General features: G+C 33.3%; 51 protein-coding genes, 2 long non-coding RNA genes and 2 other non-coding genes across 91 annotated transcripts; 24 read left to right on the top strand and 31 right to left on the bottom strand.

Moving 5' to 3' along the window:
- Nucleotides 1–1,170: 1,170 nt before the first annotated feature.
- Nucleotides 1,171–31,159, top strand: LOC143183831 (uncharacterized). 4 transcript variants are annotated; one of them, XM_076385571.1, is made up of 6 exons: nt 1,171–2,217; nt 17,791–17,957; nt 20,971–21,188; nt 22,640–22,714; nt 24,648–24,879; nt 30,284–31,159. In XM_076385571.1, the coding sequence occupies exons 2-6, from the start codon at nt 17,795–17,797 to the stop codon at nt 30,397–30,399; spliced, it is 804 nt and encodes a 267-aa protein (XP_076241686.1). In that variant the 5' UTR covers nt 1,171–2,217; nt 17,791–17,794; the 3' UTR covers nt 30,400–31,159. The 4 variants fall into 4 exon arrangements, with proteins under 4 accessions (XP_076241686.1, XP_076241683.1, XP_076241688.1 ...); XM_076385568.1 differs by lacking the exon at nt 1,171–2,217 and adding an exon at nt 12,070–12,324; XM_076385573.1 differs by lacking the exons at nt 1,171–2,217; nt 30,284–31,159 and adding exons at nt 12,070–12,324; nt 24,966–25,112.
- Nucleotides 31,160–35,452: 4,293 nt separating this feature from the next.
- LOC143182967 (uncharacterized) lies at nt 35,453–38,426 on the top strand. Its single transcript, XR_013002541.1, has 2 exons — nt 35,453–36,616; nt 36,650–38,426. It is a non-coding gene; the product is annotated as an uncharacterized LOC143182967 (long non-coding RNA).
- A 48,199-nt stretch (nt 38,427–86,625) lies between these two features.
- LOC143183533 (putative pre-mRNA-splicing factor ATP-dependent RNA helicase PRP1) lies at nt 86,626–91,495 on the bottom strand. Its single transcript, XM_076385085.1, has 9 exons — nt 91,356–91,495; nt 90,428–90,780; nt 89,644–90,338; nt 89,320–89,550; nt 89,016–89,235; nt 88,728–88,850; nt 88,445–88,635; nt 88,190–88,352; nt 86,626–88,104 (listed from the first exon to the last, which is right to left on the bottom strand). The coding sequence occupies exons 1-9, from the start codon at nt 91,403–91,405 to the stop codon at nt 87,977–87,979; spliced, it is 2,154 nt and encodes a 717-aa protein (XP_076241200.1). The 5' UTR covers nt 91,406–91,495; the 3' UTR covers nt 86,626–87,976.
- Nucleotides 91,496–91,909: 414 nt separating this feature from the next.
- On the bottom strand, nt 91,910–93,694 carry LOC143183254 (nucleoporin Nup43-like). The gene is made up of 7 exons (XM_076384764.1): nt 93,510–93,694; nt 93,299–93,403; nt 93,074–93,198; nt 92,877–93,001; nt 92,606–92,757; nt 92,277–92,523; nt 91,910–92,157 (listed from the first exon to the last, which is right to left on the bottom strand). Exons 1-7 carry the CDS (start codon nt 93,621–93,623, stop codon nt 91,985–91,987), a joined length of 1,041 nt encoding a protein of 346 aa, XP_076240879.1. The 5' UTR covers nt 93,624–93,694; the 3' UTR covers nt 91,910–91,984.
- Nucleotides 93,695–94,853: 1,159 nt separating this feature from the next.
- LOC143183712 (uncharacterized) lies at nt 94,854–97,554 on the top strand. The gene is made up of 5 exons (XM_076385388.1): nt 94,854–94,975; nt 95,802–95,936; nt 96,003–96,248; nt 96,461–96,705; nt 97,176–97,554. The coding sequence occupies exons 1-5, from the start codon at nt 94,888–94,890 to the stop codon at nt 97,428–97,430; spliced, it is 969 nt and encodes a 322-aa protein (XP_076241503.1). The 5' UTR covers nt 94,854–94,887; the 3' UTR covers nt 97,431–97,554.
- Nucleotides 97,555–97,980: 426 nt separating this feature from the next.
- On the bottom strand, nt 97,981–101,231 carry LOC143182958 (uncharacterized). 2 transcript variants are annotated; one of them, XM_076384296.1, is made up of 4 exons: nt 101,091–101,231; nt 99,906–99,983; nt 99,071–99,149; nt 97,981–98,432 (listed from the first exon to the last, which is right to left on the bottom strand). In XM_076384296.1, exons 1-4 carry the CDS (start codon nt 101,094–101,096, stop codon nt 98,188–98,190), a joined length of 408 nt encoding a protein of 135 aa, XP_076240411.1. In that variant the 5' UTR covers nt 101,097–101,231; the 3' UTR covers nt 97,981–98,187. The 2 variants fall into 2 exon arrangements, with proteins under 2 accessions (XP_076240411.1, XP_076240412.1); XM_076384297.1 differs by lacking the exon at nt 99,906–99,983.
- Nucleotides 101,232–104,569: 3,338 nt separating this feature from the next.
- Nucleotides 104,570–104,642, top strand: Trnak-uuu (transfer RNA lysine (anticodon UUU)). The gene has a single exon. It is a non-coding gene; the product is annotated as a tRNA-Lys (tRNA).
- A 162-nt stretch (nt 104,643–104,804) lies between these two features.
- Rpi (Ribose-5-phosphate isomerase) lies at nt 104,805–106,767 on the bottom strand. The gene is made up of 6 exons (XM_076384295.1): nt 106,487–106,767; nt 106,329–106,389; nt 105,978–106,093; nt 105,775–105,908; nt 105,563–105,704; nt 104,805–105,488 (listed from the first exon to the last, which is right to left on the bottom strand). Exons 1-6 carry the CDS (start codon nt 106,622–106,624, stop codon nt 105,300–105,302), a joined length of 780 nt encoding a protein of 259 aa, XP_076240410.1. The 5' UTR covers nt 106,625–106,767; the 3' UTR covers nt 104,805–105,299.
- A 435-nt stretch (nt 106,768–107,202) lies between these two features.
- On the bottom strand, nt 107,203–118,859 carry LOC143184157 (E3 ubiquitin-protein ligase KCMF1). Of its 4 annotated transcripts, XM_076386193.1 has the most exons (9): nt 118,646–118,859; nt 116,997–117,164; nt 116,768–116,907; nt 116,490–116,686; nt 115,793–115,988; nt 115,468–115,676; nt 114,644–115,091; nt 114,540–114,585; nt 113,444–113,531 (listed from the first exon to the last, which is right to left on the bottom strand). In XM_076386193.1, the coding sequence occupies exons 1-8, from the start codon at nt 118,659–118,661 to the stop codon at nt 114,577–114,579; spliced, it is 1,383 nt and encodes a 460-aa protein (XP_076242308.1). In that variant the 5' UTR covers nt 118,662–118,859; the 3' UTR covers nt 113,444–113,531; nt 114,540–114,576. The 4 variants fall into 4 exon arrangements, with proteins under 4 accessions (XP_076242304.1, XP_076242305.1, XP_076242306.1 ...); XM_076386189.1 differs by lacking the exon at nt 114,540–114,585 and having other exon boundaries at nt 107,203–113,531; XM_076386190.1 differs by lacking the exon at nt 114,540–114,585 and having other exon boundaries at nt 107,203–113,531; nt 115,793–115,970.
- Nucleotides 118,427–121,679, top strand: Dhpr (dihydropteridine reductase). Of its 2 annotated transcripts, none has more exons than XM_076386195.1 (5): nt 118,427–118,637; nt 120,618–120,701; nt 120,770–121,016; nt 121,093–121,285; nt 121,360–121,679. In XM_076386195.1, exons 2-5 carry the CDS (start codon nt 120,636–120,638, stop codon nt 121,457–121,459), a joined length of 606 nt encoding a protein of 201 aa, XP_076242310.1. In that variant the 5' UTR covers nt 118,427–118,637; nt 120,618–120,635; the 3' UTR covers nt 121,460–121,679. The 2 variants fall into 2 exon arrangements, with proteins under 2 accessions (XP_076242310.1, XP_076242309.1); XM_076386194.1 differs by lacking the exon at nt 118,427–118,637 and adding an exon at nt 119,528–119,655.
- A 506-nt stretch (nt 121,680–122,185) lies between these two features.
- Trnak-uuu (transfer RNA lysine (anticodon UUU)) lies at nt 122,186–122,258 on the top strand. The gene has a single exon. It is a non-coding gene; the product is annotated as a tRNA-Lys (tRNA).
- Nucleotides 122,259–122,407: 149 nt separating this feature from the next.
- On the bottom strand, nt 122,408–123,610 carry Atpsyne (ATP synthase, subunit E). The gene is made up of 3 exons (XM_076386196.1): nt 123,466–123,610; nt 122,785–122,941; nt 122,408–122,618 (listed from the first exon to the last, which is right to left on the bottom strand). Exons 1-3 carry the CDS (start codon nt 123,517–123,519, stop codon nt 122,572–122,574), a joined length of 258 nt encoding a protein of 85 aa, XP_076242311.1. The 5' UTR covers nt 123,520–123,610; the 3' UTR covers nt 122,408–122,571.
- A 1,506-nt stretch (nt 123,611–125,116) lies between these two features.
- Gpat4 (Glycerol-3-phosphate acyltransferase 4) lies at nt 125,117–137,212 on the top strand. The gene is made up of 9 exons (XM_076384896.1): nt 125,117–125,269; nt 132,776–133,060; nt 133,135–133,272; nt 133,359–133,493; nt 134,274–134,507; nt 134,616–134,731; nt 134,816–134,957; nt 135,048–135,256; nt 135,338–137,212. The coding sequence occupies exons 1-9, from the start codon at nt 125,117–125,119 to the stop codon at nt 135,423–135,425; spliced, it is 1,500 nt and encodes a 499-aa protein (XP_076241011.1). The 3' UTR covers nt 135,426–137,212.
- Nucleotides 137,213–137,627: 415 nt separating this feature from the next.
- Mrpl43 (mitochondrial ribosomal protein L43) lies at nt 137,628–138,793 on the bottom strand. Its single transcript, XM_076384897.1, has 4 exons — nt 138,587–138,793; nt 138,173–138,279; nt 137,898–138,103; nt 137,628–137,824 (listed from the first exon to the last, which is right to left on the bottom strand). Exons 1-4 carry the CDS (start codon nt 138,721–138,723, stop codon nt 137,714–137,716), a joined length of 561 nt encoding a protein of 186 aa, XP_076241012.1. The 5' UTR covers nt 138,724–138,793; the 3' UTR covers nt 137,628–137,713.
- A 529-nt stretch (nt 138,794–139,322) lies between these two features.
- On the bottom strand, nt 139,323–140,998 carry LOC143183309 (uncharacterized). Its single transcript, XM_076384833.1, has 2 exons — nt 140,704–140,998; nt 139,323–139,549 (listed from the first exon to the last, which is right to left on the bottom strand). The coding sequence occupies exons 1-2, from the start codon at nt 140,996–140,998 to the stop codon at nt 139,323–139,325; spliced, it is 522 nt and encodes a 173-aa protein (XP_076240948.1).
- Nucleotides 140,999–141,827: 829 nt separating this feature from the next.
- LOC143183307 (uncharacterized) lies at nt 141,828–144,854 on the top strand. Its single transcript, XM_076384832.1, has 6 exons — nt 141,828–141,843; nt 142,109–142,428; nt 142,780–143,220; nt 143,289–143,345; nt 144,106–144,424; nt 144,487–144,854. The coding sequence occupies exons 1-6, from the start codon at nt 141,828–141,830 to the stop codon at nt 144,810–144,812; spliced, it is 1,479 nt and encodes a 492-aa protein (XP_076240947.1). The 3' UTR covers nt 144,813–144,854.
- A 1,717-nt stretch (nt 144,855–146,571) lies between these two features.
- LOC143183820 (aldo-keto reductase 1B) lies at nt 146,572–149,073 on the bottom strand. The gene is made up of 5 exons (XM_076385556.1): nt 148,913–149,073; nt 147,689–148,168; nt 147,391–147,597; nt 146,854–147,002; nt 146,572–146,720 (listed from the first exon to the last, which is right to left on the bottom strand). Exons 1-5 carry the CDS (start codon nt 148,985–148,987, stop codon nt 146,678–146,680), a joined length of 954 nt encoding a protein of 317 aa, XP_076241671.1. The 5' UTR covers nt 148,988–149,073; the 3' UTR covers nt 146,572–146,677.
- A 616-nt stretch (nt 149,074–149,689) lies between these two features.
- LOC143183823 (uncharacterized) lies at nt 149,690–150,952 on the bottom strand. The gene is made up of 2 exons (XR_013002667.1): nt 150,026–150,952; nt 149,690–149,941 (listed from the first exon to the last, which is right to left on the bottom strand). It is a non-coding gene; the product is annotated as an uncharacterized LOC143183823 (long non-coding RNA).
- A 1,335-nt stretch (nt 150,953–152,287) lies between these two features.
- On the bottom strand, nt 152,288–154,400 carry LOC143183822 (uncharacterized). Its single transcript, XM_076385559.1, has one exon. It carries the CDS (start codon nt 153,356–153,358, stop codon nt 152,570–152,572), a length of 789 nt encoding a protein of 262 aa, XP_076241674.1. The 5' UTR covers nt 153,359–154,400; the 3' UTR covers nt 152,288–152,569.
- Nucleotides 154,401–154,756: 356 nt separating this feature from the next.
- LOC143183821 (aldo-keto reductase 1B-like) lies at nt 154,757–159,523 on the bottom strand. Its single transcript, XM_076385557.1, has 7 exons — nt 159,254–159,523; nt 157,224–157,391; nt 157,031–157,147; nt 156,752–156,946; nt 155,914–156,111; nt 155,171–155,319; nt 154,757–155,094 (listed from the first exon to the last, which is right to left on the bottom strand). Exons 1-7 carry the CDS (start codon nt 159,323–159,325, stop codon nt 155,058–155,060), a joined length of 936 nt encoding a protein of 311 aa, XP_076241672.1. The 5' UTR covers nt 159,326–159,523; the 3' UTR covers nt 154,757–155,057.
- Nucleotides 159,524–159,725: 202 nt separating this feature from the next.
- Nucleotides 159,726–163,663, bottom strand: LOC143183819 (aldo-keto reductase 1B-like). The gene is made up of 6 exons (XM_076385555.1): nt 163,519–163,663; nt 160,921–161,088; nt 160,724–160,840; nt 160,226–160,633; nt 159,997–160,145; nt 159,726–159,919 (listed from the first exon to the last, which is right to left on the bottom strand). The coding sequence occupies exons 1-6, from the start codon at nt 163,591–163,593 to the stop codon at nt 159,877–159,879; spliced, it is 960 nt and encodes a 319-aa protein (XP_076241670.1). The 5' UTR covers nt 163,594–163,663; the 3' UTR covers nt 159,726–159,876.
- A 180-nt stretch (nt 163,664–163,843) lies between these two features.
- Nucleotides 163,844–166,032, bottom strand: LOC143183817 (tRNA (guanine(26)-N(2))-dimethyltransferase). Its single transcript, XM_076385554.1, has 2 exons — nt 165,993–166,032; nt 163,844–165,656 (listed from the first exon to the last, which is right to left on the bottom strand). Exon 2 carries the CDS (start codon nt 165,620–165,622, stop codon nt 164,057–164,059), a length of 1,566 nt encoding a protein of 521 aa, XP_076241669.1. The 5' UTR covers nt 165,623–165,656; nt 165,993–166,032; the 3' UTR covers nt 163,844–164,056.
- A 5,429-nt stretch (nt 166,033–171,461) lies between these two features.
- On the bottom strand, nt 171,462–175,386 carry LOC143183274 (protein Fer3). The gene is made up of 4 exons (XM_076384791.1): nt 175,213–175,386; nt 173,460–173,614; nt 172,649–172,808; nt 171,462–171,867 (listed from the first exon to the last, which is right to left on the bottom strand). The coding sequence occupies exons 1-4, from the start codon at nt 175,258–175,260 to the stop codon at nt 171,715–171,717; spliced, it is 516 nt and encodes a 171-aa protein (XP_076240906.1). The 5' UTR covers nt 175,261–175,386; the 3' UTR covers nt 171,462–171,714.
- A 7,080-nt stretch (nt 175,387–182,466) lies between these two features.
- On the bottom strand, nt 182,467–200,218 carry L(1)g0196 (inositol hexakisphosphate and diphosphoinositol-pentakisphosphate kinase). 13 transcript variants are annotated; one of them, XM_076384442.1, is made up of 31 exons: nt 200,079–200,218; nt 199,481–199,580; nt 199,000–199,107; nt 195,261–195,461; nt 195,055–195,195; nt 194,879–194,969; nt 194,654–194,808; nt 194,279–194,571; nt 194,016–194,210; nt 193,854–193,940; nt 193,584–193,772; nt 193,429–193,514; nt 193,199–193,336; nt 192,717–192,746; nt 191,811–192,045; nt 191,527–191,735; nt 191,242–191,468; nt 191,028–191,164; nt 190,855–190,969; nt 190,534–190,773; nt 190,334–190,456; nt 190,102–190,259; nt 189,864–190,012; nt 189,454–189,501; nt 187,261–187,542; nt 186,067–186,246; nt 185,648–185,918; nt 185,414–185,538; nt 185,113–185,224; nt 184,655–185,011; nt 182,467–184,561 (listed from the first exon to the last, which is right to left on the bottom strand). In XM_076384442.1, exons 2-31 carry the CDS (start codon nt 199,511–199,513, stop codon nt 184,072–184,074), a joined length of 5,205 nt encoding a protein of 1,734 aa, XP_076240557.1. In that variant the 5' UTR covers nt 199,514–199,580; nt 200,079–200,218; the 3' UTR covers nt 182,467–184,071. The 13 variants fall into 13 exon arrangements, with proteins under 13 accessions (XP_076240557.1, XP_076240550.1, XP_076240553.1 ...); XM_076384435.1 differs by having other exon boundaries at nt 186,067–187,542; XM_076384438.1 differs by having other exon boundaries at nt 185,414–185,505; nt 186,067–187,542.
- A 1,061-nt stretch (nt 200,219–201,279) lies between these two features.
- On the bottom strand, nt 201,280–203,617 carry LOC143183684 (dolichyldiphosphatase 1). The gene is made up of 5 exons (XM_076385354.1): nt 202,890–203,617; nt 202,508–202,608; nt 202,262–202,440; nt 201,972–202,199; nt 201,280–201,900 (listed from the first exon to the last, which is right to left on the bottom strand). The coding sequence occupies exons 1-5, from the start codon at nt 202,999–203,001 to the stop codon at nt 201,771–201,773; spliced, it is 750 nt and encodes a 249-aa protein (XP_076241469.1). The 5' UTR covers nt 203,002–203,617; the 3' UTR covers nt 201,280–201,770.
- Marf1 (meiosis regulator and mRNA stability factor 1-like protein) lies at nt 203,511–213,590 on the top strand. Its single transcript, XM_076385353.1, has 25 exons — nt 203,511–203,915; nt 204,777–205,142; nt 205,224–205,367; nt 205,517–205,798; nt 206,225–206,391; nt 207,065–207,159; nt 207,269–207,452; nt 207,673–207,835; nt 207,908–208,100; nt 208,188–208,276; nt 208,350–208,475; nt 208,552–208,704; nt 208,769–209,167; nt 209,394–209,569; nt 209,674–209,852; nt 209,936–210,147; nt 210,205–210,355; nt 210,433–210,611; nt 210,684–211,067; nt 211,146–211,349; nt 211,437–211,707; nt 211,818–212,194; nt 212,274–212,363; nt 212,449–212,827; nt 212,925–213,590. The coding sequence occupies exons 2-25, from the start codon at nt 204,816–204,818 to the stop codon at nt 212,978–212,980; spliced, it is 4,980 nt and encodes a 1,659-aa protein (XP_076241468.1). The 5' UTR covers nt 203,511–203,915; nt 204,777–204,815; the 3' UTR covers nt 212,981–213,590.
- Nucleotides 213,591–215,384: 1,794 nt separating this feature from the next.
- On the bottom strand, nt 215,385–216,689 carry Nd-pdsw (NADH dehydrogenase (ubiquinone) PDSW subunit). Its single transcript, XM_076384246.1, has 4 exons — nt 216,459–216,689; nt 216,239–216,374; nt 215,771–215,907; nt 215,385–215,638 (listed from the first exon to the last, which is right to left on the bottom strand). The coding sequence occupies exons 1-4, from the start codon at nt 216,538–216,540 to the stop codon at nt 215,517–215,519; spliced, it is 477 nt and encodes a 158-aa protein (XP_076240361.1). The 5' UTR covers nt 216,541–216,689; the 3' UTR covers nt 215,385–215,516.
- A 762-nt stretch (nt 216,690–217,451) lies between these two features.
- On the top strand, nt 217,452–220,948 carry Rpl3 (ribosomal protein L3). The gene is made up of 7 exons (XM_076384783.1): nt 217,452–217,639; nt 218,833–219,001; nt 219,264–219,399; nt 219,476–219,662; nt 219,901–220,103; nt 220,334–220,489; nt 220,676–220,948. Exons 1-7 carry the CDS (start codon nt 217,483–217,485, stop codon nt 220,874–220,876), a joined length of 1,209 nt encoding a protein of 402 aa, XP_076240898.1. The 5' UTR covers nt 217,452–217,482; the 3' UTR covers nt 220,877–220,948.
- Nucleotides 220,949–222,207: 1,259 nt separating this feature from the next.
- Cuta (cutA divalent cation tolerance homolog) lies at nt 222,208–223,321 on the top strand. The gene is made up of 6 exons (XM_076384086.1): nt 222,208–222,438; nt 222,599–222,658; nt 222,732–222,777; nt 222,853–222,902; nt 222,979–223,021; nt 223,091–223,321. The coding sequence occupies exons 1-6, from the start codon at nt 222,275–222,277 to the stop codon at nt 223,160–223,162; spliced, it is 435 nt and encodes a 144-aa protein (XP_076240201.1). The 5' UTR covers nt 222,208–222,274; the 3' UTR covers nt 223,163–223,321.
- Nucleotides 223,322–223,484: 163 nt separating this feature from the next.
- On the bottom strand, nt 223,485–227,022 carry Uhrf1 (ubiquitin-like with PHD and ring finger domains 1). Its single transcript, XM_076384088.1, has 8 exons — nt 226,939–227,022; nt 225,773–226,404; nt 225,333–225,687; nt 225,083–225,262; nt 224,856–225,012; nt 224,585–224,783; nt 224,095–224,508; nt 223,485–224,017 (listed from the first exon to the last, which is right to left on the bottom strand). Exons 1-8 carry the CDS (start codon nt 227,020–227,022, stop codon nt 223,798–223,800), a joined length of 2,241 nt encoding a protein of 746 aa, XP_076240203.1. The 3' UTR covers nt 223,485–223,797.
- A 97-nt stretch (nt 227,023–227,119) lies between these two features.
- Nucleotides 227,120–232,154, bottom strand: Crk (Crk proto-oncogene, adaptor protein). 3 transcript variants are annotated; one of them, XM_076384084.1, is made up of 5 exons: nt 231,591–232,154; nt 231,200–231,428; nt 230,522–230,877; nt 230,137–230,414; nt 227,120–227,290 (listed from the first exon to the last, which is right to left on the bottom strand). In XM_076384084.1, the coding sequence occupies exons 2-5, from the start codon at nt 231,232–231,234 to the stop codon at nt 227,120–227,122; spliced, it is 840 nt and encodes a 279-aa protein (XP_076240199.1). In that variant the 5' UTR covers nt 231,235–231,428; nt 231,591–232,154. The 3 variants fall into 3 exon arrangements, with proteins under 3 accessions (XP_076240199.1, XP_076240200.1, XP_076240198.1); XM_076384085.1 differs by lacking the exon at nt 227,120–227,290 and adding an exon at nt 228,598–230,037; XM_076384083.1 differs by lacking the exon at nt 227,120–227,290 and having other exon boundaries at nt 228,598–230,414.
- A 144-nt stretch (nt 232,155–232,298) lies between these two features.
- On the bottom strand, nt 232,299–236,116 carry Ampkalpha (AMP-activated protein kinase alpha subunit). Of its 4 annotated transcripts, XM_076384082.1 has the most exons (10): nt 235,915–236,094; nt 235,350–235,463; nt 235,020–235,161; nt 234,713–234,951; nt 234,277–234,483; nt 234,098–234,203; nt 233,620–233,954; nt 232,909–233,072; nt 232,611–232,773; nt 232,299–232,538 (listed from the first exon to the last, which is right to left on the bottom strand). In XM_076384082.1, exons 2-10 carry the CDS (start codon nt 235,450–235,452, stop codon nt 232,447–232,449), a joined length of 1,551 nt encoding a protein of 516 aa, XP_076240197.1. In that variant the 5' UTR covers nt 235,453–235,463; nt 235,915–236,094; the 3' UTR covers nt 232,299–232,446. The 4 variants fall into 4 exon arrangements, with proteins under 4 accessions (XP_076240197.1, XP_076240196.1, XP_076240195.1 ...); XM_076384081.1 differs by having other exon boundaries at nt 232,299–232,773; nt 235,999–236,116; XM_076384080.1 differs by having other exon boundaries at nt 232,299–232,773; nt 235,876–236,097.
- Nucleotides 236,117–236,557: 441 nt separating this feature from the next.
- On the top strand, nt 236,558–242,067 carry Colt (carnitine/acylcarnitine carrier protein colt, mitochondrial). 2 transcript variants are annotated; one of them, XM_076384290.1, is made up of 6 exons: nt 236,596–236,734; nt 237,069–237,151; nt 237,789–237,903; nt 238,013–238,324; nt 241,337–241,510; nt 241,597–242,067. In XM_076384290.1, the coding sequence occupies exons 3-6, from the start codon at nt 237,804–237,806 to the stop codon at nt 241,782–241,784; spliced, it is 774 nt and encodes a 257-aa protein (XP_076240405.1). In that variant the 5' UTR covers nt 236,596–236,734; nt 237,069–237,151; nt 237,789–237,803; the 3' UTR covers nt 241,785–242,067. The 2 variants fall into 2 exon arrangements, with proteins under 2 accessions (XP_076240404.1, XP_076240405.1); XM_076384289.1 differs by lacking the exon at nt 237,069–237,151 and having other exon boundaries at nt 236,558–236,734.
- On the bottom strand, nt 238,513–242,897 carry LOC143182950 (uncharacterized). Its single transcript, XM_076384287.1, has 6 exons — nt 242,784–242,897; nt 240,678–240,809; nt 240,482–240,619; nt 239,563–240,389; nt 238,941–239,490; nt 238,513–238,813 (listed from the first exon to the last, which is right to left on the bottom strand). Exons 3-6 carry the CDS (start codon nt 240,578–240,580, stop codon nt 238,637–238,639), a joined length of 1,653 nt encoding a protein of 550 aa, XP_076240402.1. The 5' UTR covers nt 240,581–240,619; nt 240,678–240,809; nt 242,784–242,897; the 3' UTR covers nt 238,513–238,636.
- On the top strand, nt 242,318–244,350 carry Gmppa (GDP-mannose pyrophosphorylase A). The gene is made up of 5 exons (XM_076384288.1): nt 242,318–242,454; nt 242,647–243,223; nt 243,298–243,574; nt 243,727–243,991; nt 244,060–244,350. Exons 1-5 carry the CDS (start codon nt 242,412–242,414, stop codon nt 244,158–244,160), a joined length of 1,263 nt encoding a protein of 420 aa, XP_076240403.1. The 5' UTR covers nt 242,318–242,411; the 3' UTR covers nt 244,161–244,350.
- A 481-nt stretch (nt 244,351–244,831) lies between these two features.
- LOC143182954 (uncharacterized) lies at nt 244,832–251,511 on the bottom strand. The gene is made up of 10 exons (XM_076384291.1): nt 251,189–251,511; nt 250,018–250,310; nt 249,751–249,939; nt 249,098–249,655; nt 248,852–249,027; nt 248,695–248,773; nt 248,301–248,624; nt 247,710–248,215; nt 247,394–247,626; nt 244,832–247,132 (listed from the first exon to the last, which is right to left on the bottom strand). The coding sequence occupies exons 2-10, from the start codon at nt 250,222–250,224 to the stop codon at nt 246,852–246,854; spliced, it is 2,553 nt and encodes an 850-aa protein (XP_076240406.1). The 5' UTR covers nt 250,225–250,310; nt 251,189–251,511; the 3' UTR covers nt 244,832–246,851.
- Nucleotides 251,512–252,331: 820 nt separating this feature from the next.
- Nrt (Neurotactin) lies at nt 252,332–262,599 on the bottom strand. Of its 2 annotated transcripts, none has more exons than XM_076385290.1 (7): nt 262,474–262,599; nt 259,620–259,841; nt 258,116–258,310; nt 257,513–257,726; nt 256,560–257,049; nt 254,773–255,441; nt 252,332–254,676 (listed from the first exon to the last, which is right to left on the bottom strand). In XM_076385290.1, the coding sequence occupies exons 2-7, from the start codon at nt 259,830–259,832 to the stop codon at nt 254,289–254,291; spliced, it is 2,169 nt and encodes a 722-aa protein (XP_076241405.1). In that variant the 5' UTR covers nt 259,833–259,841; nt 262,474–262,599; the 3' UTR covers nt 252,332–254,288. The 2 variants fall into 2 exon arrangements, with proteins under 2 accessions (XP_076241405.1, XP_076241406.1); XM_076385291.1 differs by having other exon boundaries at nt 256,560–257,046.
- Nucleotides 262,600–263,942: 1,343 nt separating this feature from the next.
- LOC143183686 (protein O-mannosyl-transferase Tmtc3) lies at nt 263,943–271,089 on the top strand. Of its 2 annotated transcripts, none has more exons than XM_076385356.1 (14): nt 263,943–264,311; nt 264,393–264,640; nt 265,347–265,483; nt 265,874–265,955; nt 266,185–266,284; nt 266,364–266,479; nt 266,566–266,738; nt 266,828–267,083; nt 267,185–267,333; nt 267,424–267,736; nt 267,822–268,112; nt 268,207–268,389; nt 269,826–270,110; nt 270,192–271,089. In XM_076385356.1, the coding sequence occupies exons 2-14, from the start codon at nt 264,449–264,451 to the stop codon at nt 270,915–270,917; spliced, it is 3,003 nt and encodes a 1,000-aa protein (XP_076241471.1). In that variant the 5' UTR covers nt 263,943–264,311; nt 264,393–264,448; the 3' UTR covers nt 270,918–271,089. The 2 variants fall into 2 exon arrangements, with proteins under 2 accessions (XP_076241471.1, XP_076241472.1); XM_076385357.1 differs by having other exon boundaries at nt 263,943–264,640; nt 270,192–270,498; nt 270,730–271,089.
- A 3,672-nt stretch (nt 271,090–274,761) lies between these two features.
- Ilp-2 (insulin-like peptide 2) lies at nt 274,762–278,876 on the top strand. The gene is made up of 3 exons (XM_076384621.1): nt 274,762–274,915; nt 277,578–277,791; nt 278,544–278,876. The coding sequence occupies exons 2-3, from the start codon at nt 277,578–277,580 to the stop codon at nt 278,714–278,716; spliced, it is 387 nt and encodes a 128-aa protein (XP_076240736.1). The 5' UTR covers nt 274,762–274,915; the 3' UTR covers nt 278,717–278,876.
- A 149-nt stretch (nt 278,877–279,025) lies between these two features.
- Nucleotides 279,026–282,331, top strand: LOC143183068 (uncharacterized). The gene is made up of 4 exons (XM_076384464.1): nt 279,026–279,692; nt 279,781–280,008; nt 280,094–281,012; nt 281,090–282,331. Exons 2-4 carry the CDS (start codon nt 279,889–279,891, stop codon nt 282,160–282,162), a joined length of 2,112 nt encoding a protein of 703 aa, XP_076240579.1. The 5' UTR covers nt 279,026–279,692; nt 279,781–279,888; the 3' UTR covers nt 282,163–282,331.
- A 2,511-nt stretch (nt 282,332–284,842) lies between these two features.
- LOC143182745 (uncharacterized) lies at nt 284,843–294,793 on the top strand. 3 transcript variants are annotated; one of them, XR_013002516.1, is made up of 20 exons: nt 284,865–285,097; nt 286,510–286,637; nt 286,700–288,931; nt 289,090–289,382; nt 289,466–289,581; nt 289,642–289,778; nt 289,853–290,080; nt 290,187–290,403; nt 290,490–290,905; nt 290,988–291,286; nt 291,385–291,679; nt 291,898–292,184; nt 292,286–292,445; nt 292,516–292,863; nt 292,939–293,245; nt 293,332–293,532; nt 293,616–293,732; nt 293,803–293,985; nt 294,073–294,254; nt 294,655–294,793. XR_013002516.1 is itself a non-coding variant. In XM_076383931.1 (20 exons), the coding sequence occupies exons 3-20, from the start codon at nt 286,624–286,626 to the stop codon at nt 294,115–294,117; spliced, it is 5,895 nt and encodes a 1,964-aa protein (XP_076240046.1). In that variant the 5' UTR covers nt 284,875–284,979; nt 285,072–285,097; nt 286,510–286,623; the 3' UTR covers nt 294,118–294,212. The 3 variants fall into 3 exon arrangements, 2 of the variants coding, with proteins under 2 accessions (XP_076240045.1, XP_076240046.1); XM_076383931.1 differs by lacking the exon at nt 294,655–294,793 and having other exon boundaries at nt 284,875–284,979; nt 285,072–285,097; nt 294,073–294,212; XM_076383930.1 differs by lacking the exon at nt 294,655–294,793 and having other exon boundaries at nt 284,843–284,979; nt 294,073–294,212.
- Nucleotides 294,359–297,327, bottom strand: Ids (iduronate 2-sulfatase). 5 transcript variants are annotated; one of them, XM_076383937.1, is made up of 10 exons: nt 297,312–297,327; nt 296,869–296,965; nt 296,562–296,659; nt 296,369–296,499; nt 296,114–296,285; nt 295,885–296,034; nt 295,664–295,801; nt 295,359–295,571; nt 294,939–295,288; nt 294,359–294,817 (listed from the first exon to the last, which is right to left on the bottom strand). In XM_076383937.1, the coding sequence occupies exons 2-10, from the start codon at nt 296,874–296,876 to the stop codon at nt 294,473–294,475; spliced, it is 1,605 nt and encodes a 534-aa protein (XP_076240052.1). In that variant the 5' UTR covers nt 296,877–296,965; nt 297,312–297,327; the 3' UTR covers nt 294,359–294,472. The 5 variants fall into 5 exon arrangements, with proteins under 5 accessions (XP_076240052.1, XP_076240048.1, XP_076240049.1 ...); XM_076383935.1 differs by lacking the exon at nt 297,312–297,327 and having other exon boundaries at nt 294,515–294,615; nt 294,687–294,817; nt 296,562–296,739; nt 296,869–297,103; XM_076383933.1 differs by lacking the exon at nt 297,312–297,327 and having other exon boundaries at nt 296,562–296,739; nt 296,869–297,103.
- LOC143182747 (uncharacterized) lies at nt 297,101–301,893 on the bottom strand. Its single transcript, XM_076383938.1, has 6 exons — nt 301,783–301,893; nt 301,516–301,675; nt 301,173–301,273; nt 300,072–301,058; nt 299,751–299,873; nt 297,101–299,631 (listed from the first exon to the last, which is right to left on the bottom strand). Exons 2-6 carry the CDS (start codon nt 301,615–301,617, stop codon nt 299,343–299,345), a joined length of 1,602 nt encoding a protein of 533 aa, XP_076240053.1. The 5' UTR covers nt 301,618–301,675; nt 301,783–301,893; the 3' UTR covers nt 297,101–299,342.
- A 2,776-nt stretch (nt 301,894–304,669) lies between these two features.
- Nucleotides 304,670–309,828, top strand: Ir76b (Ionotropic receptor 76b). Its single transcript, XM_076384194.1, has 9 exons — nt 304,670–304,761; nt 306,343–306,416; nt 307,229–307,405; nt 307,490–307,716; nt 307,925–308,034; nt 308,118–308,311; nt 308,396–308,501; nt 309,061–309,250; nt 309,354–309,828. The coding sequence occupies exons 1-9, from the start codon at nt 304,689–304,691 to the stop codon at nt 309,826–309,828; spliced, it is 1,626 nt and encodes a 541-aa protein (XP_076240309.1). The 5' UTR covers nt 304,670–304,688.
- Nucleotides 309,829–311,120: 1,292 nt separating this feature from the next.
- Nucleotides 311,121–313,009, top strand: LOC143183768 (uncharacterized). The gene is made up of 4 exons (XM_076385475.1): nt 311,121–311,191; nt 311,337–311,822; nt 311,896–312,598; nt 312,664–313,009. Exons 2-4 carry the CDS (start codon nt 311,351–311,353, stop codon nt 312,872–312,874), a joined length of 1,386 nt encoding a protein of 461 aa, XP_076241590.1. The 5' UTR covers nt 311,121–311,191; nt 311,337–311,350; the 3' UTR covers nt 312,875–313,009.
- An 82-nt stretch (nt 313,010–313,091) lies between these two features.
- D12 (YEATS domain containing 2 homolog D12) lies at nt 313,092–317,497 on the bottom strand. Its single transcript, XM_076385474.1, has 4 exons — nt 317,123–317,497; nt 314,283–316,939; nt 313,551–313,624; nt 313,092–313,412 (listed from the first exon to the last, which is right to left on the bottom strand). The coding sequence occupies exons 1-4, from the start codon at nt 317,205–317,207 to the stop codon at nt 313,295–313,297; spliced, it is 2,934 nt and encodes a 977-aa protein (XP_076241589.1). The 5' UTR covers nt 317,208–317,497; the 3' UTR covers nt 313,092–313,294.
- Nucleotides 317,498–319,062: 1,565 nt separating this feature from the next.
- On the top strand, nt 319,063–324,631 carry Duba (Deubiquitinating enzyme A). 3 transcript variants are annotated; one of them, XM_076385222.1, is made up of 12 exons: nt 319,063–319,555; nt 319,658–319,750; nt 320,288–320,379; nt 320,465–320,598; nt 320,672–320,820; nt 320,914–321,069; nt 321,143–321,299; nt 321,387–321,598; nt 322,495–322,614; nt 322,685–322,840; nt 322,911–323,097; nt 323,191–324,631. In XM_076385222.1, exons 1-12 carry the CDS (start codon nt 319,418–319,420, stop codon nt 323,331–323,333), a joined length of 1,737 nt encoding a protein of 578 aa, XP_076241337.1. In that variant the 5' UTR covers nt 319,063–319,417; the 3' UTR covers nt 323,334–324,631. The 3 variants fall into 3 exon arrangements, with proteins under 3 accessions (XP_076241337.1, XP_076241338.1, XP_076241339.1); XM_076385223.1 differs by lacking the exon at nt 319,658–319,750; XM_076385224.1 differs by lacking the exon at nt 322,685–322,840.
- Nucleotides 324,632–324,764: 133 nt separating this feature from the next.
- Nucleotides 324,765–330,409, top strand: LOC143183306 (serine/threonine-protein kinase Nek8). Its single transcript, XM_076384831.1, has 6 exons — nt 324,765–325,098; nt 325,155–325,245; nt 328,236–328,403; nt 328,818–328,978; nt 329,052–329,208; nt 330,128–330,409. The coding sequence occupies exons 1-6, from the start codon at nt 325,010–325,012 to the stop codon at nt 330,407–330,409; spliced, it is 948 nt and encodes a 315-aa protein (XP_076240946.1). The 5' UTR covers nt 324,765–325,009.
- A 674-nt stretch (nt 330,410–331,083) lies between these two features.
- Nucleotides 331,084–336,992, top strand: LOC143182985 (MAM and LDL-receptor class A domain-containing protein 1). Its single transcript, XM_076384337.1, has 10 exons — nt 331,084–331,487; nt 332,670–332,867; nt 332,948–333,305; nt 333,949–334,125; nt 334,206–334,632; nt 334,709–335,053; nt 335,121–335,342; nt 335,486–335,877; nt 335,938–336,103; nt 336,806–336,992. Exons 1-10 carry the CDS (start codon nt 331,084–331,086, stop codon nt 336,844–336,846), a joined length of 2,730 nt encoding a protein of 909 aa, XP_076240452.1. The 3' UTR covers nt 336,847–336,992.
- On the bottom strand, nt 336,423–338,627 carry LOC143182986 (rRNA methyltransferase 3, mitochondrial). Its single transcript, XM_076384338.1, has 4 exons — nt 338,149–338,627; nt 337,811–338,049; nt 337,581–337,736; nt 336,423–337,514 (listed from the first exon to the last, which is right to left on the bottom strand). Exons 1-4 carry the CDS (start codon nt 338,460–338,462, stop codon nt 336,958–336,960), a joined length of 1,266 nt encoding a protein of 421 aa, XP_076240453.1. The 5' UTR covers nt 338,463–338,627; the 3' UTR covers nt 336,423–336,957.
- A 983-nt stretch (nt 338,628–339,610) lies between these two features.
- Nucleotides 339,611–346,227, top strand: LOC143183696 (uncharacterized). Its single transcript, XM_076385373.1, has 13 exons — nt 339,611–339,781; nt 340,836–341,053; nt 341,117–341,249; nt 342,222–342,370; nt 342,675–342,862; nt 342,983–343,174; nt 343,238–343,377; nt 343,486–343,770; nt 343,837–343,953; nt 345,367–345,520; nt 345,592–345,709; nt 345,826–346,013; nt 346,091–346,227. Exons 1-13 carry the CDS (start codon nt 339,611–339,613, stop codon nt 346,225–346,227), a joined length of 2,190 nt encoding a protein of 729 aa, XP_076241488.1.
- Nucleotides 346,228–349,019: 2,792 nt separating this feature from the next.
- Nucleotides 349,020–359,445, top strand: LOC143183047 (uncharacterized). Its single transcript, XM_076384423.1, has 4 exons — nt 349,020–349,162; nt 352,202–353,198; nt 354,853–355,951; nt 356,069–359,445. Exons 1-4 carry the CDS (start codon nt 349,020–349,022, stop codon nt 358,138–358,140), a joined length of 4,311 nt encoding a protein of 1,436 aa, XP_076240538.1. The 3' UTR covers nt 358,141–359,445.
- Kl-2 (dynein heavy chain 2, axonemal kl-2) lies at nt 358,321–432,758 on the bottom strand. The gene is made up of 64 exons (XM_076384830.1): nt 432,548–432,758; nt 431,464–431,921; nt 425,602–425,738; nt 424,367–424,709; nt 422,610–423,129; nt 419,074–419,216; nt 418,570–418,715; nt 416,645–416,738; nt 414,361–414,531; nt 414,066–414,255; nt 413,898–413,994; nt 413,564–413,815; nt 409,964–410,091; nt 409,670–409,788; nt 407,884–407,998; nt 407,581–407,714; nt 406,800–406,993; nt 405,541–405,769; nt 405,001–405,152; nt 404,423–404,673; nt 402,927–403,147; nt 402,266–402,380; nt 401,171–401,342; nt 398,696–398,871; nt 396,975–397,137; nt 390,607–390,831; nt 389,041–389,329; nt 388,824–388,961; nt 386,912–387,082; nt 385,072–385,363; nt 384,872–384,963; nt 383,315–383,518; nt 383,045–383,250; nt 381,332–381,517; nt 379,747–379,966; nt 379,494–379,660; nt 378,829–379,049; nt 378,646–378,755; nt 378,456–378,571; nt 378,293–378,393; nt 376,645–376,823; nt 376,179–376,478; nt 374,907–375,198; nt 373,487–373,504; nt 372,776–372,950; nt 371,631–371,806; nt 370,035–370,186; nt 369,140–369,304; nt 368,902–369,068; nt 368,520–368,691; nt 366,682–366,894; nt 366,247–366,462; nt 365,922–366,072; nt 365,696–365,845; nt 365,410–365,542; nt 364,954–365,298; nt 364,590–364,862; nt 363,410–363,754; nt 362,965–363,099; nt 362,615–362,891; nt 361,299–361,709; nt 360,721–361,239; nt 358,581–358,731; nt 358,321–358,475 (listed from the first exon to the last, which is right to left on the bottom strand). Exons 1-64 carry the CDS (start codon nt 432,756–432,758, stop codon nt 358,321–358,323), a joined length of 12,939 nt encoding a protein of 4,312 aa, XP_076240945.1.
- Nucleotides 432,759–435,164: 2,406 nt separating this feature from the next.
- Nucleotides 435,165–443,141, bottom strand: LOC143183304 (dynein axonemal heavy chain 2). Its single transcript, XM_076384829.1, has 3 exons — nt 443,045–443,141; nt 437,231–437,298; nt 435,165–435,521 (listed from the first exon to the last, which is right to left on the bottom strand). The coding sequence occupies exons 1-3, from the start codon at nt 443,139–443,141 to the stop codon at nt 435,165–435,167; spliced, it is 522 nt and encodes a 173-aa protein (XP_076240944.1).
- A 22,664-nt stretch (nt 443,142–465,805) lies between these two features.
- LOC143183303 (peripherin-2) lies at nt 465,806–490,686 on the bottom strand. Its single transcript, XM_076384828.1, has 7 exons — nt 490,550–490,686; nt 490,254–490,505; nt 484,269–484,405; nt 479,236–479,392; nt 472,477–472,705; nt 468,604–468,753; nt 465,806–465,874 (listed from the first exon to the last, which is right to left on the bottom strand). The coding sequence occupies exons 1-7, from the start codon at nt 490,684–490,686 to the stop codon at nt 465,806–465,808; spliced, it is 1,131 nt and encodes a 376-aa protein (XP_076240943.1).
- Between the last annotated feature and the right edge of the window lie 58,385 nt (nt 490,687–549,071).

Genomic DNA, 549,071 nt, shown 5'->3' with positions numbered 1-549,071 from the left:
AATTTTCTATAAATATGAATGTTATTTAATATTTCATTAGCATCTATTTTCTCAATCTGTTGAAAATATTTACAACTGTATTTTTTAAATAAAATGGAGATTTCTCACTTGAAATGTGAGAAATGTGATCACTAGTGAATATTTTGTATATTACAATCCAATGAAGACGATGAGAAAAGAATTCATAATTAATAGCCGATTTCTTCACCTCTAATTACCTACAAGTTAAAATTAACTGGAGGTTCAGGTACAGTGAGTCTCATCGATCGCGACTCTCTAGGCTAGTTACGTCCAAAAATATCAATATTGAGCTGTTGCTTCAAAGTGAAAATGATGAATATTATCTAATAAATAATCATTCTTCAAGAATTCATTAGTTTGGTTTTGGAGCAGTATGTTATTTTAAGGGAGGTAACGTAATTAGTCTAATAGGGAATCGCGAATCAACGAGACTTGCTGTATCTAAACCCCCAGTTAATTTTAAGGTAGTTTTTAGCTAAATTCAAAAGTCGAAATCTGTGTTCAAATTTTGAAGATCACTAATTTGAATTACAAGAAACGCTCGTGCAAAATATGAGATAGATTTATTGTATAGTTATGGAGAAATTATTAATAAAAGTTGACGCATTTTAATCCCGTGACATATGACAGAATCGGAAAAGCTGCTTCTCAGCTACTTTTGATGTCTAAAACAGGAAAACTATATTGAAGAACGTTTTCAAAATTAAAGTAAGGTTATACTGAAAGGTTAACAAGGGAAGATATTAATTTTAATAAAACTGACTGTATAGTTTTTTCGTAATTGTTAATGAAGAAGAAATTTATGTAAAAATTTGTCTATCAATTGCAATGAAGTTAGTCAATTGTAGCTAAACACTAGTCAATGGAATTTCCTATTTTCGTATTGCGACCGTTATTTTAAATTTAAATTAAAATTTGTTTCAATAAGTCTAAATAGAATTATGAATTAGTAATATAATTTATATAGTATCATACCAATTTTATATTCATCGTTTAGTAATGAACTTTCATTTGACCAACATAGTTGAGAAACACCTGAATCGAAAGGTAACTGGAAGTGAAGAAATCGATCGTAAATCGATTCGTTTCGACAGTCGATGATGGAGATATAGATGGAGTCCGCGATATGCACGCAAGGGAACAGTCACATTCAATCATCACCACCAATGGCACAGACCATCAGCCACCTACCAAATTTCAAACGCAGAAATTACAGGTTCAATAAAGGAATTATATGTAAGAAATAACTCCCAATAAATCATTTGTAAGTAACATTATTATTTTTCAAATACAATTATTGTATTGAATCTATCGTTCCTACGTTTGAAATTTGGTCGGTGGCTGTCAATCAGTGGTGATGGTTCAGCGTACTACTCCCTAAAAGGAATGTGTTAAAGAGGATTACACGCGGAAAAGATAAACGAGTCGAGTGAAAAGGACTACCGGAAGTCGCGTTCAATATACGCAGGGGCTTTTACACAAAAAGGATTCGGCTGTTTCAACGTCGTCTTTATTTCCATTACAATCGACAACTTTCCGCAGATCCACGTCATAGATACGCGTGTAACGTTCGCCAACCCTACCCTAAAAAGTTTCACTATGCTCGTTAACGAAGTATAAAAGCAAAAAAAGGTGTTTGTACGTGCAAGGGAAATGACCGCGGAGCAAAATGGAAAAGAAGAGGAAGAAGATGAGCAATCGAGTGGAAGCAAATTAGCTAGACGACTAGATAGAAAAGGTGAAAGACAGAACCTAAGGTGTTTTTAAGTAACTGTGATTTTTCAAATGTTTTATATATATTATATATAGTATACATATATTATACATATAAATATAATGAATTACTTTCTACGCGTAATATAAATGATGATGTTTCAATGTCGCTGTCTATTTATACGGAAGTCGTAGAACGCACTTTTGGATTAACATATCGGTAGGGAGCGTTTAGCGACAAACAATTATTGCTATTATTATCGCAGAGATTCACGTATTAATTCGTAATTATTAATCGATTATATTATTATGATAGGTATGTGCGAGTGCGTTGCCTAATCTTCACATGGAGTTCGATTGTTGATCGCTTATTGTAACAATCTCGTGTCGATCGCTGCCGTGTAATTATGCCGTATTAGTCAGCGACACGCAAACGTGTACGTATGCATAGGAAACCCACGACGTCCCCCTTCCCGTTGAAAGGTACAAATTCATCTTTTTACATTTTCTTTTTCAATCGACCTTTCATGGACTGTTCCTACACACGCTGGCTCCTTAAACAAGCAGATCATACAGCGAACTGTAAAATTATAATCGTGTTTGTAATCAGTTTTAAGGCGGTTTAGATAGTTAACTTCTTGAAGCATGAAATTTAAAAAAATAAAAAGGCCCATGTTGCACAGAAATTTTATTCTTATAAAATTTAACAAAGTAGGTTTATTTTAATGATTAGAGAATTGTTGTGCTTCAAGTTATTTTTATTTTTCAAGGTGGTACAAAAAATGTCTCATTATGCATATTTTGGTACTTATTAGAGGTAGGACACTTATAATTCCACCATGCTTCAAAGAGTTAAATAATTGATGACAGATATGATGTACATGTACGTTGGGATTTAGACTCTAAATCTAACTAGTAGGTGCATCTGTTTTTTTTGTTTCCAATAAATCAAAGCAATTCGTTTTTGAAACTTTAAATTTTTCGTCAAAACTTGCTTTTCAAGTAGTAGATTAACAAGATATATGATAAGAAGATCGATATAAGGTCTAGGTTTGCCTATTATTTAAATAAAATATTTGAAAAGTGATGGTTTCAATAATATATAATCTTATTTCGAAATAATTAATCTTGAAATAAGCAAATGATTTTTCTTCAAATCATTTCATTATTTGAATATCAAATGTTTTCTATTTATTTAAGTAAATGTTTCCTAAGATTAATTTTTTAAATAATTTCTAATTTTACTGTGTCAATGTTGTCAACTGCGTTAGGAAACAATTTTAAAAACAAACACGGTTATAATATAGCATACGTTACATAGATACATACATACATACCTGTCCAAAAGTATTAGAACACCTACTGTCTTCAATGAACTTCCATTTTATAACATAAACTGTCAATACTGTACATATGAATCATTTAATTATTTAAATTCTCGGAATTATTAAATATTCATAGAATGTTTCTTCGCTGTATTTCGTTCGGAAATATCCAGTTAGTTTTTAAAAATTCACATAATTTTAAATCGTGAGACAATATATGATATACATAATATCAATATAAAAATTAACAGCCAAAATGCGCAGAATTGCAAAACCTCCGATAGAAGTACGTGGCGGATGTATGTACAAATGAAAAAATATTTAATGGGTTACGTATTTACTTACTGAATACATGTACCTATACTTTAACTTTAATGTGGTACAAACCGCAAGACTTACTTAACATTAAGTTCAGTTCGTTATTAATTTTATAACTTTTTCCAAATACATATGGTGCGACCAAACAACTGTCCTAATATTTTTGGACGGGGGCGATATATTTGACAATATCTAAATAACATTTTCTCTGAAAAAGTGGATTTAAATAGCGAACTTGAATTCTGCACTTTCGACATATTCTCAACTATCGTACTATCAGTCATAACACAAAAGAGGAAGTGTCCTGACTTTCTAATATGTTCGACTTTATTTTTTAAGCTTCGAAAGAACAAAGATTTTATACTCTAACTGTTCTAAGAATTGGATGATAAATGGAATGTACTAATTTGCTGTTGTTATCTACAAATGGCGCGAGTTCGCTTAATTTGCATATGTAGATTTAAAGTACTCATTATTTGATCAGCTTTACAATGTTTGCTGCTCGACAAATGTACGGCTACCCTGAAAAGAAGTCTTATTTTTCGTGAGTTCATTACATGAATTAAGTACATGAAGTAAGTACTTACTTAGGTACAGAACTCGCGCATGTATCGTTAACATGCACGCAGAGGCGAATGATACATTTTCGGGGTAATTTATATGAATGTGTTCTTGTTACTTAAGTATTAATACCAATAATAATTGAGGCAAATAGATGCACATATAAGTAGACCTTTAATTAAATTTTATATCTTGATTGTGAGGTAAATTTCAGATAATTAATCTTTTTAAAGGTATAGATTACTTTTTACACTCATTAGAAATTCATTTTACGCTTTCTTGATATTGAGCACACGCATCGAAATCCTGTGCTTAGCGATAGTTAATACTTACGTTACTATTAATATAATTATCGTACGCATAATCCATTTCGTATATGATTAAATAGCATGTCCGTGTTAAATTCATTGTCATAGATTTTAAGCAGAAGAAACATCAGCAGGCCTCGCGGAAACCGCAGCCTAATTGATCAAAGCGTATATATTATCTACACCTACGCATTCGCCCCTGCTCTCGAAGGCAGATTCACAGAACTTTGGGTCGCGTTGCCATTCGAACGCTCCTGACGGAGCGCCGCCTCTTTGATCTGTATTTTTTTAAATAAAAACAAAGGAAAAATAAAATGAAGGATATAACCGTGTTGCGATTCTATCAAGCAAAGTGGATCGCTCGTTCACCTAAAATACAAAGAGAAGTAAAGTAGGATGCGAGGGAAGAAAGACAGAAAGAGAGGGAGAGCGAGAGAGAGAGAGAGAAAGAGAGACGACTGGTAGTTCTTGATCTTCTCAAATATTGTTGAGTTTCATTCGCGAGCACGAGATCTCTGTCTTCTTTACAGTGATGTGTGTAATTTATAAGAAAATCCTGTCGAGAGTACTGTACATATTATTTTTTTTACTATTGAACAGAAAAGGAAATACTCTGTGCCACGACTAGTTGGATATATACATACATATACGTACATATACAATGTGTTTCATATATCTTGCACGGCTTACTGTCTTCGTTGTTTTTACTGGTACAAAACAATATTTCAAAATAAAATTGTTTGATTCAAAGTGACGAATATTATAATTCTTGCTTTTTTGTTCTTAAGACCATTTCTTTGAAGTTTTGAACGTCATCGATATTTTTTACACATTAACATATGTTCTTTGTGCTGCAGCGTTATAATACATACCAAGATAAATTCAACAGTCTGTAACATTATAACCTTCACTTCGAATGAAAAAATCACAAAAATCATTGTAGGTCTTTGAATTCATCTTTCTGTGCACTATAATGCTGCATTATGAAAGCACATATTAATGTGCAAAAAGTGTTGATGACCTTCAAAACTCAAAAAAATGACCTTGAGAGAAAAACAAGGATTATAATATTTGACACTTTGAACCAAACAATTTTATTCCAATACGTTTTATTGTGTCAGCAAAAGCAATGAAGATATTAGGATGTACAAGATATACGAAACACCCTGTATACCTATACATGCGCGTTCTTTTCTTCCTGCTCTTCAACGGGTCGAACAGAGTGAGAAACGTTCTATGGAACAAAGAACACATTGTTTTAGGGGTTTTCTATTGTTTCTTGTCTTTCTTCTTCTTCTTGCCTTTTCTCTTCTTCTTATCTCTGCTTTTTCACGCTGCTCGATCCGTCGAAGAATGCGAAAAGACGCGCGCAACTCTACCCTCAGCTTTACCTTTGCTTCTGAACCGAGATTCAATTGCGGGGAAAAGTCGTAAGATTGTCGAACTATCCGATAAATGAAAATACTCTATCAGCTGGAAATAGTGTCGATATTTTTTAAAAACGAATTCCTGTCAGAAAATAAAGTATTGGTTAGTAATCGATGGAAGAAGGGCTGCTTTGTAACCACCTTACACAAAGTATTTTCCTGGTTTTTTTTAACTTCTTCAGATTTTTTTAACTCCTGCTTTGTTGAAAATTAAAGAAAATTGCCTAGTTTCTTATTTATATTTTGTAATAAAAATAGTCAGATAGTAGGTACCTAGGTAAGGTAAATTAAATCGAGACAATTTAATTTATTTTTAACTAAATGGACACAAATTATATAGTGTCCATTTCTGCATTCCTACCACCTTTTCACTAATCCTTTCCTTTTTCACTAATTAAAGGTATTAGGTATACAATAATTAATTCTGATTGAAAATATCGAATGCTTGTAAAATAATCTAATATGAAGCTCTTTGAAATCTATTTATTTAAGTTTCACTTACACCAAAATTTCAATATCAATATGAAATGCGAAATCATTTTGTATGAAACATCCATGAAATTTTAAAGTTTTATTACTAATTTGTAGTATTTACATTTCTGCTAAATACCTACTTTTTATTTCTTTAAAAGGCGTTTGCAGACAGATGTTGTCTTCCCTTACACTCATAAACTAGAACAGACTTTTAACAAGGTTGAAGCAGAAAATCAATTTGAAATAAACACAACTCATATTCTACTATCTTTTATAGTACTAGTAAATTACTAGTCGAAGTAGATAATACTGTTTGAACAAGAAACAACTTACTAACGATAAAACAATATATTATGTTCACGAATAGGAATTGATTGCGACATTCACTTTCTTTTCAATTACGTGTAAAGAAACGCGCAACAATCTAACAAATGTGATATTAGTGTCACTTTTAAGTTTGAAAAATTTTCTCATTTTACACAATACAAATTGTAAGATACAGCATATTAGTGGTTTATTTACGTGTAGTTTAAACATTAATTATTCGTGAAAGCCACAGTAGTGTACTTTTTCATTCATCTACTTCATTTCCAGGATTCACACTTAATTTGAATCCAGTTCCTTCAATTTCAATACAATCAGTAATATATTTTTAAAATTTGAAATAAGTTCAAAAATATGTTCGTGAGTCACCGTATACTCCTATTACTACTACTGAAACGAGGTAACTATCGTCTAATACAGGTACACCACGTTCAATTTAAAGCTATTGCGATTATGTCTTATCGCTGCATGTTCGAGGTAGTCGAGTATAGGTACGCAATATGTTTCACAATCAGTCACACAGTGCGGTCGGTGAAAGAGAGATGCGTGAGACAATCGAATATTGCGTTTAGCAAAATGATAAAATCGCGACACACCAAAAAGAAGGTGCTCTTTTTAATCAGTGATTAAAATATCGTTGCTCAAAATTGTGAATCTTCTGGGAAGATATTGTTGTTTGTTATAGGTTTATTATATCTGTTATAATTCGTGGGAACGTATTTATCAGTGCGATGACAGTATTCTTAGTAGTAATTTTGTCGTTGGATTATAAGAAAGACTGTTCTCAAATTCGTTTAGTAGAAAGGTGAAGTGATTTCTCTCAAATTGATGGAAATAATTTATATGCAATTAAGTAACTTTTGTACAGATTATCTCTCCGGGGTGTGGACTTTGTAACAGGTGCAGGAAACTTTGCTAAATTTGTGAAAAGGTCACTGTGGAGGGAAACAATGTTGCAAGGTCATAGGATTTATTTCAAGTAGTAATTAAAGGTCAATTTTTAATTTGTGTACTTCAAAAATAAGATAGTGTATTAAATAGGTATTAATTAATGGTGTCATGAGTTTAATTTGAAATAATCTTTGAGAGGTCCATTGATATATAAGATGTTACATCCCCTTCAACAACAACTGTTAAAACAAGAGAAGGTAATTAGTGATTTTGCTTCATAAAATATTTATTTCGGTATGCGTTCGGTATTTTTTACTCTTATACTAACTTATAGACTTTTCTTAAGAAACTATAAGACATGTTTATAAATAAATTAACGTATGACTTGACAATTCGACGAACTCTTTAGGATCATTTCCTACTTATTACTAATAATAACTTTAAAAAATGTAAGCATGAAGGTCTTATTTTTGGAATGTTTTTACAAAAAGTGTGGTAGTAATCAGACGACTGGGTGGAGTGGTTTTTTTCATAAAAGTTAATCAAAACTGCATGCACATACATGTACAAGGTGTTTAGATAGCAGGTATCAGAAATTTTAATAGGTGATCTTACATGATAAAATGGGACGAAAATTAAAAATGACTGTCGACGTGCCCCAGCCAGGTCAGACACAACGAAATCAGTAGAATAAGTCCCAAGTAAGACACATTTCACGCGAATTTTAGACGCTTTCTCAATAATTAATAACTCCGAAACAAGGCATTAAACATATTGTTATCATTCTTGATTTTCGTCTTATTTTAGTGTGTAGAATCATTCTTTAAAATTTCTGGTACTTGTTGTTGAACACTCTGTACAACTTTAAGTTTTTGTTGCTGTAACTTGTGTTTTAAAAAGTGACTTGTAGTATGAATAGGACTTAATAAAAAGAACATAGTTGCTTTTTGAAAATTTAATAATAGAAGTGATAATTCATAAAAATGAGAATTCTGTTATTCATAACGAAAAGTTCCTCAGTACCAACTGGTTATTTGATTAAAAGATTTTTAGATGTTAAATAATTAACATTACTGGGAAATATCAATAAAATACATTTAAACGTTAATATAGGACACTTAGAAATTTTGAATGTAAGTGTGATATAATGTAAAAATAAGTAAGTATAATGTTTGATATTTGTAAAAAGATTTTGCATACTTTTACAAATATCACATTATATTAGACATTTCACTGCATATGGTTAAACGAAAAAATTATGTCTATCTCATGTATGTAGCTCAGGGCAACCAGATAAAGTTTAAATACTCGGTTTTGTTCAACCTTTACCTGAATGGTACATTTGCATTGTTCCTCTGCCAGACTTACCTCGCTTTTCAAAACTTTAACCACAACAATTGTGTAAAAAAAAAAACAAGATTATTTCAAAAAACAAATTATTTCTATTACAAAGTAGTATTTTCATTATAAAGCAAACCGTGTTACCAACCAACAATCTTATATAATCTCAAGTTACCATAACTTTTACTGTGCACGAAATTACTTTAGCATGAAACCACTGTGTCATTATGGGTCACCATTATCATCTAACTATGTATACTTTACCTGGTAAAGTCTATCATTTTCTATCATAATGTATACTATCTATAAATATACGCTACCTACACTGTATTATACAATATGGTATGCACCATTCGTACAATACAGAACGTTTTTGAAATCCTAATACTACTGGGATCGAACTGGATTGAAAATTAGGTCTAGAGAAAAGCTACAATGTTGGCCCATATCCATTAAAAGAAACAAATATAATTTTAAAACTTTTAAACCTAATAAAATGAATACAAATTAATCAATAAAAATTACGTACATTAACATAAAGTATTTACCTATAACTATTACAACTATTTGTGCTCATTTCATCTATAATTGGCCGATCTTGGACCGGCGCCTAGGTTGAACCTCCAGTGTAACTTGTAATACGTAAACAAGTAGCGCCGTATGACAGGCAATATGTGTCGTTTATTGGTTAAGAAAGAACATTACTTTAGTGTCATTTTCAGATTTCGATGACACTTGGTATATGAGTAGAGCATCGAAAAATATATTAGATACGTATTTTGTTTATCTGCTCATATTCATGTTTGGGGGATGAAAACCATCGCCAAAGTTGGGGTGAAAAATGCATTTTCGGAAATATCTCGAGAATTAATGCAGGTAAAAAAATAGTAAACGTACAAAATGCGTGGTTTATTATAAGTAATAAAATGACGTAAATGAATTTTGAGATATTTACGAAAATGTATTTTTTACCCCAACTATGAGGGTGGTTTCCACTCTCTGAACATGAATATCGACAGCTAAAAAAATATCTCTCCAATATTTTTCGAGATACTACTTGTATACCAACTTTCGTCAAAATCGAAAGATGACACTAAAGTGATGTTCCTTGTAAATTAGTAAATGTAATAATCACTATCATATTATACCACTTGACATTTAAGTAAACGAACGCAGTCTATTTTAATAATTCAAAATCTAATATTTTAACATCAAACTGTAAGTTCTTCAATTGTTTTAATGAAGTAGTATAACATTTAACGATACAGAGTGTTTGACAATGGGCGTCAGAAATTTAAAGGGTGATTCTACGTATTAAAATAAGATGAAAATGATGATAGATGAAATTGTGTTTTAGGCTTTGTTGCTGAGTTGTTAATTGTGAAAATCCCTAAAATACGAGTGAAATGTGTTTAATTTAAGACTTATTCTACTTACTTCACTGTATCTGCCCTGACTACTAATGCATGTCAGCAGTAGAGTAAGTCCCAAGTCAGACACATTTCATACATATTTTAAACGTTTCCTCAACAATTAATAACTCGGAAACGAAGCTTCAAACGCAATTTTGTCATTCTTGATTTGTTTTCTATTTTGCCATGTAAAATATTAATTTAAAAACTCTGACTTAAAATTAAGATTTTCGTGATTTAGAGATTGAAAATTGAGCATATCTTACGCTTGTGTTTAAACATAATCTAACTATTGCTATTGCTGTTTGCGTTTACAAACAATATCAATCATGATTTAAATACAATTTTAAAGAATAATAAAAACAGTACAAGGTACTAAAGATAACGCACTCGATACTGAGATCATCAGGTTCTACTCCTCTGTATCTATATTTGTAAAATCATATAGAAATAAAAGATTATTCTAAAAAAATTTTAAATCCTCCAAAATTAAAATGCAATATCATTCAGACATTTTAATAGCGAAAAATTTGAATATTTTATTATCAGTTGATGTCTCTATAATTCGTCGAGTTAAATTTTACGATATGAAAAGCGATATTTTCAGCACCTTGTAGATTAAAATAAATAAATGATTGAAATCTACTACTTACTATTCTGCAAAATTATATCAGTATATTATTATGCCACCATTATATTTAGTATTATTCTGCAAAATAATCTTTAGGTACTAATACTGTTCATAAATGTAAACAGTATCGATTCCTTTGAAGATCTGTGAATTAACGATAACCACTAGCATGTCATTCTAAATACAAGAACAAGCTTTTACTATCGAAATTAATTTTTTAAGTATTAAACTTTTAGTATCGATTCTAAAAATTAAGGAAATTGTTAAAAGAAACAAGAACTATCATTGGGTCAAGAAAGACTTGAGGAACACGGTAGGGTTAAGGAATTTTGGGATATAATTTTCTTGAAAACGAAACCCTATGTGAACAAATTCTACTTTATATTTTTGACTTATTTTTGTATCAGCAATCCTTTTCTTTTTGATTATATTATGACCGATGACACCCTATATTTTACTTTCCCGACTATTATTACTATAATATAATAACAAAGAGAAAGTGTTGCTAGTGGTCAAATTTTGACTTCCCCGGTTTTATTGCATTTTCGGTATTTTGAGGTCTCCTGAGTTCAAAAGAGTAAAAAAACCGATGACTAAATTCTATATGGATGAATGTGTATGTGAGTGTATGTATGTATGTTGGCGTCCATTTTGCTGTATATCTCTGGACTGATTTATCGAAATTTGACAAGGTGGTTTCTATATATTGGGAATTGATGCTATTACAGTTGCAAAACATTTGGTCAAGAGAATGGGAAGGGCTCACCTGAATATGTACGTATATCACGTCCATTTTGCTGTATATCTCTGGACCGAGTTATCAAAATTTGACGAAATTTGGTAAGGTGGTTTTTGTATATAGGACATTCATGCTATTAGAGTTGCAAAAGATTTGATCAAGGCGGGGGGGGATTACCTGAACGTGTACGTATATTGGTATCTGTTTTGCTGCATACCTCTGGACTGAGTTATCAGAACATCATAGAAACTTTTACTTTATCGAGTTCTTAGCACATTATAAAGCAATACTATTGGCAAAACTGGCTGTCTTCCAATACCTCTCCGACCCCCAAAAATAAAAATATATTTTACTAATAAGCTACTCGTCCGTGTCGAAAAAATATCCTAACCAGGTTGCCAATTCTCTTCGATTCTGTGTAAAACACCCACCGCCACCGTGTCCCTACGTCTCATCGCCACGGTACGTCAATGACACTAGCCGCGGATAACGAAGAAGAAAACGAAGCTTGTCAGGGCCTCGAAGGGTAAAAAAAAAAACAATAGCCGTCGAGAGGAGTGGGTGGAGGAGATAGATAGAGAGCATCTTTGGGAATGGAAGCACCGGGCAGCGAAAGTTAGAAAGGAGGTGACCGACAAAGTGCGCGTGTCTCAGCGGATTGCAGCCAACCGCGTGGCGGAAGGTGGTGGGTCGTTTAGCCCCCATGTCGGGGGTTGCGTGTCGGCTGCGAAACGGCGTAGTCGCGACGCGAACACGATCCAGTGGCCGGTTCACCCTCATCGCGGATGTTCGCAGACGAAGGCAGCGGCGATCAGGCTGGGAAAATGAACAATCGTCAGGTACGCGTGCTTCGACGTAAGTACCAAATATTCGCGGGGAGGAAGGCGTTGATGTGGCCATACCGTATATCGGGGACGATACAAGGCTCGACCGTCTTTCGTGGGTGGAGGGCGACGATCGATCGCCACCAGCCGGCTCAGCTGCACGAGATTCTCCCTGTGGAAAAACACCCGAGTAACGTGACTTTTCGTAACCTCTCGCGAGCTGTGCTCAATCGCCCGCGGAATCGCGTGTTTAGCAATCGGCGAATGAGGATGGAAATAGGAAACGTTTGATCGAAGTCAGGGCCTTTGACTCCTAGGTCTGTCGTATTCTCTTCTGTGATCATAGCGATAGTTGAAAGATTGGAAATTTGTGTTTGGTTATGGGACGTATTGTCTAATACATAAATTAATTGTTGTGTTTTGACTTGAAACAATAAGGTAGTTGATCCAGTAGTCGATCATTTTAGTAAAAGATGTCGGTTCTTTTAATGAAAAAAATACGTTTAAACTGAAGAAAAAGGAAGGACTTTTTTTGATAGTCAATTTACATTGTTTAAATTGATGATATTTACTAACAAAGAAGAATTTAGTAGCTATATCTAAGGTAATTGATTCGATATTCGATCAGTACCCAGTAGTCCATCACTTCAATAAATAATGATTTTAAAGTACTTATTTATTTATTTTGTTATTTAAACAAATTGTATGATATAATCAGATATCTATAACTTATTGTGTGATTACTTTGGGAAAGTCAAGTAATGCTATCTTATTATTTATTGAAATGATCGACTACTAGGTCAACTACCTTAGATTTTCGAGTACATTTTAGATTGAATTTGTTTTAAGTAATTTTGCAAATAGAAATTTTCTTTTTGATATCTTCAAGAATGTTATATATTGAAACCTTTAAAAGTCAAACTAATCGACACTTAAATAATGCACTACCTATATTGTTTTACCTTGTTTAAGCTGAGTTTTAAAGTACATTATATATCATGTTCTAGTTTTTTCTACTTTTTGAACAGCTCATATTTCAATGCGATTGGTTTTAGAGAAGCTAGCTTAGGATGGGAGTTTGATGAAATGGCATCCAGTGTTGCAATTTGGTATCTTAACGCTTCTTCATCATCGCTCAACTGTGAATATATGTTAAAAAATTAAAATGTATAGAAAGATACAGCAGACATATAATATGCATATTACACAAAATGTCATAAAGTATTGTAAAATATATGTTATAATAAGTATTTAAAGGGGAAAATAAATTTATGTATCATTTCTTTAGTTGTATTTAGAGAAATTTGAATTTATATAAATGCTCATACTGTTCTCATCATTAGGTTCATGTCTTTGAATTGTTTTTGTAAATTCATTCTATAAAAGTTGGTTTAGGAGGGAGATTGTCTGTTTTAGATACGATATACGAGGGACGAACGAACTGAGAGTCCGAGGTGTCCTCTTGCACTTTGAACTTTTCGTTATGAAATGACAGAGTGACAATTAGATACTATTGCATTTTTTAAGATACTAGGTGTGAATGATATAGATAATATCTGTAGATGCATGACTAGTATTGAGGAAGGATTTCTAACATTTTGTTGTTTGTAGATATTTTATTACAGTTGCTTTTACGGAAATTTGAAAAGCTTATTGGAGAATAAAAAGGGGGAAGCATGAAGTAAATCTTGAAATAGAAGTATTAGAAAAGTAATTCAAAGAATAGACTTTACTCTTGTTCCGTTATTATAATTACCGTATTCGCAACTTCTATAGAATTCATTCACGGTGACTAAAGAGTTCGCGGTATCTCCTTAGTGATTATAAATTTTACTTTTAAAGCTTAATGAGATTATTTTCTAAACTAGATATCGATTTTTTATAGACAAATATTCGATAGAAGTAATATTATGTACATAATATTTACGATTTTTTCATCCATATCACATGATGTGATTAGTATATTTATCGTATCTTCTTCATGGCTATAAATATTACTTGTTCAACTGAACTATTGGGCTCCTAAAGGTAGCAGCTCTATCTTCTATCAACAGAATTGAACCACAGGAGAAACAAGGAGTGTTTTTATTTCTTTTATCGAAGTCATCTGTGGTACTTGAAGCAGTACCTTTTTGTTTGATATTCAGAGTTCTGGCTCACTTTAATCAGAAAGCTTCAACCTGCTAAAGAATGTAGGTCATAAAGGTGATGAACATCAGGAGAAAGTACGCTGTAAATCATCCCCCTACTGTGATGCTCTTTGAACCACTTTATTGCACACTTACGTATATAAAATCCATTATCGTCGTTAATTAAAAGATGTTTCAGAGCCAGGGTTGGGTATTATTTCAATAAAATATTTGAAAAATAATGAAGTAAAATATAATTTTATTTTATTAGTATAAGCAAATGATTTTTCTACGAATTATTTCATTATTTGGTTTTTATTGTATTTGATAGTCTGTATTTGAGTAAGTGTTTCTTGAAATGATTTGCTCCAATGTCAACATTATCAAATGTGTCAAAAATGTAGAGTTTCTCACAGTGTCTCATACATAGTAACACACATACTATTCAACATATATTTACGTATAAACATTACGTAAAGAAATTGTTAATGGAGATCCGTGAAAATCTATGGAGAGACTGTTTTTGTTTGCTATTATGGTCGACTAACCACAATATAGATGTTTGTATAACAAGATATTTGACGCGAGAATAATTCTGAAAATAAACGCGGTTAAATGATAAAAGCTCGCGAATTTTTAGTTAAAAAAATTATTGGCGGAATAGATGTTGCTTCATTCAAGTAAAACAATAAGTAATCTCACTGCAACTTCTTATGGCGAGATTACCTCTCATTTTACTTAAACGAATTAACTGAAATACAAAAAATGGTTTATTTAATCTCAGCATAAAGTAAAGCTACTTTTTCTACGTTATTTCTACAGTAAAAATTAATGAGTAATTAAAACAGTTCACTATTTTAAAATGTTATTTTTATTTTCATTTTAGATAAAATTAGCCCAAGCCTGTTTAATCTAAAGCTAAAGCTAGGTGGTCAACAAAACTAGCGAAAATAAACGCAGGAGTTTTACTCTTGTACTGTGTGCATATCGGTCATTTAATATTGTGTCTACAACTGTTCGTCATGTGATTACTTTCAAAATGACTAGTGAGTCCCACTATATTTTTATCGGTCGTCTGACTAACTCTTATGTTGGTTTAAAGCTGTGTAACATATATTGAAGCACAAAGGTTAGAAAGGACAAGAGTACTCCAAAAACGATCGATTTACTTATATTAAGACGCAATTTGATCCGCTGTTCTCTGTTACGCAGTGAAATCTTGAATCGCCCTTTGTATATTTCCAATCCTTTAAACGTTAGGAGTATGTACTAAACAAAATTCATTACATTGTTTTTGACTGAATGTTGGCTGATTTTAATCATATTTACATCGACAAATTAATAGGGAGGTGAAAAAATGTGTGCTAAGGAAGAAACATATCTAACACTTTAGACTAGACTACAAAGAAAGATTAATCAAAGGGAACATAGTTTTTCAATAATAATTATATTTAATTCTTTTACAACCCTCTTGATGGTTCTCTTTTTTCTTTATTAGTGTATAATTTCCATCGTAAAAAAATAGTAAGTAATTTAATTGGAAGTGACATTTGAACCGAAAATGACGTATCGCTAATTATTCGTGATTACTGTTTCAATAGCATGATTTACAGCTATTTGTGGCTATAAGCCAAATTAATATAAATCGTAGGTTCAAAAAGTATGGGTCAATGGCTTCATTGGGTTGTAGGAAGTTCCGCCTAAAAAATGAAAATATAATAAAACGCAACTTCATAAAATAAAATTAATGATCCAAACTTTGAATACCCATATCTCGAAAATAAACATAGGCACATAATGCAATCTATATTATTTTGTTTCACAACTGTAAATAAAAGAACAATTTTTTAAAACTATTTTTAATAAATAAGCGATGTCACGGATTTCACTACAGACTGCCACTGGGACTGTTTTTGTACATGGTACAATATCAAGACTTGTTTACTATCAGAATACGACTGAAGTTTATTATTTTCAGTTAAGATATTGTTCAAAATGTTGCCCGTTTCCTCATATGTAAAACTGTAATCTTTTAATTAGATTGTTAGGTTTATAATGAAATCAGTGACATCGGTTATTTATTAAGTACGCGTGTGCTCGACGAATACACCAATTTAATTTTCTCAAAAACGTAGCTTTACGCAATTTCGTTATTTTTGATTTTCGTCTTATTTCCAGTTATAAAATCTATTTGACCCAATTTCTACCATGAATTATGAAACATCCTGTATATCTCCATTCTTCTATAATGTCTGCGCATTACGCTTAAGCAGACATAAAACAGATGGAGCAATATACTTCTCATATATTCCCATCCTTCCATCTTGGCTTACACATATATGGCCTAAACGCACCATTATACTGAGCAATTCGTTTCTGCAACTAATGCGCGTAGCTCAATGCAATAGCTTCTTCCTATTCTGTTAAGCATACAGTTGGGGGTGCATGACTGAATTTCGTTCCTTCTAAATAATTCTAAGACTCGTGTGGCGCTATAGTATACAGGCAAGGAATACCATTGTATATATAATATACAAAAACAAAAAACGAAAACCCTCTAGGAGTTTCCCACTTGGTTCTACTTTTGAACCACTTGGCGGTTGCTCTACCGCGCAACTGTCTTCTCCGCTTTTTATCCTCCCTTCTTATTTTACCGCTTTGCACACACTCTGTCGCTCCACCTTGTTTCCTCTCTCTCGTCTCGTCCCATGGCTTGCGACTGCGCAAAGTCCTGCGAGGAGCAGCCAGAGCACACCCTTCTGCAGCTGCAGTTGGCAATGCGATCGCCGAGGATCGTCACCGCTCTAATGGACCTCTGGTTTCACCTAGACAAAGTACCATAATTTACTTTTTCCTCGAATTCATTAGACGATCGCGATAAGATCTGTTTAATTAGGGTCACAAGATTTGACCCAGAAAGGTCGGAGCAAGGGATGAATGATTCACACGGGAAAAATTCGTGGATTGCGTGCCGGTAACGGAGGATCGTCTATAGATTTTGTTCATTATCTCTGACAATGATCATCCCTTGACGAAAGCTAGGAGTGGCTTGAAACTTTTGTCGAATAAACCCACGTTCTACCTTACCGTGTTAACAAACTGATTTTCCCCTTTTCTTAAAGCTAGGGGGTTGCGGTATGATGGTTATTCAGTTAATGATATTATATTTGCATCAAATAAATGGATAGTGAATTAGAAAATATGTAAAGATTTAAATGTTTTTTTTATTTTTCTTATTCCTTTTTTTTTTGTATAACAAGATTTGAAACCATAATTGTACGCAGTGTTATGAAATTCTTACTGGAAAAGTATCTTTCTAATTACGGACTGGGGGATGGTTTTCTGATTTCAGCCGAATGATGATACACGTGTCATCGGAAAACGCTCAACGATACGATCGGGTAAAGCGTAAAGGCGTTGCGTTTCTCTCGAATCTTTTCAAGTCGAAGAAGCTGACATTAGGAATGAAGATCAACGAGGACGAAGAGATGGAACGCGCTCCGAAAATTGAGACACCTGGTGAGTTATTGAAATACCACCGTTTTAAAGTATATTTTTTCCTTCGAAGTTATAATGATTTGAGGAATAGAGCTTGTTTAATTAAAGAAATAGCTACTCTATAATGACTGAAGCTAAATATTTAACTAATTCACTTTTCAATTAACTTTTCTTATTGATATTTAATTGTGTAATTTTCTATCATTTCTAATTCGAGATCTTCAAATCTCCTGCAATTGAGTATTTAATAAGAATTCAATTTACATAACAGTCATAGACCTTTAGTAATAATTACGTTGCAAATTTTTATCTATTTATGGGAACCTTAGATGTGTGAAAAGTTACGGAATGCATGTACTACGTAAAAATATGCAAAATATAATAAGTGATGTACAAATAATCATGTTTGAAGGGTGAAACAAATTTTTGTTTAAGCTTTATTTTTAGCTGTGTCTTCAAAAATATGTATTTAGATAAAAATCCGTAGTCTCGTAATAATGTTTATAGTATACATTTTCATATGAAAATTTGATATAATTCCATTATTTGATGCAATAGAAACAAATTGGATCAAACTCATATGTGAAAATACTTACTAAAATAGTGCACAAGGATTAAATTAATGTTTCTGAACAAGTAACAGTTTCTGTAAAGTAAAAGCTTGCAAAAGTTGTGCCGAAGCTAGGAAAACAATATACATCATTAAAGGATTAAAAAGAAATAAAAACTGAAATTTTACGGAAAGTTATAATTTACGTGGCGTGTGTCGAAAAAGCGCTATGCTATTGCTAAACTCAATTCCAGTTTTAATTTCATCGTTTAACTATTTCCGTGCAATCTTCGCTAAAACTCCCCTTCTAGGTTAATATACACGATTTTACTTCTGAAAATTTTATGTACAAATAATGTTGGCACGGCGTTTTTGCGAAGGGAAAAAAGAGCATAAAAAAGTGCATACAAAAAAAAAGTAAACGAAGAAAAATCTTTTTTTAGAAAAAAGCTCGTAAGTAATTATAACACAGTTCTTGGGAAACTAAGTTATGTAAAAATAAATAGAAAAAGGGAACGATATTTTTAATAGTATGAAAATAAAAAGCTAAAAATTAATTTTTATCATTATCGTATTTTCCTATCCTTAAAACACGGGTTATATTTTTTTAGCCGTGAAATTGATTATGATTTTTATTAACTAAGTTTAAAGTCCTATAAAAGTTAAAGTTTTAATTGTTATATCTAAAAAAATATGCTTTCCTATATATTTAGTAGTGAAGTTTCCTATATATTTAACTACAATTTCTTATAAGAGAATATTATTGCGACAGTAGTTTATTTACATATTAATCATTGCAAAGTTGGATTTATATTCCTGTGTTCTAATATAGTTAGTACTAGTAAGTCTGTCAAAAAATATAAATTGATAAAAATAGTTATTCCACATACAATAATCAAACGTTTTATTTTCATTAAACCTGTAATTAAAAGAATTGACCAATTAGTGTGAAATTGCCTACTGTTTATTTCGTATCTATAAGTTTACTTAAAATTTTTAATAAATGAATTCGAGTTTTGAAAATGAATAGAGAAGTACAACTAGAACTACGTTTTACGTTCAACACTAAAACTTAGGAGTGCTCATTCTTGTTGAAGAAACCAATTTTTCAAATTGATATAGATCGAAATTTAAAAAATCGATTTTTCATTTTAATAAAGAAATGTCTGGGTAAATAAAACCGTGAAGAAAGTGACACAACTTATAAAAGTACGTCTTTCGGGAGAAACGAAAAACTATTTGTGAACATTCAACAAAACTGATTCTACATTACACAAAATAATATTGTGTAAAAAATTAAATTTCAGGAAACAAATCGAGATCAAATCAAAAAGTTTTTTTCAAGGAAACAGAGACAATTTTTCTTAATCGATACGATTCCGCGGTGAAAAAATCGACTCATGATGAAATCAGCTAAGAAAAAAAATCGATTTAAAATAGGGATCTCTATTAACACTATTAGATTTTTTATAGTAGAATTTTAATATATCTTCCTTTCATCTCGTATAAAACTCTCATCTGTGACTCATAAATGCACGTAGTCAGTCTCAGAAGTCTACATGCACTACATATATCATAAAGAAGTTACCTAATCCGAAAGTTCTGATTTTAATGAAAGTTTATGTGCATGTAGAGCATAAAAGTTTATATACGACAATTTCTTTTTAATGGAATATCATTTTAAGCAGATGAAATCAACGCTTAAAGTTTCAGTGCGTTTTCATTTTTTAAATATAAGTTTTTAATGGTGCAATGCACAGCAGAACTTTTTATATAAAAAATGTTTAATTGTTGGTGTTTTATAACTCTGCTGTAAAAATTCGCAAACACAATTGTATTCAAAACATGAACAGACACTGAAACTTTGGGGGTTAATTTCACACCCTCAAATGAGTTTCCTATCAACAAAAAAATTGTTCCGCGTGTAACCCATGAGTAAAGTAAAATGTAGAAATGACACAACAAAAAGAAATCCAAAAAAATTAAATTAAGATAATCAGGGAAACCATTCTATTGGATCTCTTCCTCCTATCCATATATATTATAATATATTAATATCCTTCCTTTATTTAAATTAACTCAAATTTGTACAACCTATGAAAAACTTGTCGGACAGGAATTAATTAAGGATTCTATTATATTTTCTACTGTCTTTCCGTTTCGCGAAACTATAACTCATGTCAGTCACCATCTCTCATCACATTGCGAACCTTTTGTATGGAGAATCTCTTTCCCTATTTCACCGCAACTATTAATCTCTACACCTGCCTCGAGGCAACGTGTCAGTGGGTGTAACTCTGCTCTCCTCCCTCTCTTCTCCAAAACGCAAAAAGTAATGAAGCCACTGCGAATTCGCCCAATTAGGATAATTGGCTGCAAAGATAACCAGCAACGCCGTGCCTTGCATCACTGGAAACACGAATATACGTATATCAGTCTAAAATCGATTTCACTGACTGTTCCACCGTTGATATTTGTTTTCAGCGATCATCACGAACGCTTGCCGACGCAGCGGAAGCGAAAATGACAATCAGGTATCGAGGATTCCGTCGACCTTGAGCGTGGCAGCCGTCGACGTCGTCGTCGCCTGTCAGCCGTCACCACCGCACTCTATTTTAACCTTGACACCTGGTAGAACACGAAACATCGATCAGGATATGGAGGCGCTTAGGCTCAGCCGGCAGGACAATCCTTTCTTGCAGGTTCGAATCGATAATTGTCATTGGTTCAAGCTTCCGCGACAGCAGAGTACCGAGAAAGGTAACACTTCCGTGAACCTTAACTGAATCCATCAGGGAAAGCCAAGAATGATAATGAATGGCCTTGAAGTTGTTAAACTGCCTTGGAGTTTATCGTAAAACATATTTGATGTGATCTCTATGTACTCTTGACTTCGGTTTACTTTTTTCAGTACTTTCAGTATTTTCAGTTTTCAGTAGCTTTGCTCCACCACTCTAGTATTTAAATTTTAATAGCACCTAATAATATAAGGCATATTATATTTATAAATATTACAGAGGATGTGGTGTACTAGAAAATAATTTTTTTAAATTTTACTACTTAAAGGTTCAATGAGGACACAGATGAATATTTCTTGAACTAAAACATTTTTCCTTCATTGCGTTTTAACATTTCTTATTTAATTAACTTACAATATTGAACCATCCTGTATAGAAGAATATCTAGGTTCATGTGTAAAAAGAAGTAGAAATAGGTATATTATTTGCTTAAATAGATATAGTCATTAACCACTTGCTAATAACTTTCGCATAAAAATTACATACTGCTCGTTAACTACATTCGTCATGTTTTGAAACATCGATCCACAAAATAATCGATCTGACATAAAACGCCTTTGGTAACGTTATGAATACTTATACGTCTATCGCGTGAACCTCAATCATTACTAGGAATATACCTAGATTAAGGTCGCTGCCATTAAAAAACAATTTTACTTTTCAACGAGTTTATGAAAATTGAACCCGAACAATTTTTTACTGGATCACTTTTTAGTTATTCAAAGTTGACATAAATTCGAGTTATACTCATCTAGTAAATCTGTACATGTTCTAAGTTGTTCATGGTCCTCCAATTACAAAAACAAAATTCATCGATTCTGAAAATAATAGACGATTTCTGCTTACATTTCTTAATATATTAAACATACAATTTAATTTAGTATTTTTACACTAAACTAGACACATTTTTATATTAACTTCAAACTTCTTCTTACATTTTTTACCATTTTCATGTATCGATTAAATGATTCGGCGAATATCATTACAAACAATTTTTCGAAGAAAACGGTGATACTTGTGATACTGCCGTAAATGTTAATTACCAACAAAAACCCTATTTAATATAAAAACTTTTCGTCAAAGAGATCATCAAGATTTTGATAAACTAATTATACACTTCAATTGTGACACCATTCTATTTTTTTGTTTGTGTAATTTTGTTATCGTTAAATAAACATTATAAGTAATTAATGCAACATCAAACTTGACTGAAAAAAAATTTTGATTATTTTATAAACAAAAATCACTCTTGATTTTCTATCAATAAATATTAAATTTTTCGAAAAAAGCATCGAATTAATTTGCACGTCAAATACATAAATCGTCTTAATTTACCAGTATTTACAATTTTTCAGGTATTGGCGAGTCGCGAGAGTCTCGTGGAGTCCATTGAGGAGTCTGAATCCGACGACGCTATACTCATGTCTCAGGTGAGAAGCTTTTTATTTTCATTGTCATCCGTAAGCGTCTGAGAAGAGCATCGATCGGTACCTAGGTTGCATTATTAATGGTAGTATGAACTTGATACGTCGACGATGATACCGCACAAAGCAACCTTGTTAAGGTAACTAAGGGCGCCAGTACTTCTTTCTCCTTAATCTAAGCCCACTCTGAAATAGATCGCATCCATTTGGTACTATCTCTGGACAATAGAGTGAGCTGTCCTTGTAGAGAACAATTTTAGTTGTGACGAAACTGTCTCTCGCAATGTCAAGGTTCCGTATCAGCGACTTTTTTATGTCCGTATGATCAAATAGTAATGCAGTCGTTGATAGGGCAAGAAATATACTCTATAGGATAATTTTATCTACGTACTTAATTTTAACATAATAATATTTGCCGTTTATGATAAAAAAAGCTTGTGAAGATCTTTTTAGAATTGATTGACCTGACGTGTTATTAAAAGACGAGTCAGAAGTACAGGTCAATTGATTTATAAGGGACATACATTCTCGTTTTATTTTTTAATAATAATACTCAATAACTATTTAAATAATACGACGCAATTTTTTGAATAATATTTAAAAGAGTAATAAATACAGTATTTGACAACAGGTATTAGAAATTTGAAAGAGTGATTCAATAGGCCAAAATAGGCTGAGGCTTCATTTTCGAGTTATTAATCGTTAGATCTAAGTGTCTGACTTAGGGACTTGATCTACTGCCGCTATACGTTAGCCAGGACAGGCTCAGCAATATCAGTAGAACAAGTCAAGCGAGACAGACTCAAGCGTAATTTGGGCATTTGTTCAAGAATTAATAGCCAGAGACTATAACCGTTATAACCGAAATGAAAAAACGGTATAGCATAATAATTGTATTTTTCTTTAAATGGTTATGTTTACGAATAACGTTTTATGACAACGGAAATTGTTTTTAGTTGGGAATAACCATTATCGACGAATAGAATTTTATATTGGCTACAAATAACGAAAATCGACGGCAGCATACTTTTTGGTAACTGGTAATCGATATCGATGGTGAAAATTTTATCTGCTTACTTCTAAGTCGTCGTCAATTTTTATAGTTATTACGGAAAATTAGTATCTATCAGCGACGTAGAATTAATTGTAGAACTTATATACATATTTTAATAAGCAATGAAAAGTATGTATATTTATGAAATAAAGAGAGAAATATGTTTTAATATTTTTATTTAACAATTATATATATATTACTAATTAATTTAATTAGTTTCCATTGAATGTTACATATATATAAGTTACATAAATATAAGTTTTTGTAAATTTTGCGGAGATAAATGGTAACTTCTACTATCAAACATTAGTATACAATTTTTGCCAATTTTGCTATTTATTATATAAAAATATTGAAAAACTCTGTCTTTCATTTTAATTCGTTTGTTTAAATTTCATATCTTTTATTGTTTTTTTAAATATATAAGTTTATAATAAATTTTAGATCGTTGATGGGATACTAATTATCCTCGGTGATAATCAAAATTAACAAGCAAACGTAACTAGAGAAAATATTCATATTAGTCACCGATAATCAAAATAAAATTTTAATAATCGATCATGGTTATTCATAACCAATATTAATTTTTGGTCATTCATAATCGTTACTCGACCCTCAAACATAATCTTGCTATTTTTAATTTTCACCTTAATTTGACGTCTAGACTTGCAATCGAAGTTTCTGTACAGCGTAGATACAAAAATGAGCAATCATTTTATATCCTTTTACTGACAATAGAGCAACTGATTCTGTTGCCAAATATCTGGACAACCCACAAATACTGTCAAATACTGAACATAATTTTCAAACAATATTTAAAACTGCATTTATACATATAATAGAAAGAACTATCTGTAAGTGACGCTGACTATTTATCTTTTTTAGGAATTGGGTGATACCGATCCCTTAACACTTGCACAAGTGCATGAGCACCTAGTGCGCAGTCCACCGCCTGCTTCGTGGCCACACTCGACAACCTTCCATTTTCCTCATCAGAGTCCGAGCACAGGTGGCAAAAGCGACACATTGGGGCAGTGCAAAAGCCCTTCAAAGACGCTGACGTGCAGAGGGGATGATCACGAGCTCTCTCGAAGCGAACCATCCACGGATATCAGAGGTGCGAGTCCAAATGATTAGAGGTTCTTTCTTTTTTAAAAACAAAATCCGTCTCATTCTCATGCATATTATTGAATTTATTTGTAGATGATAGATATGCTGTAGACATACGACCGCTTTGAATAACTTAAACTGTATATACTTATACGTAAGGTTAGTGCTTGTTTCTTGTGATATGACGCTTTAATAAAAAACGTTAGTTTCTTATAATCGATCATGGTCGATGGTACATACTTGTCGAAAACTAGAGATGTGTCTGGGAATATAAATGATATTTTCTTGTAGAATTTGTTATTTCATTTCTTTAAAAATTTGATAGATTTGTGAGATCATTTATTTAAAATTAGTATAAAATTAACGTAAAATATTTGTGAGTTTATTGTAAATATTTGAACATATTTTTCATAGTAATCTCACGTTTGAAGGTGTACAATTCCTGGGATCTGATCTCCAAAACGATTCCATATATTATTTTGCAATTTCTGACAGACTATAAGTTTGTAACGTCTGTTAGTAAGATCTTTATCTTCTATCTTTCATCTTGCTTGATCACATTTATTTCTATTCAACATACAAAACTCATTTTTCTTCTCTTCTAATATAAGCTTGGATTAAAGCTAGCTTAAAAACTGCTTAGGTAAGCAGTTGCAGCTGAAAAATTTGGCTTTGAGTGCACACTATTTAAATAATTAAAAAATTAGAACGTACAACAAGAGCAACTCAAATTGTTGAAAAATATGAAAGTAGTGTGACCCTTATTTTTATAATCAAAGACTGATATCTTTTTGTACCTTTATTCTTCTTACTGCCTCTACGTTTTATGATTCTATATTGGAGGAAATAAAAGGGTACTCTGTTATTAAACACAATTTAAGTAAGAATAAACGATTAGGTATATTGATATTCATAATAAGGTACTTTAGGTGTATGAAAATCTGAAAATTTTGGCTTACTTTGGGTCGAGAATTTTCATGATTTGAAAGTGTCAGGATACGCTAGAATTTTAAAAATGCCTCTAAAATAAATTGATAAAAGTATATATTAACTTCGAGTTGAAACTATTTTACCATGTAATAGGTATAACTTTAATGAGAATTGATAAGTGATTCCAAATTTTTGACTGATAGTATAATATGTCATTTTGTAACATGTCTGCACCTTTACTTCATCAGAAGTTTTGTTTATAAATAGGACAAACATCGTGTAGAAATTTTTATAACAGTCGAATTCTTTTCTCTGTAGCTATCTTAGGCCGCTTGTACACAAGAGACAAAAAATAGTAGAGTTCTCCAGGAAATAGAGATTTGTTATACTATACGCGTTTACACGAGACTGTGTTTCTACCATAAATTCGTTCTACATGAAAGTCTGTAGAGAATTTTTTAGTAGAGCTCTACATTAGCGTTCTATCAGTTGTTTACACAGCCTACTCTATTTTCTTGTCTGCTAGATATATGGTAGAGCGTTAAACCACATTCGTTTATTGTTTTATATAATAAATCAGTTCGATTTCAATCTTTCTTGAGTAAAGAGCTATCCAAAATGAGTTCCCAACAAATGGAAGTTACAACTGTTACTATTATGTATTTGTTTAAGTGAAGATAAAGGGGAGAAACGCAGTCGAAAATGTAGAGATAGCGTAGAACTCGACGATGCACTTATACAAGGTGTTTACACATCTCTACATGTCTCTACCGAGATTTTTCTCTAAACTTTAGTATTTTTTGTCTCTCATGTACACACGGCTTTATACTTTTTATATATTCGTAATTTCGGTCGTAACCTCTGATGCATTAGAATGAAAATTTCTTCTGAAACAGTGGTTGTGATACCGAAGTGAAGGTGCGATAGTTATCATAATAAAATTAAAAACAAGACGTGTTTTTGTTAATTATTGAGTGTCAAAAGTAATTGCTCGTAGAATTTATATTTATATTACTTTTATTAATTACTTGTATGCCTGCACTAGTACTTTTACATGAGTTTAATTTCAAAGAAAAAGTATTTCTGCTAGAATTCAAAACTTGGGCATTTTACGTAATTCTGTAACGTGTTCAGTTTTGTGAAAAATAAAAGAGCTAATCTCATATCTCTCGCGTGGTTGACTGTAATTTGTATAGCGCTACCTCTACTTGCAGAAGTCTAAAGGTGTAAAATAGTAAAGTAGGTACTAATGGAATTGTTTGATTGAAAAGATCTAATCTTTAAATTTATGTCATAATTTGAGACAACTTATATACATACCGAGTGTTTAATAGAAAGGATTTCAAAATTTCAAATGTATGCAATATTGACAAATCGAAGTCGAGATTATTTCATTAGCGTAGATTGAAAAGAACATTATCTTCATTGAGAATTTCTCATTATTACTTGTGAAGAACTACATACGTATTCTTAACTCTTCCATTACGTGTTGTTTTGTCAATTTTTTTATATAAAATTGCGGGCTAATTTCATTCGTTGTTTAGACTTGTCATAAGCGTTATATTAATAACAAAAAAGAAAGACAAAAATTTTTAAAAAATTACGATTCAATAAACTTTCATATCGATTTTATGCAAAAACATTAGAAAAATGTAGATTGTGATTTCCACGTGAACCAGGATCAAAGGATTGAAATCTTGAATATATTTTCTTAACACCTTGTAGGTATATAGAAATAAATCTTTTTCATCAAGAAGTAGTAAATTCAGGTTATCATCCACCTTCTAAAAATCTCTTTCCAACGTATCAATCTATATGCACAAAGTAGGTTACAGACATAAAAGCCGTATCTAAAGAACTTTGTACAACTATAACACAACTATACTACAGACAAACTATACTATATACAGGGTGTCCCAATTGTTTTCGCCTAATTTTGATAGAAAATTTTTTAAGCAAACTTCAGAAAGAAATTTTATGCACACATCGCCGCTTAAGTACTTTATTAAAAGGTTATTAAAAAAATACGAAATAACAATGGACTGCTTTCCTAATGGATTTGCATAAAAATAAGTTGTTACTTCACATTATAATTCCATTTCAAAATGTCCTCCTTTATTACAAATACAGGACTAACATTTAAAAGAAATAGAATGTATTATTAATAAGCGTATTATGGTGCGTTTGGACTAAATGAACGAATGCTCGTTCTTTTCTCACTTCCGAATAAAATCGACAAATTAATGAAAGAATGTTTATGGTACTCAAATTTTGCTGAAGTGCTGAAGTTAAAATACGCGTTAAAGCTGTCAGGAGCTGATGCAACAGATTCATGACGTATCTATTACAATTAAAAGTGCGATAAATTCTATTTCTTCGAGATAGATATTAATCTTGTATTCGTATTTATTTCTACGTGAATCCATCAAGAATAAACAGTCCGTTATTATTTTATATTTTTACCTATAACTTTTTAATAAAGCATTTAAGAATTTATAACATTTCTTTCTTAATTTTGATTATAGAGTATGTTGGCAAAATTATGCAAAAAAACTGGGACACTCTGTACATAATTATTTAGCTCCAATTGCATACAAATTGTCGCATGTTTCGCCTACTCATGAATCTTTGGATTCATCTACTTTCGTATATTGTACATAGGTACATAGGTACGTAACTAAACGATCGTGAAATACTTAATCCGCGAGTTCCACTTGCATACAAAATCTGATCTTTGAAGGACAGGAAGGTAGTTTCGACCCTGTTCATCGAGAATACAATGAAAGTATGCAGGCTAAGGAATATGGTAATCTTGCAACACACCGACATGCTTTGATGTATTAATGGTTCCATATATTCGTCCCAGACACTTATACGCGACCTTGATACCGAGCTTATACATATATGCGATCGATCACTCCTTATTTTTAACCTCGCATAAATTAATGGCCAGTTCACTAGGTAAGCGTGTCTTGGCTTTATCGTATGTTAGAATTTCTAATTGACTCGTCTCCATTTCGGTACACGCCAAGAAAATACTTATCGACATCCTGAGACACAACAGTTCGAGCGATTTCAATGATGCTGCCTATGAAAAATTTTTATTAGAAATACTGATACTGATCCCTCATGTCTCAACTGTTCTACATATCGACTATTTCATTATTTCTACTGAAATTAATCGTATATATATTTAATTAATACGAAGTAAATTAAGGCTTCATATTGTATACTTTACCCCTTTTGTACTATTGAAATTAGGATCGGATTAGAATTCAATTTTTAAATTCTCGAAATTAGAATTCGAAATTTTGCAAGATTTCGAATCTCGAAATTCTTGAAACTTGTAGTACTGATTTTGTTTTGTGAGGAGAATATTTTGTTTCAAGAACTGAAGTCTTAACAAAATCTTTGCATAAATCTTTATTGATTTATTTAAACAAAATACAAATAAAAACATAACAATATAAAGAAGTTCTACCTCTTTTGTTATCGAGTATACTATCGAGTGTACTCAAAAGTCTTTCAAAGGCTACTATTGATGGTTCGACTGGTCAAAAATGAGACTGACAATAAGGAATCAATGCGATAGTAATTAAGAAAGTAATAGAAAGATAACGAGTAAATGCATGTAAAATAAAGATAAAAGTAAAAATATGAGTCAGAATGTACATGTGTAATACATACAGGGTGTTTCTGAACAGCACGGCATAACTTTAAGGGATGATGTGATGACGAATATCTAAATATCTGATGAAAATCACCAGAGTCCGCATGGAGAAACTACTAGATCCGAAAATGTTTTCGTGAAAATTGATTATACCTTATTTAAAATTTTTGAATATTTATAACTCATTATTTTAAATCTTTTTAGATCTACTAAAGACATTCTGATTTGTAGTTTCGAACGTTTCAAAGACATTTTTTGTGAAACCTATAGTTTCACTTTTTTAAACAATCTGGAACATGTTCATTTTAATCGAAGAAAAAAAAATGATTATCAAAATTTAAATGGTATTCAATCATTGAAATATTTTTAATTGTAAGTAAAATCAAACGGAAAGAAACTACCAATTATACGTATTCGACAGTAATAAATCAAATTACACAATTTTCAATTTATAAAATAATTTTTTTTATCTTATCCCATTTTGTATGAAAATCGACCACTATGCACTCCTGCCTGTTCACACGCCTGCACGTATTCAATCTTTAACATTTTTGGCGTACATCTATAGGTACGCAATCCGCAGTAATTGTAGAACGAATCGTTAAGGTGGGTCTACGCTACATGTTATGTAACAAAGTTATATAACTTTTTAGAGAACAGAAAAGAAAGATGTAACACATATCCCTTTTTCGTTTTCTAAAACGTTATATAACTTTGTTACGTAACATGTAGCGTAGACCCACCTTTAGGCCGATTGTTGCAGCAGTTTCGTATTTGACGAAAACGTTGCGTCTCTGTTGAAATTTTTCAGATCGCCACTCGCACACGTTCTCGTTGTTGCACCCGACGCCGATCCGTTCGCTATCAGACGTTCGGCGGCTTCACAGATCGGCGGACGACAGTGTGCAGCTGATGTCAAGTGAGTAAGATGCACTAGGATTTCGGTCCACGACTGGGCCGAGATAGGTTTTTCGCGTTTAGGACGAAGGAAAACGAGCTTTGTTGTCGCTAAAACACATCAGCGACAGTCCCAAGACGATGTTTCCAGCGAGTATGATCGCGTAAAGAGGATACTCAAATTGAGGCTCGTCGAGGCAGCCATTCGAACGTTGGGTTCGCTGTTGTCGATGTAAGGTAACGTAGGTTGTTGGCGCAGAGAAATGTTTGGATATTCTTCGTTCCGAGAATTATGGAGCCGCGTTAAGCGAGAACTAAAGTTCGAAGGTTCTTCGAATTATCTTTATACGTTTGTATGGCCAGATTGCAAAATTTCTGGTACTTCAGGGCTCGCTCGTCTGACGAAATCGAAACACCAAAATGAGAGTTGAGAACGTTAGGAAAGCATATTATGTATTCGTTTTTATGCAAATCGACATCCACGATGAACGTAGTTTGTTGAATATAATTTGTCCTTTACACAGGGTGTCCTAGAGTCGGTGATACGAATAGAAAAGTGGTAATTCTATGTGAAAAGTAAATTGAAAATGCGGGAGAGTACACTTACTTTCGAGAAAATTAATTTGGAAATTTGGCCAGGTGCGAGTGTTGTAGATGTACAGTTTTAGGTGCTTTTCAACTACTTACACATAAGTAAGAAAAACGTTTCTATCTCTCAGGCGTCGAAAACTGTACTAAAAAATGAACCCTTAACTGCTGACACTAAATTTTTGAATACTAATACGCACACGGAGTTTAAAAGATTCCAATTAAGATATATTGTTACTGAGCATTTATAAAACTAGTATAACATTAATTCTTATAAGGGAGGGGGTTGGAAACAATACTCATGTTTTTTTATCTAATATATCTGTAAGTAAAAAAACTTATATAACAAGAAAGTCTTAGAAAATGTGACGTGAAATGTGTTGCATAAACAAAACCTTCGAATTTTTTATTTTGTCTAAATTCAATGGAAATCTAGCAAGAAAAAATTGTAGTATCTAATTATAAAAATTATGAAGGGTTTAATATCTGATTTAATAATAGAGATCGCCGAAAATTCAAACTAATTAATTATAATCAGCGTGTTCCAGTTTTAAATCTAGTGTTTAATATATTAAAAGGTTTGAGCACAATGTCGAGGCCAAGACCTTGGTATGCCACCCTTTCCTGTGTTAAAAATAAGACGTACAGTATATTAGAAATTTGTGTTAGAAAATATGTCACGTAAACAAAATTACGTAAATAAAGCAATTTTTAGTGGGAGCAAAAGCGAGAAATCTACTATCGCGAGGAATCTGTGACAGCTCATGTCGGTGGTTAAGGGGTAAAATTTGGAAAATCTAATTCTATACGTTTGATATATTTTTCAAGTAATATTACTATATTTCCGCTTGTACGTACCACTGGTTTTGGAATATAAAATAATTGGATACACATTTTTATGTGGAAGAAAGCGACACCACTTTTAGTTGACGGTTCGCACGAAAGTATAAAGCACAAATGGACAACATATACATATTTTTAAAGGCACAAAAATTAGTGATGTCGCTGTTTAATTAATAGAGAACAATTAATTTGGATTATTCTAGATCGTTTACAAGGATAGACGGTATTATTATATATACGCGGCAGCTGCTGCTTTTCTTGCACGAACGTTGTAAATGGCAAGATATTAAAGTAATAAAACGATCTAAATATTGCGACGTTTGATTACACTCGCTTATCGATTTCAATTACATCCGATAAAAGATAAACTAAGTATTACAATGTTTCTTCTAAAAAAAAATCAGGGAATTTATATACTGCCAAAGTATGTAAATGATCTCGTATGAATGATCTCGCAAAACATGTAAACAATTGTGATACGTTTTACAGAAAAGGATACTCATAGGTGATAGAAAATAAATTTTCGAGCTTATACGCTATCTCTTCTCATGAGCGAGAATAAGTAATGTCTTGTAATGCACTAAAGAATAGTGCAATTTCTCGAGATTTTTTATGCATTTATCAAAACTCAGCATTAAGTTGGTGCATATGAAATATTGTGTAGATACATATTCTTAAACAGAGCTTCAAATACATATATGCTGAGGCTCCATCAATCGAAATAGTCTCCATCCACTTCAATACACTTTTTATATCGTGATAATAAGTAGGTCACGAATGCATCAATGCCTTTTTAAGAAGAATTGAAAGATCGAGATGCAATAAACTTTTATCGAATACAATTTCTACGTTGATTTCTTTTCGAAACACCTTTTCAGTTTAAGCAGTCATGTAATATTTTTAAAAAATTGTAGTTCGTGGATGACAGGTTAGGAGAATAAGATAGTGAAAAGCTTCATACTGCATCTCATGCAGTCTTTAAATCGTCCTTTGTGATACTGTATATGTACACTCTTTGATATGAGCTAGATTCAACTAAACTTTGAGAGTATACATTCTTAAAATAACATTTAAAAATACTATTTTTCAATGTATTACGTAAATAAATAAATCTTTTGCAAATCTAGTTACACAATCAAATTTTCCGTTCAAAAATACAAAATTCGTCAATTCTTGTATCTCTAATAATTTTCGAGATATTTGGTCAAATGTTTCTATCCCCCAACTTTAATTGGTGAACTTTAGTTGGTAGGAAGTTTGCAGCTAAAACAAATATCTGTCGAATATTATTTGGAGTACTACAACATACTCAAGCTTCATCAATTGGAACATTATTGTTATCAAAATATCACCAACCTTAAAGTTTAGAAAGCATTGATAACCTATGTTGATATATACACGAACATTTACAAATGCGAAATTTATAGATTGAGCAATTTTTATAGCATATTTTCAAACTTTAAATCACAGAAAGAATTACTAAAATATTCTGATTGTTTTCGAATAATCATTAGGGTTCTATTAACCTTACTACAAATTATTAATATTTTCCTTCTTTTATTAATTATTATTAATATTCTCCTACTTTAAGACGATTTCTCAAAATTCATGATCAAATAAAATTGAAATGCATAGTATCAGTTCAAATTTTAAGCAAACATTTTATATGCACCGACTAAATATTCTTTGCTAATACTCGTTCCAAAGTCGATGGGTGAGTGTAACTCATGCTTTGTTCTGCATATCGAAGTTTGTTTTATTTTATTGAACAGCGACTTGACACGGCTACCGACCGCGTTCGGCTTACTCGAATAGTGATCAATCATTAATTAACTCTTTGAAGCATGGTAGAAGTAAAAGTGTCACACCTTTTTAATACCAAATATGTATAGTGTGATATTTTTTTACCACCTTCAAAAATTAAAATTCCTTGAAGGACAATTCCCTAATAATTAAAATAAACCTACTTTGTTTAATTTTATTAAACACATTTTATTATACTATTTTGTTTAATTAAAATTCCGGGCTTCAAAGAGTTAATCATATAAAAGGATAGGCCTACGTTTTATCGACGGTGCTTATCAACAACCACAGTAAAAAATTACAATGTTTCTCAATGAGCAATTAAGGGAAAATCGTGCGCCAAACAATTTGTACACGTAAATATGCGCACTTAGGTTTTAATGAGTTCCGCTCACGAAAGAGCTCTCAAGAAGTCTCGTGGGAGAGCAGAAGGACAAGAGAAATCTCCTTATTCAGTTAATATCTGTGATTGCTACGGCCAATAATACGCTAGAGCCGAAAATGCGTGTCAGACAAAGCGTGGCTCCTTCCACTTTAACCCATCAGACCTCCATTATTGCCACGAGACTTCCTTCCAACTTTGCCCAGTACAAGAGCAGTCATAAAGTGGAATTATACTCCTTGCAATAATTGTACTTTTAGTCACGAATATCCAGTTTATCATGAAACGCAGAACGTTATCTGTATGTTTTAGCTAGATATTTATTTTTAAACTCATTTATCGCTGTTCTATTGTTTCGAATTAATATTATAAATTACAGAAGATTAAGATGTCATTCCTTTTTTTGTAAACAAAAACAAAAAAAACTTGAAGTGCTCTTATTATTATCTTTAATGTTTTCGATAAATCTAAATTCTAGTTTGATATATTGATTTGAGATTGAAAAGTTGTGCAGTTTACGATAACTATTCGTCACGTGATTTGATGATTTTATAAATTTACATACACATATTACTTAATACGACATTAACGTTTGTTTTTCTTTTTAAAACGGTAAAAAATGCCATCTTATCATTTCATTTCGCAAAATTTTAATAGTGTTCATAGTACTCGTCGCATGTGCCATAAGTTGGTACCACGGAGTAACTTGCGTCTGAAGAACGCCATAGCTTTTCGCTAACATAAAATTAACACAAAATAATGATCGAAGAGAATTCTGAACGTATAACGTATATTACTTCGAATGCTCTTATATTAAATTTAAATGGTTGACCTGCAAATAACTCAGAAATATTCCTTGTAAGGTCGTCAGCGGTAGGTTGAGTGTATTACGAAATAGAGGGTGTTCGGTAAATCGCAGTATACATATAAGTAACAGACAAGCAATCCCTCATAAAAACTAAGTAAAAAATATAGAACATGGTTTTTTAATGGCTTGTCTAGGTTTCGAGAATAGTTACTTTGAAAATAAAATAATAATGGTGTAGGTCTAAGTTAAAAAATAAAATCAATACAGCGTTTAAGTAGCCATCTTGGTCATTCATTTATTTTATAAAATAATATGAAATAACTAGTTTTAGTAAGAAAATCCTATAGGTACAATTTGTACAATTCAGGTTGCACGTCCTAACTAGAGTTCCTAATTGCGACCAAAATACATAATCATAAATATTCACTCGATATTTCCAGTCAGAACACTTTTTTTTACACCTATTGTTTTGAAAACCTCATTTATTAACTTCCATCATTTTTAATGTTTACTTATTTATACACTATATTATCGGGACTCCATTAACTTATTTAACATAAACTTATGGGAGATTCCCGTTTTAATTAAAATACTTAGAACTAAAAATTATTAAGGAAGATTAAAGAAGTTGAATTTTGTATTACATATTTTGTATTTGGACGTGTTTCTTCAAGTTTCAGGAAAGTACAGTAATATTTATATGCAATTATTCTTTTTTATATTAATTATTATTACGCATTGTTTGCATCGATTGTTCTAATTCGGACAATAAATGTGGATCTATTTTACACTTATTGTAATGCATGTATAAAATTTTAAATTGTCATTTCGTTGAATTCAAGTACGTAAATTTTAACGTTTGAAGTACATACTTTCAAAAAAATTATATTCTAAAATAAATGCAATAAGAAAGTACTTTTTTAACCTTATCAAATGAAAATATGTACATCCTTAAACATCAACTGCTGTAGGTAATATTAATATTATAACATATAATACGTATGATAGGTTCACTATAACTCCACTATAGAAATGGAAAAATAATAGTACTATCCTTACAGAAAATTTCTAACATCAAATTTATTATACTCTATATAAAAGCTCACAAAACAGAGGATAGGATCAGGCGTATATGAATTCATGAGCAATTAAATGATTGAAATCCCCCGGAGAATTTTCAATTTTGTTTATTGAATAGTCAAATTGTACTAAATAAACTGATTTTTGCAAGTGGTCACTCCAGTGTGCATTGTTTGGTAATCCGCTTATCACACCCCGTTTTCACAAGGCACTGTTATTTTGTTACATTGGGACGTAGTGAGATAATCACAAATTATATCATATATATCTGCATGATTTTCATGACAACATCGTCGCACGATTAACAATGCGTAAGTTGAAGTTTGTTGTCAGAAAAATCCTTTTTAGTTTATGATGCAAATTTATCCTGTATATCAAATATTAGAATTCAGCGTTCAATCGGTACTACTTTTATCTTGAAAATCATTTTTTTTTCGAAAACTAGGAAAGCCATCAAAAAATTCTAACACCTTATCTTATCTACGGTATTACGATTTTTCGAACACTCTGTCTAAGCGTCTTATGTATGTTTTTATTCAAAACATTATTTTATGAAAGAACGATATATTGTTGTTACATATATATTAGCTAAAGGTTCTTTACGATTGTATTAATTGTATTGAAAAGAATCGTCGACCGTATATTGTTGTTGTTATCATCATTGTTAGACATTCGTTTTATCCTAAAGAGATCTAATTTTATTTTGTCACGCTCCGTTTTTATGGTTATAATATTTTTTCTGCGTTGTTATTATAATCGTTTATCCACTATCATAGAATGTGAAGAAGAATGCACATTATTTTTAAGCGAATATTATTCGCAGGGCTGACGATGCGCCAAATGTATAGGCCTGAATATAATGATAAGTTAGACTAAATGTAAATTTAAGAACATTTTTTATATACGTACTAAAACCGGAAAGGGAAGACGTGTTTGTCTACACTTCGAAGGTATCATTTGCAATCGTTCACTTTTCCAAAATCGAAAGTATTTTTTTAATGTCATAGCACAATTTCACATGAGCACAAATGGGTCATAATAACGTTACCGATTTAGTTTTTAAGCGCATGTAACACATGAGTTCTTCGCGGTTTGTTGTGGAGGCTAAAGCTCAACGTATAGTTTTACTTACATGAGCGTATGTTAAAATATATTATAATGTACGAATATGCATTTAGCTGTGTAATAAGAATTTAATCCCAGAAAGTCCAAAGTAGAATAAGAAAATATAAACAAAGTTTTAAGTTTTAAGGTTGGTCGTAAAATAACTTGTTTAGATTATGAATAGTCTTGTTTGGTGTCACAAACTGGTTTTGAAAAAAGGAATTAGATATTCTATTTCTTTTCGTTATAATTGAGAATGAATCCTTATTATATTCTGTACTCAAATACAGAAATTCGAAAATTAGAATAAATACGCAAAGAGACTTCGAAGATTTGATTATTTGAAAATTTGGAAGTTCAAGACTGGGATATTTGAAGTATTGAAGATTGTAATTTTAAATATTTGAAAATCTGAAGATTTAGAAATTCGAAAATTGAAACTCAACTCGTGTTGGAAAAGTAGTAATGAGGTCATTGAGTGGCTCTACATTGGTATATTAAGGGTTAAGCTTTTTGTCACGATGTATTGAAATGAAAATTCCTTTCTATATATGTACCTAATACTTTAGAATTTAACGTTGGTTATTGGAATAAAAGACACCAGTTTATTGTAAAAACTACTGTTTACCTCTAATTGGAATTCATGTCTAATTTTCTTGATTATAATACAAAAAGTAAAACATCTTTAAAGTCTGAATCTGTGAATTTTATTAATAATTTTTCGGGAACAAACTCATGACGCACTAAACCTAATTTGACACGTTATAGTTTGTATTGATCACAAATCACTGTTTTATTTCATACTAGAACTGAATTAGTTCAATACGTCCACTAGCTTGGGCTTTCTGGGGCTACTAACAAAAAACGTTCGATTTGTAAATTGTGTGAAGGAGACAATTATCTAAACTGTAGTGACGAATGGCCAAATGGCGTCGACGGTATGATTGATGGTAATTTTAGCAGGGTTTATACAGAACTTTCAAAACACTAGCACGTAAGAGAAAAAGATCTAGAGAATGATCGTGTACAATTATATTATTCCTATAGAGTCCAATTGACTTGGCCACTGAGAATTGAGATTGTTGCTATCGTATGCAATACAACTTAGATACCTTACACACGTATTAGACGTTCACAATGATTTTTAAGACTTCGACGGGAAGCCAAATAAAACAAGAAGAAAAAATTATATATAATAATATGTATATACAAATAGTAGATATAGGGTACCTATATAGTCTAGTCAAATATAACATATATGTCGAAAACTACGTTGGCACTCTTAAGCAAATATGAATTTAAATACTTGTTCGGATTATTATTCGAGTGTTGAATAATCGATGACAAGATTATGATAATTATTATCAAATAAACTGGCGTTACTTTTATCGAGAGGAGATGTTGAATGTTACAATAAATTTTCGATTTTACGAGTTTTTACTTAACAAATTTCGAACTTTTCAACGACACATTCGTAAATCTTTTTACATCCTTGATGGTCATTTAAATTTTTCCCAATTTAAATATTCAAAATTTAGAGTTTATTATTTGTACGTCAAGCTTAATTCATATGGATTTAATTTTCACATAAATTTTGCAAAAATAATATTCATTAATCAAATTAATTAAAACGTACTTCTAAATATTATTGCTGTAAATTTAAAATTCAAAAACAAAAAATGTTATTTGCTTATGTAAAACGGAAATGTTTACATTAGAATCTATGTATGTAATATTGTAAACTGAATCTTAATTTTTTTGTTGATATTTATACGCGAAATCCTATATTAAATTCTATGCTGTATAAATTAACAGTTATGTATTCGAATAAATATTTATTTGTTTGAACTCTTCATCGCATCAGCGACAAATTATTATGAAAATAAAAATTTGATTCTTTATACATGAATTTAACATTTATTAATACCAAGCTACAGGCGAAGTTCTGCCTCTTCAAACCAAATATAGTTTCTCTTTAACTTTATTTTCTATCATCAAAACCAAATAAAATATTCAAGGTGATCAACTTAATTTGTTTAACCAGTGCGAGGTGTAGCAATTAAATAACGAGATTGATTTGAGAAATGTGATTTATTGCAAATAAAGTTACATTTAACTTTTATCCCCTTCAACATACTTTCCTCCCCTATCTATACACCGCTGCATACGTGTCTTCCATTGTTTAAAACAATGCTGTAGCTCATCAGTTGTCAGGCTCTTCAACAACTCTACGGTTTTTGCTTTTACATATTTAACAGACTGAAAATATGTTCCCTTCAATGCACTTTTGACTTTTGGGAACAGGTAGCAGTCACACGGTGTAAGATCTGACGAATATGGAGGAAAAATGTCCTGTCCGTGAAACAATTTTTATTGGCACATTACCCTCACATTTCTACAAATTTCCCGGCATATTGGAATATTAACCGACACATTCCTCAATTGCTCACGAGATTTCGAAGAGTACGGATCGTCGGTGGTTCTCAGTCGATTCATACGTTACCATCCCCTAATCCACGTCACAGGACTGTGGAACCTTGAAACTGCATCATCTTTGATCATTGGTCGAACCATACTTCGTGAACTATAATATCCATCGTAGACCATCATCAAGTGTCTTTGTTTAAGATCGAATCATAGGTAAGTTTAGGTTTACATTATCAATTTTAAATTTACAAGAAAACTATTGCGTAATTGTTTTCAGAATTTTCTATTGTTTGTTGTGCTCGCGTTCCTTCCTCGTTTTTTCATGAAGCAACTATCATCCTATGTTTGTTTAATGTTCAGGAAAGGTAATCTGGATAGCTAGCATGTTGGTACTGCGATCGCAGAGAATCTCCACGATGCCGAACGAGCTCTTGAAGATTTCGGCCGAAGATCCAACCTCTGCCTCATCATTATCTACATCCAACAGATTAAAACCATGATTCGACCAGGTTCGTCATTAAGATAATAAACCATACCACTTATGTCATATTTATGTTATATTTCTAACAATAAAATATATTAAGAACTAGAATGTAAGTAATCGAATTCCAGTGTATCCTATGCAAATCGTGTAATTTAGTCTATAATAATAAAAAAACAGTACGAAAAAGGTACATTTAGTGATTAAATCAATCCATCATTTAATAAATATTTGCGTATTACAAGCGATAAGTATTATAACCAAAACCTACTTCCTAGAAAAGACCCTTATGCGTTATATTCCCTTCATACTTCTCTTTATCTCTGTGGAACGTTTATTTTGCAACGGAAATGAGCAAAAGTAGCACGAAAACAAATGAAAGGAAGTATGCAATTCCCTTTTTAAGAAATAAGGAGGAAACATACATTAGCATTCGATCAAAGGTATCAAGAGACCATAGCACAAAAAGAGTTATACTTTGCCCAGAAGAACTTAGGTTTCGACAGAAATACGCTAATGTATCAGGCAAACAAAATACAAACAACAGTATCTCGAGCAAACATAATAACGAAAATTATATAATACCGCTATCAGGATAACATAATACCGATGGAGGTATCTCGAGTTCTCAATAGTTACCAATACGTAACTTTGGCAATTGCCGAAAATGCATGTAAGTATCAGGAGAACATAATACCAAAGGAGGTATTTCGAGTTCTGGATACTTACCAATATTTGACTTTGGCTTTTGCCGAAATTAAAATTAAGGGTCAGGAGAACATAATAGCAAAGGAGGTATCTCGAGTTCTTCATACTTACCAATATCTGACTTTAGCTTTTGCCGAAATTAAAGGTAAGTATCAGGAGAACATAATCCTGAAGCAGGTATCTCGATTTCTCAATAGTTACCAATACGTAACTTTGGCTATTGCCGAAAATGAATGTAAGTATCAGGAGAACATAATTGCAAAGCAGGTATTTCGAGTTCTTCATACTTACCAATATCTGACTTTGGCTTTTGCCGAAATTAAAATTAAGGATCAGGAGAACATAATAGCAAAGGAGGTATTTCGAGTTCTTGATACTTACCAATATGTGACTATGGCTGTGCCGAAATTAAACGTAAGTATCAGGAGAACATAATCCTGAAGGAGGTATCTCGATTTCTCAATAGCTACCAATACGTAACTTTGGCTATAGCCGAAAATGAATGTAAGTATCAGGAGAACATAATAGCAAAGGAGGTATTTCGAGTTCTTGATACTTACCAATATGTGACTTTGGCTTTGCCGAAATTAAACGTAAGTATCAGGAGAACATAATTGCAAAGGAGGTATTTCGAGTTCTTGATACTTACCAATATCTGACTTTGGCTATTGCCGAAAATGAATGTAGGTATCAGGAGAACATAATCCTGAAGGAGGTATCTCGATTTCTCAATAGTTACCAATACGTAACTTTGGCTATTGCCTAAAATAAATGTAAGTATCAGGAGAACATAATCCTGAAGGAGGTATCTCGATTTCTCAATAGTTACCAATACGTAACTTTGGCAATTGCCGAAAATGAATGTAAGTATCAGGAGAACATAATCCTGAAGGACGTATCTCGATTTCTCAATAGTTACCAATACGTAACTTTGGCTATTGCCGAAAATGAATGTAAGTATCAGGAGAACATAATTGCAAAGGAGGTATTTCGAGTTCCTCATACTTACCAATATCCGACTTTGGCTTTTGCCAAAATTAAAATTAAGGATCAGGAGAACATAATAGCAAAGGAGGTATCTCGAGTTCTTCATAATTACCAATATCTGACTTTAGCTTTTGCCGAAATTAAGGGTAAGTATCAGGAGAACATAATCCTGAAGGAGGTATCTCGATTTCTCAATAGCTACCAATACGTAACTTTGGCTATTGCCGAAAATGAATGTAAGTATCAGGAGAACATAATAGCAAAGGACGTATTTCGAGTTCTTGATACTTACCAATATGTGACTTTGGCTTTGCCGAAATTAAACGTAAGTATCAGGAGAACATAATTGCAAAGGAGGTATTTCGAGTTCTTGATACTTACCAATATCTAACTTTGGCTATTGCCGAAAATGAATGTAAGTATCAGGAGAACATAATCCGGAAGGAGGTATCTCGATTTCTCAATAGTTACCAATACGTAACTTTGGCTATTGCCGAAATTAAACGTAAGTATCAGGAGAACATAATTGCAAAGGAGGTATCTCGATTTCTCAATAGTTACCAATATGTAACGTTGGCTATTGCCGAAAATGAATGTAAGTATCAGGAGAACATAATTGCAAAGGAGGTATTTCGAGTTCTTCATACTTACCAATATCTGACTTTGGCTTTTGCCGAAATTAAAATTAAGGATCAGGAGAACATAATCCTGAAGGAGGTATCTGGATTTCTCAATAGTTACCAATACGTAACTTTGGCTATTGCCGAAAATGAATGTAAGTATCAGGAGAACATAATTGCAAAGGAGGTATTTCGAGTTCTTGATACTTACCAGTATCTGACTTTGGCTTTTGCCAAAATTAAAATTAAGGATCAGGAGAACATAATAGCAAAGGAGGTATCTCGAGTTCTTCATAATTACCAATATCTGACTTTAGCTTTTGCCGAAATTAAAGGTAAGTATCAGGAGAACATAATCCTGAAGGAGGTATCTGGATTTCTCAATAGTTACCAATACGTAACTTTGGCTATTGCCGAAAATAAATGTAAGTATCAGGAGAACATAATCCTGAAGGAGGTATCTCGATTTCTCAATAGTTACCAATACGTAACTTTGGCTATTGCCGAAAATGAATGTAAGTATCAGGAGAACATAATAGCAAAGGAGGTATTTCGAGTTCTTGATACTTACCAATATCTGACTTTGGCTATTGCCGAAAATGAATGTAGGTATCAGGAGAACATAATCCTGAAGGAGGTATCTCGATTTCTCAATAGTTACCAATAAGTAACTTTGGCTATTGCCTACAGTGAATGTAAGTATCAGGAGAACATAATCCTGAAGGAGGTATCTCGATTTCTCAATAGTTACCAATACGTAACTTTGGCTATTGCCGAAAATGAATGTAAGTATCAGGAGAACATAATTGCAAAGGAGGTATCTCGAGTTCTTCATACTTACCAATATCTGACTTTGGCTTTTGCCGAAATTAAAATTAAGGATCAGGAGAACATAATAGCAAAGGAGGTATTTCGAGTTCTTGATACTTACCAATATGTGACTTTGGCTGTGCCGAAATTAAACGTAAGTATCAGGAGAACATAATCCTGAAGGAGGTATCTCGATTTCTCAATAGCTACCAATACGTAACTTTGGCTATTGCCGAAAATGAATGTAAGTATCAGGAGAACATAATAGCAAAGGAGGTATTTCGAGTTCTTGATACTTACCAATATGTGACTTTGGCTTTGCCGAAATTAAACGTAAGTATCAGGAGAACGTAATTGCAAAGGAGGTATTTCGAGTTCTTGATACTTACCAATATCTGACTTTGGCTATTGCCGAAAATGAATGTAGGTATCAGGAGAACATAATCCTGAAGGAGGTATCTCGATTTCTCAATAGTTACCAATACGTAACTTTGGCTATTGCCTAAAATGAATGTAAGTATCAGGAGAACATAATCCTGAATGAGGTATCTCGATTTCTCAATAGTTACCAATACGTAACTTTGGCTATTGCCGAAAATGAATGTAAGTAACAGGAGAACATAATAGCAAAGGAGGTATTTCGAGTTCTTGATACTTACCAATATGTGACTTTGGCTTTGCCGAAATTAAACGTAAGTATCAGGAGAACATAATTGCAAAGGAGGTATTTCGAGTTCTTGATACTTACCAATATCTGACTTTGGCTATTGCCGAAAATGAATGTAGGTATCAGGAGAACATAATCCTGAAGGAGGTATCTCGATTTCTCAATAGTTACCAATACGTAACTTTGGCTATTGCCTAAAATGAATGTAAGTATCAGGAGAACATAATCCTGAAGGAGGTATCTCGATTTCTCAATGGTTACCAATACGTAACTTTGGCTATTGCCGAAAATGAATGTAAGTATCAGGAGAACATAATCCTGAAAGACGTATCTCGATTTCTCAATAGTTACCAATACGTAACTTTGGCTATTGCCGAAAATGAATGTAAGTATCAGGAGAACATAATTGCAAAGGAGGTATTTCGAGTTCCTCATACTTACCAATATCCGACTTTGGCTTTTGCCAAAATTAAAATTAAGGATCAGGAGAACATAATAGCAAAGGAGGTATCTCGAGTTCTTCATACTTACCAATATCTGACTTTGGCCTTTGCCGAAATTAAAATTAAGGATCAGGAGAACATAATAGCAAAGGAGGTATCTCGAGTTCTTCATACTTACCAATATCTGACTTTAGCTTTTGCCGAAATTAAAGGTAAGTATCAGGAGAACATAATCCTGAAGCAGGTATCTCGATTTCTCAATAGTTACCAATACGTAACTTTGGCTATTGCCGAAAATGAATGTAAGTATCAGGAGAACATAATTGCAAAGGAGGTATATCGAGTTCTGGATACTTACCAATATCTGACTTTGGCTTTTGCCGAAATTAAAATTAAGGATCAGGAGAATATAATAGCAAAGGAGGTATCTCGAGTTCTTCATAATTACCAATATCTGACTTTAGCTTTTGCCGAAATTAAAGGTAAGTATCAGGAGAACATAATCCTGAAGGAGGTATCTCGATTTCTCAATAGTTACCAATACGTAACTTTGGCTATTGCCTAAAATGAATGTAAGTATCAGGAGAACATAATCCTGAAGGAGGTATCTCGATTTCTCAATAGTTACCAATACGTAACTTTGGCTATTGCGGAAAATGAATGTAAGTATCAGGAGAACATAATAGCAAAGGAGGTATTTCGAGTTCTCGATACTTACCAATATCTGACTTTGGCTATTGCCGAAAATGAATGTAGGTATCAGGAGAACATAATCCTGAAGGAGGTATCCCGATTTCTCAATAGTTACCAATAAGTAACTTTGGCTATTGCCTACAGTGAATGTAAGTATCAGGAGAACATAATCCTGAAGGAGGAATCTCGATTTCTCAATAGTTACCAATACGTAACTTTGGCTATTGCCGAAAATGAATGTAAGTATCAGGAGAACATAATAGCAAAGGAGGTATTTCGAGTTCTTGATACTTACCAATATGTGACTTTGGCTTTGCCGAAATTAAACGTAAGTATCAGGAGAACATAATTGCAAAGGAGGTATTTCGAGTTCTTGATACTTACCAATATCTGACTTTGGCTTTTGCCAAAATTAAAATTAAGGATCAGGAGAATATAATAGCAAAGGAGGTCTTTCGAGTTCTTGATACTTACCAATATCTAACTTTGGCTATTGCCGAAAATGAATGTAAGTATCAGGAGAACATGATCCTGAAGGAGGCATCTCGGTTTCTCAATAGTTACCAATACGTAACTTTGGCTGTTGCCGAAATTAAACGTAAGTATCAGGAGAACATAATTGCAAAGGAGGTATTTCGAGTTCTCGATACGTACCAGTATCTGACTTTGGCTTTTGCCAAAATTAAAATTAAGGATCAGGAGACCATAATAGCAAAGGAGGTATCTCGAGTTCTTCATAATTACCAATATCTGACTTTAGCTTTTGCCGAAATTAAAGGTAAGTATCAGGTGAACATAATCCTGAAGCAGGTATCTCGATTTCTCAATAGTTACCAATACGTAACTTTGGCTATTGCCGAAAATGAATGTAAGTATCAGGAGAACATAATTGCAAAGGAGGTATTTCGAGTACTTCATACTTACCAATATCTGACTTTGGCTTTTGCCGAAAATGAATGTAAGTATCAGGAGAACATAATAGCAAAGGAGGTATTTCGAGTTCTGGATACTTACCAATATCTGACTTTGGCTATTGCCTAAAATGAATGTAAGTATCAGGAGAACATAATCCTGAAGGAGGTATCTCGATTTCTCAATAGTTACCAATACGTAACTTTGGCTATTGCCGAAAATGAATGTAAGTATCAGGAGAACATAATAGCAAAGGAGGTATTTCGAGCTCTGGATACTCACCAATATCTGACTTTGGCTTTTACCGAAAATGAATGTAAGTATCAGGAGAACATAATAGCAAAGGAGGTCGTTCGAGTTCTTGATACTTACCAATGTCTAACTTTGGCTATTGCCGAAAATGAATGTAAGTATCAGTAGAACATAATGCTGAAGGAGGTATCTCGATTTCTCAATAGTTACCAATACGTAACATTGGCTATTGCCGAAAATGAATGTAAGTATCAGGAGAACATAATCTTGAAGGAGGTATCTCGATTTCTCAATAGTTACCAATACGTAACTTTGGCTATTGCCGAAAATGAATGTAAGTATCAGGAGAACATAATTGCAAAGGAGGTATTTCGAGTTCTGGATACTTACCAATATCTGACTTTGGCTCTTGCCGAAATTAAAATTAAGGATCAGGAGAATATAATAGCAAAGGAGGTATCTCGAGTTCTTCATAATTACCAATATCTGACTTTAGCTTTTGCCGAAATTAAAGGTAAGTATCAGGAGAACATAATCCTGAAGGAGGTATCTCGATTTCTCAATAGTTACCAATACGTAACTTTGGCTATTGCCGAAAATGAATGTAAGTATCAGGAGAACATAATTGCAAAGGAGGTATTTCGAATTCTTGATACTTACCAATATCTGACTTTGGCTATTGCCGAAAATGAATGTAGGTATCAGGAGAACATAATCCTGAAGGAGGTATCTCGATTTCTCAATAGTTACCAATAAGTAACTTTGGCTATTGCCTACAGTGAATGTAAGTATCAGGAGAACATAATCCTGAAGGAGGTATCTCGATTTCTCAATAGTTACCAATACGTAACTTTGGCTATTGCCGAAAATGAATGCAAGTATCAGGAGAACATAATCCTGAAGGAGGTATCTCGATTTCTCAATAGTTACCAATACGTAACTTTGGCTATTGCCGAAAATGAATGTAAGTATCAGGAGAACATAATTGCAAAGGAGGTATTTCGAGTTCTTGATACTTACCAATATCTGACTTTGGCTATTGCCGAAAATGAATGTAGGTATCAGGAGAACATAATCCTGAAGGAGGTATCTCGATTTCTCAATAGTTACCAATACGTAACTTTGGCTATTGCCTAAAATGAATGTAAGTATCAGGAGAACATAATCCTGAAGGAGGTATCTCGATTTCTCAATGGTTACCAATACGTAACTTTGGCTATTGCCGAAAATGAATGTAAGTATCAGGAGAACATAATCCTGAAGGACGTATCTCGATTTCTCAATAGTTACCAATACGTAACTTTGGCTATTGCCGAAAATGAATGTAAGTATCAGGAGAACATAATTGCAAAGGAGGTATTTCGAGTTCCTCATACTTACCAATATCCGACTTTGGCTTTTGCCAAAATTAAAATTAAGGATCAGGAGAACATAATAGCAAAGGAGGTATCTCGGGTTCTTCATACTTACCAATATCTGACTTTGGCTTTTGCCGAAATTAAAATTAAGGATCAGGAGAACATAATAGCAAAGGAGGTATCTCGAGTTCTTCATACTTACCAATATCTGACTTTAGCTTTTGCCGAAATTAAAGGTAAGTATCAGGAGAACATAATCCTGAAGCAGGTATCTCGATTTCTCAATAGTTACCAATACGTAACTTTGGCTATTGCCGAAAATGAATGTAAGTATCAGGAGAACATAATTGCAAAGGAGGTATTTCGAGTTCTGGATACTTACCAATATCTGACTTTGGCTTTTGCCGAAATTAAAATTAAGGATCAGGAGAATATAATAGCAAAGGAGGTATCTCGAGTTCTTCATAATTACCAATATCTGACTTTAGCTTTTGCCGAAATTAAAGGTAAGTATCAGGAGAACATAATCCTGAAGGAGGTATCTCGATTTCTCAATAGTTACCAATACGTAACCTTGGCTATTGCCTAAAATGAATGTAAGTATCAGGAGAACATAATCCTGAAGGAGGTATCTCGATTTCTCAATAGTTACCAATACGTAACTTTGGCTATTGCCGAAAATGAATGTAAGTATCAGGAGAACATAATTGCAAAGGAGGTATTTCGAGTTCTTGATACTTACCAATATCTGACTTTGGCTTTTGCCGAATTTAAAATTCAGGATCAGGAGAACATAATAGCAAAGGAGGTCTATCGAGTTCTTGATACTTACCAATGTCTGACTTTGCCTTTTGCCGAAATTAAAGGTAAGTATCGGGAGAACATAATCCTGAAAGAGGTATCTCGAATTCTCAATAGTTACCAATACGTAACTTTGGCTATTGCCGAAAATGAATGTAAGTATCAGGGGAACATAATTGCAAAGGAGGTATTTCGAGTTCTTCATACTTACCAATATCTGACTTTGGCTTTTGCCAAAATTAAAATTAAGGATCAGGAGAATATAATAGCAAAGGAGGTATCTCGAGTTCTTCATAATTACCAATATCTGACTTTAGCTTTTGCCGAAATTAAGGGTAAGTTTCAGGAGAACATAATCCTGAAGGAGGTATCTCGATTTCTCAATAGCTACCAATACGTAACTTTGGCTATTGCCGAAAATGAATGTAAGTATCAGGAGTACATAATAGCAAAGGAGGTATTTCGAGTTCTTGATACTTACCAATATGTGACTTTGGCTTTGCCGAAATTAAACGTAAGTATCAGGAGAACATAATAGCAAAGGAGGTATTTCGAGTTCTTGATACTTACCAATATGTGACTTTGGCTTTGCCGAAATTAAACGTAAGTATCAGGAGAACATAATTGCAAAGGAGGTATTTCGAGTTCTTGATACTTACCAATATCTGACTTTGGCTTTTGCCAAAATTAAAATTAAGGATCAGGAGAATATAATAGCAAAGGAGGTATCTCGAGTTCTTCATACTTACCAATATCTGACTTTGGCTTTTGCCGAAATTAAAATTGAGGATCAGGAGAACATAATAGCAAAGGAGGTATCTCGAGTTCTTCATACTTACCAATATCTGACTTTAGCTTTTGCCGAAATTAAAGGTAAGTATCAGGAGAACATAATCCTGAAGCAGGTATCTCGATTTCTCAATAGTTACCAATATGTGACTTTGGCTTTGCCGAAATTAAACGTAAGTATCAGGAGAACATAATACCAAAGGAGGTATTTCGAGTTCTGGATACTTACCAATATTTGACTTTGGCTTTTGCCGAAATTAAAATTAAGGGTCAGGAGAACATAATAGCAAAGGAGGTATCTCGAGTTCTTCATACTTACCAATATCTGACTTTAGCTTTTGCCGAAATTAAAGGTAAGTACCAGGAGATCATAATCCTGAAGCAGGTATCTCGATTTCTCAATAGTTACCAATACGTAACTTTGGCTATTGCCGAAAATGAATGTAAGTATCAGGAGAACATAATTGCAAAGCAGGTATTTCGAGTTCTTCATACTTACCAATATCTGACTTTGGCTTTTGCCGAAATTAAAATTAAGGATCAGGAGAACATAATAGCAAAGGAGGTATTTCGAGTTCTTGATACTTACCAATATGTGACTTTGGCTGTGCCGAAATTAAACGTAAGTATCAGGAGAACATAATCCTGAAGGAGGTATCTCGATTTCTCAATAGCTACCAATACGTAACTTTGGCTATTGCCGAAAATGAATGTAAGTATCAGGAGAACATAATTGCAAAGGAGGTATATCGAGTTCTGGATACTTACCAATATCTGACTTTGGCTTTTGCCGAAATTAAAATTAAGGATCAGGAGAATATAATAGCAAAGGAGGTATCTCGAGTTCTTCATAATTACCAATATCTGACTTTTGCTTTTGCCGAAATTAAAGGTAAGTATCAGGAGAACATAATCCTGAAGGAGGTATCTCGATTTCTCAATAGTTACCAATACGTAACTTTGGCTATTGCCTAAAATGAATGTAAGTATCAGGAGAACATAATCCTGAAGGAGGTATCTCGATTTCTCAATAGTTACCAATACGTAACTTTGGCTATTGCGGAAAATGAATGTAAGTATCAGGAGAACATAATAGCAAAGGAGGTATTTCGAGTTCTCGATACTTACCAATATCTGACTTTGGCTATTGCCGAAAATGAATGTAGGTATCAGGAGAACATAATCCTGAAGGAGGTATCCCGATTTCTCAATAGTTACCAATAAGTAACTTTGGCTATTGCCTACAGTGAATGTAAGTATCAGGAGAACATAATCCTGAAGGAGGAATCTCGATTTCTCAATAGTTACCAATACGTAACTTTGGCTATTGCCGAAAATGAATGTAAGTATCAGGAGAACATAATAGCAAAGGAGGTATTTCGAGTTCTTGATACTTACCAATATGTGACTTTGGCTTTGCCGAAATTAAACGTAAGTATCAGGAGAACATAATTGCAAAGGAGGTATTTCGAGTTCTTGATACTTACCAATATCTGACTTTGGCTTTTGCCAAAATTAAAATTAAGGATCAGGAGAATATAATAGCAAAGGAGGTCTTTCGAGTTCTTGATACTTACCAATATCTAACTTTGGCTATTGCCGAAAATGAATGTAAGTATCAGGAGAACATAATCCTGAAGGAGGCATCTCGGTTTCTCAATAGTTACCAATACGTAACTTTGGCTATTGCCGAAATTAAACGTAAGTATCAGGAGAACATAATTGCAAAGGAGGTATTTCGAGTTCTCGATACGTACCAATATCTGACTTTGGCTTTTGCCAAAATTAAAATTAAGGATCAGGAGACCATAATAGCAAAGGAGGTATCTCGAGTTCTTCATAATTACCAATATCTGACTTTAGCTTTTGCCGAAATTAAAGGTAAGTATCAGGAGAACATAATCCTGAAGCAGGTATCTCGATTTCTCAATAGTTACCAATACGTAACTTTGGCTATTGCCGAAAATGAATGTAAGTATCAGGAGAACATAATTGCAAAGGAGGTATTTCGAGTACTTCATACTTACCAATATCTGACTTTGGCTTTTGCCGAAAATGAATGTAAGTATCAGGAGAACATAATAGCAAAGGAGGTATTTCGAGTTCTCGATACTTACCAATATCTGACTTTGGCTATTGCCTAAAATGAATGTAAGTATCAGGAGAACATAATCCTGAAGGAGGTATCTCGATTTCTCAATAGTTACCAATACGTAACTTTGGCTATTGACGAAAATGAATGTAAGTATCAGGAGAACATAATAGCAAAGGAGGTATTTCGAGTTCTGGATACTTACCAATATCTGACTTTGGCTTTTGCCGAAAATGAATGTAAGTATCAGGAGAACATAATAGCAAAGGAGGTCGTTCGAGTTCTTGATACTTACCAATGTCTAACTTTGGCTATTGCCGAAAATGAATGTAAGTATCAGTAGAACATAATGCTGAAGGAGGTATCTCGATTTCTCAATAGTTACCAATACGTAACATTGGCTATTGCCGAAAATGAATGTAAGTATCAGGAGAACATAATCTTGAAGGAGGTATCTCGATTTCTCAATAGTTACCAATACGTAACTTTGGCTATTGCCGAAAATGAATGTAAGTATCAGGGGAACATAATTGCAAAGGAGGTATTTCGAGTTCTTCATACTTACCAATATCTGACTTTGGCTTTTGCCAAAATTAAAATTAAGGATCAGGAGAATATAATAGCAAAGGAGGTATCTCGAGTTCTTCATAATTACCAATATCTGACTTTAGCTTTTGCCGAAATTAAGGGTAAGTTTCAGGAGAACATAATCCTGAAGGAGGTATCTCGATTTCTCAATAGCTACCAATACGTAACTTTGGCTATTGCCGAAAATGAATGTAAGTATCAGGAGTACATAATAGCAAAGGAGGTATTTCGAGTTCTTGATACTTACCAATATGTGACTTTGGCTTTGCCGAAATTAAACGTAAGTATCAGGAGAACATAATAGCAAAGGAGGTATTTCGAGTTCTTGATACTTACCAATATGTGACTTTGGCTTTGCCGAAATTAAACGTAAGTATCAGGAGAACATAATTGCAAAGGAGGTATTTCGAGTTCTTGATACTTACCAATATCTGACTTTGGCTTTTGCCAAAATTAAAATTAAGGATCAGGAGAATATAATAGCAAAGGAGGTATCTCGAGTTCTTCATACTTACCAATATCTGACTTTGGCTTTTGCCGAAATTAAAATTAAGGATCAGGAGAACATAATAGCAAAGGAGGTATCTCGAGTTCTTCATACTTACCAATATCTGACTTTAGCTTTTGCCGAAATTAAAGGTAAGTATCAGGAGAACATAATCCTGAAGCAGGTATCTCGATTTCTCAATTGTTACCAATATGTGACTTTGGCTTTGCCGAAATTAAACGTAAGTATCAGGAGAACATAATACCAAAGGAGGTATTTCGAGTTCTGGATACTTACCAATATTTGACTTTGGCTTTTGCCGAAATTAAAATTAAGGGTCAGGAGCACATAATAGCAAAGGAGGTATCTCGAGTTCTTCATACTTACCAATATCTGACTTTAGCTTTTGCCGAAATTAAAGGTAAGTACCAGGAGATCATAATCCTGAAGCAGGTATCTCGATTTCTCAATAGTTACCAATACGTAACTTTGGCTATTGCCGAAAATGAATGTAAGTATCAGGAGAACATAATTGCAAAGCAGGTATTTCGAGTTCTTCATACTTACCAATATCTGACTTTGGCTTTTGCCGAAATTAAAATTAAGGATCAGGAGAACATAATAGCAAAGGAGGTATTTCGAGTTCTTGATACTTACCAATATGTGACTTTGGCTGTGCCGAAATTAAACGTAAGTATCAGGAGAACATAATCCTGAAGGAGGTATCTCGATTTCTCAATAGCTACCAATACGTAACTTTGGCTATTGCCGAAAATGAATGTAAGTATCAGGAGAACATAATTGCAAAGGAGGTATATCGAGTTCTGGATACTTACCAATATCTGACTTTGGCTTTTGCCGAAATTAAAATTAAGGATCAGGAGAATATAATAGCAAAGGAGGTATGTCGAGTTCTTCATAATTACCAATATCTGACTTTTGCTTTTGCCGAAATTAAAGGTAAGTATCAGGAGAACATAATCCTGAAGGAGGTATCTCGATTTCTCAATAGTTACCAATACGTAACTTTGGCTATTGCCTAAAATGAATGTAAGTATCAGGAGAACATAATCCTGAAGGAGGTATCTCGATTTCTCAATAGTTACCAATACGTAACTTTGGCTATTGCGGAAAATGAATGTAAGTATCAGGAGAACATAATAGCAAAGGAGGTATTTCGAGTTCTCGATACTTACCAATATCTGACTTTGGCTATTGCCGAAAATGAATGTAGGTATCAGGAGAACATAATCCTGAAGGAGGTATCCCGATTTCTCAATAGTTACCAATAAGTAACTTTGGCTATTGCCTACAGTGAATGTAAGTATCAGGAGAACATAATCCTGAAGGAGGAATCTCGATTTCTCAATAGTTACCAATACGTAACTTTGGCTATTGCCGAAAATGAATGTAAGTATCAGGAGAACATAATAGCAAAGGAGGTATTTCGAGTTCTTGATACTTACCAATATGTGACTTTGGCTTTGCCGAAATTAAACGTAAGTATCAGGAGAACATAATTGCAAAGGAGGTATTTCGAGTTCTTGATACTTACCAATATCTGACTTTGGCTTTTGCCAAAATTAAAATTAAGGATCAGGAGAATATAATAGCAAAGGAGGTCTTTCGAGTTCTTGATACTTACCAATATCTAACTTTGGCTATTGCCGAAAATGAATGTAAGTATCAGGAGAACATAATCCTGAAGGAGGCATCTCGGTTTCTCAATAGTTACCAATACGTAACTTTGGCTATTGCCGAAATTAAACGTAAGTATCAGGAGAACATAATTGCAAAGGAGGTATTTCGAGTTCTCGATACGTACCAATATCTGACTTTGGCTTTTGCCAAAATTAAAATTAAGGATCAGGAGATCATAATAGCAAAGGAGGTATCTCGAGTTCTTCATAATTACCAATATCTGACTTTAGCTTTTGCCGAAATTAAAGGTAAGTATCAGGAGAACATAATCCTGAAGCAGGTATCTCGATTTCTCAATAGTTACCAATACGTAACTTTGGCTATTGCCGAAAATGAATGTAAGTATCAGGAGAACATAATTGCAAAGGAGGTATTTCGAGTACTTCATACTTACCAATATCTGACTTTGGCTTTTGCCGAAAATGAATGTAAGTATCAGGAGAACATAATAGCAAAGGAGGTATTTCGAGTTCTCGATACTTACCAATATCTGACTTTGGCTATTGCCTAAAATGAATGTAAGCATCAGGAGAACATAATCCTGAAGGAGGTATCTCGATTTCTCAATAGTTACCAATACGTAACTTTGGCTATTGACGAAAATGAATGTAAGTATCAGGAGAACATAATAGCAAAGGAGGTATTTCGAGTTCTGGATACTTACCAATATCTGACTTTGGCTTTTGCCGAAAATGAATGTAAGTATCAGGAGAACATAATAGCAAAGGAGGTCGTTCGAGTTCTTGATACTTACCAATGTCTAACTTTGGCTATTGCCGAAAATGAATGTAAGTATCAGTAGAACATAATGCTGAAGGAGGTATCTCGATTTCTCAATAGTTACCAATACGTAACATTGGCTATTGCCGAAAATGAATGTAAGTATCAGGAGAACATAATCTTGAAGGAGGTATCTCGATTTCTCAATAGTTACCAATACGTAACTTTGGCTATTGCCGAAAATGAATGTAAGTATCAGGGGAACATAATTGCAAAGGAGGTATTTCGAGTTCTTCATACTTACCAATATCTGACTTTGGCTTTTGCCAAAATTAAAATTAAGGATCAGGAGAATATAATAGCAAAGGAGGTATCTCGAGTTCTTCATAATTACCAATATCTGACTTTAGCATTTGCCGAAATTAAGGGTAAGTTTCAGGAGAACATAATCCTGAAGGAGGTATCTCGATTTCTCAATAGCTACCAATACGTAACTTTGGCTATTGCCGAAAATGAATGTAAGTATCAGGAGTACATAATAGCAAAGGAGGTATTTCGAGTTCTTGATACTTACCAATATGTGACTTTGGCTTTGCCGAAATTAAACGTAAGTATCAGGAGAACATAATAGCAAAGGAGGTATTTCGAGTTCTTGATACTTACCAATATGTGACTTTGGCTTTGCCGAAATTAAACGTAAGTATCAGGAGAACATAATTGCAAAGGAGGTATTTCGAGTTCTTGATACTTACCAATATCTGACTTTGGCTTTTGCCAAAATTAAAATTAAGGATCAGGAGAATATAATAGCAAAGGAGGTATCTCGAGTTCTTCATACTTACCAATATCTGACTTTGGCTTTTGCCGAAATTAAAATTAAGGATCAGGAGAACATAATAGCAAAGGAGGTATCTCGAGTTCTTCATACTTACCAATATCTGACTTTAGCTTTTGCCGAAATTAAAGGTAAGTATCAGGAGAACATAATCCTGAAGCAGGTATCTCGATTTCTCAATAGTTACCAATATGTGACTTTGGCTTTGCCGAAATTAAACGTAAGTATCAGGAGAACATAATACCAAAGGAGGTATTTCGAGTTCTGGATACTTACCAATATTTGACTTTGGCTTTTGCCGAAATTAAAATTAAGGGTCAGGAGAACATAATAGCAAAGGAGGTATCTCGAGTTCTTCATACTTACCAATATCTGACTTTAGCTTTTGCCGAAATTAAAGGTAAGTACCAGGAGATCATAATCCTGAAGCAGGTATCTCGATTTCTCAATAGTTACCAATACGTAACTTTGGCTATTGCCGAAAATGAATGTAAGTATCAGGAGAACATAATTGCAAAGCAGGTATTTCGAGTTCTTCATACTTACCAATATCTGACTTTGGCTTTTGCCGAAATTAAAATTAAGGGTCAGGAGAACATAATAGCAAAGGAGGTATCTCGAGTTCTTCATACTTACCAATATCTGACTTTAGCTTTTGCCGAAATTAAAGGTAAGTACCAGGAGATCATAATCCTGAAGCAGGTATCTCGATTTCTCAATAGTTACCAATACGTAACTTTGGCTATTGCCGAAAATGAATGTAAGTATCAGGAGAACATAATTGCAAAGGAGGTATTTCGAGTTCCTCATACTTACCAATATCCGACTTTGGCTTTTGCCAAAATTAAAATTAAGGATCAGGAGAATATAATAGCAAAGGAGGTATCTCGAGTTCTTCATACTTACCAATATCTGACTTTGGCTTTTGCCGAAATTAAAATTAAGGATCAGGAGAACATAATAGCAAAGGAGGTATCTCGAGTTCTTCATACTTACCAATATCTGACTTTAGCTTTTGCCGAAATTAAAGGTAAGTATCAGGAGAACATAATCCTGAAGGAGGTATCTCGATTTCTCAATAGTTACCAATACGTAACTTTGGCTATTGCCTAAAATGAATGTAAGTATCAGGAGAACATAATCCTGAAGGAGGTATCTCGATTTCTCAATAGTTACCAATACGTAACATTGGCTATTGCCGAAAATGAATGTAAGTATCAGGAGAACATAATTGCAAAGGAGGTATTTCGAGTTCTTCATACTTACCAATATCTGACTTTGGCTTTTGCCGAAATTAAAATTAAGGATCAGGAGAACATAATAGCAAAGGAGGTATTTCGAGTTCTTGATACTTACCAATATGTGACTTTGGCTGTGCCGAAATTAAACGTAAGTATCAGGAGAACATAATCCTGAAGGAGGTATCTCGATTTCTCAATAGCTACCAATACGTAACTTTGGCTATTGCCGAAAATGAATGTAAGTATCAGGAGAACATAATTGCAAAGGAGGTATATCGAGTTCTGGATACTTACCAATATCTGACTTTGGCTTTTGCCGAAATTAAAATTAAGGATCAGGAGAATATAATAGCAAAGGAGGTATCTCGAGTTCTTCATAATTACCAATATCTGACTTTTGCTTTTGCCGAAATTAAAGGTAAGTATCAGGAGAACATAATCCTGAAGGAGGTATCTCGATTTCTCAATAGTTACCAATACGTAACTTTGGCTATTGCCTAAAATGAATGTAAGTATCAGGAGAACATAATCCTGAAGGAGGTATCTCGATTTCTCAATAGTTACCAATACGTAACTTTGGCTATTGCGGAAAATGAATGTAAGTATCAGGAGAACATAATAGCAAAGGAGGTATTTCGAGTTCTCGATACTTACCAATATCTGACTTTGGCTATTGCCGAAAATGAATGTAGGTATCAGGAGAACATAATCCTGAAGGAGGTATCCCGATTTCTCAATAGTTACCAATAAGTAACTTTGGCTATTGCCTACAGTGAATGTAAGTATCAGGAGAACATAATCCTGAAGGAGGAATCTCGATTTCTCAATAGTTACCAATACGTAACTTTGGCTATTGCCGAAAATGAATGTAAGTATCAGGAGAACATAATAGCAAAGCAGGTATTTCGCGTTCTTGATACTTACCAATATGTGACTTTGGCTTTGCCGAAATTAAACGTAAGTATCAGGAGAACATAATTGCAAAGGAGGTATTTCGAGTTCTTGATACTTACCAATATCTGACTTTGGCTTTTGCCAAAATTAAAATTAAGGATCAGGAGAATATAATAGCAAAGGAGGTCTTTCGAGTTCTTGATACTTACCAATATCTAACTTTGGCTATTGCCGAAAATGAATGTAAGTATCAGGAGAACATAATCCTGAAGGAGGCATCTCGGTTTCTCAATAGTTACCAATACGTAACTTTGGCTATTGCCGAAATTAAACGTAAGTATCAGGAGAACATAATTGCAAAGGAGGTATTTCGAGTTCTCGATACGTACCAATATCTGACTTTGGCTTTTGCCAAAATTAAAATTAAGGATCAGGAGACCATAATAGCAAAGGAGGTATCTCGAGTTCTTCATAATTACCAATATCTGACTTTAGCTTTTGCCGAAATTAAAGGTAAGTATCAGGAGAACATAATCCTGAAGCAGGTATCTCGATTTCTCAATAGTTACCAATACGTAACTTTGGCTATTGCCGAAAATGAATGTAAGTATCAGGAGAACATAATTGCAAAGGAGGTATTTCGAGTACTTCATACTTACCAATATCTGACTTTGGCTTTTGCCGAAAATGAATGTAAGTATCAGGAGAACATAATAGCAAAGGAGGTATTTCGAGTTCTCGATACTTACCAATATCTGACTTTGGCTATTGCCTAAAATGAATGTAAGTATCAGGAGAACATAATCCTGAAGGAGGTATCTCGATTTCTCAATAGTTACCAATACGTAACTTTGGCTATTGACGAAAATGAATGTAAGTATCAGGAGAACATAATAGCAAAGGAGGTATTTCGAGTTCTGGATACTTACCAATATCTGACTTTGGCTTTTGCCGAAAATGAATGTAAGTATCAGGAGAACATAATAGCAAAGGAGGTCGTTCGAGTTCTTGATACTTACCAATGTCTAACTTTGGCTATTGCCGAAAATGAATGTAAGTATCAGTAGAACATAATGCTGAAGGAGGTATCTCGATTTCTCAATAGTTACCAATACGTAACATTGGCTATTGCCGAAAATGAATGTAAGTATCAGGAGAACATAATCTTGAAGGAGGTATCTCGATTTCTCAATAGTTACCAATACGTAACTTTGGCTATTGCCGAAAATGAATGTAAGTATCAGGGGAACATAATTGCAAAGGAGGTATTTCGAGTTCTTCATACTTACCAATATCTGACTTTGGCTTTTGCCAAAATTAAAATTAAGGATCAGGAGAATATAATAGCAAAGGAGGTATCTCGAGTTCTTCATAATTACCAATATCTGACTTTAGCTTTTGCCGAAATTAAGGGTAAGTTTCAGGAGAACATAATCCTGAAGGAGGTATCTCGATTTCTCAATAGCTACCAATACGTAACTTTGGCTATTGCCGAAAATGAATGTAAGTATCAGGAGTACATAATAGCAAAGGAGGTATTTCGAGTTCTTGATACTTACCAATATGTGACTTTGGCTTTGCCGAAATTAAACGTAAGTATCAGGAGAACATAATAGCAAAGGAGGTATTTCGAGTTCTTGATACTTACCAATATGTGACTTTGGCTTTGCCGAAATTAAACGTAAGTATCAGGAGAACATAATTGCAAAGGAGGTATTTCGAGTTCTTGATACTTACCAATATCTGACTTTGGCTTTTGCCAAAATTAAAATTAAGGATCAGGAGAATATAATAGCAAAGGAGGTATCTCGAGTTCTTCATACTTACCAATATCTGACTTTGGCTTTTGCCAAAATTAAAATTAAGGATCAGGAGAATATAATAGCAAAGGAGGTCTTTCGAGTTCTTGATACTTACCAATATCTAACTTTGGCTATTGCCGAAAATGAATGTAAGTATCAGGAGAACATAATCCTGAAGGAGGCATCTCGGTTTCTCAATAGTTACCAATACGTAACTTTGGCTATTGCCGAAATTAAACGTAAGTATCAGGAGAACATAATTGCAAAGGAGGTATTTCGAGTTCTCGATACGTACCAATATCTGACTTTGGCTTTTGCCAAAATTAAAATTAAGGATCAGGAGACCATAATAGCAAAGGAGGTATCTCGAGTTCTTCATAATTACCAATATCTGACTTTAGCTTTTGCCGAAATTAAAGGTAAGTATCAGGAGAACATAATCCTGAAGCAGGTATCTCGATTTCTCAATAGTTACCAATACGTAACTTTGGCTATTGCCGAAAATGAATGTAAGTATCAGGAGAACATAATTGCAAAGGAGGTATTTCGAGTACTTCATACTTACCAATATCTGACTTTGGCTTTTGCCGAAAATGAATGTAAGTATCAGGAGAACATAATAGCAAAGGAGGTATTTCGAGTTCTCGATACTTACCAATATCTGACTTTGGCTATTGCCTAAAATGAATGTAAGTATCAGGAGAACATAATCCTGAAGGAGGTATCTCGATTTCTCAATAGTTACCAATACGTAACTTTGGCTATTGACGAAAATGAATGTAAGTATCAGGAGAACATAATAGCAAAGGAGGTATTTCGAGTTCTGGATACTTACCAATATCTGACTTTGGCTTTTGCCGAAAATGAATGTAAGTATCAGGAGAACATAATAGCAAAGGAGGTCGTTCGAGTTCTTGATACTTACCAATGTCTAACTTTGGCTATTGCCGAAAATGAATGTAAGTATCAGTAGAACATAATGCTGAAGGAGGTATCTCGATTTCTCAATAGTTACCAATACGTAACATTGGCTATTGCCGAAAATGAATGTAAGTATCAGGAGAACATAATCTTGAAGGAGGTATCTCGATTTCTCAATAGTTACCAATACGTAACTTTGGCTATTGCCGAAAATGAATGTAAGTATCAGGGGAACATAATTGCAAAGGAGGTATTTCGAGTTCTTCATACTTACCAATATCTGACTTTGGCTTTTGCCAAAATTAAAATTAAGGATCAGGAGAATATAATAGCAAAGGAGGTATCTCGAGTTCTTCATAATTACCAATATCTGACTTTAGCTTTTGCCGAAATTAAGGGTAAGTTTCAGGAGAACATAATCCTGAAGGAGGTATCTCGATTTCTCAATAGCTACCAATACGTAACTTTGGCTATTGCCGAAAATGAATGTAAGTATCAGGAGTACATAATAGCAAAGGAGGTATTTCGAGTTCTTGATACTTACCAATATGTGACTTTGGCTTTGCCGAAATTAAACGTAAGTATCAGGAGAACATAATAGCAAAGGAGGTATTTCGAGTTCTTGATACTTACCAATATGTGACTTTGGCTTTGCCGAAATTAAACGTAAGTATCAGGAGAACATAATTGCAAAGGAGGTATTTCGAGTTCTTGATACTTACCAATATCTGACTTTGGCTTTTGCCAAAATTAAAATTAAGGATCAGGAGAATATAATAGCAAAGGAGGTATCTCGAGTTCTTCATACTTACCAATATCTGACTTTGGCTTTTGCCGAAATTAAAATTAAGGATCAGGAGAACATAATAGCAAAGGAGGTATCTCGAGTTCTTCATACTTACCAATATCTGACTTTAGCTTTTGCCGAAATTAAAGGTAAGTATCAGGAGAACATAATCCTGAAGCAGGTATCTCGATTTCTCAATAGTTACCAATATGTGACTTTGGCTTTGCCGAAATTAAACGTAAGTATCAGGAGAACATAATACCAAAGGAGGTATTTCGAGTTCTGGATACTTACCAATATTTGACTTTGGCTTTTGCCGAAATTAAAATTAAGGGTCAGGAGAACATAATAGCAAAGGAGGTATCTCGAGTTCTTCATACTTACCAATATCTGACTTTAGCTTTTGCCGAAATTAAAGGTAAGTACCAGGAGATCATAATCCTGAAGCAGGTATCTCGATTTCTCAATAGTTACCAATACGTAACTTTGGCTATTGCCGAAAATGAATGTAAGTATCAGGAGAACATAATTGCAAAGCAGGTATTTCGAGTTCTTCATACTTACCAATATCTGACTTTGGCTTTTGCCGAAATTAAAATTAAGGATCAGGAGAACATAATAGCAAAGGAGGTATTTCGAGTTCCTGATACTTACCAATATGTGACTTTGGCTGTGCCGAAATTAAACGTAAGTATCAGGAGAACATAATCCTGAAGGAGGTATCTCGATTTCTCAATAGCTACCAATACGTAACTTTGGCTATTGCCGAAAATGAATGTAAGTATCAGGAGAACATAATTGCAAAGGAGGTATATCGAGTTCTGGATACTTACCAATATCTGACTTTGGCTTTTGCCGAAATTAAAATTAAGGATCAGGAGAATATAATAGCAAAGGAGGTATCTCGAGTTCTTCATAATTACCAATATCTGACTTTTGCTTTTGCCGAAATTAAAGGTAAGTATCAGGAGAACATAATCCTGAAGGAGGTATCTCGATTTCTCAATAGTTACCAATACGTAACTTTGGCTATTGCCTAAAATGAATGTAAGTATCAGGAGAACATAATCCTGAAGGAGGTATCTCGATTTCTCAATAGTTACCAATACGTAACTTTGGCTATTGCGGAAAATGAATGTAAGTATCAGGAGAACATAATAGCAAAGGAGGTATTTCGAGTTCTCGATACTTACCAATATCTGACTTTGGCTATTGCCGAAAATGAATGTAGGTATCAGGAGAACATAATCCTGAAGGAGGTATCCCGATTTCTCAATAGTTACCAATAAGTAACTTTGGCTATTGCCTACAGTGAATGTAAGTATCAGGAGAACATAATCCTGAAGGAGGAATCTCGATTTCTCAATAGTTACCAATACGTAACTTTGGCTATTGCCGAAAATGAATGTAAGTATCAGGAGAACATAATAGCAAAGGAGGTATTTCGAGTTCTTGATACTTACCAATATGTGACTTTGGCTTTGCCGAAATTAAACGTAAGTATCAGGAGAACATAATTGCAAAGGAGGTATTTCGAGTTCTTGATACTTACCAATATCTGACTTTGGCTTTTGCCAAAATTAAAATTAAGGATCAGGAGAATATAATAGCAAAGGAGGTCTTTCGAGTTCTTGATACTTACCAATATCTAACTTTGGCTATTGCCGAAAATGAATGTAAGTATCAGGAGAACATAATCCTGAAGGAGGCATCTCGGTTTCTCAATAGTTACCAATACGTAACTTTGGCTATTGCCGAAATTAAACGTAAGTATCAGGAGAACATAATTGCAAAGGAGGTATTTCGAGTTCTCGATACGTACCAATATCTGACTTTGGCTTTTGCCAAAATTAAAATTAAGGATCAGGAGACCATAATAGCAAAGGAGGTATCTCGAGTTCTTCATAATTACCAATATCTGACTTTAGCTTTTGCCGAAATTAAAGGTAAGTATCAGGAGAACATAATCCTGAAGCAGGTATCTCGATTTCTCAATAGTTACCAATACGTAACTTTGGCTATTGCCGAAAATGAATGTAAGTATCAGGAGAACATAATTGCAAAGGAGGTATTTCGAGTACTTCATACTTACCAATATCTGACTTTGGCTTTTGCCGAAAATGAATGTAAGTATCAGGAGAACATAATAGCAAAGGAGGTATTTCGAGTTCTCGATACTTACCAATATCTGACTTTGGCTATTGCCTAAAATGAATGTAAGTATCAGGAGAACATAATCCTGAAGGAGGTATCTCGATTTCTCAATAGTTACCAATACGTAACTTTGGCTATTGACGAAAATGAATGTAAGTATCAGGAGAACATAATAGCAAAGGAGGTATTTCGAGTTCTGGATACTTACCAATATCTGACTTTGGCTTTTGCCGAAAATGAATGTAAGTATCAGGAGAACATAATAGCAAAGGAGGTCGTTCGAGTTCTTGATACTTACCAATGTCTAACTTTGGCTATTGCCGAAAATGAATGTAAGTATCAGTAGAACATAATGCTGAAGGAGGTATCTCGATTTCTCAATAGTTACCAATACGTAACATTGGCTATTGCCGAAAATGAATGTAAGTATCAGGAGAACATAATCTTGAAGGAGGTATCTCGATTTCTCAATAGTTACCAATACGTAACTTTGGCTATTGCCGAAAATGAATGTAAGTATCAGGAGAACATAATTGCAAAGGAGGTATTTCGAGTTCTTGATACTTACCAATATCTGACTTTGGCTATTGCCGAAAATGAATGTAGGTATCAGGAGAACATAATCCTGAAGGAGGTATCTCGATTTCTCAATAGTTACCAATAAGTAACTTTGGCTATTGCCTACAGTGAATGTAAGTATCAGGAGAACATAATCCTGAAGGAGGTATCTCGATTTCTCAATAGTTACCAATACGTAACTTTGGCTATTGCCGAAAATGAATGCAAGTATCAGGAGAACATAATCCTGAAGGAGGTATCTCGATTTCTCAATAGTTACCAATACGTAACTTTGGCTATTGCCGAAAATGAATGTAAGTATCAGGAGAACATAATTGCAAAGGAGGTATTTCGAGTTCTTCATACTTACCAATATCTGACTTTGGCTTTTGCCAAAATTAAAATTAAGGATCAGAAGAATATAATAGCAAAGGAGGTATCTCGAGTTCTTCATAATTACCAATATCTGACTTTAGTTTTTGCCGAAATTAAAGGTAAGTATCAGGAGAACATAATCCTGAAGGAGGTATCTCGATTTCTCAATAGTTACCAATACGTAACTTTGGCTATTGCCTAAAATGAATGTAAGTATCAGGAGAACATAATCCTGAAGGAGGTATCTCGATTTCTCAATAGTTACCAATACGTAACATTGGCTATTGCCGAAAATGAATGTAAGTATCAGGAGAACATAATTGCAAAGGAGGTATTTCGAGTTCTTGATACTTACCAATATCTGACTTTGGCTATTGCCGAAAATGAATGTAGGTATCAGGAGAACATAATCCTGAAGGAGGTATCTCGATTTCTCAATAGTTACCAATAAGTAACTTTGGCTATTGCCGAAAATGAATGCAAGTATCAGGAGATCATAATCCTGAAGCAGGTATCTCGATTTCTCAATAGTTACCAATACGTAACTTTGGCTATTGCCGAAAATGAATGTAAGTATCAGGAGAACATAATTGCAAAGGAGGTATTTCGAGTTCTTCATACTTACCAATATCTGACTTTGGCTTTTGCCAAAATTAAAATTAAGGATCAGGAGAATATAATAGCAAAGGAGGTATCTCGAGTTCTTCATAATTACCAATATCTGACTTTAGCTTTTGCCGAAGTTAAAGGTAAGTATCAGGAGAACATAACCCTGAAGGAGGTATCTCGATTTCTCAATAGTTACCAATACGTAACTTTGGCTATTGCCGAAAATGAATGTAAGTATCAGGAGAACATAATCCTGAAGGAGGTATCTCGATTTCTCAATAGTTACCAATACGTACCTTTGGCTATTGCCGAAAATGAATGTAAGTATCAGGAGAACATAATTGCAAAGGAGGTATTTCGAGTTCTTGATACTTACCAATATCTGACTTTGGCTATTGCCGAAAATGAATGTAGGTATCAGGAGAACATAATCCTGAAGGAGGTATCTCGATTTCTCAATGGTTACCAATACGTAACTTTGGCTATTGCCGAAAATGAATGTAAGTATCAGGAGAACATAATCCTGAAGGACGTATCTCGATTTCTCAATAGTTACCAATACGTAACTTTGGCTATTGCCGAAAATGAATGTAAGTATCAGGAGAACATAATTGCAAAGGAGGTATTTCGAGTTCCTCATACTTACCAATATCCGACTTTGGCTTTTGCCAAAATTAAAATTAAGGATCAGGAGAACATAATAGCAAAGGAGGTATCTCGAGTTCTTCATACTTACCAATATCTGACTTTGGCTTTTGCCGAAATTAAAATTAAGGATCAGGAGAACATAATAGCAAAGGAGGTATCTCGAGTTCTTCATACTTACCAATATCTGACTTTAGCTTTTGCCGAAATTAAAGGTAAGTATCAGGAGAACATAATCCTGAAGCAGGTATCTCGATTTCTCAATAGTTACCAATACGTAACTTTGGCTATTGCCGAAAATGAATGTAAGTATCAGGAGAACATAATTGCAAAGGAGGTATTTCGAGTTCTGGATACTTACCAATATCTGACTTTGGCTTTTGCCGAAATTAAAATTAAGGATCAGGAGAATATAATAGCAAAGGAGGTATCTCGAGTTCTTCATAATTACCAATATCTGACTTTAGCTTTTGCCGAAATTAAAGGTAAGTATCAGGAGAACATAATCCTGAAGGAGGTATCTCGATTTCTCAATAGTTACCAATACGTAACCTTGGCTATTGCCTAAAATGAATGTAAGTATCAGGAGAACATAATCCTGAAGGAGGTATCTCGATTTCTCAATAGTTACCAATACGTAACTTTGGCTATTGCCGAAAATGAATGTAAGTATCAGGAGAACATAATTGCAAAGGAGGTATTTCGAGTTCTTGATACTTACCAATATCTGACTTTGGCTTTTGCCGAATTTAAAATTCAGGATCAGGAGAACATAATAGCAAAGGAGGTCTATCGAGTTCTTGATACTTACCAATGTCTGACTTTGCCTTTTGCCGAAATTAAAGGTAAGTATCGGGAGAACATAATCCTGAAAGAGGTATCTCGAATTCTCAATAGTTACCAATACGTAACTTTGGCTATTGCCGAAAATGAATGTAAGTATCAGGGGAACATAATTGCAAAGGAGGTATTTCGAGTTCTTCATACTTACCAATATCTGACTTTGGCTTTTGCCAAAATTAAAATTAAGGATCAGGAGAATATAATAGCAAAGGAGGTATCTCGAGTTCTTCATAATTACCAATATCTGACCTTAGCTTTTGCCGAAATTAAGGGTAAGTATCAGGAGAACATAATCCTGAAGCAGGTATCTCGATTTCTCAATAGTTACCAATACGTAACTTTGGCTATTGCCGAAAATGAATGTAAGTATCAGGAGAACATAATTGCAAAGGAGGTATTTCGAGTTCTTCATACTTACCAATATCTGACTTTGGCTTTTGCCATAATTAAAATTAAGGATCAGGAGAATATAATAGCAAAGGAGGTATCTCGGGTTCTTCATAATTACCAATATCTGACTTTAGCTTTTGCCGAAATTAAAGGTAAGTATCAGGAGAACATAATCCTGAAGGAGGTATCTCGATTTCTCAATAGTTACCAATACGTAACTTTGGCTATTGCCTAAAATGAATGTAAGTATCAGGAGAACATAATCCTGAAGGAGGTATCTCGATTTCTCAATAGTTACCAATACGTAACTTTGGCTATTGCCGAAAATGAATGTAAGTATCAGGAGAACATAATAGCAAAGGAGGTATTTCGAGTTCTCGATACTTACCAATATCTGACTTTGGCTATTGCCGAAAATGAATGTAGGTATCAGGAGAACATAATCCTGAAGGACGTATCTCGATTTCTCAATAGTTACCAATACGTAACTTTGGCTATTGCCGAAAATGAATGTAAGTATCAGGAGAACATAATTGCAAAGGAGGTATTTCGAGTTCCTCATACTTACCAATATCCGACTTTGGCTTTTGCCAAAATTAAAATTAAGGATCAGGAGAACATAATAGCAAAGGAGGTATCTCGAGTTCTTCATACTTACCAATATCTGACTTTGGCTTTTGCCGAAATTAAAATTAAGGATCAGGAGAACATAATAGCAAAGGAGGTATCTCGAGTTCTTCATACTTACCAATATCTGACTTTAGCTTTTGCCGAAATTAAAGGTAAGTATCAGGAGAACATAATCCTGAAGCAGGTATCTCGATTTCTCAATAGTTACCAATACGTAACTTTGGCTATTGCCGAAAATGAATGTAAGTATCAGGAGAACATAATTGCAAAGGAGGTATTTCGAGTTCTGGATACTTACCAATATCTGACTTTGGCTTTTGCCGAAATTAAAATTAAGGATCAGGAGAATATAATAGCAAAGGAGGTATCTCGAGTTCTTCATAATTACCAATATCTGACTTTAGCTTTTGCCGAAATTAAAGGTAAGTATCAGGAGAACATAATCCTGAAGGAGGTATCTCGATTTCTCAATAGTTACCAATACGTAACCTTGGCTATTGCCTAAACTGAATGTAAGTATCAGGAGAACATAATCCTGAAGGAGGTATATCGATTTCTCAATAGTTACCAATACGTAACTTTGGCTATTGCCGAAAATGAATGTAAGTATCAGGAGAACATAATTGCAAAGGAGGTATTTCGAGTTCTTGATACTTACCAATATCTGACTTTGGCTTTTGCCGAATTTAAAATTCAGGATCAGGAGAACATAATAGCAAAGGAGGTCTATCGAGTTCTTGATACTTACCAATGTCTGACTTTGCCTTTTGCCGAAATTAAAGGTAAGTATCGGGAGAACATAATCCTGAAAGAGGTATCTCGAATTCTCAATAGTTACCAATACGTAACTTTGGCTATTGCCGAAAATGAATGTAAGTATCAGGGGAACATAATTGCAAAGGAGGTATTTCGAGTTCTTCATACTTACCAATATCTGACTTTGGCTTTTGCCGAATTTAAAATTCAGGATCAGGAGAACATAATAGCAAAGGAGGTCTATCGAGTTCTTGATACTTACCAATGTCTGACTTTGCCTTTTGCCGAAATTAAAGGTAAGTATCGGGAGAACATAATCCTGAAAGAGGTATCTCGAATTCTCAATAGTTACCAATACGTAACTTTGGCTATTGCCGAAAATGAATGTAAGTATCAGGGGAACATAATTGCAAAGGAGGTATTTCGAGTTCTTCATACTTACCAATATCTGACTTTGGCTTTTGCCAAAATTAAAATTAAGGATCAGGAGAATATAATAGCAAAGGAGGTATCTCGAGTTCTTCATAATTACCAATATCTGACTTTAGCTTTTGCCGAAATTAAGGGTAAGTATCAGGAGAACATAATCCTGAAGCAGGTATCTCGATTTCTCAATAGTTACCAATACGTAACTTTGGCTATTGCCGAAAATGAATGTAAGTATCAGGAGAACATAATTGCAAAGGAGGTATTTCGAGTTCTTCATACTTACCAATATCTGACTTTGGCTTTTGCCATAATTAAAATTAAGGATCAGGAGAATATAATAGCAAAGGAGGTATCTCGGGTTCTTCATAATTACCAATATCTGACTTTAGCTTTTGCCGAAATTAAAGGTAAGTATCAGGAGAACATAATCCTGAAGGAGGTATCTCGATTTCTCAATAGTTACCAATACGTAACTTTGGCTATTGCCTAAAATGAATGTAAGTATCAGGAGAACATAATCCTGAAGGAGGTATCTCGATTTCTCAATAGTTACCAATACGTAACTTTGGCTATTGCCGAAAATGAATGTAAGTATCAGGAGAACATAATAGCAAAGGAGGTATTTCGAGTTCTCGATACTTACCAATATCTGACTTTGGCTATTGCCGAAAATGAATGTAGGTATCAGGAGAACATAATCCTGAAGGAGGTATCTCGATTTCTCAATAGTTACCAATAAGTAACTTTGGCTATTGCCTACAGTGAATGTAAGTATCAGGAGAACATAATCCTGAAGGAGGAATCTCGATTTCTCAATAGTTACCAATACGTAACTTTGGCTATTGCCGAAAATGAATGTAAGTATCAGGAGAACATAATAGCAAAGGAGGTATTTCGAGTTCTTGATACTTACCAATATGTGACTTTGGCTTTGCCGAAATTAAACGTAAGTATCAGGAGAACATAATTGCAAAGGAGGTATTTCGAGTTCTTGATACTTACCAATATCTGACTTTGGCTTTTGCCAAAATTAAAATTAAGGATCAGGAGAATATAATAGCAAAGGAGGTCTTTCGAGTTCTTGATACTTACCAATATCTAACTTTGGCTATTGCCGAAAATGAATGTAAGTATCAGGAGAACATAATCCTGAAGGAGGCATCTCGGTTTCTCAATAGTTACCAATACGTAACTTTGGCTATTGCCGAAATTAAACGTAAGTATCAGGAGAACATAATTGCAAAGGAGGTATTTCGAGTTCTCGATACGTACCAATATCTGACTTTGGCTTTTGCCAAAATTAAAATTAAGGATCAGGAGACCATAATAGCAAAGGAGGTATCTCGAGTTCTTCATAATTACCAATATCTGACTTTAGCTTTTGCCGAAATTAAAGGTAAGTATCAGGAGAACATAATCCTGAAGCAGGTATCTCGATTTCTCAATAGTTACCAATACGAAACTTTGGCTATTGCCGAAAATGAATGTAAGTATCAGGAGAACATAATTGCAAAGGAGGTATTTCGAGTACTTCATACTTACCAATATCTGACTTTGGCTTTTGCCGAAAATGAATGTAAGTATCAGGAGAACATAATAGCAAAGGAGGTATTTCGAGTTCTCGATACTTACCAATATCTGACTTTGGCTATTGCCTAAAATGAATGTAAGTATCAGGAGAACATAATCCTGAAGGAGGTATCTCGATTTCTCAATAGTTACCAATACGTAACTTTGGCTATTGCCTAAAATGAATGTAAGTATCAGGAGAACATAATCCTGAAGGAGGTATCTCGATTTCTCAATAGTTACCAATACGTAACTTTGGCTATTGCCGAAAATGAATGTAAGTATCAGGAGAACATAATAGCAAAGGAGGTATTTCGAGTTCTCGATACTTACCAATATCTGACTTTGGCTATTGCCGAAAATGAATGTAGGTATCAGGAGAACATAATCCTGAAGGAGGTATCTCGATTTCTCAATAGTTACCAATAAGTAACTTTGGCTATTGCCTACAGTGAATGTAAGTATCAGGAGAACATAATCCTGAAGGAGGAATCTCGATTTCTCAATAGTTACCAATACGTAACTTTGGCTATTGCCGAAAATGAATGTAAGTATCAGGAGAACATAATAGCAAAGGAGGTATTTCGAGTTCTTGATACTTACCAATATGTGACTTTGGCTTTGCCGAAATTAAACGTAAGTATCAGGAGAACATAATTGCAAAGGAGGTATTTCGAGTTCTTGATACTTACCAATATCTGACTTTGGCTTTTGCCAAAATTAAAATTAAGGATCAGGAGAATATAATAGCAAAGGAGGTCTTTCGAGTTCTTGATACTTACCAATATCTAACTTTGGCTATTGCCGAAAATGAATGTAAGTATCAGGAGAACATAATCCTGAAGGAGGCATCTCGGTTTCTCAATAGTTACCAATACGTAACTTTGGCTATTGCCGAAATTAAACGTAAGTATCAGGAGAACATAATTGCAAAGGAGGTATTTCGAGTTCTCGATACGTACCAATATCTGACTTTGGCTTTTGCCAAAATTAAAATTAAGGATCAGGAGACCATAATAGCAAAGGAGGTATCTCGAGTTCTTCATAATTACCAATATCTGACTTTAGCTTTTGCCGAAATTAAAGGTAAGTATCAGGAGAACATAATCCTGAAGCAGGTATCTCGATTTCTCAATAGTTACCAATACGAAACTTTGGCTATTGCCGAAAATGAATGTAAGTATCAGGAGAACATAATTGCAAAGGAGGTATTTCGAGTACTTCATACTTACCAATATCTGACTTTGGCTTTTGCCGAAAATGAATGTAAGTATCAGGAGAACATAATAGCAAAGGAGGTATTTCGAGTTCTCGATACTTACCAATATCTGACTTTGGCTATTGCCTAAAATGAATGTAAGTATCAGGAGAACATAATCCTGAAGGAGGTATCTCGATTTCTCAATAGTTACCAATACGTAACTTTGGCTATTGACGAAAATGAATGTAAGTATCAGGAGAACATAATAGCAAAGGAGGTATTTCGAGTTCTGGATACTTACCAATATCTGACTTTGGCTTTTGCCGAAAATGAATGTAAGTATCAGGAGAACATAATAGCAAAGGAGGTCGTTCGAGTTCTTGATACTTACCAATGTCTAACTTTGGCTATTGCCGAAAATGAATGTAAGTATCAGTAGAACATAATGCTGAAGGAGGTATCTCGATTTCTCAATAGTTACCAATACGTAACATTGGCTATTGCCGAAAATGAATGTAAGTATCAGGAGAACATAATCTTGAAGGAGGTATCTCGATTTCTCAATAGTTACCAATACGTAACTTTGGCTATTGCCGAAAATGAATGTAAGTATCAGGAGAACATAATTGCAAAGGAGGTATTTCGAGTTCTTGATACTTACCAATATCTGACTTTGGCTATTGCCGAAAATGAATGTAGGTATCAGGAGAACATAATCCTGAAGGAGGTATCTCGATTTCTCAATAGTTACCAATAAGTAACTTTGGCTATTGCCTACAGTGAATGTAAGTATCAGGAGAACATAATCCTGAAGGAGGTATCTCGATTTCTCAATAGTTACCAATACGTAACTTTGGCTATTGCCGAAAATGAATGCAAGTATCAGGAGAACATAATCCTGAAGGAGGTATCTCGATTTCTCAATAGTTACCAATACGTAACTTTGGCTATTGCCGAAAATGAATGTAAGTATCAGGAGAACATAATTGCAAAGGAGGTATTTCGAGTTCTTCATACTTACCAATATCTGACTTTGGCTTTTGCCAAAATTAAAATTAAGGATCAGAAGAATATAATAGCAAAGGAGGTATCTCGAGTTCTTCATAATTACCAATATCTGACTTTAGTTTTTGCCGAAATTAAAGGTAAGTATCAGGAGAACATAATCCTGAAGGAGGTATCTCGATTTCCCAATAGTTACCAATACGTAACTTTGGCTATTGCCTAAAATGAATGTAAGTATCAGGAGAACATAATCCTGAAGGAGGTATCTCGATTTCTCAATAGTTACCAATACGTAACATTGGCTATTGCCGAAAATGAATGTAAGTATCAGGAGAACATAGTTGCAAAGGAGGTATTTCGAGTTCTTGATACTTACCAATATCTGACTTTGGCTATTGCCGAAAATGAATTAGGTATCAGGAGAACATAATCCTGAAGGAGGTATCTCGATTTCTCAATAGTTACCAATAAGTAACTTTGGCTATTGCCGAAAATGAATGCAAGTATCAGGAGATCATAATCCTGAAGCAGGTATCTCGATTTCTCAATAGTTACCAATACGTAACTTTGGCTATTGCCGAAAATGAATGTAAGTATCAGGAGAACATAATTGCAAAGGAGGTATTTCGAGTTCTTCATACTTACCAATATCTGACTTTGGCTTTTGCCAAAATTAAAATTAAGGATCAGGAGAATATAATAGCAAAGGAGGTATCTCGAGTTCTTCATAATTACCAATATCTGACTTTAGCTTTTGCCGAAGTTAAAGGTAAGTATCAGGAGAACATAACCCTGAAGGAGGTATCTCGATTTCTCAATAGTTACCAATACGTAACTTTGGCTATTGCCTAAAATGAATGTAAGTATCAGGAGAACATAATCCTGAAGGAGGTATCTCGATTTCTCAATAGTTACCAATACGTACCTTTGGCTATTGCCGAAAATGAATGTAAGTATCAGGAGAACATAATTGCAAAGGAGGTATTTCGAGTTCTTGATACTTACCAATATCTGACTTTGGCTATTGCCGAAAATGAATGTAGGTATCAGGAGAACATAATCCTGAAGGAGGTATCTCGATTTCTCAATGGTTACCAATACGTAACTTTGGCTATTGCCGAAAATGAATGTAAGTATCAGGAGAACATAATCCTGAAGGACGTATCTCGATTTCTCAATAGTTACCAATACGTAACTTTGGCTATTGCCGAAAATGAATGTAAGTATCAGGAGAACATAATTGCAAAGGAGGTATTTCGAGTTCCTCATACTTACCAATATCCGACTTTGGCTTTTGCCAAAATTAAAATTAAGGATCAGGAGAACATAATAGCAAAGGAGGTATCTCGAGTTCTTCATACTTACCAATATCTGACTTTGGCTTTTGCCGAAATTAAAATTAAGGATCAGGAGAACATAATAGCAAAGGAGGTATCTCGAGTTCTTCATACTTACCAATATCTGACTTTAGCTTTTGCCGAAATTAAAGGTAAGTATCAGGAGAACATAATCCTGAAGCAGGTATCTCGATTTCTCAATAGTTACCAATACGTAACTTTGGCTATTGCCGAAAATGAATGTAAGTATCAGGAGAACATAATTGCAAAGGAGGTATTTCGAGTTCTGGATACTTACCAATATCTGACTTTGGCTTTTGCCGAAATTAAAATTAAGGATCAGGAGAATATAATAGCAAAGGAGGTATCTCGAGTTCTTCATAATTACCAATATCTGACTTTAGCTTTTGCCGAAATTAAAGGTAAGTATCAGGAGAACATAATCCTGAAGGAGGTATCTCGATTTCTCAATAGTTACCAATACGTAACCTTGGCTATTGCCTAAAATGAATGTAAGTATCAGGAGAACATAATCCTGAAGGAGGTATCTCGATTTCTCAATAGTTACCAATACGTAACTTTGGCTATTGCCGAAAATGAATGTAAGTATCAGGAGAACATAATTGCAAAGGAGGTATTTCGAGTTCTTGATACTTACCAATATCTGACTTTGGCTTTTGCCGAATTTAAAATTCAGGATCAGGAGAACATAATAGCAAAGGAGGTCTATCGAGTTCTTGATACTTACCAATGTCTGACTTTGCCTTTTGCCGAAATTAAAGGTAAGTATCGGGAGAACATAATCCTGAAAGAGGTATCTCGAATTCTCAATAGTTACCAATACGTAACTTTGGCTATTGCCGAAAATGAATGTAAGTATCAGGGGAACATAATTGCAAAGGAGGTATTTCGAGTTCTTCATACTTACCAATATCTGACTTTGGCTTTTGCCAAAATTAAAATTAAGGATCAGGAGAATATAATAGCAAAGGAGGTATCTCGAGTTCTTCATAATTACCAATATCTGACCTTAGCTTTTGCCGAAATTAAGGGTAAGTATCAGGAGAACATAATCCTGAAGCAGGTATCTCGATTTCTCAATAGTTACCAATACGTAACTTTGGCTATTGCCGAAAATGAATGTAAGTATCAGGAGAACATAATTGCAAAGGAGGTATTTCGAGTTCTTCATACTTACCAATATCTGACTTTGGCTTTTGCCATAATTAAAATTAAGGATCAGGAGAATATAATAGCAAAGGAGGTATCTCGGGTTCTTCATAATTACCAATATCTGACTTTAGCTTTTGCCGAAATTAAAGGTAAGTATCAGGAGAACATAATCCTGAAGGAGGTATCTCGATTTCTCAATAGTTACCAATACGTAACTTTGGCTATTGCCTAAAATGAATGTAAGTATCAGGAGAACATAATCCTGAAGGAGGTATCTCGATTTCTCAATAGTTACCAATACGTAACTTTGGCTATTGCCGAAAATGAATGTAAGTATCAGGAGAACATAATAGCAAAGGAGGTATTTCGAGTTCTCGATACTTACCAATATCTGACTTTGGCTATTGCCGAAAATGAATGTAGGTATCAGGAGAACATAATCCTGAAGGAGGTATCTCGATTTCTCAATGGTTACCAATACGTAACTTTGGCTATTGCCGAAAATGAATGTAAGTATCAGGAGAACATAATCCTGAAGGACGTATCTCGATTTCTCAATAGTTACCAATACGTAACTTTGGCTATTGCCGAAAATGAATGTAAGTATCAGGAGAACATAATTGCAAAGGAGGTATTTCGAGTTCCTCATACTTACCAATATCCGACTTTGGCTTTTGCCAAAATTAAAATTAAGGATCAGGAGAACATAATAGCAAAGGAGGTATCTCGAGTTCTTCATACTTACCAATATCTGACTTTGGCTTTTGCCGAAATTAAAATTAAGGATCAGGAGAACATAATAGCAAAGGAGGTATCTCGAGTTCTTCATACTTACCAATATCTGACTTTAGCTTTTGCCGAAATTAAAGGTAAGTATCAGGAGAACATAATCCTGAAGCAGGTATCTCGATTTCTCAATAGTTACCAATACGTAACTTTGGCTATTGCCGAAAATGAATGTAAGTATCAGGAGAACATAATTGCAAAGGAGGTATTTCGAGTTCTGGATACTTACCAATATCTGACTTTGGCTTTTGCCGAAATTAAAATTAAGGATCAGGAGAATATAATAGCAAAGGAGGTATCTCGAGTTCTTCATAATTACCAATATCTGACTTTAGCTTTTGCCGAAATTAAAGGTAAGTATCAGGAGAACATAATCCTGAAGGAGGTATCTCGATTTCTCAATAGTTACCAATACGTAACCTTGGCTATTGCCTAAACTGAATGTAAGTATCAGGAGAACATAATCCTGAAGGAGGTATCTCGATTTCTCAATAGTTACCAATACGTAACTTTGGCTATTGCCGAAAATGAATGTAAGTATCAGGAGAACATAATTGCAAAGGAGGTATTTCGAGTTCTTGATACTTACCAATATCTGACTTTGGCTTTTGCCGAATTTAAAATTCAGGATCAGGAGAACATAATAGCAAAGGAGGTCTATCGAGTTCTTGATACTTACCAATGTCTGACTTTGCCTTTTGCCGAAATTAAAGGTAAGTATCGGGAGAACATAATCCTGAAAGAGGTATCTCGAATTCTCAATAGTTACCAATACGTAACTTTGGCTATTGCCGAAAATGAATGTAAGTATCAGGGGAACATAATTGCAAAGGAGGTATTTCGAGTTCTTCATACTTACCAATATCTGACTTTGGCTTTTGCCAAAATTAAAATTAAGGATCAGGAGAATATAATAGCAAAGGAGGTATCTCGAGTTCTTCATAATTACCAATATCTGACTTTAGCTTTTGCCGAAATTAAGGGTAAGTATCAGGAGAACATAATCCTGAAGCAGGTATCTCGATTTCTCAATAGTTACCAATACGTAACTTTGGCTATTGCCGAAAATGAATGTAAGTATCAGGAGAACATAATTGCAAAGGAGGTATTTCGAGTTCTTCATACTTACCAATATCTGACTTTGGCTTTTGCCATAATTAAAATTAAGGATCAGGAGAATATAATAGCAAAGGAGGTATCTCGGGTTCTTCATAATTACCAATATCTGACTTTAGCTTTTGCCGAAATTAAAGGTAAGTATCAGGAGAACATAATCCTGAAGGAGGTATCTCGATTTCTCAATAGTTACCAATACGTAACTTTGGCTATTGCCTAAAATGAATGTAAGTATCAGGAGAACATAATCCTGAAGGAGGTATCTCGATTTCTCAATAGTTACCAATACGTAACTTTGGCTATTGCCGAAAATGAATGTAAGTATCAGGAGAACATAATAGCAAAGGAGGTATTTCGAGTTCTCGATACTTACCAATATCTGACTTTGGCTATTGCCGAAAATGAATGTAGGTATCAGGAGAACATAATCCTGAAGGAGGTATCTCGATTTCTCAATAGTTACCAATAAGTAACTTTGGCTATTGCCTACAGTGAATGTAAGTATCAGGAGAACATAATCCTGAAGGAGGAATCTCGATTTCTCAATAGTTACCAATACGTAACTTTGGCTATTGCCGAAAATGAATGTAAGTATCAGGAGAACATAATAGCAAAGGAGGTATTTCGAGTTCTTGATACTTACCAATATGTGACTTTGGCTTTGCCGAAATTAAACGTAAGTATCAGGAGAACATAATTGCAAAGGAGGTATTTCGAGTTCTTGATACTTACCAATATCTGACTTTGGCTTTTGCCAAAATTAAAATTAAGGATCAGGAGAATATAATAGCAAAGGAGGTCTTTCGAGTTCTTGATACTTACCAATATCTAACTTTGGCTATTGCCGAAAATGAATGTAAGTATCAGGAGAACATAATCCTGAAGGAGGCATCTCGGTTTCTCAATAGTTACCAATACGTAACTTTGGCTATTGCCGAAAATGAATGTAAGTATCAGGAGAACATAATTGCAAAGGAGGTATTTCGAGTTCTTCATACTTACCAATATCTGACTTTGGCTTTTGCCAAAATTAAAATTAAGGATCAGGAGAATATAATAGCAAAGGAGGTATCTCGAGTTCTTCATAATTACCAATATCTGACTTTAGCTTTTGCCGAAATTAAGGGTAAGTTTCAGGAGAACATAATCCTGAAGGAGGTATCTCGATTTCTCAATAGCTACCAATACGTAACTTTGGCTATTGCCGAAAATGAATGTAAGTATCAGGAGTACATAATAGCAAAGGAGGTATTTCGAGTTCTTGATACTTACCAATATGTGACTTTGGCTTTGCCGAAATTAAACGTAAGTATCAGGAGAACATAATAGCAAAGGAGGTATTTCGAGTTCTTGATACTTACCAATATGTGACTTTGGCTTTGCCGAAATTAAACGTAAGTATCAGGAGAACATAATTGCAAAGGAGGTATTTCGAGTTCTTGATACTTACCAATATCTGACTTTGGCTTTTGCCAAAATTAAAATTAAGGATCAGGAGAATATAATAGCAAAGGAGGTATCTCGAGTTCTTCATACTTACCAATATCTGACTTTGGCTTTTGCCGAAATTAAAATTAAGGATCAGGAGAACATAATAGCAAAGGAGGTATCTCGAGTTCTTCATACTTACCAATATCTGACTTTAGCTTTTGCCGAAATTAAAGGTAAGTATCAGGAGAACATAATCCTGAAGCAGGTATCTCGATTTCTCAATAGTTACCAATATGTGACTTTGGCTTTGCCGAAATTAAACGTAAGTATCAGGAGAACATAATACCAAAGGAGGTATTTCGAGTTCTGGATACTTACCAATATTTGACTTTGGCTTTTGCCGAAATTAAAATTAAGGGTCAGGAGAACATAATAGCAAAGGAGGTATCTCGAGTTCTTCATACTTACCAATATCTGACTTTAGCTTTTGCCGAAATTAAAGGTAAGTACCAGGAGATCATAATCCTGAAGCAGGTATCTCGATTTCTCAATAGTTACCAATACGTAACTTTGGCTATTGCCGAAAATGAATGTAAGTATCAGGAGAACATAATTGCAAAGCAGGTATTTCGAGTTCTTCATACTTACCAATATCTGACTTTGGCTTTTGCCGAAATTAAAATTAAGGATCAGGAGAACATAATAGCAAAGGAGGTATTTCGAGTTCTTGATACTTACCAATATGTGACTTTGGCTGTGCCGAAATTAAACGTAAGTATCAGGAGAACATAATCCTGAAGGAGGTATCTCGATTTCTCAATAGCTACCAATACGTAACTTTGGCTATTGCCGAAAATGAATGTAAGTATCAGGAGAACATAATTGCAAAGGAGGTATATCGAGTTCTGGATACTTACCAATATCTGACTTTGGCTTTTGCCGAAATTAAAATTAAGGATCAGGAGAATATAATAGCAAAGGAGGTATCTCGAGTTCTTCATAATTACCAATATCTGACTTTTGCTTTTGCCGAAATTAAAGGTAAGTATCAGGAGAACATAATCCTGAAGGAGGTATCTCGATTTCTCAATAGTTACCAATACGTAACTTTGGCTATTGCCTAAAATGAATGTAAGTATCAGGAGAACATAATCCTGAAGGAGGTATCTCGATTTCTCAATAGTTACCAATACGTAACTTTGGCTATTGCGGAAAATGAATGTAAGTATCAGGAGAACATAATAGCAAAGGAGGTATTTCGAGTTCTCGATACTTACCAATATCTGACTTTGGCTATTGCCGAAAATGAATGTAGGTATCAGGAGAACATAATCCTGAAGGAGGTATCCCGATTTCTCAATAGTTACCAATAAGTAACTTTGGCTATTGCCTACAGTGAATGTAAGTATCAGGAGAACATAATCCTGAAGGAGGAATCTCGATTTCTCAATAGTTACCAATACGTAACTTTGGCTATTGCCGAAAATGAATGTAAGTATCAGGAGAACATAATAGCAAAGGAGGTATTTCGAGTTCTTGATACTTACCAATATGTGACTTTGGCTTTGCCGAAATTAAACGTAAGTATCAGGAGAACATAATTGCAAAGGAGGTATTTCGAGTTCTTGATACTTACCAATATCTGACTTTGGCTTTTGCCAAAATTAAAATTAAGGATCAGGAGAATATAATAGCAAAGGAGGTCTTTCGAGTTCTTGATACTTACCAATATCTAACTTTGGCTATTGCCGAAAATGAATGTAAGTATCAGGAGAACATAATCCTGAAGGAGGCATCTCGGTTTCTCAATAGTTACCAATACGTAACTTTGGCTATTGCCGAAATTAAACGTAAGTATCAGGAGAACATAATTGCAAAGGAGGTATTTCGAGTTCTCGATACGTACCAATATCTGACTTTGGCTTTTGCCAAAATTAAAATTAAGGATCAGGAGACCATAATAGCAAAGGAGGTATCTCGAGTTCTTCATAATTACCAATATCTGACTTTAGCTTTTGCCGAAATTAAAGGTAAGTATCAGGAGAACATAATCCTGAAGCAGGTATCTCGATTTCTCAATAGTTACCAATACGTAACTTTGGCTATTGCCGAAAATGAATGTAAGTATCAGGAGAACATAATTGCAAAGGAGGTATTTCGAGTACTTCATACTTACCAATATCTGACTTTGGCTTTTGCCGAAAATGAATGTAAGTATCAGGAGAACATAATAGCAAAGGAGGTATTTCGAGTTCTCGATACTTACCAATATCTGACTTTGGCTATTGCCTAAAATGAATGTAAGTATCAGGAGAACATAATCCTGAAGGAGGTATCTCGATTTCTCAATAGTTACCAATACGTAACTTTGGCTATTGACGAAAATGAATGTAAGTATCAGGAGAACATAATAGCAAAGGAGGTATTTCGAGTTCTGGATACTTACCAATATCTGACTTTGGCTTTTGCCGAAAATGAATGTAAGTATCAGGAGAACATAATAGCAAAGGAGGTCGTTCGAGTTCTTGATACTTACCAATGTCTAACTTTGGCTATTGCCGAAAATGAATGTAAGTATCAGTAGAACATAATGCTGAAGGAGGTATCTCGATTTCTCAATAGTTACCAATACGTAACATTGGCTATTGCCGAAAATGAATGTAAGTATCAGGAGAACATAATCTTGAAGGAGGTATCTCGATTTCTCAATAGTTACCAATACGTAACTTTGGCTATTGCCGAAAATGAATGTAAGTATCAGGAGAACATAATTGCAAAGGAGGTATTTCGAGTTCTTGATACTTACCAATATCTGACTTTGGCTATTGCCGAAAATGAATGTAGGTATCAGGAGAACATAATCCTGAAGGAGGTATCTCGATTTCTCAATAGTTACCAATAAGTAACTTTGGCTATTGCCTACAGTGAATGTAAGTATCAGGAGAACATAATCCTGAAGGAGGTATCTCGATTTCTCAATAGTTACCAATACGTAACTTTGGCTATTGCCGAAAATGAATGCAAGTATCAGGAGAACATAATCCTGAAGGAGGTATCTCGATTTCTCAATAGTTACCAATACGTAACTTTGGCTATTGCCGAAAATGAATGTAAGTATCAGGAGAACATAATTGCAAAGGAGGTATTTCGAGTTCTTCATACTTACCAATATCTGACTTTGGCTTTTGCCAAAATTAAAATTAAGGATCAGAAGAATATAATAGCAAAGGAGGTATCTCGAGTTCTTCATAATTACCAATATCTGACTTTAGTTTTTGCCGAAATTAAAGGTAAGTATCAGGAGAACATAATCCTGAAGGAGGTATCTCGATTTCTCAATAGTTACCAATACGTAACTTTGGCTATTGCCTAAAATGAATGTAAGTATCAGGAGAACATAATCCTGAAGGAGGTATCTCGATTTCTCAATAGTTACCAATACGTAACATTGGCTATTGCCGAAAATGAATGTAAGTATCAGGAGAACATAATTGCAAAGGAGGTATTTCGAGTTCTTGATACTTACCAATATCTGACTTTGGCTATTGCCGAAAATGAATGTAGGTATCAGGAGAACATAATCCTGAAGGAGGTATCTCGATTTCTCAATAGTTACCAATAAGTAACTTTGGCTATTGCCGAAAATGAATGCAAGTATCAGGAGATCATAATCCTGAAGCAGGTATCTCGATTTCTCAATAGTTACCAATACGTAACTTTGGCTATTGCCGAAAATGAATGTAAGTATCAGGAGAACATAATTGCAAAGGAGGTATTTCGAGTTCTTCATACTTACCAATATCTGACTTTGGCTTTTGCCAAAATTAAAATTAAGGATCAGGAGAATATAATAGCAAAGGAGGTATCTCGAGTTCTTCATAATTACCAATATCTGACTTTAGCTTTTGCCGAAGTTAAAGGTAAGTATCAGGAGAACATAACCCTGAAGGAGGTATCTCGATTTCTCAATAGTTACCAATACGTAACTTTGGCTATTGCCTAAAATGAATGTAAGTATCAGGAGAACATAATCCTGAAGGAGGTATCTCGATTTCTCAATAGTTACCAATACGTACCTTTGGCTATTGCCGAAAATGAATGTAAGTATCAGGAGAACATAATTGCAAAGGAGGTATTTCGAGTTCTTGATACTTACCAATATCTGACTTTGGCTATTGCCGAAAATGAATGTAGGTATCAGGAGAACATAATCCTGAAGGAGGTATCTCGATTTCTCAATGGTTACCAATACGTAACTTTGGCTATTGCCGAAAATGAATGTAAGTATCAGGAGAACATAATCCTGAAGGACGTATCTCGATTTCTCAATAGTTACCAATACGTAACTTTGGCTATTGCCGAAAATGAATGTAAGTATCAGGAGAACATAATTGCAAAGGAGGTATTTCGAGTTCCTCATACTTACCAATATCCGACTTTGGCTTTTGCCAAAATTAAAATTAAGGATCAGGAGAACATAATAGCAAAGGAGGTATCTCGAGTTCTTCATACTTACCAATATCTGACTTTGGCTTTTGCCAAAATTAAAATTAAGGATCAGGAGAACATAATAGCAAAGGAGGTATCTCGAGTTCTTCATAATTACCAATATCTGACTTTAGCTTTTGCCGAAATTAAAGGTAAGTATCAGGAGAACATAATACTGAAGGAGGTATCTGGATTTCTCAATAGTTACCAATACGTAACTTTGGCTATTGCCGAAAATGAATGTAAGTATCAGGAGAACATAATCCTGAAGGAGGTATCTCGATTTCTCAATAGTTACCAATACGTAACTTTGGCTATTGCCGAAAATGAATGTAAGTATCAGGAGAACATAATAGCAAAGGAGGTATTTCGAGTTCTGGATACTTACCAATATCTGACTTTGGCTTTTGCCGAAAATGAATGTAAGTATCAGGAGAACATAATAGCAAAGGAGGTCTTTCGAGTTCTTGATACTTACCAATGTCTAACTTTGGCTATTGCCGAAAATGAATGTAAGTATCAGGAGAACATAATGCTGAAGGAGGTATCTCGATTTCTCAATAGTTACCAATACGTAACTTTGGCTATTGCCGAAAATAAATGTAAGTATCAGGAGAACATAATCCTGAAGGAGGTATCTCGAATTCTCAATAGTTACCAATACGTAACTTTGGCTATTGCCGAAAATGAATGTAAGTATCAGGAGAACATAATTGCAAAGGAGGTATTTCGAGTTCTCGATACTTACCAATATCTGACTTTGGCTTTTGCCAAAATTAAAATTAAGGATCAGGAGAACATAATAGCAAAGGAGGTATCTCGAGTTCTTCATAATTACCAATATCTGACTTTAGCTTTTGCCGAAATTAAACGTAAGTATCAGGAGAACATAATCCTGAAGGAGGTATCTCGATTTCTCAATAGTTACCAATACGTAACTTTGGCTATTGCCGAAAATGAATGTAAGTATCAGGAGAACATAATTGCAAAGGAGGTATTTCGAGTTCTTCATACTTACCAATAGCTGACTTTGGCTTTTGCCGAAATTAAAATTAAGGATCAGGAGAACATAATAGCACAGGAGGTATTTCGAGTTCTTGATACTTACCAATATCTGACTTTGGCTTTGCCGAAATTAAACGTAAGTGTCAGGAGAACATAATTGCAGAGGAGGTATTTCGAGTTCTTAATACTTACCAATGTCTGACTTTGGCTTTTGCCGAAATTAAAGGTAAGTATCGGGAGAACATAATCCTGAAAGAGGTATCTCGAATTCTCAATAGTTACCAATACGTAACTTTGGCTATTGCCGAAAATGAATGTAAGTATCAGAACATGATACCAAAGCAGGTATTTCGAGTTCTTGATACTTAGCAATATGTAACATGGGCTTTTGGGGAAAATGAAGGTAAGTATCAGGAAAATATGATACCATAAGAGGTATCTCGAGTTCTGAATACTTACCGATATGTAGCTTTGGCTTTTGGCTTTTGGCTGTCTATCGAAATATTGGCGGGGAAGCAAATTTATCTTTTGACCGAATTGCGCAAAGGTATCAGGAAATCATGACACGAGAGGAGGTTTCTTGATTTTGTCAATAAATGGCTTGAAACGCCAATTTTCAGTTACAAAAAAGATAACCTTGTATACAATTGGGGAACGTATCAGGAATGTATTTTGATACATCAGTAAGCGGATATTGTTGTTTTACAGTGTTGTTTTCATTTCTCTAAATTGGTTATAAGAATTTTATAGAATTGTAATCTATAATGGTGTGTATACAATAGGTATGAAGTTTGATATGCAGAGTGTTTCATAACTAATGAAACCGACTTTGGGAGTTGATTATATGCTTAAAAAATTTAAAAAAAGTTCATATGAACACATGTCCTATCTGTAAATTCGGATAGTCTTGATCTTTTCGGTTCAGCTTGTTGTTAGCAAAGATTCTACATTCTTACTACCGCGTTATTTTAGTTAAATCTTTCATGCCCATCCGGTTTTACGATAAAACATAATATATACCAAGTTTTATAACTTTCTAACTTAATGACAAACCTGATCGAATCGCGATATTTTTCGAGTTGTAGCAGCCAATGATGGGTCAAAGGTTGAAACTTTGATGAAGAGTGATCCTTTGGCATCATCGAGGTCGTGCACCGCACTAACATACCTATTAACTTGCCCGATTACTAAACAGATAGCTATACTGTTGATGATAGTCACCTCCACAAGTACGAGAAAGGAACGCGAGCAAAATAAAGAAAAGCAATTGTAAAAATCGTAACGCGACAGTTTTATTATAAATTTAACATTGAAGATTTAAACTTACCTGTTATTAGGTTCTAAGACACTTGATAACGACCTTCAATGGGTGCTGAATCTCGCGGCATTTATTCTGATCACTGATCAAGGATGGCGCACCCTCAAAGTTTCATGAACCTTTAGCGTAGATCAGGGGAGGATAACTTAGAAACCGATTGAAAGCTATTACGATCGATACCCTTTGAAATCTCAAGAACGACTGAGTAGTGCGCCAATTGTGCAGGGTATTTATGCCTTTTTGTTTTAGAGCAACACAGGTAAACTGGGTAATAGAGGTTAATTTACCACCAGTATCGCCATGTACCGAAATAAAATGTCTTCTAGTGACGGCATAAAGTAGAAAAGTAGAGATACCGTAGGCAATGCACTGAAATGCACAGAAATAAACAGGAACCACTCGAAACCACGCAAGAAAACAAAGTAACTATCTTAAAGTTCTCAAGCAAGTCAAGCTATCCATTTTTAAATTCAAACATCAACTTGATAGTGGCGCCTCAAATCGGTGTCGACGGTTACTACGCTAGTACGTAACTAGCGCCATCTAAGCTTAGACGATCTATCTGGAACTACCTTTCACCCCGATCCACTCCAATCAACCACAATCCCAATGCACACGAGCGATTTTTTGATGTGCGATCTCGCTGCGATCACATGTCTCTATATGTGTTTGTACCTGGGAAAACAAAAAAAAATACATGATCGCAGCGAGATTGCACATCGAAAAGTCACTCATGTGCATCGGAGCTTAATATACATCCAGCTCAGCAATTCTGGCCGCACTGACACTCTCTCTCTCTCTCTCTCTCTCTCTCTCTCTCTGTCTCACGCAAAAACTACTAAATAAGAGAGAGTGAAAGAGAATCAGAATCATTTGAGTTGTCTGTACTCGGAAAAGCGGACATTGGAAACAGTTAGATCCTGCTGATTCCTATTTATGGACTATGGCGCAATCTCCAGAGCTATAGGCATATTTCTATCTGTAACATAACTTCTACAATTATAAAATATTTCCTACTACTACTTTTGTAATATTTCTTACAAACATCTCGGATTTTTAGTTTTAAAAAAGTAGAGCTGTAAGAGGTTCAACAAAATGTATTAAGACTATTTTGCTCTAATTTTCTGCTCTTTAATCCATCTCTAAACTTACAGAATCCTCTGATTGTTAATTTAGTATATAGGTATGTTAGCTTTACAGTTTTATCATTGCAAAACGAAGGAAGATTGGACATTGTCATAGGACACTTTGTGTTCTATTTTAGATTTCCTACCACCCTTTAAAATATTGAAAGCTATATTTGTTACATTCTGTATTAAATTATTTGAGAACAGAATTCATCATTTGTGTACTTATAAATTGGAAAAATATATTTTATACAAATTAATGAAAAAAATTAACGTAATTGTAAAGAATTAGCGAAATTTTGTCTTTTAGTATATTTAAAAACAGACACAAAGTCTTAGATTTTAAGTACATAAATAAACAAATTATTTATATCATTTCTACAAAAACTGCAGATGCTTAGATTTCAAACCTATAAAGAAACTTGTATGACATTACAGTATACATAATTTAAAAACAATTTTAAAAACCCTTCTTAATAAATGAAAAATTAATAAATAAACAACTTAAAACATTCAATATACTGTATCATTTGGAAAGCGTTGTAATTGCGTTGTAATAAACACATTTTTGCGATAGAAGTTTGTTTAATTTCAAGTGAAATTGGAAAATTAAAATCTTTTGTATTTGAAAAATATTTAAAGGTAAACATTGAATTTTGATATGCATTTAGAATTGTCACGATCAAATCATGATATTTCCAATGCTTTATTGGAATGAAGTGATACAATACAATGAGAATTGTACGCAATTATGAATCTTGTGATTTCTATATGTTCTTTATAATACCTGCGCAATTTTTATTTACACAAAATTGAAACTGTCACCTCAAAGTGTTAAAACAAGCAAAACGATAAACGGGTGAGAACCCTTCGTAGGAAAAATTAATCTTTTGTAGCGCGATAACGTTTTCCTAGAACCTACATAATTTTCGGTCCTAAAACAAGCTAGAGAATACACTACTTCTTTTGTTCAAAGCATGCGGCATTCTAGTCAGATACTGCAGACAATTTATTTCTTACATAACGATTTATCTGTTCGTGTTCTTGCAGTAATGAGTCACAGGAACAGTGATTTGCAAGTTCTATTACGCTACTATTCATAAATAAGAATAATTTGATTTTTTCAAATCTATCTTTGTAGACCTTTTAAAATATCTTTTGTATTACAATTTATAATTTTTAGTATATTTCTGTATAATTGCTTCGCTTGTTATTGGAATATATCTCATTTTATGAATTATTGTTACGATAGTGCAACTATGCTAATTGCAAAGAAAATGAAAACATTGCTAGAAGTGACAAGTTATTTATACGTTATAAGTATAATGAAGTCATAATAAATATATCATTCTCTTAGTTGTTTGTACTGGGAGCATAGTGAAAAATGTAATAATAATAAGATAAAACAGTACTAGTTGCTTTTAAAGAGAGAAACCATTAAACAGATATACAACTTGGTTTGAAGGTTCTGTAAAGTCATTGCCCTTTGATTATCCACAGCAAGCATTGTATACATCTTATCCGGCATACTTGTTCAACATTTAATACAAAAATTAATCTATATTTATCTAGTATTACATTACAGTGTGCAAACGTCGATCAACAAATTCTACTGATAAAATTACTTAATTGCTAAATTTCTTTTTAATGTACATAAATAAATCATTTATCAATCAACTATGCTTTCCGCGTGCCTCCAGCAAAGATTAAATGTCAATTTTCCATTTGTTTGTATGTTAAGAAAGAACGAGATCTACAAAATATTTATTTGACCGCACACGAGCCTAAGAAAATGTACAAGTTATTAAATCTTGTACAAAATTATAAATTTTCATTTAAAATTTGTCTTTTTGTTCCTTTAAATATTAAAGTGAAAGTATAGAGTAAATAACTATCCTTCCAGCTGAGTTTCGCAACATTTAGTGTTTTGGCTTTACGTTTGAAAGAACTGTATGTTAGGCATGATGCCGAAAACAGACCAATCACGCATTATTAACCGTTTGACACCATTTTTGTAAATATCTAAAAAATATAGAGGTTAGAATCCTTCTTGATACTGTTTCGAGTCTAATTTCGCTTGGATTACTTCCAATTGTCTCTTTGCTTCACATTGTGGGAAGTTCTGTAAGTCATAATATTGTGGTGCTATTTTTAGCAACCAATCAGCTGTAAAAAGAGATCATGTAAGGTTACAATTACGAAATTAATGTATGTTGAAGTATCATTATGCCGATTTATAACTTTTACTTACGTTTGATGTCAGTAACTGTTCTGATATAATTTTTGGTCGTAAGCACAAACTCGTTGTAAATTACCCATTCAGGTTTATGATCTAAACAACTGCTTGGATGAAGCTGTACAATTTGATTATCCTTTATGGTCAAATAATGACCAGTTCTTTCTAAATGCGCTACCTATTTAAAAACAGTACAAGAAGTGACTATAGTATTGTACATTGAAGAAGCTAAATCTTCTATTACTTATTAAATATAATTGGGAACAGTACCTGCATGAAAAAGCCATTTACAAGCGCTTTTCTGATATTAATGTAGTAATCTTTTGATGTGAAGTCTGTTGAGGTTCGTTTTAAGCAAAATCTGTCCATTATTCTGCTCAATTGTTGTCTGACATTATCGCCACTTTTCAAAGACCGATAGTTGACAAAGTTATCATAGCACCATTGTGGATCTTCCAAATCTATTAGTAAAGATAAACGTTACGTTTAATTCAGTAAATACTCGTGTGATTTATCAATATGTTTTGAAAAAAAATCATAGACTTATACTTACTCTGTTTGAAAGCGTGATACACATTTAATAATGTCAAGTGATCTCCATCAATGTGTGCAAATCTCATTTTAGCATCATCCGCTGCCTTCTTTGATTCATTTGGTCTCACAAAACACTGTGGGACTAATGCAATATCAATCATCAATATAAAACCATGTTATCTTACCACGAACCTGACATATGTCTAACTTTTACTTTTACATTATTAGAATTAAAAAGTAAGGAATGCAAATAGAACATAAATCTAGTATCGTTTCACGAAAAAGTATGTTCTTACTCATACTTTACCTGAAAGCATGGCAGTAATGCTAAGTATCTCGTTACTGCAGTTGTGATTACATGATGCAATTAGCATTTTTGCTAATTGAGGATCTAATGGAAATTCTGCCATCACTGCTCCTAAATCTGTTAAATTTCCATCATCATCCAAAGCGGCCAAATAATTAAGAAGTTCCAAAGCTCTCATGAGTGTTTCTGGTGCTGGAGGATCCATGAAATCAAAATGAACCTATAAAAAAATAAAAACAGCAGTATAGTAATACAGTAAGGAAATAATGTTAAAAGAAAAAAATACTTTAACTATCCATCTTACCAAATCATCAATACCAAGCTTTTTCAGTTGTAATACAACACTACCAAGATTTGATCGCAATATTTCAGGATAAGTATTTGGTTGCATTTCGTTTTTATATGCTTTCTCTGTATACAGTCTGAAACATTTTCCAGGTCTTGTACGACCAGCTCTACCAGCTCTTTGTTGAGCAGAAGCTTTACTGATAGGTGATACAAGAAGAGATTCTACACGAATTCTAGGATTATACACCTGTTACAAAATATCATAAAACTTAACAATCATTGATACAAATTTAGCTGAAGTTGAAAAGTACAGTAAATAGAAATAGAAACAGATTATTACCTTTTGTTTAGCAAATCCGGGATCTATGACGAAAACTACACCATCAATAGTCAACGATGTTTCTGCGATATTAGTCGAAACTACTACCTTTCTACCAATAGTACCATTTGGTTTTGTAGGTGGTGCAGGTTCAAAGATTCTTTGTTGAAGATTTGGGGGTAATGTAGAATATAGCGGTATGCATTTTAGTTCGCCTACCTCTGGTCCCAAATTATCCATTTCTCTTTTAATTCTCTTACAAGCTTCTTCAATCTCTTCTTGACCAGTTAAGAACAAAAGTAAATCTCCTGCTACTTCTTCGCACATGTGTATTTGAATTACTGTTCTGATAGCAGCTTCTAAATAATCTCTCTCAGGCTCAGGTGTATAAAAAATTTCAACAGGATGTGTTCTACCAGGTACATTCATTAAAGGTGCATTGTCAAAATACTGTTGAAATTTCCCAGCATCTAAAGTTGCACTCATAATCACAAGTTTTAAGTCTGGTCTTTGTTTGATCACTTCTTTTAACACACCCATAAGTAAATCTGTAGCTAATGTTCTTTCATGAGCCTCATCCAGAAGTATCACTTGGTATGCATCAAGCATGGGATCAGACATGCCTTCACGAAGAAGCATACCATCGGTCATGTACTTTAATATGGTTTTCGGAGAGCTACAATCTTCAAATCGAATACTGTATCCTACTTCTTGACCTATTTCAAAGAATTGCAAATTTAAATGTATACATAAGACAACATTAAATTTGATTCAGTACTAATTTATAACATAATAAATAATTTACCTAATGCAACATCCATCTCTTCTGAAACTCTCTGAGCAACAGACATAGCTGCTACTCTTCTTGGTTGCGTACAAGCAACACCCTTGGTGCCAATGCTTCTTGAATATTCTACGCACCATTGTGGTATTTGTGTAGTTTTACCTGATCCTGTTTCTCCAACAAGTACAATACATTGATGTTGTGCCAATAATCTCATAAAATCAGCACGATATTCAAATACAGGTAAGGTGATTCTCTTTTTATAAAATTCATGATACCGTGGTGTATAAGGCAAACCAGTGTAGGGGTTAAATTGAACTTGAGTTTTCGGCGTTGTTGAAGGTGTAGTTGTACTATTAGCTATTGAGCTATCTCTATAAAATAATAGATACAATCATAAATATTTAATAACATATAGCACTAGCTAAAGATTATCTTAATCTCAACGACGAAGCAATGCCTTCTACATGAAAACAATATGAAATAACGAAAGTTGAGAACATTCGATTGGTTATGAAAAGCATTTAAATAAAACAAATGATAATATTTACTTTTTTCTCGCAACATTTTGTAACAAACAAGTTTAATTGCATCACGCTTACAATATACACTCTTTACTATGCGTAAATGAAAGAAAATATTAAAATATGTAACATTCGAATGTACAGACGACAATTTAGTTGAGAACCTTCACGAAAGAGTTGATCAAACAAGTTAACAGTAACAGCCACGACTATTAACACACGTTTGAAATTTTATTCTGACGAAATTGTTTTATTGAGCTGTTAATCACGATAAACAGCATCCATTTTTCTTATACTATTTTGGAGATGTGTGATTGTTCAATGGGATGCGCGCTAGCATTGAAAAAACTTGTGACAATGCACATGGCAAGCTTCTTCGTAGCGTTTTGCATATCCTACGATAGGAAATATAGAAAGACACTCACGGCTTTCGCTTAACATACGGATCGACGACCTCAATTCTCCGTTTTGACATAATTCTTAGCCCTCCGAAGGCAAGCAAAGTAAAATCTGTTTACGAACTTCTACACAAGGCGTCACAAAATGGCAAACTAACAGACTAAAGCTTCCTGTAGTAATCATAATCATGAAAATCAACGAGAGATGGCGCTGAAAACATTACAAATAAATATGGCGTGTAATGCATACAGAATGTCTTACCCGGTCAATTTAAAATTAAAATATGCAAATAGTGTATCCCACACAACTTTAAATAACTATATTTTAAAAATCACTCAAATTTCATGAATTTCATAAATCCTATTTTAATCTTCCAGCAAGATAATTGGGAATTAATTTTATCATAAATTTAAGAATCCATAGAATTCATGAAATATGAAACTAGTATGAATAAAAATGACGTAGTAATTTCAGTCAAATTAGATTTTCACAATTACGTAGGTCATGTGGGCTGCTTTTTTTGTGATATATTAAATGTATCAAAAGTACACATATATCGGTAACGAAAAAAAATGAATAGTTTTAGAATAGAAAAGATATTTATTCATCAGTATATTACAATTAGAAAAAATATAATTGAAAAACAAACTAGTTATTAAATAATTATATCCCTGACAATGTACATTGCTTCATTATCACATCCAAAAAGTAAGGTCGATTTGTCGACATCAATACTGTTTATTGGTTTGTGCATAACGCTGCAAAGCGACGTTACATTTACTTTTTGGTTCGCTCCTATTGTATTTAACCAATGTGTATTTGTAGGGTCTGAAATAAAAATTACATTAAGAATGACATTAAATAGATTTTGCGTATACCAACATTAAAAATTATTAATTGAAAAATTAATATTAAAAGAAATCATTAAATACATATCTAAACTTTACCTAAACTCAATTTTGAATGTTGAGCATTATTCCAATGCCATAATTCGCCACTATTTGAACATGTAAACAAATTTTCAGGCCTATCAGGGTGGAACAGTATTTCGCTAACAGTTTTACCATGAGCATTGAGTTGAGACATTGGATATGTATTGTGTCTCAAGTCCCATACTGTTAAACTACCATCGCCACCACCAGCAACAACAATATGTCGTTGAGTTGGATGATGCGCAATACTCATTGCTTCTGTCTAAAAATTTGTTCATTCTGCTATTAATATATGTATGTGTTATTTAATTAATTCCTTATGGAAAATATTAAACACTTCATACTTTTGCTTGATCTGACAGCATGAATGTAGTAGCAGGAAGGTTTTGGTCATTTCTTAAATCCCAAACTTTCATATGTCCCCTTAAGTTTCCAGTAAGAATCTCATTGTGTCTCAAGAAATCAACACAGTATATAGAACAGCTATCAGCTTCATCTAAAAGAAGCTCAATTAAGAATTAATATATTGCTTAGCAAATAGCATTACTGTAATGAATACAAATTTTGTAAAACTATTTTCTAATTACTTTGTACATAGAATAATACTATATTTACCAATAACTCTAACTGGCTTATTTTGACCAGCTGTTAAAAGATTAATTTTCCCATCTTCTCCTACTGAAACAATGTCTTGTTCAAAGTTAGTCAGTGCTGTACAAGATGCATAATCATTTGTTTTCCTATAAAGACGAATTTATAAAAAAAATATATTGTAAGATAATATACTTCAATTCTTTATTGATAAAGCTTACTTAAACTTATGTACAAATTCCCAGGACATATGCTCTTTAAACTGAGAATATGGATTCTCATGAATTTGTAATAATCTAACAGTGCCTATGGAGGTAGATACCACAAAAAAATCCCTCGAAATGAACTGTAAATATTAATAAAATGCTAATAAATGTTTCAAGAAAAGAAGAAAGAAGAAGTTTACATAAAACGATAAATGTATTATTAAAATAAATTTTTAGAACCTTTATTTCAGTCACGTCTCCAAGAATAGCGTACGATGAAACTACTGCAGGATAAGATTCACCATCTTCGTTCACTTGAAACGTCCAATGAGTTACTTTGTTCACCTGTGGTAAAAATTCCGATACTGTAAATTGTAAGAACGCTCGTGTAGAAATTTTCTATGTAACACGCGAGGATGAGATAGGTTAAGTTTAACGAAGATAACCTTACCGGATCGTCCCAACTGCCAGTTAAAAAATTGTTAGCTCCTTCGAAATCTTCGTGTTTCCATCTGATTTTGGAAATTTTCTCGGATACAAACGTTCCCTGTACATTTTCGCTCATTTTTTGTCATGGACCACAATTTAATTTGGAATAGTAGCGGGTAGCGGTAAAAGCCTCAACCATCGACCAACACGCGCGTTCCTATGCGACTGTCAAAAAAGGCGCCAAACGCGTAGGGTTCCCCTTTTAAAAATTCATAAGCATACAATTTTTTATGACTTCACAATTTACCATTCTTATTTGTTATATGAATTAAATTTATTAACAAATTTATATTATTTTTCTGTGTTTAAATGTTTAAATATATTTTTTTTATTAATTAAAAATATATTTGCAATCATTTTAAATATATTTTTTATTGATTTTACAAATAATTATATAATTATCTACTATGTTTTATTCAAGTAATACATATACCACGCATGTGTAAAAAATGTGATTTTTGAATTGTAGCTATAAATCAGTTATGGCGAATGCAATACCTATTCATTATAAAAAGTTTACTAATTAAAGATTAAAATTACAGAATTTATTCAAAGAACTCTTCAAATATAGATTACAAATTATTTAAATAATAACAAAAAAATCATTTAATGAAAGTAATACATAACTATTTTTCAGACTATATTATTCAAGTAAAATAACTTTCATTAAGTAAAACTACTCTTTATATCCGTATTATGTGTATTTACTAAATAATTTTCTCCAAAACTCATAGTTTCTTGCTTTCCCTGAAAATATAATTTTCTTCTTCTTAATTTTCCTTCAAAGACTATAATATTATAAATTTGAATTTAGATTTATATCTGTATACTCTTGTTAAAAGCTTTTTATTGTAAAAGATTCTTCTAGAGTATTACGTGATCACTCCACCACATGTGAATAATGTCGTCTGTCTAACAGAAACAATTTCTGTAGGGAAGTTGATCATAAAGGGGTAGGGATTCGTCTATATGTTGTAATTCACAAGAGACACAGAAGACAGTTATGTAGCAATCAGGTCGTGAAACAGATGTATATTTCGGTTATTCAAATACAAAACTGTTCGCTTTGAAATTTATAATTAATAGAATATACTTATTAACAACAGTGTAATTCCTAAGTTTTAAATGTATTAAAAGCGTGACTTGTCTTATTAAGAAACAAATCCAGTAAAATTTAAATAATAGTTTCTGAAAATTAGTTTCGATCATCTATGAGAGTTACTATAATTGACTACTATAATTGACGTGACTGAAATAATTGAATCTATTTTTAGAAATAACGGGGCTTAAAATCTGTCTATCGAATGAACTCAATTTTAGGGCGTACATTGTTCCTGGAGATGATATTAAAGGTTTTATTCTTCTTGTGTTTCAATACGCTCTACTTAACTTACTGTGATGCAAGCGATTCACGTGTGCCGACCATCTGTGAGTATCACTCAGAATGTGAGAAGCGTAAATATCATTTTTTAATTTTTATTTTAAAGGTCCCCAAGACCACAGTAATGGAATAAAATAAACGAAAACGATATTATTTGTAGGAAGAAAGCTAGCCAAAATCATATAATATTGTAAAATCGTATAACATGCTTTTTGAAATAACTAATCAAAAGATTCTGCGGCCGTTTAACAATTGCTTTCTGTGATATTTAACTGTATTTACTATATACTGTTAATAAAGTTTTGACACAAAACATATACATATGCTCCAATAAATAATTCATATAAAGTTATTCTGAAATGCTGTAATCTTATTTTTGATTTATTTCGAAAGTGTACTACGTACAGTGTTTTGATAACCGGTACTTACAGGGTACATTCATATATACATATTTAAAAGTTTATGTACACACATCTTGCCCATCTTGGAGCAAACTCAGAAAAGGAACAGATTCCATTTACATAACAAAATTAGTATGTTTAAACTTTTCATTTGAATTGTTACTGTTTTATGTTGATTATTTTATGTTGCATCCTGTATATATAAAACTGCATTTTTGAGTGCGGTATTGTATGATGTAGTATGTAAAACTCATCAGTGTGCTCGTATATAAAGTATGTATAAATGGGGTACTACATACTACTCGTCTAATTAATTAAATTAAATTAAATTATGAATTTGTGTGAACTATACAATTTGTTTTATAAATTAAAAAGTTGATGGGATAGTATCTTAAGTATACGGTTTTGGTCGGCTTTCTCCTACTAATTTGTTAGTACGAACGAAAAATTGATAGAAAAACTTTTGTCGAAGCTACCACGGATGCAAATGTAACAAACGACGATGTTACGGAAACGCAACACGCGAGTTGCAAAATCGTCACGGAAGAGTTGGTGGCGAGCGCACGTGCCACAGTCACAACAATACTTACGGGAGCCTGCAACGCGAGTAAAAAATCATTTCTCGATCCTACTAATCGATCGTCTCTATGAGTAAAAGAAAATCATATTTCAGAAACGATCGGAAATAAATTTCAAACTTTAGAGAAAACCTTGACCAGTGAACTGAAAGAGATCAAGGCAATGCTTCATGCTCTTTTAGCAACAAAGAAGGACTCTTCCCGATTAGTGGAGACATTCAGGGACGATAGTAATATAATTAACAATCATCAAAAGGATAAGACTAAAATTACTCCATCTCTAAGGCAACCAGAAATCGATAAATTCAACAACACTGTTCAGCAAATTTCGACTGCAAATGGTTCGTTTATTTCAAACATTTAAGTATAATATGCATGTACTTAATATAGCATATAGCTACTTAAACGTTTATATAATATCGCTGAGGTTCGTTCAGAGTGATTGATATGCTTTCAAGAAATTCTTTAATTAGAGTAATACTAAAGTAATAATAAAGTTACGATAATAAATAGAACGAAAGCGTAATAGTACCAATATCTTGGTGTGTTCCAGGGTCCATAAGACTCTTTTTTTATTACTGCCAAATAAAGAATTTCGAGGAGAAATTGGTGAGTTGGAGAACTGCTCATTCGGAGCGTAGCGCGACGTTTTACGTAGGCAAAAATGGATATGCCATGTACATTAAAGTTACACCACGGTATTTCCCAGACGGCACTGTTTTCGTGGCTGTTGGACTGACTCGTAGTCGCCATGATTCCATGCTCGAGTGGCCGTTTCCTTATAGAATTCGCCTTGAGGTAATAGAATGTTCTCAATGATATCAAACCAACTCTTACTGTCATTTTTCTTACTTATAGAAGTATGTAGTAAAAATATGGTTCTAGAAATATCTATGCAGGGTGAGTCTCGCAACTGTATCGCTTGAGTTTTCTTGTAAACTATTTGTTATATGAAAAACTGTTTCAAATCAGAGTTGTTTGGTATCGAGAAGAGAATACCAAAGAGGAGCATATTCCCAATACCAAACCACGTCCATTTAAACCATTTTTTCATGCAACAAAGGCGATACAGTTGCTTGATTCTGTATACTTTTATAGAAATGGTATTGACAAATTGGTAAGAAATTATTGAACAAAGTGGGAATCACATTGTCGAGTCAAATGATTACAGGAAAGAATGTTTTATGTTGGATCTCAGTTTAATGAACGTTAGTCTTTCGTAAGGCATAGACGAATTTATTTTCTGTTAATATCATCGCGACCTTCAGATTCTAGATCACTCACCAGAAGAATCGCGACAAGATCGACGTTCTCGGATTTGGGATCCGTCCACGCTCTGCTCGGAATATTTTTGGGGGCGTCCAAAATTAACTGGAGAACCAGATAATCCAGAATGCGTTGGTCTGAGCGTCCCACGACAAGTTCTTTTCTCCAAACTGCCGTCCTCAAACGATCGCTTTGCGAGAAACACGAGATATCTTTGGGACGGAAGTATCATCATAAAACTGACGGTTTATCTCTAGATATATCTTTTACTTAAGCATTCTTGAACCAAAAATTGAACCCGAAAAAGGATTAGGAGAAATTGGAAAAATCTTGTAATTTGTAGAGTAATAATAAGATTATTGATTATTAATAAATAAAACTGTCATAAGAAAAACAATGTTCATTTTTTGTTTGATTATATGAAGTATCTTCTACCATATAGATTTACTATTATTTTCAATCTTAAATTATAGATTTCTTAGTCAATTTTGACTAACGTAAGTTTAGAATACTATATTTAAATTATATATCTTTATATATCTCTATCAATTATGACTGTTTTCTAGCAGGAGTACGGTATTATAATAAGATTTTGGATATTAAAGTATGTAAAACGTACAAAATGTTTAGAAACATTCTTTTTCAAAGCACTTAAAATTTTGAAGTCTATTTTAGCTACAGAGTAAAAAAATGTGTTAGAAAAATTCTAAATAATATATCCAATATAAGAAGATATCGTTTGCAATAAACCTGTTTATAAATGGTACGATAACAATCCGCTAGGTAATTTGATATCCATGATTTATACTTGTATTACGTCTTTTATTAATCCCATTGAGTTTTAACAAAAGTTTGATTAACCTCGTGAAAGCGAAACGCTAAATCAAAATATTTAAACAAACTACATGTAATAAATACAAAAAAAAAGGTAAAGATGACGAAACAGTTTTCTCTTAAATATTCACACAATATGACATTACGAGATCCGCATCATTCATACTTTCAAATATTTGGTTAGTTCAAAGATGTCAACGGAATATTATCGAGCCTCTTATGAAGAGGCAACCTGGATAGATACACTTGTGGTATTCCTGACAATTGATACTCATTAGTTTCACGATCGGCCATATTACGAACGTTTTGAGCAGCAACTCTCAGCAGTGCCCTGTAGACCGGAAGTGGGAGTTGGATGCTGCTGCTCGCTACCATGTCGTGCGAGTCCACTGAATTTTCCCGAAAACTCCTCTTTTTTCCACATCCTACAAACAGTTATGTAATGACAAGTATTGCGATTCAAGCTTTGCCATAAAACTGGAACAGTTCGACGCGCATTAAGAAGCACATCTTACTTGTCTTACGAAAAAGAACATATTTGTCTTCGATGTAATTCAAAATATTGCATTTTGTTTTTGTTCACAAGAAAGAACACATTTGTATGATTCGTTACGGAAAAAAATGTTCAAATGTGATCTGTTTCGTGGCGAAAGGATGAAAATAGATTATTTTTCACGGTAAAACTGAAATATGCTACTATTCGTAAGAAGAGATGCAATATATCCTTTTTCGTATATAGGCGAGATAGACTACTTTTCATAAAATAAATGAGACGTGTTACTTTTGTTAAAGGAGCAGTCACGCTGAACTATCACCACCGATTGACAGCCACCAACGAAATTTCAAACATAAAAACGACAGGTTCAATATATTAATCATATCTAAGAAATAATAATATCACTTTCGGATAGTCTACTATAAATTCTTTCTTAGATATAATTACTATATTGAATCTGTAATTTCTGTTTGAAATTGGACGATCGGTGCCATCGATGGTGTTGGTTAAGCGTGACTGCTCCCTTACGCACGTTGAGTTGATTCTAAGAAAAACTTCTTTCCTTACCGGTAAAAGCATTGCAAAATGGTCTCTTTTCTTTGAGCGATTCGTCTGTCGTCAACGCATCAACCAATTCCTGTTGGATCTGAAAGTCGTATTTCAACATGGCGCGTTTATACCTCTGCACTCTTCCAAACGAATGCAATTTAATTGTAACTGAGTTTACACTTTTTTGCAATTTGCACAAATAGAATCGAGCGAACAGTGTTTTAAATCAAATTTATTCCACAAAAATTTTCATAAAGTTGATTCATCTAACTGAACGTGTTTAAGTAAATATTCAAGTCTAATATTTTCGCATTGTGACTGTAAACAACGAAATCGATTACGGAAATCTTCAAATTTGCTATTGTACATATCTTTAATGAAAGTAGTATAGTAATAAGAGCAACTTTTAGCACCAAGTATTTTTCTTCAATGATAAAAAATGTTCTAATTTAACAACTAATGAAAATAACTTGTCGACATTTGCCATTTTTTCCATATTCTTTTCTTTGTCCATACTACCAAAAACTGTACACACTAAATTGTTAAGCAGACCATACATCATGAAACGTGTTACGATGCATACATCGCAACAACTGGTGTATTTGAGAGTCAAGACTATTTACTTGAAACACGATACAAAGCGGAGGTTTGAAACTATTCTAAGTAAATAGTATTGACTCTGGAACCCATCAGTCGTTTGCATACATCGTAACATGTTTCATCGTGTACGATCTGTTTTAGTATAAACAATGTAAATCGATCTCGTTTGCGCAAGTTTATATGTACCTACATATAGAATTTATTAACACAAATTACACGAATGCATAAACTCATCTGTGAAAGAATAGTTTACCTTGCTTTCAGACATCTCAGAGCGTGCTACTTTAGCTAAGCACGTAAGCATCAAAACGCAGCAAACACCACTGATTGCCTGTTAATGAAAATATCAGTGATTTCGGTGCTTAAACGAAGACGAGAAATGGATATCTGTCCTCGTTACGCGTACAATCTTCAATAAAAATTTCGATGATTACGAGGGCCACACGTAATTTCTAATAAGCATGTCGATTATATAAGTATCACACGCGAAGCTTCCAAACATGTTAACTGTCATAATCTGCTTATGACTTTAATCAGGTTTGTACTGCGGTTAATTAATGTCCAACGATACTGTTGGTCGATCGTTCCTTCAAGCGATGCGTTGGTTCATCATGCATGTAAATAGTAACTTTTAACGAGATGGGTAATGACGTCGGTACCCAAAGTAAATGCGACTATAACATATTGCTGAAAGAAACTAAACGTTCATTTATAATTAGAGCTCGTAAAGTTCATTACGTGTATTATAAACCCTTTCACCCCTCCCCCAATCTATTTCGACCGCTACTTGTCATTAATTTTTTCATATTCCATTTTGTGATAGTTTCTTCGTTGACCAGTAGTAGGCAATTTAAAATGTAATTATGCAGTCGGGAAGAGTGGAAAAGGATGTAAATTGAAAAACTGCTCGACCTATCAAGGAACGGTCGACAAGTCGATGCGTAATTATCGCGCGTTAAAAGCGTAATATCCATGAAATCTGTTGCACTTATAATGACTTTGTTTGATACATACCATTAAGATAATATCAAAGTAATGGAGACATTTAATTTGTACTAAAATCGCGTTCCAGTTAATAAATATTAATGCAATATGACAATTAATATAACATTTAATACAACACTATTCTAATCGTCTAATAATATATTAATATAATACAAATGTTACATAATCGTAGAAAGTATGAAGTATTATTTTGTGCAATTGCTATATAGAAAATTCTCTCATCATCTATTAAAATAAATAATTCATTTCTTTTCTTTGAAAATTTTTGTAATAATTATAATTATATTCATAATTAATTATATTCGGCCACATAAATACGAAACGGATATTCGGTAACAATTCGTATTATATTCTGATATTTGAATATATTAAGAGCAGCAAGACTTGAGAAAATACGAAAATGCGCAAAATGAAAACAAACAAAGGAAGTTACCTTCATGCCGAATCCTCGCCTTGAAGATCAACTTCCGTCACGCAAAGGAGGATCTCTAGAAGAACTGTTTCTGAGCTCTTGTACTTCCTGTTGTTCGATTACTTCTAGCGACAAAGGGTTGTCGCTCGCGCAAGGAGTCAAGTCTGCGTATGAGGGATGAAATGGCGCGCCTGCTGTTCAAATACCAACCCCCTCTTTCGATGTCGTAAGAGGGCGTAAATACATGCGCCTGAGAAACGCATGACCGATTCACATAATGGTCCTCTGGAACGGTACATTTCATGATCTTCGCCATGGACTGCGGTTTGTTTTGCATATCTTCTGTAATCCAGACGGTGCAGAAATTATGTGCTCGCACCGTGTTTCGTCCATACTATCTCTTCATTGATGCGTCAAAAGGTGAGAATCCTTAAGACGCGACCAAGGCTGAATAACAACTGCAGTTGCCTCGACATGATTTAACATGATTTCGTGATATATCAAAAGCGTCGAAGCAACGATTACGTCTCGACCAAGATATATGCATACAGGGTAGTTCACCAGATATTATCACCATGATTTACATGATTATTATGATGCGTGGCCAAAAATGTTTCAGATAGAGTTGAAAGGTTTCGAAAGGGACACGTTCTGATGTTATTAGTTTATTATAGGAGGATGAGTATAGGACATATGAAGGTCACCAATGTCTTTTTAAGTGGGATCATATATTTTTTATCACACCAGTCGATGCACCTTGATATTCTCTATAAAAAAGTATTAACCTATTTGTGACCGAAAATCATCAGTTTAGAAGATATTTTAATTTTAATGTTGTTATAGAATTGTGACTTTCTTACTAATATTATGAGTTCAATGTGACAACCACTTACATTAAACACTTTTTATATCGACAATGCTTGCTTTTTTACTTAATGTCAGCTTTATTCTGTAGTCCACAGCATTGTGAAATGTAAACTTTTAAGAAGAATTCAACTACTGTTTTTATGTAAAATTTAGTCTCTGTTGTATATTATTTATTTACATTATTTACATTTACATTAAAAAGAAAATATTTTTTAAGCTTTTTGTAGAAAATAGCAAAGTTAAAAGTTAAAAATATATTGATGACCTTTATATGTTCTCTACACGTCCATCTAAAGACAAAACTAATAACATCAGAGTGTGCCCCTCTTGAAACCATTCAACTCTATCTAAAACATTTTTCGTTACGCGTAATAATAATAACGTAAATCAAATTGGTAATATCTGATGAACCACCTTGTACATAGTAGAAAATAGAGGCGAATCCAGAAGTCTTTCTTGAGGAACCGCAGGAGGAGCATAAAGTACATACATTTTAAAAGCTTGTTTTATATACTTTAAAATATGTTTTTTATTTAATTTCTATTTTAATATTTTTATCTAATACAATGACCTAAATAAGTTCACATTAAATATTTATACATTAACTGTAAAAGTACCTAACAGTTTTCAAAATGTAACATAATATTTTTAGATGTTATTAGTCTTAGGAATTTATGAATTTATGAATCTCCGATCCACCATTGGTAGAAGAAGGTAAAATAAAACTCTAAATAATTTCATCTAGGGAACAACTTATGAATGATATTGTTGATGGAAATTTGCGAAGAAAATGATTAATTGATATCATTTTCCTTCATATAGTTCTTAAAAAGTGTTAAACGATGTCGATTTCTTGAGAACATAGCGATAGTTTCCGACTACCCGCAGCGTTATTGCGTTTTTTTAGCAAACTAAGTATGTAAGGGGAAGGGGCGGCACATGGAAAATATGCAAACACCGAAAACAGAAGATCGAAAAGTCGATAAACGATGAAGATGAAGGCAGGAACCGGCTTGCCCAAAGCTGACCGATAAGAAAGTCCGTGTAAATCAGAGGAAAGCAACTGGCGTTAAGTACTTACAACGTTCGCACATCAGAACCCGCTGAGTTACGGTAAGGTCGTTCAACCCTTGGCAATCATCCCCTTCCTTTTTCTCTTGTTCATTTAAATTTTTCAATCTTTCGAATATTCTATGTGAACCCTCGTATTCATTATTAAATTAAAATTCATAGATACGCATTATTAATCAAAAAGATCTATATTCTGTATTTTATAATTTTAATTCACTAATTCTTAAACAATACTAACTTCTAATAAAATAAATAATAGATTAAAATGTTGACAACATATGTAGTGGTGAGTGTGTGTAACTATACAATAAAAAGTTTTGAAAGGAGAATGTTTATCTAAATACTGTAAAAGAGTATTGATTTAATATAAACTTCTTGAACAATCGCTTTATGAAATAGTAGCGAATTAAAATACCGAATGATAAACTGAAGTTAATATTCTACAAGTTTCATTTCGAAAACATTATAATACGTCAATTTAGTACTTAAACATTCAAATTCTTATTCATTTCAACATGTAATATTTAAATGTACATGCAAAGTGTTCTAAATCGAAATCGACAAACACTGCCAGTATATTTTAAAGGTCATTCTGAATAAAAAATATTACATATATACCACAGATTGGTTTATCTTCATTCTCGAAATATAGAAAATGAAGTAATATAAACCATAAATAATCAGAGCATTCAGGCTACTTAACTTTTAATGATAATTATTTATTTGATAATAGTTTTAAATAAATAATTATTATTAAAAGTTAATCATATATCTCGTCTCGAGCAACTCATCTCAACAAGTACGACAATAGTAGTAAAATCCGAGATTTATTTCTTATGAACATATCGGATTTTTATAAATGTCCGGAATTTGAAGGGTTGATTCTACACACTAAAAAAATAAAACGAAAGTTAATAATGACAAAAATGTGTTTAAAATTTCCTTTCAAAATTATTAATTGTTAAGAAAACGCCTAAAATTTGCATGAAGTGTGTCTGACTTTAAAATTTAAAACTTATTCTGTTGCTAATGTGCACCACCCAGGTCAGACACAGCAAAGTCAGAAGTCATTTTCTTCACAATTAATAATTCTGAAATGAAACCTTAAACGCAATTTTTAGTTTTCTATTTCTTTATCTTTTTGATATTAATCGAGTAATGTTCAATAGTATATCAAATATATGAGAAACTTAAAGTTAATCGACTTAATATTGTCAATCATGATGAGTTCATGCCTTATGAATAAGATATGCGTCGGGCGTCGGGAGACGTATTACTTTTGATATACGACTCTCTTTAGGTGCAAAATGAATGAACGTCGCGCGAGAAAGCAGTCTTATATCTTCCTCAATAAAAGCATTCATATACACATGATTTCTTTTTCAAATTTAATAAAAGGTAATCAATATTTACTTACATCTACTTGAATTGTAACAATCAAAATAAGCGGTTTGTATTTATTTTTTAAATGTTATTAATTAAAAAATGTTTAATAAAATTGAAAGTAGAATATTTAAATATTTTTACCTTGCTAAGAACTTAAAGAAATGACAATAACGAGTGCCTGGATAGCTCAGTCGGTAGAGCATCAGACTTTTAATCTGAGGGTCCAGGGTTCGAGTCCCTGTTCGGGCGCAATTTTTTTTTTGTAGACACATTAAACTACAAATCATGAATAAATTCATTCATATTTTCTTAAAATCATAAAAACAGTCTAAAAGAAATAAAATAATTCTGCAATGAAGCACAGTTTATTTAATGGTCTTGGAGTAGGATAAACAAGAAAATATTCAAAGATGTATAAAAATTACTTTAATATCTACTCACATTTTTCTTACAGCGAATGACTATTTCATTTGTACACAAAATAGAATCTGTAATTCGTGGAGTACCAACTATAGCACATGTGTAAGTTTCACAGAACAGAAAACCTGATACTATTTACATTATTTAAGTACGTCAGAAAACGTTTTCTTTTAATAGATAGAACTACAGATCCCTAAAACAAAGTGCAGAGGATGTTTCAGTCTATATGACACAATCTCCTTAAAAATTCGTTCGTAAAAAAAGGGATATACAGAGTATAACGCATATAAAAATATGTACATGAAGATCATGTAAATAAAAAATAAGTAGAGAGTAAACATGGAAACATATTATCACTTTGGAGATAAAACAAACAGCATAGGACTGTTTCAATCCCTTTGTCACATGTTACTAAACTTAATATAAGTTCTTAGGTATCATACAACACAACCCAACATCTAAAAGTAATGTTATCGAAACATTTTTTTAAAACTGTTCTTTGACACTGCCATCAGGCATACCAAAAAATATCTTTTTTGCCATTTTTATGAAGAGGCCTGTTTCGACAACTCCAGGCATCATTAAAATTTCTGTATTGATTTTATACCAATTAGTTAAGTCTTCTGGAAAATGCCAGTCCAAAATAAAATTGCCATTATCTGTTATAACTGGGCCCTATATATAGAATGAAATATATGTACATGACTCAATATTGGTCAATATTTAAAACAAAAGTGTTAAAAACTTACAGCCTTAGCTAAAGCCATTCTAATTTGTACATTCCCTCCAAAATTCTCTTCAATTCGCTTCTGAATGGCAGCGTATGCCATAGGAACTACTTCAATAGGAATACCCTTTTTGTACTGTTCTCCAAGTTTTTGAGAGTTTTTCCTAAAAATATTTATAACACATTGAAGATACTTGGTCCAGAAAACATGTCCTTTAGAAATATAATACTCACGTATAATCAGCTATTATAACAAGCTGCTCAGCACAAGATGCAATTATTTTTTCTTGAAGCAGACATCCTCCACCACCTTTAATGAGATTCATCTCGGAATCAACTTCATCTGCTCCATCAATTGCACAATCCAACTGTTAATATTTAATTAATAATGTAGAAAATTATTTTATAAATACTCTGGCTATGAAATTCTTGATTACCTTAGGATAGGTTTCTAGATCACCTATTGTGAGATGATTATTCAATATTAGCTGACGAGCTTGAAATGAGGTTGGCACACAAATCACATTAAGACCCTCATTTTGAACACGTTCAGCTGAAAAATAGTTATAATTTTGCATATTATGATGAAAAATACAAATTTTATATTAAAATATATTTCTAATTTGATCCAAAAAAGTTGTGATGTTATCGTCAAAAGGAGTCAAAGATCATACCTCATCAGTATAATGTGCTATATTGATGATAACAAATAGTGTAATATACGAAAAGAAGAATTAAGTTTATACACTACTTTTAATATTCTGATATATAAAATAAAATGTCATTACCGAGTCTATGAACGGCATGTATTATAGTAGATCCGCTACCGATTCCAATGACACTATTGTCCTGTAAAACAATCACGTGGAAAATTTAAATAAGGGATTACCGGTATATTTATGTAACCCACAATGATTTGTTAATTCCAGTCATAAATAATAATCACCTTTACATATTCGTCAACAGCTTTATGTGCAGCGATCCTTTTTGCATTCTCAAGAGGTCCCATTTTCGTTATAGTTCTTGAAATTTTGTTGAAATTTTTTACGCAAAAATACAAACGCGAACTCCTATTCAATACCATGCGTGCAATCTACATCACCAAACCATTCTTTTTTCAAAATCATTCTTTGGTTATGGCTTACGGAACGGGCAAATGACGAGCCAACTTTTGTACGCATGTGCGGCGCCAAAATTCAAATTCAAATAATCCCATTAATAGAAATGCGAGAAATACTCGAAATATGGTATTGCAAAAAAATTTATACAGAAATTCACGACAAATTTAATACAAATATAGTGTAATTAGTGGAAGAATGACTTTTGTCATTAGAAATTGTAGAATAATATGCAGGGTGCTTTTAGTAGAATAATTACGGGATTATTCAGCCACTATCTTATAACAAAATTATTAACCAGAATTTATTTCTGTTGATCGAGTAACATGTAACTATAACAGACATTTGAAAAATACTTTGTTTTTATAACGAACTTAATGGACAGTTAAAATGAACACCCTGTATATTTCATTAAATAATTGCATATTTTACATGTTATAAAGTCTATTATAAAATAGAATTAAGATATGCTTAAGAAGAATAATCTCCTTTTGAACCGTATCGTATACTATAGGATACCACTTTGTAATGTAAATACGAACGATACAGCTTAATCGAATTTCCATTATATTCAGCATCAGAGGCGAATAACATAAAATACAACCAAACACAATTTACATTTCAGTAATTATTATGTATAAGATTTCACTTTAATTCTCTATTAGTACTTTAATAATAATATTCGTCTTAACACTTTCCGTTTTAACTTGTCCACACACAGTACACATTATTTATCATCGTAGTGTCTCTCTCGTTCACACGATTGTTCTTTTTCTCTCTCTCTCTCTCTCTCGCTCGCTCGCTCATTGCGCTCATACACTTTGCACCGATAGTCAATTCTTAGAAATCAGGTAAAAATACGCGACGACTCTCGCGTGAGTAAATTTTATTATGTATGTACGTATTCTCGAGCAGGCTAGAAAAAAATCGTTAGCAAAGTCCATGTATTCGCGCTGATACACATTATTATGATTCTGATCAGCAGCTTCACCGAGATCAGAGAGGCAATCCGCTTCATTCGACAAAGGGCAATCTTTAAATGTGTGTATCGATGAGCAAGGCTGAATTAAGATAATCTCGTGAATGCACAACGATCGTGCAGAACCTAATCACTACACCGATCGCTTACAGATCACCCTTGTGTAACACGACTAGGACATTTATTGCCGATCCGCCCTACGAAGATTCACGCACATGAAGCTCTGCACACGTGAATCCAAAGAAAGTGAAACCATCATGCCGAAGCTTATATACACATGAAACTGATGAATTGTTTTAATCGTGATAAACAGACTGTTCCAAAATTGTGGTACAAACAAACAAGGGTTGATTCTACATGAAAAAATAAGTCGGAAATATGGAATAAACTTCTTTGATGTCGTATTTCATTTCTGGAAATATTGAGTTTGAATTATGGTCGGATGCAAGCGTATAAAAGTACAGTTTTGGATGTTTGAAGGGTACACAATGCTGTAACTATAATGCTGTAGTAGTTCAGTACACTTGTACTTGGTGAAAATTCAAACTCAATTTTCTGGAAAACGAAGCCTGATAGCAACAATTTTTATTCTACATTTTCGTCTCATTTTTTCATATAGAATCACCCCCTTTCCGCTTGTACCGCTAGTTCTAGAACACTCTGTACAATTATTTGGTTTCTGTACTCAAAGCAATGAATCACGCTTAGGATTCAGTAATGCTAATTACAATGTGTAGGTCAATGTCCGTGTTGAAAGACGCATTTCCTATGTCTAGCTTCTCTTTCCTCTTTAATTCCACTTTCGAGGCAATTAAAGATATACATTCCAGTCGAAAACTTTTCGAAGCGAAAATCATATTAAAGTGAAAGGGAAAAGTATGTGTGTTTTTCTTTCTCGAACAAACATACACGCACGCTTTCTCGTTCTTATTCTTTTTCTTTATTTTTTTTCTTTACTTACTCGCCAAACTAGAAAGAGCTTTATTTATGGGGAGCCTTCGTCTCGTCAACTTTTTTTTTTGATTCTACCCTCCTATCCCGTACACCACCCTTGATTGAGTACAACGAAAAGACAAAAGGAAAATCGTATCCATAGACGTTAAAAGGCTATGAACAATTTACCTTTTCAACCCACTCTTCCTCCTAATGTTGATACATACAATTATAATATGCGGTTCGCTAGCTCCTACAAATTTTTTTATCATGCTCTCCTCCACTTACCACTCGCTTCTTTCCTTTGGCTAGGATTACAAGTGAAATTTTTCAGACTTTCAATGGAAAATATTGATTGGTGCTTACAATATTTAAGTGATACACGTTTCGAAACTTAACGCTTTGTTTTTTCCTTATCTGCTGATCTTGGTCTTGACGGGAGACATATCAGGGAAAATACGACATGACCTTTATCTGCGATCTTCAGCCAAACTAACAAGTTCTCACGTGATTGTGACAAGGTCAATCAATAGACATGGAAATCTAGAATGTGCTTCTCCATTGAACATATTTAGTACCGTAATTTCGTACAATTCTGATTTATTTTCTGTTATTTATTATTTTCATGTCGTATTTTTTCCGTTTTCACTACCAAATTTCTGAAGAAAAATGATAATTCTGACGTGAGGAAGGCAACACGATAGTTCTTGATCGTGCATATATGTACGTGTTTATATATCACAGTACAAAAATACTGTGAAAAATATAGTATAATAAATATTCTTAATAAAAAAGAAAAGGAAGTTTCCTTTCTCACGTTTACAATTTTTTTCTGTATTTTTCCCCTTTTCTCATCATTTCTCTTTCAATCAATTTCTTAACAATAAAGTATTTAGTGACCCGAGAACGATTTTTATTAGAGTCGGATGTTGTTAATTGTACAACGTTTTTTAATGTTAATGACACATCTCCTTCATTAGACTTATATCATAGCAATATTAAATTACAATCAGACTCTTTCCTGGCGTTTCGGAGCCACTAACTACGTATAAGCCCTAATATTACTTGCTAATAGTCGATTAGAATAATAAGAAATCATGTATCATAATAAGAGCACAGTATACTATAAAATTATTGAAGATTTAATTAAATTTCATATTTCATCTTTTCTTTTAACTCTATGATTAAGTCCGCTTTGCTAATCACTTGATCCTTCTCTTTTTATTATCAATCGTTCGTATTCAATTTTTGGGAAGTGTGCACACTCACGAGTAGAATATATTATAATTACGCAACGATACACATCTACACATGCGAACAGAATACAATTTATATTTCTGCACGTGTGAGTAGATGTAAGATTTTACTTGCGTACATATACGTATATGTATACATATTTATTTATTTATTTATTCATTTATTTATTTATTTATACTTATACGATAGGCAATGATAGGTAAAATATAGTTTAAATACAAATCGAAATTTCAGTTCGTTCGAAGTCACTTCGTCCAATAGAAAAATGTCGTACGCATTCTGTTTTTCATCTTTACTTCGAGAAAACATACCCGTGGATAAAGATCCATTATATTGAATGAGTCTAATTTTTTGTGAAATTCGTTGTCAAATTTCTTTTTTCTTTTTGTGTTATTCGTCGAGTTTAGAGATGTTTATTGAAGACACATGAAAATTTTCATTTTTTAAAATGACTCGATAAAAATAACCATTTTATACAGGCAAAAATATTTTTCTTTTTCGCTTGTTATCTTCGTTCGTGAGAACAATTTATTTTTTTCACTCGATGATTTGATTCTTCCTCCTGCAAAGGATATTCGGGAGGATCGTCAACGGCGACAGAGAGCGGACAGAGGTTGTTTCCAAAGACCCTTTAATTTCTCTCGAAAACTTTTGATACAATTATCTGAGAGATTTCAAATTTTCTTTCATTTTCACTACATCTAAGAATTTTCAAGAAAACGAGTACTGAATTACGCACAATGTTGTTAGAAACGGAGAAAAGAAACAAAACTAGGAAAGAACACGGGATAATACTCTCGACGATACTCCGAGGCATTCTCTTCCGCGTTCTTAATGAATAAATATAGGCAATGTAAAAAACCGTTCTGTCAACGGTTATGCTGAAATTTCAAAACTAAAGTGGGAGAAAATAGTAACAATAAAAATATAACAGTATTAATACAGCATTCGATCGTTCGAACAGGCGCGTCGCATCGTTCATTCAAAATCATCTTCTCAGATGTATTTTTTCGGGGACCCCCCTGGCTACATCGTTATAGTACAATTTATAATTAGCGATAAAAACAATAATAAAATAGTATTAATAGCAAAGTAGGCGTGTAAAAGTCGAAGATTTGCAACTCTCGAGTGACGTGGAAACAAGGGAAATTAAAGCTCGTAAGTTCTAAATTAAACCGAGTAGTTGTTCACTATGTACGTAGAGATTCCTTTCGTTCGATATACACCAAAGCAAATTTATTATTTTTATTCCTTCTTTAGTGGAAAAATCGACGCGATTGATTTCGTATTACATGCGCGCGGAGTCTTGCTTCGTTCTCTGTTATTTTATGTCGCGAGTTTACGTTCAAGTTTTAACGATAAACTAAGACGAAGACATACAACAAAATCATTCTTTATCATCTTGATATTACCACGTTTTATCGTTTCAAATATGCACGCATTTATTTGTTTAGTTTAAACTTGTATACAGTAATCATAAGCTTTTTTTAATTCATCCGAGTACCACATGAAAAGGTTTGTTTTCTCAAGTTCAAACACACATCTCTTCAAAAGCTGTCGTAGTATTCCCTTCATTTCTCAGGCATTTTGTGTTAAGGCAATCAGTATATACTTTTTCTTGGTTTACTTATTTTATGCACTGTCGCTAATTCACATATCACAAACGCGAGCGCGGACAGACGTGTTTCAAAAAGGTGTTTGTAATATGTGAATGACACACTCAGAAAGGGGAAAAGGCAAAAAGTAAGCAGAAGTTCCAAAAGGATAAGAAAAGGAAGAATTCGCTTCATCTATTCAACGTTTTTAGTTATTTTCAATATTCATAATTAATTTGTTCTTGAAAGGTCGCCATCGAAATGGCCAGAAAATGCACGCACAATTAGACAATTTCAAAAAGAAGAAAAGAAAGATGTAACAAATGGAAAGTCACACGTTGCAAATTATAGATGATTTTGTTCATTGGTTTATATGTATGTATCTATGTGTATAATTTCATTTCGTTGTATTATCCATATGTTATGAATAAAGCTATGAATGTAAAGCAATATAAGGAAAGTATGTGAGAGGATGACAGAAAGGAAATTAATTACAATATACAAAAAAAAAAAACTGACGGGGAAGGTAATCAAAATATAACCGTTACTTGTTTCAACAAGCACTTTCGAGTATACTTCTACTTTCAGTAGAATTATATAGAATTCTGAATGCATTCACGTACGTTATACGCACATATTCCCGATACATCACATCTCTCCGAAATAAAAATAATCAGTGTTGTACATCACAAATTTCGTTTTGTTTATGAAAAAAACAGAACACAAGTATTCCTCGATTTTTCTTTTGTACAACACGCAGTAATTAATTAAGCCTTGAATTAGTAACGCTCCTAACTGGAAAACGAAAAACGTGTATAAATCCTTATTTCTTCTCCTTCACGTAGTAAAATGGAACGACTTGGTTAAAGAACAGGGAGGCACATATGAACTCTTTCTAAGATAGTAATACTCGATGTACATACGAGAATCGAAAACGTTAACAAAAAGAAATGAAATTCCTAATTAAACACTTTAAGTAGATATGATTCGCACGATAAAAATTGATTTATTTATTTATTTTCGATTAATGCTTATTAATGTTCCGTCTAATCCCTCCATTTTCTAACACTAATTTTTGAACACGCCAAAGGATGGCCCGCCAACCTAATCTGTACAATGATTAGTTCTGCAGTCTCCAAAATTATTTAGCAGACTTTTTCTTGCATATATAACAAAATGTCTACATACATATGATTTCCATGCTTCTTTAAAATATGTAGATCTCAGCTTTGAAAAGTTTTCAATCAGATACAGCCTTAAAATCTTCGTCCGACAATTAAGAGTTTTTAAATGCGAACGGACCAACCCAGGCAACAGTAGATTCATAAATCTTTCCATATAAAGATAAAGAGACACAATGATCAAATAAATTTGTTCCAGCTGTAGACTGGCGTAGAAAGCTGGTGCGTAAAACGGGTACGGTGTACCCGATTTTTTTAACAAATCGGGTTTCTGCATTCTCAAGACTTTTTAACGTGAAATCAAGACATTTCTAAGCATTTTTCCCGATTCGATCTACCACTGACTACGAAAAAGAAATATTACTTTGCTGTTATCTTGTTTGTCTCTGTCTTCGGTCGATAACGATTTAGTCGGAATACGGAAGAACGTGGCAAGACTCATTAATGAGCGTGTACACGAAGAGTGAAAAATGACCGCAAGAAGTGAGTTATGTACATTATTTGCATGTGTCGGCGAATCAGCCCTTGCCCTTGTTCCATGTCACATATAACAACGAAAAGAAGTGGCGAGATTAGAGTTTCGGAAAGTGATAAAGATAGGGAGGGTGAGGAGGAGGGCATTTGAATAATTATTAATATATAATATTATAATAATAACAATAATGATGAGGTGTTCTAAACAGTGCTAGGACTAGTGCTAGAGGGTCCTGTGAGGAATCAGGGTGGGTGGGTACGGGCTAAGGAGGGGTTAGTGTGGGGGCGGTGGTTCCGTAGATTGGTTTCTGCCATCTACAGCCCTAACCGGCTTCCTACGTGAAGGACCGACTCCAACTGAACCGACTCCACCTCTAAGGTACGCTGGTGCCGGGGTTGCTATCGGTTCTCTGATAGTTCTACTAATTGGCGGCGGCAGTGGATGCTGCAATACCTGTTGTAACACGGAATTACAAACTGAAATTACAAAAACCAAACTGTTTCTTAAAATCCTCTTTTGCTTTTAAGTAATCTCACATTTTTCAAAATTACGAGTTTAACACATTCTCAGATGGAGTAAAATATGAAAGATTAATAAACCTAACTTTGTTTCGTACATTCATTCAGGTTACACAAGAGAAGCAAATTTGTATGCACCTAACATACATAAAAATATTTCTAAATCTCATTACTTAATATCTAGAACCTGGTCTGCACTGGTGTATTAACGCACAAAATATCAAATTTCGAGTTATGAATATAGTATTATTAAATATAATATAATTAATGATATTTTTGCTAATAAATATTTGAATAAAAATTTTTGGAACCTAAAATTATTTTTACGAATTCACTTATCAAACAATTGTTATTTTACATTTATATTCTATGTGTAATTTTAAGTGTAATTAGAATCTTTAATTCTTTATTATTACTCTTTGTATTACTAGCAAGTTCAAATAAATAAATATTAATAATATATGCATGTATGCTACTTTTTTCAAATTCTATCTAATAATAATTAGATGCTTAACTCTCGTGTTTTAAACGAACTAGGTTATACTTTGTTTGTAACCTACTATCCTTATATCTAAGCTATTATTATTTTCACGAACAATATTAGTAATTATGTTAAAAAAATTACCACAATAAGTTAGTTTAGTTAAATTAAAGCTAATTATTTGTGAGTAAACACATCAATGCAAAACTATATGATTGAATAATATCTATTTTGCAATAATTTCTTACATTTTTTGATTTTTTTTTAAAGTTACGTTATATTTTATTTGTAAACTATCCTTATATTTAAATAACTATTTTAGTGAATAATATTACAAAGTATGCGAAGAAAATTGCTGTTATATACGTTAGTTAAGGAAAAATGTAAAACGCTCGATTGCTCAAAATTAGTTATTTGTAGGTTAACACACCAATGCAGAACAAGGTTCACCTTAGCTTTTACCTTTTCATTCTCTTTTTCTTGTTTTCTGTGATAGTGTTCATTGCGGCTGTAACATTATATTACTCCAAATGAGAACAATACTTTAACAGTTTATAGATACTTACCAATGATGGAGGTAATACATTGTGCATCAGTGTTTGAACAATAGGTGTATTTTGTGAGGCGTGGTTATTCGAATTTGGAGGTGATCCTTGACTCTGTGGACCTGTACCCACACCACCGGCAGCAGCCTGAACGGTGTGCGTTTGTTGTGTTGACGTTTGTGTTACAGGTTTACTCGTCATTTGATCCCTCTTCGCCTCTTGATTTAAATTTAATTTCTTTGTAGAAACTGTGGAAGTGTTAGCGTTTGGTGTTTCCGGACTAGTCGTGGCGATACTCGCACTCGACACCGGTGTTTGCCCCGTAGATTGCTGCTGTATCTCCGACTGCAATTCTGGCAATGTTTGAGAAAGGGTTCCGAGAATAAGTTCGCGCGTGAACAGGCTCCTATTCGCACTTTCACGTTCAATGTTTTGTAATTGTGAATCAGACAGAGTACTCGTAATGCATCTATAAAAAGAAAGAAATATTTAATGCATAATTATATCAAACAGTCTTTCACTTACAAAAATTATGCTTAAAATAAATTTAAAATTCAAAGATAGCTATCTTTCCATAAGACAAAGATAAATACTAAGCAGTGTCTCAATAAGATCGTTCTGAAGTATAGCTTTTGGCAACCAGTATGCTGACCATGATATGCAATTTTGTACGTTCAGACAAGGAATCAGTATACAAATACATATACATGTGTTATGTAGGATATATGAAAGACACACACAACTGTCAGTTACTTCTAATAAGTATACATTTTGGCAGTACAATATGGGGCAAAATGTATATTTTTTAATCATTGTAATTGTAATAATAAGAATGGATAACATACCTTGGTAACAGAAACATATAGCTCTGTGAACTGGTAGATGATGCACCGGACGGGTTAGCCACATTGGTTGTATTATTGTTACTACTCGTACTATTTGCTACTACACTGGTCATAGTAGTAGAATGACCACTTCCACTAGTACCGCCACTTACAGAACCAATAACCTGAGTCTGCCTCCTGGGTAACCGTTCCAATTGTTGCCTAGCAACCTAAAACCACATTCCTCTTACATTATGCATTTTGATTTAATTAAACTCAAGTAAATACTTTGTGTAATGGTAGAAATATTAGACAACATTTTTTGGATGTCTGAAATTGAACATACTCTAACTTGTTGTCGCTCCAACTGTAGCTGCATTTGCAATTGTTGTAAATGCGATGGTGTTGATGAACTCTGACCAGTTCCTCCTCCACCACCTCTACGAGCACCAGATAATTGAGAAAGTAATTCTGTAATTGGATCCATTCCATCTCGACTACTTGGACTCAATCCCCCGGATGAACTGAAATGCATATTGGACCTGCAGGTCCAATGACACGCCAATGAACATTATCTAAGATGAGATGATGGTTATGAACTGAAGCTGAAATCCTTTCTTCAAAATATACTCTTCAGTAAAGTATATATTTGGTACTTTCAAATGCATGTATTATTATATCTAAACATTAAGTTTTCATAAATGACAACAAAAGACTGCTGAAGCATAATATTAAAAATTATAATACAAGTGAAAAGTTGTATATTTAATGAAAAATATATGCAGTCAAAGATACTGATCAAAAATTCATGTTCAGCAAATCAATTCTTTCATGATACAGGGCAATTAATGTTAATAAAACTTTTTGCAGATACATTGTTAAGATAGTATGAAAGTACATCTAACATTAATTTGTTAAAATTATCTTGATAAAAATAATTGTCCTTATATACGTTTAAACATACAGTACTCTACTGGCAAGATATACTGTAGTGTTTTTTTTTACATGTACTTAAACTGATATCTATATTAATAGACATATACCTGCGAGGTCGTGTTCCACTAATTCCTCTAGATGTGTGTGGTATTCGTCGACTATTATGTCTACTTGCAGTGGGTTCATCTAGAAAAGAAATCAGGTCTCTTGGTCCACTACGATGCTCCAAACTGAAATGACCGGCAAAATCGTCAGTCAAAGGGTTAGGATCCCCTCCTGGGACAGATGCACATGCTGGACAAACCTATAGAAGTATTATAAATTTTCTTTAAAACCAAGTTTATATGCAAATATTTGTATTCATGAAATATTTCATTATACATACAACTTCAAAAGAAGTGTCTAGATGTTCTGTAGCAACATGTTCTTGTATTGTAGCCTCAGTAAAACCCATTCTTGCACAGTAAGGACAAGTTAAAGACTGTGGCTGTTCTATACTTACTCCTTCACCACCATAATATAATTCTATTAAATATTAAATTTAGAAAATTAATCACTGCAGTTGTACAATATTCTAAATGATTACCATAGAAAAAATTTGATAATTGACTTACCACAGTCAGATCTAGTAAGTATACACTGCATAGGATGATCAACGAGGTGACGTGTAGTACTGGCACCTCCTTCGTAACATCTGGCACACAAATCATAATCGTAGCACACGAGGCACTTGTATCTGCGACCCCGAAAATTCCCCTTTAAGCAGGAGTCACAGCTTACCCCTGAAATCAATATGATCATTGCTTAAATATTCATAACTTATATTAAAAATAATAAAAGTGAATTAAGTAATATGTTTTAAAAATAACATTTTTGTACATAGTTAATGAAAATCATAGAAAAAAATAATACTACATATTGAACACATTAAAAGCAATATGACTGTTCTGAGAAAAGATACTTAAATGTTTGTTGCATATACACTATATATGTATGTAATATGCCTGAACTTAATCTGTAAAAAGTACCTAGCTTTACAAGTACATAGTTTTTGTAACAAAAATTATTTTTATTTAATTACAATACTAAGTGCATATATAATTCTACAATAATTAATAATAATTGTTGTATAAATAACAAAAATAATTATAGATATATCGTATAGTTACTTTCAAATAAATATATAAATAAGATGTAGTTTAACATTGAACTGTTTAATGTTTCAATCTTGTTATTACTAAGCAAAAATAAATCTTTTTATCAATGATATATTATTTGCGACATAATATTGTTTACTTTTAAACATATCTTTATTATTTTCTATTAGTTTGAGTTAAATTATTATATAAAACATATGTACCTACATATCTGTAAAGAAAATACCATTTAAAGATACATGTATAATTGAAACACTCTATTTGGGAAATACAACAAAAGGAGAATATTCTTGCTACCTTGCAATATTTATCATAATGATCAATATACCTAAATCAATACAATCTGCAATAATATTTCTAAATCTTAATACGACATTTGTAATTTCAATTATGTAACATGTACAAACGTAAGTAGAATGGAAAAAACCGAGCAATATTATTTATACATTGAGCTGTAAATATTCTCAAATCTATAAATATCATACTGACATTTAAAATTAAAAAATATAATAGATTCCATTGTTTGATGCTGAAACTATGTCATCCTTGAAATATCAAACAATCTCATATCACATAAAAAAGTACAAATTTAAACTTGAAAAAGGCCTCAACAAAGAGACTAAGACAAGGACAGAGAATAAAAGGAACGTGTTCCAATATGTTTTACAGGTCTAACTTAACCAGTAAGGGAAGGGAGCTAAGCAAAAAAAAAGCAATTTCAAAGCAGTCAGCTGGCATAACGTTCTGACGACTGATCAATAAATATTTCTTCCGCCAAAAATGAATGACATTGCAAAAAAAAATTCAGCGATAATCGCCAAAGAACATTACAAATCCACAGAAATTGGAGTAATTTTTTTATATGTGCTGCCATCTGGCCTCTGACATTAGACCCTTTGGTACAGGGCTCTCTCGCTAGAAATGTCTTGCGAAAAATATCATGTATTGCAAATTTCGTAACCTCGACGACGAACCTGGACAGACTTTCTACGCGCACATCCGAATTCTTCATGATCCAAAAATTCCGCCATCAATGCGTAACAAATTTAGTAAACGTGAATTCGAAGGTTGACTCGCTGACTCGGGAGCAGCACACACGTACGTACCTTCATGTCGACTCATTTTCCGTTTAAAATCTCATATACGCCGATAGCGCGGGGTCTCGCAATCGAACGGTTTAAGAAATGCGATTACTGCTCGCCACTGCGTTACCACTTCACGTCTCCCCGTGCAGCAGACACGATGGGAAAAACATTAATCGTCAAACAAAAAATTTTTCGTTAGAATTTCCAGCGCAAAACCTAACCCAACTAGGCTACCGTGACGTCACACTAGACCTACGCTCCCGGAGAACGTTGCGGGCAGGGTCTCTGTCATTGCGGCGTTGCCACCTCTTTCACAAACATCAGCGGGAAATTCAAATATTACGAGTGACAATCGTTTGTGAACATGTTGCAGTCAACGTCGTTTACATTGTAAATTCTATCTTCCAATGAAAAAGGAATATACGTGCTTTATTCAATAAAGATTATAGCTAAATCATTAGTTTAAACAACAGATCATAGCTTTAATTAATTACTCTTACGATAGAATTACCTCCTTTCCTTCTTTCTTTTTTTAAGTACTTTTTTAATATTCTACGAGACGAAAATCTGTATTTCTACTGCTTCTTTAGTTTTAACTGTAAACTTTCTAAAAAATTTTGCTAGAAATTTTTATAAAGCTTTGATAATGATTATATTTTGTTCACAACTGAATTAAACTTGAATATCAAATATTTTAAAGAGTTATGATCGGGATTTTTTATTCGTCTTTAACATTTAAATTGCCTTTAAAAAACGTGTATTTTTCGCTTAAGTAATACGAACCATTCAATTGACAATCTATTTTCATAGTTTGTGCCGAAATTTGGCAATCTGGCAGTTCTGTTACGAACTTTTCCGAGAGATTCTCGTACAACTTCGTACTCTTCCGTGTATAATCGCAAACGAAACCTACTTCGCGAAGTTGTTTCATTTATCCGACAATGGCGACGGTAGTCGGACGTGTTTTTGTATATGGTGGCAAGGGTGCTTTAGGCTCCGCTTGTGTTTCGAAATTTAAATCGAAAAATTGGGTAAGCAAACGAGACAATAATTTGCAGTGTCAATGAAAAACTTGAGCATCAGCCTCTCTATTAAAAACATCATCTTTACCGCTTGTCCAGGAGAAGTTTCGATTTTTTTCCTCAATATTTAACTTTGAAAACATTCAATTTATAAATGTTTAACAGTTAATTGTTTAATGAAATATAACTAGTAGAATACTGTTCCATTTGCGAATTGTAGATTTCTTGTATTCATCGGTAATTCCAAATAAGAAGTGAAAGTACACAGATAATTAGGTTTCATTGCGCAATGATTTATCGGTAAAAAATGAATAAAATACGTTCTTCTGCCGATGACACGCCAAATTTATTAAATATTTTGGATCTCTTATTAAAAATACAGTATAATTTAATCCATATAAGATATTAATCTATATATCTTGTTTTCGCGGTTAAATCGTATCGTTCGAATGGCTCATAAATATTTTGCGCTCTATTTTGAATATTACGAAGTATAATATAATAAAGATTCCATGTGTTTACTGTAATTATAATATCTATTCACGATATTTATTTCATCAGTGTTATTAATTTGTACATTGTTAAAAATGCATTAATATTTTAATAACTTTAAGTATTAAAATATATATGTTATAAAATATATTATACATGAATTTCAATAGTTAAATAATTACATTGTACATCCACATACTGAATATAGGGATATAATAATTCCTTCTTAGTCTGAAAATGTATAGGAAAATTACACCAAGGTCATAACTATTGATCTAAGATCCTTTCACATTGTTACATATAACTGAATCTTAAGCTAAATATTAAAACTTTGAAATATTGTCACAATCTTATTGTATGTGTTAACTGTATGTTTTCTATTATACATACATATTGAAAATCAATTATAGTGAAACAGTTATGTCAGTATTTCATAAATTCAAAAAGAATTGTTGTAAAAATATATTCTTTACTTCTAGTGGGTTGGATCCATTGATATGAAACCAAATGAGCAAGCTGATGCAAATGTAATTGTAAAATCTGAGAACAATTGGCAAGAGCAGGTAATATTATATTTTATTCTTTCTAAATAAATAACAATGTTATATCTATCTCTCTGTCTATCATATAGGAAGTAGATATTCTCAAACAAATTTCAAATATCTTAAATGAGGATAAATTAGATGGAGTGATCTGTGTAGCTGGTGGATGGGCTGGAGGAAATGCAGCCCACAAAGATTTCATAAAAAACAGTGATCTCATGTGGAAACAGAGTGTATGGAGTTCAGCTATTGCTGCTACTATTGCAGCACATCATTTGAAGGAAGGTGGATTTTTGTCTTTGACTGGTGCTAAGGCAGCATTAGCAGAAACACCAGGTAATAAAATTAATTCAGTGCTTATAGATTATTTTTTCCTTATTGTATAACTAAATACATTCTTTCATTGAAACAGGGATGATTGGCTATGGAATGGCAAAGGCTGCTGTTCATCAACTTACAAAATCTTTAGCAGCTAAAGGAAGCGGTCTCCCAAAGAATTCTCTGGTATCTGCTATTTTACCTGTCACTCTAGACACACCTATGAACAGAAAGTGGATGCCAAATGCTGATACTTCCTCCTGGACTCCTCTTGAATTTGTAGCAGAGTAAATATAATTTTTCTTCTTTTTCTTTAATGCCTAATTTACTCTTTATTAATTCTCTGAATTTGATTCTATAGCCTATTTTGGAAATGGTCACAAAATCAAGATCGACCCGCCACTGGGAGTCTCTTACAATTGATAACCAAGGATAATAAAACGGAATTAATTACTGTTTAAAAAGGGGAAACCTAAATTTTGGGAACAAGAATCTTTGGGTGCTTCCATGACCTATATACTTATATATGTTTAGTCTTTAATGTAAACCACTAACTCAATATTATCTACATTTGGGTCTATGTTTTACGTTATGTGTCCATGACAGATATTCGATGGTGTAAATATGAAAGAATACTTATGTTCATGTCTTTAAATATTTACATAAATTTTTTAAACTATTTATTGCGCTATCGTAAATCTGCCACTGTGAAAGTATATAACCAGAAGAAATTATTTTCGAAGCAATTTTAACGATTTTTATATTGTTTTTTATATTTATTTTTATATGGATGTAATATATTAAAACAGTAGGTAATTTGCTTATATCACATTCCACAGTTTTCTTGTAACCAATTATATTACAAACGGCGACGAAGTGATAAAAGAATATAATAAGATTAATAATAATAATGTTAAAAATGTTATAAAATGAAATATAAATCGTTATCGCATCATACGTTGGTATTTTAAATAATTAAATGCGACCAGATCTTGCTTACACGTTTTAATGCTTTTAAAGTTTTTTTTTTGTACTGCAATTCAAATTTAATTATTCACTGTTAAATTTATATCCTCAGTTAGTAAATTTGAACTATTTTCTTTATTATCGTATACATGTTTTGTTTAATGTATACGCTGACAATTTCATTAACAATATCAACACATTTTGCGAAACTATCTGTAAATGCCTGGATAGCTCAGTCGGTAGAGCATCAGACTTTTAATCTGAGGGTCCAGGGTTCGAGTCCCTGTTCGGGCGGAATTTTTTTTATAAAATACATTTCAGATTTAAATAAATTAAAATATGCACCATTAATAGGTAATAATTAGTAAAAAGAAATTTTACCACAAAATATAAAGTAGGTATTAAAAAATTTGTAATGAAATGTTTATACAGAGAATTACTACTTAACATGTAATACATTGTATTTTATTTGAGATGTGTACAATGAAAAGTTTATACGTTCAAGGTAGATTTTGAATACAAGTTTGCATAACCAATAGCCGTAAGTAAGTTAGTATTAATTTATTAATAATAATCATGTATACTAACAATAAGATAACAATAATTTTTACTTTTTAGATGGTGCAGCTAGTTCTTCTAACCATGCTTTTTCAGCTGAAACAAAAAATTATACACTCATGGTAGTGGTATGAATTAAAAATTGTAATATACAAAAATAAAAAATATTCCATTGTAAAACTCATTTGTAATACAAGTTATAAATTATATACTATAATGTTATCATAATGTTTTATTTATCATTAATTGTCATAATTTGTACCTTCCAATAAACGTTTCTTCTCTTCTGCAATTTTTGCATCTCTCATTGGCTTTTCTTGTAATTCCTTCTCACGGAGAAGAGCTTCTTTCCTACTAAACCTTCGTTGATGGTAAGCTCCATAAACAACTCCAGTAAGCAAAAGACTCCATCGGGCAAACTATATCAAATATTATTATAGAAAAATTATTGCAAAAATCTTTCATTAATATTAATACTTTAAACTATTATATACACTGATAATATTCACTATATTTATCACAACATAAATAGTATCTTAAAAATGTAGCAGAAGAAACTTATATTATAATAATTAAAGGATAAAAATAAGTAAATCTCGTAGTAGCACTACAAAGTGTTAAATTCTGTTGAAATCTGTCCAAAATAATCGTTTAAGGTTAGGAAATAAGAGAAATTTGTAGTTGATGGTATATACATACATAAATCTGTTAATACTGTTAGCAATTATTGTACTTATTTTCACGAATATCAGCTAAGAATCATTTTATTAAATTCCATAAAAATTATGTAATATAATTGTAGGTCGAAAGCACTTGCTGTGAAGAGCATTTATTTCTTGTAACAAAAGACGTTTTAAAAAATACGTTCTTTTGTATGAATCATGTTAAACAATGTCTAACTTCAGTTTTGGAATATTCTTTTGTAACAAATGACGATGCTTACTTTAATTACAGGAGATACCCGTACAGGCCTCGGAGCTGCCTCGGCTGTCGACATTTTGCCAGTGTAGCAAGTAGCACGGAATAATAACTCCACTAGACTCAGCCGCCACGATATCCATTGATTGGCAAATGCCTTTTGAATTCTTCTCGCGCACTTTTCGAACATTTACGTATATTATTGTGAATTTTAAGTAGAAATTATACAACGTTGTGCATGGATTTTACTTTGATTCAGTAATATTTAATTTTGTTATGATTACTTCAACAAACAATACCAATACTCAGACTTTGATATAAATGAAATAAAAGTTTGAACTACAGATTATAGATTTGAATGTTTGTTAAAGCACACATGTAATGTGTAGTAGGAAATTAAAAATCATGTGATAAGAAACTTGTAAAGATTTTCACTACGAAAATTAGTTGGGTAGATGTTGCAAATATTACAATAAATATTCCATTAAGGAATTTATAGTAAAAAGGTGGTTAGAGTTGTCGCGTATTCTGCGGTAATTTTGTGGGAAAAGGAGTGGGTCGCTGCCCGTGGAGCACTGAACCGTTCTGTTCGTTGGAAATGCGCGGGTAGTTTAAACTTCACAATTCAAAATGGCAGAAAAATGTTTATTTACGTAAGGCAAATATACAACACTCCTTCGAAAGTCCGAAATGCGCCTGACTCGAGAGAGGTTTTCTTACTCCTCCTCCAGCTTCCTTCCAAAAAATCTAGGCATCTACCCTCGGAAAACCCCCTCTTCCTGGCCACAAGGCCCAAGCATGTGCACGTCAACCCCATCGGCAAAAGAACTCTCCCCTTAACCTCGACACCAAGCTCCACCAAGTCGTCAGAGGGTGGGGGCGTCCACCAACGCAGCGCGTAACGGTAGAACCTCACGGGAAAACCCATGGGAAAAACCCATGGGGAAAACTCACGGAAATTCCAAAAGAGAAAGCGCCAGATGTCTAAACTAACGGGATTTACAGCCCCTCGAGGACTGTCCAGCAGATGTTTTAGTCCCGAGACTTTTTCCGAATAATTATTTTAATTCGCATCTGAACATCCTTTTTCTCAATTCCCCTTTGCAGTAACCAAGCTTTTCGGTCCATCTGGCTTCCCACAAAGAGTACTATGAGTCAAAAGATGCTGCAGAATACAACATATTATTAAAATTCAATACGACGCATGCTTAACATATCCGCGTTTGAATTTCGCTCTCATATTATATATATATATATATAACGCAACAGAGTAGAAGCTTTGAAATGCTAATAATTTAATATTTTTTAAAAATTCATTTACCAGCAAATTGGTTACTTATACATTCTTCTTGTATTTGAGTTATTAAAATTTTTGTAAATATTACATTAGACTACACATGTATATATTTCTTTTGTGTATGTAATTAGACCCATGTATTTAAATACATATATGTTAAATTACTCTACTTTAACATTATAAATGTTACATTAAAGTGAAATAAATCAATTGGTGTTTAAATTTCGCTCTTAATTTAACTGTGGCTATATTCATAGTGGTACATCTTAGAAACGCATGCGTATTGAACAAGCTCGAAAAAGTCACAGTTTCGACTCTATGCTCTACCTGAACCTTCTATAGTCTCGGCAGCGCTCGACAGTGCTCGACAGTAAGAAAAATGGCGTTGTTGTGGGTAGTGATATCTTTGGCGTTTTCATTATTTTTAACACCCTTTCTTATGTTTTTACTTGCTATCATATTCCTTGCTTCTATTGGAAAGTCACTCGGTGTCAGGAGGTTATACATAAAACTACTTCTGGCGTTATTCGAGGTAAGACACTAACTAAAAAGAAGTAATTATAATCCCCGGATTGTTGTAGTGCGCGGAACAATTTTGAAAATCATGAATTGAATTAATAATATTTGTTCGGCGAATAACGCATCGTGTAGACACATTACGAGGGCGTACTATTAGCGATACACTTTTATAGGTTATATCGTTCTCCTCTACTTGATTTCTTACGGTGAATCTTACTGACAAAGACACGTGGTAAATAGAAAAATCTACTTTCGTATAATATTTGTGATATTTTCAAATGAAATTGAAACAACGCATCAAATTTTACTTTATTTCAATACGTAGATCAGTTAAAACTTGTGCTAATTTTCAAAATTTTTTCTTGAATAATTAATCAATTATTCAAGCGTTCCGTAACAAAAATGTTTTTGACCCGTTAATGGTTTAAAATGTCGATCGATGAAATGTGGAATCGTTTAATATTTAATGTAGTTCGGTTTGTTGAACACCTAATTAATGATCAACAAGTAGCCATAATTCGGTTTAGGAGATAATAGTGTTTATAACTAACGGTCTTGGCTGTTCTTTATTTAATTTTTTCACGATTATTACCCACTTTTTTCCAAAAATACAACTTTTCGCGAAATTATGAATTGAAATATTAAACCACTAAAAAATCATTAGTTCATGCCTATATGTAAAATGGTTACTAAAGTATTCTATTGAAGATACAGTTCATTTTTCTTTGGGTTGTTAGGAACGATAACGCTTGATTAATTTTTGTAATCTACGTATATTCGATTGTGTAATAATTATGAATATCTGGAAAATCAGTATAATTATGTGGCTCTGACACATAAACGATAAATATCATTTAAAATTATCAATAAATACGATCTTCCTGATAAAGTAAGCTTTGTCTGGTCAAAATAGAACCTATTTTTTATTTTCGACTTTTTCAGTGATCTTGAAATTTAATCAAGGAATCATTGATTGAATGTTTCATTTAATCATTCAATATGTAATATGTTTCACTACTGAGCTTGTCAACTGTGATATATTTTTTGCGTAAATGACATGTCTGTCGTAAAGTTAATATCGTTAAATTGAACGTACGTAAGGTGTGCAAATATTACATTGAGTTTAAGTCAAATGTGCCTCAATAAATCTATGAGATTACATTGTATATATGCAGCAAGTTCGTATCGATTTACACTCGTTAAATAGTGAAGTGCGGATTATTCGACCAATAAAGCGTAATAAAGGTACGAAATTGAATGTTTTAGAGTAATGTACTTAAGAGATCATTGATTAACGTCAATCTTTCATGGAAAAAATGTTACACGTTGTACACATTGCGTCGAAATATATTTATTCTAAATTCGTGACGTGATACATTCAACGAGATTATATAAAATATGAGATATTTTTCTGAGATTGTAAATAATTTTTAAAAATAAGAGAACTAACAATGAGTTTACATCGAAGAAATAATATTTATTAAAATGTTATTTAAAGCGCGTGGTTTAAATTCCATTCGTTCCATCCGTTATTTCCGAACCGAGAAAATTCTACGAAAGTGAATTTTCAGTATGATTTGAATTACTAATTCTCTTCCATTGTTATAAGCATGCGTGTTGCGCATGCATTCTCGAAATAAAAATGGCGATCGAAAGTTAGCGTTCAACTTTTACAGATGTTTCGCTTTTCTTTTCGATGCCACCGCAATTAGTCATATCCACTGTGTTAAATCCACGCTACACTGATTAATTGAGGTTAAAGTTCTGAAGGAAACATTTTCATTTAATCATAATCTCGTGTAGTCGTTAAGGTCCATTTATGCTTTGACGAGCCGAGCTTGGAACGAGTGTACAGTCGAAACACGAGTCGATAGTGTTTTGTCATTATTTTCAATTGTTCACTAATATGCGGACAGAGAAAATGAAACAACGCTCACATGGTCGTCGTCTATAATCTGTGATTTGTCAAATATTCGTTGGCAGTTTTTCCACAAACTCGTTCAGTCTTCATTCAATGTGTTCATGTTTTTCAAGCAAATAAAGTGTCACACCCAAAATATATAAACTCTATTGTAGCTAAATTTTCAATCGAAAATGAAAAGTACGTTAGTATATTTGCATTCTGAATTCTCTTGCTGTAAGGACCAATTTTCTTATAGGTTTCCCACATGTTAGTTAACAATTGGAAATAATGATAAAACTCTATCGACTCGTGAGTCCACTGTGCAGTCGTTTCGAGTGCAATTGATGCTCAGACCGTCGATATACAAGTTGTCCCAAAACTGGTGGTACAAGCAAAAAGAGGGTGATTCTACATAAAAAAATAAGATGAAAATGTAAAATAAAAAATTTTAATATCATGCTTCGTTTCTGAGAAAATTGACTCTGAATTTTAATCGAGTATAAATGTACCGAAGCACAGTTTTAGACACTTGAGGGGTAAACGGGGAAAGGGGAATGCTTCTAGCTTACGTAGAAGCAGTTAATGGTCGAACCATGAGTGTCTCCCTTACCCCGTGTACCCTTTAAGCGCCCAAAACTGTACTTCCGCACATTTGTACTCGATTATAACTCAAACTCAATTTTTGACGAAAACGAAGCACGATATCAACGCATTTTATTCTATATTTTTGACTTATTTTTTTCATATAAAATTACTAGCTTTTCGTTTGTACCTTTAGTTCTGGAACACCCAGTATAAATGAACCTTTAATGATTATAAAAAGATTAAGCGAACAATAAACTTATTCACTTACATCTCAGACAATTATTTATCACTTGAATGATCATATATCATTTAATCGTTTCATTGGTTGCTAATCGATAAAGACGATTTTTACACATATTTACTAGTAACGGTATAAAGTCTACTAATGGACATGATAACGCGTCCTTCTAGAAGGTTTCCTTTTTACTACATATTATTATTTGCAATAATTTTGTATTGGTAATAAACTCACATATTTATGAGGAATGTTTATGTACTGTACAAGAATATTTTATTCATTCCTATTAGACAATATTACACTTCTTTTTAGTGCAAAACATAACCTAGACCTGAAATTGATATTTTCTACGGTATATAGAGAGAGTTTATTATAGATTCTGCAGTCATAAATAGTAATGATAGTTAATTAGAATTTACTATTATTGGTTGCTAGATATACCTAGCATTAGTCAGACACTGAAAATACATAGTTTAGTAGAAATATACAGTGACTATTCCCTCGTCAGCTATACATGTACGTACCTACATGCATATTTAATTATTTAGAAAGGCGAATTTGAAAATATTCTATAATACAACTTTAAAGCGATTTTAATATCAATATATACAATTTATATTATAGATTAAAAGTATAAAATTATGACGAAAAAAATAATGTTAAAATTTGTAATGTTAATTTGAGTTTGCGATATTGACGTTATTTCCAGCGTTTTTTAAAAATTGTTGCTCGAGGTGAAAGAACCTTTACTTCGTTTGAAGAAAATCAAAAAATGTTTTTCGAATCAAGCAAATATATTCATTGGGAAAATACTTTCAAGTTATTCGAAATAATTTTCCAATGTACAATGAGAATTGACAGCGTTAATTTTTCTCACAGATAGAATTTCTATGTAGTTCATCATTATCTCAACTCCCTGAGAAAAAAATTTTATGAACAAGAAATAGTTAAAATTTCAGAAAGTATTTTTTGTTAAGAATGATCTGAAAGACGCTGTACAATGCACTAAGTTTTCATCGGAACGATCGTCATTATCTTTTTCATATTTACTCTAATCTGATAAAAAGTGGTTCGAACAAAGGGTATTTAATACTTCGATAGTAATCAGTTGCAATAGTAAAAATTTTTAGAAGGCTTCTCATTCAATAAAAATTGAGGTCACCTTGACTTTCCAAATGGCACTATTTATTTTTGATCTTATATCATTGTAGTTAACGAAGAAGCGAGTTCAACGCTCTACTATATCATGATCTTTAGATAACCTCAAGCTTAGAAATTTGCAATTCGTTTGAAAAAAAAAAAAACAACTTTCTTTATTCACGCGTAAATGAAATGTAAGCATGATTTAATTGAATGTAAATAATAAGCATACTTATCTTACAATTAGATTCGACCTTTTCATCATGGTCATGTTATAATATCTATTATAAGAATGGTAATATTAGAGTAAATATTAAAAAATGTCTTTGTACAAGGATGACAGCTATCTAGGTATCATCTGCATAAAACCACTATCCTGCGAGCATTTCTTTTGTACTCACCATACGTTAATAACATATCATTTGCTTATTCGCTATAACAGTAACATAACTCAAAAGTAACGATTTCTCGATAAATGGTAATATAACTTCATTTAATATAAGAATTAGTTTTTTTATACTAATGACTTAGAAAGTAATTTTTTTAGTTATGTTATCGCAGGAAATGAGCGATATCAGCCTTATCAGCATTTAAAAAATAACTCTCGTCATTTGTATTGAACTAATGAGTTTAACTCTTTCGGTCCTAGTGAGACACACATGTCCCAGAATAACATGCAAATAGAAAAATGTGGGATCGAAATGGTTAAGACGTATTTGATAATAATAGTTGTACCATGAATAAGAAGTCGAACCTAGAATAAGTGTCTTTACTTTTTACATTCAGTTAATAAGTATAACTGACAATGAGTTACGTCTATGTTTCACTTACATGTGAAAGAAAGAACTTGTTTCTCTTAATGTATTGTAGAAAAGTGGTTCTAAAGCTACGTTCACACTCAGGCAACAACGAGGAACATTTTGTCCACGCTGAAGCAACATAATCCGAGGGATAATCCGCTGGAAATAAAAACACGAAGAAATTAGAGAAACATTCGGCAACAAGCTGTGACTTTTCAGGCTGCATGGAACAGTAACAAAAAGTTTCTCGTCGTTGCCTCGATGTAGATAGCTTAACAGCTAGTTCAAACGCTACGGTTTGTTGCCCGATTCGGTAATTTTGTCGAATCGATAATAAGGCAGCGTTCATATGATATCGTATTTGCATTGAAAATTCAACTTTCACACGTGTGCTCAAAGCCAACTTCTTTTGTTTATTTTTTCAACTATTCTGTGAACGTTGTCTTCGATTATTACCGATTTAGTCATTTTGCCGAATCTATCGAAAAATCGCATCGTCTGAACTTTATTGCTATTAACTTTTTCAAAGTTGTGGAACACTATTATTGATATATTTCTTTGCGAAATACTAAGGTTAATATTTATATAATTCAATAAAATCTTAAAGCATTCTACAAACCAATGTGATTTTTCTCAGCGACAGCAACGAATTCGTGACCGATTGAAAAAATAGACATACGAATTGATATTGATATGATACGAAGATGATGCCACGAAAAAATCGCTGTCCCCGTGGAAAATTGTGTCAGCCTTTGAATTCTTAAAACTAATAATAAAAAAGGCACACGGTTTTCCATGTATATTCTATTAAAACAGATAGGTTAATATAGATCGTTTCAAGCAGCTGTCTAACTTTTACGATATAAAATTTACAAATATTCATTTTTGTTGTACATGAATTATGAAAAAAAAATATTACTTTTATAACTTCTAGTAAATTACAATGTTTAGAAAAAAAATCACAACAAAATTTGGCGGAATAACTGGGACATATTGGTGGAACACCTATTAAGAACCACAGTCGTAGATTTCTATCCTCAAGGTCATTGTATAGGAGGTTGCCGAACTCATTTTTTCGTCAACTACGTGAGGTCAAAAATATATAGTGCTACTTAAAAAAGTTAATATGATCTCAAGTTTTATTAAATGAAAAATTATTTGGAAAATTTTACTATTGCAATCGATTGTCATCGAAGTAGCGAATACCTTTTGTTCGAAACATTTTTTCATCAGATTAGTCTAAAAGCTGGAAAAATCATGGCGACTGTTATGATGAACAACCTGTACATATTTTTGTATTAAGCAAGGCTGTCAGAGTCAAAGCGTTTTCTTAGTCACTCATTTTAGTCGTGTTCATAAATTGCTGATGAATTTACATATTCGATGGGATCCATATCTCCTCTAATACAGTACAAAGGTTGACAGTAAATGCCATCGTAACGCATTTCGAGTCTCATTACTTTTGAATTCAACTTCGAGGAAACAGAGTGCAAAGTTCAATCAATTGTCTGCTCGTCAACGTCTGTCGTTTATTGATCACAATTTCGTTATCGTTATCGTTCACGAAGCCACGATCAATGAAATGATTTAGATCCAAAACTAAACGCGTGCCGCTACATTTTATTAAATTCCAAGAGATTTTTAAATCGTTACATAATAAATGAGATAATAAATACATAATAAATACATAATAAATGAGATAGCAACTAACACTTCTTCTTTTGTCTTATATATTTGAAGACCTATTCCTCTATCGGTGAACTCTTGACCTTGGTGAAATTTCCACGCGATTCAAACAGAACATCTTGATTCAGTACTTGAAGGAAAACAAAAAGATCAAGGAAGATTTTGCGCAAGCTGCAAAGTGAATAAGTTGACGGTCTCACGGAAAGGTCTATCCTTTGCATGGCAAGCGACCGATAGCTGATGCATCACTGAAGTTGTTTACTAGCATTTTCTGTTTCTTTTTTGCTGTCAATCACGCATGGATAAAGTAACGTCAACTGTTACGCAATTCATCTTATTAATGACATCGATAACGATCGGTGACTATGTAATAAGGACGAATTTAGTTTGGTAGAAAGTTTTATATTTACGCTTCTTTCGTATTTGTCAATTATCATATTGGCTAGAAGGAAAATGCATTATACATTGCAGTTACAAGATAACACTGAACGTTATCATGCTGATATGTACATCTTTGCTACTCATTCATTAACTTATCGGCTCCCATTGATTATTTATGAATATACATATATTTTCAATTACTCAATATATCTATCTTTCTTTTCAAATCTTACCATCAATACGTACATTTGTTACTCGAGGAGGGATCGATGAAATTTTATCGACATTTGCTTATTTATTCGAAACTTAACACTCAACAGTATATCACTTGTTGAAATATTGGATTTCGAAACATTATCACTTATCAGTTGATGAGATGTCTAGCCGCTGCTCAAACATCTTCGTTTTCCTTTATACTGGAGAGTCTTATACACAAATAATATGCTAAAAATAAAAAATAGATAGGATAATTACTTTGTAATCGTTTGTATCTTCCAATTATATTTGAAAATTTCTATAGATTAGTAGGAAATAAGTAAATTTGTTGTGACAAGGTCATTATAAAAAAATTTTAAACATTGAAATCTTTTTGCAATAAAAATCAATTTTTACGACGAAAACAAATTGGGTATGTTCTCGTCACTTACTGCGTTGTAGATTGCAGTACCACGATACCGTTTGCTTAGTCTCAGCAAAACCAACGAAAGTGTTTATTCTTCACATTCTTTAGACTCATTTTGATGTTTCCCTGAGTAATTACTAAAGTTTGTTATTTTTTTTTTTCAGTATGGTAGGCAAAACATAGAGATTGTTAAGAAGAGAAACGGTACATGGCATCAAGATGACAAAGATGACGACGTGGATGAGGATCATGATCGGCATGTTGAAAAGCAAAACGTACAAAATTTGATGAACGCCGAGCAAAAAGTGCAAAATGGAGTTTTAGGGAACAATGTAATAGCTAGATCGAAGGACTTAATCTTAGTACCTGAGCCGGAAATGCAGAATCACAGAAATCAGGTGGAGGAATCAAAGACAGAAATGTCTCAAAAATCAGTTGGTAAAAATGAGGTACTTTCCCTTTTCAAATTGGATTTAGTGTGTACAATGCTTTACTTAATTAATAAAAGATAATTTTGGTTCAGAATTTAGTACGCAGGGATTCCTTTGAAACATTGAAGAGAGAATTTGAACCTGCAATCTGTTTGGATTACATTAAAGCTGGTGTAGAGGCTATTATTGAAGATGAAGTGACATCTCGCTTTGAGGCAGAAGAACTTAAAGTAATCTTAACTCTTTTTATGTGTTTAAAAGAATAAATTATATGCAATCTTTTTAACGATATACGTCTTATTATTCACTATTTTAGAACTGGAATCTATTAACTCGAACGAATCGACACTACGAGTTTATTTCCTGGAAGCTGACCGTTATATGGATGTGCGGTTTCGTTATGCGATATTGTTTTCTCCTTCCTTTGAGGATACTTATTTGTTTTATAGGGGTAAGTTCCTTGCAACAAACAATTTTTTAAATATTCAGTAGAAAATAACATACTATTTAACAAAAATTAAAACTTATATTTGTATTGTATTTGAATGCATATTTGGACCCCGGAGCCAGAGTGTATTAAGTCCACTCTTTTTCCGTGTGCCTTAATACACTTTGACTCTGAGCTTCAGATATTTTAAAGGTATGTTTCAATATTGTAGTTTTATATAAAAAAAGAAATAATATAATTATTCGTTATATCGTATGTTAATGGACCTTTAAATTGTCCAATTTTAACATTGTAAAATGAACAATATCATAGCTCTAAAAGTACTGTATCTTATAATTTTAATATTTTTTATTGATCTATCATTAAACAGTTACACTAGGTATTGAGGTATGTACATACAATTTGATTATATTTAGGATCACATCACAACCAATTGCAAATTACGTTTCCGCAGTAAATGGTTGCAACAGGTACCTCCGTTTTTGATAATACTAAATATGAGTATATTAATACATCCAATTTTTTTCCTCTTCCAGAAACTCGTTTTTTATTGAATATTGTTATTATTTGAAAAAAATATAACTTTGTGTTTTTCTGTATTATAAGTACATGCTCCATTTAAAATTACGAAAGAACAGTACATATAGTCTACCAATAAAGTTGAAATGCATTAGTAAATGTTACAGGTAACAGTATCCTGTAACTTTGCTTTGCAGGTAAAACTACTCAGCAACGATACAGAGGAAATCATCGTTTCTCAGGTGCAAAGCTTATGGTTTACAGGTGATGTGGCTGACAATATGTACAGCAGTTGTGGGCTACGTTCCAGAGGGTAGTTTCAAACGGTGGTTGAATTACAAAGTCTCCATAATGTGCTTTGGTGTCTTGTCGAGTGCTCTGTCATCAGTAATCACATACCATAATCCAGAGAATCGACCCGTCAGGGGTATTTGTGTGGCAAACCACACTTCTCCGATAGATGTTCTAGTTCTCATGTGCGATAACTGTTACTCTTTGGTACGTTTCTTTCAATACTTCATCTAGCAATCAGAAAACAGTTTCTCATCTTTGTAATATCTCATGTATGAAATAATTTATACTATTCATTGATACATATTGATCCAGATAGGCCAGAGGCATGGTGGATTCTTAGGGATTTTCCAACGAGCTTTAGCTCGTGCTTCGCCCCATATATGGTTTGAACGATCTGAAGTCAAGGATAGGGAAGCAGTAACAAAAAGGTAAATCAAAGGGAAATTGTTTTTTTTTTTTTGTACTAGAATTTTATAAAATTTTATATTTTAATCTCCTGTTTTATCTTAAAGGTTGAGGGAACATGTATCTGATCCTACAAATCCACCAATTCTTATATTTCCGGAAGGAACATGTATAAATAATACATCGGTCATGCAATTTAAAAAGGGTAGCTTTGAAGTTGGTGGTGTTATTTATCCTGTTGCTATTAAGGTAACTTTGCGTGCAGTAGTTTATTTTTATTTATTCATCCTTAATCCTATATATAGTAACTTGAACAATCAATTTTATTGGCTTTCATAGTACGATCCAAAATTTGGAGATGCATTCTGGAATAGTAGCCGATACTCGATGATTCAATACTTGTACATGACTATGTCAAGCTGGGCTATAGTTTGCGATGTGTGGTATCTTCCTCCCATGTACAGGAATGAAGGAGAGAGTGCCATTGATTTTGCAAATAGGGTCAAATCTGTGATAGCAAGACAAGGAGGATTGGTCGATTTACAGTGGTATGTTAAGTATTATAAAAAACTTTACAAAATATCGAAATATACGTGAAAAGAAAATGATAAAATTAAATTATTCAATAGGGATGGCCAGCTTAAGAGGATGAAACCAAAAAAAGAGTGGAAAGAAAAGCAACAGGAAGAAATAAGTAAACGACTTAAAGTCGAATAAGTCAAATCATTTCTAGTCGCACTTTTATGATCGATATACTGTGTGATATTTTTCTTAATCGAAAACATTTCATCTAACACGCCGTTTTGTATTTTTTATGGATATCTGTTTCATAATGAGAAGGAAGATAGTTCATATGCATGATTCAATTTATTTGCTATCGCAAATATGGTACATTGCATTTTATTAAACCTGTCTTCTACAAGACGCACGATAGGTAAATTTACGTAGATAGAAAAATTCCAATTCATTAGATGGAATTTTTAGTATTATTAATTTATTTATTAATAAATTAATTTTTATTATTATATAAAAAATAATAGTTTAATCATTCTTATTAAAAAATTATAGAAGATTTTTATTAATACTATGTTAATTAAATAGTGCAAGTACCACATTTGTCAAGTTTTAATAGCAAAATTCTATAAGGAGGCATTATAAATTATTTATACATGATGAAATATCTAATGTGAAATGTTGTTATGATATGAAATATGTATTTTGTGCGCATGAATGAGTACATAGCATCGAAGTCATCACTCATATTCATAAACTTTTTTTAAATCGCCTCATCTCATTGTTTGATACATAGATTTAAATCCATCTGATATTATGTAGGAAAAAATGCATTTTTTTTTATAACTGATAGGGACGAACATATTATTTCTATTGTAGTCTAAAAAATAAACTATTTATTCATTTTTCACAATGGAGGAAGTTAGAGTATGTAAGGGTGAAAACTGTTATACCCATCCCTTGGAGATTATTTAAAAAGTCATATTCATTACAATCTAATTAAGAGCATATTTTCTATTTTTATAGTATGTATCATTAAGATTAAAGAAAAAAGTGATGTAAATGCGTCTGTAAATTAAAGTGCAGAATACATTAACCTACATTTATCATATTATTTCAAAGAAAAGTATTTACAAAAAAAAGTAATGAACTGCATTCACTCTTTATGAAATATCATTAATATTTTGATTGTTTCCAAGTTAGTACTTTGTTTTGATTAAAGTTAGGTATTACATTTGTTACAGTCGTAATATTTTACCCCCTTATACCTGTTATTATAAAGCGTAGAGTAAAATAAGTAGGCCCTTACATATTTAATTCATTCCTTTTTTAACTACGTTTTTCGTATAATTAATATCCATGTACCTCGATAACAATAGAAGTTAAATCTGTTACATTGCTGAGTGTAATGTATTATATTTATAGGTTGTTATACAATTGAATAAAATGATATTTTATTTAAAATATAGTGTTAGTTAGACGTCTAAAATTTAGTTTGAGAATGAGTTTATAAATTTGTTTATTGAAAAATTGTGGTGCTACATACAATTTTTTATATGAAAATTAAAATATATTTTTATATAGCAGTAAATATTTAGGACAGTGCATATGTGAAAACATAAAGGAAAAGTATTGTGTATCTATTACAAGAGTTTGACAGTAGCATTAAAACAATGAGTATTGTGTACCTGTCACATAAGTTTGACAGAAGCATTAAAATGATAAATATTAGTCTTTAAATTATAATTCTGCTTCTACTAGCAATTATAACTATTGCAAATAAGATATTATACTAAATAATTACTGACATACTTACATCACAGGAAGGTAGAGCACAAATTAATGATTATGTTTAATCCTTATACAATCTTCCTGTCTTATAAAATTTTGTATTTAATATTCTAGTAAAATATATTCATTCTATGTATTTGAAAGTATGAAAATATGTGCAAAGAATTTATATGTATCAATACATGGTATACATAACTTTATAGACGTATTACACACTTTTTAACAGTGACTAGAATCTTTAATTTGTTAAATGATTTAAGCATCAATGTTTCTATTTATTATGTTGACTGCCATGGTGGTCACCAGTGACCACCACTTTCAACTTGCAAAATTCTCATAAAACACTTGTAATAACTGAAACTTAACACTTATCAATTGTTGTCTAGCATTAACAATATTAGGAAAGAAGTAAAAGAATAACTGCAACATTGGATTGTGAAATGGATTTGTTTTCTATAGTTTGTACATGTATAAAGGAGAGGGTCTGAACAAATAGAAAATGCTGCATGGCAGTCAATGTATTAAATTCTTTCTGTAAAATGATATGTGAAATAATAAAAGCAGATAATATTACTTAGAAAGTATTATGTTTTACTAACTTAAAATTCCAAGATATCTAATTTTATACATTTATTTTTATATACTAGCAGTTATACAAAATAAAATATAAGGTTTAGCTAAATCATTTAACCTACATTTTCTTAAGCTTTGGTTTCCTCTTCTTTAACTTTCTCAGCTTCCTGTTCCTTAAATAATCTGATCAATTCTTCTGTAGCCGTAGGTGTGTATCTAATGTATTCACTAAACTTTGTCTGAAAATTTATTAAATTAAACAACATTCATTAAAAAAAATATGCACCATTCTAAAGGAAACTAAATACATACATTTGGATATTTTGCATGATTCATAGAAGGCTCTCTAAATGCAAAAGGTGTCCAAGGTCCTTGAATAGAAGGAAACTCTGTATGCCACAATTTCAACAATCGAAGAGAAGATCCATCGTGATATTGTGTTTTCAATAATTCCATCCATTGTATAATATCTTCACGACTGTAATTTCTAGCATTCATCCAATGTGTTTCTCCATTCACTGAAATATACATGAAACAATTACATGTGCATTCCTTTCTCATTTTTGCCAAAATAATATTTAACTTACAATATTCTGCTTTTATAACTGGAGATCTGTGCCTTCTTGGTTTAACATATACTACAACTCCAGGATTTTGTTTTGCATAATCGATTAAATCATTCTCCAAAAACTCCCTAAGATGTACATAATAATTCATAAAACATTTTATAAATGGTAATGTAATTTTCATTCAATGTATGTGATTAAAGCTATGAATGAGAATATTGGTATATGTGTCTAGGTCTCAAATTTGCCTGGTATAATTGATTATAATTCGTAAAATGAAAAAATATGAATTGAAGGAAATAACATAGACATATTAACATCATACAAACATGTAACAAACATGAAAGAAATTAATATTCTTTTCATACAATCAATATACGTAAACACGTTAATTGTATTGAATGCGAAGAGGTTAGAAACTTAAATACACCTTACCTAATACCACGACTCGAGCCGTGAGATTTACAGAACTTTAAAGTTACTCTTTGAAGCTGACATACGTAGCGACCAATACCAAGCCCAAAGGGTGCTCGTGGAAATCCACACGCCAGAAATAAGTGTTTATTTGACATTTTGTGAAACAAAAATGTAAATAAACTTTCAAATCAGCACATGTGTAATATAAACGTATATATATGTATACGGCACATCATACACCTCCCTCCACTCACTAATCGACTGATCTCTTACATATATATATGGTGTCTCGTAGTTAGAGATATGGCTATCGATATATTATCGATATCATTTCGATTCATTGATAATTGCTAGGATATTGTTAACGAATAAGAATACATATGTACGTAGAAGAGACTGGGACCATGGACTGGATTCTCTACTTTTTCTTATTTAAAATAAGTGTTAGAGATGTTGTTAACTGTAAGTAAGGAGAAATGTTGTTATAAAATTATAAAATTTTTCCGTATCTCTAGGAGTAATAGAAATATTTTAGGCAGTCAAATTATTGAGCCACCCTTATATATTTTTACCCGCTTGCATATGGTTACAAAAATTACAGTTTATAGAAATAACGATCAGTCGACAGTAAAAGTCTTATTTTTTATTTATTTTACCTTGTTACAATTTCATTATTATTCATTTTTATTCGTCGAAGTTGAGGGAATATGGACAATACGCAATAATAATTTACCAATATTAAACTTGATAAAATTTAACTATTATCGAACCAACGGGGCTCGATTACGTTGCATTTAACTGGTGGCAGAGGAACAGGTATTATAGATGGTAGCGATGTTGGCAAAAATTCGCCTGGCCAAAGATGAATAGCATCCATAAAAAGGAATCCAATGAGAATGCCATGCATCAGGGGTGCTAATATCCTCAATAGTCTGCTTCTAGGCGGTTTCTGAGGCCAAACGAAAATTAATCGAGATCCGGCTGCAACCAAAAGAAGAATTCATTTTAACATTCTCCTAATATGTATATCTATTTATTGAATATCAAATAGAGATAAAAAATAACAACTATTTTTTAAATTATTATTGTCAAAATTATAGTGAAAAAATAACTGGCATATAGCTGAAGTTAAAGTTAAACATTAGTGGCAAAACTTAAAGAAATATTTCTTCATAATAAAAATATTAACTTTTAAGTGTTTTGGTAATAAATACCCACTACAAATGATTTTAATTTTTTGTAGTTGCCTATAATCATTATCATGACAAATTTTGATTACTGTCATTATTGATGAGATATTTTTTGATTTCTAATAATCAATATCGCAAACAGCAATATTTTTTTTATTACTTTGACTATCATCAATAGTGTACTATTATATTATACTAAAATATCTTGATGTATTAAATATTTACTTACTACTTTATAAAATAAAGGTTATACAAAGAAATACTTCAGGCAGAAGTTGTTCATATTTTTACGTAAAATAGAATCCCAAAATAAAAAGTCAATATCGGTTTCTATTTAAAAAAAGTTGATTTAGAAGTGATCTTGAAAACGTCCACGCATTAAAAAATTAACTTAACATCATTTTAAACTTTCCTTAAAATCATGGAACACGTGTTCCAGCTTTTTTTTAAATTAATTGTATACGAAATAAGTTCGTTATATCGACTTAAATGGGACATATGGCAATAGATGAGATAAGATTTCAGTACTGATTTTATATAATAAAATAAGACGAAAATCGAGTGACAAAGTAGTGACGACGATGTTGCTTCTAAATAGTTATCAAAGTTTAAAACTTTATGAGAAAAATATTTTTAAAAATTCGATAGACATAGGAAGTCGAAAATGGCTCTACAGAAATTAAGTATGTACATACGTACACTGTGTACCAATGTGTGCATATGTTACTTTGTACTTGAGATCACTGCTGAAGATTGTCCATTAGCCGAGCCTCAGGCATTTTTTACCGAAATTTTGAAATAGAAAAACGAAATCACAATGATTACCTCGACACTCTCGACTTTTATCTTACTTTTTTATGTATCACTTCTTAAATTTTTTTCCACTTACTCCTAAATACTTTGTATAAAAGATAAAAATGTATACGAAGCATATGAAAAACGAACTTGGATTGCGACGAATGATAGAAGATTTAACATGATGGGGACTGACGCCGGCGGGAGAGGTAAATATTCCATTTCCATTGCAGGTTTTTCTTTTTTTATAACTAAATCTGCGAACGCCACTCTGTCCGTACAATACACGATCTTCGAAATGATAGTTGGCTCTAGTCAAACTTGTGATCGTGCTCCCTGTGCTGTCCTGAAGAGATACGCTAGTTCCGGTTATCAGCGAACATTTGTCGTCGTCAGTGTCACGACTGGTCAAGTCCTCTGTTCTTCTATCAAAGATCAATCTCATTTACATGTCAGCAATCAAGCTTACTAAGTTACAAAGTAATTCGAAGATATGTGGATCGTTTTACTGACTCTTGACTACATCGAGGGGCAACATTACTATCCACTTCGATCTGCTCCAGATTTCAATTAGTCCAATAGTTGTTACGCTGATTTGCTTAATTCGTGGCTATTTGAGTCTAATGCATTTTGAACGACTCCCAAGGAGTACTATGAATGCACACCTATTGCTTTACACTGGAAATCTTCGAGAGATGTGAAAAAAACACACGCGCGACCCTGTCGCAACAGCTTTTTTTTCTAATGCAGACAATTTCAAACAATATAGAATATAGAATGTAATGCTGGATTGTACAAATTATACAAATTGAGAACTAGCGGTAGAAATTGTACTCAAAAGATCATGTAAAATTAATATTTGAAACCATGAGTAGGTACACTTGAGTAGTCAAATATTTTTATTTAACATGGCTACAAACTTTGTAATTGTAAACATAAATGACATTTGGTAATTGTAAAATTACCAAATTCACTTTGCTTGTGAGACTAATAAATTTCATGATAGTAGCACCGACAGATACTATCTTTGAATCTGTCAGTAGACAATGCTTGTCCAAACAAATTAACAATCGTGTGGTATCAAAATTTCTAGGAAAAAATCATCAAAAATACACAATTATAAACATTTTCATTTTAAGAATAACGTAACGTAAAGAAGCTTGGAAAATTTATTTTAGAAATTATTCCTTTGTGTGTTTACTGTATCTTCGTGTGTGAACGCAGTCCAAAGTGATCAGTTTTATTAAGAGAAGGAATTACGCTCCTCATGCAAAATGTCTAAATGCAAATGTGTGCATCATGCTTTCTAAATAAATATATCGTATATGACTGGTAAATTGGCAGACGGAAGAAATGCTTCTTTAATTAATTGTGCAGAAATTACTCGGCCACAACCATAGAGTCGGTCACATCTGCTAATCAGTACCTGTATCTGTGACGAAAGTGGAATTAAGTGTCGTGTCAACTGCCAACTTATCAATCGTACACATTGTAAATAAGATATAGATTCGATAAAGATTAATCATCCGACTGTTTTCTTTATGTTGCTTGGCAGGTCCCAAACCAGATGTAAAACTGACTGAGCAATGTCCGCCGTATTTCGAGAGCATCACAACAAGGATGGAGGAACGTCGCTGCGATCTTATAGGTAGACGGAAGTACCTGAAAGACAAAATCACGACGATGGAACGTTCAATCCCAGCGTTGATAGCGTACAACTTGTGGATGAATAAGGACAACTGCATAGACGCACCCTACTGTAAAGTTCGCGAGATGATGAAAAAATTCTGTCCTCATCCGGACCAAACAGAGAGGCTTCTCCAGAATCTGAAGAAAACCGTGAAGGAGCTCAATGGGGAGACGACCCAATTGCATGTACGATTGAAATTCAGCGATTAATTCGGGTAAATTTTACTAGTGTGCTTGAACTTTCGCGTTTAATTCAAAATCTTATGTCTGCATCCGATACAGTTCGCATTTTCATTTAGTTGCTTTAGGACGCGTTACTCAGTTCTAGTTAGATTTTTTGGTACTGCACGTGAAACTGTTCGTGAGGAAGTAAGTGATTTTGTTTCGTAAATTGAAACAGAGATTTTAAAACAAATAAAAAAATTATTTTGATAAAATTTTATTATAGATAGGTAAGGTGAAAATCGTAGCTATTATTGAGCATCTCTGTATAAATATAAATATTATGGGATATCTTCTATAAACATTTAATTACAGGAAAAAATCATTCAAGCGGATGTAAAATTAGAGGAAACGGGAATGGAGCTGGAGTCCCTAGAACTCGCGAACGCAGAGATGAATGACACTCTGAATAGTTTGGAGAAGGAGATGAAGAGTTATATCAATCCAAGTCTTCATTCCATACACTCCGAGGATTTGATATGTCTATCGAAGATTCGCCAACTGGCAGAGGAGGAACTGTGTTTAAAGAATTGTATTAAAGAAATGGAACTAAAAGAGACGTTGTTCAAGGAACACATGGATCATTTGTTGACTTCCAAAGAGTACCAAAGCGCTTGTGATAAACGAAAGATGATTAGTTGCCTTCAAGATTTGGATTGCAGCGCGAAGAACATATGCTGTGTACCGAAAAAATGTTTATGGCACAAGCCGAATGGTCATCGTCCGAAGAAGAAGATCGAAGAAGAGAGCGACGTTGTTAGTAAAAACATACGTTTCAAGCAATGTAATACAGCTATAAATGATTAATTTTAATTTTTGTATAGGAACAAATTGACGTAATTGTTTCTACTTCCGATCATAACGTTAACCACCAAGATCAAGTGAGTGTATCAAAAAAATTCTAGGAACAGGGGGAAAAACATCTTTCTGGATACCAAATTATTTGATGGGTCACGATAAAACGGACAATGAAATTCTGTCTTTGAAATCCAATGAAACGGTTACGGTAGCGAATGTTGATAATAATGCAAAAGAATTTATTTAATCATTTCATATAATGAACAATGGTATACATTCAAGAGCATAGTCAGAATTTTGTTCAGGGAAAGTCAAACTGCTAGATTAAAACAAAATATTAAGTTTGTGTTAATTATTGACTTTTTTATATGATAACATGTTTCAATACAATATTAAACAAAATCAAATGAAATTTAGATCAAAATCAATCATATTAGATCTTCAACAAATCGTTTTAACCCTTACGATACACATTTAAACTTTCGGAAGATTCTTGAGAAGTATCAATTTTAGACGAAAAAAGTCTTTAATCTTTTTTTAACATTTCACATGTTCTGTAGTATGCATGTTAATATATATGTATATCGTTATAATCATAAAGTCGCGTGTACTAAAGTCGAAATCCGTAGCGAATGGTGTACACCTATAGTCGAATACGGTAGTGTAAGGTTTAAAACATCTCTTTCTTTGTATTTATTTTTAAGGGCCAATTTTCTATGTAGATAATTAGGTATATGCCTAGGTATTCGTCAACCGGTCATGCATCGACCACAAAGATGAGAGCAACTACCCCATTTTTCCACCCTCTGTCTATGCCCTTCTACACATTTTATTGTATTTTAGGAAAGCAAGAAATTGACTAATACTGAAACATTAACTCAATCGCCTGATTCCGCGAAGGAATTAAAAGATAAAAAGGAAATCAATGATAAACGATCTAAACCGTGGAAAACAAGTTCCTGCAAACCTTGCGGATATGCAGTGTGTCCATCATCTTCATCTACAGACCGTCGAAGTCTCAAGAAGAAAGTTTGCTCTGGAAAATCTGCGTCACCTTGCGAACTTGCCTACCATAATTTTTTGAAAACACTGTCTAAATGTGGAGACCCATCTTTAAGAAAAATTCTTTGCGAGTTACCACGATGTGCGACCGCAGAACACAGTATGCAACGTAATTGATCTACCATTGACACGAATGAAAATTAACTTTCCTTGAATACACAGGCATTCAAAAGGCGTCTAAACCGAGCATGTTGCCTTGTGGTCTTGGAACTCCTTGTGAAATTTGTCCTTCGTTACTGTGCAAGGACTTAACGCGTTCAGGTGGAAACTGCAGGTGCAACTGCCAGGGTAAATGTGCCCGTGGATTATCAGATGCAGAGTGTAACTGTAGCGATGCATTACTGGATCCATTGGAGCAGTATCAACCGAAAGGTTCTAAAAAATTATGTGACTTACGTCCAGATGGAAGTAATAGCGAAGACGAATATTGCGAATGTTGTTCCTGTGGTTGTGAGGACAACGGTGCATCGTTATGTCAATGCAACTAATTGTAAGTACATGAAATTTATTGATGAAAATCTGGGAATATGCTTGCCAGCTTGAAATATATTTATTTCTTCATTATTTGTGTACATACTAACAATAGAGTTTCATGTTTAACTATAATAAAGTTAAATATAAAATCGTTAGACGAAATAATGATTCGCACTCATTCTTGAAATAATTTATCAAAATTATTTATCCTGCTCTATGGGGAAGTCTTGCATTACAATTCGACCTACTTATCGACTCTACGACTTTACAATTGATTTCGAATTAAAAAACATTAGAATTCTAATAAAACCTGGATCTGTCACCATTTTAAGGATTCAACTCGCCCCGAATTTATTACGGATTACATAAAATTGAACAAGAAAATTTAACAAGAGACGAATAATAATTTTGAAATACATTTTTGCATCTCAAGTTATCAAAATTGATTACTCTAAGAGAGTAATACACTGTGCAGTGGTTTCTCGGGTTTAGCGTCAAGTCTGTTTGATCTGGAACACCGAAAGAGTTATGAGCTTAAGAATATTAATTTCTGAACTTACAAAATTCAAATAGTTTTATTTGATTTAGATAATGGTGATATTTTATTTGATTCGTTACTGGTTTTATTTTACATATAAATCTAATCATTACATCTGTTCAAAATTGTTCGAGTTGATACCTTTTACGCCATATTTTTAGTTAGTGCTAGCATCTTTTTATAAGTACATAGTAACTCTTCCTTCAAATCTAGTTCCTATTGATTAAGTAAACTTGTTTATTACAAAATGAGAAATTCTTTTAAGACCAATATTGTTTAGAGTTTTTCTTAAGTTAGACTCGACTTGTTTAGATTAGTGATGAGTATTCTGTAATTTATTCGTTATAAAAATATTCTCGTATTTAATAACTTCTTGTCTGATCTTTGCAGCAGTCGCTGTACCAACTTCTTTTTCATTTCCATAAGCTAAGGTAAAATAAAAATAACACAAGATCAAACATTAGTGGCATCCTTTATTACTTGGGTTATCTCTTCGCGTTTGGAGCATTCATTTGAAAAGAAAGCATTTAGTAAAATTGTGTACTTTCAAAATTAAATGTTTTATTTAATTAATAGAAAATAAAGAAACTCGAACTCAAAGGCAAAGTTTAATTCTTATATACTAATTTTATAAACAACACTAAGAAACTAAAATTCAATTTGACTTTTACAAAGAAACATGCTACAACAAAGCAAGTATACAAAGTAGTCAACAATATTTTTATAGGAATAAAAAATAAAAAATATTGCACCACATAAACGGAATCATAATGTTGTCATATTTTTGACAATTGTATAAGTATAACGTTTGGATCATTTCAGTTCTCTAAATGATAAAACAATGTACCTAATGGTTTTGAAACAAATTGTAAATTAACAGGGATATAGTAAAAATAAAAAATGTGCCCAAACTTGAAATGAAACAAATACCTACTATTACTATAGAATCTCATTGCTTGTTATATCAAAGTGAAAGAGATATCAGCTAATTCTAATAATCTTGTGATGTAGATATAACTATCATTTATGTAATGTCATAATCTCCTCTGGCTTATCTTAAAAAAATATTAATCGGCTGATTGCTATTTACTTTCACCTTACAAATTGTAACGTTTTTCAGTTAATCTATATTTCTAGTGGTGCAATCACCTGCAATTCCTTAACCGTTCCTAATTTAGAAAAAAAAACAATATATACGTGTAACACAAATTGGAGAGTAGAAAATTTGTAGTACATCAATTTTGTATGTTTATTTACAATGCATTTATTGTACATTTATTGTAAATTTTATAGAATTGATATGTTAATGTTTAATGCTTAACTTAACTGGGTCACACTCTCTTAGAATGGAATGTGGAATGGATAGTGAGGACTTGGTTCCGTGCTGAAAATAAAAAATATAAATATTTACATTAAAAATTATTTCATTATTTAAACAATGAAATAATTTCATAAAAATTAAAATAATGTTATAAAAGATTTAAAATAGAAGCAATGGATAATACTGTAATATTTACCCTGTCATTGGACAGATTCTTCCATTGCAATCAAAGGTATCAATGTATGCAATATCTTCTGGTGTAAGTTTGAAATCAAAGACCTCACTATTTTGTGCAATACGTGATTTTGTAACTGACTTGGGTATTACTATATGTCCACGGTCCAACTGAAAAAGGATTAAAAAATTCAGTTATTTTTAACAATCAATCAAAATATGGAGGATTCAGTTGCATTCGGGAAATACATCCCTGTTTTCAAGTTACTGCTTGTTTTGTGTTGCAACAATTTTTTCTAACTAAACTAATTTGTGAATAATATTAAGTACTGTATTATGAGTAGTTATGTTCAATCATATAATCGTTAACTTATAGTAGAAGACAATGAAAATAATGAGTTATTCAAATAGTGAAATGACAGGTGAAATGCAGTTTATGTACAATGTACAGACTTGCACAGTATAATATAAGGTGTATTTACACTTATATTGAAACTGGAGGTGGTCACTTTGAACAATTTCTCTAAAGGTAGTGAAACTATTGAATATGTTTATATACCTGATATCTAATAAGAATCTGTGCAGGTGTTTTATTGTATTTCTTTGCCAATTCACCCAATTTTTGGTCCTCCAATAACACTGGGTCACCTGGTTTAGCCCATGGCCTGTCAGGGGATCCAAGAGGACTATAGGCTGTGATGGTAATACCTCTTTCTTTACAGAAATCTGAGAGTTTCCTTTGAATTAGGTATGGATGACATTCAATCTGTAAATACAGGAATGTTTATTTTTATGATTATGATCGAAAACAATCAATTGTTGAATATTAGTTAGATTCAAATAAAATTTGTACTCACTTGGTTAGTAACGGGTTTAATGGTGCAATTTTTCAGCAGTCTCTCTATTTGTTCAGAGTTGAAGTTACTAACACCAATATTCTTTGTGAGTCCCTTTTTCACTAATTCTTCCATAGCTTTCCATGTATCTACATAGTCTACATTGCTCAAGCAAGGTGTACCATCTGGATTTGTTGGAAAAAGTTCATCACCTTCTTTGTATGCCATTGGCCAGTGAATTAAATATAGGTCCAAATAGTCAAGACCCAAATTTGATAAAGTAGTTTTAATAGCAGGTTCAACTAAATCTGGTTTATGGAAGGTATTCCATAATTTGCTTGTGATGAAAAGGTCTTCCCTTTTTACAACACCTTCTTCAACTTTTGCTTTAATGGCAGCACCAACTTCTTTTTCATTTCCATACACATGAGCACAATCAATGTGACGATATCCAAGATCTATGGCATCTTTAACAGCTTGAGTGACTTCACCAGGTTTAGACTATGACATAATCATTACATTAGTATCATTTACTCTAAAATCTTGTGTTAACAAATATAAAATAAAATTAAACTCAGTTTAAATATAAAAAGAGATACTTTTATAATATATCAAAGCATTTATCTAATATCTCTTATTGATCTAATCGATTGCCTCATATGATCAATATTAATTAACTTATACTTTATTTCTTGCATAACAGAACAATTTATCTATAATTATATACATTTTGATAATACATGTAGACATTAAACAGTTAATTCAATATGATCTAATAATGTACTCAAACAAAATTAAATATAAAAGTTGATTAAAAAAATATTAACTTCATAAATTTTAAAATACAAAACGTTTATTGTAAATGTAACAAATATTTTTAAATACCTTATCCTCCTATATTTCACACTTTTTTCTACATTAAATATGTATGAGGTACTAAACTTCGCGAAACAAAGATACTGTAAATGTAAAGCGACATTTGTGACTATTCATATCCATACACATGTGTAGTGTGTAGTTAGTTATCTACCGGAAATAATCGAAACCGGTATTTCAAGAATGTCACAAGATCTTGTTGCGCCTAATATAAAAAAATATCAAGAAAGTTTAAAGAAGATACAATAATGTCCTATCTTGAATTATATCACTTCGCTAGTACCAATTAGTACATAGGATTTCTGTTATATTTTTCGCCATAATGTGAGAAAGTTATTTCACTAAGTTACTATAAATTACATTACTTACTTTCCACGTACCCAGCCCGAAAACTGGCACTTCGTTGCCGTTATTAAATTTCATCGTTGGTACGTTTAAAACCATTTTGATGGTTCTAGAAGGTTGACTAATCGTAGATCTTCAAACTGTTTCAGCACAACGTAAGTTTTGACATGACGATAAATTCGACCAGCTAGCTCCTTTTATAAATGTCCCCTCATCATCAACTCCCTTCCCCTTGCCAGTCCGCTGAGAGCAGACTCGTACATATACATATATTTTGTTCTACGCACGATGGAATCTGCGTTATTCTACTCAATAACAAACGGCTACGTTGAATTAAATTTATTTTGCAATTCACTGAATATTAGAAAAAGTAATAGAAAACATTTTCTCATAAGGCAGTTTCATTTTTCCTTCAATAAAACTGAACAGAATTCTTAATACATTTAATTCTTGCAGAAGTAGTACCACGTGTCAATCACGTTTTGCAACGCAATGTATCAAAACTTCAAAATTTCTTTAGTCTTTGAAATTTGTAGTACCTAATAAACTAAAATAACCATTTGCTGCGAATAAGATAGTTAAAATAGTAGTACGAAACTGCCTAAGGCATAAAAAGTAAAAAGTATTTACGTAAATGGATATTTGTTATATTTAACTGATAAAATAAACGCTTTAGTTTAATTTAACAATTTTAAGCCACGCAATCGACTTTCCAAAATTTATTGTCAAAAAAGATCCTTTTTTCCTACATTATTAGTGCATTTTTATTATAATCAAGTCATAAAATGAAAACATTTGGTGTCAAATTCATAAAATATGTTTATATCTTTCTATTTTACACATTATTATTGACAGATATTGTTCAAGAGAAAGGAATAAAAGGCATACATAGAAAATGTTAACATTTTCTTCAGAATAGCTACACGTGGAACATGGAACGTGGAACGCCTTAGATTCGCTTAAAAGTATACTGCACTGTTTTATAGAACTTCCTGCGCATGCGTTGCCGATTGCACGCTTGTGTGTGATCTTGAATACTTCTCATCATATGCCCTACACATACAAATCTCTTTGTGTTCATGAATCGTGATGGTAGTCCTGGGGACACGGGTAAATTCGTTAACAAGAAATACGGACCCTATGGAAAATTACGGTGCCCGTTACGAACGGTAAGGGACCACTGAGAATGCTGGTCGTCACACTGAATAAATGGGGTAACTAGAAACGATGACTCCGCAACCGAAATGGATCATTCTAGAAGACGATCTTCAAGCTCTCGATACAAACGAGTGGCTTTTCGCCGCACGATTGCACGTCTATTTGTGTTATTTTCAATTGGTAAAACAAGGAAAGACAAATGATCGTGCGTCAAGTTGCTCGTCTGCTACGAGCCCTATCACGTTTTCACCGTATGACCGCATACATATATCATCGTAACTGAATTATCAGGAACAATGATTAGTAACGTAGTTGTCCTGTGACATTTTTCGCGATCCTTCTATTGAAAAAAATACACATATTTGTATGTATATACATAATCGCGATAGATAAGCATGTGAGGAATTATCGTTTTTTAGACTCTTGACACTTGAACACGTATGAGACCAGATTGATGAACTGTTCAGATTGTGTACTTAGACATATCGTATGTGTATGACGTAATCTGATCAAACGAATAAGTTAAAACAATAAAAATTCGTATATGTGTAGGTGTAGGTATGTACATACAGGAAGTTAGGGGAAAGGATCTAAGTACTTACCGAGGGATATAAAATTTGTTTGATCAACGTGGGTATCAAAATCAATTCTCAGTGTATAAAAAAAAAATGTTGAACTTCACGCTCGTAAAAAATGTGGATCATGAGTCAAGGTTATATTTTCAAATATTCTTACTGTCTCTTGCATAGTCTTCTGTTGTCATTTTGTTTTGAAGTAGATAATGTACTTCTATGTAGACCTGTGTTTTCTCCCTAGATTTAATGCGTCGCGTAGAAATTTTTATTATCGAATGATTGAGAATGTAAAAATAGGTTTTGCACCGGAAGAATTGATTGTGGAATCTACGTTAAATAACCATTTTGTACTCCTCGCGATGATGTAATGTATAACTGTACGTTTTTGGTTAAGAATACATTCTGCTTGAATGTAGTTTGATTGTCGATTGATGTATCCATGGATTTATACTTTCAGGTTTGTTTTTCGTTGAATTCATTGTTCGATATTTTAGATAGGAAATATTATCGATGGTTTTCATAAATAGAACGATGAATGGATTTTAAATGAATGAGGTTATTGTAGTGGACATAGACCTCGTTTATGAAATTAGTGTTTAAACAGTTCGATAAGAATAATCGTTAACTGTGCTTCTACGGTGTCGATCATAAAATGCTTTTAGTTAGATAAATGTCATATGCATATGTGAGCACATTCATATCTCTGTATCATAGATACAAAAATACGTGTTCATAATAACTGGGAAGCGATTAAAATTATCGCACTAGAACTTGATTCAGAAATTTACCGTAGTTCCAGTAAATTATGTTATTTTAAAAATAAGATAACAAAAGCATATTCGCGTTCATATCACAGTTTTTAAAACCACCTTGATCGGATGAACTTATTTATTCAACACAATAGGTATATGTAAATATGAAATGCTTGTGTTCACAATTTATATGAATTATATTATGTTACACATGTTTTATCTTTTCGTTTATCTTAATCCACCAGTATCGCCCATTTTCGTTTGCGTTATGAAATAACAAATTTATCGATTTGACAGTTGATAAACAAGTTTACATAGATTATTGGAAATACATGCAATATATATATGTTTTTTTTAATAATTCTAATACAAACATATCGAGTTACCGATAATGAACACAAAATTGCAATTTAAAAAATCAACACCCGTAAAGACAAAATAGTATTTAAATTCTATTCATTTCAGCAAAGGCTGTGTGTCTTTTTTAAAATTTCATTCCTTATCTCCTGGATTATATGATAGAAAAATTTTATATTAACATGTTAAAAATTCTTCAAGTTAGTCTTCAGAGAATATAGGCTTTCCTTGCAGGAGATTTTTTTAATATTCTGTATTCCTAAAGATACGATCATCATTAGTATGTAGTTACTTCCTTTTGAAAGTTACGTCAGATAGTACAGTATGTAGTAAGAATAAAGCATTGCTTTGTTTCATACGGTTCTCCCATTTTTAAAAATCGGTGATATTTATTCCTTTAAAACAAAAAGTGAGTATTGCATTTATTTGAGTACTGTAACATTAAATGATATTTAACAATTTTTAAATTTGTTTATTGTAATACTATTTCCTTCACTTTCTATACATTAACAAAAATTCAGCACAATTACTAAAGATAAGTGATTAATCGTTCGATTTCGTGAAGTCACGAACACAGTTATTAACGAACGTATCAAAGCATTACATTAACTCTCAGATAATACAAACACAGTAATGAATTGAACGAATGTTACAAAAGAATAATAAGCTTAATCGAGGAAATATTTGTAACAAAAGTACTTAAATAAATTTATCCCTAAAGTGAACAATAAATGCAAAAAGTTGAACAAACTTAGATTGAAAAATTAATATCAAAACTAGAGTCTTGTATAATAAATTTTCGAACAGGAGACGAACATTTGCCCATTTCGCAAAAATATTTACAAATCGCGACACTCATCCGTGAAATTCAACCCAATGTCTGAAGAATTTAGATGTTCTAGCGAGTTCCACGCTCTATCAGAGACACTATCCTCTGTATCCTCCGACCAAACAAACTCCACTGAACCCTGGGCGTAAGAAATAAACGGTTCGGCAGAAATCTTTTTCTTTATCGAACCTGTCGTAATTATCGCTGCGTCCTCCTCCAAAAATTCTTCCGTGATTTTCTTTTCCAACTCTAAAAATGATCTCAATGAACTGCTTGCTGTATTATTTAAAGAATCATTTGTATCATCGACTCTGTCAATCATCGCATTCAGTTTTCGCATCTCATCTGAGTTTAGTGTTGAAGTTCTTATCAAGACTTTTTTGTTTCTCGTGCCCTGTGCATTACTAGCGTCCTCCTCCAAAAATTTTTCCGTGATTTTCTTTTTCAGCTCTAAAAATGATCTCATTGAACTGCTCGCTGTATTATCTAAAGAATCGTTCAAAGAATCATTTGTATCATCGACTTTGTCAATCATCGCATTCAGTTTTCGCATCTCATCCGAGTTTAGTGTTGAAGTTCTTATCAAGACTTTTTTGTTTCTCGAGCCCTGTGCATTACTAGCGAACTTGAAGATATCTGATACGAAGGACGTAGAAGTTGTGCTTGATCTAATGGAAAAATTAGTCCCTTCATTCGAATTTGTGACATCAGACAATGCAGTTTCCATTGTCGTAGATGGTTTGTCGAAGGTCACCATGCTCCTAATCTCATCGCAGTATTTTTTCACCTTGGAGAACATTCTAACCGTCTATGAGTCGCAAAGTGTTATCGTCGGCGATCGAAAATGATTTGAGCACGTTGGACAATTTCGAATTTTATCTGAAATCGCTAAACATAATTCTTTAACAGGATTGCGTTTTCGCATTCTCGACCGTATAATGAAATTCGACAGTAATTGGGTGATTTATGGAACTTACGTTTCAGCGATATAATTCATGATAGTAATTAATTTTCTCGTCGAGTTAATTTCCTGCAGATATGTGACATACGTGATCATAACCGAGTCGATAACTTATACTTTCTGAAATTATACCGTTTTTACCATACTATTGTATTTCTGAAGGTCGTGCCATAATTAGTAAACATTGTAATACGTGGTAAATTTGAAAGTAATATATGTGACTTATCATTACGCGTATGTCTTCCATTTTTATCTTCCCTTTTGCGTGAGCAATAATTAATTTTCAAAGCCTTTTATAGCTTAATTGTGATGTGTATTCACATGTATTATATAGAAATAAAATGCAACAATTTGTAGGAAGTATGGACTTTCGAATTCGTAAACGAGTATGAATATTTGGATATGTTTTAGACAGCTCTATGAACCACGTTTCTACACTTATTGAAGATTTGAAAAGTAATAGAAAGCTATATTTAAATAAATATAAAAAGATATATTGCAAAATAAATTCTTTGAATTTTTATTTCGTTTAGTTTATGAGCGATATAATGAACAAGTATAAGTATTAGATTTTTAATGCGAGGAAGAGAGAGTCATAAATTATACTAGTGAACAGTATACTGAGTTCGACAGTGAAAAAATTCCATCCATATATTAGGAGTGAGAGAGAGGAGGACGAATTCAGAATGAGCAATTTCGCTCGTTGAGCAAATCAACCTAAAAAAGGACCTTCACCCACATCTTCTTCCCCTTTTATTGAACTTCAAGGAGTCTGATCTAGCATTCTTAATAAATAAATCACGATCCAACTTTCCGTTACGCCTATGCTCAGTGAACGCATTGAAACTTTGTTTAAATTTTTATGTTCGACAGGTGTACTTTGCAATTTAGATTCTCCTTTTATAGCGAACTTGCTAAACTAAGTTAGAATTGCTAACTGATATTTAAAATAAGTCTTTCATTACTAAAAATCTATACTTCAGACTAATGGTCAATATGACCTTCTGCTTTGCTTCGTTAATTGCCTTTCCGCTACCGCGTTTCAGTCAACTATGGAACATAATATGTAGTATTCTCAGAATTCGAGTTTGTCAATATAGTTTCGAAAACGCGTTGTTAGAATATTAATTACGTGTTTCTAATGTTATAATTGTAACGATAGAAAGTACTATGTATAATATATCAATGTAATATCTCACAACACAATAGAAACAAAACAGTTGGTGCATAACAATATTTTAGTAATATAACTTTATTTTATTATTAAAAATACACTATGACGTAAACATGATTATATACAATTTGTACTATTGGTAATTACCTGGTTGTATACATAATGTACATCTCATATGGTCATTTTGGTACTAAATTTTCCACGGTACCCAATATGCCTAATTCAATTAGGCTAATTGAATAGAAGAGAATCAAGCGCGCGCCAAATAACAGCATGCGATTATAAGAGTTCAAAGAAAATATATTATGATATTAATTTATCCTGCTAATTTGATTAGCTGTCTTCTGATTGACCAGAAAACGTTTATTTTTCGAAAGGATAGTACTTATGACCTTTTGCACTGTAATAGGAAAAGAAACATGATCATAGTAACCGATTAAAAATAAATGTATGGTTCAAAGAGTTTCGATATTTACTCGCTGCATCGTGCTACTCGTTGACCATTTCCTATTTTCGCTATGGATTCTGTTTCCTCAGGAGTTAGAGAGAAATCAAATATGTCCATATTTTCCTTTAGTCGGCAAGGTGTCACGGTTTTTGGAATGATTGCAATATCTTTTTGTAACTGAAACATTTCAGTAAGAAAAATATTAATTTCGTACCTGAAAATGGTAATTCATAATGTTACGGCATTTCATTATTAATGAATCCTAAAGCTGAATTGACCATTCGGAGATTATGGTTCATTTAAAATTGAAAAGCTCATAATAAAAATGACATTTGTCAATTTTTACCTTTTTCTAGGGGAATAAAAAGAAATACTACATACAGCATTTTTCATTCTTGTTGAATTGGTTAAGGTTCTTTTTAACAAAATATTAATTACAGTACACATATTGCTTTTTTAATGGGATAGGTTACATTATGTTGTAAATCTCTTTTTTAATCACTAAAATATGTTCCTATTACAAAAACTGTAAAATTTTACAAAGGTTTTATTTGTTATAAACTCTTTAATTGTTTCCAAGTTATAGTTACTTCTGAAATTGAGTAATTTCTTTCGTATAATTTTGAAAATTCCAGATGTTGCAATTTTTATTATCTCAAAGAATTCTGTGAAATTAACTGTATCATTCTTGGTTGTTCAAAGAAATACTAACACAAGGTCAAACCAAGTTCCGCTTTGTTTAATGAAGAAATATTTCGCGCAATTACTTACCAGATACCGTAGTGCAACTTGTGCTGCTGTTTTGTTGTACTTTTTCGATAGTTGCACAATTGTTGGATGGTCCAAGTTATTTGGTACTCCCGCTCTGTTTCCTGGTTGACCCAATGGTGAATATCCAGTAACTGTGATATTATGTTTCTTACAAAATTCTATCAACGGCGTTTGATTCATATTTACGTTGACTTCGACCTAAATAGGAAAATTCATATTTATAACAATATAATTAAGAAAAGAGAAAATTGAATAACGCGAAACATTAGTGCTTTTCATGCATAATACCTGTGACTGATTGTGAGTTGCTAGCGCGTGACATGATATCAAATGGCCCTCACAACAATTCTTAATCAATCACAGACTTATGTACTCGTAATTCTTTTTTGACAAGATCGGAAAAATTTTCAATGTTGAAGTTTTAATAATGTATTAGTGTTACTCCTATTTTGTTTCATTTTCATATAAAAAATTCATAAATCAATAGAAAGTTTTATATAGAAAATTTTCCTGTCATGTTGATCGTGAATGTAAATATTAAATATTTACTAAATCATATGGAGCAAAACGGAATCTTTTAGCATAAGATAAAAAAGTACACCTACCTATGTATGGAGAAAAATAGGAATATCTGTTGAACAATATTTTCCCTCATAACTAAATATTTTTTTAACAAAAAGTTTAACTTTTTTATAATCAAAGTTACACTTAAAACTAATAGAGTAGGCAAATGATGTTTTTGCCTTTTAATTTATTATTATATCAACCCAAAGTTACATGTTCCTTTATGTCTCACTTTCCCCAGTATTAGTTAAACGAGATAATTGTAGCAAGTTACCTGGTTGTTTACAGGCATAATTTTGGCAGCTTGGAGCAGACGACCGAGTTGCTCAGGATTAAAATTACTGACGCCTATGCTTTTGGTCAATCCTAAGCGTGCACATTCTTCCATTCCTTTCCACGTTTCTAGGTAATCTGTATCTGACATTATAACTGCACCATTCTGGTCTCTAGGTATCATATCACCTCCTTCCTAACATGTAATTCATAAATTATTTAAAAGTATATAAGTAATGTACATGCAAATATAACGTAAGCACATTAATTACTGGTTTACCTGATAAGCAAATGGCCAATGAATCAAGTAAAGATCCACGTAACTCAAGCCAAGATTCTCCAGAGACTTTTTACATGTCGGCACTACGCTTTCTTCCTTGTGAAAGTTGTTCCAAAGCTATAAAAACGCATCTAAAATTTATTATCATTCTCTAAATACTTTACATAAAATTTAAAATAAATAAGAGTTATACCTTCGTCGTGATGAAGAGATCTTCTCTTTTCACCGTGCCATCCTTAATTTTCGCTTGGATCGCTGCACCGATTTCGTGTTCATTTTGATAAAAAAAAGCTGTATCGATGTGACGATATCCAAGACTTATCGCCTCCATCACAGCCTGTTCTACATCTCCAGCACGCGACTGATAAACAAAATTTTACATTTTAGATAAAATCATTCCTTTCATTGAAATAATAAGATGAATGGCAGGTTTAAATTGCACAACTTTTGTGTAATCCGCACAACGGATCACGTGATACAGTGTTGAAACTTTTTATGAATGAAATTATATATGAAGTTACAACTACAGAGAATTTATACAAAAGTGAAACTTTTATCGAAATGTTTGATGTTAGTGTCCTTAAATTTTGAAATATAAATGTAAATACACTACCTATTTTTTAAAACGTACATGGTGCAGTGAATAAAGAAAAGGAGACATCGGAAAAATAGTAAAAAAAGTTTAAATTGTAATATTATATAGGGCGTTACTAAATATGAGAGATATTTTTTATTTATACTCTATTGTGTATTGTGTATGGTGTGTAATCCCTTTAAAATCTATAACGATGCCTCACTCATTTAAAAAGTCAGAATATCTCTGAGCCTGGTGGGACCTTAAAGAAGGCAGCACACCGTACAGGCAAGTATGTACAGACCAGCGTTTTAAACAATATAAAATAGTGTATAAATAAAAAACTAAGCGTTTCCAGACATATATGCATTTGAACTTTTTTCTTTGCTTTTCTTTTGATGTCTAGGGTTTCAACAAATGATACCTTAAAATATTAAAGACAAATTCGCAAAAGAAGAAGTAAATGGCCGCTTTAAACTCTGCACGCTTTCTTCTCGAAACTATGCCTTTTAAATCGGTCAGATCAATAACTTAGTTAATTTTCACCCGATTTACTTCAAATTTTGGGTTGTCGTTACTAATGCTATTTTCTTCAGTTGTACGTAGGAAATTTAAATAATTAAATAATTAGTTTCTACATAATGTTAAAAGAAGTACTGATTTATTCACACTTTGTCGATATTTTTTCTTCAAAGTTTTACCATTTTATACTAAATTTTTTTGAAATTCGTACTGTACAATTAAAGCTATTGTCTTATAGTTTCATTTTATAACTTGTAGTGGAAAGTTACGCGTCTATTCTTTTTCAATTTTTAGAGACCTTTCATGCTGATTACTACTATCTACAGTAATTAGTATCTTTATTTAAAACTTTTAGTAGAAGTAGTTCGAGAAATGCACTTTTTGAAAACATTAAAGATTTAAAAAAAAAAATGTTTAATTTGCTCAAAAGAAATTCTTGAAAATAACCTTCATTTTTAGGAGTCATAGTGGTTTCCCCCTTTTAATACGTGCTATTATAAACATTTTTTTATTATCTTCATTATCGAATATTTCTTTTTTAAACTTTTTTTTTAATAATTTAAAATGCACATTTCTCTTTAATTTTCATTGGATATAGAATTTACATTTGTAAATAATTTTTTTTTTTTTAATGTTACCCTAGAGATTAATTTGTATGTATGTTAATCTACGGTTAATCTTTTTATAATTAACGGTATAGAACGAGTAGAAATACAACCAATAAAATTTAGTCACACTTTCTAAGTGTCCCTCAATTAAGCTTTACATCTCACGTCTATAAACTAAATTTAAATTTATACCCCACCTCTATATTTCTAAATGGTTCGTGCTGTCTTTTGCCCCCCCCCCCCCCCCCCCCCCCCCCCGCAATACTTGCATATTGTGCGACACTGTACATATGTGCATTTAAAATTGCACACTGTAGTCAAGCTTTGTCCTTTATATCCATGTTCTAAAGCTACATTCAAAGCATTCAGAGTTGTACTCCTACTCTTTAGAAGTATTAAGAATTTTTAGCATGCTAAAAATGGACCTTAGAGAGAGCCAGTTTTAATTCTACATAAAGTTCCACGTTATATTACATTACATGTTTATTTCTTCATAGAAAAATATGAATGATTTCATACCTGATATGTACCGAGGCCAAGGACGGGCATCTTGTTGCCATTGGAAAATGTAAGGTTAGGTATTTGAGCCATTTTTGGATAATTATAAAATTGGTAAAGACGGTGATTGAATTACTTTAGTATTGATTAGTTTCGGTTCGTTTCTTTTTCGCCTAGTTTCGTCTCGCGTGAAGTTCCTAACACGTGTGAACGACTGAAGCTTAACTGTTAAAATGTGCTATATTATGAGTCTATGTAGTTGAGTCATTATGAACAAACATTATGTAACGATCATAATGACGTGACGTTATGTTTCTAGCTAGCCAAGATTAGGTATCTAATACTACTGCTCAATCTTTGTAGTGGCAGTCAATCATGCAATCATTTTCCACTTGTCTACTTTCCATTAAAGCAAACATTTATGTTTGTTTGATAAAATTTAAGATTAATGATAAATGTATACATCATGATAGAAGTTAATAAAATAGAATCATCCAAGCATATATATACAGATATATATATTTTTCTGTCATTTGTAAAATAGTACATAGATATAGTAGTGGTATGTTACGTAATATATATTGTGAATATTTGAAAGAAAATTAGTGCAAACAGTTAGATTATAATCATTTAAATACTTTTTTTTAAAATTCTATATTAAAGGGATAATCCTTGTGTCCCTTGAACCTAAAAATAAAATTTCATGTTAGAATACAAAAGCAATAACAAAAATGTTTATATTCATATTTCAACCTGAAACTTACTCTGCAGCTGGACATACGCGAATTCCACAATCAAGTTTATCTAGAGTTGCAATTTCCTCTGGAGTTAACGTAAAATCAAAAATATTAATATTTTGACTAATACGTTCTTTAGAACTAGACTTTGGTATAGGAATAGTACCAATGTCAACCTAAAACAAAAATACATATATATAAATATTGCAATAGATAATCCATGTAATTCACATAATCGTTTGTAAATTCAACTTACCAAGTATCGTAAAATGACTTGGGCAGGTGTTTTTTCATATTTTTTTGCGATTTCAACAATTTCTGGTGCTTCCATTGTAACTTGTGGATCTCCGGGTTTTGCCCATGGACGACGAGGCGAGCCGAATGGACTATAGGCAGTAATAGATATACCACGTTTAGCGCAGAAGTCTCGTAACTTCTTTTGATTCAAATTTGGATGGCATTCTATTTGATTCATGACGGGTTTGATCTCAGCGATCGATAAGACGCGATCGATTTGCTGGGAGTTGAAGTTGCTGAGACCTATGCTCTTGGTTAATCCTAATTTTACGCATTCTTCCATACCACGCCACGTGTCTAAATAATCTTCATCTCCATATAAAGGATTTCCTTTTTCATCTACCGGAAACAGACCTTTAGCATTTTCCTACAACATTACACACATTAAAACTACAATTTCATCTTCTATTTTTTTCTCACGCTAGAAATTATATTTGTTACATTTGAAAAATCTTACGTCATAAGCTACGGGCCAATGGATAAGATAAAGATCCACATAATCAAGTCCGAAATTTTCAACTGAACGTTTACATGCTGGTACCACTTTATCCCTTTTGTGTGATGTATTCCATAGCTGTAGACACAAAGATTACATAAATAATTGTCAAGAAAAGAATAATACGTATACGTTTATTTATAAAATTATATACATACCTTTGTCGTAATAAACAAATCTTCCCTCTTTACGACACCCTCGGCGATCTTCTCGCGCAGAGCTTTACCAATTTCTTTCTCATTGCCATATACATAAGCACAGTCAAAATGTCGATATCCGGCGTCCACTGCGTCCCGTATAGCCTGTTCGACAACACTTGGATCATCCTGTAAAAATTTGTAACTAAGTATCGTATTTGTCTTATACATTCTTTTAATTATTTATAATCAAGTCATAAATGTCTGTCATAAATTATCACCTGTTTTCTTCATAATGATTATAAATACTTTAGCTACTTTAATATAGGTCCAATAGAAAAGGGAATGAATCCATATAAAAAATTATGTAGAAAATAACGAGTAATTTTTTTTTTTTTTTTGACAACGTTTTCAAGAAGATCAAGTTTAAAGATCTGTCGAATAAACTAGATTTAGCTAACTGTCAGTTGAATACGGTTATTCTACATACAAGAAAATTGTTCTACATGTAAAAATAAGTCGAAAATGTAGAGTAGAATAAAATTCTCTTGATCGAAGCATGATTATTAAAAAAATTAGGTTTGAAAATTGACCGATTTGAATTTGAGAACTAGTTAAATTAACGTGTATTTAACAAAAAATAATTCGTTTTTCTCGGAAATAGCGCCTTTAATAAAAAAAATGTTATTCTATATCTTTAATTTGTTCTTGCGCGTAGTATAACTTCCCGTAAATTGTGCAATGTATTTGGTTAGAAATTAATCGATAAATCTTTAAACTTGATTTTCTCAGAAACGAAGATTTTCTCAAAAGAAAAAACGTTTCCTTTTCTTTTCGGTGTATTTTTACATGTAGATACTGGAACACCCTGTGTGTATCAATATTCAGTCAAGATGAATAACGAATAAAATTGTAGCCGAATAAATCTATTTCGAATAACGCTAGATATTTATTCGTGACTAACGAATAATTTTTCAACGAATAAAATCGATATTCGTTATTTACGAAAAAACCTAGAGTTATTCGTTAATTGAAATAAAATTTTCATTTGAAATAAAAATTTTCAACTGGTGTATATGCCGATTATATTTTAATATAATCGTTCTCTGAGGCCATGTTTCCGCGGACAATCACGTAAAATCATTTAAATAATTCCATTCGCAAAGGGTTAACAATGTAATAGGGTAAGAGACTAAATTACTGACACCAATCCAATTATTGCTACTCCAAGTTATTTTAGTTAAAATAACAAATATACCTTGTGAAATCGTACACAGGAAATTAGTATGTAAGTAAAATTGTAATTTATTTGAAAGAAAAAATACCACCCATTTTTTTCATTAATTTTTCGAAAATATTTTTTTAATAACAAAAAAGAAAGTAAGACATGAAAGAAAAGTCTATAACTGTAACGTTTAAATTACTAATACGATAAAACAATTTTTTGGATAAGTAAAACGTCATAGAAAATCGCACACTGACTATCGTAATTCAGGGATTGATTAAGCCTTCTTACTTAATGTGTGAGTGATAATGATCGATTGCCCGTAATAGCTCCCGAAATACTGTTTTCAAATGAACGAAACTTTTAAATAAAAGTAGAGGTTTTGAAAATCGTCGAATTTTTTGTTTCAAATAAACAAATTAAATAATGATAAATAGTAAGAAAAACGTATGCGTTTGATTGGCAATTAAAAAAAAAGTATGTAATGGTGATAGATTGTGGTCACACAAAGAGCAGTTAATAATAAGCGTAAATTTTACTTTACAATTACTCTATTTCCCTACTTTTTATATTTTATCTTTGATAACCTTATTCTTATAATCCTTATGATTGTCCTGCTACAAAATCTGCTTATATTGAACTTCCGTTATTAAATTTCTTCGTTGTACTCATCACTTGGATTAGCTTGGACACCCTACTAAAATAACAAACATGAGTAAAGGCGAAGCGACATCAAAGCGTATCCTCTCTGCCGCGTTATTGCCCTAATTGCTGTATTGCATGCAAGCCTGTTGCATGCAAATCTGTTTTATTTATGTATGTAGTTTTAAAATTTTGATTGTATATTAGGGTAACGTTCTGTAAGAAACGTCGATTACAACTACCCTATTTGATCGATAAGACATAGGTTATCTATTCTGAATAGGAGCCTACAACTGGATTAATACTTTACAAGAATTAAATTGGTGTATGTATGGAGAGTGTCAAATGAATGATGCTGTTTCTCATAATTAGAATGCTAATTTAGGTCTTATATAGACTAGCTGTTGGATAGGTAGAGAATAACTAGTGTCCTTGCTTTACAATTAGATTACTATAGATGAGTAATTCTTATTCTGTACGAATCTGTGCCTTGGAATGTAGAGTATGTGATGCTAAGTTGTTTTGAATAAATCTATAGTATCCTTATTAAGAAGGTACCTCATGATTAATGATTAATAATTCATGACATGGTATCGATAACTTCGAAACATTTAACAGTTGGACAGCGGAAAGTTTTGCGGACGGACGAAAAACAGTGCCGGGTCACAATTACTCGGCATTGTCGCGCTATTAATGTTTTACTATTTTTGTACAGTTAAAAATGTGCATAAAATATACTATCAAATACATACCCCACCTTGCCAAGTACCAAGTCCTAATACGGGAACTTTGTGTCCATTGCTTAGAGTAAGTGTCGGTGCAGCCATCGTACGTCACCTGTTCACGTGCGACGCACATGTATGAATGCGGCTCTGAACGACTTGTACTTTATAAATTATCAAGAGGGAAGATTATCCCCCACTTTTTTATGCTGTAGCTGTCTAATCTTTCATATCCAATAATTTTATTACGTAACCACCAATTTCATTAAAAGAGTAATGTTCGATTAGTCTAAATTTATGCAATACTTGATTAAGAATAATCTTCATGGTATAAAAATATAAAAAAAGTTTACTGATATTCGCAGATACTAATATAATTATCGCACTCCTTTGACGAAATAAGGAGAATAGAATAAAAATAGTTTTAATTAAAAAATGTATATATATTTATATTTACAATTCTATATATTTTACATAAAACGTATCGCGTATTCTGTACAAATCAACACTTTATCAAATTCATTCATGACTCATAAAACATAAGAAATGCATTTGTACTTTTATGTTTTCAAATTTGATCCAATTCATTAGTAGAAATTGTTTTTGTATCTATAATATCTTCTGTAGTCAAACACTTCTCTTTTCTGCTGTTCTTATTTTGATTTTTGATTTTTTTACAGTTTTTTGCTCCAGTTTCTAAATCAATTATAGTTGTTGCTCGTGTACCTGGCCCCCAGTTGACAGTAGGATTAGTTTGAAATCGAGTTAAATGTTTTTGTCGAGATACTGGGTTAGCCAAAGGATGAATGTTAAATGAAACATCTATAGTCATTGGTGTATTTAATATATTTAATGCAGGACTATCATTTTGCAGTTTATCTCGTTTTATAGGATGTTCTTTTTCCCATGCACGCACTATATCCCACACAACTTCATTTGGTGCATTTGTTTTTATAGATATTTTATTTGCATGAGAATATGATACAGTGTATCCTGCATTTAATAGAGCAGATCTGAATACTATCATTGGTGGTGTGTGACACCTAACTATCGACATTAAACGATCCAGTGTATAATACAATGGTATGTCTAATTCCTCATGAATAACATTCAACACTCCATTTATTCTTTTTAAGGTTCCTAACTCCATGTTATTTAAATTACACAGAAGTTCAGAAACAAATGTTTGGTCGTGCAAACTATTTAGCCATATAGGTCCTCCAGTATGTTGCTTATGTCGACAGATCTTACAAAGCTGATCTACACAGGGTGAAGATGGTAATTTGTAAGGTCCAGAGGGTTTTTTATAGCATAAGGGCTGAATGTTGATACTTTCACAACCAGTACATTGATATACCATTCCTATTTTAGTAGCATTTTCTTTGCATTTTATTTGACTGGAGAATATTTTAACAAATACTCTTATATAAAAATCGGCACTTATAGAAAGCAACGGTACTATATAACGTCCATATCGAGCTGCATGGGAAGCAATGTTTTGTAGCAAGATTCTTAATGCTATTTCATGACAAGCTTTGGATTTCAAAGAAATAGCTCCATATTTAAGGTAACAAGTTTCAGGAGAATTCCCTGCCAATACAGCCATATCTGTGGCTGTAACCATAAGTAGCCCACCATCTGATAAAGATTGAACTGCTGCATCCAAAAATATTGTGGGACAACCATATGGATCCAAGTCAATAACATCAAAATGGTTTCTTCTATTTTTATACATTAACAAAGTTGCATCTTCATGATTTGGTTTTATAAGATTATCAACTCCATTGTGTTGGATATTCTTTCTAATACTCTCTACTGCTTTTGCAGAGATATCATTAGCTATAATTTCCTTTATGCCTGATACTTCTTTAGCATAACGTATACTACGCAAACCAGTTGCAGATAGAGCTTCCAATACATTTATACCATCCCTTTTTTGTCCATCTTTCTTCGATACTTCTTCATTTCTGGTTCTTGCATATATTGTTAAAACAGCTGCACTAAGATCCCTGTTAAACTCTTGAACAGGATTGTAAAATACATTTGTGTCATTTACTAGGATTTCAGCTTTCCCTTCTTTAATACTCGTTACATTTTCTAGTTTCGGTTTTTTCGTACAGTGTTCATCATCCATATTAAGTAACAATTGCAGGAAAAATGAAGATATTCTAAAAAAATATTGATACTCGAATTTGGTTAGGGATTCCACGTGTATTATCACATTTTAAATGTGAAAACATATCTTAGGAATGTTACTAAACATAATGTTTATGGAAAAGTAGTTTTTGCTTACAATTAAATAATTTTTCCGAATATACAAAAAAATAAATTTTATCCTGTGTGTCAATCATGCAACGTGCCGATTCTGATTCTAGAAGTAAGCAAAACTATTTGAAGAATGGTCATGCAATTTTACATAAATATAATAAAAAATATAATAGAACTGAAGTGGATACAATCACATTTAATTCTAACTTAAAATCTAATTTATGTGTACAATATACCTTTTTATATTTAAATTATTTACGCTACATTCCACCTCTATTACTGGGTAGTGTTTTTCATGTTTTTAAACATAGGTTGCATAGGATAGTGCAGCATTCTATCAATAGATGACACTAGGGTATTAATTCATTTTTTTTGTGGTGAATAATATTCATGGTATTTTTACTTATTGCACCATCTTACACCGTGCGTTGAATAAAACGCTGCAAAATACACTGTTGAATAAAAAGCTTGACCACCTTATTTTTGTTCACTTAATAAGGACACTACAAAAAACAGCATGTCTATCTACAATATCAGATTCCATGGCGTAGTTTCCAGCATTACGAACGTCACGATCACATTCCCATCTGTGACATGAATTTTGTTTATGGCGTACTCACAGCGCCATTCGCGCGTAAGCCGTTTTGTCAGTAGTAGGTATGTTTGAATTTTTGATTTTTGATCTAACAAAATTTCTTCGAGTTTAACACTGACAATAATACTGATACAAAAATAATATCAATACGAATCTAATACTATAAAGAATATAGAGAACGTTTTTTTTCAGCAAGCATGCAAGGAAATCTAGGGAATTACATTGCGTATGTCGCGTCATGTTTCTTTGAAATGAATTTAGTTGCGCGCGTTGTGTTAATTTATGTCGTTAGTTTTTGGTAAAAGCTTACTTGTTACGAAAAAAGGTTTTTTTATAGAGCCTTTAACGAACTTTTCTGACGTACGGGCGTATTTTAGTTATACAAACAAAACTAGTTAATCTAAAACTACAAGAGTACTTCGACGCGAAAATAAAAGATTAGATAAGATTCGGGTGGAATGCTAAAACTATAAAGAACATGAATGCAATAAGTGAAAAAATGAAACTTAATTGCGACAAAATATATTGGCTCATATGCATGTACGTACATAGATATTTATTTTGTAATTCGTGTATTACGTAATGATTGATATGTTGAATATAAATTTAGATGAGACTTCCAATTCTACTAGGTGGCATGAATGGAACACTTTTCTTTAAGATAAGTAACAAAAAAACAGTAAATTTCTAATCAGTAATTTCTTTTCTACATTCAATGGCTTTATTTCTTGCTTTTTGAAAAAGTACATTTTGTCTCATTCATAAATCGGTTCTATCGTATGGAATAGTGTAAATAAAACAAGGTAATATTGGTATTAATTTTATAATTATTGTTTCTTTAGGCATTACAATTGTGTATAATATTATTGATTTTTTTCTTAGATTACATAAATATCACAATCTTAAATTTTACATTAAACTTACACATATTGAAAAATAAAAATAATTCTATGATTAAAAAACGAAAGATAATTCTTTTACTGAAAAACAGTCTATAATCTCAAAATATTAATAACAGAATTAAAAAAATAATTTAGTTTGAGCAACAATATCTTAATAACTATAAAATTCTCTATGTGTTCCATTCATAAGTATGACAATAACATTGGAAATTTAAATTGTTCAAATACCAAGTTAAAGAAAGGGTACCGGACATTTTATGTTCTTATATTCTTGAAGAAATATATGATCAAATGTGATAATCAAGAAATGTATTAAAGATAACAATACTTCATCAGTTTCGAAAATGTAGGAATAATTTTAGTTCGAAGCACGAAAAACTTAACCTTTTTCATCGTTATGCTTGAACTGATAGCGACTTCAAATTAGATATAATTGGATATGTCATAATATGGCTTTAAAATAAACATAATTTTATCGTAAGAAAGTTCACCGTTTTTGAAATAATTACTATGTCTCATTCATGCCACCTCTCACTTATGAGTGATGTATTTGAAGATGAATGCGCATAGTGAGCAATATTTGAGGAAAAATATCAATATAGGATAGCCAAGTATAGGAGTGTCAAAGACAGTGAGGAAAAGAGTAATAAGGTATGTGTGAAGATAAGTGATTTTTGTGTGACTAGATGTGCGTATACCTGTATACATACATATGTATACATGTACATGCGTGTTCATTGTAACACAGCGGAAGATATGATTCAAAACCGATTACTATAATCGGAATTTCATGTAATACTGTCATACCTACGTCATTGAACTAAAAGTCCTAATGATAGATATTAGATTAATAAATGTCAGGGTAAGATGAAGATTGTGTGAGAAACAAATCGTTTAGATATCAGTTATAATTCTGACCGAAAATTAATATTTTTGAAAGAAAAAGAAAAATTTCTTCCTGCATTATAACTTACTTCGTAAAATCATATAAAGATTAAGTATCCATTTAGGTGTCCACAGACCAACGCGAAGTATTCGCAATGACAGCGATACACAGCGATTGATTCGCAAATGAATTATACATGTACTTACATGACGTCTTTTGGATTTGTCCATACTGTATCCAACAACAATATTTAATATTTGTTGCGAATTGCTAGCACCGTGAATATTTTACGTTGGTCTATGGGAACTTTTAACACTAGAACTACGGAGATTAACTTATGTCTACTTTTAATCGAATGCCAAAATCACAGGTTTTTGAAAAAGTATATAACTTATAGAAATAACGTTTATTTACATGTTTTTTTTAGTTGTATGCAGCGTTAATCAAAAAAGAAATAACGTTTGTAAAATATAAGACGCATACATGTAAAGTGATATGTATACACCCGTCCAAAAGTATTAGGACACCTACTATCTTCAATGAACTTCCATTTTACAATACAAATTGTCAATGATCAGAAACTTTAAGGGATGATTCCACATGCTAAAGTCAGACGAGATTTCGCGGTGTCTGACTTGTGAGTTATTCCACTTATTCTGCTCTCTACCTGACTTGGGATCTATTCTACTTTCTGTGCGTCTGGCTTGAACTTGATTCTACTGATTTCTCGGTGTCTGGCTTGAGCCTGATTCTACTGATTTTTCGGTGTCTGATTTATTTTACTGATGTCGCTGTGTATGACTAGGCTAAATAGTGCACGTAAGCAGTAGAAAAACTTTCAGTCAGACACATTTCATGCGAATTTTAGGCATTTTAAGTATGATTCGTTACCGACGTGACCGATCAAGTGTCCTAATACTTTTGGACGGGGGTGTATGTACATGTAATAATTATCATATCCGTCCTATTGGCGGCTTTCATAGTTCTAGTGTTAATGTTTTTCCTTATATTTAGTAATTACGCTCATTGTAATTTAAGGGGGCATTCTCCTTTATAGGGATCATAAAATCGATTTTTTTATATTGCATTTTCTTAAAGTGTAACATCTCGAAAATGTATTTCTAAAGTTTACTAGCTTAACTCAATGAAATGACAAAGTTCAAGCGATTTTAAGATAACAATGTGCTGCTGTAAACATTTAGATTAGCATTCTTAGATGCTGAAAATACGAAAATTTTTCTTTATATCATTTATCGATTTTTTTTTTTTATGCTATAAATAAATTGCTATGTATGTTGCACACAAAATTTTAAACACGATTTTCTGGAAACTGTGTTTTAGAATTAGAATTATGTCAATATTTGCAATAGATTTTTTATCTCTTGTAGAAAATAAAATTGTTATGAAAAAAATGTTTTTTTCTTCTGTTTTAGATGAATCCGTCAACGTGAATCTTAATCATGGAAATCATTTAAAATGATACATTGCAGGTAATGTGTATAAAGCATAAGTAATAGTAAAGAGAATGACATAAAAATTGCATTGTGCCTTCTTGAAATATATAAACATGCAACGTATTAAATTCCTTGGTCTATAAGAACCTAATAATTTTTTATTCTACAAATCGCCTAAAAACGACACATTCAAAAGTGAATACCCCCTTAAGACCCGATCATAACATGTACACAATGCATAGATACATCAAATATGTTGAATACATCGAATTACCGTGTTAGATGCATATTGCTTAATTAAAATGTGAAAGCTTTTTAAGAGAATGTACTTATCAACATTAATTAATGATTAATGTATTTTTATGGAGCATATCTTAATAGCAGACTTATTTACAGAAAATTTTAATTCATGATCAATGTAAATAACATGCAAAAATTAACGCTTTCGTATTACAATTTAATTGGCGAAAGAAAATAACGTTTCGTATAATTTTTTAACACTAAGAACGTTATATGAAGCATTTGGGGTAGTAATAGTAGAATCAACATTTTACCAAAAATTTGTTGTTTCATCAAATTGATTTACAACAGTTAACACATAGCACATGTATTACAAAAATGACACAATTCAAACAGTGGAAAAATGATAGATGATATAAAAAACTATATTAATGCAAGAACATTTTGTTGAACTCACTTTTATGGAAAATACTTAACTTTCACCAAGCCAATGTTGGGTCATTTTTTACCCCTGTTGCCTTGGCGGTGTAACAGTTCTAAACAATCGGCTTTCCAAGGATTAAAACGCGTTTTTCTCTAAGCGTGTCTTTGTTGAGTTCGTTTTTATTACCTCAAACGCTTCATATGTAATATCATGTATACAGTGAGTCCTATTTAACACGTTAAACGTCACGCCAGACTCTACAAACTATGTACAGACCGACCAGTCAACTGGTACTTCTGCAGCGTGAACCAAACTCAAGCAAAGTAAGCTCCGGCTCTTAACGTGTTAATAGAGTTGCCTACTAATTTTAAAAAATGTAACAAGAGATTTCGTGTTTTTTATTACTCACAGATTCGTTCAAGAGACAATTAATTACCAAATATACAAAGTATTCGACACCAAATCGGATCAAATTTTAAACAAGTAACTAAAAACTGAAATGACAATCGATTTTATTGCTTTTGAATTTTGTCTTATTCTGACATGTGAAATCACTCCTTCAACCCTCTGAATATAGATTGTAGAGGGCATAAATTGTACATTTTTTACTCCTGGTACAAATACATTAAATATACAGGATGTTCCAGAACTAGTTACATGAAAAAAATCTAATATCTAGAATAAAAATTGTTATTATGCTTCATTTTTGAGTAAATTGAATTTGAATTATGGTTGGGTACAAGTGTACGAAGGTACGATTCTGAGAGCTTGAAGGATAGGTACATGAGGTAAAGGAGAACACTCACGGTTTGACTGTATCTACGGTAAACTAGATGCATTCCCCCTTTGCTACTTATCCCTTAAACTGTTCTTCAGTACACTTATCCTCGATTAAAATTCAAACTCAATTTGTATGGAAACCAGGCACGATATCAAAAAAATTTTATTCTATATTTTTCACTTATTTTTGCATATTAAAATTACCCCCTTTCTGCTTGCCCCACTAGTTCTGAAGCACCCTGTATACTCGTATTTTGCTTTCTTAAAATTATAGCAGATCTGTCTAACAACGCAGTTTAACCCTTACACTGCGGTAATCGACTAGAGTTAAACGCTACATTCTCGTTTCGCTGCAGATTTCGACTCTAATGCATGTGTCCTTTTTTACAACAATATGTACTACTAACATGTGAAATGCAAAAAAAAGTTGAAAATTAAGGACCTTTTTTCGTCTAAAGTTGACACTTTTCACGAATCGTTCGAAAATTTAAATATGAAACGTTGGGTTAACTATTTAAAAAATCTAGAATACTGAATAATATTTATATACCAGTGTCTTAAATTTTGATCTGTATTTTCCAGTTGAACATATGAACGAGTCTGCGAGTTATTTTAATTACCTCTCGCTTCTTTTGTGAATCCATTCAGATTTCAATTATATCCACTTATTAGAAGATTTAATTTGGCAAATAATATTCTCTGGGTATGTATTCTGGCTTTGGACTGCTCGGCTCTATCCCAAGTAGTTCTCCCATGAATGCAATGTACGTGATCGCTAAACGCAAAGTCTCGATTCTTGAAAGCCTTTTCTCGTACGCGAAGGTCGGTACCTAAAGATATAAAAATCATAGAACAAAGATTAAGACAATGCCTCTCTATTTATATGTATAACAATGTTCAATAACAATGTTATCAAAACTGCTAAAATGACTGACACTATACTATGACACTTTTTAAAAATATTGTATTTATTTCTAATTGATACAGAGTAAAAATAAAAAAGATACACAAGGCATTCGACAACAGGTGTTAGAAATTTTTAGACTTGATTCTATGTATATGTTAAAATAAGACAAAAATCAAATGAAACGAAATTGCTTTTCAGGCTTCGTTTCTTAGCCATCAATTTTTGAGAAACCGTCTAAAATACGCGTGAAATGTGTCTGACTGGAGACTTATTCTACTGACTTCGCTGTGTTTGACTTCATTACGTACATAGTGCACGCTGGTAGTAGAATAAGTTCGAAATCAGACATATTTCACGTGAATTTTAGACGTTTCCGCTACAATGCATAATTCTGAAACTGTATACATTATGTATGTATGTAAATATTATATTCCAAAATAATATAAGTAGCATAAATATTGATTTATTAATTAAAAATACTCGAATTCTTTAATAAAAATTCAATTTGCCATTATCAAAAACAATTTTTTGTTTAACTTTAATGTATTATTCACAAAGGCATTGTTCTATGTCTCTTCTATGCACTATAAAATATAGACTGTCCTAAGGAATCTTATCATCTGCTGACAGAAAAGGTAGTAGTATGACTTGGATGACCATAAGTTACATAAAAAAATATCTTTCCAATAGTGACGAGTACTCACTTTTCTACGTAATTTATCAAAAGCTTCGTTTAAGTTGAACATCCTACGCCTCTCGCGAATATTAGCGGCTCTCCTTTGCGAGACAGTTGCCACTCGACGTCTTGGCTTTTTTGTGGTGGACGACGGCAGATTTGGAGACCTTCCATTCGATGTATATCGACTGAAATGGGAAATATATGTATAACAGAATAATGAATACGTGATAAATATCGTAAAAATATGTATAATCACTACAAGCAATTTTAAATGATTAAAATAATTTCAAAACTCAACGATTCAAGTATTCTGCTTCGCACGCCATGCAAGAACATTTCAAATAGTTATAATGTAATAACTTTTTAGGAAATGTAAAGATCAAAATACGAATTTATCCGTAATTTATACTTGGATATATGTAGACTTTTTATAAACAAATATTTGAGAAAGTGTATAACATTTAACTGAAAAAATTAACATAAATATGCTGTTTTTGTTACATTATTTAAACAAATGGATTTTTTACAAAACGTTTGCGTTGTTAAAAAATATTCATTTCACCAATTTACACAGTTACTCTATCTATAATAGTTTTCGAGTTATTTGTTAAAATAGATTTCAGGATCCCACTTGACACTTTGGTATGTTTTTTATAAGATAACAATATCTACAATTCTATCTATAACTTTACAATGGATAACTTGTTTTATATATTTTTCATCAATATTATAAATTATAACTGCAATGTGAGTGTTAGATTCAAATTGCAATACATAACTTGTTCAATCACCAATTTATTTTACATTATCTTTCAGAGTTTCCTAGTCATAATTACCTCTGATGCAGCAGTGCACAAGGTTGCCTGTATAATCCGTGATCGTTCACATGTGAATGTGTAGGTGGTGGTGTTTGATACAAAACGGAACTGTCCCACACTGGATAACTTCCGAGTTCACTGCTTACGTATTGCGACATATCCGCTGTAATCACCTATTTCATTTACTTAAGTTTATATTTATCAATGTGCTTATTTCTATTAACAATAAATAATACAGTCATTGTACATTTTTCAGCTTTTACGCGAAGTTCTGAAATAAGTACAAGATAGAATTTGTATTCTTGAGAAAACGAGATGGAATCAAAGAAACTTTTGTTTTAAAGAATTAGAATATAATAAAAGGTAAGTCCATAATATAGAATTCAAAGTCAAAGTTTCGGACATCAATTCTTTAAAAGTAAAATTAGGTGACTTATATTGTTGCGTTTTATAATCAGAAATTTATAGAATGAACCAGTCTTAGAGCAATAAATTGCTGATTAGTAATTGATCCACCCTGTATTTAGGGTAAAAAAAAGGATTCATATCTTTTAGGGTAGATAATGCTCGCTAAACAGAATAGAAAAGTCCTATTGAACATGAGTCAAAAATTAATATTTACTATCAAGGGAACAACCCTAAGTAACAATTTCCGATTTTAATGAAACTTGACAGGTTTGTAGAGCAGCTGAAAATATTGGACATGTATTTTTTATATCAGCTTACATTCACGTTATGAGGGTGTAAACCGCCCCCAAATTTGAGTAGCGGAAGTCATTGGATGTAGAAAAAAACTTTAAATTAGTCAATTATGCAGCTTTAAACGTCGAATCCATCCGTGTGAACAGTTATTGAAAATACCTATTTGTTTACAAAATATTCTGATAATAATATTTTTGACCACTTTTAAGATAAATGCTAAGCAATCAAATGTTAGGGTAAAATGTTAATCAAGTTTTTCAAAAATATGTATGTAGATGCAATAGATCAAAATCTTTACATTGTAAAGGAAATAGTTGCGTTTATAGTTTATTCGCGTTTCGTGTGAAACTGTCCTGGAACAAATTATTTTAAGAATACTTTTTAAGCACATAAATACTGCCCTCTTTATTAAATAAATAAAAAATTGTTTATACGGATGAATTCGACATTCAAAAATACGTAATAAAGTGCGTTCCTACTTCAAATGGTTTCAGAAATATTAAGCAAAATATGACTTCCACTCTTAACTTTGAAAGTGATTTTCACCCCCTTAACGAAGATCTTCACTGATACAAAAAAATACGCGTTGAATATTTTCGACTACTGGTTGTTCTTTTGTAAGTTATAAACAACTTTTTGTTTTCATTTCGATGAGTAACTTGTTCACTTCTAGAGCTACTGTGTCGTTAATTAAGACATAATTAACATTTCTCTAGCGTCGCGACTTATATTAAAATAATCCTCTGTTATGATACGTCTGTAAAATGGGTAGACAAATACTCCATTGTTTACACGCGATAAAAATTGTTTATAACATTGAAAATATTAGTTTTTTACCTACGTTTATTAGAACTTTTCTATTCCATTTAGCGAATACTGTCTACCCCAAAAGTTATGAACCCTTTTTTTCACCCTGTATTGTCATCTGTATACACATTTAAAGCAAACAGTGCGGGTTTATTACACTTCATCCTATTAACACCGAGTTGGTCACTGTTTTGAGAAGATGCGTGCTCAATGATACATTAATAATTTTAACTAATCACTTTTAATCACTTATGATACCCACTGGTGCTTGATTTCCATTGATTTCCCACAACGGTTCGGTGTAGCTCATATCCCGCGCGTTCTATCCAGTAGCAGAGCGTGTTCAAGAGAACGCTTTGTTGAAAAAAAATGAAAAAAAAGTTGCTTGCCACCCCTTAACCGCGAAGATCACGGAGATAGAACTTCGTCAGCGAGATGTTACCTTTGATCTGAGAATGTCGAAACAACCCTCGGTTCAGAGAGTCGACATCTTCCGACTTCGAACCCGCCCCTTTCGAAAGCCACCCTCTACAAGTACGTTCCATTTACCATTCTTAAACGTCTGCGTCGTGGTCTACCTTTCCATTGGCTCACCTCCCCCAGAGGAAGTTGCAGTGAAACGCGGTCATTGGATGAGAGGGTTGGAACAGGCGGAGCTTGTGAACAACCCCCGTGAGTCGTCCCATTCCTGTAGGGATTGATGAACGATATGGGAGATTATCGACCGTGGTATTTTAAAGATGAACAAACTACTTGATTGAAATTATTGCATTTAGTATCTACCTTCTTGAGATCTTCCAGAATAATACAAAGAAAGAATCTTTTTTCACTTTTTAGTATCCATTTTCAATGAAGATGTTATAATGATAACACGAAATCACCAAATGATTTTTTTTTAGTTTTGTGTATGTGCATGTTTTTTAAATTAGAAATGGCAAGTAGACAGAATACTGACATTTTTAATGGTATGTCGTATTTGTTAAAAACTTTATCAAAATTTGAATGATTTGGATCTTGGATTGTAACTCGCAGTAATGCATTTGTTTTATATCTTCTATGTTCGTTTTATAGTGCTCGTATTCTTCTATTAATCTTCTCTCAAATTTTAGTAATATCATTCTTACGACTGGATACTTAAGGCAATGAATAGTATAATATTTACCTATCAGTTGCATATCTATTATTCCGCGACCCATCAGGTGTAATCAGTATATAAACAGTGGAAAGCTTTTCTGAGAAGATCTGATATTGGAAATTTTGTCAAAAGCAACAGTGATGAGAATAAGAAAACACTTTTAACATATTGTTAACAGTGTACTGTGAAGTGGATCCTATCTCAGTTCTCGCACACTTTTTGAAATATATGTATGTCGCATACATGTGCATAAAGTGGTTATTTTTTAACCTCTGAATTTTTTCGGTTCTGGCCAATAAAAAAGTAATATGTGTAAAAAATTGGCCCGATCTGATAACGAGAAATCATATCCTCAGGGTTCTAAAGTTTTACATGTAAAATCCCGTAAAGGCAACTCCATCGCTCTTCCAAGTTCTTTACCAAAGCTCTTCATTTAGCTAAAAATATTATTCTTTAATTGTTTTTATTGATGATCAATGTCTTTGTTATTGCGTCTTTTGCTGTAAATTGTTTTATATTATAAAGTTTCTCTTGCTGAAGCATCAAATCAGAATTTTGAGTTCTTAAAAAACCTTAACTGAAATTCTAAAGCTGTTGCGTTTGCGTCTTTTACTTTTATTTATCAATAGATTAATAAATACAAGAAAAGAGCAAGTAGACAGTTGAAAAAGTTTGCTAAATAATTTGGAATATCGGCGGAATTGCGCTTACGGAATTTTACACGTAAAACTTAAAGCCCCGAAGGGGGTTGAAGGTTGGGGGGTTGGAATATCCAATCGAGTCTATCTCTGAAACATATTATTTTTTATTAATCCGAACTATTTTAGGGAGTGAGCTTAAGAAAATTTTAAATGCTATAATATGTGCAGGTATTTAAAGGAATGTAAATTTTTTATTGAACCATCGAAAACGTTGATTCACGCCTCCTATCAATAATGTGTTAAAGAAATGTATAGTAGAGACGAAAATGTAGGTATATGGGGAAAAATTGGATAAAACGAGGTACATAGTCGGATAAAATAGGATGCTCATTACTATAGCTTTTGTAGGTGTTGCTATCTTATTATTGACAGCATAAATATTTTCTATACACGGTGTTTAATGATAGATGTCAGAAATTTTAAGGGGTGATTCTACGTGTCAAAATAGGGTGTAAATCAAGAATGACGAAATGGAATTTGGTACTTCGTCTCAAAGTTATTGATTATTGAACAAACGTCTAAAATTTCTGTAAAATATGTATGTCTGGTTTATAACTTATTCTGCAGCCGGCATGCATTAGCCAAGTTGAACACAGAGAAGGCAGTGGAATATGTAAGTTCCGAGTCAGACACGTTGCATGCGTATCTTAGACCTTTCTTGTATTAGCATGTAGAACCTCGCCTTAAAATTTCTGTCACCTGTCGTGGCACATACTGTATCGTATGGAGTATGTACAAATACCTATAAGGGAAACAATTGAAAATCATAAAATATGTATGCTAAGCGCTTACCGAAAAACAATTTGCAGAAAGTTATAGTATTGATTTTGTAAAGCTACGTTTATATTAGGTAATTTTTGGTCGATCAAATATTGTTAACAATATTGTGTTAGTTTTATTTTATTTTAAAACGAGTTATTATGGAAATGTCGACTCTAATTTTCAACAAAATTAAAAAAAATGTATACGAATTTGATTAACAGAAATAACTCATTCTTTTGAGACCTTATAATGATACATATTTATCCTGTGTAAAAGTTGCAAAATTTAACAATTTTTATGAATTTTTTTTAAATGAATGCTATGTCTAACGTTGTAATTCTTTTTGTAATTTATTTAACTACTTTTTCGTGGTCTATACCAAAATAAATAATTTATGTTGAAAATTAATAAAATCGTGAATGTTTGAGTGGAAAATTTTTAAAGTTTAGTCTTTTTTCGGCAATTTTTTAATGAAAAAGTACAATAAACTCAACACAAAATTATAATGTTGATATTGACAAGAATGATAAATATACTGATTAAGAATCTTGTTTTAGCCCATCCTGAGAGCTCCAATCATCTACATCAGCGAGATATGATTTTCAAACACGTGTTTATTGTGGGTGAGATAATAACAAGAAAAAATTAATTAAACCTTGCAAAAATTGTTATGCACAAAGAAAAAATAATTAAACAAACTATAAAAAATCACAATATTGGACGCAGTATTTGCTTTAAGTAAATTCATAAAAATTATTGAATTTTGCAATGTTCAAAGAGGAATGCCTCCTTAAAAGAAAGAACAACAAATTTTACCAAATTGTATATTTTCAACTCTGTCCATTATCCACAAAATACTTCAGTTAACTTAACGTTTTATAATTTCTGTATCGAATCAAAATATTAACAACAAAATAATTCCGACCAGTTATTATAAAAAACTATTTGAAATACAATTTAAATATTACATTAATATTGGCGTCATTTTATGTGATTTTAAAAACTAGCGATCATCAGTATATTAATAAGAAAGGACTACCGAATTCTTTTACAAAAAATTTGCTTGCTATTATTAAAACTAATTTATTTTTCAACTTTTAACTGATTGTTCATTATTTTTTATGAGTATTTTCGACTACTAGCAGGTACCTCTTTTTGATACGTCTGAGAAAAAACAAAGTAGTAAGTTTTGTATTTTTCGACCGACCTAATATCTACGTTTCCGTACAGCGTATGTTTCAAGACAAATTGCTTCATAAACGAGGCTCCATAACAGGATCACTCAAAAAGCCGTAACAAAATCTGTTCGGAAGGGTAGCATATTGTTGAGGGGGTGTGCGCCCCTTCCGAATTAATTAAATAGATATTAGTCGTTTCACTTGACGCGAAGTTCTCCCTTCTAAGCGTATAAACATCCGCGTGTCAAATCGCATTGTGCTTGCTTGGAGAAGCGGGGGTTGCACAAACTTATTTAATATTCGGTCACGAGCAGTCATCCTATCGAGATCATCCCCTGCTCCTTATCACTCTTCACTGTCGTTGTGTTATTACTGTCATATTTAAACTTTTGTTCACTATGTAGATTCTTTTACTTTCTCTTAAAACAATATCGTCTTTTAATTACTTAAGAGAGTACACCGCCTTAAACGTCTTAAAAGTCTAGAAGAATAGATAAATTCGAAGCTTTAGTCTTAATGATAATCATTCAGTAACATAACTGGATTGCTTTTAGGAGATGTTAAACACTGTCTTATGTTTATTTTAGTACAGCCTTTATTACTTAAAGTTACAAAATGGTGGAATGATACAACATTATATCTACTGTCGTGTAGAACCTCGTGAAATTTGAGCCAGTAGATCTCCAAAACTCTATAATATCTAAAATTTAACGTCAAATTTTTCAATAATTTAAACCAAACAAGAAAAAGGCGGCATTCTAAAGAAAAAATTTCTTTTTTGACTGAATAGGTCAACTTTAAATGTTCATGACATTTCAATAAATTAAAACATAAAACAAATTTTAAGCAATATTATAGATGACCACTATGGAACGCGTCCAGATTTGAAGTTAATCGGATAAATAGTTTTGGAGATTTGCTCCCTTTTAGGCCAAAATTTGTGACTTAGAGAAATTTTAAGTTCACATTACTTCGAATTTCGAATAGTAAGATGTAGTCATTTTCAATGCTGTAACTTCATCAACTGTTAACAATACCAAGAAATATTTTTATTAAAATATTCTACACTTATAAAACTTTGCAAAACAGCGAACACAAGTTTCGATTTTCGATTTTTTTAATCCGCCAAGATGGTACATGTATGTATCTAGTATCTACCTCTTAAACATGTATGTTTCATTTAGATTACTCTTTCTCCTTTTTGTGCAAAAATCTGTCGTTTTAAATCTTGTTCGCCAAACTCTTGTTCAGTGCAAAGAAACAAACTATATTTTATTAATTACGAAACCTTTTTTATTTGTAATTATTAATCAAACAATGATCGCAAATTTGAAAAAAAATACAAAACAATTACTTTTCTTAAATATTTTACAATGAAATAACCTCTTGATCTTAACACATTGTTAATAATATACTATCAAATGTAGTCTACAAGACGCCAGTTCACATTTCCCATGAACAATATGTTTTTATACCTTTTTGGTATCCGTTAATATCAGTTGTTAATATTTCACGTAGCGTGATGTATATATTTCTAATTTGTAGATTTCTACCCACAAACTGCGTTGGTTGATCTTTAATTCGAGTCCGACAATATGCACTATGTATATCCATAACTGCAAGCTGACGCTGTGGATCGATGCTCTGAGCGTCGGCGCTGAAATGCTTCATGGCTGGATTTTCCAGGTTTTCTAGAGTAAAGGATATTTGGTATAACATAAAATCAAAGTCAATTGTTTTGCTCGAGACGATAGAGCATTATAAAATTCGTAAAGTTTTTTTGTAACATATAAAATATTTTCTACATGTATTAAATGTTTATACATATCTTATGACTGCTTGACAGAGAAAACAAAGTGATAAAAAGAAAATTTCCTTAAAATAATTTTTTTTCTAAATAATGATAAATTTTGCATTATTACTTTATTTCAAACAAGATGCAAAATGTTCAAAATTATCCATAGATGCAAAAATCTTAGTTTCACATTTTTTTGTAGTTACTGCTCTTCACCATAGTTGGGCAGCATAGAATAAAAACCTAATTAATAAAAGTTCTACGATTTCTCATGGACATTTGCATTGTTTTCAAATGAAAGAGACAAATAATTGACAAATATCTGCGATGATGTAAAGGGCGGTAAAAGTCAGACTCGGGATCATCCCCTTATGGTTGCACGTGTTCATCTGATCTAATTCTGATGCGATCCTAACAATAGAGGAACCCCGCAACAGGGTCACGCCGCTGTCAAAAATTACACGATTTCGTCACAGGGGTTTCTACCGTTCTTCAATGACTCGTTGCTTAATATACGGATTTGTCACAGGATTTCCGTGAAACAGGGCAAATTCAATCCTATTGCGAACTTGTTTCATTTAGGCGATTTTAACAAAGGGATCAATGCAGTTTAACGTGGTCACAGGCTCACATCTGTTACCTTTCTGTTATTATACTTAAGACGTTCTTTATTTCAATTATGACTAAACTTATTTAACTAAATTAGAACTGGGTGATAATTTCGACTTCAATATAAGTTCTCTGGATTAAAATATCCAAATTAGTGATAATATTGAAATTTGAATCTTAAGAATAAGCTAATTAGAATTTCTAATTTAATTATAAACATAAAAATATAGTAGAACGTCGATTAACTAAACTTCGAATATTCAAGATTTCTGTTATTTAGGGATGCGCATATTGGATGTAATAATAATGAGAGTAATAATAAGAGCAGAATATTGACCACTAAGATATCGGCTAACAATAAGACTTAAACAGTGAAACAGTAGTAATTTCGTGACGAAAATAGAGCTACCTATCAAAAGGAAGCTTCAGCTTTGAATTTCGTGGTATTTCGTACAATCGAAATTCTACTGTGCTATATTTCTCCATTTTGAATATTTAACAGAAGTAGAAAGAATGGTTCTCTTTAAAGCTAATATGAGGTACACACAATCTGAATACAAATGAAGGAAAAAAGGGAAATGTCAAAATGTCAATTTCAACGAATTTAAAATTTCTTCGTATGCTTCTGTGTGTATTCTTTATCAGATCAAATTTTTTCTGAATTTTACAGTTATAAAAAATTGAAATGTACGTACGTACAACAAAAAATGAGAAATGTTAAAGAAAAACAATGCAAGGAAGAGGAATGTTTCGAACCTCGGCGATGATTCGAGGATTTACAAGTTTTAAATACGTAGAAAAGGAGTTTAAAAATTCTATTTTCTTTTAAAAAAGCACTTGAAAGTTAATCTTGTTTATATTTATTGTTTTCTACAGGATAGTATGCAGAAATTAAAAAATTCAAACGTAACCTTCACAGAGCTCCGTTTAAGTATTTAAACGTAATCTTTACAGGACTCGCCAAAATTATAACAAAGTCTAATAATTATTATCATAATACGTCTCTTTTAGTACCATACAACGCACATCTTAAATATTTTTTGATCTTTAAATACGTTGGAAAATAATTACACATATACAATTGAATTTATAATTGTATAATTAATAAAATAACATTTCATTTTTCGTCAAATTCCATGTCATCCATACATTACATACATACAACTAGCTAAAACAACTGTGGCCGTCATATTCAATGACTTGTAAGAAAGAGATAAAGAATGTCGGTGCGGCCAGAATTGCTGAGTTGGCTGTATTTGTTGTGCACATAAAGGGCAGCATATAAGAAATTACAATGTAAATAAGAGCAAAAATAGATAAACTTTATTTTTTAAATTTATATTTTATTCTACCGTTTTATTCATACATACATTTTAAACAGTGTTTCACATTTTTAATACTGAATACAATAATTATTCTTGTTATTACATCAAATATTTTATTACAGCTTGTTTACAATAAAAGACTTGCTGGTGTTTATTCTTTATGACACTCACAATCAATCTATTTTGAGAGATAAATTTCTGAGTGTTTAAAAGATATAATGATATTAAATTTTTTAACAATACACGACAAAAATTGATGACAAATTTACGTGAGAATGTTTATTCGCTAAAAAATGTATATCATATACTAAATAAAAAATTTGTATATATTCAAGAACACATTAAAATCAATTTCAGCTCACTTAATTCTAAAAATTATACATAAAATCACATAATCTCATTATCAAAGCTATTTCTTCTACCTTAAAGATAATGTAACAAGAGATATTTCAAAATAAAAACCCATGTTAGTATCTGTAAATTACTCGTGCTAAAAAAGGTAATTGAGTACCTTGCCTTCCGCAGTCTGAGGTTCTGTTTTCTGTAAGAAAAAGCCTTTCAATCTTTCTGACATTAAAAGTTTGTAGGTGTTAATTTGTCCCATTATTTCAAAAATCTTTGAACATTTTTCAAAATAGATGAAATATTTTAGACAACAAAATTGTTGAGTAATATGAATTCGAGTATAATAATTTTACTGCTAATAATGTATAAAATGAATTAGGAACGTAATAGTCTTTAATTGCATAGCACCTTGGATACTTATACTCTATCTAAAGCTGCGATTATATCTCTGTTATATTCAACTGTTATATTTTCTTTAATAACAAGCATTCATAAAGAAAATAGTGCATATTTTCTGTTTTCTTACACTAATTTGCAAGATATTTACATTCATTTTTAAAATCTTAATATTTTTACATTTGTGTTATTTTTTCTCAAATATATTTCAGTTCTAGTACACGTAAACTAAGTTAACAAATATTCAAAATTTGTTTTTCTTTTTCTTTTTTCTTTTTTTTTTTGTATGAAAAGCATTTTTTCTTTTAGATTTATATCACCTTCTTTAATATACTACAGACTACATTACACACTGTGCATTTACTATCTACAAAAATACTACAACATTAACACATATAAGTGTTAATCTAAAACAGGATTTTTTACATTTAAGTAGCAATAAGTACAAAACTGAACAAGAGGAATGTCATTGTTATTTCATGAATTTCAATATCTCTCCTTAGTAAATAATTCATTTTTGCAGGTAATATGGAAAGTTCATATCTTTAATCAATAAAGATATTTTAAACTACTAAGCGTAACATATTCGAAATTAACATACACTACAATGCATAAGTTGTTTGTATAACTTATGATTTAAAATTAATCAATTCATACTATATGTATAGCAAGTAGTACTCGTAAGAAATATAAAACAGAAATAATATAAGAGAAATTTACATAGCTTTGTTTTTTTTACAAGTAAAAAGCATATTTTGTTTTTCAAATTCTCTATATCTTTGATACGTTATGTAACAACTTCTCAGCATTATATATTAACATGAATGTGTATCTATATTGTTTCCTATCTATTGAATTCAAATTTAAAAATTGAGTTATTCATTCCTCTCCTCTTCTACATTAAAACCTATGGTCACGCTAGAACTGTCTGTTAAACTACTTGCCACTGTTAGGACTGGTTCTTCTGGACTTACTGTAGTAGGAGGAGAAGTCTTTGCTTGTACCATGCTTCGCTTCCAGTTTTCTAAATCTTTGTCGGATATATTTGCGAGTGAGCTCAATTTCGATGCACATTTATAACTGAAATTCATCTCAGTTTTGGGTATAGGTGTTTTCGGTGTAGAAACACTTTGTGAACGAGATAAATTCTTTCTTTTGGAACTGTTGAATGAGCGAACTTTTCCTTGTTCTTGCGTCGTTTCTGTACTACCATCTTTGCTTTTATGACTCTTTTCTGTATTGGAAACTTCAGATTTTTGAGAGATAGAATTTTTTACTTTATCAGACATCATACATACAGCTATATTGTCAACTTCTTTGATTCTAACATCCTCGTCTGATATATCCATACTCTCAACAAGAAATCTACAAGACAGTTTGAACAAGTAGAATTAATTATAGGACTTAATTTTATTTGGGAATGTAATTTTTAATATTCAATTTTTCAGTAATGTTAACCTTCCAATTTTCTTGTAACTGCCACTAGGTTTTGTATTTGAAACTTCCTTCTGTTCGAATATTTGCTTAACATCCTGTTTCTTTTGTTCCTCAGTTTGTTTTAACGTTATCGTATGATCCTCATCGTCATCAATAGGGAGATCATCTGGGTGTATGACTTTTTGTAAATTACTACTAAAGCCTGTACCAAAACTATATTTTTGAATTTGTCCATCTTCATTACTATAATAATCCGTATATGATACACTGCCACGACCTTCTCTATGTTCATGGTCAATATTCATGCAAAATTCGTTGAAGTCGACATCCAAGCATGGAGTCATAGGAAATTTAGGACCCGTATTAAAAGATTGTGTTCTATAACATAAGATGTATGTGAGAAAAATTCATATTTTATATGTATTTCAATTTCTATAGAACAGTCTAATTGAATATAACCAATATTAGATATTTCTTACCCTTCATTACTAATTAAGCTTATGGACATACTACATTCTCCTGCTGAAGTTGGTGCAGGAGATGAAGGTTCAGATGATAAAAATGATTGTGGCTCACTACTCCACCCAGTACCTAATAAAATAATGTACATAATATTTATTTTATAAAGTAATCTATACAATATCAATAAAAATAAATATTGAAATAATTTTTAAAATTAAGTTCTTAGAAATATATAAGTACTAAGTAGTTTCCCCTAAACTCTTGAAGAATAGTATTATTATTTGATTATATTAATAACAGATCTCAAATGTTACTTACTGTTGGGGCTAGTTGGTGATAACTGATTTCTTAGATCAGAAGATTCTCCATCATTTGAAGGTTTATACTGTACAGCAGTTGGTGTGATGTATCTAAATAGGAAATTATTTTGTTGTTGCAGGAGGCTATATTATTATAATAAAATTTAAACAAAACTTATAACAACACGATTTTATGATGACAGTATTTTAGTAACTGATACAATCCAAAATAAGGAGAAAACTTAATACTCACAAGGATAATTCATTTAATTTCTTACGGTACCTGACAGCTTCCAAGTCGGAAGAGTGGTACTCGCGAGTTATTCCTCCGATACCAAGATTCTGGCTAACAGATTCATGTGTTGAACCACCAGGTGATGGATATTTTGGAGGTGAAGAAGCAGGTGTTCGAAACAGGGGTGCAATAGTCATCATTTCTAAGAATGAATCCAATTGACGGAGCGATAATGCATTGTGCAGTGTCTCCAAAGGTCTTATTGGAGGTACACCAAAACCTTCTATTGCTGGTAAACATGAAATTGAATTAGTTGAATGAATATCACATAATTATTTAATAAAATACCATTTAGCAATACTCCAAGCTAAATTAAACACAATCTGAAGTATTTGAATTTTAATATCATGAAATTTGAATAAAAAATTGTCACTTACCAGCAACAGCAGAGGTGTGAGCAGGAACCATGTCCTTTAGATTTGGAGCACTTGAAGATCCACTAATAACTGCAGTGCTGAACAGACTGTTTGCTGATCCTGTCAGCTTCTTGTTGACGTTGTAGCCCAACAGCTTGAAATAACTCATCTGTCCGGAGATACTGTGACGGTGGCGCCTTGCTGTGCAGGTAGGGTCAGGTTGAATGATTGAAGGTCGTGTGTCTGGAGATGAGAAGGATCTTTGTGGTTGGAGTCGGGAGAACGATGCTCGTGGGCATTTGGCACGATGACTAGATTTGCGAAGAGTATCATGATTGACGTGTACATCATCACCATGCACAGAAGATATATAATGAGGCTTATTACTATGATCCAATAAATCTATCAGACTATTGTACAATTGGACATTCACTCTGGCATGAGACCAATGTCTGCGAATCCGGGTATAGCCAACTGAGGAATTTTTGATTGAACAATGTGAAACATCAAAAGGCAGGATATCTGATATTGCATTCAAATTGGGACAGGATATCGTTCTGGTTGGCATACGTGTATGTTGAACGGTAGATTTAGCATTAAATATTGACTTAATTATTCTCTTGTCAAATATCCACTTTTCTTTTTTCTTTGGTGTCAAATTTTTATTTATAGAAAATCTATCATTTATTACCTCTGAAGAACAAGAATTAACATTTTGTCGTTTTTCAAATTGTGTTTCCTTGTGAGGTGCACTAATTAAACATGGATTTGAATCAAACTTCATCAAGTGATGAAGCTCCTTAGTATTTCCACAACTATCATTTGAAGAAATGCTGCAAGAGGAACGATTAGATGCATCCTGATATAGATTCAAATAACAAGAACAATTAAAAAATTTGTGCGATAGAGAACGAGCAAAATAAGTATTAAAATTTGAACGTTCAACTGGTGGCAAGTTTCTGCTTTGCAAAATCAACTCGGACACATTGCAATTATAACAAAGACATCTGGACAGATAAGGAGACAATGAACGGGACCGCTTTACTGCTTTGTTTTGATCTTTAGCTGTCTCTGAAGTATTCTCAAGCAAAGACAACAAAGGAGAAGATGTTGACCATGAATTGCTTTGTGATATTTTTATGGAATCTTTAAACTGACTAGAACCTTCAATACAAGACAGAAGCATGTCTGAATTAGAACGTCCGTATTTCTTACTTTGGGAATGGAGTTGAAAATCAATCTCTTCTGAATCAAGATATGTTGAAGAATGAATTGTAGGAACTGGGAGCACAATAGTCGTGAAATCCGAAGTTCTGCTACTCGGTGAAACTAGAGGAGTATTGTGTAAAGTCACTAAAGTTGACGAAGTGGAAGTTTCATTCGAAGGAACAGGTAACTCCGGTGAACTAAAGGAGTGAGGCAAAGCCACCTTTTCCATAGGAACATGCAGTAATGTCTGTCTATATCCCTCTACTCTGTGCTCTGTTACATGCTCATCTGAGTATTACATGCGTATTTGTGGATGACAAAATGCAATTAGAATGAAAAAATGGCAATGCAGCAGCAGGATATAAAGAGAGGGTAAAGGAAGGAAAGAAAAGAAAAGAGAAGAGAATAAATAGAGACTATTAAATAAACCCATCACTGAATAAAAAATGAAAGTAAAAATTGCCAAGAACCATTGATTATATCAGTAAAACAAATTTTTTTTTCGCTTAAGAAAGAGTAATTTTTTTAGAAACAATCATTAAATCCTGTTAGTGAGCAATTATAATAAATTCTGAGAAGTCCTTAGTTATTACACTTTTACTATCATATATTATAAAAGCTAAATTATATCATAAATAACAGTTTGATAAAAAGATTCATTACCAATGGAGGAATAAAATAATAGAAATAGAGAGAACAACATATATGTTAAATGGGTTACATTTAAAAAGCACAACTTTGATTAATGTTACACACCCATGGCACATAATAGCCATGCAACCAGTAAGCCAACCAGACAACATCAATTTGAAGACAGAAACACAATCCATGATCATCGTGATAATAAAATTTTATGATTAATGGCAACCAAAGATTTTAGAAATTTTGTAAAATTAATATTTGTATACCTTATATAAATTTACTTCATTTGTATCAAATTTTTGGTTGTCACTACAAGCCATTTTAATTAGACAAATCTAAAAATGAATTTCCTTTTTGAATTTAACATCAAAGAAGCAATGAGAAAAAATATAATTTATTATGAAATAGAAATTTTTATTACATAGTATGAGAAATGAAAAATAAAGATTTTTAAAAAAATGTAAAGATATCTCATTTTATCTTTAAAAACATGTTTTGCTAAACTTTAATATAAAATTTACTTTTTCCAAATGCAGTGTTAAAATAATGTTTCCAAAGGATTTATATAAATAAATAAGAAAAAAACTCAATCAAAAATATATGTATATGATATAATTACATGATTCAATTTATGAATAATGAAACCTGAAATATGATATATCATGAGAGCCACTTAATAATTACATATCGAGAAAAAGCAGGTATGATCTTAAAAAATAACTAAGCATTGTTATTTGCAAATCTTAGTGGAAGAGTGAGCTTAGGAATGAAGGAATCAGGAAGGCGGCTAGATGAACCACACTTAACCCTTTATAGACAAAATCATTTAATACCAAATGATAACGGGCGACTATTTGTCGACACTTATCCACAAAGGGTTAATATTAGTGTGTAACTCAAACAGTCGCCGATATAAATTAGTTGGCTTCCACGCGCACAACTATCGCTGAGCAAAGAGTTATTTCAACTGAATTCCAGCTATATCCTAATTCTATGTTTTTTCAAAATCAGTTATCTATTATTTCAGTACTGGGTTATACTTGTATTTAAATAATTTTTACATTATTTAAATTCAAATTTTACTCCCATAGCAATTCCTCAATATTGTAGTATTTGATAACAAAAATAAAACACCTCTGTATACAACAATAGATAAAAATCAAAATAATCGAACAGAAAGTGGTATTTATAATATTAAAAAATAATACATTATTAAGGAAGGATTGGGTATGATTTCATTCTAAAATTACTATGGGATATGTCAGAATAATTTAAATGATTTTAGAAAAAATAAATATAATATATATACATGGAAATGCTAAATTCGTAGAATGTTGGTAAAAGATGCAAACTGGCAGCGGTATACAACGCAACTAAAAGTTACTATTGCAAAAGCCAGGATCCATATTTAATAACTTATATATCTTGTAAGAAAACAAAATAAATCCTTCCTATTAAATTATAAAGAGATTTTAAAATTAATGAAAATAAGATAACGCATTCTTTTTAATATGTACCACCCTGCTAAAATTATAACAGGAAGTCAAAATGACATACCTTCTTTGTTGACCGCGTCCAAGCTCTGATACTGCAGCTTGTCCGCAGCTATAAAAAGACATGAGAAACACCGAATTTTGCGACAAAATCTGATTCCAAATTTCGATTGATCACAAATTTCCCAAAAAATGGTACAGTAAAAGTAAAAACTGAATTTTTCTACAACATAATTATATAGCTTTTTTATCACATTTTATAGCATCATGCCGTTATGACAGTACTTATCCAAAATAACATGATAAATATTTACAGAGTCCCTTTTTCATCCTTGGTTCAAAACAAGTTTTATATCAGATTTTTTCAAATAAAAATTCAATTATTTATCATTATCATGCGTAACCACATATAGCCTTATTTTATTACCAATATAAAGCATGCCTTAGATTTAATTAATATTGAAGCAGCCTTACCTTTCTCGGACTTGTCTTGTCTTTGGTGATCATAGCTACGTGCACGTGGTTCAACAATTCCACCTCTTTCTGTATCGCGTCGCTGACGTTGACTAGCAGCTAATTGACTGCCAAGTCTAGCTGCTTCATGACCAGCTACTGTCCGTGCACTAAATAGTAAAATTATTAATTGCAAAAGAAACATTTAATTTTACTTTGTATAAGTACTTTGTGGTAAACTAACATTTTTTTTACACACCTGATTGGTATCGGCGCAGAACTTTGTAGAAAACCACTGTCAAATGGTTCATCCATCATATTAGGATCTAAATCCATCATATCAACAGCTCTGCTAGTTGTTGGACTATCCATTATTGAATCTGTTGTGTCAATTTCTGCCACTTGAGGAGGAGTATCCTTAATGTTTAAATAAAAATGTAATCAATAATCTTATATATTTTACAAACTCTGAGAAGAAAACTCATACGTACAGATTGCACTGGTGGATTCATAAAATCATCTTCTAAAATTCCTAATTCTACATCTTCTTCTTCTATTCGTGCACTACATTGAGAAATAGTATCTTGTGCAGAACTACCACCACCGCTTTCACCCTGAACATTTTATAATAAACATAGATTGTAATACATTTATGATTATTAAAGAAAAACCGTTTATATAATTTACTTACAATATTATGACTACTTTCATTGCGCGAATGAGGTCTAAAACCTGGTCCTGGCGGCAAATTCTTTTGAACGCAACAATTGACACCAGGGCTAAAATGTAGCTCAACGTGAAAGCGTTCTTCACTGCTGGGATCTTTAGTTGGATCTTCATACAACATAACTACAATTTGTGACATATAATTTAACTCTGATACCATGCTAACGTACTCCATAGCTCGACGCCATTGCTCATCTTTCATTACCTATTGTTAACGAATTAAAAATGTTTTTACATTGTCTTTAACCAAAAAGATGTTGGAAGCAATAAAAAAACTTCCACTCACATCGAGTAAACCGCCATAACGTAAAACAGTTAATAAAGAATGTACATGACTTTCACTTGTAAAGTAAAGTCTCGTACGAACATGTCTACCAGGACTCGAAACACCATGAGAATATCTAAAATATTTAATGTCAATCTAGAATGTATCTCGAAAGTATTAAAATTTCATCTTACCTTGGATTAAGCCTATTGACTGTTTCTTCTCCAGATTCTTCAATGTTCCTTTGCAAGTCGGCTCGTATCTTTTTCAAAAGAGGAGTGCAAATACCTTGCCCTATTGTAAGTTTCTCTTGTACTGTTAATCCATATTCCTATTACAAACAAAGAAATTTAAAAGTAGAAGCATAACAGACGTAAAACATTACAGTAACATCATTAAAATTTTAACCTGTGGTATAACAATATCTGCCAGATATTTGGAATAAATATACAATTCTTCTGCATGTTCAAATTGTAGCGTATGATTATTGTGTTGTAAATCATATTTTATGCAATCATAAATATCCGGAATTTTTGATATATCAAATCTTTTATTTTTGGTACAGAAATCTTTCTCAATTTTACCCCATCGACGACCCATTAATTCCCAAGTTTCACCATGATAAAGAATAGTATCTAAAAACATTTTACACATGATTATTACTTTAACACATGATTACTATTGGACTCATACCTTTCGTTTTTGGATCATCTTTTTTTATTCGTACAATATCCATTAACTTCTGAATTAAAATGTGAACGTGTTGGCAACAACGAACTGGATTTTTTACGAAATCCATTGCTGCATTAATACTTAACGCATTTCCAGGATTTATTTGTTCTCTATCTTCCCGAGTAAATTCTCTGTCTTGCTGTAACAGCTCATGAAGTCGTGTTTTCACCCTAGGTATAATTACATTCCATTAAAACTTATACAAATTCTTTTACTTGAATTACTTTTAAAACTACTTTACGTACATATTTTGGTATTTACTACTATCGCAATCATTATCCAAAAGACCATTAGTATTGGCACTTTTAACCATTTGAACTAATATAGGCGTTAATTCACCCTCGAGTGCAAGTAAACCTTTTGCAAAAGCAGCTGCAGTCATTTGAACTCTTCCTTCATCGCTTGCATAAATCTTTAAATCGTGACGGAAAGTAGAATGAAGTCGTAGTAGACCCAGTCCTTGAGCACCAGCATAGTCGCCTATATATTAACAAAGAAAAACATTACAAAGACAGAAAGTATCGTAACAATCTTTAAATAACATCTTGAATGTTTAAGAAACATGAAGTATGAATGAAGTCTGCAGATGATCTGTGTTCTGGTAAGAAGATCAAAAAAGACTGCTACAAAAATCATTAGTTACATTATTCATTTGCATACTTATAATATATAAATCTAATTAATTAAATGTTGATATTTATTGATGTATGTATAATATTTTTCGCGAATATGAGGAAAACTGTTTAATAAGTTGTTTTTTCACTTTGATGAAACGACATATGCTTGTGAAAGCACGTGTTCATGAAAAAATGTAATAATACATATAAAGTTTAATTGAAACAGTGAGACACAACTAATAGACCTATTAAAAAATAGGATAAGTAAACATTGAACGCTACAAAATGTATAAAAGCAACTACTATTGAACTGTGAAGCATTTCACTGTAATAAAGTAGAATACACATACAACTGGCATAGAAACAGCATTTTCTTTAAACACTTTATCTTTTAAATATATTGTCAATGTTTTTACCTGCCAATTATAATAGTCATACACAGTAGAATTTATTATTTCTAACTTACTATTTCTATGCATAAACCATAATCTACAAACAACTACAAACAAGCGTTGATTCAGAATAAAAAGTTACCGTGGTTTGGTAACATCTCTGAGTCTTCCTCTGAAATAATATTTGAAATAATCTATGAATCAAATATTTTTTCACATAAATAAAATATGTGTTATCCTTTATATAAATAACGTGACACGTAATTTGATTCAGAATGTGGAAGCATAAATTTGCTATTACCTCTTAATATTACTGATATCAAATAAATACCTTAAACGATGGAATTCAAGTTTCTAATACTTATACATGAATTCTATTTCGTAAAATATCTTATGTGCGTATATATACATACATATATATATATATATATATATATACATATGTATTGAGCGAAAATGTAGCAATAATATGTTATGCATACGCTCAATTGGAGCAATTCAGACAAAAAGTAAATCCAGCCGAAGTTCAGCCAGCGTATGAAACTCATTAAAGAAACAATTTTTTATAATGTGAAAATTAACTTAAAAATGAGCATGAAAAGCGTATGAACATAAGATACGAACCACTAAGGTGTCTACCTTGTCCGCCGGGGTACATGCAGCGAAATATTTTTCCTAACTCCTCAGCTTGAACGCGCCCAGCTGGTGTTAACTCTCCACCCCACTTCAAAATCAAGACAAGTGATGGTTCTCCAAGTCGATCTATCAGAAAATACAAAGTAAGACATTAAATTTATTGATATTGTTTACTTATTATAACACAAGTAAAACGATGTACGTAGTATTCTTTATACCATCATCTGAGGAACTTCCTCTTGGGCGTCCCCTTGGCTGATACTTCATTTGTACTTTACGATTTATTCCTGAAAAGTGACCGTACCTGCAACATGATTTTAATTATTTGTAGTATCTTTGTATTAAAACATGATAACAGAAATGTAATGCTTACATTTCTAAAACACTTTTTAACTGTTCAAGTTTTCCTTGTTTTTCTTCCAATTCCGGTCCTGCAGCTCGATGTTGTATTTCTGCTAATAAACTACGTGCAGTATCCAATATCTCTTGTAACTGTTTAGGTCGTTTCAATTTGATGTGACCATGTTTATAACCGTCATATTTTGCAAATATTTCGAAAAATCTGTTTAAAATAATAAATAATGTATATTCGACTATATTATCTAAAACTGGATTTAAGAGAAATTTTGAAAACTATACTTACTTTGGGTGACGAACTTCTACCTTCATTTTCTGTTTTGGTGTTCTATCACCATGTCTAATAACAGCAACAACACAACGTAATTCCATCCTGTAAAATATAAAAAATGACTGATGTAATAGCATTTAATAAATAAAATATATTAAAAAAACAAAATAAATTTACATTTTTCCAAATGTAGTTGGAACAATAGGTGGATCGTCCAACTGAAATGGAACACTCCATGGAATATGTAAAGTAGGTGCCAACTCCCTTAGAATCATATTTCCCAAAATTTTGGCACAATCATCGTAATATTTATTTGAATTTTTTACAAAACTAAATCCATTGACATCGCATACGAATGATTGACCATTTGCTCTGAAAAGTATTAGTTCTATATTTTGTATTCTTCCTTCTTGTTCAATTGAAGTGTAACTTTTACTTACCTAAGTAAATCAAAACCACAAACTGTTTGCTTGAAGGCTAAACACACTTTTCTACTAATCAGTTTTTCAGCATTACTTAATATAACGGGATAACGAATTTCTTTTCCCTCTGAGTCTCTTTCAACTTTACCATCTAATGCAGGACTTTTTCGTGCCTCCGCATGAGCATAATCCGGTCCAACGGTATAAACTTTAACATCTGTGCCATCTGTAGGCATAAAATCTTCGTAAATGTAAGAACCAGTCTTACGAACTCGAGATTCTGGTGAATATACACTACTGCGACTTCCAATCTATAAAACAAATATAAAGTTTCTTTATTATTATCCTACAATTACAAATATTTTCATTGATTACACTAATCAATAATAGTACCTTTCTAAATAGTCTTTGGCTACCTCCACCTGCAGATGTAGGATAATAAATGTAAATATTATGATCTTCTGCAGACACTGGTTTTTCAACAAATGGTTTATTAAATGTAACACCATTGACTTCCACATGATCTTCTGATTCTACTAATTCATGATCTACAAATAGATATCTATTACATATATGCAAAATGAATAACAAATCCAAACCAATATGTATGTTACATACGCTTAGGATCAGATGAATCTCTATCTAGCACTGCATATCTTGGAATTTCAATACCTTCGTTGCTTAAAATAGCATAGACTCTTCTGCGATCCTGTACATAAAAATATAATATTTTATTCATATTTTGCCATTACATTTTATAAGATTTACTTTAGTCAATACAGAATTCTACTTACCTGAATATCATACTGCATTGGTAGATTATTAATAATGAAAGGATTCCTAAGATTAGCATAATTAATAGCTTTGTCAAGTGGAAAGCCTTTGCTATGAAAACTTATTAAACAGTCAACAATTGGCCAATCTTCTACAGACTCCTATAAATATACATTTTCATGAAAAAACAAATCATTCAATCCTCTGTCTCATAGATTTGTCTTACCTTTAAAATGACCTTCTCAGGAAATACTATTATTTTAAGGTACTCAAATTCTTCCAGCCTTGTTAAAATTTCCTTCATCGGTTTACTCTGCGATTTCTTAGCCATCGCACAGACCCCAACCAAAACTTGCTTCCCTTCCCCTTCCAAATCACTGCCACCCATACATCCATCATCATTACTGCACCCGTCCGACAGTTCGGCCTTAAAAAGAAGTTGTTTACTTAAAATTTATTATATTATCTACATCAACTACTGTCACACTCTCTTCATTATATTTCTCACTAATATCTTTCTTATATACAGTTCATGTATAGATTTTTATAAATATTAATAAACATATAAAGGCTATAAAGGAATTAGTAATAACTTAATGAGCATAGTATAATATACTACTTACTATAATAATGTAATAAAATGGAATATAATTTACACAATTATATATTTTACTTATTCCAAACTTTTGAAAATATTCACTGACATCTCTATTAAACATTGCTCAGCCAGTACACTTTTAAACGGGATAAAAAACCAAATCTATCTAGAGTTTGTTTAGAATGATTTTCATACAGTTTTCAATTAATATTCCTTCTACCACTTATTACATTCTTCATTTTCCAAGCAATTAGATGAAAAATCTATAGACTAACCACAAACATTATTGCCTATATGAAAAGGACACTATAAATGAAATACTAAAAACTGTAACTTGAAGCAGATATTCTGTGCTTTGCAAAAATAAGAACAATTAAAAATGCTTCAAAATTTCCAAATTTCTAATTACAACATTCGATGATTTATCACTCTATAATTTTAACTTAAAATTATGTTTATGTCACTATATCATTATAAAGCATGTTATTAGCAACCTACTATTACAGATGTTTAATAAAATTCAAAATTAGAATAAACTTAACTGTAATAATTTTTACATGTTGAAAAATTAATGGTTTAAAACTGTCTTAAAAATATTTTTAGTATAAATAAATACACTTCTAAGCTGAAAGATTATGTTATTTTTCTACATATAAAGATTTGGTTTATTCTGACTTTTAAATTATATAATTAAAACACAATTTCTTATCATGTATACTTGATGTAAACAAGTTTAAATACTAAAAATTATATACAAAATTCTATTTTAGAAATATACTTCTTTCAATTTCGAGGATAAACTTGCATTCCATTAATTTACAATATGCACATAAGAGTAGAAAACAATATTATTTCTAAATGTTATGACTATTATTAAAGGCAATTTGATAAATTAAATATTATTATAACATACAAGACACTCATCACAATAACAATTTGTATCTACATCTGTGATCTCTTCAGTACTATTAGCAGGTGTTGGAGCCTTTTGTTTATTTCGATAACGCCATTTCTTCAAACGCCACCAATCTTTTAACCATGTCCATTCCATAACTATGCTTTTCTAGATAATATTGCACTAAAACAGACTCACTGTTTCACAAAATTAATATAAATAATTTATTCAAAACTTTCTTGTTTACTTTTATCATTTTAATATATTACATATTAAATTTCAATTTCATTTAACTATAAATTATATTTGAAAAAGTGGTATTAACTAATTAAAAAGTGCAAAATACTGTTATGATTATTGTATAACATATATACTGTTCATATCAATGATAAAATCAACATTTTAAGAAAACAGAACATTTATTGTGTAATGTGGTTTTTTATGATGCGTAAGGTTTCATCTATATGTAAGATATATTTCTGTACAGTAATTAAATCTATTTTATCTTATCATATTCTACTCTTGGACTTTCTTTGTATCTAAATATTCTGGAATGTTTGAATATGGCATAACATTGATATTAAACAAAATTTGTACATGATATATAAAACAAAACTGCACTCAATATTCATATATATGTATGTGTGCGTGTGTGTACGCGTGTGTGTGTATACATAAAGTTTTAATTTAATTATAAGAAAATATCTCAACTATACATCAGTGAACACTTAATAATTAATTAAATTTTGTCAATTGTCACCATTGTATTACTATCTTTTTAGATTATCTCACAATTCTTTTAATGTTAACAGTACTGCATAAGAGATTGCATTCAGTTGAGAATGAATATGATTAAATAAACAAAGAGATCTACATAAAGATAAAGGAAGAATTATGTCTTTACAACACTCAGTTCATAAAGACTGTGTCAGAATAAATTTGTTTTGCATGAGAACATCACAAGATATATGATTTTAACAAAAGAAAAAGTGTTATGAAATATAAGCTGTAATTTTCATTACACCTAACATATTTACAAATGGTAATGTATAATGTATATAAGTTACATACACTTAAATTATATTGTTTATATATATGGTACACTTAAAAGCTGTTATAAAAAAGCTACAAAATAATACTTAAATTTAATAATAGAGATGTTTAATAACTTTAAAAAAAGTAAAGAAGAGAAACTCTACCATTATTTGCCAATATGGTTCAGCTTCATTATCACAATCGCACATGTAAACATCAGGAACCAATGGAGGCGATGAAGAACTTGAATTTTCCATTACCGATCCAATTTTAAGATATTATGAACTATGTATATTTATCAACAAAAATCAATATGTAATTAACAATATTAATGACACTTAAAATACATACGTGATACACAAACTCGTATGATAGATTAAATAAACATAAATAAAAAAGTGTCCATACATTTATAGCAAAGACATAAATGTAAATTTTTCTATAATCTAAAAAATTAGACTAAGAACACAAAACACAACTATATATTCCACTTGACATGAACATATTTCTTTTCATTTTTTTTTCCTTTCAATTTGTAATGACCTCACTACGAACAACCACACTTAACATAACACTCTAATATTTATGTAGCCCTTGTCACAAATATTATTTAATTAAACATGTGATATATGAGAATACACATTAAATTACACAAAATTTAAATGTTATGAACTATGAACGTGTTTGCAGAAGAATGCAAAATCCATCTAAGTATTTTTGAAACAATTTATTTTTAGACTGGTAAATACTGAGAGAATAATCATTTGGTTTATAAATTACCAAACTATTTGTGAATAATTGACAAAGTATTGTCATTAGAATTAAATGACATAATGAATACACTATTCTTGACTATTATAAAATATATTTAATCTTTTAAAAGACATTGGTTAAGAAACATGACTTTGTATAAATAATTATAATGGCACATACCTAAATTTTATATAGGTATATGTATTTATTTTTATATTTACGAAAACCAACTAGTAAAATATTTTTAGAGCAATTTTTTTGTCATTTTATAGTTCTAAAAGATGTAAAAAACTAAATTTGCTTGTAATTGGAATAATCTTCTAACCTGCATATACTTATATGGCTATATTAAAAATATATTTTAACACAAAATGACACAAATCACGTTATATTTACAATTTAGAAATAAAACAAATTATTCATTCTACCACATGCTTTTCCCTTGTAACTAATTTTATAGCTAACAAAAATAAGAGTTAGTAACAAATTAATAATAAAAGTTATTTTTGATAAATCATCGAATATATATATATATATATATTATCTTTCAGTCACTTGATCAATAGCATCAAGCATAACAATAAAATTTAAATATAATGTATGTTTACATTTGACGTATTTCTGAAATTAAAACTAAATATTTTATATCAGTTAAAGATTACATATTATAATTTTCTAACTCACTCTTTTGGATGAACAATATATGGAAGAAGCACCGGGACCCACAAGGGTTGACTGAACAGCGTTTAAGTCTCCTACATAGAAAATTGGTCGACTGGCATTTCGTAGACCCTATTAATAAATCAACATTTACTGTAGATAAAACTAATAATAAATGATGTAAATTTTCTAAACATTTACTACATTATTATATTATGTATAATATAGTATTTATCAGAATAAATTAATTAAGAAGATTGTAATATAATTATTTAAAGAAATAATGTAATTATTATTTATATATATTGTAATATAAACACTAGAATTTATTCAATACTCATGAAAAATAAATTCTACTTTGTAATAACGGAACAACATAAGAAATAGAAATAATGATTGAAAATTACTTTACAAATCACAAAAGCTAAGAATTAATAAACAATGTTTTCAATCTAAGACTACATAAATGAATTTTTCCTTAAAATAGAGCACAATTTCTGTTTACCTGATAACCATGTTCCAATTCAGTGTAAGACATGTCAGAACGGGTTTCATTGAGGAAAGAAAGCTGCTTCGACTTTAATTTAAAGAATCTACCTATATCCCTGAAATGATCAAACGTATTGATCCTGTTATTTAAAAGTATATACAAGAAAAATTTAATTTTGGCAATAGCTGTTTCTGATATTGTGTTTACTGACACAATTGACAAACTGATATATAAAATACTCAATAAATGTTTCTGATTGTAATAAATTTTAGTTTTTTTACAATCATACCTTTTTTAAAACAAAGGCAGAATTTAATATAACAATTATATTAAGACGATGTTTATTAAGTTCACGTGTATGTTTGACTAATATCGATGAAAATGTATTTGAAGAGAGTAGGGAGTAACCTCGACGGTTAGACAATTTTGTATCTTTTACAGAAATTTAATTTTCATTAATTTCTGATACATAGAAAAATATAAAAATACTCAATTGTAATAGACAAATACTATACAGTATCATTAAGTATATTTTAATTTTACGGAATGACGCGAATTGCCACTTATTACACAGTTCTTTACACTTCGTTTTAATAATTCTCATCAGACTTACCGATTTCAATCTCAAATCACTTTAAAACTTGTATATTAACAATGCAATAAAGATTTTATAAACAATTTCGAATTTCGATCCGAGTTTGAAACCTTATCAGTAGTCTTCAATTTTTGGACATCTTGTCAAACTTAAATCTCGATTCCTCGTATCGAGTTGTGCATCCAGTTTAAAGATTACGTTTCGACGCTGTACGATTATACTATATTTGAAACTTGAAACTATTATTAACTAACGTTCATAAAGTCATATTTAGTTCCTAATATGTAGTATGTAAAAAAATTTTTAATTTATGATACAATTTATTTAAAATTCTACATTACATGTATATAACTGATGAACATTTGAGACAATAAATTGACCCATTGTTAAATAAATGTTTTATATAGTGCAACATTTTTATTTAAATTTTGTTTATAAAATTTTATTACGTATTTATATTACAATAACATTACACCATAAGAAATATATTTGTATCAACCTCATTTTGTCCATTCTTCATAAAAATTCCTATGGAATCACTATGTTACAATGAAACATTGATAATTGAGCAATTTATTTAATACTTTAATCGTTAAGTAGCCATTTCTACAATAAACAATTAACGAAAGATTAACAAATTAACAAATAACGATTATAATAAATATTAATTTCATGAATATATTAAATTAATTCAAAATAGTTATTATTTATACATATTTAAATTGTTCTTGAAACAATTTGTTTTGTTGTACAATTTCAATATTACTAATTAACTAATAATTACTTTCCAATTACCTAACCATTTTTATATGTATATATACATTCTTATTTTTATTGTTTTGTATACAGTAGATACACAAGTTTTATTAATGACCACTTTTGATAATAAAAGAAGGAGTTATGTATAAAATTTGAAAGCATAACAGTAATATAAAAAACTCTTCTACACATATAGAAGAATAACTAAATCTTGCAGAACATTAATGTTTTAACTTGCTATTAAGGTAGTGTATGACTGATAAGGGTTAACATGGAACAAAAAATACAAGAACAGGGGAGCAATAATGTAGACAATGTATAATAAAAAATCTGATATTAACAAAACCAACGTTCAATAAAATTAATAAAGGTAGGTTTTGTTTTACTACAGAAACTTTATTTTTACTATTGACAAAATACTAATATAATTTAATTTGGAAATATAAAATAAATTATTATTATCTAATGTTAATATTCTACATTTTATTATATTATTGCACTAACTTTTATTTAATTTTTAAAATCAAGTATAAACCATTTTACAAAATTACAAATAAAATTTGTCTTCATTGAGTAGAGAAATATATGTGTATGTGGACATATCATCTTTTACAAAAAGATAATAAAGATAACAATATTACTTATCAAATATTAGTTACAAATAATTTATGCAAACTTGCAAAAACTTAATCACCAGAACGTACATGTTCCGAGAGTATAAACGTGAAAATTTTTATGTAAAATTTGTACTAATACCCTATAAATATAAGCATTATCGATAGCATGCTTTAATGCTTCATTGCTATCAATAACTTGAGGCATTTCTTTGAGCCAACCGAATATTTAATTTGTCAGTTTCATTTGACTGAAGGAATATCTTTTTTCTGTAACATACAGTATTCAGTCATTTGTATTCTATTTATTGTCAGCCCACTGGCCAGACATTAATCGTCATTGTGATTTCATAGATACAAGCTTCCTTGAACGTGCTCGTGCTTCTGTACGAATGTTTGTATACTCAAACCAGAGAATATTAGGAATTAAAGTTGTATCACGTAGTAATAGATATTCTGATATTCGCCTAAAAATATAATACTATATAGTATACACATTACAAGAAATACAACTGAAGTTACAGTAAAAATAGTTTACCATGAAACAATTATAGGAAAGATTGGCGTAAGGATAACATGTGTAATTATGAACCATATTGCTCCTAATATAATTCCTACAAATGCACCACAAATGACTTGAGAAATAGTATGATACAATAAATAAACCCTACTGTATGTTACTAAAACAGCAATAATTATACATGTGACTATAATGGCGATTCTCCAAAATCTTTCAGAAATGTTGCTATTATTGTTATAATGTAACCTACAAGCATAAGATATTAAAAAATAGCTATCTTTCATACATCTAAATTAATATTGAATTACCTGATGCATATAAAAAGTATGACATATGCAACAAAAAACCATATAAATTGTGCATGTGTTGACGGCATCCCATATTCAACATGAATGTTTTCACGTTTCATGGGTCTTGTCTCACAAATTGTGTGTTTCAATATAAAATTAATGGACTCATTAATTATAATACCACCAAAAAATGCAATCTGGAAAGAAAATTTATTTTAATCATCTTTTAGTTGTCTTAGAAAGTTTCTGAAAGTTTTTACTCACTGTGTGTAGATCTCTTCTAAACAGAATCAATGTTATGATACCAGCTATAATAGCGAAAGGCATTAAACTTATTAAGGCTAACAATTTGCCAAAAAGATCACCTGTAAATACAAAATTTACATCAGAAACAATATTCAAGTACAAAAAATGCATAATATTGTTCTAACAAAATCTATAGGCTTGCATACACTCTAATGAAATGTACATAAATTTCAAAAACAACATTCAGAAACTCCGTTTTATTTAGTTTAATACAAATGTTACGATTTGTGTTTTAAATACAATGCATTACAAACAAAACGAATATATTTATTAATGAAATCTGCACGCGATCATGATAAGTTAGACGATACTTTAATTAAAAATTTCGTAAAAAATTTACCTTGGGGATATTCGACTAAAGTAAGTGATAGAGGAATCCATTCCGGCTTTTGAACAGCATCTACGAGTCGTGATTTAACATTATCAAACGATTCGTCGTCTAACGATGCCATATTATCGAAATTTTTGAAGTGACCATAACTTGGACAACTCACCGCGCAGCAACAATCATGGAACCTACGGAATAATGACAGAAACTAGTGTAGCAATTTCGCTTACATATGTATGTAGGTATTCTAATTAACGGGACAATTAATCGAGAATTATAACTACAATTGAAAGAATATTAAAATTTAGTATTATTCAAATCGCGTTTCGATCAGTTCATTTCATTATTTCGATTGTATGATTTGTTTCTGCTTGACCAATCAATTCGAAATACATACATCTGTCCACGTTCATTTAACTTTAGATATTTTTAATTTTATTTTAAAAGGACTGTTGATACAATAATAAAAAATGATGCTAAAAGTTGATAAAAATTAAAAAGTAATTTTTGCATGTATGAATGTATAGTATCGTAAATAATATCAGACATATGCAAGTGTTATGCACAATAAGAATTTACATATCTTTTCGGCGTCAGCATTACGTTACGATACTTGTTTTCTTGTGGGTTGTGAAATTTAGAAAATAATCTAAGCATGTTTGTTTTAACGCTTTAATAATTTGCTATATCTACGTAGAATAAGCTCGAAGATAATCGATCTAGTGAATTCGGAGTTGTGAGGTTACTGTCTGAATATCATTTGTAAAATATAAACGTTTTTGCGCGCTGAGCTAGAAGCGGGAGACGTAGCAAATCAGATAGGTGCATGTTGCCGTGTTCGATGTTTGTTTCCTGTGCATGTTATGAATTTTGGTCATGAATTGATACGATGCGAGTAAATATTTGTGATTTGAATTCGCGCGACGTTTAACGCGTTTTCTGGAACTCGTTAAAGAAATTACGTCTATCTGACGTTTAAATAACGTTCTACTCCTAGATTTGATAGAAGCTCGAGGCTATAATGGGTTAATATTTTAGGTAATGTACGAGCTTTTTAGTGCATCGCATTGCACATCATGAATATCATCTTTTTAATTTTTATATGTTATTTGCAGATACTAGAGATAACGATGCGAACGTGTATTATGAAAATGTGATAATAATATTTATCAGATTAAAAATTACACAGGTTGATTCACCTAACTTGGCAATTTGAAATTGCTCTTGTGCTATTCTTTGTATGAAAGAGTATATGAAGTAAAACTTGCATGACTTTTGAGGAAACCTGTGTTACATTGAAATAATTATTTTCTTTCTACATTGTTTGTGCATAAAGTTTTGAAGATTGCTTTACTTTCTTTAATATAAAGGTATTCTGTATCTCTATAGGAATTAAAAGAGCATTCAAAATTGAGTCAAGAAGTATTAAAACATGATTATTAGAACAATAATATATCTATTTTCGATTACTTCTTGCATTTTGAAATTTGTATCATTAGTATCTCAATAAGTATAGATTTTAGATCTGTTATGCATCAGTATTTATGTATTCATGTGTCAATGCTCTTATAATTTTCATAAAAAACCTAGTAGTTCTGCCTAACAAAATCAAGATGACCTTTACTACTTTATGTGATCAATATAAAAAAAAATAATTAGTGTAACTTATGTTATCTCTGAAATTATACATCTTTTGTTTTATATATTTTTTTTGTACAACAAATAATTTACAACTAATTTTAAGCAGTCAAGTTAGATGAATTATGTTATACATTTTGTATTTTCTTTTACAGCTTATATGTATTGCTTATAAGTTTGTCTGTATTCAAATTATATTACATTATCTTTCTTAATCAGTTATAAATTATATTTTATGATTTATTTAATTTTATTTTGTAGTTTACCTATTGGAATGTTATATGATACCTTATAAAACACATGGCAGACCAGAATACTATTGACTATCATGCACTTTGTGCAAATGATGAGGATGAAATTGAAGGTCTAAATGAAAAGTTGATAGAGCTATTGTCTGCGCAAAAAGTTCCATCGCAAAATGTTAAAAGTAACATACTTGAACCATCAGGCGATATTAATACCACCAATAATAGCATTAATGCTGATAACAAGGCATCTATCTCACCTTTGCATAGCCTCCATAAACATGATTGTTTTCTTTTACATCACAATAATTCTTCCAATTTATCGCTCTCACCAAAGTATCTTCCACCTATTGGTGTATTTTGGGACATAGAAAACTGTCATGTTAGTATCAAATTTGTTTAAAATGTTTGTAAAAATACATTCATTCCTTTAAACTAGGCATTAAATATAAAATTGCTGCAGGTACCAAAAGGAAGATCTGCTATGGCTGCAACACAAGTAATTAGAGAAAAGTTTTTTAGTGGCTACAGGGAAGCAGAATTTATTGTAGTTTGTGATGTTTGCAGAGAGAGTAGTCAGGTTGTGAAAGAATTAAGTGATGCCCAGGTAAATTTGAATACTGTGGTTCTTAAAAATTTTAGCATTTTTATTACATCTTCTAAGTTTATAATTTCGGGCAGAATGATGAGTAATGAACTAATATTTTACTATTTTCATTCATGATATATCTTACACAAAAATTTTATGTGTAATAGGTTAATTTAGTGCATGTTGCTAGAAGGTGTAAAAATGCTGCTGATGAAAAGCTTAAACAGTTTATTAGAAGATTTGCTGATACTCATGGTAGTCCAGCAGCCATAATTTTAATATCTGGTGATATTAATTTTGCTGCTGATCTCAGTGATTTACGTTATAGAAAAAAAATTCACGTGATTCTTTTACATGGGAAAAATACTTCTGAAGCACTGATACTTTGTGCAAATGAACACTATGATTTTTCTGAACTGATGAAATCACTGCCGTCCAGGACTGTGGAGGTAAAAGACTTATTAATTTCAGATTTCTTTCCAGGCATTGCAGTTTTATTTCTTGCTTTCTTTTTGTAACATACTAAACTTTTGTATTTATTTAATTCATTTAATGCTTTACATTTTTAGCTTTATTTAATAAACTATTGCATTATAAGTTTTACAAGTCTTTTTATTTTTCATGTAGCTACTTCTTAGTATGTAGAGAATATATGTATTAAATTGTCCATTATTACCAATATTTATGTGAGTTTGTATTGATGTGTTTGTACATATGAAGTAGATCAAAGTATGTTCTTTCCTAGAATTAAAAATAATATAATGAATATCGTTCCTATGATATTAATTCTCTGGCATGCTTTAATACTGGTTAATGGTGTCATGTAAGGAAATTGTGTATTTTTTAGTATTTTGTAAAATTTATATTCCTTCCAGGTTACTGCACATTATGATCTTCTTGTTAGTAACCTTCCTGATGACCAAGATGTAATTTCCATTAAACGTCGTCTTAAACAATTGTGTGAAAAATATAATGGTTGGGTAGCAGATATCCAGTCAAATACTGCAATTATACGCTTTACTTCGCAAATCTTTGCAGAAAGGTACATATTCTTGTTATTTTGACCTTTCACCAAGTTTATGCATGCATTATGTGTAAATTAGATTTTTATTATCAAACTATTTCCAATGTAATTGTAATGTTAATTATAATTGATCCCAGTAACATATCTATCTTCAAATAACCCGCTCTTTCTATAACCAATCACATAACTCTAGCTATAAACATGTTATTGGGTTATTTGGTACTAAAAAAAAATGAGGAGTAGGGAGAAGTACATAAATAAGATAGAATTCAATTCAAACAGTGAATAGCAATGTAACGAACATAGTGGCACTATAGAAAGATCATAATTTTGTTTCATATTAGGTTCATTTATGTGTACTTATAAGAATCATTATCAAAAAGTTTTATTTAATATATTGTTGTTATTTATCGTTTTATTTATCGGTATGACAATGTTGACGTGATTTAATAATTTTATTTATATCCAAGGTAAGTTAGCAAAATGTACAGTTGGCTAAAAAAAAATGATTATACTTTGAGGTAGATAAGAAAATAAAATTTAATATTCATGTTCAATAGACAACATCTATTTTTTTGGAATACAATGGATCTAATAATTTATATTAGAAACATATTTAGTGTTCTTCAAGGTCATTTATAGAATTACAGTTAGTCAGTTTTGCTCAATAATATTGTGACCTTTTTTTTAGGGCCCAGAAGCGTATGGATGAAGAGATTGTCCTTGGTTCAAAAATTTGTGTAAAATTTTTAAAACAGAAAGGAGGTATCTTCCAGAAAACTCAAGGTAAGCTACTATATATAAATTGTATATTGTTCCTTTTTACATTCATAATACTGATAAAATGTGTTAAAATATATTTAATATTTATCAACAATACACTTTTTGATTATAGGAAATTTTACAAACAGAAATCGTGCAATAAGTGAGTCGGAAATTGTTACCAGTTCTCCAAGACAAATGTATAGTGTAAGTGCTTCAGTAACGGGTGGAAGGGCCTTTCAAGTTCCACATTATCAATCATCTTCATATACTTCTGCATGGAGTGGTCACTGTGCTCCTGTCTCTACACCAGTAGGGTAATTTGATTTGTGTAATATGCTCATAAAAAAGATAATATTTTATAAATGATGAAATTCCGAGAGAGAGCCTTGGAGTCGCGAGTAGACACTGTCCTTGATGATTCGGGCAATGAAGTTGAAAAGCTTTGATCTTATCTGATATATTAGAATAAATAATGATATAATAACTATAAGTTTTGTTAATGCTATATATATCTTTTATTCGTATTTGTTACAGAATGATTCCACCTGCACCTATACTTGTTGGGAGATCATATTCAAATGGTAATAACGTATCTTTTAATAGAACATATAATGATCTTACAAGGGTCCAATCTCCTTTATTTTGGCAAGTTTCTGGCTCTCAACAATTTGGTCACATGTGGGAAGAACAGTTTAAAGTATGTATTTTCATATACTATTTTTATGTATAATTATTTTCTCATTAATTATTGGTGTTTAATAATTTTAAGGTGGAAAAGACCAAAATGCTTAGTCGAAGAATACACATCCCGCAGGCTCGGGATAATGCAGCTCAAAATAATATCACCTCTCGAACCTCAGATAATGTAAGGCGTATGAGAGGAGCCTTTGTCCAACCTCCAGAATGGAGTGGGTCAAGACAACATCCTCCATTGAATATTTCAGGAAATTTCAATGGAAATGGTATGAACAATTGTACTTTATTTTTATTTATTCTTCTGAAATATTGTAGAATAGCAACTACCTTTCTTCTTTTTGTATATCACATAGCACATTCCCAATCAAACTCTTTCAAGCGTCGTAGTCCGTCACCAATGTGTGATTTGCAGTCAAAAGAAAAAAACCAATGGAATGGGCAGGTATAAAGTAATTCTGCTGTTCAATGTAAACAAACACCTATGCATATCCCAATATATTCTTTTCCTGTTTTAGAATCAGCAATCTGTACGTAATAGTAGGACACCTTCACCTTATGAAAATACAGTACAAACAATGAATCAACAAAATAATCATAGTTTGCCTTATCAACCCAGCGACACAGAAAATGAAGAAGTTGAGGTATTTTAATTTCTTTTTGATCATTTTTTAATTACTTTCTACGATAAATAGTAACAAACAATCTTGGGTTGACTAGAAATTCTTCAATTCAATAAATAATCAGAATGGAAGTTCAACAAATAGTGAAGTGTGTACACCTATTGAGCTACAAGTAACTAACTTAGATCAGAGTATTAATCCAAAGAAGATGAGACATATGCTTACATCTATTTTCCTGGAACATGTTATGGTAAACTATTAATCATATAGTTACATAAATATGAATTTCAGATTTATATATTCTAACTTTTTAGGTGTTAAATGTGTCTATTTTTACACAATCTGATGGTAACTTCGCGGCAAGCGTCAAAGTACCTTCTTTATCAGATGCACAATATGCAATTTCTCAATTGCATCGTCGTAAAGTTGGTTATAAACGTATTTTAATATCATACGCTCATAGCGGTAGAGCGAGTCCTCAAATTGTACGAGCACAGATTGTAATGCTACTTCAAGAAGTACCGGGCCATAAACTTCCCCTTTTTAAATTTCGAGAAATGTACGAAAGTCGTTTCATGATTTCCATTAGCGTATCAGAATTATACAAAATGAAAGATGTCTGTTTCGTTACGGAAGATCCTAGTGGTAGAATGGTTTCTCTTAATCCAGACCACAGAAATACTCCATCACCATGTTTCAATACCACGACTCAGGTACGTTAACTCTCGTAATTTTTAGTATTTTGCGTTTGTCAAATATATTATGATGAATATAAAGCCGAGTTCGAGCATTTCCAGTAAAAGTAGAGTTGTTATTCCTTTTATTGTTGAATAGCTGTGACGATAATTAAGAGCGATAAATACTATCTGATATAAAATAATTAGGATATATCTATATATAACTAGATGAATACATGTAAAGTATATATTTAATTTTTAGGAGGAACATGTAGAATTACCATACTGTACAATTCATACATTAAAGCCGTGGTCTGATAAAGGTTGGGCTGAGCAGAAAGTGGCCTCACTGCCTAATGTAAAAATTTCTTTGAAAGTTCTTGATCCACGTATACATCAACTGCTAACTACACATAATGGAAGTTTACCACTGCCTAGGTATTGTTTATTATTATATCATTCATGAATGCTTTTATTAAATTTTGAAAGTTAATTGTTGTATCTCAGTTAACAAATAATTTATTCATAATAAATAATTTCAGCTTGCCAAATTGTTACGAGGCTGAATTCAAAGAAAAAATACAAGTGGTTGAAAATGGAGTACCTTTAGAGCACTTAGTATCCTGTTTGTCATGCGTTGAATTAAAACAGGGTATAGGCAGTGTGAAGTACCTTGTTTGGACAGGAAATAAAAACAAATCACATGATAATAACCGTGAAGGTAAAATTTTCAATTTCCTGCTAAAACATGCTCCTTCTTTGTTCTGTAATAATAACTATTATATTTTCTCTCTTTTCTTCTAGAAAATAAGTGTGTAAGTCCTCCTCTGGCGAACCAATTAGCACTTTTTAGTCGTGAACTAGTCGATCTTCTTAAGACTGCTCCACACTGCCAATTACCGTTTAACCGTTTTATACCTGCATATCATCATCATTTTGGAAGACAATGTAGAGTTGCAGATTATGGATTTACTAAACTAATTGATCTACTGGAAGCTTTAACTCATACTGTACAAGTAAGCAGGAACAAATTAAGTGTTATTAAAAATTATTAAAATTTGAATTTATTGTAGGTTATGGGTGAAGGAAATAATCGTGTAGTAACATTGTCTCATCGTGCTCAAGTACGTCGTTTTACGTCTGACCTATTAAGGGTTCTAAAGTCCAAAGCTAGTAAACAAGTTGCACTCTCAGAATTTCCAAGTGTTTATGCTAGAGTGATAGGTAACTGTCTTTTATTTTCCAGAGTGATAATTTGAATATTAAAAATTAAAAAAAATGAAATACTTTGTTTTATATAGCTAAACCATGGGATATTGTCGATTATGGTGTGTGTGAAATCGAAGACATTCTCAGTGAAGTGTCTGAAAACAATATTGTTGTCATTACCCCACTTAATGGTGGAGATAAAATGATAGCAATTCCAAAACGAGAACAAACTGCAGAAGAAATTGAACGTACAAAACAATTTGCCGTGGAGGTAACACACGTATGAAATGATAATATGTTTAAATAATACTTCCATATTGATGAGGTATATATCTTCTTGTAGGTTGTAGAATTGTTACGACACGCACCTCAATGCAAAATGCAATTTAATAAATTTGTACCATCGTATCATCATCATTTTGGCCATCAGTGCCGTGTATCAGATTATGGTTTCACTAAATTGATCGAATTATTCGAAGCTATACCAGATATAGTTAAAATCGAAGATGATAATTCAGGAGAGAGACAAATTTCTTTAACCGAAAAAGAAGGTCTTCGTGTACTATCTGAACAAATATCAAAATTAATTACACGATCAAAAGGTTGTCTCAGTGTTTCAAATATTGCAGAAAATTTTTTACATCAGTTTGGTTATGCATTAAAACCAGAATCATTCAGTTGTACGTCTATAATGCAGCTTATGCAAAAACTTGGAGACACTGTCGAGGTATAAAAATGACAATGTATTCAAATTTATACTTATATTATAATTATGCATTTTAATGTTAATTTATTGATCTTTCAGATTCTATATTTTGCAACTGGACCAGCAGTTGTAATGATAGATAAAACTCATTTGCAACAATTAACCCTACAGTGTCGCCGAGTATTAATGGATAAATCTCAACGCAGAATGTCAATTAAAGAGTTTCAGCAAGTATATACACAGTATTATCTAAAACAGTGTAACATAGATGAACTTAAACAAAACTTGTCTAATGTAGTTCAGGTAAGTTGTAACGTAATTTTTGGTTCATTATCTAAAAATTAAATATTTATATATTCATTAATAAATTAAATATTTATTTAATTTTAGTTTACAACAGTAAACAATGAGGAATTTATAGAACTTACTCCATTACACTGTTTTGCATGTGATTTGTATCATGTACTGATTAATTACGGCGGGACGTTGAATCTCTCGCAATTTGAGACAGCATATTTATCAACTATAGGTTCAGTTTGTAAACCTGCGGACTATGGTTTTCCTACAATTTTTGCACTTTTGCAAGCTTTACCTTGTACAGTTACCATTAAAGTTTCACGTCGCAAAAAGAACATTATGCATCTTAATAAAAAACTCGCTGGTATGTAAGTTATTCTCGTGTAGTCTCTGAAACTGTTTTTACGTAATTAATTAAAAATTATTTGAATTGCATGTTAATAATTTTAAAATGTAATTTTGTTTTATAAATAGCTGCTGGTATACCGTTACCAGCAACATACGTATCAGCATCATCGTATCGTGATACGGATTCCAGTAACGAATCGTTCGAAAGCGATTCTTCTTCTCGTTTAAGCATTTCGAATAATTCGATTACATTGGATGAACGTGCAAAATGGACGAAACAAACTGCTGATAATCAGAATTCATGGAAACAGACCAAAGAAGATGACGTTTGGTCAAAAGATCTATATAACCACTGGAAGATGTCAGTGACAGGAGATCAATTAATTAATTGGTCATTACAGGAAAGTGGAAGTGAACGCTTTCTAAAAGGCTTAATGCAAACTCCAATTATATTGCGTGGCTTTCCACCCCCTCCACCTCCCAAACCAGACTCTCCTTCTGAGGTACATTTTAAATAACAATTTCATGTATACGCTCTTTTGTAAGATGCAAATTACACAAGAAAATTTTATTAAATTACAGGACTCTTTAGATAAGAATCAGTGGGAATCCTCAGTTTGGATGACTCCAACAAGATTTACATACACTCAAGATGATGCTACGAATGTGCAGGTACATAAGTGTAATTTATATGCAAGGACAGTATTTTTTAAACTAAATGTGCTTACTAATAATTTATACTTTTATCTCGTAACAGGTTCCTCCATTAACCTTACCTACATCTTGGAGTAAACTTGTATCTGATAACAGTACATCTAATTTATTATCGCCAACGAAAAATTTGTTACCAGCTGCTGCGAACCCTTTAAATCCGCGCACTTCTCCTTATTTTTCTTGCAAACGTAACTTGGTTGTCGCTCCTCATCCTTCCGAATTACCGCTTCCTTCACTGTCTTTGACTCCTAAAAAAAATATGTCATTGGAGAACGTGGTAACTACACAAATTTTCACAAATAAGCAAGAAAAAATGGTTGATAACTCGACAGAAGAAATAAGCCTTACAAGTACTGGGAGTAACAACAGCAACACTGAGGGTGATAATGATAGTGAAAAACACAGTACTCCTACAAAGCAACGTAAGTAACTTAACATAGAATTTTGGATAATTTGCTTATTCTTTATTCAATAGTTACATATTGCTTTTAAGATAATAGGAATATTTGTATTTAACAGTATTTACAAGTAAACGTCGTTTAGCTGCACAGTTTAATCAACCCATCGAGTCATAAAGATGAAAGGAAAGTACAATTGTATGCAAATGTCACATAGGCAGAGAATAAGAAAAACTAATGTCGGAGCACATTTTTCTAGTTCTGAAAATGTGTTATTGAGATTAATGAAGGAAGGTTTATTGCATCTTAGTAGGCTGTCGCAAGCTCAATACCTATACACCATTTTCTGAATGGTAGGTACCTTTCCCATCATTTATATTTAAAATATATGGTAATTATATATCAATTTGATACACAAAACAAAGAATAGAATTTATTTTCAAAAGATATGAAAATATATGCATATATATAAATATCTATATACTAAGGAATAGTTATGATGATTTCTGATTTGAAAATGTGAATAAGTGTGCAGTGTTTGTACTGAGTGATACGTATTGATTGCATTGCGTATAAAATTCATATAGCCTTTTCATACTGTGATATAGAATAGAAAAAAGTGTAAATGTTAGAGCAATAACACAAGAACAAACAAAATATGAGTAATAATTATATATACTTAATAGGTTTGAGCCAGTTTCCTACGTTAAAATTGCAGTTTTTGTTATAATAAAATTATATCTTAATAAAATAAGATTATTTTGTACAGATTATGAATTGCATTGATATTTTAAGTGAAATAATTTATAAAGAAAGACATACCTATGAAATTTAATTTTTTACTGATTATAAGTATAAATTATTTGTTGCATATTTTGAATCTTATTTGATAAATTATTTGCTGTAATTGAAATTTTATTGGCTCAAGTCTATTAATTATTGTAAATTATTACCACAGAGAGTAAATTGTATTCAAAGATATTTATTAAATTGTATTCAATTATGATGTCATTATCACGTATAAAGTCGAATACAATTCTTTATTTTTTATTTATGTCATTTTCTTCATATTTGTGTCAGAAATTTCCTGTCGTTGCAGTTTATTTGTTTTTATTGCACTTAGAACTTTTTAATTGTATTATGAATGAATGTGTTTTGAAGATTTTGATGATAATTGAAAAGTATCGTGTGATATGTTGAAATGTCATACGGATTTATCGTGTTCACGAGAGCGTATATTTTTAGTTGAAAAAAGTATTTGTACACATTAATATGGTAATCACTATCGAATAATTCAAAATTACAAAAATGAAAACAAACGTATAATATATACTGATACAATTTTTATGGATTCCAACAAGATCAAAACTGAAGAAATAATTAAATGACAGGAAAAAGTTTTATCAAATATGAGATACTAGGAAAACATAATTATATTAAACAAATATCAGCATTTACCATTTTTTTAGTAGTGATACTATTTCACAATACTTAAATGTTTCCTCAGTTTTCCAATGAAAACAGTTAAAAAAGGTAGTGATGATGATATTCAGTACCTAAAATAACGTATTATAATTAGATTTAATGTGTAAGGCAAAGAATGGCAAGGAATAGCGAAAAGAATTGCTCTCTTTGAATCACTTGTAAACGATCTTGTTGATCTCATATTTTACTTTATATTTTACTGAAAATAAAGTGTGCATACAATTTCGCAGACATGAAGAAGCCTAGAATGTATGTTGTAGCTACTTATAATAGATTGTTCGGTTCCAAGTACGTGAGTTGCCACTTATGATTGTATTTCGGTGTTCGATACATTGCTAAAAAAAAGAAAAAAACAACGATCGATGATCAATTAATTCAATGATAGTAAACTTCATGCATGATACATTAATTGACAATCATACATTAATATTTTTATGAGGCTTCTTAACATTCTGCGATAACTGAGAAACTCCTATTAATTTATTTGAAAGATGTGAAATATTTTTGTCACATGTATATTTATTGTGTAAAAATGAATTCTATTGTATTTTATACTTACATAAAAGAGATAATTTTTACTTGATTTTTTAAATCATAATGAATGTGACAATTTAGATTTTCTATTAGTCCTAATATAATTTTTTTTATATTTAAGAAACTTTTTATTGTATGAATTCAGAATTTTTAAGTAATTCATTTATATTTATTCTTTTGTAAGTATTTGAAACACAATTTATAATAAATTTTATCTGTCTAATTTGTGGTAACAATCTCACTAATAGAAAATTAAATTGGTCTTTATACAATAAATGTCAAAATGCATAATACTGTGTAAGAAACAATTATATAAGAAAATTTTATTATGATAACGAACATATACGAAATTGTAAACTATAAATTGTTGGTGGAATCTTTAAAATAAGTATTTAATAAAGTAATTTGTTATACATGTACAATGTAGATGTTTTTATATACTATTGCAGTCAAAAATCAATAAAGAAAATAGTTCCTAATATCTAAAAAGCATAAATCGTACATGTTTATTCCAGAACATAGTATCTACAGGAAGAATAGTAATAGTTATAAAGATGAATAGTACAATTTTACAGTTAATAAATTTATTTACTTGTTCTTTACAGAAAGCTATACAATAATGCAGATACAACTTTAGTCTCAAATTGAGATAGTTGCAATTACTATAATTAATAACCTACGAGGTTTAATCTTATTATACTGTCCAAGTTTCCTTCATACCACTGCCAACTGGACCATGACGTCGTTCCCAAACCATACGATGTTTTTGTTTCATAAATGCCTGAACTACATCACATTTTATACCAAGATCACCATCTAAATTTAAACAAAGCATCCTAGTTAAGTAATTTTATAACATTTATTATAAAATATCATCAATATACAATAACTTGATTATATGATATGTAAAGTATAAAGATACAATTCTTTTAATTTTGAAAAACTTACACTTTATGAAAAATGCTGTTGTAGCAGCATGATAGGGTTCGAGTAAATCACGACAAATCTCTTTATCATTAATATTTTCTACACAACAGTGTTCGTATCGTTGTCTTAATATATTTACAATTTCTTCATCAACCAACCTAATAAAAATTAAATACTGTGAGATCATACAAAACATTTACGAATTGTCAAGCTTTTCAACAATGTCAGAAAGACTTTAGTCCCTTTATACTACAGATTCTTTGTATAAGACAATGGCTCAACAAACTTTTCAAACACAGTGTTTAAAAATGACAAAATAATTGATCGATAATGTCCTAAGCCTATTTTAGAATCAAATTTAACTGTATGTTTAATGAATCAGACAAAAATTCATAGATTCATAGACTTGGAAACTGTCTACTACTGACCCTAGTTAGGAAACATACTTTGAACGTAAAGTCTCAAAATATTTAACAAATAAAAATTTACTTATCACGTAGAAATTGACAATTTGCTTCAAAGTAACAAGCATAATCATGCTCGTGACATTCATCAATTGTTGGAACTCGACGAAATTTTTGATGATACCATGGATATTTCTTCTGATTCGGCTCAACAATTTTTTCTGTCAAAGAATAATAAATTTATATTTTCCAGTGACTCCTGCTATTGTAATAACAACATAACCAAATGGGTGATTAGATAATACCTCGGAAAAGAACAACCGGAACGTCTAACATGTTAAAAAGACCTTTTACCAATCGTACAAAAGCATTTGCTTCATCTTCCATTTTTCTAAATAAACTTTAACAACAAATGAGAAACACAATTCAATTCACAAAATAGTTTTGCTTAAAATTACGAACACTTGATCAAAAGATCATTGGTCCAAAGACTCAAAGAAGCTCTTTCAGGAAATGCTATTATCTAAATAGTTATTATTAATAACGCAATATTTGTTAATTGTAAATATCAGAAAATAATGGTATTATTCTAATATATTTTTTTAATTACAACAATTATTAATAACTTTTATAAAATATAGTAATTTTTTAAATTTTATTCTGTACAAAAAACAATATGCATTATCTTGTATTCTATAAATGATACATTATACAATAAAAAATAATACTTATAAACGATATAGAAACAAAAAAATAGTTATAATTGTAATAAAATAATTAGAATTCTTTTTAGTATTTTCATGTTCCTAGATCTAGTAACTTTTTACCAAAATGTTTGTAGAACTGCTTCTTTCCACTTTAAGGTATAAAAGGAAATTTCAAAGGTTTTGTCCTCCATTTTCATCGTTGCAAGGAAGATGGTAAGTTGTTCTGTATTTTGTAATAGAAAGATCGTTCGTTTTGTATTATCCATTATCAAATTTTAAGTCTTTAATGCATAAAAACAATCCTTAACTTGCCTAGAAATAATTATACAAAAACTTATTCGAGAAAGTTATTGACAAATTGATCAAAACGACTCGTAGGAAAGCTAGAAATCCATCTGCGTAATGTGACGCCACGTGGTTAAATTTTATTTTATTGAATTCACATGATGATTCACAATGTGTACAAGTTTATGGTTTTTACTGAATAAACCCTGTAGATAACTCTAGGGCGGTCTGATACTTAAGTTTTCCAAATTTTGAATTTTCTGCATTTATACCGTGTATTTAAGGAAAAAATATTACACAGTCTCACAGGAAGTTCAGTGCACCCCGTCATGGGTCCATGGGATTTTATCCTAAAAAGAGGTCCCAGCGTCATCGTGGAAAAGTAAAGGCCTTCCCTAAAGATGATCCAAGCAAACCCGTTCATTTAACCGCTTTTATCGGTTACAAGGCTGGTATGACTCACGTGGTTCGGGAAGCTGATCGTCCAGGATCAAGTGAGTAGATATAATTCAGTTATTAGTAATAATAAAAATTCGTTAAGATAAAATAGGATTATAAAGTTTATTATGTGGTACTCCTCAACATTAGCGTTCATAGCTGTACATGTTCAAAATGCAATATATTTGGAGTATCTTTAGATTTTTTCTGTGGTTAATTTTATTTTTGTATCATAAAATCAATATGAGCAGTGAAGATTAGTTTTGTGGCTAAATTTTCGAAATTGAAATTCTGTATATTGATATTGTTTTAACCCTTTGACTACGAAAGGCGTATATACATGCCCTTAGAGATCCATCAATATATATGGAAGCTGCATATATACGCCCTCTTCATTTTTCTTATTGTAACACCTTTACTGTTTTACCAATTGATTCAACATGAAATTTATCTCTTTATTCTCTTTAACATAACAACTGAAGATCAGCAATTATTTTAATATGGTTCAGTCAATTGTCTTCATATTGTTCAGTTCAACTCCACTCTAGTGGAGTTCATCATCATTAGTTCAACTTCAACTTTAATTTTGTTCATTCGTTATTGTTTTAAATAATATATACACGAATTCAATTAAAATAAAAAATTTTGTGTCAGACTAGTAATTCTAAATTGTATGTAAATATCTTACAATACAGTATAGCAGTAATTTTTTTCTTACCCTGTTATTGTTTTACGTACATAAGTTGACACATTGACTATTATATAAGTTTGATGTGTTTTATCATGGGGGCTGTAACTGAATTTTCATATAGTAATGTTGGTAACCACGATGACAGTCAACATGTTAAACATCACATCTCTATATAAGGCATAAAATAAATCTCTATTGAATGGGTTAAGGAATGTTAGTACAGATTCTTCAGTAAACTATGAACTACTACGGAGGAAACATTCTTATTCGACATGATGACCTTAGTCTGATAGATACAGAAATGTATTGGTCGACTTTGGTTGCGGTTCAAGAGCTGTTTGATACTGTGCAGTATAGTCTTAACCGCCATGTCGTAGAGTAACTCTGTGCCCTGCGTATGCAGAGAGCAAGGAGGCACGGCATATTCCATAAACTCTTTGGAACCCATTGGGTAATGACCATTGAGATAAACCATGTCGGGCACAGTTCTACAACATTGAATATAATTTTTATTTTAAATATATATAAATATTAATTCTGTAAATTGTATATTTCTAGAGGTGAACAAGAAAGAGATTGTGGAGGCAGTTACTGTTCTAGAAACACCACCCATGATTGTGGTTGGTGTAGTTGGATATATTGAAACTCCACATGGTCTCCGTGCTCTCACCACAGTATGGGCTGAACATCTTTCAGAAGATTGTCGTAGAAGATTCTACAAGAATTGGTATGAATTCTTTCAATACTTGAATTTTTATTATTAAATCGTATTGTATGACATGTACTAAAGTTCATCTGACATCAGCTCTCCGCTCATTACGATGAGAGTAAAAATTTGGATTTAGCCATAGAATAACATATTCTATGAAAGGCTAATCCAAGAATTGTGTACAGTCTCCACTCACTATGAAGAGACTGGCACGTTACAGATGGACGCTGACATAGTAGATGAACAGAGAAAGACAGCCATTACGGTTAATTTTCCACAGGTACAAGAGCAAGAAGAAGGCATTCACAAAGGCTTCTAAAAAGTGGCAAGATGATGTTGGTCGTAAATCTATTGAAAACGACTTTAAAAAAATTATCAAGTACTGCAAGATAGTACGAATCATTGCCCATACTCAGGTAATTGATTAAAAAAATATATTTAAATTATATATTTTTTTCGTCACACTAATAATACATTTTTACATTTAAATAGATGAAACTGTTGAGGCAACGTCAAAAGAAAGCCCATATTATGGAAATCCAGTTGAATGGTGGAACTATTGAACAGAAAGTTCAGTGGGCTCGTGAACACCTGGAAAAGCCTGTACCTGTTAACAATGTATTTGCTTCAGATGAGATGATAGACGTGATTGGTGTTACAAAAGGAAAAGGATACAAAGGTAAAATTGAGAAATCTGCTTCTTAAGTGCAAAACATTTGTTGAATTATAAAATTGAAAATTTGGACTATATGATGAAAAAGCATGATTTTGTGTATATCCGATTATTAATATGAGGATGCAATCGTGCTGCCTTCCTACTGAAGTCTTAAGCTATAAACATTGCGTGTGTTCTGTTACCTATACATATATGTTAGATAGTACATACTGTTATTTATAAAAGGAGTTAATCTTTACAGGTGTCACTTCACGTTGGCATACAAAGAAACTTCCACGAAAAACACATAAGGGATTGAGGAAGGTCGCTTGTATTGGAGCATGGCATCCAAGTCGTGTATCCTTCACTGTTGCACGTGCTGGTCAAAAAGGATACCATCATCGAACAGAAATGAACAAAAAGATCTACAGAATCGGACAAGGAATTCATACAAAAGACGGAAAGGTACTTGTTTATGCCACTTCACACCCGAGTATTCATCGCCTTCTTCCCTATGTTTAATGTCTATTACGTAGAGATTAATCACATCATAGAAGGCGAAAATTAAACACTTGCTGTCATAGTACCTAATACTATGTATCAATTATACTTTAGGTCTCCAATGCAAGTGATAAATTTATTCTTAGAATACGTTTAGTAGAATTGAATTCATTAAAATTTGTTATTTTTGCTAGATCGTGAAGAACAACGCATCCACGGAGTACGATCTGACTGAAAAGACCATTACTCCTATGGGTGGGTTCCCCCATTATGGAGAAGTGAATAACGACTTCGTTATGATCAAAGGATGTTGTATGGGACCAAAGAAACGCGTAATTACTCTACGCAAGGTAAAGAATAACTTGTGTTTATTAAAATCGTATCGTTAGATTTCTGTGATGAGTACCAAAAGAGCCAAATGTATTTATTATGAAAATTCAATGATATTTAATGATAGGACTGATTGATACAGTAAAATTTGGTATTTATTTTGAATTTTAATGAAATTACATTAAACAGATATATACTTCTTACAGTCTCTGCTGGTACACACTAAACGATCTGCGTTGGAAAAGATCAATCTTAAATTCATCGATACCAGCTCCAAATTTGGACATGGTCGCTTCCAAACCGCAGCAGACAAGGCTTCCTTCATGGGACAACTCAAGAAGGATCGTATTCGTGAAGAACAAGTTCAAGCTACAGTTTCGACATCATCAGCTGCTGCTGCTCAGTAACAATATTTTGTATTGAGAAGCTACATGCTTTTGACAATAAACATTCTGGCGAATGCTTGAATGAAAAATTCATCTTCGCTTGATTTTCTATCCTTTTAATACATAAGGTTTCACATGGTGAAACTCCAGTATAGCTAATTCGTGATAATTGTTCATTGTAAGAACATTAACAAATTCTTGGAATGTCGATTATAGCGATCTTTAAATTATAATTCATTGATGTTTGAGAGATTTCAAACTGCTCCCGAAAGTTAGAAAACTTTTTAATAGATGCTATTTGAAATTTGTATCGTGAAACGTTTTAAAAAAAGTTTTCACATACGTTCTGATAAAAGAAGGTAAAACAAATTCTTGAAAATAAAAGTTATAGTCTAAATAGAACTTAGTATAAAAATAAAAATTTTTGTGTAACAGAAATAGATATATTATGTTCACCAATATTAAAACAGTGTTCAGTCGATATAACAGATAATAAATACTAAATTTTATTCTGTAAATAGTGTAGGCGTAAATTAGATCATTGTAGTCAGCTGAGTGCATTTTTGGTGTATCATTGGTGAAACCAATTGTTGCATAACCACAATCGTGTTTTCTTGGTACAAAGCCTTTTTTGTCTACTTCTGTTACAATTTTCATATATTTTATTCTAAACAATATTATGTAGTTAAATAAGACTAGTACATAATAGTTAGGTAATTAGTATAGAATCTTCTCTAATAAATATTCTGAAGAAACTTACATGGAACTTTACTATACAGACTCCAAAATACCTGTTTCACAAAAAGACTTCGTAAAATAGTTCCTAATAATCCTTTTTATAAAAATTTTATAGGAACAGATTCTTTTAAATAAAATGCAATATTTTGTCAAAAATTGAAGCTACGTTATTAGTCTTGGAACGCCAAGTAGCTATGCTCGAGATTACGCGAATTTTAAAATAATATATTTCTTAAATGAGAAAATAATAAGAATAAAATCTTTAAAATTGAAATTTAATAACTCTTAATATCAGTACGACTATTTTAATTAGCAAAACAGAATTTTTCACAATCAGAATCACAGAATTAAATTGTACGTACTTTCGCTATGATGATCAGGAAAAAGAGTGCCTCAATTTTTATGTTTAATGCGTTTCTGTTTCTACGAAAATTACAAGATTTGTTTGACGATAGATTAACATAACATAACACAGTATGTATGAAAAAATTTTGAATCCATTTTAAATTACGCTATCCTAAAGCTAAATTCATATTATGCATAATATGCATGTACATACATGATAATTCATACAGCATCAACTTAAAGGCGAGAATCGCAAATCGCAACGCATTCGAAACTTTTGAAGCAGAGTTCAAGTCGTTAAGGAATACTGTTTTGTTTGTGAAAAGTTTGGAACAAATGTCATTCCTACCGCATAAGTCTGTCTTTGGATTACTTATGCTCTTTTGTTTTATGAGAATTATTAGCGCGAATAGTTATAGGAATATGAGTAGTTTTGCAGGAATCCATTCAGTGGCGTACGTTACCGTCCCAACTCAAGAAGTTGCCAAAAAATTAGCTCAGTAAGTATCGGTTTAACAGTTCTACAATTCTAAAAAGAATCCTAAAAACGTGGATTGGATACGACAATTACAGGATTTTTTTTTAATTTGTAAAGTTTTACAAATGTATTTCATTAAGAAGACGAAGAAAATAATTGCATATCTTTTTGTAATTTAACAGTGGTTTGGTGAAAAATAAATTGGCCGCGTGTGTTAACATTATACCAGGAATCACATCTGTGTACGTATAAGACATAAATAATTAAACAAGAATATGTTACGATTAGACAGTATAAATCTTTGTTTTTTTACAGTTACGAATGGAAGAATGAAATTAATGAGGACAGTGAACTTTTAATGGTATGGATGCAGACTTGATAAAAAAAGTTACAAATGCTTTGTATATGTGTGTTTAATATCTCATTTTTATTTTAGATGATTAAAACCAGGACTGATACAGTGGATGCTTTGACCAAATATGTGAAGTAAGTATTAAATTTTTGTATTTCAAACTATTTTTGAAAAAATATTTTATAAGAATTGAAAATTTCTTCCAAACAGAGAAAACCATCCATATGAAGTTTGTGAAGTAATTTCCTTACCTGTAAGTATTGCTTGTATTTTATTAGTATTTATACATGAAACATTAGTTGACAAAATATTCTCATTATAGATTCAAAATGGGAATGATAAATATCTTCAGTGGATTAGTGAAATAGTTCCGTCAATTGATCAAAAACAGTGAAAAATAAATTTTCTTCTGTTGGTGCATACTCAAAAAAAATATGAAGACTTTCTTTTCATGAAACATTTTTATTTAGTATACATAAAAGTAATGCATTTAAGTTAAATTGTACTGTTTATTAAGAAAGATATTGAGTTATTAAACATACTATTTTGAACACATTAGTGTGTATACATGTAAATATAAATAAATGAGTAAGTGATATATAAGCATAATTGTATAAAATTCAGGATTCAAGATTATATGAATCAGAAGTCAATGTAAAAAATAAGTACTACAATATTTTTCTTCATTTCTTACTAGTTTCACATATTTCTTATGTAGAAAACATTATTATTTTTATTCTTGTACCACTAATATTGTCAGTCAATTTATTAATATAAATATGTACGAGGATAATCAAATTCTTAATGTTTAGATGGATTATATGAGCAAATTTTTTGTGCCAGCAAAATTTACTAGAATGTATTTCCACCCTATACTGATACGTGTGTATATATTATAACAAATCTCTTGTAGTTCAGTACAGTTCATTATTCAAACATTAATTGTATCTATAAATGTTTAATAATACAGTCCAAATGCAAAAAAAATTCGTATTTGGAAAATAATTGTCGTTTTACAACAAGTTAATGTTATCTGCCGCCTTCATAACCTGGATAAAGCAATAACAAAGCAGACGACAAAGGCTCATTGACTTCCATCTTATAATTCTTATCTAATAAATAACGACACGATGGACAACAATATACACCAGAAGAGAAACTACGTTTTAGACAACTGAGACAAATATTGTGTGCACACGTAATTGTTATAGGATTATAAACTATCTCCAAACAACAAGGGCACGTAAATCTGCAATGTAAAAATAAGAAAAGATAGGGATTGAAGCTTAACAACTGTCAGTAGAAAATATATATGTAATAGCTTACCTTTCTGAAACTCGTTGTAAAAATGCAGTTTTCCCATCCGACAATGTTGTACGACATTCGTCCCATAATTTTACATTTTCTTGATCTTCCTCAATAAATTTCACTACATTACTTTCTAACTCATAAGCCTCACGTTTTTGTTTTTTCTTAGGTGGTCCTTCCTTTTTCGAGACATTAGGATTTTCTTCTTCTATTAACGTATTTCGTTTTTTATTTGGTTTATTTTTTGCCATTGCTTCTAAATATCCATCTGGATACATTGGTTTTAAACCAAGCGCAGCTATTCGTGCTTTGCCCTCTTTAGTCCATGGTGCAGGTGCAGGATCATCTCTTCTTAATAAATATCTCCATACACGAAAGCCACTTTTTCCTGTATCTGGATAATATTTCACTACCTTGTATATACCATCATACCTAAAATAATATTGTATTAAGCATAAAAACTAAGTATCATTATACATCCAAATAGTAGTAGTAATAGTTTATATACCTATTGCCTTCTTCTGGTGCATATTTACTATGTTTAGCAAGTTTAAAATTTCTTACTACTCTTACAGGTATACCACCTCTCCAATCTTCAGCTGTAGCACCGTTTGTTGCATTAAGTTTGGCATTACAATTTATAGCTAACGCTTTATTCATTCTAGTCAATGTTTGATCACAACTTTGCTCAGCAGTTCTTTTGTTACCTTTATGGACGTAATATATCGATTAAGATGAATATTATATCCATATAATTGATTTTTAAATAAATATTATACCTGATAAGTCCCTTCCTCCAGAGCCAGTATACATGAATTCATCACCGTTATCAATGTCATCCTCATATCCTCCAGATAATACAATAGAATATGCACAGTCTGTTTCTCGCCCATGAATTCCAGCTATATGAGGTCTGTGTACTCCAACTTCAGAAACCTAGATTTGTCCTTTGATTTTGAATATATCAAAATTTACATATTCAAGATAATTTAAAATATTTAATTACCTGTACTCTGTACATCCAACACATTCCAACTTCTACTCCTGGAATGGGTCCACGATGATTTGGTGGAACAATACTACACTCTTTTGTCCTTCCAACACATGCCATTCCTTTACCCCAATCTCGTTTACTATTACTATTTTCATTCGTTTTCTTCTTTGTTTGTTTGAGTTTATCACCTGCCTTTAAATAATAGCTCTATGTACATTTATGAAACCAATATAAAGATAAACTTTATTGTACAATAATTAACCTTCACTATCTCATTCTCGTCGTTTTTACATTCTGGACAATACCAGTAATCTTCCTCTGGTATAGACGTTAATGGAGGATTCAAGCATCGTAAATGATATGCCAAATTACACTCATCGCATAATAAAAGATTGTGTTCATCTTCTTTGCCAGCACAAACTCTACAACCACATTCTCTGCACTTCTTGCGAGGATTATCCATGCATGTAGTACAACTAGCTTGTACACGTCTTCGTTTACCGTTACTAATCATATATTGTTCATCTTCAGAATTTCTTTCTACAAGAAGTTTTGGCTTTTCAATTGCAAATATTTCACCTTTTGGATTTACTTTACGATTCTCAAGTGGCTGATCCCTATATAAATAATAGAAGTAACCATTTAAATTATGTTATATTATATTGATTGTAAATTATATTAACATACAACAATAAAGTTTACCTTCCAATATGTAACGTTCCAGTAAGTTCTTGTACTCTTCTTTTCTTATCTATTTTTAGTATTGTAAAATCATACCATAATCCAGTCTCTTTAGGATCATCAACATTGTGATTAATCATTACTTTCTGACCTATTTTTAATGCTTCAAACTGTATAAGACATCTTGCACGTGGTCTTATAGATGATTCAGGTACATTAAAAGGTGGGGCTTTATCATCAAATTCCCACTGTACATTATAAACAAGTTTATCATCTTTTTTCAGGATTTTTAAAATTATTGCCTCAAACCAGGCTCCATATGTTTGATCAAGACAATCTACAGCGTCTCCAGGTTTATAATATAAGCTTTCAGCTTCAACTAATGTTTCATCTGCATTAGAATTATCTATATCTTCTTTTTCAGAATTAGAACTAGCAGCAGTAGTAGTACTAGTAGTAGTAGTAAAATCAGTAGTAGTACTAGAGGTAGCTTTAATTTCTGTATCATCAATTTGTACTCTCACCATTAATTGAATTACATCATTTAAGTTAATATTATAATCATAAAGTTTGTAACCATTTTCTAATTGCTTTCCACGAAAGAATAATCTTTGTAATTCAACTTTTATGTTCAATTCTTTTTCAATTTCACGCTAAAAAATAATACAAGTTTACTTCAAAACAAAATGGTTTAATTACTTGTGCATATGTTTTTTACGTAAAATCAGTAATAGAAAAATCCAAGAAAAAATTATTTTAGTTGTAAGCATGAAACGTAAAACATTTTTCGTATAAATAATGGAATTTATTATATTATATATAATATGCATAAGCTTTATATATTCATATTATGTCTATATATAGTAGTATTTCAGAATTATTAGTATCGTAATCAAAGCTTTTACAAAATGTCGCCAAGTTAACATTGCTATATTTGGCAAGAAACGTTACACTCACATATGTTTCATAGAATCAGTAATACATCAAAATCATTTGTGTATTTGTTACAGTAGTTTTTTGTATTATACGTCTACCAATAAATATGTATAAACAAAATTCAATAATATACCTTCCTCTTTAATAAAGGGTAATGCAATAATAAAGGTAAGAAGATAGATTACTGAAGAAATTTGTATTTTCATTCAAGAAAAGAATAATTTTTGCTTCACACATATGAAATAAAATACCTTGAAATCTTCCACCTCCGTCAACTTAGAGATAGTCAATATCGCTTCCTGTTTACCATCTATTGTTCTTACTTTAACGTACATTTTGATGCACTTTTTTAATTAAACGATCACAAATACTTGGAAACTCACGTTACTTATTCAATACACTGACTTACAAAGAAAATACGACAGTGATGGTTTAATTTAACTCATTTAATGTAATAGTTGAACAAATGCGTATGCACACTCCGATGAGTTGCTTCCAATTACCGCTGTCACCACTTGTTGGGTTGTTGGTGTCCAGTGTCCAGTAAAGCAAGAATGGAAATTTGGCGGGAAGGAAATCGTGAAAGCATATGGCGGCATACAACTGTAATGAAAAGAGTATTTACCTGACATGCGCGTACAAGTAACTTTTGTTCTCTAACGTATTATGTTTAGAATGTTAAAGCGAACTACATACGTGTATATTTTAAAATTACTTTTTTTTCACATTTAAAGTTTAATATTATTTTTACATAATATCTATATTTTATTCTGTTTTAATAAGATAAAATGTTGCTGTAAGTTTTCTAACACAATGCAAGCCAAGAAGAATATTTTTAAACTGTATTGTGTATTTCAATTAATTACATAAAACTACAATAAAAATACGCAATATTTTATATAAAATTTTTTCTTATTATAACAATCGTAAAATAATTTAATTAAATCAATCAAATATACAGAAATACGTCTGTCTCTTAAAATTATGTCATCTGGATTAATTAGCTTAGTATCCTTGTAAATTGAAATATAAATAATAGATATAAAAATGTAGAAAGTTTATATTTAAACGTTTATAAAATTTCTATACTTACTTCTCCACATGTGTGTATAATGTGCGTACATACATATATACACACATGCATATGTATGTGTGTCAATACGAGTAAGATAAAGATTAAGTGTATAAAGCATCTATTTTATAATAATTTAGAATATTCGATTTTACTTCTATCATAATGTGCATTTTTAGCATTCATAAAAAAGAAATTAATACTGCTTACAACTTGCAATCATATTTGTGAACTAATGATTCTGTTTTTAACTATCTAATTTTTTATACATATGAAAGTTTGTTATCCAGTTCATATGCAATTGTAGTCAATTTAATAATGCAAATTCTTTTAAGTATATAAATTTTCATTTTTAAAATATACAACAATTATCAGATTGGATAATTGTATGTAGATAAGAATACAATTTGTATATACGTAACTATTCATTAATAAAGTAAAATTTATGATAAAACAATTTTTGTGGTGAATTAAAAGGTACAATCTCAATTGTAAATACTTCTAGAAATGCAGAAAATTACAATTGTTTCTTCTTTTACATGATTACACATAATATACGTACAACTTACATGTATAAAATTATACTTAAACGCGATTAATACATATCATCATGAGCAAAACTTTAAAGTTGCCAATATGTATGTAGTTATATAAAAATATTAGAGAAACCATCGATTAAACTGTAAGATAAAATTACAATTTATACAAATATATAATAATGTGTAAATATATATATATTAAAATGTATTTATACATACATAACTGCATTTATACTAGCTTTATCATTAAAAAGAATTTTAAAAAATTTGTTATTCTTACAAAAATCACGATGTAATTGACTAACATAATTATACATTAATAATATATAATGTACATTAATTATTCATATAAGACTATGATTATGGTAAAATTAATGTATATATATAGCATGAAGCGGAACTTTGAAGTTACTACTGTTTTTACAAAACTAAAGTGTTATTACAATTTGTATAATTACATATTAACAAGTAATTCTGATAACTTACAATCATGACGATAATACCATGTACTTAGAAACGTAAATTCGCAGTTTTTACTCTTAGAAAACTTACATGATATCGCAACTTATGTAATTACATATCAATATATAGTTAATATGATTTATTTATAATTACAATTGTAATGCGGTTAACAGTTCCGTCGATAAATAGAATATTCTAGTAGAAATGTTGCTCCGTTTGTGGCACAACCTATGGCTAAGCAGCACGATATGTACCGGTACAAATTTTCCTCAAAAAGAACGGAATGATTTTGTAATGCTTAAAAGGTAGTATTAGTCAATAAATGACATGATTGTATGGTTCTTTTAATGTCACTTTATGACTAGAGAAATTGAAATTATTGTTAGCTTGAATGAAAAGAAATACGTAAATATTAGATATACTTTAACAAGTTACATAAATGTATAATTATTACTAAAAAAATATTGACAATAAAATGATATTCTTTTGCTTTAAATATTTGTTGGATATAAATATATTGTGCTTTATTAAAAAAACGTAAAGCGTTTTTCATAATAATATTATATTCTTATAGATTTATTAAAGGAACACTTCTTGAAAAAAAGTAATATGCTTATTCAAATATTTCATATTCAATATTTGAAATTTAATACACTTTTTTATATAACACTGTTATTATGTAGGAAAAATATTTTATATTTATACTTTATATACTTAGCTTCCTTTTTTAGTAAACATTATGTTCATCCTTCATTAACGAAACTTAGTAACATAGAATAAGTTGAAAAAACTGGCGTCCTTTTACACATTGCACAAAATTAATCTTCGTGAAGTTTAAATCTCAAACAAATTTCATTGGATTTATAAATGACGAAATATTATCCAGATACATGCAAGGAATGTTTAACAGTAGCAATAAAAATTTAGTTTATGCAAAATAAGCAGGCAAATTTTACCGATAATCATTGAATATACAAATTTACAATTTTTTTTAACTTAACACATACAAAATTTCAGTCAAAACTATGTTCTACCTTGAGTTTACTAATACTATATAGAATTTGATAAAAAGGGCTGATTCTATGTACCGGTACATAGGATAGCTGCTAATATAAATCTAAATTGTCAATGTAGAACTCTCCAAATTAACTTCATTGCTCATCACACTCGGAAGACCTCCGTTAAATTTCCTGATTGTCTTCTCCAGTCTCATTATCTACAAACTCAACGTGCGTGAACGGAAAGTGGCCGACCTTGCCATGCAATTCACCTTCCCACTGACCATTTATATTAGTCTTTGTTACTTTTATAACATCTCCAACTTCTAGTTTTAGGGCAGTTTTATCATATGCATTTGGTACCCTTGCTTGTTTTACCTTTGCAAAGGCTGGCAATGTTCGTTGAATATTTGATCTACGGGTGGTCCCCTGTCCACTTTCTGGATAAGGCATTTGTGAAGTGGAAACTTGTACAGAATTTGAATTCACAGTTGAACTTTCTCCGCTTTCTGGCCGTGAATTATTTTCCATAACCGAATGATTGTCCTCTTCATATTTTTGAACATATGGGACTGGGACAGAACCAGTTTTACCATGACTATTTTTAGCAGTCCACCACTGTTCTTCATCTTTGGATATTATTGTGAGAATTTCACCTGGAATAAAGAAAATATTGTCATTCAATTGAATTACTAATAAGGAGTAGTTATCTTTTTTCATTGGTAATTAATGTATTAAAAGAAAAAGAATAAGATGTACCAACCTTTCCTAAAAGGTAAATCATCAGGATCGTTACCTTCAAAATCATATTTTGCTATTACTCTCTGTGTCTTTTTAGGGGCAGGCCTGATCAATGGCGTTGTGTCCAAGTAATGTAATTTGTAAAAAGCCAAAAGATTGGGAATATCAGGAAACAATTGATCTCCAATCCGATAACGTATTTGATCGCCCTGCTGAATTTTATTTATTATGTAATGGCTAACCTTGCTGTCTTCTCGTACGCATAAAACAAAGTCTCCATGTATCGATGTGCTGTCACGTACTAAAAACACACCACCTTCTTTTTCACCCATTAGCAAATCCGAGGCATCTTGACGTGACATTGCGCCAAAATACCAACTGAAAAGGTGTAATAAAAAATAGTTTTTAGCGATAGATTTTAACAGATGATTGTGTTAAGGGGTTTACTTTAAAGGTAATAACCTTAGATTTACAACCTCATTGGTTTAATTAAAAAAACAGTTTGTGTCTATACATAAAGGTTTTGAAGGAAAAAAAAAAATTAATTTCATTCTGAACAACTTAATAGAAAGATTGAGCAACTGTGATGTTCTAACTTTACAGGTTAATTCTAGATCAAATAAGTGTTTATACGTTGCGGACACATCGGAAAATCCTATTGAAACAGCAAAATCATGCAAGTGAAAATTCTTTTATTTACCTGGATTTATCATATTGATCGAATGTAGCAGCCATTGTTTCACAACTATGTAATCACGATTAAAACAAAATCGGTAGTCTGGAATAATACGGAAGCGCCTCTGCTACTGTATGCGAGAAAAGGAGCCGGAAAAAGTAAAAAGCTGAACAGGGCCGCCTTGTCCGGGACGGAGGAGGCCCGGGTTCAAATCCCGAACAAGTCTCCAAGTCCCTCTCTTTTTTCGTGAATCCTGCAATATCAAAGAGCACCGTTCTCGAAGTGGTTTAAACGTCTGCATAGTAAAAACTAAACAGCCCTCTCGCAAAGCTGTTGCCGACAGTCGAATGCAGTGTTTAAAACCGTCTCCAAACTGAAGAACGTGCTATCTCTGGTAAATAATACGTTCGCAAACCTTTCGTCAATAGTCATCATTAATCAACTCGGGATCACTTGTCAATGAGTATCGTGTGAAGTTGCGTATCCGTTTGAATCAAATGCAAACATGTTCAACGCAAGAGCCCTTACTTCCTCTATTCTTTCTTTTGAGGTTGAAACCTCGCTTGGATATGTCGCCACTTTGTCCTATCCTCTTTTGCAATTATACAGGGATACGACGCACGTGGTATGCTTATCTACGCACGCTTACTTCTCGGAAAACTCTCCCGACTTACACACTCGCGAAAATGGTCGCCAGCATATTCCACCGAAAGCTATGCTATAACCAGCTATGACATAAAAACAGGAGCCAATGATTTGTTCGAGTTCGAGTTCGACTTCGAGTTCTTCGAACTGGATATAGAACAATGAACAGAGAGGAAACTCATAAGGATCTGTGACAAAACTACTTTTTAGCGCTATCTAACGTTTTAATGGAGTAACTACAATCTTTTATTTATTTGGCATTCATTTTAAAAAAGATAATTTATTTTGTTACGACCTACATACATGTAATAACATTTCATAACAGGAAAATATTCCTAATCATTAAAATATTTTTATACAAGATATTAAAACGACAAATTTTAAAAAGATATTTAAGTTTTCATAGATTTATTTCCTCTTCTATTTGTATTTCTAGAAAGATTATAAAATTTCATAATTAAGAGTTATGAAATCAACATTCATTTTTCTTGTTTATTTTAAATTCGCCTCCCCCCTATTTTGGAAATTACATGATACGTATTGTAATGAAAACAAGAAATAAAACTGGATATCAGTTTTACTTAACATAATTCTGAAAAACAGTGACTCATAACTATGCAGCAAATTTATCGAGCTAATTGTGTGATTAATGCTGCGCACATTTCAAAAAATTCCATTGTGTGATGACCTGTTGCTTGAGGTGGTGGAAGTGTAGGATCTAAAATCATTTTCGCAAAATATAACACTTTATATATAATTAAAAAATTTTGTAAAATAACTGCAATTTTACCTCGCCCTATATCCTCTCCTTCTTCACTGGATAAAGACTTGAAATCTAATAAATAACTTTTGTAATCAACTTGATAAAGTTGTAACGACATCTTACTATATCTGTCAGTTATGTTATTCTTCTGGCGTACACTGACACTGTAAGTATTTATAATTTTCCATTCCTAAAAATACAAATATGCACATTAACATGAAACATGAATAGGTTTAATCTAACAAATTTAAAATATCTTTCGTAAATAGCTAATAAAATAAAATACATTATTTTGGATAACAATTAAATGAAAAAGAAATCTTACAAAATTAAGCGCCTTCATAGCACGATAAACCTCATTCATGATATCATGGGGTTTAGATTGTGATCGAATTCCTAAGTGCCATTTAGCCCGTTTTATTGGAGTACCACGATTACCTTGCGTCTGAGACGATGTACTTCCTTGAGAACTTTGTCGTTCCCGTAATGCTGCAATTATATTAAATATATGTTGTATAAATAAAACTGTAATTTGTACATACTGTAAATAGTGTATAGAAATTAGCTACAAATATGAAACGGGCTGCGAGGCAAAGTTGTCGACGTTGTATTGCGTGCTCGCGTAACTCACACTTCAAGAATTGATATAAAGAGACTTCGGGTTTGTCAAAAAATGTCCTTAGGAATAAAACAGTATTTTTGGCGAGTCGTGAAAACCTTTATATAGATGATTATAAGACGAAAGGGACTGTTACATTGGAAAATCCTACAATTGAAAGAATCGGAGTCTTGGCGGGTATCAGAATTTTCCCCTACACTCCATCTTCGATCCACAAACCAAGAAATATGTATCTACGCGAAACGGTACCTTCTGTTCCTATAAAACATACCTAGAATTGTTTCTAACAGTTCCTCGAGTCTTCGCGTTCGCATACGCGATTAGGGTATCTCGCAGCCCGTCTAAATAAGTTGTGATACAATATTACATACTATTTTAAATTTAATAAATTATAAATTCTACAGATTTGTAACATACGTGCGATTCTCTCAGGATGTGGCCTCAGAGGACTGCTACTGGCATCATTAGGGCTAAAAGCTACAGGAGGTGGACTAGAGGCTACATAGAAGTCTTTCAATTCTGCCTTTGCAGCCTCGTCCGCGATTCTTTTATTGTCTATTATCAAATGATAAGCAATTGCCAATTGGTCATGAGGATCTCCACCTAATAATGCAGAATGAACTTCTGCTTCTTTTACATTAAATTTTTCACAAACTTCGTTTACTGCATCTATATCGATTACAGAAGAATCTTGTTCAACGGGTGATGGGAATAAATATGTGGGTAAATCCTTTTGAAACCATTCATGCTTTCTATAACAAAATTAATGTTTATAATTATTTCATATGAAATAAATACACCCTGTTTAAAGATAAATCCCTCTTATACATATAAAATATTGGCAAACCAAAATTGGACTAAATTATAAAATTAAATTACATAAAATTTTACATACTTGATATCTTCTATGGTTGCTCTTTTCATAGGATCCACTTGTAACATGTGGCACAAAAGGCTTACAACACTTTTATTTAAATACTCAGGAATAGGAAAAATACCAGCTAAAACAAAATTTCATATTATAGTACATGTAATGTAGAACACTAAGCTAAGAACTAGATATGTATTACTTACATTTGATTTTACGGAAGAGAGTTTGCACATGCTCATCGTCAAATGGTAAAGTACCACAAAGTAAAGCATATAATATAATTCCACATGACCAAATATCCACTTCTGGACCAGCATAGAGTTTACCTGAAATTACTTCTGGCGCTGCATAATTTGGAGAACCACAAGAAGTACGTAAAAATTCTCCATCCATCATCATATTAGATAATCCTGTAATTTTATTAAATTACGATATATGTAGAATGTTTCATTTCCATGTAGAATATGCAGACATTCATATAATTTTGTATGAATTATATTTATTTACAAACATGGTTTTTTGAAAGTTTTATTTCATAAGGAAATTTGAAATTTGTAAAAATAAACTCTATAAAGAAATTAAAATTAAATTTATGAATGCCTCACATTTTGATTAAACCTTCTATGTATATTTCATTACCAAAGTCTGCTATTTTTACATGTAAATTATGATCTAAAAGCAGATTTTCTGGCTTTAAATCACGATGAACTATCATATGTCTGTGACAATAATCTACACCAGAAATAATCTGTTGGAAAAATCTTCTTGCTTCATATTCTTTAAGCTTTCCATGTTTCACAATATAATCAAATAATTCTCCACCTGATACATATTCCATTATCATGAATATATCTGTAGGTGTACTTATAACTTGATACCTAGTTAAACAATCAAAAATTAAATGATAATTATCTAAAAATTATGGCACATAGTATCATTTACTTACAATTTGATGATATGAGGATGTCTAAAAAGTTTAAGATTTTGTATTTCTCTTCGAATTTTTCCAACCACATCTAAACTTTTGATCTTTTGCCGATTTAAAATTTTTACAGCAACTTTATGTTTTGTTAAAACATGTTCACCAACTACAAGAAGAATTTAATTATATTCTTCATTTAAGGATAAATTATTTATAAATTCTTATAATCTTTAAGTATGATATAATTATGTTCTTTAATGAGTTTTTAAGAGAAGATTTGAGAGAAGATTTAAAGTTTAAATCTTAAAAAGATCATTAAAAAGATTAAATGAAAAATAATAATAACATACATACTTTTTACTTTACCAAATGTACCAACACCTAGAGTTTGTCCAAGCGTGTAGTGACCTATCTTAACGATAGGCTGTGGTTGATTAGATGGAATCTTTTCTGACATTATTGATGTTTCTGTGAATTGTAACAAATTAAAAGCATTATCGTAATCTGTTTTAGTAAATTAATGCACTCCGTCAATCAGAATATGATTAAGATACCACAGAGTACAGACAAAATGATTGTTACAGAGATAAACTTTACTCAAGCAACACTTAAAACAAATGACATTAAAAAAAAACTATAGTTCAGAGATATATAAATTTAAGTAGCACATGGAGTGTCAAAACGAACCATTGCAAATAAAATTTAATGCAATTAATTATTTATATCAATCTAATAAATTCCTTAGAACTTGAAGCAAGGTCAACTGGACTATAAAAGAGAAATATAGGTAACATTAGTTTTGCAATCTTTAGAAAAACACACAGATGGGAAAAGAGAATAACATCGAACAATATTAAAATAAAAATAAAAGAGAATATACCGTAAAATTGAAAATCAGATCACTAATAATTTCAATCACCTGATTCTATTTACATGTCTGACACTTATTATCTTAATAAGACACTACTACATAGTCACTCAAAGCGACGTTTCGATTATTTACCATGTAACTAAAAAAACAGGAAATTACTAACAAATTTTATATTGCTATTTTTGATTTATAAAAAGTTAGAAATCTGGAACCGTAGATCACTGAAGTGTTTCATAGGCTCAGAACTGCTCAGAACCTGTATGCTATACATATAAATACATATGTGTGTATGTGTGTGAATTGCTATCGTAAATCCGTGGCGGTTTATGTGAAATTTATTTAACTTCATCTTTGCGAGTTATGTACAAAAAATGAATTTAAAGATTTTAATTTCTTCGTAAATTGATATCTCTTCATTTGATTCGATTCGGAAATCATCGAATTCGATTATCAAATATAATATTACATACAATATATATCTTTGACGTTTTATATTTGGCTTCAAAATAATTTTCCGTTTCCTTTAAATACACGTAATAATCATTCAATGATTTTCCAATAAAAGATTAGCACAATGTTATTCATTAATGCTAGTAATTAATTTATTTCTTAAATTACTATAACTACATGTCACGTGAACACACTCTTTACATTCGTTTACATTCCTCTATCTATTAAAAATATCGGGGGCGAAAGGAAAAAGTGTGTGAGCACTTTTAAATATATTAACTCGTAACATAAAGAATAACTGTGATAATTAGACTGCTTCAAAATGTCAAATAAAGAAAGTCCTGTAAAATATTTTTTAAGCGGAGGTTTCGGTGGAATTTGTACAGTAATTACAGGACATCCTTTGGACACAATAAAAGTAAGGTTATAATATTATGGTTTGTTAATTAGAAAAAATTGTCTATTAATAAATAAAGTATTTCGGATTTTTGAACCGAAATATTTACTATAGTTATATTGTGTATTATAAATTCAATAAACTTAAGTTGAGTTACTGTATGCAAATTATTATTTATTGGCAATTAATAAGCATTGAATTTATATGAAATTATTTATGATGGTATTTTCCATTTCATTAAAAAATTATAAATGGAAAATGTAACTTTAATATTTGTAAGTTATGAAAAAGATGTCTAGGGTACCGCAAAAGCTTCTGTAAGGCTCAATGTAAAAATTCATCCCCCATTTTTCAGCCATCCAAGTAGGATTATTCAGTCCTACTTAGGATTGAACTTTTTTCTGTGAAGAGGAATGGCTCTCATAATGGACATGTTAGGTAAAAGAAGCATTGTATGTGTTGATAATGTTTTCCACATAAATCTAGATTTGAAAGAGTTTTAAGTTATTCCTTTCATCCGAAACATTCATACATTTTAAAAAAATTTCATACATAACAATTTGAAATATTTTATTTATAGAGCCTCCTACAATGTTTCTCTTTTATTATATGGTATATAAAAGAAAGTTTTCTATTTTATTTATAAATATTTTTATGTTACACACTTTATATTATAAGAACAAATAACCAGAACGAATAAATCTTAATTCATATGTCATAGGAAATAACGAAAGAATTTTTTCTACCTTGAGTAATAAAATTAAGGAGGGAATGATAGTACTGATTACAGTATTTTCTTACTACATATATATATATGTATATATATAAACTTCTTGTTATACTACTTATTTTTTAAATTTACTTTTCTAATTTCTTTCATTTTCATCTTTAATACAACAGAAGCAAATTATTGGTGGATCAATTACAGTTAGAAAGACACCTTGTTACATAAATTTATATATTTTTATTTTATTTTCATCCTTTCAAGAATTAGATTGTAGTATTTCTTATAATTTTTAGTGATTTAAAAGAAGAAAATATTCTGAAATTTGAGGAGAAATATTGTTCTTAACAGGTTCGTCTTCAAACTATGCCCCTACCAGGTCCAAATGGAGTAGCTTTATATAATGGAACATTAGACTGTGCTAGGAAAACAATAGCAAAAGAAGGAATACGTGGATTATATAAAGGTTTGGATAACTGTTATTCTTTGATACCATGTAATTAATATAATAAATATTATACATTGTATGCATTGTATAGTTTAAATAGAATCAGTTTTTCAGTACTTTTTTCCAGGTATGGGTGCACCTTTATGTGGTGTAGCTCCAATATTTGCCATAAGTTTTTATGGATTTGGTCTTGGGAAGAAATTAATAAGACAGCATGATGAAGAACTGACACCTTTACAATTATTTGCTGCTGGTGCATTCAGTGGTATATTTACAACTATTATAATGGCACCTGGTGAAAGAATAAAATGTCTACTACAAATTCAACATGATGATGCAAAACCAAAGTATAAGGGACCTATTGACTGCGTTAAGCAGCTTTACAAAGAGGGAGGAATAAGAACTATTTATAAAGGTACCTGTGCCACTCTTCTTAGAGGTACGTAAAATTGATCATCTACTTTTATATTTTATTTTTATGATGCACAAACTTTAATAGAATACTTTTTTTTATCATTATTTATTGAATTGTGTCACATTTATTTTAAACTTTCTTATTTCTATATATTATTGTATATCCACCTATGCACAAGTTTATAGTACAGTACTGATAAAATCTTAAAATATTCTTTTACTAAAACATACAAACACAAACAATAAAATTATTTTATAAAAATTGAAAATTAAAAGAGTTTATGTACTCTTTAATTTTACGTTTTTTATACATATACATTAATTGTTTATAAATTAGCTAGCTGATTATATTGTTATCTTCATAATAGTTTTTTACTATAAGGGATTTTTTCAAGTATCTTCTCTTCAAAGTCCTGCATTCTAAACCACCTTTGCGTAATGCATAAAATACTCCCCAGTTTTTTAATCTTTTTGGTGTTGAACATCGTGGTGCTGTTTCTCTTAATCTATTTACCTATTTTTCATTAAATTATAATTCTTATGTTATATGTATGTGTATAATAGTTTCATAACTCAGGTTTACATATTAATATTTTAAAAATTATAGTTTAATTAAAATCAAAGAGCATTATTTTACCTACCAATTGTGGATTCCATGTAGCCATAGAACAAGTACAATCCCAAGAATTACCATCTAATCTTATACTTATTAAATGTGTCTGTTTGTTCGAAGTACGTAACATTTTGAAAAAATCCAAAGGTAGTGAAGTTAACTTATTTCTTGAAAGATTAACTTCTTTAAGTTCCTTTTGCTGTTGCGCTCCAAATAATCCAGGTGGGATAAATTCTAATTCATTATTAGATAGATCTATGCATTTGAGATTTCCCAATCCATAAAATGCATCCATGGATATTTTACGAATATGGCAATAACTTAGGTCAAGGTCCACTAATTTGATTAAATCTATAAATGCATCAAATTCTATGCTTGAAATATTTCCACGTGCTTTCAGTTCTAACAATTCTGGCATTCCTTGAAATACAAAGCGTTCCAATACAGGTATTTCTAAATTATATAGATGTAAAATCTGAAGTTGACGTAATCCCAAGAAAGAGTTCTTCTGTAAATACAGTTTTGAATCTTCACCTCCCAAATACAGTTTTAGTGTTGTATTCATAATTTCGAAAGTGCTAAAATTAAATAATATTATTTTATTTTACCATATTATATTATTTAAAAGAAGTTATATGAAATATCAATACCTCGGAAACACGGAATCCAAAGGATTTTCTCGAAAATCTGCAACCTTCAGCATAGGGAAGGGAGGAAATGATAATTCTGATAAAAATGTTAAATTATTCCCTCTTAAATCAAGATCCTCGAGCATTAATAAACCAGCTAAGTCAACACTTTTAAGTGTTAACAGTTCATTGCTTGCAAGAGAAAGTACTTTTAAATTAGGGGTGCCATAGAAACAAAATTCTGGAATAAATTTTAGACTATTTTTCTCTAATGAAAGATGAACAAGACTGTTTAAACCATCAAACATATGCCATGTTACATCTTTCAAGGCACAGTCATACACTCTTAAATGAGTTAAAGCTCCCAAGCCAGTAAAAAGTCCAATAGTTTCTTTGTAACCCTCCATTTCTTGTTTATAAACATCATAAGGAAGTATTTCTTTATCATCACTTTTTCCATTATTTTGCTGACTTAAAAATATTAATCTATGTCCTGTACTTTGAGTAATATTATTTAACAATTGCTTGTTATTATTTTCATCATCAATAATTGTAGTCATTGGTTTAACCACGAGATTGGCTTTATTTCTTCTTGTAGGGCTCAGACTAGTTAGCTTCACTCGTTCCAAATTCAAGTAAAGGAGATTTGAGCCTAATGGATATAAAGAATCTACAGATAACATGATTCCACCTTGTTTTGTTTGTTTATTGCTTAAATTTTTCTGCCTGGATTCATTGTAATCTATGCCTTGTATGTCTAACGATATGAGATCTGTAAAACGTTGAAATGTTGTAGATTGTAAGAGAATTTCAAAGTCTCCTACTCCGGACTCAAGTATTGTAAAAATCTAAAACATTGATGTACATTAATTCTGAATATTTCATTAGCATTACTTCAATTATATAAAATAATTAAAGTATTTATGTTCATTACACTGACCTGTATATCTGATGGAAGTTTATTCAAAAGTTCTTCATAATCTTCTGCAACAACACAGATTGCTACTCTCAAAAAATCATTAGTTATAGAATGACCCATGTTTAAACCAAAATAAAAATCAATATCACTGGATAGGTTCTGTTAAAAGAAATAATTAGTTAAATCTGAAAACGATTAAACCAGATAGTGATTATACCTGGTCTTGATTATTTTGAATCCATTGCTGTAAAGGCAAATCAGCAAATCTTTGAACCTCGCAAGAACATCCTTGTGGACATTTTACTTCCCAAACGCCACCAATATCAATTACTTGTCCAAAACACTTGTTCTAAATGACACATATGTATATATTAGTTCATTGTTTAATTAACTTTATCTATAGATTTGCATGAGTAACATGATGTCTAAACATGTTAAACTTATTTTAAATAGGAAAAAGATTTATATACCATCAAAGTGATAATAAGAATCAAAGTAAACATTATAATCCGTGTAAAATTTATGGAATAAAGAAAGATGGATCTTAAAACCAGTGATGGTACGCTGGTTTGAAGGAAACTGAATTTTGTTAAATGTTATCTATCTGCCTTGATGTTCCCTATCAAACAGGATGTTTCCTATCTAGCAACCCACACGTACTATTCTTACTTTATAATTATAAATAACGTTTCCATAAGATGTTTGGATTACGTAGACCAAGGTGGAACATATTCTTTATTCAAAGTTGTTATATTAAATTTTCATTTTTCATCTACATGTGCTATCCAAATGCCTAAATTTGTTAATATTTTAGAAGACTCTTCTTTATTTTTTTACGATTGCATATGTTTTGTTTTATAACAATACAATTTTCAGATATTCCTGCCAGTGGAATGTATTTTATGACATATGAATGTCTGAAAAATTGGATGACTCCTCAAGGTGGAAGTATTGGAATAGTTTCTACAATTTTGGCTGGTGGTTGTGCTGGTATTGCAAATTGGATAGTTGGGATGCCACCTGATGTATTAAAAAGCCGTCTACAAAGTGGTATACAATATTTAGACATTTTACAATTGATTAACTTATTCTTTCTTTTCAACTTGAACATTAATATGATTATAAATTTTTGTTAGCTCCTGAAGGTACTTACAAAAACGGAATTCGAGATGTTTTTATACTTTTAATGAAAAATGAAGGACCAAAAGCATTGTACAAAGGATGTGTACCTGTGATGCTTCGTGCATTTCCAGCAAATGCAGCATGTTTCCTTGGATTTGAAATTGCCATGAATTTCTTAAATTTAGTGTTACCCAATTTATAATACAAACTTTTACACGTGACAATTTTTTATGAGACATATATGCAGCCAGTATTTTTAATATTGTTTAAACTTTCTATTCACAGTATATATCTCTAGTATTGTACAAATTTTATATTACATGCTATAAATATAAAATTAGTGTAACAGCATCATAAAACCACTACCATTTGCAGTTCAATTATTATATTGTTATGTAATTCTCATACATATTTTGTTTTTATTTTAGAACCTCTATTTTGTTAATTTTTTATATAAGATTGTTAAGATCATAAATAAAGTTAATATTGATATTGTACCTTCAATCGTATAAGCTTTTAAATTACTCATACTTCTAATGCTTCATAAAATTTAAATAAATAATGTATGAAAGAAATTTAATTATATATTTTACTCTGTATATACATGTGCAATCATAATTGTGATGATTGCTTTGTTCAAAGCTTATCCATATTTGTGCCGTTCTTGTAACTTGCCGGGAAATTATAGTTATCTTATCCTATCCATTGGATTGGAATTTATGAACTTACAAATTTTGACGTGTTCCTAAACTTATCAGAACTAACTCTTGACATCGTGGCAGAAATACTCTTTAATTTTATACTATAATTTCATTTAGTTTAAAAAAAAATGATATTAAAAGCAGTGATACTAATTGGAGGGCCTTCGAAAGGTTTGTTTTTACAAATGCAATTATTCTAAAAGAACAGATTTTATAATATACAAAATATAACCTTAAATGTTATTGTAAATAATAGTACAGAATATAAAAATGTTTATTGAAATAATATTTAATGCTATCATATTAAATAAAAATAAACTCTAATCAATTCTTGTCTGCTTATAATAATTAAAACATTTTCAGGAACCAGATTTAGGCCCCTTTCGTTGGATATACCAAAGCCACTATTTCCAGTTGCTGGATTACCAGTCATACAACACCATATAGAAGCATGTTCAAAAATAGAAAATCTTAGTGAAATATTAATAATTGGTTCATACCTTGCTGTTGACTTGTCTCAATTTATTCAAGAAAATTCAACTACATATGGTATAACGATAAGGTATCTTCAAGAGTTTACTCCATTAGGAACTGCTGGTGGTATTTACCATTTTCGTGATCAAATACGATCAGGAGGTCCTACATATTTTTTCATAATGAATGGTGATGTCTGTGCTGATTTTCCTCTACAAGAGATAGTTGAATTTCATACACAGAAACAAGCATTGCTTACTATCATGGCCACAGAAGCAACTAGACAGCAGTCTTTGAATTATGGATGTATGGTTCTAGATAAAGAAGGACAAGTTACCCATTATGTAGAGAAACCGTCAACTTTTGTTTCAACACTAATCAATTGTGGAATCTATCTTACTTCATTAGATATTTTTCAAACTATAGCAGATGTCTTTTATACTGGACAGCAACAAGAAAATTTTACGTAAGATTCTTTAGAATATTACTGTTATTTTTTACAAATTCCAAAACTATTATTTACAATGATATAATTTATAGACAATTTAATGGTAATGGAAAAGATCCAGCTCATATATCTCTAGAGCAAGACATATTAACAAGATTGGCAGAAACTGGTCGTTTATTTGCATTACCTGTTCTGAAATGGTGGTCACAAGTTAAAACAGCAAACTCAGCCATATATGCTAATCGTCATTATTTAGCACTGTATAGATCAAAGCATCCAAATTGGTTAGTTTCTGCAACCAATGGACCTTGTCATATTATTGGTGATGTTTACATTCATCCTTCAGCAACTGTACATTCAACAGCAGTGGTAAGACAATCTTTCTTTTATTTTCACGTGTAGAAAGCATTGCCAAGATCGAACAATAGTTACTTTTGAAAAAAGTATTTAAATATAGTTGGATATATATATATATATATATCCAAAATAGATTTAAATATAAAGCACCATTTTATTTACAGTTGGGTCCAAATGTAAGCATAGGTCCTAACACTGTTATTGCTCCAGGGGTTAGAATAAGAGAATCAATTATATTAGCTAATGCTTACATTCGAGCACATTCCATAATACTCCATAGTATAGTAGGAAAAGGTAGTTATGTAGGCGAATGGTCACGTATAGAGGGAACACCATGTGATCCTAATCCTAACAAACCATTTGCAAAAATGGAAAATTTGCCTTTGTTTAACGCCAATGGAAAATTAAATCCTTCTATAACAATTCTTGGTAATTATCTTATTAATTAATATTTTTGAAATTAATAGAATTATGTATTTTCACGACTTACGTTTTAGGTACAAGTGTACATTTGGCAGCAGAGAAAATATTATTGAATTCTATTGTCCTACCGCACAAAGAGCTTACAAGAAACTTTAAGAATGAAATTATTCTTTAAGATATTCGTGCTTTACATGATTTAAATTTCAGTTACTTAAAATATCTAAATTAAGGTTCATCTAGAAAAGATCGTTTTGTACCAAAATTTTGTCTTATTAACTTGTAAGTATTTAAAAGTATTGACTTATAAAATTGATATTTCCGCACAAAAATAAGCATTTTACTGTCAAATTAATATTGATGCACAACATTTAGATTCACAAAATATTTACTAAAATGTTTTTTAATACATTTTTTGTACATAATTGTTTAATATATACAAAATATATCGTATATAGTATAAAAAGGAATATGTATATAAAATTTTTCAGTGTTTGTATCATATATTTTATTCTATTTATACTTACCAATTTATATTTGTAAAAAGACTAATAAATATTTTTGTTGTCAAAATGAAGAATTTTACCAATTTTTATTGAAAAATTTCTTATTAATGGAAAACAAAAAACATGCATAATATTCTATTAATAAATATATCTGAAATGCGTACATTAGAATAAGCTGTAGTACAAAAAATAAGTATGCTACATAAGAAAATTATATACAATAGATATGAAGAAGAGACTGATACTACTTTACATAAATTTGATATATTATAATAAAAATTTAAACATCTATTTTTCTATTTTTCAAAATAAATATTAATTTGAATGTTTTACAGGTTTAGATTAGCGTCTTTTTAAACTCGGTACTTTTTTAATGATGCATGTTGTGTATTTTTTAATAAAGTACAATCAAAAGAATCAATAATTTATTTTAAAAAAATTGTATAATTATAAAATAACTATATTAATACTAAATTCTATATACAGTATTTACTCGATCGAGACTCATTTGGGGCATAACGATAAAAAACTACCTCTATCCCCACTATTTCCCCACGAAAATAATGGGAACATGAAAGATAAAAATAAGAGTTGGTATTAAAAAGTGGAAAATTTTGCTATCGGATTTTTATGCAAGTAACTCTAATCGATTCTTTGTATTCTCCAATTCTTTTGATTTGCAGAATTAAAGGTCTAAGTCTAGGGTACTGCAGGCATGCAATGCAAAGGTATCTAACGCGTATCAAATATTAGAGTATGATCGTTGCGTTGATATTTTGTAAAAGATTTGTCTTTTTAGGTTTACAGTACAATGTGGATTTACAATTAAATGTTGTTACACCGACGTGAAAGAGTTTTTTGAAACTGTAAGAAATCACGTCTGTACTCCAAACTCATGTTCGCACAAGTCATAATATACTTCTGTACAGTTTTATTTTTGGCGAAACCAAGTTGATTTCGAAAAGAGACATTAAAGTTACAGAAAACAAATGTTCATACATACATTTAGAACAGTATATATAAATTTCTTTTGCGTTATTTTTTCAACTTATAAATAGTTTGAATAGTTACGTAATAATAAACATAAAATAAATATTATATACACATTTAAAGGCTAAAAAATAGCAAATTAGTCCATGGAAACACTGTTCACATCATTCTATGCAGGGACAAACAAGACCTTTAATTTTGCAAATCAATTCGTATTTAATTCTGTTGTAAACAATCGGAATCATACCGTTTTTTTATGTTATATTCGCCAGGAGAACATAAGGAATCGATTGTTGTCACTTGTGTGGAAATTCTATGACAAATGAAGAATTTGACTTTTTTCACTTCTTAATTTTTACGTAAGTCCAATCTTTCTTTTCTATGTTTCTATTGTTTTCGAACGTCAACTGTCGAGTAAATTCTTTCTTTTTGCTCAACGCTATCGTGCCGTTCGCTCAATGGTGCGTTTAGATCAAGCGAGTGAACGCTCATTTTTTCCTCACTTTAGCAAGATTCAAGCACTTTTCATAGCCCGGATCATCTCTGGAAATAATGCGAATCTGATTGATTTCAGAGACCATCCCCTGAACTCGGAGCAATAACAGAAGTATTCCTTCATCATCATTTGTCGATTGCTCGCGAGATCAGAAATCGAACGTGTTCAAATGCACTATGAATGTTCCTTCTAATCTACACGAACATTTGCTTGCATTAGTCGGACACTTTTACACAACAAACAAATCCGAATGAATGCTCTTAATCTTACTCGTTTAGTCCGAATGCACCATAAATAAACATCATCGCGGTAAAAACAAAGGAAACCGAATAGACCTTTTGCATTGTGCTCATTTACTGTTTTTAGGCGATCCACGAGCCATGTATCAATAGCGAGCAATCCCTGTTCTATGATATGTGACATGTGATGGCTCGTTTGTTGCTCGCAATGGCTCGACCATCACGCGTTGTAGCCCCGGCTTACCAGTCACGATCGAGGCCCCAGACCTGAACTGCGGTACTCGATCGAGACATTACTGTAACTAATTTCTAAAATCTGATCACTTAAATAAACACATACACGGTTATCTGACACATCTTAAGTTTGTACATAGAAGAGCATTTTTATAATCACAAGGAACAAGTATCATGATACCAAATTACGACAAATACTTTGTCAAAATTCAAAGATCCGTGTCCATTTTTGCTTCCTATCTTAGGAATATCAATTTGGACATAGTATGTTATAAGGCACTTCATATATGTAAATAAAAAGTGAAATTATTTTATAAAAATAGTACTTGTACAGTCTTTTTTGTTTCGAGTCTTCAATTAACTACTATACAATCTCTGAAGACATGCTATTAAAAACAGAATCCTCAAAGTTTTGTTTCGTGTTTAACCCTATTTCTGAATAACTGATTTGGACGTAGCAAGCCTTGAGAATTATTTAAGTAAGAATTTCCTGAAATTATAGCGGCTGCTGTAGAATCCATATTAGTATGTAAAAATTCGTTTTTATTACTGTCTTCAAATGTGTATTGTGGTTGTTGTAGTTGTTGCTGCGTTTCGCCATGTTCATTAGGTCTGTGATTGTTCTTCATACGAAAATGTACTTCAGAATCCGTTTCATCTTCGTTATCCGCGCTATCTACATCTCCTGAGCAGATGAATATACAAATGAAACATATTTTGTAATGTTTAAAATTACATAGGATAACATTGATTTTAAAACATAATTTTTAAGAATAACTTTTAAAAAATACGATTAATTTTCTTTGAGGAGTCCTTTAAATTAATGCAGGATAAATAGATTGATAATTCTTTTTATCAAATTACATATAATATATTTACTACTACTTATTTTTTGAACTCACTATTCTATATCGATAAGAATAAAAATATTTCAAAGTATACCTACCATCAGAACTATTGGTAGAGGGCAAATAAAAACGTGAGGCTGACACTTTGTTGTTTCCTGCACGTCGCTCCCGTTCTCTGGCAGTATTGTTTGGATGATTATACTTAAATTCACGAGGCAGTGTGTAACTTCGAGGCAATGATACTTGACTGCCTTCCATATCGCTAATTTCACCTTCTACTTCTCCCTCGCCTTTGGAACTGTCCTCTCCTCCGTTTTGACTTGAACGCAATCTATTATGTATTCTTCTTTCATTATTTACCTTGTCATTCAATTATAATAAATACTTAAATAAGTATTTTGGATGTATAGTTACCTATGGTTAACGTGGGAAGATGGCGCCCAATGGGAATAATGATGAGGAAGACACCGTGGTGCAAGTAAAATTTCTGGTGTATCTGCTCGTTCCCTTAGCGTAGTCCTCCATGAATTCGAAGGATGAACGTTTGGATAGTATGAAGAAGATGGTGGTGGAGGTAAAAGACAATGCATTTTTACTGGTGGCCATGAAGATAAGGTAACTCCACCATTTTGATCGACTACTGACGGAGCAGATGTAAATAAAGGAGAACTAGGCGAAGTATGCAATTTCGTATTAGGTGGTGGTTGTTGGTTTGATACAAGCGATGATGAGAACGATGATGCTGAAGCTGAAGGTGGAGGGAATAATTTTCCTTCTTTTATTTCTTCTTGTATGGCTCGTAATTCTCGCAATTGCTGTTGCTTTTTTTCTTGAAGTTTTTCTCTTATCAAATTAACACTTAACGAACTACCGCCACTTCCAGTATCTGTTTTCAACTTTTGCTCGTTCAAGTGACCATTCTACCTCAAAATCATAAATTAACTAGTATAAGATAAAGAAAGTTTCAATAAATATACAAATTTAAGGTAAAAACTAATTTACTACCTGTATCGCACTGGAAGAAGTTACAGCTTTCTTCCAGAATGGAATTAACTGACGTGAACTATTATTCATACCCAGCCACAGTTTTGCATCTCCTACTGTGTTAATAGCTGTCACAGTGCCTGTTTGAGATTGAGGTGGTGGAGGGGGCACAAATGTAGTTGGTTTCTTTTTTTTTCGATTTGGATTTACTACAGTAGGATTAGCAAAACGACAGTTAAATACTCCCGGTATTCCACTGTTACTCAATTTAACCCTCCTCATTCCCACACTCACATTTACTTTCTTGTCTTCTGTGTATTCTATTTGTTTTTCTTCTAAATTATCCTGTAAACATTATATTTTAAATGTAAAATTTATTACATTCCTAGTTCTTTTTATTTCCTTACTTTCATACCTGATTTGGCAGTGTTGTAAGATTTGAGGCTGTCATTCGACCACCAGCTTCATACCTCAATCTTCTTACATGAAAAAACCTAAGATTACACATATGAAATTATTTGAATATATGTTTCATAAAATGAATTAGTTAAAGATATGAATTCTGTAATTACCTGTAATAAAGACCCATGAAAAACATACCACCAAAAAATAAAGCTAAGAGCGTAAGTACTAAAGTTACAGGGTTTGGATGATGTTGGTGTGGAAGAAGATCACTTCTGTTAACGCCCACTATCCATACACCAATCAACAGACTGTTTTCCAAAAACATTACTGTATAAAATATTACCTATGCAGATACATTGCAATTATTCACAAGAACAATATTGCTAAAAAAACATTAAATTTCGAATACTTACCATTTTTTGACGATGATTTGTTTCATGTAAATTTACATATGCAAATATATAAACAAATGCAAGAAGTGAAGCCAAAAATGTTTTTCTTAATACAGGCAAATGTTCACCACCATGAAAAAGACCATCTGGTGTAAGCAGCAACCACATCAACATTGATAGCCAGTGAAGGGCCATGACTATTAACAACCACTGACCACCATAGAGTGAAGCGTAAGCTACCAACACTCCTACTCTAGCACTTACAGTTCCTAACCGCCATGCTAGTTGTGCCAGCACACCTAGCCATGTTAACACTAAACGTTCTAAATTACGAAGACGTGCTGCGCCTTTACTAAAACTAGCCACTGCCCAACAAACACTCCACAAAGAGAGTCCAGCAGATACAGCAGTTAATTTTGCTAATTTGTCGCTATCCCTACTTTCACTTTCTTTTTCCTTTTCAATGTCTGTGTTTGACTCACTATTAATTCCAACTGACAAGAGATACAATTGCAGCAGCAACATTGGAGCAGCTTCACAGAATGCATGAACAAGACGTAATACACAAAGTTCCCTCACCTGATAACATTAAAAGTCACACATCGTATACAAATTAAAAATCCAATGACATAAGAAATTGTGTTTCTTTCATAAAATTGAAAATGAAAACTTACCTCATGTTTAACATAAGTTAAATTAACTGGAATAAATAGCTTGAAATATCTCCAAAGTACTCCAACTTGAGTAGAATGAAGTAACAGTACACACCAAATGGTCCAGTTACCATTTTCTTTTTTCTCATTTATATTCTTACCAGTTAATTTGCCCCTGGCACCCCATAAATACCATCGTACACTAATGATCTGAAATTAATAAAACAGAGGAATGCATTAATAATATTGTAAGCAAACATAAATATTTAATATAAATTGAAAACTGACCTGAGAAATAACTAGCGAAGTTATTATGAGAATGATACTTAAAGGAAAAAGAATAGGAGAAGCTGCAGAATGATGAGCAAGAGCATATACCATTGCAAAGTCAAAAACAACGTCACAAAAATATGATGCAAGAGAAATTATGTTAAATAGAACATCGCACAATGGTAAAAATTCGTGCTGATGCTGTGTCTGTAGATGTTGGGCCATAATGGGCTTTTGTTATCCATTTGGATTATCCAACACCTTGACTTTCTGTCAACCTATGCCACACATTCTACAATGTGAAACGTTTTCTGTAAAATCAAAAATAATTTCATTATTGAACTCACTTTAAGAATATTGTTAACAAAAAAGAAAGTGAAGTTCTCAAAATATTAATATTAATAATTACATGTAATATAGGTAAGAAAAGAAATCTTTTTAAATGCAGTTGTATTTCTTTTAGTATACAATACATTGTACTTTACTACATATGCAAATATTACCCACGAGTATATTATAGTATTGTATTCATTAAACTAAATTTTGAAAGGTTGTAATAAATTAGACAGTTCAGGAATGTGATATATTTTAATTTCATAATCATAATTGCAAAAAAAAGTTCGCATTTCAATAATGACACATTGTAAAATACATTAAATCAAGTATATATTTTTTATTTCATACATGACAAAATGCCATTCGCTTATTCTACAACCATTTTTAAATTTCTCGTGAAGTTAGCATTTAATTAACAGGTGATTGCAATCGATAGATACGAATTCAAACCAAACCAATTTTAATTCGTCTCTTCGCGTATCAAAATTTTTTTCTTACTGTGACGTTTGTTACACGGGAATATTCGAAAATTTTTAAGTGAAACTAAAATGAAGCAAACGATGCAATATTCTCGAGGTAAATCAAAAGCAAGACTTATAAATCCTAAAATAATGGTTCATTTTTTACGGAACGGAATGGGATGTCAGTTGAAAGGTATCGGCGCTTAACGGGAAATAGGAAAACAAAAATTGACAATGGTCGTGGTTTGCAAAAACGCTTAACATTATAAAAGCACAATGATGAAAGAAAGGAAAAATTGCGAGGCATACGAAGAAGTAAATTTGCTCACCACATTCCTGAGATGTCACCGAATGAGTAATCACAAAAGTAACATTCTCATCTAGATACTGACCTCACGAGAGCCTGGACCAACGCTGGAATGCAAGGAATTTATTTGTATACTCTGCAGGCGTTTTCAAAAATAGAATTTTTTTCACCGGTTGGCTATGCTTAGTATTCTTTTCTGCCTGTTTCAATGCATTTTTCGCGAGTACACGTAACAGAACACGATTTGTTCGACTTAAAATGAATTCCGCACGCGGGCTACCTGTTGATCAAGGGACAGCTATACAACACTATACAACGTCGTACTTATCGTTGTTCCACTAACTCTAAAATGTAAGATTGTGGACCGCGTAGTCAGGAATTCCATACAGTGATCCTCAACTGCGTCTATACATAAAAACGATTAATCAATCACGTTCTTCGTCAGTGGTACTCAAAACATCTCGATTCAACAACGAAATAGTGAAATAATGCATACACAAAAATAAGCTTAGATTAATATTGCAACCGAAAGAAAAATTTCTTCTAGTATGACTTTGATCTATTAGTATAAATTATGAAAGTAATTATTTTTCTTCTTTCTAATTGACCATAAAGGAATAAAAGCAAAATGTAATACTACAAAATTTATACAGAAATTCTTACTGATATTAAAGCTGTATGTAATATTCAAAATATATGTACAATATTTTCTTACTATAAACTCATTGCTATGTAATAATTTTTTAAATTATTATTTTATATTCTTTCAAATTCATTTTGAACGAGACAAACATTTTATAGTCATAAATCGTGAGAATATAATAAACATAAAAGTTATAAATTTAAATTAAATCAAATTAAAATTTAAAATAATTTTAAATTAATTTAATTCTACTGTTTTATCTCTTTTATATCAATTTTAGGAAATACGATGTAAATGTTGTTAAATTTCATCCCTACTTACATAACAAGATTTAATATTCTATTCGATAATAAATTCCTTTTGAAATATACTAATTTAATTTTCCTTTTTTTGTAGGTAATTATACATTTACGATTAGATATATTCGACGATGATAAAGTACTCATCAATATTTGAATTGATTTTCTTATATCAACAGAAGAAAAAGGGTAAAAATTTATTTAATAAAAATTATATATGTTAATAACTATAATAAAAATACTTGTTGCGTTTTCTTTTGCAGTAAATAAGTCTTTCATTTTTTATCTTAAAAATGTGAACATTATTTTATTTTGTTTTAAATACCAAATACACAAAACATTTTAATAGTAAATTAAAAATGATTGTATTAATTAATACAAAACTTTTGGAAGTGCTGTTTGTGAAGAAATAAATAAGAATGTATATATTCTTTATTATTGTTTTATGATGGATTGTAGAAATATAGAAACGAAATTTCTAGTCTAGAAAATTTTAAAACTGAAAGAAATAGATACATCTGGACCTCAGAGTCAGAGTGCATTAAGTCCACTTGTTTTCTGTGTGGTTTAATACATTTTGGTTCTGAGATCCGAATATACGAATTACAATACATTTTTTAATGTTACGACAATATAGATATGATCACGAATTTTTAACAGATATGCATAGTATTGTAGTAATGAAGTTAATGAAATATTCCTTGAACATTTTTTAGTTCTGTAATATAGCAGAACTGTTTATGTACAAGGAAGGTTTTGCGTTACAGAGCTATTCAGATAAAACTTACATAAAAGACAGTCATATATAGATGGAATGTCAAAATGTAAAATCAGTCTTACAATATCAAAAATCAAATCTAAAGGAAGCTTCCCACGGTGCGTGATTCGGCGAGCTTGTCTGGCTCGGCGGGTGGAAACTTGGGCAAACTTATTGCAAAATTCGAGACTCAGCAAGCCAAGGAAAGATACAACTCGCAAATTCGGACTCGTAGAAGTTTCTACTTACCCAAACATGTTCGCTTAATTATTAGCCGAGCCAAGCTTCCCAAATAACGTGCCATAAGAAGCCTCCTTTAGACTTCCGTGCTCTATAAGATTGCGCGAGCAGGAATACTGTTACGTATATTTAAAATTAAAAGAACAGGGAGCAATGACGATATATGTACAGAGACAAACATTCACGAGTATCATCTATGAAGATACTCCAATAATATATAAACAGCTGGCAGTTTGATAAAAACGATAGTATTTTATCTCTCCTTTTCTGTGCATAAAACGATATATATCAAAGTGAAGTAATTCAACGCACTTATGCTTCCTAATTCTCGAAAAGTTTGGATAATTTATGACTAAGTTTTAGTTCTATGCAAAATAACAATCTCAGAAAAAGGCATTTCTTTTTATATTATTTAAACAGTAATTTCTCAAAATTGTATTAATAAATATTTTTTTTTTTGCCCAGATATTCTTCGCTTATTAAATGTTTAAGTACAAAATTGGGCAATCCTTCAATGGTAAAAATCGCATTATAAATATGCAGTTTGCGTATAAAGTACTTTGTCTATCGTTACTTCGTACAATAAATAATATCAATTTTTTTAAAAGCAACACGAAATGTTGATTACATAGTTACAGTATAAAATACGTTGCATAAAATATAACTATTTCAATTACCCACTAGATTACTCTCAAAAGATTTATAAAATTGTTTTCAATATTCTTGTTAATTCACTGCTCATTTTACTTCAAAACAGTTATTGTCAAAACTTACATTTGACTTTCCTCAAAAACTTAAATACATTTTACTTTCAAAATTTACTTAATTTAACCAGAAAAAGTAACCATACATCTCGTGTACCTTTACGATTATTTTACAAAACCTTTATGTATGAGCACTTTTATACTACATTGCGTAATAAAACTACAAGAGACTATCTTAATCATTTAACCTTGTTTGATTACGTAGAAAAAAGTAGCTGCGACAACTCAAATCTTCAAATAGAAGATTAAAATTACATCTTTCTGTTTCGGGAACGAATAATGTATATAATAAATGATTTCCGTTCTTCTCTCACTGGTTCGAATTGATGATGAACATTCTCAATTCATGGTTTTCCTTTCAAGTGTCTCAGAAACAGCTCAGTAAGTTTGAGAAGTTCGAAAGTCAAAATTGTTTCTGTAAGTAATATCTCGAGCCCGGCTAAAATTCTGAAATCTTCATTAAACTCACAACCAAAAAAAGCTCAGTCGACTCTACCGTAAGACGGAACGACATCTTTCTCTATCCAAAAATCGCAATTTGGATAGTCACGTTCAGAAAGAGTGTCTTGTCCAACAACAAGTACCCGTTTTACACCATTAGGATCAGCTTGAACTACATCACCATGCCAAACGTAATGATTGAAAAGTTGTTGCATTGCGGAAACATGTCTTTTTTCTGCGGGTGTACGTGCAGCATATGATCCAAGTATTGCTGCGGCATCGCTATCAGGATCTGCAAGTTCACCACGAGGTTGGGTTGCCACATAAAATGGAATATTAGTTTTCATTCGAGCGACCGTCAGCAGTGGACATATTACACGAATGTCCGAAATCATGCTCAGTAAACCTTTTAATGTTGCGTTGTAACGACTGAAAATGAATGACAAAAAACCATTGTATATTTATATTTTTACATCTAGTGATGAATGATCTATAATAAATGTAGAAATCAAAATTTAGTCTAACCTCAGAGCCTCATCAGCCAAGCCTGTGGTTCCCAACAAAGATTCTCTTACAATTTTTTCGACTTGCGTAGAATTAAGAGTGGTGTTTGAGTTAAGATATTTAAGAGGAGTTCCAGCATGAGCCGTTGTACCCATTACAATTTTAACGGGAAGTTCTTCCTTTGCCCAAATTTCACCTACAGGCTCTTGAAGAATGGCGCCGTCAAGAACAAGCCATTCATGTCGTCTATTTTTCAATGTCGCTTCCCTAGACTCAGGAAGACCAACGTTTCCTAAATGCCAAGTCTCCGGAACTGAATCCATTAATTCCTCAGCGCTTTTACTTCGCAGACAGGCAGCGTCGCTACACCTTGTGGAATTCAGAAACTGTTCGCTGAGTTTTTCTGAAACTGCCAATTCTCTTCCGGGGAATATTGCACTACCGCTGGATGTCCAGACTCTAGAAAATAGTCCTTTTGCTCGTCGTGTACCAACTAACGTCGTAACAAGAGTTCCTCCTGCTCTGTGACCCCATAAGGTCACAGACGTTTTATTTCCACCAAAATTTTCGATATTAAGATGAACCCAATGAAGCGCAGCAATGATATCAGACAGTCCATAATTTCCAGATGTAGGAGGATGCGTTGATCTTGAGAGTGGTTCTGCAGCTAGGAAACCAAAGACTCCAAGTCTAGAATATTAAAGAAGTATTTTAATATAATTAACATAAGAATATTACGAGAGTATTTCAAAAAGTAACAGCAAGTTGACAATATACCACAAAATAAATACTCCAAAAAATTTATTTTTTAAATTTCCATGCGGGGAAAATACATTCTTAGAAAAGGCTTTCATACTATTCAATAAATGGCATAGTGTGTTTAATCAGAAAAATAACATACAAATAAACGGTGTTCTTGGTTGTTTGACTGTAAAGGAGCAACGAACAATCATTAGATTTCTTGTGTAAATTTGATGTGAAGCCTTGTGAAATTTATAAAAGAATGCTACGTTTATTACGAATGCTAAATTTATAAAAGAATTGGCAAAAAAAGAGTGTATGAGTTGGTAGATATGTTTAAAAATGTAGGAACATCAATTCGCGATGAACAACGCTTCAAATAACGAGGTCGAAGTGATGCATTCCTCGTTGAAAATATAACCAAAATCGATGCAACGATTTGAGAAGTGTATTGGGAAAGGAGGGTAACAGTAGTAAATGTAGAAAAAACATGATATATCAGTTATATCTCTATTGAATTTTATATGGTATTTTGTAAAATATAGACAATACTTTAGACTTATTCAGCACTTAAAAGAAGGAAAAAAATTCATTAGATATAAATACTGTTTGACCTTGTTCACGAGATATAGCATGTTTTATGTTTGTTATTTCGTATCTGATTACCTCCATAGAAGATGCTCAGAATCACAATCACTACCTTCCATTTCAATGCATGCCTGGAAACTTCTTGTCATCGCCATGAGTAGTCTTCCAATGCCTCTTAATGTTCCCCGAAGTTATTGAAACCTTATACCTATACGTAATATAGGGTGTACAGTATAGATTTCAAGTATCCCCACATATCTCATGAACAAGGTCAAGCAGGATACACATTTATATGAACTTTTTTCACTGCTTTTAAGTACTCAATTAGCTGCTGAAATATTGGATACATGTTACGGGGCTTCCTATACTTACATTTGAAAATATTTAATTTGCTGTTTCTTTTTCTAATATCCTCGTATTTTACATGAAGAAAGAATCGTCAGAGTTAATAAGAAAGGTGTGGAATATTTTATATTGACCTGAAATTTGGTCTAACAAAGACCATATCACGAACACGTGCCAGTTTCGCAGAGGGCTGCATTACACCTGGAGAACCACCGCTGAGGGTTTCCGCACCGATCATAACGACTACCGGTAACGGTGAATCGTATCTGACTTCAGGTGTGAAAACATCTAGATATAAACAATCTTCGCTTCCAATTACGCCACCTGAAGAATCTCGTTGCCAACAGACATCTGAAGAGTTGTGCGCTAAGTAAGTATTAGTCCAGCAGTGTTCGATTCGTCGTAGAGGTTCTGCTGTTTGCCAACGACGATTTTCCAGCGGTGGGACTGCATAAGGAATTCCACGAAACGCGAATGCACCGTCTTCTGCTACCCCTTGGACAAGACCACACGAGGTGATAGCTTTGACGTAGTTTCCATCCTTCACTGGTTCTGTGGTACCTCTTCTTGGACCGAAGCAGACGACGCAGATGATGACAGATATTAAAACGCATAGCGTCACTACTATCGTGAAACATTATAAGGATTAAATTAAATTTCTATATATTTGCGGTGAAATAAAATTTTTTAAAAAGGTTTCTAATAATCTTATTACATTTTGATAGTTGCAATAACATTTTTTAAAAACACCGACTTCTTGGAAAAAGTATTTTTATTTTAAATACATGGTTTTGAACGGCACTGAAAGATCTTGAACGACTTTGGAAGATTAAAGTATAAATCAATGAATTTGTCTCGGAATGGATTACATGTTTACTCAAATAAAATATTACATAGTATTAGTAGTTTACTTAAATAAAATATTATATAAGTATATTAGTGATCACAATAAGATGCCTCCCGCGAAACAGTAAGTTTTATTTTAAACATTTTTCGAAATTCTATAGTTTGGGAGATAATTGGGTGCGAGACTTGAAATGGTACACCCTATATAAAAATACATACAAATAAAAATAAATCTACTTACTTATTACAAGCAAATTCCTAGTTGCAGTAGACGTGCAATTGAATAGAAAATGTTGTTTAGGAGACTCGATATCATCCGCAGCATCTACATCGAGTCGAACAGTTTCCATGCCATCCTCATTGCCAATAGGATTTTTTTCACTTGCACCATCATCAAGCGTTTCGACGCTAGCTAATCCAGCAGCTCCAGTTGTTCCCAATTCTACTTCAGCTTCCTAAAAGGAATATAATTTTTTTTTTTACTAATGACAATTCATTCTGTAAACATTTCTCTACATAACAATAGATTAAAAAATTCATATTATACCATTGACAGCATATTACAAATATATTTAAAAATGTGTTAACGGTTTATATTTTACGTCACATTTCAAATTGTTAAGTACACCTCTAATTCGAATGCTTCGAAACAGGATTGTATACATTATATGTGGCTTGAGTGTTTTTAAGTACATCTTAAATGTTTAGTGATAATTCGTTCGGCAAATTAATTTATTGTCGATCTATAGAATTGTTCATTTATATTTTCAGTGTTTTACTGGAATATGCATAATCAATGGTAATTTAGAAAATCAAAAATAAAACTGTATGACAGTATCATCACCTTATTTTTCTTTCTGGGAAAAACAGAAACTAATGGCAATTTTATGGCATCGAAGATTCCCTTTCGTCCTTCCTTTTCTTTTGTATCCTTGTTAGACATGTTTGTCTTCTCTGAGGACACGTTTTGTTCGTTTTCCTTAACATTTTTTTCTGTTAATTCACTATCTCCCGACTCCGTGGGCTTATTATCATCCTCCTAAAAATATGGGAAAAAAAGAACTGATAATAATATCCGAATTCTTCGTACACCTACACAATAGTTTACTACCAAAAAGAGTAAGACTTATTTTTTGCATGCGCTGTAATCGATATTTGAAGCACTATCATCGTCAGCATCATTACAATAATGTTATCATTATTTAAAGGACACGTGATCGATAATGCCAGGTGTACGATTCGGCTGACGTCACCCATTGGTTTAATGTCAGGAAAAAAAAAATCGTTACGGGGCTATGGGCACCCCTCATGAACACGCTTTTGTAACTTCAGGAACTGGTGCTCTTTGAGCAGGAGTCGCCTCTAGTCGTAAACAGATGTTAATCGACCAGAAGGAAACAGCACTTAATGCTTGGAAACCGCTCTTCTGTTCATTTACATCCGTCTCTGATTAACCATACGAATATAATGCTTCAAAATAATTAAACCTGCCGCATTGTGATCCATTGAGATACAGGTCTGTACAATGTTGAAAATTGTGATTGCGTGACTGATAATACATACACCTGAACACTTAAAATTTACTCATCTTTACATGTATTCATAACATATAAGGTATGCTGAATTTTGGGGCAAACGAACTAAAAAACTAAATACAAAAAATATTTGCTGGATTTAGAAAATTATGAAAACTTAATTGGATCACGCAATTTTTTATAATTAAATAATGAAATATATTTTTCTTTCTATTTAGTACTTTTCTCTAAAAAAACATACTACTTTAGACTTTTAAAACATTAATGAAATATAAGTACAATTTTTTTTAAAAGAAATGTTGCTATAAAAATTATACGTGTAGTATACATTGGACTAAATTTTAGATTCATTATTTCCAAATTGAAGTCTAACTATTTTCTCATATATAAAATATTTTCATATATATCAAACTCTCGTATTATAAATGATACAATCCAGAAAAGAAAAGAGAAAATATGAAACAAATTCTTTTTCCAAAAATAAATCTAAAATATTTTCATACAAAATTTCGTATTCAAAAAATTCAACGTCATTTCAAAATTGATCTTAAAATTTCAATTGCAATTAGATATATTTTATTAAACAAATTGTTAGTGCCGTTTTTCTCCAAAAACAATATTTCTTAAAATATGTTCTTCAAATTTGTCTCCTTTTGATTTATTAATTTTTTATACTTTATTATTCATCTGAATTTATATAGGACAAATGAATTCTTTTCGTAAACCAGATCGTTCTTTCATGCTTTCTACCACAACTGCTTCGAAATCGGGGATCGTTGACCGTAAACGAATAAGAAAATTATTGAGAATTACTTTGCAGGGTTCCTTGCTCTTTGTACGACAAAAGCCGGGCATCTTAATACCACCGATTGGTATTTTCTTCTTAGGCTTCTGTTCCTCGGATTCCGAGTCTGGTGCGGTCGATGATACGGTGTGCTTCGTATTCTCAGCGTTCAGCATCTTCTCCCTCTCCTCCTCCACAATTTCCTTCTTATCCATACTTTTCTCTTGATCCTTTTGACTCATGCTTTAATGCTAAAAATCGACCAATGCGAATTGAATTAAATTAAATTTAATCATTTCTCCATTTTCAGTTCTCCTATACACGTTGAACAAGAATTTGACGATAATTTTAAAGCAGGTACCGTAAAGTAGAGTAAATAGAAACAAAACTGTAGATGATAGTAAATGTTATTTAATACTTATTTAATAAGTATTTAATAATATAAGAATTTTGTTTCTATTCAGTTCATTTGATGACAATTCATTCTCATCACAATTTCATATCTTGTTTATTTCTTGGAACTACTTTCTCATTCTACCTCACCCTCATACACGTCATCACAAAATCGAATCAGTAACATAAATCTTTTGCTTACTATAAACATATTGCTTATATCAAGTTACTAAGTTATAATGAATATTTAGACGAAGGCAATAAGTACTACGTTACTTACAAAAGAAGGCAATATTAAATTTATCCTTGCACCGCGTGTTTTGTCTTTTGCATTATTACATGATTAAAAATATGTTAGATATGGAAACTAAAAATTGTAAAAGAGATATTTCAACGAAAAATAAATTTAACTGAAAGTTTGAAATAACAAATTAAGGCATTCAGAGAAGAATATATCGCGGAAAATACAGTTAACGATTTGAGGATTTGCTGGAAAAACGCGCGAGGAAACCATAATATGAATCTGCCTGTACGCAGTAAGCGTTGCAGCTGGCGTCGGGACGCCCAGACGTAAACCGATCGATCGGATGGCATTGCTCTCTGAGCCTACCTATTGCCTTCAGGAGTCTAATCATAGATAGTTTGCTTTTTACTTCATACAAATTTTCCTGTTGACTAGGAAATTCATTGCTATCCAACTAACGTGGAAAATAATACATGTAAACAGACACGTAAATACGATATTTGTAATCGTAATATACCACCTGCATAAAAACATAAAACAAATATAATATCATAAATATGTGAAGAAATAGTAAAAGAGGAAGATGTAATTCAATTTAATTTCAAGCTTAAACACTGAAAATATTTGTTAAGATGAAAATTAAAAAAAGAAATTAACCATGCAGTGAAGGCATAATAAGAAATTATTTGTGATTTACTAGAAGAACATTGTACGCTATGTAAAATCGAGAGAAAAAAATCCAAATAAACTACATCCACTTCGTTTGAGTTTACGATGCTTCCCTGCAAAAATATTGCCGACAATAAATAAAAAAATACCGAACGAAACTTTGTGCAAATAGTCGATATCCATTCGCAAAATATTTGTTCGGAAATGTTAAATAATCGGTATCTGGTCGCGAAATATCTCGTCAGAAAATATAAAGGGATTAAGTAGGGCAGAGAAACCGATAAGTCTGAAAAAATAGAGTACTCAAATATTAATTACTAAATAGTATATTTAACCCCGTGGATTTTCGTTTAGTTTGCAATACCATGCAAATAGGATGAATCAAACTCGTCATAAAAACCCAAGGAATTAAACGCGCATGTAAGTAACATTTTTTAATAAATATATCAAAGAGCATGAGCAAACTTTAATTCGATGTAATACATCTATATTTATATCCTGCATAAATGTATTATCGGTTTGAATTATATACGGTTTTATAACGGAATATGTTGTTAGCGAAGAGGCTATAGTAAATATATCAAACAAGAATTAAGAATTAAGGATAATAAAAGTTCACAATCTAGTTGAAGTACGTTCTACACTCTCTTTTCATCCTCTTTTTCTTCAAATTTATATTCATTATAAATAATATTAAGCCTTCCTACGACGGTTGTTTATTAGAAGCCCTTTCTATTTAACAGTTTAGGAGAAACGTTACACTCGAATAGTAGTAGGTGGGGACAGCAGCCGGTCGCGTCGCATGAAAATTCGATCGAATGAAATTTTGCCGCCTGAAATGTAAAGCGACTCTTTGTTTGCATCTCGTCCCCTAGCTTTTCAGCCCCTTTATACATATTACGTCTCACGCACAGTCGCTACGGTGCAGTTCCGAAACTTCGAAACAAATGCGTCTACCACTTTCTCTTTTGTAGCAATAGCTTACACGTACGGTATAACGCGTTCTGTTACCTTTGTCCGACTATCTATTTCATTTCTAAATTTTTTGGCTAAATAATTCCAAGTTAACGTTATTTAAATAGTAATATCTGTTGCGAAACATGTAGTCGTAAGGGTACGTGTTCATTTCAGATTAAAATTATCGTGAACTGCTCTTGAGAGTGAAATTTGCAAATATACCCTCCTACTAAGTGTTCGTAGAGAGCAACAATGTGAAATAACTAGAAGTAGATACGCAATTTGAAAACACAATTGAGAACAACTATCGTGAAAAACTCTCAAGTGAACACGTATTTTACCAATTAACGCGTTAACCTTTATCCACACTAATTTTACTCAATTCAAAACAGATGCTATCTTTATTTTCAGAATTCTCATAAACTTTCGACCATGCTATGTTGAACCCTTTCTATCAAACTAACAGCCGCAGCTTAAAAATATATTTTCATAAACGTTCAGCAATTTCTTTAACGTCTAAAGTCAGCAGCACATCTACGACTCTGTGCAATTTGTTCATCGTTGTACGAATCGTATAAATCGCATTGTAAACAGGTAAACAAACGTTTGTAAATACTCACGCTCTTCCGGAGGGTACTGAAAAAGGACGCCACTGAATTTCGCAGATATATATTCTTTCTATCACGGGTTTATCGTACCTCACGTGAAAAAGAAGCCGGTATCGTTGTAGACACGTTCACAATGCCAGTAACAATCACTTCGTCGATTGTGAGACGATTCACGGATATGATCTTCAGATTTTACGGAAACAATTTGATACACCGCAAATGTCACAGCCTGAATCCTGGATGACGCCAAGCGCGTGCCTACCTCGACTGTCGTCCTACGATTCCACTATGAGTCTTCCCCCACCACTCTTTAAACACAATGCATGCTTTCTATTGGTTAACCTGGCTGCGCGGTCACTTCGTTTTGAAAGCTGCATATTGCAAACAAATTATTTCAATTCTCAACCTAATGTTATGATATCTACAATTATTATGAAATTTTGTTTTATGTTATATAATATTATACATTGTTTACTAGTGTAATATTGTATATTATGTATTATTAGTATTGATGTTTTTCCGTTCAAGCTGTTCCGAAATTGTTGACATGCTAATATTGTTGTAAAACTAATAAACAACAACTGTAGTTTTTGTTTCTGTTGTTATTATTCTTGTTATTAATATTGTTATTATGTAAATACATTGACATACGAATATTAATAACCTTCGATGGTGAAAATTAGGAACTTTTGTTGTTCTTTAAACCTAACCTATAAAATGTGTAGATGTAGATACTGTTTAATGCGCATGCATAAGCCTTTATCTGTGTACATTTTCATATAAATTAAAATATAAAATTCTTTACACGATAAAAGACATCGCAAATGATGTATTTCATGAAATAATAGCTAGTTAAACAATTATAGTCCTTTGCAAATGGTAATAAAGATTTCATTTTTAATATCCCATGTTCCCTATCCAACATTTTTTATTTTTGATATGTTAAGAAATAGAAGCTCTCATAAATAAAATGTCGATACGAGACAATAAATAAATAAAAAATACAAACTAAACAAATGTAAAAGAAAATTAAATAATAAAATATATACAAATATTTTATCTATATCTAATTTAACTAAATATTAAATAGTATCTGTTTGAAATACAGTTTTATACTCATAGATAAGCCTGTATCGTTCTCGCTGTTTCTATCAAACTTATCACAAATTTTCTCCACCTAATCGAAATATTATATACTTTCATAAAACAGTTCCCCCTGAACCAAATTCTTTCGACAGCCAATCCGCATGTGTTCTTTTCTCATAAAATTCAAACCTTCGAAATTCATCGACACGAAATGAACTTTTGAAGTGTATATCCGTGCATATGTATGTACCGGTAGGTACTCCGGTACAGGTGCTGTGTGTCATGTAGTTGGCGCTTAATTCGACATCGCGCGTGCGTATTCTCGTCAAAGGGGATTCTTGCGTCGCCGCCGTGTGTACAATACCGTCGTATTTGCGTTTGTGCCTCGTTTTACGATATGTGGCGTGCATCGCTGTACGACGATCGCATATACGCGTCGAGCTGTTCGGTGTTTCGATCTTAACGCGCGCGTAGGTGACACGTCGTCTCGCCGGTTTCTTTCCGAGGGGCTGTGTTCGAAAGTGGAAAGGGTCCTTCCGGAAACGAGAACTTGCCCTCCGTTGATATGCCTTTGATCGAGCTCTGTGAATCGGTTTGCGGGAAAGCGCGCCTGTATTTCGGAGCGTTGGATACATAAGTATCAGGATGCATTCGAGTAGCGACGAGTCGATGCGTGCGTGCCTAGAGATGAGATTCCTGCGTCTTTTCTGGACATCGCGGGGTTAAAATCTCGACTCTGACAGACAAATAGCTAAATCAGATAGGTAGATAAGTAGATAGCGAGCGAAGATCGAGCGGGTGGAAGAGTGAAAGAGAGAGAGAAAAAGGGTCGAATTTAACGACAGGGTTTGTGAATCGGAAATCGCGAAGGAAAAGACGGCCGATCGATGTCTTATTTGTGATGGGAGTGCCTGCGCGGGGAGCACTCGCGGCGATCGTCGCCATAAGCGCATTCGTCGTCTACCTGAATAGCCTTAATTGCGGCTTCGTTTTCGATGACATCTCGGCCATCAAGGATAATCGGGATTTAAGGCCTCATACGCCCCTGAAAAATGTCTTTTACAATGATTTTTGGGGCACTCCTATGCACAAGGTGGGTAATGCACGGATAAGAGGGCTTTCGATTTCTCCTTCCCCTTCCCTTTCACTCTTCTCTACCTTCTTGTGTATTGATCCGTTGAACTCTTCTCCTTTTCCTTCCTTTTCGATTTGGTTCGATTTCATTCAGACTTGTTAAATCTGAGTCGGTCTCATTGGGAACAAATTTATTTGAATCTTTGGACATGTAAAATATTTTTCTTTTTAAATTACATTAAACTGAGCAGTAGTAGTAATTTTTCCTTTAATTTTCATAGATCATTTTTGATAAATATGTATATCGAATTATCTGTTTTTCATTTGCACCCTTTAAGATATGAATTTTTAGAAAAATAAAATTAATACTACTTTACAGGCAATAATGTTATTGACTTCTGTATGATTTATGTTTAAGAATTAACTCTTTATATATTATATTTATTATTAATGGATATATTAAGAACTAAGTCCTTATTCTTTGGTTCTCCAAGTGTCCTTTGAAAAATTTCTCAAAAATTCGTATTTAAATACATGGAACTATAGAACACTTTTAAAAATAATTATTTTCTTTATAACTAACTCTCCAAATCTATATTGTAAAATGTTAAAAATTAATTGTAGTTATAGATTCTTTGATTATATGTAAAATAAAATTTATATTTTAACTTCACATTATATTATATGTAATACAATGTAATTATCTTTATTATTTTCTTTAATAGGAGCAATCGCACAAATCGTACAGGCCATTGTGCGTTCTCACATTTCGATGGAATTACTTGATTCATCAGTTAGATCCTATGGGATATCATCTACTTAATGTTATCCTACATGTTGGAGTATGCTTATTATACTTCAGGTGTGTCTTAAGTTTTAAACAATGATTCTTTATGTTTTCTGTGATATCAGTAATATGCAAGAAAGATTGGTTCTATGGTTAAATTAATTCAATTTAATTTAATCTTAGGCATTAGATATTTTTTGGAAGAATTAAGAGAACTTAATAAATAATTATTTTTGTTGAATACTGGAATGAATATGTGTATCTTGGATGTTCAGAGAACTTTTTAATTCCCTCTTATAGTTCATATTTTTGTCACTTAATTAAGTGATCAAATTTATTGAATTATTGTATTGTCTTGTATTTATCATTATATTGTATTGACTATTGAATTACAGAAAAAAACAGTTTAATTGCTAAGAGGACATAATATATGTATTATTATATCTGGTTTAATCATTATTGCAGGACTTGCTTGATGTTTCTATCTGATTCTGCAACTTTTGTGTCTTCCCTCCTGTTTGCTGTTCATCCTATACATACAGAGGCAGTAAGTTGTATAAATTGTTTTGTATATCGATCGAATCGAATCGATCGACGTTACCTTGAAATTATACAAGGATATTATTTCGTAATTATTTTTAGTCCTCGTTCTTCACTTTGGCAAGAATCTATTGATACCATAATCAGATTGAAACATTTGACGTCGAGCGAGCGATCGATCGCGTGTAGTTCCTAGCTTGCATTTAGATATTATCAGTGGATAATCGTCTATTAAGGTTACAGGAGTGGTGGGAAGAGCAGAAACGTTATCTTCTTTATTTTATTTAGCAGCTTTAATTACATACACTAAATGTTGCAGAAGTAAAAGATCCACAGGTAAGATACTTGCAACTTTCTATTCTTAAATTGCTATGTTTAGAAGTTTATATATGTTTTATCATGGTCTCTTTTTTAGGATGGAAATCGTTGATATTATCTATGTTTTTTGTTTTTACTGCTATGTTGTGCAAAGAACAAGGTATAACAGCTACAGCTGTTTGCGTATTATATGAAATTTTTGTTGTACAAAAGGTAATGCATAAAAGCATAAATAAATAATATAAATGAGATAAATATTGAATAACAGTTTAAATTCATGTATTGTATTTGTTGTATAGATACGAGCAATGGATATTTTCTTGACATTAAAGGCAACATTTGGTGGAAAAAAAATATCACTTGCCTGGTCTAGTGAAGGTACAAAACGACTGACTGCCCTTACACTTGTTACATTTAGTTTACTTATTCTTCGATTACATGTAATGGGCTCAAAGTTACCTGTGTTCACCAGGTATGTGGTCTATTAAAATTTCTTGTTGTAAAAAGTGCTAGTTTATGATTATTCAGACTATAAGAAGCACTTTCCTAAATATATTTCAGATTTGACAATCCTGCATCAGTGGCACCAACACCTGTAAGGCAACTTACATATAATTACCTCGCAGCAGTTAATTTAAGGCTACTATTTCTTCCAAGTGATTTATGCTGTGATTGGACTATGGGAACGATACCATTGGTAGAAGGTTTCACAGATCCTCGCAATTTAGCTACTATAGCAACTTATACAACAGTACTGGGATTGTTGGCAACAGCAATTTTAACACCTAATAGACAAACCTCTGTCATTCTTATAATGGTTAGTTAATTTAATTATGTATTATCTTTCTTCAGAAAGGATAAAATTTTAGAAGAAGCAATATTATTCTATTGAATTTTTATAATTTACAATTACTTTAGAGTTTGGCTATGATGGTACTTCCATTTTTACCTGCCTCGAATCTCTTTTTTCCTGTTGGATTTGTCATTGCTGAAAGAGTGCTATACGCACCATCTATGGGATTTTGTATGCTTATTGGGTATGGATGGAGTATTTTATGTGACAAAAAGTAAGTCTGTTTCATTAAATATTGGAAATTTTACATAAACATATCTATTAATAAATAATTTACATATGCGTTTCTTTTTTCCAATTCAAGATTAAAAAAAATAACGCTATTTTTATTAATAACACTTCTGGCTGCTCACACGACGAAGACTTTTATCAGGAATTACGATTGGTTAGATGAATACTCAATATTTATGTCTGGATTAAAAGTAAATGACCGTAATGCTAAATTATTTAATAACGTGGGACATGCTTTGGAAAGTCAAGGACGATTCAAAGAAGCATTAAATTTCTTCAACATGGCTGTACAAGTTCAAGGTGACGATATCGGCGCACACATTAATGTTGGCAGAACATACAATCATCTTAAAATGTTTAAAGAAGCTGAGGATGCATACTTAAAAGTAAGCGTTACAGTTAAATAGCGTGTTTAGTGAATTGGTAAATTGTAAAGTCTGTTTTCTTAAAAATTCATGTCTTTTTATTTAGGCAAAATCTTTATTGCCCAAAGCGAAACCCGGAGAATCTTATCAAGCGCGAATAGCGCCAAATCACTTAAATGTTTTCGTGAATTTAGCGAATTTGATAGCGAAGAATGCAACTAGATTAGAAGAAGCTGACTTACTTTATAGACAGGCCATTAGTATGCGCGCTGATTACACGCAAGCTTATATCAATCGAGGCGATGTCTTGATTAAACTTAACCGTACAAAGGAAGCTCAGGAAGTTTATGAACGTGCTCTCTTTTATGACAGTAATAATCCAGACATTTACTATAACGTAAGTATTAAAAGTTTATGAATATAATCAGTTTTTAAATATCAAACACAGCGATTTAATTTTAATATTTTATAACAATTTCATTCCTTTAAAGCTGGGAGTTGTATTTTTGGAACAAGGAAAAGCATCACAAGCTCTGGCATATTTGGACAAAGCTCTAGAATTCGATCCGGAACATGAACAGGCATTGTTAAATTCAGCAATTCTACTTCAAGAGTTGGGACGAGCAGAATTGCGGAAAGTAGCCAGAGAGAGGCTTCTAAAACTTTTGCGAAAGGTAATGTCATTACTTAATTTTTATAATATAATTTCTATAATTTAAATATAATATTGTTGCGATGTAAGTTCTAAGTTCCAGCTCACCATGAAAAAACATCGCTGTTATTTTCACTACTTTGATCATAGTGGCGACAAAATGTTTAAAACAGGAAACGGATTAGGGTATTTGACTCATTTTTCATCACTTGCGTTCCGTGTCCGCGTTTTAAATGGATTAGAATGGATTCTTCGATTTCATTCATTTTAACAATTATTTTAATGTTGGAAGATAATTTTAGAGTGCTGTAAAGAAAGCAGTGCCATTTGGAATTTTTACTCATGTAAAAAAGTGGATTTAATTAAAAAATAGTACAGGAAAACTACTGTTCTGAATGTAGATTTTAGTAGAATATAAATTAAATTTATTCTTTTTATTTTCATAGCATTTATTCAAATTCTGTATACTTCTTATCAGTTAAACGGTATTTATGTTGTTATTTCTTTTGTTATTGTGAAAGACTTGGACACTTTAATCTCAGTGAAACTTAGTACTAATAAAGAACGCTGTGAAGTTCTTTAAAATGAAGAAAATTTTATTTTTCGCAGTTTTTCTTCTCAAGAATGAACATTTGACCGTTGAACGGGAAAGTCACGATGTCTTTTAACAAAATGATTATAAAAGACAGCATATGGATTTTTGGATTTCTTCATTACTGATGAAATTTTTTTTTAGTGATTTCATCTTTCCCATTTTTTTAACCTGCAAATAATAGTGAAGTATTGACTTGAAAAGTGTGCTATTAAATTTACAAAAATATATAAAATTTGAATGAATATTAGAAGTAGAAAAAATAAATATTTAATTTATGTTTCATTAAAACATTCCTTTAAGAACAGATTATAAACTTTGTTGACATCAATTTATCTTTAAATCAATAATATGATAACAATTTAAAATGGCATAATTATTGTTAAACATTAGAATAATTATTAATTTGTATTTGTATATGATTATTATAATAATTATTAGTACTTGTGTTAGTCACAGTTGCACAACTTCTATTTGTCACATGGCTAACAATATCCATAAATACTGCAAAAACAATTTTTAGTAAAACTTTTAACCACTTTTTAAAAGTTGAAAAAAATAAATGAAAAATTTCAAAGTTTAACTAGGTTTATATCACCAACCGTTCATGAACGACCTTAATGACCTACATGTTTTTTATTCAGCACATCGTAATCGATAATAATATGCCAGAGTCATTAAATTTTGTTTGTTATAACTTATAACTGCTTGCGTCTTACCCCTCTTCAGTCTGCCGCAGTCATTGCGATGAAGAACAAAATTGAGCTCATGATACAAGTTCGGCTTGTCCCTGGAACTGTGGACTTACATCGCGACAATACTGGACTATTAATTTGTAATGTTAAACATTGCAAATTTATTATCAGGACTCCAATAATGAGCGAGTGCATTTTAATCTCGGAATGTTGGCTATGGACGATCATGACAGCGGAAGTGCAGAGCGTTGGTTCCGTAACGCAGTTGCTTTGAAAGAAGATTTTCGATCGGCATTGTTTAATTTGGCTCTTTTATTAGCGGATGAACAACGTCCGCTCGAAGCTGCACCTTTCTTAAATCAGCTAGTTAGGTTTCACCCGGACCATATTAAAGGATTAATCCTGTTAGGAGATATTTATATAAACACTATAAAGGACTTGGATGCCGCTGAAAACGTAAGTGCAGATTAACAGAAATTGTATTGTATGTTTGATGGAGGATATCGAAGATCAATCATAACTCTAAAATGGTTACAGTGTTACCGTAGGATATTACAGTTGGATCCAACGAATATACAAGGTCTACATAATTTATGCGTTGTTATGGTGGAACGTGGTAAGTTAGGTTTGGCTGCACAGTGTTTGGAACGCGCAGCAGCATTGGCACCCCATCAGGATTACGTACACAGACACCTCGCCATCGTGAAGGCTCGCATCAGTCGGTTACCGCCTGAGCAGCGTGACACCGAGGTGTTTGATGATTCCTTTTGGCAAGCTGAACTGAAAGAGAAAAGCTTCAATTTGGGGGACATCTCGAGCGGTACGAGTGGTGCTACTGCTACAGGTAGTCCTGGAAACATTGTCAGCAGTGGTAATCAATTTCTCGGAAAAACGGACTCTGTTTTTTCAAATCACCACAATCATATAGGGAGTAAAAAAAGCAATACAGATTCGCTGAATAATCATATAATACAGCTAAAGAGTCCGTTGAAACCAGGAAGGATTCCACTGAATGAAGTGAAAATTGAAGGAGTGTATAACAATAATGACAAACCCTTAAATGTAAACTCGAAAGATACGCAAGAACTTTCGTCTGAAAGAGGATATGGTAATAACGCGGACGCGACGGAATTGACAATCGACCGGGAACGTGCAAGCAAAACAATTAATTCGGAGACATTTGATGATACCGCGCCAATCTTTCCATCAGGTGGAAATCACGCTGCAACTACGCATCAGACAAAAGACACTGCGCTCTCATAGTATTGACGTTTGAAACCCGCCGAAATACTGTATAAAGTTATATTCTACGTATAACGAAAGAATATGGTGGTACAGTCGTATAGAGCTAATGTGTGAATATAAAATAAATACAGAGTATTGTTTTATATGCTGTACGAATAGAACGTTTTGTAAAATATATTTAAAAAACATGTATGCTTCTTTCTTTTTCCTTCAAACTTATTTCTCTCCTGAAAATATCCGTTTACAAATTTCCCTGTATCGATGCATATACTTATTACATCAAAGGGGAACAACGTTACGACAGCCCAAAAAAGCATACTGTTCGTGAATCTTTTTGATACATACATGCTTTATTAAATATTTTATTGACTGGAAGGTTAAAGGTGCATTTTTTAGCTACTAATTAAGAATGTTTTTATCACTAAATGTACACATTTAATCATGCTATAGCTGTCACTATAAAATGCTGCATGTCCAGCAAAACTTCGTAATTTTGTAATTTATTCACTTACAAGTCATCCACGGAAAAAAAATTTAAACAATTTTTTAATTTATATTAATGTAGTTTTAGTTTAGCGGACAGAAAATGGAATCATAATAATTTTTGGTAAAATGGCAGACGTTAACAGTTTAATATGGCAAAGCTTTAGAAATTCAATCAGAAATGAGTACATTTTGGAATTATTAGCACGATATTTTTCATTTGAATATTGTAGTGTTAAGGTCGTTAAATTCGTTTTGACGTACACTATAATGCCGTATTATAAAAAACGTGTTAATATGCAAAAAAATGTCGATGATCTTCAAAACTCGGAAAAAATGACCTTGAGAGAAAAGACAAGAATCATAATATTCGTTGCTTTAAACTAAACAATATTGTTCTGAGATATTTTTTTGTATCAGCAAAAAGAACGAAGATATTAAAGTGTGCACGATACACGAAACACCCTGTATATTTGAAAATTTGAAGTCATGCTTACCAATTGTAAGCATAATAAAAAAAGACTGTTCAGATGTCAATAAAGCTATTAACGCAATGTCAAGTATAAATTTATACCAATTTCATTTTAATATTTTAGGAGTATATTCTCAGAATGTTATAATTTCAAATTATGTAAAAAAATTTTACATTACGCTAAAGTGTTGTTTCCTCGTAAAGCACTGACGAATTATGCTTAAGGAGAGATAACTGTGTAAAAGTTTCAAAACATCAATTTTATTTTCTTACACATTTACTTAGATTAATATTTGAAGAATATTTTAAAACAAATTCCGTGAAAAAATTCGAAAAATTATCGAAGTTCTAGAATTTTGAACAGAACGGTGTAGAGTGTAGATAGAGTGTATTGTAAATAGTCCTGCAGCTTGTCGGAGTTTAAACGTGATTTTATCGAAACTACATTTTTCAATACAGTAGCCCTGATAAATCGAGCTACGTTCGACTAATCAACTTCCACTTTTATACACAGTTCCATCGTAAGATCTCGCATCTGGCAACAAAGGGTTTTTTATACGATTCCTCGTTTTTTAATTATAAATAGTCAAAATGAAGTAAAAAGGAAAGAAATATATCGAGCCGTTGAGTTATAATAAAATGAAGGCGCATGAGACGCACACTTGAGAAGGGAAGTCGAAATCGGTAAAAGATTACTTACTTTTTCATTGTAAAATGAAACCTTTTTAATGATAGTTCTTTTTGTCATAGCATTAAGGACACAATTTTGTACTGCGCCTCGGGCCTCAGTATACTTTAATCCACTACTGCATTAAATACTAAATCTTAAAGTCTCGTTCAGATTAGTCAAGTTATTTGAATTTAAGCTACTTGTATTTAAGTAGCTTAATATTAAGTTTATATGTACTCAAGTCAAGTTATGTACTTTTTAAGCAGTTTGAATTCTAAAATAACTTGAATTTAAACCGTCATACAAGAATAATAAAAATGGTATTTTTAGTTATTTATGTATTTTTCAAATAAAACATGCACTTTTGACAGTTTCCTTTGCGTTCACATATTTATTAATTTACCTGAAATTTACACTGCATAGTTCAGTACACATCTATCAATCTGTATTTCAAAGCAAGGGAAAGCTGAAAGGATTTCAACTTCAATTGAAACTTGAAAATTTATTTGAAGTCAAGTAAAATAACACGTTCACATTGGTCAATTTGCCTCAAGCCACTTGAATTGAAGTAACTTGACTGATCTGAACCAGCCTTAACATGAGAAAATTGTAATGTAAATGTAAAATATTTCAAAAACGTCAAGTATAAAAAACTAAAAGTGAATTGCAAAAGAATAATTCAGACGGAAATAAAATAATCTGAGGTCGGCATAACTTCAACGTTCGAGACTTGAGACTAAAGTTAGACTTCTATCGCCGGCAGCACAATCCTTGCTAATAGTGTGAATAACGATAGTAATAATAAGCAACAATAATAGATAATAATGTACTGCGATAATGTCAGGAATACAAGACGGTGTCTTGGTAAGAGACAATAAGAAATAAATAAAACAAACGCGCAGACCGTCCGCGCATTTAATTTCTGCAAGCGATTCTGCATTAAGAAGAGATTGAGTATATGTGCATATTTCCCGAGTTATTGATTTTAGACAAAACAGAACAGCATCAGTCGGTGAACGATCGAGTATCGAACGCGTGGTCTTTATCTTTTTGCTCTCTCGATTTCTTTTTGTTCTGCATTCATTTGCTCCTGAGTCTTTTACTACCTCGACTGTCTTCTATGAAAAAATTGATAAAAAATTGGCAAAGTGTAATGAAAATATAGTGTTAAAAGTGTTTACGTAGTGCATGGAAAGTGTTTCAAAAAGGGAGCATGAAATTCTAATAACAAATGCAATCAAATTTAGAGGATATATAAGAACGTTTTCGACCAACTGCGCCCAATAAGTAGCAATTGTATGAAAAGAATATATTTAATCGTTACTTCGATAGACCGAATGAAATGAAGGCGAATAAAAGGAAAAAAGAACAATGTGTTGTTACAAATCAGACTCAACTCTACAAATTTTCCTTACTTTAATCGTTAATATCTGTTGAAAGTACAGTTACGAAACCTTCGGAATAACATCTATAATTTCAAAGATATTGTTTCAATACAAAATACCGTTTTATATTTGATATTCAGAAAGAGAAAGTTGGCACCACGAACCACATCTCGCAGAATCGAATGGAAGATATCCCTAATCGATAAATCCCTTTCCGACTGAAGGAATCGATGAACAAAACCCTACAAAACATTTGAAAGAAAACATTTAAAAAAAGGATAAAAACTACGAATGATAAAATATCGATGTATACAACAGAATGCAAATGTTCGAACTCACTAAGATTTTTTATGGTTGTTAATATTGATCTAGAGGTAATTGCCCCTAAAAGTATGCAAACCATTTTTTCCATTGATATGGCGGTTTATGGAAAAAACTTTGAGAATTGTCTTCTCGAGGATCAATTTGATATATTGAGACATAAGGTTCTAAAATACTTCAATTCTGAAAATTTATAAATAGCAAAGTTCTCCGTTGTTTATGATATGAACTTAATTGTGTTACTATTTTCACGACTTTCGTATAACTCTTAATACATTTATTATGTATAATGTTCTGGTACAATACTTGATCGAATTAGAAGGCACGAAAATATTAACGCTTGTAATAACGTATCTTCGTGTATATTATAATTATCGAGCATATTATTCCTCATTTTGTACTACTCTTTGCAATATATACCGTTCAAATGATTGCGAGCAAAGAAAGAACACATTCTCATTTGTTGAATTATCACTGTTCCTTTTCTTCCTTGCTGCAAATGTAAAAATCAGCGACGAAAATTAGATTACTTAGAATATGATCCTTCGACTAATGTGATGATCGACATATAAAGAAAAAGAAAGAACCAAACTGTGATAGCATCGTGATAACATATGTATGTGTGTACATATGTACATAAACATAAACACATTTTGCTGATCTCTGTTTTATCGACACATACTAAGTAAGTAATTCTTTTATACATATACATCTCTTGATTATTCTAAGTAATTCCACTTTAGTTTTCCATGCTTGGTCACATTTACACATATCCTTTCCGAGGAGCGCTTAGAAATAGCATCATTAATTAAATATTAAACAAATTATATTTGTCTAATTGATATTTTGACAAAAGGAACTTGTAAAATCGAATGAAATACTACCTTTAAAAAACTAATAGTGAAATATCTGTATTCATAAAGGAAGTTATATTAAAGCAGTATGTTATCATCACTTGTAAATCATTCGTAGACAGAATGATAATAGAATTAACATTATAATAGTCAAACGTGTCATCCATATCTCGTACGAGTTTTTCCACCTAGATCTTTATTAATAAATTCATGCGAAAAAGCATCAATAAGTAGCGTTTGTTATGTTCCGAAGGAGGTCGACCTCAATGTTTCCCTTCTTATCGATATTTATCGATTAAAAGGTAGACATAATTTTAGAAAACTACAAACTTAAGGGAGTAACTAAACTAGACGTAAACTTAATCTAAGAACTAATAAATATACTATAATCATTATCCTTAAGTTTATGATTTTTGTTCAAATTATTCGGATTCGATTACTCGCGACAAAAGTACAAATCGTTAAAAATTCTTGAAATATTTGTGAATTCGTTTACGCCAAGGGAAGATTTATAATATGAGATTTACTTTTGTAAGAATAATATCTAAAAATAGGTTGTTACTCGCTGACTGGTACGCAACAGCATGGGGCATCGTTATTGATAAGTTCTGTCTGATAAAGGTTAATGAAAGCGCGTTAAATGTGCTAGTAATTATGAAAGTGATTTAAATTGGAAATCGGAAAAATTCAATTTATCACATACTTCGTGTTAAGGCAATCTATACTGTTATAATGTGGAGGCATTTTTTAAAAATAACCAGGAAATTAGGAACCATTTGATGTTGTAATTATATTGTCAAACGAAATTTAATTCTTTTGTTCAAATTTAATTATTTCCATTGTGCATAATCATCAAACCATCATATCATTAAGTAAAAAATATACAGATATAACGCTTTTATTACCGTGCATCCTCCAAATTTGTTATGTATATTTTAAAACTTTTAAAAAATGGAACTAAAATAAAAATTTACTTTATTTTATTTTTCATACATTATGTATTTTTTAATATTATATGAATTCTGTAATTTTTTACACATTTAGAATTTCCGTAATCTAACGATACCTAAGTCACTTTTAATATTGATCATTAATTTTGAAAATGATTCTAAATGATTAAAAATTATGTTTCTCATACACTATTTGTCACATTTTACAGTCGCAAAACATTTGCATAATAAGAGTAAATATACGGGAATATTTTTCATTACAATAAATCGAAAAGTCGAAACACATACTCCAAGTGAAGAACATGAACTAAATCACTTTTTTAATTATCAGCACAAATAAACACATTTTATAAACTATTTAACCCTTTCTTTCCAAAATTAACGACTATAAAGAGATAGGTATTTATATTTTGAGCACTCTACATATTAAATATACAGGGTGTACGACAACAAGTGTGAGAAATTTTAAAAGGTGATTCTACGTGTCAAAATAAGACAAACATCAAGTATGACGGAATTGCATTTGAGGTTTTCTTTGAGACATTTTAATGGTTGCAAAAACGTCAAAAATTTGCATGAAATGTGTCTGACGTGGGACTTATTCTATTGCCAGCAAATATCAGTCAAGTCAAACACAGCGAAGTCAATAGAATAAGTTCCGAATCAGACACATTTCACGCGTATTTGAAGCATCTTTTCAATAATTACTAATCTAGGAACGAAACCGGAAATGCAATTTCGTCTTATTATAGTATGTAAAATCAATTCTTAAAATTTCTAACGTTTTTAAAACATTCAAGTTCTCGTTCCATTCATCATAATTTTTTAGCAGTGACAGATGAAGAACTTAACTAAGATTTTTATATCGATTGATACGTAATCATATAGTTATGGGGAGGCGATGGTAAAAAAGGATTAAAACATTCGATTTTCGAGTCCACTCAAGCAAATATGTACTGCCAATTGTTTAAAAAAATGTTGGGATGATATACATATATAATAAATATATTAATGCTTTAGTAGAAACTTCTGAAGAAACACAAATGTCATCTTCCTCAAATTTTTTAAGCCTGAGATCATTTGAAAGATTTTTTCGTTTTTTTTTATAACATCACATTTAAACTGCGTCTTCGTTATATAACAAGTTTGTTTCTAATTCTGTTATATAACATGTTTCTATAACTTGTTACTTTGACTTACTAAAATGCGTCTAAACTACATATCATAATACGACATATAATACGTTATAAAAGTATATTTGTGTCAACTTTTATTTTGTTATACAACACCTAAAATGAAAAATATTATGTTTCGTTTTATTTTTTTAACAAGTTTCATAATATTGTTAAATAATATTGTTAAATATAATAATTTCATAATATTGTTATAATATAATAATTTGTAAATATAATTTTTTGAAAAAGACAATTCATTTTCCCTTACATTTTCTTAATGTATATACGTCGATCACGTTAAGATAAACTTCACGGAACATTATTAAATATACATTTGTTAAATATTGAGGCTGCTGCTTTGATTTTAGATGTTCGCGTACCGATTATATCTACTCGTGAGTTTGATGCTCGTGAAGACAATTTTAATGTCGGAAACGGAACATACACAATCAGATGTCTATCAGTATGGACAAAAGCGACAGGTGAACGAAGTTCGCCAATATTGCGGTAAAAGTCTTTCAAGCAGTTTGCAGATAATTTGCGATAGCCGTTATAATCCCCGATTCAAGAAAAGCAATCAAGGTAAGTAGTATGTCGTAAAAATTGTTCTGGAGCACTTTGTATTTTTATAAAAAGATGGAGGACATCGGTGTTAAAGAAAAATACAACTGCTCAAATCTTAAACCAATGATGAAGAAAAAGTGTTTCGAATGTCATATTTTATGTTCATGTTTATTAAAATTAAAGAACAGATTTTGCGCATATAAACGCTTGTAAAAGACTTGAAAACTTTCAAAAGAAAATACTGATGAGCACCGACATTTTGAAGTATGCCAAAGTAGAAAACCAAATACTTCCATGCTATGGGAATTTAAACAGTGTTAATTTATAAGGTATAATGTTAATCAATAACGACATTGAAAGATGAATATATATATTACTAATAAAATTTATGATTACGTTTTTAAAAAAGGGTATGAATTAATAATTCTAAAAACTAGAGTAACGAAAATTAAGTAATCTTTGAATTAACATAATGCAAATATTTTACTTTCATAGTAAATAGTTCCTTTCTCTTTTTCAACTCTTTTATAATCATTGTATTATTGTTTTTATACGTCATTCCGAAAATGACTTCACAAATTTCATATTAATTGTAAACTTTTATACTTTGAGTGATTAAAATCTCAGAAACAATTTTAATAATTAAGTAATTGACGGGCCACGAGATGCTTATCATTGATTTAGGAGATATTTTTATTTTCTTCTGCACCAAGTGTTATCCATATGTAAGTCACATTAGAAATGTGGTTTAACAGAATGACTTTTTTCAGAAATGGAAGTGGATGACTACATGCTTAGTAACCATTTAATACCTTACAAAACGGTTGAGAATGCGAAGAAAATGTTAAGATTTCAAAGAAATCCGCGGGGTATCTACGAGGAGTGCTGCCTACGACCATGTTCGACAGACGAGTTGCGCTCCTACTGTGGTGGTAGTCGTTGAAAAACAATTTTTTCTTTAATTTTTTACGTATAGAAGTTTAATTACCTTATTATTTGAAAGTAGTTTCCATAATGTGTACTATCAATTAGTTCAAAAATTTCGTTAAAAAAGATGTTATTTTTAAAAAGGACTACTTATATACGCTTATATGTCATTTTAAATTAAAATTAAAGTACGATGCTATTCAATTTAAATAGTAACGTATTATTTAAACTCAAACGAAAAGAGCATAATTTTGTAAGATCAATATTTGCAAAGAGTAATTGTGTATGTATGTATTATATATCATACATATATATATATATATGTACTTATTTGTTACAAATTGTGATAAATCAGTGTTATAGACTATGTTATAAATGTTTTTATGAAGGAAAATCTAGTAACCAAAGGTTACATGTTCATCTACTGATAAATGTCAACAGCCAATAAATGAGCAAAACGGAAGTCAATTGAACCTTGATTGTAACTTTTCTAGATAGCGCTCGATTTGAAACTACCATGCCAGTTTCGCATATAGCTATACATGTATGGGGTGTTCAGAATTCATAGTGTAAAATCACGTGCTCAAAAAGTAAACAAAAGTATTCAATATTTGGATAAATGTACGTACAAAAATATATTGTACGTATCATGAATGCGGAATACCTTAAGTAATGAAACATGTGATAAAGTAATATGTGTAGCTTTTATGTATAATGGAATACACTGTACGCATCTTTTATGAAAGAACAGTTGTCAACAATAGTTGATTTATACAGATTGAGATTAATTGTTGATGATTGTTAATCGTGTTAGTTTAATCGATTGTAAAATTCATATCGTAATCTTAAGATAAAGTTTTGATCTCATTAGTACTTAACCAATATGTTGAAAATTAAAGCATGTATTCATGCACACAAATTGTACAACAATCAAGAATATTATTAAAACAATATTTATGAAACTTTTATATAGTTCAAAACTTTGTATAGAGGTATATATACATTTAATTATTTGTAAAAATTCAAGATTTAAATGCTAAAACTTTTAAGAGTGATACTGACTTTTTAATTAATTAATAGTAACAGCACTTTGTGAAGTTTGAGATGCAAGTTTAAGAATATAATGTTTGAGAAGAAAAGACGATTTTTATGAATTTTTGCGCTATATAAATAAATACTTTGTAAACAATGGAGGTGGAAGAAATCTATAGTCTTGCAATTTCTCCACTCGTTGTATCAAGATTTGCGATTCAATGGTCTCCAGATAATCATATATCAGTCCTTACAGAGAGGGGAATTCATATATTTGTAAGTTAAATGTGAATTTTTTTTATTGTCAATAAGAAAGTTTATACAATTAGAAAAATATATTTTATATTGTTAATCCATATAGGAGTTAATACCTTCTCCAATGTCTCCTCATTCAACTATAAGATTCTCTAGATCCTTCATCTATGTACCATCAATCTTTCCGACTGAAGTTATTGCAAGTAAAATGGAATCTAAAATTTGGAGCATGCATCGTGAAGCAGTTTATTCATTTATGTTGGAAGAAAGCTCAACGCCAAAAATGTCTAATGTTAAAGAAATGGTTCCAAAAATAATTGATATTGCATGGTCTCCACAAAATTTAATACATCCAAGCAAGTGCCTTCTTGCAATATTAACTTCATCAGGTGCTATTGTAGTAGCTCATAAAATGTCTAAGGAATGGTACCCTGCATATGATTTATGTTCCATTCGGTATGATGCAGTAGAGGAGAAAATTAATGCAAAGTTAAAGAATAGTAAAAATAACCCTTCAATTCTAACATTAAAAAATTGCATTAAAACACTACAGGCATCTTGCATGACTTGGAGCATGTTATTTACAAATTTTGCATATCTTGCTGTTGCTTATCAAAATGGAGACATAATCATTTATAAACTTCCAAGAATATTAAATTGTAATGAAATATTACAGCCTACAATTATGAGTACAATAGAACTAAATGATTGTATTAAAATAACTACTTTACATTGGATTACTGTTAGCACAAAAGAACATGTAATTATTATCGGATATTTTGACGGACGTATTTATGGACTTAAAATTGAAGAAGAAAATCAAATATTTGAAGTTAAATCAAATGATAAATATTATGATTATGCAGATCGCATTACTGTTAGTGCTATACAAACATTTCCTCAGAATGGTTCAAATATCAAAGTTCTTATTTCGAAAGGCACCTTCCTCTTTTTAGTACATTTTACAATAAAGGGAGAATTCAAAAGTATACAACACTTACAATTAGAAGGATTTGTACTTTCAGGTAAACAGAACATAATTCTTTTTAGTATATAGTATAGGAGAACACAATATTAATACAATAAAATTTTTCATTTTTAGGATTAATTTGTATTGGTTCAGATTATGCATTAGTTACAACAGAAGATAGTTCTATGTTTGTGATCGATACACGGGAAAGTTATTTTTTTAAAACTAAAATAAAAAGTGGGTTACCACAAGGTCAGTTACGATATCTGGGTCTTGCACATTCTTTAAGTTATGCAATATTTGTAACCATAACTAGTCCTAACATTGTGTATGATCATTTAGTGGTGAAAGAACCAAGTAAAATGTATATGTTTACCTTGAAAAACGAAAATTGGGATCCATTGATTACTTTACAAAAAAGTAAAGATGGGAAGAAGTTTGGAGAATTATGGGATTGTCTAGAAGTAGTTAGAATAAGAGCAACAAAAACAGCAGACCCTGCAACTGTATTACCAAAAATACCATTCAATTTAGAATTTTTATCTTTACATGAATTACGAATAGCAATGTGGATATCTGTAATATTGGAAATCTCTGAGAAAAAAAAAGTAATTCAAGGGATAGGAAGTATTGCTGGAGAAATATCAGAGGCACAACCTTTGATTTTTATCCATACTGCCTGTAACTATCTTGAACAGCTTTTAAACAAATCTTCTCTGTTAAATGAAGAAAAACTCTCCATGAACTTGTTAAGAATGTACTTGGAAGTATATCTTGCAGGAGAAGAAAATGAAGAAGCATCTCCACTGTCCAAGCGTGTTAAAGATATTTTAAAAAAGATATCACCATTTTGCTCGAATATGATAGAATCTTGCAATTTATGCAATGAAGCAATAAATGAATTGCCTTGGAAAGTTACAAAATGTCCACAAAATCATATACTACCCAGATGTGCTATCACTCTTTTACAAATAACTGTTATGGAATATGGAACGTGTCCAGTATGTGGTTTAATGTTTCATTGGTGTTTGAATCAGGTATTCAAAGAAACCAAGTGTCTGTTTTGTGATGTACCAGCACCGCTGGAAAATCGAGTATTAAGTTTTAAATCATGTGTCTCTACAGAACAAAGTTTATCTAGACAACGAAATTATGGAACAGTGTCAGAAGATCAAGAAATGGAAACGCCAGTTGATGAGTCATAATATATATGTTATTTCAATTGTAAATGTCAGATAGGAATATATTTTGTACATATATTTTGTAATAAAAATACAAGCATAACATACATTAAGATATTTGTAAGATATATTGCATCTTGTGTTATAGAGAAAATTTGATACTTTGTTTAGATAAAGAAAACGTAATATTTAAAAACAATCATTTCTATTTATTAATTTATTATTTGTTAATTATATAAATAAACCGATTTAAAAACATTAGGTTTTTATTAAATTAATATAGATTAATATAGATAACTACTATATAGTTATTTATACAGAATGAACAATATAACTTGATCATTTTAATTATTACTGTTACTTCTAGACCAAAAGAAATTAATTTTTATTTGACTATTTTGATCGAAAGGGACTTATAGAAGAATATATGATTATAGAATATTTTTTCTAGATAATTTTTTATTAAAATTTTTAAGGTCACTTGTAGCTTTTTTAATAGATTGTTTTAATAGGGCAAATTCAACAAACACGAGAACATATATTTTTTATCATTAGAATAGAAGAGATGATGAAAAAAAGGGTTTTGAAGGAAAAATATTTAGAAAACATGATTATAAAATGTGTTCAACATGTGATCAATATGATTAGTTGTCTTAAATAAATTTATATTGTCATTTAATGATAAGTATGTGGTAATAATTCGTTATCGCATGTTTTCTAATGTATTGGAACATTTTCATAAACTTTTTTCAACGTGACCCATAAGAACAAATTTAGCGAGTTCGTCTGAAATACATTTTCCCATCATTTCTTTTGATTTAATGACAAAAAATGCATGTCCTGGTGCTTGCCGAATTTGCCTTTATATCCGAACAAATAAAATTGTAGGGTTAAATTTAGAAAATTGAAAGTGACTTCGAAAACTTTAGAAAAAAAATGATTACAAAAAATATTCTATTGTCAGTTTGGAAGCCCCTCTCAATTAAGATAGCTAAAAAAGGTAATTTCATTTACGGCAATAACTAAAGTGATCAAATTACGTTGTTCACTCTGTATATTTATAGAGTGATATTTCCATCTGTAGGGATCAAAGAATTGATTTTTTTAATTGTATTTTCTTAAAGTACGATATTTTGAATACCTATCTATTCTCGAAATTTTATATCTGAATTCGATGTAATAACCAAGTTATTATGACGGTTTCAAGACAAGACTACACAAAGTTGTTATTATACTAGATACAAACTTTAAAAGGGGATACTAGTTTAAAGTTTCAAAAAATCAACTTTTTTACATATTTACATGGATTGACATTTCAAGAATATTTTAAAGAAGTTTTGCATGAAACTATACAGGTAGCAGGACAACTTATCCAGGGATTTTAAACGCTTTTCCATCAAAAGATGGATTTGCCCCTGATGAGTGACTCCTTCCTTGCATCAGTGCTACACTGCTGTGTGGACAACCACTGCTCCCCTGTTGGCTGACTTATATTGACGCTACTACTAGATCTTCGTATAAACTGATTTCTGGTCATTTCCGCCAGATTTTTAAACGTTTATAATTAACAAACGAAGCTTAAAAACTGAAATCATGGTTTTTGATTATCGTTTTATTTTTATGTCTAGAATTAAAGAATTTCGCACTAATTGCGAGGAAAATTGAGTCCCAATTGAAGATTTTCACGTATATTGTAGATTATTACACTTAAAGCTCGCTGACGATTGGTTTACTTACATAGAGCCTGTCAAACAGTAATGGAAAAGAAATGTTAATAATTATAAAGATATATCGACCGTAATGTTTTAATAATTAATTATTAAGAAATGTTAATTTATAGTATTTGCGGTTTCATTTTAATGTTGTTGTGTCGATCTTCGTGCAGAATCAATTAGTGAGTTTAGCAATATCGTCACATCATTATTCAAATTCTTCATAAAAGCAGTAGTGTTAGTCATAATTAAATTACTGCCGTTCGCCACACACGCTCTACATTAGATTTTGCCACAGCGAAAGGGTTAAAAAAGGTACTTCTAAATAATCCGAAACATCCGAATAAATAAATTTATTCGAAGTAAGTTTATTCGACGGCGAAAGATAACTTTTTTATTCGAAGTAAATTTATTCGACAGCGAAAGATAATTTTTTTATTCGATGCGTCGAATAAATTCGTGTCAAATAAAAAAATTATCTTTCGCCGTCGAATAAACTTATTTCGAATAACGAATAAACAAAAATATCTTTTATTCGAATCGTTATTTAAATAATTTTTTATTTAGATAATGCCCAACTCTGCATAAAACATGTTATTTTTCAATTTTGTATTGCTAAAATAATTAATACATATTTTGTTTTTGTAATAAACGTTTTTACATATTTGCAGGGAAATAAATAAAAATTACAATTGTACCGAGTACATACATAATTAACTGTGGGAAATATTATTGATTTTATATTACAGAAAGAATGTAGTATTAGTCTAAATTTAAATTTCCCTCGTAAAATAAACCTATGTTCATATAACTATAAGAGCGACAATATCTATTACTTTTGTTGACAAATGGCGGAACCAATCACAATCGGGGACGTTGTTCTAGGACGTCAGATTAAAGGCGGTCTTGATAAGAATCATGGTCAAATACTTTGTTGAACTGAGCACAGTGTATATCATATATACATACATAGCACACGTATGTATGTACATACATTGTGTACAGTTGTTTAGCGGAAAAAGAAACGTATGATCGACTGAAATTTGGTGAAATAATTGCACAGAAATATTTTTAAATCAATCCACGTTAAAAGATTATAATAATTGCATGTAATTCCGAAATGATTCAGGTAACGATTCATTATTGTCTGCATTTAAAAAACAATGATTCCTTGGATGTGCTGACGAGAATTCCTAATTTAAACGTAAAATTGGGTTACAGGAATAAGATGTTCGTTTTTTAAACTTGTACGTATTGTCTTTTAAACATTTAGTACGTTTATTTTAAACTTAACTATAAAAATAGTAACTGTAAAAAAAAAATACTAACTGTTGCACATTTTCGTGTAAACATAATAAAAAAAACCATAACACGTCATGTAAGATTAGAAATGCATTTGTATAATGTTTATGAATTTAATATGAAATTGACCTATTTAGAAACAAAATATATAGTGTTAGAAGTGCATACAGACACAGTGATAATACCTACTTTTGCTTTGTTTACATTATACACATTAATATTTTGTCTAATTAGGATTTGATGACTTTGGATAAGGTGGCATGACATTGTTACTTTTGTACATTTTCCAATGTAATTAATCTAGTATGTCTAACATGTTTAGTACTTACAGAATATTTAATATTTTGCTATATATCAAATAGACCACATTACTCACTATGATCTTTATGTGCTATTGAAATGTATAATGAAGACATATATCGATACGTTAACTATATTGCATATTTGCATCTCTATATTCTGTAGTCTATAGTTTTTAGGTTCAAAGGATGTTTGGTAATAAATATAAAGATAATTTTGTGAATTCTGTATTTAATTAACGGTTCCTACAAAAATTTCACAATTTGTAAATCTGATTGGTTATGTATAGTTACAAAAAGCAAAAATGCATACTAAATGAATACTAAATATAATAGATTACAACAAAGTATTTTATATTAAATATTTTTAGAAATGTCACAGTGGAAGAGGATAGTTCTATATTAACAACAGTACAGTTTCATTAACATGATTAATGAATATAGCTAGAATTCTTTATTCCATATTTATTAACATTTATGTATCTTGTTTATTGGGTATTAATGGTTATGGACTAGGTTTATAGAAAAACCATTGTTGTTTTTCTTCACATCTTTTCATATATCATCATTAAGTTTTAACTATGCATCTGAACATTCCTTTCACAATGCTCAGTGTTAATTATGCATCCAACATCTCACGTATATCTCCTAGTTTTAATGTATAAATATTATTCACTTATATAATAACTTAGTGTTAATGCATAGGACAAAATTGTTTAGATTGTTGATCTTGACAACATATTTCAATGTCATAAAAATCAAAGTTGTGAACCATTTTTTAAAGAATTATCATTAATTCCTCTTCTATTAATTTTTTGGTTTACTTTGGGTTTGATTTTTAATTTGGTTGCCTGATGGTCACTGTCAGGCAACTGACCAGCAGTTGAATGAATTTGGAAAATTAGTAAATTACATGTTTATTGATAACATTAATGAAGGTGTACATTCACTAATAAAAGTTCATGTTTATTGACTTTTCACTTCCACTGTAACATGTACATTATAATGTTATTATTAGGACAAAGAACATAATATGTAAGTATTGATATTGTTTTTAGGAATTTATACAGTGAAATATAATTTCATTATTGGTTTCTGAAGCTACAATGTGAAAATATATAACACTTAATGTAAACACGTTTTGAAGAGTGGAAATAATTTTTGCAGTAAATATGTCGTCAGTCAAGTAAGCATTTACAATATAAAAAATATTCTGTTTACTGGATTAACACATTTTTTGTTTTACAGAAGATGTAATAAAAAGTTTGAAACTAAAGAGTCTGATGACTCTAGTTCACATGAAACAGATTCTACAGAATTACAAAAGAAAACAAAAAAGAAGGCAAAGTATAGCAGAAAAAAGTCAAATCAAGACAATGAAAGCATAAGTAATTCAGTGGAGGATGATAACAGCACAAGTAATAAAAGTAATAAATCGCAGCTGCTGCAAAAGGAAAGTGGAATTAGATCATCATTTTCCAAACATAAAAGTGACACAAAGTACAAGAAAAGTTATAATGTAAGGAAGGGAAACAATAAAAATAAAGAATCAGAATGCAGTGACTCAGAAGTTGAGGAACATGAGAAAAGTACTGAAAAAAGAAAAAAAGGACATACTTCTTCCAAATTAGTTTCAAAAAGCTTTAGCGGTTTATTTCAAGAAGAGACTGATTCTAGTTCTGGTAAAGAATTTCAGGTAACAAAATTCTCTCGTGATGGATCCAAAATAATGAAAAAGTTATCTGAAATTAAGGGGGATTACACAAAGTCCAATTTAGCATCTACAAAAAGTGCAGAAAGAAAAGATTTGATTAGTAAAAAACAATGTTTACGTTTCAAATCTAGTGTTACTAAAATCTTCCATAAATTTAAAGAAGTTTGTTCAGAATATGAATTACGAATGGAAAGTGTAAAATGGAAACATTTTAAGAAAGATTTGATATATCAAGAATCTGCAAAAAATATAATAAATAAATCAAAAGATGTAATTAGTAAACTTAAAATGGAACTTGATGCACAAGAAAAAGAGTTAGTAAATTTCTACAAACAATGGTATCAAGAATGTAATTTAGAAAATGATGAAGATAGTTCCTCTAGTGAAAATGAAACATTGCAAATAATGGGTTCTAAAGAAAAACCTGATGAGTTAAAAAATAAAGATTCCTCACAAAAAGAAAATGTAGTTTCAGAATGTGATAATGAAGAAATATTCTCTGAGAATGAGTCTGATGCAAGAAAGAAAGAAGGTAAACATTCTGTTCCTAAGAGTTCATTAATAAACTGCGCGGATAGTACTGAGAATGTGTTATCGTCAGACGATGGGATTGCTTCTCCTATTTTAGGAAATAACAAGAAAAAAAAATCCGAAAAATTGTGTGTAAAGAGTAAGTTGGAAATGATGAATGCATCTAAGAAAAATTCCACAGAATTTTTAGGATCTGAAGATGAACAGATAAATAGTTCTGTGAAAGATATATTCGAAGAAACGACAACAGAAAATACAGACGCTGTTAATTCTTTAACAGCAAATGAAAATGAAACTGATAGACAAAATATAGAAGAAAAATCGGAGACGATTAATAACGAAGCAGAAATTGAAAAACGTGATTCCAACGAAGATGAAACGTTAACAAAAAGTAGGGAAGAAAATGTAGAATCTACTAACGACGATTTAAGTACAGAAGTAGCAAAAAGCATGATATCTGAATCATTGTCTTCACAAGATAATACTGAATATACTACATCACTTCAGAATGAAAGGTCAGAAAATAATTCATTAAATGAGCTCAATGAGGAGAAAGCCAAGAGAGCATTATTGGAATCTGATTCAGAATCATTCTTAAATGAAGAATCTTCTTCTGAAAAATCTAATAGAGCTTCTATAGAAGATAATTTACAAAAAAAATGTGCAACACAGTTTGAAAAAATAAAGTCTCATACTGAAGAAGAAAATAAAACAAAAACTGATTCAACTCACAAAGACAATCCATCGAACAAAGAAAATGAAACTGACAAAGAACAGATCTCTGTTAAACGAACTCCTCTTGACTTAGATTCAGATAATTCTCTAAATTCTTTTACAAGGGATACTTCTGACAAAAAACAATCTGAATCTGACAATAGTGATGATATGCGTGCAAAGGCAAAATTATTAGTTTCTTTTAACAGTGAAAGCTCTAATTCTGATGATGAAGATGAATTGCGAATCACAACAGATCTCTCTTCAAACAAACAAAACCGAAAAGACAGTCGTAAAAAGGATACCTTAAAAGATGATGATGTTGAATCTGATCTTAGTATAGGTGAAAAAGTAAGGAGAAGGCGAAGAAACATAAATAAAAAATATGATTTTGAAACCGAGAAAAAACTTAAAATGAAATGTCAGGTTGTTCTTGAACGATTACCTGAAAAGAGTCTTGAAAAGTATAAGAATGCATTATCCAAGTCGCGACAATATTTGCTAGATAAAGAGGTCGACAGGTATATACTATATAAACCCATTCTAAATTTTTATTTTTTCAAAACTGAAAAATTACAATGTATTCGTTGTTTGAAAATATATCATATATTACTTTTTATAAATACAGTTTTTTTTTATAATTATTTTCCATAAACTTTAATTGAATCATTTTTCGCAGTCTTATCAATGTAGACAGACTTAACAAAAACTGCAACACAGCAAGTGATACAATTCGAAATTGTTCATCTAAAAAGAAGGGTAAAGCAGCAAAAGAAGTGGAAGACTCTCTACTGGATCATTTGAAAAAAGTCGAAAATGGAGAATTCAACGAGAATCCACAAGATGATTCAGGTTCTGAGAACAATGCTCTAATTATAAAACCACAATCTGTTTTCATGTCGAAGGAAGCGTTAATGAAGGAAGCAGATAAGGTTGCAAAAAATATGCTTTTATATTCTGATTCAGATATTGGTAACTATTCTAGATTGTTGTTCTGTAATCTCTTTGAAGTTATATTCTAAATATAAATTAAAGTTTACTTTGCTACAATGTAGGAGAACAAAAGGATGATTCAGATGCTAATGATAGTGAAAAAGAAAAAGATAAAGTAAAAGAAAAAAGAAAGAAAATGTCACCAAAAAAAGAAAGTACGGATTCGACAACTAATAAGGTAAATAAAAATTTTTTCAAGATTTTATACAGAAATATTAATTTGTTTGAATTTAATTAGGATGACAATGAACAGGAGAAAAGTGCATGGAGAAGACACGCGTTATTGACAATGAAGATTTCTTCGGATTCAGACTCTGATGTTGATGGGAAAAAATTGGATAAAAAACGGAAAGAGCTACGAGAGGAAAATAATATGTGGGTTACTTAACTTGGCTCTTACTTATAGCGATAATATATCGAATACACTATAATATTTTAACGTTAAATAGAGAAAATTTGGCTGACAAGGAGAAATCTGTTAAGCATAAAAGAAGAATTCGTAGAAAAATTTTGGACTCTGATTCAGATGTACAAATAACGAATGCAAATTCCAATTCTGATAGTTCTTTAATGTCAGACAATGATAAATCTTCGAATTCTTCGATAGGAAAGACGAAATCGCGTAAACGTAAAACACGCAAATCTTCCGATTCAGATTCTTCACTACCACAAAAAAGGTAGGTTTTTACTATGGAATATGTATAAAAAATTATACTCCACTAAAATTTTATTTCACATCATGGTTTTATGTTTATTTTTTAAAATCTATCTTCATATTTTTAGATCAAAACAAAAGAGGAAACGTATTAAAAATATGGACACCGACAGTGATAGTAGTAGTAATAACGACAAAATTACAAGTTCTCAAGGAACACCTGGAAAGAAGGGTCGTAAAAATATACGAAGAGTCATAAAAGACAAGCAAGTTGCAGATGATACAAAACAAGCTGCAAAGGAAGAGGAAGAAAGACTTAAACGTATTGCTGAACGACAAAAATTGGTATATATTTTTAACACGATTTTAATTAATTTAAAGTTTAGTTAAAGTTACTAAACAAGATTATTTGTTTTTCTTTTTTAACGTAGTACAATGAAATGTACGAAGCACGATTGGCTGGAGAAGAAAAAGTAGAAAAATTAGTGTTAGACTTTGATCCGGAAACAAAAGATGAACTTTTAAGCGTTCATCCAAATTTGGTGAAGCGTTTAAAACCCCATCAAGCCAAGGGAATCAAATTTATGTGGGATTCTTGTTTTGAATCTCTCGAAAGAATAACATCTTCCTCTGGATCTGGATGTATAATTGCACATTGTATGGGATTAGGAAAAACTCTCCAAGTAATTACTCTAATACATACGCTTTTAACATATGAGAAAACTGGTGTTAGAACAATTATGATCGTGTGTCCTTTAAGTACTGTACTTAATTGGGTAAACGAATTTAATTTATGGTTGAAAGATATTGAAAATTATGATGACATTGAAATTTATGAGTTAACTAAGTAAGTTCCACTGATACAAATTAAAGTTAATATAAATTTATGCATATATGTACATGTATATATATTGATTAATTTGTTAAAGATTAAAAAAAAATATAGAACGAAAATACCAATTAGAGAGTTGGCAGAGAACTGGTGGTGTACTTATTATCGGTTATGAGATGTTCAGAAATCTTACTGGTACCAATAATAAAATGCGGAAGAAAATGAAGGAAGATATTTTACAATATTTGGTGGATCCTGGTCCAGATTTGATAGTTTGCGACGAGGGCCATTTGCTGAAAAACGAAGACACAGCTCTTAGTAAATCTATGAAACGCATTAAGACATTGCGGAGAATCGTACTTACGGGAACGCCATTACAAAATAATTTAATAGAATGTAAATATCGTACAATTATATATGTATATTAGTGGATTAGTATAAAGTTAAATGTTTGATAGTTTTGTATTTAAATACTTTTAAATTTTGTATTACAGATCATTGTATGGTACAATTCGTGAAACCGAGTCTTCTAGGAACAAGGAAAGAATTTTTAAACAGATTCGTGAATCCTATAACTAATGGCCAGTTTGATGATTCTACTGAATATGATGTTAAGCTTATGAAAAAACGTGCTTATGTTTTACACAAAATGTTAAAAGGATGTGTACAAAGGTTTGATTATTCTGTACTGATGCCCTTCTTACCGCCAAAACAGGAATACGTAATCTTCGTGAGACTAACAGATGTACAAATCAAAATGTATCAATACTATTTGGATAATTTTGCAAGGTATAATTTATGTTATATCTAATAATAATATATAATTTCTTGTAGTGTAATTTTCAATCTCAATGTAATTTTGATATATTTTTTATTTTTACAAATGATTAAGGAATATCTAGATATAGTATATATTTTTTTAAACAGGAATATGTATATTACAATAATTTAATTAAAGCTTCTTGAGCTGTTTCTTCGTTATTCATATTGTTATATTTTTTTTCTAGGCGACTGCGTTCTGCAAGCGGATCCCTTTTTGCAGATTTTCAAGCATTACAAAGAATATGGACACACCCTCTAGTTTTACGTTTAAATGCGGAGAAGATAGAAAAGATGAATGAAAGAAAATTGTCTTGTAGTGAGTCTGAAGGTTCCTTAAAGGATTTTATTAATGATAATTCTGATACTGACACTGAAAGTACTGCAAGCAGTAGTGCAAGCGATAGTGATGGGGTTAAAAGTATTAAATCTACTGTTGCATCAACGAGATCCACAAGAAGAAATAATAATACTGGTATGATTTAAAAATTTTATTAATGTGTAATTTAATAGTTATTTACTAAACAAAGTAATATCTAAAGTATATAAATCGATTATACTATTTGCATGTGTTAGATGTTGACGTGATTCCAAAAACAGAAGAAATTGAAAAGAAAGAAGAGGAGTGGTGGACACAGTTTATTGAGCCTGAACATTTCGAAGATATGAAAGTTTCCGCTAAATTGGTGCTTCTCTTTGGTATTTTAAAAGAATGTGAACAGATTGGCGACAAAGTGTATGTTTTTCCTATGACGATAATTTTAATTTAGGAATTTACGTTTGTAATAATTGTAATTATTTTTTAGATTGGTATTTTCACAATCTTTGTACTCTTTGACTTTGATCGAGCAGTTCCTTGAGAAAATTGATAACGACACACAGGAAGGTACAAGTTCGGAATACATTGAAGGACATAGTGGTAGTTGGTCATTGGGTTTAGATTATTTCCGATTAGATGGTCAAACATCACCTGAGAATAGAAGCATTTGGTGTAAAATATTTAATGAACCATCGAATAGTAGAGCAAGATTATTTTTGATATCGACACGTGCAGGTGGACTAGGAATTAATTTAACTGCTGCAAATCGTGTTATCATTTTTGATGCTAGTTGGAATCCTTCTCATGATGTACAAAGTATATTTCGTGTATATAGGTATGTTTTATTGGATTTCTGAGAAAGATTTATTTATTGTAGCAAATTTCGCTAAGATTTTCACGTATTTTGTAGATTTGGTCAGAAGAAGCCGTGCTACGTTTACCGATTTTTAGCAGCAGGTACAATGGAGGAAAAGATATATAATCGACAAGTGACAAAGTTATCACTTGCCTGTAGAGTTGTTGATGAACAACAAATCGAACGTCATTATAGTAATAATGACTTGAGTGAGTTGTATAAATTTGATTTATACACGAATGTGCAGGGAGAAAGACCAACGTTAAATTTGCCAAAAGATAGACTGTTAGCAGAAATATTTTTAAAGTATAAGAATTTAGTAGAAAACTATCATGAACACGATTCCCTTTTGGAAAATAAGGTAAATACATAGCATGTTTGTAATATTTCTCACAAATTTTTCTTACTAGAATAAATCAACTGTTTTTTCATATTTATCTTATATAGGCTGAAGAAGAATTAAATGAAGAAGAGAGGAAACAAGCGTGGTTAGAATATGAGGAGGAAAAGAAGGGACCCCGAATGCAACCGTATCAGATGATACCTAATTTAGCGCCTAATGTACAATTAAACCAATTTAACTTACCATCACAATTATTAAACATTAACACAGATTTTGAAAAACTTAAGGAACTTATTCGTAAAGATGTAAGCATGCATCTTGTAACTACTATAGTTTTAAGTTAGATACTTTATACTAGTTCAGTATCTTATCATGATTTAAATTACAGTATCCTAATGCAACGCCAGAGCAACAACAATTAATGACAACTCGAGCCTTAGCGGATATGTATAGGTACCTGGAGCAACAAACTTTTCATAATGCTACAAATAGAGTTATTAACCAGGTATTTTGAAGCCAATATAATTTGTAATCCTTTTTTATGAAGATATAATTAAAATTTTTATAAATATCAGAATACAAGTATGGGTATAAGGCCGACAATACTGCCGAGGATGCAGATACCAAATTTGGTTCGAATGCCTCATGTAATACAAAATACTAATAATCTAAGTGGGCAAATAAGGAATGAGCGACCATTTACTTTTACGAATCCTGACCCAAGGTCCGGAAATGGCGAGGACGATGATATTGTCGAGGTATTTTTCAAATCGACTTTATTTTAAAAAATTATAAAAAATTTTTTTTTTTTAAATATAAATAAAACAATTACTCCGTAATTTTAGGTCTCTCCTACAGTGACAGACAGGAGTAAAAACAAAGAAGAGTGAATATTGTAAAAAGGATAAATGTTATCTGCTATTTAATATTCAGAGACTGCTAGATTTGTTTCGTGCTACATGTTTATATCATAAGTATATTGAGGTATTTATACCCCAACTTAACGAAATCATTATAGTTGATTAAGGTAATACTTTTGTATGCATATTTATCAGTATCAGTATTGATATAATATAGTACTATACATTTTAGTAATAGCATTTTTTTTAATAATTATGCGTTTATATTAAATATACATATATTTATATTGTCAAGAGTTGTATATCTACAAATATATAACTATACTATAGTAAATCACTACACTGTATAGTATATATTTTTATACTAAAGAAATTGAATTATGATTTAAAAGTTTAGGTTTTCAGGTAAAGCATTTCTCCAACCACGTTGTAACAAGGTTTTCAATTCCTGTTTTATTTTGATATATTTCTGAATATTTGCCAAGTTTTGATATTCGATCTTGTCAATCTCATGATCGTACAATTCTTCTGCAAGAATATTGGCCCAATCTGGCTCTTTTCTTTCAGGTGTAAATGCTAACCAAGCTGTATAACGATACCTTTCTGTTCTTAAGGTATATCCCATTGCTTTAATCTCTTCCAAACGTGGTTCATCACTATTTGGATTCATAGAAGGTTCAATACTTGGTCGTGGATATTGTCCAATTGCTGCCTTTTTCCATGATAGTGACTGTAAATTATTAAATATAGAACACTTTAAATTAAACTTTTTATGTAACATGGTAAAATTCTTTGATCACATGTTACTGTGAGAATTAACCAGAAACAATTTGATTTTTAATCACTGTTACCTCTTTATTTAAAACAGCTTTTATAAGTGGTAGAAGAGTAATTCCTTCGCTACAAGTAGCTTCCATGTGTAAAATATTTTGTTCTATTTGTAGACTTTTCTTTTCTTGTTCTTGTCGACAAATAGGTATTGAAATGTTTGCTAAATCTGCAATAGTTGGAAAAATATCAACTAGTTCAACCATAGAATCTATAATTATTTGGTTTCTCCGTGGCTTAAATATATTATTTTTTTGTGAAAAATCGTTTCTTCTTTGACCACTTTCTCCAAGATATCGCTTTTCTAAATCATAAACATTTCTTTGATCTTGTGTATACTTTTTCATTTCTTGTAATTCATTTTTGAGACATCCTGCAATAATTTTTTTTAATATTTAAATTCTAAATTCTTTGAAACGACTTTGTAATATTTGTTTACGTACCATGTCGCACTAATTCTTCGTTTTTAATTTGTACATGACTTAAGAGGCATTTTCTCAGATTTTCTCGATACGTGGCTTCAAGTTTGTGAACAAATTTAATATCTTCTAAAGTTTTAAATGTTAGTCCTGGAATTGATATCATTAAAGGTACTTTTAAAGCAACATCAAAATTACTATATTTTGCCCATATTCCATGTTCTCCTAATGACCATCCTGTTTAAGCGTTAATTAATTTAAAAATCTTTTCAAAAATTTGGAACATATTTAATTAATTTCAAAACATTTTTCTAAATCTCTTGATTTACCATGATCAGACATGAATATTATGGTAGTATTTTCTCTAATTGAATGTATCTTCAAATAATTTATTAATTTACCAACTAAGTCGTCGATATATGTTACAGCAGCATAATATGATTGAATAATTAATCTGGCAAAACTTTCTGGAAACCAAAAATATGTATAATACAAGTGTTCAACTATTCTATAGAAGTAAATTACTTTTTAGACATTATTTTCGTTATACTTGGTATTTTTTCCCATGGAAACCTGAGATTTAACGCTTGAACATCGTTTCTTTTTCTCAGATCTATCCAAGGATTATAAGCAACACTACTAACATTCTCTGGCCATTTGTATGGCTCGGGTACATTAAATTTATGCAGTGGATGATATTCTGTAAAATATTTTTTCAAAAAATTACAATTGCATTCTTACTATTATTAAGTATAAAACTAATAATAATAAAAATTTACTTAAATACTTTTCAGGATATTTAAACGGTATATGTGGCTTTTGAAATCCAACCGCCAAAAAAAAAGGATTAGAATTCTTTGCATGTTGTCGTAAAAAACGTTTAGCTTCTTTCAATATCTCTATGTCGGGTAATGTTTTATTAGGCATTGACGAAATTTTGACTGGACATACCTAAAAATAATCGTTTAATTTTTTCGTAGGTACGAAATATTAACATTTATCATCTACAGAAAAATGTACTATTCAAATATTACAAGATTTTGTGAAGGAGGCATTCTGCTATTTGTTTGACAAACTGGAGCATCTTTATATCTTTCTGTAAATGGATGATAAGGTACTTCCGTCCACGAATAAGGGCTATCATCGGAATTGTTTGAACTAATACCTGTAAAATATTTCACAAAAATGTATATATTTGAATATACATGTACTTTATAGCATCAGTACCTGGATGGAAGACTTTTCCTATAGATCTAGTAGTATATCCATTATCCTTAAAATGTTGAGGTAATGTTGTAAAATTACCGACATCCGTTCGCCAGTAACTATAAAAATCATAAAGTCTAAGCGTATCCGGTCTCCTACTTGTTAAAAAAGAATTTCTACTTGGGGCACATAAAGCTTGCTAAAAAAAGGAACATTGATTTGCTTCCTAATTGACTAAATGTAAAAAGGCTACTGACTTTCATTGCATTTGTTTTTGCGTACTTTATACAATTTTTCTATAAAGCTAAATTAAAAGTTTGGCGCTAACCTGGGCATACGCTTGAGAAAATATGGCAGCCTCCTCTGCTAATTGATCTATATGCGGTGTATGGGCTTTTTCATCGCCGTAACATCCTAAACTTGGCCTTAAATCATCAACAATTATTAGAAGAAAATTTTGTTTTCGCGCTAAACAGCAAATAATCATAGTTATCAAATAAAACACGAAAATCATATTTGATAATAGAGTGCTGTGTCCAAATAGAAATACAAGTTCAGATATTGTTACAAGTAAATATCTGTCCCCACTACTCTATAGTACGTTGCATTGGCAGCAATATCTTTGTATACTGCCTCCCGATGTACTGGGTGTTTGATAACAGATGTCAGAAATTTTAAAAAGTGATTGTACATGTTAAATTAAGTTGAAAATTAACAATAACGAAATTGCGTTTCAGACTTTGTTTCTGATTTATTAATTGTGAAAAATACCTAAAATGCGCGTGAATTATGTCTGACTTGGAACTTATTCCACTGTTGGCGTACATTAGCCAGCTCAGACGAATCAGTAGAATTGGTCCTCAAGTCAGACACACTTCATGCGTACTACAGGAATTTTCTCACCAATTAATAATTTGGAAACGAAGCTCCAAACGCAATTTTATCTATGTTCATTTTTATCTTATTTTAATGTGTAGAATCATCCTTTACAATTTCTGCCAGCTGTAATCGAACAAATAAAAAAAATTCATCTTACTTAATGGAATATTTTATATTGGTACTAAATCTTTTCAACTCACTATTGCACTTTATTTTCCAATCTACAGACATACAAATAAAAATGCTATATAATACTTACAATTCTACAGTATTTAGTATAGTAACTACAACGATGTATATAATATAAATTACATCAAAATGATACAATAATATAAAATAGTAAAAATTAGTCTGGAAAGTCAAGAGTTTTATATGACATATGGATAACTTACTGTAGCAAATTTTTCTTTTTTTTTTACGCTTTATTCTTACATTTCTGTTTGCATTTACGATTGTATTTAAATATTTAATCGCGACTTTTTGAATTTGTCTGAGTTGCTTTTCACACTTTTAAGACAACTATGAGTAATTTTTTTGGTTTAAATATTGTAAACGAATTAGTCTAATACTCTTATTAAATAGTATCATGATGTGAACAAAATATTTCAAATATAACTTTTGAGTAAGTTATATTTCAAAATACTGGATTCTATATTTATATATCGTTTTTTTAAAAAACTGGTACTTCTTTTGTTACATTCGTAATAAATTTTAAAGATCATACTGTTATTTCATTTATGTAAGCATAGAAGTTACAGAAAAATGACTCACATAGTCGTTGGAGTGTTGTCTCTCCATTTAACATTTTTATACTCGATAAAAGAACAATATTAAGTCTGTACGATGTGAACTGATTCAGAGAGCATGCAGTAAGATCTATATATCATTGAAAAGATCTCGTCAAAACGAATCAATTTATACAGTATTACCTTGATACGAGTTTAATTTCCAGCTCACGATAAAAGTCCATCACTATCCTTGTTCTTTGATTGCAGTTTGCTGCAACGACGTTACAAGCCATAAATTTCGCTCGACATGGTGAAGTAGCGGTAGCGCCTTTGTAATAGAAGTTAAATTACGACATTTTTCTTTCACTTTGCGGCACTAGTGTTCTTTGTCTGCATTTGAAACGAACGAAAGATCTTCCGATTTCATTAATTCTCACTCATCTCTTTCTCTCTATTTCATCTTCTTCTACAAAACCAGGCAATAGACAGCTCACAATATAGATTCACCTTGTTTCCCAAGCTGAGGACTTGATTCGAGGTAATACTGTGGTATTTTTAGCTCCAAAATCAGATGGAAATGTAAAAAATGGTCTTAAAATTCGTTTGTTACACTTATGTAGGAAAAGTAATGTTCGAAAATTGTACAAAATCGCCCACAGGCTTAATATGGCTCTAGAACAATAATTAAGAGGCATATTTGACAACCCAACTTGCTAAAATATAGCTTATACTTGGATTTTCCTCGAGTGTTTACCCTCAAATTAAATGGGATTTTAATATCAATTTCTCTTGTTCAAAACCACAAGATCACCAAATTTATAGCCATTTTTTGCGGTTTACATCTGATTTTTGAGTTAAAAATGGTATAAATTGATTCGTCTTGTCGAGATATTTCTAATGACATGTAAATCTTACTGCACGCTCTTTGAGTCAGTTCACACCTTTGAGACTTAGCGTTGCCCTTTATAAACATCCAAGTACTTAACGGGGGCCATTGCACTTACAATGGTAATAAAATCGTAACAAAGAATGACTAGTTAAAGATACGGAGAACAAAGGGAAGCTTAAACGGTCTAAAAGGGAAGAAACAATAATTCGTTTAATAAGTTAAACTTCTATGGCCCTGGCAAAATACTCAGCTTTATACTTCTACAATTATTTATCGTCGCGAACAAACATACTAGTTTATCCGGAATCAATCTCGAGATTCATTTTTAACAATCGACGATAATCTTTGTTCATCCGTATTTTTCGTACAATCATTTACATTAATATTATGCTTTGTCTTAAAGTCAGTCTTAAAGTTTGCTTGAGGGCTGGTAGCATCATCCTTGAATATTTCAGTATAATGAAAACTACTCCCATTTCCAGTCTTTGTATTTGTGTTAGCATTATTGCCAGAACCGTTCGAATGCACTTCACTGAAGTGCTTATACAACATTACTGTTGTACTGAATTCTTGTTCACATCCTGGAATTTTGCATCTAAAACATGTTTTTTTTAATGCTTACATTACTGTAGCAAACAAAAATCGGTAACTTGACAATTAGTTATATAATAAATAAAACATCATAAAGTATAAAGATGTAATTAGTAATCTTACCGAAATACTTCATTACTCTTAGTTCCTTGTACTAGCAGCTTTGAGTTAGCATGATTGTCCTGGTAATGTTTCCATAGACCAGTTACATTGCTCACTTGCGCTCCACAGCCAGGGATTTTGCATCTAATTGATAAATAATAAACAACAAATTAAATAATTGCCTTTTTTATGAAATTCAGTATAATAATAATTACCTGGTACTTAAACGATATGACAGAAATCACGAATTATTATGTATGTATTGAATATAGCTTATAGTCACATAGGTTTAAAAAAATACTACAAATATCTGCTAGTAGATATAAATACTCTTGAACTTACAAGAAAAAACTGACTGTTGAAGCTTTCCCTTGTTTCAATTTCATTAATGATTTACTAGAATTTGAATTAATTGTATTGGCTACAAGTTTATGACTTTCTTGATGATGACGATAATGGGATATGTATTTGTATTTTCTCCCACAGCCATTTATCTCACACTTGTAAATTTCTTGTTTGTATCTAGACATACGCTGTTTTTTTGGAGTATATTCTTCATCATCTGAACAGTTACTGTTTGTTTCTATAGTATATTCTTCATTTTTCGACGTATCACAATCGAGATCATTTCTAAAAATTCTTTCAAGATTATCCAACTCTATTCTATGTTCTTGATTTCTTGAATTCATATTATATAATTCATGCTTTGAATTCTTTGTGATAGTAATATCACCATTTACATAAACTACATTAATTTTTTCTTGGGAATGTTCTACTTGCAGTTCTGATGAACACGTTTTTGTATTGCCTTCATATTTAGATAAAAAATTCTCTGTATTTAGAATCAAGTTTTCTGTCGCACAAAATCCACCAGATTCTTTCAAAGACTCAGTAGTAGAAGCATAATCTTCTTTGTTAGAGCTATCATTTGATATGCTCTGATCATTAGAGGTATCCTTTTTATGTTGCTGCATATTTTCATTTCTAAGAATACTTTGTTCATTATTATCCATGTATTGATGCCTCTTTACTGCAAAGCTTTCGTTTGATCTTTTCTCATAGCAATCCTCTGTACTTTGCACAATTTCTTCATCCATTGCATTTTCCGAATCTTCAAAACATATTACTTCTGGTTCAGTTGGCAGTGTTGGTAACTGTCTGTGACAGCTTTCAATATGTTCCTCTAGATTACTACTAGTTGTATGTAGAGATCCACAATTTGTGTATGGACATATAAAAACATTTGTTTCATTATTATGCCATTCTTGATAGTGACGCCACATACTTCCTGGATCTGACAGTTCTTCCCCACATCCTGGCTCACGACAACTAAGTAAATCAATAAACTTATATTTATTACTAATATATATTTACTATTACCAAGGTCTACTTATCAGTTAATCCAAAAATGTTAGCATTTATCAAGTAAGTGAATCCACTTACATAAATCTAATTTTTAAAGCCTCAAGAGCTTCATGTGTTTTGTATTCATCTTGATTAGTGAATATTTTTCCACAACCTCGTTGCTTGCAGGTATATATCTCCTAAAAAAGAATGGTTCATCATTACAAAAAAAAAAAAAACTACTCATGAATATAATACACAATTTCTCTTGTATTCTGTTAATTCTATGTTCCTATATTGTGATATTATCTCTCGTACATAAGCAGCGTAAAAGAATAAACAAAGGTGTGCCACTCGTAATTTGGCAAAGGTAGATCAACGCTGTACGATTTGTTTTGAGTTAGGGGTCATTGAACCTATCAAACGGCTCCAATGGTTTTACCTTTTTCGGTGCAATTTCCTCAATGGTGCGATTCCTCGATACAAATCGGATGACACTGACTTCGGTAGGCCTGTCTGCACAGGTGTCCGTACCCTGGCCCATCCTGGGCGGAGTTCGAGGAAAATTGACTAATGACGTTGTGTTTCCTTCTTCACATAACCTGCATTCATCGACGGGAGTCCAATCAAGAATTTTCCCTATATCTTGAATGAATGGCCCATGCGTATGACCACTACCACGAATTCTGTACCTCGTTGGGCTACTTACCAACAAAATACACTCCCGTTCGTGCCAAAACACCCTTCTTTTCTCACCTCACATTATACTCATCGTCAATATGCAATACCAATCACTTGTTGTCATTTCTGTACACCCAAGCTACTGTGGCTTTTTTGTCCACCATTATACCGCGAATCGCAATTTGATGCAGTTGTTGAGAACCACTGTCGGAGGATGCGCACTTCCATTTCAACATATCGTACCCCAAGAAAATAACTCAAAAATACTTTCACAGGTCGAAAACATAATATTCTCGAAAAAAATGTAAATAAAATTCTTACTTACAAAATTGCTTAATTACTGGGTTATAAAACATACGTTAGCTAAACAGGACATAGCTAAGTAAGGGAGTCAAAAATGCGACTATACCAAATTTAACTCATGGTGAGCTGCAAACTCAGTTTGCACCTTTCAATTTTGTTTTTCGACTTGGGGGGTAGTCAAATTTAAAAATAGAAAGTCGCATTTTCCGAATTTAAATTTTGAAGCATGACAAGTTTTGAAAGAAATTAGAGGTACATTAGATTATGGAATTTTTTCAAATTTTTTAATTCATAATTTAAGACATCAAAAATAGGAATTGCAAAAAATGTCGAATTTATGTTGAAATTGTCAGAATTTATATTTACCATATTTTACCATATTTATACTTTTACAGTAAATACACATTTGTTACCTCCGCATTTGATACGAGAAAAAATGAAGTGAGGTGACATTATGTGGTCTTTAAATAGGCTGCATAATGCGATTGAGTAAAAATGAAATACAGTAGTGCCCTGTTAATTACCACATGATCGAGATCGGAACACGCCAGCTATCTGTAGAGGTAGGTATTCTGGGAATTGTCGGTTATCTCCTCGATTTCCGTTGCCCCTCGGGCTCGTCAGAAATAAAAGAAAAATATTTCTGGACCTCAGACTCAAAGTGTGTTAAGTTACACAGAAAACAAGTGGACAATGCACTTTGGCTCTGGGGTCCAGATTTGTTCTGAGTTGAGATAGAACAAAGCGTTCGTGTAGTTGTTTTACAGTCCGTAACAAGTTTGTAGACGTATATTATGTATGTCTCTAATAATTTACATTTTTAAGAATCCAACGACAATTTATTTATAACATATTCTGGGTTAGTTAGAATTTTTATCTACAGATATAGCAGTAGTAATAAACTATAATTCCGCTTTAAACTCTAATTTGTTTGGAATAACAGATTACCCTAAAACTTACTATATGAATATCACATCTGGTTTTTCCGAGGAATCAGGTCTTTGAAATCTTTTCGAACGTATTTTATAAATTAAGCGTGTAGACCAAAAATGAACCACCATTTGTCCAATTATACGTTAATCAAGAAACTGCCGGGAAACCATGTTTCAAATATTGATGCTTTCGTTGATTTAATCTAAATTTCTCAGTTCAAGATCACTTCAATGCCATGGTATACTAGGTCAATGGATTCATCTTGACGTCAGTTAATATATAATTTAATAAAAAATACACAGTGCCATTTAAAGAAACACTGATGACCTTCAAATCCCATTAAAAAGTAATTTCTAAAAATTTGGTTTCTATCGCTATGTACGATTTCTTAAATAGTGTAACTCTGTCCTAGGAAGTTTTTTGATACAGTAACAAATAGCGGAGATATTGAGAGGTTCTGTTTCTTGTGATCCACCCTATAATACCTACAACGTTTTCCACAAAATGTTAAGAGGTGATCCTACGTGTCAAAATAATTGAAAATCAGAAATGATGGTATTTAGAGCTACGTTTCAGAGTTATTAATTGTTGCAAAAACATCTAAAACTCGCGTGAAACGTATCTGACTTGGGACTTATTTCTACAGGCGGCATGCATTAATCAGGTCAGACACAGCGAGGTCAGTAGTATAAGTCTTAAGTCAGACATATTTTACACGTATTTTAGGTATTTTCTCAACAATAATATAATTAATAACACTAAAATAAAGTCTTAAATGCAATTTTATTATTCCTAATTTTCGTCCTATTTTAATCTGTAGAATTACCTTTTAAAAATTTAAAACTTCTGGTACCTATCGTCGAACACTCTGTATAGTTTTACCTATGCTTCTTTATACTGTTGTACTTACGTTTATATATGCACTTACACACATATAGGTATCTATTAACATATTAAATTAAATACGCCTAGTGTCAAACACTTTTTAACTGGATTTTTATTAATAACTGAAAAACGAAACTGTGATGATAATTCAGTCACTTTTAACAATTCTATTCCTATTGTATAACACAAAGACAAGTTTAAGTTATTAGAACAGAAACTGATTTTAGAAACGATTTGGTTTTATTGCTAAGTAAGTTGTGAGTTTGTAATTAAGTACTACTATAGTTAAATGAGAGAAAATAAAAATATCATTGTTAGAGGTATGTAAGTAACAAATCATTAACAGTACAGAAAAATTGTTTGAAAATAAATTTAATAAATTCGTTCTTTAAATATTTAATCAAACAAATGCAATATACAATAATACAAAATGTTGTCAAAATCAATTTTATATTATTCAATAATATTCGTTATCGAAACAATCATTTTGAAAGTAATTTCGAATTTTAATTTTTTCGAAAACGATATGCTTTATTAATAAACTGCATTTCATGTTTTCGATGTACATATTTTTGAATTGTGAACTTTATTGAAGATGTACCATGAATTAAGGGACACCTTGTATAAACTGTTAATGCGTCAACTATCCAATGCGTGGATGTCAGCCGGGTCACAGTCAGCAAGGATGTGACCAGACACGTCAGTATCGATTCACCCCTGGTACCTGGTTTGTTGTGTAAATTGTCAATTCAGGATCGTCTTTGATAGATTGTCACGGGCAAAGGCGGATGTACTTCCGGCTTCCTATAAAGGATGTGCAATCTTCAAGACCTTATCGCAACGTTGATCTTATTGAAACAATGCGCTAATTACGTTGCTGCGCAAGGTACGCGACTCTCTAAGTTTGAATTTCGTTTCAACATTCATTAAAAAATAGGAATGAGAACATTTTTTTTAAATTGGTAACTACATAATAGAAAATAAATTGAATGTGCTCATTGTATTTAATTTATAAAAATTGTGCTAATTTTGAAAGGAGGATGTTAAAAAGTGGTCATATTTTATCCTACTTGCAAATAAATTTAACAGCGTCTGCCGAGAAATAAAGAATGTCCGCATCACTTTTCTGAAAAACGATGAAACAGTTGACAAAAATTAGTACAAAATATGAATATGACAGTGCTTGAACTCATTTAACAATAAGTGCTATGTATTATGTTATTGTTCTTTAGATATTGACGACCGTCAATAAAATTGGTGAGAAAATGAACAGGTGGGTCAACTGAAGATTAATATCGAGCGAAACTGAAGTATTTTAAAATCGTTGCTACATACGGGAAATGGGAACAACAAACATGCATTCATTGAGTTTGCATTCACGTGCGTCTACAAAGACGACTTCCAGTTCGGATTTACTTTTATGTATTAATGCGTAATCAAAATATGTAATCTGATACTTTTAATAATCAATGGGATATAGTGATGTATTCGACTGATGTATAAATTCGTGCTGTGTTACATTTCTCTCTATAATATCCCCTTTATAAATATTGTTTATGCTATTTTCTATACTAAATAGTTATATCTTCTTGTTTCTACTTGTAATTATAATATATCTGTTATAGTAATAACACATTTCGAAAAATATCAACAATTTCGCGGAGAAAAGAGGGGATATGATGTGGCACAAATTTACACATTAAGCCAATAAATAAATAGCATTTCAAAGTTTCCACCTTTTTTGATATGGTCTATGAACTTTAAAGGACTTTATAATTTCATCTAGGAAAAGACTTGAATTTTATAACTTATACAATGTGTCTGTTTTAAGTGGATCGCTGGAATATCTCAGATGGAATTAAAAATATTAAATTATATTTCTACAGAAGATGTTTGGTACCAAAGAGAACATAATGTGGTGCAACTGTTAGTTACATCTGTAAACACACAGAACATGTGTTAGTTATTATTTCGATGTTGCAACGATTTTATGATATATCAGTCCTGTTCGATTTCAATCTTCAATTAATTTACCTGCTAATTTTCTTATTAATTATGCTGATGGTACTTCAGCATCAGAGGAACAATAAAATGAAACTTATTGTTAGATAAATTCGAGTACTATCACATTTTGATACGTGTTCGTACTTATTATTATTAAGGTCGCCTTTAACACTATATAAACTATCAAGAAAACGTATTTGGAAATTATCAATCTACAGTGGTTTTGAATATCAAACATTCAAATCCATTGATTTCCTAATATTCAGTTTTTGAATTCACTTAAATTGTTTAATAGTAATCACTTGATCGATACTATCACTGATTTTCCCATTTTCAAATGCGATTGTCGGAATCAATCGCAATGTATTTTTTAGAAGTTTTATCCAGAGAAAAAGGAACTTTATATTATTTATTTTATGAAACAGTATAATATTTCCAGTGTTATTTTTTCTTATTTTTACAGGCGATTGGATAAATGATACAAGTAATGGACGTGATACTTCGATATCATCGCACATAACAGTTACATCTTGGAACGTAAGTTTCATTTGTAATATTCACATTGTTTCATGCACGAAAATTATATTTTGATTTTAGCAATCACATAATGTCATTGTTCCAACCTTTTACAAGATGAAATGCATCACTTTCACATAATATCTTATCGATTCATGTAAAAAGTTTCGCTCGTATAAACTGCAACATGCAAACCAGTGAAAAATTATTATGAAAACTAACTAACTCATTAATAAAAGGAGTATCTAGAAAGTTTTCAACTTTATTTTATTTAACGGACGGTTCAATGTATGCGTTGTACGCGTACATCTGTTACATATACGAAGTACTTCGAGTTTAATATTCATACATGTATCTTTATACCACCAGGAAGTTTGTAATATTTTATTAAACAAAGCTCAATGTAAAATGTTCTTTATTGCAATTTATTTTCTTCAATAATATACCTAAATCATATACTATCTGAAATACAAATAAAGTATGTGACCACGATTTCGCCATGTTCACATTTAAAGCGTTTTACAATATTTCTAAATACCTATTTACTAAAATTATCAAACATCTCATCACATTTACAGCTTCATCTGAACACTAATGTTATTGTAAATTGAAGCCAAAATTGAAAAATTTTTCAATGACTTACGTTACTTTCCACAGAAACGTTTCAATTATTAGTTCATAAATTTCTCATAAATGGCGAGTTTAAAAACATTGTCGAAATTTTGATCACCTACTTTACATCTTTTACTGAACAAATATTTGATCATAGCGTTTTCTTATAGTTTTTATAAAAAAGAAGCTTCAAAGAGACAGGACATGTATTTTTCTTGCAGGATATGCCATTCTCAGGAATCGCTGAGGAAAATGGAAAATGGGTCGGTAAAGGATACGCGTTTTACATTTTTGATTTAATCAGCACAAAGCTAAATTTTACGTATACCATTGTTCCACCAAAACAGCACATTCTTGGTGACGAAAAGAATGGTATTCTTAGTTTACTTTATAAGAAGGTTTGCTGGATTTGAGAAATCATATTTACAAAACAAAATATAATAGCTATAATGGAAGGCTAACAAAAGATTGAATTTTAATAGGAGGTAGACGTGGCCGTCGCGTTTCTTCCGATATTACCGACAATGGAACAATACTGTACTTTCAGCATTTCACTGGACGAAACGCGATTAACAGCCGTGATGAAAAGACCACAGGAATCGGCTACAGGTTCAGGTCTTCTAGCACCATTCGAGAAGACTGTCTGGCTACTAGTTTTGATATCCTTGATTTTCGTCGGACCAATTATTTATTTATTTGCCACAATCAGGTGTGCTGCACTTTTTAAACAAAATTTAAATAATCTACTTTAATTCTCTATTGACTTTTAATCGCTATATTGTAAATTGAAGGTCGATAAAATAATTTATATTTCTGAATTGAAATAAGGAAACACAAAATTAAAATAATTTAAGATTACTTCTAATTTCCACCAAAGAATCATTCACTAATAAATGAATTTTGATCCTTAAATACAGGGCAAAGTTGTGGCATGATCCAGATTCCGAAAATTTTAGCTTATCTTCTTGTTTCTGGTTTCTTTATAGTTCTCTTTTGAAACAAGGGACAAATATCATCGCTAAAACAGGTGATTTAGTTGCAAATATGTAATATTCATTTTATATTTTTGGTTTGCAATGAATTCATATAGAATCTCTTTTCAAATTACAGATTCAACGCGAATGCTTTTTGCCACTTGGTGGATTTTTATACTAATATTGACGTCCTTTTATACGGCAAATCTCACGGCATTCCTCACAAAGCCTCAATTTACTCTATCCATTAGTTCCTTGCAAGATATTGTACAGAAAGGGTACAATTGGGTTACTTATAAAGGACGTACGATTGATTTTTTGCTTTCTCAAGTAAGATACAAGAAGAAAGATTGTAGGTATTAAAAAGGTTTTCGAAACAGTATTATTATTTTGTCAAATTAACGATGTTTCCAGGATCATCACAATGACTTAAGCTTATTAAATGCGAGCAAATGGCAGGGAAAAGGAATTTTCAAATATTATGAACCATCAAAGGCGATATTGAAATCTGTGAGCACGAGTATGTATTAAAAAATTGTTAATCAATAAAATGGAATAGGTGTTTGTTAATATTGATGAAGGTTTCTATACATGGTACAGAGTGGGACGATAATTGTAATACACAGGAGCAAAAAGTAGTTTTACGTGAAAAAATAAGAAAAAAATCTAGTATAACATTTTCTCATCCTAGGCTTCCGTCTTTGTGCTATATAGGATACAATTGTGCCCATAATTATGAAAGTGGTCTAAGTTAATTCAAACTTTAAAAATAATATTTTCGTATGAGATTCACACAAAATTTCACATTGATAATAAATTTTCATTAATCAAGACTAATAAAATTCTAAATTACAATGTTACACAATGTATAAATACATTTTCTAATTTATTCAAATGTAATCCATTCAATATCCCAAAACAAGAAATATACGACTTAGACCACTTTCATAATTATGAGCACAATTTATAAACATGAGAATCTTTCTTAACGTTAATTTAAAAAGGCTAAAATAACAAAAAATATTTCTATACATATATAAGTCATTAATAGTGTATTTTATTCTGTTTTGTTCTTTTAGAAAGACTTTTCCTAGCAGAGGCACATTATTTGCAAACGTTGATATTCCAAGACTACGTGAATAAAACTCGCAAACATTTGGATCACAGTTTGCGTTGTACTTATGTTATAATGCCTGGAAGCATTTTGGTGATAAATCGCGCATTTGGATTTTCTCATGGTTCTACTATGGAAAAACAAATTAATAAAATGTATGCTTCCTTTAATATACGTATAAGGATAAATTATCGAAAATTAAAAAATATCACTAATTATTTTTATGTCCGTAACATTAAATAACATTTTTAATGATAGGTTACTAAGATTGGTAGAGACGGGAATTATACAGCACAAACAAGACGAAGACTTGCCATTAGCAGAAATTTGTCCAGTTGATCTGCGCTCGACCGAAAGACAACTGCGAAATACTGACCTTCTTCTAACGTATAAAGTTGTTGTAGCTGGGTATACGATTGCCACGGTTATCTTTTTAATTGAAATAATTCTTGCGTTTGTGTTGAGGCGAAGAAAAAAAAGAAAAGAAAATACGCACAGTTTGAAAAAGAAATTACAGAATGATTCAATTAAGAATTCTCCTTCTCAAAAACAGTTAAATTTATTAAAAGAAAGTTCTCCACCGATTTATCAAAATACAGAGAATATTTTGATGCAAAGAAGACAACAGCTTATTAATGGGAAGAATTATTATGTAGTTACTGATAAAGATGGTGATCAAAGATTTATTCCTATTAGAGCTCCTTCTGCTTTCCTTTTTCAATACACGGCTTAATTAATATTTAATACCTGTATTAACAATAATTATTTATTACTGTATAATATTTGAGTATTGATATCTTTTACTTATAACTCTATGATTTTTTATTACTATATGTATTATAATTAACTTAATATTAAATAAAGATTTATAAGTTTATTAAATACATATTAAATATTTCAATATCTTGTACCAAATTTGTTTTATATGCAAATTTTTCGAATTAATTTTATGTATTCTTCTTTATAAAATATAGATACTTCTTTAGAAAATAATAAATATATTTAATTTATTAACAGGACCGAATTTATCATAAGGCGCATTAGGCGCAAAGTGGGGCCTCAGCCTTTGTGGGTCCATATTTTAAAACTTATTTTTTATAAACAATAATAGATAAAACAGCCTGAGTGTAGGAAAATTCCTTAAAATATATCTTGACGGTCCAGCTTCTTGATACAATAAATGTGTTTATTTTAACTGAACAATTTAGTTACATATTACTTTTTTAAAATTTTAATTTGAATTGATTTATTTTTATAGTCTTTTTCAATGCAAATATATATTAATGTTGTATTTATTTTATTTTATTAAAATGAGTTATTATAGGAATCTCGACAAAAATAATTTAAGTTTCAATAAATTTTAAAAAAATGTGTATCAATTTAATTAACTGAAATAGACGTTCTTTTGAAACTTATTGGTCTCCAAAAGTGTAAATGCGGCCCTATTTATTAATCAATTATTTAGTCATGAAAGTTGGACAAAACATATCGTACAAGAATGCGTGAAAATTTCAGTAAACTATTTAATACCTACATTGTTTTAATTTTTCTGCCACAACAGTCACAAATAGATCATGATCTTTTACGCCTGCGCATAGATCTACTCAAATAGTGCGTTAAAAGAACGCAATGTTTATGTTGCACGTATTTCTAGTAAGCCTTTTTCTTACATTTTTCTTATTATTAACACATTCTTTGTAAATGGCTATTAACAGCTATTAACAACTAATAACAGCGTAATAATAATTTATAATTTATAATAATAAGTATAAAAATCTGGTGTAGGGAATTATAAGTTTTCTTACTAGCTGGCGCTAATCGAATATTCTATTCTGTTGGTAGTATTGAGTTCAAGATTTAGGAGTTGAGCAGTTAATAAACAATAATACAAACAAGAAAATATACATCGAATGGGCGGACGTTTTTGTAAACATACGAGATCTTTTGTATTTAAAGAGTTTCAGTATTTAGTGTGTGAACAGAAATGTAGCCATTTAATTTTATCTGTTTTTCTCCCAGGAGATAAACTACGATTCTCGTTATATTATTCTTTATTGTATGAAAATCTCACTATCGTAGCTTTTAATAAATTTAAGGTAATTTATTTTCAAAAGTTTTTCGTATGTTCGTATTATATTTTATTATACATACAAAGAGCTTTTTGATAATATACATTATATTATTATTTATACCTTGAAAACAGTCTATTGATAGTGTAAACATTCACATAAAATATTTCAGATATAGCTAACGGAATGACTGAAGAAAACACTGAGATCTGTGGGTTTCTAGATATTAAATATCTTGGTGGTAAATATAAGGTTCAAAAGGTTAAAAAGAGAGCGTTAGCGCCACGGAAAGTTTGGAAAAGACATTGGTGTTCAATAAAAAAGCTAAGTCCTGATTTAGGGATTAAAGTACAACTTGATTATGGCATTAGTAGCACCAGTACTGTCTCACCAAATGACCAAGATAATTCTATAATAGTACCATTAGATGCTATTGTTTGTCGTACTCAATCTAGATCCAAGCAATTCGCCTTTGGTATATTTCGTACCAAAGAAAGGAAACCATTATTGTATCTAGCTGGTAATTCAGAGATAGAATCTCAACGTTGGATAACAAATATTAGGCAATTGTTAAAACCTAGGAGGCATCAGTGTGAATCTGGATCTTATAACGTATCTCTTATTGATAATGCACATTCCAAAGCATCAGGACTCACTGGTACTATAAGCTTTTATTATAAAAAGAGCTTATATATTTAAATTTATTTCTAATTATTGCTATACTTTAATAGGTCTATATGGTGACTTAATTACTAACACAATAGGAATCCTTATAAAAGATATTTCCTCTGGTGAAGTAATAGAAACTTTTGAATGGAAAGAGTTCAATCAATTTCATTTGATAACAGCTGGTCAACCAGAAGATGTTAAATGTATTTGTGTAATTCATACAAGTAAAGAATTCCGTGGTGGAATTGGAGAGCTTCATATGTTTTGTTTAGAAGCTAGTAAATTGCTACAAGATTTAGTCACACAGGGACGTGGGCCAAGAAATAAAATCAATCGAAGACTTCTAAGTTTAAGCGAAGGTGATCTTAGATTGTCACTCTGTGAAGAAATACGACGCAATTGCACAGTTGTGAATAGGACAGAATTAAGAATGTTCAACAGAAATCGAGAGAGTGATATAGGACGTGAAGGAATGAATTCTAAGATATATAATAATGTGACTGAACATGTTTATCAACCAGAACCAGATAGTGTTCCAAATATTAGTGGCCCAAATTTAGGTTTATCTGTTCCTCATGACAGAAGAATTTCTGACATTTCTGTAGCTTCTGGAATTTATGAGGAAATCTCAGATGAAACAGAAAGTTGCAAAGCAAGTACTTCTAATTTCTACATGGATCAATTCTTTCATAATCGTCCATCAGAAGAACCACCACCTTTACCTCCACGACAAAGATGTGCCTCAGAATCCATGAAAGGTGCCAGGTTTGTATTTATAATTAATGATAATTAATTTGATTTATATTTTATTTAATTTTACATATTTTAAGGTTGCACGACATTCGGATTTCTGATCGCAGTATCGTATCTGTAACATCTAACCGACATTCTATAATGGGCAGAAGAAATGAATTTACATTTAACAGAATAATGGATAACTGTATTTATGTTCCTATGTCACCTCGATTAAGAGATATTGCTTTAGGTAATCTACAAACTCAAGCGTCCATGCAAGAAAATGACTACGTTATTATGCGATGAATAATTAAGGAAAGTCTAGTGAGCAAACTTCTATGAAAAGTTAATTGACACTTAATATTTTATACTTAATCTCTTTTCTCATGGTTTTTTGTTTATTTTTTATGCCTCCATGAAGTAATTTGTTTATTTTGAAGTTAAGCTACGAATAGAACTTAAATGAAACTACTTAAAAAAATATAAGGATAACAGAGCAGGGGTCGAAAGATAACAAAACAAAAATGTCTAAATATTTATTCGTAAAAAATTTCGCAATTGTCCATTCAAATATAAATTTGTACAGGGGTGAGGTTTCGATTGGACGAAATAGTACTGAAACATACTATTAGAATAAGTGTATTGCTTGAGTTTCAATTATGACAGCATATCTTTCGTTTGTTATTAATTTTTCGATTTTATTTTATTTTATTTTAAAGTTTTCAATTAATCCATTGCTGTCAGTCGGTATTTTGAACCCAGCCCTTGATTCGTAAAGATATCAAATTCTTCACGATTTAAGAGTGCTCTACGTACATCATCCAAAACGATTACCTTCGGATATCTATAAATTAGAAGAAAAGACTGTCACGATTTTGTGATATAAAATTTACATTGACGTTTACGGTACAATGAGTAATTGTGAGTTTTATAAAAATATACATGCAAATGAATGTTTCTGATGAAAAAGAATTATATTTACCCATTATCACTACATCTCTCCCAAGCTTTTGCCAAAGACATTCGAACCAGATCATCTATCAAACACTCAACAGCCTAAAAAAATGTAAACATTTATAAGATGAAATATTATGACATAATTAAAGATGAATTAAACTATAAATCCACGATTTTTAGACCACTTCAAATAATTTAACAGAATAAGCTTATACGCAAAACTAATTAGTTTCTAGTTGCTAATAAATTGCAATAATCAAAATTTTTTAAATATTTTTTTGTTATAAATAAAATAGGTCACCTTAATGTTTTTAAATGGAACTATATATTTTTTAATGCGTAAACAGTAAGAAAGGTAAATATGACTTGAGAAGATATACATTGTATTATAATTTTAGAATTGGTTGGAGTTCATATCCAAAGTGAGTACCTTTATTTTTCCAAAAAACACTTGAAAAACCAAGTTTTTCAACACTTTTTTATAAAAAAAACAACGAGTTATAAGAAATAATGCATTAAAAAATATATGGTTCCATTAAAAAAAATTGAGGTGACCTATTTTTTTTATTTCAGAAATCTTAATTGTTACAATTTTTGGCGACTAAAACCTACTTAATTTTATGTGTAAAATTTTTCTACCGAACAAGTTGAAGCGGTCCAAAAAACGGTGATACCGTTATGCTATGCGCTCTGTATAAAACTTTACATGATATAGAAGATTAAATCAACAATTAGATCGAATGATTTGTGTTTTTACCTGCATTATCATTCGGCTAGCTGCACAATATATTACATTTGGTAAAATTTCCTCAGAAATTAATTTAATACCAATTTCTCTTGCAGTTTCACAAACAAAGTCATAAAGTGGCACTAATTTTGTTTCCAGTTCCAATACTGCAATATTTGTATTTGAAAATGCTTTATTTTCCTTTTTTTCTTTTAGACCCTTTCTTTTATTTTTTAATGAAGGTTCATTATTTACAATATCAACTTCAACATCAAATTCATTGGTCTGTTGCAAATTAGAATCAAGCAATTTATCATTTGATCGACCTGGATACATTTGTAACCACTTACAAAAAGCATCAGGTTCAGTACATGTGAATGTGCTTTTGGTAATTACAGAAGTAGATGAATTTTTTTGTTGTTTCATTGATTGAACAACAATATTAGAACAAAGTGGTGTGTGACCATGTAATCGTGACCAAATCATTATTTCTTTAATAGTCCATAGTTCCTCTTCTGAGAATGACTTCTTTTTTAAAAAGCCCCGTATCATTTTTGCTCGATTCCATTCACAGGCAGTTCGTTTAGCAACACTATATTGGAAGAATTCTTCCTCACTAACACAGGCATAAGGATGAATTTGTTTATATTCAGAATCTGATGCATTTTGAGTCACAATGGGCATCTTTCTAATAATAAATCTCAATAATCCTTCAATATTCATATTTTTTGCTGCTTCAATTGTCCTGAGAAGTTCATCATAAAATTCTTTTTTATTTTGTAGTTTGTGTTTATCTTTACCCAAAGTAATTTTTGGCTTTAATTGTAATTTTAATTCTTTTTCATCTTGATTATTTCCTTTCTGAATATGTTGTTCAGGTTCCAATTCCCTTTGTATATCAGGAATACGATCGTTTTGTAGATTTCTTCTTTCAGCTATTTTTAATGCTGGTATGTTGGAATTTACGTTTAGAACTACACTTTTAGAAAGTTGAAATTTTATTCCTTGCTGTGCTTCTTTTCCACTACAATTTGAACCTGGAGGCTTTTTTAGTAAACTAATACCACGAAAGCCAGGTACATTTACCTTTGATTTTGTTGGATCATTATTTAATTTATCTACAGGGATAGTTTTATTATTTTGAAGAACTAAGACATGTTTGTTTGATGATTCAAACAATGGTGGAATAGAGATTTCCAAAGGACAAAGATTAGATTGGATTCTTGAGCAAGATAATGGAAGTACTCTCATTATGCTCCGATTAAATTCATTTGTTAATGAAGATGAGGGTGGTTTTATTTCTTCTTTACTCAAGTCTCCATTAATGGAAGACTCGGTTATAGATAAATTAGTGTTTTGTAACATTTTTTCTTTCTGTTCTACATCTTGTTTAGAAATTTCATTTATCGGTAAATTTGTTAATCTCGATATCGTTGCTGAATGATCGATAGTCAAGTTTTCTTCGAAATTGTCTATATAACTTGATTTACAGTAATCATGATCACGTTCAATAAAAAACCGCAATTGTTCAATAGATTTAACATTTGTATTAATGTCACCATCTTGTAGATGCTCTTGTTTAATAGTCACATCATAATCTTTATTTGTCAAGTCAGTTGATTGATTTACATCTTTATTAGTAAAATCAAATGTGAAATTAGAGTGTTCGTCATTTTCTATTTTAACTTTGCAATTATCAACAGAATTTGTCTCCATTTGAAATTCATTTTCACTGCACGATTGAACGACGTTCTTGTCCGCATTTCGTTTAGAATTTCGAGAATCTGCATAAATCCATATATCGACAAGAGTTTCAGATCCTAATGTTTGGAGGCCCGTATAAGTACGATCCAATTTCAAATGATGAATTATATCCATCGGTTTATTGAGTGCACTTTTAAAGTGCAATTGTACTCTTAATGGAAACTCACCCCAACCACGTCTTGAAAGACAGAATGGTACTGCTGTAACTTCCACAACATCATTAGGTCTATAACTAGGATGCAAAAAAAACCTGACTTTACTGACAAAATCGTCTATATCAGGATTTTCTTTATTTCCTCTAACATACATTGTCCACTTGTGACTAGCTGCATCTTCTCTCCATTCTGGAGGAATCCATTTTGAAATATTTCCAATAATTATCCGTTTTCTAACTTTATGCCTAATGCCTCTTGATGGACATGGTGGTTCTGGAATCCCACTTTTTGGTGGAATGTATCGTGGTATCTTTTTCGGTCGTACTTCCTCATCTACTTCATTACCTCGCTTTTCTGAAGAACCATAGTCTGAAGTCTCTTCTATCTTTTCTGACTTCAATGAAATACAGTCAGATATATTTGTGGGAAAGGTTGAAGTTGAATGTGTTGCAGTAGAATAATTTCCATTGTCTGATGTTGTTGCTGATGTAGAAACCACTGAATTATCATATACTTTTGGTGATTTACCTATTAATTGCTTTATAGCAGGATGAATTTGAGTTTGTTTTGCTTCTTCACCTTGTGAACTTTGACATTGTTTACGATTGTAGAAATCAGTAACTATAACATAACGTAAAAGATGCAAGACTTTCGATGCTCTCTGCAATCTCTCTTGTATTTCTAAAACTTCTTTTTCTTTAGCATTTATTTCTTGAGAAAATTCTTTTTCGATAATAGCTGTTATCTTTTTTGCGGTATTGCTTCGGGCTAAAAATGAGACTAAATGTTATTTTATAGTAATAGAATTTACAATTATACGTTTAAAACTAGAAAGTAATTCTAATAAAAAGCAATTTTATTAAGAAAAGAAGTATATTCATTAAGCTACAGGTTAGATACATAACATTTATAGACAAAACATTGTATAAAGTCTATTAAAATATACATTACCATTTTCTTCATAAACACGCTGATGCTTTTCGTTGTTTGCGATAGACGACCCGTAATCGGGATCCTGATCTTTTAAAGTACTCATTTACCATACTCAATTTTAAACGTATATCTTGACGAAACAATATAGAGGTATATCGCGTTATCGTAAATAGGTAACACCTCTACGTTGCAATACACGTTGTGTGTCTTTATTATTGATAACGTCGTTTCTTCTCACTGTGATAATACTTTGTCGTTTAAATACCGAACATGTGCTCTGTACTTTGTTTTGAAGTCTCTTCTAAAACACGTTTACAACCCTGAATAACCTTCTTTAAATAAACAATAAAGATTAATTTTTCACTCCGAAACATTTTAACTGAGAAAAAATTATTATTTAAAATACAGAACTTATTAAATATCTCGATATCATATGTGAAATCCTATACATGGTTCTATCATTACAAATATGAACACATATACAGGGTGTCTTTAAAAACTGATGTCTTGTCAAATTTTACTCTTTTTTTTACATTTCTTCTACAGAATATTATAATGTAAAAACAGCACTCAGCTTCAAGTCTTAAACTTAAAAAGAATATATTTTGCTAGTAGCCTAAGTAATTTTTAAAGCTGCAATAAATTGTACTGAACATCATTTACAAAATTTTAACTTGACTCTTTAAGTATGTTGCAGATTGCGGGTAAATTGTAACTTTGTAAAATTTGACGGAAAATTATGAATGAGAAGTGAGAGGCGCAAGTATGTATTGAAATATATCTCGAAACTGTTAGACTATTTAAGTGTTCCTGATTTTATTTGTCAAATGCAAGTTTTTTGTAAATCAACTGATTTGATTGATAAAATCGATCTATATTTCTGACGATTTATCTTTCTATTTCTGCTCATTGAATACTATTACTTCTCCGATTCTGATATGTTTTTTAAATTCCTTCTTGGATTCTTCTACCCAATCAAAAAGTGATGTTCGCTGAATTTCCCTAATGGGTTATCCTTTGATCATCCTATCATCTTTTCTGGAAGATAGGTAAGCTTTGTGCTTTTAGGGGTCGGAAACTCCTGAGCAGAATTTATGATCTGTAAATAGAGATTTCTCTAATAGAGAAATTTCAATCTTCTTAAATAAAGTTTTCTGTAATCTTAACATTAGAATTACCATACAAATAAACAAATTTTATTTTCTGCACACTAAATAACTCTTATCAAAACTTAATTTCTTGTACTTAAAAAAGCATTTGTCAATATATAAAATAAATTTTTTATAACCGTATTTAATATATACTGACAAAATTGGTACAGAACTTATAAAGTAAGTTTAAATTTAAGTTTTATACGCTTTATAATTTCCCGCGATACGATATAGATGGCAACACTATTTTTGCGGTGCAAGATGGTTGAAAATTGTCCCTAATCCTTCCTGTCAAATTTTTACCCCGCAACAGAACTGCAATTTAAGCCCCGTTCTTTAGGTCCCTATTCTGTGAAAACAAATGTGAAGTAATTGTTATGTGTTATGTATTTAAAGTTGGTAATAAATTTTATAATAAAGTGTACGCTTTACAAAAAAATAAGACGTAAGAAAAAAAAACAAGAAATTTTTGCTGTCGAGTTTCTAAGACCGTTATTACAAAGAAACATTCTTGCTTGCGGATTTATTACCTATGAAGCAGAATTAAAAAATTCAACACGTATAGTTAAAAACTTTACTTTCTCACCAACTTGAAACTTTTATTTACAAATTTTCTTTTAGCCGACTGAAGTAACATAATTACATACTCCATAAAATTGTATTAAAAATCGCGTGAAACATTATTCAATTCTCGCGATTCCTCAGTGTTTAGTAACAAAATATTACGCAGGGATTTTCTTCACAGTGTACCCTGGGGAAAATGTTACTCGAAAAATTGGCAACATGATTAGCCTGGCAGTGTGTGCAAGTGTAGTCATGGCTGTCTGACAAAACATTCGAAATAACAAGAATTAATGTAGTAGTTGGTTATCAAAAGTATAATGTTGTGGCTTTTACGAAGCGTAACATCGCTTTGATTCGGATTTCCAAGAACTCGTCGGCGACGTCGCGGTTCTATGATCTGATTTGAGTTCACATACTTGAACGGACTTCGTGAATATCCTACAAGAATAATAATAAATAAGTGGGCAGCAGATCGGTAGTCAGAAAGGAAGTACGGGGGTTCAAGGTGCAGCTGAGCGAGAGCCTGTGAGAGGTTCCGTTCTGAGGTCTCGTCGAACGAGCATCGCGACCAACGACCACCGACGATCGATTACGCAAGATGACCATTCTGTCGAAGAAGAAGACAAACGCCTCAAAAGATAGACGAGAAGGAGGCAGCACTTCCGAAGTCGATGTTCACGGAGTGCAAAACGAGCATAACTCCGGAACCATCGCTCTACCCAATAGCCCTTATCAGGTGAATGAATAATCTCCTTTTTGTGACTATGGTAGTCGGGCCTATACCTTGCATAGTAGTTGCGAGAGTGAACCTTAAACGACCTTTTGCGAACCGTGACAGGTACGTGCAGCGAACGGTTTCGCGGTCGATCTCCACGGTGTTCAAACCGATCACGGATCTGGTTCTATCGTTCTTACCGGTAGTTCCTACGAGGTGAGAAATAAAAGGACCATTTTTTTATATTTTTAATCATTCTTTCGATGTTATATGTTTATATAAGTTACGGTACAAAATGCAGCTTTGAGCTTAATGTATTATTTATTAATGATCGTGCTGTTAATTTTACTGCAATTTGAACATTTATAATTAATAATGATTTAATTATTGATGGTGATATGTAACTCGAATAGAAACAGTGTTTTTGTTGATTTATGAAATAGAATTTGTTCCATTTTGAATCTGATAGTTGACATATTGAGACTTCCAAACACAGAACCCATCACAAATATAGTTATTGTATATTTTCTATTAATTGTTCTTCATTTGCCTCATTAATAATCAAATAATTGAAATATGGCCTTGTATACCATACGCAAGTAATATGGTACTGATTTTTAAAAATACTTTTTTGCCCTAGACGACACCTATCCTCTTATTAAAATGTATATATGAAAATTGAAAATGAATTATAAACCATAATGTTTATGTGCATTATTTAATTTATATTTTTACGTTATTTTTAAATTATAGGCCAGTGTTGACCGACGAGAAGACAAACATTTTGAAGAAGGAGGTGGTCCAAGTCATGGCAAACGTCATAGGCAACGAGCAAGTCCACACAGGTATATGATTCATGCGAAATGAAAAATTTGTAGTTATTATACAATCACATTATCATTTGTCTCATATTTAATTATCATTGATCAGTGGATGCCTTGGAAGAAATTCACGTTCCAAACGTGAAAGGGAAAGAGATAGAGGTCGGGAGAGGGACAGAGAAAGGGAACGAGAAAGAGAACGGCAAGCTACACCACCTACTGCCTCTTGTAGTGGCTTACAAGGTTTGTATTCACAATATTCTATTCTTATTTACAAATTTTATATGTAAAATCTTACTTGATTTGATTTATTCAGCTACAGATGCTAGTGTAATAACCAATAATCGAATGGCTATTGTTGGAGCTGCTGCAAATTTAGAACATGAATTAGCCAATGGTTATAATAGTGGGGACGAATATACTGGCAGGACTGGGAATAATCTTACACTAGCTGAATGGCAGGAGGTTAAATTAATTTATTATTTTTTTGAAAGATTAAAGTTCAGCATTTCATTATCTGAATATATAATTGTTAAAATAATTTCTTTACGTATATAGCGAGACCGATGGTTTGAGAAACGAATGCGGAAAATGGGCTTTATTGTTAAGAAAATGGGTGAAGATGGAGCATGTCTCTTCAGAGCTGTTGCAGATCAAGTTTATGGTGATCAAGAAATGCATGGTGTAGTACGGAAACATTGTATGGACTATATTGTGAGTAATATAAATGTAATTTCAATTGTTGTTTCAAGATAAATGTATTGATTGTATTAATTACCCTTTATAGGCTTCCAATCAAGAATTTTTTTCTCACTTCGTAGCGGAAGATTTTAGCACGTATGTAGATAGAAAACGACAGGAATACGTTCATGGAAATCATATAGAAATGCAAGCAATGTCTGAAATGTATAATCGCAGTATTCAATTGTATTGCTACAGTACTGGTATGTATAAATATATGCTTACATGATTTCTAGACTGGAAACAAACTTTTTTAGTTATTAGTGATACTCCTTTGTACTTCTATATAGAACCTATCAATATCTTCCATACAATGGTTGAAAGTGATAATGAACCAATACGATTATCTTATCAACGTGGTAGTCATTATAATAGTATAGTAGATCCATATAAAGCTACCATTGGTGTTGGACTCGGTTTACCATCATATAATCCTGGTGCTGCGGATCGACAACTTATATCTGACGCTGTTCGTCAAAGTGAAGATCTACATATTGAACAGGTAGACAAACTTATTTTATTTTTCAATTATTTTAGAGTGAAATTAATTTAGTATGCAGGTAATAAAGTCGAATACAGATAAAAACTGATCAAACAAGGTGTAACAAATATAGCCTTAGATATTTTAAGGGGTGGTAGGAGATCCAAATTGGAACACGAAATGTCCTATGACATAGTGTCCGATTTGCCTTCGTTTTGCAATGATAATGTTTCAAAGTTAACATATCTATATACTAAACTAACAATCAGAAAATTCTGTAATTTTACAGATGCATTGAAGGACAGAAATGAAGAAAAAAAGTCTTAATACATTTTAGTTCTAAGTTTAAAGCTCTATCTCTTACGGTTTAATTTTTATAAAGTTTTAAATATCAAAAATGCTTGTGGAACCTATACTCTCATCCATAAGTCACGAAACGTATGCAATGGACGAGAATGTATAAAGTGTCCTGTAATTTATGGACGGGAGTGTATGTAAAATACACAGATGAAGTGTAGATCAAAAGACTGTCAGCAATCAGCTGTTCAAGATGACCCAGTAACCCAATCAGGAGGGACCGCTTACAGTAGAAGTCCCATTGAAGAACTTGTGTCTATGAGGGCCTTAACACGTGTTAAGGGCTTTCCAAACCAAACAACCTTCTGAAGCAACCGAATGGTCTAGGTCAACGGACTCTTTCAATGTGTTTGTCTCACTGATATGCGCGAGCTACTCTTCGTTTCAAAACATGGCTTCAAGGTATTATTACTACAAAATGAAAATGAATCTGACACTATGTCATAGGACATTTTGTGTTTCAATTTGGATCTCCTACTACCACTTAAAATATCAAAGGCTGTACTTATCACAACCTGTATTAACAAACTAAAAAGGACTGTCTGTATTTTGTATTACAGACGATGCTAGAAGATAAAATAAAAGCAACCGACTGGGAAGCAACAAACGAAGCAATAGAGGAACAAGTTGCCAGAGAAAGTTACTTGCAATGGTTAAGGGACAATGAAATGCGAAAAGCGGTAAGTTGCGTGTAATTTTTGTCTGTCGTTTTGTACTAGCGGTATTAAAAGTCCTGGTTTTCAAATAAAGCGATCAGCTAGTAGTAGCAGTACAAGTACAGTGACAAGTGCGCAACACAGTCATACACATTTTCATCCCCATGGAGGTCGTGGACAACAACGTAGTCATACTTCTTCTCCAACCACGACCCAAACTAGCCAAGATACTTTACGCAATTCACCTAAGGTCCGTTCTATACATGAACGTTTTGTAACGATATAATTTAAAAATTTATATATTATATTAATAATTTCAGGTAAACGATGCAGTAAGATACAATAAGAGATCGCCACAGCATCAGTCAACTCAAGGTTCGGCTATATCTCATCATGCTCCAGATTTTGAATCTAAAATTTCTCAGGAACCTATGCCAGGAAGCAGTAAGGAAACTCACGCTTCACCAGATATCTCGTTGTTCAATCGCCTTCCTCCGGAAGTATTCGGTAAGCATTTGATTATAGGTTATAGTAGATCTTAACGACAATGATTTTCATTATAAAATGATTTAAATAAAATCTATATTTATACGTAATTAGGTTTAACTGATTGGGAGGATAGTGACATACTCTCTCAAGTGTTGGCAGCGTCGCAACAGGAATACTTAGACAGCTTGAAACAATCACGAAGTTCTCCATCTGGAAACGATACTAACAATATATTAGATTCCAATAACAGTTAATTCTTAAAATCGTTATCGATGAAGTTCAAAGAAATACTGCAGCAAAAGCATATAGCATTTATATGCAGTGTTTTTCATAGGGTGTGATATATATAAAAAAGTAAGACAGTTCTAAATTAAAAACTAAAGTAATTCTTAATGTTATCACATGATTATCAACTGCCAAAAGTCATTAATGATTATCAACTGCCAAAAGTCATTAATGATTACACTGTGACTTGGCACCAGTGCGCGTCACAAAGCTAAATACATGCCTAATAAATTTTACTTTAAAGTTACTAACAACAGATCATGTTATAATAACTTTTATTGATAGTTTACTCTAGGTTTATACATAACCAAGTTGTAAGTAAATGCATATTTAAAAAAGATTACTGTTTTTGTTTATGGAAACAGCGATGAAAATTATTGTATGTTCACAAACTAAATAAGAAAGTGATTAAACCCAAAATATGTTTAATGTTTGTCATGTCGTAATTATAATAATCACGTAATAGCATCAAGAATTATTTTATTATAGTTTTAACATTTTTCATTTGACAGATACGTATGCATCTTATGAGACACTCTGTATATATTGCAATATCATCAAATTGTGCATTACATTAGGGTATAAGATGGTTTGCTTTTTCATTGGAGTAAATGTTATGCAGTGAGCATAATCGTTCGATTTTTTCCCTGAATAGTCGATGTGTGCATAAGTATTCTAAAAAAGGAAAGATACACGCATCGCCATTACTGCACTTTTTGAACACCAGAGTAGTTATACATTTCTCCTGCCCGCAGCGTTTCACTTCACCAGGATTGATATTTTATATGAACGCAAAAGCAGTCCCTTTTCTTGTCACTACCACAGACAGTGTTAGATTATCCTAAAATTCTCTACGTATTCTCAGATACAACGTTTATTATTGCAAAATATACAATCTAATCTGATAAACTGCGTAGTTGTGACATTTTTTTCGTGGTACAGTATAGTACACTTAAACGCTTTAGGAAAATCTTTAATGCGTTATTTGTAAAAACACTATAAATAAAATTGCTACGACGTAAAGTAAAGCCGAAATTTTTCCTTTCCTATGGTGTGTGCTATTAATTCAGAAATAGTCATACGTTGGTTTCAAAACGTTTAAAAATCGTTTACAATACGAACTTGATAATATGTATAGGGTGTTTGATAAGATACAAGTTCTAGGAATATTAATTAATATTAAAGTAATCTCATAAATTATGATGCAGGACAATGTGTTTTTGTAAACACTTTTTATGAATAATAAATCTAAGATTCGTGCACATAACATTCCCAAAATGTGCTTAAATTTGTTTGTTAAATAATAAGTTAAATAATTCATTAATGTTGAGGTGTGAGCTGCGTTGATTTTTTATTCCTGAAGTAAAAGATGAATTTATTGATATTTTTAAGAAATTACTTAATAACAAAATAATGGCGTCATTATTTGGTAAAATTAGTCAAATCAATGTCTTATGTTTATTTGATTATTCACGGAAATCAGAACATTTTTGTTGATTGTGTTATTAAATATATGGCTAATTTTTAGATGTTTAATTACGAATAAGTAAGCATTTTTAATATATTTAAAAAACCAAAACATTTGTACTATTGTGTACCACTTAAATCGATTAGCCATATTATAGTGGTGGATCATCGTATTTACATGTGTTTACCATTTACTCTACCAACAAACATGTCAATGCATATAAATGATTATGTAAATGAAACATTGTTAGGTCGAGGGACATTTGGGTACGTTTTTAAGCTAAATTAAATTTTTTTATTTTTTCATTATTTATTCTTTCTAGATCTGTTTACTTAGTACGAAGAAAAAAAGACTCTAAACCGTTTGTAGTGAAAGAACAAGTTTTTGATGCACTAAATGCTCATTCCATCAAGGTGAGAAGCGTTGAAAGAGTCAAAGTAATAATACATATAACATTATATAAAATTTATTTTATACCGTTAGTGCTGAAATATATACTATATGTTTCTTGAAAGATCGTACAATGGTAAATGTGTGTTCATATACTTCTAAAACTCTGATGAAAATTCTTAGTTAATTGCAAGGATTCATAATGTTTTCTATTGTGTCAGGTACTTTAATATCATTATAAAACATAAAGCACATAAAATATTATGAATTGTCACTTGCAATCTACTAAAACTTTTGCAATACAATTTTTTTCGTATTTATGATATTTCGGGCCCTTTGTGTAATATAGATACGGTAATAGAGCGAATTTTTGTTATAGAGGAAAATGGCAAAATAAAATAGTTTCGAATAAATCTTATTTGCCTGTAATGCCTATCTAGAAAAATATTTGTGTATGTAGATTGATATTAAATAGAGGTCTATATTTCGTGTGCATTTAAATGCATGTGTAAACATGTATTAACGTTATTCTATTCCTTAATGTAAATATGTTAACTTTCTTATAATAAAGCAAAAGATTAAATTTTAATAGAAGCAAAATTATGTTGAAATTTGTTATTGTTTTTTGCATTTTAGAAATCTATAAAAATATATTTTTATTACGCAAATTATTCATATAAACGTATTTAAATATTCTGAGTATTTAAATAATTTAAAATAACAATAGATACGGTAATATTTGCGCACACGTGTATTTACACATACGTGAAATAGAAACCTTTACTAACAATAAGAATGTAAGACACACATTTTCACGTTAATTACGTATATCTAATAGCTATATAATATTACATCTGTTAATGCGAAATCTATGCAGGGTGTACCAAAAAATGTGGACAATTTTTAGTAAGTTTTAGACGCGAAGATAATAAAATGGTACATATGCCTAGAAACGCTTATTTTTCAATTTATACGTTATTTTATATTCCGTACGGTGTGATATCTTTAAGATCCATGATTGTTCATCACTCATTTAAAAGACCGGAATATTTCTGGGCCTAGCAGCTAGGCCCTAGGAGGACCTTAACCCATTAAGGCCAAAAATTACGTAAATGCAATATAACAGTAATAATGAACGAGCAGAATTCAATAATATAAATTTACTAAAAAAAATGCCGACTGAAATATTGTTTACGCAATTTTGAGCCTTTATTGGTTTAAAGGGTATAGTTTTATACAATATAAAGTAGCGTATAACCAAATAACTAAGCGAACTTTTTTTATTCTCTTCGTGTCTAGAACTTACCCTTTAAAAACGTCCAATATTTTCTGACACAACCTGTATGTAAGATTGAATACATTATTCATTGCCAGGGCGGATTAAGATTTTATGAGGCCCGGAGCTGGACAACGATTGATAACAATTGATATGAAAAGCGGGAGGGGGGTGTTGATAGTGCACTAAAATATTCCCTACTTTTTGAGAGGATTTTATAAAGAATAACTATTTTCAATCTTTGGTCCAAAATGAACTTTAAAGCTCCAAAGTAAATGTGACATATGAAGAAAAACATTAATAAATCAAAAATAATTTTTTTCTTAAGTATTTGCAGAAATTTATTTTAGTATATGAAAAAATGAAGCCCCTTATAAGGTGAGGCTCGGGACTATGGCCCTCTCTTAAACCTGGCCTACTCATTGCAATGTTGCTTCGATATGAGTCCATCGCTATCACTGATACTTTAATTGATTGTAGTTTGTAGTTTTATAACAGGAGATGGATTAGGATATTTTTCTCACTTTGCAGAACTTGTATTTTTTGTTCGCGTTTAAGGGGGAATAACCGTTTGTACCGTCCTGGAATACAGGCAATTTCTTCATTTTATTATAGCTCAAAGGCTTGATCTATTTTTTCTGTGTTTACTTCGTTTTCACTATTTGAGAAAGCTTGAACTATTTCGAAAAAAATTTGGGTTAAAAAAATATATTTTCAAAAGTTATACATACGCGCTTGTTTTCTGAACAGTGGCCCTGAAAACGTCTGTATATCATATCTAAAATGAAAAACTGAAACAGTACTGTTTAAACATATTAATAGTTATCTGGTATCCAAGATCTATCTGCACTGTTCTGTTAAAAAGTCTATAACTTCGCTATTTCTACAAATTTTTTCACAAGACTTATTTTCAAATTTTACTAAAATATTAGTCTAAGTAAACATGTAAGAAAAAATATTGATTCTTTGAAACTTACAGACGGTTATCCCCGTTAAATAGATGAAACCTCTTCCGATTGCATTCATTCCTACTCATATTCATTCACTTATATCCTCTATTTTGTTTCTTCTCCTATAAAGTAGGGATAAAGATTAAAAATAGTTATGATTTTACAATTTCGCGGTTTTACCATTTTACCATTTTCTGACTTTATCATTTTACGATTTTACAATATTTTTAATTTTTTTTTAGTTTAAAATAATCTACTTTTTATTAGCGTCAAATAAAACTCAAGAAACTTCATTTGGTTTATAATAATAATAATAATTTATTTTAAATCTTAAATTCGTAAAAAAGTAATATTGTAAAATAGTAAAATAGTAAAATTGAGTGGTATCTAACGATTCTAATTACTGCATAATTTCGTTTTGGAACTGATATATTTAGAACCGAAAAATAACAGTTATGGAACCGATATAATATCGGTTCTGAAGAAGCGAAACCGAAACCGCAACCAATAAGACCGAGAACTGTTCTATTTATAACAGTTTCTATACAACATATGTAAGTATCTACCCTCAGCCTGTTGCAGCCACTGCGGCAAAGAACAAAGGCGGACAGAATATTATCCAGCTCTCGATACAAACTTACCTTGTCCTATCTATGGACTCGTATCGAGGCCATAATGCAACACCTGTCATTTCCATCTATTTAGTTTTTCACTTTCCAGAAATTAATTTAATTTTTTTAAACATATTTTGATTAATTCTTAAGAATTTATTTATATTGACGTGTAGAACATATTAGGTGAAGTACAGGCATTAAATACCTTAAGGCATCCTAATATCGTAGCTTATTATGGAGCTTGGGTAGAAAATAATAATTGTTATATCCTTATGGAATATGCAACACGATGTACTTTGAAAGATTTGTTGGAGAATCGTCAAACGCCACTAAAGGAAGAAGTGAGTTTTTATTTATTTATTTATTATTTATTGCTTCATTCACACTTTACAGTTTATGGATATAAAATTGTTTACAATCTATTGTACAACCCAACACGAAGCCAAAATCTCGGGTACCCACATACCTCTACCAGAAGCACATATTTTTTTAATTATTCTTAAAGTGAAATGTTAAAGTTTCAAACACTCTAGATCACAAATATACGTTTATATTACAATGGTTTTGGAAGTGAATCAAAATTGCAAGTAGAAATATTGAGGAGTTGTTTAAAGAAAAGGAACTTGTATTATTTTTTTAAATTTTCTACTGTTCTTTTTCATTGTATCTTTTTTATAACAATTTTCAAGTTTCACATTTCATTGTATCATTCAATTTATGTTGAAATTAGTACATAGTTACATACTTTTTCATAGGATACGCTGTATTTATTCTCACAAATTGTTCTCGGGGTCCATCATATACATTTCAAGAAACTGCTTCATCGGGATTTGAAACCGGAAAATATTATGTTAACCGGAAGTCGCGGTGATATAGTTAAAATTGGAGATTTTGGTGTTTCCAAAAATTTTCAAGAGTAAGATTTAACGTAAAACATGTAATGATTACCTGTGTATATTTAATATTTGAAGTAATAATATTTGTTATAGACTGACAGATCCATCGACTATGTGTCGAGCTGGATCATTTTATTACATGGCCCCAGAAATGTTAGTAGGCCAACCGTATGATTATAAGTGTGATATATGGAGTATGGGTGTCATTCTTTATGAAATGGTTACAAAACGGCTTCCATTTTCTGCCATGGTAAATTTGTTGCAATTTCTTTGTTAAGGAAAGAATTTCCTTTTTCTTTGTAGAACATCGATTTTTAAAAAAAATTTTTTTATTCATGAAACTATAGGTATATTTTTTCATAGAAGATTCTATTATTATAATCTACCTATGTTTCCTCTCAACTACTGTTTGTAGTTGTTGTAGCAAATTGCATTTCAGGTTTCATTTCCGAGTTATTAATTGTTAAGAAAGTGCGTAAAATGTGTTTTTATAACTCGAACTTATTTTACTAACTTCGCTGTGTCTGATGCAGTAGAATACGGAAGTAGAATATGTTACAAGTCAGACACACGTCATACGATTTTTAGACGTTTTTGCAACAATTAATAGCCAATGTCGTCATTCTTCAGTTTCGTTCTATATATTTTGACACATGGAATCAGTTCTTCAAATTTCTAACACTTGTTCAGTACTCTGTGTATAAAGTATAACGTAGTTGATCAGCCATACTAAAGTCATGGAGCACACCTTTCTCGTGTTTACTAAATTCGTCTTGCTCCTACTTTTCCTTTCTGCATAACGTTGTCTATTGCAGAATAACATAAACTATTTAGTACTGTTTTTTTGCGAGAAATCTATGAGGTCATAAAATAAATTGATACCTTCTTTGCCAACTCCTAAAATTGTAATAACCAATACAGTTTTCCTATTTATTTCCCACGATTTGCTTTTAATCGTAGGGCACGAATGTATGTGCTGGGCACTACACTTACTCTGCATTACTATTTTAAATTCTAGTGCCATTTTGAATCTTATTAAAAGTTACAATGTTTCGTTAGAAACAAACAATCGATATTTTTAACAAGAAAAGAAACTTCTTTCCTAAGATATAATTGAAATTGAGTACGATCGTAGACAAAATTAAAAAATAAACTTGTATTCTTTTCAGACTTTGGCAGGTACCATAAAGATGACGTGCGAAGAAAAACCTCGGCCTTTTCTAACACAAACTCCAGAAACTGTCGTTAATTTAATTTCAAAAATGTTAAGGAAAGAACCTGTTTCTCGTCCAAGTGCGGATAAATTAGTTCTTTGTCCTTATCTCGTACCTTATATTACTCGAATCTATTTAAACTTAGGTCGAATTCCGTGTGTAGCAGATCAAAACGATGATAGTTTCAGTTCAGAAACGTTTTTAAAATTTTTGAAACCTCGCACAGAATATTTTTAATTGAATAGCTCGTGAAAATGTACAGCCATACTGATGATAAAACTTTTCGAACATATCATCAATTAACTAACTATGTTTAATTTAATAAAAGACAATTGAAATAAAAGAAAGGGAACGATGGATATAACGATATAGTTATTACAGTTCCCTAGCTGAATGGAATCTATCTGGTGAACGGTTATCGAACTCGGCCTCTGTGTTAGGATCAAAAGCGTAACGACAGGAAGCAAAGACCGGAACTGCGGAATGCTCGTTTTATTTCATCACATGCATACCTCTTGAAAACCACTCGGTTTGCATTTAGTTAGAAGAATAACACCCTTCCGTGCACTTCGAAATCGCAATAATTATATTATAAAGTTTTTAAAATCAAGCAATCTTTACATTTTTGTCAAAAATGAAGTGTAACATTTCTTAAACTTTTATTTCGATGTAAAAAGTTTCCAACGCGTTTAATGTGTACTTGTCGTTAAATACTTAAAATTGACACTTTCTTACGTACTGTTCCAAACCATCATCTTCGAAATGATACATTTTAAATTGACTTTCATTGATGCTTTATTTAATCAGTTGATGTGTCGCTAGTGCAGTTCTCATAGAAAGTTTATGCATTTTATGTGTGTGGTCAAATTGTGTTAAATATTGTATTTATATAAAACGGATCACAGATAAAAATGTGGTTAATTTTCTTAGTCTTTCATTGTTTGTATTGGATTATAAGTGCTTCTTCATGGCGACCCCTGAATCCAATGCTTGGAGAACAAATAGATCTCGTTGGAGCGATAAATGAAAGTTTCATTCCTAATTGGACTAAGAGTATCGAACAAGAGGAAGCCAAGGACACAATTGATACTCTCGACCCCAAGGATGTTTTCAACGTAACACAGATTCCCTTTAATTCCATCGATCGCGATCGTGAACCCTTGGATGAGGTAGAACGCATCGAGCCTAGGCAATGGCCAATTAAACCAGATGTATTATACCCCCGAGGCGCTCTTCCTACTACAACGGAAATTCCAATACCACGTAATCCACTTAATCCACCCACACTCGCTCAAAGAAATCCATCAACGCAAAGGTACTCTGTTTAATAGAAATCTTCACTTTTTATCTTTTAGAATATCAAATACTTCTTTATTATATTTATATTTGTAATACAAAAGTGGCCAAACCACAGTTTGCGAGTGACATGCGGCTCTTTTAAACATTTATTGCGACTCTTGGCTTCACACTATTAAAATTAATTTACGATACAGCTATTTTCTAAGAAAGTTATTTTTAGTTTATTTTCTGTATGCCTATATATATGTATGCATTTTTAATTTAACATAACAGTTTTAATCGACAATAATATTTTAACTATTATACAGGGTGTTTGGAAGACAATTTAAGGCATGATTCTGGATCTTCAAATTAAAACAAAAATCACGAATGGTTTCATTTCCCAGTAATTAATTGTTAAATCAAATAGAGAATTATTTATCAAGACCTGACTATTAATTAATTACTTGAAAAGTAATTAATAGCTAATAGTAATTAATTGTTTTTTGTTATTTTGCTTTCTTATGAAGATAGTATGGAGGTCACTTTAAATTTTTCAATTGTAAAATTTGATCCTGCAACTGAGGAGAGCATTAAACACTAACAAGTAAAGAATTATTAGGATACATGGATTCAAAAACAGACAAGCTCTGAAATATTCTTTAAGTGATTTTTAATGTTAATAGTGTTCAAAACTCAAAACGATGTCTATTACGATCAATACAATTGTGTAATAGATCAATATATGCTAATGATTGAAAAAAAATGATTGAAGGAAATATTTTTTCATATCACAAACAATTTTCAAGTATTTTGGATGGCAGTGATGTACCTAAAATGGCTTATTTTACTGATAATTCCGCTATTAGTGCTGCCTGACCTGTACGTAAACCCGCAGTAGAATAAGCCCTGAATCGAACATATTTCACACGAATTTCAGGTATTCTTGGAACAATTGATAACTCTAAAAGGAAGCGTCAAAGCCAATTTCGTCATTTTTAATTTTTGTTTTATTTTGGCATGTAACATTTCCCTTTAAAATTTTTGACACTTGTTGAACAAATTGTACTATTGTATAAAACATCGTTTCAATGGAGGCTGCAGCTCTCAAGTATTTTTGATAGGCGAAATGTGGCTTCTATCATAACAAGGTTTGGCCACTACTGTTATAGTAACTCTTTAATTTTCAATCCTTAAGTAATGTTTTTTCCTCTTTAAGGTATCCCCCAGTGACAATACCACCCCCAACAGCAACAATAGATGAAGTCTTCTGCGATTTTGGGTCATTTCCAACGCAAACATTTTGTGAATGGCAGAATGGTGATGGTAATTTGAACTGGTTGGCAGGAACTGGAATGGGTACAAATTGGATGGGTGGTCCTCCTAGCGATTACACGTCTGGTAGCATGGAAGGAGGGTATGCTCAATGTGTCTACTTTACTATTTAGCAATCATCAAGTTCAACATATTAATGATTTTTATTACTTATTGGATTAGGTACGCCTTTTTAGAAACATCACAGTTACCCTTGAAAGAGGCGAAAATCAAGACTTTAGGAGGGCTACTGCACAGTCCTCAGTTGGGAAGTACAGGCGTCGCTGGTACTTGTGTCATGTTTAAGTATACAATGGATGGCCTAAGCATCGCTGGTTTGAGAATTTTACTCCATGTAGGCACAGATGAATATTCCATTAAGAAAGAACAAACCGAAGAAATTACTCCTGAAAATACTACCATACCATCTTGCAAACCTGTAGAAGTATTCGACGAGCGCATCATTTGGAACGCTCAGTATTACACCTTAGGTGTTTGGCAGCAAGCACAAATGCTTTACACTTATCCTGAGATACATTCGGTAATTGGGTATTACAGCATTTTATATACTGAAATCGAATACAACACTTCTTCAAATTCTTCAATACAAGTCCTTCAATCGAACATCGTTTCTTTTCCAATAATACGTTATATTCTGTTTACCTATTTGACTTATCTTAAATACTGCCCTTCGTAGATCGCTTTATCTAACTATCATCTTATTAAAAATATTTGAAACATTTTTTACGCTCATTTAGCGAAACAAAAGATTAACCCCTTGTCTTATGATAAGGAGTGAGATTTGTGGTACTTATTACGGGAAACACATAAACAAGAAGTAACGACTTTGTTTCACAGAATATTAAACTAAATCGTAAGGCAAGGGATTAAAGAGGATGCATGTTTATACTGTATACGGCTGATAAGTTGGCAATTAGGACGGAACTTAACTCCACCCTTTTCGTCACTACAACTACTGATTAGAAGAATATGGCTGATTCAGCCAAATAACGAAAGTTCATGTAACCTGACTCTATGATTGTGGCTGAGTAGAGGCTGATTTTTTTTACTACAATCAATTAGACAAGCATTTCTTCTACTTGTCAACACATCAGCCGTATACAATACATATACAGAATGAAATGTAGGCTCATTAACAAAAGGACATTGTATTGTGTTGTTAGCTAATCATTGAGGGGCTTCCTGTAGAACCAACTGATCCAGCGCGTCTATACAGAGGATACATCGCCATAGACGATATAGACCTGCAACCTGGTACTTCGTGCCTTGGCTTCTGTAATTTTGCTGGAGGATTTTGCGATTGGAATAATGACGCGGAAGATGATTTTGATTGGACGATTGTAAATTACAAAATTCATAATACGTTATTTCAGCGTTGGTGAAAATACAGAGTTCTTTAACACATGAATGAACATTATAGAGTCGAGGAAGTGGAAACCCAACGACAGGACCAGCAATGGATAGTTCCACTGATCGTGCAACTGCTGGAGGATATGCATACATAGATTCTTCGTTTCCACGTAAACCTGGAGACAGGGCTAAACTCGTTAGTCCGAATTTTCCTGCACCAAGTGCCGATACACCTATGTGTATGCACTTCTGGTTCCATATGTTTGGCTCTGGGATTGGCACCTTAAAGTTGTTTCTTCGTAACTTTCGCAGTTTAGACGCACCACCTCGTGAAATTTGGAGTCTAGGCGGGAACGCTGGAAATACGTGGTTTATTGCTCAAATTACAATCGGTTCTGTTGATGATTTCCAGCTTATCTTCGAAGCTTCTGTAGGAAATACTGGAATGGGAGACATTGCTATTGACGACATTTCTTTCATGCAAGGCCCTTGTCCTGGTTAGTATTTGTAATTATAAAAGCTTCATTCTAATTATCTTTCTTTAATGCATCGACCTTATTCCACTTTCAACAGTCGCACCCCAAGTTGCCGCGCCAACACCGCGAGACTGCACATTTGAAGTTGATGAATGCGATTGGATCAATTCTCGAAATCCCGATCGAGTCGAGTGGGAGAGGGTGTCTGTCCAAGTACTGAATCCAAGGAATCAACGAAAACAGTACAGCAATGGGTATTCGGTAAATCGAAGAAATGAGTATTATCTAGGTTTGGGCCGTCCAAGAGGAGGATTGAGATTATCGGGAGGCGGAACAGCGCAACTGGTTAGCCGAGAAATGAAGAGCACGGATGAACCCCTTTGTATCACATTTTGGTACTTTATGTTCGAATCCTTCATTGATTCTAGTGGACCAAGCTTAGGTTCGTGCGTTATTTCTTGTATTTAATTTTATACACCTATTTAATACGTAACTTCATAAATGTCTAGGGGTACTTCGTGTATTAATACAGACCGCTGGAGAATCGTCAACAGAATCCAAACCAATTTGGCAACTATATAATAACCAAGGACCGACTTGGAATTATGCCCAGATTAGCATAAATGAAAGAAAAGATTTTCACGTCGTATTTGAGGGCACTTGGGGTCCTAATCGTGCCAGTGGTAGCATTGGCATTGATGATATTGCGTTTTACATTGGTAACTGTACTGGTAAGTTGTAAAACGTTAAATATTTAATTGTTTTTTTTTTAACTCTTGCATTGTTTAACTGATTGAGTGATTCGTAAGTGAAAGTAAAATAAAAGTTCTGAACAATTCATATTATTTTTATTGCTACTATTTTAATGTTTTAGTAAAACCAGCAAGTGCATCTGTAAGACCTGAAGATTGCAGTTTCGAAAAAGGACTGTGCGGCTGGGAGAATATCACTTCCTCGGATAACGAGCGTGCAGTCACTTGGCAGCGCGCATTTTTTGCTCATCGACCAGCTCAGTTATTGGATAAGACCTTTGGAGCAACTGGTGACTTCGTTTTTTTTGATATTTTCACAACAAATCAAAAATCAACAGATGTGCGACTACGATCACCGCTGGTACAAACATCGCCTGATGAGGAATCAGTTTGTTTTACGTTTTGGTTCGCGGCTTTTGGCGTTGAAGAATCTACAACGCTACAGATAATTAGAGTGAATACTGAAGAAGAACAAACTGCAGAGGATGATGACGACGAAAAGCAAGAGCAACCTGTAAGATTAAAAAAAATTGTTAAACTTTTAAATTGTTAATTGTAAAACTTTTTATTCCAGTTATGGTCACTAACAGCGAAAGGATTTAATAATCCGAGACCAGTGTGGACTGCTGCTCAAGTTAACATAGATGCTCGGGTACCTTATCGACTCATTTTAAGGGGAAGCGCTAGCAACGGAGGTTTTGCTATTGATGATATAAAATTTCAGCCTCAAAGTTGTACAAGTAAGTAAATAAGGGGTAACTATTTAGTATGAGGGAGAGAGCTCGAATGACCTTAAGCTTGATAAATCTTAAATAGTTTTAGTCGTCGCTTATTATTTGCTAAAAGTTATTAAGAAAACATTTATGCAAAATATTGCACTTATTTTCAGTAATGTAGAACATATAGAATAGTGAAATAAAATATACAATAGTGAACACATGTATTACAAACATTGAACAACTGTATTTTTAACACAATTTAATCAGTTACACAAATAAAACAATACAAATTGTACTTTAGCAAGTGGGCTACACTCTCCAGCTCATAGAAATCTAATTTGGATCTAACCTAAGCTAAGCTATCCTAGCCTCTTTAATCCGGGATAAGTTAAGTTAGGTCTCGGTTCAACTTTTTCAGAATGAGGGTGCGCTGCGCCGTTCATGTATTCTATTACTTGCCATAATTAATTCACAGAAACTGAAATGTCATTTTGGTAAATACGGGTATTTAGAAAATGTTTCATTTTTAATAGTTTATAGCTTCTGAAAAAATTAACAAGCGATGGCTAAAATCTCTTGGAGGTTATTTAAAAATGACCTTCACAACACAGGTTAAGGTCAAGGTTAAGGTCATTCGAGCTGCATCTTCTCTACTGAATAATTCCCGAATAAACTCTACAAAGTTTAAAGTGATGTATCTTTTTTTTCATTTAAATTTTATAGTTCGACCAGCTGCTGCGCAACCCATTGTTAATGGAAACTGAAGGTATATAACATAATTAAAATCTATAAATTAAATATCAGACAACTATCAGATTAATGAGCAATGAAAACAAGGGTTGAATCATGGAAACAGTCAATATATTAAAAAAAATTTATTCGTGTTCACTCTGTTTTTTTATAAATTGCCTTTTCATTTCAAATGTAACAATACCCAGTGCCACTCCTGTATTTAAACTATCAACTCCATTTAGTAAGGGTATATTAACACGAATTCCCATAGTTTTATGAAGGAATTTATACGAGTCTAAACTCAATCCTTCAGTTTCTCCGCTTAAAATAAACACAATTTCGTTTTCTGTATAATCTAGAGCATAATATGGTACTATAGGCAGACTCAATAAGAATTTTTTCATCATTCTTTTATTGGTTGGTTCAGGTGACTTCCATTTTCCATCTCGGTATACATTATCAAAATTTTCTTTGAAACTGCTTGGTTTGATATTGAATACTCCCATGCTTGGTTGAAGCATATCAGGAGTATATTCAGATATAAATTCATCACCAAAATTACTCTCTGCTAAGAAAACATTTGAATATTCATTAATTAAAGATGGAATCTCGTCCCATGTTAAATTTGTATGAATAGGTAGTCGAAAATGAGTTCCAGCAGCGCTCCTTAAAACTTTTACATGCCACAGGTCTACGCAACCTAAGTAGAAGAATGCAGTTAAGGTATAAAATCTTATATAAGGTCTAATATTTTATGACGTCATACCTTTCATTAATATTAATTTTTCGCAGCCTACTCCTGCTGCAGCTCTCATAATTGCTCCTAAATTTCCTGGGTCCCTTACATTGTCACAAATAATAGTAAGTGGTAACGAATCATTGGCAGGATTTCTATTATGTACATCAGGAGTTTTAAAAATTCCTATATCAAAGGTCATATGTAATATAGATACCTTTTCAATACGAAACTTTGTAACATAAATCTGTTATTATTACCTATTAAACCAGGAGATGTAGTTAAACTTGACCATAATTGAATAGTTCTATATGGAACTTTGTATAGTTTTACGTTTTCAGGAAGTTGCAATGTATCTATATCAGATGGGTTATTAAAAAATATTGCAGTTGGTTCAACTCCAGCTTTAAGCCCTTCTTGTATTAATCTCCGTCCTTCTAAAATTATCTCATCATTCTTCTCCTTTAGCTTTCGAGATTTCACTTTGGTCATTAAAGAACTGAAATAAATATGTATAAAGTTAAAAAATAATTTTATTTATTTTGAAAGCTATTTGATAATTTAATTTATGAATTTGATGCTCAAATAAAAAACCTACTTAACAAGTTTATCATCATGCTTAAGAACAGTAAATCTTGATTTTTTTTCTTCAATTTGTGGTTCTTCCGCAGATTCTTTTGGTAATTCCTTCTTTTTTGATCTTCGTGAAGTATTTGCTCTAATTTGAGGAACTTTTGCTATAGTAGTATCTTCGGTTTCGTAAAGCTCATCTTCATTAACAATTGCAACGGGTCGTCGACTCACGAATCTTGCATATGTTCGCGTTATATCTAATTTTGTATTATTTGTTTGAAGAATTGTTAAATGTCGAAGTGGTCGAAGAATCTTACACGTACTGTTAAAAAGCACCATCGTTATGTTTAGGTTCAAAAAGATTTGTTTTTATGATTTGTTCGATGCAATTTAAGATTGCATAATGTTTCGTTAATGATGTGAAATATTTTTAAAATATGTCATTTCAAAAGTTGTTTTTAATATTTTGCTAAACCAATAATCCTATAGGTTACGTGAAGCGTTGTAAACAACGTGCACAGTGCACTCAAATTATGATCATAGATATAAAAATATAGAGACGATCGAGCGAACGAAGCTTTCATTGCGAAAGGAAATCTGTTACGGTAGGATGACGAACTAACGAGGTAAAAATTTGCCTATTATTGGCTGTTGCTGATGCAGAGACCTACACTGACTCTGTCAGAACTAGACATAGGGAATTTAGGGAATTTTGGCCTGTACTCACCCTGCTAAAAATGTAGTTAAGTAGAACTTCGAATAGATGTTGTTAGTGTCGAAGGGACGGTAGAAGAAAAGTTGCGACTTACCCCATCATAGCAATGATTAATATTGTACAATTATAAATATTAATAAATTATAAGAATAATAATGGATTTATTTTGATATATTTGATTATATACAATTTATTTTTTTAAAACGAAGTAGGATCGTACAAATATTTCTCAAATGATAGTTTTGAATTTAATGCGAAATATTCGCGTTTATCAAACGAATGAACTGTCTCCAAAAATGTTTTCTATCAAAATAATTTAAATAACAAAATGTTGTTTTTCGAGAAGATTATTATGAATAATAGTATTTAAGGAGTCGTTCTGTACAGAAGTAGAAGGGGCTGCCATGCGTCAGGCGTTTCCGTGGTAACGCAACCGTAGAGTTAAACTCAACGACATGTACCATCGAATTAAATGATTTAAAATCCATTTTCACAATAAAAAACTACTAAAAATTGATAAACTACTTGGTTCGTCGTTAGTTAGTTGTTCCACAACTTTCTGTTATTATTGTTATAACTTGAAGAGCACCTACATTTCATTTCCAGAAACAATATCGCGCCAAAAATGTTTTTATTTCTCAAGGGCTTTAAAAGAAAATTGTGGCAAGTTCATCAGAAGGTTGAACGATGAAAAGTGCACACTAAATATTATTTTCAAAATGATCAAGTGAAGGAAGTTGGATCGTTCGAGACGGGAGGCTGGAAGCTCCACATGGATAATAATTACAGGGCGAACATCAGCAAGTGGCTGTCACTTCCTGGTGGTGTTCTAGAGAAATGGTTCGGCGAATCCTCAGTGCTTGCTGAGAGAATGGGTAACCTGGCAGAACGCATAGCCTTAATCATGCAGGACATTACAGATGTACAGGCTTGTGATTTGCAGGTGCGAAACTAATTTGTCGATTGAGTTCTCGACGCAGTTTAGTTATTGTCACCTGGCGTAGATCAGCGCTGATTCTTGGTTGTTAAAATTATTTAACTCCATTTAATATCTCTTTTGGTTCTAGAAGTTGGATCATATCAGTAGACTATGGTTTTTAATTATTTGAGACATGTTTATATTTTCTGCCCACTTTTGAGTTACTCTTCTATAAGAGTCAGTATACAGGGTACTCGAAAACAGGTGTCAGAAATTTTAAAGGGTGATTCTACGTATCAAAATAGGTCGATATTAATTGTTAAGGAAACATCTGAAATACTCATGAAATGTGTCTAACTTGGGACTTGTTCTACTGCTGATGTATATTGATCAGGTCAGGCGCAGCGAAATCAGTAGAATAAGTCCCAAGTTTCAAGTCAGACATGGAAAAGTCAGTAAAATAAGTACCTATACAGGCATAGTGAACTCAGTTTAATAAGTTCCGAAAATTTTAGATGCTCTCTTAGCATCGTTTTTTAGCAAACGCCGTTTCCAAGAATTTTTTACAGGCAAATTTAGTTTTTTTTGAAAAATTTTTAATGTCTTTATTTTAAAAATTTCGTAGAAAAATATTAATTACTGTAGCTGCAGTAGAAATCAGCGTGATAGCTCTTCAAAATGTTACTGAAAACGAGCGAACGTGTAACTTTTCACTGCAAGTCTTCAAAGGAGAAATCATTTCAGTTTCTTAAGCTATAAGGCAGTAGCCTGAATTGCACGTATGGATTTGAAGGAAGAAAAATTTGTTATCAAATGGTAGAATTTTAAAGAAAAAGTGTTTCGAATTTTGCTTTAATATTTCAAAGGATCATTTTCGAAACCCGAAATATTTAAAAGAGATAACAAAGTTTTTAATTTTTTCAGTCCATCACAGTGGTTTCTCCCCTTTAATAATTAAGCAATAATTCTGGAATGAAGCTTCAAATGCATTTTCGTTATTCTTGATGTGTAGAGTCGCCCCTTGAAATTTCTGACACTTATCGTCGAACGCCCAATATTTATCCTGTCTTTAACGTAGGTATATGAAGGCCTCGCGGAAGACCTCGAAGAAGTGACAAAAGAATATAAATTGGTCTGTTCAGTAACTATCAGCACACATCCAGTATACAAATACAAAATGTGTCATTTTTTGGCAGCGTTGAAGAGAAAGTTGAATGTGCTCGCGAGATTCATTCGTAACTTGATCAATGAAATTGTCGACTGTAAAAGTGAGGGACATTTCAGAATTATCTTCAGGTACGAGTATAGTTTCTGTTTCAATTTTATAATAGTGGTATTGTCTAACAGAATCGATTGTAGATTGGTGAACATTTACAACGACGTCCTGGACATAGATATTGATGTGTCTGATTCATCGATGAACGTGTTCTACAATGATTCACCTTCCATGTTGGAACCGCTGAAGAAGATGTCCGTCACTCGTATATTACAGGTGACTGTATATATTCATACATTTATATTTATCATCTACACACAGTGATTCCCATTGATACTCGGACGGTCGTATAATGTCGATTTATTTCTATAAATTCCATGTCTTGAATAACTATGCATATAGCGAGAACAAAAATATGTTGCACTATATTATAAGATAGATATCCTTTCAAAAGGAAAAATAGTGTTGGGTCCTTGCATCTCAGGAAAAAGGTTGAAAAGATTGTAACATTCAAATATTCGAATGTTTTACGAATTGTCGTTTCAAAATCAGAATAATGAGTTTTAAGAAGAATGATGTGTGAATTTGTAAAAAATAATAAATTTTAAAGAAAATTAACTGTTTACAAAAAATGATTTTGTATATGCTAAACTGTCTGAAACGTGTTATTGTGTAAAATGTAGTACTCAATCAAACTTAAATCTTTATAAAAATATCGTTATTTTACTTTAATGATTTTAGTTTGCAAGGTGTTTGAATAGTTTTGTAAGATTAAAATTCTCTCTAGTTCGTTCTTTTTTTTCAATTTAAACAACCGTATGTAATAAATGAAATCTTTTTTATTTTTGTTATCTATTGTATAGTGCTCTAATAATATATCATATCTAATATGATATATATATCTAATACATTTTTGTTACTTGCTTTATATTTATTTAAAGTGTAAAGCTTACAAGTTCAAATTATACTGGTATCCAAATATCCATGAGAGTTACTGCATTACCATCAATACCTTCAGATTTTTAAAACCTTTCTGGTATATAATATTGAACACTTCTACTAGTTTTTCTATGCTTTACCGTGAATCGGATAGAATTTCGAGTTTCGGTTGAGAGCAAATCGATTGATATAAATTACCAAAATGATTGAAAACGAGAAAGGGTTTTAATATATTTTTTGGCTAATTTTCTCACCCGAAATAAGAGTTTCAACGAAGTTCGAGAAGTAGATGATTTGCAACGGTTCCAGATATTGGCGAAAAATAGAGCAGAGGAGTCTTGCCACGAACTTATCGACTGTCTGTTGGCAAATTACGAGCCTCGCGAGAAAATTGATCCTGCGTTAGAAGTGCCTGCTGACGTCGATGCTTCTGAGGATTCTAGTATCGAGATCTATCGGTTCGTCCTTTAAATAGGGTTCTTAATAATAAATTCATGGGAATTCGAACTTATTTCAAACCAATTGAGAGGCGTTTTAAATTGAAGAAAGAGGGATAGAAGAGAGAGAAAGAGAGGATCAATTTATAACATTGTATTTATTCATTATTAAAGTGATCATTGTATTTAGATTATTATTAACAACTTTCTGTAGATTACAATTTCAAGGAATATAGTAGCACCATCGCAAGGCTCATTCGAGGTTCGGATTCTCATATACTACTATTTTACGAATCTCTCGAGTTCACAAGAAATCAATTCACAGAGCTCTCACTCGACACTTGACGCCCCCGATTGAGAGTGCTTCGTTGAGATCCGAAGCGGAACTGTCGAATATCGAAAGCATCCAGACTTTAGTCAATACGCAAAATGAACAGGTTCTCAAGCTTTTAAACGTCGTGCAAAGTGTTTCACCGCGGCTGCTCGGTAACGACGCGTTGAAAATGATCAAAGGTACTTATATTGCTACTTAAGCCTCAGTTATTCACAGAAATTTGTTAAATGCACTGCGTGCTGATGTTCATTACGTTCGAATATTCGAAAAGGCGCGTAAGAATGTGCATGTTACATTAGGTGAGACGAGGCTGAGGGGTAGCGCGATTAAAAAGGTGAAGAATTATTATCAGGAGGTTGCTTGGGGCGCCTTATCGGGGATCTTGGACCACGTGATCCTCTGGTGGTCATCTGAACCGCTTGCTACCCATCATAGTAACGGCGCAGGACATCTCAAAGACTGGCTCAGTCAATTTGTTCAGAGAAATCACGGTAAGGCTGTTGTTATAAATTAGTGTGAAGTTTAATTTGCTTGGATGTTTATTAAAATTGTAGTGCCTCCGACGGTGAGACCAGCATTGCAGAATCTTTGCGACGCGCTCGGCTACCATGCTACTATCACTGCCTGGGATCAAGTCTTTAGACTTGCGTACACGTCAGCTTTCCAGTGTCAATCGAGACCCACGTCCACAGAGGTCAATTTTAAATAAACAGGAAAAGTTTCTGAGTTACAGAATTTAAATCTTTGACTTGTTTGTGGTAAACTTATTTGTTAGATTTAGATAAAACCGTCGAATTTTTAGGGCACCGATACGGGTCAGAAGTTCGCAGAGTTGTTCCAGCTGCTTGTCAGGCTGAGCAACGAGTGCGAGGCGGGTGGTGAGTGGGTGATCGGTGCACCCTTGATGGAATTACCCCTTTCGGAGCAAATTGTCGTTCTTCATCGATTGGATCACTCGGTGCATACAGCCAGATTGTGGATCGTCCAGGAAGCGAAGATCATAGCCCATACGTGGGATCTTGACGTGTTCTTCCTTCTGGTTAAGGGCGACATACTGAACTGTGTCGAGGAACTCTCCTATCTAAAGGCATAACTTCTCCTCTAGAGTTTATAAACTCCTCTTTTTTTAATAACACAAATATTTCTATTTCAGCTTGCTGATCACACAAACGCTCTGTCGACAGACTCTGTCAGCGTTCAGGTCTATGTTTGTGCTAAGATGAGAGCAAAAATTGTGTCTGAGGTCACTGTGAACGTTGATTTGCTTCAGGTACGGTCTTGTAAATTGAACTATTTCGTTTTTATCTCTCAGCTACTGTTAAAGCTTCTACAGACCAACGTGAATTTTTGGTAATGTCAGCGAATTTTTCGTGTCATCTTCTTCGCACCAATATTAAATTGGTATGTCTGTTTTCTCAATTCGCCGCAAATTCGCTGCCGCTGCGGAAAATTCACGTTGGTCTGTGGGAGATTTTACTAGTTAGTATAGCATAAGTAGTGCAGTTGTGACTAAATTACAAAAGCGACTTAATTCATTGTACAGTACTTAAAGGTTTGTTCAGATTAGTCGAAAATGACTTGAGTTCAAACTACATGTATTTGAGTAGCTTCATATAACGTTTTTGTCCACACAAATCAAATTACAATTTGAAAGGCTCATTCAGAATAATTAACTTACTTGAAATAAAAAAAATACTTGTATCAAGTAACACTTAGATCAATGTGTATTCCAAGACAAAAAAAAACTGAAAGGACTTTATTTGACTTGAAATTTGTAAAGATATTTCATTTCAAAATATTAATAATAATTGGTCAAGTCTCAAATGATTTCCAAGTGGTTTGAATTGAAGCTATTTGTGTAATCTGAACGAGCCTTAAGGATTATCTTACAAGTTCATTAAGGGGCCATCCTTACTGTGACAGCCTGGAAATAAGACAATACTTTGAAATTGTTTTTTCAAAAACTATACAAAGCATCATTTTGGAACCTAATAATATTATTTTTTAGTATCTTAAAATTACTTTTAATTTTTTTCAAGCGAGAAGGGAAGATGCATAAAAAGTTCTAGCTCGTCCACCACGAAAGGGCTTTTCCCATGGCTGCCACGATAATTCCGTAATGGTTTGACTAGTTCACTTCAGGCTTTGTAGATATCTAAGTTCAGTAGATGCGTCAGTCTTGTTCCTACCAAAATTGTTTCGGTTGAAAATTATTTCGAATTTAGGGAGCCAAGAAATTAGCGATTTTTTTGTTCAATAAACACATTTTTCTTTCAACATAGCGATATTTTTTTTCCTTTCTAAGATTTTCAAACCATTCTGATGCTTGCAATGGCCACGCTCATACAGAGTAAGAATCTTTCTGGTTTTTTGTTTTGGGCCAATGCAATAGTTTGGAATGGTGGGAGCCACGAAGAAGAACCTTTTCCTGATGTCACAGAGGAACATGCTAGATTTTCTTATATATCCGTCTTTTAACTTTAAACATTTGTCAAATAATTTTAAGATACTAATAAACAATCCTATTAAGTTTTAAAACGATATGTTGTATAGTTTTTGAAGAAAAAATTCCTAAATATCGCCTTAATATCGAGCCATCACAGTAGGATGGCTCCTTAACAGTGATTTAAAATGTCATTAACAAGATTTAAAATTAAAAATCTTGTAATATTTGATTTCACAGAAGTGTTCCAAGCAATGCACAGATATTCTCGCGAAAATCTGTAGGATAATCAGCCTGGCGAATCTGCATATGTGTTTTCCCCGATCTAGTTACTGGCGGAAAGGAGGCAACGTTCCTCCAGCTGCTGCTAGTCTCTACGTGCAAACTTATTTCGGTAGAGTACACGATCCCTTTTCAGGTGTCTACACAGACTCTTAAAATTACCTAAAGCCCTGAATTCCGCAGAAAAGGTGTTACTTCCAGTGGTGGAGGTGATCGAGGACCATGAAACGTCGAACATGATCCTAAGAATAATGTGTGAAGCATGGCTCGATTACATATATTTGCATCGAATTAAGTTCAGGTAAATTGCGAATATCGAGTCTCCAAATCACACTCGACACGTGATAGGGGAAAGCGTAAAGCGAATACGAGTAGACTCCGTGATTGAGGTACAAAGAGATCTGAAATATTTTCCAGCGAATACGGGGCGCTGCAGCTGCTCACGGACTTCGCCTACGTATCGAAATGGGTTACGAACTGCTCGATCATTTCACAGAATGTGCGGGATCATCTACTGAAGAACGAAGTCCTGCGACGCTGCGAGGGAGTGGGACGGCTCCTTTTGCGACATCCTGGCGAAGCCATCGCTATGCGCAAACGAATGGGTATGAGATATGTATAGCTGAGCTGGAGAGGGACGATGAAGAGCGGCGAGAAGCGATTTTTAAATTTAATTTTTCAGCCAGGAGGACGAACGAGCGTGGCTCGCCTGAGTCGCCTGGCCTGGAACGCATGCCAGCGGAAATGTACGTACCAAATCAGGAACAATGGCTGGAACTTCGGGCGCCTAAAAAGTACACTTTCTGCTGCATGGAATGACCTCGAGATAAATATTTTAATATTTGGAGAAATATATGTTTACTATTGGTCCAATTAAAAAATAGTGTCAAAGTGATTGTAAAATATGTACAATTTTCTTTATTTCGTAACATTATTCTTTTATTTCATTCTTTGATAAAATAAAAATGTGAATCCACATAAATCTAGCACTAGGCGATGCCTCTTATTTTTTATAATTCGTTGTTTGTACTGACCCGCGAACTTATAACGAGTAATTACTAGACTGCGAATTTTTATGCATTTATGGAAATTTTAAACGTGTAAAAAGTTGCAGAATGCATATAATATTAAAAAGCATGTAAAATATGAAAATTAAAGTGCAAATTATAATATTTAAAAGATGAAGCAAAATAAAATACAAATTATAATATTTAAAAGATGAAGCAAAATAAAATACAAATTATAATATTTAAAAGATGAAGGAAATTTTTATTTTGGTTTTATTTTTTAACTATGTTTATGAAAATATAAAATTACATAAAATTTCGCAGTCTAGTGTTGTTCTGTTGTACCTTTCAGCCATGTTCTAACGCTATTATGATAATCAATTTCGTGTGCCTTGTGCTCTCAACAAAACGGATAATCTTAGTGACGAATTCACGCGATTTATGCGCCTGCGAAGCCCAGCAACGGGAGGAAGCCCTTTTCTGATCTTACGCCACGTATTACGTTACACATTTGCGTTATAAGATAAAGTGAGACAATGTAAGACTGGCTGAACGTCGACCCTTGGCTTGGGTAGTAGAGTTCTAATGCTGGAACTCGTAACTCGTTCCTTCGAAACTCATAATTATAAAATGGAGTAAGAGTTCGTTCGAAAAGAAATGCACGATTGGCTACGCGCGTTTGGCTTCAACGTGAAAGATGTGATTACAGTAGCGTTCGCGACCAATACAGTTCGCCTAGTTTCGTAATTATTGCCTGAGCAAAGTGAACAATCAACAGTGACATAGGTTGATCCTCGTCAGCCCGTTGTGTGATGATACTGTGCTATGCGTTCATGGTTATCAATAAATTGATATTTTCTTGAATTCTAGGCAAGCATACTCTATCAGTGACCTGAGTTCGTTATTTCACTTCGATTGTTTACTATGCAAGGTTTACTGTGACAATGTGAGTAAACAGGCGTATCAGTCTATCTGGACAGTGTCGACGATCCTTCGTAGTACATAGGACATAGTGTTCGCTTTTCACTCTCTCACCTCGGCACCGCAGAATAAGAAGGCGAAGAGGCGACTCGTGTTTCATTCGCGGCCGTCGATCTTTCGATTCTTCTTACATAACGCAAACCAGTTGCCGCTGAAGCTGTATGGGTGCCCGTGCAATCAGCACTCGAGGCAATAAATTTGCGATAGCAACTCGTCAAGGCGTTCGAAGGTCTGACCGACTGGCCTCGCGTTCTTCGATGGCTGATTTAAGAGTAATCCTGTTTTAATTGTGTTTATCTTGGGGCGCTGGCTATTGCTTCTGCGGTGTTACGTTAATGGTTCATTCAGAAACTGCCCTGCTCGTTTCGCCATGCAGTGGCTTTCGCGTGTACGATTCATCAGCAAAGGGAACGCGGTTTCTTTTTTACCCTTTCAGAAGTCGGGGGTACAAAGGCCAAGCGGCGGGACTCGAGCAACTTTTGGTCAGCTTTCGGGGTTCCGTGCGCTTTGATGTTTTCGTAAGGTTCAATGAGGTCTTTAAAACGTTTACTGTGGGCGGTTAAGATGAGCGGCTACGCGTGGAACATTGGGCACGTTAAGAGGTGTCTGTGCACGCACAGGGCGGAGTTACGCTTTTCTGCTGCACTGGATGTGTAAACCAGTTTTATTTATTGACTTAGAGCGCGCTGTAATTATAGAGTATACAAAAGGTTGCATTTGATAGATTTCAACTACCAGCTGCTGTAGATTTGCTTTCACAATATTTTATCTGATTTTAGTTTGCATTTCTTTTGACATATTTACTCATTATTACTTTAGTTAATGTGGGAGATCAATTTTAGGTACAAATTATAACTATAAGATTATATGCGACTATACGCCATTGTACTTGATTACATATGACCATGGCTAGAATGATTAAAGATGGTATTCAACTATAATGCGTAAGTATATTTAATTATATACATACGACTACAAGGAAATATTGTAACAAGCTATACGTAACTATAACTTGTAACTGTACATACATGACTACATGTGATTATGGGTGACTATAATGGAACATAAGCTACATTAATTCCACTACAAGATTATACGAACTAATAACTTTGATTCCTACACTTAAAATTTATTCACTTAGAATTTTATACCTATAACCGAATTTGCAACGCTATTTCTAGTGTCACTGAAATCTTTACTTTCATCTTTCTCTTACGCCTGAATTATTTAACTTTCGATCGTGTTAAACGTGTTTAATCACCACAATTAACGAAAGAGAACTCTACTATGATACTATTATGCTATCTATTATATAGTATATGCTATTATCCTATAACTGTACAAGCTACGAGTTGTTTTCCCACAACGCAGCCATTGACTGTAACCACCAAAAGAAAGGGGTTTGTCGGTGGCCGGAAATTCCGCTTCAGCTCGGTTCTCCCGCAGTAAGCTGAGTCGCCTCGAGTCCGTGAAACTCGGCCAGACATCTTTGGCGTCGACGTCGCTAAGATACTTGGCTTGCAACACGTCAGTTCTCGTTCACCTATCGTGGATACCGATCGTCGAATGCCTTCTTCGTTTACTTTTGCAGTTCAGTGAGGTTCCGTGATTCGAACGTGCACTATGTACTCTGGAAGACGCGCTACAGAGAGGACCCCTCTCACGAGGCCCTTGGATTCGCCGGATTATGTGGAGTTCGCGGGGCTTTTGAGGACCAGGAAGACACGCATCAGGCAATTTCAGTGCTGCATCTGCGGCACTTTAATGTAAGTCTACCAATAGTATCGTTTTTTGCTTATAGCGAAGGAAAAAATTATTGCTCGATAATGTGGGAGAAGCGAAGAGATCTTTGGTTCAAACATTTTTTGTGCGACCTGAATTTTTGTAGCTTTAAGGAGTAGTGTCATTGTTACTTTTCCGACTGTTATGATATAATGGAGGGGAAAGTATTGCTTTCAAATTTTGACCTCGTTCTTGTAAGTTCTTTGAATTTCTCGATGTTTTAAGATCCTGTGCTTTCAAAAATTCCAAAAACCCGATGGCTAAATTCTGGATGTATGTTGGTATCTATTTTGCTTTATATCCTTGAATTGGGTTATTGTAATTTCATGAAATTTGGTATGTTGGTTGCTGGATATAGGGCATTGGTGTCATTAAAGTTTTAAAAAATTTGGTTACGGATTAGCTGAGATGGGGGTGTATGAGTTACGAAATTTTAAAGGAGATTGAAGTTATGTTTTTAGCACGTTATGAAGAAATTTGGTAAAAAATGATTTTTTTCAAATATTCCCCTTTCCGCTATTAAAAATAAAAACTGCTAATTATGAGTTCTAATAACAAGCCATTTCTGGTGTAAATAAAATATCGCAACCTCGTTCTCAATTGTTTCAATATTGTGGTTATTTTTGTGCAACAATGAATGTCTATTTTTGAAGGATTTCGAGATTCTTGATTATTATTATCGTCCTGGTATTAAATATTTGTTATTTTATACCACAAGTTAGTTTCTTATATGTATTTAGTAAATATTGTATAATAGAGGATATTAACGTGATAAATTGATAATTAAGTAATTACTTGCTTTCAATATTATTTTTTCTAAAACTGTTGTAATCCGATTTGCTCTTGAACGATGCAAGGCTGGTGTACCGTGAGCGCATTACGAATTTGTGTCTGCAATTAAGCGCATTAATATAATTAGTCCGCAAAGTGTGCTACCTCGCGTTCAGTACACAAGGAGAACCAGCCGTTTAAAACAGATAAAATGAGTGAAGATCACATAAATTGAATGTGTAAGTGCCTAAGGAGTGCTATTCGAGAAACATTGCTCATAGTATGTTACAAAACCAAAGGTGATTCTTGAAAAAAAAAAAGAAAAAAAAGAAAATAAAAGTTATCAGATTCTCGTGAATTTTCTTGAGGTACAAATATTTATGTTCATTTGTACTAGCTAAAAAATTATGCGAAGGTTTTCTTTTTCTTTAGACGAATGACCAGACTGCGAATCTCTATGGAAATTTCAATATGCAAAAAAGTACAGTACCTGTATGATGTGTAAAAATAAAAAAGTACACTTTATAACATTTCAAGGTAGAAACAGATTCTTAATTAGGTTTTACTTTTCTAATTGTATTTATGACAATAGGAATTTACATAAATATCCACAGTTAAATAATAACTTTCATAGCACGAAGACAAGAAATTTTGTTCAACTCAAAGGCATTTGATGGTCCTCATAAGCGCATTACGAACAAAACGATCTGTTGCTCCTCGATGCCATAGAAAGAGTTCTATCGTCTTAATCTAAGCTGCAAAAATCATTGTGTATCCATTCCCCACCGTAAGCGGATACTTACGTAAATTCATCGTTCACCTCGACCATCGGCCAGACGACAGTTTCAGTCTGGCCGTAGCTCGAACGCGAACAAGAAACAATGCCTTCGTCAGAGACGACTTCGTTGACCGAAGCGAAGTCCGCGAGGGTGTGTTATGTCCACGAAACGTATCCATTTTATTCTTATCGGAGGAGGCAGAGGCAGCGTCTACGATGCGTCGTGTACACCTTAGCGACGTGAGTTTGCACCATCTTTGCACCGAATATATAGATCACCTTTACTCATATTTCTTGAAATACGATTCGATTCGTAAATTCATTGACGCTTCACGAGGGAGATTCGTTCGAGGTTTCTTCTTTGGGACCACAATCATGTGTTCCAATTACCTGCCTATTTTTTCGACAGTGTACTTATATCCAACACCCACGCTTGTTCTTTCTCCTTCTACTTTCTAACGATTATATGACAATTTTTTACTCTAGATTTAGTATATCAGCTGCCCTGCAATCTCAGCACGAAGGGGAAACGCAGTCGGTTGCAATAATAAGATCCTTCGCGGTTTCTCTGCTGTGGTTTTGGTCGGGTGTTACTTGAATACGGGGCAGATACACGCGAAATCTGTTAGCAGATTTGTTCGATATAGAAATTGTCGAGAAATACTGGGCTTTAGTGGCAATCGTACGATGGTCGCGAGGATATCATAAGATGTGTCTAAGACACTTTACATGTTTCAGTTGCTTGCGGGTTTCTTTTAAGAACAAACGACGAGTATTAAGAGCAACGAGTTCGTTATCGTATTTGCAGGGTAAAATGTCGCATAATTCGTTTACATGGCGTAAACAGTCATGGCAGAATGCGGCGTTTTGCGCGTAGGCTGATTAGCGTTACGTGACGCCGGCCTTGATTACATGCGTAATCGTACGGCGACTGTGCGGTTGCCCAACGCTGCAGCAGTCCAGGCATTTTCTAAGAAACTTCACAACATAAACGAGGGAATTGATATGAATCGCTATACGTGGAGGAAGTTATTGGAAAAGTGGGTAACTTTGCAGAGACTCTTATCTACTGCTCTGGTGAATCTGTGACAGTTTATGTTTCTACCATTTTTACATTGACACAGTTCTTCTTATTATTTTATAAATATTAAATGATACAGCAAAGAGAGAAGAATCTCGAGAACCGTGGGAAGTGAATATAACTGAATTTCTTTTAATTGCAACCCCTAATGTTCCTTCATTATTGTCAGAGTGACAGAAATCTACAAGAAACTCAATGTACTTGAATTAACCAAAGTCGATCTAATTTATCTAAAATTTTCAATTAAAAATGCTTAGAAAAAGAGGACAAACCACAAGGAAGAACGTTGCAGTTCTTCATTTTTCGAGGAAACTAATTATTGTACTACATTACTAAATTTTTTTCAGTTACCAAAGGCGACTAAATAATTGCCCAATGTACTCTTTGTTTCAGAGCAATCTTCACAATGGCTCTCATAGTGGCAGTTAGCTATTCCGTCAGCCACGATACTATGGACGAATCTCCGAACCTTACGTCCTCTTCATCATCGACTTTAACCAACTTTACCGGTTTGAGACTAGGCTTTGCTCCTGGTTTTGGTTCCTATACGCTGTTCAGCACTCCAGCGATGCCCTCGTCATCCAACTCTGTTATCTTCGCTAGTAAGAACGTTAGTCCATCCCCACTGACCGAGGAGGAGTACAAAGAAGGTTTAGAAGCGGGACGCCAGGCAATAAACAATCGCATATTCGCGGATGCCACCGCCTTGGCGTCCCCTCTGCCATACCCTTCGCCAGAATCAAGACATCGTTACGCTGTGAGCACATGCCTGAGCGTTAGGGAGCTGGCATTGGCAGCCATCGGGGAGCTTGCCGCCACGCAGAAGATCGAGAACTCGAGGAACATCTTCGGCACGACGTCCGCTTTTGGGAGCTTCTTCGACGGTGGCTGGGCGCCTCAGAGCATTTGCAAGTATTTGATCACTCCCAGTTGCGTGACCAGCAAGTACAGAACCTTCGATGGAAGCTGCAACCGACCCATGCAATGGGGAGCATCCATGACGCCATACAGGAGAGTTTTACCACCCAGCTACGCCGATGGTATCGAGGCACCGCGTAAGGCTATTTCAGGGGCAGAACTGCCGTCTGCCAGAGAGGTCAGCTTGAAGGTGCACAAACCGTCGCCTAGCAGTAATCCCAATTTTACGGTGATGCTGGCTGTTTATGGGCAGTTTCTGGACCATGATATCACCGCGACTGCGATCAGTCAGGGCATCAATGGCAGTTCTATCTCGTGCTGTCCCCCATCGTTTAAACATCCTGAGTGTTTCCCAGTGCCCGTAGATGCCGGAGATCCAGTATTCGACATTGCTAGGAGGACTTGTATGGACTTCGTGAGATCTGCGTCGGCTCCCCAGTGCAAACTTGGTCCTAGGCAGCAATTGAATCAGGTAATGTTGTGTAGAAATTTCTGGGAGGCTTGATCATAGGACTTGACTTCTTTAGATGATATAAAACTGCATCACATGGCACAGTGAAATATTATCTCGAAAAATGAATATGAACGCACAATACGCGATTCATCCGTTTCGTCGATTAATTAAGTTCATTATAGAACGCATTTTATGGATGTTCTGTATTGCATTAGTAGTGGAGGATTGCGTGATGAGGAGAAGAAATGAAAGAGAAATTTAATTAATAGACATACAGGGTGTTCAACAATAGGTGTCTGAAATTTTAAGGTGTGATTCTATGTGTCTAAATAAGACATAAATTAAAAATAATAAAATTGCGTGTAAGGCTTCCTTTCAGAGTTATTAATTCTTGAAAAAACGCCTAAAATTTGCGCGAAATGTGTCTGACTGAACTTATTCTACTGACTTCGCTATATCTGACTTTCAAACTCCGAAACGAACCTACAAACACACTTTTATTAATTTAGATTTTCGTTTTATTTTAGCGTGTAGAATTACCCCGACGTCTATGAACACTTCTAACATCTGTCATTGAACACTCTGTATAGCATATTAGACAACAGATGAGAACAAATTTAAAGGGTGATTTTAAAGTATCTTCCATTCATTGATTTTATATTTAAAAATTAGTAAAATCGATAAACTACAAGATACCATGAAACTGGGGATCAAGCTATGAGAAATACAGATTGTCATAACTGCTGTTCGTGTCAATTGCTGTAAAATATCTGTCATTATAAGGCAAAACAACCTACGTTACATTTTTAAAAAAATCGAGTTAACGCCATAATTGAGATCTAGAATATAGAATTTATATTTAAAGAAAGAATAAAGGACATGAAAAGAAGTTTTTCGTTTAATAAAAAGGGTTCTAGAAGACACAAGTCCAGAAGACAGTACTGAAACTAAAAACTTTAAACGCCAGTATCTCGAAAACGAAAACATGACTTACAATTAGTTTAAGGACACTAACTGATATTAGATGTCATTTTTATCGGTATTTGTAAACCTTATATAATCATTTGAGAGGAGATTTGTCGTCAAAAGTATATCATAGAATTTTACTTAGATCATTTTACATATTGCAATACCATGAAAGCGTGCAGATAATTATGTACAGTAGTATACGCCGTTTTACCTTACAACCGCAGATAGAATCATAGCTATATTTATATATATAGAGTGCGTGTGCTAAATTTCCCAATATTCGAACGCTTAAGATGTCAAATGTCCCAGTAAGTGAACAACTTAAAAATGTATGTTCTAGTGCTTGAATTATGAAGTCCTTGTAGCTGAGTATACTATTTTGTGACGCTATCTTTTGTTTTTACATTTGTTTTTACATTCAAATTTAAGCTTACAATTAAATAATCGGGACACTTATCCTCTTACATCAGTGTGCCATGGTAGCAACTGCTTTCTTTATTTACTAAAACGAATAAGCGAAAGTCGAAATATATTTTTGTTGTTCTTGATTTTCGTCTTATTTGGATATTTAGAATCATTCTTTAAATTTTCTCTCACACGGAATCAAAGACTCTGTAATCTTTAATAAGAACAAGTAACGTTAGAAACTTCTACTAATAACTCTGCTTCAAGGAAACAGTTTTAATTGTTCCTTGATTCGCAGGTGACTTCGTTCATTGATGGCTCAACAATTTACGGATCAGATGACGGCACAGCGCGAGATTTACGAGAGTTCGCTGGCGGTCGTTTGAGGATGCAGAGGACGCCAGACAATCGAACCCTATTACCGCCCAGCACGAACCCCAACGACGGCTGCAACAGGGAAACTGAACGCCTGAGAGGCCGCTACTGCTTTGCTGCCGGCGATGCAAGAGCGAACGAGAACTTGCACTTGACGACGATGCACCTCCTTTGGGCGCGACAGCACAATAGAATCGCCGAGCAGCTGGCTAAGATCAATCCACAATGGGACGACGAGACGCTCTATGAAGAGTCTCGACGTATAGTGGGCGCTCAGCTCCAGCACATCACGTATCAGGAATTCGTACCGATCATTCTAGGTGAACAAGAGACAAACCTTCGCGATCTTAGGCCCCTGCAATATGGCTACAGACAATGGGCAGAGGATCCAGACGACCCGAGCACTGACCCAACTATAGCAAACAGTTTCGCAGCAGCTGCTTTCAGGTTCGCTCACACTCTGTTGCCTGGGCTAATGAGGGTGACGAACGAGCAACAGGGTACTTCTTCCTATGTAGAGCTTCATAGGATGCTATTTAATCCCTATAGTCTTTACTCCGAAGGCGGAGTGAAAAGCTCTGTTACTTCTGCTACTGAGAATGTTATTCAAATGACATCCACACATGTTACGTCTCAGTTGACGAATCATCTATTCGAAGATCCTATGATGAACAGTACCGTGCCTTGTGGGTTAGACTTGGTATCGCTGAACATTCAGCGCGGAAGGGATCACGGTCTACCTGGGTACACGAAATGGAGGGAATATTGTGGACTAGGGAAGGCAGAAAGCTTTTCTGACTTGGATGGACACTTAGACCCGCAAACTCTTCAAGATATTTCGATGCTGTACGCTTCTGTTCATGATGTTGACTTGTACACTGGAGCTCTAGCAGAGTTACCGAAGACTGGTGGAATCGTTGGGCCCACTTTCACTTGTTTAATCGCTGATCAATTCGTTCGTCTGCAGAAAGGAGATCGATTTTGGTATGAAATACCTGGAAAACCTCATTCGTTCACTGCAGGTGAGGATATTCAGAATGTTTTATATAATAGGGAATTAGTAATCTTATCTGCCAATTGTATCGTTTAATTATATGTTTATTCATCTCGCCAATGTGTCACCTTTTTTCTTATTCTAGACCAGCTTCAAGAATTGCGTAAGACTTCGCTAGCAAGGATTATTTGCGACTGTTCTGATGGAGTGACGCAAACACAGGCCCAGGTGATGCGAGCTATTGGACCCAACAACCCTATGATGTCTTGCGAGGACATATCTGAGCCTTCCTTTGAAGCTTGGCGTGAAAACAAGACGGCTATGCCTCTATTGAAAGCTGCATTCACGCCAGTCAATTGGGCAGACTTCAAAAGTAGTATCAACAAGACGATACAGGACGTTGTGACATACATTAATAATACAAGAGCGTCTGCTATGCTGAGTACAGACTGGGCGGTCTTCAAGGATTACATAAACAATACGTTTTCTGATCTAAAGAATGATGTGTCCGCTTTGTATCCCAAAAAGGTTGCCAATAGTTCTATACTGAATGAAAAATCGACTTGGAACCCAGGGGATTCCTCAGACAGCTTTATTCTAAGAGCAGCTGGACCTCCGAGTATGTATCAGGATTGGATTGACTTCAAAGCTAGCATAATACAGTCCCTGAACGATTCCATAAAAAGCATGGGTAGTGGTCCAGTCGCTGCTGGTAAGTGGATCGCTTTTAAACAAAATATTGCTAATCAGTTTGCTGATTTGAAGAATCAGATAGCGTCCGTAAAGACAGAAATGGATCCCGAATTGTTAAAGCAAACCACGCTAAAGACAAATGAACAACTTAAGGATCCTATGATACCAGCAATCTTCGACTGGAAGAATTTCAAGGACAATATTATAAACTCTGTGAATGATACAATTGCTGATATAGCCACTAACATGCCTCCTCCTGGTGATCCAGCTTGGGCGACTTTTGGCGACGACATAAAGGACAGATTCTCTGCTTTTCGAACGAAAATAAATGACCAGAAGCCTACAGTTCCTACAGAACTAGCACCAGGGCAACCAGACATGACTGACGACTGGTTGGCTTATAAGACTGACATCATTAAGACTGTGAACGATGCAGTGAAGAAGGTGAACGATGCAATGCCTCCTCCTGGTGATCCAGCGTGGGCGACGTACAGGGACGAGATCATGAAGAGTTTCTCTGCATTCAAGAGCACGCCGTCCCCATTAGAGCTCGCAACGTTGTCTAGCACGCCTGAAAACGTGGCTCCTCAGCGTGGAAAATTGGGCGCCGCTTTGTCAGCTAAAATTGACAATTCCCAACTCACCAGTTTGACCAATGATTGGCTAGAATTCCATGATCAAATCAATGCCTCTCTAGCTAAGGTAATTGAAGATATCCAAAATAAGAAGCCAACGACTATCGATCCTGTTAGTTGGGTTGCGTTCAAAGATTCGACCATGAATGATTTTGCAAAGCTAAAGGATGAAATTGCCAGCATGAAGGCTGAATGGGTGACAGAAATTAGTAAATTAAAGCCAAATCAGAGTTCACCTGTACTAAAAGCAGCGTTTAAAAAGGACGGACCTGGAGATATTCCCAAATTTGATTACACCAAGTTTATAAAGCCTGTCATATCACCTGATGACTGGGTGGCGTTCAAGCAGCAGATAAATGATACAGTGATGAATCTCCTGAACGCAGCGAACACCACAGAGATACCTGATTTCGATCAAATTCACGAGATGTTCAACGCGTCCTTCGCTGATCTGAAGAACGATATCGCCTCGTTACGGAATTTGCTCGTTGAGAACCGCGACAAAGTAGATTGGATCAATTTCCAAACGCAACTGAACTCCACGGTACAGGATCTCGTGGAGGGTCTTCGAAATCAGAGCACCGTTGGGAACACAGTGAAGGTTTTGTTTCAAACCAAGGATAAACTGTCGACTCTCGAGCCGCCAGTGTCCTCTGACATGCCACCAGTGGATTGGATACAGTATATTTCCGGGATCAACCAAACGGTCACTGCTACTTTGAAAGCTGTTAGAGCTACGAAACCAGCAGCACTGATGGTCACTGCTGAAGAGCCAGCGTCCTCCTCTTCCAGTAAGTCTTCGCCTCTTCCGGAATGGCAGATAGTTCCTTGCCTAGCAAGTGTCTTTCTATCGTTAGTGTTAAAGTTCCAAATATCTGTTGGACATTGAAGCAACTGAAGACAACACCCCTTCACTTTTTTACCATTACTGTTGTACATATATTCTATTTATGGGGTAACATTTACTAACCATGGCTAAAGAACACAGAAAAAGAAGAAACAGTGAGCGGCAATGAATAGATAACTGTCATCAATTCTTCTGAAAAAGTTCAACACTTAAATAACGAGTTTACGTGGCGAGACTTAGCAGAAGTGCCGTGCCCCTTTTTATCCAAAAATCCGATCCTTCCGGTCCAGCGTTGAGATCGACTGCCACGACGAAGGAAGGCCTTCCTTGATCGCCGCTCCTCTGGGGATAATAGTAGCAAGGGCAGCTGTAGAGTCCTGCGCACAGAATTAAAAGGAGAAACTTTGACGTTAACAAGCCGAGTTTTTCCATCTTCCCGCTTTCTCTCCTAACTGTTCCCCTTCCCCCGTTTTTTCTGTTACCTCTCGTCCTCTTTTTAGGGTGCTCCGTGGGCCGGAAGTAAATCACCGGCATGTCGCAAACAAGTTGCATGGGGGCCGGCTCGACGAGGACGCTGTTCCTCTTGTCCCAGCCAGCGCCTTCCAGAAAGATGGAGCGTATGTACACGCCGTCCTGTAATGGAATGTACACACGGGGTTATAAGCGTGCACACACGCTGCTATTTCGCAACGATATCGCGACGCTGAATTCTTTATTCTTCCCCCGTCCCCTCTCCACTTCTTCATTTTTTCCAGGATCATTTCGCTTGCATTAAAAGGGGAGCACGATGACGGTCGAGGAAAGGGGGATCGGATAATTGAATCGATTTCGGTGTTTGTATCGCGACGATATTATGCCGTTACGAACGAGTGGTAGAATATGTATAGCTTGAATTGAATTGTGGAATCAGGAGGCAACGAGTTTTAGACCTCGTCGCCTGAATTTGTTGCGCGACAGAGGCGAGCTTAACGTAGGTTAAATGGAACAAAATTGGGTCTACTACATTCGGGGGTGATGAAGTGCGAGTCTATTGTAATTTCGAGGACCACTTCGAAGCGTCAATCACAGATTTTGATGAAGCTTTGTGGATTTGAAGAATAACAAAAAATGTTTGAGTAGTGTTTTTTGTTATTACCCGTGTTGGGATAATGGTATTTGTTATTATTCGTAAAGGAGTGAAAATCGTAGTCAAAAAAGGAGGGATAAATTGTTTTTGGTTTACCATTTTAAAACGTATTGGATGTAGAAGAAAGCATACCTCATGCCATTCTGTATGTTTGAAAACATTCACCTTACTATCTCGTTCTTACGAGAATCTGTTCATTTAATAGATATATTTTACACGTTGCCTGTTGTACGATTTTTTCAATATCCTTTCTAAATGAATTTATATAAATTATAAATATACATAATTTTATAGTTTAATAATAGACACATTCCTTCACATTGTTCCTAGTAATAATAATGATGCTTGAAAGTTGGCAAATGTTAAGATGCGATCACTACTTTAAAAGAATTTGTATTAATGAAATACATACTTCACTGATGGTCAAACCTTATTGTGACAGGAAGTAGAAATTATTTTCTAAATGAAGGAAAATGAAGGTTACCTAGTTAAACATACGATTTAAGTAACAGTAAATTGTTATAGGAATTTATTTATTCCATTATATTAGAATAGAAAATATGGTAACAATTATTGAAAGTATTAATTTTGAAACAACAATACTTTGACATATTTTATAATATTGAAGAAAATGATTAAGTGGCTTCAAATCTTTGACTGCTAACATACATTTTGTTTATCAGAAATACTGAAAAGCCGCATTCTTTATTCGATTAATACTTTATACATGTATATAGCTAAACTATTACAGTAGCTATGTTCAATTAAAAATTACCTTTATCTAGATATGTAAAAAATATATCTAAAATTTTTAAGAAAATAACTTTACTTTAACTAATTTTAACATTGACAATAAGTACCAAGGGGTGGTAGTAAATATTTAGAAAAGATGCATGTTGAGTCAGTCAAGTCTACATACTTACATTATATTATAAGGAAATTCTCCTAACTCAAAAATTCTGATTTTAATGAAAGATTTGTGTGCAGGTGGAGTATAATGAGTTATACGTGGAACAATTTTTATTGATGGAAAACCGCTTTGAGGGGGTAAAATCAACGCCCAAAGTTGCAGCATTTTTTCATGTTTTGAATATAATTGTATCTGGAAATTTTTTTTTACAACAGGATGAGACAGCACCAAAAATTAAATATTTTCTGTACGAAAAGTTTTGCTGTATCTTGCACCATTACAAAGTTATAATTAAAAAAACGGAGAAGCTCTAAAACTTTATGCATTGACTTCACCTCTTTAAAGTGATATGTCATTAAAAAAAGACTGCGTCATATATAATCTACTATAATCACCATTATAATTTATTGTCTGCTCTACATGCACACAAGCTTTCATTAAAATCAAAACTTTTGGATTATGTGAACCTTCTTATAATATGTACAGTTCATGAGGACTTTTATGACCTATTGTACGTAACTTGCGAGATACGGTTTGACCACTCTTGAAATACATATTTTGTCAAAGGAAGCACGAAAGCACTTACCACTGGCGGTTCAATGATAGCGGATTCGTCGATAGTAAAAACATTAAATTCCCAGGACAAGGTGTCGATGGATACGTTCCAGAGCCTCGCAGAGGTTTGCAGCACCGCAGTAAGGAAGCCTGTAGGGAACGTGTACGCGGCCAACCAGAACAGCAACGGCGGATGAGTGGTTCGAGCCCATTCCCCGAAGTGTTCTATTCGGCTGACCAAATCCCTGGTCCAAGCTCCGAGCAGCTTCATAGACGGGTATGCGAACAGCCAAATGGAAGGCACGCGTCCCTCGTTGACACACGTGAAGATCTCCTCCAGGTCTGGGGACATCAATATTAAACCTTTGATGGCTAGCTGAAGGTTTTTCAAACTGCTACGAGTTTTCTGCAGTAGGATGTTGTAACGTTGTATCTCTTGAAGCAGCACCACGTCCAACGGTGACCTGTTCGGCCCGATCAGCTTCACTGTTAACTCGTAATCGATATTGGCGGGAATTTTGGACAGTATGTCCGTGGTCAATTGTGTCACCTTTGAAACAGAAAGATAAATCAGTTGTCGAGTTCGATGACAGTTGCTTGCGATCATACTTTCTCTTCTTTGCTAGAATCCTCCTCACTGCTGACCGTCTGAATTTGTAAACTCATCAATGTTTCGAACATGTTTCTGGTTTCCATGATCAGACAGGTGATATCCGCGTTTGGATGTTGACCGAACACTTCTGGCTTGTCGACGTTCGGTAACATAGAAATGAAATCGCGGTAGGATGCCAAGGAACCATCTCGCGGGATATAATAGGTTGGTAGGGATGACAAACGATAATTGGGCACGTTAAGGGCCTCCTCAGTGAAATATTGTTGGACGTATGTCATCAGTAAGCGGCGGTCCCAGTCATCGGTCACGTGACCCCCATAGCAAACACCTGCTATGAGATATTTTAAGGATTCCCAAGGCGTATCTGCATATGCGTCGAGATAAACTTGAAGTAGGTTTTCGGACACCTATCGAGAAAATTGAAATAATCGTACAACTTGTTGCATTGCCATTTGAACACCAACTTTTCCTTGTTTTCATTATTTCTGGTATTCGAAAACTAATTTATGTTGTCTAATACGTATACAGGGTATAACAAGTATATGTTTAATAGTTAAGGGATGGTAGAGTACCTCAATTGGATCACAAAATGTTCTGTAAAATAGTGTACGATCTGTTTTCATTTTGTAGGACTAGTACCTTAAAGTTAGTACAACGTTTTTACACAAAGAGTTGTTGCCCAAATCGGTGAGACAATCATATTGAAAGAGTCGGTTGATCTAGATTTTTCGATTGCTTCAGAATGTGTTTGCTTTAGAAAGCCCTTAATAATTATTAAGACACAATGTGCCTTGTGTTTAATACACTAGTTCTTCAATGGGATTTATACTATAAACGGTCCCTGCTTTCTAGGTTACTGGATGATCGTAAACAGCTGGCTGCCAATAGTCTTTTAGTCTACACATCATTTGCATGTGTTGCTTTCCATAAACATTTTCAATTTTTAAAAATTTATACAAATTTAAACCGTCAGAGATATAACAACATCTAATAAGACTTTTTTCTTCTATTGCTCCTATCCAATGTATTTGTAAAATTAAAAAATCTTCTTACTGTTAGTTCACTGTACATGCATGTAGATTTTAAAGCATTATTATTGTAAAACGAAGGAAGATCAAACATTATGTGATAAGACAATTTGTAATTAAATTAGGGTACTCTTGAGCTACTGAAACGTATATTTGTTACATTCTGTATATGCTTAGAAATGTGATTAAGACCTCCGAGTATAATAGAAAATTAGATTTTCGAATATCAGTTTTCATTTCCACTAGCTTTTCCGCCCAATCGCTCTAGTTCCCCCGAAAATTACCACAAAGTCAGAGTCGTTGAAGCTGTAGATAACGTTCCAGCCCAATTGCTGAAACTTCTTGCGCTCTAGGAGAATGGCATGGAAGAATACCAGGGCGAATAGAAGCTTCTTGTACTTGGCCTTCTCTTGGCACAGCTCGAATTGGTTCTCGGTTATCAAGCCGTAAAGACGCTTCATGTTTGCCTTCAGACCCTTCGGCGGTTCTGTGGTCATCTTTATCCCAGCCTGAAGGATCGATATAGGGAATTGGGGAGTCGGACTCGAGCTGAGCCACAATCTGCAATTAGTCGTACCCTTTAATTATGAACCTGGCTCAGCCGACATTGACGTTCGACTGTACCCCACGTCACCTGAATTGAGGGTGGATGGTTTTACTCGATCCAAGGGTCTCCACAATTTTGTCCAATTTCGGCATCCAGCTTAGCGATAAGTGGCAATTGGCGAGGAACACCCATGCTCCTTCTTTTGCGCCGACTTCTATCATTCTGCGAGAGTATAGAAGATGGGTCGTCGTATAATGACATCGAATCGCTCCCAAGGCAGTGGATTAACACTTTGACTGCCACGTTGGTCATATATGACCGGCCACGGTTTCTCCTGTGACGCCACGGTGGTCATTGGTGACCGAAGTACTTAATCGTAACAAAGACTTGTTTTAATTTGTCGTTATCAATCGTAACCAAGGCGTCACAATGGTCACCTGTGACCACCAATATAAATACTCTCATGGCGTCCTGAGCGAAACATGTAATTTCGGTGTGGCAGTCAAAGTGTTAAGAAGCAAATGCAACGGACCTGGTGGCGATGGGTGATTGCCCTTGACCCAGAGAAAGCGTCATGAAGTGACTAGTCATTTCCTGGCTGTCGACTAACTGCATCAAAGTATTTGTAGGATCCACGCCAGGCGAGAGAACAAATATGAGTGGGGTCTGAGCGACGGAATCGTCGAGGACCGCTTTCAGGTCGAGTACCGGCGGCTCCACGAACCTCGGACCGAGATTCAGCACGATGTAATTCGCGATGCAGAAGGAGATCCTATCAGGACGGCAGCTGCGTATCACCAACATTTTTTGGAATACAGTGCAGTTCGTGTCCCATTCGGCTACCAACGGTACGCTTTCTGGTTCCGTGTTGATGTACCTGATCGTCGTTGTGGAAGGACATTATGAGGAGAAAAGAATTTGGTATGATGAGATATTGATTTAATTGAGCTCTGAGGTGCTAAAGTATTAGAGTATTGCAATTTGATGTTTTGAACTATTAGGTCGAAAAATACTACGCATCTACCTTTGGTACCAAGACATTGATGTTTGGCGTTTTAGAATGCTGGGTAGAAGTGTGTTGAAATATTTGAGTATTAAAATAATGAGGTTTTGCTATTTTTGAATATTGAATATGGGAGTGTTACGGTATTTAAATATTGAGATATTGTCAAAATTTAACGTTTTGAAGTGTTAGCTACCGGGGCATTGGAGTATTTGCGTATTAAGATATTGAATATTGATTGTTTTTGAATGTTAATTGTGGGAATATAAAATGTTTGCTTATTATTGAAATACTGAGGTTTGGCATTTCAGAGTATAGAGTACAAGCGTATTGAAAAATTTGCATACTGAGTAATTTTAAATAGTAAAGTGTTGGAATATTTGAACAGTAAGGTGTGAGATATTAAGGCACTGGTTGTGAGATAGTTGATAATTAAGATTTTAGATATTCACATCTCCAAAAGTTAAGATACTGATGTACTCATTAATACATTGGAATGTTTAGTTCCTATAGTATTAAAGCATACCTCAATTACACAAATTCAATATCAAGTTATTGTGATATTAAATATGATGGTACTTGAGTACCGCAATTGAGGAAACAACAGATCTTCATAGTTGTCAAAAAATTGACTTCAGTTCTTCCGGAGTTTAACTCAAATCAAGTGGGAAGATCTACATATTGATATCTCAAGGTACTGCTACTATACCAGTTAAACCAATCCCGTGGAAACTGCTCGAAGGAGGAAATGATGCCATGAAATCCAGGTAACTTGTCCAATTCCGTGATATTATCCCAGGTCTCGTCTGGCAACCACGCTACCGGCTTGTCTGGTTGACTTTCTCTGTCCAAAACGATTCCACCGCGAAGGAGAAAAGCGTACTCCAGAGGCATGACCTTACCTTGGGCGTCTAATATCTTGATGCACATGTGGAAGGAGAAAAGTAGTTTGTGTTTCTCGAAAAGGCCTCGACAAGTGTTCCTGTGCCAAAAAACCATCTCGATAACTTGCCGAGTCTGGCTCGTATTTTGTCGTACTACTCGAACCAAACCTCCATACAGAGAAACCGTACTTGTATAAAGCGTAAGTGTGGTACTCGTTCAAGCTCTCGATTCTCTCGAAGAGTTTCAAACTTTTCGGACTTTTGTCGATCGACAACATAAACAAGGTGATGTACGCATCCAGGGAGAATTGGTACATTGGATCGATGAGACTCATGTCGTTCAGGACGAAAAAGAGGATCGAGGCGCGCTGAGCGCACGGTCTGTATTCTTCTCTTGCGAGATCTATCTCCTTCTCCGTCTTCTCAGACACCACTAACGACTCCTCGATCGAGATGGCGGTCGCTTTCGACGACTGCAACGCACTCAATAAATCGAGATCGTCTAGAAGACTATCACCGGCTACGTTGAGCAAACTGTGGGAAATATCATCGTTCTTTTAATTTTCTAGCGCGGTCTCTATCACTATTGTAGGCTTTATCGAAGAATCTATGTATTCTCGGTAACAGCGAAATCAGTCATCTTACTGGAGTATCTTGTCTTCCAGTTCTTTGAGAGTTCGTTTATTGGCGGAGATCGTGAGGACCAGATTGTCCTTCTGTTCCTCGAGTTGCAATTTCTCCTTTCTGACCACGATACCCAAGAGCTGAGATTCTAGTCCTGCGCACAGGATAATAAAGCTTCAGGTCTCTCATTCTTTTACTTCTTTGTTACCCAATCTTTTCCAGCATCTCTTTTCCCTCCATAGCATTCACCCCTCTCCCTTTGACTTCCAGTCTTTCCCAGTAAACGTACGATAAGATAATTAGGTACCTTGTTCCTTAATGGCGAAGTTGCATAATGTCGTTTTAGTGGAGATCTCTGGGGCGTAATGGGGGTTCGCCAGTTTCGTCGTTATGAACAGCCGGAACTTGTTGTTGTAGCTAATCATTTTCTCATTGAACTTGATCATTACCTGATTGCCTAAACGTTTGGGCAGATATACCATAAGAGTATGGATAACTCATTGTTATCATTTCTTAAATAAAAACACAGATACCTATTTTTACGAAAGCCCTCTCTAGAATTGGATTTAGCGTAGGATCAAGCACTTCACTAATGTTTTCCAACAAAACTGGATTTCCAAATTGGAGAGCTTGTTCCAGGACTCTCACGAAGTTCACTTGCCCAAAATCAATTACCTTCAACGACTGAAACCGCGATGGTTATGTAGAGAAAAGTCCTTCAATCTTACTGAACTATAATTACGTTCCTGTAATTGTTCTTTTTTCTCTTTCGACTAATCTCGAGTTTGAAACATCGACCAAGCTTTCCTATCGAATTCCACATTGTTCCCTTCAAATCCTATAATTTAGGATACCTACATTATTCGCCTCCATGTTTTTGATCCACTTCACCGCCTGACACTGAGGATCGATTACCAGCGGCCATCTAGTCCCTCTCGTCACGATGATACCGTTTTCGGTGCTGAAGTCGTCCGAGGGCAAACCTTGGATGTTCCAGTCTCTGATTATCGCTGGATCCACCAGAAATTCTTTCACGTCCAGATTCGGTGTCACAGGGATCTCTTTATCCACTACCTTCGAGAGTTCGCGTTGAAAAAGTCAGAAATTAGAAAAAAGAGGATCGAGAAGGAAGGAATATCCAAGCACCGAACGGACGTGAATGGTTTTGCTCGCTCTGACCAGGTAGTAGCGGACGTTATCTTCTCATTAATTGATACCCGATATCCCGTGAAGGAACGATATTCACGAATTACGATTATTAGTTGAACGAAACGATGGGATTGTTAGGCTCACCTCTTTCATCCAGATGCTTATCAGTTCCTCTCTGTAATTGGATACGAATGGACCCAAGTAGGACACAAAGGCGGTGGATATTAGGCAATCCCCTGGCAGCCAGTCGAAGAACGTGGCCAGAGATTCGACCGTGTTCTCCCATCGAATCCGTTCACCAGAGAGACCATCGACTAACAGGCCTGCTCGTTCCAGTTTCAGCTTCAATAGTTCCGCCTGAAAACATGCGGGAATTGCGAGTAGAATCGAGTCAGCATTGTCGAAATTTAGTTGGTCTTTGCGCCTGTTTTCGAAATAGGATAGTCTTATGTTAGTCGCGTCAGGTTCTACGTTAGCCGAGCTTGCGAAGGGACCTTCAACTTTTAACTGATATTGCTGATAGCTTGAAGAACCGAGATTTTAGGATATTTTGTGTGTTGAACGTTATGGGGTAATATATTCTAAATTGATTTCTGTTTCTTTTTTGTTAAGGATTAGTGCACGGTCACATGGGAAGATGTTTAGAAGGAAGTTGTTTAACCTATTTTTTAAACAAGAGTAGATATTTTCAAGTAAGTAAAGTAATTATATGAAAAGTTCATTTAAGATAACTTAAACCATGATGGTAAAAATAGTTATTAGGGTAATTAATATAAATAATAAATAGTTAATTTTTATTGTGAAAGGAGTAAACAATTTTGGAAGAACTAATTCTGACTCTAGAGTGTTAACTGCTTTTGTGTCTGATCAGATACACTGAGGTTTTTATTTAAGCCTTCTGTTTGTCAAGAAAGTCCATAAGGAATTTGACAAAAATATTCCCTTGGAGCATTCTTCATTAGGAAACTTATTTTCATATCAACATTACGATTACAATTACTTTTTCTTATAATGTTAGACTGGTACAAACTGGAATACAATTGTTGGAAATCTTTTACACCGATTGTTTTTTTAGATATCAGGTATAAAAAGATGGAATGTTGTTGCCATCACGCGTTTCCAGTGCTTGTATTTCCGTTTACATCGGCTTTGAAAAATACATGTTTTAATATCAGAAAAGAAAAGAAAAATCGTTTTAATATCAGAAGCATTCTTATTCAGTATATGAATTTTAACAATATAAAAAAAGGTGTAGGTAAGTTATTTTAATGTACTCTTGATTTTTTCTTTGCAACTAACACTGTTTTATTTAAAAACTCGGTTTTCAATGTTGTGTTCAACTATGTTACTGTTTTATACCTTAACTTTCACATATTAGCTTGTATCTCGTTATCTACATGTTTTTCACTACGTGCACTAATGGGACTTATGTAATGGCTTAATTTTATACCTTGATTATTTTTATAACTGCAAATCATAATTTAAAAAGTTGCATTAATGTTATTTCATCTAATTTTTAAGAAACTTTCAAAGATCGATATGAATTTTCTTAAAGGAGCAGGTTTACTACTCCTCCACTAGTAGGTCTCCATCTATGTCCACTACGTTTCAGACTTCCATCTCTCAGCATATTGTAAGCACACTAGCTCACTCATGTGGACGTAAATTAAACAAAATTCTCAGAAACGTGAAAAGTACCAGTAGTCGTGTTTCGAGTAAATATGTGACGCAAATAACACAAGTGGTGCTGCTGCATCCTGTCAAACCTCCCTACAAGAGAGAAGTCCGAAAATTCGCCCCAAATACATCTCGTGTAAATACCGGTACACGATTTCACTGAGGACGATATTCTCGCCTATAAACACTGTGCAAACGAAAGTTTTCGCAGTGGCTGGAACGGCGTTTTATGCAAATCCGACTTGTAGCTAACTAGCGCCGTGTCCTCCTCGCCTTTCGACCTAAAATCGCCCCGGCATACTTGCCAGTTTAATTAACTCCTCTTTCTCCTTCATCTTCGCGTCGTACATCTGCTGCAGCTTTTCCAACTTCTCTTGCAATTTTTGCAACTGCTGCTCCGCCTCCGCCAACGCCTCTTCCTTTTCGTGGAGGGACGTCAAGGCAGCATGCAGCTTTTCCCTCTTCGGCGCCACGATCCTGCAATTCAATAGCGTGTGAGGCGCCGCCTGAGTCGAAGGTTCCTCGCGATACCTCTTCAACCGAAACTAGGGAGGAATCCGTTTGATTTCGCAGATCACCGAATGCCACGTGATCGGTAGAATGTATTCAGCGAAATGCCCTAACAACAATGCTTCCTCCCTCTCCTATTCGAAGAAGAGACTCCTTGGAATATTTATCGCAGGTTACCTGTAAAGCTTCCCATATTTCTCCATCGCTATGACCCATATGCAAAGCGACTTGGCGGCGATCGACACCATACCCACTTTCTCTGGTTCGAACTCGGGATTGGATGTGTACCTGGAAATGGCTCTAAGCGTCCTGTCGGATATGTGGTCTTTATCGAAGTCCCGCAGCTGAAATCGAGCGTCGCGCGTACAGAGACACCACGATTCACCGAGGAATGAAGCTGGATAGTATTTCGTACCGTATTGAGAAAGTTCACGTCGGCGAGCTGACGCTTCGACTCCGCCCAGCTCGGCTCCGAGTTCTTCAGGATCATCACCGCCTCCATCACCATCTCGACTTTCGGCGGCGGCCGCGTGAACGATCTTATTTCGGAAATGTCCTTCTTGCTGAGCGCGTCCAAGGCCTGGGCAGAGTAATATACGGATGCTCGTTGAACGAATGAATTGGATTGTACGTATGTATGAGTCTGAAATGGAAGAGGTGCTCGCAGGTGTTCCTTGTGGAAGTAATAGTATCGTGTATCAGCCGAGACGCTTTGGAGGTATTACTTGAACTGTTGAAAAATGGCAGGGAATTCTTGGAGGAGTAATAAGGAGGAAGTTATTTTCTTTAGCAGCTCCTGAACTTACTGTTTCTATCAGTTTTGCTTTAAGAGACGTTTCGTAGCTGGTAAGAGAAGTTCCACTGACAGTGAGTTAAAGAAGAAGCAACTTGTTTTCTTCTTCGGAGTTTTTAAAAATTGAGACTAAAATGTGGTGACTGATATCATTGAATGTTGGAAATAATGAAAGTTGGTTGGAGCCAAGTTGTAATATCATATATTAAAAATATTTCAAAATTTAATAAAGCTGCCAAGAAACTCGTCAGTGTTCATAAATTTTAACAAAATTCCTACCACATTTTTCCCTCATTTTTACTTACAGAACTAGCTGCTCGAGTTTCGCCGCGAAGTTTTCCATATCTCCGAGCATAAAATAGAAACTGAAAGAAGTTGCACAGGATTTGCGAATTCCCATTTCACCTTCCATTTGGATTGGATACCACGAAGCAAAATAGTTCAACGTGCTTAATCATTAAAACCAAACGAACCGGAACAGTGTTATAATGGTAAGAATTAATATCAGGGGTGGTACCTTCATGGCCTCGTTTAAAGCTGGCTCGACAGTTTCGAGGTCGGCGCGGGCGAGTTCCTCGAGCTTCTTGCACTCCTTTTGTTCCTCGACGATTCGAACTGACTTCGCGACCACGGATTTCTGCGCATCGTCGGCGTCACGCCTTTGATTCACTGTAAAATTTCACACAGCTTCTCCTTATTACTTTGGAGAAACAAACTATGCAAAAGAAATAATCGTAGCAGTTGAAAATACTTATTTTAATAAAATTTCTTATTATCTTTCGAATGCAAATTAATTTTGGTCAAATCGTTGTGCATAACCTCATAGATTATATCTTTCTATATTCGAACCTCCCATATATGATCAAGTATGCGATAAAAAAATGGCCAAGAAAATATAGTTCTTTTTGAGCTATTCATTCCTTTTTGTAACATTTTGTTCTAACTTCAATAAAATAAATAAGAAATGTATACTTTCCTATGATAGAGGTGATAATAGTGACATAGATATTCTGCATATAAATTTTACACAAGCTAAAGCAGCAAACAGAAATGATGAAAATGTGTTTATTTACGTAGAAGCATTTGAAGTATTTGAAGAAGAGTTTTGATTGTTTGAAACTTGAAAAAATGGAATAGAATCATTTATGCTGAAAGATCTATATAGCAGGAATCAACAAGATATGAAATCCTTAAGAATAAAAAAAATTGTCAGTTTTGCTAATTTTTACCTATTTGAATAAATGAAATTTAATTTTAGAAAAGTTATTGTCCTATTCTCTGAACACTCTCTTTTCCGAACACTTTCGTATCCCTATTAATTCGAGTATGAGAGACTCTGTTGTACTACAATTGAAGCGTTTGGGGAAACAAGGACTTAAGCTTATAGTGAGTAAATCAGCTTCAAAGATAATGTATATAATGTATGTCTAACTTGCAATCAGGCTAAAATTGATTAAATTCATGCTATGTTATAATATAGTCAAAGACTATATTTAGTTTTATATAGTTTCTCTCCAACATCAGCTTCTTATTTATTTACCACGTGGAATGATGTATGGCTCAGGATGTTGTTGACTTAAAATAATGTAAATATTTTAATTGAACCAGTATTTTTCAGCAAAGTATCATTAATTCTCATTATTTTTTAATAGTTTTTGTTAGATGGTGTACAATCATTTTAAGTCATGTTGAGTCAAGCTCGATAGACACAAATTTTCATGGAACTATTCTTTCAATTTACCTTGTCCTCGACTTCGAAAAGACAAATTCAAACTGCCAAGGTGTACTAAACTTATCATAGAAATAAAGTTCTTACATTCCTTGTACATGTAACTGATTGCAACTGATGAACTTGCATCGAGACAATACTGTTTCTCTGTAGACATCCTGATTTTTGTTAAAATGCGGCTCACGTCCTTATTGCCTCGAATGCTTCAATTTCCCTTTAATGTTTCCCGAAAACAATCGCTTTAGAGATTTTCTGTCACCATTCCGATATTGCAAATCGTAAAATCCTCAGGAGATGAGACTCCGTTCAACATGAGCAGAAACTTGGGCGCATCGATCCAATTGTAACTAATGATAATACATCAGCGTCAGAGGTGACGCGCACCTATCGTTACCAGAAACTCTTCGCATTCCCTGGTAGATTTATGAACCTGCTCCTGCGTGACTTCCAGTTCCGCGGCCATTTCGTTGACTTTAACCCGGGTGTCGTCGATCTTGGAGAGACCGTTGCGAAGTTTGTTCGCCTGCTCCGCCAAATCCTGCCTTTTCTCCGCCAACATTCTGAAAGACGATGGTGGACGTGACGATCTCGTCGAATCGACGTATCCGTTAACTCGTTATACAAGGTGTCCTTTATTTAACTCAGTCGTTTGATAAATTCTCCCCGATTTCAGGCCGTGTTCGAAAAGAGGAACTGTCCGAGGGAAAGTTTGCTACGAATGCTTTAGCATGGCGCATCCTTGCAATGGAAATATTTTTATCGCAAATGGAAGCGTTACGGTGGTATCGAGCTTGTTTTCCTTCTTTTAAATCATCATATTCTTTTTATCGGGCGAGTTCAACTGACTGCGAGTCTCCCGAGTGCCAAACTTTCGTGGCGAACGTTCCCCTGAAGTTTTGGAAGTGGAGGATATATTTCTGGCGATAAAGTTGCCTAGGACACCCGGTACATGCGGACCGAGGCGAAGTGGATGATAAGTGGAGCTGGCGATAAGTATCTGGAAATAATTGTTGTCGAATGGGTAGTGAAGTTACTCGAAAGGCACTTCAGCGACAGAAAATCTTCATGAGGATCTTGAAATTTTGGCTATGGATACTGTTAATAGAAATTTTCAAAGAAAAATGTTTCATTTTTGTCATTTTCCTTGCAACATATTATATGTACAATATTGATCCATAGTGGAGAGGTCAATATTATAAACTTTTTCTACTGAACTGGCTGACGATCCATAGGTTTTTCTACTAGTATCAAAATCGTGATTTAAATTAACATAACAATGAATGGTAATTTTAAACTACTTTGTCAACTGAATTATAAAATAGTATTTTATGATTTAAAAATATTTGATTTTAGATATGGATTGAATAAAGTCACGATGTTTAGTAGAAAGTAAAACTGAAAGAAAAAACAGTTTCGATTTTTGTGCAGAGTTCTTTTGCCTTAAAGAAATATATTTTACGAATATTGAATGAATTGTAGTAGAGATTTTTTGAAAAATACGCAGACTGTATGCAAGTATAAAGACTTACTCTTTATAGCCTACTACCAATTCGAGGAAATTTACTGGCGTCACATAGTTGTATCGTTTCATCTCCGCGATCATTCTACGTGAAAACTGGGATACTGATTCATGAATCAAAGAGAATGTTCCCGCGATACCGTCTCGCATTCGTTCTTGAAGAGGTGGCAGAGGTATTGCTGTCGCTGATTGTCGTGGTTCCTGTAAACAATTTTCTCAGGATATACATGTACTTATAAAAATTATACTTAACCCATTAATTAATAGACATTATACAGACGTCTACAAAATAAAAAAAATGTGCAAGAAAAGTGTGTGATATTTGTACCTCGCCATGATATTATGACTGGTGTATTCTAGTGTCATAAGTGTTTCAATTTTTTCAATTTTCGAAACATTGTAAAATCTAGATCAGAAAAGAGAAATAATAACGAAAAAAAATATTAAGCTAATCTTTGCGATCTTCTTTCATAACAATAACACGAAGAAACAAAATTCAATAATGTAAATTTGTTAAAAAAAGTAGTGAATGAAGTATTACGTTCATGCGTTTTGGGTATAATGGGTTAATACATACAGGTGTCGACAACAGATGTCAGAAATTTGACGGAGTGATTCTACATGTTAAAATAGGACAAAAATCAAGAATCACGAATCTGCGTTTGGGACCTTGTTTTAGAGTAAATAATTGTAAGAAAAAGGTTACAAATTTACTCGAAACGTGTCTGATTTAGAACTTCTTCCACTGTCGGCGCGCATTAGTCAGATCAGGCACAGCGAAGTCAGTAGAATAGGTCCTCGAGTCTGACACATCTGACGCGTGACGCGTATTATATGTAGACGCTTTCTCAAGTACGTAAGTGATCAAATTATTATGACTATTTTGAAATTACCACTTATTTGAAATGTGAGCAAGAGTGGAACATAAAATAATATATTTTTTTATTATAAAACGTATTATTATATGTTAATAATATATAACAACGATTATAAAGCTTCTACAATTCAAAAAAAAAAAATATGTATATGAGTATTTCATTATGTTTGAATATACTTCGGCATATGTAGTACGTACACAATACTATTTAACAATGTAACATTGCAGAATAAACAAGGAAAATAAAAATCAACGAAAATAGATATATGAATCAGCAATATCAAGTCATATTCACGAATGATCAGCTTACCTTGTCATATGTATGAGTCACACTAATTAAATAAAATACTGTTGTGAGTATATTACAATATAATTACATTGTATATATTAAAAACAAAAAAGTGTATATCACTATGATTGAAGTAATCATTATGAATACTTGAGGACTACTATAAATTCTACATATTAAGTTGATCAAAAATTACTCCAACAGGAAAAAGTAATTCATCTAACAATTGTAGAAGATCACAAACACTACAAAACAGATTAGCATTGCGTTAACTTTAACCCTCTATGGGCCCGTGTAACTTTCAGGTCACATGTTAACTTATCAACATTTTATCAAACAATTTTAGTTTTTTTCATGAGAATTTCGGAAAAATTCTATAATTTCTTCGAGACAACCAATACCAATATTCATGACGGTTGCTGAGACTAAAATAAAGAAATACCAAAACAAAGGCTATGCAAACTGCTATATTTAAAACAAAAATTCGGCCCACAGAGGGTTAATAATAAAGAATTGACTTCTTACTGTTAGTTTCTCCAGACACTGCATCTAACTTGAATCTATTTCAATCTGAAGAAATTCGAAATGATCGCGAGATCGAGCTAAGAAAATAGAGAAACTACGGAGACACTGATTCCTCTTCCCAGTCCGGGCCAGCTTTCCACTCGGCACCAGCCACCAGACAAATTCGAAAATATTAAGCGGCTGGTGGCCGGAAACGCTTGGGCGATTGCGTTCACCGGAAGTGGATGCGCTAGGGTCGTATCATCCGCGCGATGCGATCCCGTCGAGAGGAAAATAATCGGATTCCACGAAATGGAGAGGGCCAGAGATTCCCTCTTCCTCTCGTTCGTGGCTAGCAGGAGTGTCTCGATCCCGTGGAATCGAATCGAATGGAATCGATCGCGCGGAAAAAGGTGGTCCGGGAGAATATAGAAGGAGAGGGGACCGTGGAAAGGCGAAGCCAAGGAAGACCAACCGCTTTATTTTCGCCGGTGATAGTGAGCGTCAGATTGAGATTCATGAGGAACTTGTTGCCAACTTCGAGGAGGGCTTCCCTCGGCCATTCCAGGAACCAATCGATGGTCGTGCAGTTGATCAGGGCTGGGTACTGGCGTAATCTGTTCCTGAATGCGTCCCCGATCGGGCTCATGCACAGGATCAAATGCATATTGGTGCGCGCCCTCTCGATCAACAGCGCGGAGATCGCCTCGGTCGTTGGTACCCGTCCAGCCTTCGTCGCCTCCTTCATCAGTTTCTTTTTAATCTGCCTCCAAGAAAACGGAGGATATAGCGTGCACGTATATACAAAGAGCGCACGGAACCTAGTTTCCAGGATTCGCTGGCGCGTATTGGAAAGTACTTCCGGCACGATCCAATATATGCGAGTGGATTAGATGCGAGAAAGAGGAAACGGATTGGGGAGACAGGCAAGAGTCGAATCTCGGGGAAACGGAGTGCCTGGAAATTTTCTTATGCGATTGGATCGGCATGTTGCCTTTGTTTCGCGCCAAATGCGTGTCGGGGATTTCTGGTTGGATTACAGGTGCGTATATGCTAAGTAACAGTGGATCCTGTTTTCTGATTATATTGAGAGCATTGAAAATGTAGCTTTAAGCGATTATGGTTGATCATTTTTAGTAGAATAGAATCCTATTTGAAATGAAGGAAGCACAATAACTCCTTTCCAGTCTCGCAAATTTGGCGAAATCGGTCCAAATATGTCTACCTGTTTTTTTTTATAAGTAAGTATGGCAAAAATGATATGTTATTGCATAAGCTCGTTACAGTCTCGCGCTAGTCAATGTGTGAGCGTTAAGCCATGTCTACACTGAAGCAACAAGAGGCGGCAAATGTTGCTCATTGCTGTCTCAGTGGAGACATTATACGTGATCATCACGAATTGGACTTGCAAGGAGTTAAACTTGTGGGACAGGTCAGAAGGGAATATTAATTATATTAACGACAGTATATCGTTAAGTTCTTGTTTGGTCCGAGTAGAAGATACATAAAAATTTTAATCTAAACTAATATGATCAACCGTTTAGTATCTTAATATGCTAAGAATACCAACCGTCTTTTAGAAATAAGTATAAGTAAGCTTGTAGCTCTAATTCTCAATTAAGTGAAGGAATCTCTTTAATTTGATGAGAAATTCTCCAGTTAGTCTCCTTTGTCACTCCGTCTCTTATCTCCACCAAGATTTTCTCTCCTTCTCCTACAGAAGTAACTGAAAACAGAACTCACCTCCTCCATTTCGTCAGGCTTGTACAAATTTGTCACCTCTCCTGTACTCAATATATTATTGATGATCTCTAAGAACTGCTCTTCGATCACCTGGGTATCGTTGAAAAGGAACGTGGTCGGTTTATTATCCACGCCAGTTCTCATATACAGAGCTTTCAAGTCCTCGCGAAATTCGTTCAGTCTGTATTGCTTCGTAACCGAGATTTGGAAGAGACCTAACTCGCACATGTAACTGGATATCCGCGATAGCGACTGTCTCCCGCTTCCTCCGATTCCTACCAGGAGCATGTTGCCACGGGGCTATCGAAAAATATGTACCCTTCCTTAATTTCCGTGTCTATGATGTGGCTACCATTGTTGTTATATCATTGGAGATCTATTTCATAGAGTGCTACAGTATTTATGGCAGAAGAAATAGTTCTTAGGCTAACCGAAGATAGATGTACGCAAAACACGATCTGCCAACCTGAGATATCACGCGAACAATCCTACAAATGTGCTCAACCGCGTCTCGGAAGAGAATTAGATCCAGACGAACCACACCCGTTGAGGCGTTGTACTCATCCATTTGCTTCTCTATGTATGTTCTCACGGCAGCGATGTCCGTGAGGTCCTCGTACATATTCCAGGCGTTCATGAAATTGCCTACGAAAATCATGTTTAGGTCAGATGTAAGTTGAGCCGAGGGGAGTTCGTGTTAGGTCTGCGCAAATTGGACTTAGCTGTCTGTTTTAGTCTAAACTGATCTCAATTAACACATGGGTTGTTGTCGATGTAATTCTACCGTATTTTAAAATCTGTAGCTGGTTGCAGGTGATATACATTTTTACGTTATTTTACAATTGGTACCTTGCTGCTGCTGGCGTAGATCTACGTTAAATTAATGTTTATAACTAGGGATTTTTGGAATTTGTATGCAGCATCCTGCTAAGGTTTAGGTGTTGGACCCACCTTACTATACAATGTTTTGAAATAGCTGTTTGACCATGAAAAAAATTATAATTTTGATCATTTCTAATTATTTAATTTTTGGTATCATTAGTTCCTAAATCTTGCAAATCCTTCTTTGGAATCTTATTTGACCATAAAAATTATTTAAATTAAGTGATTTTTACATAGAAGTCTGTAATCTATATATTAAAAGTGCTATTCGATGGGTCATGTTTTTCCTTGTAATAAATGGTATCAGTACCCTTTAACAGTTTAATAAAATTGTAGATTTTGATAAAAAGATATGTGTTCTTTTAATCTTTAAAATATTTCTACATATTGTAACAAATGTAAAAAATCACGTTTTATTCTTTATTTCATTTTTATCGACGCCTTGCTATGCCTGAGTCTCATTCAGAGTAAATGGATCGGTACTTGACGCTATGCCCGAGTCTCACTCAGTATAAACCGTCAAAACGTTAATATTTAATATTGAATCATTTTATTCACAGCTGTTTCAGGATATTGTGCATCGTTGCGACAGTGCTAAGTAGTTCGTTAATTTCAAAATGGATCTAGACTAGGTTTTAATTAAATATAAGCTGAGTCTCGCTTAGGTCATAGTGATATTTTATTAATTTGGGTTAGATTTATTGCTAGTTTTGGTAGAAGCGTGTTCTTAAACAAGGGAGATATAAATTAACCTTTAGTGCATGCAACATAATTCTACGACTCACATCCAGATTTCTGTGGCTTTAAGGCAGAAACACTTAAGTCACATATTTTTGTTGACCAGATATTGGCGTTTAAAGTCTTCAACTAACGATAATGTCTTATGGGCTTTGTCTTCTGGAATACTTATTTTTCGACGAAAAAATTCATTTAATGCCCTTTCTTCTTTTTATAAATATAAATTCTACATTCTAGATTTCAATTAAGATTTTAACTCAATTTTGTTGACAATGTGACATAAGATGGTTTGCCTTACAACCACAGGTAGAAGCTATCATCTTCTTTTTATAAATATAAATTCTACATTCTAGATTTCAATTAAGGTCTTAACTCAATTTTGTTGACAATGTGACATAAGTTGGTTTGCCTTACAACCACAGGTAGAAATTATCAGCTATCATCATTGATGAAGCTACCAGGTAGAAGCTATCATCAAATGTGTTGAAACTCACCAAACACAGGACACCTTTTCTCCGGGCAGACATTATGAAAAGTTAATTCGAAGTGCTTTCCAAGTTGCACGTTGAGATGGTCTACAAATTTGTCCCTATCCCTAAAGAACACAATTCATTTGTTTAACCATCTTGATTTTCATAAGATATCATAATTTCTTACTTCTCGTCAATAAGTCGGTCACAGAAAACACGGAAAGCTTCATGTATCCAAAGTCGAAGGAATGTTTGCCTGGAGTACTGGTAATCCACATGACTTCGCAATAAGCCTTGGAAGATCTATTACACAGACATATTTATTAAATAAAATTTAGTAAAAGGCATTAAGAAAAATTTCAAACTTTCTCCTTTACCTTCGATATATCCCTCAAATTAAACAAATAGTGCATTTTGGCTGGAGTAGGCAACATTGTCTCTATTACGTGATGGTACAGACCAATAGTGGCCTGTGTCACTTCATTGGCTGATTGAAAGATAGAAATTTTATTTAGTTCCTTGTTTCAAATTTCTGCAGAGAGAATTCGATTTCTACTAACATATTCCTTTGACTTCCGCATGAAACTCGGTGATATGCTGGTTCAGCATCGTTCCGTATATTCTCACGATCTGCTTCTCGGCAGGGAACGTCATGTTGATAACGTTGAACTTGGTGAGAAGTCGATTTGTGATAACGTTTCGACCGCCACCAGGCGGACCCATTGCTGCCATCAGCTGCACCCTTTGTATGTACCTTCTCATCTGCTTGCGGCGATCGTACCTTCGTGAATTTAGTTCTTTATTAATCAATAAAAAGTCGTGGAGCAAATTGAATCGATATTCGAAGGATACTCATACTCTCCTATTTTATAAAGGAAGTCGCTTCTGAACTAAAAAGCTACTTCCAAACTCTCATCAAAGTTTCTCTGTTTTACAAATTTTGTTCATTGAATTTTAGTGAAATACAGAAATAAAGAGCTACTGTGAGTTAAGAAAGATTTCTCTCTATTCTACGTTCTCTATAGACTTCGTTTGTAAACTTCAGCCAAAAATATAGAATTTAAGAAGCTCAGAATCAGTGTATTTAGTGGAACTTTTTTCTTTATAAACTACTTCCTTCTATGATACAGATTACTTGTTGTAATTTGCTGCCAATAAAAATACACTAATTCTTCAGAAAGATGTACTGAATAAGATTAACGATCCATAAATAACCAAGTGTTACCAGAATCCATATCCTATCAACTGTCGAACCAGTTCCAACGGTGGCTGCGAGCCATAAGTCTCCTTCATGGGCATATTGAAGTCATCCATGAAGGCGATCAAGATTTTATTACCCGTGGGGATGTATATCCCCTTCGTTCGTTTCTCGAGTCTGCTTTCGACCGTGTCCTGAAACATGTATGTCCCAAAAGTGCTCTGGATTTTGATCCACGCTTAAACCTTCAAATGATGCACTTTCTTTGATCAAATCTCACCTGCACATTTTTCGAGGTGGTCTGTGCAGACATGTTCAGAGTAAGAATACTGTACTTCTCGTAATCCAAGGCGTTCAATACAGATTGAAACATCGACGTCTTCCCTGTGCCCACAGGGCCCATGAGGAGCACTGGGAAGTCGTTCTTCAGCAAGGAACCGATGATGAACTCGTATCGAACCGTGTCGACAGTGGGGATTATGATTTTGTAGAATGGTGTACTGCGATTCGATTTCAAGAGGCGTTTAGTAGTTTAGGATTCGGGTGAAATGGGTTCGAGTAAATGTGAGAAGAAATAGTACGGTAAGGGAAGGTTGCCAAATTTGGACCAGCGCCTATGTTGGACTACCAGTTTATCTTGTAATGTATAAACAATTTGTTCCTTATGGCAGGCAATATGTGTTGCTCACAGAACTAAGTTAGTTAATGCAATAATCACTATCATACAGTAGCACTTGATGTTTAAGTAAACAAACGCAGTCTCTTTTAACAAGTGAGAATCTAATATTGTAACACAAGACTGTAAGCTCTCTAGTTTTCTTAAAGTAAAAAGCATGTCTTTTAATTATACAGGATGAGTCATGCAACTGTATTATTTGAATTTTCTTTAAATTATTTCTTGCATGAAAAAATGTTTCAAACGAAAGTTGTTTGGTATCAAGAGGAGCATACCAAAGAAGACTATATCTTAGAAATCAAACAACTTTTGTTTGAAACATTTTCTTATGAAACAAATAGTTTACCAGAAAGTTTAAGTAATACAATTGGGAGACTCACCCTATATACAGGGTGCCCAAAAAGATTGAGACCAAACTTATGCTACGTGTCACTGAGGTCAAATGTATGCAAAAAGTTCATATAAACTTATATTTAGAAATGCTTTCTTGAAAAGATATAAGCTTTTAAAGATATTTATGTTTTATTGTGGCAGTTATAAGAAATGTTCGAAGATTCTTCCCTCTGCAAGAATGTAAGCTTTCATTCGTTGGATTAGTGATTGCCGAATGCTTTCGAATACTCTAATTGTATTGGAAATAATAGTAAGTGCATTTTGAATACATTCCCGAAGTTGATCTTCTGTTTCTATCGTATTTTTATAAATCAACTCCATTGTAAGACAAATTTTGCCTGTGAATCTCTGAACGCTTATATTTTTCTAATAAAGCATTTTCAGACATGAGTTGATATGAACTTTTTTATTTATTTGACTTTAGTAACATGTAGTATAAGTTTTATCCCAACATTTTTGGACACCCTGTATATACAAAGTACATCTATTAATCTACAATTTACTGTATTCATTTTAATCCAGTGGTCAAATTTAGGAAACCAAAGGTCGACCCTAGGAAATCGGTTGCTTCGAGTGGATTGATGTCACAATTATAAAAAACTACTTCTCTAACTTTTTATATTATATTTCGGAAAAAATAAATTATATTAAATTGAAGGTGTAAATAGTAACATTTTTCCCCGCTTTTTCTTAAATATTCAAAATATTTTATTACCAGCTTACAGTAAAAAATATTTTAGTGGTTCAAATTCGACAACCTTCTCCTATATTAATGTATGCAAATCCTGGAACGCACCCTGCCTCAAATCTCCATGCCTGTGGCAGCCTTTCCTCCCAGGAGACGAACACGCGTAAACGCGAGTCCACGAAGTATTCATAGACTGTGTCGCGTAGAGGGAAAGAACCCTCGATTTCACGCATATAATTGTCCACTTTGTAGCGACCATCTTCGTTGACTGATCCACATAGTGACCAAATCATGCTGGAAATTTTTGTGCAAATATTGGGTATCCCGAATATATAATTTTAAGATAGGAAGACTTTGTTTAAAATCTATTGATGTTAAATATTTATAATATTAATAGGATGTTCGACAACAGGTGTTAGCAATTTTAAGGGGTGGTTTTAGAAAATGGGACAAAAAGTGTTGAGAAAATGCCTAAAGTACGCTTTAAATGTGTCTGACTTGGAACTTATCCGACTATAGAAATTTGTTTGCCAGGTCAGACAGAGTAGAATCAGTAGAATAAGTCCCGAGTCATACATACTTCATATAATATTTAAACCTTTTCTGAACAATTAATTAAAAATTTCTCAACCAAGGTCTCAGATGCATTTTTATTATTCTTAATTTTCGTCTTTTTTTAGCGTGTAGAATTACCCTTAAAATTTTTGACCCGTTGAGCACTCTGTGGAGCACTCTGTATATTTCCAACTTCCATTGTGGTCTTTCATATTTAAATGAGAGCAGTAATAAAAATATGTCTATCACACTCCATGCCAGTGTTAAGGGTTTTAGAGCCTCTTCTAGACATACATAATTTTGAATTTTTTTATGAATTTTTTTATCTAATGGAAAGTTATGAAAAATGGAATATGATTTTCGACGAGTTAAACCTTCCACTACAACGAGGACGAAAATTCATTTTCTGCACTCCGTTTTTATGGTTTCACGTTGGTTATAGTAAAAGAAATAAAAAGTAGCGAATGCATATGTATAGAAGATGAATATATGATTACATACCGACGATATAATATGCATCTTCCATACATTAGCGATTTATTTTTTTCATTTCACATGCAATGTATACCTAGGTGGAACGAAACATTCAAAATTATGTAACCATTTTTTAATAGCGGAAAAACTTTGTTATTTTCCAAATTAAGCCTGTAGACGCTAAAGAAGTAGAAGTTCTGCCAAAACAATTTTTAAGGTATTGTAATGCCCTTGAAATTTCTTGAAATATGTACACTTGAAGAAATTTTGTTCAGTTTCTCTATACTTTTATAATGAATAAAAATTGTTTTTTATTTTTTTTTTTTTTTAAACAAAATACATGTAAGGTGATACCTCATTCAATTTGTTGAAAACCTACATTATACATTTTTATTCTTATCCGTGATCTGTAAAAAGGTTGCATTGTATAATAAAATGTTATCGTACATTAAAATGTCTCTGGAAGAAGTTTGTAAAATCTGATAAAGTAAAAAAAGTAAATACAAAAGTCATACCACAAAAAATATCAATTTTTAAGCGAATTATTATACTTCAGAAAATTCGTCGATTAAGTACAGATTTTTACAGAAAAAAATACCATTACAAAATGTTACGTTTTTCCATTATTAGAAATTATAAATAATAAAAAATATTTATCCTTATGTTTCGTTTTACTCTAATATACACTGTTCATAGGAATACACTCAAATTTTGGTAATCAGTTCCGAAAATAAGGGAAATTAAACGAGCTCATGTAAAAATATGATTTTAATTAAGCTATAAAAGTCATACCAGAAGAAGAACCATATTTTGCAGATATTGGTAAATGAGTCTTTGTCCCCTGTGAATTCCACCCCGTTGTCTGGGGTAGCGAGTACTTGCAGAAGCTTGCACAGAGACTGGACAGCGTTCAATTCAGGGACAGGAATGAGCTCCTCGCAAGTCAGCCGTTTGAAAGTGAGTGTGTTATCCACGTGTTCATCGAATAATAGCCTCATCTACTTATAATTAATTTCATTTATCGGGGAACTGGTGACCTAATTCTGAGATTGTGTTCTTTACCTCTTCCTGGAAATTTGGCATTGATGGATACTTCTGTAGCCAGGAGTCTACATATGGCTGCCAGCCGAGGTCTTTGTAGTCATTGTATACCATCCCTGCTCGGGAGACCGTTGCAGGGGAGGCCACAGCGAGGTCTTGGACCTCGAAGAGTAATGTTACTTGATCGGGCATCGTGATACGATCGTTGTTAATTAATGTTAAGACCTAAGAGACAATTCATTTTGGATAATAGAATATTTAGAATTATCTAATGCTTCATAAAGGAGGTAAAACAATAATAGCAGGTGCAAGGACTATAAATGTAAAAAAGTTTAGATGATGAAGGTGCAGAGAGAACTTAAAGACTGAAAGCAGAAGAGATTGAAAACCTGAAGAATCCAGGATTTGGAGTTTTTAGTAATCTAGGAATTGAAAATGAAAGAATCCTATCTTATTATTTGTTTTCATATATCTTCTTCAAAGACTTAATCTCCTATAGATTTAGGATACGTGAGTTTATAAGAAGAAACACGTTTTTATGGTCAGTTAATAGTAACCAAACATGTTCTTACTAAAGATGTAAATAATAATGTCACGAAATGTAAGAAATAAAAACTTGTTTGTTCCAGATTATTTTAAGTTACAGTAAATACAGACCTGAGCTATTTTAGTGCTTTATATTAATGAACAGAAAGAAGAAACAAGAATCTGAGTGACTTCAGTGTGATCTATGCGATTCTTTCTGAAGAGATTAATTCCTCTTTTGGGAAAAGGAAGCTTCTAAATGGCAGCAATTAAAAAATTTTCCTAACTTTTGTTTCAATTATTTTTATACACGACGTCACATAATATTTAGAAATCGTTTTAAAGATAGATTTAGTACATGAAGAGAAAGAAAGGCTCGTAAATATAAGTATCTTTGTCTTCGAGATATAGCAAATTTGTTTCTAGCAGACTGTAAATATCTATTTATTTTTACAAAAAGTATTTAAAATGATCTGCTTGCATTTGAATGCAAGCCCGCATACGTTTAACCATTGACTATTTTACTCCCTCCATTCGTTTAGGTATTTTCTTGGGAACCTTGTTGAATTTTCTTCTTCTCTCATTTTTTAGTAAGCAATTAGGTGGAAATAATTCAACTATATATTTCTGTTTATCAAAAGAATAATTACGATACAACATTCGCTGCAACTAAAAAATAAGAATAAATAAAACCGCTCATTTGCCAAATCCATTAACTCCACACAACAGAAATATACAATATTCATTTTCGATATAAAAAGTTAAGCATCAACTAAGTGTTTTAACACCAAAATTAAAAAAAAAATTAAAAAATAGCGTCAATCGCTCAGGCCTGTGAGTGGTTCAAACAAGAAATATATTTACATGAACATTTTTAATTCTTTTCGTTCAAAGAAGAAATGACCAAAGAGCAAAGCAGGTTTCCAAATTCCTGCCATTTACACGCTTCTAACTCCCTAAAAGGTCACTAATCTCCCCAGATGGAGGCGCATAGATCACACCGAAGTCGCCCAGATTCTTTCAAACGGCACCGCTTTCAGCCATCGGGCGCACCTTGTTATCGTCCATCACGCTGTTCATGTTCTCGATCCAGTCCGCGTCCACGGGCCCATCAAAGAGGATCCATTTCTGGTCAGGGCTATCGTCTGTCAAAAGTAACGAGATTCCCTTCTATCGTTGGCCGTTTTTTGACCAGCTGACCGTGTCAGGCCGCTGGAGGAAACAAAGAGACAGAACTGCGATGGTGGCGTTACCGGAACAGGTTTTCCGCATGATCGACGATATAACGCCGTCGTGCCATTCCCCAGTGGAAAGATTGTACTCGCCGTAAAGCTCGCCGAGGCTGAGCGCCTTCGGATTAATCGGATAGACGTGGACGGCGTTGAAGGCTGGCTTCTTGTCGTTCTTCATGCTAGTCATCGTGTTCTGCAACACCCGCCACGTGACCGTTTTCGCTGTGTTCGACTCGCCCACTATCATCGTCGAGTGTCTCGAGCTCATCGTCTCATACAGCTCGATAACTTTCGTCAGTATCAAGGGAATAGGCTGTAAACAACGTTAGCCGAGGGTGACTGAGAGCGGAAGTTCGCGCCCCCTTCCCCCCTTCCTAGATTGCGACGTTAATGGCGGCCCTGGGAGAGGCTGAAATTGAGATCCCAATTGAAATTCAGATGATTCGTGTACCCTTCGCCTTTGATCGCGGACTCATCGTTTTGAGACAATTTCGTTGATAAATGAAACTTCTCTTTTGTGTGGTGTCTTTTCATGGTCAGCACTTTGAGAATTAGAGTATTGAATAAATAATTAAAAATTTGTTTAGTAGCTCATGTCGGAGATGGACATTCCAGCTTATTTGTTTATACACTACCGTGTATAAATATTTGGACAGTTTCACATTATTATAAATCTATGAAATACTGTTTTTTATTCATATTAACTGTAGATATAGGATATCAAATGTTATTCTCTTCGGTATTTGTAAACTTTATAAAATAATCGTTTATCGTTAGATCTATGGTCAAAACTATACTACATTGGAAAGATTACTTAGAACCACGTAAAATTTATTTTGATTATACACGGTGTTTTCGAATAACATGTAAAGGCGGTCTGGAGGTGATTCCTTATGAAAAATGTAAAGATTAAAATTTTTTCATACTCGGCTTAGTTTTCGAAATAATCAAATTTGAATGTACACAATATATTATACGCACCTTCGACTAAGATACGATTCATTCAGAGACGTATAATATCTACAAGGTTTGTAAATGTTTACAAGATATTTACAACTTACTACATTCCGAAAAAAAATATAGAAAATAGATTTTTTAAATTGTTCCATCCATTATTAATTACAAAATTGCTCAAACAGATTGCCTCGTTCTCGTATGCGTAGCTGTGCCCGTATAATGACAGATGCATGAACTCTAAGTAACGTATTTTCAATTTTCAAGCTTTCAAATGCATGATTAATATGTTGTATCAATTGATCCCGACTGTGAATGCTTCACAAACACAGTAGGCATACATTGCTGAGTGAATCATGTTCTAGCTGTAAATGCATATAATACGAAGTGAATCTTCAAACTTGATTCACTCGAAAATTGAACCGAAGACGAAAAAGTTTTATTGTGTATATTTTTCTTATTTTTTTCTGGTCCATTTGTACATATTATTCAGAAACACCCGGTATACAACATTTCATACGTATATACCAATCTGATATGTTTTAAAACTATTATATTTGTGTGCAATATTATTTAAGCGACACTGCGATGTATTAATGGTTTAATAGAACCCTTGTTATTACGGGCAGAGGGAAATTCAAGCAGATGTTCGAGGTATCGCGCGGCGACGCGTGATCATTAACAATTCGCGCGGGTTTCGATAATAAACTCGATTGAATTTCACGGGGGACGACCCGCAGTGCGGATTATCGGTATTCAATATGCGCTAGCCAGGAATTTACACGGGTCGGAGTAATTTCTCAATCGATGGAGGTTTCCTATTAAAGGGCGCGCCTATAAAAAACGCGGGGTCGGTTCCCCCACCCCTGGAAAATCGCTTAACTCTGGCTTTCCCGCTGAAGATTACCTGCAGCTTCAACTTGATCGCTTCCTTGGTTATATAACTGTTAATTTCCTCGTAATCCACCGTCGGTACCTCGGCGTCTGGAAACAGATCGCTGGTGATGCCGATGAACAGAGGCAGGTCGTCTGATGTGAGTTTAGCGATGTTCATGTCCTTCATGGCGAGGATGATCACCTGTTCATGCATTCATTGTCATCGTTAATCAATTTCAATGGTTATGCAACGTCCTCGACGTTAAACGACTCTGCGAGTAAATATCAGATGGTTAGAGCTTGGGTGTCTTAAGTACGCGAGTATGATGGAAGAAAGGAGATTTTACAGTAGATGGTGAAGTTGATGCTTATTACATTTTATCGTCTCTGCTTATAGTTAGAGAGAAGTAAGTTTCTTTTAGCTATGTGAAAATTTCTTTTGCTATCATTAATACGAGGAACAATGTGTAGGATGATGCACGAAGATTATTATATTACTGATTATTCAGGCATTTTCAAAATAAGGTAAGTGACCCAAATTTCGGCAGTGCTCTCAAATTCGCCACGGATGAACAATTCATTAACTCATAATTAAAATCGAAAAATAACACCAGTGCAAGATTTGTTGAGAGGATGAACTCTGTTCTAAAGCATTTTAATCAAAAATTTGAATGTAAGACACGATATAATTGCGAAAGGGGTTCTGGATGATTTGCACGAAGCTGTCTGTTTAGTAAGACTTGTCTTATTTTGTATGCAAATTTGGTACTAGGACAGACAATACTTTCAGTTTAACTAGTAAATTTTGAAAAAGAATTTTTCTAGACCAACTTAGTAACCTTTTTCACTAGGATATGGTGAAATTGTGTACTTAAGTTGTGACTATTTTCCCAGTTGCAGCTGTTTAGTATTTTGTTCTAAACTGTGATTAAAAATGGATAATAATTTATTATAGGTATCAGATAAAACTCTACACTTTATGAAACATTCAATAATTTCTTTACATATGTGCTTAGAAACATTATACAATGTTTTAAACGATAGCATGGAGAAACTGGGATCATCTGCCTTATTTAAATGGTTCTTTAAAGTGGTTAGATACAGTTAGAAGCAATTGACACTGGACCTGATTCTATTATTCAATGTATAAAATTTAAGAAAAAGTATTGTTTATTGCATGCTGTATTCTATATAACAAAATTCTTCAGTGTCTTTCGTATTTAGTGTAGGAGGGAAAAACCTAGACCAGAGTTTCTCAACGAGGATAATATCATCCCTTAAGCTTAGAGAAAAGAAAGATACAGATGAAACATATCCTTGTTTCGACCTATTTTGATTAAACTATATGTAAACATAATGATTTGATCAGTGCATTCAATTTTACCTGACAATTTTTTGATAGATTCTCTTGTATTTATTTATTGAAGTAAGGCTGAAATTGTCAACAAACCGTCATATTGATCTTGCACAAATTGTTCTCAGAAAAAATTGCAAATATTTCCACTGTAGTTCCAACATCGAATTTTGAGGGACATGTGAAGAAAAGAAAAATGGAGTGAAGAAAAAAATAGAAATAAAAAAAAAGAAACGGGAAAGAGGGCCACAGAGATAGCCGATGTTCAGAAGACAGCCAGAAGCCAAAACAGATTGAGAAACCCTGACCTAAAGTAAAAACTATAAAACCTACAAAGTATTTTAAATTCCTCTAACTCTTCCAAACAAATTATATCTTGTTTAAACTAGATTAAGTTCTGAATTCGAGAATTTCACTAGTACTGTGTGGAAACCTAACATGATACAAGCTAAATAGTAGCACTTTGTAATAGTACCGTGTGGAAACCTAGTACGACAGTTAAATTCGAGAAACGATTCTCCAGTTCATATTACAATACAGGTCCAAATCAACTTGCTTCTAAATGTAGCCTTCATCCCTTCAATTTTACCTCCTCGTCTGGCAAATTCGGATAGAGTCTCTTCTTCCTGCCAGCATACCTCGTTAAGGTTACTATACCCCTCAAACCGAAATCATAGTGGTACTGTTTACTAAGTTGCTGCTGTGCCAAGGTGTACAGAGTGAACACCTGAAAAGTTATTTATTCTTGACGATTCATGGTTGCGAATAAAATTACGATCCATTTGTTTCATATCGACAGCGATAACCTTCCTGGCGAGAACCCGAGTGTTTTCGAATCCTTCGCCGAACAAATTGATCTCAGCGATCATGCTACTGTCCGGCACCATCATAGAGATTGGCCGGAACATGGATTTCAGATTATCAGGAAGTTCCGTACGGCCCGCGTAACCAGGATTCATCGTGATGAAGATGCCGCAGGTGTGCACCAGCAATATTTCACAGCCCTCGAACACGAATTTGGTGAGCTTCTGGGAGAGGGCGGTCAGGATCGAGAGTATCTGTTGCGCTACCACTGACAGCACCTCGATATTTATACTGGCGTTAAAAAAGGGATGTCATTTTTTATAAAGTAGTATTAAGGCAGTCCTTACAATCAGTCAACTATGCTAGTGAAATAAGAGGTCGTTACTAAACGATGAATATAAAAGTGGTATGATACTATGCAAATTATAGTAATAATTTTTAACACTATTTAGATTTATTGAAAACAATTAAATGATTGTATAAATGATTGCACTATGAAAGTAGAATATTCAGTTGTATAGGGGTCTGGAATAAGGTCATATGTTTGGTCACATACGCTCAATGATGCATCTTCTGACCTTTAGTGTCGCTAAGTACCAAAAACGTTGCCAATCTATTACTTAGATCACACTGTCTATAATTTCATGTGGTGTTAAAGTGTGTTAACTTTTATTAATAATTTCTCGTTAACTATGCGGTAAATCGATTCCATATTTTGTACAAGGGTTTCTTACAGTCCAAGTTAATTTTGCTCAAAATTTGAATAAAGTCCCGATTTTTGACGGTTAGCTAAGAACTACTTTAAAACAGTAGAAAGAGGAAATTATCTAGATTGTTTGTTGTGGTCATTTTTCCTGTAATTACTATCTTATGTATCTATGTAGCATTTATTCAAAAGCGTTTATAAATTAAACAATAGCAAGAATATTGTAATATTAAAGATAGGAACTATTTTCGTGCAGTATTACATGGATTTAGAATTTAGAATATTCTCTGAAGTACGCGTAAATCAATACTATTGACGTGAGTAATAAAATTATCTATTAACAATTATTTGATCATATATCATACTTCCTTTTATCATCGTTGACCTTTCGAAACTGCCTTCAACTCACTTTTTAAAGTAGTTTTCTTAATGAAGTATGTAATATCTTTCTAATTGATCACTCTTGTTGATATCAATTAAAAATGATTATGTTAACTATCATTTAACGAGGACTCGTACTTGTAGATTGAAACAAAATATTTTATACCTACATTAACTCGTAGTTTGCAAAATTCACAATTAATTCTGTGAATATTTTCAGAATATTTTTCATAAATTTTAATTTTCCATGTGTAAAATATCAGTGAATTACTTATGGATAATCATAAATTGAAAAGTTGTGATTTTTCTGTTTACTATTATTAATCATTTTTGATAAAGAAATAGCAGTCATTCTACCATATTATATTATTATACATACTATAATTACGTATTATTAGTATTATTTAGTATAGTATAATAGTATAGTAGTATTAGTATTATGGTATAATACTGACACTATGTAAGATAACAGTTGACTCACCGATTGAATTCATCAAAGCAACCCCATGCACCAGTCTGCGCGAGGCCAGAGAACAATCTCCCCATACTCTTGTAGTCAAGTCCCTCGGAGCAGTTTACCACGATCACGTTGAATCCTAGGGCTTTCCCGAGATCCTTCACGGTTTCCGTTTTCCCAGTGCCGGCTGGTCCCTTAGGGCTGCCTCCTCGGTACAAATGAAGAGCCGTGGTCAGTGTGATGTAACACCTGTCGTCGAAAATAACCAAGCATTTACCATATATATCTCTTTCGAGACATGTAGATTATTGGGATCTATGCAATTATTTCATAGTCATGTTACTTCTTGGAAAATATTGCAAAATAATAATTTAACATATTCACTGTTCCATGAATCATATTTAATGCATAATTTATGGTAATTCACATTATTCTAGGGAGTTCAATAGTATGTAAGTTAAGGAAGTATTCTAATACTTATCTGTATATTAATTTAGAATTTGTAAAATTCTAAATTGAATTAGTAAATTTCTTAAGAAAAAATAAATCGAAAATGAAAAACACAATTTATTTAAATTAGGCTTCGACTTTGAGAAAATCAATTTTGAAGAGGTAGAATGTAAGCACTTCACTTTTAGGGAATGACTTGATGGATCTTAGTACATAGTTTGTTTCCATGCTTCCTATAAAATGTATGAATGCAAGGCAAAGAATATATTAAATAAGAGAATATGTTTATTTTCTGACGATTTTACTTTACCATTTTAACATAAGTACGATCAGAAAGAAATTTGTACATATTATAGACCAAGTCTAAGCTAAGATAATTTCAGTTTTCACTAAATAAAATCTGAACTGCTTAACAGTGATGGGTTCGGTCTGGCTTAGGTTTGAATAGACATTTCTGATTTCGTTTGCATAGGATGTAAACGAAACAACATATACATAGGATGTTCTACAACGGGCATCAGAAAATTTAAGAAGTGATGCTACGAAATAAGATGAAAACAAAAAATGATGAAATTGCATTCGGGGCTTAGTTTTTGATACTGAAAATACGCCCAAAGTGCGCCTGGAATATGTCTGACTGAAGACTTACCTATTCTACTAATAGTCAGGCCATGCACAGCGTTATCAGTAGAATAAGTTAAGTCAGACAGATTTGAGGAGCATTTTTGGCGTATTTGCAACAATTAATGTTTCAATCATTCTTGATTTTTTCAACATATTGGATTGTTCTTGAGTTTCATTTTATTTTAGCATATAGAGGCATTCCTTAAAATTTCTGACATCTCTCATCAAACACTGTGTATACATGAAGATCCATCAAGGCAGTATTTAAGAGTTAAGTGCATGCATACTTCGTACATTTTCAAAATCGATTTTTTCGAAACGAAAACACATTCTATCCGATTTTGTTCTTTATTATCGATTTATTTTTTCGTAGAGAATCATTTCTCGCTCAGTACGTGTAATACTAGCTATCACAATGACACTTTAATGTAATTGCGAGTATATAAAAGTATCTTTGAAAATTTGTAAAAGGAAAACTATTCGAATGATTGATCTGAACCTTCACAAATTAGTTTATACATGTCGTACTATATTGTACAATTTTTTTCATACAAAAATATTAAATAATAACTGAGCTACAGTTCACCGCGTAAGTATTAAAGAAACAGGTGCCTTTATGTTTGGCAGGAGTGTGGGGTATCCAGTGATCTGAAACGAAAAACCCGATCATATAATTATTCTACACAGCCAGAGCTACAGTATGAGCTAGGATTTTTCAAAAATAAAAAAACTTCCAAAATAGTAGCCTTTGAATAGGAAGTGTGGATTTTCTTTTGAAATTTTCTGCTCTAGCTCTGACCATGTAGATTAATTCTATGGTTGTAAGGTAAAACGACCTATGTCACATTTCCAAAAAATTCGAGTTAAGTCCTTAATTGTCATCTAGAAGACAGAATTTATATTTTTAGAAAGAGGAAAGAATATTAGAAAAATTTGTTTACCTAAAAATAAAAGTTCAAGAAGACGCAAGTCCATAAGGCAGTATTGAAGCTGAAAACTTTAAACGCTATCATCTCGAAAACATAACATGTGATTTATGTTGTTTTGTCTTGCAACCACAGAATTATATTTCCGGATTTTCTGTTTCAGATCACTGGACACACCAGAATCCTGCCAAATACTGTTACTTTTTTAATACCTACGCGACGAGCTGTGACTCTGTTATTATTTAGTATCTTTGTATGAAAAAATTGTACAGTACAGTACTTTATGTATAAATTAATGTGCAAAGCTTCAGATCAATCACTTGCAAATTTTTCCTTCTATAACATTCCAAAGATACGCTCTGTTTCTGTTCATCTATACTATCCTTGCCAAAAAGTTTTCGATTAAAACTCAACAATACGAAGTTAGTTAGAAATATCGTAGTTTTTGAAAATGTAAAATACTACCGTACCAAACCCATTTAATATTCTTGTATATTTTATATTTATACGATAGCAGTTTACATTTAAAAAATTACAATATTTTTAAATAACTTCATATTGTTGGCTATAATCGAAAACTTTTTGCCAGGGGTAGTATAACCTTCTTAACAAAACTGTAATCAAAGGTAAGTTATTAATACAGGGTGGATGGAACATCGTAGTACAACCAGCCAGGGGGTAATTCTGCGTAAAAAAATAAGGAAAAAATTTGATATTCAATTTTATCACGAGACTTGGTTTTGAGGAAATAGAATCTGAAGTTCATTATTTTCATTTTAGTCTATTACTTTACAAGTACTATTAGAGATGTCCTCTTCGTTGCTACATACGTAATTGTACTTGATGAATTAAAGGTAACTGAATGGATTGTAACGTATTATCATTTTTTAGTTTTTCAAATACTTGAAAAATTTTTTGTTTTAGCTGTGTAATGTTGCGAATCATTTCTTTGTACACTTCTTCTCTGACATGTCCTCATACGTAAAAATCTAGGAGTTTGAGGATCGCAGACCTTGGAGGCCAGTGTACCTTACCACCACGACCAATTCAGTACGAATACTTTTCATTTAAGAAATTTAAAACTGGTCCCGTGAAATGTGGGCTACCTTCAGGTTCAAAAGAAATTCTAGTTTTGATATCTAGAGATACTTCTTCTAACAATGAAGACAACATATCACGTAAAAACTCTAAATCGAATTATCTGGGTATTTCCGATAGTATCTTATCATTATCAATGTTTATAAACACAAGCACGGATAGAGACAACCGATAATGGAATACACGGCAAGTAAATCGTATTATTGCTCAATTGAGCAAATTTAAAACCCGATATTCTTGGAAACGAAGCCTCAGATGAAAAAAATGGTATACCACATGCTTTCCTTATTTCTTTAGGCAGAATAATCATATACAAGTATATAGAATTACCAAAGAACGTTCTACTCATCCTCTATAAAATACACGATACAATTAGTATTTATTTGTCCCCATTCTTGCCCTTTATAGCTCACTCCTAACAATTTGCACAGCTCTATACAGAGAGCAACCGCAGCTACATAACTCCATAAACTTCAATTCCAAGGCCATAGATCGCCTCTTTCCAGCGATATCGCCTCCAATCTTCCACCAAAACGTTCCCCCAGACCACGGACACGCCACGATCCGGCGTTTAATCCGTTTCCAACGGGGCGAGCCGCCGCGACGTCGGGAGGGCGCGACTACGAGGAATCGACGTTCTCTCGAACCCCGTGGAAAGGGGCCGTCGCGCTTCTTTCCGCAAGACAAATTCTCGGTCGGGAACAAATGTATCGGGACCGACGGCCCTGTCCATAAATTAGAGCGGCGCGGACGGTCGGGCACCCTTTTATCGCGATTAAATCGATACCATGTTAAGTATCGCCGTGGTATCCAGCGCGCCAACCGTCCCATTCGTTTCCTTTGATCTTCCCCCGCGTAAACTGCGCTCGCTCTCGAGTGCGTCCACGAGATTGTGTCGTGTCCTAACTGGCGTATATTACGGGACGCTTCTAACTCTGTACACGACACGCGGTGCTCCCTTTTGTCGGTCGAACTTGGCGTTTGCGCACCGTCGACATATTTTATGGAGCTGGGGTTTCAGACTTGCATTCGATGATGATCGATGGAGTTAGGGTTCGTTGATATTAGGGGTGTTGTTCGCTGGGAAGTGGAGATTCGTGTACGAAGACTGCCGAACCGCATAAACGGTCTATGTGCTGTGTCACTAGCCGGGGGCGAGTTTGCTGCTGCTGATTCATACCAAATGTTTGTCTACCTTTGGAGATAGCTGCCAAAAGACTTTGATCGCCCGGAAGACTTCTGAATGGACTCGGGGGTCTTTGTGCGGTTCACTGTGAGTCCAAATTGGAAGATGGAATAGGATTCATTGAGCAGCTTTGGGTTTTTAATTGTGCTGAATTGTTAATCCGTTAATGGTTGTTCGAGGGAATTCGCCTTCTTCGTACGTAATAATTGATGAAGACTGATCGAGATCATGAGAGATATCGTTCCCTCATCGGAGTTAAATTTCACGACTGTTGATTAACGTTAATTACACCTTCGCTGACTTTCCTTAAACTTCGTCACTCGACATTTCTTCGCGGGAATCGACGAAGACGGAGTTACTCGCTTCAAAGTTTCGAGGATCTCGTTGCAGACGCCGTTGATTAACGTTTATCGCGCTTTCGTGGACTCTGTCTGAGATTCATCACTTAGGCTTCCACCGTGAAACTTTCGCCGAGATTTTTGAAGCACCAGCTCCTTTCCTGTGACACTGTTGTGTCTACAAACTGTAGATTAGCGTTGATTGCGTCTTCGTTCTAGGTGAAATGACGCTCAATACCGCTTCTGCTGTCGAAATAGTTCCTTACGATGCTCTATCGGGCATAAAGTGACACAGTAATTCCTGGTGTACAGGATCGTGCTGAAGTTTCAGACAATTTGACGTAGCATTGCAGTCGTGTTCGCGTATGCTTAATTCCATTAGCAAACCAATGAAGTTAACATTTCGATAGGGTTAGAGGCAAGGGTGGGATACGCTGTAATTTCATGTGGTACTAGCAATCATCACGAGTCTGACTTAATTATCTCGCATTGCACTATTGACAGGTTCGCGAAACGTAGGCTTTCGCAGCGGCGATAGCTTTCGTACGTCACGTTGTTAGATGATGAACATCTTGTTAGTAGGATTCATCCGATTAGTTTTATCTCGTCGACCCAAATTATTCATCACTGTTTGCGGTACAAGTCACTTCTGCCTTCGTCAAGTCCAAATTCTGGAGAAGGTTCTTTTAGTCACTGTTAGTTAAAGGTTAAAATTCCCCTTGCTTAGTCGATAATTATTAGGATATTAGACTCCTTCAAATTATATGAGCCAGGTCTTGGTTAGGTTTAATACTGTATATTTACATCACATTATAACAAAGTTTTAATTTTGTAAGTGGTCATTTTTAATTTCGATGAAGCTTGGCAGGTTTGTAGAGTAGCCGAAAATATTCGACGCGAATTTTTTTTATATAGGTACAAACCCAAATTAAAGGGTTGGCAATCAAAGTTCGGCGTGGAAGCCATATTTCGCCTAGCATCTCTGAAGCCATTGGGTGTAGAAACAAATTATAAATTAGTTGATAATGTATTTTTGAGTGTCGAATCTAACGGTGTAAACAATTTTTGGGAATATCTATTTATTTAAAAAATATTATTAAAATTCGTTCTTACAAGAAATGTGGTTAAACTATGAACAGAATTATTTCCTCTACGATGTAAAAATTCAAGATTCTAAAATATTCGTATTTTGTGATTTAGCATATAGTATCCACAAGTAAATTTGTGAAAAACTTGATTAACAGTTTACCCCAAAGTGGTAAAAAATATGGCATTTTTCAGAATATTTTTGAAATAAATAGATATTATTTAAAACTATTTACACCCTTGGAGTCCACGTTCAAAGATACATAATTAACTAATGTAAAATTATTTTCTACATGCAATGGCTTCAAAGATATTAAATGATATACGAGTTCAACCCTCAATTTTGGGGGCGGTTTTCACCCCCTTGACGTGGATTTGACCCGATTATTTTTGGCTATTTTACACATCTACTAGGTTCAATCAAAATCGGAAATTATTACTTCTCTATTCACTAAAATATGTCTGTTAAATATAAAATCGGTCTCTCGTTTGAACTCCAACAATGTTATCCATTGGTAATTTAAAGAGTACATAATAATACTTATTGTTGATGTAGTAATTGTGGATTATTTTGTTTATGAGTATATAAGAGTGGAACTTCAAACTTCAGCGTATATGTAGAGTGTAAAGTTTGAAATTTTGAATTTTCACTTTCAATACTTTAAAGAAAAGTTAGAGAATTACCTATCTGTCAGAGGTGTTATTACCAGTCGTCCCGTATTCCCAAGGTACTCATACCCGTACACAAAATAGGTGTTCGTTTGCCAAACGATACAGTCATCAATGTCTTTATCCCAGTAGAATCTCAGCTGTGACAACCACTCGAACGCGGACACGTCTTTGCAGCCTGAAACAGTATCAAATTTCGAATCGATTATTTTAGATTCATGTATTTAATTTTTATTACTACTTCTAAAACTAAACAGAAAGATCTATAGGGTATTTGGCTATAAGTAGGTTAAAATTGAAGGAGTAATTCTAGACGCCAAATTAAAACGAAAATCAAAAATTAAGAAATTACGCTTAAGTTTTTGTTTGTTAATTACAAATTTTAAAAAGAGCAGAATCTATCATAACTATTAACCTAAATGGGCACTCATCTCATAACTAGAAAAGAACTCTCGATTTATGGCTTGATCTCTGCCATAAGCTTCCCTCAGACAGTGGTAGCACTCAATTTACCGACATTCAGACCACTTTTATGAAGTTTATAAGGTTATATGTTAAAATTATGTTCTCAATCGACAGTTATGGGATAAATGATGTGGGATTCATCATAGTCTTCTTGCCAAAAGGCATAGTCTTCCTCACTCCGTGGTCAAATTCTCTAAGAACGATATTCTTATTCATTAACAATACTGTCATCTCCAAACTCTCTCTTTCTCTAAACAATCCTACAGCACTCGATAGTTGAGAAATCCAATATAATCACCAGCTATCACCTATTGGCAGAACTGTTTGGCCTCATTTACTGCCTTCCTTGGCTACACTTTTTGAATCTCTAACATAAATTCGTTGAAAGGTAGAATATGTGCTTCTAAAGATGAAAAAGGAATCTGCCTTCGAAGCTCGTCGAAAAGGAGCTGTAACTAACATATAATTGAAGTATTCCCTATACAATAATACTTGCTTCGAAGTATGTCACGCGACTAGTAACGGGATCAGACCACATCGAATCATTTTGAATCTTATTTGACTGTCGAAGAAGCAGAAATTCAAAATAATTCCAAGTGGTCTCAAATTCTCTTGTCTCGAGATATGTTATACTTAATAAACGAAGATACAATCGTAATTTGGTTCTACTTAATTTTCATTTCATTTTCACGTATAGAATTTAAATTTACATTCACCTGCAGCCAAGCGACTCGTACAAAAAATGGAGCCAAGTAGCTTTTTTCGAAATTTCTATTTCCATTTAATACAATCTAGGTCAATATCAATTTCTACCTAGGTATTAGTTCCACTCACATAATTACGTTAGCGAGCAGTATATTTCCATTGTCGACAAACAGAGTCTGGCATTTGCCAGACACGTTGCAGCAGCGATTCGCAAATATAGTACCTATTCGCGTAGTTGCGTTTACCATCCTCCATGGCAAATTGTTTCCAGCGTTACAAGGATAATGCACGCTTCCTGTCCATCCTCCCGCTTATCTATTTTCGATTCGATATCGGGGGATGAATTTACGAGGGGAACGGTTGGGGCTGTGAAACGTGTTGTTCGTCGTATAACAAGGCCGGATTCCATAAAACCTATAATTTGTTGCAAGCAACTCCACGCGCGGGAAACTGGACCATCAGCAGCCGAGGAAAAGGGGTCGAAACGGGGAAGGGTCGAAAACTGACAAGGGACTGGTGGATAAGCCGACTAAATTCGAAATCGGATAGCCACTCGGGTGACTTACTCGTTCGGTACATCTTTTCGATAACGTCCCTCGCATGTATCTCGATCACGACGATGGCTTTGAACTTCAGACGGTCCAGGTGGCTCAGGTCACTCCTGATGGCTTCCGAATACTTGCTCAGCGCTTGGTTTTGCCGCTTTCGGAGCTTCTTCAGCGGTCTTCTCGAGTCCACCAACCTTTAAGCGATTGAACCCCATTTATTCGAGGAAGAAGAACAATTCTTCCTATGTCTTATATTTCTGAGAGGAATACAGTATAGGTAAGCGGAGGTACATATGAGTTAATTCGTTCGTAAGTGATGTGAGTGTAAAAATCTTATTTTGTAGTTATAGTATAAGCTTCGTGTTGTCTTCAAAAGCTATGTATAACTTACTTAATATTTATTGTAAAATTAGAGTTAAAGAAAGTTATAGTCCGTGATCATTGAAATAAAACCGTTCGATATTTGCATTAGTGAAACATTTCTTTTTATGGAATTGGCGATTCTTATTGCTCATTTTTCACGATTTGACGTTGTGTTACAATAGTTTGTCACTATTGCTACCATTAGCACAGTAAATCCTACTTTTTAAGTAGGACATTTTGTCCCTTTTTTATATTAATTTTGAGTTAATTAAGTTTTTCCACAATACAAGTCCTAACAGGGTAACGTATACAGTTGTTGATCCCCATACATTGATTGACCCTATTTTTAGAAAATTAGTAAATGTAATGGGTATTATATTTACTGCTACACAAAATTTATACACAATGAAATGTTTAAACATCATCGAAAAGAAAACTTATACAAAATAACTAAAATAAGTTTTTTTATATAATTTATAATATTTGCAACTTATATTTATTGCATAACTTGCAATATTTTCACCTTAACCCATTTGAGACATATTACACACCAGGTGTATAATGCAGTACCTAACCAAAAAGACGACTGACATTGACCCACCATGTGTGTAATATATGAACCAAAACGAAAATTTCGATACTGGGAGTTTGTCTTACAAGAACTCATTCGTCTTGAATAGGTGAATTTACTCGAGAATTACAGCGAGACTGATTCAAGCGATTGAAAGATCAACATATTTATCGCACCTGATAGTTATCTTTGAGTATTGCAGTAAGAGTTAATGCCTCGTAGTGGCTCGAAGGTAGGTAAAGGTAAGTTAATTGCTATGTACACATGGCTGTGTATTTAGGAATAAGTTTGACAGTGCAGTCCTAAGTCAATGACCACAGGCTACATATACTAGACAATCAGAAGTAGTTTTACAAAATTGGCACATAAAAGCTGATAGAAGTAATGAACGAGTGGAAAGGAATTAGAGATGGATCTTTGATTCTTTTTTCTGAATAATAAAACTCTACCTACATCTCTATTGTCCATAGTTTTACAATAATGTGCAATACAAAATACCAGCGTTTCCAAAGTCTGAGCATTTAAAACTCTAAGCATTTAAAATCATTCACACAAAACCTCTTACTTCAAAAAGTCAATAAAATACACATACACCGCTTAGAAAAAAAATGCCTACATATTTGAAATCAGTTCCATTCGAATCGCGAAAAAGAGCTAACATCACTGAATTCCTCTTTAATCATAATCACTGCACCTCTTCAGTGATCACTCGCGCACCGTCTCCACTAATCATGCAAGAGCATTGCAGAAGCTACGCTTCCTTCTCATCCCTTTAACTCTGCTCCATCCTTAACGAACTCGTTCGAATTAAAAAGGGGTAGAAAATTTTCAGCAGTCCGTGCACCGAATCCGCCAAAAAAGTCTTCGCTCCGCGAGTGTACACCCCCTCGGCCCCACGGCCGGACATTTAACCCGGTCGTTCCGCGGCCAAAGAGCATCCTGGAAATTTTAACCGACGAAGGCTCTCCAGCTCCAAAGCGCACGGGCCATTCTCCCTCAACAGCATAATCAGCCTCTTTGTCCGACACCTCTGTGCTCTTTTATTTCTTTCAGTCCGACTGGCCGTCCCCTCTGGTAACAGAGAGACGCCTCGAGCATGGCGTGCACCGTCTCCCCGTTACGCGCACGTTAGAACAGGGTCCCGGGACCGAGGGATTTTCTCCGGTTAGGTAGGGACGGATATAGACGGCCCTGGGGGTGGGTTAAATTATTCGCAGTACGGCTAGTATATGCAAACGAGGGAGGGAGGGTGCACGGTGGGTGGCGGATCGCAGCACGAGAGGTAGAATATGCAAAATTCCCCTTATTAGAGTTACCGTGTCCCTCTATCCGCGATCCCTCTCACGCTCACCTTCTCTTCGTCCCTTGCTCAGCCACCTCTGCGCGTCTTTGCCTCCGCGCGTCCCTTTCTGCCCGTCTCTGGCAGTCTTCGGCGCAGTACCATCCCTCCCCGACCACACTAGATTCAGTTTTCCCTTCGTCCCCCCTCCCAAGCGTCGAGCCACCCTCGTGTCCTCTAACTAACGTCGCTAAATTTTCGCGTACAACGCGGTACTCACTTGCAGTGCAGCAGAGTGCGGGTGCAGTCGGCCGTCCACTGGATCTGGCTAGACGTAATTCCCGGCTGGCTGGGCCACTCTTTCACCCACCTGTCGCGTTTCGACGACATTTTTCGCAGGGCGCTTCGACATTGCCTCAACACCTCGCGTAGGCTCTCCCTCATCGCGGTTTCTGCAATTGAGAGTTTTTTTTTTCGCCTCCAATTTTCTCGCTTATCTGCTCCCCTGGCCAGCCCCCGCTCCCAACCGTGGCCACTCTATTTTTGGCGTGTCACCATTTTTCCGCCGTCAAAAATCGGTGCTGAATTGTTGCCGCTAAAACCGGCGCGGAGTTGAAGAGCCCAGCGAGTGGAACACGACGGTTAATCCTTTTTCACCCACGCGCCGACGCTCGCTGACCGATTGTACGAGTTCAAATCGGATTTCCGGCATGGATGGTGCGAATGAGCCGCGTTTAAGGGGCGGCGAGGGGTTACAGTCTTTGTTGCTTTTATTTTTGGATTAGTCTTTTGCCACTTTTAGTTTCAGTAGTTGCTGTACTCAATTAGAAAGGTTCTGTTAATTTGATTCGCCAGGAATGAAAGGTCTTGCTAAATTTCTATTTTGGTGAACTTTGAAATTACTTTAGGATGGAAGTCGAGGAATGCTGATTGGGAAAGATGAGCCACTTCGTGCTGTATTATGTTTAGAAGGAATTACACGAATTTTTATTAATGTGTATTTAAGGGCAGTTACCTAGTCAGACGCGCTTAAAACACATGCAGCTTTGAGAATTTTTTAAAAAGTTGTTGAATTTTTTTAGGTAGTTTTTTTCTATACGTAGTTTTTTCTATAGTACGTTTTATGATCTTTACATATTTTTCTCAGAAAATTCTTAGAAAGATTCATAAAGACGTGCTACATATAGAAAAAAGCGTTTACCCAAAATGTTCAAGAGTCTTGAGTGGGTCTGGGTAGATATTCCCTCTTAAATATTCTAAGATTTTTGGCCTTTGAAGGGATTTTTTGCGAATAAAAAATCAATGCAGTAGGTGGTTAATTTAGAGTTGATCGGAAGGTACAAATGATGACTTAAAAACGTCCAAATTTACTTACCAATCGTGCACAGCCACTTCTCGATTTGTCCCTCGAGAAATACTGGTTGAATAAAGTCAATATGTTCCCCTTCGCTAGAGGACATTCCTGTCGCTATGTTTTTCCCAGCAAGCGACTGAAAAATCATTCAAAGACCAGTTCCAGCTGTAGTAAAACCAACAATTAATTAAAAGTATTTGTAGTTGTAAGGCAAGATGACCTACGCTACATTTTCAAAAAATTTGAGTCAAGGCCTTAATTGAAATTTAGAATATAAAAAATTTACATATACAGAAAGAAAAAAGGGAGTTAAAAGAATTTTTTTTTACTTAAAAATAAGAGTTCGTAAAATCTCAAGTCCATAAAACAGTATTGAAGCTTGATACAAAAATATGTGAGTTAAAAACTAATGCAGATAGAAAACAATGGTACACAGTCAAAATATGTGGTTTTTTCGTAACCAATAAGATGACACAAACAAAATTTGAGATATTTACGATAATGTATTTTCCACCCTAACCGAAAAAGTCGTTTTTATCCGCTAAACATGAATATCAAAAGCTAAAAGAATGATTAATATTTTTTGGTGCATTACTCATATTTGTAGTTTCATCAAAATTGGAAGATGACACTAAAGTGATGGCCCTTGTTAGGCAATTCTTTTACAACCATAGGTACATACTTTGGTGAGAGTCAGAGTCTTGATATTCTCGAACAGTTTCTTGATGTGAGGCTGTATCATTTCAGGTTTCTTGGAGTTTGCTAAGATCTCAAGCAGATCGTCATTCGAAATGAAGTAGAACCTCGGGAACACATATCGTTTGGTTTCCAGGTACTGTTCGAGGGCCCGCTGCATCACCTCGAGCTCGTCGTTGATTTTATTCAGAATCTCGAGCAGCTTCGCTGAAAGGGGAAGAGCCAGGACCGACAAAGACATTGAGTGGGACGGTGGAAAAAATGCAAATGCTTCCGGTAGACCGGATTTACATTATTTTATAGCGCGGCTACGGCACGCTGGTTGCTTTTTTCCTTTTTAGCCCCCTCCTTTGAAATGACGACGGCGACGCGCTGTACATTCCCTTCCCATTTTTCCTTTCTCATTCCACGGTGGAATTGCGCGGATATTATGGCGCGAATCCTCTCTCGAATTACAATGTATCACGTGTATCTTACTTCCATACGATCCCTTTAAACACGGCTTTTTATTTCTTTACTCTCTTGTACTGGTATTATGCTCTTCTCTAATTTATATTTTCTTATGCTTTACGTGGTTCTAACAAGGAGAAGGAAACTGGTTCATCCTCTTGCAGTTTGATACACTTTTGAGAACTTACAGAACAGAGATTCTAATAATTTTCAAGATGTAAATAATTAAAGTCGCATAGCTTTATAAATCAACTTAACTTGTACAAGTGGGAATGTTTCTCAATAAAGTGTTTTTTAATACTTTACCCACCGATAAACCCTAATGAGTCTATTAATATGTCGCTAGTAGCTAAAGTGTTAATGCTATCATAGACGAAATTATAATTGAGATTAAGCAATTCACTATACTAAGAGTTACTGCACTGCCATCCTGTAAAAGTACTAAGTCTTTCATTAAGTTCTGCGACTTTCTCATGGATGACACTAACGTACACTTTATAATACTAATAATTTGCAACGTTTGCATGTTCTTTCTCATAGATTAACTATCTTATTACAGGAAAATGTTTTAAGATTCTCAGATAGCAGAAACTAAATAATTCATTGAAGAGCTCATAACGATAACAGTGTATCAGCAGATGTATGCAAAAGATAGCCTGAATGGTTAAGACAGAAAATTCTGATGTAAGCGATAAAAACCCAGTAAGAGGCTAGTTTTTACAATAGAAGGGAGAGAAGGTAATAGAAGTTGTCGACAAATAGCATAGTTCAATTAAAAGACAATTTTTTATCCTATTGATTTTATACAAACTGTATAATAAAGTTCTCAGAATTTAATGGAGGACATAATACACCAAAATTTAAAGAGGATAAGCATTTTCATAAGCTGATTTTTTTCGAAGTTGAGTTTTGATAGTTGATTGACTATCAAAATTATTCAAAATTCAGTTTTCTAAGTTTAGCATCCTAGAGGAATCTAAGATGGCCTAAGAGTTTGATCTTCATATTTTTTGTATTTTTGAAAATACGTACGTGGATCGTGTGTAGCTGGCAAGGCCAAGCCATGAGCAGCCATTCGCGACGTTATTTGGGTCCACAGTTTCGTCAGTTTGTCGTATTGGTCAGTTTCTTTAGGAAGCTGTTTCCTGATGTCCGCCGTGGTGAATATATTGTCCATGTACATGTAACCACGTTGAATTATTAGAGTTATCTCGAGCACCTCTCCAACAGTCGACAGTGCACGTTCCCAGTAATCGACTGCCTCAGCGAACGGTTCGACGAACCTGTAACAGTCGCACGTGGGACATTAAACGTTCTCATGGTGAGTGGATTTTCAGGAAGGGAAAAGGTGATGCTTTGGAAGATTAAGAAAGTTGAGAAAAGGAGAATAAGGGATTAAGGAAATTTGGAGAAAGATAACTTAGAAATTTGCGCAAGTAAAGACTGAATTGAATAGTTTAGAAAATTCTGGAAGTTAATCAAAGGTGATCTGAAAGTTCGAGAAATCTGAGCACAGAAGCTTATGGTCCTTGGAAAGAGCTAACTTGGAGGTCTCGGACAAGTGGCTGAAGATACTATGGAAACTTTAGAAGCTTGAGAATTCGCTGTACCTTGTAGCTTTCATGGCGGATAGCTGAGCCTGATGCTCATCCAGCACGTGCATTATGTCGTCTATCGATGTGAGCTTGTATATACCTCTGTCTTTGAAGGGAACCAATAGCACTGGCATCGTGGCCCAGATATTGCTGATGGTTTGGAGACCCTGAAAGTTATCGTGAGAAATATAAATTTATAATTGTAAGGTATCTATTATCTATCTTTCTTTGATGTTAGTACTCTTCTTTCCCACAGATTTTGTATTTTTAATTATACTTTTATCAGGATTTAAATAATAAGGGGGATACATTTACAACTGTAAATTATTAAGGAAGATACATTTAAATCGCTCAATAATTAATTGATACTGAACATATTAAATCTTCAGCCCAAATAAGGGATCAGTATGGATAATCTCTAAGTCTACCAATATTCAAAGCAATTCAGATTATCCTTTGAAGTTACTCATACATGTATATGTATAATCACCGCAATCGACTGCACACACGCAATTATGGACAAATATCTATCAATGCGGAAGCAAGTTTACTTACAGATTCGATGGCTAGTTCCATCGTGGCAGAGTTCGAAATTTCCCCGATTTCCTCCGCAAAATTCTGCAGTTGCATTTCGGCGATAACGCTCAAGGTAAAGTCCTTAGATGTTTCGTCAAAATCGCGATCGGTGGTTTTTTTGACTCTCTGCCAGTGCCGCGGTCTCATGGCTGGATTTTTCAGATCTGTGATGAGCGGGAGGGTGCGTCTGAATTTGTCCACTTCCATCCTGAAACATTTGTCTTGTGTGAGTGATCAACAGGAAATATAATATTATAGAGTTGGAAACATGGTGACACGGAAAATTTTGACCTATCGGTACGGGGTCATCAACAGTACTTACGGCATCGTGGATGTATGGTGTGTTAATTGTTATTGCCTGAGAAGCGAGGCAGCAGCTGCACGAAACGATATCGTTTATGGTTTTAACTTCTCGGCAGTCGACGATTAAAATTAAATAAATTTAAACCAGCTACCCACCTCAAGCAATAGCATACTCTAGAAGAATGTACCTATTGGATATGCATCGTAAAAGTAACAACTTAAAAAAGTATGTTCTTTAGGGGAAGCAAGAAACTATTTATGAGTTTAGGAGAAAAATATTTTCTAAATACATAATATTGACATAAAGAGTAGTTTTACTTAATGAAAAGTTATCTTACTTGAATAATTAGTCTAAAAAATAGTTGTTATTTACATTAACTGATTTTCTTGTTATTACTTAAATAATTTGTGATTTATATTTAAAGAATTCTCCGAATAAATTCTACAACTTTGATGCTTAATTAGTAAACTTTTTATAACAAGTAGAGGTGCATTTACCAAATTGATTTCTAACTGTAATTAAAAAATCACATTTTTTGAGATGTCACGTTTGAAGTAGATGTGTGATATTATAAACCCAATCATCGGGTATCTTAACATTAATTGTTTTGTACTTTATATGGATGGCTAAACTACACAGTTTCGCTTAGTTGCCATTATCACAACATTCAGTATTAGCTTCATATTAAATTGTTATCTGTTGCTTAGAATGCTCTCTTAAAAGGCATCTGTTGCTAGGACATACTCTGCCCTTATTACAGAATATTCCGATAGTGGAATATGCAGATAGCAGTTGAATATTCAGATACACGAAGCTCTACTTACAATTAGTAAGAAAAACTAATATAAATTTAAATAAATAAATTTGCACAAAATATAAATTTGGGTATCTAAAAGGATAGAATAAAGTGACTAAATAATTAAATAGTAATTACCTTGCATATTCAAGGATTTCCCAGTTCTTTTCTTTCAGTTCTTTACAGAGACGGTTCAGCTTCCTAAACAAGACGTTCGCGGTATTTTCCATCTCTTCCATTTCAATGTCCCAGAAATTTTCAGTCCTGTACCTATCCCAAGCTTCATACCATTCGTTGGTGATTTGCCACACTAGTTCGATGGCTGCGAGATTCTGAAAACGAATGTTCATATCTCTATTCGACGATAACAATGTGTACAGGGTGTGCGACGACAGGTGTCAGAAATTTTAAGGGACGAATTTACACGCTAAAATAAGATGAAAATCAAGAATGACGAAAATACGTTTGAAGCCTCGTTTCAGAGTCATTAATTGGTCAGAAAACGCCTAAAAATCCGCGAAATATGTCTGACTTTGGACTTATTCTACTAGCTTTGCTTATTCTATTGACTTTACTAAGTTTGTCTTTGGACTTATTCTACTAGCTTTGTTATATTTCATTTGGGACTTATTTTACTATATCTCATTTTGCACTCATTCTTCTAGCTTTGCTATATCTAACTTGGGACTTACTCTACTGACATCATTATACCTGACCTGGCTAATGCGCGCCGACAGTAGAATAAATTCCAAATCAGACACATATTTCATGCGAATTGGAGGCGTTTTCTCAGTAATTGGTAATTCTGAAATGAAACCCTAAACATAATTTTGTCATTCTTAACTTTCATTCTACTTTGTCATGTAGAATTACCCCTTAAAATTCTTGATACTCGTTATCGAACGCCCTATACAATTACCTTTTGCAATTCTATCAATTCTTTTGAGTCTGGTTGGCTGATACCAAACATTGACAGCTGAGTTTTCAGCTGACTCTCCCGACTTTTCAGGAAATCGATATCCCTTTTCAAGTATGATATCCAAGCAAAGGCATCTAGAGCGTTGGAATGACAGTCAATTCATGGTTATAGAGTTTACAATACAAATAGTCTTCCACTGAATAGAGCAAAGTGTAATATGTATGTAATAAATGTAAAATGTAATACATTATAAATTTAAATATAGAAAATTGAACTTCAAAGAAATAGCGTGATCAATTTTACCTGGCGCGGTCCATTCGGAGGTAAAAGGACCTGTGTCAGCGAACTTGCCGACCAGAGCAGTGATCTCGTCTTTGAACATATTCGTATCATTCAGTAAAATCTTCTTAAACTCTTCCTGAAACCCATAAATCATGCTTCAGAAGCGCCACTAAAAGTTGTATGCTCAGTAAAATTATCTTCCCTCTTTAAATTAAAAATCAATCGATCAGGTTGGTTTTTAAGTAGTGTCTTAGGTAGTTATTTTTATACAAATTTTTATAAGATTAAGAACGTTCAAAGTAGCAATTTTTGAATTGTTTGCAAGGGAAATTATCATAGAAAGTGATAGTTAACATAGAGTTTGATAAGAGACGGATTAAAAATACACTATGTGGTTATACAAGATAAACGTGTGGGATATTTTTGGAGGTCAAACTGTAGACACAAAGTAACGAAGATCATGTGCATGTATGCCTGGAAATGCTTAGTTTTTTATTTGTACACTATTTTGTATCACATACAGTGCGGCGTGATATAGTCTCTTTAAGAACCACGTCCGTGCCTAGCAGGACCTTAAAGAAGATAGCATACCATGCAGACAAGTACAGTTGGTCTACACGTATAGCGTGGTAAATTGAGCCATCGAGTGGAAGTGTCGTCTAATACAAACAGATAGCAACAACAAATCGTGATTCTGCAGAACGCTGTAATTTTCATCTTCCAGAATTCACTTCACTTGTCGAGTGCCCCAAACATGTTCATTTTACTGTTTGATTCATTTTATGATCATGCTACATTTACTTTTACTTGTACTTGAAAGTCATACTAACTGCAGTCCATTTTTTTCAAAATTAAATTTTTTATAGGATCTTACTGCTTTCCCTTCATTTTATTGAAATAATAGGAATTTAGTTGAGTTACGTTATAAGTGAAGGAAATTTAATAGTATAAATTATTTAAAATATTATGATAAGAAATAGGTAATTGCATTTGTTTTTCAACTTTCCTGAAAAATAACAAAAAAATACTTGGGAGAAAAAAGATTGTTGAGATTTTTATGTATAAGCCATGTCCTTTTGGAACAAACTTTTAAACGTTTCATAAGTACTGCAGCTATTTTCGTCAGAGGGTCAGTTTTTTTTTTTATGTATTAAGCTATAGAACCCCTTACAGACCCCTACAGGGTCAGTTGATACACTGACACTAACGTGTGCCGTACAGTGATCCCCTATTTAAAGTGTACTTGTTCACATAACGACTTCTTGCTCGTCAAAGAAAAAAATAATCTAAAGCGATGTGGTTAGAATCACATCTTCGTTTTCTTGTTATTAGCTCTTAATTATTGACACGGAGTCCAATAGACTTCATGATATATTTATATTACTGCTCTTATTTAAATGTTAAAATTTTTTTGAATAAAGTGATAAAATGATAAATATCAAAATCGTTCCCCCATTCCAAATAACATCATATTAATTTAAAAAACATTTAATATCAATAGGTCTTAATCAAAGTCTATATATCTTAAAATTGGGTGTTTGAAGTTGCTACTCAGTGAAGCCAACGCAGGGTCAAAAGTGACCCAGCTAGGCGAGAATTAATATTGATTTTTTAAAGTGAAATGCATCTACAGTTGAGTGGATTGTGAATTAAGTACAATCGCAAGGTTTCAATGTCTTCCTTAGTTAAACAACTCTCAGAGACGAAAATACTTACGGAACGATCTAGCACTCGTGACTGTTTTTACAAAGGTATACAGCAGTTTAGAAAAAGCGAAACGTTAGGATCCTATAAAGTAAATGCTTGCCTTTTTTTCCGCCAGCATGACCTCACACTTTTCAAGGAGCTGCAAATACGCGGTCCAGGCGGGTGGCACGTTCGTCAACTTCCTTTTGAAGTCGAACGTCATGGTTACCTCGTACTTCTCTGCAGCGAAAGTAGTAGCGAAGGAGGTAAAAAACAACAATTAAGCGCCACTGTGAGAGGCGTCTTATTTCTTTCCCTGCGGTGCAGGGAAGCACCGCTGATTTCATGGGTTATCGATTCCCGCCCTCCACCGCGCAACTCTTCTACAAAAGCAGGAAAGCGTTTAAAGGTTTACCCAAAGTCTGGTATTGCTCCTGGATCTTCGGGAATTTCTCCTCCTCCTTCGGAATCTCGGCGGTGAGCCTCTCGAACAACTGCATCGTGTATTGCATGCTGATCAGATCCGTCGGTTCCTTCGTTATTCTGCAAACGAATGAATTTACAGCGAGTGGTCGTTTCTCGTGAAATTCGAAAAAAATTCGCGACAGAATCTGTTAGACAACTGTTGGGAAGGGTGACTGGTTGCTTGGAACCTCGCGAATATTTTATATTAATGGTATTGATCGAAAGACAAAGGGTCACCCTAGAATAAATCTTTGTTGAATTCAAGTAGTTTAAGTAAAGATTTATGTGAGTTAACATTTTCGGGGTTGAAATTATTTTTGGAGTTGATAAGATTATTTCTTGGTGAGTTGTGAAACTAATGGTCTAAATTCTCTGCTTGATTTTACATTAGAGATAAAATTTAACATAGTTTTATTATGTATTAGTGTAGTAAAATCTCTTGGTGAGTTGTCGCAATTTGAACTGTAATCAAAATTTAACTTCCATTAATGTTTGAATATTAGTATAATTTTAACACTTAAGCTTTGCATTCTGAGTAAATATAAAATAAGCATAAAATGTAGATATTACGTACATTTATATCATAATAAGCAGATACCAAAAACTAAAAATATATTGTCAAATTATCACATATGGTTGCTAAAATTATACAAAAAAGATAAACGAAAAAATAATTTGCTGATACATCAATTTAGATACTTTGCAAACTCAAGTCGTTAAACTAAAATATATACAATAAAATAAAATATATAATACAAAGATTTCGTATTTAATTCGATGCTACTTTTGTTTGAAATAGTTTGAAATATTAAAAATTATTTTTTGTATAATATTAACGTTATATTACCTTTCTTTCATACGATTTATTAATTTTTGTTTAGCGTTTAATTGTTGTTTGTGAATTTCACGGTGCCGTTTATTGTATAAGGATGGTCATGCCATTGCAAAAAATGATTACCTTAATTTTGTGTTTAAAATTTGTAAAGTATCAGAATATTAGAATATACATTTCTTCGATTTTTTCTCCGATATTTAAATAATAGCACATAATATGGAAAGATTATTTTTTCTTTGGAGTATCTATACTGTCTACTATGCTTTCACGTGATATAATGTATTGTATTGTTGCTGTCTGCCACTTAACTCTGTTATATAAAATATAGAATTTAGAAATTAAAATTATACAAGCATCTGAATATTCATGACAGTCCCTGTAGATATTTTGGTACATAAATGTAGCAATTTAGAATGTGTCTGGTTTCCATAATAAAACTTTCCCACTTTCTTAAATTAAATTTGCCCCTGTATTTATAAATTCATTATAAAGGATAAGTAAATTGGTAGCAGAAAAGCTTAGAGTTAAATGCCTCGTGTTTCAATTACTTCTACCTACCATAGCAAAGTGTAACAATATATTAGTGTAATAATATATTACAATATATTAAGATTTAGAGTCTAAAAACGACCACACTTATTGTTAATTGTAACACAGGATTAAGCTTTTCTATCTGAAGATGGACAGATACTCCTCGAATTAGTAATTAATTTTTGCTTAAATAGAATTCAATCTGTGCTTCGTTTCATTTCAAGCACAAGGGGCTATTTGGACGAGTGGTTCCCTGATAAATGGTCGTGCAGGAACCAATTGCTCCTCGAATCTACTTGATTGCCATTTAAGGAGCACCTGAAGCTGACCCAAAACCTTAATTCTAACTCAAGGTAAATTTAAATTTACTAATAAATTTAGCAGTTCCCGAACTATTTCAATAATTAAATTTTTACACTAATCTTCAATTATTCGTTCAATGAATAAAAAAGAAAGTAAGAAAAAGAAAATACTTATTCAAATCCTTTCCTGTATTCATACGTTCACGTCCAAATCTCAACATTTATCAAATTTTAGGTAATTATAAGTATTGTAAAATAATAATATTCGATGTAAAATATTTTCCCTTGTAGTATTAAGGTGCTATTTCACTGAGACAACACTGGGCGACTTGTAGCATGCCACAATATTTTTTAAGTTAATCTAGGAATAAATTTATATCTTACTTAACACTTAATGAACACACTACTGAAAGATATATTATATTTAACTTAAAAGTTAACGAATACACGATAGGCTCGATCGCTTTAATGACTCGTTACTGAATAATATCGTCTTCATACTCTAACACCCCCAATTTCCTTAGTCGTGTCCATCCCCTCTCTAATCGTACCAACGACCCGATCATCCATGGAAAAATTTCGTATCCCTCTTAATGAGTAGGGTGTTCAGGTCAGAAATAATAGGGGCTGTTAAAATTCTCCTACATTAAATAGTAAAGTAGGTGATCTTAATTTCGCTAGTGTTCTGAAATTTGCCACCCATGAGAAATTCATTAACTCATAAATATTCATTAACGCAAAATAAGACTAGTGTAAGATTTGTAGACAGAATGACCTTCGTTTTACAACATTTCAACCAAGAATTATAATATACTGGTGAATAATAAACACTTTGACCCGATTAGTCGCCTATGCACCATGGAAAATTTGTGTAGTACTGATCTGAACTTTTTCGTGAAAGATATTCTTTGTTTTAAGATCTCGGTCCTAAAATTTACTAAAAACTGAACTAATGACATGGTCACTTTTTTGTTTTTCTCTACTATGCTCAACTCTGTATTTGCTATCTTTTTTCGTATTGTACACTGATGGGACACTTCTTGTAAATAAATAAATAAATAAATAAATGTAAATAATATTTTTGCAAGATGCGATATGATCGCAGAAGGGGTCCAAGATGATTTATACAGAGTTCTGTGTTTAGTACGACTCGTCTTGTTTTAGATGCAAATTTGATACGAGAATAGATAATCTAATCAGTTTGACTAGTAAACTGAAAAAGAATTCTCTTCTACACCAAGTTAGCAACTCTTTCCGCTACGATATGGCAAAATTGCATACCCTGAATATGACAATTTCATCAGTTACAGGGGTTTACTATTTTATTCTAAACTACGACTAAAATCTTTTTTATGGATAATAATTTGTTACAAGTGCCAGATAAAACTCTAAGCTTTATGAAACATTCAATAATTTCACTATATATCTATTTAGAAATATTATACAACCTTTTAAACATTAATATCGCGAAATTGGGGTTACCTTTCTTATGTATACATTTTACATTAATTGAAAAATCATTTAAAAAAATTCTTCTGAACAGAACCATGACACGGTTTTCTAAATAGTTTTTCAATTATTGTAAAATCTGTATATACTATTTAACTCAACAAATACTGTGGCGTGCTACAAGACGCCTAGTGTTACCACAGCGAAACTGCACTTTTACATATACATGTATACATATATTTGCATGAATGAAAAGGTGCGAAAAGCATGAAACATTCGCGCAGCGATCACTATGTTACGAAACACGCAATAAATCGTTATAGTAAAAACGTCAACTTCGAAAAGAGAGATCCTGGTTGTCTGACTTCTTCGTGAAAGACTTTCCACGCAGCTACGATTTATAGTTCGCGCGAGAAACCATGATGGTACTAACTTCTTCGAATTTTCCGCGATATAGTGATAAACGTGGTTCACCATAGTCTCGGTCTGCTGTAGCAGCAGCGTGATCAATTTTTGTTGCCAGACCGAGCACTGCTCGACGATCGCGCCCTTCAATCTATCTGCATTCACGTCGAGGAAGTGCACAGTCATCACCGTGTCCTGCATCTGAACGTTGTTCGCGATTATGGCGTATCTAGTGATGTCCGAATCGAAAGACTCCGCCGTGGGTTTCAGTTTTTCGTACCTGAAAGGAAACGGACACTGTCGATTTTTCACCATCGACAACGCGACCCCGAAAGCCTTTCCATCGGGATTTTCCCAATCACCTTTGAATGTACATGTCCCTATTCACCTCCCACACCTCCTGGAATGGTTCCCAGGTTTTCAAATAATTTTGCGTCTGCACGAAACAGACGTTGACCTCTGAAAGTGGAAAACATTCTTGTGATTGGGGGTAAAAAGGGGGTGAACATGAATTTGGGATGAGATGTAACCGTCGTTCAGTTTTTGTTGGAGGTCCAGAAGATTTGAATCCTTCTCGTAGATTTTCCAGAATTCTGGGATCGATACGTTGAATTTAAATGTGTGCACCAAGCGACGAATCTCCTTGAAGGGTTCTAGCAGGTTGTCGAAGATTACGGAGATAATGTTGGCTATCTCGATTAAATTTGGTACAAAGTTTATCTGGAAGATTAGGGACTCTTTTATTTCTTGTTTCTTAATTTGTTTTGAAGTGTCTTTAACTGTTTAAAGTTATTTTTTCAAGAAATACGTGTACAGGAAGTGTACCTTGTTATTAATAAGATCGACATGCACCAAAATAAATGGCGATGGTGGAGTGGTACCCTCTCCATGAAGAGCCGTGAACATGACCTCCAGGGATGTCTTCAGACACAATCTGAAGGCTTCAGCAATCACTACGTCGATCCGGTTCAAGTAGTCCTTCCACTCTGACAGACACTGGCATCGATAAATATTTGAGAACTTGTAGTCAGTTAAAATAGAACTTGGATCAGAGAAGAGCTATCTCCTTCAAACTGCTCAATTGTTTTATCTACAGTAGGACGTTGGATTATCAGAATTAACGCTAGCTTATAAATTCACGGTCAATTTTCTTTTACTTTAGATAAACTATTACTAAGTTATAGCTTGAGGTTTACTTGAGATCCTTATATAATTTCATCTTTAGTATTTCAAATACCCAAAATTCTAAATAGCAAAGATCGAGGAAAATACAGTTCGGATAATCGACGCTCTACTGTACTTCAACTTCAATATACAATCTTTTATATATTTATTTGTGAAATGTTTTCTTCAAAAATATGTGGTTTACAGACATAGAAAACCCCTAACTCTGAATTACCCGCGTATATTTTATACTTTCCTTAAATATTATTATTTACTACTAATTAATTTCATTTTATTTTAATATATATACACAATTAAGTTATGAAATCATCAAAAAGATGAAGTTATTTTGTGTTACGTAAAACACTGGTTCGAATCCCTTAAAGAATAAGGAAAACGAGAGACACTTTTGGAGAATAGGTTCTAGATACAAAGACAATGTGTCTGTAAAAGCATAGTACTTTAGTTACATGCTATCTTATGTTACGTAAAATGCTGGCCCATTTCTTGCTTGCACGGTGTGTTATTCTCTTTAAGTTCCTACTAGCCTCAGGGATATTTAGGATCCTTAAACGAGTGATTCACAGTGATAGGCCTTAAAGGAAGTATCACGCGCTATATAAAATAGCGTATAACTAAAAGACTAAGCGTTTTGGGACACGTGTGCACATAAACTTTTTCATTGTCTTCTTGTCTAGAAATAACTCTCCAAAACTGTTCCACATATTTAGAAGCACCCTGTATACTGTATATCAATCTAATTCTTAGTTCGCGGTTAATTATCGGTTTCACAGTCAAAATAGATAAAACAGTTATTGTACGTGAGGAAGGAAGTGTTACGCCGAATTGGAACCTGCGATTCTTTCAAGAGCATCCAGATTAACAGAGCGGAGACACGTGCTTCGAGCGGCAGTCACGTCACGGAGCGACATATCGTAACGCGGATCGTCCTGGACTACGGGTCCCAAGAATTCGTTTGCACGAAAATTGCCCCGTATAGCTTGCGGGGATAACGCCAGGGGACATTTTCGAAGATTTCGCGCGCGGGAATTCGCATTCTGAAACGCGAGTTGCCAGTTTATGCGCATAATAGCGCAAAGACGGAACCAACTGTTTCCATCGGCGAACTCTTGCAAAGAACTCGATTATTTTTGTACAATTTTCGTGACATTTGCATAAACGTGATACTTCTATTTTTTTTTCTATGTAACATGTGCTGGTTTTTATTATGAAAATGGTTGTAAGCTCAAAATATGAAAGAAGTTTTTTTATTAATTGAATCACGGGGAAATGACCTAAATCACAAAAGATCAAGACATAAATTTTAGAGAAAGTTGTGGACTTACACCACTTTCATAATAACTGGCATGATTGTAGGTAATGTGTTACTGTAATGAGTTGTAAGGTTGGGGTTTTTTGAATACTGTGCGTTATAAAATTTTGTGAAAGGAAATAGTGATGTATAAGGTGATGTATAGGTTCAGTATATGTATATATAATACAGCGTGTTCGATAATAAGTATTAGAAATTTTAACGAGCGATTCTCTACTATTTTACTAAAATAAGACTTGGTACTTATTCTACTAACTTTGCTGTGTCTAACTCTAGACCTATTCTACTGACTTTATCATGTCTGATTTGGGACTTCTTCTACTGACATCATTGTGTCTGACTTGGCCAGTGTGCGTCAGTAGTGGAATAAGTGCCAAGTCAGACACACGTTTCACGCGAATTTGAGGTTCTTTTTGAACAATTAATAACTCGCAGGCGAAGCCTTAAATTTAATTTTGTCATTCTTGGTTTTCGTCCTGTTTTGTCATGTAGGATCACACCTTAAAATTTCTAATCTCGGTTGTCAAATGGCCTGTATAGATATGTAGTCTTAGAGACTACATTGTGTCATAAAACATATTTAAAAATTTTCAGAAAGCATCGTAAACGTACATCTTCGATGACTTCTTTAAATCCATCGTAAATGATTAACACGTACTGTAACAGCATCCTGTGCTTGCTCAAAACGATCTGGAATATCCTGTCTCTGAAATTTAATAATAAATTAATCTATATCATATTTTTAGTATCATTTTTTGTTATTTGTACTTTAGAATAATAGGATTGTCAGAATTGAAATAATGATATGAACATAGCTTTGACTATTTTATTAAAGTGTTTTGAACATTAAGATGCTTTTGCCCATTTTCGTATTTTATCAGAATGATTCAGGTGTCAATATGTTTCTATGAGTAGCAAATTGTATCTGGTGTGTGATTCAGGTACAGAGTGGGTGCATTCCAAACAGTTTTATTAAAGTCATAAACTGAAACAGGATGTATTCTTAGAATATTTCAGTAAGATTGGGGCTAGATAGGATCTTGAATATTTTACTGAAATGTTGAGATATTCTATCTTTAGATCTTTCGTAGTTTTCTGTCTTGTCAAATTTCGAACGATATTATAAGCTATTATTTCAAAAACTATTCCATCTTTTGATGAATTCACTTTTAAAAGTAACTATTCATCCGAGTATACTATATTATATTTAATTTTTTTTACTTCTGTTTACTTCTTTTCTGACCTTAAAAATAACTTGTACATTGGAAATAAATTAGCAACTCCTCATTTCTTGAACCGACTGGTATCTCCGAAAAAGTATAAAAAGAAACGTACAATAGAACCATCCATATCTGAACCACCATTATTCGAATACTCTAATATCCCAACAGAATGTCTTTTATCAGCCTTGCTTTTTCCTGTTACAAATGTATACTATTTACATAAAATATGTATGTGCATATATATCCCTGTATTTATAATACCAGGTATAAACAGTATACACGTACTTTCCTATGATAATGATGACAATAGTGATGGAAACATTGTACACATACAAGGTGTTTCCAAGTATATGAGACATTTATGGAGGATAGGTTTTACATACATACACAATGAAAAAAATCCAATGCTTAGTTTTTTCATTATATGTTATTTTGTGTTGTGTAAACCACTGGCTCAATTCCCTTAAGAAATAAGAAAAACGAGAGATACTTTTGGAGGAAAGGTTCTAGGTACAAAAGCAATAAAAAGGGTTCAAATGTACATATGCTCGAAAACGCATAGTTCTTTAGTTACATGCTATTTTATATTACGTAAAATACTGTCTCCATTTCTTGCTTGCATTGTGTGCTATTCTCTTTAAGGTCCTACTAGTCTCAGGGATGTTTCAGACCCTTGAACAAGTGGCATACAGTGACAGGTTTTAAAGAAAGTATCACAGCATACGCAATATAAAATAGCGCATAACTAAAACACTAAGCGTTTACGGAATATGTGTACATGAACTTTTTTTATTGTTTCTGTGTTTAGAATGTACCTTCCAAAAATGTCTCGCATGATTGGAAACACCCTGTAAATTTATACATAGCTGAAAGAACAAACGAACGTGATAATAAAAATGTGTGTTTTAGGATGAATCATTTGAGGTATTAGAAAAAGGGCGTCGAGGATTTAAGACACAAAAAATGCAACTCTATAGAATTATTTGATTGAAAAATTACAAGGACTGTAATTTTTGTTATCTGAATAGTTATCAGAAAAGTGCTCTTTTACTACCTGAAAATTCCTTCATCCAAATACGTTTACTCTATTAATCCAGATACGGGAGACTTTAAAAATAAAAGCTCGTATGGAGTACATACTGTATTCCTCATGGTAATATACTCGTACTACGGATAAAATACACATAAGACCAGATAGGATTATATATTAAAATATGCAAATTCCATACTTCTCAAATCCTCGACCCGCGCGACACACTCGCCCACATTCTCATCCAAAACCAACATCGTCACACCGCACCCCCTTCGTCATACCTAGCTTCCAGCAGTTCCTCCTGTAGCTCCTGCAAGTGGTACGTGTAGTTCGGTTTGATCTTGATTATCGGCGTGTCGCAGATGTTCCCGCAGATCTTTATGATCTCCGCATTCGCAGCTTTGTAGATGTCGATAAATTCTTGGAACTGCAAGAAGATATTCGAGAGAGGGAAGGAAATCGCGGGTTCAGCAGCTTCGTCCCTGGCTCTGTCCGAATTCCGCCCCCTCGATTTCAAGGGAGTGTAACGAACGACCGCAAACGCGGCCAGGGATATCCGCTATTGTTATTCCGTTTCGGCGGCACGCGGATGGGCGCGCGCTTCTTGCTTAATTAAACAAACAAAGGCTGCGGACGGATCCCCACTTGGCTGGGTCAAAATTTAATTTCGCCAGGACAGAACCGGACTCGCTGCATAAATTTCTGCCGCGTGTATAGGCACTGCCTCGGTAATGGGGGGACGCATACACGGGGAGAGGGTGGGAAAAAGGGGATGAGAAGCGTACATTTGCCGTTTGGTTAAAGCAATCCTCGATGTATGTGTCCACGTATTCCGAGTTCCATGTCAGCTTGCTTAAGCCGGGATTGATCCTCCTGTCTAGCCGTCGAATTAGCTCGCGGAACAGCTCGCGTTCCGTGATCGACAGCGCTGGAAATATCAAATGATGCTTATTTTTTTCAACAACGACGAGTTCCCCGATTACATCAGGCTGGATTGTTACAGGGGAAGATTATCGATTATCTTGATATCAGACAGTAACTGTGTCGTTTGGCTGATTGTTCGATAGTCTACAGGGTGTCTCAGGTTTTAGCGTTCAGCTTCGTCAGTATATCGTGTGACACTGAATAAGAATAAACTATGTTTATAAATATGTCATTTAAAGCTTTATTAGAAAATGATAACATAAATACGGAATGCAAGTGGAATAGTAACCGATTCGCTGCTTCTGGCAGCATTAGCTCGAATAGGTCAATGTATTTATTATCTGACATCATCACTTCGAGAGTTAATTAATACTGAATTTCAAAATGTCTACCAATACATTCTTGTCAATGCATGATTGACAGCAAACAAATTTATACCTGTATGAATTTTCTAATAACTTACTAAGAGCTATTACTGCTGAAAATTACTTTCAAAACTTTTGACTTCAGATAGTAAACACAGCTTACATAAAGATTTTAAATATAAATATTACTGATTGCTGATTTGTTCCAGCCAATGCTCGCATAAACAGCTAATCAGTTATTATTTAACTCGTATTCTGTGTCTGTGTTGTTACTTTTTAATAAAGTTTAGACCTATGATAATGATAATGACCTATGCTTAGAAATATTTTTTTCTTATTTAGAGCCATAGACTATACTGACAGAGCTTGAACATTAAAAGCTGGGACACCTTGTACATTATTTTACGGTAAATTAATAAATTTTTCTATTCGTATTATGCATTACGTATGACGTATCTACTTCTTTCATTTAAAATTAGAGTAATAGAAGGAAAAATTAAAGACCATCACAGACCAACGCAAATTTTCTGCTGAGAATTTTTCGTGACATCCTCTTCACACCAATATCAATTCGGATGTCTATTCACTCAATCCGCCACGAATTCGCTGTCGCTGCGGGAAATTTGGGTTGGCCTGTGAGAGTCTATAGTGGTTCTGAATTTTTGTCAAAAACTTTTTTTTCATCGTGGGTAATTGAGGTTTGTAATTTGGACTTATTTAATTGAAAATGAATCGTGAAATTAAACGTTTATCTGCAAAAATATTAGTTTTACCGATTCTGTTTTATCCTGACTCAGCAAATTTGAAGGTTTAGCGATATAAGTTTCGTAGACTTATTAAAAATATCAAATAAAAAAGATAAAAAGAATATGCTATCACTCACAAAATTGATACACTTTTTGTTAGGAAATGAAGAAGAATCTAATGGAAACATTGTAAGAAATTATCATATAAATTACTTTGACGCTTTTGAAGTTGCTTTAAGGGTGCTAACCACAAAGATTTTACCGCTTTGGTTAAATTTGTATCATTTTCAAGTTGAAAATATAATATACCAATTATAACACTCTCTGTCAATTTTTACGGAAAACGTTTTCCCTAATTATTTTAACCAATGCTTTGCCAGACATTTAGTACCTCAAGCAGTCGACTTACCCAGCACAATTGAAATCAAATTGTTCAATTAATTCGGAACAACCCTTCCTCGAATTAGTTCGCACAATCGAGATCCCACCAGATCCACCTTCCGTTCGCGAGAAGTTTTCGCTCGTCTTAATATTTCATAATTGTAGCCGTCTCCCACCTCTCTCTTTCCGGGTAATAACACGCGGCTGAGGCGCGTTAAAAGCAACGGAGGGAAGACGCTCGAGGTATTTTCGTAGAAATGTACTTGAACAACTATTTCGCAATCTCGAGCACTCAATATATAAACGAGAAGTTCTCACGAACTCCCTGCAACTGCTCGAAACTTCGAAATGTTTGCTGGGACCCCTCTGAACGATTACGTGTTTTCGAGACGAGCGGATTTACGTGTACGCAGATAGATAAAAATATTCTGGACTCTTGGTATTCTAATTTCAGGTTGTTCCTCAAATTAAGGAGTCATAATCCATATTGTTGGCCGATAGTTTGGAATCACTTGTCAATTTGTATTCAAATTGTACTGAATGATAATGTTTACTTTAAATTGAAGCGAAGTGTACTTAACAATGATTCCAATGTACGTTGAATTAGGTAAATTATCTTATGATGTAGCTTGAGTACAATTGTTTGTACCTGTTTTTATATTCCATGGTATTTTCATATACGTATGTATATCGCAGTTCTGGAAGAAAACTGTCACAAGTTGAGAATATAAAATTCTTGAGAAGAGTGAAAACAAAATTTCTATTTGCAGAAGTACTCAGTTACTGCATTATGAAGTATGCATTACTTAAAATTGACTCAAATATCTATTATTAAAATTTATCAATTTCCTTATGGAAGTTCAAGTTAATATAAAGATTTAAATTAAGGTCGATACCTCCGTCTTTGTTATTACTCGATCTCAAATCCAAACACGCGTCGATAGCATAATGTGTATCAGTCTTAACATTAAATATGAGAGTTTGCAAGGCATTTGGGAAAGGACTTTGATGGTTCGAGGCATAAAATGAATTTCTACATCATTATTTATGTTGAAAATCTATATCGAGTAATCAGCAACAGGTGTCAGAAATTTTAAGGAGCGATTCTATATGTTAAAATAAGACGAAAATCAACATTAGTAAAATATGTTTGAAGCTTCGTTTACAAATTATTAACTGTTGAGAAAGCGTCTAAAATACGAGTGAAATATTCATGTATGTCTGATTTGGGACTTATTCTACTAACTTCGCTGTGTCTGACTTGGCTACTGCACGTCGACAGTAGAATAAGTCCCAAGTCAGACATATTCCACGCAAATTGGAGGCGTTATCTCAACAATTAATAATTTGGAAACGAAGTCTGAAACCTAATTTTGTTATTCTTGATTTTCATCCTATTTCGTCATGTAAAATCACTTGTTAAAAATGTTGATACCTGTCGCTGAATACCCTGCATAATTTGTCAGTAGACTGTGAATGTTTATATAAATTTCTATTGTCGTATACAAAATTAGAGAAATGGAACCTAATTAAAGATTTCATTCGTCCTTAAAATGTCATAAAATGTATTTATCTTTCGATAATTTTCATATTCTGTGGTTTCTATCCATTTTTGCACCACTGAACTTTCCTAGAAATGCATACAGATCCGCAGTCTACTTTCCAGACAAAAAGTTATGGGATCCCTGAAGTAGTAAAAATTGTTAATTTTCGTTCATTTCTGTTTCAATAAATGAAGTTTAATATCACAAAAGTGGCTGTTCTATTACCCCAAAATTCTCTTATCCGATAACTTTTCTTTCCTCAGTTAGTTTGGATACGAAAGACTCCACTGTACTCTGATTTTTATTCAAGCCTAAAATACCTCACCTTCACAATTTTCCTTACCTTTCTCCGTCAACTAACCTTCTATTGCCGTGTTGTATGCAATCATAACAGCCAGGACGCTTTCGTAGACGAAGTATAGTGTCTCCCATCTGTCGTATACGATCTGAAGTTGGACCGGTATGGTGAACTTCAGATTGATCCAATAAGCGGATTCGCGACATAAATTTAAAATATCCGGGTCGATGTTGCACTCGAGGAGACCTGGTCTAAAATCGCTGCGACGCATCAGGAAGCGATCGAGCCGTGTGCGAGGATTGTCGCCAAGCTCGTGCGTCCATTTATTGTATAGATCCTGGACGAGATCCTCGATCGATTTCATCAGAAGATCGTGCTGATGGTAGATCTCAATGCTGAGGCCGCAAAAGGGCATCCACGCAGCCTCGTCCAGCATCTCCCTTGTTGACTTCAGACGTGCACCTTTCAGACGAAGGTTCAGCGCTCTGCCTGCATAATACGGCGTCATCGAAGGATATTCCTCCCTTTCGTCCAGCACCTCCTGCTTCGTCTGCTGGATATCGTTGCTGAACAGCTCCCATATCTGAGGAGTAAACCCGAGAATGTTTCCTTCTCGTTCGCTTTCCTTCCCTCTTTTTTCTGATTAAAATTGAGATCGCTTTTAGCGAGCCGCCTGCTGACGCTGAATATTTTCTTCCGGAGAAACGCGTCCCGAGGAAAGCATTCAGGTTTGTGTTAGGTGTGATATAGATTTGGATTAGAGCTAAACTTATTTGGAAATGAATTTCAGTTAAAGATTTAGTAGATCATAAATGTATTAGATTTGTGATGTATTAGATTTACTCTTGCATTTAAGGGGGTATTTGGGTGCTACGGCTGGAAAAGCAATTTTCAGAATTTTTTCTCTTGGTAACCAAATGACATGACTTTATACAACTTTTGTACTATATTAGTGCACCTTTGTAGCATACAAATATATTCCTTTCATTAATTTACATACAGTTTTTCAATGTGAAAATGACGATTCAGTGAGATGCCTTCAAAAAGTCGCACTTGCTGGCGGGACAGATTGTAAGTCATAGACTCGAGCGAATTAAAATTTTTTGCATATTTTTAATTTGTATGACAGTAATTCTAGTCTATACCAAAATTAGCCAGTCAAAGTTTAACAAAATGGCGTATGTTTAAACTTAAAATATCAAAAATCTTTCTTCTGTTGTAACTTCTAGCTGGAAAAAATATGAGATGTCTAAGTTAACAAGTTCAACGGACGATAACCGTTGTCATATAGATAAAAAATGTGCAAAAAATGTTTAGTTCGCTTGAGTCTCTTTCTTGCAATCTATCCTACCAGTAAGGTGAGATTTTTAGGAAACGTCTCATTGAATGGCCATTGTCACATTGAAAACCTGTGTGTAAATTAATGAAAAAAATATATTTTTACATTATAAAGGTGCATTAATATAGTATAAAATTTGTACAAAGCCATATCATTTAGTTATCAGGAAAAAAAGTTCTAAAGTAATTTTGTCAGCCAAGGCACCAGAATATTTCCTTAAGTTGACTCCAAGTTAGTTCCAGATTATGTAACTTTTGTGAGATTTGCATCAAGTGTGAATTCAGTCCAAGTTAAGTTTGCATTCGATTAAAATTGCATCATTTGTTGTACGTCTAGGGTTTAAAATGGCGGTATCTAAGTGTTTTAATATATGGACCATTGTTTCCTCCTATACGTAATTGAATAAATAGATACCCTAACGTAACTCGCGACAAACGTGAAGAACTTATTGTTTACCCTGTATAGGTTAATGATTTCTTACTTGATTAGACTTTGCATTGAACAAAGGCTTCAGATTTTCGCGGTTCATATAATTACAAAAGCCTTGGAGATCTTCGATCCCTTCTTGTACATTGTTTAACTCTTTGAAGACTGTCGGGACTAAGTTTTCAATAATGATCTCTAGATCCTTCAGTTCGGCACGAAATGCGAACATATGCTCATGCCAGGTTCCTTGGGTCACGTCAAGGATCTTGTGAGAGTTTTGTTCTATCCTCTGTAATGCTTCGTGAAAAAGTCTCTCGATCTTCTGGCACACCCTCTCGTGCTCCTTCCCCTTAGTCCCACTGAACATGGGTCTCAAGATTTCTGTTGTTTCGTCCATTCTATGTAGACCCAAACCAATTATTTTTTATTTCATGACTTTTATAAATTTAATTTACTATGATATCATTTCATTGTTTGGATTTTTATCTACGAGTAGTATATACAAAGTGTTTGGCTAAGATAAGAGAAAATTTGAGGGGTGATTTTAGACATCAAAATGAGATGAAAATAAAGAATAACAAAATTGTATCTGAGTGTTCGTTTGTTAATTAGAAATATTTCAAAAAGTCAGTGGCTACCATGGCTACAGACGTGAAAGGTAACTCTTTTCACACAGCTGTTTATGTCCTAACCCCTGCTACGAGTTTATAACGAAGACGGATTTTTACAAAATTTAAAATGTTTACAGTAAATAAACGAAGGTTCTATCGTAATTTCGTTATTCTTGATTTCTTTCTTATTCTGATGTCTAGAATCACATCTGAACTTTCCCCCTCTTGTAATTGATTACCCTTTTTATACGTCCTGAAAAGATATCATAATATTCGAGAAGAAAAGTGATTAATAAATTGTTCACAAAGAATATTATATTTACACGTTCAAATACCAAAGATATTTCACTTTTTGTACCAACAAGTCTTACTTTATAAAATTGCGGAAACTAATAAAAAATTAAACGTAAACCTGAAAATGTCAATTACTTTTAGGTTTCATTGTTTCCTAGTTTCTCTTGCAACAGTCAATGCAAAATCATGAGAGAAGTAGACAGTAAAGAGTATTGATTTAAAACATGTCCCAGCCAAAGTTTTAAAGAAGCAATATTAAAGGGACAAAAAAAAATGGGTTGTTGTTTGAAAGATCCCAGTCGTGGTGGTTCTCTCCATTTTTTCCCTCAATTTCGCGTGAAACTCGTCGCTAACAGAGAGGGTGTAAAGAGGACGATGTGATTACCTGGCAAAATCGATCATCGCGTGACAGATCTCAATCATGTCGTGGCACCTGCCGATGAAAATATCAATATGACGGAATATATTGTCCACGTTCAAGTCCCACGGCATGTGAGTGAGGTTGTTGTGGGCATCGGCTATCTGAAAACCAAAAGGGGGTGAAAGGGAGATGAAAGGGTCCTTCTGAAGGTTTGCGTTACGCTGGGACAAGCAGTCGATCGTTTAATATCCGGTACGCGTCGCAACTCAACCAAATCGATCTCGCGGAGGAACGCGCGAGACTTAAAGCGCTTAAATAAGGCCGATTACAACCCCCATCCCCTGTTTCGGTTCTGTATTATCGGCTGTCTGGCGATGGTAGTAGTTCGTAGCCAACCCCACAGGATGGTGCACGCGTTCGGTCTCTATTGTTAGCGGTAAATGAATCGTTTAAAACGTATGCTACGAATTAGAGCAGAGCAACGCTGGAAATTATTTCTGTCTTTGTTTCCTCTCTTCGAGAGCCAATCGCGCTTGAAAACTAATCATAGATATAAAAGATCCAATTTTTATCTTAATTTCAGTAAAAATAATGTATTTGTATTTTCATCTTGCATCGAAATTCACTGCTCATGTGATCGATTTTAGTATGAATTTAAATTACATGTGAAAGCATTATGTAAACGATTTTTACGAGATTGAATTAACTATATGCCAATATTTTTTTGGGAGAGGAGGTATACATGGATTTATTCTATTTTCCATAGTTATTGTATTGTAAGAATTAGTACACTAAAATAAAAAATCAGTAGTTAGCTGCTATAAAATATAATCCAAAGCTGTTAAAAAATTAGATTGAGTTCTTCATATTTCTTATCTTAAGTTTCATAATAATTTATGAACCTAATTATAATTATTTATGAACTGATTTTTATTCAATTTTGACTAAACTTTTTCATCAGTAATAGTGCGTATAATAATCGTGTATTTTTTAATTATATTTCGAGATGTAGGTATCATACGTTTGAGAGACCTACGTCAGTGCTTTTCATTAATCTATTCCCTGTGCATGTTCTTCTTTCTTTTCATTTTTTAATGTAATTATAATCCGATAACGTATGCTTTAATCCTTTTCTACTTTTATCTTTGCACGTTTCTAATAAGTTCCTCTGGTGAAGTAATAAATAATAATAAGAGGATTATTATTTCTAATTGGAGAGACTAATTTCTCCTCGCGTTTCAATTTACTGAAATTAATGGCTTTGAGCGTAGATTCTTTCGTAATGAACCGTATAAATTTTAGATCAGGGAGCGTGTTCACCGCTTCCCGTGGATTATAACTCAATTTTGAGAAAGATAGTTTCGTTCTCTCGAGTGTAAAACGTCGAAATGTTTCAAAGAAAATCGAAGCACGAAAGAGTATCATCGACTCGACAAGAATGCTGAAGGCTTTTGTGTTTTCCTTTCCCTTCTTTTTTCATTTGATGGCTAGAAACGTGAGTATGCTCGAGGGTCCAGACCCCCCATTTGCTCATGAAAGATAGGATTTTTCGTTCGTTTTAGATTATAAAGTGTTTTGTCTATAATTGAAATATTGGAAATCCGATGAGGTCCAGCATTGTGTTACCTACTGTGCTTCGCTGACAAGATGATCCCTAGGGTGGTACAGAAGCAAGAGGGATCCCTCAGTCTACATTAGGTATGTGGCCACTGCACAGTGTCGTAGCCCGTGTTGAAAAATAAAAAACCACGTTTCTAAATTTTTTACATCATTTCATAGAATTGATAATAAGCACTCATCTAGAATAAGAACATAGTAACTTAGCGACATAAACAACGAATGAAGAAGTTAGTAATTGCATCGAAAGTCGGACAAAGTACGCAGATTAGAAAATGAAAATAGAATTACTAGTAGATGTTTACCCAGTTGTTTCTTGTTATATTTGCAAGTTACATACTTTTTCGTTCTTGAAATTAACCGAAATATGTCCTATTTTATTAACAGAAATGGCAAATTTCCTCATTTAAAGATATGGGTGAATTTTAGCGACTCAAACCTTATTACTCTTTTCTTAGGTCGAAAATCAATTACTTTAGAAGTTATGATTTTTGGTTCGAATTCCTATGTATGCAGGACACTGTGCACCGTGGCGAGTTATATGTGAGAGCTCGAAGTCACAGTCGACTCTAGTACTAGCAATGCTAAACGAAACAGCAATATTGCGAGTGTCTGATTTTGCATTGGATAGACAGGGACACAATGCTTACTCTTTCTAGCAAATGCAAAATTCTCTCGTAGTGTTGCTGTTTTTCATTGAGCATGGCTAGTACTAGAGTGGACTCTGCCGAAGTCATGTGAGGGCGTGTCCCTTGTCAGTTCGACTAACTAGACCCCCATAACTGCAAGGGATTATCTTGTCAGGGAGCACAGTTCCTATCTCGAATTCTTAATGAATGTTAGCATGCGCCTAGATCACGATACACTTTTGATAGTGACAGATTATTTAATGACACACACGCACAAAACACTTTACTTAAATAATATTAATAAACAGAAGAATGATTACGTTATAAATCACATGTTTAAAGAAAAGAAACACATCGCGACCGTGTCGTAGCACGCACTAACTTCAATTAACTGAAAACAAAGGGATGACAATTGGTCAGCAGCGCGTTCTGGTGACGATTATGCTAGAAAGAAATATAAACGCGTATATAGATATAATTCCAACAAATAGGATCAATATGTTTCATTTCGGGGCATGTTACACAGTGCTTTGTATAAAATTGACGTATTTGTTCATTTTTTAACGGTTAACAGCATGAATTTTTAGAATATGGATCGTGTTTCATTTTTCGGGAAAATAATGACGACCGTATGTCAAGCGCTGAAGTTAAATTCGACGCTGAAAACACGCATCGTACTTTAAACAATGGCTGCAATTTGACAAAAATATAAAGAATTACCAACCGCAATTACAATAAAAACAAAAAATAATACGTGTTTATGGGTACCGGGAAATCTGCTAGCAACGATTAAATTAACTGCTATCATATCAAACATTGCTTTCGGAATTAAAATCTCAATGGGTGATGGAATTGCTTCTTTTGATCAAAACAGAATTTTATACGAGATAAATTATCGCTGTTCCTAGAACTGTTTCGTGTATTCATGTAAATAGTAAATTAATTACCTATTCATGTTACAGCTTTTTTTTAACTTCCGAGGGCACTATTTGGATTCTAAAAAGAGAATGTTACCTTTTATGTTTTTTTCGTTAAATTCAATTGTTTTACTAATAATCGAATCATTGTTAACGTTCACACGAATGACGAATGCTAAATTGTTGTCTATTGCATTGGGAAAATTTTCACCTACAGTAAGGATAGAAGTAGCCATAACAAAAACAAGAACAATATCAAACTTTATGATTTTTTAATAAGAACATACCTTACTGGTTGGAAATGATATTTGCAACATGATGGAACCTATTTCATAAAAAAACGTAATTTGTGTAGCAAATGTGAATATTTTGTTAAAATATTTTGTTAAAATATTCATAACATGATGAATATTTTGTTAAAAGCAACATTAAACAATAGAGTAAGGATTAAAGGTGCTACAGCATTCTTTGCTGCCTTAAAAGCAGAGAAAAAAATTGGCAGGGGTCGTTTTTGATATGAAACTTTTAATTCCAGACTTTGTTCGATAATAACTGAGTTTTGAAAATGTATTTCAGAAAAATGTTCGGTTTAAATATATAAATATGCATATTATAATTAAAATTTCTTTAATTTAAATTTCAATCAGTGATATTCTGTATTAAATTTACAAGTCTCAAATTATCTAATCTTAAATTAAATAAGAGATACTGATTACAACATAGCAAATCTGTCGCTTTGTACCAAGCTTTCACATTCAAATTTCTCTAATTTAGAAATAAATCTACACATCAGCTGTCTCAAAATCTCGTAGCACGTATGTACAAAAGTACCTCAACTTGATCGAATAAAACGTCTACCCAGCTCATTCAATTCAGTGTTCGTATTTGCAATGAAAAAGTAATTACCTTTTTCTCCAGTAATTGACTACTTTGAGAATTCGTTACGCCGGTATGTTTCCCTCTAAATGGTAGTAGTAAATGGAGGTCATTCATAGTGACCAATTCGCCGGACACGAGGTTAATAAATACTCGTTACAGTGAAACAAACCAACCCTCGATCTCCCCTGGGAAGTTTGTTTGACCCTCGATCAGTGGCCACGTAATACGATTGTTGGCGATTTCCCCCAGAAAAATCGTAGGAACCCCGTAATTCACCCCTCCCGAAACGCGACGTCTACCAATTCTCACTCTGAGGTTCGCGCTTATCTGACCCCACGCGGGAAACGCCCGAGTCTACGGGGTTATTGCGACTTCCGCTTTACGCGAAAACTTGACCTCGTTCCATAACTATCCCTACTTCTATATCTACACTGACCCATCCTCATCGTTTGAATAAAACACTAACCCTCGAGATGACGAATAATTTTTGGAAACATTGTCTTTCCTCTCTGAAAGAGCTATTAGAAATCATTTTTACACGTGAATTATATTTTTCTTAGAATAAAAACAGAGTTTTACTAAAGTTACAAGTAAGGTAAGTGATCCTAATTTCGCCAGTGCTTTCGAATTTGCTACCCATGAGGAATTCATATACATTAACTCATAATTAAAATTGAAAAATAACAACAGTGTAACATTTGTTGAGAGAATGAACTTTGTTTTATAGCGTTTCAAGCAAAAATACAATATGCTGACGAATAATGAACATTTCTATAAACTTCAATACGTTTGCCTAAGGGGTTCAAAATGACAAGCAAGACTTGTCTTATTTTGTATGCCAATTTAATACTAGAACAGACAATCATTTCAATTTGTCTAGTAAACTCTGAAGAATAATTCTGTTAGATCAAATTGGCAACCCTTTCCACCACGATATGCAGTCTTTTAGTATCTTATTCTAAATTATGATTAGAAATCTCTTTTATGGATAATAATTTATTATAGATGTCAGATAAGGCACTAGGCTTTATGAAATATTCAATAATTTTACTACATATGTATTTGGAAGTATTATACAACATTTTAAATATTAGCATGGCGAAATTGGTGTTACCTATCTTATTCAATGGAATCTAGCCGATTAAAAGTGGTTTTGTACAAGTTTTATGATAATTTAAAACAAAAATATGAGACAGTAATTTGATTAAAAAAGCTTCTGTCTAAATGGCTCACGTAGCCGAAACGAGAAATGACTGTTCCGTCAGCATAAAAGTTCTGTATCAATCCTCCTTTGATTAAAGCTAACTTTCTAGCCCCATTCGTTTACTTTTCTCAGATGATAATTTATCAAGACGATTAAATCGCCATTTTTCAGCAAAGACTTTCCAAGGCAAACCATGGTTAAAAGGGGATGGTAAGATTTTTTTCTCGCCCAAACAGCTTTCAAAGTCATTAATCCCTGATCAAATACTCAAAGTGTCTCGAAAACTATCAATCTTTAATTGTTCTGCAACAATACACGATCACGGAGAGATAAGATTAATCGCGTCACGTTCTTGGAAGAATATTATTTTAACAGCGGGGGAGATGCATTCTGTACGGGGATCATTGTGAACTGGCCCAAAGAGAGGGTACAATTACTGTGACTTCCGCTTAACGCGAGAACTCCACGCTAACGGCTCTTCCTCGAGTATCCGAAGTAACTTGGCCGCGCACGTCGTTTAATAGTCCTTTAATGCAGCGAGCCGACGAGTGAATTTCCCCGTGTTATCGTTAGAAAGCGTTCAGAGCTGGTTATAAAATAAAATTCAGGAGCGAGCGAGATCCAAAAAGAATGGGTTTACCTGTTGGTAGGTGGACTTATAAATCTCGCAGGCTTCCACGCACTCCTTGAATTTCTCCATTGACTTCCTAGTTTTCCCAGCGAAAAGCTCCTTCAGATCCACGTAATTACGAGAGAGAACGATGATTTGATTGCTGAGCGCCTTGAACAGGTTCTCGATCCTCTCCTGGCTGTTGTAGTACGGCGAGTTCAGCCAGATCGTTCTGAACAGGTGTATCGTCCTCATCAGGCGTGGCTCGATGCACGACGGCACCGTGCATTTGTTCAGCTCGATCGCGTCCGCTTCCACGACTCGAAGGAACTCGATGTTGGATTTTGCCTCTTTCACGCCGTTCTCGATTTCGTCTTTCAGGGTAAGGAATTGACGAAGGTAGGTCGAGTGAGTGTGGGATAGGAACTCTGTGATGTTCTTCACCAGAGGGTTTTGCAGTTGAAAGTTTAGGCCACTGAGGTTGTCAACTATTGCAGACAAAGCTTCGTTGCATAAAAATGCAAGGGTAGATATTCAGGTTGATCACTGTTAGCGCTAAAGTTTTCCAGCGACTGATTCCTAAGTTTTCTATGTGTATTCGAATTATCACGTTGAATTTTGCATTTTAAGTTTGTTCAAATTATATTCAAATATATTTGTTATTTGTTATAGTTTGCTCAATTATATTCTTGAATTCTTTAATTTAATTTTATTAGGAATATCGGTTGCTATGTATACGTTCAGGTCGTTTTAATATAAATATTGTTTGAAAGTGCATGAGGCGTCGGTATATAAATTTACTATGACGATATATGCATAATAAGAAAATGAAAAATTAGGATACATGAGGAATAGTCTAAAAAGGAAGAAATCTCCAATTCTCGACCTGACTCTTTCTCCAATTTAAAATTAAATTAAAGATACTACAATCATAATAACATTTCTCTGTTTTAAAAATTCAAGATTAAATTTATCTAATTCCAAAGTAAAACAGATTCATCCACTGCAACAATAACTTGTGTTAGCTAGTAGATATAGACATCAAGTTGATCGATTCAAGGTTTATGTGCTTGAGGAAGCAATGGAAACGCCACTTGAGAAGCCAGTTACTAACATCGATAAATCCAGAATTCGTACTCGTCCTGCAGGCACAGTAACTCGCTGGGTGTTGCTTGTTCTTGGTCTGAGAGGGCTATTCTGATTTGGGTGGTCCAATAGGCTACCACACTCTCCAGTCTCTTGATCAGTTCCTTATCGACATAGGCATCCTCACCGACCAGATTCTCAGCTTCTCGGGGTACGTATATCACCGTTAAGCCCAGCATTTTGTACGCCAGGTCTGTTATACGGCACAGAAAGGTGTCCATGCTGGTGTGGAAGTCAGCCTTCACGCATGTGTTTCAGGTTAAGGAAACAGAATAAATTTGGGACAACTAGATACAGTAGCTCATGAATTTTTTCATGAAGGATTAGATTCACATGTTCTCATTCATAAGATATTCTGCTTTTATGCAAATTGAGGAAACTGAATAAAAGTTAAGCATGCAGGTAATATAAGAAAGCTGGAAAACCAAAGACAAAGTTCGAATTTAAAGTAGAACACGAAACTTGTCCTCAAAATTTTTTGTTGTGACTATTTAGTTCTTTCTCCACAGTCTAAGAAAGATATAACAGTTAAAAATGAGGCAGACAAGAAACGAAACACTGGAGCAGTTTTTATGAAGAATTAGTGATTTGAATTCAGCGGAATGAATCCAGAAATATTGTCATTGTAGCTGCTAATAACACAGTTATGATTGGATAATGTTTGGTAGTAGTAAGTTACTTTATTTTTCAAGACGAGATGTAGGCTATGAAACGTCAACGATGGTTGCACCTGGTTGGACAGTTTTTTATGGTCATTATTCCGATTTTATAATATGTTCATAAATATTATGGGTAATTGGAAATTTTCTTTTAAAGAAGGAGAATTACCTTTTTTAACGAGTATTCGGTTCTGTTTGATATAATCTCGATATGAATCACAGCAGTAATTGTAACTCATTACTTTGTAGGTACTTTAATTAGTTAGAATAAAAAAATTGGTGAATTAAGAAATTCGAATAATTTTCTTAAAATAGAAATGTGTTATCCTAATTGGATGAACGTTTTCGGTCTGGTTTACAATCTATTAGAATTAACGAAGCGCTTTCTGGTTCGAATGCAGTCGTTTTTAGTCCCGACAACCGAGTAATCGTGTTTCCGTGCATGAGCAAACATCGACGTTGAATTTTGCGACTTGCACACTACATTTAGTCGAAAATTATGGTAATAATAACTTCGTCCAACCCTTCCTGTTTCGGCCAATCCCTCCTGTTCCCCCTAACGTCCTTTCCGTCAGTGGATGGGGACCGGAAGTTGGCGCTACGCGCCATAGTAACGGGATAGTACGGACCAAGTTACGAATACACTTGGTTATGTCATCGTGTGAGATTGTAGTGACCTTTCAGCCTGAGGAGAGGGTGAGGGACTCTGCGAAGATATCTTAAAGGGATTAAATAGTTTCAAAATTTTATAGCTGTATCTGTCTTTACAGTGATTTCTACTATTTGCTACCAGAATTTTCAGATCATTTCAATTTTTAGTTGAAAATTAAAATCAATGATGGCTTAAAAGCATCTTTCTACGATACTTTCTATTATTACTATTTAGTATTTAAGTTTAATTAAAAAATACATGAGTAGCTGACACTTTTATGTATCCGAGAAACTTCAGTGGACAATTAGGGATGTCGAAGAAAAATTAAATTAAATAACTCTTGATGTGTTTAATCTGTTTATATTTTAGACTATTCTCTTTGAGGACGTTATGCTCTTCTTGAGCCCAAGAAGAAAATGAAAATTGTCTCTAATGAAATACGAGGAGGCCGTACACTTTCTCAAATCTAAAGAAAGCCAGACGTGTATCTGCCTCCTTTGTATCTTAATTGTTGGATCCAGAAAATTAGTACCAATGAACATATCTTTTAATTTATTATATAAGAGTTTAAGCTATGTCTACAGTGAGGCAACAACGAGGAACATTTTATCACCTCTTGTTTATAGCGTGTAACTAAAAAACTGTGTTTTCGGGCATGTATGTATATGCATTTGAACTTTTCATTGTGCTTGTATCTAGAATGTATTTTCCAAAAATGTCTCATATTATTTTTTGTATTTTTTATGCCAGTGGCGACAAAATGTTGTTCGTTGTTGATTCAGTGTAGATATAACATAATAGTAATTTTTTAGAGACGGAATAATGAAACTTTATACAACCTGACTAGATTTCCTATAGCTATGCACTATTTCCTATAACAATATTTGAATCGTTTTATTTCTTTCCTCTATGCTACGGAAATACGCTAGCGACTAACAAACTTCCTAAAACGGAAATACGCTATCGACTAACAAATACCTACAGTGAATACCTTTTTCTCTCAATATTTATACTATCAGTATCTCCTATTTCCCTTTTTATTGACTCCTGTTATTTTCTATCGAGGTTCTGCAGGCTAAAAATCAAGCACGCAGCAACAGATTCTTAGGTATCGCAAGTCAATTAAACTTCTCAGAGCGCGTTATTTACGCTAAATAAAAAAAACAAAAGGATATATGGGTTGAAAGAGGACAGAAAGTTTCGAAACTTCGTCGTAGCGAACTTCAGTGACAAACTTTTCATCCCTGTAGCTGATTAATTAAACGCGAGTCAACTTAGGAAAGGATACTGTCTGGCCAGGACTCCACCTTGCGAAAGAGTGGCATCAGCACGTTCTGAACCATCCGAAGAATGTAACTCTCCGTCTTGTCGTTCACCGTGCCGAACAGTATGCGATCCTGGAAGGTGTCACCACGCAGAACTTCTTGCGGCTCTCTGATGAAGTAGGTGAGCTCCTTGATGGGAATTATGGGGAATCCCAGGGACACAGTGAGCCTCTGGCGTAAGAAATATATGCTGAGTACAGTGCTGCTTGGATGCAGGATGAACTGGCGGATATTCAACTCGCTGTCGAAGGTCCAATGGTCTTCGGTTAGACCGCTGAGCGTGGTCATGTTCTTCACGCACTCGATCTTTGAAGGAATTAATAAAGGAAAGTAGGGAGTGAAAATTTGGTGTGGTGTTAATTAATATACAGAGCATCCCAGAGCTGGAGGTACAAGCGAGAAAGAGGTGATTCTACATGAAAAAATAAATCAAAAGTGTAGAATAAAGTTTGTCAATATCACGCTTCGTTTTCGAGGAAATTAAGTTTGAGTTTTAATTAAGTATGAGTGTATCGAAGTACAGTTTTAGGCATTTGAGGAGTAAATGGGGAAAGGAAAATGCTGCTAGTTAGAGTTAGGGCTGCTCTGAACTGCTTGGCTATGAGGGCAAGTTTGTGTTAGAGTAGTAGAGAGGAAACTGGGACTGTTATTGGGCACCGACTGTTGGGACTGGTGTCTAGCAGCACAATGCAGCTGTCTTTACCAGTCCCAATGGTTGCCTCACTCGTATGTACCCCCGAGTGGTGGTAGGGAACAGTTGGGAGTTCGTTGACGATATCGACTATGTGGAACGTGCAAACGGTTCGCTTTTCCCTCACGGCTAAGGATTCTAAACCAATTCTGCCTCTAGCTTAGCGTAGAGAAAGTTGATCAGACTGTGAGTGTTCCTCTTACCCCCTGTACCCATGAAGCACTGTACTTTCGTACGTTTGTAATCGAACATAATTCAGTCAATTTTCTCGAAAACGAAGCACGATATTAAGAAATTTATTGTATATTTTCGACTCATTTTTTTGTGTAGCATAAGTAGTTTTCAGCTTATACCATCAGGTTTGGGATATCCTGTGCAAAAGGAGTCAGAAAAATCTATCATTCATATTATTAACACTACTGACGGGAGGCACTGACTTAAGATCGTACGCTGAGAGCTGACTATATTTATACCATGTATAAAAATGAGAACGGAGACGTCTTTTCGGGGAAAAAATAATAATAATTCACCTGTTTCAAAATGTGAAAAAGAATCGGAATTCATATTTTTTTAAGAAAGACGTACTATTACGTCTATCGCTCTCAGTGTTTGTTTTTGAAAAGACGTATATTACTATGTTATCCAACATCAAAAGTGTTAATCTTAGATTTTTGGGAAATTCTTGAGTTAATATAACAGAGATACAGTGTCTTCTCGATATAGACTTTATATCGACGACTTCATAATGAAGATCTGCATACGGTGTTCGACAACAGGTGTCAGAAATTTTAGAAAGTGATTTTATTTGCCAAAATAGTACAAAAATCAAGAATGATGAAATTATATTTACAGCTCTGTTTTAGAGTTATTATATTAATATAATTATGAACCAAATATAGTTGTGAACCAAAGATTTATAGAGTGTCAAGCGAGTGCTGATGAGAACTCATTCTATTGCTAGTGTGGTTCAAACATAGTCAACTCAGTAGAATAAGTTCTGAGTCAGACACATTTCACGAGTATTTTGGGCGTCTCTTCAACAATTAAGGTTTCGAAATCGAAGCCTGAAACATAATTTCATCTATTTTTATTCTAGCATGTAGAATTACTTCTTAAAATTTTGTACACCTGTCGAACACTATATAGTTTCCGATCTTAACTCATGCTTCAGGATTCGTATACCTTTTTCTGACTCTAAAACTGAATCTCTTTATCACAGTTATGATAAATTTTGATTACTGATTGCATTAATGATTTGCAGAGGGATGATGTACTCTCAAAATAATGAACCAAATGCAAAATGAGAATTTTGTAAATGATTTACCAATTCTGACAGTTCCTCTTCCTCATAAACAGGTAGAATTTCCACTTCACTTTCCACAGATTCCTTCCCTGTAACAAACCGTGGTAAGACCTAAACAAGTTATTTCGTTCTGGAAACTGTTCCTCGAACCTGGCGGAAGATTCGAGTAAAGAAGACCTCATCCAAGCTGTGGAATTAAAAATCTCTCAAACTATAGTAGGAAACGGCGATATCGTCTGCGACGATAGGCGTCGATTCAGGGAAATGGTGGCCGCGATGGGCACCTTTAGATCTGGCGCAGGGAGTTAAATCGTGGACGTTTATTTTAAAGAATCTCCTCTCGTTCGTCCGTCCACCTCCCGGAAGTCGTTTTTCTCTAACACTCTTTCCCCTAGCAGCAACCAGAAGCATCCCCCTCCCTTCCGCCAACGTGGCCGTCACCTCCAAAGGATATGCCTTTGCTCCTGGAAATCTAATAGGAACGATAAATCGCGAGCAGCTACTGAATCGACGGAAGAGGAAACACGTGGGGCGATCGAGCCGTCGCGGTAGAACACGTTGCCATAATTTATTGGCGTATGATAGCGAAGCATTATGTAGATGGCAACGATGTCGTTTTTCTCTTTTCCCTTGTTCCTTTTCTACCGCAGCTACCCTGAAATCCATGTCTCGCCCCTCCTCGGGGACTTATTACTGTCACGTAGCTCTCCGCGCCGATGGTTTTTCGCGGTTTACATTGCGCCACCGTCACGTTCGGCTTGTATGTTTTCTGGATTTCTGCGAGTGACGGCGGGCCACTTCGGGAATTCGTTCAGCCGATGCATTTGCGATGAGAACGGTTGCCGCTCTGTTTTCCGCCCGCGGAAGTGCCTCGTTGTCGTCGTGGAATTGTTGGAAGAGCAGGGACGCCTCGCTGGGATTTGGGACTGGGGATCCTCGTGTGATGAGGGGTAGAGCTAATCGCTTTCCTGGCGCCTTTTTAGTAGCTCGATCGTATGGATTTACTGTCAGCTACAGGCCCTTGCGATACTACTGACCTGATTCGATGGGATGGGCTACTGTCTTTGAGAAAAGTGTAGGGATTTTTTGAGCTGGACTGCACTGCATTGTTCTGTTGTCAATTGAGGAGATTTCTGGAAAGAGAGGCTATAGACCTATGGTGAACTGTGTGAAATGAACTGTCACATATAGTTCAACCTCAATAATTCGGAAACCTGTATGAGATGAAAATTTTATTCATACCCCTTTACTCCGCTGCGAAAACCTCTATAAATCGAAATAAAACTTATTTTAACTCGAATTATTTACTACATATTTAGGCACATTTTTCACATCTATAACTCGAATTTAGAATCATCTACCTTAGAATAACCAGACCATAATTCAAAAACCTATGTATATTTTTCAAGAAATTACATCTTACGACACATCCCAATCCTATTTACTCGATCTTCAATTTAAATTTGCTACACAGATAATATAGTTCTAAAAGTATGTTAAAAAATTAGATATCAGAATTGTTAGAATTACATACACTTTTCCTTATAAAATATGGAAGTAACTACCAAATAAGTGTGATAATTCTAAATGAAACCATTCTGAACTGTTTGTACATACATATTTTATAGAGCCTCCTTCCCTTTCAGCAAGTCATTAAATATTTTCATTAAAATCCTTTTAAACCATAAATTATTACCATTTGTAGTTGCGAGAAGAAAATTGTTCCCCAGAGTTTAACTACACACTTTTCTTTAATTAGTCGAATATATTCTGTTTCAACTATTTCAATGTTGACGAGCCTTTCGCTATTTTCAAAACATCCCCAAAGCGCGCAACGCTGCAACATCGATATCTCGCGCGAGTACGTGTCACGATACGCAAAACGCTAGCGATAATGGAAAATGTATCGCTCGATGGAAAGAACGGCATCGACGAATGTGTTCCATCGCGTTGTCGTTTGTTCCCTGACGTTTTCGCGACACGCTCACAAAATATCGCAACGCTGTTGTCACCGCGGCTCGAAGCTCCAAAATTAAAAATCACGTCGGCTGTTGCACGCTAATTTTTACGAATAATCCCGCCTATGTTCTGATAAAAGTTGACCGTTTCACGAGGGAACTGTCATTTTTAATGGAAGACATTTTCCGATTGCGCTTTTTCGTGTTGCCCCTGTTTTCTGATTATTAAAAAACTGAGAGAAAGGAAGAGAGAGTGAGAGAGCTAGAGAGATAGTGGCAAACGTGATGATAACGATTTGCAATGAAATTCCAGTTCAGTGGATTAAACGTTACAATTTTGTTACACACCCAACGCGAAGATAATTCGGTTTTTTTATTTAGAGGGGACGCGAATGTCGCGGTAAACATTTTCTCTGCCGATGGGGGTGTGTCAAAGCCTCCGAGGCTGCGCCATTGTCGACGTAATTACGGGCACTTTGTGCCGCGTGCTTTGGAAAATTATTTCCCTGTAGTTTGCTTCACCTGTAGTTGGCTTTAACTTGAGTTTCACAGTTATAACGTTGGAACGAAGACATTCTTGGCGAGAACTGCTTCGTACGTTATCTTTCTTTATGACAGCAGGATTTTTGAAGAGTTGGTTAAGCTGGCGAATTTAATTTGAAAATGGATGATGCCGTAGTTATTAATTTCTGTTCTTCGTAACGATTAATCATATTCACTCATTTCATTATATTCAATATAGCTTTCGTGGAATATTCTCATAATTAATAGATCTCATTAGGAGTTGTTGATAACTTACAGGGGAATGACCGTTTGTAAGTTAAAAAAACTGAATTTTTTTCTTACATATTTATATCGTTTGACACGTTGAGAATATTTTAAATCAAGTCCCGTAAAAAAATTAGAAGAAAGTTTTGGAGTTCTGAAGAGAATGATGTAGATAGCCTAGCAGTTTGTCCAGAAAGTTAAAAGGGGAATAGCCGTTTGAAAGTTCCGAAAATCAATTTTTTCATACACATGTACATAGATAACATTTTAAGAACATTTTAGAATAAATCCCCCATATTTAGGGGGTATAAATGCATTTTTTTCTAAACTATATATTTCAATACGGTGGCTCAAATAAATTCGAGCAACGTTCGACTAATCGACTTGAAATTCTGCATTGCCAAGTCTTCTTCTGATATTTTCTCTCGTTCTTTACTTATAAAGAAAGAAAGTTGATTTTTCTTCCGAAATAACCAAGTTTCTTCTTTAGCATGTTACCATTTCTTTACTATTTACAATTTTGAAAATCCCCTTTGGTACCAGATAACTATAAATACATATGTTTAATATAACACTGTTTCATTTCTTCATTTTAGATATGATGTAAAGAAGATTTCATGGCCACCGTCTATAAAAAAGCCGCGCTAGAAAAAAACTTTTGGAAATATATGTAGAAAAATGCAGATTGTAATGAGCGTGATCTCTATGATTTCGTGGTCAATCTCTGAGTGGCCCCCCTCAGCGACTATTGGATGCACATTCTTGTGTTTTCATTCCTTTTTCAATCGTCTTGAGACGATTTTGCCTAGTCTCAGCGGATCACTATTGTGGAGAGGTTCTCTTTTTATCTTTGTCTCATGGGCGGAAGCTAAACTTGGGCTTCGCGATTTTACATACATTTGTATCTTTTTACCTGAATTAAATTCTTTCACAATAGTTAAATCAAAGTAAAACGGAAAAAATACATAAAGCTGTTAAACAGCAATAAAATGAAGAAACTATGCATATTTTACGATGGTTTAAACGATTATGCGCCCTTAATTGTTGTTATTGATTTAGCAAGAAGTTAATTATAATTAAGTAAAATTCTAACATAGAATATCCATAATCTGATACTCTTATATGAGTAATGTTACACTTAAAATTTTGTAAGAATAAAAATAAGGGCGATGTACGCACCTTGCAAATCTCTCTAACTTCCAGAGTATGCATTGTACACAAACATGTTGTATACAAAAGTTGCATCGTTTGGAATATCACATTATGTATTGCATGCACTTTTTTTTATATATGGAGGCGTTCCAAAGATTTGAAAATCAACTTCGTTTTTTTAAATGGAGTGCTATATTTTTTACATTAAAATTGTGGAAAAATGTGGAATTTCCAGTAAAAAAGTACTGACTTTTATTAGCCCTAAACATAATAGTTAACAAGCAATTTCGTTTCGTTTCTTGAAAATTTATATCGCGTACTGTTAAATGTTCAATGCTATTACTATTTTTTAATAACTTTTCCACTATTATTAAATTTTATTTTTATTTTTATCTTGAGAATAATTAAGTAAAAACACGGATGGTAGCTTCAATACTGAATCGCGAACACGATAATGATGGAAGTTGAATCGATGAACCTTGTGACGTACACACCGCTATCCTGCGCTAATCTATGATAGAATTGAATCTCTAATACTACGCGAATTAAATTTTCAAGAAACAAAGCGAACTAGCTCGTTAATTATTGGGTTTAGGGCTAATAAGGGCCAATACTAATACCGTTTTACTCAGGATTCCACATTCGATATAATCGAATTTCATTCGATCTAATAATAGAATATTATTCTAGAATATTAATAGAAATGTCACTCGATATTTCAATATAAAAAACATAGCATTGCATCTAAAAGAAGAATGTTGACCTTCGAATCTCCAAAATATCTCCACTTATAAAAAAAGTGCATACATAATGTGACCCTCCAAACTATGTAACCTTTCTATAAAAAATGTTTTTGTACAATGCATGCTTGAGAAATTATAAGAGGTGTGCAAGTTTCATGGTCCATTCTATAGGTACCTACAAATTATACGGTGAAAGAAATTTTTAATATATAATACTTCGTTAAAGAAGGCCTGAAGTATATTTGAAACGATTAGACATCAATATGTTCGTAAACCAGTGATTCAATCTTATTTTTAACATTGAAGTAGTCGATTTAGTGCCAATAACGCAAAAGAAATTTTCATAAACTTAACTTACCCCCGAAGAAACAAATACTCAGAAAGCTTAAGAATTTTTCGTCCTGAATATTTCTCTTGCGTTAATCGACTCAACCCTGACGCAGATCCGCGATCTTAGATGAGGGAGCTTTAATCAGATTAAACGTCTGCGTTCGGAAACTTTTTTACCAGGGGATGGGCGAAGGAATGGTGAAATATCGGGGTTCGCGGAGAGTTCGTTGAAGTTCGAGCTGGCTTAGAAGTTATTTAATTCTCGCGATTTCATCGGTTTGAAGAGTCGGGTATGCTAATCGATGGGGAAAGGCTTTTAATGTGAATAGATGAGACAGAGGGGATCGATTTTTTACTGCTCGACGAGTCATCGTTTCCCACTGGCGACAAGGGAAATTCGATTCAACTGATTTCCAAATAAGAAATGGGGTTGGATCTATATAGTTACACGGGCGGCATCCCAGTACGTAATCTAGCTCCCTGTGAAGATCACTTTCACCAATTACCGCTCTTCATCTCCACGCCTCGGTATTACCCTGCCCTGTTTACACTTGTTTCGCTTACAACGTTGTAGAGGACAAGGGCAACAGACCCTGGAGGAACTTGGACAAGGGAAAGTAACTCATCGCTCCACTCCTGATCGTTATAAACGAATTACATTGTAATATTGTGCCACAGGAAATTTTACTCTGTGATTGTGAGCTTCTTGATAGAGAAAAGTGGTACGTATGTCGTAAATGCAGGAGGCAGTGACGTCAACTACATTCCCAAGGAGGTTAGAGAGTACTGAGCGAAAGAAATGGAAAAAGAGGGAAACGAAGGAGCAGTAGGAGCTGGCGTAGAAAGCGAAGGGAAGCCTTTAATATTTCTCTCGTAAATCTTACTGTGCCTCTCCTCCTCGTCGCTAGACGGAGCGTCCAAGTACTCTCTGTGCGGGTCTGGTGGCGGCCGATCTTTAACTTTATCTTTTCGTCTTTGCATTTTATTGACGGCTCAGCCTGCCGGCCTCGACACCTTCTCACGCTCGAGGACTCTGTGCTGCTGATTTATGCTGGCTTCCGCCCCGACTGTAACCTACCACTTCTAACCCTTTTCCAGGCTTTCCCTCTTACTCTGTAGATATTGTCGAGGGCCACGAAGTTGCTCGATCCTCGACGAAAGACCGTGACGGATCGGCAGATATCGACCGATCGCCGCTTGTCTCTCGAACTGGAGATTGATCTATTTGGTACTCGTCGAAGTGGTTACGTTTGGCTTGAGCAATCGATTGGTTCCGTTAGCTATCTTTGGGAATTAAATTTGATAAGGATAATTGATGTGAATTGGGATTGTCGTATGGTCGTATCGTAGGTTTAATTATCGCGTCGATAATTAAAATTGCTTTATGCTTCTGGTCTTGAAAGATTTGGAGATTGGAGAATCTTTAAATCTTTGAATAGTTAAATTTTCGAATTTTCAGCTATTGAAGCTCTGAAGTATTTAAATTCTTGAATATTCGATACTCACAATTTTTAAATGTGTATTCAAATTTTTAAAGAGTAACTTTAAAAATTGCCCGATTTTAGAACAGAATTCTGTGCCAAATGTGAGTTTCTGATGAGATATTAATCACTGCAAAATTTTATATTATGCTAACCATTTATTTCTGTGATATGAGAAGTCAAAGTTGACAAAATTCATTGACGCCTCAGCGCATGTTTCAATGTACAAACCTTTATGTCGCTCCACGAATAAAAAAAGTTGCTTTTCGTACAAAATTCTGTTTCGAAATCGGGGGACCAAGAGCAGGTGAGAAATGACATGATTGAAGGTTACTCTTTTCATACTTTTTCATAAAGTAACAAGCATGGAACAGCTTTAACTTTCAGTATTGCAAAAACTACTAGTCATGTGCTTACGAAGATACAAATTGGAAAACATATGTAAAAGAAAATATATATGCACAACGATAGGGCTATTATCGCACAAAATTAATTTAACTAAAGATTCACCCATTCACAATATATTAATCAAATGATTAGCAACTGTATGCACGCTGCAGTTTGCGTCTGGCCTGCACCAGCCAAACAGACGAATGAATGTTTTAAAACAGAATCCTTTCCTATAATTTTAACCTGGCCTCCTACAGTAATACTTAGTAAATAAAAAAAATTTGCTTAGAATTTTATTTACTTTCAACAATTTCAACATTTTTCATTATTTCAAACGTTACCCTTGTTTCAATAATTTTAACGTTCCAATATCCAGCTCTCGATCACCTCCACAGTTTCCAAATGCTCGTAAATCTGAATGTAGAGTAGCAGCATTCCTGCTTGTTAGCCTCGAATCTCCAAGATTATTTTTTTCAGTTTAGAAACAAGTGCCCCATTCGCAGGACTACAAATTCATCCGCTCACATTTTCAGAAATGTTCATAAATCTACACAGGCACGAAGGCTGCGGACGTAGCACGGGCGAAAAGAATTGCAGAATACTATAGATCATTGATAACTACGGTAGCAACACCATAAACTTCCTTTGGCATCGATGGAAGTACTTTTTTTATTACTCTGCGACGGTTTAGGGGAAGCTCCTAAATAAGATGCAAAATGGCGCTACTTCCACACGACAATGCCGATCGATCCCATCGACTCCTATTCGAGGAAATATAAATCCCGTTTAATGCACCGTCCACCTAAACGACGTGGATTTGCGAGCAAACCCGGACGGCCATTGGAGTCCGATGCGAGATTGATGTGGTACCCCTTGCGCAGCTGCAAATACCTCGAGATCCATCTACAGTGATCCCACAAAATCGCGCGGCAATGATAAACTTAAATAACTGGAAATATCGTACAATGGGATACGTACTCGTCATTGGAAATGTTTTTTTATGTGAACGGTGGAAACGTAATTCATTTAAGAGGAATGATCCTTCACTGTGGCAGAAGAATCGTAAAATCATGAGCCTCGTTTCTCAAATTTTGGGGATCGATCTATCAAACGGAACTTGAAATCAGAATACAAATTCTTTAGCTTTTCATTTATAAAGGAAAAATCTACACGTTTTGGTAGAAATATTTGCCCACAATGTAATTCAAGGTATTGAGGCTGAAAGGGGGTAAAAAGAAGTTATATCTATTATTAATGAACTGGTTTTTGTGTAACTTTTTAAAATGTAGTTTGTTCTGTAATTTGACGATTCTAAAAATATATTTTTTGCATAATGCAATAATCTATTGCATATGTTATTTGCGATGTATATACATTATGTCTTGTTTATGTGGATTATTTATCTCATCAAATCAATTTCACTTGTCAATAAATTTTGGTATTACAACTGTGTAGTTTCAATAACAATAATATGTAATTAATGTTAATTATAAGTTACATAAAATCATGTTATTCTAATCTCGAGTTGTTAATTGAGTGGTAGATGTGGTAGTTTGTATTTAGAATTCAAATAATAGATCAGTTTGATTATTGCCATTAATGTAAACTGTGTTAAAAAGTGTATACCTACGCATATTTAAGCGTTTTTTAATTTTTCAAAATATTAAAAGTTCAATAAATAGGAAAATATTAATGCAAACTTGGATGAGAATTGATTCCAATGTCCGATGATCTGCTATTAAAAAAATCGATGACAAAAGCATTTGTTGCTTTTGAAATAAAAATATAAAATGTAGAGAACTGGCAATTGGTTCAACATATAAATCCTGCCATACATAAGAAAAAGCTCAAGAAACAACTTATCGGTACGAATCAGAATATTTAAAGCATGTAGCAACGATTTTACGAGAAAATGAATTTTATACAGATTTAACCAGAGTTAAAAATGAACACTGTTAACATGCCTTAACGAGCTTTGAACAACACTGTTTGGAGAAATTTTTTACAAAATATGTAGTTAATTACACTGTTCCTGACGAAGCAATACTACGATAAAATTATTTAATAGATTACTGCTACAATTCAAATGAATTATTAGGGAATTATTGTGAATTATGAATTATAATTATGAATTGTTAGGGAATATATACAAGACCCTCACGTATCGATTTCTGTGGATGAAATTACCAATAAAATAGGGCAATACGAATATGAAGTGATCAAATCTAACTTACTATATTCTAACGAATTAAAAGTAAATTATACGACTACAGTTCGGTTTGTTAATATAGCTATACATATTTTGTTACCCAGACGTAGTCGTAATGAAGAGAAAGTTTTGTTCGTAACAAACGCAATACCGCATATGACAAAAGCAGGGAAAGGGCTCAGTTTGTTTCATTAAAACATGATACATCTTGCGTATTCAGTTCATGATTTACATAGAGCTGCTGGGGAAATACGACTTCACTCCCTCATAGTTGAGAATATCGGATGAAAGAATATCCATAGACAAGTATACAATGTAAAGGAGTCGTTCTTCGCATATAAATTAATTTTGATACATGAGCGTTACCAATTAACATTAAACTTAGAAAAAATGAACGTAATTTAATGTAGTCTATCTGCTGCCCTATTAGAGTAATCGTAAAAAATATTGTCCAATATTGGTGTATATTGTCAATAAGAAGAGAAATGGTCCATGTTATAATTTAAATGGTTTCGAAGAAGAAATATGGAAGAAGAATTTTTTGTGTAAGATCACTGTTTCTAGATTTTTAGAGTTCCTTTAAAATGATTAAAAACAGGAGAGGTATTCAGGTGGCCAGGTTCAGCTTGGACACCCTGTATAATATACTACATAATATATTCCTCATTGTACTTACTGTAGTATACAGCGTTGCTAAAAAAAGTCATTGAATCTCCGTTTGAAGGAGTGAGGGAAGGTAGAATGGTGGAGCAGTGGAAGCCGCTCACTCCTTCAAACTTCTTCAAACAGAGATTCAGTGACTGTTTCTAGCAACGCTGATAGTATATTATACTATATTACGTATTTTGTATATTTTCAATGCATATTTGCATATTCTATGTGCATAAATGACACGTCTACATATGTTGCTTTCATATTTATCGTGCACAAAACATCCACAGTCTACACATTAGGTAACTTGAAAATAGCCAGAACGCTGCACAGCGGCAAGCTTTCATTTGAAACGCGCTGTAGATCAAGGGTTGGAAGGAGTACGAAATAAAGGGAAGAATATCGAGAAATGAAACGTCAATTCATTAACAAGTAAAACCCGACTGTCCTCTTATAACTAATATTAGTTACCTCGAGAATTTTTTATACAACCCTTTCACAAACACATCATACATTTCTGTCAAAATCTCTTCGTTTACCCGTGCAGTTGCCTGTCTACTCGAGCCACTTATCACTGCAGGCCGAAAGTGTCAACCGCCTCACGTGAATGTCCCCCGCGCTTGAACATTAGGTTCAGCGGCGATATCGAGCAGCCATGTCGCGCAGTTTTTGCGAACGGGATGAGCGACGTTTTCAGTCGGTCCAAGCGAACGAGTGAAGGAAGAAATTGCATCGGTAGCGGGGCGGGGACAGAAGGGACGGTGGCGATAGAACGAGATTAAAAGAGGCAAAGCTACAAGATTAAAAGGCAATGCTGGACACGGCGCGAATCGAACGGCCGACTGCTCGCGGAGACATTTATATTCCCCGGGAAATCGTTATTGACCGATCAGAGGGCTCCAGCGATTCCCTGGCGTGCCGTGTCACCCTTCTCCCTTCCTTTCGCCTCTTCCTTCCTCGTACGATTGACACGCCACGCCTGCCGACGCTGCCCTTTCAAAGGTGCACGGGCACAGAGGCACACTTTGTTCCAGCTTCCTTCAGGATTTCATTGTCGTTTATGATATCCAGTCTTTTGTAGTCGCCTCCATTCGTTCGAGTCGTTTCTCTCCGACGAGTCCGTCGTCACGTTCACGGTGTAACGCGAACCTCTGCCGTGTCCCCCGAGGGGGTGGTTTTTACGCGGCGTTTAATTGGCCCGTAATTCGGCGCCCCCGGCCACTCGAGAGAGAGTTTTCCGGTTTCTGACGAAGACTGAGAACCAGCGGCTACAAATTACAGTTGTTTTGACCTTTTAGGAAGAGTGGATTTAGAGAGTAATGAAATAGTAATTTAGGACAAAATATATTAGTCTGATGCATGTGATGTTATGAAGGATCAATATTGAAAGTTTGAGATTAAGGAAAATTATAAACATTGAAAGCTTAAGGTTAACCCTTGAACAGCTTACCCTGGGTCAGATTTAGCCTGAGTATTTTGTATAGGCATTGAGCAAATGACGAATAAAGAATAATTGTTTCTGTATTTTGTATTCGTGTTATTGTGTAACTATGCTTTAGATGTATATGTATAATTTTGGCAGAGAAACTATTTTTGAAGTATATTTAGTATTGGTCCAAAAAGTCTCAGGGTCAGTCTCTTACGTTGTGGCTGAAGGTGGGACATCAGAGGGTTAAAAGAAGCTGTAGCATTGACTAGTGAAATTTGGATCCTGACAGCTGAAGGTCAGGAAGAGTTCTAATACGGAAAAGTTTAAGGCAGGGAAGTTCCAATTTTGAAAGTTCAAGATTATATTTGACTACAGACGTGTAAACTTGAGAAAAACATTGATCTTGGAAAATAGGATGTAGAAGAAGGTTTAATATTGAAAGTTTGAAACAGAGAACAATTTTAATCACTAAAAGCTTAAGATTAGGTGAAATTCTAACGCTGAAAGTTGTATAATAGTCAAAGTTTGATCCTGAAAGTTTAAGGTCAATGAAATGAGAATTATTTTGATCTTTCAAGAGAGTGGATTTAGAGATTGATGGAATAGTAATTTAGGACAAAATACATTAGGTTGGTGCATGTGAAATTATCATTTTGAAGAGGGAAATTATGTAGGTTGTATATTAAGATTTTAATAAAATGTAGCATAGACGTAGAAGATTTGAAAATCTTAGACAGGTAAGTACCTTCTTGTAATTGCTGTAATTCTTGTTTAGTGGGTGAAAATAGTCAACGGAATTCAGGGTGGAAAATGCATTTAGTTTACTGAAGTTGAAATGGAAGCTTAAGTAATATACTCTTTTAGCTTGTATATGTGTTTTTTGGAACAATTCAACAAATATTAATAATAAGAACTATTCGCTAATATCAGTCAGTCACGATTAGTATCTTTTGATGAAGCTAAAGAAATGCTAATCACTTATAATCGGTAATTTTATGTGTATGATTCTAATAAAAATTCGGTTATTTTTTTAATACATCGTTAAAGAAGAAAGAAAAGATTAATTTGTTACGTAAAAAGATTTTCCCTGTCATCGAAATATGTATAATTATTAAAATATATTTACATAATTCATTAACGTAAACAATTAATAAATACTCAAAATAAATTTTAGAATTAACTACTTCCTAAACATTGTAACAACTTTCCACGAAATGTGAACACATCACGAACCAAAGCTACAACGCTGCAAGTGAAAGCAGTTGCAAGTGGAAGAGCTACGTCACTGGCCAGCCACGTATCACAAGCACTATACATACCTACCATTACAATATAAACTGTTCCCTTGCCAGTATTATTTCTTAAAACATTTCAAATAAAAATTACTTAGATTAATAGGAATTTTAAAGAATATACGTTATTCATTTTATCCCTATCCATCCTCTTCGGGAAGATATAAAAGCTTTTAGCCTGCTCGTTACAAAAGCTTCACCCGTATCGTCATACAAAGGTATTCCGAAATTTTCTATCACACTCGTTCATTTTTACAAACGTTTCCCCACTCCAAGATACTTCCTCCTCTCATTTTTATTGTACCACTATTAATCACCAGGGAAAAATACGTTAGCATAGCCATTCTAGCTCTATCCATCATTCTCCATCTTTTTCCGCCTTCCATTTTACTTAAGGTATGTTCGTTTTAAAAGCTTCGCCATTGAAAGATCAAGCGTGACATACGAGATTCGATTCTGTCGAATTCCCCATCACCGAGGCATCGTTAACTCTTAGATTCGCTGAGTTTCAGTTTGCCATAACAAAGATTATTAATCTACCCACCCTTTTCTTCACTGTAATGACAAAGCTGGCGCATTAATCGGTCGCTTAATCGCATTTTTATCATTTCCCTCTGTCTTTTTCAAGGCCGATGCTTACCTGTTGCTGCGGTCCGCAATTATGCATCATCCTTTCAGCCGTCGCGTCGACTGTATGCTCGGGGGATTCATCGCGGGAACTCGCCTCGGTTTTCCCCATTTCTCTCCTCTCTATCGCCGGCCAAGAGCCAGAGAATAGAAGAAAAAGAATCGCTCGGGGTTGCTTGAGTATTGTGGTGCCGCGTTTTTCGTCGTTTTGTCATCGAACATTTTTTCTTTTGCATCCACCCTGTGTGAGGGTCAAACGATCTCCTTCGATTCAGACATTCGATACAACTAGTTGGAAATATCTACAGAGTTACTCCTATTCACAAAATTACATTTCTGAGAAGTATTTTCTATTTCTTGCAATGAATTATCAATTTTTATCTAATAATTACAAAATACCAAGTTTCATTAATAGAAAAACTTTTTCATAAGAAGTCTTCAGATTTTCATGGGACAACATCTATTTTAATTAATACAAACCATCTTCATTTTCAATAGAGAAATTACTGAGTAAAAATAAGTATACATATTTATTTTTAAAAAGATGAAACGAAATATCTGTTCCACTTACGTCACCAAAATTCCGTAATCACTGTCAACAGTACTCCAACAAAAATGTTGTCCTCTCTCCAAGCAATTTGTCAGGTTCCATGTTCACTACTTCCATCGTTGTTACACCAGGAACACGCGAATGAAAATTTGCCCTAATACCGACGATTTGAGCCGACCGTCCAAAATTATTTCGTAATTGCTCCTCGACGAATTTACCGAGGAGGGGGATTCGCGTCGACTCACGAGCAGACGAGAAGGCGGAAATTGAAGGAACTAAGGGAACCGCGGACGAGAACGAGTTATGAAATACGTTGGGGTCGGCTGAAATTTACATGAAACTTAATCGGCCAAAGCGGATACACGGTTCTGCAATGCTGTGGTCTGACTGGTTCGCTGGAGGCACGTTTAATCGGGCATTGTTCGCCGCGATTTTCCTTCCAACCAACCACGACTGTACTCCCTTAAATTTTTATAGGCGCCTCAAGTCATCGAAGGTGAAATTGAGAATGGTTTCAAAATTTTTATTTCATTTTGGAAAATGTTGGATTGTCTTCTGGGTTAGTTATTTCATTCGAACGACAGAGGAGGAACATTTTTCAAGTATTAATACTTAGTTAATGAAATTTGCGAAACTTGAATGAGAGTTTTTAGATTTGTTATATAAGAAAATGTCTTTGTGATTTTTATACTTTTTAGAATAATTCTGGAGTAATTTTAGAGTAATTTCATTGCGTAACTTCGCGCGGGAAATATATTTAGAATAAAATCTAAAACTGTGAACATTAAGAATCTATTTACTTTAAGAAAGAGTTTTTATTTTAAGATGATATGAATTATTTTCTTTTTGATAACTGTGCTTTAATTTTATTGTAATATCAAGTTAAGCTTCTATTATTGTAAGTACGGTATATCTTCCTATACCCATTTTATAAATATTTTACGTATTATTTGTTTGTTTGTATATGTTTTGTATATGATTGTGTATGTTCTCTACTGAATTTTAGATTGCCTCTATTGTATTTTATATTTAATATTGAAGCCTCTGCGTTGTTCGCCATAATTGTAGAATTATCTGACGAATTAAAGCAATTTTTTTACCAACTAAGCTTCGATAAATAATAATCATTCTTTCAATCGTGCCAAAGCAAATGATAGGTATTAAAATTTTCGTTGAAGGTACAAACAACGAATCAAAAATGTCTACTATACAGTACGCCTTTAAAGGGTTACATCTACCTAGAGCTTTTAGGAAACTTGGAAGCTTCGGAATTTAAATAAAAAACTATCATTGAAAATGATGCTAAATGTTTTTCTATTGAAAGATACATTTCTCACTTATGTTATTCAAAATCTTCATGAAGAAATGTCTATTATTAATTAAAGTATATATTGTCGTTGATAGAAGGCATGTGTTTTTTAAGAGGTTGTTGATGGATATATTCTAGCTGAAACGATACATCTGAAAATAAAAATCTGAATGAATATTAAAAATACATGAAATTTATAAAACACAGACAATCTACTTTTACTAAATTTTACTTCTAGGTCTTCGATAATTAAGAAAAGGACAATTTTTCCATCGCAATTCCGTACTGTAATTTTACATGGCCCCTATTTTGCAACAGAATACAAATTTAAGATACAGATATCGTCAAAGATTTCTAACATTTATCTATTTTTATTATACATTTGGCTGTTTGCTTACAAATACATTGTTTAGGCTAGGAAACATCCACAAGTAAATGCTTAAAAAAATATATTTTCTATCGACAGCAATGTTTATTTCAGTTAATAATATTTCTTCATAAAGATTGAGGATAATATAGCCAAGAAATGTATCTTTTAGCGAAGAAACATTTACCATTACTTTCGCTGCTAGTTTTATTTAAAAAAGTTCTCGAACTTTTTCTCCTGCAGTTTTCTGCAGACCTGTAAATGGTTGTTACCCCTTAAGAAAAACTGAAAGCAGATTCTAAACTTATAACTACCACTGTATGCATCTAAGTGAAAATTCTCGAGGACAATAGTCAGGGGCGTACCAGGTTGAGAACGTAAAATCGGATTTAGCCTTTCGATTATGTCTAGGTGTCCGCAACGAGCTTGGCAATGAATCGAAGTCGTTCGAACGGCCATAAAGCTTCCTCCAGTTTCCGGTTTTAGGGTTACGACACGCAGAGCCAGTCGTACTCGAATTGGAATTGCATTCCCGAAAACTTGCTGGGCACGGATTTGCTGGAAGCCGATGCTTCGCTAAAAGCCGCAAAAGGACATTCCCCTCCCCCTTTTCGCTTCTGATTCCTTGTTATTCCTGCAGCAGATGAAAAGCTTCTTGAAGGAAACTTTTTGGAATTTCAAAAGAACGAACGAGACGTCGACACGAGCCAGCAAGAATGGCTCCGATGGACCGGAGCAGTATGAAAACTCTTGCTGCGAAACGCTGGGGAGAAGGGGGCACAGCTCTTGGCATATTTGCCTGATAAAAGCGGGCCGAGTTCGAAGGAGACGCGAACTCTTCGCGGAACTTCGACGGTACAAATGAACATTTAGAAAATTGCACTGTCTGGATTAACGCGTAACTATTTCTTGGACATTTTGCTGTAGGTATATTAAAGAATATTCGCTTGGAAAGGGGGAATGTTCTTCCTCAGCAAGAAGATTACTAGCGAAGAATTTATTGATAGGGATATTCAAAGGGTGTGAGCGGGGCTGCGAATCGATTTAGAGTTTTGAGTTCACGGTTTTGTAGAAACCTATCAGAGATTTTTATATCGTATTACCTTTGGCAAAAAGTTTTCGGTCAAATGCAATAATACGAAGTTAATTGAAAATATTCTAGTTTTTCAAAATGTAAAATATTATCGTACCAAATCCATGTAACATTTCCATATGTTTTATATTTGTACGATAGCACTTTATATTTCAAAAGGCACAATAGTTTCAAGTAACTTCATATTACTGCGTTTGGTATGAAACTTTTTACCAGAAATAGTACACGGAACAAATGTTTTGTTTCTTTTTTGAAATTGAAGCCCTCTGATTAAGCATTGTACGCCTGCCGATAATCACTGACTTACAATTTCGATGGTCTAAAAGCTGCTTATAAATTTCATATGTCCATTATCTTCTTATCCATTAGGTAGAAAAATAAAAGAATGTTTAGTGTGTAATCAATCTTTAGACCGACAATTTCGTGGGTCACGATTATCAGTAGCTGTGCGCCTAGGCTAACAGGTATCAAATTTGATAAGTTGCTAAACAAATACCTAATCTTAGAAAATAACGTCTATTTCTATATTGCAAAAAGTCAAAATTAAACACTTACACCCGTCATTTCTACAGTCTCAATGATTTCAATTAAGTTTGCAGTTTCTGATTCTAATTTCTAATACATTAACTTAATTCTCTATTTGCCAAGCTTCTGATTATAAAATGGAAACCGAGAAATGGTCAGCTGTAATATCGAATCCCAATATGATGTACCTCAGCTAATAATGTACTTATCCTCAAATTAGTGTTTAATAATGTTCCATTCCCGATCGTGCAATTTAATTACTTTGCACCAGCAGATCCAGCAATGCTCCACAGCGTTGGTCGGTACGTCAGCGTCCATTCGACCTCCGCTGTTCTTCGAGGCCGAATCGGGTTTCTATTTAGCGGGCTTCCACGCAAAAGCGGGGGACCAAGCTCGCGGGGGAGGGTCCAGTCGCGGTTGTTTGTCGACGTGCAGGCAAAGGGGTATGCTGGGGAACGCTTTTCTTTGGGAATCGATTGCCGGACGAGCGAGGGATTTCCTCGAGTGCTTCCGCTGTCTCGTGCAGCCTCGCCCTCTCTCGAATCGGTTCGCTGGCCACCAGAATGGGACTAACTGCTTTCTCGATCGTACCATGCGGGGCCACTGATCGAATCGAACGGAAACAATGGCCGCAGGAATAACCGGTACACGTACCGAGCTCGTCCCTTCGAGCGTGCTTTCACCGTTGCTTGGAACAAGGACACCCAGGAAAATGCCCATCGACTGTTGTCCCGTGTGCACAACAGCGCCTTTGAATGCGAGCAGTAAAAAATTCGATATAGCCACGTTGCCTTGGAAGTTCAACGGAGGAGAGTTCGAACTTTGGGCGGGCAAAATGAAGAAGACCTTTGATTTCGAAGTGTTAAGGGTAATCGAAAGAAACTTTGATTTCGAAAATTCTGTGAAAGATCAATAGTAGAAGTTTTAGATGAAGAAGAATTTTAAACATTGAAAGCTTAAGATTAAGAGACGCTGTAACTTTGAGAGCTGAGTATTTGTGAAAGTTTGATACTGATAGCTGAGGGTCAGAAAGATTTCGAATTCTTACAAGTTTCAAGCAGGGAAGTAATCTTCTTGAAAAATAAATTTTCAATTTTGAAACCTTATGATTAATGTGACTACGTCTGACTGCAGATTGTAAACTTTAGAAAAACACGGATTTTGGAACATAGGACTTAGAAGAAGGTTTAATATTGAAAGTTTGAAATAGAGGGAAATTCTAATCGCTGAGAGCTTAAGATTAGCTAAAGGTCCAACTTTACGAGTTGTGTAATAGTCAAAGTTTGATCCTGGAAGTTTGAGGTCAAGAAAAGCTGTAATCTAATTGTAAGTTTAAATCTGAAAGAAGTTTTAGCTTCGAAGATACAAGATTGATCAACACTTTTACTGCAACCGTTTAAGTTTAAGAAAAGCTACAATATCGAAAAGTCCGAAAATCGTGGAACTTCGAGATTAAGCAAAATTTTAACCAGCAGAAGTACAAAATTGGGATAATTAGTGAAAATTGAATAATTATAAAGGAACTTCATGAAGTGTAAATTTCCGATTTTTATGAAATTTCATAGGTTTGTAAGGCAGCTGAATGTAATCGACAAGGTTGGTTAATATGTTTTATTCAGGACGTAAAAATCATAAGCCCGTAAGGAATTACAATAACAGTTTATACTTATTATTTTAATAAATTCAAGCGTAATTTGCATTTTGAACTTTTCGCACTATTCACGATGAAACTTAACGCTGTTAATTATCTTTAGTTGTAACATTTTTTCATTCTGTAATGAATAATTAATAATGCATATTATAAGATAATGATGAAAATATAGGGGTATATAATTTTTATAAAATATTTTGTTTTTGAAAGATGCATAAAACATAATTTGCCATTAATTTTTATTACAATGAAAAGCTCAAAATTTTAAAATATCCGTGTTTTATGCTTTAGTCTGAAGTATCCGTATGCGTATTTACGAAGAAATCGATTACTATTTACTCTGGAAAATCAACAAAAATATGGCAGTTTTCAATATATCTTTAAATTAATAGGTATTTTAAAATCTGTTTACACAGACTGTTTCGTAATGGAAAAATACATAATCGTGAAATTTACTTTTTATCTATACCATGCTGCAGCCTCCCAAACTGAAATTTTTAACGAATAAATTGCGCATATCTTTAACTACAGTTATTGATTAGGTCAGTTTCCATAAAAAATTATGGGTATTATAATTATGGATATAAAAGAACTGGCTGTGAGTCGAAATAGGAGACGAAAATACAATTGTTGCAATTGATGAATTTAATAAGATAAGAAGACGTAAGCGTAATAAAGGAAGAGGCTGAAACGTGGATGAGTGTGTCGGATCTTTCTGCTAGGGGGCCTCTTCAAACAATCTAAACCACACTCGCTCAGATCCGTCTTCCAGTTCCACGTACACATACACCCAAGCCTAACTCAAAGTTGCACAGAACCTATTTAACTTAAACCTACCCGAAAACTATCTCAAGCTTATCTTAGTAGGTACTTAATATTGAAAGTATTTTATTCATAATGACATGCTGGTCGTTGTCACTATTTCACACAAAATTTTCAAGAAGAACGTAACAGAGTTTATCTGAATAAAAAACAGACAAAAAAATACGTATTGAATATTTTTGGTTACTTCAGATAGAAATTTCATTTCGAGTAGTTTTCTAGCCACTACTAATAAAATTTTAACACTAAAACTACCGAAGGTAACATACCATCCATATAATATATGAGGGTAACATATAACATAACATACATAACATGTATATCTGTTTTTATTAAAGCGTCAAAACTATAGGTCTTTGATAAAATACATAATTTATACGAACAATCATCAGTTATTACTTCTCTACTTTTAATTCGACATTAGTAGACAAAAATTATTACATACTTACAGAACAAAATGTTTATACGGAGTAACTGTGTCGTTCATTTGACCGCTCTGGTAGTTTTAGTGTTAATTTAGAAGCCTCGAGGTCAAGAATAGTTCAACTCTCGAATGTTTAAGATTAAGTAAAGTTGGAACTTAAAAAGCTCAAAGTTGAAAACTAAAACATTTTAATTTGAGAAATTCAGTCATGGTAGATGTTTCAAAAAAGCTGAGATTAAAAAAATTCAAGCTTTACATAAAAGATTTATTAGTATATTTATTTTATACTGTTAATATTGATCAGTTTGAATATTTCAAATATTTAGTTGTTACGAACGTTTAACTATCAATATTGAGTTTTAGTAAACGTTTTGTTTTTTAAGGTCTTTTTTGTGGTTTATGCGCGTTTCAGCCCGCCGACGGATTTATTTTTCATTTCCGCGAAACGATGCCCGCTTCATCGTCCCAGGGATGTAACGCGTTTACGATCCAACAGGGCAACTTCTCCGCCGGTGACTTCAATTTAGACGAAAGGCTTGATATTTCCCCATGACAGTGTAATCCCGGAACAGGATTTTGTCGTCCACTCTCGGCCAGTGAGTCTGGAAGGAGCATTAAAGCTGTTTTCACATTGTCGTTCGTAGGAGGAACTCTGACCGAGCACTTGCCATGGTAATCAACTGGAAGCCAGGGTCCATTTCGGATTGCCCCTCGTTCAATTAGCATACATACGATGGCCACTAGACGTGCTTTTCGTCCTTTCGCTTTGACCCGATTCTTTTCAAAATAGAAGTATCCACATGTTAATTAATTCGACGAACCGTTTCGACTACGTATTATTCATTCTAGATACAGTTACATAATAGTATACAATTATATAGTGTTATCCCACTACGATGTCTTCTTGATGTGAGTTCGGTATTTGGTAAGAAGCTAGTAGCCTATGAGTAGCAAGCTGCACTCTCGGTGATTTATGTTTATTTTATATTCTTAAGTAAATTTCTTATTCACTCTTTTGAATAATATTATTGAACGATTCTGTTTGAATATACCACCGAGATATCTGAGAGGTCACTTGCTGTTGAGTACCGAACAACATTGCACAAATTATGGGTACTTCGATTGCATAAATAGGATGATCAATCTAGCTAACTCTATACAGATAATAATTGACTTCTTTAGTCAGTTTTTAAGGTACGTGATTCTACTTTGAAGAGAAATCTGACCTAATTTGTTTAACGCTCGAGCCTCGATTCATCTTGCACTCTTTCTTCTTTTCATTACGATTTGTATAAATTATTATTATATGTTCTGATTCTGTCCTGATGCTTCCAACTTTTTATTGTACCAAGGGGTTTTTCACGTAAATAAATAAATAAATATTTATTTGTCATTTCATTTTTCCTCAGTACAAATCTCTTTCAAATTAACTTATACTGATGTGGTTGGATCGCAGTATAAGTTTATATTACTGCAACTGTCTGTATTTGGAATGAAAAATATTATACCTGTGATTAATTTACAGAAATTAATATACTGATAAGTGGTGAATTTTTTGGATGCTATAATAAGTTACTTTCCATAATAAAGTTGTAGAAACTCCATTACACTGTGTTATAAAACTGACACAAAGTTGGGAAAATTTGATTTGAAATTACCATAAAAGTAACTGCTTGAAATAATATTCAAATTTGTCTTTTGCCATTGTGTCATTTGAAAGCATAGAATATATCGATTCGTTTGGAATAATAGTAAATTTCAGTGAATGAATCACGTATTATTTTTTACCTCAAAATTCGAAAGGGAAATAATCATCAGAATAATTTTAGTTCGTGTGGCAAATTTAATCACAATAAAAAACATTTACTTATTTTTCGACTGATTATTTTAAAAATTATTTCTTTCCATTATATGGAATGATTGTATTTTAAAAACGAAATTGCTTTGAAATAAAATAACGAGTCACTTGAAATAGTATTTCAAATAATGTTATTTCAACTGTATTCACGTCTGCACTAACGTCATATCAACTGAGATTTTAATTTGTTGGAAAAATTTTTCTTCTTTAAGGTTCAACGTTACATCTATAATATGTGTGTAGTTATTAACGATGTAGAACATCAAGAATTTTAAAAACATCAATTTTAATTTACACTTTAAGTACGTCAAATATACAGATTACTCCTGGCAAAATTTATTACTTTCTGTTAATAGTGCAATCATTTTCCTCGAGAAGAAAAAAAACTGCATAAAAAGGGATGTTTTTTAATGAAATTATAGCCTCTCAAAAGAACCCTTGCATATTTACCGTTTTTACGCTTTTCAAGTATGCTAACTTGTTCGAGTAATGTATTGCAAATAAAAGATATATTTTATTTATATGTATATAGTGTTACAGCTATAAACGTAATGTAAATACATACTCTTTCTACCCTGCTTATATTAACTCATCTGGATAAATATATAGTTTTCTGTAGATGCAAAGGGTTCCAGAATTGAGGGCAGTAATTATTTCGGTAGAATGCCTTTATATATCATAGTATTGTCAACTAACTTCTTTGCTAAAAATAGAACTGCAGAATATTTACAAACTTGATTATCGTCTAAAAAAACTGTAGTAAAAATTCTCCACTTTTACAATGCACATATATCGTTGTTTGTAATTTCGTTACTCATAATTTCATTGTCTTTCTTTCGTTTCTAAATAAATAAACTATTATTCAAAAAATGTTAAAAGTTGCCATACACAAGAAACGTTGAAATTGTAAAACTGCAGATAACTTTTTAAATTGTTATAACTCCGTGAAAAACAGTTCTTTTTTTATGTAGTTTCGCTTCCTTTGAAGAAAAATTACATTTATTGATACTGTACCTGAAATTGCAAACACTGTCCTCTACATATCGGTTGTCAAATATGAAGAAATTTTTAACGACTTGGCAGTCTTCTATTAAAGGAAAAATTATAACTCTTGGAAATTGACTTAAATGAAATCGAACAAAAAGATCAAAGTGTAGGAGGTTCGAGATTTAATACGATTCTTTTTTTTATATTTTTTATATTATGCATATTGGTTATTAGCGACAACAATTGTAGACAGAAATAATGTAACTGTTAGAACTTATTAGAGAGTGAGGAATATTTTAGGAATAAAATAACTTTAGATATTTGTTTACTGTTGTTGAGGTTCTTTTCTAGAGTTTGGTTTATTTGAAATTTGGTATGAGGTTCGGTATATTTAGAACAGTTCAAGAGAGTATGTTCTACTGAAATTTGAAAGCCGCAAATATCATAAATCGGAGAATTAGATTTGGAAATTAAATAGGAACGAGATAATTTTGAATTATCTATTTTAACTCTCTTAATTACTACTTGTTGCTTCCGATCGAGATGTGATATGTTTAGCAATCTATTAAAGAACAATTCTTTTTTCTAAAAGTTTAATGTCTCATTGACGTCTAAGTCATTAACGACTGTTTCAATTATATTTTAGCAAATAAATTTGATTCTATTAAATAATGAATTGTATTCTTACATGTTCTTGTGAGGTTATAGCTGTATCTGGATTGATTCCACGTTTTTGTCTGTGGATTTCAAATTTTCTACATTTTATCAGCTATTACAGTAGGCTGGTTTCGTTTGCTTCAGTACATATTCACGTGTAATTTTAGAGTGTCCTGTCCTTAGCCGAGACATTACTCCATTCTCTTTTCTATTGAGTTCGGTATTTAGAATTCCTTATTATATCGAATTTTTATGGATATCAATTAATGCAATCAATTTCACCTGTAGTCTACCTTGGCAATAATATTTACCTACCTACAGTGTTCCAATTTGCCACATAAAAATCGTTGTAAAAGAAAAAAGCGATAGTAGCCGCGTAAAGACTTGGTTACCATTGTCACAGGCAATAGCAGCAACAGAACGCTGGGTTAACTCGCGAACTGGTCGTGTCGTCACGCGTAAATTCACCATTATTAAATTCAACAAAGACGAACGAGGAAAGGAAGGAAAGGGCAGTCGCGGTTCGAAACGAGAGGAAACGGTGCCTCGCAGTCAATCGATCAACTCACCGGGTTCCTTGCTCCCGTTTTATTTCGTCCCCTGCTATTCGACCGGGGTCTATTCTACGAATTCATCCCGTCCAACTGCCGTGCATGCGTGCAGTCCCGTTGTCGTTGCGCTCGCCCCTCGCAAGAGGTGGAGGAGGCAGTGTAAACGTTTTTCGCCCTGGAAAGTTTCGTCCAGCGATCGATGCTTTTTCACATCGGCTGGCAAACTCGATCTCGTCCCATTTGTTCAGTCCGTCGAATTCTCGACCAGCGACTCCTTCTACCATCCCCTTCTCGCCTTCTGCCACCCTTTTTTCCCTTCATTTCCAAATATTTTGCAAATGGAGAACTCTCGTCGATTTTCATTATTTTCTTGCACAGTCGATTTTTACCTTTCTCATCGAATATTTTGCTTTTCCTTGAAGTCTTTCTTCTATGGACGCTAATTGAAATGTTTAACAGACTGATTCTTAATAATTTCAGTGTTTAGATTGCTGGAAAATTTTGATCGTTTCTTGCTTTTACTTGGTTTTGCGTCAATAGCGACTGTTTTATAGGAAGACGTTTGCCACGTCGTATCATAAAAGAAAGGAAACGCCTAGTGACTAGAAGAACTGGACAAAGGGGTGAAAACCACCCTATCAGTAGCGACGCGCAAAATCCCCGTGGGAACCCGACAAGATCCTTCTTCGTCTCGTTATTTCTTGCAGGCGCACATGGCAGTTTGAATCGAGTCTACGTCATCGGAACAACTGATTGTTCTGCTGCGATTATGCTTCTTTTTCGTGCTCTGCTGACGTTTCTTCTATTTGGACCATTTTCTGGGGCGACGAGTGATTGCTTGATTTGATGACCACCGAGGAAAAGTAATTTTCGTCGTTCGAATATGATATAAAGAATTTCAAAACTATACATTATTCCTTAGTTAGGTACTTCTTGATAATGTAAGAATTAACCAAATGATTTCACCATCATTATACTGCTTGCGTTGACTTCAACGTCTAGTGAAGGAATAGCGTCGCTGGATTTTTCCTACCATAGGTCCTACCATAAAACTATTATTGGGCTGAAATTTCAACTGGTTTGGTTGTATCAGTTATTTATCGTCTCTTGAGCTTAACCATAGTTTTGCCTTTTTGGATATTACTGATTTTTTTATAGTAATTATTTACTTATTTATTTAACTGTTGCCCTTTAACAATATAAAAGTATGTGAAGATTAAGCACAATGAAGTGTAATAAAGAACAGTGAAAGAAAGAAAGAAAGAAATGAACGAATGATAAACGTACAAAATCGTAGCACAAAGAAAATGTGGACATATTGCTTTTGTTTATTTATTTATTTATTGTTTAGAAACTCGATCTTCAAACTTTCATTAACACTAGTTACTATGCAATCGATACGTTATCGTTTACTACTATGTACTCACTTTATTTTCTTCTTATCGTTATTTTAAATTTTAAACAACGTTTGCTGGTAAGATTGATTATTAATTCTCTGTGGACAATGCCTATGCAGTTAAATGGACTTTTACTTTTCCACATGTCATCATCAGACTGGGAATCTTCATGAATATACGAGAAATTTGAATGTGCAAAGGGGTACACAATCTGTATGATATGGAAAAATGTAAAAGACTATCAAAAGATAAATACATTATAACATATGAAGGGTGAAACGAGACTTTAATTAGGTTTCATGTTTTTAACTTTGTATATGAAAATAAGAATTTGAATAAACGTCTGCAGTTTAGTCATTAAATGCACATACTACAATTTTATGAGATTTAAGCGAAAATACAATATTTTAATATTCTGTCAGCAATTGCAAATACTTTCGTATTGTTGAAAATATAAGCTGTTTAATGGTATAATTTTCAGTTCCATTTTAATAATGCTTTTGTGACAGAAAACACTTTGTCCTCAAGGAATTCATAGTTCCTCTTTGCGTATGTTGTTCTTCATTGCTTTGTACTGGTATTTCGTTTTTAAGCATAATAAAATCGCCATAATAACAATTTGTTAGAAATTAAATTCTCATATTATCAGTCTACGGGGAGATAAACCAGTACTTACCGATTACTTATTAACGCCAATTATCATGTGTTCATATTAACGTTTTATTACATGATTATATTAACGTCAAAACTTTTTATATGCACGTCACGCTTAAAACAAAGGAGAAAATAATTAAAAAATTCCAGGGTAAAAATTAATAACGAATCTTCAGGAAAATATCTAGATAGCAAATTCGATACACAGCTAAAATTGAGTAATTAAGTTGTTCATAAGGTAAAATAATTAGCTCCACTTTTTGAATTTCTTTTTTCTTCTTTTACTTTTTGACCTAAATTAAAATCTTTCAATTTGTACCATGGTATTTGATTGACGTTTAACTTTTTATGTTTCAAATAAATATCAATATTTTTGTTTTGTTTCGTTGAACGGCTCAATTCTCAATTCTTTCAATTCAATCACTGTCACGTTACGTGAATTCATGTCACATATTACAGCAAATTTGTTTCATAAAATAATAGAATACATTTAAAACAAGGGAAAAACGTTAGTTCAAACTATGGATTTGCTATAACTTGTAACATGATTTCACGTGACGTGATGCACCCTAATGGTACATTTTCACATGACAGTAAATCGTGACTTTTACGGTCATCACAGTAAGCAAATATAACTTTTGTCGCCCTGAAAACTAGATATGATGATTAAATTTAACGCTATTACATCGTTGTACAGTATTATGGCAACAAAAGTTAACTTTTACTGTCAAGCGAAATACCTTAAAAACAAGAAAATAAGTCTCTAAGTGACATTAAAATAGTCCCTCATCGTCCTCAAAGCGTTTTCCAAGATTACAAAGCTTATATTCCTTTCATTTTCTTTCTGTTGCCCATTCGGCTACGATCGATTGGTCAACTCGATAGGAGCGATTTAGTGGCGCGACTCGATTAACCGATCCCCAATCATAGTGAAAGGCTATCGTCGGGACCCCGGCGACGAGCTTCCGCCGAAAGAAATTCCAACTTCTTATCTCGTCGTTCCCTATCCTGTGTTTCGGTTCGGTGGCTTGTTTGTTCCTCGGCAGTCCGTTTCGAGATGTATCGTAATCGATGATCGATTAATCCCCTGCGGGACGCGGTCGGCTGCTACTTCGTTAAACGCGCTCGCCTCCTTTCTCGACTGCTTTTCATTTCGATAAAAGCCTTGAGAACACTCAACTGTGCCTCTTGACGATTCTTGCGATTGACTGGATTACGTGATCGATAAGAACTGATTTTGAGACTGATATACTGAATGGCCGATTAAAACGGGGTCATTCTACTGCTTCGATAAGGTCTATGCTGCAAGGAAGTACACAGATACATTAAGAATGAAGGGGATAGTTTCAGAAAATTGAATCGGAATATTGGTTCGTGAATTATACGGTACGTGTACTTCAAAAGTGACACAACTCAAAAAACATGAGTTTTATATTACAGTTATAAATCAGTTTGGTGAGTGCACTTTTATTCATTATAAAAAGTTTAGTAGTTAAAATAGAAAAATTATAGAATCTATTCAAAGAACTGTTGAAATGTAAATTATAAGTCATCTAACTAATAATAAGAAAATCATTTAATGCAAGTAAAACTACTTTTTATGTTAATATTATATATCTAATAAATAATTTTCTTCAAAACTCGTATATAGTTTTTTGTTTCCCCTCAAAAACATGCTTTTTTGAGTTGTATCATTTTTGTAATATATGTGATTTATAATCGTTAGTGACTGTTTTTTACTAGATGTGTAGGTATTCGATTACAGGTGCCAGAAATTTTAAGGGACAATTCTACATGCTACGTAAGACAAAAGTATAGAATAACGAAATTAATAATGAGTTATTAACGATTAAAGACACATTCAAAACGACTGGGAAGTATGTCTGTCTTGGAGACCTATTCTACTGGCGGCATGTATTAGCAGATTAGCACGTCAGCCTCGCTAGGCATAGCGATGGCAGTAGAGTAAGACAAGTCAGACATATGTCACACGGATTTAAAACGTTTCTTCAATAATTCATATCTCTAACATAATGCCTTGAACGTAATTTGTTAGTTTTGCTCTCCATTTAACTTTGGAACGTAGAATTATCTTCTTAAATATCTGATATCTGTTGTCAAATATCCTGTATAAACTTATGGACTATAGGGTCTCGCAGAATCAGTGGTACAAATGGAAGGGTACTGGTGGTTCTACATTAAAAAATGAGTTGAAAATGTAGAATAAAATTTTTTGAAACATGTACCATAGTATAGATTTAAGTACTGTTCATATCTCACAAGAAATCCCTGGAGAGCATTAGAAGTAATACTTTTCAAAGGACTTCTCGTGGGACGCAAACAGTACTTCAAGTATAGACGGAGATACTTCATGATAAATGTAGTTAGTAGGCAGACTATAAGGGGTCTCTCTATTCTGTGTATCTGTCAAATGCAAAGAGTTATAATTCTGTAAATTCGTACAATGATAGAAAAATTAAAATTTCATTTTCTCGAAGAAGAATAATCATAAAATTAGAATTTCGTTATCTCGAAGAGGGCATGCAATATAAAAATACTTTCGAATCACCATATCTACATTATTATTATTATGACCACTATTTCTGGGATACCTTCTATACTAAACGACTATGATTTTCATGCACGTAAGCATTTAAACCTCAAAGTGTTTACTCTTTTCAGGACTTTTTACTGGCTATAGGAACATCGTTCTTCAAGATTTCACTCCGTGTCACTGGAATAAACTAGCGGCTTTAGGTCGATCATCGAGTCTCCGCGTCCACTGTACTTCTGTGAAGGGATGGAGGAGAAAATCCGTAATTCATGAAAGCAGAATTGTATTTAGAAACTTCTTAAATTTTCAAGAGAAAAGAACGACGTTTTAAATTTTCTAGGAGAATTTCTGACTTCTGTAAGTAGCATTCAACCTGATCATTCAAAAATACTTTCCTGCGCCATGATCATATAAATAATAGCCCCAAGAGATAGAAATTTGTTAGAAGAACCGCGAAGGCAGTACTGCTTCATGGTGGAAACTTTGCAAAACTTTTCTTCGCCGCGGTTCCCTAATAAAAGTCAGAGAAGACTGTTCCCTTCTTTTCCACGTTTTTATTCTAACTCGAAGAAATTAGAACGTTAAACAAATAAAGCCAGCGGGAGCCGCTTGTGCGAAGTGTTATTCTGAGAAAGAGGCGCAAACTTCGTTCCGCAAATATTTCTCGCGAAGTTGCAAAGTTACAGCCGCAGTTTCCCTTTAACTCTTATCCTCTGACAGCCCTTCTCACCGCTGCACACGTACGGTTTCGAAATTAGCGACTTCAAGGTAAAAAGCTCGCGGAACACAGTCACGAGAAGATGAAACTGCTTGGATGACGTTATACTAAATACGAACGCTTGTACAAGATGGTAATTCTCGTTTTTGTTAATAATTAACGTGTACGAAGTTCCTTGACGCCTTTCACTCTTATTACTGGAGCTGTAGTTAGGTATAGCGTTTCTGGTTCGTTTTACCTGGAACTTTGCTCTTCAAGTCATTAATGACGTGCGGTTCGAGAAGAAAAGAACTGGAAGGAGGGGAAAGGGCATGCTTGCATACGATTAATAATATTGTGAATATCAAAAGATGTATTCACAATAATATTGTCAATATCTTTTGATAGGAATATCTTTTGATATTCACAATATTATTGGTCTATATTTGGTGTGAGGCCTGTATTGACGGATTGAGGATTGAATATTGGTAACATTTGGATATTTTGTCATTCAAGCATCAATAGTAATTGTGGAGAAAGTAATGACATTGATTAAATATTAAATTTATTATTATCTTAATAATTCAATTAATTGAGGTGTTGCAGGTAGTAAGGATGAACTCAACAATTTTGAAAATACTTTCCATTTTATTTGTGTTTATAGACAATAAATAAAATGTGTTTTTTCGAAAGTCGAATTTTTTAAGTTTGCCCTTATTACATTCAACGCCTCAATTATTCCTCCACTTATTTGTTTTCAATACAAATTAGCTCACTATTATATTATGTAATTATAGTAGTGATGATAAAATTTTACAGTAACTAAACAGCAATTCAAAACGATGATGAAGATGTGTTTTTTGACATCGAGGTATATGAGATAAAGGACATCTATTTCTGAGACTCAAAGAATTTAATTCTCCAAAATTACTTATGCTGAAAAACCTATGAAATTTAGCAAACAAAAAGATGTTGAATCATTGAATATTGAAATATTGTGAATTTTGTTGATTCCTCCTGTCATTGCATACATAGGATTCTAGGGATCCACTGTTTTCACAATATTTTTATTAATAAATACAGTTTCGTTATGAACAGAACTTACATATGAATGGGTGAGTTGCAAAACAGTAAAACTCCAAACATCACATTTTGAGATTTTTGATTTCAACGTAGAGTTTTATGCTTTTTACGTGTCTGAACTTCAGAGCTAGAACGTATTCAGTTTACTTTCTTTCTGTGTGACTTAAAATATTTTGACTTTGGAATCCTGACACAATTTTAAGATTATTTAAAAATGGCTATTTTTTAAATCACCGATTCGTATAAAATACGTGTTTATAGATATTTAAATAAATATTTAACGGAAAAAATGAGAAATGATATTCTCATGGGTCCCTCAGACCCAAGTTGTGCACTGGAAGGTTAAACAAAGTTTAGTATTAAAAAGGTGATTATTCTATTACCCGAAGATTCTCTTATCCAAACATGTTTATTCCCCTATTGGATTAGATACGGGAAGTTTTACTAAATAGGGTGTCTCAAAACTGGTGGTACAAGCAGGAAAGAGTTGATTCTATCGAAAAAATAAGACGAAAATGTAGAAAGAAATTCGTTTTTGTTCTTTTTCGTTTTCGAAAAAACTGACTTTAAATTTTAACCGACTACAAGTGTACCGAAGTACAGTTATTGGTGTTTGAGGAGTAAACAGGGAAAGGTTTCTAGCTTACGGTAGAGATAGTCACTGACTAGACTGAGAGTGTTCCTCTTACCATGTGTACCTTCCAAGCACCTAAAACTGTACTTTCGTACACTTCTACCAGATCATAATTAAAACTCAATTTTCTTAAAAACAAAACACGATATAAAAAAACTTATTCTATATTTTTAAAATACTTTTTCAGTTAGAATCACCTCATTACCACTTATGCTACCCGTCACTAAGACATCCTGTATTTGTATGAACACCATGCCAACCCTTTCCAACAAGTCTCCTCATTTCATGAAACTCACCAGTGACAAACACAACAACACATTTTCATCAAGTTTCGATATTGCTCTCGTTACCCATCCTCCAACTTCTTTTCCATCACCCTTCTGGACTTCCATGGCGACGAAAACGAAGGAACCACCCAGTACAGCACTTCCGACCCACACCCTTTTCGGATAACAATAGCAGGTGGACTTGGAGCACCACGTGCCAGCCAGAAAATGATTCAGCCCCGTTCATCCGCTAACGATCGATCCCCTTCCGGTCGTTCCACTAACCCGATCGATCTGGCAGAGATTAGGTCCGCTGGTGTAGCCGAAATCGAGGCGTCCGTAGAGCCAGCCGGGCGATCCACGACGCCGATCCCCAAGCGCGACTGCATTTCTCGCGGCAGTAAAGTTGAGCCTTGACAACACGGTCACGGCGACCTGGAACCGACATTCCCAGCGTTTCCCTACTTTCATACGTGACGCCACGTACGCGGGAATAACAACCGGCGGCCAACTCGAAAGAGTCACCCCCGTCGGCTCGTTTTCCTCCTGCGGTGTTTCCCTACGCTGCAATTTTTTCTACTCGCTCTCGCGTTTCCACTCGTAAAACAGTGTTTTCCCGTCTTTACGACGAGTCACACGTTTTTCCTCACAAAGAGAGGAAGCGAAAGCGAGAGAGAGAGTTGAGGTTTCCCTCTGAACTTTCCTTTCGGGTGCCGCGTTAGAGACGCTGGCCCGTATTCGTGGACCCTTTTTTGTTTTATGCGTGTATAAGAGGCAACTTCGATAAAATTTTGCAACGTTTCTGTTAGCCACCACGGCCAGCGACGCGGTTTACGATGCGGCCGGGAATCGTTCGTCGTTTTCGGGGTCGAGGGAATGACACTTTACTGCGAGCATCTCTTTCGCCGATGTGGGGTATATTCTGAGGGGAGAAATTAGGGTTTCTTGGTTGGAGTTTGGGAATTTCGCTGTTCCCCAACTGGGTAACGAACGCATCGTAAATAGAAGAGTTTCCATAGGGCAAGATAGAGTCTGCTTTTAACGACTTCAATGTCAGCCAGTTTTATTAAAGTTTCGTTCGTTACCGAGCTTGGGACACGCTATCATGGTATTGTGAATTTAGACAAGGTACAGTCGTGTCTTATGCAGATCCTTTCTTGGACCAGGGCGAAACTATGAATGATTTTATTCTAGTTTATTTTGCTATAAATAAGTTTAGCTAGGAAGTGAGAAGCTACGAGGTGTTATATTGGTCGGAAAATACTGTCGAGTATATCTATAAAAAATTGTATGTTTTATCTGTCAGATCGTAGTTTTGGAAAACAAATATTAACGATATAGACTCGCAAATTCGTTTATACATATATCCAGTATATATGGTGCCGTATTTTTGTTTTTTGTTATTTGCTGGATTTAAATTTTCGTTCAGTTTCTTTAATGTAAAATATATTAAAAATTAGAACGTGTGAATTTAATAATTATCCTTGAAAAAATGTAGGAATCAATGCATGATATGCTTACTTAACAGGCGGAATTAGTCTCTTTGTTCAGTCCCAAAAAAGATTAACTGTCACATAACATTTAGTAAGAAATCCATACAAATCTAATAAAAAGTTCTATGAAATAATGAATGGAAATTTCATAATGGATGATTGTAAATTAGGCTGTTCTTTATCCTATTTGTAAATTTACCGGCTTTAAGAGAAGCTTTTTTTAAGGATAAAAATATACCTACATTCATAAGAAAAGTCTCAAGAAACTTTAGAAAATTTATGAAATCAAAAAGATTTGTAGGAAACCAAAGGAAATAATTAATGTATTACCATGGATTACGATAATCGATACTTAATAGGGTAATTTAATAGACTATTAGTTCACGTTCCGAGTTCATCGATGGTCCTCAGCTGGACTGTTTTCTTCAGGGTTTTCTTAGACGAAACCTCGAAGGGCAATTATCGAGCCACGAAAAAGGGGTTCGAATTAAACGAATTAATTTATGGCTTGATAAAGGAAAAACTTACGAGTGGACGAGAACGCAGCGGGTTTAATTAACCGCGACTATTCGCTGGCTTAATGATATCAAGGCCCGAAGAACCGTGGAAACTGGATTAAATCGGAGAGGTGAAACGAGCTTGGAGCACGCGAGCTTACAAGTGGAGCCTTCTTGTCTATCGGTGAACATACTTTGGAATCTACCTTTGCCGCGGTTTTCTGTGGTTCGGTGGGAAAAGATCTTATCGAATATTTTTATCAAGGTATTCCTAATGCCTAAAGGAGATTATAATAATTAATACAAATAAAGGTTTACATACAAATGATTCTAGAAGAAATAGATACAGATAGAAGAAACTTCGAGAAAGGGCTGAGGATTCTGTTGACGTTTATGGAAATTATTGCGCATTTATTTTTAATATGTTCTGTGTTGTATGAATTACTAAACTCCTTGTAGTAAGTAGATACTTGTAGGAAGCTTTTATGGAACGAACAAAGATATTCTCTGATTCACTTTTTCAAGGAAAATTGCTAAGAACTTTAAGCTGCTAACGTTACTGTTAAGACTACTTTCCAGAATTTTAAGAAAAAAGAGAAAGCAGCCAGTGCTCTGTTCCATGTATAACCTTTATACTAAATCTGTAACTGAATTAATTTAACTACTAAGACTCCTACAGACGAATGCAAATTTTCCGCAGGAGCAGCGAATTCACGGTGAATTTTTCGTGCCATCCTTTTTGCACCAATATCATCTCATATGTTTGTTTCCTCAATTCGCCGAAAATTCGCTGCCGCTGCGAATAATTCGCGTTGGGAGGCTTTATCTCGCTTCCAATTATTTCACATATGGTAAGGGTACCAATTATTAATTATTGTGTGCTGATTGATTATTGTGATCCCCACTTATTTCTACATTGTATAACAAGCTGTAGCACTTTGTAACTGAAAATATTCGATTTTATTAAAGCCATATAAATATTTTGATTTTTATAGTACTACATCTTATTATATGCGAATAAAAATTTCGGGGGTGGAGAGACAGTAATCGGTCAATACTCACTACTTGGCGCTCTTATTATACAGATAATAGGAGAAGGATGCCAAATTTGGGCCATTGAAATATTTTTCACTGTAGGTTAGTAAGTAAAATATTTTGAATATTTAAGAGATAGCGGAAAAAGTTTCATTACTTATGCCTTCAAGATATTATAATTAAGTTTTGCAATATTCAATTTAAAAAACTAGGCAAGTAGTTGTTTATAATTGTGATATCAGTTCACTGAAAGCAACCAGTTTTCCAGGATGGACCTTTGGTTTCCTAAATTGAACCGTTGGATTGAAGTGTAAGAATTATTAAGTTTTCTTAGCAACAAGTTTACTAAATATATTACATAGGTGTAAGCATAACTAATTTGCAAAATTTCATAGCAAAAGTCAACAATCTAAATAATAAGATTTTTTTAAATTTCGTAAAGCTTTTATACACAGTGTATGAACCCAACTGAAACATTTTCCGCATTTTATCATATTTTCTTCTTTGATTTCCTCACATAAGATACAAAATTACTGAGAATTCTTAGTTTTGCCTTTTAAAATGGTACTGCTTTTGTAACATTCTATCGACTATCCACATTGAATTGGTCTAATGCAAGCATCTATTTTTGCCTCAATTTAAGCAACTTGATCAAATAATTAAAAACATTTTACCGAACCGTCATTTTAGGCAAATATTTAAAAATGGACACAGTAAATTGTAGCTGAACAGTATTTTTGTAGCAGTAAAATGTACTTTCTACATATTTAGTTCAAAGTCATGTTACTTACTTTAGAAAGAATAGAAAGCTTACAGTTGGATGCTAAAATATTAGATTCTCAGTTGTTGAAACAGACTGCGTTTGTTCACTTAAACACCAAGTGGAGTTATATGATAGTGATTATCATATTGGCTAACTTAGTACATAAGCAATACATATTGCCTATCACGCGGCACAAATTGTTTATTTATTACAAGATACACTGATGGTCCAAATTTGTCAACTTTCCCCTATATTCGAATCAATTCGAGTTTCTGAATCAATTCATACCTATCAGTTAATCTGCACGTCATAGTTCCTAGTAACAAAGTCATGTATGTTTTCCTCCCACCCCTGATTATCATTGGTTTACCTGTAATACAAACAGAAATGCGATCAGCACCACAGTGGAGTAAAGCGTCCCGTTCAGCATAGTCCTCATGACGACCAGGCAGCCTCGGGGGTTCAAGCTTTCGTGAGTGGAGTTCTGCTCGAGATTTGGCAGCTGAAGGGGATCGTGATAGCATGGGCCCTTTACGTCGGTTCGACAGCAACTCCATGGTACCACCGGGGGTGTCACGCGACCGTCCAACTCGGCGTACCTGAAACAGGATTCCTACGTGTCAGATCACATTCTCTCGTTTCTTCCAGTGCCTTGGAAAAACCACCATATCGACCTTCTCAAGGAAATATTTTCGGGACACCAAGTTTTTCGCTCCCGATGCTATTGATTCGTGATAGCTTTTGAAACGAGAAACTCTGTCTGTGATAAATTTAAAGTGCAAAGTTTGCTTTTATTTACAATATACTTTAGTTCTCTGGAAAATAAACAGTATGGCTATGAAAAGTTGGAAAATATTACAACATGGTCAGCAGTAGGTAGAAAAGTATTGAATGCATGTTTTTATAGAATTGTGAAAATGTAATAAATTTCATCCAAAAAGAAGAATAAAATTTTTGTAAATAGATATCGTTTTACTATTGCTTTGTATAGGTTCAGAATTTTAGTAAATACTGTGTATAATTGCACATATTCTCTGGTTGTTAATCAATCAATTGATATAATTTAGTACAAAACATATCCCTTTCTTTCTGTATGCAGCTATTTAGATGGCTACAGATCAAGCGAAATCAAAATCTTATTTAACTTTTAACTACTATTTTAAGGTACGAAGACTTTGATGAAAACTTACTAACATTAAATAATTATAAAACAAATTAATATCGTGTTAATTGGAATGAAAAAACGAGGTGTAACATTATATACCTACTCAACTTTCGTTGAGTTTTTCATATTTAAATAACAGCAACAGTAACAATATGTTACGTGGAGTCTAACAAACTCTATGCTAACAGTTAAGGGTTAAGTTCCTTATTGACCACGGCTAATAAATAGCAATGACTGACACGAGGTCTATATTGAAATATACTGAAATATATTGAAAATGTTGGAATATTTGCATAAAGCTCATATTTGACATGCAAATTTGGGAAAGAAACGGTTAAAAATTTGAAAATTTGATAATTTGGAAAGACTGTAATTGGTACACCTTTAGCGGGTCATTAGGGACTGCATAATCAGTGCTAAAAAGCTTCACGAGTTTTGTTACCGTACATTCGCAAATGACCCACTGAAAGCGTTTCAACAATCGCCGAATTGCCGAGCCTCAGGTGGTTACCTTGCCCAGCGCTGTATAATTTTTACACGTACGTGATTAGTGTTTTAGTTAATATTATGTCTCAATTAATTTCGCCACGTAGTAGATACATTACTCACAATCGAATAATACTGCTAGTTGTATACATTTTTTATCTTTATATGTGAAAACTTCGAAAGAGGCATTTCTAGCTATATGGTATTAATCTATTTTGTTTCAGTTCAGATTCACGTCGCTTGATATAACTACAAGGTAATTGCTCTATAGTTAGGTGTCCAAGTGCTGATATATGTGCACATTATGTTTCGATGGTAATACGTTCAATAATAAAGGGTTAATAGCGCGTTCTGAACAGAAGCCTTTGTGTCGCGGCTGGTAATCGCAGGTGGAACGAGGAAGGGAAGGGGAGAGGTGGTTATCGATTTCACGTTATGTTAATTGCGGAATTATACCTTCAAGTGGATCGATCTCACCGTCGAGGCCACAACTATTCGACATTGTCAACTGCTACTATCAGTCCCACCAAATCGATAGATACAATACATGTTATATATGTGTCAGTAAAGCAAAATGATTTATATCACGGTTTTCTGTTTGATATTTCAAATTTTCATCTTCAATACTGTCTTACGAACTTGTGTTTTCTTGATTTCTTATTTCTGTTCGAAACAGTTCTTTTAAAATCTTATTTATTTTTACAAACATAAATTCTATATTCTAGATCTCAATTAAGGGTTGTAACATGTGAGTGACTGAAACCAGCCTATCTTTGAGAAAGAGGACTATTCGAATCATTGATCTGAAGTTTCACACATTAGTTTATACATATTGTATCACATTGTACAATTTTTTTATTTAAAAATACAAAAAAATAAAAAAGCAAGTACTTTCAGATTTGGCAGTATTGCAGTGTATCTAGTGACCTGAAACGAAAAACTTGCATGCATTAATAATCTACATAGCCTAAGCTAGAGTGAGATCTAGAATTTTGAAAAATATTAAAAGCTGCCAAGATAGCCACACTTTAAGTCAAAATTATATTAATCTGAATATATTTTAAAAATCCTAGTTCACATTCGCGCTCTGACTAAAAGCATTAATTTGTATATCCAGGTTTTGTGTTTCAGGTCACTTTATAGACCACGATGCTGCTAAACGTTGTTTGTTTTGTAACATCTACACGACAAGCTATAACTTCGTTATTATATAATACATTTGCATGAATAAAATTGAGCAGTATAATATGACACGCATAAATTAATGTTTGAAGCTTGAGATCAATCAATCGAATAGTTTTCAAAACTTTTGTCTTACAGCCACAGACGTAACATAAAACACCGAAACCAATTAGGCATGGCAATATTACCTGGAATGGAATTTCATTGAAACTTTCAGCACGACGAAAGAGCAAAGAAACATAGTGTACCTTCATAACTCCAATTTCCACGGTGCTGGAGAATCGATCCAGTCACGGATCGACACCCGAATGTTTAATTACTCGAACGCGGCTATCGTATCGGACGTAGGGCGAAAGTCCTGCGGCCAGGAGCAATCCCTTTTCCCTCTGAAACTTCCTTCGAATACCAGAACTGAGAAAGCAGCTAGGGGGACACGGCTCGCAGCAGCTCGTTCTGGACTTCACGGACATGTTCGCGGACAAGTTCGAATTAGCAAGTTCAACAACTCGCGGAATGCTGGTCGATAGTCTCTCTAGGCGACCCCTGTCTCACGGGTAGCAGTGGGGACAGAAAGATTCGAGGTTCCCTCGAATTTATTCGTTGAATCTAATGTTTATTCGTCTCAGGTAGGTTATGAAAAAATTGGGACTTCGTTAATGCGTTTAACCCCTTGAATTTTTATGGCCAGCTTGAGTCGTCCTACTTTTATGCTACAGAGAACTGAAGGAAAACCCGAGGGGATAATTTCAAGGCTAATGAATCTAGAAGTGAGCGTCAGAATAAAGAATTCTCTGACTGAAGGACGAAAGTGGCAAAAATTTAGCGAGAAACTAAAATTTGATGAATTTACCTTTGAGCTTCATTAACGATGGAGAAGGATGAGAAAATGTGGAGAAAATTGTGACTTTGCTGACGTATTCCATATCGAAGAAAGCGAATGTAGAGGGTGAGAAAGTTAAGAAACGTTTCGAGGAGTCAGAAAGTTTTTCTGTTTTTATGATAGGGAAGACGGAATGACTCTTTCGAGGCGAAGCTTTTACGCCACTACTTTTTACAGGGCAACGTCGAGGATGATTGGAGACTGTCCTCCAACACGTTTCGTCGTACACGTTTTCACTTTGAACCAGTGACAGCTTCATTCGGCAAACGTAGGTATTTTTATAGCTAATAAAATGTCTGTTAGAATGGACGTGTTATGAGCCTATTAGTGATTGAGTAAAATTAATTTTGGTCGTATATAGAATAATATGATTCATTTTATGGATCACTTATTGTCGATAATTATCAGCATGAAATTACGCTGAATTCAAAATAAAGTTCGGGGCAGGAAATTAAACAATATGAATTTTCCCATTGATTGCTTGCTAATCGATCATGTGAAGCCAACTTGAGTTTAAAATTATAATTCGATGCATAATATTAAATAAGGTAGGTGTGCATAATATCGTCAGTGTTTCGAAATCCATCACTCATTAGAAATTCATTAAACAGGAACTACAATCATTAAATTGAATTAATAATACAATACATAATAATAATATTATGTGTTTAGGAATTATCATAATTTATTTCAGTTATTTGGTAAGATCCCAAATTATATAAGATGTTTGGAAAACTCGCTAAATGGATATCTAGAAAAAGTACAGAAAAGCTGAGAAAATTAGTACACTGGAATTGTGCACACGTAACTTACAATTAGTTTAACTATACCTGGTTCATTTTTCACCCTGTTCTTTCGTCAGTATCTCACACTTAGCACTCCCCTGTTTCCAAATATATTAATAAAGGCTTCAAGACACTGGCGAGAGAAACGCGACTAAGGGACCAGTCACACTGTACCATCCTCAGGTTCAATACAATAATTATATCTGAGAAATAATAATGTTACTCGCAAATTATCTACTACGAGGCGTTTCTTATATATAATTACTATATTGACGGACGGTGGTGAAGGTTCAGCGTGATTCTTCCCTAGTACATTAAACAAAAAATGTCGAAGACCACTAGCAACATTTTACCCTCTCTCCCCCTTCTTGACCCAAATGGAGAACACTTTCAAATGGGCGTTCCACGGAGTGGTTCGAGTAAAAGCACACACAGACTATTCCCTCGGCGCGTAAGTCGAGGCCCAGACTGGAAGTGGAGGGTCCCAGGACGTAATAATCGGACTAGTGGCGAGCACTCTGTCCCTGGCTAGCCTTTGGCGTTTTAAATCCTCGGGTAGGGCGTGGAACGCTGACCTGGGAATTTCATGCGGAAGGGAGAGGAAAGAAACAGGGGTGTTCCTGTCTTGCTTCAATTCCCGTGGGGGCGAGCTTCCTTCTGGAAATGGGTACACAGCGAAATTGTAAGAGGGTCGGCTGCACGCTGTTCTTACGCGTATTAACTGCTTTGGAAAACGACGGAGCGGTCGCTTTAAAGCGGCACAACCACTCTCACCCCTGGTGCACCCCTCCCCCCTGCCGCCACTTGCTAAAATTTCGCCCTTGCTTAGTTCATGTGCGCGTGTATGTAGGCGTAATTAAAATCCTGGCATACTTTCTAGGCTTCCATTAACGTTCCTGGGGAATTCGTTCCTGACTTACGACGTAATTATTATTGCATATGTGGAAAAACTTGAAATCTGATTATCCTGAAGCATTGTTTTCAGTTTTAATTACTCTTTCAGGGGAAAATTATTTACAGTGGAACCTTTTATTCGAATACGCTAATGTGTGAACGTATTACTGTTCGAACATTATGTTCTTAGAATAGAGAATCACATATGATATACCTATACTTTCATGTATTGATAGAATTAAGTATACAGACTGTTCGACAACAGGTGTTAGAAATTTTAAAAGAAGAGTTTACATATAAAAAGAGGATGAAAACCAAGAATGATTATATTGCGTTTGGAGTTTCGTTCCAGAGTTATTAATTGTTGAAAAAACGCCTAAAATTTATGTGAAATGTGTCTGACTTGGAACTTGCTCTACTGTGGGGGAGCGTTAGCCGGGCCAGACACAGCGAAGTCAGTAGAATAAATCTCAAGTCAGACACATTTCACGCGTATTTTATGCGTTTTTTCAATAATTCATAACTCGGAAACGAAGCTTGAAACGCTATTTTATTTGTCTTCATTTCCGTCTTTTTTCAATATGTACAATAGAATCATGCTTTAAGATTTTTGACACTTACATTGAACACCTTGTATATAGGGTGTAAACAATATACAGGGTAATATTTTAAAGAGTAGTAGGGAAGCACAAATGGAACATAAAATATCCTTGTGACATAATGTCTGATTTGCTTCTATTTTGTAATAATAATACTTTAAAGTTAACATGCCTATATGCTAAATTAATAATCTCTCTGTAATTTTACAGATAGATATATTGAAGGGTACAAATAGAGTAAAAAAGTCTCAATATATTTTGTTGTACCTCTTATGGTTTATGTTTTATAAAACTTTAAAAATTTGTGATCCATTTCCTATGAACATCTTGGGTCTTTAAAGATTAATAAGAGTTTAATTGTAAGAGACAAAATAAAATGAATTGAGACTTTTTTGCTCTATTTCTGCCTTTCAATATATCTGAAAATTACAAAACCCTCTGACCGTCAGTTTAGCATATAGGTACGTTAACTTGAAGGCATTATTATTGCAAAATGAAGGCAGATATTATGTCATAGGACATTTTGTGTTCTATTTGACCTCCCTTTCCACCCATTGAAATATTACCAAGTAAATTGTTTACACTCTATATACAGAATTGAAGTATTCAAGGCATAAAAGGAATGTAACTCTACAGAATTACTTTGGTTGAAAGACTTATGTACTATAGGAGTCAAAAAGATATTAGATCTTTAAATATTGCAAAAATTGTCAACTTGATCGATTTTTATTTAAATAAATGAAGTTTAATACTAGAAAAGCAATAATTTTGTTAACCGAAAATTACTTTATCCAACTCCCATTATCCCCTTATTACCTCAAATACAGAGGACTTCGCTCTGATTGTTTTATTCCTTTTTCTGATTCTATTCTATTCAAATGTCTATCTAACCTCGTTTCTATAGTATCGAAACCTTCGAGACAATAAACTTTGAATTTTATTAGACGCATTGACGTGTTTCGGGACAGTTTAACGATCAGGAGGCGATAAAGCTTGTCCTGTCCGCGCATTGTCATGGAAATCAGGCAGGAGGTTAATGGGCGATAACCGTGGATATAGATTGGATGGTGTCAATGTCGATGTAGATCGCGATAACTAGACTAGATTGTCCTCCCTGGGATAATTAATTGGTCGTTACTTCAAGATATTCGGCGAATCCAGAACAAGAAGGTTCCGTTGCAGCCAGTACGTCTTGTGCCAGTCGTAGGAAGAAACGATACCGCAGCAACGCATGTGAATTTGCATACTGTCGATTCTCCGTTTCCATGTCGCATCGGTGAGGTATCTTTTCATACCTGCTCAACAGAATATGTGTATCTTCGATGTAAATACGATCTGATGGAAAGGGTGGAGTTTGATAAAATGGTGATATGATGTTTAAATAGTGACAACCTTCTACGTATATTTTATGGGCAACAATGCTTCCGAAAATATCTGCTAAGATTTATGGATTAAGTAACATTTATCATTCAATTAAGTTATGTTAAATGACGGAAATGTAGATGGTATTTTGTACATATTAAAATAAACCGAGAAAATATTGAAATTTAAAGTAGTTAATATGATACAATAGTGGCCAATGAAATTGAAACTCTTGCTAGAAATACTATTTGTTGATTATGAAAATAATTATAAATATGTTACTTAAATATATATAAATTACTATACACATCAAAATTTCAAGGAAAGAAAGGAATTTGATCGATGACAAATAACATAAACGATTACTTTTCATGTGACAGTTGAACTAAAAGATTTGATATTTCTAAGGTAGTATAATTTCAATGGTCACTACTGAGGTATTAAGTTGCTGGGAATGAATTTTAAGTTTGTCAAAATGGCTTCAAAAATGTGTTAAACCTTATTTACCAACACTACATAATAATTTTATCATTTTATGACAGTAAATATAACTATGCAGTTAAATTTATCAATTTTTGGAAAGTTAGTTATTAGTTATGTGCTTTGACGATAAAAATAAAGTTTCTACAAAAAATAGACTTGATCAGTATGGTATAGTATCTGAGCGTATTCTAAGTGTATTTTGCATAATTAATCATTCAGAAACGAAGCCTTAAATTCAATTTCACAATGCTTAATTTTCGTTTTATTCTGGCACGTAGAATCACTTTCTACAATTTCTAACATCGTTTATCGAACATCTTATATTCCACAAAACCATTCTCTTATCTTGAAACGCTCATAAAATCTGTCAGAATACACTGCAAAGTTTCGAGGAACGAAAAGCGTGAAATTTACGTTGTTGCTCGATTTCAGCGTAAAGACCAGTCTGAACTCAGAATCATGTTTCCTTTCGAATAGTTGTTTGTACAGCAAGAACTTCGACAAGTGTTTCTGAGCGAACGAGTCCCCGTTCTCGATGTGACGACTAATTACGCGGCCTGAAGTGACGCGCGTGTGCGCGCAACGTACATACCTGAGGACATCGAAGGGAGTTTTAGGGTCAGAGTTCCGTCAAGAGAGAACTCTAAGTCGTTGGAAGCGTTGCAGGCGGTATAGGGAGCAGTGATTACGAAATGTGGAGTCTTTGGAAGATTTGCGAAGAGAGAAATTCGTTTGAGACGCGCTCCGTGCCCTTGTTGCAATTTAACTACCTTAAACGCATTAACTTTACAAGAATCTCCTTATCTTGCGTGGGATTTTTAGTTCTCGAGATAAATTACGTGAAATTTATTTTTTGGATAAAGTTCACTTTGTGTACTTATATTTTGTACCACATTGAATATAGTAAATATAGTTTAACAGAAGGTTTTATTAAATTGATTGTACAATTGATGAATCAAGGATTTTGAATGAAGAAATGAAAACGTTCGTTTTCGAAAGACGCCTTTATCCATTTTAGAAAGAAATTGAAAGACGTTGATGATGAGGAAAGCTGATAAAAAATTGATGAGTTATATTTATTTACTGTAATGAAATTCGTTGTTTCCTTGATGAGGATTCTGAATGTTTATTCGCTGCAATTTTCATTACATCTTTGCTAATAATCAATGTATGAATAATTTATATGAATTTTAAAAATTGAATTTAAACAGACGCGTATCTTTCAGTATCTCTGGAATCAATGAAACAGTAATAAAATATTCGTTTATGCTCACAAGTATCTCCCAATTTAATTTTTGCTCAGTGTTATTCATTTTCACAAACACATATACTGGCAATTAATGAGACGAGAGAAATTTAACCGCGCCGATATTGCAAAAACATTTAATTGCCATTATATTATTTCAATGACGGCTTTTTAATTAATTCGATGATGATTACACGACCACGATACGAAAATTTTAATTTTCATCTTCGGAATTTCCAGACTCTCCTGCTCTTGTACTGATAAATTTCTGATCGGACATATAAAAAATATTGGAAAGTCGTTCGTTAATATGAAATATTTCCTATTACCGCGAGCCAGGGCGGCGTACCATGGAATTTGATTGTGCTCCCAACGACAGACATTATTCTCCTGGAAGATGAAGTGGACTTATCAAACGATTGAGATTCATGCGCTCGGTATGCAGAACCATTCTTCCATTTTCCTAAATGCTTCGTTAAGTTTACCGAAAAATTGAATCGTCTTACGATGGGAAAAGTTACTTCTGAATCATTAGTGTTTTTTAGTATTCTTTTGGGAAAATAAATATAGGTACAAATAAGTAGAATTGATATCGAAACATCAACGAACTCTACTTTTTTTGTTCGATGATTTTGAGGGAGGATGTTAAGAAATGAACGATTTTTGCCTGAGAGAGGGGATGTGAAATTTAAGTCGTGTCTTATAGAATTTTTAGCGTACGATAACGTGACGTTATCAGTTTTTTGTAAATTGTGGGGAAACGTGGAAATATTGATGAAAACCACGAAAAATGTAGATTTTTTAACTCCTATTCAGATGTTTTATTTCGAGGTGTATTTAGATTTATATGTATATTAGATGCATCACACTTGTTTGTCTTACAGTTAAGAGTATGTCATGGAATTATACATATATACGAACGGTGGAAATTTTAATAAAAGTACTCATCTTCGATATTAAGTCAATATGAGTTGAACTTCAAAAAACTTCATTCTCATCCTTCGAATCTGAAGACACATTGTCCTCAACTATGGATGAGAGACTGTACGCTGGTAATTTGCAAATATTTTGCATATCCAACATATCATGCAATTAATATAATATGAGAACAACAGCCTATCAGCCGACAACCTACTTTGCATGTGCAGTAATGACGTGTAGGGTAATGATTAATGAGAGCCCAGAAAGGCTTTCATCAAGTAAAACATAAACAAAGTATTTGATAGAATTTGAGTAACGAAAACGTAGTCGAACTCGTAATTAGAGGACATTTCCATCATCTAAGTCAATATTGTGTCTGCGATAATTTATCTTAGTGGAATCTTTGTTGACTTCAAATACAAAATCATTATTATCACGAATATAGTATATTATGCATATATGCGTTTAGACAAAATCATCGAACAAGCAATGTAAGTGGTTCAAACTCGATATCGGAAGTCAATAGTTTCACGTTTGTAGTGTCCGTACGATAATTCCATGACGATAATTCTAAATGTAAATGAAACAAATATGATATAGCAAATATGTCTATAAATTTAAATAGATCTTGAAATAAAGCATCTGGATGGAAGACAAAAATCTGCATTTTCCATGGTTTTTATCAGTACTTCCACGTTTTCTCCACATTTTACGAAAAAAAAACAGATTACACCATCTTATTGTATGCTAAAAATTTTATAAGACACCACTTGACTTTTATTTCCTGCCTCCTGAGCAAAACTCGGCCATTTCTTAACATCCTCCTTTAATTGGACGATTTCCATAAAACGCAGGCACTTCAAATATATTATAACGAAATGACCTTTTCATAAACGTTACTGCTATCAGGAACAATGATAAATAATAAATTAGAAAAATAAGAAAAGTGGTATCAACTTTTGTTAGTATTTCCTGAGACTCAATTACATATTGAATATGATTACAATTAGTCCATTTCTTTTCAAGATATTTCTCGTATCGATCGGAAACATCAAGAAATCAACAAGATATGGAACATGAAATGCGTTGATGAGAGAGTGTATGTTGGGTAAACGTTTCGAGTTTCCGCAGGAACATGCACTCGTGCCGTATCTACTCATTAAGTAGGTAGACATCGAACGAGATTTCCATCAGTAATTTCCAGAGAAAGGGGAAGGGGTTCGGCCGTTGATTTGCATATTATGTCGGGACACTGTTTCGCGGTGTGCCGTTCTCACCATCTGTCTGCCATAGAGGCACGATCCATGGATTGCACAAGCGAGAGATGGTTATTGTGACCGAATATAGCTGTGCTGCTCGGCTCTTTATTAAACATCCCAATTCGAAGCTTCTCATACCGATAACATGTTATTAGAAAATATAGCGATCTGATCATTAAAATGAACAAAATTCCAAAATGGAGCAAAGAAAGTGAAGTGAAGAAATGATGAAAATCAAAAAGTAAAGTGATATTGTTTTGATATGTTGATTGATTTCATTTAAATCCGAGGTACTACTTTGACGTCTCTTTCTTCTTTTATTATGGGAAACAAAATTCGATTAGCAGTCCAATTACTATATTATATTTGGACAAAGTTTATATCGTTCTTTGTTTCTGAGAAAATTGAGTTCGAATAGAGTAAAAGTATAGGGATAGGAAGGCATAGTCTGACTACTAGCTTTTTCTACTGTGAACTAGAAACATTTCCTTTTCCTCATTTACTCTTCAAATGTCTAAAATTTTATTTCGATACTTTTGTTTTCAGCTAAAATTTAAAGTTAATTTTCTTGAAAATGAAATAGGTACGATATAAAAAATGTTAGTTTATATTTTTGATTTGTTTTCGCGTATGCTACCAGTTCTGAGATACTCTCTATGTAGAGCAATTCTATCATCAATTAGCTCTTTTACTCATTTTGTGACACTTAGCTTCTTCGATTAAACTCTACCAAACTTTGTTGTTAATATGATTCGTTCTTGTGTAAATTATTATTACATATAACAATGTAAGAAGTGAAATAATAACTAAGGTATGACATTTAACACGAATTAAATGTTAGATCTCTAAGAGTCTTGAAAATCATTCTCAGTTCTATAAAAATGATAAAAAATTCTTTACCTTCCACAAGAGTCTCATGAATTTGAAGTGACAGTTCTTGTGCCGTTGAGAAACAAATACTGGCCATGAAGCATCCCACAAATACAATAAATAGCCCCACCATGGTCCATACAAAGAGCCTCAGGTTCATCCAGGGTCTGAAACAATGAAAATCGTCAAATATATCAGTTGATGTGTATGTTTTAGGTTTGTAACAGATGAGAAGACGTACGAGGAAGACTAAAAGAAGTGGTTTTCCTTCTAAGTGTGCTAGTTTGTTCGTCATTAAGACTATCGATCAAGTTGTAAAGCTTGTCAGAAAAGCGTAGTTGTATTATGATCTAGTAAATCTCTATAATATTTATTGGATCAAACAGAAACATAGGTACACTGTGTGCAACAATAACTCCAAAATATTTTTCTACATATTGCAAAAAGTTCTTACATCTTGACCATAGTAATACTCATTATGTGTATGTGATGAATGTCACAGTCGTTTAGCGAATTTGTTAATTGAACGTGTGATCTGAAGAACAGTAAAATTCCAAACTTACCTATTTTAAAATAATGTCATAATTATATCTGGACCAGCCAAGGTGTATTAAGTTACACCTAAAAAATTGGATGTAATATTTTTTAGTTCTGAGGTCCAGATATGTGAAATGCATAGAATTACACTTTGAGATCAAATATCTCAAACTGTGGTCTTTGGATTTCTTCTATTATTCAACTCAGTGACTGAATTGAAGATGTTGATTTATTTATATTAAATATCATGTTAAGTGTTCTACTACCCAGTTGTACCTTACTTTGTCGTAAGGAAATATTTATAAATATATTATAGCAAATCCATAATATGATCTATGATCCTTCCTCTGTTTTAAACCTATTTTGCTATAACATAAAACAAATTTGCTATAATACGTAACGTGATTTCATGTGGCGTAATAATAGTATGTTCGCACCTTTACTCTTACCTCACGTGAAATCACGTTACGTATAACAAATTTGTTTCATATTATCCCAAAATATATCTAAAACAAGGGAAAACCCTCAGCTTACACTATGAATTTGCTATAGTATGTTACGTGAGTTCACAAGACATGACAGTAATGTGTTCACAATCTTAATCCTTTCTTTCACAAATTATTTAACGAGTACAAAGGAATATTTATATCTTCTACACTTTGCATGTCAAATACGTAGGTTCATGAGAGTACTCTAACGTTTTCAAAACATTGAAGACCTCGTTTCGTTCATTGTTACTTCTCAGCAGTGACAAGTATAGAGCTTGAATAGAACTTTTATTACGATTGATACGTCGCTGTATAACAATGGCCGTATTCTTTTGCAAATACCAGTGCAAAATACATTTTAAAATACTGTATTATTCAGACATACCGCGACTACTGTAAGAATTCCTGAGGTGTTGGAGGCACCGTCACAGGTTCTCCAGTTCGGAACTGTGGAATAAACTCCGTCGTTCCCGAAGGGTTCGTTTACCAGCAGGCGAGGCTAACTTACAATCTTCCGTGGCTTATTTCAGCAGCCCTCCAATTTCTAACCCGTCTATCGAACCGCCGTAGTTGAGAGAGTGCGAAAATCCACGGCCGCAGAGCTGAACCGCGAAGATACGTTAACGAGGGAGAGTAATTAAAACGAATGAAACGCCGCAGCGGGAATTACTTGAAAATTCTGACAAATCGATTGGCCTTCGGCAACCAGCCGACTTCCAATTCCCGACCGACGCTGTTCCTCCCGTTGGAGTCGGTGGAAATTAAGAAAAACACGCCGATGGTTAATTCTCGTCTCGTTCGCCGCAGTAGAATCTCGCTCTTTGCCATTTTTTTCTTTCTATTTTTGTATCCGTTTCTTTACACCAACGTTTCCCTTCTCCTTTTGCTTGCGTTTATTTCCCTCGTGCCTTTGGGATATCCTTGTTTATTTTTTTTTTTTCGAATAAGAATTGAGCGCACCTTTCCTTTGCCGCCATTATCACCTACGTTGTCACAAGACTTTTTTGACCTTTTTCATTTTCCTGGACTCGTTTTCCTGCAGTTTTTCCTTCTTCTCTGTATAGTTGGAGCTTCTATTTTTTAATTGTCTTCGAAAATTCTTTTCTGTAATGTTCTGCGGACAATCAATTGCATTTTTTTTTGCAGCATTCTGTTTTTTAATTTTTCAGGTTCAATTATTTCAAAATTACTACAATTTACAATTTGCATGGGTATGTTGAAAAGAATTAGCTTAGGTTTCTACTACGTGCACTTGAATCTAATTGCAAAAGGCACTTTTCCTCGCACCAAACTTTTTACACTTCTTTTACCTCATTATACAATATCTTGCTTCTGATTTTCATCTTGCATTCTATTTCTTTCTTTTCTTTCTTTCTTATTTTCTTAAAATGATTTTTACTCTCTTAAACCATCTAATTTCTCCAATAATACTTTTTAACATCTGGTCTTCCCATAAATACTACTGCAAATGTACAATGTGATAGTAAAAACTTAGGAGACGTTATAATCTCTAATTTATCTGAACTTATTAACACATGTATACAGGGAGATTTCTATGTAACTGTCGCTATAATTTTTTGGATACTTCTGATAATCTGACGAGAAAATGTTCGAATAAAAGTTAATCAGTTGTTAGTCGGCTACAAATTGTAATATAAAAAAGATTTAAGACAATATTTTTTTCATAAATAGTCATGACCATTCCCACTTTTCTAAACGACATTAGATATTTTTCACTTCAGAGTATTATAGCACATCTCAAAATGAGTTCAACGACCTAGTGTACTATAACGTTGGCAAGACATTGAAGTCAGAAAAATAAAAAATAAAAAGTCAGAAAGTGAAAATTGTTTTATTGTGTGGATGAAATTTTATGTGGCCTAAATTGTTATGTTCTTCGGTAAAAAAATGTATCTAATGTTTTGCTGAAAATTATGTTCCTGATACTAATAGGGATCATCCACAGATGAAAAATTACTTTTCGTCGAAAAATATAACAATTTTGTACAGATAAATTGAATCCAGACAATAAAACAATTTTCACTTTCTGACTTTTTATTTTTCACTTTTCTGATTTCAAAATCATATCAAGGTTATATTATCCTAGGTCGTTGAACTGAATAATCTCATGTGTTTAAGATTTTAATTTTTTCGCGGTTATATCACCGTTTCAAAATACTATGCGTTGTTTGTAAGCTTGTACCAAGTCAAATGATGGTAATTTCAAATAAGATGCCTGAATGTTCTTCGTCATAATGTACAAGATGTTTCTTTTATGTTGTATATTTTAATATCTTCGTTATTTTTTCCGATATGAAAAAATGTGTCGGGACAAATTTGTTTGGTTTAAAGTTAAGAATATTGTGATGCATGTTTTTTCTCTCAAAGTTATTTTGTTCCGAAGTTTCAAGTTCATTACCATTATTTTGCACATTGATATGTATTTTTTATGATGCAGCATTATAGTGCACCATGTCAGAAGACATTAAGGAAAGAAATGTACATGTTTGCAATACCAGTCCTTTGGCAATGATTGATCGAGCAAGCAAAGGTTTTCTTGTGCCCAAAAATGTTTCGAAGCTGATGGACACCACTTTGAACACTTATTCTGAGGTAAATTTAAAATGATAGTAAAATAATATAGTTTATTGCTTATAGGAAACCAAAATCTAGAATTTTCAATCGTTTTTAAACTAGCGTGACTTTGTTGTTTAAGATTATTTAAAGATTATAGTATCATAGTTCGTTGAATTCATCTTGATGTGGACTATAATACCGAACCATAAAGAATACATATTAATGTACAAAACAAAATGTTGATTACTTCGAAACTCGTAAGAAAATGGTCTCGAGAGATAAAAACATGGATCATAATATTCTCAGCTTTGAATAGTCATGACATTCTCATATTATGAATAGTCATAATATTCTCAGCTTTGAATCAAATAAATTTGTCCCGACACAGTTTTTCATACCAGTAAAAATAAGAAATTTATTAGGATGTGCAAGATAAAAGAAATAACTTGTATATTAAAAGAATTCTAATTAAATAGTTAGAGATTGTAACTCTTCCTACTTTTTTACAAACATCCAATATTTTCGTACCGCAACTCATGACAGGACCAAGTTCTTTTAGCAGTCTTCCCCATTCTCCCAAGACATTCTTCTACCAATTTCTTGCGCTTCGCAAACTCCCGCCATGTTTGCGCAGATTCGATTAAACGGACCGGTTAATTGTGTTCTCCGATTCGCAGGGTCTCTAATGAATGTTTCACTACGGCGAATTTCACTTTGCGTCGCGGTTTCCGGCAGGAAATATCGCCGGCGAAAAATCGTCCACCACCCGCGAGGTGGCTCGCATTAACGCATTTACACGAAATCACAGGCTCGATACGACTGATTCGCAATTTGCCGCGTATTGTGCAGCGAAATTTGACGTGACACGTGGGGCTTACCTTTCGCTCGACGCCCATTTCGCGGCTCTCGACTGCGCAGCTCGCGAGTTGATGCTCCTATAAAAAATTGCCGCGCGGATATGGTAGATAGATTAAATATTTTTCCAAACAGAACGTGTTTTCAGCTGAAGAGGGAAATTGGCGATCCATTTGTGCAAATATATCGGATACTGATCAGGCAATTTATTGCCGGTTTGCATCGTTTATTTCGAGGGAAAAAACGTGACATTCCTTTTTGTGTTATTAAACAGCGTTTTATAGGAAAAAGTTGCTCGATTCGCAGCTTATCATGAATCGAAAAATTATTTATTTCATATTGGTAACAAATCATGCTAATACCCTGAATATTCTGCTAAATAGAAATGTTTAAGGGGGTATTTTAATCTAGACCGTAAGTTTTTAAGTGTTATTTGGCATATTTCTTTTGTACAGTAACACGTTTTTGTATCAGATTTTTTCGTATATTTTTCTTCTATATTCAAGGAGTGTACATCATTTTTTTAATGTAAAACTATTGAAAATGATAAGAGATATAGATGCTTTAGTACAGCATTTTCTCTTGAAAGTGCCTTCAGGGTTGCCATGATTCTGTCTGTTCTATCTATCCAAAATGAACGAATTGAGAACAACTTTCTTTAATATGAACATGGCTATAGTTAGAACCAGAATTGTGCAGAAATATTGAAATCGAAAAATTTGGCAGCATATTAAAGTCAGATCATAGATTTTTGTGCTTTTCTTTGTCTTTGACATGTTAAAAATAGTACTAAAGAACATTGGATTTTAGTTTGGACGATAAAAACAGATGTGCTGAAGATTCTCTCCAAATTTGGTGTCAATCGAACAATCAGAACTTCAGGTATCATGGGAAACATTTGGAAAAATGTAGTTTCGAGAAAATCGCGTTTAAAGTGTACCTAATACCATACAACGCTGCGTCCCAAGTTCCAGACAAACGCTTCTAACTTCATTAAGTTTGCGAATCCAGCAATATCCATTAGCAGACATATTGTCCAGGGCATATACTTTCGGGAAGTGAGATTAAAAGAAGTCGACTTTTTTAAGTCTGTAGACTAGAATACCTCCTTAAACTAGATGATGCACTTCAAGAAGAAATTACTTTAACCCTTGTAGTGCCAACTCCCTAAGCACAGGTAGAACGAGAACTTCCAAATTAATATTTATTTAGTTTTCATGCATCAGGAAAGAATTCTATGGTCCCCACAAATGTTATTGAACGTGTCAAACCCTTCTAAATTCCATCAATTTAAAAAGTGTTGTATTTTTTCTACACATTTAACAATAAAAGTAGTTAAAAGTTAGAAGGGTTTTAAATAAATACCGCTGGATTGATCCATCGCAATTTCAACACTGTGCCAAACTATTGACACATCGGTACCTTGGCATTAAAAGGGTTAATATAAAGCTAACAGTTGTTATAAATTCTTCTTTAGAATACTTTGCTCTCTAAAATTACGGTGAAATTTCTTTAATTTATTGTAAATTTGTAATTATGTTATATTTACAAACGTTACCCTTCGGCATAGTGAAAATAATTGTAACACAGCCTCACACCCAGCAGGTTATATATGAAAACGAAGAGCCCATACAGAGTCAATGTCTTGAAAACTAGCTCGAATAGATTCCTCTCATCGAACTGTAACTGTGCAGCGGGAGCAAACGTAGTGGTCAGACCCAAACAGAATAGAAGAAATCCAATGAAAATATTCGCACAAATTGCGAAAATCACGCATTGATGAAGACGTTTTCTCTGGGTCCATGTAAACCTAATGTCACCGAGCGCCATTATTAATTCTCACAAGTTAATTACATTTCATTTGTTTGTTTACTCCGTTCACGTTGTTTGATGAAAGCTACAGTATCATTTGTACTAGATCTATGTCGATTAATGTTGCTATGGGTTTGTATTTGCAATTCAAATAGTAATGGAGGTTGTAAAACATTCATTATTTAGGCTATAGGAAGGGAATTTCATAATCATTTTCTCAAACAGTTTCTGAGAAATTATGAATCAAATTGGCGAATTAGCATGTTGTTAAACGTGAAGTTAATTTTGTTTTATTTTTTAATTAGTCGACGATATGTAAAAGGTAACACAGGAGTTTCATATTTGTAAAAATTTCAATAAAATTCATTAAAATATGTTAAAAGTGCTTTTTTCATATTATACGAATTGAATCAGTGAATTGAGGAACAGTACATACAAGTCCAAAATTAGCCAATTTCAAATAATCTCAAAATTAAATGGAAAATGCATAGAATTATATGTTGGGATCAAATATTTTAAAACGTGGTCTCTGGACTTGTATTGTTCTTCAACTCACCGATTTAATTTACCTATTTATTTATTCATGGGCAAACTCATTAATAGTACAGGAATGATACATGTAAGAATGACAGCGAGCACATTAGTAACGATGATAAAAAATTAACATATGGCAACCAAAAAATAAGATACAGAATAAAAATCAAAAAAAGAAAAGAAACAGTTGAGACAAAATATAAACAAATAAACATGTGAAATAACGCATATAAAGCAACGTTAGAAATTTAAGTTAATAAAGTTCTATAAACGTCAGACTTAAATGTGTTTTTATTTTGTGATAAGAAATTAATCTGACCACTAATACCACAATCAACTCTAACACTAGCCATGTAGCCATGCTGAACGAAAACAGCAACACTGTGAGAGTCCGATTTTGCACTTGATAGAAAGAGTACGTAGCATTGTGTGTTTCTGTCTATGTAGTGCAAAATCAGACTCTCTCAGTGTTGCTGTTTTTCGTTCAACATGGCTAGCCTCAAAGTCAGCTGAGCTAATACTTATCTGTTAGATATGATATGATATGATATGTAGGATAGATTTGGCATCGGTTTCCTAAATTTCCTTCGCGAGCTAATCCAGAGTAGTCAGTTTAGTAATTCGTTTACAATTTTACACAGTGTTCGTTCCCAGCTAAGGATCCGGAATTTCCTCATTCCTGCGTCGGAAACTGTCCTCGTTGAGGTATTTCTACGGTATCCATGGAATATTCGGTATATCGTGTCCAAGTATCTACAAGGCGGGATAGAAGAAAAGATTCAAAAAGTTAGATAACCTCGTCCTCATTTCTTCGACCCTTTTTCGACAAGAAGTAATTTCAATTTCAGGAAATCACAGCTGTCGAGGACTTTCTCCAAAAATAAAAGTTCCAATAGCATATTCGGAAATGTCAAAGAGAAATATTCGATGGTAATTAAATCATGGAAAATTGTTACCGCGAGTAAATATCGTTTAAAATTTCAACGGAATTTTAATTTCAGTGAAAATTGCACGAGTTTCATGTTGGTGGAAGTTACCATCAATTTAGGAAGAGTTTTACGGAATTATTTCCACGTCACCCGGTACACAGGAACGCGATATACACAGTTGCAACAGCGGTGCATAGAGACACGCTCTATACAAGACAGAAACTACAGCTAAACGAGCGAATATGGAAGCATTCAGCATGCTCGAGACTGCGAGTTGCAAAACGTGTATGGCCTCTCGCCTTCTCTTCCCTATCAAAACAGTCGTTTCGTGCAGAAATTCCCCAGTATCCTCGAATGAAAATTAATTCTACCCTCCGATAAAAACTCGTTTCAATAATAAATTTCTGATTCTATGGCGTATACGTGTATTCATGTCCAGTGCCATTGTATAGCTACTGATAAATATACAGAACACAAATTTTAAATAATCTCTGAAAATCGATTGATCTGAAACTTTCTTCTGGTTCCTCTTTTGGACTCTACTTTATATTGGAAACTTTTACAGTTGAGAATTATGGAGTAGAAGATTTTAAATAATTTGTGAATTAAGTAAGTAATGTTTATTTAGTTTCTGTTTTATGAAGTTGAAGGAAAGTATCGAAAATTCATTTAGGATCTTAGGATCACTAGGATCTATTTATTTTAGGTTTTTAGTCTACTTAAAGCCCTGTTCAGATTAGTCAAGGTACTTGAATTCGAGCAACTTGGGTAGCTTGAATTGGTTGACATCCAACAAGTAGCTTGATGTCAAGTTTGTGTTCATACAAGTCGAGTTACTCAGATTCAAGTGGTTTGAATTCAAATTCTTTATTTAGTTTCTGTTTTACGAAGTTGAAGGAAAGTATCGAAAATTCATTTTTTTATATTCAGCACTAGATCAATGAGCACACTTCGTGCATGCAAAGTACAGCTGCACATCTGTTTTCAATAACTTTCTGTTTCTTTACTGTTTGTAAATTACCTATAGAAAGAAACCTTTTCTATGCTTGCTGTTATTTGAACAGACGAGTATACAATTATTAATAGTTTTTGACAGATGAACTGATTGACGGTTTGACAGAATTGCCTGAAGCTATTAACGAACCACAACATTGGGCTCGAAAAAAATTTTGTAAAACAAAAATGATAAATATTTCCACTATACCTAAGTTATATATTTCACGATCTCATATATTCCATAATAAAAATAATTTAAACAATACAAAATGCCGCGGTCGAAAACTGAGGACATCTTCCGAGAATTTCGATACATCGACGAGACAACCAATCATTACCACGAAAAACCGAGGACAGCATTCGAGAATTTCGATACATCGACGAGACAATCAATCATTAACTCGGATAGCCAAGGACAACATTCGAGAATTTCGATACAAAGTGGCACCATCAATTTTTTAAAACTGGACTAGAAAGAAGTTTGCATCAAAATTTCATTCTCGTTTCAGTAGTAAAAAAAAGTCTAAAACACGCAAGCTTGAAACAATTCACTCCTGTACAATGCTGCAATTTCAGCCCTACTACATTCACAATTTGATCTGCCTTTCTTCCCGTTCTTCATATTTTTCCTTGTTCAATCTCTCTTGGACAACGGTTCTCGTCCCATGCCGCGGGCTGGTTAACAACAACCAATGAAAACGTTTCATTAAGCTCGTTCGACGGTGGGCTCGTGTTCCACAGCCCGACGACCAGGACGGTTTATCGCATTCGTTCCCGGAAATCCGCGGAAAATCATCAAGCGCTGGTTAAACGCTGCTCTGTACTATTGTCGAGAGTATCCATCAATTACCGGCCGTAGAGATTTTTGCTTGTTGCCATGCACTTCGCTGCAATTTGCTGTTCAATAGCGGGTAAAACGATACGCGCACGATCCGACAACAGGAAACGAGGAAAAAAGAACGCCACTCGGTTAATTTTTCGTAATGATTCGCTTTGAACATTACCAAAGTAATCGTTGAAACTCTAGAGTGCATCGAAACTCGAGATCGAACTCGTCGAAGTGGAATCTCCCTCTTCCTTTCTCCTTCAAAAAACGGAGTCACACGATTTTTCTCAGCTCGAGCGTCCAATAACCTCGTTCCACGAAAATTCCATCCTTCCTCGCCGAATCCTTCTTCCTACTCTTAAATCACGGAGAGATCGGGATTTAAAGGGCGGAAAGGGAGCTTCTAGGGGACGGAATATTTTTTGGAAACGCCTGACGATTCCACGGAAAGGGGAGCGCGGCTGGCGCGTTACGCTCGATCGCGCGCTGAGATTCCCCTTGGAAGATAATTCGCGGGCTTCTTTTCCCGAGGAACCTCTATCCCGTGGGCTGAAACGTAAGATCGTCTGCCTCTTTGCGGCTCGAATGGACCCGCATCCTCATTCCTCCGTACCTATTAGTCGAGATTTTAGAAAATGTACGCGAATTTTTGGCAGATTCTATTTGATCCAGTTTTGGAGAATAGCTGAATTGGTTGTAAAAACTAGGAATCCAATAGAAAGCTAAGTAACGTTAAACTATGCTAGGTTAATCAGGGCTCGAAAGCTGTTATAATGTTCATTTCGGTTCTTGAAACATTTATGAAGGACCTCTATTCTGAATAACTGTTATGAAAAACCGAAATTTCGGATTACACTAGAATCCGAATGTCAATCGTTGATTAATTGCTTCGAATAAGCGATATTCTACTATACATGTGTTTCAGTTACGGTTCTACCTCAGCTCATATCGGTTTCATAACCGTTATTTTGTCGGTTCTATATCAGTTCCAGAATAATTATAGAATCGATTCTTGTTTCGATTTCATTACGGTAAATGAAATCGTAACATGTCAGGAATTACGACTCTAGATTTAGATTAATCTACAATCTATTTCTCTATTTATATTGAATGCATCGTGGAAAAACTCATTCACAATGTCAAATATACGTAGATAATTACGTAGATAAGTCAATTTTTCGTTGAAAGGATTGACTTTATGATCTGTATTGATTCGACATTTTTTACTCCTCTCGCTGAGTACAATAAATCCTTAAAGCCTTGAAATACCTTTTTAAACACCCTGTATGTGTGTTGAAGTATGCAGCTTTATCCTGAGGAGTCAATTCATCAGGACATTATTCTTGAGTGGGTTTCATTATCACAAAAACAAACTTAACACTTTATAATTTGAACAAACTAATTTAACAAAGTCTCACTGATTATAAAGAAAATTACATAATTTCACAAATAAGAAACACAGCAGAATTTTTAAAGAAAGCGTAAAAACACTTAAAATAATTCTAGACACAAATTTTGCAAATCCAGTCCACTCGATACTTTTCCACAGCCGACCTGTTCACTTCGGTGTTCGGTGTATTACTGGAATGCGCGTGTACTCCCTCTTCTTAGGTTTGGGTATCAGCTACCTGGTTCCCCGATGTTGACTAGAAATAATAACAATGCTGATCCCAATCACTCGTGCCGACATGTATAATGTATTTATTAATGTGCTAATATTTGATATGAAACGTCTCTAAATTTTTGCATATTAACTTTAGGGTGGTGACGTACGTCAATTTAACTCCTAATACTAATACTGATTTACGTCAAATTGACTTCATATCACTACAATATTAGTGACTTAACGTCAAATTGACTCCTCATAGATACTGTAAATGTTTACGTTTCCTTTGTAATTAATTTCTGTTCTGCCAATTATCAATTTCTATTGCCTCTTTTATGTACAAAATATTGAATTAGTTTCTATTCTGCCAATTATTAATCTTCTATTAAAATGTATTGTTGCATTATTGTTAAGTGTATCGAAATAGATTTCATTATTGTAATTGTATTAACAAAAATACATTTTGTTTATGGAATGTCATAAATATAATAAAATTATCTAGAGAATAACAAATAATAGTGTCTTAAGTTATCCTAAGTAGAATATACCTCCACCTAAAGATACGTCAAATTGAGGTCAAGTTACCACTAGTGATATTAAAACGGTGGTCACCACTTGAAAGTTAATATTATATGCCGACACTAGCAGCAGGCAAGGGTTAAGATTAATAATTTAAATATTAAGATCATGTAGCAAGTAAAACGAATTTTTTAAATAAGCAATAGTCCTATAATTATCAAAACATCAAATAAAACTGAAATAATAATCGCTCACTAATAATAGTCTATTAATACTTTCTTATACGTAATAAACTAATTGTAGTGTTCAATTAAAGGTTCCTCTCGTCAGATAGATTTGTTTACCAAATGTTACACGTTCCAGTCAAATGTTACAGAAAAACACCGTGTATCGATTCGTGGAAGTCCATAAAAATACCAGCGCCGCCGAGGTCACGCAATCGAATTAAAACTCATGCTAATCAGGATGCGATTTCAATGTATTGCGGTGGGTGGATAGGTACCGACCAGGTGTTAATTGACGCATAGATCTGTTGGTCAACCATTGTGGCGATCGATTGGCACGATTCAGACGGTCCGTTTGTTCCGTTTGTTTGCTACTGTCACCGCACGCGTTTGACTTTCCGTTTGCGCGCCGCTAGCGTGATTGTCTGCATCTCGAAAAAGATGAGAGAATTCTAGATTTTATTTCAATTCTAAGTTTGTCTTATGCTCCTGTACTTTCATAACTTTCAAACATAAGTGAAGTTATATTTCGTTATCGCAAATATTAATATTTTAAACCTTTAATCTAGTCATACTTTCTTTAATTCTTAAAATTTAAATATGTCTATGACTATCCACCCTCTATTAGAGATATTTAATAAACCTGATTTAGTACCGCTAATCAAAGTTCGATTATAAGCATATCGTGCAGCTAATGAAGGAACTGTCGTAAGTATTAGCATTAAAAATTTGTATAGTAATAATTTTCCATGCTATGTAAAGTTTAAAGTTATCAATGGCTATCCACCCTCCTTTAGAGGATGTTAACGAAAACGAATCTGTATCACTAATTGAGTCGATTAGAAATAATAACACAGCTTGTACAGAAGCAAAAGAGTGTAAAGAGTAAAGAACTTTATTGGTGAACATTAGTGCACTAGACATTAGTTGAAAGACGAGTAGAAATACAACACATTTTACACGAGAGACTAAGCAGCATAAAGAGTCTTGCTGGTAAATTCCTAAAGTGTAACTCTATTATATTCCATTATAAATTTAACATTATAAAATAAAAGCTTGATCAAAGAATATTTAATTCACTGTTGCCATGATTTATTTCTTCTGATTTCCTACTTTTAACACATTAAGGTTCAAAGTTGCATAAAAGCAATTTTGTTGAAGATTGTAAATGTGTACATTGTATACATTATACATCTTGTACATTTTTTCCGAGACAAGAAAAATATTTGATGATAAACGAAACTATACAGAGTGTAAACAGTATACGTGGTAATATTTAAAGGGTGGTAGGGTAGTACCTTCTCTTTAGGCTGTACTTTCACTTTACAATTAATTAATGCTTTGAAGTTACATACCTATATTCTGAGCGAACAGTCACAGCATTTTGTAATTTTGCAGATACAGTGAAGGGCAGAAATAGAGCAACAAAGTCTTAATATATTTTGTTGTATCTCTCATGATTTTTGTAAAATTTTCAAAATTCAAGATCCATTTCCTATGAACATCTCAGATTCTTGAAATTGTGGAAAAGGAACCTCGTATGGTCTTTTTAATCACTTGTAAAGCAGAAAAAATAGCTGGCATAACAGTCTTTCCGCCCTGTTACGAATCTCCATCTCACAAAGAATATCACTTTACTATCATCTTTCGATTTTGATGAAACTTGGTACACGAGTAAAGCATCGAAAAATATGTTTAGGATGTGTAAACGACCCCCAAAGTTGAGGCGGAAGATACATTTGTATAAATATCTTGAAAACTAATGCAAGTAGAAAAAAACGATAAATATACAAAATACATGGTTTTTAATAAGCAATATGATGGCGTAGTCATAAACGAAATTTGAGATAGGTATTTACGAAAATATATTTTCCATTTCAACTTTGAGGGTGGCTTTCATTCCCTAAACACGAATATCAACAATTAAAAAAAATAAGTGTCTAATATTTTTCGATGCACTAAAATGATTTCGATGCATTGGGAGATGCCACTAAAATGATCCTTGGCAGTAAAGTTCTTAAATGAATTAACTAATAGTCATAGGGACAAAATGTAATAAATTCGTCTCACAAAAACAAATTTGTAACTAGAGAAAGGTAATCTTTGTTATAAAAGCAAACAATTGTCGCTGTTCACACAGCCATGGGGGCTTGCTGTCTCTCGAACGAGCCCTACGCTCACACGAGGAATAAAGGAAACAAACGATTAGCAATACATGTAATAAGCTTAAGGTGAAATTTCCAGGAATGTTACTGAAATTTTGAGATGTCCTAGTTGGTACTGGTCTGATCGCATGAACCTCGTTGCGAAGGAGGAAGGGGCGACGGGGTGAGAGTAGACATCATTCGGAGGGAAGCAAAGGCGCATATTCGAGTATGCATCGAAGGATGCTCACGTAAGCAATAAGCATCCAGACAGCGTCGAAATTTGTTGCGGCCTTAATGCGATTATGTTCGTCAGCGTTCTCGCGTTTCGCGAGCATAATGTGACTCGAATTTGACGTGGGGCCTCCTTCACGTTTCCCTCCAGTTACGTTAGCATCCAATGCATCGTGGCGAATTCAAGAAGCATGCTATAGCGTTATGCTTCGCTTGGGATGAGGAGCGCGCTTACAATTCGATGGGCGAAGCGTTTGCTATTCCTTTTCAACCAGGCTTTCTGTTCTTCGAAATGCACTTTGCCTAGGTCATGTTACTGTTGAGTTCTTCCTGGTTACTGTAGCTTTGTTACCTCTTATCTTAAGTTGAGATTCGTTGATTCATTCTCTTGCTGCTCGTGCTACGTCTTTTTATTTGAGTCTTGTTGCTTCCTCAATTAGTCTCCTGTTTTTCTCTATATTCTTATTGCATCCCACCTGTAGCAAAAACTATCACTAGCCGAGGAGATTCTAGAGCAAGGAAAAAAGATAATATCTGTTCACCCAGTTATTTAATTACAGCATTGTGAAATATATATTAGTTAAATTTCACTCACAAATCTATCGTTTAAAGTTAAAAATCCTGGTGAATTTATAGAATGTCTGCGAATGTACATCTCCAAACTTTGCTGTCGTATTTTACTTATAAATATAGATCTTGAAACTCGTTTCGAAATATAAGCATTTTTTATTTGTGAGGAAATATTTTAGGAAGGCTTCAAACTTACTTAAACAAACTGTTGAAAATGATTTTTTTTCTGTAATAATACACGCATCGTATCGATGCTTCAGAGACTCTCGAAAACGATGAAAACAATTCCTGATATGTGTATTTGGAATTTTATCACATGCAGTAACAATCTGTTTTTTAAGTATTATTATACCCTCAATATCTATTATTATCATAAAGTAAACTTGTTAGATGTCTTCACAAATAAAAGTCAGGGAAACGTGCAGAACAATTGGCTCTTTTCTGTCGAAGGAAAAGTATTTATATCTTAAAAAGGAAGATTTTTAGGACCTATGTTTATATGACCTTAAAGATTATAGAGTAGAATATAAGAGTACAGTAGAATATAACAAAAGGGTAGAATACAACAAAAAGAAAAACATTAGAAAAATGGCAGAATGAAAAATGGATATAGTGCATAAAGTGCAAGGATTGGACATATGAGAAACATACAAAACACCATGTTTTGTAGATTTGCCATAAATGCGAAATACAATAATTTACCTAATTAGGTAAATTTACTTAATAATTTACCTAACTTTGCAGTTTTTAAAAATTTGATTTATATTTGTCTTTTTTTGTATGAATACGATTATTTTATTTTTCTTCATTTATTATTACAATTTAGTTTAATAAATATTCTGATTATTTAAAAATAAATTTTTGTTACTATTGACCTGAGGCTATGTTACAACCGCTCCAAGGTAGAGATCAATTGAAACATTTTACTCGATTCCCATTTTTATTGATAATTTTGACGCTACTTATTATAAAGCAAAAGCCCTTTGACTCAATAATGTCAGATAGCTATATAAAATTATAACATAAATATTTTTGTTGTAAGTGTAATAGTTTTTGTATAATCGTAGTTTAAAGTCAAATTGTTACTTTTGACCTCGGCCTCTCCTATTAGCAAATTCATAGTATAAGCCAAGATTTTTCGCTTATTTTAGATCTATTTTGCTATAATATGAAACAAACTTATTATAGTATGTAGTGTGAGCTCACGTCACATGTTATAGCAAATTTGTTTCATGTTATAGAAAAATAGGCTTAAAACAATGGAAAAACCTCGGCTCACACTGTGGATTTACTATAGTATGTAACATTAGTTCACGCAACGTGATAATATTGTGTTTGCAACCACAATGTTCTCTTTCCCTTCTTATCGCAATATTATTCCCAAATTATGAGACAACAGTTTGCATCCGACACGACGTTACATCCACCCTACACTCCAACCGCGATGTAACACCCCTTGCTGTCAACCAAGAAATGTTCCGTCACCGATTATTAGAGGGAAGACGAGAAAGTGGAAGACTTCGACGACGCGACACTCGAACGTCCTCAAGCCTCAAACCCCAAGCATCTCACGGTAAAACAACTGCAGTCCACTTGTATCACGCTTCAAAGTTGTCCATCCAGCTCTAACGTCCAAACACTCTCCTCACCCTTGGATACTCAACTGAAATCAGGGGGACAGAGTCGTTTGAATGTCGAAACATCGAGGGGATCACGATCCGCTACACACGCGACTCTCCGCGTCTCCCTCCTTCTTCGTCGTTTCGGTGCATCCCCCATCGCGACTGGCATCCATTCGGGGATGAGATCGACTGGAAATCAGTCGACTTACCAGAAATAATTTTTCGGCGTTCCCTCCTTGCGCAGTAATGGCTTTCGGGATGAGGGATAAAGCGAAGTCGTCGAGGGCCGACAGGATGAAGAGACCTGTCGCTGATGGAGAACAGAAGGGTGAATGGAAGGATTCCCGTGGACAGCCGAGGGAGATGAGAGCCAGAGTCGTTTGTTTCTATTAAAAAAAAAAAAAAAAAAGGAAAAAAAATAGGGGAAAGTAAAACACGTCCGCTGCGAAATGTAGCGTTTCGCGTGGAACGAGTGTGTATCGGCTGATGTTCGTCCATTTCACGGTTCGTAGTACGCGGCGTTACGTTCGTGTATGCTCGTATGTACACCGAAGGGGTTGGGGGCTAGGCAAGAGAGGAGTTTTCTCGGTCGACGTTCAATTTCGGCGAAAATCAGTCGACATACAAGCGTTTGTATGAATGTTTCTCTTACTGTATTTATTTCATCGCGATCCATCTATGTGTATCATAGATCGTAAAGCTTCTAGGATCTATTTATTTTAGGTTTCTAGTCTACTTAAAGCCTTGTTCAGATTAGTCAAGGTACTTGAATTCGAGCCACTTGGGTAGCTTGAATTGGTTGATATCCAACAAGTAGCTTGATGTCAAGTTTGTGTTCATACAAGTCGAGTTGCTTGAATTCAAGATGTCATGTAATAATAATAAAAGTAGCGTAGGAAGAGGTGCTGCACGCTGGTTATTTGGTTACGTATTTTCCAAACGAGACATGCACTTCTGACAGCTTTTTTGACGCTCACACGTTTGTTGATTTACTTGAAGTTTGTCCTGTATGGTAGAGTATACATCATGGTATACGTTAAATAATGTGTATTTCAAGGCAAAAAAGGTTGAAAGGACGTCAACTTTACTTGAAACTTGGCAAGATATTTTTAGTCAAGTAATATCACACGTTTACGTTGATCATATTACCCTGAATCACTTGCATTCAAGTCACTTCAATTCAAGTAACTTGACTAATCCAAACGTGCCTAGACAAAATAGAAATTTGAAGGGGTGTTTCAAGTCAAATAAAATAACAGGTTCAGATTGATCAAGTTGCTTCAAATTCAGTAATTTGACTAATCTGAACAAGACTTAAAGGTCGATCACAGATTAAACAATCTTTCTTTTTCTATCTAATGCACAAGAAAATAATCAACATATCAATTTTGTAATCACTTTTAGACCGACAAGATTGTCAGTCATTGATTGTCGGTAGGTGTGTGCTTAGGCTTATTTGAAGAGAATTACAATCACTCTGTTACAATTGCATATACATACAAATGTGTACAGGGCATTTGACAAGTGTCAGAAATTTTTAGAGGTGATTCTATATGTTCAAGTAAGATGAAAATGAAGACAGACGAAGTTGTATTTGGAGTTTTGTTCAGGAGTTATTAATTGTTACAAAAACAGGTAAAATACACATGAAACATGTTTGGCTAGAGGCTTATTCTACTATCGACGTGTATTAGACTAGTTGGACACAGCAGAATTAATAAAATAAGGTCCAAGTGAAACACAGCAAGGGCAGTAGAATAAGTCTCATAAGTAGAATACGTCCCGATTCGGACACATTTCATTAGTAGTTTAGATGGTTAGAAGAAGAAAAAGTGATTGAGTAGAAATATAAACAGAATGTGCAATAGACTCTTTTCTAAGAAAGTATAACTAATTGAATGCATAATAAAAACATACAAGACTGAAGATAATTTACCATATATTTCTTCTAAAAAGAATCTTAAGTTGATTTTTTACCAAGAGAAAAAGAGGTCCGTCCTTCAGGCCCTTTTTGTCTCATCTTTTTAGACAGAAAATGTTTTAAAATTCCTCTTTTCCTGTGCTGACATTTTGACTGATTTATTGAGGATACTCTGTTTCGCATCAAAGATTTCCAATAACTTGTCTGCCGTTGAGACTCCTCCAAACTGCCATTTATTCTTGGATCTCACTGGGTTAAAATTTGTTCGTTAAATCTGAATATTACGACACAGAATGTCACTATTAACAGCTTTTATATGAAGGCTCTTATAGGATTTGAAATATGTATATACTGAAACCTGAAGTTTCCTTTTTTGCTGCATGGATGAATTTTATAAAGTGAAAATAAATGTAAAATTCATTTCTCTTTACCATCCTTTCGAGGAATTATACATAATAGCAAGATAATCGGTATTTTCTACAGGAACAAACTTTGTTTTCTTATTTATTTTACAAAAACCTTTTCCGAATTCTGAAAACCTTGGTCACTTCCATGGTTAGCCCACGATTCCTATAAACTTCAAAAATACGTTTCTCACCAACCGCACCTGTGTACCTTCTTTTAAATTCACGCACCACATAAAGTTACAAGAGGTTACCACTAACACGTACATATTTCTCAATCTGTTCCATAATACAAAACACTCGTCGCTTTAATGACTATTATATATTAAAAAAGAATCTCTTACGAACAAATGATAGAATTTTCCACATAACTATTACCTAAAAGCAACATTCAATTCGATGAAAAACGCTCTGGAACGAATTAAAATTTCACAAAATTCAATCATCGTTTTACGAAAAATGAGTAACCATGGAACATTATCACGTGTATTATATGAAACGGTGAACCCTCCTCTTTAAATCAGTTTTTGTTTCATGTTCATAAGTTAATCCGCTGCTGAGATATTGTTGTTTAAAGTGAAGCATGATTTTCCAGAGTAACCAGCTCTGTCTCGCTTGCGCCCTCGGGTTTCTCTCTCGCGACGAGTCACTGCCCTACCTCAAGCGCGCCACCTGTGCGCTGGTCAGTGACGGACGCGAGTCAGCGTTTTTTTACTACACTACCCGCGACGTGCGTAATTCCCACGAAAAAGTGGGTCACGGCGCTTCCGGGATTTCGGCCGCCATTCAGAGACCTACGCTGATTTCAGCGACACATTCTAAGGCCTGTATCTCTGGAACCGCTCAACGTATCGACTTCAAACAAAAAGCGTTGTAAAGGGCACGCTTCCCTCTATCATACAGATGTGTTTTTCTTTGATATTTTGCAATTTTTCTGTCAAGATTTCATGATCAAAGTTCAGTGTGCAAATTACGATCAACTAAAATGAAGACATTCGTTTATGGAAATTTATTTGTTATTTATTTTTTTTGTAGAGGGTTTAACTTTGCATCGACATCTAGGTCATTAATGACGATTTTGTTTATATTTTAGTGAATAGATTTGATTCTATTAAATGGTTAATTTTATTTGTTATATGTTCCTGTGAGGTTAGAGCAATATCTGAGTTGATTCCATGGTTTTATTTTTAGATTACAAATTTTCTGCATGGAAAGAAGAGATGGTGGATCGTTAGGGTCTTTTGACAGCTATTGCAATAAGGTGGTTCCGTTTTCTTTAGTACATGGGAAATCTATTGTTTCGAAGTACTTAATTAATATATCAAGCATATGGACCCTTAAGAGCATTATTGAAATTATTTACAGAAACGTTATACTTTCAATGTTAAAAATTCGTGCTCCCTAGATTTATATTACATATACCTTTAGTGTCGATAAATCAATTAATTTGAATTATTAATATAAAGGGCGAGCAAATAACTTTGATTATTCTGAATATCTAAATCACTTGTAGAGATATGAAGAAAGTTTTCTTTTTAAATAAAAAAGAAAAACATTCTTTTTTCAAAATCGGGGTGACTTTTACATCTCACTGCACTCCAAACAAAATATTAGATATTTGCATATTATGCCTTCACTTCCACTGCACCATACAGCTTTTGTAAATAGTGTTCTTCCATATCTCAAAAAATAACGAGGATATTTAAGGTGGTTAAAATTACAAGCCACCCTGTATACTCTACATATTTGTATATGTTTGTTTGCTGTGAATAGATTTACTATCTTTTCCTAAATTTAAACCACTATTAAAAATTATAATTGTTACAAAACATCTCCGTACTTTATTCAAATCCTTGACCTTTATGTCGTATGCATTTAAACGTTAGTGCATTTAAAGTTCATCCACTTGCTAGTTCATCCACGTGTTTTTGTTTTAATTAAAAACTCTAAATCGCAGTGATCCTGGGTCTGTTGTTCCGCTTTGTTAATCGCTGGCTAATTATCATTAAAATCATAGCGCTCAAAGCTCAACGTAGTAGAACAAAACCGGGAAAATTGTTTAACGTTCGAGGCTGACCACGAAAATCGTGTCCAAGTGGTTCGAACAACACGAAAATTGCGCCAGGGGGTAAATGGTACATATTTGCTGACTGGATCACTCGACCAGAAATTTATCGTTCGATCGACAATGATTAGCCACGACGGAGAAATACACTTATCCTGATTTATCGTACGATAACCGCGATAAATATTCAAAGCTCAGTGTGAGAGCAAACGCGTGACACGTATGATTCATCTCCTGGTAAGCAGTCGATTTTTTCATCAGTTAAACCTATAGTCTCCTTATACCGTAGCTTTTATCCCGAGTTTGTTCTGAAAACGAATCATTTAATATCCGTGTTTAATCCCTCGTTTGTTCGAGGGCCTCGTTTCTCTATCAGATCGCTATTCGTAAATTCCCAAGCATTAACGAAATTCCCAGGACGCGTGTGGCGATCAACCTTTTTCCTCTTCCCCGAGAATTATCCTCCGTGATCCTACATTGATCCTTAATTACAGAGTTTCGAGCAGCATAATTACCTAGCGGGAGAGCGGGGAGCATTTTTAACGATCAAGTTGCTACTAGTTGCATGGAATTTACGCCCCTATCGAGTTTTTTTTAAATACCCTTTAACGGGTGAGTGGTTTACCTTCTGCAGTTAGAAATTCTTGGTAGAAGAGAATTCAAATAATTTTGTGCCTTGATACTGGCGTTTTTGTTGCAATATGTATTTGCGTTTCAGGTGTTTTAACGTTTTACATAGACATCATTTGAAATATATCTTTCTTTCTTCTAATGAGCTTGAAATGTACATATTCACAATGTGTATTTTATAGTCTATACAGATATTCGTTAGTACAATTATAATACCAAGTAATTCCAGGCATTTATTTTTTAATTTAACTGAAATACATGGCATGAATGTTCAGAAATTTTTCGCTGAAATTATTGTTTAGACTGACAAATTTTTCTACTGTATGCTTGTGACTTTTTTAGATCATAAAAGAATTCAATCTGAGCAAGACTTACTGTAGATAATTCTATATAAATTTTTAACTCCTTGATTTATTGCAGAAATATTAATAATAATAATAATAATAATCTTTATTTTACGGGCTAGTAACCCTTTTACATCAAGTGAAATTAATACAAGGGATTCGTGAGTATTTACAAAAACATAAAATTATTATCAGTTATTACATACTACCAAACTACTGCCAAAGAAGTTTAGATGTAATCTATATTCATTGGCTATCTTGAAAATTCTATTCGTACAGTTTTGAGCACTTATATTTGTCCTAGTAGTGATAAACCTAAATAGATCCATGTTATGCAACGTTCTAATCGGCAGTCTGCACTTGACTATTTTAGGAATCGGTGGACAGTCAATTAAGTGATTTGGAACTTTAAAGATAAATAAAAGATCTGCAGAGTCTCAGCTCTGACTAAATGTCAGCATGTTAAGTAGGTTGTGCAAACTATAATAATTATGAGAGAAAATAGGTATAGGTCTTTGAAGTCTATTACCTTAACAATTTTTTCTGGATACTCTCATGTGTAGTTATAAGGCTTAGTTGGGATGGGTTCCAAATTTGTGAGCCATACTCGAGATGGGGGAGAAGCAATGAGGTATATAAAATCTTAGAAATAATTGGGTTTTTAAAGTTTGTCGAATGCCTCCATAAGAAAATCAAGAGCCTTAGACGCTGCACTTTTAGCATGTAAGAGATGTTCTTGAAATGATAAACAGCAAGAGAAATAGATGCCAAGATCACAAATAGATTGATGGCTATCGAGCTTAGTGTTATTAAGCGTGTAAAGAAACTAAAAAATTGACTTTTTTGGAGCAAATCGCACTGAATGACATCTGGAGATATTAAAACTCATCGTGTTAATTCTACATCACTTTTGGAGACCATTCAGGTCATTCTGTATGCATTTTGCATTGTATAAGGTACTAACTCTGCCAAATATTTTCAAGTTAATATTCTAACACCACGAAACTTTTAAAAATGTGTTCTTTAGCTTGAGATTTATGTCCATTTTATATGCTAATGTTGGTTCAACACGCATGTAAATGGTATTTAAGGAAAAATAACGCTTTGACGGGTTGAAATAATTGATCTCTTTTTTTACATAATGTAAAAGTGTAATACACATGAAAGAAATCTTTGAAAATGTGCTGTTAAAATGTTAAGCCGAAATTCATGTACATAATAAAGTTACAACATTGTATGTTTTCTCGTGCACAAGCCACAAAAACATGGAAACACTTGACTGAACGCTGTGACATGTAAAAAGCAAATGTATGCATAAAATAATAATTTACGACTGGTTGTACACATTACTTCCGGACCTGCAATTAATTAAATTAGCGAAGCATAATTTTGTGTTCAACTTTAATTATTTTTCAACAATTTCTTTTTGTGTTTTACTGTATTTTGTGCACTTTTCTATGCACATTTAAATAATGTGAGTTCAATGGACTGAAAAGGAGATAAATATACAAAACGATTTACCTCGATAGCATTAATCCTATGTGTATTGTATTATAAGATGATACAATAAATTCTTGTTATTTATTTTACACCTATTTATTTATTCAAGGTATATCTAATGCTTGAATGTTCAAACTATATTGGTGTGCAAATGTTAATGAAAGCCACTGTATTTGTATATTTATTTGTTTATCATAGGCAACCTGGGTATCAAAATTGGACCTAAAATATATAGTTAATCATTACATACAGGAAAGTGCACGGTGCATCGATATCGCTAATATGCATATATGTCTCGACAGTAATTTGAATATCCAGGATTGAGAAATATGAATCAATCAACCATTTACAAATATGAATGACAAATACTATGTGCCTGGAATTAACAAGATATGGTGAGTTTTGCAACGTTCCAGTTTATAAATGGAATATGTAAATAAAAAACCTTAATTTAAAATAATGTTTATAAACTGAAATTTAAATTACAAAATGCTGGGGTTATTCGCTATTTTTGAAACCCCTTCTAGCAAAATAGGAAGTCCGAAATTGAAAACTTTTATTGATTTATAAACTACAAACTATTATTTATAATGCAGCACACAATTTTTAAAAAATTTTGAGAACTATAAAAATGATGATTTTTTTGAGGAAAAAACAACGGCTTCTATTCTAGAAAACCAATTTTTATTGCTTATGAAAAATCAAATAGTTGATATATAAGAAATCGTACTCTACGTCTATAAATCAATAAAAGTTGTTTATCTCAAACCTCACAGCTTTGTATAGTGTGGTGATCATCATTCAATATGTACATGGTGGGTAGAAAATTGTAATACAACCGGTCAGGGAGTAATTCTACGTAAAAAAATAAGAAAAAAGTTTGGTATTCAATTTTTTAATCCCAGGCTTTGTTTTCGAGAAAATTAAATTTGAAGTTTATTACTATACAAGTACTGCGAGAAATGTTCTCCTTGCTGCATACATAACTGTGCTCGACGAATTAAAGATAACTAAATGGATTGAACGTATTATTTTTTAGTTTCTCAATCACTTGAAGAATTTTTCGTTGTAGCTGTGCAATGTTGTGAATATTTCTTTTGTACATTTCTTCTTTAACATGTCCCCCTAAGTAGAAGTCCAGGGTTGTGAGATTCGAAGAACTTAGAGGCCAGTATCTTACTACCACGACCTATCTAGCACGAGTACTTTTCATTTAAGAAATTTAAAACTGATCTCGTAAAATGTGACAGGACATCGACACGTTGAAAAATAATTCTAGTTCTGATATCTAGGGGTACTTCTTCTAAGAATGAAGACAACGTATCACGTAGAAATTGTAAATCGAACTATCTGAATAGTTCTTATAGTATCCTATCATTATCAATATTTACAAAGATACTTGAGTACTACATAGGTTGTTTTCCTGGAAAAGGGCAGAAATAGACAAGGGTCGATTTTGTTATAAGCCTCTCAATTTAAGCGTAGGAATAACCTCCTTAGGTCACTGATGACCATACAGGATTCTAAACTTGAAGATCTATCTAGCATGCACCTCGAAGTAACTAAAAACTTTTGTTTCCTTCTTCTATGAAGAGGAATCAGATCGTGCAACTATTTCTTCTTGAGATGCTCAAAGAAGAATGAAAAAGGATTTTTTCAAAAGCAATAAATGTTATTTCAAATATTAAGATTTTTTGGAGGTCGCTCACAACCCCAGAGTTACTTACGCCGACAAATAGAAGGTCGTCGTTCTAGAATTAAATAACTTTTCTATTATATTGTACCTCCAATTTACCCTCAAGTGCATAGCCCAATAAAATGTCATTAAGGAATTCTGTGGAGGTTCTCGATTCACTGACTGTTTAGGATGTCAAAGACTGCTCCTTACGCCTGCTCGAAGTTTCGGTCTGAGCTGTCGAAAATCGAGCTTAAAGGACTTACTCAGATGTTACGAAGCTTAATGCCGTGCAGAGTTGGTACAATTTATCGTTTGTAAAGCTAGTGACGCAGCTCTGAGCGTATGAACGGAACGCGATGCAAACAAGATCAGCGCGTAATCGGCACGCAGACGCTTGGTCGTGTAATAAGCTTCGCGGGGGTACTTCGGTCAGATTAAATTTCGTTCACTCGTTCAAGAAGGTCGTCGTTTAAATCGGAAGCCGTGAATTCCGCGTCGTTTCGAAGTTTTGATTGCGTTCGACGTCGCACCATTACTTCGTTGCCGTTTAGAGACCAGGGAAATTGTTTCGCCCATTTAAGTTACGACTGAGTGCCCCTTCAAACCTTTCCGTGGCAAAACGTGGCTTCCGAATTTCCAAGCAGTCACGTTTTACTTCCATCCCTTCTCTGAGTGTACTTTTTTGCTGTAAAATGGTTCTTACGCGTGGAAGTATTCTAAATAGAAAAATAGATGCTTTGCGAAGTCGTACAAATATGAATCTTAGAAATAGCGGTAATTGAAATTAAAATATGTTGTAGAACCTAACATTGTGGGTAAGTTTTTCTTATACATATATTATAGAGACAATCAATGGTCGGACTGAGAGTATTCTCCTTTTCCTGGTTACACCTCAAGCATCCTAAACTGTACTTACGCTTATACCCGATCCATAATTGAGCCTTAATTTTCTTCAAAATGAAGCACGATATTAGAAAAGTTTGTTCTTTATTTTCGATTTATTTTTCATGCAGAATCACCTTCTTTTCGCTTGTACCATCAGGTTTGGGACATTCAGTATAAAAATCGTTTCTATCATTTACCGTTATGCAAAAACATAAAATTTGTTTATTTAAAACAATTGCATGACAAGGATCTTTGTTTTGCAATAGGGTGACAGAGTATAAAGAACGAAAGAATTTCTCCGCTTCCAAAAATTCTGAAATTTGGTACACGTGTAGTGTAGATCCCCAATAACACAAAAATGTAACAAATAGTTAACAAAAAAATTCAGGTGATACAGTTACGTGACTCACCTTGTATATTGGAAAGTAAGGTCAAGCTGTGGTTCTATATACATATAGGAAATACTTGTTTAAAATATCGTTCTCCATTATATATCGAAAGATCATCAGAATCAGTGAAATGTGTTCTTTTATGTATAATTACCGAGATAACTTTTTTAAGTTCCTTTCTAGAGTATGCAATACATCATTCTTTGGCAAAAAGAAATCGGTAGGTATTTTCGTGAAATTACTTCTATGGGCTTTCTATAGCTTCGGAGGTAGTGTAAAGCGAGTGAAACTTTCGAGAATAATTCCATCCCTTAACTCGAATTACTGCAGTTGAAAAAAAATACTTTCTCGATGGATGCTCAGAGAGCTTTCAAAGTTTCGACGAAATCAAAAGACGTTGGAAATAGTTCTTCAGTTGTTAGTTACAAGTTACAGAAGAGTAGCGAACTGCTACTGTCTATTTTATGATAACTTCCTGTTGAGTCAATTACTTCGAGTGAGAACTCCTTTTAAAGTAAGAAATTAGATGTTCCACAGTCTCCAGAAACGAAGCTGTGCCACTTCAACCTCGGCTTAAAACCATATCTCGGAAAGCAATCAAACTCATAAATCTTTGCAATTTACGATACGCATCGCGATTCCAGGATATGATAACTGCGGGAAATGGCGTTCTACAAACACCAGCGCAATGAGTTCAACATCATAGGACAGAGATGCTTATATTGTGCTGGTCTCCTAAATCGTACCTCGCCATTTTCTCTGTTATTAATGTATATAAGAGATATCTGATGTTATAAATACGAAATAACCGCGTAACGAGAAATAGAAGTGGCCATAAATAAAAATCACAGATCCATTTACGGATCAATTTATTTCAGACAATTGTAGTCTACTAATACAAGTTTATTTTATATCTTTATATTTTTCTAAATGTAGGATCGTTGTTATGTAGAACACTTTATGTTCACTTTATTTTCAGATATTTATCAGTAAACCAATTGAGTCTCTTAAATCGTATCACCATAACGTTTGTATACTAGTTTATAGAGGTTATTGTAACTGCTATAATGTTTATTATTATTCAACTTATGTTGCATATTTTTTATGAGTTATTGCTAAAATAAATAGGTTATGTACAGAGTGTCCCAGAACCGCTTGTATAAGCGGGGAGAGACTGATTCTACGTAAAAAAAATACGCGTAAAATATAGTATAGCATTTTTTGATAACGTGTTTTGTTTTCGATAAATATACTTTGAATTTTAATGGAGTACGACTGTATCAAAATATAGTTTTAGAAAATAATAAAATTTGAGGGAGAAACGGGGCAAAAGGAATGCTTCTATTTTGCAGTAGAACAAGTCAATGGTCAGACCAAAAGTGTTCTCTTTTTCCCGTTCACCCTTCAAGACCAAAGCCAAGTCAAAAGTTAAAATTCAACGTCAATTTTCTCGAAAACGAAGCACGATATCCAAAAATTTTGATTCATTTTTCAACTCATTTTCTTATACATATACCAACACTCACTTACCCTTGCATCACCAGTTCTTACTCTATGTAATACATACATATAAATAGGCATTAGCAAATTTAATGCTTTTAGCGGAGGGAGTACGACTTTGGTATCGACAAGAATAATTTAGGAGATCGACTTAAATTATACTTGCAATATGTGAAACGATATGAGATAGTCTATCCTTCTAATGAAAGATACAATGTATTTTATGGGTACATGAAAAATTTACAATCATACCCTTATATTTTAGAACTCTTACTTCGTGCAATATAATTCACGGAGGACTTCTTTGAGAATACCAATCTGCAACGTCTGAAGAAGGGTCGTACTACTGTGTTGCATCCTGGTCACGAAGGGTCATTCCTTTTCTCCTGCATTGAAGCTATTGTTTCTTCCGGGCTTTCTCCCAAGAAAAAGGGTTGCCACGCTACGATGTTCTAACCCTGACCTAGCCCACACTGATATTTATAGAAGATTTCTGAAGATTCGAAAATTTCTTCTTTTTCTGCATAGATGATTTTTCATACCCATATAGCATAGAGGCGTCTTAAAAACGTCTTAAAGATATCTAGTAAAATACTAAAAATGTACAACAGACATCTCTGAGACGTCCAATGTTACAAATCAATCGGTTTTTAGAATGTTTTGAAGGACAATTCTAAGACCTCTTGAAGACATCCAAATTACGTCTATAAGACGTTCAGACAAAAAATTGACGTCCTTAAGACGTCCATATAGTGTATATTTAGGAAGTCTTATGAACATAAATTTCGCAAGTCTTTGAGACATACGCTGTTGAATATTTTTAAGGCATAAAATTTCAGTTCAAGCATAAAATGGACATAAAATAGATGTCTTTAAGACATCGAGTGCTATCTGGGTAATCACTTACCAAATTAATTTGATCTTGGAGAAAAGGTAACTACGATAAATGAAACTACGGCAGCATATACAATATTAATCTCGGAACAAATTACGAAAAAGCAACTCAAATATGTATACTGGAATGTTTAGATATTGTGTTTCGCTTCTGAGAAAATTGACTTTGAATTTAGGTCCAGTATGAGTGTACTGAAGTACAGTTTTAAACATTTAAGGTGTAAATAGGGAAAGAGGATTGTTTCTAGTTTGCTATAGAGGAAGTCAGTGGTCAAACTGAGAGTGTTCCCTTTTTTCTGTTTACTTCTCAAGCACCATAAAGTATACCTCATTACGCTTGTACCTGATCATAATTCAAACTCCATTTTTTTGAAAACGAAGCACGATATAAAAAAAATTTGTTCTATATTTTCAACTCATTTTTTCATGTACAATCACCCTTTTTCCACTCGCACCACCAGTGCTGGGACACCTTGTATAATCCAAGGACATGTTTAGCTATGTAATTCAGATCATTTTTTCTTGTCCCAGTGCCGACAAAGTAGCAAAGACCATCTTTCCCAAAATGCAAATAATGGTCCATGTAAACAGGCGAAAGCCAACCCCACGAGACAAGCGGCTTAAAAATTCCTGAATTCTTGAACAGCTTGTTAGGTCTTCGCTCCCCAGGCGACGAAAGTAGTTTCCCCTTGGCCCACAGGTCAGCGCTCACCCCTTCCCAAGGGACCGAACAAGTTGTACCTTTATTTTCCCCGATTCAACCGGTCGTTTGCAACGTCCGCGTGAATTGCGAGCACGCGGACGTTACAATATCCAAGCAGGGCGATTGCGCCGCTAACTGGGGCTCACTGCATTAAAGTTTACCTCCCCCCTCGGTTCTTTCTTATCATAATCGCATTTGTGGATAATGGGGCGGGGATAATTTGTTATCGCGAGATGTCACGGAGCAGAAACTTTTTAAATTACTTCGTTCCACGGAGAACTTTTCTTCTCGCTGCCTTTTTCTTGCCGCCGTCGACCCTCCTCTCCCCTCCCCTCTCCGAACCAACCCTCCAGTTTCTCCCTTTCCGTTCGCACACGCCCGCGTCCCAAACGTCCCTCCACGCGAAAAATATGGCCACGAGCGGACGTTCGCGTATGGGAATCGTTGCGAGGATATTTTTCTAACCATTACCCGCCGTTTCGCCAGTCGCATTTCCCTCGCCCGCCCGCCTGTTCCTGTCTTGCCCATCTAACAAGGTTAGAGGAGCTGGAACGCATCCGACTCGAAGACACAAGCCTTAATGTGTCCAACGATGCGACGGCTGTTTGCCCCGTACGCGCGCTACGCTCGACTGCCGACTCGAGACGTAAATATGCGACGCTTCCGGCACCGAGCTTTCCTACGAATTGTTTCGTCGGTATCGGTACGAGCTGGCTTGGCCCTCCCAGCCCTGGCAACTTGAGAAAAGTTTCTCCAATTTGCGAGAAATTTTAAAGGGTCGCTCAGCCTGTGCACGGTTAACTTCCTGACGCAGTGGCAACCGCTTCGAGCGATATTTGTTCGTCTTTTCGACGCAGAAGTTAGTACCTTTCGTCCCTGCACTTGCTGCTCTACAATTTCTCGCCGTGGAAATGTCGAAAATTGCGCGCGGTCGCTTGATTTCCTCCTACTGTGGGTTCTTGAATTTCGTCGGCGAAAGTAGCTGCCAGCGTTAAACTCTTGACAAGGGTAGGGGTCAATAATTCATCGAGCAATATCGGGAGCTTGCGTTAGTCAGTGGTACGAGTCAATGATTTATTATATTGCGGGTTGCAGTAAGGTTGTTGGTCTGGCTTTGGGAAACAAGTGCCTTTTTCCGTTTACACTGTTGCTGGCTGACTCGGGAGTTGAACGAGTCGATGGATGGGGGTCTGTCAGTAGTTCCGAGTCAATAGCTTGTGCGTGGAGGGGAACTTCGTAGCAGTTGGGTAATATTGTTTGGTACAGAGGTTAGGCAGAGTGGTTCAAAGTTGAACGATCAAATTGTGTCAGTCTGTTACGCGTGAAGAATATAAAATGAAAATCACGTAAGCACGATATTAGGATATTATTCCTGAGAAAAATATAATGTGGAATGTGAATGCAATAGAGAGATCATTGCAGTATAGGAGTAGGTGTTAATTAACCAGCAACCACTATATTAATTAATTAGGTCATGATATTGAGTCTCGTGTTTAGTATTTGGATTACATGAAAATGCAGAACACGGAGTCATTTAACATTTCATTTGAAAGTGTTGTTCCATGTTTCTAATATAACTTTAATATTTATTTTGTATTAATTAAATGAGTATTACTGCTGCTCATAAAACATAGGTAACTAGCATAAGTCTCGAAATACCTTGTAGTTCTAAAATTCGTTAACATATTGACGACTGAAGACGTCAATCGACGTCTTTCGTTTCTGAAAAAGGCTTTTTTAAGGCTTTTGAATTTACTACTTTTATTAAGAAAAGTGTTTAAATTGACCAAATTGCTCAAGTATTTTATTAATTAGTGGATTACTTCTAGTGTATATTCTCATCTATACATACAAGTTCTAAAGTTAACCTTACCGAATGTAATGTAAAATTGTCGCGTGCAAATAAATTTTTGCACCTAATCAAATTCACTAAAATACTTTCCCTTCACTAATCCTTAATCATATGACACCGCAATTACAATATGTTTTTCAACTCATATTTAAGTACTAATTCAGCAAAAAAGCAGCCACTTTTAGTGCTTAGCTCACGAGATACTACAAGTGGCTATATTATGAACACGGGCCTCACTCGGTACCTTTACCCTATCATCCACATAATTATTACAAGATAACTACAATGAGTAGCTACTCAACAAAGTTTGTATGCGTCTGGAAATTACCTCGTTTCGCCACTTAAGGGTAAAAAAATCCACGTTAACAAGCGAAGTTCCTCAATGACTAACGCGCAAAGTTACGACGACGGTGAAAAATTTACGAGTTCCGGTCGAAGAACATGAATCACGCCTGCTACCCGCGATCAACGCAGTCAAATTGACGGACAAGGTACCTGCGTTATACATCTCTGTTGCACGGGCCACTTCGATTCTGTTATTCGAGAGGGAACGAACAGAAAGGGAGAAAGCTTCGTCAAAAAATGCGAAATGTAATTCACCGTTTCGCGTAGATGCGTAGATCCAAATGACGAGCGACCCTGCGTTCCGGTAGACGCATCAGCGCGGACACATTGTTTTCAGGGTTATCGGCGAGTGGAAAAAAAATGCATCTGTCGTTATCCGGATTATTCGATTCACGGCCAGTCACCTGCGAGTCGTGTGTATGTTCCATCAGTGTGACAGCTCGATGCGATGAAAAACCGATCCTGGCAATGTATTATTTCTTTTCCCTGTCGCGATCTTTCCCCTTGTCGATTTGATGTTACTGGATCTATCGCATGTTGCATCTCAATTTCGATAATGGAGATCAATGCACGTTACTAAATTAGAAGATTTAAACAACTGACAAGGGAATACATCGGATTCGAAGATACCAATTTTTAGCACCCTCTGCAGGTGTCTAGAGTGGTCAAAAATATTCGATGTATACTCTTAGTATCGATTATTATGCATGTTGAAGATGTGAAAATAGCCCTCACTATTAGGGGTTGAAACCATATTTCCTTGTACAAAGTGTTCCAGGGTAAAGTGGTAAACTTTGTCAGTAGATTCTATACTTCTAGATAAGAAAAAATGTTACACGAACGTAGCTTGTTTAACGCTTTATTAAAAAGCGATATATAGCATATAAAAAGACCAAAACTTTGCGCCGAAATTATAAACTTCAATTAATTGTAAATTGCAGTTGATATACCTGTATTATTAGTTTGATTGAAAAGTTATAAACAAAAGTATAAATTCCAAGGAAACAGTTGCATTTACTAGCAGTACTCAGCAAGTACAAATTTGTGCTGAATACTAATTATTGTAGTTAATTATTTAATAATAACGGCTGCTAATGACATTAATTTTTATCTGAATTCCTAGGTACAACTAATGTTTCATTTAAAAATGGCGTATATTACTGTTGTCTTTGAATTCCGTAGTTTTATGTATAACTTTTTAATAAAGCGTTAAAAAACCTATAATCATATAACTTTTTTTTATCTAGACTTATACGATGCACTGACAAAGTTCAGTACCTTAAACCACAGACACCCTGTATATCTCAAGAACTATTAGGAACAGAAAAGAAATTTTTGGTTGAATTGTGTGTTTTTATCAAGTGAGTTTATTTATATAAACATGTTGGAAAAATGTTTCGTTGAAACAATGTATTAAAAAATAATATTTTTTTGTCAATCTTTTGTGCAAAATATCAACCAATTTTCATGTAAATATACATATACAAACGTGTAAAATGTGGTCCAGAGTAAGAAATATTTGAAAAACCCAAGGAAAAAAGAGAAATGTCAAGTTTTAACATTTATCAAAAAACGAAAATTTATTTTTCAATAGAATGTCATAGCTTTATCTTTTTTTTTAAATATAAAAGGTAGCGACAGCTAATGATAAAGAACATATGAAGTGAAGGATACGAAAAAATGTAAAATTTTTATTTAAATATTCAGAATTCGTTAAAATTAACATTCCTCTTCTATTCGTTCACCCTTCATCTGTTTTTTGGTTACTTGATTGTTGGCATTACAATAATAATTTATACATACATACTTTAGTGTGAACAGCGAAATCATTTTATATTTACCTCACTCCAGTAACGCAATATTATTATAAAACTGAAGGCCTAGTTAAAGTATCATTTTCCAACTAAAAGATACAAAAGTATGGTTAATTATGCTTAGTTCAGATTGACAGCACTATCGCAAATGTAATAGATGATTACCTTAACTTATAAATTTCCTTCACTTTTATTCAATGAAGGCAATTAATTTCCAATAAACAGGTTCTTGATTCACGTCGTTTTCCTTTACTCAGTATTCTTCCGTCTTGTTCCTAAATCACTTACTTTCCTGTACACATTCTCATTAACGATTGTTTAATCTTCCACCAGCTTTCAACAGGATTTTTCAATTATGTTTTTGATCCATGTACGAAAATTGTTGGCTGATTTTATTATCATTTGAATAGCGTTTTTTGCCTTTAGGCCAATGATTCAAATAGACTATTATAACAAATCCTTCCGCATTTTTGTTCAACAAGACGTAATACGTAAAACTATGGATTACGAACGTTGTCAGAGACGCGTGTAAAATAATTCGAATTCCGTCGAAGTTTATGCAATTGAGAGTTTAATATATCCACGAGACCTCAAGGTGCATTAAATTGACGTGATTGAAATTTAAATTGAGAGTAGGCTGCTGCTACAGATTGTATCGTACCGAAACGGGTCCTCTTGTATTACAATATAAATTAAAAACACGTTCTATAAAGACATGCACGACGGAGGGAAGCGTTGGTGGAAAGAATGCACCGTAATTAATTACTCTAGCTGCGAGATTTTGTTACTTTTATGGTTACAAAACCAGTAGGAAAGATTTCTTTGATATATTGTTTGGACACTTAAACATCTGGACACTCTTCTGTAATTTATGAATCAATACCCTTGCATAATACTTATTGTTTAACTTTTGCTCATAATGAAATTCGTGCCTTCTTTCTATAATTTGTATTGTAAGTACTACTTCTTCAAATTCCCTTAAGCTCACCCTCAATCAGATTCTGTACATCTAACACCAGCAAATCTTTTACTTGTTTCTTAAACTTACGTTTTTGCCTGGCCATTAAACATAGAATTTGTTATATAAAATACTTACTTATTAATTCTATTTTCTTGTAGTCAATAATTTTTTAACTCTCGATACGACATTTAATAAAGTGGAATTATGATTACTTAACTGAACAGTAGATTAAAAACTAAAACATTCATGTAACGTTTAATTTTGTTGTAGCCTGTAAACTATTATTAAGTCATGGTTTCAATTTTACTGCAATATTCTACTGTACCCTAATTGTTAATGCAGTAATGAAATGAAAACATGAATACTAGAGGTTGTGGGTATACGTGGTTCGGTTAATTAAGATGCTATTATACCTTAAATAATTGCGTATCTATTTCTCAAACTGTAAGCTTCTGTAGAGGAAGTTCGGTCAAAATCGTATAGTGGGGTAAAACCGTATTGAATGCTTTTTTAAATAACTAATCGAAAAAATCCAATGATCGTTTGGTAATTGTCTTTCGTGATATTAAACTGTTTCGTGATATTAAACTCGAAACACGTGTGTTCCAATAAATTATTCAATTATATTTATATATAATAAATATCTCTTATTTTCAACTTATTTCAGAAGTGTATAACAATGTTTTAGTAACTGATAGACAATTAATGTGAAGATATGTATCAACAGTACCTACTTATAGTATATTTTGAGAATAATTGATCATCATTTTCATTTTCGTACGTAACTGAAAGCAAAAGTTTATTCTACTTATGTCTTGGGGCAAAACCGACTACGCAATTTCACCTTGAACAACAATTCGTAAACTAATGTTTCATCGAAATCATAACAATTCTGAATCTAGAACATAAATAATATTAAGAGACTAAAAAATCGAAATTAAATGAATTTAGAAGAAATACCAGTGAGAATAATTTTTACATATACAGTTGCAAAAAAATGACTTGGATGAAGATTGGAAACAATATATCAAACACGGTGGATGAAACTTTCAGCTTCTCTATTGTTAGTTAGGATCAAGCGCTGTGTCATATATGTACTATGTAGTTACGTATGTACATGTATATGTATGTATACGGTTTTACTCATCCTTATGGGGTAAAACTGGAAAAGGTAGCCATTCGGTGTTTGTTAAACTAAGTAGTATGTTTAAACTTCTCAATCATATTGTTGTTGTTTTACGTTAATTAAGAAAGCCTTTAACAGACAAAGTTTAAATTTAAATTTACTTAATTTAAGTAAATTTTACCTCACTTTCCCTTATCTAGTATTTAAATTTAGGTTCCCTCAATTATTTTATGCAAGTTCTATTTTCTGAATCATTCAACGTTAGATCCCAAATTTATGACAGCTTAAACACAGAGATTGTTTACAACTGATACTCTGTTAGAAATTTCGCACAGCAGGTCTGATTGAAACGTTCTAAATCCATTGCACCATCAGACATTCTTATTTCGAAAACTCCAGTTCATCTACATCCGTGATACATGTTTCCATAATTCACTTCTCTCAGGAACGAATCCTCGGTTCGTTCCCCGCGGTTTCTCGCGCGTAAAAGCGACGATGCAGTAAATTTTACCGGCCGATAATCCGTTTACGCCGGCCAGAATCTGATTTATGGGATCGTCCTGCGGCCATGTTCACGCGCTATCGCCCTTATCTCGCGATCTTAACTTTTAAACAGGCAGCCCTTCGCCTCTAATCGCTCGCCTCGCCAATTAATTTTCTTCTTATGGATTATCCGCTGTTCTACTGTAAATAGGGATAACGAAGGGGAGGAAAACGAATTTCGCTCTTTGTACTTGAGCGCCGCCACCGAATATTAATCAAGCGTCTCAAATATTTATTTTCACTGCCTGTTGTGTCCTTCTATCCGATAATGATGAGGAAAAGGCATACCGATGTTATTTCGGAACTGCTGTCTCCTGTCCAGAATTTGAGGCATTTGGGGTGTAAACACATTACTGTCATGTCACCTGAACTTATGTTATATGCTATAGTAAGTCCATGATGTGATCTGAGGTTTTTTCTGTGTTCTATCTATTTTGCTATAATATGAAACAAATTTGCTATAATATGTGACACCAACACGTTACATACTATAGCAAATTCATAGTGTGAGTCGAGGTTTCTTCTGTGTTGTAGACCTGTTTCGCTATAATATGAAACAAATTTGCAATAAATATGTAACGTGAGTTGTTGTGAAGTGACAGTAATATGGTCGCACCCTTAGTTCATTACAACTATAAATAATTAATTCATAAGGTTAATTTCGAAGAATTGTGATGACCATTTGTTGTTCCATTTGGTGATTACCCATTATCTATGGGTAATCGTTGCATACGGGAGATAATAAATAGAAGATTTGACGTTAAAGAAAAATTATTCAATATTTGTATCAGTATTTGTAACTTTAAACAAAAACTTTAAAGACTTTATTGTAAAAGATTGTAACTTTAAAGACAAACGTTGTAGATACCGCATTTTAATTTCATAATATGAGATAAAGGCTGAAAACATTTATTTTAATTTGTAGTAGTATAGTGTGGATCATAATATCCATACTGATTCAATTTTTAATATTTCATATGAAAGATAACTATGGTTGACTTTTAGAGACTGATAGACTGGAAAGTTAATAATTATTTTTTATAATAGAATAGCTGTGATTTTATTCTATATGATATTGCAACACTAACATTATTCTAGATGAGGGATATTCTTTTATAACAGTGAATCGTATTCACATAAAGAATTATGTATGTGACAAACATTTACATATGTATTGGTATAGATTTTATGTTATTAAATTTAACGACGACTATCGTAATTATTCTGGAAAGTATAAGTAGACTTATGTTCCAGACTAGTACAAGCGGGAAGGTAGTAATTTTATATGAAAAATTAGTAGAAAATATATTGATATTGTGTTTTGTTTTGGAAAGCACTGGGTTTGAATTACGATCAGGTAATTCACGTAATTTGTTCAAGCATACGAAAGTACAGTTTTGGGTGCTTTAAGGATATGTGCGTTGTAAGGGGAACACTCATGGTCTGACCATGGTCTGACCATTTCTATTGTAAGGAATTTACCCCTCAAATTTCTAAAACCGTACTTCGGTCCTCTCGTCATAAGACTAAAATTCAAAGTCAATTTTCACGAAAATGAAGCATGTCAGAAAACTGTATTCAATATTTTCAAATTATTTTTTATGTGCTATTACCATTTTTCTGTTTGTACCACCAGTTTTAAGATATTATTAGGAATTGTACATTTATACATGTTTGATACTATAAATACAGGAATGCATATATTGTATCTAAAAGTCCACGAAATATTTGCAATAGTGAAGGAATGGCAAGCTTGCTAGCAAACATTCTGCTCGGATAAACGGAACCTTCAGTTCCGTTCAGATCTTACTGTATTATTTTTACTATATGTATATTGTGTAACTTGTAAAAAAACAGAACATAAATTTCATTTTACATTCCTCTTATATTATAAAATACTATATTCTATAGTACTAATCTACATTGTACATAGGTACTCTAATTGCTTTCATAAGATAAAACTGATTACAGTGATCTCACCTCAATCACCGTGAATGATACAAAACATTACATATTCTAATCATCCAGTGGATAATATGAATCGTAATTTATTATTATCTTCTATTGAAGAATAAATGCAAAGTTAATGTCTACTTTACTAAACTAGTGCAAATTAATATCACTTCACTAAATTAACTCAATAACTGTACTTAAAGCTAACATCATATATTTTATATGTAATCTAAAAATTTGAAAAAAAAGAATTAAAATAAAGACATAAATAATTGTCATTATTCTAGTTCTCTTAATGACGACCAATCGAAGTTTACCAGTAATTTAGCCATAAAGCTCCAAATACCAACGCCCCTAGCTTCAAATAATTCATTTCTGACAAAAGGGGTGTGGAAGAAATCGCGACATAACATTCTTGGACGCGTTTCAGTCTCCGCAGGGCGGACAAGCGATTTCCCCGCGGGAAGCGGTCGGATTTGCATCGCAAAAATCGCCGTGCGACAGAAGCCCTCCGATACGACCGCTCGACTCTGTCGCCATTATTCCCTATGGCGGGGTCCGCGCGACGTAGCCAGTGTCGCGTCGATCCTATTTCGAGCTCCGTGGCTCCCGAACAAACGAGCAAACGAGATTCGAGACGTAATATCGGGCATGACCCAGTTCCACGCGGAGAACAATGCGAGTCCTTCGTGCATGCATCCGCGCCCCTTGTATCGCTGTGTGTCGGCTTGCCAACAGGGGCTGAAGGAAGCTGAGTCGAGAGGCGTGGGGCAGCGGAAACGCGTGCTGGCACAGTTTGATTTCTTAGCGGAGCCGCGAAAAACTGCGACGCCTTTCCAAGAAACAAATCGATCCGACTGCCAACACTTACGCGTCACCTTTCTTTGTCTCCTTCGCTCCCTTCCACCCCCTGTCGCGGAACCTGGCTTCTGTCACTTCTTCCACGCCTCTGTTACATTTTTATTATTTCCGCGAGCTCTACGGAGGCCTGACAGACAGCTCTGAGGCGCAAACTGTATTCGAGATCGTATGTACGTGAAACACGCCCCTCGGGAGCCAGTGGAAAGATTACTACTGTTATGGTCGGGGGTTGTTTTCAAAAGGATGAGATACGTGGGAACTTGTCGTGCTTTTGTCGATGGCTTTACGTGGACGATGGGATGATTCAAGAATCAGGGAGATTAATGAGTAATTAAAGTACTGAGCAGTATTTCCATAGGATAGGTGCACCTAATACCGATGGCATCTAATACTGGAAGTTAGCTAGCGTATCTTTAAAAAATGTGTAACAATTCGTTTTGTATATCGAATTTGTACACTCAGAATCGTCGTAAATATACATAACATGAAAATAAGAAAAGACAATCTTATAAAAAAATGATTCCATGCAATTCTATTGCACAGCTTCATACCCTGATCCAGTAGAATCTTTTTTCTTTAGGAGCCGTCGTCTCTCCTGTAGTATATGGTTATACTCCGTTTTCTCGTCAGTTATTCAAATCCGTTTTCCTTGCATAGGAGCTGTCGTCCTTCATTGGTGATATATTGAGTAGTCGGAAAAGTCATGACGCATTTTGCAAACAGATGGTGCTAGTTCATGTTTGAGGCACAAGAGTCATTCGCATCTATGTTATTGTTATGTCATTTGACAGCTGACAGTTCTAGCTTCATTCTAAAAAACAATTGAGCGATTTGGTTGAGCTTTGGAGATTTTACGAAGGAAAGATGGAAAATCAAACTGCATTGTCGCCATATTTGACTGTTTTACTTCCGTAAAGGGAAGAACGCGCAAAATTCCCTAAAGTTTACGGTGACAATGCTCTACAAGAACGTCAGCGCCAACGATGATTCAAAAAATTTTGTGCTGGTGATTCTGATCTCAACGACACTCCACAGTCAGGGAGGCCACCGAGGTTGATGACGACAAAATCAAAGCATTAACTCAGTCAAATCAACGTTACACGACACGAGAGATTGCAGAAATATTGAACACATCCATTATTCAAGCATTCACGACCACCTGAGGAAGCTGGGATACGCGAGCATCCCAGGATATAGCTTATACACCTTGCCCCCGTGTGAGGTCACGCAGATGTATTATCTTTGCTTCAGGGAAATTATCTGACGTCACGTCTATAAGTATACATGGTCTAAAATAATGCGGGGAGTTCGACTTATCGAATCCTATAAATGAAACACAACAAAGCGATCAAACTATAAAAGTGATAGCAAGGGATCCTCTCTCTTTTGCAGTTTGGTCGCTTTGAAGCGTTTCATTTTTTAAAGATACAGCTAATGTTCAGTATTAGGATCGTCTGGTATTAGGTACATCAACTGTAAATTTTAAGCATTTATGTTTAGCATCGTAGTTGGTTCTTCGTATCAGGCTAATTGCTAAGTCTACCTCGGCTGTGTTAGAGCGATAACCCACTTGGAAAGGAAAACAGACCCGGACGAATTAGCCCTTATCCATACCACAATCATTGGGACGAGTACGGAAGACCATGCTTAACTGTCATGGCTGTAAGGAGTTTTACTCTAGGCTGGATTAATTATGGGGTGGTCGACACCAAATCCACTCTATCGGGACCCAGCTTGGATATTAGGTATAGTGCTCACACGAGAAGAAGGCTAGCAGGACGGTACACAGTGGGGTCAAATGCGAATCTATGTAGCTATTAATAATTCATAATTTTGATTACTTCCTCTTACCTAAGTTTTACTTGGTTTATGTCCCTAAATCTCGATAAATCTCGAAATAAAATGTCATTTATCGATAAAACTTATTTAAATAGATTAAAATATACACTGAAGTTTATAATCGTTATTGACTTTTGTAATAGTACTGAGTAGTTGAAATTTCTCCTTTCAGTAAGGTCCGATGCACAAAATATTCCTCGTGTGCATTGGCCCTAAGAGGTGTGACGATGTTATCTATTAAATTGTTTTGCTTTTCATGGATTTTGTGTAGGAGAGTACATCCGTTTGTTTAGTAAGAAAATAATTTAATATATTTAATGAACTTTATAAATGGAATGTACTCAAATTTAGATAATTCTTTACTTCATATTTATCAATTTTTGGAATAAAAGTAATCGCATTTGCGTAGATCTTAAATTTCTTGTTTTATTTTGTAAATTAGTTTCTGTTCTTTAAGCCTTGTAAAACATAGGTACATATTTTTGCCAAGTGTTGTTTAATTAATCTTTAAAGTTCGTAGAGAATTTACGATTTCTTATAAAGTGAGTTTAAGATTTTCGTAACATATCATATTCATCAAAAGGAGTAAAGAATGCTTAATCAACATACATAGATCCTAAAATTACTAATTGCGGCGTAGAATGTAATTCAATATTTTCTTGTGTTATATTTCAATTTTTTTAATTTTATCTTTCAAAAATTGTTTAATATGTATAATCACAACGTAAGATTTGCACATTACATATCTTACTCCTTATAAACAAAGAATGACTGATGATCCCATAAACTAACTATAAGTGCATACAACCGACAATTTATATTCGGTTTGACTAAAGCTCGATTATTACAGACTGAACAATCCTTCATTTTCTATTAATGTTTTCATTGCATACATAGCATGTGATGTAACATAATAAATTGTAAAATTAAAAGTTTACTACTGCCACATTTTGACTAACATAATTTAAAAATATGACACCACTAGAAAATATTTTATCCCGACATCTGATAATACTGGTACCTAGGAAAGTTTAAACTCTTGATACGCGAACGTTGAAATTTGAGGAATATTTCTTTCTAATATTCGAGGTTATTTAGAAATTTCATGTCGGTGCCATTAATATTAAGAGGGGTAGAAACAGTAGTGAGATTAACTCACTATTCTCGGTCGTCGTTACTCTTAGTGAATGAACCTTAAAGTGGAGGATTTGATGCTGTTTAGACGATTGAGGTAGGGTGAGAAAAGGGGACAGATTTGCTTGGAATGATTAGTCAACATAAGTGGGTTAATTAAGTGCTTTGGTAGTATGAGTAATTTAATTTTCTTAGCTAGAATTATAAAGTGGCTTCAAAGCTCTGTGTCTGTTTATACTTTCTCTGATATTGGTATCCTGACTATTTTTTTCCTGAAAAACGAATTAATAAATACTCTTGATTTGTTCAATATTTTAAAAGGAATATATCGATCTATTTTGTAATTATATTATTTAGCGTAAAATATGAGGAAACTTTAAACAGGCATTTTCAATTAATTTAATTAAATTCCTCCTTATATTATGCACAGCATATGGAAAGAGTTAATTATGTTCACTCGGATCCTACAAAATTACTCTACATATATGGGAGAATGGGGTAAACACGAATGCGTGTTAAACATTAATATAGCTATTGCGATATATTAAAACAAAAGCTTTATAAGCGACTTTTGTAATGCTTCGTTTTGATTAACAATCTATTCAAAATTGTCTCCTAAAATATTCACAATTACCTCACAGTAATCGCGTAATCACGAACACTGCTTCATTTTTTTATTAAAAGAGAATTGTATTCTTAAATATTATCGACGTTGATCATTATAGTTCATAAACGACTAATTTAATTATAATTACTAATAAACAAATTTATTCTTTTCTCAGCTGTCGTTTTACTCCACCCTCTTTTGCCTGAAAGAAAGGGAATCTCGAAATCCTTCCAAAAAGGTAGATATAAACACTGACGGAGGAGTGAAAAAGAAAACACGCAAATGTTATAAAGGATAAGAAAAAATGACAGGCATTGACATAGAGAGATCCAAAGGTAGCAAGGATTGTAGAAGGCAAAGACAGAAGAGGCAGGAAGGAGTTTGTGGTGAGAATTTCTTGTTCATATCCATCGAGTGGGCTCTCTCTGCCTCCCCCAAAACTCTGGTGTCTCTCTCGCGCGCGAACGGGCACCCTTTAAGTTAATGGAACTTCGGAGAACTCTCTTCCATCTTCGTTCGTGAGAGCTACTTCGCCCGGAGGAGCACGCGACTTACCAACAACGATGAATATTGTTACGCCGTCGAGTGGAAATTGGAGTCGCCTCGTTTTCGTGGGTAAAAAGCGAGAGAATTCGTTTGATTCGATCTCGCTCGTACGTGACACGATTCTGGCGGGGGCGGTTGCAAGAACCTTTTCAGGCTGCAAGTGGTTTCGCGACGATTTTCCTACTCCGAGCGTTCTGTTGCCGCCTTAACATGCTGACGTTTACTATCGGGTATTGGTTGTTAAGCGTCCTGTAGCGAGGTCTATGGCATTCGTCTTAAGCAACAGCTTTCTGCAGGGGATAATTACAGTGTGTCTAAGAAGTATTCGTGCAGTAATCGACTTGAACAAAAGCTTTGCAGAACTTTGTTTATTACAAAAATATGTTAATACAAACGTACGTACATATTCTTAGAAATGTCTAGAATAAATTAATAAAAAATTATTTATTTATATTTATTATAAAAATACAGTTAAGAGCAAAACTGAACACACGTACGAAATTTTTGCATAAATAATATTTTATTTAATGTTTGCATATAGAATACACAAAAAACGAAATATATAGTATTAAGTACAATGCTTTAACTGTCCAAAAAATTTTCAATGATCGTAATATCCTTATTATTTTGATACACACAAATTTTTTTTGCGTAGTCGGTTTTGCACCGTAAAGCATGTGTAAATAAACATTTTAGTTTTTTATAAATTTAATACTTCGTCCATAAACCTTTGGCCTTGATGGTGTGTTGAATACGTTTAGGCATATTTAAAAATATATTTTCGCAGTATTGTGGAGTAATTGAATACCATTGTTCCTGCACTCTTTCCCACAAATCGTTTATTGTCGCTGGTGGAGTATTCTAATCATTCGCTAGTTTCATTTTCAAATATGCCCAGACATTCTCAATAGGATTTAAGTCTGGGCTTTGAGGAGGCCACGCTATCGTTTGAAATGGTTGAACATTAAGTATTAACAAATTTTCAGAAATTGGCGTAAAATATACGCGTAATAAGTATTCATACAGTCCTAATTTTACTACAAAAGTGATCAATTTTAGTACATAAACGTAACAAAAATCGATCTATTTGCTATTTTAGTATTTAATGGGATTCCCTTTAGATTGTATAATCGCTTTAAGCTACTGTAGCTTTAAGCCTTTTAAGCCTTTATAGTACTGGAAATTTTGTTTCATTCCACTAGAAGTGCATTTTTTAAATCTTGTTTCGAAGAAATCTAATGGTCTCAAATTTTTTCTTCAAGATAATTCCATAAGTGCTCTACCACATTTACGTCTGGAGACTGTGGAGGGATTTCTAATTCCTGCGGCACATTATATACGATCCAGTGGCGTGTATTCTAAACATTATACTTCGGATCATTATAAGTTTAGTAGAATAAGTAAAATAAGTTTAAAACAAGGAAAGAACTTCGACTCACATTATGGATTTGCTATAGTATGTAACTTGATTTCACGTGACATGATAGTAATGTGTTTACACCCTTCATAACGCGATTGTTGTTGGAGAATTTCTCGCCATTAAAAATGTTACTGTTTTTAATCACATTTTAACCTCCTCTTATTCATAGGATTCGTCATTTGCAGACTATTTTGTTTCCAAGCTAAAGTCTCGACTAAAAGGGCATCGCTCTGACTCCATTAAAAAAGTTTGCAACAATGTAATTCGCGAACTAAATATGTATGTACAATAGTACTCTAAAAACTGTTTTCCATCGAGAAATTCAGAAGTTGTATAATCGTACCAATCAGTGTACAAGATTTAGAGGGAAAGTATGTTTCAGGCTAATAAGGGATAAATTTATTTTCTCGACAGTTTAATTCTTTAAGAACCTAATTTAAAAACTTCGTAGACCCACCGTGTAAATCTAGGAATTTCTAAAGGTCCTAGTAACTCGTAATATCAGTGGTGGGCTTGGTTTACGAGACAAAGCCTTATTCACGGCCATCGTACACTGACTTTAAAAAGACGTACTAACTACTAAGGACGAACTAAGAAGGAGTGTCAATGTATCAGGAATCCTGATCGATTATTTCCCAACAGAGAAATAGCCAATTAGAGACTCTTAATCCATTTGGCACTAAATTATTCTATCAGTAATATCATTTCTTTTTTCTATGGTGGTATATATTCCTTGCAGTCATAATTTTCAAAATCACACAGAACCACAAATTCTCTTTACAGAAAGTAACTCTCTAAAAGGAAAAGTGAAGTTCCCAGTTGTCATTCAACAAGTTACGGAAATTCCAAGGTAAGTACAGAACAGTGATTCTTGGAGAAGATGAAGATAGGAATCGATGTCCCTATTCAGAGTTTCCATAATAAAGATGAAGTTGTTGAGTTTCTTGAAAACTGAATAATATTTCTCTACTTCGAAGGGAAAGTATGCGGAGAAAAGCAAGCGATCGTAGAATTGAGAGGTTTAATTCTAAGCCCAATTTTGTGGTTCAGTACATACAGTAACACAAGATTCTTTAAATACTAGATCAAAACATGTTAATTCCTAAAGTATTAGAGATAAAAAAAAAAATTGTTGATATAGGATTGCATTTCATAGAATACAGGATTTATTAGCGAAGGCGAATTTTATATAACATTATTATTACACGAGATATGATGGTCAAGTTTGGTTTGGAATATATGTATATACAGAGTGTTACTTCATGTACTCAGCGTCGAGACGTTACCATGTCTCTAGATTTGACAATCTTTCGACTTATAGTGGGGTCAATAAGACGAGTCAGTAGATGTAAATAAATGCACGGGCTTGATATCGATCACATGAATATCACGCGAAAATTTTGTGTTGTTGATTCGTCTTGCTCACCCGTGTATAGCATTTGAACAATCTTGAGTCACTCTATCTTCTTTCTATCGATGTTTCTACCTAGAATTTTGACGAAGCTTTCACGGTTTGATATCTAAAAGTTTGTCTGCAAACTCTTCGTTATCTATGAAGCAGTCTGCTGGTCAAGATTTACGCACTGACAAAAAAAAAGAAGTAGTGACGCGTGTCCCTTTGTTGCAAGAGTGGAAATGCCCCCGCATGCGTCCCCAAGGGTGTCGTATCAGCTCGCCGCGATATTTTACGAGGTGGCGAACCGTTGCCAACTGTGTCTCGTTATATTAGATTTTACTGGGGCCTCTGGGCGCCGCATAAATTCGTTAACCAATAAAATCCTCATCGTATCGCGCAATAATCGAGGCTGCGAGGCCATGGTAATCGGTGTCGCTCGTTCTGAATTTCACGACGCACTGATATCCCTTCTTCCTTCTAAAGAAACGGGTTGAAGAGGAAGAATGTGTCCTTGTTTTAACTAGTACGTTAGTACTAAGTGATCACAGTAGATTTTACAGAAAGCAAGAAAGAAATATACCTACTCAAAATATCAATGTCAAAACTTTGAAAATAACAATTTGTTGACTTTTACACTTTGATAATAAATGTTATTATTGCTTTTTAAATTGAATTCTTCAAGATATTTTGAGTGGAACTGGTTTCCACACTGAACAAACCATATTTATTCGTCTAGAAAATTTAATTTTACTCCCTCCTTTTCTTTCAAGTGAAAATGTATAGTATGTCAAGCCATAGCCGCTTGCAGTCCAGGCAAAGTAAACTAACTAAAAGAAGTTTCTGGTAAAGGGGTAGCTCGGTTAACAAGTTAATTATCTCGAATACGAAAGCTAGGTTTTTTATCAAGATTCTGAGCTTCATAGGAAAATAATTCAGTAAGGAGAACCAGAAATGTTTAAAGTATTAAAAGTATATCAGCGATCAACCACAAAGGAATGTGTACTGTCTCCTGCCTTCGACACGAGCATGACGTATTGGCTGAGAGAACTGTAGAATAGGGTCTCGTTATTTTGGCTTCGAGAATAATAACAGGTAGCTAGATGGAGCTCTTCGGAGGAAATTGATATTAGGTTCTGGGTAAAAATGGCGAACGAGTGAGCTACGTGCCGTACGTACCTACCGTACGTAGTTTCATAAAGCTCGCAAATATTGACGCTCGGAGATTTCTATTTCGAGGATCGACTTTCTGCGCGGCGAAACCTTGCTTTCCTGTTATTTAGTAAATTAAATCGATAGAAGCGACATTCACAATTTCTATCTCGAAAGAGAATCTTCTGATGTTTCTATTCTCTTCATCTTTGCTCAAGTATCAATAAAACTTTCTTGTTTCAAAATGCTTGTGTCGTGTTGAAATTCCGTTTGCAATAGTACTCGAGAAAAATTGTTGCTGATGCCTGATATCACAAAAATCAAATATACCACTTATTCAAGAAAAAAAGTCGATTGGCTTAAAAACTTTAAGGAATATGATCCTGTAGGAAGGATTTGTCAAATACTATTTCCTCTACGTAATTAAACACAAGTATTACTACTTCTTAATATTTCTCTGTTGAAAAGTTCGTTAACTTTTCACCGTCGTCGTATCATAGCATCAGTCAAAGAATTTAATTCTGATCTTTTGCTTCAGGATTGGCAGTGTCTGAAAGGGAGGATTTCCTCATTAAGGTTTTAGTTAAGCAATCTCGTTTGCTTCTTAAGGGATCGCCAATTTCTCTTTCGTATTTACTGCGATTCCTTACTATGCCTTATTCTTTCCTTTCAAAAATGCTTGCAAAGTTGCAAATTATATCTATAGGAGATGAATTGGGAGGTATTTAACACTATTCGAATAATTCCTTTAGAAGATGTGTTTGTAAAATTTATTATGTTGGAATCTTGATATTGTATAAATTTATTATGTTGGAAACTTGATTGTATAAGTTTGGTTGATAATTGATTTAACATAATTATCAAATATCATGAAATAAATTGATAAATGCGAAAGGATACATTTTGCATAATACAACGAGTGAAATTTCAAGTAGAATATTGGGCAAGCATTTCTGTAATTATTAATTTCTGAATTCCATAGTTTCATATTTCATCCTTAATAATTTTATTGAAATACATACAAGTGTATTATCATAGACATTTCATTAATTGTAAATGCGTATCATAGAGGTGAATCTCATTTGTACATAAACGAATGGTAAAAATGGTAGAAGTATAAATATCAATCACAGAAAGAGGGAAAGTACCGAATTCAAATAATACAATTAATTAATTAGCAAATGGAAGATTCTAGGCGAATGGAAATCATAGAAAAAGTTCAGTAATTAAATTAAATAATTTAGATTCATTGAATTTGTTTCAACGTAATATTTTTTAGTAATTCTTGTTAATCTACGTATCTTATATGCCATTTTAATGTCACCTTGTTACAAGATGTTACAATTCCAATTACATTACGCAAATCTCAGAATACTTAATCAACTTTAAAGCTCATAGCTTTTTTATAGGAACTCCAAAGAAATCTCAGGACATATTCAATACTATCTTTACTAGAATCGCTTCTTCTTTAAAAAAAAGTCTCGTTTCCATAAACACCTCTACACATACGAAACATGCACTTTGCAATGTCATATAAGCATTCCCATATAGATATGTTTCTCAATAGCTCCGTTTGTATTCCTGTTATGAACAGATTTATGATGGACGTATGTATGGCGAACACCCTTTTACATCCCTTTTATATACGTATATTACCCGTCTGTATGCTTCTGTGTACGCGCACACACTTTCAGACAAGTTTTCCTTGCTTTCTTCTTGTTCCTCCTCAAACTCGAAAGGGCAGAGGATAAGCTAGGTTTATTAGTAACCGGATACAAAACGAACCGCGAGGATAAAAGCTGCAAATGATTGCGAGGGCAGAAGGACGATCCGATTCGTTACGTCCATTCGTGGCATTCGAATGCGCGGAGCCTATTTCATTCTATGGATGGAGATTCTTGTTCGTCCAATCTACGGGGTCTGACGTTAATTAATACCATCAGCGGCGCGATAACATCGCGAACAAGACGCCTCGAACCGCCCTCTCTCTTCTTTTCTTTCTCTACTTCCCTTCGTCTGTGGCGCGTAATCGAGATGCAGGTCTGAATGAATGCGGAACTGGCTGAATTTTATAATTGAGCAAACGCTGGTGTTTCTTACGAATGGGTTTGTCGCTGGATAAGTTCAATTTTGGAGGAAATTTGAAAGTGAAGTTGACGTCTCGGTAGAACGACTGAAGTTATGTCAATTAGCGAAGTTGACAGGGACGTTGTTGAAAGACAAGTAGCTCGTACAATTTGGACTATTCTTGTTTCAAAAAAATACTTTATATTCTTTAAATATTAATAAATGTATGTGCAGAAGTTCAGTAAAAAATACTGAACTGATTTCTTAAAAAAAGTTCCCAAAGACGCCATGAAAAATGAAGGTCTAGACCAGAATACCCCCTCAAGGTTTTCAAATAAAATAAAGCTCAGTTACAAATTCTATACTCGAACCAGATTTAACATTGAAATCCACTTTGGAGTGAAATTTGATTCTATTTCGGGGTTGGTTTCAAAGAGGCTACACTCAGAAGGAAAGTAAATTCAATTCCAAGATTGATTTTACAGTAGAAACTGGTACATTTCCACGATCAATTGTAGAACAAAATTTGATTCAATGTCAAGATCACTTTAATAGTAAAATCAATGTCCTATTCTAAGGTTAATTTCCAAATAAAATCGAATTTAATTCCAGAGTAGAGACTCAATTCGAGACTTGATTTCAAAGGTTACCTTTAGAGGAAAATTCAATTCAATTTGAAAATCAATTTCATAATAGAATCGAGTGCAATTTCCTGGCTCGCTTGAGAATAAAATGAAATTTAATACGATGATTAACTTCAGAGAAAAGTGAGATTCAATTTTAAGATTAACACTGATGTCAATTTCAAGATCGTTCCTTTTTCTCATACAGAATTAAACTACAGTCGGCATCCTCTAATCATTATGGAAGCTATAACAAACTCAGATACGACCGAAAGAAGTCACTCAGAGCGGGAAGAAGTGAAATCGTGTAAATTATTTAATGCAGTGTCTCTAGCGTCTGCGTTTTCGCGACCCACTAGAAAAATGCTCTGTAAATATTAGGGAAACTTTCTGCGAGCTTCCGTGCGACAGTCGAAATTCCCAGTTTAACGAGCTAGGTGTCCAAGAACTGTCCAACTTTTTTCACCGAAAACGTCCCTGTCACAAAGAAGCACGCTGCCGTCCTCTATCAGAGCATTGTCTTTGTGTCTGGGATTAATTCGACACTGACGACAGTGACGACAGTTTTTGTCCACCCGAATGACGTCTGCTGCTTATCCCAGCTTGACGAAGTGTAATATAATTCCTTCTGACACATATAATGCACGCACATCAAACGCGAATAGAAATTACTTAAGCTCTATTTTTTAAAACTATTTTTTTTTATTTCATTTACGGCGAAAAATTCTTTGGTAGAATGAAAAAGTTGAGACATAAGAACAGATTTAACATATAGCGTGCCCGATGAGATATTCAACAAATTTTACTCACGTGATCAGCAAGTATTTCTGAACAAAAAATGCCATATACGCCATAGATTAATTTTGTGTCGTTAATTAGTTGTACTGAAAGTAAGACATTGAACATTGCAATGAAACAATAGAAAGTCGGATATATTTATTTTATTTTACTTTGTGTCATGTACGAGGATTGTCACATCTTAGCTATTGTTAGATTTGCATATTGTCAAAGTCAACAGGCTTTCTAAGTGACCATAAATTTAGCCAAGAACGTCGATTATTGGACAACTGCACATAAAGCAGCTTTGCGCACGTTTTACGCAACGAGAGTTTTCTTATATGTATTTTATACTTATAATAAAACTTTGTTTAAAAAATAATTAGTCGTGCAAAATTAATTTGGCGTACAGCTGCGTACATTTCATACACAACACTTTGGATTTGATATGAAATTTACAGATATTTTTCAAACTGCCGATTTTCTACATGTTGACATAACATCAGTCGTCTATGCAATGAATTTTGCCATTGTACTTGAGGCATTGCAATCCTTAAATGATGACACATATCGTGAATTATTTGCACTAATTTTTCTTGTGCTTAAGTTTCTCATTGCCATGCACTTTTAATTTCATTTAACCCCAGAAACAAATGTAATCTGCCATTATATTAGGACCGTAATGCTTCAACTTAGTCTCATAGTTTCTCCAGCAACGTTCAGATAAAGTTTTGCATTTTGCTCTAGCATTCGAGAAGGACAGCTAATCCTGAAAAGAATTAGAGACTCTGTATCCCTTATGCAAGCTGTTTTTATGTTTGATATGAGAGATAAGTTGCAATACGCGAGTCAGTGCCTCGTGCTATTCATAGCTAATTGTTAAAGAATTAAAATAAAATAGAAAAGAGTAACAACAGTAATCTTAATGTTTTTTCCACATAAAAAGGATAGAACAGATTCAACAGGAGACGATTTCTCTAAACGTTCGAGAAAAATGATGGATCGGTGGTTCGTGCTCGAGGAAGCGTTCGATTTTTAACCACTGGACGAATCGCGGGGGATGAAGAAAGATCTAGGGTCGGCGTTCTTCTCGATACTCATCGATTAACTTCTGCAAACTGCTCGAAAAGAGCTTCACAGAGTGGAAGAGATCTTCAGTTGTGGAGGGCTGATGGAAACAAAGAAAGCTGGAACATGAAAGAGGGTGAGGGAGCTCATCAGTCTTGTTTATCCCTGGTAACCCGCAAGACGGCTACAGATCGATTCAAATATCGCCAGGTTCGCTCCATTATTCCTGTCATGGTCAAGCAACTCAGCCTGCATATCCTGGATGCTGCACTTCGGATTTTCCTTCCGTAATTGGACGGGGGTGGATTGAATTAACCGGTCGCGCCGCGAGGAAGCTGGCCGCTCTTATTGGAAAATCATGTTTCCTGTTCAGGGGTGGTTCGGTTTTGTTCCACGGTGGTTCGTGCTCGATCAAACAAGGGTTTCCCTTAAATTGGGGCTGAATTAGCGCGGAATTGAAGTTCAAAACGGACGAGATACATGGGGCGTACGAACGAAGAACTTGTACTGGGAAGCAAAAATTCCACTCCCTTTAATTGCCAATTAATTTCAACTCATGCAAATATTACAACATCTAATGCAACAATAAGAGTGAGGCAAATTTTTTTTTGGCATTGGCACTACTTGTGCTGGTTATTATGAAAGTGGCCTAAGTCACGAAATCAAAAGAATTGAGACTTTTATTTAGTATTATGTCATATCAATTATATTTCATTATTATGTAAGATATTTTGCCAAGTTGCAGTGAAGTAAATAATAAAATGAAGTTGTCATTTTCGTTATTATGTGCTACAATTTTATGCTCAATTTGATAGTAGCGTAAGTCATTTTTTTTCTATGCGTTGTGACAGAAAAAGAAACATTATCATATTTTTAACACACCTTTCTATTATGTCATCGGACAGCTTAAGTTTAACTTTATTAAACAGTTGCATATTTATTTATAAATGTAGTAATGCACTAATGTAAGTAATGCGTAATGTTGTCATTCAAATGTGTAATACAGAAAATGTTGTCGTTGAAGATGAAAATGAATAAAAGTTCATTGAAAAAGTAATAACAAAGTTGCAATTATATAAGAAATAATATTTCCAAAAATAAAAAATTCTTTTTTAAGTTGTTTTCTCAATGAAATTCATTACTTTTTTGTTTTTGCAAGTCATCAACTGGGATATGCTACTAATTTTGAAAGTGACATAAGTCATTCAATAGTTTAAAACACACAGTTTCGTACAAGGTATTCATAGAATGAATGATATTAGATAAATTTCACAGTAGGAGAAAAAAATTTTTTATACATTTTCACAATGATGCAGAAATATTTTTTAATACGATCAAACGCAAAAGTTTAAATGTTTCAAAACAGGAGCTATATGACTGTGGCCACTTTCACAATAACCGACACACAAGTGTATTATTATTACAGTTGATTAATTCGTGGTTGCGCGAATGAGTGAGCAGGAAAAGTTCATTCACACGAAATTTCGGCCTTAATTCATATACTTCAGCTTTGTTTAGATCAGTCAAATTAGTTGAATTCTAGTGACCTGAATACAAATCATTTGGGGCAATTTGACCAATGTGAACGTGTTATATTACTCGACTTGAAATATCCTTTTAGGCTTCAAGTGAAGTTGACGTCCTTTTAACTTTTCCTTACTTTGAAATATACGTTAATTAATGTATACCATGGTGAATACTGTACCATACAAGACAAACTTCATGTAAATCGACAAACGTGTGAACGTCAAGGAAGCTGTCAAAAGTGCATGTTTTGTTTGCAAAATACATAATCAAATAACCAGTATATACCATTTTTTTCGACGCCATTTTTATTATTTTTCTATGACAGCATGAATTCAAGTTACTTTTAAGCTCAAACCGCTTAAATTCAGGCAACTTGGCTTGTGTGAACATAAACTTGACTTCATGCTACTTGAACACAAGTGGCTTGAATTCAAGTAACTTGACTAATTTGAACGAGGCTTCAGGAATTGAATCGGGAGTCGAAAATGCAAAAATATATGAACATGTGAACACGCCTTCGGTTATTACTGATTAGGCAGAATGATGATCGGTCAAAGAACAGCATCGTCTGAACTAGTTGTTAGAATCCTGTTTCTTTTTAGTTATCATAGTTTAGTTCACTTTCAAGTGATCTTGCACTATTTGTAAGGAACTTATACAAAAATTTATACTAGGAAAACTTGTACTATAATTAAGATTTCGTGAATCTCGAGCACTTTCACTTGATATTATCGCATCTATCAAACGATTGATAGGATACAGAAGCACGCAATCACCTGTATATTGACGTTGGTGATTGATTGGCGAATCTCTTCACCAATGTCAGATGACATAAATAGAGCTGCAGCAAAAGCAGGATCGTTACCATTGTTTTCACGAGGAAGTCATTGGCAAAGTTCATTTAACCCTACAGAGTGCAGCGAGAATTATCCTACTTTCTTCTTAATATTTTCTATTATAAGTATAAATGACAAAATTGTGAGTTATTTCATAAATGTATTTTATAAAATTTAACAACCTTTGTAAAAAATACATAATATCTATCTTTTAACATAAAGACACGAAAAAGTGAAAAATATTTTATTCGTTACTTTTCCATTATTTTTCGGCACATTTTAGGTGGAAAAATTATTTCATGTCAAAATAAAAAATTGTGCAATATGGAATTAACTTGATATACCTATGAAAATATATTACGTATAAATTATTTACATAACAAAGGCGTATAATGAAGATAGCAATAATATACTAATTATTGAATCGTTCCAAAGATAGAAATATTTTGTTTTAGAAGAAATTTAACACCACCGTTTCGCGACACAGAATTCTTTTCGTTTCATTAGTGCACCCTTTACATTCGGTGGAAACCCTTTCCACTTGGTGAACATTTTCTTTACACCCCCAGCATATACAAAAAGAAAGCTATTTCTTTTCGAGGGACGCATGTGTATACTCGGGTCACACGAATCTACCACGACAAAATTTCAACAGAAGTCGCTTTTTCACGTTGTTCGTAAAACAAAGGTAGCGTTTCGTATGAACCATCCCCTATTCCTGCGTGTCCCTTTGCCACAAGTTTGTTTCTTTCACCTCTACCTTCTCCAGTATCTCTCCAAGGAGGATGGCTTCGATAACGAAACCAGACAGGAAGACAGGCCCGTGAACGACGTGTTCCATCGTCCAAGAATTATCAGTTCAATTAGTAAATAGAAAAGTAATTTGCCAATGTCTAGTGGAGTGGGGGTGATAATTCATCACCGACTAATGAATTATATTTTGTTCCAGCAGAGAGGAGAAATCGATTGGGAAGCGAAATTTTAACGATCCTTCGTAGTTACCCCTGTGATTAATGGTAGCTGCTCCAAGGATGGAGGTTAATAATATTTCTCGAACGTCTGACCGCGAGGAACGAGGTTGTTATCGAATTAAAAGAAACGCCAGCGACTTGTGACCACCTCCTTCTCTGACTTTATAACCTTAGCGTTTCGTTTAAACGTTCCTCCCTTTTGACTGGAGTCAGCTTTGCTCGAAGGCTGAATGCAGTCAGACGACGGATCCTGTAGGGCTTCTGGAAACCGTGCAAATGAAACAGTAAATGAAATTAATTCGAGATCGACTTGCTTCAATTTATAAGCCAACTTTTATTACTGTATCGACGACGTGGATTTTTAACTGAGATGCAGGGGTGATAAAATATCGCAAGGGTGATTAATTTCCCTTAAACACAGTTTTTTCGTCGCTGTCTTGAAATAAGAGTTTCTGTTGTATGACATTGGGAGAAAAATTACTTCTCTTTAACCCGATGAAAATTGGAATATAAAGGCGTCTGGTTATGGCTGTGTTTAAGGGAGCATTTCTCTGTGAACATTGTAAAATGTAACAACTTTCATGAATTTTTTTAACGTGAATGCTACATCTGATATTGTGATTCGTTTTTTGTGATTTATAATTCTTGTAGTTTTTGACAAAAAAATCAAAACGATTCTTAATCATTATGTTTATCTTTCTTGTTAGTACCACAACTATGTTTTTATGTTGAGCTTATCAAATTTGTTCTTATTTAAAAATGAAGGACAAGAGAATAAAACTTTAGAATTTGCAATTTAAACATTCGCCATTTTGTTAATTTTCAACATGAAGTATTTATTTTAACACGAATAATAAAGATGAATATACTGATCACGAATCTTTTTAATTTTTTGCTTTAGCCCATCCTTGGAACTCTAATCACTTACGTTAAGGTCTATGGTTTTCAAAGACCCGTTTATTACGAGCGAGATAATAATAAAAAATAATTAATTAAACCCATGTAAAAAATTGTTACGTATAACGAAAAGGTAGTTAAACAAAAACTGCAAAAAAGGGTCGTAATATTAAACGTAGTATTCTGTTTGAAAAATTCGCGAAGTTTGTTCAATTTTTGGAATGTTTACAGAGAAATGCTGCTTTAATACACAAAACTATAATCGGAGAAGAGATTCTAGATTGTTTTTCAGAAATTAATTTAAAAAACGGTGTGAACAAGCCAAATGAAATATTGAGAAAACCAAATCAATAACAGACGCTATTGTACCTAATTACAGGTGAAGTGAAGTGCTTAAATATAACTGGGCATGTCTCTATTACACATTTTGAAAGGGAACTCTACAAAAGAAATTAAAGTTTCGATCATTCAAATTTCCATAATTTTGTATAATCTTGCTAAAAATATGCATTGCAAAAATGAAATGTCATATAATGATAAAAATAGTCGTGACTACAAATTGCGAAAGTTTGGTAAAATTTTGCTACGACTGTTCCACGAAAGTCTCAAATACTTCAGTTCACGAGCAGATCGAAAAATCTCTTGAAACGGGAGCTTAAACAAACGATAAATTCAGTGATTCGCGGGCCGTCACAAATATTATCGGTCCTCCTTGCGCTAATGTCTCGGAAGATTACGCGAAGGATTAACCCTTCGTAAATAGAAGAACTCGCAGGATTCTGGTTGGTGTAATTTATGACGGTAGTCAAGTTGAAAGGGAGGCGTTCCATTGTATCTAACCAGATATGAAAGTTTAATGATCGCTTAATGATAGATGGTCTCATTAAAGGGGCAGTCTGAAAGGAGCTCCTGATCTTTCGTCGTGGGAGATAGAAGACCTTCAGGGCGCAACTATATCTGTCTATCAGTTTTGTTACTTCACTTTTGCTGCAAGAAACGGAATCGGTAAGCTTTCTCCTTCTTTCCTATTCATCTGGCAGGAAGGCAGATTATTCAAGGGCACTAAATGATCATGTCTTTATACATTGAAGTGGATAATTAAAGAATTTTTCAAACAATTAACTATTTGAATGGACTCTATGTATGTAATCGATACCATAAAAAATACATACATAAAAATGAAATATGAAATCGTACAAACTATCAACAGTAGCAAATCTACATCTGGATGTCAGAGCCAAGGAAAACAAGTGTGTTTAATACATTCTGGCTCTGGGGTCCAGATGTATCTAATCCAGAGCTCACAAAGGTATACAACATTGCAATTGTACTGATAAATGATGGTAAAGCCAATATTATGGACAAAATGCAATAACAGATCTGCCAAACGAAATGAAAGTTTCGATTCTACTCCAAATAATACGCCAAATCTAGATCTCGTATAAATTCATAATACCCAAAGAGAAGAGTGATACAAATTATGGACTACGATGAAAAGCACAAGAAATTCAGAATTGGGCACTCAAATATCATTTACGAGTATCTACTAAACAGAACAGAGACATCAGCCTATAATCTCTGCAATCAAGAATATCTATCAGACACTTACTTTACAAGTACAGAAATTATCGGAACAGAAGAGCGAAATATATGTTAAATTCAAATACAGTATTGACATTGCAGGATTGTTTCGATCAACGATACCATAATTCTTGGCAAAAAGAAACAGATTTTCTTTTAGTGCTTTTAAACATTTCAATTCAATTTTTTCTTATTGCCTGTTCTAAACAGATACCAATTCTCGAGGCTCTTCGAAGACTTTCTCGTTCAGAAAATAAAGAAAAAGAACGTACGTTGAGGAAAATACATGTGTTTCCCGCCATAAACTATTGGTACGTCTAGACATTTGGGCTGCAGCCGATCGAGACGAAGAAGGTTTTTGGATCGCACGCTTGACTCCCCGTCGATTCATTATATAACGTAACATAAACGGATGTTTAGAATGAAAATATCTTAATTTTCGACACGTTCAACTTTCGCTTCACGCGAGTTGCTTACATTTTTCTAAGAATAAGGTTTCCTTCTTTGCCAGTTCATTAATTGAGAGGAGGTTCTTTATTTCCTCGAGAAAAAATCGGTCAATAAAATTTAAAAACACTTAAAAACTCCCTCTTTCGTCCATCGGTATACATACATCCCTTATGGGGGTTACGAAAGGTGTGGGAGAGTTCTAGGAAGTCAATCAACGAATCGTTTCTACTTCATAACATCTCGTTTTGCCTCATTATTGGTGTCATTCACGTGTTTCGTTAACTGTTTATACAGTAAAAAAAAGGTTCATAATATACTCGATCATTCAAATAATCAATCAATTCAAAGACTGTTACATTCAAATAAAATCAATCAGTCAATATTTATTCATTCGACTTGAATTAAATATTTAAACTTCAACAACCAAATCAAGGTTCCAACAGTCGAACCAATTTCAGGACAAACATTAGAATTAATCACTCGCATAATTCATGCATTCGAAACGAACATACAATTAGATTGACCTAGTCAAACTGAAATTAATTTAACAGGTTATTAATAAATAAGATTAATTTAACACGTATTAATTTAACAGTACTGTAAACATGAACGGCGCCATGGGTTAATTTAGAACTTATTACAATAATTCTTTAACCATTATAAATTTCTTGTATACCATTTAACACAGGAAATACAAGTTTCCTACTACTATAATTTTCATATTTGTCTGTGCAGTGTTCCTGTAGATGAAAATGCTTCGTCTTTAAATGGTTAATCTTGCAATGAAATGGTTAATTTAAATGGTGGATCTGTTACAATGAAGAGTGCCAAAGAAGGGGCTGCAAAAAAGAGAAGGAACTTCTCTCGGATTACAAATCTCGTTAATTCTCGGATCAGATGCGATTTGATAGAGTGAGATGATGAGAAAATCGAGTTAGTTTACAAGAAGTGTCTGATACAAAATGGCGTAGTTGTTTTTCGAGTTTGTAATAAAGTCGATGAGAAGCCAGAGACAGGAGACCACGAAGAGGAAAAAGGAAACGACTAGGTGAGAAGGTGGTTAAAATGGTTAATGTAAGGAAGACACGGTGCAGACAGCCGTTTCGTCGACGTCACATCAGCCCCTCTCCCGCCCCCTGTATGAGAAATAACTCGAATTTAAACGGACCGTACACGACCATTCCTTTACGACCGACGGTCGGAAATAAACCGGAAATGAACGATAGAAAAAACGGAGGTGGGGCAAGCCGTGCACCTGTCGCCGTCTAATCCATGCATTTGCATATGTATATGTATGTATATTATGTGTTTAATAGCATTTTTTGCCTTTTTCATATTCTCATCTCCTAGACTTCAATTTCACTGAATATCTTTTTACGGAGGTATACGAGCAATTTACAGCAATTTATTTTTCCTTTTCAGTTTATAGTCGGTCGTTCCGTAAGTAATGTCCTATCTCCTTTCACAGTTTGTCTCAAGAAAGTACCTAAACCTTTTCCTTTTTTTGAAAAAAGACCCGAAGAACTATATTAAAAAGTTGGAAATCCTTATGAAAAGTAGTAATCTTTACAGCTGCTTATGTATTATGTAACTGCAAATATTAATTTCTCTTAAAAATAAAATAATCTTCAACGAAATTATTTATGGTATTATCTAATATAATAAACAAGTTATAATAAAAAATATAATAAAATAAACTAAATAGAAAACCTGGATAGAAAAAATAATAAAAGAGTGTGAAATTTTCATTAATTAGTATTTTTTCTATTTCCTTCTATGAATTTATTTAGAATTATTATTTATTTAGAATTATTAAACTTCCATTTATTGTCAATTATTCACTCTCTTTTTAAATCATCCCATACTTCCCAACCTCAACGTAATCGAAAGTCAGGGGATTAAAATTAATGGTCCCGATCGCTAGAAATGCATGTTTGCAGAAATATCATGCGACAAACCTAGAAGATTCAGCGCGAGTAGCAGCCCCCGAGGTAGAGACTTGGCAATTCGCGGCGATCAACCCTCGCTCCGCCCCTGCTTATGTTAATACGCCATTAAATTCTTATCACTCGGCAGATCGTAAATGAGTTTGCGACGTGGATTCGAGGCACGTTCCGTTTCAGTGCACTCGATCCGCTGTCGAGGGTGCCCTACGTTGGACCAGCCCCTCGTAGGTGGTCGCTGTGGTCGTAAGTGGAGGCGGGGGATGACATCGGACAGGAGAGAAGGGACAGCGCTGCATTCGAACCATGTGCTCGCAGAGGTTGCTGAATTTGGGAAAGTAGTCAGGCGTTCATTAAAATTTCAACTTGCATTGCTAACCACCTCCCCATCCCTCAGCAGATCTGTTGCCAGTACCCCTTCTAATTCAGGAAAAGAATTCTATCGCTATTTTCGTGAGCATTTTCTGGCTAGACAGAGTACGATCTTTTGGAGACGGGAATGGTACTGATAACGCAATTGAAAGCTAATAGGGAGAATTATTCACGATTTTCGAACAGATAACGTTCGATACTGGCTCGGAAATAGGGGTATTTAGATATGGAGGTTGTTAACACGATACTACATAGGAAGCCAAAGGGTGAACTTCGAAAGCTCTTGCGTCCCAAATGGGACGGTTTCGAACAGGTAGTTCAGTTCCTAAGGGGTTGTTCCGCTAAAATCGTCCCATGCTTCGTTTCTCCTGAGGCACCAGGGGAAATGTTATGGAAATCGTGACGGTTTTTGCCTTTCGATAACGATAGATTTTCAGAATTACATTTCGATGCGAGACTTCGTGCGTTATCAATGAATTTTTCTGTTCGTCTTGGAAACTGTGGACTATACTACTTTGCGGCGGAGAAATGTTCTACTATACTACTGAAAATATTTTCTAGCACGATTTTTGTGGATAAAAATGAACGAAAAGGCTATGAAAAATAGTGGAGTGTACCAAATTGTGTATCGTAATATTCTGAATGCAGAAATGGAATATTTTCTAAGATAGTATAATAATTATTTGTAGTCTGGTTTAGTATTACTGGTTTAGTATTACTGGTTTAGTAACCAGTAAACTGGTTACAGGTCTTTCATAAAATATAATTTATATCAATAATGATCAGTTATACATTTCTTTACTCTTATTCGATATTAACGGAAAGAAATTATTATATGTTTACAGAATAAAATAACGTTCATAAAACGAACAATTGTATCGGTCATTTAATCTGGCTAGTAATTCTGTTAATGAATAAATATTTAAGAGTACAATTCACGTTGGAATTACCGCTTAGTATACCTTACTATATTATTCTAGACATATCTGAGAAAAACAACGACAAAAAATGAGATCATAAAATAAAGCCCAATCATAAGGAACCTTACAGTTTCAGAAAGTAACTCCGAGTGGGACACTTATATTTCTCCAGTAGTTGTAGTGTTAATAACAGTCTTAATGTCTTACGTGTCTACAATTAACCCTTTATAACCCGACTTTTTTTAATGAATAAAAGAAAGTTATTTTAAGTGGAATTAGCAAAGATTGATCTTCAGATATGAATTAGCAACCAGTTCGCAAATTTCAAACTTCTCCTTATGAAAAAAGGTTTGGCAACTTTGAAGTTATAATGTAGACTATCTATACATATGTATATAGTTAAACATATAGAAATAAATTTTACAAAAAACAAAATAGAAACGCCACCAAGTGTCTAGAAATGAAATAAGATCGACACCTACTTCAGTATGATTTCAAAGATGGTGTTATAGAGGGTTAGTAAAAGGAAAAAAAAATTTCATAAACCTTATCTTGTATGTACATCAAACACGCAAGAAACAAACCTACGCGAACGAAGTGTAAATTTAACGCTCGATTCTAGTCGACTCTACTATTCGAATTTTGCTCATTGTGTACGTCAAATGTTTCAGACGCAACACTTAGCTATAGTTCCAAAATGCACGGCAATTAAACGCTGGCCATGCAATATTATTAAAAACAGAGTCGAGCGTGAAATGGTATGAAGCTTCGTAAATGTAACGAGAATGAATCGGGCGGCAGCACTATTCCCCTCAATCGATGGCAATAAATTTTAATTAAACGACGCCTGATGAAAGCTTCGATCACATCGGTGGGTCGTCGAAATCAAAGTGAGCCAGAAAGTAGAAGGGCAAGGATGATCGTACCGTTCGCGAGGCAATCGCGGAGAAACAAAAGATTCCGATAGAACAGATGGAGGAACTCTCGAAGAAATTAAGCAAATGGCAAAGAATAACCTCCAACCGCGAAGAAACGAGAGACGCTTTTGGGGCAAGTCAGGGATGAGGACTCTAAGTGAGTCGTAAAGGCCAGAAGAAGGAAAAAAGCATCAGGAATTCCAAGGGAATCGTGAGTGCCAGTTTATCGAGCAGCTTAACTGGAGCAAAGAGATAAAGCAATAAGGGGATCGAGCAGGGTGACGAGAGGGAAAGTTTTCGAATCCCCAAACCGAGAAATTGTCAAGATCCGTTGATTTCTTTTTGCGACGCTCGATCCTGTTTGTTGCGGTTTCGCATTTTTCCAATACTGTTTCCATCATCAATACTAAATTATCTGAAGGACATATATTCATGTTAAAATTGATCATCAGTTGTACATCATGAAAAAATCATATATTTTGCTTCTAATCATTTTCAAAGTTATTCCTCTTCCACAAATAAAGCTTAACCCATGCAATGTATAATGAATAAACGTACACACTTACACAGTTTGCGAAAATTTTATGAATTTAATTTAAATGTAATTGCTTGCTTATTTTGCTTTCTGTGTGATTTTAATATTGTAAATATTCCCAATATATCTACTTGGTGGTTTTATATTGGCAAACTGAAAGCCAATACCTTGCACGAGCTCAAACATGATGTCACTAATAAAAATTATTTGATATAATATCATACTTATATTAATACAATTGTTTTATGTATTTTAATGATTATGCTATATTATATGGAATATATATGTATAAATTATGCATTAAAATGTAGATTCAGTTTTATACCTTTATTCGAATGAAAAGTTAGTCATTATTCATGAATTATTCATTTTACTTGTAATTTTTATTCTAACATTATTCGAAGCAGGATTTATTTGAAAAAAATGTTTCGATATTGTATTTTAATAATGTTTAACTATATGAAATAAAGAATCTGTCACTTGAAGTTATAAGCATGTAATTTAATGTCACAGCTTGTAAAAAGAGCTCAAATTTGTGAATAATTGGAAAATAGCTACTTAATGGATGTAGTAATTATCCATATTTAGTCATAAGAAGGTACTTGAACTAAGAAATAAATTAAAATATATGTTTCTATATATTTTTATAAAATCTACAATCGGGGAAAAGAGAGTTTTTCGAAGTTCATCGAACACTATAGATTTCTACTTGTTGTAGCGTGAAAGCTCAATTTGACCATGAATCAATCGTAGATCGACACAGACTGTGCGTCTTTAGTCCCGAAATTCTTATGCATGTAATTTGACAATTGCGCACCAGATGTGCCCTAAACCGATCCAAAATTAATCATAGACTGTTAACAGTCTAGGAATTCTCTCCCAAAAAGTGTCAGAGAAGCTGAGGAGGTATTTTTCCTTTCTCTTTACATATTTTAATTTCATCAATGGGGTGGAACTAACCCTCTTGAGTTCAACAAGGATAATGCATATACATGGCTGAATTGTACACATTGATTATATGTAGAATCAAACCGACACACAAATATGTGTATATCTATATCTATACATTGTGCATATTTGATTGCCTTATTAATAAATTTATTATTGTTCAGTAGGTAACGTTTTAATCAATCAACCAATCTTACACAAATTTAATTCAGGATTTCATGAATTACACGAGCAGCTTCCAATAACGAAAACTACGCAGATGTAACGTTTTATGCTTCGTCAGATCGAATTACAGTAAAACATTTACAAAGTTAAATATTTATACAGTGGAACCTCAAACTTTGAACACAATCCGTTTTACGATACGGTTTGACTTTCAAGTGAAATTTTCCCATTTAGAATAGTGTAAATTGAATTAATCCCTCTTAAACCTTCAAAATTGACACAATATGAAACACTTTAAGTTTTAAAAGATCACATTGGTAAATACCTAATGTTAAATCAGATTAAATATAATTTATAATATGATGTACATTAAAGATACTGTATAATAATTAATGAATTAATAGTTTTAATGTGGAATCCACTATTAGATTGGACAGTTGCGGTTCATTAATATTTTATTATTAAGTATTATATTTCCATCAGTTAAAAGGACGTGTGACTTTCTGTTCAAATTTCAAAACAGGATTTTCCTTCAATTTTGTATTCAAATTTCATATTGTTCAAACATTACAGCGTTGAAATTTTAAGATTCCACTGACTAAGAACTCCATCGCTAGACACATAATTTCATTAGGAAGGATACCTGATCCTCAGAACTTCGTAATAAATTCATACGAGCTATGCACTAATAACCCCGTGCCATGAATTCTCAATATTACACGCTGCCCATCGGATAAAAGAAACTCTTGTACCATTAAATTTTACAAATCGAGGAACTCGTGCACAACGAGTTCCGAACGTGAAAAGGGGGAAAAACGTCGATCTACGAGGGCGAGGCTGAGCATTAAGCTTCCCAAAGCGGTGTTTCCTCTCGCATTAAATATCGATTCGATTTCGTCCCCCGCGGTGCCGCCCACGGTTTCGCCAGAGCCAGAAACGAACGTGTTCTCGGCGTCGATCGATGCTATTTGGTAACTGGACACCGAGGAACCCTTAATTTCGCGAGGGTCGCTCGTTCTCGAAACAATTGAATCCCCTGTGAGCGCGCGCGACGAAGAGCGCAAAGGCGAACGTTCCTTCGGGCTCCCAGGTGCCGAATTGCAAGGACAAGCTCTAGCAACGGGTCAGTAGTTTGCCTCAACGCCATTGGCAATGGGGAATTTTCGTGTCTGCGACGTCTGGCGCAACGACTTCCTACCTCCCGCGGGAACCTGCTCGAGTTGCGCTTCTTCCCGCATCTGAACGCGCGTAAAATGCTCCACGTTTCACGAGCTCCGCGTAGAGCGCGAAAGAGTGGAAAAGAC

This window comes from Calliopsis andreniformis, chromosome 9, assembly GCF_051401765.1.
Source record: "Calliopsis andreniformis isolate RMS-2024a chromosome 9, iyCalAndr_principal, whole genome shotgun sequence".
NCBI lineage: Eukaryota > Metazoa > Arthropoda > Insecta > Hymenoptera > Andrenidae > Calliopsis > Calliopsis andreniformis.
Note: the sequence above shows the minus strand (reverse complement) of the source record. Positions and strands in the feature narration are given on the sequence as shown.

Excerpts from the sequence above, each read along its gene's own strand:
- LOC143182747 (XM_076383938.1), bottom strand. The coding sequence starts at position 301,617 with ATGGGCCAGGGTACGGACACCTGTGCAGACAGGCCTACCGAAGTCAGT. Across the intron at positions 299,874-300,071 it reads TCAACAGTCAGTTTTTTCTT|ATGCAAAATCCCTGGCTGTG; the intron begins GTAAGTTCAAGA and ends TTTATCAATTAG. Across the intron at positions 299,632-299,750 it reads AAGAGTAATGAAGTATTTCG|ATGCAAAATTCCAGGATGTG; the intron begins GTAAGATTACTA and ends AACATGTTTTAG.
- Nrt (XM_076385290.1), bottom strand. The coding sequence starts at position 259,832 with ATGAGTCAAAAGGATCAAGAGAAAAGTATGGATAAGAAGGAAATTGTG. Across the intron at positions 257,050-257,512 it reads TAGGAATTTGCTTGTAATAA|TAGTGACGCTATGCGTTTTA; the intron begins GTAAGTAGATTT and ends GTTTCACGATAG. Across the intron at positions 255,442-256,559 it reads TTTGTTAGACCAAATTTCAG|ACTTGGAGTCTTTGGTTTCC; the intron begins GTCAATATAAAA and ends TTAATATTCTAG.
- Ids (XM_076383933.1), bottom strand. The coding sequence starts at position 297,054 with ATGATTTTCGTGTTTTATTTGATAACTATGATTATTTGCTGTTTAGCG. Across the intron at positions 296,740-296,868 it reads TTTCTCAAGCGTATGCCCAG|CAAGCTTTATGTGCCCCAAG; the intron begins GTTAGCGCCAAA and ends TCCTTTTTTTAG. Across the intron at positions 295,289-295,358 it reads CGAAGAATTAGTGCGACATG|GATGTCTCAAAAATGAATTA; the intron begins GTACGTAAACAA and ends AAATTATTGCAG.
- Dhpr (XM_076386194.1), top strand. The coding sequence starts at position 119,566 with ATGGCGACGGTAGTCGGACGTGTTTTTGTATATGGTGGCAAGGGTGCT. Across the intron at positions 119,656-120,617 it reads AATTTAAATCGAAAAATTGG|TGGGTTGGATCCATTGATAT; the intron begins GTAAGCAAACGA and ends CTTTACTTCTAG. Across the intron at positions 121,286-121,359 it reads CCTCTTGAATTTGTAGCAGA|CCTATTTTGGAAATGGTCAC; the intron begins GTAAATATAATT and ends TTGATTCTATAG.
- LOC143183684 (XM_076385354.1), bottom strand. The coding sequence starts at position 203,001 with ATGGCATCGTTAGACGACGAATCGTTTGATAATGTTAAATCACGACTC. Across the intron at positions 202,200-202,261 it reads ATACTTTTTATATGCATCAG|GTTACATTATAACAATAATA; the intron begins GTAATTCAATAT and ends TTATGCTTGTAG. Across the intron at positions 201,901-201,971 it reads TTTCCTATAATTGTTTCATG|GCGAATATCAGAATATCTAT; the intron begins GTAAACTATTTT and ends TTATATTTTTAG.
- LOC143182950 (XM_076384287.1), bottom strand. The coding sequence starts at position 240,580 with ATGGGTCATTCTATAACTAATGATTTTTTGAGAGTAGCAATCTGTGTT. Across the intron at positions 240,390-240,481 it reads AACTTCCATCAGATATACAG|ATTTTTACAATACTTGAGTC; the intron begins GTCAGTGTAATG and ends TCAATGTTTTAG. Across the intron at positions 238,814-238,940 it reads CTACATGGAATCCACAATTG|GTAAATAGATTAAGAGAAAC; the intron begins GTAGGTAAAATA and ends AATGAAAAATAG.
- Gmppa (XM_076384288.1), top strand. The coding sequence starts at position 242,412 with ATGATATTAAAAGCAGTGATACTAATTGGAGGGCCTTCGAAAG. Across the intron at positions 243,224-243,297 it reads CAGCAACAAGAAAATTTTAC|ACAATTTAATGGTAATGGAA; the intron begins GTAAGATTCTTT and ends TATAATTTATAG. Across the intron at positions 243,575-243,726 it reads CTGTACATTCAACAGCAGTG|TTGGGTCCAAATGTAAGCAT; the intron begins GTAAGACAATCT and ends TTTTATTTACAG.
- LOC143183712 (XM_076385388.1), top strand. The coding sequence starts at position 94,888 with ATGATATTAAAGGTTTTATTCTTCTTGTGTTTCAATACGCTCTACTTA. Across the intron at positions 96,249-96,460 it reads GCAAATTTCGACTGCAAATG|GGTCCATAAGACTCTTTTTT; the intron begins GTTCGTTTATTT and ends GGTGTGTTCCAG. Across the intron at positions 96,706-97,175 it reads CTTATAGAATTCGCCTTGAG|ATTCTAGATCACTCACCAGA; the intron begins GTAATAGAATGT and ends CGCGACCTTCAG.
- LOC143183533 (XM_076385085.1), bottom strand. The coding sequence starts at position 91,405 with ATGTCAAAACGGAGAATTGAGGTCGTCGATCCGTATGTTAAGCGAAAG. Across the intron at positions 90,781-91,355 it reads CCGTATGTTAAGCGAAAGCC|AGATAGCTCAATAGCTAATA; the intron begins GTGAGTGTCTTT and ends ATTATTTTATAG. Across the intron at positions 88,353-88,444 it reads TAAATGGCTTTTTCATGCAG|GTAGCGCATTTAGAAAGAAC; the intron begins GTACTGTTCCCA and ends GTTTTTAAATAG.
- LOC143183254 (XM_076384764.1), bottom strand. The coding sequence starts at position 93,623 with ATGAGCGAAAATGTACAGGGAACGTTTGTATCCGAGAAAATTTCCAAA. Across the intron at positions 92,758-92,876 it reads TAAGCCAGTTAGAGTTATTG|ATGAAGCTGATAGCTGTTCT; the intron begins GTAAATATAGTA and ends AGCTTCTTTTAG. Across the intron at positions 92,158-92,276 it reads ACATTCAAAATTGAGTTTAG|ACCCTACAAATACACATTGG; the intron begins GTAAAGTTTAGA and ends TTTTTATTTCAG.
- LOC143183821 (XM_076385557.1), bottom strand. The coding sequence starts at position 159,325 with ATGGCTCAAATACCTAACCTTACATTTTCCAATGGCAACAAGATGCCC. Across the intron at positions 156,112-156,751 it reads TTATGCCTGTAAACAACCAG|GTCGAAGTCAACGTAAATAT; the intron begins GTAACTTGCTAC and ends TTTCCTATTTAG. Across the intron at positions 155,095-155,170 it reads CGAGTAGCACGATGCAGCGA|TGCAAAAGGTCATAAGTACT; the intron begins GTAAATATCGAA and ends TTCCTATTACAG.
- LOC143183696 (XM_076385373.1), top strand. The coding sequence starts at position 339,611 with ATGGATAATAATTACAGGGCGAACATCAGCAAGTGGCTGTCACTTCCT. Across the intron at positions 341,250-342,221 it reads CCGTCACTCGTATATTACAG|ATATTGGCGAAAAATAGAGC; the intron begins GTGACTGTATAT and ends CAACGGTTCCAG. Across the intron at positions 343,175-343,237 it reads ATTTGTTCAGAGAAATCACG|TGCCTCCGACGGTGAGACCA; the intron begins GTAAGGCTGTTG and ends TTAAAATTGTAG.
- LOC143183817 (XM_076385554.1), bottom strand. The coding sequence starts at position 165,622 with ATGGATGATGAACACTGTACGAAAAAACCGAAACTAGAAAATGTAACG.
- LOC143182986 (XM_076384338.1), bottom strand. The coding sequence starts at position 338,462 with ATGGTGCTTTTTAACAGTACGTGTAAGATTCTTCGACCACTTCGACAT. Across the intron at positions 338,050-338,148 it reads CATGATGATAAACTTGTTAA|TTCTTTAATGACCAAAGTGA; the intron begins GTAGGTTTTTTA and ends TATTTATTTCAG. Across the intron at positions 337,737-337,810 it reads TACATCTCCTGGTTTAATAG|GAATTTTTAAAACTCCTGAT; the intron begins GTAATAATAACA and ends CCTTTGATATAG.
- LOC143182958 (XM_076384296.1), bottom strand. Across the intron at positions 99,150-99,905 it reads CTGAGATGTCTGAAAGCAAG|ATCCAACAGGAATTGGTTGA; the intron begins GTAAACTATTCT and ends TACGACTTTCAG. Across the intron at positions 98,433-99,070 it reads ATTTTGCAATGCTTTTACCG|GATGTGGAAAAAAGAGGAGT; the intron begins GTAAGGAAAGAA and ends AACTGTTTGTAG.
- Gpat4 (XM_076384896.1), top strand. The coding sequence starts at position 125,117 with ATGGCGTTGTTGTGGGTAGTGATATCTTTGGCGTTTTCATTATTTTTA. Across the intron at positions 133,061-133,134 it reads AATCAGTTGGTAAAAATGAG|AATTTAGTACGCAGGGATTC; the intron begins GTACTTTCCCTT and ends ATTTTGGTTCAG. Across the intron at positions 133,494-134,273 it reads TACTTATTTGTTTTATAGGG|GTGATGTGGCTGACAATATG; the intron begins GTAAGTTCCTTG and ends TATGGTTTACAG.
- Atpsyne (XM_076386196.1), bottom strand. The coding sequence starts at position 123,519 with ATGTCGACAGCCGAGGCAGCTCCGAGGCCTGTACGGGTATCTCCTGTA. Across the intron at positions 122,942-123,465 it reads GGGTATCTCCTGTAATTAAA|TTTGCCCGATGGAGTCTTTT; the intron begins GTAAGCATCGTC and ends TATTTGATATAG. Across the intron at positions 122,619-122,784 it reads GAAGAAACGTTTATTGGAAG|CTGAAAAAGCATGGTTAGAA; the intron begins GTACAAATTATG and ends TTTTTGTTTCAG.
- Duba (XM_076385222.1), top strand. The coding sequence starts at position 319,418 with ATGACCATTCTGTCGAAGAAGAAGACAAACGCCTCAAAAGATAGACGA. Across the intron at positions 320,380-320,464 it reads CAACGAGCAAGTCCACACAG|TGGATGCCTTGGAAGAAATT; the intron begins GTATATGATTCA and ends ATCATTGATCAG. Across the intron at positions 321,070-321,142 it reads AACATTGTATGGACTATATT|GCTTCCAATCAAGAATTTTT; the intron begins GTGAGTAATATA and ends TACCCTTTATAG.
- LOC143183304 (XM_076384829.1), bottom strand. The coding sequence starts at position 443,141 with ATGCAAAGACGAAAAGATAAAGTTAAAGATCGGCCGCCACCAGACCCG. Across the intron at positions 437,299-443,044 it reads CGACGAGGAGGAGAGGCACA|GGAAGGAATCTGTGGAAAGT; the intron begins GTAAGATTTACG and ends GGTTTGTTACAG. Across the intron at positions 435,522-437,230 it reads AAGAGGAACTGTCAGAATTG|ATCGAGTGCGTGAAGAACAT; the intron begins GTAAATCATTTA and ends ATTCCTTCAAAG.
- Nd-pdsw (XM_076384246.1), bottom strand. The coding sequence starts at position 216,540 with ATGGAAGATGAAGCAAATGCTTTTGTACGATTGGTAAAAGGTCTTTTT. Across the intron at positions 216,375-216,458 it reads TCCGGTTGTTCTTTTCCGAG|AAAAAATTGTTGAGCCGAAT; the intron begins GTATTATCTAAT and ends ATTCTTTGACAG. Across the intron at positions 215,908-216,238 it reads TGTCAATTTCTACGTGATAA|GTTGGTTGATGAAGAAATTG; the intron begins GTAAATTTTTAT and ends AATTTTTATTAG.
- Uhrf1 (XM_076384088.1), bottom strand. The coding sequence starts at position 227,022 with ATGTACGTTAAAGTAAGAACAATAGATGGTAAACAGGAAGCGATATTG. Across the intron at positions 225,688-225,772 it reads GGAACGTTACATATTGGAAG|GGATCAGCCACTTGAGAATC; the intron begins GTAAACTTTATT and ends TTATTTATATAG. Across the intron at positions 225,013-225,082 it reads GTTGGATGTACAGAGTACAG|GTTTCTGAAGTTGGAGTACA; the intron begins GTAATTAAATAT and ends GGACAAATCTAG.
- Rpl3 (XM_076384783.1), top strand. The coding sequence starts at position 217,483 with ATGGGATTTTATCCTAAAAAGAGGTCCCAGCGTCATCGTGGAAAAGTA. Across the intron at positions 219,400-219,475 it reads GAATCATTGCCCATACTCAG|ATGAAACTGTTGAGGCAACG; the intron begins GTAATTGATTAA and ends ACATTTAAATAG. Across the intron at positions 220,490-220,675 it reads GCGTAATTACTCTACGCAAG|TCTCTGCTGGTACACACTAA; the intron begins GTAAAGAATAAC and ends TACTTCTTACAG.
- Ir76b (XM_076384194.1), top strand. The coding sequence starts at position 304,689 with ATGTGCAATCTTCAAGACCTTATCGCAACGTTGATCTTATTGAAACAA. Across the intron at positions 307,406-307,489 it reads TTAGTTTACTTTATAAGAAG|GAGGTAGACGTGGCCGTCGC; the intron begins GTTTGCTGGATT and ends GAATTTTAATAG. Across the intron at positions 307,717-307,924 it reads TATTTATTTGCCACAATCAG|GGCAAAGTTGTGGCATGATC; the intron begins GTGTGCTGCACT and ends CCTTAAATACAG.
- LOC143184157 (XM_076386189.1), bottom strand. Across the intron at positions 116,687-116,767 it reads TAGACACTTCTTTTGAAGTT|GTTTGTCCAGCATGTGCATC; the intron begins GTATGTATAATG and ends ATACTTCTATAG. Across the intron at positions 115,092-115,467 it reads TATATGTTTCTGTTACCAAG|ATGCATTACGAGTACTCTGT; the intron begins GTATGTTATCCA and ends TTCTTTTTATAG.
- LOC143183768 (XM_076385475.1), top strand. The coding sequence starts at position 311,351 with ATGACTGAAGAAAACACTGAGATCTGTGGGTTTCTAGATATTAAATAT. Across the intron at positions 311,823-311,895 it reads CAAAGCATCAGGACTCACTG|GTCTATATGGTGACTTAATT; the intron begins GTACTATAAGCT and ends ATACTTTAATAG. Across the intron at positions 312,599-312,663 it reads GAATCCATGAAAGGTGCCAG|GTTGCACGACATTCGGATTT; the intron begins GTTTGTATTTAT and ends ACATATTTTAAG.
- LOC143182954 (XM_076384291.1), bottom strand. The coding sequence starts at position 250,224 with ATGGCCCAACATCTACAGACACAGCATCAGCACGAATTTTTACCATTG. Across the intron at positions 249,028-249,097 it reads CAAATCATCGTCAAAAAATG|GTAATATTTTATACAGTAAT; the intron begins GTAAGTATTCGA and ends GTATCTGCATAG. Across the intron at positions 247,133-247,393 it reads CTCTACCAATAGTTCTGATG|GAGATGTAGATAGCGCGGAT; the intron begins GTAGGTATACTT and ends TCATCTGCTCAG.
- Colt (XM_076384289.1), top strand. The coding sequence starts at position 236,639 with ATGTCAAATAAAGAAAGTCCTGTAAAATATTTTTTAAGCGGAGGTTTC. Across the intron at positions 236,735-237,788 it reads ATCCTTTGGACACAATAAAA|GTTCGTCTTCAAACTATGCC; the intron begins GTAAGGTTATAA and ends TGTTCTTAACAG. Across the intron at positions 241,511-241,596 it reads AAAAAGCCGTCTACAAAGTG|CTCCTGAAGGTACTTACAAA; the intron begins GTATACAATATT and ends AATTTTTGTTAG.
- Ampkalpha (XM_076384081.1), bottom strand. The coding sequence starts at position 235,452 with ATGTCAGAAAAGATTCCATCTAATCAACCACAGCCTATCGTTAAGATA. Across the intron at positions 234,952-235,019 it reads CATCCTCATATCATCAAATT|GTATCAAGTTATAAGTACAC; the intron begins GTAAGTAAATGA and ends TTGTTTAACTAG. Across the intron at positions 234,484-234,712 it reads TGTAAAAATAGCAGACTTTG|GATTATCTAATATGATGATG; the intron begins GTAATGAAATAT and ends ATAAAATTACAG.
- LOC143183820 (XM_076385556.1), bottom strand. The coding sequence starts at position 148,987 with ATGGTTTTAAACGTACCAACGATGAAATTTAATAACGGCAACGAAGTG. Across the intron at positions 148,169-148,912 it reads TCGGGCTGGGTACGTGGAAA|TCTAAACCTGGTGAAGTCAC; the intron begins GTAAGTAATGTA and ends ATTATGTCATAG. Across the intron at positions 146,721-146,853 it reads AGAATCTGTCCAATGACAGG|CACGGAACCAAGTCCTCACT; the intron begins GTAAATATTACA and ends TTTTATTTTCAG.
- Mrpl43 (XM_076384897.1), bottom strand. The coding sequence starts at position 138,723 with ATGTCAAATAAACACTTATTTCTGGCGTGTGGATTTCCACGAGCACCC. Across the intron at positions 138,280-138,586 it reads GGCTCGAGTCGTGGTATTAG|GGAGTTTTTGGAGAATGATT; the intron begins GTAAGGTGTATT and ends TGTACATCTTAG. Across the intron at positions 137,825-137,897 it reads ATCATGCAAAATATCCAAAT|ACAAAGTTTAGTGAATACAT; the intron begins GTATGTATTTAG and ends ATAAATTTTCAG.
- LOC143183274 (XM_076384791.1), bottom strand. The coding sequence starts at position 175,260 with ATGAGCTACACCGAACCGTTGTGGGAAATCAATGGAAATCAAGCACCA. Across the intron at positions 173,615-175,212 it reads TCAATGGAAATCAAGCACCA|GTGATTACAGCGGATATGTC; the intron begins GTGGGTATCATA and ends TAAATGAAATAG. Across the intron at positions 171,868-172,648 it reads TTGATAAATTACGTAGAAAA|GTACCGACCTTCGCGTACGA; the intron begins GTGAGTACTCGT and ends TTATATCTTTAG.
- D12 (XM_076385474.1), bottom strand. The coding sequence starts at position 317,207 with ATGAGTACTTTAAAAGATCAGGATCCCGATTACGGGTCGTCTATCGCA. Across the intron at positions 316,940-317,122 it reads GCGTGTTTATGAAGAAAATG|CCCGAAGCAATACCGCAAAA; the intron begins GTAATGTATATT and ends TCTCATTTTTAG. Across the intron at positions 313,413-313,550 it reads GAGAGATGTAGTGATAATGG|ATATCCGAAGGTAATCGTTT; the intron begins GTAAATATAATT and ends TCTAATTTATAG.
- Ilp-2 (XM_076384621.1), top strand. The coding sequence starts at position 277,578 with ATGTTCGCGTACCGATTATATCTACTCGTGAGTTTGATGCTCGTGAAG. Across the intron at positions 277,792-278,543 it reads ATTCAAGAAAAGCAATCAAG|AAATGGAAGTGGATGACTAC; the intron begins GTAAGTAGTATG and ends GACTTTTTTCAG.
- LOC143183307 (XM_076384832.1), top strand. Across the intron at positions 142,429-142,779 it reads GGGAGACGACCCAATTGCAT|GAAAAAATCATTCAAGCGGA; the intron begins GTACGATTGAAA and ends ATTTAATTACAG. Across the intron at positions 143,221-143,288 it reads TCGAAGAAGAGAGCGACGTT|GAACAAATTGACGTAATTGT; the intron begins GTTAGTAAAAAC and ends ATTTTTGTATAG.
- LOC143183068 (XM_076384464.1), top strand. The coding sequence starts at position 279,889 with ATGGAGGTGGAAGAAATCTATAGTCTTGCAATTTCTCCACTCGTTGTA. Across the intron at positions 280,009-280,093 it reads AGAGGGGAATTCATATATTT|GAGTTAATACCTTCTCCAAT; the intron begins GTAAGTTAAATG and ends TAATCCATATAG. Across the intron at positions 281,013-281,089 it reads AGAAGGATTTGTACTTTCAG|GATTAATTTGTATTGGTTCA; the intron begins GTAAACAGAACA and ends TTTCATTTTTAG.
- LOC143183306 (XM_076384831.1), top strand. The coding sequence starts at position 325,010 with ATGTGTTTACCATTTACTCTACCAACAAACATGTCAATGCATATAAAT. Across the intron at positions 325,099-325,154 it reads TTAGGTCGAGGGACATTTGG|ATCTGTTTACTTAGTACGAA; the intron begins GTACGTTTTTAA and ends TATTCTTTCTAG. Across the intron at positions 328,979-329,051 it reads GTTTCCAAAAATTTTCAAGA|ACTGACAGATCCATCGACTA; the intron begins GTAAGATTTAAC and ends TATTTGTTATAG.
- Marf1 (XM_076385353.1), top strand. The coding sequence starts at position 204,816 with ATGGCAGACCAGAATACTATTGACTATCATGCACTTTGTGCAAATGAT. Across the intron at positions 206,392-207,064 it reads TCGCAAATCTTTGCAGAAAG|GGCCCAGAAGCGTATGGATG; the intron begins GTACATATTCTT and ends CCTTTTTTTTAG. Across the intron at positions 207,160-207,268 it reads TATCTTCCAGAAAACTCAAG|GAAATTTTACAAACAGAAAT; the intron begins GTAAGCTACTAT and ends TTTTGATTATAG.
- Crk (XM_076384083.1), bottom strand. The coding sequence starts at position 231,234 with ATGGCTGCTACATTCGATCAATATGATAAATCCAG. Across the intron at positions 230,878-231,199 it reads GATCAATATGATAAATCCAG|TTGGTATTTTGGCGCAATGT; the intron begins GTAAATAAAAGA and ends ACACCTTTTCAG. Across the intron at positions 230,415-230,521 it reads TGATTTACCTTTTAGGAAAG|GTGAAATTCTCACAATAATA; the intron begins GTTGGTACATCT and ends TCTTTATTCCAG.
- LOC143183309 (XM_076384833.1), bottom strand. The coding sequence starts at position 140,998 with ATGAGATTGATCTTTGATAGAAGAACAGAGGACTTGACCAGTCGTGAC. Across the intron at positions 139,550-140,703 it reads TATCATTCGTCGCAATCCAA|CCGGATCTCGATTAATTTTC; the intron begins GTTCGTTTTTCA and ends TTTTGGTTGCAG.
- LOC143182745 (XM_076383930.1), top strand. Across the intron at positions 289,383-289,465 it reads ATATTCTGATTCAGATATTG|GAGAACAAAAGGATGATTCA; the intron begins GTAACTATTCTA and ends GCTACAATGTAG. Across the intron at positions 289,779-289,852 it reads CTACGAGAGGAAAATAATAT|AGAAAATTTGGCTGACAAGG; the intron begins GTGGGTTACTTA and ends AACGTTAAATAG.
- Rpi (XM_076384295.1), bottom strand. The coding sequence starts at position 106,624 with ATGGTATTGAATAGGAGTTCGCGTTTGTATTTTTGCGTAAAAAATTTC. Across the intron at positions 106,390-106,486 it reads CTGTTGACGAATATGTAAAG|GACAATAGTGTCATTGGAAT; the intron begins GTGATTATTATT and ends ATTGTTTTACAG. Across the intron at positions 105,909-105,977 it reads ATCTAGAAACCTATCCTAAG|TTGGATTGTGCAATTGATGG; the intron begins GTAATCAAGAAT and ends AAATATTAACAG.
- LOC143183831 (XM_076385571.1), top strand. The coding sequence starts at position 17,795 with ATGATGATACACGTGTCATCGGAAAACGCTCAACGATACGATCGGGTA. Across the intron at positions 17,958-20,970 it reads TCCGAAAATTGAGACACCTG|CGATCATCACGAACGCTTGC; the intron begins GTGAGTTATTGA and ends ATTTGTTTTCAG. Across the intron at positions 24,880-30,283 it reads ACCATCCACGGATATCAGAG|ATCGCCACTCGCACACGTTC; the intron begins GTGCGAGTCCAA and ends GAAATTTTTCAG.
- LOC143183819 (XM_076385555.1), bottom strand. The coding sequence starts at position 163,593 with ATGGCTGCACCGACACTTACTCTAAGCAATGGACACAAAGTTCCCGTA. Across the intron at positions 161,089-163,518 it reads TTGGTACTTGGCAAGGTGGG|GATGATCCAAGTGTTGTCGA; the intron begins GTATGTATTTGA and ends AAATTTTTACAG. Across the intron at positions 160,841-160,920 it reads ATTTGTTTATTACGACAAAG|CTATGGAATACATCACACAA; the intron begins GTATGTATATAA and ends TTGTGTCTACAG.
- LOC143182985 (XM_076384337.1), top strand. The coding sequence starts at position 331,084 with ATGTGGTTAATTTTCTTAGTCTTTCATTGTTTGTATTGGATTATAAGT. Across the intron at positions 332,868-332,947 it reads TCTGGTAGCATGGAAGGAGG|GTACGCCTTTTTAGAAACAT; the intron begins GTATGCTCAATG and ends TTATTGGATTAG. Across the intron at positions 335,343-335,485 it reads TTACATTGGTAACTGTACTG|TAAAACCAGCAAGTGCATCT; the intron begins GTAAGTTGTAAA and ends TTAATGTTTTAG.
- Kl-2 (XM_076384830.1), bottom strand. The coding sequence starts at position 432,758 with ATGCTGGGCTTAACGGTGATATACGTACCCCGAGAAGCTGAGAATCTG. Across the intron at positions 410,092-413,563 it reads ATCGCGGAAAATTCGAAGAA|AATAACGAAGGAACCGACGG; the intron begins GTTAGTACCATC and ends ATTCGTTTGCAG. Across the intron at positions 388,962-389,040 it reads CTCGGGTTCTCGCCAGGAAG|GTGTTCACTCTGTACACCTT; the intron begins GTTATCGCTGTC and ends ATAACTTTTCAG.
- Cuta (XM_076384086.1), top strand. The coding sequence starts at position 222,275 with ATGTCATTCCTACCGCATAAGTCTGTCTTTGGATTACTTATGCTCTTT. Across the intron at positions 222,439-222,598 it reads GTTGCCAAAAAATTAGCTCA|TGGTTTGGTGAAAAATAAAT; the intron begins GTAAGTATCGGT and ends GTAATTTAACAG. Across the intron at positions 222,903-222,978 it reads GCTTTGACCAAATATGTGAA|AGAAAACCATCCATATGAAG; the intron begins GTAAGTATTAAA and ends TCTTCCAAACAG.
- LOC143183047 (XM_076384423.1), top strand. The coding sequence starts at position 349,020 with ATGTACTCTGGAAGACGCGCTACAGAGAGGACCCCTCTCACGAGGCCC. Across the intron at positions 349,163-352,201 it reads TGCATCTGCGGCACTTTAAT|AGCAATCTTCACAATGGCTC; the intron begins GTAAGTCTACCA and ends TCTTTGTTTCAG. Across the intron at positions 353,199-354,852 it reads CTAGGCAGCAATTGAATCAG|GTGACTTCGTTCATTGATGG; the intron begins GTAATGTTGTGT and ends CTTGATTCGCAG.
- LOC143183822 (XM_076385559.1), bottom strand. The coding sequence starts at position 153,358 with ATGTTCTCCAAGGTGAAAAAATACTGCGATGAGATTAGGAGCATGGTG.
- LOC143183686 (XM_076385356.1), top strand. The coding sequence starts at position 264,449 with ATGGGAGTGCCTGCGCGGGGAGCACTCGCGGCGATCGTCGCCATAAGC. Across the intron at positions 265,956-266,184 it reads ATCCTATACATACAGAGGCA|GTTACAGGAGTGGTGGGAAG; the intron begins GTAAGTTGTATA and ends TCGTCTATTAAG. Across the intron at positions 268,390-269,825 it reads TTCTAAAACTTTTGCGAAAG|GACTCCAATAATGAGCGAGT; the intron begins GTAATGTCATTA and ends ATTTATTATCAG.
- LOC143183303 (XM_076384828.1), bottom strand. The coding sequence starts at position 490,686 with ATGAATGTTTTACAACCTCCATTACTATTTGAATTGCAAATACAAACC. Across the intron at positions 468,754-472,476 it reads CATTTCTGTTTGTATTACAG|GTCGCCGTGACCGTGTTGTC; the intron begins GTAAACCAATGA and ends TGTCGGTTCCAG. Across the intron at positions 465,875-468,603 it reads ATCTCTGCCAGATCGATCGG|AAGTACAGTGGACGCGGAGA; the intron begins GTTAGTGGAACG and ends ATCCCTTCACAG.